Raw genomic sequence first — 576716 nt, 5'->3', positions numbered from 1 at the left:
GTGCAGAAACATTGTTATCTCTAGGGAATATTAATGGTCAAAACTTAAAACTTGAAAATCATCATGATTTAGATTTTTCTTTGTAATGGATACTTGGTTGTGGGAAGAAAGTTTAGAGATTACATATAGTCTGGAATTAGGTCACTGCCAATAAAAGATCGTGCTAATATTAAAAATTTGTAACCCAATGTTCTTTGGTTTGGAAGGATGTTATTTATTGTTTATATATGTATCTACTCAGAGAATTATTTTCCAAGGTGACCTTGTCATGGAATGCAGAGTTAGTACAGAAATCCCTGGAGTGTCTTTATAGCCACTTAGAATTACAATAGACAGCAAGAATCTAGTCTCCTAAGGGCTAACTTGGAACATGTAGAGGAAAGAAAAGGGCTAATGGAAGGTGAGAGATTTAGATACAGGATTCAGCTCTGGGTTTTGTGACATCAGGGAAACCACTGTCAGCAGAGCTTTGACCTTCTTGGGAGACAGATAATAAATCTAGCACATCAGAGTGATGGTGGAGCTGAACTGCTGAATGACAAATAACAGTGTTGCTGATGGGCTGTGGTAGAAGCCTAGCATGTGAATGTTCTGGAGACGCTGTCCTCTCTCTGAACACCAAAATACCTGTCACTTCAGGGGGCTGACATCCTCTTCCTCTCAAGCCATTGACTGCATTTATGTTGCAAGACAGAGAATATGGCACAAGCAACAGTTCTTAGTAATTTAATTCTTATACATACAATGCTTAAGGGTCTAATTGAAATATAATAACACGCACCCATGTTGTACCAGTGAATTTTGCCACACGCATACACCTGCACAGCCACTACACTGTGAAGACAAAAACATTTCCCCTACCTGGAAAATTTCCTTACCAGTCTGCAGTCAATTGCTCACTGGAGTCAGTTGCTGTTCTGCTTTGTAACAATGTAGTTTAGTCTTGCCTGATCTAATATTTTTGTATGAATTGAATCAAACATGGACTCTTTGTTTTGGGGGGGGGGTCTGGTTTCTTACATGTGGTGTAACGTTTGTGAGATTCGTCCATGCTGTGTTAGTAGTTCATTCCTTTTCATTGTTGAGTAGAATTCCACATGAAACCTATTCACTTGATGTTCCTTCAGGTGTTTTCTAATCTGGGGCTGTTATGAACAAAGCTGCTATGAACATTCTTGTACAAGTCTTTTCAGGGACCTGTCTCTCTTTTGAAGAAACACACAAGAGTGGAATTGCTGGGCTATAGGTTAGATGTATGTTTAACTTGTGTGTGTGTGTGTGCAAATTTCCAACATTTCCAAGTGGTTGTGTTATTTACGCTCCAGCCAGAAGTGTACAAGAATTCCATTTGCTCAATCTCCATACTACCAACTTCTGAAATGGCCTGGTTGCGATTTCTTTCTTTTGCCCTGCTAGTGGTTGGGTAGTATCATCTCAGCCTCTTCATGATAACTAATAATTCTGAGCATCTTTTCTTACCCTTATAGACGTATTCACATTCTTCTGTGAAGTGCTCAATTTTTATTGTTTTTTTTTATTTGTTATTTTTTGACCTTCTTGTTTTTATTTTAATTCTAGTAAACACACACTGTTATATTCGTTTTAGGTGTACAACATAGTGATTCATCATTTCTATACATTACTCAGTGCTCAGTGTGTCTCCTTTCTTAATATTGACTTATAGTAGTTCTTTATATATTCCAGTTACATATGTCAGATATAATGTGTCACAAACATATTTTTTAGTCTGGGTCTCACCTATCATTTTCTTTCTTTCTTTTTTTTTTTTTTTAATGTTTATTTATTTTTGAGAGAGAGAGAGAGAGAAAGAGGCAAAGAGAGAGAGGGAGACAGAAAACAAAGCAGGCTTCAAGCTCTGAGCTATCAGCACTAAGCCAGAGGCAGGGCTCCAACCCATCAACCCTAAGAGCATGACCGGAAGTCAGAGACTTAACTGACTGAGCCACCCAGGCACCACACACACACACACACACACACACACACACACACACACACACACCTATCATTTTCTTAATGGCACCTTTAAAAAATATATTTTAATAAATTATAATTTATTTTCTTTAGTAATTATAATCATGAAATCTTTGCTCCCCTAAGGTTGCACAGATGCTCTGTCATCTTTAATATTTTTCTTCCACGTTTGAGCCCATTTACTTGGTGTCAGGTGCACCAGGCCTGCATCACCAGCCTGGGTTTCTCTACCTGCGCCGATACTCCCGAGCCCGTGAAGCCCGAGCCACCCGCTGCAGCATGCCGGTGTCCTGATCCAGGAGCTTCTCCTGGTTCACCGGGTCCACCACGTCCTCCGTCATCAGCTTCATCCTGCGCTCCAGGGTGACCACGACCGCAGAAGGCCAGAGCAACGGCGTGAGGCACCGCACCTCCCAAGCTGTCGCGGGTCACGGCACACACGTGGCGCGGGCTGAGCTTGATGAGCCTCACGCGATCCATGAAGGCGGCGAACGGCGTGGGGCGCATGCGCCATGAGGTCTGACATGCGCCGTGACGTCTCAGCCGTAGGGACAGTGGCGGTGCTTGTCGGCTTCCGAGCTTGGCGGTCTTGGCTTGGGAGGTCAGCGACGGGATCCGGAAGCTGGACAGTGCTTTGTCTTTGTCCTGCGGGACCTGCAGTGGCCCGGCTCAGGCGTCTTCTGGGCCTGTTCCCCAGACGGCCTTGGGCATGAAAGGTTGAGCACCAGCTCAGTGTGCACGGTGGCCGCGTCCTCTCCCGGGAAGCCGTGCACTTGCCCCTGCGCCGTGGCCGCCGCGGCTGTTTCTGCACCTCACGCCCAGCCCCCGGCTGCTCCTGGATCCTCATCTTCGCCGTGGTCTCCTTCTGGTGCGAAGTGTACTCCAGGATTGCCTCGCGCTCACGCAGGTAGCCATCTGGGGGTGACGAGCTGTCGTGGCGGGGCCGCGCACACAGGTGGCAGCCCTCCACATCTTGAGGGCTTGCTGGAATGTTCTGGGTCCTGCAGCCTGAGGCCGCTGTGGCCTTTTTTTCTCACTGTAGGGGCAGGCAGTCCCCACCCTGCAGTTCTTGCCATAATGCCTCCCTCACAAACGACTCCTTGTCCCTTCGTTGCTTCTTCAACTGTATCTATGCCTTGCTTTCTTTCAGAAACTTCGTGGCTTTATGTTTATGTGTGTGATCCACCCCAAATTAATCTTTGTGTTTTAGCGTAAAGTAGGAGGCACGGTTCATGTTTTTCTGTGTTTATTTAGTTATTCCATTTGTTGAAAAGACCTTTCTTTAATGAATTGCTTTGGTGTCTTTGTTGAAAATTATTTTGGAATCTCTGTGTGTCTATTGCTGGACTTTATTTTTACACCAGTACCAGTCTTAAATTATCTTAAATACTGTAGATTATAACAAATGTTGTGATCAGAGTTCTTTTTCAAGATTGATTTGGTTTGGCTAATCTTGGACCTTGTCATCGCCATATAAATTTTACAGTGAGATTACCAGTACCTACAAAGAAGCTACTGGGTGTTAAGTTTGGGTTTGTGTTGAGCCTATAGATTTGGGGAAAACAGGCATATTAAAAATATTGTCTTTCAATCCAGGAATGTGTTATATATGTCCGTTTATTCAGAGCTTTAAAAAAACTTTCTTTCTGCAATTCATTGTAGTTTTTAGCATATAAGTCTTACACTTGCTTTGTTAAATTTATTCCTAAGTTAAATTCTTTGCATTCTTATGAGTGAAACTATTTTTAAATTTTGTTTTGTTTATACCTATTACGTAGAGGTGCAATAGACTTTTGTATGTTGACCTCATATCATGACGTCATATCAATATCAAGCTTGCTACCTTCACTTATTGTAGTGGCTGGTTCGTAGACTCCTTGTGTGCATACATCATCAGGTCATCTGTGGATAATCACAGCTTTCCCTCTGTTTTCTGATTTTAAGGTCTGTCATTTATTCCCTTGCCTTATTGTACTAAGATCTCCAGTACAATTTGAAGAGAAGTATACCTCAGTATACTTGCTCGGTTCCTGAAATTTGGAGGAAAGGATTCGGAAAGGTAGCAAAATATGCCACTTGACTTTCATTATTCAATTCAGTTCGACCTTTCATTATTATTCAAGGCCCCTCATTGTCTTGAAGCCTACAAAGTTTGGTGTTAGTATAGTTATATCAGCTTTCTTTTGCATTATTTGCACGGACTACTTAAAAAAAAGTTTCTTGTGAGTTCTTGTTTTCTTGCCTTTGTCAAAAGGTATCATTTGGTTTCCAAATATTTGGAGATACGTTGGTTTTCCTAATGGTACTGATTTCTAACTTAATTCTGGTGTAGTCAGAGACTATGCTCTATATGATTTCAGTCCATTGGAATTACTGGGACTTGTTTTATAGTCCAGCATAGGGTCTGTCTTACTGATAGACTTGTAGAGGCTTTTGGTCTTGTGTAGGCTCTTGGGTTTAGGCTTTGTTAGAGTAGGTCTCTTTCTTGTTTTTCATGGTAGGGTAGGGAAAACTGCTCCTGAGATATAATCTTTACTCCTAAATCGTGGCTCTCTGGTGTCCAGTGAAAGCAAGATGTGTTTTCCATGCCTCCACTAGAGCTGGACCCAAACCCAAACTCCATCTGCTCAGTCTGGGGCATTGCTGAAATCTCTATGCAGCCGTCTCAGCCTTTCAGAGTAAATTCTTTGATTCACCTCACACATGTGCAGTTCAGGTACAGCCAAGGATTGGGGCTCCCCTTACTATAATTTTTCTGTTCCAGGATTTCTGCCCCCCACCCCCCCACACACAATTTCCATCTCATGTCTCCTCAGGCCCATACAGCTGAATCTTTCTACTTGAGCTCTGTTAAAGGTTATGCCGACTTAGAAGTGTCTTCAGGGGAAAGGCTGAATAAATGTGCATTTCACAGATGTGGGTCCCTTGTTTGATTGCATGCTCTCCATCGTCAGCTTGCTTTCTTTGCTCATCATTGCCTGCAGGTATTGTCTTCAGTATTTTATACAGCATTTATAATTGTTGTTTATAGGAGGATAGTCAAATATGTTTTTATTGGAAGTCTGAACCTGTGATTCCATTTAAAACACAGATGGAGTGTAGACACCACATTTGGAATCTTGATCTAGACCGTCTGGATTTGCATCCTGGCCCTGTCACATTTAGCTATGGCCTCTTGCAGTCTTGTGTATTCTAACATTCTCACCTATACAATGGAGGTGATAATAGTTCCTAAGTCACAAGGTTGTTGTGAGAATAAAACAAGTTAATTCATGTAAAGCTCTTAAAATAGTATCTGACTCTGACGTTTGACATATTTTAGCCAAATCTCTTTGGAGGCCCCCTGTTTTTCTTTTGTGAATAAAGAGAAACACTTTATCTTTAGCTGTTTCTCTTTGACTTAATTCCAGAATGTGATTCCAGTTAATTAGGGTCATACTAAATTATATAACTTTGCTGGTTCTTATTCCAGTGTATTGCACTTGAGGTAAATGATATTGTACATATACTTTGCATGCCAACAGAGCTCTTGTTAATTTTTTTATTATTATTTTAGAGAGAGAGAGAGAGAGAGAGCATGCACATGTGAGTGAAGGAGAGGCACAGGGTGGGTGGAGAGAATCTCAAGCAGGCTCCAGGCTCAGCATGGAGCCTGACACGGGGCTCACTTCCACGACCCTGGGATCGTGACCTGAGCCGAAATCAATAGTCGGATGTTCAACTGACTGAACCAACCAGGCGCCCCAGCAGAGCTCTTATTAATGATGTAGGTCGTTCAGTAATTTCTTTTATCAACCTTTTCCCCCTGAAAACTTAAGACTTGCTTTTCAATTGAAGGTATATTTAATGTGCTTTTCTCTTCAAAATGCATATTAAAAAATCTTCAAAGCTGAGTTTATAAACATGATGCCAGAAGTAAAGGAATGGTCATATTTTTGCTGCTTCGTTCACTTTTTAAAATAGAATCAAGGTAATATTTTTGAACTCCATTATCTCACTGCCAAATTGGGACTTTTTATTTTTATCTCCAAACAAGCACTTTTTTCTTTTGGACTGACCTTAAGTAGCAGTGAGTCACCGCACTTGTAAAAGCAAATTCCAAATCCAGGCAGGACAACAAAATATACTAATGTGGTAGCATGTGAGGGGTAGTATAAAATGCCACTCCAAAATGTGATCGTACGAGTTCAGGACTTGCCTCCCCAAAATAGGCTGCTTTGGTATATTGATTATTTTGAACTGTAGGCAACTGAAAAATAGCAAATGCAGAGAGAAGCTTATCTGCCTAAAGACAGATGCTCCACAAGGAACTCAATTGCCATAGGTCCTCCTTGAGGAGTTTCATCAACCAGAAAAGATCAACTCCTGTAACAGGAGAGGAAACTAGAAGTCAACACCACACCCAGACAAACCATGTCCCAAACTGTCATACCTCCCATCTCTTCTTGAGGGCCCATGCATCTTTCCTAAAAATCATTTACTCTCCCTTGAGAGTATGTGCTTTGACTATAACAGAATTAGGTTAGAACTCAGTAGCGTTAGGATAACCAACATATTAACACCTTTCTACAAAGCCCATGGGTCAAAGAAGAAACCACAAGGAAAAAATTAAAAATATTCTATGCACACAATGCAGAAGGAAGCTGATAGAGCTGTATGTTCCCAACAGTTTGAGCTACGCGAAGATGCGCTTGAGCTTTTCCTTAAGCCACACCGACTTGAAGATGTCAGTGATTAACTTGCTGTAATTCTAAATATTTGGAAATGAAAGACCTTCATAAAATATCCCTAGAGCAAGCTAGGTATCTGCAAAATTTGGAAATAATTTGCCACCACCTCGCCCCTTGCAATGGCTGTAATTGTTTCTTTATACCATGAAGAGCTTCTTTCTGCACCCCTTGACTCTGGGCTAGAATTGTCTCTTGCCCTGACCAATAAAAATGCAGCAGAACTCATGTGCCAGTTCCAAGTTAGCTCTCGAAAGGCGTTGTGTACTTCCGCTGGCTCCCACACAGCTCTGACCAGCTGCCATGTGAGCAAGTTTGGGCCGGTTTGGAGGATGCGAGCACATGGTGTGCAGATGAGCCTTTCCACGAGGCCTACCTTGACCTGTCAGCTCCAGCTGTGCCAGCAGTTGACCAAAAATACAGGAGCAGGTCCAGCTGAGAACGGCCCAGCACGGCCCGGATCACCAGAACCACCCAATCGTGCACACACTCGTGAACTCACTAAATGATGGTTCCTTTCACTCCACTAATTTTGGTGGTGGTTTGTTACATAGAAATAACTGCCTGATACAAAAATTGGTGCCCAGAAGGGCAGTGCTGCCATAATAAAAATTTTAAAAATGAAGCATTGGCTTCATAGACTCAAAGTAAACCCCTGTTTTTCTGATCATCTTATACCTTTCAGTACTTAGAATAATCCAGGCCCCCCAGAAATTGAGGAAATACCTAGCTGACTCTCTGTTCCTCCTTTCCCTCAACAAAATCTTCTTCTAGAACTTAACGTGATTGCAGATAACTATACTTCCCAGGAATCAGCAGCTGGAAGGATAAATAAGGAAGAAAAGGCCTTCTGGAGTCACAAAATTTAAAACCCAGTATAGCGATGGGGTTTAATTAGATTGTTTTCCCAGCATGTAATAAAAAGGTGCAGGGTGGCTGGATCAAACCTGGATGGAATGCCATAGTGGAAGGAGGGAGAGATTGCACAGCCAGAAAGCAACAGTACTGCACTGACTGTCGAGAGTATTGAGGTCACTAGGAAATGAGAGATCCACATGGAACATGTGTACACTTGTGCACCTGCGCACACATCCTAGGAAGGACAAGCCACAGACTCGGGCATTTTTCATATCCCAGCTGCTCTCTCTGTCTTGTCTGTCCTGGCCTTTTCTGTCTGGAGTGGCGAGGTGCACATATGGGGAGTAATAGACCACCATTGGAGAGCTGGCTGTGTGCTGTTATTTAGCTGGAAGCCAGACGGGAAGACAAACAAAAACCCTGAGCCCAGCCATTCTTTGTGCAGCCCTACACCCACATAGGCTGCCAGAACCTGTGCTTACAGGGGTTTACTTTGAGATGAGGTCATTAGAAATAAACTTTCTCTAATAGCAAGCATTTACTCTGTCTTCTCAAAACATTATTGTGGAAATCACTTTCTAAACTACTTCTTTTTCCTTGAGGTTTTCCTAGAAAAAAATTAGATTCCTCTCTGCAATCTAGAGAAAAGTATGACTCAACAGTTTTGTTGACCCAAATTGTGTATCTGTGAAATCTATCCCTGGGAGAGATCCAGAAACAAGCACAAAAGGAGAGTCCTGAATGACTGACAGTTTTTTATGCCCATTTGTCCCAAAGCCCTTCAAGATAGAAAACGACTTAAGGTCTTTGACTAATGCAGCATCAACTAAGGGACAAGAACATCCGATTCCAATCTCATACTCTAAGTTTGTGGCAGTCTGGGCACTGTTTTGCAGCAACCTTTGTTATGACCTCACTTTATCTTTTATTTGCCCGAATGAAATTGGCCATTTCCAAGAGAGGCCTCAAGCTGGCTCAGAACTTTGAGAATGAACCTGCATTGTCATACTAGGCAAAACTCAGCCAAAGATGAGGCATCCTGCTGGTCTGTTTTTCATTGACTGCATTTTCAATTACTTCCATTCTGCATCTAGTCCAAGTGGAGAGGAGATTAAAATAAACATAAATCACACTATCGTAGTTTTAGGAATTAGAAGAAATAGCAGCAGGCATGGCATCTCATTATAGCTCTGTGTCTGTAGGAAGAGCAAATTCTCTCAAAGCGGAGACATTGTGATGTCTTTGATGCTATAAAATAATAAGTGATAATAGCCTAGAGAAAAATTGAAGAGTGAAGCTCAGCTCTGCTTGCACTTGCTAGAGGCTTAATGCGTCAGAGCGAAAGCCATAAAATGGAGCTAAAATCATAAGGCACGTGAAAAAAAATTTCAATGTTTATTTTAAATAAACCTCCTTTGACAAAATTCTATATTCATCAGAACTAAATCCACAAACCACAAGTTGATGTCTGGTTCCTAAAGGTTTTGAAACACGGAATGTTTGATGCAGCCTAATAATTTGCTCCTAACGATGGGAATAAATGCAAGTTCTTTGGGGCATATACCTGGGAGTGGAATTGCTGGGTCACACGGTTCCTCTGTGTTTTACTTTTTGAGGAACTGCCAAACTTTCCCACAGCAGCTGCACCATTTTACATTTCCACCAGCAACGTATGGGTTCCCATTTCTCCACATCCGTGCCAACACTGATGTCTGTTTTTTCTATTGTAGCCCTCCAAATTGGAATGAAATGAAATCCAATTATGTTTTTGATTTGTGTGGTTCCTTATTGACTATCGGTAGTGAGCATTTTTGTGTGTGCTTATCAACTATTTGTATACCTTCTTTGGAGAAACGTGTGTTAAAATCCATTACCCATTTTTAATTGGGTTATTTTTTGTTACTGCGTTTGGTAAGTTTTTCACATATTCTGGCTATAAATCTCTTATCAGATACATAGTTGGCAAATATTTGCTATCGTTCCGGGGTTTGGACTTTCACTTTCTTTGTATCATTTGCAGCGCAAAAGTTTTACATTTTTATAAAGTCTAATTTCACATTTTTTATGAAGTCTAATTTTGTTCTGCTTTTGGTTACTTGTGCTTTTTCCCAACCCAAGATCATAAAGATTTACTCTTACATTTCTTGTAAGGGTTTTATAGTTTTATCTCTTACATTGACATCTATAATCCATTTTGAGTTATGTGTGTGCTGCGGGAAAAGGGTCCAACTTCATCTTTCCTTTTTATTTTTTTTTTAACATTTATTTATTTTTGAGACAGAGAGAGACAGAGCAAGAATGGGGGAGGGTCAGAGAGAGAGGGAGACACAGAATCTGAAACAGGCCCCGGGCTCTGAGCTGTCAGCACAGAGCCTGACGCGGGGCTCGAACTCACAGACTGTGAGATCATGACCCGAGCTGAAGTCGGACGCTCAACTGACTGAGCCACCCAGGCGCCCCTCATCTTTCATTTTTATGTAGATATTCACTTGTCCCAGCACCATTTGTTTAAAAGACTATTCTTTCACCATTGAATTGTCTTGGCATCCTTGTTGAAAATCTGTTGACTGTAAATGTGAGGGTGTGTTGTGGACTCTGAAGTCTATTACAGTGGTCTGTATGTCTGTCCTTAGGTCACACCTTGTAGCCTTGGTAACTGTAGCTTTGTTGTAAGTTTCAGAATCGGGAGAATTTGAGCCCACCAACTTTGTTCTTAGTTTTAAAGATAGTTTTGGCTTTTCTGGGTCCCTTGAATTTCTATATGAATTTTCAGATCAGCTTGTCTATTTCTTCAAAAAAAAAAAAAAAAAAAAAAAGAAAAGGCAGCTGAGTTTTTAATAACTTCAAATTGTTTTGAATCTGTAGATAAATTTGGAAAGTACTGTCATCTTAACTGTATTAAGTCTTCTGATCCAAGCACATGGGATGCTTTCCTTTTTTTTTTTTTTTTTTTTTTTTTTTTAGCTCTTCTTCATTGTCTTTCAACATTTTGTGGTTTTCTTTTTTTCTTTTTCCTCAGTTATTTTGACTATTTTAACTATTTCCTTAGTTATTTTGAGAGAGAGAGAAAGACAGAGGGAATCCCAAGCAGGTTCAGTACTGTCAGTGCAGAGCCTGATGGGGGCTCAAACTCACAAACCGTGAGATCATGACTTGAGCCAAAATCACAAGTCAGATGCTTAACCAACTGAGCCATCTAGGCACCCCAGCATTTTGTGGTTTTCGATGTACAGGTTTTACACTTACTAAATTTATTCTTACATATTTTTTGATGTGATTATAAATGCAGTTTTTTCTTAATTTCATTTTCAGGTTCATTGCAAGTGTATAGAAATAAAATTTATTTTTATGTTTATCTTATTTCCTACCATCTTTCCTACTAGAACTTTCTTATTCTAATAGATTTTTAGTAGATTCCTTAGGATTTTCTATATTCAATATCCGGTCATCTGCAAATTGAGATAGTTTTAATTTTTTCTTGCCAATTTCATGCCTTTCTATGGTATCTTTGTTATTTATTTATTTATTTTATTTTGTTGGCCTACAAAGAATGTCCAGTACAATACTGAGTGACAGTGGTAAGAGCAAACGTTGTCTTTTTCCGGAGGAGAAAACATTTAGTATTTCACCATTGCTGTGGGTCTTATACTTTTTACTAGGCTGAGAAAATGTCCTTCTATTTCTACTTTGCTTTGTGTTTTTATCCTGAAAGGGCAAAGCCTCATGAAAAAATGTTCTCGTCCTTTTTCTTCCTTCCTTTTTCTGCCTGTAACTTGGATTCAGTGCTAGAGTTATAGCAGCTGTATTTTAACGATGATCATAAAGGCCAAAAGCTAAATCTTGCCATTTTATTGTTTAGAATTGGCAGAACCCAAATACTTGATGGCATTTTTGAGCAGTTGCACTTGCCCTGGATGATCCATCCCTGAACTTTGTGCCATGATAGAAAATCAGCTGGAATCTGAAGCTCTTGGTAAGATGGTTTTAAACCCTTTATAAGCCCTTGGTAGGGTTGCTCTAATTTTTTATTTTTAAATTTATTTTATATCATAATAAATGTACTTTCTAATCCCCATCCCCTATTTCCCCCAACTCCCAGTCACCTCCCCTCTGGTAACCATCAGTTTGTTCTCCATAGTTAAGAGTCTGTTTCTTGATTTGTCTCTTAGTCTCTGTCTCTTTTTTTCTCTTGCTAATTTGTTTTGTTTCTTAAGTTCCACGTATGACTGAGATCATATGGTATTTGTCTTTCTCTGACTGACTTATTTTGCTTAGCACACTCTGTAGCTCTATCCATGTTGTTGCAAATGGCAAGATTTCACTCCTTTTTATGGCTGAATCACATTCTAGTGTATATACGTGTACCACTTTATCCATTCATCTACTGATGGACACTTGGGATGCTTCCATAGATTGGCTATTATAAATAATGTTGCAGTAAACAGGGGTGCATATATCCATTTGACTTAGTGTTTTTGTATTTTTTGGGTAAATACCCAGTAGTGTGATTCCTGGGTCATCGGATAGTTCTATTTTTAACTTTTTGAGGAACTTCTGTTTTCCACAGTGGCTGCACCAGATTGCATTCCCACCAACAGTGCACAAGTGTTCCTTTTTCTCCACATCCTGGCCAACACTTGTTTCTTGTGTTTTTGATTTTAGCCATTATGACAGGTGTGAAGTGGTATCTCATTGTAGTTTTGATTTGCATTTCCCTGATAATGTGTGATGTTGAGCATCTTTTCATATATCTGCTGGCCCTTGGCATGTCTTCTTTGGAGAAATGTCTGTTCATGTCTTCTGCCCATTTTTTAAATGGATTATTTGTTTTTGAGGCATTGAGTTGTATCAGTTATATATATATCCCTTCTAACCCTTTATCAGATGTGTCATTTGCAAGTATCTTCTCTCATTCAGTAGGTTGCATTTTAGTTCTTGTTTGTTCCTTTCGTTCACCATGTAGAAGCTTTTTATTTTGATAGTCCCAATAATTTATTTTTGCTTCTATTTCCTTTGCCTGAGGAGACATATCTAGAAAAATGTTACTCTGGCTGAGGTCAGAGAGTTACTGCTTTTACTTTCTTCTAGGATTTTTATGGTTTCAGGTCTCACATTTAGGTCTTTAATCCATTTTGAATTTATTTTTGTGTATGGTGAAAGAAAGCAGTCCAGTCTCATTCTTTTATAGGTAAGTGTCTGGTTTTCCCAACACCATTGTTTGAAGACACTGCCTTTTTCCCATTGAATATTCTTTCCTGCTTTGTTGAGGATTAAGTGACCAGATGATTGTGGGTTTATTTCTAAATTTCCTGTTCTATTCCATAGATCTATGTTTCTGTTTTTGTGTCAGTACTATACTGTTTTCATTACTATTGCTTTGTAATATAACTTGAAATCTGGAATTATGATACCTCCAGTTTTGTTTTCCTTTTTCAAGATTGCTTTGGCTATATGAGGTCATTTGTAGTTCCATACAAATTTTAGGACTGTTTGTTCCAGTTCTATGAAAAATTCTTTGGTATCTTGATAGGGAGTGCATTAAATCTGTAGATTGCTTTGGGTAATATAGACATTTCACAATTCCCACGAGCTTGGAATATCTTTCCATTTCATTGTGTTGTCTTTAATTTCTTTCATTGGCATTTTTATAATTTTTAGAGTACAAGCCTTTCACCTCTTTGGTTAAGCTTGTTACTAGGTATTTCATTGTTTTGGGTGCAGTTATAAATGGGATGGTTGTCTTCCTTTCACTCTTTGCTGCTTCATTATTAGTGTATGTGCATGCAGCAGATTTCTGTTATATTGATTTTGTATCCTGTGAGTTTAATGAATTCATTTATTGGTTCTAGTAGTTTTTTGGTGGAGTCTTTAAGGTGCTCTCTATATAATATCCTATGATATGCAAGTAGAGTTTTACTTTTTCCTCACCAATTTGGATGCCTTTTATTTCTTTATGTTGTCTGATTGCTATGGCTTGGACTTCTAATACAATGTTGAATAAAAGTGGTGAGAGTGGACATCCTTGTCTTGTTCCTGACCTTAAGGGAAAAGCTCTCAGGTTTTCACCATTGAGTATGATGTTAGCTGTGGATTTTTTATATAAGGCCTTTATTATGTTGAACTATGTTCCCTCTAGACCTACTTTTCAGAGTGTTTTTATCATGAATGGATGTTGTACTTTGTCAAATGCTTTTTCTGCATCTATTGAAATGATCATATATATATATTTTTTATCATTTCTCTAATTGATGTCACATATCACATTGATTGTTCTTTGAGAATATTGAACCATCTTTGCATCCCGGGAATAAATCCCACTTGATTGTGGTGTATGATTTCTTTAACGTATTGGTGGATTCAGTTTGCTAATATTGTGTTGAGGATTTTTGAATCTATATTCAAGAGAGATGTTGGCCTGTAGTTATCTTTTTTGTGTGTGATGTCTTTATCTGGTTTTGGTATCAAAGTAATGCTGGCCTCATAGAATGAATTTGGAAGTTTTCCTTCCTCTTGTATTTTTTTGGAATAGTTTGAGAAGAATAATATTAACTCTTCTTTAAATGTTTAGTAGAATTTATTTGTGAAGCCGCCTGGTCCTGGACTGTTGTTTTTTGGGAGCTTTTGATTACTGATTCCGTTTCATTGTTGATAATTGATCGGTTCAAATTTTCTATTTCTTTCTATTTTAGTTTTGGTAAGTTATATGGTTTCAGGAATTTATCTACCTCTTCTGAGTTGTACACTTTGTTGGCATATAAGGTTTCATAATATTCTGTTATAATTCTTTGTATTGCTGTGGTGTCAGTTGTTATTCTCATCTTTCATTAGTAAGATTATTTGGGTTTTCTTTCTTTCTTTCTTTCTTTCTTTCTTTCTTTCTTTCTTTCTTTCTTTCTTTCTTTCTGTCTTTCCTTCTTTCTTTCGTCTTACTAGAGGTTTATCAGTTTTGTTGATCTTTTCAAAGAACCAGCTTTCTTTGATTTCATTGATCTGTTGTATTGGGTTTTTTTTTTCCTATATCAATTACTTCTCTAATATTTATTATTTCCTTCTTTGGGTTTTATTTGTTAGGTTGTTTGAGATTTTTCTTGCTTCTTGACGTATAGACTTCCCTCTTGGAACCACTTTTGCTATATTCCAAAGGTTTTGGACCATTGTGTTTTCATTTTCCTTTGTTTCCGTGTAATTTCTGCTTTCTTCTTTAATTTCTGCTTGACCCATTTATTGTTTAGTGGCATGTTATTTAACCTCCATGTATTTGTGCTCATTCTACATTTTTTCTTGTCATTGATTTATAGTTTCATAACATTATGGTCAGAAAAGATGCATGGTATAACTTTGATATTTTAAATTTTGTTGAGGCTTGGTTTGTGGCCTAATAAGTCATCTATTCTGAAGAATGTTCCATGTGTACTTGAAAAGAATATGTATTCTGCTGTTTTAGGATGGAATGTTGAGTATGTCTGTTAAATGTACCTGTTCCAGTGTGTCATTGAAAGCCACTGTTTTCCTCTTTGATTTTCTGTTTGGATGGTATGTCCATGGATTTGAGTGAGATGTTAAAGTCCTGCACTATTATTGTATTACTATTGACGACAAATTATTTTATGTTTGTTATCAACTGTTTTACGTATTTGGGTGCTATTGTGTTAAGTGCATAAATATTTATAATCGTTATATTTTCAGATTGTCCTCTTTATTTTTATATAGTGTTCTCCTTTGTCTCTTGTTACAGTCTTTGTTTTAAAGTCTGTTTTGGCAGATGTAAGTATTATTACCTCAGCTTTCTTTTCGTATCTATTTGCACAATAAGTGTTTCTCCATACACTCACTTTCAATCTTCAGCTGTCTTTCAGTCTGAAATGAGTCTCTTATAGGTAGCATATAGATGGGTCTTTTTTTAATCCACTGCCACCTTGTGTCTTTCGATTGGAGTGTTTAGTCCATTTACATTAAAGTAATTATTGGTAGATACGTATTAATTGCCATTTTGTTTCTTGTTTTGTGGTTGTTTCTATAGATTTTCTCTGATCTTCCTTCTCTTACTCTCTTTTATGGTTTTTTGGTTTTCTTTAGTGATATATTGGATTCTTCTCACTTTATTTTTGCATATTTATTACTGGTTTTTGTAGTTATCATTAGATTTGTGTATAACATCTTCAGCATATAGCTGCCTATATTAAGTTGATGGTTGCTTAAGTTTAAATTGTTCTTTACTCCTCCCACATTTTAGGTATATAGTGTCATATTTTACATCCCTTTATTTTATGAATCCCTTGACTGATTTTTGCATAAATAGTTATTTTACTGCTTTTGTATTTTACTTTTCATACTCTCCCTTTATGGTCTTTCTTTTCCACCCAGAGTCCCTTTTAATATTTCTTCTAGGGCTGGTCATGAATTCCTTTAGTGTTTTGTTTGTTGTTTGTTTGTTTGTTTTATCTGAGTAACTCTATCTCTCTATTCTGAATGATAGCCTTGATGGATGGAGTATTCTTGACGGAAGATCCCATTCAGCACTTTGAAACTATTAAGCCTCTCCCTTCTGGACTGGAAAGTTTCTGTTGAAAAATCTGCTAGCCTTATGGGGGTTTCCCTTGTATGTAACTGTCTTTTTTTTTTTTTTTTTTTTTGCTGCTTTAACAATTTTTTTCTTTATCTCTATTTTTTTTTTGCCATTTTAATACTATGTGTCTTAATGTGGATCTCCTTGGGTTGAATTGTGGGGGGAGGGATCTTTGTGCCTTCTGGACCTGGTACCTGCTTCCTTCCCCAGATTGGGCAATTTTTCAGCTATTATTTTGTCAAATAATTTTCCTGCTCTTTTTTTCACTTTCTTTTTCTGAGATTCCTATAATGCAAAACGTAAGATCCCTTGTTACATTTGATGGAGTCACTGAGTTTCCTAAGACTGTTCTCAGTTTGCATAATTTTCTTTTTTCTCTTTTGCTTAGCTTGGTTACTTTCCATTATCTGTCTTCCAGGTTGTTAATTCATTTCTCAGCTTTATCTGATCTGCTGTTTATTCCATCAAGTGTATCTTTAATTTCATTTATTGTGTTCGTGAATCTGATTAGTTCTTTTTTGCCTGTGTTAAAGGTCTCACTTATGTTCTCCATTCTTTTCTCAAGTCCAGTCATTATCTGTATGACCATTATTTTAAATTATCAGGCATAGTCTTTATATCTGTTTCACTTTGGTCTCTTGCTGTGGTTTGGTTTTGTTCTTTCATTTGGGAGATACTTCCTTGTCTCATTTTGTCTGATTTTTTGTGTCTGTTTCTCTGTGTTAGGAGGGTCAGCTACTTCTCTTGCTCTTAGTGGTAATAGTTTTCTGAAGGAGAGGTCCTGTAGTGCACTGCTGTGCAGTGTCCCCTGTTCAGAGAGTGCTTCAGAGAGTGTCTCCTATGTGTGCTTGTTCTCTGCTTTTGAGACCTTGGCCTTTTTCTTTCAGTCCAGTTATCTACAGAGGCTCTCCATGACTACTGTGGGCAGTGTTTGATCCCTTGCAGGGGTAGGGCGTGTTTTAACAAGATGTACAGTGGTTCTCTTGCAGAATGAGACCTGCCCCTACTGCCATCGGGACTGAGGTTCCATATACCCTGTGGGTTAAGAGTTATGGTGTGGGCAGGGTTTGCTGTGGGACTAAGGCGAGAGTGACTAGGAGGGGCAGAGCTACCTAAGCATGGGGTGGCGGCTTGGTGTAAGCAAGTTACTTAAGGAGTGTCACACCGTGATGGTTCCTACAGGTGGCTGTTATTTATTTGGGGGGAGAGGTAAATGGCACCTGCCAGCTCCTTTGTTCCTGGAGGGGTCTCCTCAGGCTCCCTGTCTCTCCAGGCTGTGTTCTTTTTTTTTTTTTTTTTTTTTTTTTAACGTTTATTTATTTTTGAGACAGAGAGAGACAGAGCATGAACGGGGGAGGGTCAGAGAGAGAGGGAGACACAGAATCTGAAACAGGCTCCAGGCTCTGAGCTGTCAGCCCAGAGCCCGACGCGGGGCTCGAACTCACAGACCGTGAGATCATGACCTGAGCCGAAGTCGGCCGCTTAACCCACTGAGCCACCCAGGCACCCCTCTCCAGGCTGTGTTCTGAAGCAATCAGATCACTCTCCCTCCATCCGCCCCCAACGGTTTTCCCACTGTTGGTTCTATGCTAGATCTACACAGGCCCTTTTTCCTGCTCTGTCCTTAAGGGCACAGATTCCACTTCTAATGCCCCCACCCTCCGCTCTCCAGGCTCTCCTAGAGCCTCGCCCACTGATTTTTAAAATTCCAAGATTAAGTCCCACTGCTTTTAAGAACTCACAAAATTAGGCCCTTCTCACTTTCACAGGCAAATATTATGGGGATTTGTCCCCCCTGTTCGTGGTCTCCCTGGCGTAAAAGTCTGCTTTCCTTTCTTCTCTGTGCCACCAGCTCCCTCCCCACTGCAGATGGCCTCAGTCTGTTTTGCTCCCAGACCGCATCTTCACCCTTCCTACCTTCTTCCATGTGGTCTCTTCTATACCATTTAGTTGTGGAGTTCTGCCATAGTTGGACTCATTTTGTGGCTTACTTACGCCGATGTGGGTGTTATCTAGCTGTATCTGTGGACGAGGCGAGCTTAGTGTCCTCCTGCTCCACCATCCCCAGCCAACCTCTTTCTTAACCAAATCAGAGATGCTTTTAAATAGCATATTCCCTATTGGCAAAGCTGTTGAACCTCAGAAAAGCCTGTTAATCTCTGTGAATTTCAGTTTCTATACCTTTTAATTCGAAGCAGTAATACCTACTTGATAAGCCTGTTGTCAGGCTTAGCAACAATATATGTAAAGGCGCTCACCAAATGGTGACTACTATTATATTTTACATGCAGTCCTTAAAATTAGAGTAAATTGATCAAATGGAAGAATCCTCAAAGTCTAAATGGAGATATGGACCCTACTTTTGAAATTTGAATGTATTATTACTTAAAAATACGGCCAGTGCTTGGTGATCTGAGCGGATGTGTTCAGAGTATTATTTATAGATATTTTGAAGTGAATTTTAGCTAGGGTGTTGCCGTTTACTTCACCAAATCATAAACACATGTTAATTGCAGGTATCAAAATTGGCAAATTTAATGTCACCTTCTCTATTTTTTAAATTTATTTTTACTTTATTTATTTATTTATGTATTTACTGAAGGATAGTTGACACAGTGTTACATCATTTCAGGTGTACAACATAGTGATTTGACAAGTTTATACATTATGCTATGTTCATCACAAGTTGGCTACCATATGTTCACCATACAGTGCTCTTTTAAAACCACTTATTATACTCCCTGTGTTGTACCTTTTATCCCTGTGACTTACCCATTCCAAAATCAGAAGCCTGTATCTCCCACTGCCCTTCAGCCATTTGCCCATCCCCCTACTTCCCTCACACTGGCAACTGTCAGTTTATGTATGGGTGTAATTCTGCTTTTTGTTTGTTTATTTATTTGTTTTGTTTTTTAGATTCCACATGTAAGTGGAATTATGTAGTATTTACCTTTCTCTGACTGACTTCACTTAGAATTATATCCTCTAGGTCTGCCCACGTTGGCATAAATGCGAAGATCTCATCCCTTTGTATGGCTGAGTAATATTCCATGGTATATATACCACATCTTTCTCCATTCACCTATTGATGGACGCTTGGGCTGCTTCCATATGTTGGCCGTTGTAAATAATATTGCAATAAACATAGGGGTGCATATATCCCTTTAAATTAGTGTTTTCATTTTCTTTGGGCAAATACCCAGTAGTGGAGTTACTGAGTCATGGTATTTCTATTTTAAATTTTTTGAGGAATCTCTACACTGTTTTCCATGGAAGCTCCACCAGCTTATGTTACCAACACAAAAGTTCCTTTTACTCCACATCCTTGCCAACACTTGTTATTTCTTATCTTTTGTTTCTAGCCTTCTGACAGGTATGAGGTGATTGTGGGTTTGATTTGTATTTCCCTGATGATGAGCGATACTGAGCATCTTTTATGTGTCTGTCGGCTATTTGGATGTCTTCTTTGGAAAAATGTCTATTCATGTCCTTTGCCCATTTTTAATCAGATGTGTATGTGTGTGTGTGTGTGTGTGTGTGTGTGTGTGTGTTTTGGCATTAAGTCGTGTAAGTTCTTTATATATTTTCGATATTAACCCCTTATGGGATAGATCATTGCCAAATACCTTCTTCCATTCAGTATTGCCTTTTTGTTTCGTCCATGGTTTGCTTTGCTGTGCAGCTTTTTATTTTGGTATAGTCCCAATAGTTTATTTTTTCTTTTGTTTCCCTTGCCTCAGGAGACATATCTAGAAAAATGTTGCTATGGCCGATGTTAGAGAAATTACTGTTTATGCTCTCTTCTAGGGTTTTTATTGTTTCAGGTCTCCCATTTAAGGTCTTTAATCCATTTTGAGTTTATTTTTGTGTATGGTGTAAGAAAGTGGTTCAGTTTTATTCTTTTCTAGCTAGTTGTCCAAATGGCACCTTTTCTTTTTAAAAAAAGGTGAACTCTCAAACCGTGAGATCATGACCTGAGCCAAAGTTGGAAGCTTAACCGACTGAGCCACCCAGGCACCCCTATATAAATAATTTTTTAATTAGAGAATACCTATTCTAGTTTGTTCACTCACAACGTATATTGTAGGTTAGGTGTAGATTGAATAATTTCATTAATTAAATCCCTTTTATATTCATACATCTGTTAAAGGGAGACTACAATCCAGTTAGACTAACACAATTTTGTTTTGATAAAAAGAAGGAAACCCTCTGCATGGCAAATTTTCCTCAAGAAACAAGGTTTCTTTTTTAAATACTGTGCAGACAAGCATCAAGTGGATAACCTAAAGTTCCAACTGAAGAAGCTAGAAAAAGAAGAGCAATGTAAACCCAAAGTATGTTTAGGGAAAATAGTAATAAATAGCAGAAATCAACATAGTAGAAGATATAAAATCAACAAAGCCAAAAGATGGTTCTTTGAAAAGATAAGCAAAATTGATGAACTCCAAACAAGATTGACTTAGGAAAAAAAAGAGAGAGAGAGAGAAAGAGAGAATGCAAATCACCAATATTGGGAATGAAAGAGAAGTCATTACAGATCCTACAGACATTAAAATAAGTTAAAAGAATATTATAAGCAGTTTTAAATCAACAATTCAACAAATTAGATGAAATGGGCAAATTCCTCAAAAGCTAAAATTTACCATGACGAAGGAAAAAACTTAAATAGTAAATTTAAAGAAAGAGAAATTGAATTATCCAGAAATTTCCTACAAAGAAAACTACAGGTCAAGAGTTTTTCACTACTAAATTCTGTCAAACATTTAAAGAGAAAATGGTGCCAATTGTATAAAACCTCTTTCATTTTATGAAACCATCCCATTTTATGATACTAGCATACCAATACCAAATACCAAAACTTGACAAAACATCACAAAGAATAGTAGAAAAGAAAAATAAAATTATAGACCATTGTTATTCAGGAACAGAGAAGGAAAATTAAAGAAAAAAATTACCAAGTCAAATCAGAATATAAAAAGGATAATACATCCTTACCATGTAAGGTTTACCTTAAGTATAGAAAGTTGGTTTGACATTCAAAAATTAATATAATTTACTCTCTTACTAGAATAAAGGAGGAAAATCATATTTCAAGGGATGCAGTAAAAATAATGAGCAAAATTCAACATCCTTTCATGATATAAGTGTCCCACAAACTGGGAAAGCAGGAGACAGTTCCCATTCTATTAAACATCATCTATAAAAATGTACAGCTAACATCATACCTAATGGTCATCATCCTAGATAAAGATAAACTGAGACCAGCTTGAATTACCAGAAATTAAGTTTATTCAAGAATAGCAGAGGAATTGCATTTTGGGAAATGCGTGCTGTAATGAGCTGCCAGGCGGTTCTGCTGAGGGTTTGGGGTGGGCTGTATTTATGGGACAGGAGTGCAAAAAGGGGGAAGTCCAGCCAGAGTCCAAGCAGTAAATTCCTTGGCTTGAGGATGGGGAGAGATTCTTGGTGGATGCTCATGGGTCAAGAGATAAGTCTTGGTATTCTGTAAATCAGGCATTTTCGGGAAATGAGTCTCCCTTGTTAAGTTCTGTTCTTCTGAGGGCTCATGTGTGAGATTCTTCATTTCATATCCTTCAAGACCATTTTTAGATTGAAATCTTTTCACATGGTAAAACAATTGAACCCTTTAACCTAAGATTGGAGACAAATCAAGGATGCCCCCTCTGACCACTCCTATTCAGTGTTGCATTACAGGTTCAAGTTGGTGTGATAATGTAAGAAAAATAAAGACATGAAAGTAAGAAAGGAAGAAGTGAAAGTGTCTCTCTTTGCATATGGCATCATTGTTTACACAGAAGAGTCAAAGATATTTACAAAACAAATAGAACCAATAAATGACTTTAACAAGGTTGTAGGACACAAGGTTAAGTGTATTTTTATATACCAATAGCAAAACAACTGACAAATAAAATTGAAAAACTGTCCTTGAAAGAATTAAATATTATATGACTTAGGAATAAATTTAACAAAAGATGTGCACTGAGGACTATGAAGCATTGTTGAGAGAAATGAAAAAGGAAGTAAACTAATGGCAAAGTGTAGCATATTTATGAATTAGAAGACTTAATATTGTTAATGCCATAATGGATATCAGTTATTCTCAAGTTTCTCTATAGTTTCAGTGCAGTCCCAGCCAAAATCCCAGCAGACATTTGGTGTAAAAGTCCACAAACCGAATTCTCAAGTTTATATGGAAATGTAAAGGGCTGAAAATAGCAAAACAATTTTGAAAAAGAACGATTGGAAGAATTACATGACCTGATTTCAAGACTTACTATACGGTTCCAGCAATTAAGAGGGTTTAACATCCTTAGGTCACTAAAGAAATGCAAAATAAAACGTCGACAGGATGACACCATACACTCGCCAAAACGGCTAACATAAATCAACAACACACAGAACTCTCATACATAGTCATTGGGAGTGTCAAATGGTAGAAGCCCTTTGGGTTTTACAAATCTTCACATATTCCAAATTCTACCTTTGGTTTTACCCAAGAGAAGTGAGAGTATAGGTCCACAAAAAAGCTTGTGCAAGGATATTCATAGCAGCTTTATTTGTAATAGCTCCAAGCTAGAAACAGTTGTAGTGTCCCTCAAAAGCAGAATTGTTGTAAATTCATACTATGGAGTACTACTCAGCTGTGAAATGGAACGGGCTACTGATACATGCAGCAATGTGGATGAATGTCAGAAACTTGCTGAGTGAAAGTGTACTTCCTGTAAGACTCCCTTTATGTGAAGTTCTAGTATAGGCAAAATACTGTATCGTTAAGAAAAAAAATCAGAACTTTGAGGGAATGGGAATGGAAGTTACTGGGAGGACATACAAGGAGTCTTTCTGAAGTGAAGTTAATACACTGTATCTTTATAGGGGTTCGAGGTTCAAGTGATAAAAGATTTATTATTTATTATATATTAAAAGATATACTCTACTCATGTCAATTTAACTCAAAAGAAAAAATCTGTAAGGAAATATGGAATTCTAATGAATGATACGCATGCTGGAGTGTTTTGAGGAGGAACGTCTGATGTCTTCAACTTACTTTGAAAAGTGTGAAAATAAGATGGATTTCTGGTTAGAGTGATGGAGAGATGGATAGATGTAATACTGAAATTTTAGTTGTTGAATCTAGGTGGTGGGTATACGGGTCTTCAGTGTAACATTATTTCAACCCTCCTGTATGTTTGGAAATTTCTATAATAAAATAGAAAACATTGGGATGGTATCAAACCACTTTGGTATTTAGGTTCCATAAGATATAAAAGATAAATGTAATGATTGTTTCTTAAAATGCCTGTATGTATAATACTCCAGAAATTATCATCTTTGCAAGCATGTAAACTTAAAAAAAATTTTGTTGTCAACCTCACAACATGCAGGGTGACAGATTTTTTTTTAATTTTTATTTTTTAATGTTTATTTATTTTTGACAGAGAGAGAGACAGAGAGACAGAGCATGAGCGGGGGAGGGGCAGAGAGCGAGGGAGACACAGAATCAGAAGCAAGCTCCAGGCTCTGAGCTGTCAGCCCAGAGCCCGACGCGGGGCTCGAACTCACAGACCGCGAGATCATGGCCTGAGCCGAAGTCGGACGCTCCACCTACTGAGCCACCCAGACACCCGAGGGGTGATAGATTTTAAACGTGTTTCAGGCACAGGCACAGGCAAAAGAATTTGAAGACAGGTGCCCAAATACCCCTTTGTGCTAGTTGTGTGTATTCACCATCACGTCTGGACCTGCTCCCTGTCTGCAGGGTTTCAGACCTAGGGTGTGGACCCTGTTGTCCAATTTCTGTGGCCTCGGGAATGCATGCTGTCATATAGTGGTTAATGTATACAGTATACGAAGTCATGCCATGCTGGTGGCACTTCCAGGTAACGTGTATGTTTTGCAGTGATACTGTGAATCACATGTGTTCCTCTAGGAGTGGAGAGCCAGAGGGTCTTAGAAGCCAGTTGGGGGAGATTCTCAGGGCCAGGCAGAGCCCAAAGAAGGCTGGCTCCGTCAGTGTGTTGTAGCAATAGTCAGGTAGATATTGGCATTTAGATGTAGGCCAAGAATGCTAAAACTCCTTCAGTGCGTGGGATAATCGTGCCCAATAAAGAATTGTCCCACATATCCTGCATGATTTTCCGTGAAAACCTGATCTGTGTTTACGTAAGTCCGCTTTATATGTCAAATTTCCTTTGGTGTATAAACCTGAACTCTTCTCTGTTTCCGGTTTCAGAAAATTCTGTTGCTTCTGCCATTGTTCTCCTGACGTGTGAGTCGCTAGGATAACACATGCCATCACATTATGCGCGTAGCTGCTGCTTTGCTGGTGACTCAACATAGAGGTGCCAGATGCTGCAGCACGTCCTCTAGTGTGGTCACACCTGAGCGTTTACATGTGGAAAGACATACCCTTTTACATCAAGTGACTTTCCTTCTAGGTTAGCTTATATTGCTGTTCTAATGCTTTGTTGTATTGAAATTCTGTGCGTAGGCGGTAATATTATTTATAGATTTCATTTCCAAATACTAAGGAGGTGGTTACAATTTATTTGTCAAAAGAAGGGAGCAGGGGTCCAATAGGATTGAGGAACTCTGGCCTGTAATGCCGCTGGAATTTAGCATGCCACGCTTTGTGACCCTTAAGGTCATCACTTCACCAGTGTACATACTCAGAGTAACAACTGTGTCATGGCTGATCTTTGTGGAAGGATTTCTTTGAATCCCCTGCTAGCCTGTAGGTCAGTGTATGGACAACATGTTTGCATCCCTGCCCGCCACCGCATATTCATATGTTGAAACCAATCATGTCATGTGTTGAAACACCGTATGTTGAAACACCATCCAGTGGGATGGTGTTAGGAGGTGGGGCCTTTGGGAGGGGATTAGGTCACGAGGCTGGAGCCCCTGTAATGGGATTTGTGCCCTTCTAACAACAGAGAGGAGAGCTTAACTTCCTCTCTGCCTGGTGAGGACACAGCAAGACAGCCATCTGCAAACAAGGAAGCAGGGCCTCACCAGACAAGGGATCTGCTGACACCTTGATCTCGGACTTCCAGCCTCCGGAGCTGTGAGAAATAAATTGTTGAAGCCACCTGGTCCGTGGTGATTGGATATAGCAACCCAAACAGACTAAGTGGGCTTAAATCCAGCAATGCCTCTGGCACCTCCACAGGTGTTCTTAATCTGAAAGGAAGCCCAGATAGGTGCATTTCAGCACCATTAAGACTGTTCGAGAGCCTGAGCCCAGCATGAAAACATTCCCTGAAGTAACGCACCAAGATGCCCAGCCCGAGTGCACAGGCGCGGGATTCCCAGGCACCCTAATGAGCCCAAATGGGAGGAAAACAAACATATGCAAATACAGAGCAGGAGTAAATACAAACACATCTGGTTCTGGAACTCATGAAGGCGTCACTACAAATGCATCCAGGCAGCAGGCTGTGTCTGAGTGTAAAGGAAACACAGGCTGTGGAAATGAGGAGAATGTTTGATATTATGCTATCCAGCTGGCCACCCGCCAGGTTCCGCATTCTGAGAGGAAACCAGGTCGCTCCTGCCCCACAGCTAAGACCCAGGGAGGAGACTGCAGTGAATGTGTGTCAGGACCTCAAGAGCATCATGGTGCCATCTAGGGGTGGAGGCTGAGCTGTCCCTGGAGCCTGGCAGCCTTTTGCACAAGGTTACCCAGGATCTGATGCTGCAGTATTTTGCTTGGCAAACACTCACAAGATCTCATAATATGGCATGTTTCACATGAGTTTTCTAGTTTATTTTTATTTTTTTTAATTAACACTATTTGGATAGGTAACATGCATGGCATGAGATTCAAAAGGTGCAAAATGGTACCAAAAGAAGATAAGACCCCCTCAGCTCCCTGGTCCTCCAGCTCTGTGATTCTCCTCTCCAACAGCGTCTTGTACGTTTTTCCAGAGGTTTGCACATATTTTTACAGGGACCATTGCAAATTGTACACATTGTTCTGTTTTTTCCCCCCATTTATTAAGTTTTTCAGAGATGACTCTGTATCAGGGTATATGGAACTGGTTTGCTCTTTTTAATGATTGTGTGGAATTTTACAGAGTCATTGAACTGTGACTTGTTTAACCTGTCCTATCTGGATGACTATTTACATTGTTTCGTGTATTTTTCTATCATAAACCATGCTGTGATTAACGTTCACATCTTCTGTGTATGTGTGTGCTCATGTACACAGTCATTTTGCACACGTGTATGAATATCTCTGAGGACACATTCTGGTGAGTGGAATTGCTAGGTTAAAGGGCATGTGTCTTCATAATTTTGAAAACGCTTGCCAAATGTTCCTTCAGGGAAATGATAACAATTTACATTGCCAGTGGCAATGTATGTGAGTTCTGTCCCCCCCCCCCCCGCCCCAGCACATAGCATTATCAGACATTTTCATCTTTGCTAACATGATCAGTGAAAAATACTATCTCAGTAGGCTTCATTAACAAGATACTGTCCTAAGCATCCACCTCTCTTAATCCACATCACTATCCTGTTGGATAGCTAAAATTTTGTTAATTTTACACATTTTACTGATGAGAAAACCCAGGTTAGGTTGAATGATCTGCAGAGGGTCACAGAGCTGGAGTGAGACAAAATCCCCAATGTTTTGTATGCAAATGCAGCTCTTTCCACAAGAGCAGAGATGCCTCCAGTGGGTAAAGTAGCTGTGGCCCAGAAAGCAGAAGATTTTGGTGTATTGAAAAGAAAACCACAGGCCCAGAATGGCGTCACTTAGGCCGACTTAGCAAATCGTGACTTCATACCTAACCTAATTTTAGTTTCAACCTCCCCCAGAAATGTGGTCTTAATCCATCAGTTCAGAATTTTCTGATCACCAAAGAGCTAATCTGTCATGTGGGCCCTCCAAAAGAAGCAGAGGTGATCTGCATGATAAAACCCCTGCCCTTCTCTCTGAGGGAAATGAGCTTTTCTTTTCTTTTGCTAATAACTCCTTGCTTGCCCCTCCTTCTGAAAACCTTCTGTTCTGTTGACTCCTCCAAGCTCCCCTCTCCTTGCTAGATGGGACGCTGCCTGATTCATGGATGACTTCATAAAGCCAATTAGATCTTCACATTGACTCGTTTGAATTTTTGTTATTTAACAGGTTCCTGCTGGAAGAAAAGCCTAGATGCCCCACTGGAGACCTAGGCCATAAAAGAGAGAAATTGGTTTCAGGGGCTTAATCCCTTGGGGGGACTTCTGGGAAGTGGTATAAGGCACACAACTCAGAATTATCCCAGCCAAGGGGTGAGGAAGCTAGAGTATTTATATACCAACTCTCAGGAGTCACTGGTCAAAGGCTGTTCTCCGGGAGGTGAATCCCCTAGTGCTTAGGCTCACCATGTCGGAGGGCAGCATGGGTTCTGATGGTCCAGAAAATGCCCCAGACATGCCAATCCTGGTGGCTGCAAGCTGGCAGGAGTGCATGGAAATGGCAGCATGAGGGACAAGGACAGGGTGCAGAGGTGTGCCCTTCAGTGTAGTCACTGGAGAGTGGCCCAGGCTTTCAGTAATGACAGTGAGGGCAGGGAACTGCATTGTACTCTGCACCCCCGGTCCTGGTGAGGGTTGAGCAGAACTTCTGTCTGCCCAGCTTCCCCCTGCCCCCACAACCCCTCATCTCTACTCCAGGTTTAACCCTTCCTATGAGGACCGTTGGTGAACGTTCAACCCCAGAAGCACATGAATCATTTGCAGATTTGACACACACAAGTTAAAATTGTTGCGCAGACATAACATTTTGAATACAGTTGCAAAGGTTTCCCCAGAAGATCATCTGAGGACCCCTGGCAGGTCCTTTGAGATCTAGATCACCTTCCATCGGAGTGTGGCTGCCTGCCTATCTAGTAGCCATGCAAACCCCTCTTCTCTTTCCTCGTTGTCAAACACTCTTGATTACCTGTCCTTAAGCTGATGACAGACGGATTGAATTGCAAGGTGATCGTTTTTAAAGGTTTTATTTTTTCAGTTTCACAGTATAATTCTCTATTTCCACAGCTTCATTAGGGGAAATGAAGAGCATTTATGCAAAAGTTCAGCCAGGAAATACGTGACAGCTTGTAATCAGATACAGTCCCAGCAAAGACTTGAACTTAATTGGTGTTCTCCTGTTTTGAATTTTTATAATGTGCATTTGGAGCATCTTTTTTTAAAAACATCTGTGCTCTCATTATGTGTTACTTGTGTTGATTTGGGTTTTTCTTTAGCGCCTGTGTCCCTAGTATTATTAACCAGGGCACGTGAACTGCTGGTCCTCTAAGAATTTATATGCTGGAATAATACATTAGTGCAGTAGTGTTACTGTGCGTGCATAATTACTGGGTTGCCAGAATTCCCTTAGCATGGGTGATGCACCTCGGTTTCTTCTTTTGCAATTCTAGATGAATGTGCCGACTTCATTCCCGGGAGATTTGATTAAGTTACTCTTTAACTTCCAAACTGCACTTTCTGGCCAAATCAAAGGAAGTCTAATTTGGAGGAAAGAACTAATTATTATAAAGTAAAACCTTAATCATTTTCCATGTTATACATTTCTCCTGAAACTTGCCTCTTTGTTTTTCTCTGTGCGGAGCTCACTGGGACCTGCGGGGAAGGCAGAGCCAAATGCTGTCCAGACTTCAACGTGAGGCAGGCTCCAGGGACGCAGGCTGAACAACAGTTTTACCATTGAGTAGGCTAGCCTTTGAAGGAGATAGTGTAAAGCTGGGGAGGGGTGTGAACAGGTGTTGCAGTAGCAAGAATTAAAAAAAAAAAAAAAAAAAAAAAGCCCAGACTAGGTCACCATTTCTACTCTCTACTCCTGGGGACTGGGAGGGTAGGAAAAAAATCAAACATTTGTCTCATCAGAGTATTTATTTTTAGAATACAGAATCCTAGAGTTTCCTAGAACATATTCATGTTTCACGCTGTATCCTTTTTGGTATATGTAGAAGTTTTTAGTTTTTTCATATCTTTACAGAGTTAAGTAATTCCTGAACATGGCAAGTGGTTCTCAAGACTACGTGGGAAAGAAAACGCTTAAGGAGAGTAAGGACAATTTTGGAAAAGATGCCCTGTGATAAAACTTGTCCTATAAGATATCACAACAGGTTATAAAGCTAAAGTAGTTAATGGGATGTGTCATTGGCATGGGGATAAAAAAAGTAGATAATGGAACAAAGTAGAAAAGTAACAAATGGTCCCGTGCATGTTGAAATGTTTATCCTTACGTTTAAAGTGAAAATTTTCGACTTTACAACATGTCAAATCCGTTCTGTAGAGTGAAGTTGTAAATATGAATAGCAAGACATTGAAATTTTAGGAAAAAAAATCATAGAAGACCGTATTACTGTCTTTAGATAAGAAATTATTTTGGGGGGCACCTGAGTGGCTTAGTTGGTTAAGCATCTGACTTCAGCTCAAGTCATGATCTTGCAGTTCGTGGGTTCAAGTCCTGAGTCCAGCTCTGTGCTGACAGCTCAGCTGGGGCCTGCTTCAGGTTCTGGTCTCCCTCTCTCTGCTCTTCCCCAGCTCATGCTCTGTGTCTCTTTCTCAAAAATAAAATAAACATTAAAAAATAAAAAAAATTATTTTTCAATTAAAATATTAGTTTCCAAAATACATGAAAAATTCATAGAAGTCAGGAGAAGGGCAAACAATTTGGGAAAATAATGGAAAAAAGTTAAAGAATCAAACATTTCACAAAAAAGGATACCTAAATAATAAATATTTGAAATCCATGCCCAAATTTGCTAGCAATTCAAACAGTGCTAATTACATTAATGCTGTGACCAACAAAGTCATGGCTATGAAACTTACGCTCCCACTTGGCAAATTGGATAAAACGAAGGAGATGTTCATGAACATTGGACAAGTACTGTGATCCTTGAGACAAGGGAAACTCTGCGAATTGCACATTCACCCTGCCTTTCCGCTCTGAGTCTGGAAGGATGACCTGGGAACTAGAATGTGAGCATAAAACAGCAGTTGGTAGAGAAAACAGAGCTCAAAATTCAGTGGACTCTAAAGTTCTGACTTCTAATTCCAACAAATGTGTTATCTCTGTATCTGTTCCTATATTTTTCCTATTAGTAGTCACATTTTCTTCATTGCTAGTTATTTTTTTCTTGTAGGCTGGGTTTTAGGAATGCTGCATTGTCGAGAGCCTGGATTTTGTTGTCTTCCTATAAAAAGTGTTGAGGTTTCTGGCATGCAGTCAGTTTGCACATTGGTGTGATCCTACAGAAGTCTGTTTTGGGGCTTTGTTACAGAAGTTCTAGAATAGCCCTTACTCTAGGGCTAGGCATAGCCTTTATTTGGTCTCAACAGAACACCCAGGATGTTCAGCAAGGTCTCTTTACTGAGACTGTTTTGAACTTTAGTATCTCCTAGAATTGTAAGACCTTAAAAACCCCCATCCAACTCACATGCCCCTAGCTGTTTTCTCCCAAGCTTTGCCCTGTGCTTGTAAGGAATAATATCTACCTAAAGATGCAAGGGAATGTTACACAGATTTCTGTAGTTCTTTCTGCATGTACTTCCTTCTTTTTGGAACCCTGACTTATAAGCTCCAGCTACCTCAGCCAGTACCATTGAGTTTTGGGGTCAAGGAGGGTGGGCAGGAAAATTAAACTATGTCCACAGCAAAACATTCAGATTTGGCAAACCCAAGTATTGAATTACAAGTGTAAATAATGTTTGTTTATTTTTGAGAGACAGAGACAGAGACAGAGTGAGCAGGGGAGGGGCAGAGAGAGAGGGGGACCCAGAATCAGAGGCAGGCTCCAGGCTCTGAGCTGTCAGCACAGAGCCCAACATGGGGCTTGAACCCATGAACTGTGAGGTCATGACCTGACCCAAAGTCGGTCGCTTAACTGACTGAGCTACCCAGGTGCCCCCCCCCCAATGATAACCTTTTAGATTGGTTCCGATATTTCTGTATTCCAAAAAAAAATAATGAAAAACTTCAGATAAACTCATTTCATCTGTTGTATGTGTGTATATCTGCATAAATGTATTTTTTTAATTTTTAATTGAAGTATAGTTGACATACAGTATTATGTTAGTCTTAGGGGTACAACATTGTGATTCGACAATTACTTATATTATGAAATGATCACCACGAGAAGTGCTATTACCATCTATCGCAATACAGTGTTATGACAATAATATTGATTATGTTCCCTATGTGTACTTCTCTTCCCTGTGACTTACTTGTTTCATAACTGCAACTTTGTACCTCTTACTCCCCTTCATCTGTTTTGCCTATCCTCCCACCCGCCTCTCCTCTGGCAATCAGCAGTTTGTTCTCTGTATTTATGAGTCCATTTCTGTTTGTTTTGTTTTTTAGATTCCACATAAAAGGTAAAAGCACACAGTACTTATGTGTCTCTGTTTGACTTATTTCACTTCGCATGGTACCCTCCAGGTCCATTTATGTTGTCACAGATGCCAAGATCTCATCCTTTTGTATGGTTAATAACCCATTGTGTATATACACACCACATTTTCTTTTCTTTTTTTTTTTTTTTTTTAACGTTTATTTATTTTTGGGACAGAGAGAGACAGAGCATGAACGGGGGAGGGGCAGAGAGAGAGGGAGACACAGAATCGGAAACAGGCTCCAGGCTCTGAGCCATCAGCCCAGAGCCCGACGCGGGGCTCGAACTCACGGACCGCGAGATCGTGACCTGGCTGAAGTCGGACGCTTAACCGACTGCGCCACCCAGGCGCCCCACACACCACATTTTCTTTATCCATTCACTTGTTGTTGAACACTTACGTTGAGTCCGTGTCTTGGCTATTGTATATAATGTAAAATGTGCATAAAGGTGAGTATATCTTTTCAAATTAGTGTTTTCATTTTTGGTGGTAATTACCCAGTAGTGGGGTTGCTGAGTCATATTATAGTTTTCTTTTTGATTTTTGAGGAACTTTCATGCTGTTTTCCACAATGACCACACCAATTTCCATTCCCACCAACAGTGCATGAGGGTTCCCTTTTCTTCACATCCTTGCCAACACTTGTTGTTTCTTCTATTTTTGAGTGTAGCCATTCTGACAGGTGTGAGGTGATATCTCGTTGTGGTTTTGATTTGCATTTCTCTGATGGCTTATGCTAAGCATCTTTTCATACATTTCTTTGGCCATCTGTTCTTCTTTGGGAAAATGTCTATTCAGGTCCTCTGCCCATTTTTTAATTGGATTATTTGTTGTTTTTTGATATTGAGTTGTACAAGTTCTTTTATATTTTGGATATTAACTACTTATCAGATATATTATTTGCAAATATCTTCTCCCATTCAGTAGGATGCCTTTTCGTTTTTTTTGTTTTGTTTGTTTTGGTTTTTTGTTTTTTTTTTTTTGATGGTTTCCTTTGCTGTGCAAAAACTTCTTAGTTGGATGTAGTCCCAATTACTTACTTTTGATTTTGTTTCTTTTGTCTGAGGAGACAGATCCAGAAACAGATTACTAAGGTCGATGTCCCAATAGTCTACTGCCTATGTTTTCTTCTAGGATTTTATGGTTTCAGGACACATTAGGTCTTTAATCCATTTTGAATTTATTTTTGTGTATGGTATAAGAAAGTGATCCAATTTCATTCTTTTGCATGTAGCTGTCCAGTTTTCCCAACACCCTTTACTGAAGAGACTGTCTTTTCCCCATTGTATATCCTTGCCTCAGTTGTCATAGATTAACTGATCTGCACAATACATTTCTAATTGTGCACAATACATACTTGAAAGATTACATTTTGAATTTATAACTTGTAATTCATAATGTCTATAGATAGGCCAAATATCCCTCCTTAAAACATGTACCTGTTTAGATTCTCACTGGCAATAAATAAGAGTGCCAGCTTTCCTGCATCCTTGCTAACGTAGTATATTATCAAATTCTATAATTTAAACAAAAATGAAAGATAGAATTACTTTGAACTGTAGAAAATGGACTTGTGGAGAGAAAGCCTGAGGGCAAAGAAACTATTTAGAGAGTTATTGCTCTAAGTGAGAGAAATATGGCAGGAACAATGGGAATGTAGAACAACGGATGGTTTTGAAAGGTAATTAATAGCTATAATTGACAAGATTTGGTCACTGCTTCTAATATAAGACATTAATTTTCTCATTTATAAAATCAAAATAGGAGACCTATGTTTTCAAAAACAGGAGACGCTTTAAAGAAATTATAGTCTGTCCCCATGATGGTATGTCATATAGCAATTAAAAATCAAGCTGCTAAGAAACATACCTGATAATGAGAGAATGCTCATGGTATAAAGCTAAACACAAAAAATTGGATACAGAACTGAAAATAAAGTAGATCTCAATTTTGCGTTGTTATACCAATATCTTTATTTTCAAGGAAATGCACCAAAATATTAACAGTGTTTTAACTATCGTTCCTGAATGGTTGGATTATAGATCATTTTAGTTTTTGCCTTATGTGTTTCTAAATAGTGTACACTTTCTTCACAAATGTACTATTTTGTATAAGAGAAAAAGCAGAACAGTAGCATTAAGAGGACTGTATAACAAGAGCTGCCATTTCCAGTTTGATGCCAGTGACTTTTAAGTCGTGGACATTTTTATTGATCTTTCTTCAAAGCTAGTTTCTCTTTAATGTGTTCGAAATACAGTTGAATTATGTTGCCCCTGAAAAGGTGAGTATGGTGCCTGTAAAATGCAAGGTAATGGCCCTGCTTGCTGTATATCAGTGACGGAAATCCCTTCTCCAGTTATACGTAAGTACTCTTAAAAAGCTCCCCTAAAACCCAGACTGCTTGACTCGTTTCCTAATTAAACCCAAACCAGTTTTGATTCTCACTGTGTCTGTAATTGCACAATCCTATCCAGAATCTTATTTATTGCCCAAGACGCATTAAGGTGAAAGCAATCCGACAAGTCTTTTTTTTTTTAATTTAAGGTTTCTGCATTTATTTCCTGAAACTGTTGCAGTGTATTTTTTTAGTGAATTTTTTAGTGAATTTATACTCAGAAGAAAAGCAAGTTAAACTGTTTTGTAATTTTGAGGTAGAAAACGTGCTTTGTAGACATTAATATATTAACTTTCCCATTCATGCTGTAATTGGCTGTGTGCTAATACATTTTTTTTTTTTTACTTTTTTGACCTAAATAAAGGAAGTAAAGAATCATAAAGAAGGAAGTTGACATAGAGTAATAGCTAAGTTCAGTAGCAATTTGTCCTTATTAATATTTTAAAAAATTCCTTTAAAAAAATCTTCCCTAAGTGTTCACCCCTAATTATATTCCCAGCAAATGAAACTTTTAGTTCCAGATTATTAACTATCTTCACTATTCAATTAATCACAAGAGCACAGGGTTTGGTCCAGTTTTTTGTTTTTGTTTTTGTTTTTTTTAATAGCAAGCACTTAAGATACCTTTCCATAAGTACCCAAAACCAGAGTGCACTCCTTTTTCTGACTGCTCTGGGCCAGCCACTCTTTTCCACTTTGTCTCTGTTGTGCCTTATAGGGTCACAGCCTTAACTCAGAAGCAGCCATCAACTGTAGACGAAGACAAAATAAAGCAAGCATGAATAGAAAGACACTTGCAGCCTTGAGTGTATTGACATCTGTTGGTCGCAGTGGAAGCCTGGATGGCTTATAAACTGATGACGCCTGTTGAAGTGTGTGTGTGTGTGTGTGTGTGTGTGTGCGCGCGCGCGTGCATGGTTAGATGACACAAGTCACTGTCAAAAGAACAAAGCCATAGATCATTTTGCTTGCATCTAAAAAGATCACTGTTGTTCTTAGCAGGATGTAACACTTACAGCAAGCCATTTAGCCAAATACAGTGGAAGTCTTGTAGTTGGCTAGGCTTCTGCAGGTGATACTGTGGTTGGTGCCATGGAATGTCTGGCATTTTCCATTCTGCTCTCCTCCTGTCTGGTAATATAAGAACTCCAGGAGTCGTAGTAATAATACGCTTTTAAAGATATGGAATAGATAATGGTCACATTTCTAGAACTGAAGTCTGTCTTGTATATATGTGTGTGTATATATATATGTGTGTGTGTGTGAATTCCATTGTAGAGTATATAATATGTTATGATATCCTCAAGAATGCAATTGGTAATATCAATTAAGCTTTCTTAGAACCAAGAGAAAAAGTACAATTATTGTTAATGATCCCTGAAAATGTGCTTCTCAGAATGTATTAAGCATTTAAAAGAAAACTTTGGTTCTTTTTAATTTTCAGAGGAACAGAACTCCCTTGCATTGTAGGAGTCTCAACCAAATTGTTAAACAAGAAAAAATTAAAGATCAATTAATTGTAATTCACGAATATTGTGAGTGTATGCTCTATGTGCTGAAGTGTAAAGGGAATGAATGAGGCCTATCAAGTATTTTCTTTAGAAAGTATTGATATTTTTTAGGTATGAAAATGGCTTTGTGGGTAGGTTCTGTTTTTTTTTTAAACAAATCTTATCTTTTAAATTTTTTTTTTTTAACGTTTATTTATTTTTGAGACAGAGAGAGACAGAGCATGAGTGGGGGAGGGTCAGAGAGAGGGAGACACAGAATCGGAAACAGGCTCCAGGCTCTGAGCCATCAGCCCAGAGCCCGACGCGGGGCTCGAACTCACGGACCGCGAGATCGTGACCTGGCTGAAGTCGGATGTTTAACCGACGGAGCCACCCAGGCGCCCCAACAAATCTTATCTTTTAGAGAGCCATACTGAAATATCAAAAGATGGATTAGTATAATATCTAGATTTGCATCAAGATAATCTGAAGGGGAAGGCAGACAGAATAGTTGGGGAACAGAAAATCACACTGGTGATGAGTCGATTATTGTCAAAGCTGAGAGATGTGCACATAGGGGTTCATTATACCTTTTTGTCCCAATTCTGTTTACATTTGAAATTTTACATAATACAAAGTTTTTTAAAAAAGGATTTTCTGCGAGACGCATAGCTAGTAATTTACAAAACCCTTGGAATGTGAAAACATTGTTCTAAACTTCTAAGCACTTTACATATTTATTCAATACTTACAAGAACCCCAGTGAGATAAATACTGTTATTCACCCCATTTTATATTTGGGGAACCGGAGGCACAGAATGTCAAATAATTTGCCAAGTCTGCGTTGTCTGTGTGCTTTAGCCACTTGGTAAAGAAACACCCTCTCTTGTTTGGCCCAGACTCGTGACGACAGGGCAGAGAGAGCCTGGATTTAGACCCTGTGCCGCACAGCTCCACCCCTGGTTCTCTCCTCCTGAGATACTCCACTTCTGGAATCCCTCTTTGTGGTAAACTTGTTCTAGTTTAAGAAAGCATTTTGAAGGACTCATTTCCAAGGGTTCTATTATTTTCATATTTTTTCTGCTTTACAAAGAATTTCTGTTAAATCTCCTATCACCTTGGATTTGTGTTTGAATTGTTGCATTCTGTTGTTGTGATTTGTGATACAAGGTGCAGAGGCAGAAAGCAGAGCGAGAGTGAGAAAAACGTTAACTTCCCATGAAGCATTGGGGAAATGCATCATGATGAGGAAGAAGAGAGAGAAGACTGGCATGGAGGCTGGGTCAGATAGATAAGCCAGGGTGTTCATCACAGAGGGATGCTGGAACAAAGACCACAAAAGGTGCATGCATCAGTTGGCCATGGAGGTTCAGAAAATTGTATGTGGACGTCACCAGCTTCGAGGCAGAGGGCCTCGATGGGGGCCTGAAAGGTGAGGGACTCATCTGGAGCATCCACAGTTGGCAAGTGCAGTATAACCTAGAAATACATCTAAGAGGACCACATGGAACGAGAGGCCAAAAAATCAGCAGGGAAATTAGGTCGGACTAAGATAATGACTCTGTGCATGTCAATAACAGCAGTGGCCACACTTCTGCCGTTTGGACGTGTCTCATCTTTGGCTGTCCTTCCCTTGCCTGGCATCTGATGAGATTTCACAGATGGTCTGCCTCAAATGTTTCTTCTTACTTACGCCCCGTGGTTTGAGTCATACAGAAACTCTGGACTGATGATATCCTCAGTTGTAGGCAGAATCATGCCATCTCTGCCCCCCTCCCTTCACACAGTTGCCTCGGGACACAATTTCCTGCTCCAAAGACCCTCTGTGCTCACTTGCAGCCATCCTAAACTCTCCTAGCATCCTGGAAAGCATAGTCTTGACTGTGCTGGGGGAGCCTCAGAGATACCGTGGGAGATGCTGTTCTTTAGGGTGATACGAAGGAAGTGAAGTGCTCCACCATGTCCAGAGTGGTTCCATAGCCATGACCTCACTTGATCCACACGTTAGCGGAAGAGGGTGACACTGCTGTAAATGGAGAAACTGAGTCTCACAAAGCCAAGGTCACCTAACAGCTTAGCAACAGATGTGAATGAAGCTCTCCTGGCTGCTTGTGTTGTCTTTTGTTTCTGTTTGTGGTGGTGTTTATTTTATAATTTTATTTTGTTGTTATGCAAAAAGGACCATTTAAATTAGAGACAGAATAATAACATTCTCCAAAATTGTTGCTACCAGAGCCATTATTTAACATTTTGGGGAGCATGTGCTTGATAGAAACTGTCTGTTCCTACCCTGTCAAGATCAGATTCCCAGGAGCCTAACTGAAGCACTAAGGTTTGCTTTCCTCAGAGCTGCTAAAAATTACAATACATAACACAACACTGATTTGCATTTACACAGCTCCCCTTTCCTTTGAGGCCCTCGGAGCTTGTAACAAACATGCATTTCTGTATTTCCATGTTGACATGATGCCTCCTCCCATGGTGCCCAAGGCAGTTTGCATATATTAATCTATCCAGTCAGCCATTGAAGCCGTGTGGGAGTTTGTGAAGTTTAGGGCCAGGTCAACTCCTGAGCCTGCTCAAGTTTACAGTCATCTGATCCTTTGATGTGAGCAGACTCTCAAGCCGAATTTGGGTTAGGTGGTCATAAAAGGTGCCACACAAAACAGAAGATCATCATCCGACTCAGTGTCGCTCAAAGCGGGGTCAGGAGACCACCCATAATAGAATTACGTGGGTGCTTAGTAAAAATGTGTTTTCTCGTCTCCACCTCAGACCTACTGAATCCAAATCTCCCAAGTGGCCTGACCTGGAATCTGTTAACAAGCTCCTTTGATCTTCCTGTGGCTCAAATGTGAAAACCCCAATCCAGCTTATCCTTTTATTCTAAGGGGAATCGAAACACTCCCCAGAAAGGTGAAGGAAGTCTCTGCAGAACCCTCATGAGCTGCGGTGGCTGTGGTCTAACTGTCCCCCGCTGTCATCACTGTGCTTGCCATCTGAGGCTCCCAAGGGACCTCCTCCACCTGACAGGCAGGTGTGCCGTATTTTACTGTGTGTCTTTTTCCAGGAAGTTGAGCCTCACCATACTTCATATGAGACAAAAACCTTCTGGCCATCAAGTTTATTTGAACTACCAGTAATGATATAATTTATTACTGACAGCTGCCTATAGCGTGGCCTGCACTGGGCTTACTCACTTGAGAAGTATGATCTCACTTAGGGTTCATAATAATAATTCTACAATGTGGACACCACCCTTTTCTCCATTTGCAAATTCTTTAATGAGGCAAGGCAAGATCGAGTGACATATTCTGGGACATGCAGCTTCTTAGGGGCAGCTGGGATTTCCATTCAGAATGGAACCCCTTTGCTCCCCAGACTCACCTTTACCCCAGAAGAGACCTGATCCACTGTGGAATTTGACCACTCGATTGGCAGGATCTGTCATTGATGGTCACGGAGCACTTTGACTTCCTCATTGACCTAAGTAAAACAGCCATCCCTACACACACACACACACACACACACACACACACACACACACACACCTTCCCCATCCTCTAGTCTCTCCCTGTTTTGTTTCAATCACAGAATCTGCCACAACGTGGAAATAGATTTGCTTATTCCTGTGTTCTTGCCTATCCCCCCACTGGAATTTAGGCCCCGTGAGGGCAGGGCTCTTGCCTGTTCTGTCCACCATTGCATCTTCTACACTTAGAGTAGGGTCTCGTCCTCAGTAAATGTTTCTCAAATCAGTAAGCAAACGAATCCTTAATCTTTGGTTTCAGTGTCTTCCCAGAGTTTGTAGAAAACCATTCCCGATACTGGAATTGATCTACTCTCTCTAGAAGGGTGGATTGGGACCCACTTTCCAGTCCTGACCTGCTGGGAGAAAACGTATAGCATTTTAAGAAAGCCCATGCATTGTGATGGTTACATCTCTTAACACTTGGGGTTGCTATTCTTTCTGTCTTCTGAAATCCTTTGACCAAATAGGCACTACTGCCCACTTGTCTCTAGTCCCTGAGTCTACAGTGTCTAAATAGAGCAGATTAGAGCACTGTTGTCAGTGGCTCTGGGACCACCTTTATGTCCAGATAAGGGGAGCCCCTGACCTGAGTCCCAGGGTATAGAGACCTTTTCATCTTGGCTGTGCCTCTTAGGTTGGAATGAGAAGTCTGCGGGGCCTCTAGGACTCCATGCCATCCCCACCGGACTGTGCTCTGTGTTTTTGCAACCTGGGAATTCTCTGGCCAAATGTTCCCAACCCCATGGGGTGACGGGATCTGCTTGGACTTCTGTCCTAGATCCACTGTCCCAGAAGTGCTCAGGCCCAAGGGGCAATTGTGTACAAGGGCGTGTTGACAGAGCATGGCTGTGTTGCGGGGGCGGGGGGATGGTCCATGCATGCACACAAGGACCTTACAGGGCAGGATGGAACCAAGGCTGGGAAGAGGAAGGGGTGGGCCAGGGGCCAGTTTTCCCTGCCCCATCGTCTGCCAGCCCAGGCTTCTGAGCACGTTCACTACCAGACTGGTCCTCAGATCATTATGAAGGTGTATGTGGCGAGGTGGGATGAAGGGCATATTTGAGTTTGCTGACTTGGTTTCCAACCATTAGATATTCTAGTCATCTGGCACGTAGCCTCTGTTTGTGCCCTGGCCCCGGGCCCTGCAAGTGCCAGGACGAGCCTGAGTGGCTTCTGAAAGCTAGGCTTGACGGTGGTAGCAGTATTTAAATGTCCCGTGTGTGCATCTTACCTCTCAACTTCATTTTTGGGCTTCTTAGGTGTCTTTTTGCCTCAGTCATGCCTGGCACATAAGTAGTTCATGACCAATGGCTACCTCTACGGTAATGATCACACGCCGTCCCGATAAACAGGAGAGCCAAACGCACGATGAGCTGGCAGTCGGCCTTTAACTCTCCTGACTCCCAGCGTCGGGTGCAACACACCCCCTTTACACAACGGTAAGGCAGAGCATTCGAGAACTCAGCCGTGTCTGTGTGCCCCCCCCCCCCCCCCGGAGGCTGTGCCACTGGCAGCAGGCACGTTGCTTGTCCTGAATTTTTCAATCACTCTCCTCGCGTGGCTGGAAATGGTATGAAGAATTCATGTTCTAACTGAGTATATAACCCTCTTACCACAGACACATTTGTACTTATTTTTAAATGTTTTAAAGGATATTTTTGGTTTCGTCAAATCAAGCAACTTGAGCATCATGCAGGCTTAACTTACAAACCCACAGTTGCTGAAAGAGGGCTGTGGCGTTTGAAGGAAAAAAAGTAATTATCCGTAGAGAGCCATTTCACTTCTGAGAGTCAAGTCTGCTTCGAATAGTTTATGTCCCAGTGACTGATAGAGATCAAAACGTAGATAATCCAGCCTCCCGCCCACCCCAGAATGTGTGGGTGCCTTGTTTACCACTGAAATAGCTTTGGGGCTGGCAGAACATTCCATTGGCCTTTAGATTTACAATATCATGAAGGCATTGTCATATCTCCTATTTATTATTCAGAAAAGTGAGACCAAAAATAGACTCCCTGAATCCAAAACTCAGAAACACAGAGAACAGGTGGGTGGTTGCCAGGGGAGGCAGTGGGAGTGAAATGGGTGAAGGGGGTCAAAAGGTACAAACTTCTGGTCATAAAATAAGTATTCCTTGGAGGTAATATAAGCATGGCAGCTCTAATTAACAATACTGTATTGCATGTTTGTTGCTAAGAGTAGATCTTAAAAGTTCTCCTCACAAGAAAAAAAACACCTGTCAGCTATGCGTGGTGACAGATGTTAACTAGACTTATTTGTGGTCATTTAACAACAGATACAAATATTGAATCATCGTATTGTACACCTGATGCTAACATAATGTACATTAGTTATACCTGTTTTTATTTTATTTTTTTTATATGTGATTGAGTTTATTATTATAAAAAAGGGGAGAAAAAATGAGGTTTGAGATAGGAAGGAGACAGCTGGAGAGGGATTTTCATACTGGGCCTACAATCCACAGGCCTCAGCAGCCCTGCCATGGGTCTGCCCGATTCTTTCGCATCAAGAAGTTGATCTTGCGAGCCATTTCCATGTTGTAGATCCGCCGGCAGGTTTCATAGCTTTCCCTCTCTCGTCGGCGACAAGGCTTTTCATAGTACCGCCGTCGCTTAATGTCCTCAATGAGCCCATCCATGGTGAGAATTCTGTTTAGGGTCCTGTATGCACCTTCCACATTTCCTTCCTGTACCATCACAGTCCTGGCAATGAACTTCAGATGTTTTGCCATCACCTTGGGGTGTAAATCCTCACTCTGCAGGATCCCACGCCCTCCGGAACCAGCCTCCAGGAACCAGTTATACCTGTTTTTAAAACAGACCAAAAGGGGGTTAGATATAGTCTCACAAACACAGAGGTGCTGATTTCTCCTATGAGATTCCTAATCCTCTCTGACTCTCCTGGTCCGGCCTCCACATGTGACTGGTTCCTTCTCAACTTCTTAGAAATAGCTTGTTATTTCCTGCATAATTTCCTTTCTTTTCTTTTTCTTTCTTTTTTCTTTTTTTTTTTCAGAGAGAGCGTGAGCTGGGAGAGGGGCAGAGGGAGAGGGAGAAAGAATCTTAAGCAGGTTCCTTGCTCACCACGGAGCCCAATGCGGGGCTCAATCCCACAACCTCGGATCATGACCCGAGCTGACATCAAGAGTTGGGTGCTTAGCCAACTGAGCCACCCCAGCGGCGCCCCTCCTGCATAATTTTCTTAAAGGGGTGAACATGTAAGTGGTCCTCATTCATATCTCAGAGTATAAAAACACAAATAATTGTTACCCATTTAAATATGTAGAATCTCATCGACAGGAGTTTAAAAATAACCACCTGAACCTGGGTGATCCACGTCTACTGAGGACGTGCAAAGTGGACCCAATTCTGCCATGTTGCCTTCTGCTGTGTTTTGTCTAGATTTTGAGAAGAGAGGCCAGGAAACAGGCCACGAGTACCGACCACGGAAGCCGTGTGCGGTTGAACTACTGACCTGGTTCCCTGCACCCCATGTGAACGGCTCTCTGTGCTGCTGGAATCTGTTGAGAGTTCTATACTTCTGTCTCTAGCAGCTTTATTGAGGTATGATTTACACACAATAAAATCACCCACTTTTTAAGGGTTAAATTCAATGAGTTTAGAAACTCCGTAGAGTCAGGTGGTCACCAGCGCACTGCACATACACAGCATTTCTCTCACCCTGAAAGTCCTTCCTGCCCCCTGCTTTCCTCTGTTTTGGAAGGTGGGATGGCAGATTCAACATGAGTCAGTGTCAGGGCTGAAGTGCAACCACAGACCGCCCCTGCTGGAGCGTGGAGACGCTGTTGTGTACCCGGTCTTGCCTACGGGAAAGGAAAAATCACTGCTTTGGGCTAGAGATTTCTTTCTTTCCTTTGGGAAAAGAAACATCAGGGGCCGGACAGCCGGTGTTCCGCTCTTGTGTGTGATGTTGGGTTTATTTGCAGTGCGTTTTGAAGCCGCACTTACCTGGTAGGCCCATGGGATTCTTTATTACTCCAGAGTTACTTGGGTCAGCAGGGCCCCCTCCTGAGCACCCTGGAGATGAGGTTGTGGTGGCAGATGAGCACAGGGCCCCGGGGGTCAGGCAGGCCTGGGTTCTGGTCCGTGCTTTGCAATTTTCATACGATGTGACCTTGAGAACGTTACTTAATTCCTCAAGTTTCTCCTCTGTCAAGTGGTGATAAAAAAACGTCATCTCATAGGATTAGGGTGAAGGTTAAAAAGATTGTTTCGAACCTGCTACCACAAGGCCGGGCACACAACAGGCCTTGCTGGTTTTGCATCCAGCGGATCTCCTGTAGATGAGAACCCAGGCCAGAAGTCGGGGAGGCCCCTCGGAGACAGAAACGCGTGACGGTCCCGTGGGAGGCTTTGCAGATGAGACGAGGAGAGCCACCTGAAGACATACCTTCACCTGGCAAATCTGGGAGAGACGCTCCCCCAAAGACTTTGATCGGGGGCAATATGGCCAGAATGTTGGTATGTGAGCAGAGCTCTATTACCACCACACCTTGGTGTTCACACTTCTGTGTCATCGGAGTGGGGAAACCTCATCGAGGCAGAACACCAAGCGGAGGGCATGGCAGGTAAAAGGGGAGGCCCAGGTTCATATGCAGCCAGGCAATGAGTGCAGGAATCTGCCCTCATCTGCCTCACCTGCCCTGCATTGCTCACGTCCTGTTGACCGACGGTGGGGACCAAACTACTCCCTTGTCAGCTGTGGGGTCTCACCTTCCTTTCTCTCTTCCCATGCGATTGTTCCATTGCAGTGTTTCAATCCTTTTCTGCTATTGCCCCCACTAAAGGGACACGTTGAATTTATTTACATATTCATTCATTTATTTTCTGTGTAACGCTAGAAAGTAAATGTTGAAGAATACGACTTTATTGGGTAGAGTGAAGCTTTGGAAGGCCACAGACTATTCTAATACCTAATTTTTTTTTAACCTCCCCCCTGCCAAGAACTGGTTTCCACCCCCTTGGTGGTGATATCACCCCCATGAAAATGCATGTCCTGTTGAATGTATGTGTAAGTATAAATACATAAACACATATTTGATCATAAGCCATTCTAAATCTTTTTCTAGAAATAACTTCAGTATAAATTATCAACTCCGTTTATGACGTAGATGCAATAAGCTTTCCTAAAGCAGAGACTGAATTTGAGATACTAAACTTAGCCAGTGGGCTCATTTACAAGGGTAACATTAGTCTGTGAGTGATTTATTGCCTGAGGGGGAATGGCGTGGACCTTTATTTCTTAATTGCTCCATCCAAAATGTTCTGGGACTTCCGAAGAGCATACCATAAAAATGAAATTTTAAAATGGCAATGCCATTTTATAGGGAAAGCTGGAATGATATATGTGGGTAATATGCCAATATGAGCGGCTGATCCAAGACATTGGCCTGAAATTCAGTGAAGTTAAAGGCAAGAATAAGATGAAAAATTATTACTTAATGAGAATTTTCAAGGCACTTCAAATAGATGAAATTTGAGTTGAGATTATTTAACTCCAAGAAAAAACAAACAAGCTTCTCTGCCACGTGAAACCTGTGACATGACTTAGTCCCAGAGCTCCTGGACGTGAAGACTTCAGTGACTTTAAACTGGGGGATCTCAGCATAAAAAGGGGGTTTTTCTTTGCAGACTGCAGGAATTAGTAAGTTTTTTTGCGTCCATTTTTTTGACCAATTTTTTTCTTGCTGTGCTAAAATATGCGTAACATAACATTTACTGTCTCAATCATTTTTAAATGTATAGTTCAGCATCATTAAGTCCTTCACATGATAACCATTAGCACCATCCATCTCCAGAACTCTCTTCATTTTGTAAAACTGGAACTTTGTACCCATTAAACAGTAACTCTCCATTCCCCTTCCCCCTGCTCCAGTGATAACCACCATTCTACTCTCTGTTACTGTGAGTTCACACACACACACACACACACACACACACACACACGCACACGCACACACACTCACGCTCACAATTTCTTCTTTTCCCTCCACATATACGTGAGATCCTGGCAGTATTTGTCTTTCTGTGTCTGGCTTATTTCACTTAGTATATGCCCTCCAGGTTCATCCCTGTTGTCACAAATGGGAGGATTTCCTTTTTTTTAGGGCCGTGTAATATTGCATGCATATATATATGTATACACACATATGCATACACACACACACACACACACCACATTGTCTTTACCTGTTCATCTGCCAGTAGACATTTACATTGTTTTCCTGTCTTGGCTATGATGGATAATGCTACACTGAACATGAAAGTGTAGATATCTTGTCAAGATAGTGATTGTATTTCCTTTTGATGTAAGGAAATATGGGATATGGGCTTGCCAGATCATATGGTAGTTACACTTTTATTGTTTTTGAGAAACCTTCACCCTGTTTTCCGTAGTGGCTGCAACAACTCAGACTCCCAGCACGTGCAGAAGGGATACATCATTGTGAGGCAGGTGAGTTGGTATCCCATTGTGGTTTTGCAAATCCCTGATGATTAGTGATGTTGAGCACCTCTTCTTGTGCCTGTTGGCCGTTTGTATGCTGCCTCTGGAAGGAAAAAATGACTATTTTTTTTTAACCTAGGGAAGTTAGCTATTTTTCTTTAAGATTGTATAAATTTTTACATTTACTATTTTCTCATATTCTATCATTTATTTCTCATTTTTTAAATAGTTAAACATTGACTTATTTAGAAAAACTTTTAATTGTATAAGCTGGGAAGTCTAATTTTATATTATATAAATGTATATGTTTTTGCTAAGAATTAAGCAGCTTTGCTAAATCTAAATATTAGTCCTCTCTCTTCCAACTCTGTTCTTTGAGCACTTGAGAATTTTAGGTATACCACCTTTTGAATTGGTACTGTCAGTACTCTGAATGAGTTAATAAGTCACATGTAATGTTATACCTCCACCATTAAAGACTCTGGTTCCAGAAAACGACTTGGCGTAAGATTTGAAGGTCTTCTTTGTTTGGAATGACTCGTAGAATTTTTCTCTAACTAAATACCAGTGAGGCTGGACTTGGGCAAACGATTGGCCCAGTCATCTCACCTTTGAAAGCTTCTGAAAGACTATAGGAACATCTCTTTGTCATACAATCCTTCCAGGTTGTTGGAGTTCTTGAAGTATCTTTAAGTGCCTATTAGTAACACGTCTAGTGCACGTGACTTGGTTCATGTTTCTTAAATTCTCTGCATCTTGGTTTCTTCCCTTGTAAAATGGGTATAAGAAATAAGAGTAGCCTGCCTTATATTGTTGTAAGGACTCAATGTGTTATGCAGAAGGCATTTAGTACTGGGCTTAGCTGCTGGCTGTTATTATTAATAATGCTCATCACATTTCAAAATCACCTATAACTTAAGATAAAATTAATTAATAAAATGTAATTTAATAAGTATTAATATTTCACTCCTAATTGATAAAATTAACTTTATACTTGAGGCCTGAGTCATCTCCAGCTGAACTCCATGCCCCCATCATTTTAAGCTGCCTGCAGTTCTCCAGCGTGCTTATTCATCTTCCATAGCTCAGCATCTCTGGACATGTTTCTCCTGGTGCTCGGAATGCCCCTTCCCAGCCCTGCTGCCCCCTCTTACTCCCTGACCCCCTGCCTCTCAGCCGTCTTACAGGGCTCAGCTCAGGCCTGCTCTTCTCTGAGATGTCCTCCCCAAATCCCGCCCAGCATCTCCTGTCCCCGAGCCACCCCTCTAGTCTGGTTTACGTGTCCCTTTTTTTCATGATTTCCTCAGCTTGTACTTCCCTCTGTTACTCATTCGCTTCTTCATTAATTCGTCCACTTCATAAACATCTGCAGAGAGGCTATCATGTGCCGAACACTTTCTGTGCCACTGAATTATCAGCCCCCTGGCTCCTGGCGGGCACGGTATCTAACTGGCATGTTAGAGCTCCAAAAGTAACGACTACATGAAACAATTCCTTCCAGTGTGCATACTGCCCCTTAATGTTACTTTCTGAGCTCCCTTCTTTAACCCATCAAGATCCTTTTAGGGAATTCTGAGGTATTCTGTAGTCTAATTTGGGCCCAAAGAAGGGAGGATCCTCCTTACTAGAAAACAGATGAGAAAGTGATAATGTAACTCAGACGTTCTGTCATCTTCCTGGGAGAAATGAACCACTTATCAATTTCACTAAACAAGTGTGGACAGTACTTCCTATGAACCTCGTATAAAAATGAAAAACGGGCATCTGGGTGGCTCAGTCAGTTAAGCGTCTGACTCTTGATTTCAGCTCAAGTCATGGTCTCGCGGTTTGTGAGATCGAGCCCCATCAGGCCCTGCACTGACAGCACAGAGCCTGCTTGGGATTCTCTCTCCCTCTTTCTGCCCCTCCCCCGTGCCTGCTCGCGCATGCGGGCGCCCGCGCTCCGTCTCTCAAAATAAATAAAATTTTTAAAAATTTTAAAAAATAAAAATTAAAAACAAAAAAGGCTTCCCTACTGCTGCCCTCATTGGAAAACTCTTTCAGGTTATTAGGATTCCCAGCTCCTCATCTGGTAGAACAGAGTGGAAAGAATTTGACTAATCAGAATGTTTCCTGCCCTAGAAACACACACACACACACACACACACGCAGGCACACACACCCCTCTTTCTATATCACCCCTGTCTCCATGGGTGCTTGTCTGGACCCGACATCAAAGAACTCACAGCCCCTACTCCTGCTCAGGGAAGGAGAGTCGGAAACAGGCCCTTGTTGAGGTGTGTGCGTTTCTGGATACTCTTGCCCTAAAGCTCCTTAACTAGGATCAAGCCCTGCATCTTCGTATCTACTCGGTGTGCCTGGAGTTTCCAGGAGCAAAGGACACTCTAATGGGAAACACTGCCTTCCAGTTTTACGATGGAGTTCGGTTCCAGTTTGCTTAGTATTTTTGCAGAACAGATGCCAAGATGGAAGCACGTTCCGTCCTCCCAAATGTAACTGCGAGCATCCTCAGAGCTGTCTGGGCCTGGGGACAAGGCATGTTAGGTAGCGTGTGCCCCCTCTAGTGGCTCTATAAGAGCACAACACAGGTGTTGAGAGCGAGGCGCACTTTTGTTTTCCTTGCTGGGGTGAGGATGTTTTAAATTGTTATTTGTCTCAAATTTTCAGGACAGCAGGAAAACCACACCTTGTAATTTAACATTAAAGAATAGTCAAATTTTGTGTGAGCTTCCTTGTATCTTTTTAAAACTATTTCACCTTAAAGAAATAAAAGTCATAACTTTACATAATGTAGATGGGGATACAAAAGTTCTCTTTTTTCATTTTTAAAAATTATTTACTTTTGAGAGAGAGAGAGAGAGAGAGAGAGAGAGCATGAGTGGGGGAAGGGCAAAGAGAGAGAGGGAGACACAGAATCTGGAACAGGCTCCAGGCTTTGGGCTGTCCACACATAGCTGGATGCAAGGCTCGAACTCACAGACCATGAGATCATGACCCGAGCCAAAGTCAGGTGCTTAACCAACTGAGCCACCCAGGTGCCCCGGGGATGCAGAAATTCTAGTTTGTTCCCTTCTCTTTGAATTTCCCGTCGATTCTGAATCCCACACAGCCTGCTTCTGAGTAAAATGTGCCAAGGCCAGAGCCAGCTATAATTTTGCACCTTGTTTCACACTGGAACTTTCAGCCTGGCAAACTGATTACACGTTACATATGAATAGAGAAGGTGAGATCTGTGTTCAGTCAGAGCCGCCCTGACACTCCGCATCTGGCTGTTTGTGCGTTTCTGTTCCTCCACGCGTCACTTGCCGCAGAATCTATTGCCTCAGAGGCAGCCCAGCCACGCGTCCTCAGTGCCTCCTGGCACGGAGAGTAATAAGTCAGCAAGGCTAGCAGTGGCTCCTGTGCCGTAAGGTGGCACGCTTTATGGGCCGTGCCTTCCTTGCTGCAGTGTGATTTATCCACCCCCATGTGCTCTGCACGGCTTGCTCCTTTTATTACTTAGCAGAGGTTTCAAAAGAAAGAAACCTTTCCCCAAGCCATTTGCCACCATACAGATGGCCGGCCCTGTCCTGCCTCCTTCGGCCGTTTGAGCAGCACACTACCTATGTGGTGGCTACTTGGATGTATCACCTTGACTCAGTTAAGGGATCTCCACGTTGCTGGTAAAACATGATTGCTGGGTGTGCCTGGGAGGGTATTTCTGGAAGAGATTAGCATTTGAATCTGTAGACTAAGTAAAGTAGGTTCATTCTCACCAATGTGGGTGTGCATCATCCGACTCGTCGAAGGCCTGATAGAACAGGAAGGCAGAGGCAGGGCGAATTGTCGCTCTCTTCTTCAGCTGGGACTCCCGTCTTCTCCTGCCTTCAGACATCAGTGCTCCTGATTCTGGGGCCTTCAGACTCAGACTGAATCACACCACCGATTTTTCTGGGTCTCCAACTTTCTGATGACAGATAATAGCACTTCTTGGTTCCCATAATTGTGTGAGCCATTCCTCATGGTAATTCTCCTCTTACATATCTGTCTCTGTATTCTCCTGTTCCTCTGGAGAGCCTGACTTACACCCTCCACAACATCTGTATTTTCCTTACGTCCTGAGTCCTTCCTGAAATGCCTTGTGTTGGGCTCAGTCTTTTCAGGTACTTTCTAAAGAACCGAATGATGTGATTGGGCAAAGGCATTGGGCAGTGTGACCAGTTTACCAAAAAGCATCCATTAGAAATCCAGTAACAACAACAACAACGACGACTGGGGCTTTGAGAAATTGGATCTACGAAACTGGACCTGAATGGAGGGCCAGTTCAGGGCACCCGCCCTGATCATTGGTGATCAAGAGGAGGGGACCAATCTCCACCAGGTCTAAAATGCCAGAGCGATGTCCCCTCCTCACCTGGTGGCACTCATACTGTCCAGCCCCTTTCTGAGCTGGTCGATCGTGAGAATTGTTTCATCTGATTTCTCGTCATCATCATCATCTCATTCTCAGCCAGCTTCTCCTCCAACACTCACCTCTGACACAGGTGCTGTTTTCATGTGGCCTTAATGAGGACTGAAGGCAGCCCGGCCACAGTCCAGGGCATCCTAAGTATATGGCAGTATTACAAGACTTTAAAAGGGTCCTGAGACCACTTCTGACATGTGGTGGGGTCTTCTGGACCCCAACAAGCACCTCTCAGATACCAGCAGCACGTCGAGAGTCAACTCAGTTCTGACACTGTCAACCCAGAGACATCATCAGATCCCGTCGGCCGCGGGCTCAGTCCCACAAGCCTGCTTCCCACATCCCCTTCAGACACCAGTCACCAGCCCAGGTTCCCTGTGCTTCTGACTGACCAGCGATGTAGAAAGAGTTTCCATGACCCCCTCCTTGGACTTCACACTCCAGTAACTTGTACTTCTGACTGACTGGCTGGAAATCAGAAGTCCCCACAACCCTCTGCTTGGGATCAATGAATTTGCTCGGACATCTCACAGAAATCAGAGAAACGTGTTACCTACTGGATCATCGGTTTGCTAGAAAATGGTACAACTCAGAAACAGCCAGATGGGGGAGATGCGTAGGGCAAGGTCTGGGAGTGGGGGTGCTCAGAAGCCCCATGTCCTCTACCAGTGGGCCATCGTCCCCAAATCCCCATGTGTTCACCAACCTAGCAACTCTCCAAGTACTCTCCTTCTGAGTTTTTATGGAGGGCTCCAGTACAGAGGCATGATTGATTAAATCATTGGTCATGGGTGCCGGCTCGAAGCTCCAGCCCCTCCTTCTTCTCCTCCTCAGGAGTGGGGTGGGGTGGGCCTGAAAGTTCTCACCCTCTATTCACATGGTTGGCTCCTCTGGCAACAGGCCTCCATCCTGAGGTACTTTCCAGAAGTCACTTCATTAACGTAACAGAGGAAACCTTTTGGCTCCCATCACTTAGGAAACTCCTAGGGTTTTAGGAGTTCTATGCCAGAAACCAAGAGCAAATGTATATCTCTTATTGTAAATTGCAATATCACAGGTTTGTGATATTGTGATATCGTGTTAAAAAAAAACTTCTTTACAAAGTAGCAGTGACCTTAATAATTTAGACTAAGCCTTTTAGAAAAGACTGGTCGGTGGGGGGCCTGGGTGGCTCAGTCGGTTAAGCTTCCTTCCGACTTCGGTTCAGGTCATGATCTTTCAGTAAACGAGTTTTGAGCCCCACATCAGGCTCTGTGCTGACAGCTCAGACCCTGGAGCCTTCTTCGGATTCTGTGTCTCCCTCTCTCTCCGCACCTCCCCCACTCATGCTCTCTCTCTTTCTCTCTCTCAAAAATAAATTAAAAAAAAAACATTAAAAAAATTAAAAGGAAAAGGCTGGTGGCACTTTTTTGAAGAGAAAGTTTTAGACACACTTGGTTATGTTCTAAGACTCAGTCGGATTGGTAGGGTCTGTGCTCTCACGTTCAAATCCCTGGGTGAAAGGTCAGAGTTAATTGTAACAAGAGCTCGCAGTAGTAGAATAGTGTTAGCAGCATTTGCTGAGAGCTTACTGTCTCAGTGCTTGAAATGCATTAGCTGCTTAAGCTACTAGTCCGTGAGCTGGGTGCTCTTACTGTCCTCCGGTTGGCAGTGGTGAACCCGGAGCATGGAGTCTTCAGCTTCAAGGTCAGACTGGTAGAGACCTCAGAATTTGAACACAGGCCGTCTGGTCCCACCTCCTCTGCTAAGAACCTCCCACCGGCAGCCCAGGCCCTCTCCCAGGGCAGGCAGAGTCACGGACTTCGGTGCTGTGGGGACATCTGATCCCCCTCCTCAGAGACCAGGGCAGGAGTGACAGCTCTCAGTTGCTCCGTGATGCTGGTCAGTCTTGCTTTACTGACCCCATCGTTTGGGCTCCTGCAGTTTTCTCTTCTTGATGTTGGTATCAGGGTAGTCTTAAAGCATTTCTAACTCCGTGGTGCCTCCTTTTTCCTGTGCGTGCGCGAGCCGTAGACGTACGATGGGCCAGATGGCAGTATATGTGCCTGTACCGGTGATGTCATCCCGAGGACTGGGACATCACTCTCCCTGCATTCCCTGAAGAGCTGTCACCTCCCAGATGAGCATCAACGCCGCTCAGCAGGCACACTGCAGAGTAAGATGTGTTCAGGCCTGGTTCATTTCATTTCTCCATGAAGGAAGGAGCTCTGGTAGATGTGTTCTCAGAGGCAGGAGCAGCCTGTGAGGAAGAAAAGGGCCTGAGAAGTTAATCTGGGGGCCACATTTCGACTCACCCATTTAGGTAACGACGTGACTCTCGCAAGGCTTGCTTTCTCTGAACCCGACTTTCCTCAGAGCTGTGCGCCGCCGTGCCCCTGCTTGCCTCACTTAGCCCAGGCCTCACGCGGGGGAGGTGCGCGGGGAGTCTCCGTGGAGCGAATGACCAAATGAATGGTCCACGTAAGACACGTGGCAAGCATAGGGTCCAGTCAGTGGATGGTGGTTCCCTTCACTTTTCTTCCTCCCTCTTTTCGGCGTCATAGTCCCCAGGTACCTGGGGGGTTAGTAGAGCCTGCACGGACATTCAGAGATGGTCTCTCTTACCAACAGGATGAGTTGTGCACAGTGACTCATCATCCTAGTCGAGGAGCCACAGTCATTACAAAGAGGCCACATACAGATACTCTAGTTAGTATCTCTCTGAAGGCCGCACGGGACTGGTTTGGGCCAGAACGTGGTTGTCAGGGAGAGGACAGTCTTTTGTGAGTCCCTGCTAGGCAGCTCTCCCCCTACGGCCACAAAAGACATGTTTTCCTACCTTATAGAAGTGGCCTAGGAAGGTCGTACTTGGCGCTCTTTCCAGAGAAGGGGTAGGGGTCTCTGTCGGGTGAGTTTCATGCCCTGCCTCGCAGCCCTCCCAACTCCCCCCTAACCGGCACCATTACATTTGGCAGCAAGAAGACCTTCGTTGACGCCCACCTGCCGCCTGCCCTCGCGGGCTGGCTTCAAAGCTGCCGCTGGCTTTGGAAAGCGCACGTCCATTCTGTGTTCTATCCCGAGGTGGTTCACTGTCATGAGATGGGACTTGACGACGCCCACGGTCGGCATGGAGGAAACGCCAAGAAGGTGTAGAATGAATGGTCAGTAATTCAAGATTCCTGTTCCTCCTGCCTCCACAATACACCAGACTCTTACGACACAGTTTCCATAATGAAAAATGGAAAATAACAATAATTGTCCCAGCTTGCTTCGCTTCTGTGTGCCTTAAGGGACACAGACACTTCAGGCTCCTTTAGGGAAAGGTGCCCGGGGCTCTTTCCACATAAGCATTTATGATTTGGGAGAATTTATTGTAGCCATGCTAATTTAAACTGGCCAACGGGCCCAGGGCATGAGAAGTTAGAGGACGCTTAGACACAATCGTTAAAATCCAGAATAAAACACCTACCTACCTGCTTGGTTCTTCTCCGGGTTTTACCGCCCCTTCCTGCCACGTAGCCCATCCCCATATCTCTCCTGAGGGCCACTGTCTGGGGCGGCTGCTCTCAGAGGTGGGGACCCACCTGCGGCAGCATCTGAGCGCCTCTGCCCGGCTCTGCAACTCGGTCCCCAGTTGCTTCATGGCCTTTTCCTTCCTCTTTCACGTCTCCCTTTCACACGTTCTCGGCCTTAGAAACATTGCTCTCCCTCATGTATTCCTTCCTCCACTTTTCCTCCTTCCTCCCTCCTCCCAGATTCTGTCATCACGGCAGAGAGCAAGCACGCCTGTATGTTAGGCTTTGCCTTGTAGATGCCTTCATTGCAGGGGCGAAAGGCGGAAGGTCTAATAGTGAGATTTTACGCTGCCATCGAATGACCTAGAGAGGAGTTGGGAGATGGATGGAAGTCCATCACAGGGGCAATTCCTGTGTCTTGTAAGCCTGGATTACTTTCCAGAAATGGTGAAAACTGGCTTGGGGCTCCACACCTGTTCTTCCCGCGTGTTTCCCATCGTGCATGGGTGCACAGAGCCCGTGATGTTTGACACCAAGCCTCATTCTGTGGCTAATAATATTTCTTGTGTTCCGCTGTGGCATTGTAAAACCACAACAGCCATGTGTCCAAAGCCTCGAATGGCTATATATGATCTGGTGACACTGTGTAAGACAAGACAGAGACTTCTTTGAAAAAACCTTTACTAAAGACTCCGAAGGACTTGTACTAAAGTAGGTGCTGCCCAGTCTGTTCCCAGAATGGGGCTGCCCAGGCTGCCTGCCTCCAGCACGAGGGCATGTGTGGAGGAGGTCTGGTTATTGCAGGACTGTTTTGTTAGAACAGCCCTCGGTGTGGGTTCAGTTTTCCTGAGAGGGGATGTTTCACGCCATCATTTGTCCTGGAAAGAAGCCGCTGTTGTGCCAGGAAATGAGGACTCAGGAGCCACTGTTAGACTACAAAAAAGGAAACCCGTCCTCCTTTATGTGGCAGCTGGAATCAGTTTCGCAAGAGATCTGAGTCACGGAGATACTGGGTGCCCTTCCGGCCACAAAGGAGCGAGCCCCCTCCCTCCCGGCAGGAAGGCAAGTGAGCGGAGAGCCGACAGTGTGAGGGGCTGAGCTTGTGGCCCTCTGTGGCAAGTGAAGACTTGCTCTGTATCATAGTTCTCTTTGCTCAGTTCTTCCTAGAGGTTAAAGCCGGAGATCTGAGAGCCACAGTAAATCAGAGAGACGAACTTAACTCTGGGGGCGGTGGAGGGAAGGCTCTGATTTTTCTAGCATCTGCCACTGCCTCTGGTACAAACACTCCCACTGTGGCCTGTTTCTAGCTACCAATGGTTTCACATCTGGCTTCAGGATTCCTCATTACTTAACGATGTGTCCTTGTGAGCTGGCACAAGCCGAGCAGGGTCCCCTCCTCCTGAGCCCCCAACCCTGTCCAGGCCACAGTGGATGCAGCTGGGGTGTAGGTAGGGGACAAGTGTGTCCAGAGGAGCAGCCCCTGATGATGAGGGTCATTGTCAGAGGAGGCAGCAGAGTTGGTCTGGGATGGGGAAGCTGGAGCAGGTCACGATTTTGGACAGTGAAACCGTTGGGTGCTCATGACCCTGAAATCTGGGCCATATCCAGGGGTGAGCTGGAGCTGGCTCATACAGGCTCCCGAGTGTTGATTGTCAGATACACTTTCAGGAGGAACTCTGCCAGTCTGTGCACTTCACCTTGGCAGTTTACAAGCAACCATAGTTGGAGAACTCACTGATGCCTGGAAATCAACAAAAGCTACACGTGAAGGCCTCTCGTTCCTAGAAACACAGTTGTCCCCGGCACACCCCTGTCTGTAAGGCAGGTATAGTGACTGGAAAATGTGGCTTCCCAGGTGTCACAGTGAGATAAATACCCGATGAAGCAAAAGAATCCCTCGTACAGAAAAGAACCGCTTCACGCTTCTCTTCTCCCCTTTAATCCCTGCAACAGTCTTGTCAGACACTTGAAGAAAATATTGGTTTCCCCATTTTACTGTACAAATGACTGAGGAATGGGGAGAAGAAACAGGAAGAACGCCATCACTGTTTAGAAGCCAGATTTATTAAGAAGAGCCTAGAGCTCAAGGGAAGAGAGGGGAATAATTGGGACAGAGATGGTACCAAGCACCGAGAGTGGGGGAGGTCCGAGGTGTGAACAGATGGGGTAGGAGATGATTCAGTGGGAACCAGGTCGGCCTAAAAGCTCTGGAAGAGAAATGCTAGAGCGTTGTGCATGAAGCACCATGGAACACAAGGGATGGTGCCCTCCTTGAGCTCCGCATTTCGCACACGTACTAGAAAGTCGCACTGGCGTTCCCTCCGGTCTCCTCTCACCTTTTGTGGCTGGAAGAATTCTGCATGAATTTTCTGGGAGCTGACCCCATGTTCTCTCCAGAGCCCTGCAGAGTCCTAGTTACAGTGTGAAGGAGTGGGGGCATGGTTGCCTCACCACTGGGACTAAGACACATTTATTAGCACGCCGAGTTTTGCAAATCACCCTACAGTTTCATTAATTCAGAACCACTAATCTGGAATGGCAGGATGATTCAGCCAGACTGAGGTTTGCCTTATCCCGTGTGACTTTAAGGATATAAGCGAGACCATGATGGGAGAGTTTTCACTTGAGAATGTATTTTAAAGAATTGTCAGCGATTCACCTTCCTACAAAAAACAAGAATGTGCAAACGACACCTTCATTAGAACAGGCTCAGCAACGTAATGAGCCAAAAGCTCCTGAGATGATAGATAATATGGAAGAAAAATTCAGTTTAAAATGATCTGCAACTCAAATTCTCCCCATTCCTAGCTGGCCTTTTCTAACTGCTCAGATTGGATTCAATTTAATCATTAGATACTAGAGCTAAGAGAGCCCCACAGAAGAGCTAGCAATCAGGCCGTTACCCGTATTGATTTTGAGCATGTCTTAAGCCTCTTCTCAATCTTTGATCTGGGATTCCTGTTTTCTCCCAAATACCTTTAATTCTTCATTGGTAAAATAGGGAAGAACTATGCTTGCCAAGAAAAAAAAAATTGCAGTAAAAAATGGGTACAGTGTATCCAGTATCAAAAGAGTATTTTAATCTGTGCAAGTGCTGATTAATTATAAACAATGGTTGGGAAAACAGGCCTTTCTCTCCCTGAGAGAGAAGGTGTCTCATGGCAAACACTTATGTGCTGACTGGAATCTGATCTCCTGTAAGCTCCAAAGGGAGCTGAGAGAAAAGAGAATTTAATCTTTATTCATGAACCTCTCTCTCTGAGGGAAGAAAAGGTAAGAAGAACCGAAATGGATTCTGTCTTCTGGGGATGTTTCAGGGAGATGAGTCAGGATAGCAGCTGTTCTTTTGACCACAGAGAGGGGCTCTGTTGCCTTAGAAGCAGCCTCTTCACCTGGAGGGGGGGAGCATGAGTAGGTGGGCCACACGCTTATTGAAACAGCCCATGGTAGTTTTCCTGCACAGCACTTCACAATCAGAGCAGTGGTTGGTCAACGGGCTCTGGGCGTTAAGGGCAAAAGGGATCACAGCCTGGCAAATCTGAGAGCCCGACTTGAGGATCCATCCCATGCTCCACCCCTCCGGCGTGGATCCACATTGATGACGCAGCCACCACATTGAATGGAAGGCCACAGAATCTTCCTGGTCTCCCGTCCACCGACATCCCCAACGACCTGTGAAGGGACCACGCTCATTTCATGCTAGTTCATGGCCCCCGTAGAGAAGTGCCTGTTTCTCCAGATACTGTCACCATCATCAAATACTTCTTGAGGGAACAGAGACCGTCTGCCACAGTACTAAGTTGGTCGCAGCGGAGTTCCTTAGGCTTCCCGTTTCCTGGATCACACACATCCTGTGGGAGTTCACGTTTGACCAGAGTTTCTTTTCCTCCAGAGAACATTTCCCTCACAAAGATGCTCTCCGACATTTGTGTTTTACCAGTTAAGTAAGAAATCTGGGACTTAGTACTTGGTTGGTCATGAGAACTGCTTGCCTCTATTTGAGATTCACATCTTCCTCCCACACCTGCAACACATCTGCAGACTGTGTCACATCTGCCCCCACAGTGGCTTTGCTGACTACTCCTCTTCCTACGATCTTCCACATGATTCTGGAAAAATTGAATCTGGACATTCTGACGGAACAGTACCACTTCCCAGGTCTGATGGTCCGGTCTTGGACCATGAGTAATGAATTCTCCCATGCTAAGTTTCGCCTGTGTGTGCCAAACAATAATCAGAAAACAATGAAACAGAGTTCATTGAACTACCCTGTGTCCAGTCACCCTTGCTTATCAAAGAGTGTTCAGGCACTGCTTTTACCCTGTGTGTGGGGGGGGAGGGGAGGGTGAGGGGAGGACAATAAGAGAGTCAGAATCACCCTGGATGAGCTGAAGTGCTTCCCACTCACTCAGGGAAATGTTTTTACTTTTGATGGTGGTTATTGTCCCATTCGTCAGATTACCAATTGTTGTGTTTTAAAATGACTGTAGATTTTATGGGATTAGGGTTAGTAGGGATAGTAATTTCATCAAAGGAAATAAAAATGCCTTTCACTTCTTTGGTTAAAGATAAGAATTAAGAACTTGGATTGAAAATGGAAACTCAGTAGAGAAGACTAACAAAACTAAAAGCTGGTTCTTTAAAAAGATCAATACAGTTTATAAGCTTTTAGCCATGTTTTACCTAAGAAAAAGAGAAAGAAGACTCAAATTATTAATCTCAAAAATGAAAGATGGGCCACAACCACTGATCCATAGATATTAGAGGGTAATAAAGGAACACTATCAACAACTTTATGCTGCAAATTTGATAACCTAGATGAAATGGACCATACCCTTGAAAGGCACAATCTACCAACACCCACACAAGGATAACTAGGTAATCTGAATAGGTTTATATCTATTAAAGAAATTGAATCAAGCATTAAGAACCTTCCAGAACAGGAAGTGCCAAGCCCAGATGTATTCACTGGTAATTCTACCAGATACCTAAAAAATATATGATACCAATTCTGTACAATCCATTTCAGAAAATAGAAGCAGAGAGAAACTTAAACAACTCATTCTATGAGACCAACATTACCCGAATGCCAAAACTAGACAAAGATATTACAAGAAAGAAAAAAGTATAGACCAATATATCTCATGAACATAGATTAAAAATCCTCAACAAAATATTAGCAAATCAAATCCAGCAATTTATAAAAAGAATTATACACCATGACCAAGTGGGATTTATTCCAAGAATGAAAGTCTACTTGAACATTTGAAAAGCAATTAATGTTATTAATCATATCCAAAAGCCAAAGAAGAAAAAGCATATTATACAAATGGATGTGGAAAAACCATCTGACAGAATTCAGTGCCTATTCATCTATTCATATTATAGATTGGGAAGGTCAAAAAAAACTGTCTTTGTTTGCAAGTGACATGATTGTCTACGTAAAAAATCCCAAAGAATCAACACAGACACTCTGGAATCAATACGTGATCATAGAAAGGCTTCAGGTTTCAAGATTAATATATAGAAGTCAATTTCTTTTTTCCATACCAACAATGAACAATTAGAATTTGAAACAAAAATCATAATACCACTTACATTAATATCAAAGAAAATGAAATACTTTGATGTAAATCTAACAGAATAAGATTTATATGAGGAAAAATTTAAAACTCTGATGAAAGAAATCAAACAAATAAATAAATAAATGGATGGATATGCCATGTACATGGATGAGAGGACTCAATATAGTCAACATTTCCGTTCTTCCCAGACCGACCTAATAGATTCAGTGCTTTCCCAATCAAAATCTCAGCACAGCGTGGGTATAGACAAAGTATGTATGTTTATGTATAGATATATATGTTGCTAGGAATTTATCCATTTATTCTAGGTTGTCTAATTTGTCCATGTTTAATTGTTCAAGTGGCTTTTATGATCCTTTGTGTTTATGTACTATCAATTATAACATCTCTTTTATTTGATTTTTATTTTAGTTTTATTAAAAAATTTTTAATGTTTATTTTTGAGATGGGGGAGGGTCAGACACACACACACACACACACACACACACACACACACACACAGAATCTGAAGCAAGCTCCAGGCTCCGAGCTGTCAGCACAGAGCCCGATATGGGGCTTGAAATCATGAACTGTGCGATCATGACCTGAGCCAAAGTTGGAGGCTTTGCCTCCCAGGCACCCCACATTTCTGAATTTATTCATTTGAGTCCTCTCTTTTTCTTGGTGAGTCTAGCTAAGGGCTGGTCAATTTTATCTTTTTAGAGAGAACTAACTCTTAGTTTCATTGATCTTCTCTCCTGTGTTTTTACAATCTCTATTTTATTTCCACTCTAATTTTTGCTATTCCCTTCCTTCTGCTAACTTTGGGCTTCATTTGTTCTTCTTTTTCTAATAACTTGAGGTGTAAAGTTAGGTTCTTTATTTGAGACTTCTCCTGTTTTTTTGAGATAGGCATTAAATCGCCATGAACTTCCTTCTTAGAACTGCTTCTGCTGCATGTCGTGAATTTTGGTATTCTGGTATTTTCCTTTGTCTGAAGGCAGTTTTTTCACTTTTTCCTTTTATTTCTTCATTGACCCATTGGTCATTTAATATCATGTTGTTTAATCTCCACATATCTGTGAGTGTTCCAGTTTTCTTCATGTAGTTGATTTCTAATTTCGTATATAACCTTGTGGTTGGAAACAATGCTTGATATGATTTCAGTCCTCTTAAGTTTATTAATACTTGTTTTGTAGCCTAACATAGGATCTATCCAGGGAAATATTCCATGTGCCCTTGAGAAGAATGTGTTTTCTGTTGCTTTGGGATGGAATATTCTACATATATCTGTTAAGACTATTTGGTTGATTGTTTCATTTAAGGATGATGATTCCTTATTGATTTTCTGTCTGGATGATCCATCCATTGATTTAAGTGGGACATTAAAATCCCCTGCTATTATCGTATTACTATCCATTTCTTTCTTTAGGGCTATTAATACTTTATATAGTTAGGTGCTTCTATGTTGGGTGCATAAATATTTACAAGTATTATATTCTCTTGTTCAATTGATCCCCTTATCATTATGTAATGCCCATCTTTGTCTCTCATTGCAGTCTATTTCAAAGTCAATTTTATGTGTTATAAGTATTGCTACCCCAACTTTATTTTGGTTTTCATTTGCATGGTACATCTATTTCCATCCTTCACTTTCGGTTTATATGTGTCCTTATATCTGAAGTCAGTGTCTTATAGACAGCATCTAGCTGAGTCGTGTGGGTTTTTTTGTGTGTGTTTGTGTTTGTGTTTGTTTTTGTTTTTTTAAACCCATTCAGACACTGTCTCTTTTGGAATGGAGAATTAAGTCCATTTGCATTTAAAGTAATTATTGATAGGTATGTACTTATTGCCATTTTGTTAATCATTTACTGACTGGTTTTGAGTTCTTCTCTGATCCTTTCTTCTCTCTCTCTCTTCTTTTTTGGTTTGGTGCCTTATTTTAGTGGTATACTTTCATTCCTTTATCTTTCCAGTGTTTACTATAGGTTTTTGCTTTGTGGTTACCAAGAGGCTTATGTATAACAACTTAATCTGTAACAGTTTAAGTTGATAACAATTTAAGTTTGATCCACTTTTTTTTTTTTTAGATTTCAAAATTAGAAAGTTTAGAAATCTTGTCCAAGAAAATAGTCAGATAAGGACATAGATTTACATACAAGAGATAGGCCTCATAGTAGTATTTTGGCAAAATTTGGCAATAACTGTATTGTTTAGTTAATAGAGAATTTGTTAAATAACTTGTGGTACTTTCATGTGCTGGAATAACAAAAAGACATTAAAAACCATGTCTCAGGAGTTTTTAAAATTCTGGAACTCTTCATGATATTAAATGAATATGGACATAAAACAGTACATCTAAGTTTATCTCAACATACATATATACATATAAATATATATTTAATAGCTTATGCATAGGAAACACTAATGTGGTTATCTTGGGTGGTTTTTTTTTGTTTGGTTACTTATAAAAATTATTTATTTATTTATTTTTTATTACAAAATTTATTGTCAAATTGGTTTCCATACAACACCCAGTGCTCATCCCAACAGGTGCCCTCTTCAATGCCCATCACCCACTTTCCCCTCCCTCCCATCCCCCATCAACCCTCAGTTTATTCTCAGTTTTTAAGAGTCTCTTGTGGTTTGCCTCCTTCCTTCTTTGTAACTTTTTTTTCACCTTCCCGTCCCGCATGGTCTTCTGTTAAGTTTCTCAGGATTCACATAAGAGTGAAATCATATGGTATCTGTCTTTCTCTGTGTGACTTACTTCACTTAGCATAACACTCTCCAGTTCCATCCACGTTGCTACAAAAGGCCAGATTTCATTCTTTCTCATTGCCACATAGTATTCCATGTGTATATAAACCACAATTTCTTTATCCATTAATCAGTGGATGGACATTTAGGCTCTTTCCATAATTTGGCTGTTGTTGAAAGTGCTGCTATAAACATCGGGATACAAGTGCCCCTATGCATCAGCACTCCTGTACCCCTTGGGTAAATTCCTAGCAGTGCTATTGCTGGGTCATAGGGTAGATCTATTTTTAATTTTTTGAGGGACCTCCACACTGTTTTCCAGAGTGGCTGCACCAGTTTGTATTCCCACCAACGGTGCAAGAGGCTTCCCGTTTCTTCACATCCTCGCCAGCATCTATAGTCTCCTTATTTGTTCATTTTAGCTACTCTGACTGGTGTGAGGTGATATCTTAGTGTGGTTTTGATTTGTATTTGCCTGATGAGAAGTGATGTTGAACATCTTTTCATGTGCCTGTTGGCCATCCGGATGTCTTCTTTAGAGAAGTGTCTATTCATGTTTTCTGCCCATTTCTTCACTGGATCATTTGTTCTTCGGGTGTGGAGTTTGGTGAGCTCTTTATAGATTTTGGATACTAGCCCTTTGTCCGATATGTCATTTGCAAATATCTTTTCCCATTCCGTTGGTTGCCTTTTAGTTTTGTTGATAGTTTCCTTTGCAGTGCAGAAGCTTTTTATCCTCATGAGGTCCCAATAGTTCATTTTTGCTTTTAATTCCTTTGCCTTTGGAAATGTGTCAAGTAAGAAATTGCTGCGGCTGAGGTCAGAGAGGTCTTTTCCTGCTTTCTCCTCTAGGGTTTTGATGGTTTCCTGTCTCACATTCAGGTCCTTCATACATTTTGAGTTTATTTTTGTGAATGGTGTAAGAAAGTGGTCTAGTTTCAACCTTCTGCATGTTGCTGTCCAGTTCTCCCAGCACCATTTGTTAAAGAGACTGTCTTTTTACCATCGGAAATTCTTTCCTGCTTTGTCAAAGATGAGTTGGCCATACATTTGTGGGTCCAATTCTGGAGTCTCTATTCTATTCCATTGGTCTATGTGTCTGTTTTTGTGCCAATATGATGCTGTCTTGATGATTACAGCTTTGTAGTAGAGGCTAAGGTCTAGAATTGTGATGCCTCCCGCTTTGGTCTTCTTCAATATAACTTTGGCTATTCGAGGTCTTTTGTGGTTCCATACAAATTTTAGGATTGCTTGTTCTAGCTTCGAGAAGAATGCTGGTGCAGTTTTGGTTGGGATAGCATTGCATGTGTAGATAGCTTTGGGTAGTATTGACATTTTAACAATATTTATTCTTCCAATCCATGAGCATGGAATATTTTTCCATTTCTTTGTATCTTCTTCAATTCCCTTCATAAGCTTTCTATAGTTTTCAGCATACAGATCTTTTACATCTTTGGTTAGGTTTATTCCTAGGTATTTTATGATTCTTGGTGCAATTGTGAATGGGGTCAGTTTCTTTATTTGTCTTTCTGTTGCTTTATTATTAGTGTATAAGAATGCAACTGACTTCTGCACATTGATTTTGTATCCTGCGACTTTGCTGAATTCATGTATCAGTTCTAGGAGACTTTGGGTGGAGTCTGTCGGGTTTTCCATGTATAATATCATGTCATCTGCAAAAAGTGAAAGCTTCACTTCATCTTTGCCAATTTTGATGCCTTTGATTTCCTTTTGTTGTCTGACTGCTGATGCTAGGACTTCCAACACTATGTTCAACATAGCGGTGAGAGTGGACATCCCTGTCATGTTCCTGATCTCAGGCAGAAAGCTCTCAGTTTTTCCCCATTGAGGATGATATTAGCTGTGGGCTTTTCATAAATGGCTTTTATGATGTTTAAGTACATTCCTTCTATTCCGACTTTCTTGAGGGTTTTTATTAAGAAAGGATGCTGAATTTTGTCAAATGCTTTTTCTGCATTGATTGATAGGATCATATGGTTCTTTTCTTTTCTTTTCTTAATGTGATGTATTACATTGATTGATTTGCGAATATTGAACCAGCCCTGCAGCCCAGGAATGAATCCCACTTGATCATGGTGAATAATTCTTTTTATATGCTGTTGAATTTGATTTGCTAGTATCTTATTGAGAATTTTTGCATCCATATTCATCATGGATATTGGCCTGTAGTTTTCTTTTTTTGCTGGGTCTCTGTCTGGTTTGGGGATCAAAGTAATGCTGGCTTCATAGAATGAGTCTGGAAGTTTTCCTTCCCTTTCTGTTTTTTGGAACGGCTTGAGAAGGATAGGTATTATCTCTGCTTTAACTGTCTGGTAGAATTTCCCAGGGAAGCCATCTGGTCCTGGACTCTTATTTGTTGGGAGATTTTTGATAACTGATTCAATTTCTTCACTGGTTATGTGTCTGTTCGTTTTCTATTTCTTCCTGTTTGAGTTTTGGAAGTGCGCGGGTGCTTAGGAATTTGTCCATTTCTTCTAGGTTGTCCAGTTTGTTGGCATATAATTTTTCCTAGTATTCCCTGATAATTGCTTATATTTCTGATGGATTGGTTGTAATAATTCAATTTTCATTCATAATTTTATCTATTTGGGTCATCTCCCTTTTCTTTTTGAGAAGCCTGGCTAGAGGTTTATCAATTTTGTTTATTTTTTTCAAAAAGCCAACTCTTGGTTTCATTGATCTGCTCTACTGTTTTTTAGATTCTATATTGTTTATTTCTGCTCTGAGCTTTATTATTTCTCTTCTTCTGCTGGGTTTGGGATGCCTTTGCTGTTCTGCTTCTAGTTCCTTTAGGTGTGCTGTTAGATTTTCTATTGGGGATTTTTCTTGTTTCTTAAGATGGGCCTGGATTGCAATGTATTTTCCTCTCAGGACTGCCTTTGCTGTATCCCAAAGCATTTGGATTGTTGTATTTTCATTTTCATTTGTTTCCATATATTTTTTAATTTCTTCTCTAATTGCCTGGTTGACCCATTCATTCTTTAGTAGGGTGTTCTGTAACCTCCATGCTTTTGGAGGTTTTCCAGACTTTTTCCTGTGGTTGATTTCAACTTTCATAGCATTGCGGTCTGAAAGTGTGCATAGTATAATCTCAATTCTTGTATACTTATTAAGGGCTGTTTTGTGACCCAGTATGTGATCTGTCTTGGAGAATGTTCTATGTGCCCTTGAGAAGAAAATATATTCTGTTGCTTTGGGATGCAGAGTTCTAAATATATCTGTCAAGTCCATCTGATCCATTGTGTCATTCAGGGCACTTGTTTCTTTATTGATCCTGTGTCTAGATGTATCCATTGTTGTAAGTGGAGTATTAAAGTCCCCTGAAATTACCACATTCTTACCAATAAGGTTGCTTATGTTTGTGATTAATTGTTTTATATATTTGGAGGCTCCTGTATTCAGTGCATAGACATTTATAATTGTTAGTTCTTCCTGATGGATAGACCCTGTAATTGTTATATAATGCCCTTCTTCATCTCTTGTTACAGCTTTTAATTAAAGTCTAGTTTGTCTGATATAAATATGGCTACTCCAGCTTTCTTTTGACTTCCAGTAGCATGATAGATAGTTCTTCATCCCCTCACTTTCATTCTGAAGGTCCTCTCGTGTAAAATGAGTCTCTTGTAGATAGCAAATAGGTGGGTCTTGTTTTTGTTTTTGTTTTTGTTTTTATCCATTCTGATACACTATGTCTTTTGGTTGGAGCATTTAGTGCATTAACGTTCAGTGTTGTTATTGAAAGATATGGGTTTAGAGTCATTGTGATGTCTGTAGGTTTCATGCTTGTAGTGGTGTCTCTGGTACTTTGTGGTCCTTGCAACATTTCACTCACAGAGTCCCCCTTAGGATCTCTTGAAGGCTGGTTTAATGGTGATGAACTCCTTCAGTTTTTTGTTTGTTTGGGAAAACCTTTATCTCTCCTTCTATTCTGAATGACAGACTTGCTGGATAAAGGATTCTCAGCTGCATATTTTTTCTGTTCATCACATTGAAGATTTCCTGCCATTCCTTTCTGGTCTTCCAAGTTTCAGTAGATAGGTCTACTACTACCCTTATGTGTCTACCTTTGTATGTTAGGGCCTGTTTATCCCTAGGTGCTTTCAGAATTCTCTCTTTACCCTTGTATTTGGCAGTTTCAGTATGATAGGTCTTACAGAAGATTGATTCAATGTATGTCTGAAGGGAGTTCTCTGTGCCTCTTAGATTTCAATGCCTGTTTTCTTCCCAAGATCAGGGAAGTTCTCAGCTATGATTTGTTCAAGTATACCTTCAGCTCCTTTCTCTCTCTCTTCTTCTTCTGGAATTCCTATGATACGGATATTGTTCCATTTGATTGCATCACTTAGTTGTCTAATTCTCCCCTCATACTCCTGGATTTTTCTATCTCTCTTTCTCAGCTTCCTCTTTTTCCATAATTTTATCTTCTAATTCACCTATTCTCTCCTCTGCCTCTTCAATCCGTGCTATAGCTGCCTCCATTTTATTTTGCACCTCATTTATAACATTTTTAATGTTTATTTATTTATTTTTGAGAGAGAGAGAGAGAGAGAGAGAGCACGAGCAGGGGAGGAGCAGAGAGAGAGGGAGACACAGAATCCGAAACAGGCTCCAGGCTCTGAGCTGTCAGCACAGAGCCCGATGTGGGGCTCGAACTCACAAACCACGAGATCATGACCCAAGCCGGACGCTCAACCGACTGAGCCACCCAGGCGTCCCTCTAGCATTTTTAAATTCATCATGACTATTTTTTAGTCCCTTGATCTCTGTAGCAATAGATTCTCTGCTGTCCTCTATGCTTTTTTTCAAACCCAGTGATTAATTTTATGACTGTTATTCTAAATTCTTGTTCCGTTATATTGCTTAAATCGGTTTTGACCAATTTGTTAGCTGTCGCTACTTCCTGGAGTTTCTTTTGAGGAGAATTCTTCGTTTCATCATTTTGGCTAGTTTTGTGTCCCTTATGTGTTTTAACAGCTTGTGTGCTCTGCACCTACAAGCACTGTTATATTAAAGGAGGGTCACACACTGTCCAGGGCCTGGCTCTTCAGGAGGTGTTTTTTCAGGGATTGTTACTTGCTCTCTGTTGTTGTGACTTTGGTTATTTTATTACCCTACTTGTAGTGATGTTTTGGACCCTCCACCAGGTGTGCTTTGATTTGTTTCTTGGAGTAGCCCTGGAAAGGAAAACAGATAGACAAACAGGAGACAAAAACACGCAAACACAAACAAATAACACAAACAAACAAACAAACACAAAAACCTAAAGACTAAGAACAAAAAAAACCAAGAACACCGACTACAAGTAAAGAAGAGGATGGAGGCAGTGCTGATGGAAGAGCACATACAACGAGAGAAGTGATGGGGTGGAGGGAAGAAAAAATAAACACTGGTTAGGCAGAGAGGCTAAAAGGATTAATCCAGAGAGAGGGAAAGGAAAATAAAGAAGGAGGTGGGGACAACGAAACCAAGATAAAATTACCCAGACAGAGAAACTATGTGGCTTGATCATTCCAGAGAGAGAGAAAGGAGTGTAAAGAAGGTGTAGAACATGTATCAAGACAATGGATTAAATATGTCTGTTTAGACAGACCAATAACCAGAGTAACCAGCCTAGGGCATGGAAGAGATAATGAGGAGAAATGGGGGGGGGGGATGGGGGCAGAATATACCTCTGTATCCAGAATTGACCTAGAGATAATCCAGGCAATGCTGCATCGCTGGTCGGGAGGAGCTGTCCGCAGGGTCCGTGCGGCTCCAGTGGATAAACAGTTACCCAGTGCAAGGGGGCGTGGTTTGGCGTAATCTGAATCCGCCTCCACTATGGGCCCCAGAGTGATCCCCTGAGTCCCCCCCGCCCTTGGTGGTGGTGGTAGAGGGGGGAATGGTGATAACCCAGTCTCTTCTCCAAGGAGCCCGACCGGTAGACTCCGTTTGAGTCGTCCTCACTGTGCCACGGGATCAGAGGGGGCGGTCCTCTCTGCGCCAACTCCCCTGACCCTGTGCTTGGCTAGGATTCAAAGTCTCGCTCTGTGCGCTCTGGCACTGGGGCAGCGCTTCTCAGTGCTGCGATATGCGGTCCCGGCTGGCTGGCTTTGTCTGTGCCACTGCCGCACTTCAGGGAGGACTGCCTTCTCCTACTGGGGACTGAGCCACCGCCCTCGCCACGAGTCCCCGCGGGGGTGGAAGCGGGCAGGCTTTGTTTTTTCCCACAGCTCTCCTGGGAAACGGCGGCCTTTTCCTCCCGCAGACTGAGCCCACGGCCCCAGCCACTGCGCCCCGGGGTGGCAGGCGCAGGCAGGTTCTGTGCTATGGCTCAGCCCTCCAGGGAGGGAACCGCTTTCTCCAGCAGCGGACTGAGCCTCTGACCTACAACCGCACCCAGGCTTGGCTCCCCTCCTCCCCAGGTGTGCGAATAGGGAGCCGGCCCCAGTCCGAAGAAAGCCCCTCAGTTAGAGATCCGATCGTTGATCCACTTCTAAAGCTCAACATTTTTATTCTCCCCCTCCGTGTTTTATGTTTTTGGTGTTACATTTTATATCATTGTGTATCCACTAATTGTTGTAATTATAGTTATTTTTACTACTTTAACCTTCATAACTAGCTTTGTAAGTGATCAGTCTGCTACCTTTACTATATATTTACTTTTCCAGTGAGATTTATTCTTTCATATGTTTTGTTATTACTAATTAGTGCCCGTCTCAGCTTCAAGAAGTCCATTTAACATTCCTTGTAACACTGGTTTAAAGGTGATGAACCCCTTTAGCTTTTGTTTGTCTGGAGAACTCTATCTCTCCTTCAATTCAAAACGATAACTTTGCCAGTCAGTGTGTTTTGGGTTGGAAGATTTTTTTTCTTTCATCACTTTGACTATATCATGCCACTCTGTAAGGTCTCTGCTGAAAAATCCGCTGATGGTCTTGTGGGGGTTCCCTCGTACATAACAAGTTGTTTTTCTGTTACTGCTTTTAATATTCTCTTTTAGTCTTTGCCTTTTGACATCTTTGGGGTTTCTGAAATGTTCTATTCATTTTTTGAGGGAGAAAGAAAGAGAGAGACAGAATGTGAGCAGGGGAGGGGAAGAGAGAGAGGGAGACACAGAATCCAAAGCAGGCGCCAGGCTCCGAGCTTCAGCACGGAGCCCTATGTGGGGCTTGAACTCACAGTGAGATCATGACCTGAGCCAAAGTCGGACACACACCCTGACTGAGCCACCCAGGCACCCCTTTACCTTTTTTTTTTAATATAATTTATTGTCAAATTGGTTTCCATACAATACCCAGTGCTCATCCCAACAAGTGCCCTCCCTCCTCAATGCCCGTCACTCACTCTCTCCTCTCTCCCCACCCCCATTAACCCTCAGTTTATTCTCAGTATCTAAGAGTCTCTTATGGTTTGCCTCCCTCCCTCTCTGTAACTTTTTTCCCCCTTCCCCTCCCCCATGGTCTTCTGTTGAGTTTCTCAGGATCCACATAAGAGTGAAAACATATGGTATCTGTCTTTCTCTGTGTGACTTACTTCACTTAGCATCACACTCTCCAGTTCCATCCACGTTGCTGCAAAAGGCCAGATTTCATTCTTTCTCATTGCCAACTAGTATTCCATTGTGTATATAAACCACAACTTCTTTATCCATTTGTCACTTTACCTTTTGACATCTTAATTTTTTTTTTTTTTTTCAACGTTTATTTATTTTGGGGACAGAGAGAGACAGAGCATGAACGGGGGAGGGGCAGAGAGAGAGGGAGACACAGGATCCGAAACAGGCTCCAGGCTCTGAGCCATCAGCCCAGAGCCCGACGCGGGGCTCGAACTCACGGACCGCGAGATCGTGACCTGGCTGAAGTCGGACGCCCAACCGACTGCGCCACCCAGGCGCCCCATTGACATCTTAATTATAATGTATCTTGGTGTGGGTCTCTTTAGTTTAATCTCTTGTGGAACTGTTGTCCATGCTTCCTGGATCTGGATGTCTGTTTTCTGTCCCAGGTTAGGGACATTTTCAGTTATTTATTTCCTCAAACAAGATTTCTGTTCCTTTTTCTCTCTCCTTCTGGGACCCCTATGATACAAATATTAGTCTGCTTGATGTTGTAGTATATGCCACTTAGGCTATCTTAGCTTTTTCATTTTTTTTTTTCTTTTTGCTACTCTGATGGGGTGAGTTTCACTGATTCGTCTTTGACTTGACTGATCTTTTCTTCTGCATCATCTTGTCTGTGTTGAAGCCCTCTGGTGTATTTTTCACTCATCTGTGTGACTTGTATTTGGTATCTTCTTATGTTTTCCTGCTCTTTGTTGGAGTTCTCACTGTGTATATCCGTTCTTCTCTCCAGTTTGGTGAGCATTGTTATGACCATTACTTTGAACTCCTTATCAGATAAATTACTTATCTCTGTTTCATTAAAGTTTTTTCCTGAGCCTTTATCTTGTCCTTTTATTTGGCAAATATTCCTCTGGGTTTTCATCTTGCTTGACTCTCTATTTGGTTTCTATACAGTAGATAAAATAGCCACCTCTCCCAGTCTTAAAGGAGTTAAACCTTGTCATTCAACCCTGCCCCAGCTTTTTGTTGCCTCTCAAACCTTTGTACTTGTCCAGGCAGTCAAAGATGTGCCAGGGCCTGTCAGTGTTTCTAAGGGGAGGGTCTCAGCACCTAGATTCAGACTGATTGGAAGCCAGACCCTCAGGCGGCAGCTTTTCAAAATAAGCTTATGCAAGCATAAGCCCCACGGGCCAAGCAATCCAGTAGTATCCCTTGGGCAGCAGTTGCAAAACTCAGGGCTCCAGATGGTTACAAGTTCTCTCCTGGGAGATGAGCTGGAGCAAGGTGGAGGAAGGGTGCCAAGATGGCACCACAGCGTGTGTTCCTTGAGAGCAGCCCCATAGTCCACTAGGTGTGTGCCAGATCCGAAGTCTGCCCTTCCGGCCAAAGCTCTAGGACAAGCAAAGATGTCTCCTTCACAGAATGAGTGAGGGGTGTGCCTCAGCCTGCTGTCCGCGCAGTGCTGAGGGGGTGGCAGCCTGCCACAAGCGTAAGCCCCACTGGCCACCAGAGCCAGGCAATCTAGACTTGTCCTCTGGCAGCAGCTGCAAAAATCAGGGCACCAGACAAGGGTATGAGCTCCTTTCTGAGTGACAGCAATTATTACTGGTTATCTGGAACTGGGAATGCAAAGTTCCCCTTGCCTCCAGAGCTAGGCAACCAAGAGGTTCCCCTGGGCTGCAGCCACAAAAATCTGGGGACGAGCCATGTGTGAAAGCTCCCTTCCCGGAAGTACTGGAGCCCTGGAGCATGACACTGGGAGAGCTCCAGGATAGCTCACTGGTGCCCCTCCAGGAGAGTGTTCTGAGAGAGACGTGTGTGCTGTTAGATGCCCTCCCCTCAGGACGGTGTTTTCATAGAAGCAAGTGAGCTTCCCTCACTTTAAGTGTGGGTGTCATCTCTCTGACCTGGGCCTTGGGGTGGGGGGCATCCCAGTATGCAGGTTCTTTAAGAGTCATCTCCCGGGTCACTACAGTACTGTGGGTCTTAGGATGTGAGTCCTGCTGGTTTTCAAAGTTAGGCGCTTGGGGGCTCATTTCTCAGGTGCAGTTCCTAAAAGTTGACCTTCCCAGTGTGGGGTTCAAACCTTTCACTCCCCAGGGAGAAGTTCCAGGTTCTGAGTTTTCTCCCAGCTGTGGGTCACCATGTTAGAGGTGGGATTTATGGTAAGATTGTGTCCCAGCCTCTCCTACTCACTTCATTGTGGTTTTCTTCTCATTGCCCAACGTGTAGTCATCTCTCAGCTAGCCTTTAGGATTTTTTTGAAGAGGAAATTATTCCGTCTATGTAGCTATAGACTCAGTGTATCAATGGGGTGAAATCCTCGGTGTATCAGGGTTTTCCTGTGTCTCCCTTTTGAACTGGAACCCCAACAAATGCATTCTCAAGTTTATCTGGAAAGCAGAGTGTCCAGAATAGCCTATCCAGTATCGAAGTTGATGAGCGAAGTTGGAAGACGGACATTACTAGGTCTCAAGCCTTCCTGTACAGCTGTGGTGATTGACATAGTGTGTGTTGGTGAAAGAGCAGACAAGTGGATCAGTGGAACAGAACAGCAAGCCCAGAAATAGACCCACACGAATATAACCAACTGGTCTTTGGCAAAGAATCACAGCTCGGGTGAAGAAAGGATAGCCTTTTTTAACAAATGATGCTGGACCAGCTAGACATCCCTATGCAAAAAAAAGTGAATCTAGATCCAGACCTTACACCTTTCCCTGAAATTAATTCAAAGCGGATCACAGACTTAAAGGGAAAATGCAAACCCACATAACTCCTAGAAGATAACATAGGAGAAAATCTCAGTGACTTTGGGCTTGGTGATGACTTTTGAGCTACGATGACAAAAGCACAATTCGTGAAAGAAATCCTGGGTAAGCTGGACTTCACTGAAATTAAAAACTTCTTACAGGTCTTCTCAGAGACTTCGCCTTGGAAGATAGCTGGGCAGTTTCTTACCAAACTAAAGATACTCCTCCCTGACATGCAGTCTAGCACTTGTACTCCTTGTATTCACTCAAGGGAGACGAAGACTTAGGGGCATGCAAACACAAGCACACAAACGTTTACAGTAGCTGGACTCATAATTGTCAAAACTTAGAAGCAACGAAGGCGTCCTTCAGCAGGTGAATGAATACATAAACTGTGCTTCAGACAGTGGAATAATATTTGGCACTAAAAAGAAATGAGCTGTCAAGCCATGAAAGGACACGGAGGAACCTTAGATGCCTATTACTGACTGAAAGAAACCAATCTGAAAAGGTTACATACTGTGTGATCCCAACTATATGACATTCTGGAAAAGGCAAAACTAGGGAGACAGTAAAAAGATCAGTGGTTGCCAGGGCCTCTGAGTGGGGAGGAGGAAGGGATAAATTGGTGAATCACAGAGGATTTTTAGGGCGGTGAAACTATTCTCGTAATACTGTAATGGTGAATATATGTTATATGTTTACCCAGACCAGTAGAATGTAAAACATCTAGATTGAACCCTAATATAAAGTATGGACTTTAGTTAAGAATAATGTTTTTGGGCATCTCAGTAGCTCAGTCGGTTGAGTATCCAACTCTTGATCTCAGCTCAGGTCATAATCTCATGGTTTGTGGGTTCAAGCCCTTCATTGGGCTCAGCGTGAAGCCTGCTTGGGATTCTCTCTTTTTCTCTCTCTCTGCCCCTCCCCCAATTGTGCATGCTCTCTGTGTCTCTCTGTCAATGAATAAACTTAAAAAAAATAATAATGTATCAATATTGGTTCATCATTTGTAACAAATGTACCACACCAATTGAAGATATTAATAATAGGAGAGACTTGGAGAGGGCACAGGAGGCAGTGGGGAGCGCTGTGTACTTTACACTGAGTCATTCTGGAAGCCTAAAACTTCTCAAAAAAAAAAAAAAGTCTATGAAAAGAGAGAATGCTGTCCAGCTAGGCCTTATATATATGGTTATACCTTTCATTCAGTCTTTGACTTAGTTCTATATATTTTCAATAGGCATAATCTTCCTCACTGAAATCATGTCACCACTGCCTTGTTTACTGATTCCATTGGCATTCCCAATAAAATGAATACAGTGAACCATTAGAGATAATTTTTTGTGTTCTGTTAGGCATGGAGTAACCCCTGTGTACCTGCCATCTTACGTGTTTTCTTACAGTCACTGCAAAGTCTCCTTCCCAGGTGTCCAAAAAAGGCATTTGGTCTCTAGGATGGTGTTTCTGAACTTTCTGGTCTTCTAGTTAAGGTGAGAAAATGTGAACGTTACCATTCTTTCTGCTGTGGGGACTTAAGCGTGACAGTGGGTCCCCATAGCAGAGAGTCTGATTGGAGCGTGCTAATGCACAATCCTGTTTGAGTCAATTTCCCAAGAAAAGGATTAGTTTCTAAATGGAGAAATAGAGAGTTAATATTGGAAATAGAGTTAATAATTGATTGTGCCTACGTGAGGAAGCCTCCATAAAATCCCAAATGTACAGGGTTCCGGAAGCTTCCAGGCTGGCAGACACATCCATACCTGGAGGATGACGCATCCCAATTCCATGGGGACAGAAGCTCCTGTAGTTGGGACTCTCCCAGACCTCGTCCTATGTTATCTCTTTACCTGGCTGTTCATCTGGAACCTTTATCAAATCCTTTAATAAACTGGTAAATGTAAAAAAAAAAAAAAAAAAAAAAAAAAAAAGAAACTTTCTGTCTTCCTGTTTAAAAGCTGATGTGATCTTTTCATGTGTCTATGGCTATTTTTAATTCTTACTAATAAATGAATACCTAACTTTCTTTTCTCCTCTGCCTATTGAAGATCTTTCATTACAGACCATTCCAGACTAGAAATTACTAGATCTTGCAACTGATAAAGGGTGGAGATTTTTTAAATAAAGTTTCTTTCAAGAGATGAGACTTAGGTTTTTGGTTTTCATTTGGTTTCATTTGTGTGTTTGTTTTTACCCTTGCCTCCCTACCCTTAGAGCTGGAGATAATAGATTGAGAATTTTCCATTTTGTAATAGAGATGTACATTGGAGGAAATTGGTATCTAAATTGGTGAAGCAAGAGGTCAGTGGGCAAGATTCTATGCAACAATTGTACTGTTTTCCCATTAGTGCAAATAGAAATATCAAGAAAAATCTTTAAAATATCATTACTCTTTAAAATTCCCAAACGTATCTCCTGGCTGATGGTGACGTTTGTAAATTGAAACGTAAATATCATTACTCTTTAAAATATCATTACTAAAGGGCAACACATAATAGAGAAAATACAAGAGGAGTCCAATGTTACAGAGGAATAAACACAGCTGTTGCTAGAGTGCATCTCATAGAAGGTTCTGTTGAACTTACTTCTGTTCTGTCAGATCTGGGGACTTAAGGCATGATGTTTTGTTCTTAGTTGTGTTACATCCAAAAGATGTGATCAGTACAGTTTTTTTTTTTTTTTTAAGTTTACTTATTTTTGAGAAAGGCAGAAACAGTGCGAGAGGGGAGAGGGGCAGAGAGAGAGGGAGAAAGCAAGGATCCCAGGCTGGCTCTGTGCTGCCTTGCCAGATGCAGGGCTTGAACTTAGAAAACCACAAGATCATGACCTGAGGTGAAACCAAGAGTCAGACGCTTAACCAACTGAGCCACCCAGGCACCTCGATCAGTACGGTTCTTTTTTTTTTCCAACATTTATTTATTTTTGGGACAGAGAGAGACAGAGCATGAACGGGGGAGGGGCAGAGAGAGAGGGAGACACAGAATCGGAAACAGGCTCCAGGCTCTGAGCCATCAGCCCAGAGCCCGACGCAGGGCTCGAACTCACGGACTGCGAGATCGTGACCTGGCTGAAGTCGGACGCTTAACCGACTGCGCCACCCAGGCGCCCCGAGTACGGTTCTTGAATGAGAGCCTTGTTCACGCTTCCATTGTATCCTCTGAAGCCCCTGGCAGAACACATGTAGACAAACTCTGGATTGTCTGAAACCATCCATCCAGTCTTAAAGCCAAGCCTTGATTATCTGCTTCAAAGGGGAGAACACAGCTGTGAAGCGGGAGCACTGAGAGAGCTGGTAGGTAATGAAAGGTGTTTCTTCTTGTTTTCTTCACCCTTCTTAAGGAAATCTCCCACCTGTCCTTCAAAATTCATTTCAGCTGTCGCCTTCTCTCTGAAACCTTCCCGTGTCCCCAGGTAAAGAATTGGCCTCACACTTCTCTTTGCAGATGTAACTCTGTTCCAGCACTCTTACTATCACACTGAGATTATTTGTGTTCAACCGTGTCCCCCTTTTAAAGGCAAGTTGTTCATCTTTATGGCCCTTGTAGTAGCTCTGGCTTGGCAGGCGTGGAATCTCACTGGACGTCTTAAATCAATGAATAAAATAGTGCAGATGATTATTCGGGCCAGGAAACAGATTTCATCCTCATATGACTATGCCTCCAGCCCTACTCATGTTTCCTAATCACAGTCAAGGATCCGCTATGCCTTTCTGAGAGACTGTGGATTTTTCACTGAGAATCTGTCAACACTGCTGAAAAATGTCAGCAAAGAACAGACAACAGCAATACAATAACCACAAAACTCAGTAACGACAAAAAACAGCAGTGACCGAAATGTTGAGTGAATGACCGCCTAATAACAGATCAATAGTGTTTTCTTTATGGAAGCAGACGAAGATCTATTTATTTAAACAGTCAAATAATGTCTCATAATCCTGAGTGATCTTGGGTTCTGCAGGATTCCCCAGACTGTGTGTAAATGACTCATTGCAATGTAACTGTCTCCTGCACCCACTTACTGTGGACAACCCTTCTCTTAAAGTCCCACGAGGCACTGCTTCAGGTCTCGAAATGCCCCTTGCTGATGTCCACACAGGCAGAGCCCCTGAGAACTGGTGACCGGCTGCACTGCTGTGGGGGCCGTTTGTGGAGGCAACACTGACTCACTGGCCAAGGGCCTGTCCTCTGAGGCCACCAGTGGCCACCTCCCGCACTGTCAAGGCCAGGCCACACCCTGCCACCTGCAGGGAGCTGCACACAAGCGGAGAGTGTTTCCTGCCCTGCGTGCACCATCCCACCTTTGTCCCTGGAGCACCCCGTGGAGACTCCTGTGCTCCCCTCTTGCCGCAGGGGTCATGAAATAGTTTGTGGGGCGAGCCGGTGAGCAGCGAGGAAGAGGGAGGAGATGTGGCTCCTCTCCAGGTCTCACCTCTGCCAAAGGAACTCACGTACCACCCTCCTCTTGGCAAGACTTCTAACACCAACAGTCCGAAAAGGTCTTTTGGCCACTGTCCTGTCTGGATTCCAGTGTAGTCTCCCAAGGACCTCTGTGAGGAACAGAAGGCTTGGTCTGGCCTTATGTTGGAATGCACGGATTTGGTACTTGTAGATATGGTAACCTGAACACAAGCAGTAGACAGTCTTGGCCATGGTGTGGCTCCCAGAAGGAGCACAAAACAGACCCGAGAAGACCACTGAGAACCAATCTCTACCTAAGATTGCTCCCTCAGGAGTGAAGAGAGTGTCTGCACATCACCCGCTGGGACTTCTAGAAAATCCACTTTAGACAGTTCTCCCTCTCCCCAGTTCTCCTCAGGGAAGTGGCTGTCTCCAGAGTTTCTCATCACTCCGTGGCTGGAGCAGACTGTCACCTGGGCCTAGAGCTGGCTCTCTCAACAGGCTCATGTGCTTTGGTACCAGCAAATTAGGGGCACTGAATTCCTCTTCTGAAAAAAACAAAAACCAAAAAACTTGCTAAAACGATCCCTCTCTTAAAAATCACTAATCTGTTTCCAGAAACCCCACCACTGAGACTGAAAGCTATACATTTTTTTTTTAATCCCAAATTTCAACAACACCAAATATGGCACATTCCATTACCATCTGAGATACCCAGACGGTTTTCACATATAACAAATGCAAATTAACACGATTGCCTACTAAGCCTGCATAGCTGTCCTGGGCAAAGCACACTGTGGAAGGTTCCAGGGGGGGCTGTGAGTGTCATTCTGTGGTTCCAGGGGCTACCCTTCTGCCCGAGGGAAAAAATGGGGTCTTCACAGAGTTCTTTCCTCATGGGTACAATCTGCCACTAGATGTTGCTTGTCATCGAAACCGTGCCTGGTACAAGGATATATCCATTGTCCCAAGTCCCAGGTCGTGCTGAGTTGCTTACTAAACACATTCCCTGAGTTTTAGGTCCACCAGGGGCTCAGTGCTCAGGTATTTGATATCACCTCCATCACCTGGAACCAAATCAGAGGCATCATGTATGATCCAAACTAGAAGGTGGGGGTGGGATTAGGGGTAGGAGGAAGAAGAAGGAAGAAGGAAAGAGGGGGCAGGGGAGGCACGGATCGGGGCTGGGAAACTCTCTTATTACCCACCCACTAGGTCCTTATTTGTCACAACTCTGCCCTCAGCAGGCTGAGTCACATGTATGGTACTTCCCTGGCCAGTTCTGGTCCCGCTGTGGTTATGTTATTTGGTCTTGTTTTCTGAACATAGGCATTGCCATCTGTATCTAAATCAGTTCTGCCAGTGTCTAGGATTCACATGTCTTGGAGAGGCTTACATTTTAAAAATAACTCCCGGATAGAAACTGCTCCCGCAGTGATGTGCTGCAAGGCACGTCTAATGTTCCACACAGGTTCTGACCCTGCGTCACCACTGGGGCACCTCGGTGGTGATCTCAGCCAGGATACAGGGCAATCAAACACCTCTCCCCTTCTTGGAAAGTATCCAAGGCTGGTAGAATTGTGCCTCCCGAGATTTGGGTCAAACCTGTAAACGTGTGAGGAATCTTCTTAGTCTTTCCCAGGAAGTGACAGATTCGTGCAAAGGTTTGGTTTCCTGTGTGATATTTGCAGTGTCTTTTCCACAGCGTCTTTTCCCCAGAACTGTAACTCTGGACTCACAGTATTGGCTCTGCATCTTTCTACTTTGAGTGGGATTCCGGGGCTTATCACAGATTGTGCTTGTCACACCCCCAAGCCCCTCCAAGCAGCGGTCCGGCCCCTGGGCAGTTGGGAGATTACTCTCTGGACCCAGTTCTAGGTTGGGATCCAAGCCACGGTGTGGTTAGGTACTCGGGACCCAGCTCCGAGCTGCCAGTCTACCAAACCGCAGGCCCCTTTGCTCCTGCCTTGAAGGCAGCCTCCGCATGGAACAGGATGCGGGAGACATGACACCTAACTCCTGACAGGCACTGCCGAACAACGTCGGTCTTTCTGGAAGGTTTCTTGGGGACGTGTAGACAGCATGACAGTGAGGGGGGGATTTCCACCATAGGGCACATGAGAGACTTCTGGAAAACCTGTTTCTCTTCCCACAAAGTATCACTTGTCACGAGAGCTGTCCCTAGTTCCTCTGCCCTCTGCCCCTGGAAATTCCCTTGTCACTTTCACTGCTTGCTCGCTGTTCTCCTACGTTAACCAAGCTTCTCTCAGCCCTTCCACGCCCTTCAAAATTGTCGGTGTCCTTTGCTCCAGGAATCTGTGTTGATCACCTTTTCTTGTGCCGGCCCAGCCTTCTACATTTTCTCCACCTCTGGCGCCATCAGAGAGGACAAGACATGAACGGAGAGTCTCCTCTGGAAGACTCGTTAGGGGAGTGAGGATGAGGCCCCTGATGGTCAGCATTTCTGTCCCTGTCACGCAGTTGAACTGCACTTCTGGGGCCTAGTTGAGGGCTTGTCATTGAGCTTTTCTTTCCTACGGGCTGCTCAGTCTCTCTTGCTCTGGGTGGCTGATGGGAAGTAACATTTCTGCCCCAGATTGGCGAAAGAAACCTGGTGGCACTTAGCAGCCCTCAGCTTGCCCTCTGCCTGGCGAGTTTCCGACAGGTAAAGGATGCAATCAGCGCGTTAGATGCACTCTGGAAACTCCCGCCTTCCTGCTTTCCAGAGGGATGTGCGCGGGATGGAGGCGTCAGAAACCACGCTCCTTGAGAAGTGGAACTGAACATGTCACACGGGAGCAGACAACAGTGTGGACAGTCCTGAGGCCAGAGCCCGGGTAAGAAATATGCGAATGTGGAGTCCCGTGTATCGGTTCGTGCAGCCGGGGTGCTGGAGGAACCCGTTTCACAAGGGCCCTCTGGGACCCATTCGGGGCATCTCTGTGGAGGTGTGCCGTATTTCAAGGAAACAATAATGTGTTTTGAAAGAAAGAGATAGAAATTGGGTTTCAGGGGTAGCTGCACCCCGCTCCCCGCCCCCCACCTGAATGCTTGATGTAAAATCTCAGCACCTCACAGAACGACTGACATGCAGTTGGGTGTGTGGGGGGTGATCACCAAGGGAAGTGATTAGTACCTGGGATTCCACGTGGCGAGCTGAGTGTTCACACCTGCTCCTGGAGCCAATCGAGTCTTGTGAGGGACACGACCGCCAGGTTCAGGGACACGGGAAGAGACGGTCCGGGAGGGGCTTTGGATAACCGTGCCAATGCCAAGCAAGCTTCTAGATTAAACGTGCTACCTGTGTATTTTCCCTCAGAGGGATACAGACCCTTCCTTGCCCTAGTGTGTAACTACTGGATTCTTCATTTTCTGGATTTCAAGGCAAGAATTTTAACAAGGAGTGATAATGGAGATGTCAGTATGAGAGACAGAAGTGACGGAAAGCTTGACCAGGGTGGTGGGGTCGGGTGAGGTTCGGAGGAGGGAGCGGAGGGAGGTAGGTAAGAAAGACTGAATGGCCCATTTAGAAACCCAGTACTACAGGCTGCTTACAATTTCCTCCTGGTTCCTTCTAGAGTATTAGTGTTCGCGCCATAGGAGTACAACTACTACTTTATTAAGAGAAAAGGAATAGAGTGCTGATGTAGATAATGTTTGTCGGCCGTTGCTTTCTTTGCCATATTCTAATTATCTCGACTATTTCAAGTGCTGATAAGGTGATTGATGATATTCGCATCTCATCGCATATAATAATTTTAGATGCAATTATAAAGTATCATGAGATTTCCCATACGTAAGGAAGAAGGAAAATAATGAATGCATTGCTGGCTGTTAGAGTCTGTGTGTGCGTGTGTGTGTGTGTGTGTGTGTGTATCTCGAAAATGCACACACTAGTCAGCTGATGTGTGGCTAGTTTTCAAGGAGAAATGTTATTGCTGTGGTTACAGACTTGTCAGCAACTCATTTTTCCTTTTCTTTCTACTTCCTGATTTCCTTGTTTTCATAGGGAACACAACGCTTTCCCTTCAGGGTGATATCCCCCTCCTTACCGCATCCTTTACACCACATAGAGGAAAACGTACATCCACGCCTGTATCTGTGTCTCGTACCTGTACCTACACCCTCACTTCAGCCGTGACTGTGTCTGTTCTTGCTGCCGTGGCTCACAATAAAAACTGTGTTTTCAAAGATGGGAACGCTACTGTTATCTTCGCAGATTCCTAAATTAATCATCTTGCCCACCTCACCTCTTTTAAACAACCTTGGATATCGATTGTTCATTCTTTTTTTTTTTTTAAATTTTTTTTAACGTTTATTTATTTTTGAGACAGAGAGAGACAGAGCATGAATGGGTGAGGGGCAGAGAGAGAGGGAGACACAGAATCGGAAGCAGGCTCCAGGCTCTGAGCCATCAGCCCAGAGCTGGACGCGGGGCTCGAACTCATGGACTGGGAGATCGTGACCTGAGCCGAAGTCGGACGCTTAACCGACTGAGCCACCCAGGCGCCCCTCGATTGTTCATTCTTGAGAGCGTGCCCAGCAAAGGACTAAGAGGGCAAGATCTGGAGACAAGAGCTTGAGGCCGGGGATTAAAGCCAGTGAGTCTGAACGGCAGCGTGGCAATAAATGAAGACCCACCGAGCGAGAAAAGCAAAGGCTGTTATGCAGACCTTACAACAGCCACGGGGTCAGCCACCGTCACCTGCATTTCGGTAGAGACTCAAAGATAGCAGAGGAGTGGGAAAGCTGTGTGGTGCACAAAATGGAAGTTTCCAGGTCTGCCCTGAATGGACGCTGTCATCCTGGGGTGGCTGGAGGTGGGCTAAGGGGAAGAGGGACATCCTACGTGACTGGTTAGGACTGAATATTTGGCTTTCTCTGGTTGGCCCCGAATTGGAAGCAGGAACGAAAGTTAAGGAAGCCGTCAGTTATTAACGTTCTGGCCATTTGGGGCTGTTACAGGCATTACCTGGCCTCCTGGATTGTTATTAGAGACAGCAGCCTGACTTCCTAAGTCTGACTACTAGCAGGCGGGCTTCCTAGCCTGTTCCTTGTACATAGGGGTCGGTTTCCTGAACAGGTCCCTGCAGGTAGTGGGTCAGAGTTTTATCTTGTATGCACGGTCTAGTCACTGTCCATTTTTACATTCAGTCTCTCGGCGGTGCTGCAAGGCACCAGAGGTAGAGCTTGGCTGTAAAGCCAACAGCAGGGAGAGCTGAAAGTTCTGAAGGCACAGAGATTCAGTCTGGATCATTTGCCAGTTCACGTCACCTTGTGAGTCTGCAACCAGAGCACCGTTGGGGCTTGAGTATTGGGGTCAGGGCCTCCCACGGCCTCTCCTGTCCTAGACGATTACTGGTGATGCTAGGCAGGGGCTGCTGTCTCTGAGCCCCACCCCCATGCTGTGGGCCTGGGCACCTTCTGAATCGCTGCGGTGGCAGCAGAAAGGGAGCACTCCCCTCCCTTGGGCTGTAATTGTTCTGTAATTTATTCAGAAAGAGGGCACCGTGTACTCACAGTGCCAGACCAGAGCGTCTAGAAAATATCTGCAGACTGCGAGCGTGTTAAACGTGACTGCCAACCTTCCTGTCCGTCTGAATGAGGTTGGCCTGACAGTCCAGCTCCCTGAAAATGAGACAGTGAGCTGGGAAGGCCGTTTTTCTTCTTCTTTTCTTGTTATGATGTGGCCTAAGTCTTCTCCCTTCCACATCAAACTCTAGGGTTCCGAGCCTTTGAATAATAAAAGCAAAGATCCTTTTGGCATTAGAGATGGAGAGTGTGATCAGATGGCCAATTAAAGAGCAGTTGTGGGGGCGCCTGGGTGGCGCAGTCGGTTAAGCGGCCGACTTCGGCTCAGGTCATGATCTCGCGGTCCGTGAGTTCGAGCCCCGCGTCGGGCTCTGTGCTGACAGCTCAGAGCCTGGAGCCTGTTTCAGATTCTGTGTCTCCCTCTCTCTGACCCTCCCCTGTTCATGCTCTCTCTCTGTCTCAAAAACAAATAAATGTTAAAAAAAAAAAAAATTAAAAGAGCAGTTGTGAAGGAGCTGACTAAAGGCCTCTCGAAGAGGCACCCAGTGGCTCAGTCGGTTGAGCATCCGACTTCAGCTCAGGCCATCATCTCACCGTTCATGGGTTCCACCTCCGCGTTGGGCTCTGTGCTGACAGCTCAGAGCCTGGAGCCTGCTTCGGATTCTGTGTCTCCCTCTTTCTCTGCCCCTCCCCTGCTCACACTCATTCTCTCTCTCTCTCAAAAATAAACATTAAAGAATTTTTTTTAAATAAATAAAGGCTCATTTTATAGGTGACTGAACAGAAAACGAAGTGAAGATATGATCAAGTTGAAAACCCATCTTAAATTTCATTGCCCCCAGGAAATTTGTCGCATAGCCCTGGTCTGAGTGGTGTTCCCTGGTTACACCATCCCCAACCCCTGGTTTCTGTATCTCATGTGAAATGACTTGCCTGGTGAATGGTGATGATATCCCTGCCACTCTCCTCCCTTACTCTGTAAGCAGCTTGGAGGCAGGGACGACCTTGTACTCTGCGTCTCCAGCACCTGTCGCTGGACCTGCCCAGAGCAAGGGCTTGCAAGGGAACGTTGGCCGTTTGGGAATATTAGTGAGAATGTTCCTAGTATCACCATTGCTGTGTCCCTTTCCTTTAATGATTACGCAAAGTTTTTTTAAAAAAAATTTTAGCCTACCATGCATGAACCATTCATAAAAAGTTACCAAATGATATAATATTATCTCATCCCTGTGAGGCATTTGGGTCTGAGCACAGGATCAGGCTATGCTGATAGATTCAGGTAAACAGAATTTGTGCCCAGTGAAGTTTCTACCGAAGGAGCAGTTGTGAAGTAGTGAGATGTTTGGATGGCGTGGGTGACAGGGAGAGTTTCTAGCACAGCCATCATGGCAGCATCTGAGGGAAGAGCGAACAAAGGTTATGGAACTTGGGGGGTTAGGACAACCTTGAACATGTTGAATTGGGAGTGCCCATCAGACATCTAAGTGGGGCTCAGGAGAAAGGTTCTCACTGAAAATATGGATTTGGGGGTCAGCAGCACAGGAATGTAATTGAAATCTCAGAATGAATGCTTCTGTCCAGGTGCAGTGATTGGTAGTAGAAAGACTAAGACCATGCCCTGGGAAACATACACATAACAGACAAGAAAAGAAAATGGCCACGAGTACAGAGAAGTATCTAGAAAAGTGGGAGGAGGTAAGGGTAGGAGCCAGGAGACAGAGTGTTTGGAGATTATACAGGAAGAGTCTTGGAGTCATGATTCTAAGAATCTCGGAGGTCAATCCTGACCTTTATGAAAAGCTACTTATATAGGTAGTTGGTTTCTGTGGGAAAGAGAAGTGAATGTCTTCCAGTTTTAAGCCAGAGGACCTTTCCAAAAGCCCAGCAGACTGAACAACATAGATGACAGTTTTTAGATAGACAAATACAAGTTTTCTTTGCGTGCGAAATAATAATAAATAATAGCAATCACCTGTACTTCCAAGGTAAATGCCAGTGAAATAAAATCCTGTCTCTTTTTCAGAACAGAGACATTGTAAAAAATAACCAGAACCATTTCTATAAACATAAGATTGGCCCAGCTGTTTTGTAAGATCCTACTGGCTCATGACACCCGCAGTGCCTATAAAAGTTGTGTTTCCTCAGTTCAGCTCAGAGACTGAGTGATGTTTGTATGGGAGCATCACTTTGTATGGGAAGAAGGCTCACCTAGAATAAAGCCTGTCGACTCATTGTTTCCTGTTCTGTTACAAGATAGCCATGTAGGAGAGAGGTGGCAGATGGCCCTGGTGGAGGCACAAGTCTCCTGTGTCAGGAGGCAAGGAAGGAAAGTACGGAGGAGGGCGCAGGTAGGTAGGTAGTACGAAGTTCAGGGATTCTTTTCTTGAGAGCTTCCATTTTCTCTGAAGTAGAAGGGGAGGTAATTTGCTGAGTGAGAATGGGAAGGAATGCCTGAAGAGAATCTCCAGGGTTTGAATTTTTTGTTTTGTTTTGTTTGTTTTGGTGGGGGACAGGAGGAAAAGTTTTCCAGGGAATACGGGATCTCTAGGTGGTTAATTTGGAGTGGGACCACTTTAGACATACCTTTTTAAATCAGAGCTATTCTTTTTCCTTTCATCTGAACGATCTGAATTTTATCTCTTATTTTTGCAAATAATAGTCACGTGTGTTTCCGTTTAAGAATAGTGCTTCTGCCAAGGCAGCTGTGGCTTAGAGGAGTGGCTTCTTTCTGATGGTTCAGGTTGCTTTTCTTTTTTATTTATTTATTATTTTTTTAAATGTACATCCAAGTTAGTTAGCGCAATGATGATTTCAGGAGTAGATTCCAGTGATTCATCCCCTGTGTATAACACCGAGTCCTCATCCCAAGTGTCCTCCTAAATGCCCCTTACCCGTTTAGCCCATCCCCCTACCCACAACCCCTCCAGCAACCCTCAGTTTGTTCTCTATATTTAGGAGTCTCTTATGTTTTGTCCCCCCTCCCTGTTTTTATTTTGTTTTTGCTTCCCTTCCCTTATGTTCATCTGTTTTGTATCTTAAATTCCACATGAGTGAAGTCATATGACATTTGTCTTTCTCAGACTGACTCACTTTACCTCGCATAATACATTCTAACTCCATCCATGTCATTGCAAGTGGCACGACTTCATTCTTTTGGATAGCTGAGTAATACTCCAGTGTGTGTGTGTGTGTGTGTGTGTGTGTGTGTGTTTACAATACACCTTTATCCATTCATCTGTTGATGGACATTTTGGCTCTTTCCATACTTTGGCTATTGTCAATAGCACCGCTATGAACATTGGGGTGCATGTGCCCCTTCAAATCTGTATTTTTGTATCCTTTAGGTAAATACCTAAGAATGCAATTGCTAGATCATAGGGTAGTTCTGTTTTTAATTTTTTGAGGAACCTCCATACTGTTCTCCAGAGTGGCTGCACCAGTTTGCATTCCACCAGCAGTGCAAAAGAGATACTCTTTCTCCGCATCCTCGCCAACATCTGTTGTTGCCTGAGTTGTTAATTTTAGCCATTCTGACAGGTGTGAGGTGGTATTTCATTGTGGTTTTGATTTGTATTTCCCTAATGATGAGTGACGTTGAACATTTTTTTCATGTGTCTGTTACCATTTGGATGTCTTCTTTGGAGAAATGACTATTCATGTCTTTTGCCCATTTCTTTACTGGATTATTTGGTTTTTTGGGTGTTGAGTTTGATAAGTTCTTTATAGATTTGGGATACTAACCCTTTATCTGATATGACATTGCAAGTATCTTCTCCCATTCCGTCGGTTGCCTTTTAGTTTTGCTGATTGTTTCCTTCGCTGTGCAGAAGCTATTTATCTTGATGAGGTCCCAATAGTTCATTTCTGCTTTTGTTTCCCTTGCCTCCGGAGATGTGTTGAGTAAGAAGTTGCTGCAGCCGAGGTCAAAGAGGTTTTTGCCTGCTTTCTCCTCTAGGATTTTGATGGCTTCCTGTCTTACGTTTAGTTCTTTCATCCATTTTGAGTTTATTTTTGTGTCAGTTGTAAAAAAGTGGTCCAGGTTCATTCTTCTGCATGTCGCTGTCCAGTTTTCCCAGTACCACTTGCTGAAGAGACTGTCTTTATTCCATTGGATATTCTTTCCTGCTTTGTCAAAGATTAGTTGGCCATATGTTTGTGGTCCATTTCTCGGTTCTTTATTCTGTTCTGATCTAAGTGTCTGTTTTTGTGCCACTACCATACTTTCTTGATGATTATAGCTTTTATAATATATCTCAAAGTCTGGGATTGTGACGCCTCAAGCTTTGGTTTTCTTTTTCAGGATTGCTTTGGCTATTCAGGGTCTTTTTTGGTTCCATACAAATTTTAGGATTGTTTATTCTAGCTCTGTGAAGAATGCTGGTTTTATTTTAATAAGGATTGCATTGAATATGTAGATTGGGTAGTATTGACATTTTAACAATATTTGTTATTCCAATCTATGAGCATGGGATGTTTTCCATGTTTTTGTGTCTTCTTTAATTTCTTTCATAAGCTTTCTATACTTTTCAGCGTATAGATTTTTTTACCTCTTTGGTTAGGTTTATTCCTAAGTATTTTATGGTTTTTGGTACAATTGTAAATGGGATCGATTCCTTGATTTCTCTTTCCTGTTCATGATTGGTATAGAGAAATGCAACCGATTTCTGTGCATTGATTTTATATCCTGCAACTTTGCTGAATTCATGGATCAGTTCTAGCAGTTTTTTGGTGGAGTCTTTTGGGTTTTCTATATAGAGTATCATGTTGTTGCGAAGAATGATAGTTTGACTTCCTCCTTGCCAATTTGGATGCCTTTTATTCCTTTGTGTTGTCTGATTGCTGAGGCGAAGACTTCCAGCACTATGTTAAATAACAGTGGTGAGAGTGGGCATCCCAGTCGTGTTCCTGGCTGTAGGGGGAAAGCTCTCAGTTTTCTCCTATCGAGGATGATATTAATGATGGGTCTTTTGTACATGGCTTTTATGATCTTGAGGTATGATCCTTTTACTCCAATTTTCTTGAGGGTTTTATAAAGAAAGGATGCTGTATTTTGTCAAATGCTTTCTCTGCATCTATTGAGAGGATCATGTGGTTCTTGTCTTTCTTTTATTAATGTGATGTATCACATTGATTGATTTCCGGATTTGAACCAGCTGTGCACATGATGCTTTTCTTATTTTGAGCACCTGCCCAGACACATGGTAGTCCATCATGCTGCACAGCCTGGTGCCTCTCCTCTTGCAAGAACTCCCAAGAGATCATATCTCAATGATTGCACATACTGTCTGTACCCACAAGCAATATGGCAGTTTCCTCCATCTTTAGGGGCCATCATTGACTGCCATGATTTCCCTTCCCTGTAGGCCAGTGTGTGGCACTACAAACGAACCATGAATGCCTCAAGAGAATTCCATCCTTATCATTTGCTAACCCAAGAACCTCTGTCACTTCACCTTGATTCCTTTCTCAAAGGTGCTCAATATTTCTGTGGCCTCACAGACTGCTCTGTTGGCTTCCATCTGGAATCTCACCACTGATGTCTGTTGTTGCCTGATCCTTTGTGGTGCAGGAGACCATTTAAGTGTGAGAAGTCTTGTCCATGAGGCCACACTTCCCTTTTTATTGTAAGGATTCTTTGTAGAGCTCAGGCATTCCCAGGCACTATTGCTTGAATTAAAATAAATACTTATCACCTGTTTTTCACCTTGTAGAGTCCACTATCCCCAAAAGCAGAGAATATCCCCAGATCACCAGAAGACATAATCCAGCCCTCTTCAATACCACCCATCCTATTAGCTATTGACTAGGAGCTGATGACTTTGGCGTACTATATAGGTTTTAGCTTGGTGCCTTCATTTTGGGGCTGCTCAGAAGAAACAGGGACATTCTTACTTCCTACATTCTACATCTAGCTTTCAATGACTGCCAGGGACGTCACCTTCATTGATCTCCAGGTTTCTCCTTCTCCAATTACAGAGTGAGGCATTCTGTGCAAATTTGGCACATAGGCAGTAACAACAGCCATTAAGAACCAAATGCTTAAATATTTATGTGTATAGTCTGTTTGTTCATTCATTAAACATGTTTTGAGCCTCCTTTGACATTTCAGCAAGAAGAAGGTGATTGAAATGTGGTCTGTCCCTGAAAGGGGGAGATGCCATCTTGACATTATCTATACCATTTGGCAGAAGCCAGGGTAGCAAGCCATCCTTTGATTTAGAGTGACAGGACAGCATCACAGTGTAGGGGTGTGGGGACTGAACTTGACCATGAAGAATTAAGAACAATTAAGAGAAAAAGGGTCTGGGGAAGACCATGGGGATTGGACAGTGTGCAGGGAGGCACAGGAGTGGAGCATCAGGAGCTGAGTTGGGGAGGCCGTGTGGGGTTACATTGTTTAGTGGCTTGAAGTTCATGGTAAGGAATTTGGTATTTTGTGTAAGCAAATGAGTACCACTTAAATATTTTTAAAGCAGAAAGTGATAAAATTAGACTTGTATTGGCAGTGTTGTGGTTCTTTTATATTTTACTGGTGTTGTTTATGTACTTGCGTGCTGTCCGCGTTGGTCTTACATCAGTTAGCAGTGGAAGCTAGATATGCGTGACTTGATTTCTACAAGGCTTAGTAAAGTGTCAAACACTGATCTTTGGTTTATTGTTTGATGATTACTCCTGGAACTAGATGATTCTTCAGGTTCCTTTCAGCTCGGAAATTCTGTAAATCTAAGACATTAACTGTTCACTTCTATATTAGGGTTCTCCAGAACCAATAGAAGAGAGAGAGAGAGAGAGATGAGATGAGATGGAGAGATAGATAAAGAAATTTATTTTAAAGAATTGGCTCATGGGATTGTAGAAGATAACATGTCCAAAATCTGCAGAGTAATCCAGCAGGCTGGAGACAAAAGAAAAAAAAAAAAAAAAGAAAGAAAAGAAAAAGAGAGAGAGAGAGAGAGAGAGAGAGAGAGATGATGCTGCAGCTCAAGTCCAAAAGCCGTCAGCTGGCAGAATTACTTCTTGCTCAGGGAGGTCTTTTCTATTTAAACCTTCAACTGATTAGGTGAGACCCACACACATTATGGAAGACAATCTGCCTTACTCAGCCTCTCCATCTAAATGTTAATATCATCCCAAAACACCCTCCCAGAAACACCCAGAATAATATTTGACCAAATATCTGGGCACCGTGGCCCAGCCAAATTGACATATAAAATCAGCTATAGTAACTACCTGAGTGTGAAGGTAACAAGGCAATGATGCTATGTGGATTTCATTTTATATAAAAAGTAAAATACATATGTTTTGAGATTTAACCAGAGGTTTTTGGTGGTACATTGTTCATTTCTGTTTAATATTGTAGGTGAATGAAATATATAGTTGTGGGTACATTTCTGTTGACTTCTTCCACCATGCTGCACTCAGAGAGCACAGAACGATGCTGATAGAATGTACGTATGATCTGAATGATGATGATAACAGTGTTGTCCTTGCCATTTTGAAAATCGTTCAAAGAACAGGCAGTATCAACGGTGAATGCAGAGAACTTTCACTTTAAAAACGACATGTAGGGGCGCCTGGGTGGCGCAGTCGGTTGAGCGTCCGACTTCGGCTCAGGTCATGATCTCACAGCTCGTGAGTTCAAGCCCCGTGTCGGGCTCTGTGCTGAGAGCTCGGAGCCTGGAGCCTGCTTCAGATTCCGTGTCTCCCTCTCTCTCTTCCCCTAACCCACTCGCATTCTGTCTCTGTCTCTCTCAAAAATAAATAGACATTAAAAATAAATAAATAAATAAATAAATAAATAAATAAATAAATAAATATGACATGTAACTGGTGAGCTCTTTGCAGCCTCTCATAAACACACTAAAATGCTTGTAATAATTGAGAAAGAGAACGTTTATCTTAATCGTGAAGTTTAACACCTATAGTCAAGCTGTTGCCATTATGTTTGATGCAGAAATGAATGTATCCTTAAAAAGTATGAATTAGCAAAACTAACTCAAAATAAAGCTGACAACTTAAGCAGAGAAAAACCTATGAAGGATTTGGGGGAAAAGCCAAGCAAATTTTTTCTTTCTCTAATGGTTTTTTTAGTATTGAACTCCACTTTTTAGTATTGAACTTAATATTTTATGCATACTATTGAATTTCCATGGTTGGTTCAGCACAGAGAATTCACAAGCTTAATTTAATTTCAGGAACCCATTGTGGAAGCTGTGTTCATGAAACTACTTGGAAAATTTTGCTATCGATAAAATTGTACTATGAATATAGATAGGGTGATCATAAATAAAATGCTAGGAAATTAAATTCAGTGGTACATTATAAAATAATTCAGGGGTAGTTTAATGTTAGGCAGTCTGTTAAGTCATCACTTTAACTGGTCCAACAAAAAATCATATAATTTCCATATATTGCCTAAAAGTGAGTAAAGTTTAACATTTATTCAAGATTTTTGTAAGTCTTTAGAAAATTAGGAATGTAATGATGTGTTCTTCCTATGGTAAAGAGCTTTGTCCTGGGACACCTGGGTGGCCTGGTTGATTAAGCACCCAACTTCGACTCAGGTCATGATGTCATGCAGTTTGTGAGTTTGAGCCCGCGTCAGGCTTCATTCTGATAGCTCAGAGCCTGGAGCCTGTTTCAGATTCTGTGTCTCCTTCTCTCTCTGCCCCTCCCCTGCTTGCACTCTGTCTCTCTGTCTCTCTCTCTCTGTCTCAAAAATAAACATTAAAAAAAAAAAAGGGCTTTATCTTGATCCAGTAATCCACATTTTACTTAACAATGAAATACTAGAGTTGTTTCCATTAAGATCAGGAGTAAGTCAAGAATATTTTCTAGGATCATGATTATTTAATACTGTTTGAGAAGTTCTGGCGAATGAAATTGTGTATAAAATAGAAATGAATAACTCTGAAAAGAAAGAAGAAAAAATTAATTTTCTTGTTGTTTGCACAATAATATGTCTAAAAACCAGATGGGCACCTGGGTGGCTCAGTTGGTTAAGTGTCTGACTCTTGATTTTGGCTCAAGTCATGATCTCATGGTTCATGAGATTGAACCCTGCATCGGGCTCTGCGCTGACAGTGCAGAGCCTGCTTGGGATTCTCTTTCTCCCTTCCTCTCTGCCCTTCCCCCTCTCATGCTTGCTCGCTCTCTCCCCCTCAAAATAAATAAACAGTAAAACAAATCATAAAATAAAACAAAAAACAGAAAGTCCACCGAAAATTGCTTATAAGGATTAAATGAGTTAGCTGAAAGGGCAAGACATAAGATAAATATATAAACCCAGTAGTTTTTCTTTATATTAATAATAACATTACATGGCATCATGGAAATATATTTCTTTTATCAAAGCAACAATGAAAAAAATTCATCATATATCTAGAAATGTTTTATAAAAGAATAGTTTTTCAAAAAGATTTTGATCTTGAGGCATCTGGGTGGCTCAGTTGGTTAAGCGTCTGACTTAATTTCGGCTCAGGTCATGGATTTCACAGTTCGTGAGTTTCAGCCCCATGTCGGCTGCTCTGTGCTGCTGGCAGGGAGCTTGCTTAGGATTCTCTCTCCCTCTCTCCCTCCCCAAATAAATAAATAAACATTAAACATTTTTTCTGATTTCACTTCTAGGTAGAATCTTGAAGAAAAAAAAATCTCATAGAGCATGTTGGTGGTTGCTAGACAGGAGGTAGGGGAGTGGGTGAGATAGGTCGAAGGGGGTGGGATCAAAGATACAAACTTCCAGTTATAAAATACATAAATCTTGGGGACATAACGTACAATGTGGTCACTGTAGTTAATAACACTGTATTGTATATTTGAAAGTTGCTGAGAGTAGACCTTAAACAGTTCTCATCACGAGAAAAACCTGTGTATGGTGACTGATGTTAAGTAGATTTATTGTGGTGTTCATTTCATAATATATACAGATAATGCATAATTCTGTCGTACCCATGAAACAAATCTAATGTTATGTGTCAATTATGTGTCAATGTAAAAAAATTCCTGAAAGCAATAAGAGACATTTTCAGTAATTGCCCCTTTATATACATACATTTATGTAAAAGCTTCTTACAAGAAGCTTTTGTAAACAAATAAGAAAAACATGCATATCCTAATAGAAAAGCTATACAAAAGCCATAAAAAAAGAATTCGCCAAAGAAACATGAAGGCTTAATAAATGTAAGAAAAATGTTCACCCTATTAATCAGAAAAAATAAAAATGAAAACAAGATGCCTGTCAAATTGCTATAAATTTAGATAATTTAAATCATAATACTTGATATTCCTGAAGATAAAGTCAGAGGAACATTCTGTTATACTGCCAGTGGAATTATAAATTGGGACTACTTCTCAGGAAGGAATTTGGCAATGGAAGTTAAGAACTTTGAAAATTTTCTAACCTTTGATCCATCATAACCACTTCTAGCAATCTACCCTAAAGAAATAGTGAAGGATAAAGCCAAAGAATTATGTATAAAGTTCTAACTATAATATTTATGACAAAGAAAGCTGGAACTAACTGAATATACAACAAAGGAGAAATTATGCAATGAATTGAGATACATGCAGAAATGAAATGTGCACCCATTATAACTAGGCTTCTACGGAATAACAGTAGAAATGGAAATTCATATAATTAAACTAAAAATTGCTATATAGGGGGACCTGGGTGGCTCTGTCGGTTAAGCTCCAGACTTCGGCTCAGGTCATGATCTCACCGTTCGGGGTTTCGAGCCCCACAGTGGGCTCTATGCTGACAGCTCATAGCCTGGAACCTGCTTCAGTTTCTGTGTCTCCCTCTCTCTCTGCCCCTCCCCTGCTCTTGCTCTGTCTCTCTCTCAAAAATAAACATTAAAAAAATTTTAAACCATATATAAATAGTACATAAACTGAAGCTGTTAAAAAAATGTATGTGTAATTAAAATATTAACTCATTTTTTTTTTAATTTTTTTTTTCAACGTTTATTTATTTTTGGGACAGAGAGAGACAGAGCATGAACGGGGGAGGGGCAGAGAGAGAGGGAGACACAGAATCGGAAACAGGCTCCAGGCTCTGAGCCATCAGCCCAGAGCCTGACGCGGGGCTCGAACTCACGGACCGCGAGATCGTGACCTGGCTGAAGTTGGACGCTTAACCGACTGCGCCACCCAGGCGCCCCAACTCCTTATTTTTTTAATATGAAATTTATTGTCAAATTGGTTTCCATACAACACCCAGTGCTCATCCCAAAAGGTGCCCTCCTCGATACCCATCACCCATCCTCCCCTCCCTCTCACCTCCCATCAACCCTCAGTTTGTTCTCAGTTTTTAAGAGTCTCTTATGCTTTGTCTCTCTCCCTCTCTAACTTCTTCTTTTTTTTCTTCCCCTCTCCCATGGACTTCTGTTAAGTTTCTCGGGATCTACATAAGAGTGAAAATATATGGTATCTGTCTTTCTCTGTATGACTTATTTCACTTAGCATACACTCTCCAGTTCCATCCACATTGCTACAAAGGGCCATATTTCATTCTTTCTCATTGCCATGTAGTATTCCATTGTGTATATAAACCACAGTTTCTTTATCCATTCATCAGTCGATGGACATTTAGCCTCTTTCCATAATTTGGCTATTGTTGAGAGTGCTGCTATAAACATTGGGGTACAAGTGCCCCTATGCATCAGTACTCCTGTATCCCTTGGGTAAATTCCTAGCAGTGCTATTGCTGGGTCATAGGGTAGGTCTATTTTTAATTTTTTGAGGGACCTCCACACTGTTTTCCAGAGCGGCTGCACCAGTTTGCATTCCCACCAACAGTGAAAGAGGGTTCCCGTTTCTCCACATCCTCTCCAGCATCTATAGTCTCCTGATTTGTTCATTTTGGCCACTCTGACTGGCGTGAGGCGATATCTGAGTGTGGTTTTGATTTGTATTTCCCTGATGAGGAGCGACGTTGAGCATCTTTTCATGTGCCTCTTGGCCATCCGGATGTCTTCTTTAGAGAAGTGTCTATTCATGTTTTCTGCCCATTTCTTCGCTGGGTTATTTGTTTTTTGGGTGTGGAGTTTGGTGAGCTCTTTATACATTTTGGAAACTAGCCCTTTGTCCGATATGTCATTTGCAAATATCTTTTCCCATTCTGTTGGTTGCCTTTTAGTTTTGTTGATTGTTTCCTTTGCTGTGCAGAAGCTTTTTATCTTCATGAGGTCCCAATAGTTTATTTTTGCTTTTAATTCCCCTGCCTCTGGGGATGTGTCAAGTAAGAAATTGCTGCGGCTGAGGTCAGAGAGGTTTTTTTCCTGCTTTCTCCTCTAGGGTAGTGATGGTTTCCTGTCTCACATTCAGGTCCTTTATCCATGAAGCCAGCATTACTTTGATTTCTAAACCAGACAGAGACCCAGTAAAGAAAGAGAACTACAGGCCAATATCCCTGATGAATATGGATGCAAAAATTCTCAATAAGATACTAGCAAATCGAATTCAACAGCATATAAAGAGAATTATTCACCATGATCAAGTGGGATTCATTCCTGGGATGCAGGGCTGGTTCAATATTCGCAAATCAATCAATGTGATACATCACATTAAGAAAAGAAAAGATAAGAACCATATGATCCTATCAATCGATGCAGAAAAAGCATTTGACAAAATTCAGCATCCTTTCTTAATAAAAACCCTCGAGAAAGTTGGGATAGAAGGAACATACTTAAACATCATAAAAGCCATTTATGAAAAGCCCACAGCTAACATCATCCTCAATGGGGAAAAACTGAGAGCTTTCTCCCTGAGATCAGGAACACGACAGGGATGTCCACTCTCACCACTGTTGTTTAACATAGTGTTGGAAGTCCTAGCATCAGCAATCAGACAACAAAAGGAAACCAAAGGCATCAAAAGTGGCAAAGATGAAGTCAAGCTTTCACTTTTTGCAGATGACATGATGTAATACATGGAAAATCCGATAGACTCCACCAAAAGTCTCCTAGAACTGATAGATGAATTCAGCAAAGTCGCAGGATACAAAATCAATGTACAGAAATCAGTTGCATTCTTATACACTAATAATGAAGCAACAGAAAGACAAAGAAACTGACCCCATTCACAATTGCACCAAGAAGCATAAAATACCTAGGAATAAAACTAACCAAAGATGTAAAAGATCTGTATGCTGAAAACTATAGAAAGCTTATGAAGGGAATTGAAGAAGATATAAAGAAATGGAAAAACATTCCATGTTCATGGATTGGAAGAATAAATATTGTCAAAATGTCAATACTATCCAAAGCTATCTACACATTCAATGCAATCCCAATAAAAATTGCACCAACATTCTTCTCGAAGCTAGAACAAGCAATCCTAAAATTTTTATGGAACCACAAAAGGCCCCGAATAGCCAAAGTAATTTTGAAGAAGACCAAAGCAGGAGGCATCACAATCCCAGACTTTAGCCTCTACTACAAAGCTGTAATCATCAAGACAGCAGGGTATTGGCACAAAAACAGACACATAGACCAAAGGAACAGAATACAATCCCCAGAACTAGACCCACAAAAGTGTGGCCAACTGATCTTTGACAAAGCAGGGAGGAATATCCAATGGAAAAAAGACAGTCTCTTTAACAAATGGTGCTGGGAGAACTGGACAGCAACATGCAGAAGGATGAAACTAGACCACTTTGTTACACTATTCACAAAAACAAACTCAAAATATTAACTCTTTAAATAGGACAAGAAATGAGATTTAAATTGTATTCTTTTAATTTTATTCTTTATACTTGTCTGTACTCCAGAAATTTCTAGAATGAACACAAACACTTTTATGTTAGAATCACATTATAAATTCTTAAAACATTTATATAGTCATACCTCATTTTAGTAAGCTTCACTTTATTGTACTTCAGAGATATGTGGGGTTTTTTAATGTTTATTTATTTTTGAGAGAGAGAGACACAGTGCAGGCAGGGGAGGGTCAGAGAGAGGGACACGCAGAATCCAAAGCAAGTTCCAGGCTCTGAACTGTCAGCACAGAGCCTGATGTGGGGCTCGAACCCACAAACGCGAGATCATGACCTGAGCCAAAGTCAGACGCTTAACCAACCTAGGTGCCCCCAGAGATATGTTTTTTACAAGATGAAGGTTTGTAACAAGGCTATGCTGTGCAAGTGTACTTGACACCATTCTTTCAACAACATCTGCTCACTTAGTGTCTCTGTGTTATATTTTGGTAATTCTTGCCATATTGCAAACGTTTTCACTGTTAGTACATTTATTATGGTGATCTATGATCAGTGATTTGTGACTTGCTGCAAACAGATGTTGATTAGTATTTTTTAGCAATAAAGTAATTTTTGCAATAAAAGTATTTTTAAATTGAGATATGTACATCATTTTTTTTAGACATAATGCTATTTATACACTTAATAGACTACACTGTAGTGCTAACATGACTTTTATATGCACTTGGAAATCAAAAAATTCATTTGACTTATTTCATTGCAATATTCATTTTATTGCAGTAGTGTGGAATTAAGACCACACTATCTCCGAGGTATATTTTTAATTTATCTAAAATGCGGTTGGGCATTATAAATATGGCTCTAACTTGTCAAAGAATTGAAAAATAAATACACGTAAAATGGAAAGGCAATAAGTTGGAATTAACATTACAATTGTTAAATGTATACTGTGTGTAAGAAAATAATGAAGAAACAGCAAACATGTTTTACTATTAAGTACAGATTAAAAAAATCTGTAATAAATTTATTAATGTCTTTTGAAAATATACCAAAATTGTTAACATAAAAACCTTTGAAGGGTTGACAGCTTGCAAGGAATATAGTCATACTGTACTAAGAGCATGAGAAATTTTTCTTAATTAATAATTATTGTGTATTGTAATTCCGAAAGCCTGACTCAGTCTTCACAAATATGTTCATTACCCCTGCTACTGAGAGACAGAATTTCTCCATGCTGCTCATACTATTTCTCTCTCCTAGGGCTACAATTACAGACACGACAAAAACAAAACCAAAAAACAGTGGAAGATATTTTATAAAATCATAGCATTATGAAGATTTATTATTTCTTTACAGGAGATTTTTGCAGCAGATATGTCGCCATGAGAGGTCTTTTCAGTAAGGGCCCAATTTTAAGTGTGGTAACCATCTATTACATTTGTATGTTATGTTTATTTTTTTTTTTTAATTTTTTTTTCAACGTTTATTTATTTTTGGGACAGAGAGAGACAGAGCATGAACGGGGGAGGGGCAGAGAGAGAGGAAGACACAGAATCGGAAACAGGCTCCAGGCTCTGAGCCATCAGCCCAGAGCCTGACGCGGGGCTCGAACTCCCGGACCGCGAGATCGTGACCTGGCTGAAGTCGGACGCTTAACCGACTGCGCCACCCAGGCGCCCCTGTATGTTATGTTTAAAGGGTAAATATGTGTAGTAAAGGGATTGAGAACTAGCCTGATAAACAGCATACAACATCCTTGCTTGTGGCCTCACGTTTTCCCCATTTGCTATGTTTAGGTCAGAATACAGAATGAGTAACTCCTTCTATGGGCAGACCAAAATTGCTAAAATAATTTTCAATTCTATAAAAATTTGCTGTTCACATGTGTAAAATCACTTCGTATATTGCAGACATTCAGCACCACTGAACTTTATTTAGGTGATGTTTAGTCTAATACCATTAGAAAGATTGAGGCAAGTAAATGACTTGCCTTGGCTTTAAACAAAACAGAAATATGGAAAAACATAAAGAAATTATAAATAATGTTTTCAGATATCTTCAGCTAATTATAGTTAATGATAAAATGGCTGCCTAAATCAGTATCTTGCCCTTTTTCCTTTTGTAAACCATACAAAATCAAAAAAGAAGGAAAAAAATTCTGCAAATTCATTTTTCCATGACAATGAAATGGGTAATTTATAGATTCAGAAATATGTCTAAGGATAGAAATGGCTGATATTGGGCTAATTCTGTGCAGATAGAAGTAAAGTGAAATATTGTGAAAATCAACAGGGGAATCCAGAGGAAAATGACACATTGCATACAAGTGACAAAGATTAACAGCCACATTCTCACCAGAAGCAAAAGAGGAGAGCAAACAAATGAGTGAATGATACCTTTAGTGTACTCAGAGTAGAAAGCAGTCAATCTAGAATTCTATATCTAGGAAAGTGGGTGATGGGCATTGAGGAAGGCATCTGTTGGGATGAGCACTGGGTGTTGTATGGAAACCACTTTGACAATAAATTATATATTTAAAAAAAGAAAAAAAGAAAATATTTAGTAAAGATGAAGGGAAATCAAAAATTCCAAGTCAAATTCTCAGTAAACAAAAGCTAAGAGAATTCTTCTCCACCAGATCCATGTTGAAGCAAATGCTAAAAGAAATAGTACTTCAGGACACTCAGATTAAAAAACAAAAACAAAAAACAAAACCCACCACGATCTAAAAACAAAATCATTGTATAGTAAATGCTATGCAAATAAATATGAAAGGCTTTTCCCCCTTTATTTAATTTCTTTAAAAGGCAATCATTAAAAGCCAAAATAATATTGATGTATTGTGGGATACGTATGTAGATATATAAAAGTAAAATACAACAATAACACAAAGGACAGAAGGGGTTAAATAGAAACACCTGCATGAGATTCTTACAACATATGTGAAGTAACTTAATATTATTCCAAGTTTAACTGTGATAAGGTATAAATAAAATTGGAATCACTAGAACAATCAACAAAATATAATACAAAGAGTTACTGGAAAAATACTAATAGACAAGATAAAATGGAATACTACAAGTGACTTAATTGTCTCCTGCACCCTAAAAAAGAGAGAAACAGAAAAAAATAGCAATATGGTAGACCTAAACCCAACATTATCAATAATTGCATTAAATATAAATGGAATAAATATACAAACTAAAAGGAGGACTTGTTGAATACAGATCCTTGGATTTGTTGCATAAGAATGTATGATGCAACTACATACTGTCTACAAGAGATACACTCTAAGTATAAAGACATAGGCAGATAGAGTAAAGCATGGAAAAATGTACCAGCATTATCCAGAAGAAATCCGAGATGATCATACTAACAATCAAACAGCTATCTTTAAGAAAAGGAGCATTAGCAGAGTTAAAAATTTCATAATGGTGAAAGATCGATTAGTCAAGAGGACATAACAATTTAAAATGTATAAAATATCCTAATGAATCCACAAAAGACCCATTACAGCTAATGCATGAATTCAACAAAATTACAGGATATAAAATCAACACACAAAAATCAAATGCATTTCTATACACTAACAGTGAACAATCTGAAAATGAAATGAAGAAATCAATTCCATTCATGATAGCATCAAAAGAATAAAATACTTAAGAGTAAATTTAACCAAGTCATTCAAGACTTGTACACTGAAAACTACAAACTGGTTATGGAAGAAATTAGTAAGATCCTACTAAATGGAAAAACATCCATGTTCAGGAATTGGAAGACTTCCTATTGTTAAGAAAGGCAGTACTATCCAAAGTGATCTACAGATTCAGTGTAATTCCAACCAAAATCCCAGTGGCCTCTTTTGTAAAAAATGTGAAAACTGTTCCTAAAATTCATATGGAGTTGCAAGTGGCTCCAAAAAGGCAAAACAACCATGAAAAAGATAAAGTGGGAGGACTCACAGGACCCAGTATCAAAATTCCTCCAGGGCTACAATAATTAATATAGTGTGACTCATGTAAGGATAGACATAGATCAATGTAATAGAATTGAGAATCCAAAAGTAAACCCATACATCTATGGTCAATTGATTTTCCATAAGGGTCTTAGGACCATTCAGTTGGAGATAGAATTGGCTTTTCAACAAATGGGTTGAGACAACTGGATATCCACATGCAAAAGAATGAAGTTTGTCCCTTACCTCACACCATACACAAAAATTACATCAAAATGGATGAAAGACCTAATGTAAGAGCTAAAACTATAGAGCTAGTAGAAGGGAACATGGGAATAAATATTCATGACCTTGAATTTGGCAATAGATTCTTAGAAATGATAACAAAAGTACAATCCACAAAAGAAAAAAATATATATTGGATTTCATGCAGATTACAATTTTTTTGTGCATCAAAATACATTATTAAGAAAGTTAAATAGGTCTAAAAAATGGGAGTAAATATTTATAAATCATTTATCTGATAAGGATTTATTATCCAGAATGTATAAAGAACTTTTCCAACTCAACAACAAAAGGACAAACCACTTTATACCCACTAGGATGGCTAAAATAAAATAAAAAATAAGTGTTGACAAGGATGTGGAGAAATTGTAATCCTCATACATTGCTGTGGTGATGTAAAATGGTATAGTCATAGGTTAGCAATTTCTTAAATATTTAACCATAAATATACCATATGATCCAGCAATTCTTAGGTATTAATCCCAGAGAAATTAAAACAGGTATACACACAAAAATCTGCACGCACATGTTCTTTGCAGCTCCCCCGAAGACTGTGATGGAGAGAAAGTACCTGCAAAACTGTTAGCTGGATGGAAGCTTCTGGAATGGAATGTAATCACAGGAGTGCTGTTCCCTTCCCTTTGCTGTATTCCATTAGGAGAAGTAGGTTGCAATAACTAAGTCTGCACTCACACTCAAAGGAAGAGGATTATACAAGGGTGTGAACACCAGAAGGCGGGATCGTTAGAGGTCATCTGAGGATCTGTCTCCCCATTTCCTGATTAACAGATCAATCTTCTGTCTACTCCCATTTATCAGTACTTACCAGTCACTACCTGACATGGTATATATTTATTTGCTCCTTCACTTTCCCCTTATGCTGGACTGTAAGCTCCATGGGACAAGGACCTTTCCAGTGTACTGTTGTATTTCCAGCACATATAAAAGTGCCTGACATGTGATAGGTAGTTCCGAGCTGCGAATGAATGAATGAATGAATGAATGCATGCATGGGGGTAAAGGCAAGATATTTTTAAAAAGAGAATGGCCTTGTGTAAACCCTACTCAGGGACAATGAATTTGGCTACATGGGCAGGGAAGAGGAGAGGCTAAAGGCAGGGAGATCAGTTGGGTGCTGTCACAGCAGGCCAAGTGCCTAAAGCCAGGGTCTGAAGTGAGCAGGATCCCAGGGAAAGGCAGTAGATCAGAGACATGGCACAGGGAACCGAGTTTCATGGGTAAGTTCATGAAGAAAGGTGGAGAGGTGTACCAGGAAGAGGGGGTGGGGTCTGAGAGGGTCTCAGAATACTCTGTCTCAACCCTCTACTTTTGCTCCCTCCTCTTCCCCATGTCCCAAGACACAGCAGCTGGTTGGGCTGCCTGCCACACTCTGTTGCAGTGAGGAGCCTGGTCATGGTAGGTGAGGGCCCTGGTACCACACTGGAAGAGTTCGGAACACATTCTGCCCCTCTGAAGACGTTGTGGGCCTATGGCGAGTGAGGGAAACGAATTCTTCTTTGGAGAGAGCATCTCATGCAGACAAAATCCGGACTGGATGCCTGCAACCCCCTAGAGAGCATTACAGCTTAATTAAGGCATCAGACCAGTGGTGGCGATGAAGTCATGGCTCAGCAGGCCGTATGCACTGAGCATTTGCCATATTTGCAGGCGAGGACTGGAAGCACCATAATTTTATTAGTAAGGATTGATCGATACGTAGTGACTCCATGAGCTGAGACTGTGATGGTGCCCAGCACTCAGGAGCCTTAAAGCTGCTTGGGACTACTTCGTCATGAAGCTTTACCACAACCAGAGAAGGTAAACATGTCTGAGTGTGCTGGCCTGGCAGAGAGAAAGGAGGTGCAGTGGGAGGGTGGTAAAAGGCCTGCCATATCTCTAAGGCTCTGCCATTCGAAGCCTACACTGCCCAGGACTCAGGGCCTTGTGACCCTTTCACGCGGTGACTCTTGTGTCCCCATATAATCCAGCAATGTGACCACAGAACAAAGTATGCATTGGAAGAGCCTTTCCTGTAGAAGATTCAGGGCACTTTGAGGGTCTGAACCAATATCCAACAGCTTATTGAACTTGCCTGTTTACCTGTAGCTAAAAGCAGGTGTGTGAATAAGATGAGGTTCCTGCTAGACGCCAGTGTAATGTGGCGATTAAAAGGATCAGGTTTTGGAGTCAGCCCACATGGCTTTGAATCTCAGCTCTGCTGTTGATTAGTTGCATGACCTCGGACAGATTACTTAATTTCCCTCTGCCTCCGTCAGTGGTTTTCAACCTCAAAATGGGAACGATAATGATAATCACAACTTCATAGCATTGTTGTGAGAATTGAGTGCTTACAAAGACTCTATACGTACTTTTTAAAAGATATAATTCATTGTCAAGTTGGCTAACATACAGGATGTACAGTGTGCTCTTGGTTTTGGGGGTAGATTCCCATGGTTCATCGCTTCCATACAACACCCAGTGCTCATCCCAACAAGTGCCCTCCTCAATGACCATCACCCATTTTCCCTTCTCCCCCACCCCCCATCAACCCTCTGTTCATTGCCAAGTAGTATTCCATTGTGTATATAAACCACATCTTCTTTATCCATTTGTCAGTTGATGGACATTTAAGCTCTTTCCATAATTTGGCTATTGTTGAAAGCGCTGCAATAAACATTGGGTATGTGTGCCCTTATGAATAAGCACTCCTGTGTCCTTTGGATAAATTCCATACCTTCTTAAGAAGAATTTGTAAGTGCTTAGAACTGTGCCCAAAGCATGTAAAAACAACAAATATTAGCTATTTTATTAAGGGTCTCAGTTACTGTAAATATCTCAGAATTAAAAAGAAGGAGGTGAATTAGGTACTAAATTAATTTTGATGCATTCACAAGAAATTGTAGATGAGAGTCTATGTATTTCCCACTCTTTCCTGGACCCTTAAAAATACATCCAGATCATAAATGCAGAGGATCTAGGGGACCCAAAATCCTAGTTTTGTCTTGTGTCCTGACAGAGCCATATTCACTATTCCTTTGCTGTCTGCTGAGACCATCCTAGACTTGGCCTTGCAGTCTACCTCCTGATGCAGTCTTTGATTTCATATTCTTTCTGGACATGTCGCTCTGATTTACTGGCCTTTCCTTCTTGAGAATTGACTTACGGGCTTCTGCTGCTGCATACATCACAGTGTCAGGTGAGAGGTGCCTGGGCCCTGGGGGACAGAGAATGCAACCAGCCTCCCCCGATGGGAGAAGAATTGGACAGATAGAGGCTTGAGACATTTTTCATACTATGAAGAAACTGAAAGCTAGCTTCCTAATGCCTTCCATTTTTGAGACCTTGAAAGGCAACCGGTATATATCAATAAAAGGGAGGGTGTATTAAACAGTTTTATAAGGATTACTCTAGAGAAGGTATATACAATGTTTATAAGCCTAAATGCCTGAAAGCATGCATTATTAATTTTTTCGAATCCTTGCTTTTCTCATTTACTTTTTGAACTAGCATTGTCAAAGACTTATTGATGGTAAGGCCTGCCCTTGATTTTTTTCTTAAACTGGGACTGAACTATAATTCAAGCTTGTACATGGCTCCAAGGCGGGGTCAGACTAGGACTCAGATCCTGGTAAGTATCTTAATGTCACAAATCAAGCAAACCTACTGTCAAATATGTTTTATGCTCCTGCATTGACAAATATACCTTTCTATTGACTTGAAAAGCCAAGTTAAACTCACAGAGTTCCAGATTGGAGCACTGCCATGTCAGAAGTTGTCTCACATCCCTTCCCAGCCGTGGCTCCGTCCTGCACCACCAAGAAACTCACAAGCACACAGACATTTAGGTGCCCCCTCCACAAGCCTAAATGTCCTTCAGAACTGCCCAAAGCAGCTCCCCCTTGGCCACCTCTCAGACCTGGGGTGAACATCTTGGTATAAGAGGCTGTCCTTAGGAGAACAGACCTAAGAAGAGGCCCATACAAGTTCTGGAAATATGCATGGGGCCAGTGGAGCAGGGAGTTCCTGGATTGTAAGTCCCAGAGTGTGACCTAGGTCTGGGCTCCAGGTAGACATGCCCTCTTGGTGTGGTCATTTCTTCACCCCAAGAATGGAGGGGCAGAGCTAGGGAAGGTCCATATAGTGGAAGAGAAGAGCAGAGCACACTTAGAGGAGGGTGCTGGGGCAGAAACCTTCTAGGCCAGGTGTAAAGGAGTACTCCAGTAGTATGGTAACAATTCTGAAAGTTTCTCTTTTTAATTTGTCATTGCATTGCTAAAAAATATTGTTTTATGCATTTTACACTATGGATTTAATGCTTAGGCAATTATTACAGCTATGTCATACTTGTAATAAAAATGACACGGTTCTCTTGCTTCATAAAAAGAAAAACAGTAAACAGTAACTGAACAGTTACTAAAACAGTAACTGATTGATTTTTAAATCCCAAGTGTGGATGGAAAATGCTGGATCTGATGGCTTTAGTTCTCATGTTGGATTTATCTCTACATCTATTCCACAATTCTAGAAGACGAAGATATAAAATTGTTTTTCACTTGCCTGTATCAATATTATTATTGATAAACTGAAATATGTAGCTCTTGCATGAAATTAGAAGGCCAGGCTTCCCCCATCACCCACGCATAAATTCTGTTAGCAGAATTTGTTCTTACGTGTGTTAGCGGTAATGAGGTGGCGCACCTCCTTTTTCCTACTGGAGTGGGATCAGAAATAAACAGCTAAAACAGAGGTTTAAATAAGATTCAGAGTCTCAGCATAATACCTAAATGTCATGGTTTCAGTAGAAAATTTCTCATCCTACCGAGAGCCAGTAAGATCTTAAAACGGAATGAAAAAAGACACCAATTAGAAGACAGAGATGGATGGAATGCATTTAGAGAACACAACCCAATTATATGCTGTCTATAAGAAACTCACTTCAAATACATCAGTACTGGCAGGTTGAAAGTAAAAGATTAGGAAAAATATACCATACAAACATGATCCAGGGCAAAGCAGGAGTAGCTATATTAATATCATCTAAAATTGACTTCAGAGCAAAGAAAATTGCTAGAGACAGAGTGGCACATTATATAATGGTAAAGGGGTCAATCCACCATGAAAACCAACAATCCTAAACGTGTCTGCACCAAACCACTGAGCTGCAGCATGTGCGAAGTGAAAATTGGTAGAAGCAGCAGAGAGAAATAGACAAATCCATAATTATATCTGCAGACTTCAACACCTCTCTCTCAACAGTTGACAGAACAGCTACAAGAAAGTCAGCAAGGACATCAAAGAGCTCAACAACATCATCAACTGACAGGATCTAACTGACAATTATACAACACTCTACCCAACGACCAAATTCACATTCTTTTCAAGCTCCCTATTAGTAGGATGAAAAGATAGGCTCTAGCCTAGGAGGAAATGTTTGCAAACCATATGTCCAACAAGGACTATATCTAGAACGTATGAAGAACTCTCAAAAATCAAACAATCCTCAAACAATCCATTTAGAAAATGGGCAAGGGGTGCCTGGGGGGCTCAGTTGATTGAGCCTCTGCCTCTTGGTTTCCGCTCAGGTCTTGATCCCGGGGTTATGGGAACAAGCCCCATGTCGGGCTCTGTGCTGGGCATGGAGCCTGTGTAAGATTCTCTCTCTCCCTCTGCCCCACCCCCACTCTCACATGCTACTATATTCTCTGTATTTGCGATTATGTATATTATATATATATATCATATTATATAATATCATATTATATATATTATATCATATATATTATATTCCACATATAAGAGAGATCGCATGCTATTTGTTTTTCTCTGACTTGTTTCACTTAGCATAATGCCCTCACACACACCATAACTTCTTTATTCAACCATGGACATTTAGGTTATTTCTGTACCTTGGCTATTGTAAATAATGCTGTAATGAATATCTTTTTGAATTAGTGTTGTCACTAATTATTCTTTGAATAAATAGTGGAAGTAGAATTCCTATACTATATGGTAGTTCTAGTTTCAATTTTTTGAGGAACCTCTGTACTGTTTTCCACAGTGGCTGCACCAGTTTGCATTCCTACCGATGGTATGTTAGTGATCCCTTTTCTCCATATCCTCTCTAATTGTCGCAGACTTTGAGTCTGGACTTTGCTCTTGTTGAGCAAGAGAGTGGATGCAGAATGAAATGCGAGAGAGGCTAACGTCCAGGAGACCAGAGCCCCAAGGAAGGGTCCTCGCTCCTCTTTTATTAGGATCAGAAGGCTCACAAATGTGACGGATGTGCAGAAAAAGACAATGAAATTGTGATCATTAACTCAACTGTGTGAGAGAAAGAGGGTTTTGAAGATATGCAGTGCTAGGGATTCGGGTCAATACAAAACAAAATCCCAGTGAGCCAAACAGATGGCTGTTTGTGGCAGGCACGAGGTGGCACATCTGTTTATCTTAATTTGCCTAGAGGATAAGACAGAGCATGCTACCTCAGGGTCAACAAGGCACCTTTCTTTTGCTAATTAGCTCTGCTCTGGGCAAATCCACTCTATCACCCTGTTTACCTATTTACCTAACCTGGATGCTTTAGTCCTAAGCCTTGTTAACCCATTGGTGCAAGCTCAGGGAATTCCTAAACTTATTCCCAAATCTAACACTTGTTATTTCTTGTCTTTTTTTATAATAGCCATCTTAACAGCTGTGAAGTGATGGCTCATTGTAGTTTTAATTTGCATTTCCCTAATGATTAATGACGTTGAGTATCAGCCATCTGTATGTCTTCTTTGAAAAATGTCTTTTCAGATCTTATGCCCATTTCTTAATTTGATTTTTTTTTTTTTGCTATTGAGTTGTATGAATTCTTTAGATATTTTGGATATTAACCCCTTATCAGATATATAATTTGCAAATATTTTCTCCCATTCAGTAGGTTGTCTTTTCATTTTTTGATGGTTTCCTTTGAGGTGCACAGCTTTTTAGTATCATGCAACCCTACCTATTTATTTTTGTTTTTGTTGCTTTTGCTTTGATGTCAGATTCAAAAAATCGTTGCCAAGACCTATGTCAAGGAGCTTATTCCTATGTTTTCTTCTATAAGTTTAATAGCTTCAGGTTACACACTCAAGTCTTTACTCCATTCTGATTTGATTTTTGTGTATGGTGTAAGGCAGTGGTTGAGTTTCACTCTTTTACATGTGGCTGTCCAATTTTCCCAGCACCATTTATTGAAGAGATTCCCCTTATTATATATTCTTGGCCCCTTGTTGTAAATTACTTGACCATATATGTGTGTGTTTCTTTCTGGGCTCTTCTCTTCTATTTCATTAATCTATGTATCTGGTTTTTTATGCCAATACCATACTGTTTTGATTACTATAGCTTTGTAATATAATTTGAAACCAGGGAGCATGATTCTTCTAGCTATGTTCTTCTTTCTCAAGATTGCTTTGGCTATTCAGGGTTTTTTTGGGGGTTCCATATAAATTGTAGTAATTATTGTAAATGATTTTAATGACTTTTTAAGTGATTTTTTTCCCAGTAGAGCACAGAAAACCATAAACTATTTTTAAAAGTCGAAAGATCTTTATGAATACAGACACCCTTTCCCAAGCCTCATGTTAGAAAATCATCCTTGAAATTTTATCTTTACATCTTAACTAATATTTTGCATCCCATGGTTTTGCATTATCTGGCAATTTATTATGTATTTATATATTTATTTATTTATTAAGCTTATTTATTGGAATGCCTGGGTGGTTCAGTCGGTTAAGCGTCTAACTCTTGGTTTCAGCTCAGGTCATGATTTCACAGTTTCGTGGGTTCAAGCCCCATATCAGGCTCTATGATGGCAGCATGGAGCCTACTTGGGATTCTCTATTTCTCTCTCTCCCTCTCTCCCTCTCTCCCTCTCCCCTTCCCCTGCTCACACTGTCTCTGTCTCTCTCAAAAATAAATAAAACCTTAAATATTTTTAAAAAAAATTTATTTATTTTGAGAGAGAGTGAGAGAGAGTAGGGGAGGGGCAGAGAGCCAGGGAGAGAAAATCTCAAGCAGGCTCCATGCTCTCAGGGTACAGCCTGATGTGGGGCTCAGTTTCACAAACTGTGACATCATGACCTAGCTGAAATCAAGACTTGGATGCTTAACCAATTGAACCACCCAGGCAGCTCAATTATCTAGAGATTTAAATGATGTGAAAATTATGCATGTATTGTAGAAAGAGATTAAAATACTCAAAGCTGGACATCTTTCTTCATCTGACATTAGTGCTCTGGACATGAAAATAAACCCAGCTGTTTCTGGCAGATATTAAATGATTCCTTGGGATATAAATTTTAAAAGTCTTGCTTTTTATCCTTAAATCATATTATGGTCACTTATAAATGAACATCAAAGGCAATATTCTCATTTATTTTGCTCATTGAACAGTTTAATACCTACACCAGACCCTATACTGACTCAAATTAAGTGATTTAGCTTATTTCTTTGCCTCTCATTTCAAAGCCCTGTTAAAACTGCCTGTACTTAATAAGCCTGTAAAGGAAGAGAAATAGTGTTTTGAATCAAACATTGGGCAAAAGTGATCTTACCTACCAACCAAGATTACTTGTTTTGGTTCTTTCATACTTTTGATAACAGCTGCTGTTTTCTGAAATCTGTGTCATTATTTTACCCCCCAGTTTGTATTCATTAAAAACACCATCATATAGAGATAGAATAATGACATTCAGGAAGGAATGTTTCTGGTCCATATCTCATGGTGACATTGCAGACAGCTACTTGAAAATTTAAAAAAAACGGGGTGCCTGGGTGGCTCAGTCGGTTGAGTGTCCGACTTTGGCTCAGGTCAGGATCTCACAGTTTGTGAGTTCGAGCCCTGCCTCAGGGTCTTTGCTGACAGCTCAGAGCCTGGAGCCTGTTTCAGATTCTGTGTCTCCCTCTCTCTGCCCCTTCCCTGCTCATGCTCTGTCTCTCAAATATGAATAAACGTTAAAAAGAAAAGAAAATTTAAAAAACCCAAAACATTGAAATATTGATAAGTCATATATCTGGCAGGAAAGAAGGTTTGTCCTCTAGGATCATGAGCTTTTTATAGGTAGTTTTTTAAGTTCTACCTGAAACTCAGAACAGGAAAGGCATATTGAAACAGCATATGGCATATCACTAACAATATTAATACCAATTAAATATAAAAATCACCCTGTATCCTTTCTATCATCCTCACAGATAAGAATGCTCTTTATTTCATGATTGATTGATAAGGCTTTGGGTCATAAAACAGAAGCAGTTTTAGAGTTAGTATTCTCTTTGTTCAGTAATATCAATTATAAATAAGGAAATAATAAATGTGTGATTTGCTTCCTAGACATTTCAGAATTTTCCCCAAATTTGTAGTTCTCAACCTGACTGGATACACGTATGTGTGTACACACACACACACACACACACACACACACACACGTTTAAGTGCGTAATATTAAACAAAGCTTGCCATGTAATTCTGATCTTCAGACTTCCTTATTGACAACCACTATTATGAAATGTATAACCAAAGAAATTCAAAAGTGTATTCTTGGAAAATTCATTTTCTGAGTGAGAGTTTCTAAAACTTTAATGGAAGACTGATTGTTCCTAAAGCTGCTAACTCAAGATGAAACAAAACAAGAATTAATTTCAAGACACTGAACGAAGTGATGGGCATGATTTTAATTTGGATGATATCATTTGCAACATTGCTGGTTCTTCAGTGTCTTGTTTTATGGATGTAAAGGACCCCTTTTCTCCTCTGTCCTAAGCTATCTGTAAGGTACAACAATTTGGTTAGGTGTATCTTTGCCTCAAAGGTTGAAGCATTTTTCCTTTTTTCCCTTATTTGATCCGTCCAGAATTCGGAAGCTTCTACTAAATATTCTTATTTCTTTTCTTTTCTTTTCTTTTCTTTTCTTTTCTTTTCTTTTCTTTTCTTTTCTTTTCTTTTCTTTTTTCAATTTTTAATTTAAATTGTAGTTAGTTAACACGCAGTACAATATTGGTTTCAGGAGTAGATTCAGGGATTCATCACTTACATACGATACCCAGTGCTCATCATAACATGTGCCCTCCTAATGCCCATCCCCCATGCCCGTCCTCCATCAAACCTCTGTTTGTTCTCTGTCTTTAAGAGTCTCTTATGGTTTGTTTCCCTCTCTCTCTTTTTTCCTTCTCCCATATGTTCATCTGTCTTGCTTCTTAAATTCCACATATGAGAGAAACCATATGGTATTTGTCTTTCTCTGACTGGCATATTTGTCTCGGCGTAATACACTCTAGCTCCATCTACGTCACTGCCAATGGCAAGATTTCGTTCTTTCTGACGGCCAAGTCATATTCCATTGTATGTAGATACCATGTCTTCCTTATTCATTCATCAGTCGGTAGACATTTGGGCTCTCTCCATTGTTTGGCTATTGTTGATAGTGCTGCTATAAACATTGGGGCGCATGTACCCCTTCAAATCTGTATTTTTATATCCTTTGGGTGAATTCCAAGTAGTGCAATTTCTGGATCATAGGGTAGCTCTGTTTTTAACTTTTTGCAGAACATTTTTTTGCGGACAACTTTTTACTGTTGTCCAGAGTGGCTGCACCAGTTTGCGTTCCCACCTGCACTGCAAGAGGATTCCCCTTCCTCCGCATCCTCACCAACACCTATTGTATCTTGTGTGGTTGATTTTAGCCACTCTGACAAGTGTGAGGGGGTATCTCATGATGATTTTGATTTGTATTTCCCGGATGATGAGTGATGTTGAGCATTTTTTCATGTGTCAGTTATCCATCTGGATATCCTCTTTGGAAAACTGTCTATTCTTCACATTTCTTAACTGGATCATTTGTTTTTTGGGTGTTGAGTTTGATAAGTTCTTTATAGATTTTGGATACTAGCTCTTTATCAGATATGTCGTTTGCAATTATCTTCTTCCATTCCATAGTCTGCCTTTTAGTTTTGTTGATTATTTTCTTTGCTGTGCAGAAGCTTTTTATCTTGATGAAGTCCCAGCAGTTCATTTTTGCTTGTGTTTCCCTTGCCTCCAGTGACATATGTGTCTAATAAGAAGTTGCTCCAGCCGAAGTCAAAAAGGTTACTGCGTGAGTTGTCCTCTGGGATTTTGATGGTATTCTGTCTCACATTTATGTCTTTCATCCATTTGAATTTATTTTTGTGTATGGTGTAAGAAAGTGGTCCAGTTTTATTCTTCTACATGTTGCAGTCCAGTTTTCCCAACCCATTTGTTGAAGCTACTGTCTTTTTTCCATTGGATATTCTTTCCTGATTTGTTGCAGATTAGTTGACCAGATAGCTATGGGTTCATTTCTGGGTTTTCTGAAAATACTTTGAATATTAAGTATCAGTGGCACTTGCCCTAAGTTCTTCAATAAATGGTTATTGACTGAATTGTACAGTATAATGTAGCAACATAGAAAATAATTGCGTTGTTTGCAAAGACATTCATTTTTTATAGCTCCTCCTACCAGAAGTTCCCATAATGCTCATCGCAACTTTGTGAACTCTATCACCAAGGGACCAGGCCTCTTTATTGGCAAATATGTACCCAAAGCATAGCCCTGTGTCTGGCATATAGTGGGCACTTGGAAAATTTTGTGGAAAATGAATAAGGTAAGTTCCCAGAATGACTCCCAGGTTTCTGATTTGGAGACTTAATTAATGGTGATGACATTAACTAACAGAGAATGTAGAGTAGGGACAGAAAGACTGAGAAGGATGATGGATTTTAGGCAGTTATGGGAGTTTAGAGGAGGGAGTGTCTATGTTGAATGCTACCAAGACAGCAAATATAAAAGGGTTAAAAACTTAAGGTCATCACTGGTGAGCAGAAGATTGTTGGTTATCATGGCAAGGACAATTTCAGAGAGGTGGAACCATCCAGCTCTGCACTCTCCCCCTAAATTCTGGCACATCCTATACAGCCTACTAAGATGTTCTTTCCTCTATAGCATTTGTCACTTCTTACTTATTTTTTTAATTGTCTGTCCCTTTATGGCATCCAGCAGAGCTGTCCAGTGAATGGCTATGTGACCTGGCTCTACATTGCCTGACAGCCCAGCTGGTACTGGGGCTGTTTCTTCCCCCAGTTAGAGGGACTACACATGAACTCAATTTCCTAGGGCACTAATGCTTTCTAGGTCTTAAAGTAAAGAGAAGCTGGTGTTTTCTAGTCCTCACCTAAATAGCTGGCATCTAAGCTCAGATTGTGTGGTTCCTGAACCAGAGAAGATTACTCTCATTTATACCTAATAAAAAAGAGATCAACAAGGGCCTTGGTGGTCTGTGCTAGAACACCATCCCAATAGTGTATCAGCTGTTATCTGCCTACACACACTTGTCTGTAGGATGCTGTGAAGATGAGGGACAGGTAGCCCTTCTGCCTGTGAGTTCCAGATGGCACTGAGGGATGATGGACCAAGTCATTGTATGACAGAGAGGCTGCTGAAATAGGGAAGAAGCCACTTGCCCCCCGGAGCCTGGCAGAAGACCAATGGGGCCACCTCAAGATGGAAGACATCACATTGGCAGTGAGAGAAGTCACTTGGGAAGGCAGTTAGTGGAGGTGGGATCTCATTATCCATGTCCACAGGCTGTCCTGACTAAGCTTGGTGACATGGTTTCCATGGACCACTTGAGCCTTGAGTGAAGAAGAGGGATGGCCAGATCTGGTCTCAGAGGGGCTGCCCATGAAGTGAAGTGACCACTCTACCAAGAGCCGCTGAAGCCCCAGAGTTGGGGAGCTGGTGGCCGGGTTCATGGACCACCACAGCCCCAAACCAGGTCCTTCAGAAATGTCAGGTCAGCAGGGTCTCTACGGAGAAGAAAACTGCCCTGATAAGGAGACCGACCAATCAGGAGGGGCAGGTGTTCCCAGCCTATTCTTAAATTGGGTGCTGAGGGGCTTGAGTTCACTGTGAACAAGGAAGGGAGACCTCTACAAGGTCATAACTACAAGGTGAAAGCCCCTCTAGAGGCCACACCGGATGATGCTCCTGGTGTTCATCTGAACCTGTTGTAGGATACTAGACATGACAACAGTAAGGGGCTTTTCTTTGTTTCTTTGTTTCTCTGCTGCAGCTGCATTGCCTAGAACAGCTCCTGGCACATGTAACTGCCCAATAAATATTTTTTGGATAGAATGAATGAATTTTTTAGTTGAGAAACAAATGAGGATTAGAGAAATAAAATTATAGAGACATTCAGTTCCTGCACCAGAAGAATGACACAATTTCTTTTGATGACCACTCTACTCTTGGTTTAGCAGTTGGGTTGTAAAGCCACATAGTGTGTATATATCATTCAACAGTGATGCATTGTGGTACCTTCTTAGAGCCCACCTCTCCTCCTCCTCCTCCTCCTCACCGCCTTACCTTACAGAATTGAGTTGACTATACTCCTTACTCCATGCAAGGCCCTCAATTCTTTCTTTATTACCTGTTCAACTTTCATTTCCTCCATAGTCAGACCCACCTGACTGTCCTCCATGTATGTCCACACCGTACACATTCTAGGTGGTCACTGTACGTATATCTGGGCTGACTTGCCATGGTACACATGGGCACAGTATCCAGGAGGAGCCAATTTTGGTGGGTTGGTGCCCATGCCACATGTATTTCTAACTATTTTAAATATTGCCCCTGTAAACTGCCTTGAAAAATATGTAATGCTCGTGTAAATATGTCTTTAATTGTTATTAATGTTGAAAAATATGTATCTTTGTTTCTCCTTTTTTTAAAATTCTCCTTTGTTTTTGTTCTTGTTTTTGCAAACCATGCGTGCTTTCCTTCTGACTGCTACAGAAGGTTTCACTGCAAGCACTAACATTTTACTTACCCACTTCCCTAAGCACAGACACAAAGGTTACTAGTTTCTCCTTGTTGCCATCGGCACCACCAGTGTGGTTAAGAATCGCCTAGTGCATCTTTCTTTACGGAGCTGTGTGCTAGTTTTTTGAGGTATAGAATCACCAGGATGGTGATAGATACAGTGGTATTCATGACTAATTTCATTATGTACTAATAATTATTCTCTGTTGAGGCCAAATTCACTTACATTTTCTCCACGAGTGTAAAAGGATTCCTGTGTCCTCTGATGATCTCTAGAACTTGGTATTATCTACCTTAAAAGTGTGGAGTATAGTGATATTGCATTGTTGTTTTAATTTTTGCATCTCTAAATTCTAGTGAATATGAACCTGTCTTTAAATAGTTGTTAGCTATTCAGGTTTTCAGTTCTATACATTGCTTATTCATACTCTTTGCCAGCATTCTAAAGGGCTTCCTGAGTTTTCCTATTTATTTTCATGAGTTTTAAATGTACCAGAATCTCTTGTAGGTTTCTGGAGCCTGAAAAAAAATTTTCCCCATCTATTAATACTGGCTGCTTTCTCAGTATTTCCACAAAATGGGATCAACCTAGGTCCTAGTATTTGCAGAAATGTATGTCCAGATACAAGATCTTTGTTGATATTTGAAACATCTACCACTCTGAGAAGGTGGCATCTTAAAGAAGGGGACCCAGAGAGTGCTTGTTCATTGAGCCTTCATTATGTACCAGACATCAAGGTCCCTGCTTAACAACCAGCTGGTAGTCTAAAGGGAGAGAAACATAACAAAGAAAGAATCATCCAGGCAATGAAAACATACAGAAAATAACCAGTGTGAAGTGATGTGATCCCATGACATACTTCCCTGTACAGCGGGCCCAGTAGATCTTTGAAACAAGCACATCATTTACCAGCAGCGTCCCTCCAGTAAGTGCCTGCTGCCGCAGTGAGTCAGGATTAAATGGTATAATGTCATGTTGCTCTAGAAGGCAGCATGTGGTGGCCTGTGGGGTGAGGTACTACCACGGGCCTTCATTACACAAAGGCGGAAATCGCCCCTCGGGCACAGGGTCTTACTTCCATCACCTTAAAAGGTGCATCATTTTCTGGAAACCAGTTCTGCTATTCTCACAGTTCTTATGGAAGGAAGCCTAGGGACAGAGTGTAAAGTCAGCTCAGGTGCTGCCTAATCCTCACCAGCCTCCCAGCAGGAAGGCAAATCCCAGGGACTGTCAACTGGTTGTTCCTTCCATCAGGCTTGTTCTAAGCAGGTGCTCATAGCGGCTTATCTTACTTCAGCTCCCAGCCCAACATGTAGCCAGAGCCCCCTGGGCTGAAAGGAAGGACTAGAGTACATCGTTGCTTGCTTATGCGCTCATAGTCTGCCATTTCTTTTGCACACACCAACACTTCCTGTTAAATATAAATGAAGGTAGCAACTCCAAGAGATTTTCTACTCCTTTTCTATAATTGCCTTCTTGCTCTGCCTTCTATCTTCCTTTCTGGTTTGCGCTCCCTAAAAGCATACAGTCAAGTCTAATTTTTAAAGAAATAAACATGAAGGATGTGAATTTTTTAGGCCTCTTGTTTTGCGACCCCCTTCTCTGTCTGGTCACCTACCCATTGTTGACTATGGATAGACCACGGATACACCAGAGCAAATAAAAGGCAATAGGGAAAGAGTGGACATGAATTCACTTTATGACCTTTTTGTGTCTTTGGTTTAAAAACAAATGGGGAAAAAGATAGAGCTACTATCAGATAACGTTTGAGGTTATCTGTGAATTACAAATAGGTGTGGCCCCCGTTATCTTATAAGTAAAATGGTTAATTTATCACCCCTTCTTTTCTTCTTAGAAATAGGTCTTTCTAGATCATTTTTATGAGACTTTCCTGGGAATTCCAGGCTGGAGCTAACTCAGCGTGATGCGTGTGTGTAGGTGGGCAAGCTACAGTACATGGGGCTAAATCTGGCCAGAGCCAAAATGGAGTCTTCTCAGTCTTCATAGCTCTTGGCAAAGCTGAACTGAATCTGAATTCTTGATAATTACTGTCAAGATTCTAAAGACATTTTGAGTTTCCCACAGTGCCAAACAAAGGAGATTCACTTTCTCCAATCTGTGACCTGAAACCCCTCTTTGCTTTCTTCCTCTGGCCATTGTCATGGGATGATGGATTAGTAGGATAAAATAAGAATGTCTGTTAGCCATTTGATTAACCTGAGGCTGACAGCGGGTCATTATGTAAGGAGGAATCAGGCTTTAGTTGTGGAGTAAGGAGAAGAGAATGAATCATATCATAGCAAAAAAAAAAAAAAAAAAAAAAAAAAAATCACAAGTTTTAAAATTTACTTTTCCTCCTTGAGAGGGTACAAAGGTCTTAAGATTTTAGGGTCAATGGAATGATATTTTGCTATACCCAAATATAACAGACTCATTCACTACTGAAATTTTCTTTCTTATTTGTTCAAGACACTATCAGGAGCTAGAATCCTGTTTCTTAGCCCTGGAAACACATTACCCACCATTGTTTGGTAGGCAGTGTATGGGTTTTTTTTTTGACCAGTGCTGATTTAATTCTCTTCTTAATAATTCTCTTGCTAAAGAAAACAAAAGGAGTGTTGAAATGAGTTTTACTCTCCTTAAGTTAATCAGAATGTGGTAGAATTAACAGTATTCTCCCAGTTAGCTCCAGGTGGGGTTGACAGATAAAATATAGGATGCCTGGTTAAATTAGAAGTTCAGATAAACAATGAATAATTTTCTTTTTAGTATAAGTATGTCCCAAATACTGCAAGTGATATACTTACACTAAAAATATATTTATTGTTTGTCTGAAACTTGAATTTAACTGGGAATCTAAATTTGGCTAGGTGTCTTATATTTTTATTTGTTATCTCTGGAAATCTAACTCTAGGCCCGTATTCAGTAAGCTGTAGATTAGGTCCAAATTAGTTTTTTTCATTGTAGTTTTCAAAACATAGTATTCTAACCAATGAGGTATGAGGTTTCCATGAAGGAGGAAGGCAGTTTGGCCATATGGAAGGCACCGGGGCTAGGGCCCGGGAACCCAATGATGCGTGGGCCATTCCCTGGTTGGTTGTCCTTGGACAAGACACACATAAGCTATCTCATCTTTTTCATCTACAAATTAGGGGCGTGTATGCCAGCTTCTCCCTAGGGCCCTAGGTTTTCACACCATGCTTTCTAGAGCCCCCAGAAGGAAGCAGGTGAGCACAAAGAACTGAGCTCCTGTGTCAGCATTAGAGATTGTGCTTGGAGGCTTAAATTAAAAAACAGAGGGGTGCCTGGGTGGCTCAGTCGGTTAAGCGTCCGACTTCAGCTCAGGTCATGATCTCGCAGTCCGTGAGTTCGAGCCCCACGTCGGGCTCTGGGCTGATGGCTCAGAGCCTGGAGCCTGCTTCCGATTCTGTGTCTCTCTCTCTCTCTGCCCCTCCCCCGTTCATGCTCTGTCTCTCTCTGTCTCAAAAATAAATAAAAAACGTTAAATAAAAAAATAAATAAAAAAAAAACAAACAGAAAATCATTGGGGCACCTGAGTGGCTCAGTCGGTTAAGCCTCCGACTTCAGCTCAGGTCATGATCTCACGGTTTGTGAGATTGGGCCCCGTGTCAGCCTCTGTGCTGACAGCTCAGAGCCTGGAACCTGCTTCGGATTCTGTGTCTCCCTCTCTCTGCCGCTCGCCCCTCACGCTCTGTCTCTCCTTCAAAAATAAATAAACATCAAAAACAATTTTTAAAAAACCCAGAAAATCACAAGCCATCAGTATAGATATTTCCAAGGATTCTCCCAGTTTTAAATGTTACGGGAGTGTTTAAGGGACCCTGTAGAGAACAGAGAGGAGTGGGGATCCAGGGTCTGACAAAAACTCAGAAAATTAAGCATGCGTTGACTTTGACCACCACTTTCTGCCAACAGAAACTTAATTGTTCCTCTTTTCCATGTGCTTTATTTTCCTCTTGTGGGTAAAATAGGATGTGTTGCCCACACAGTGAAGTACTCCTCCAGAAGAAAGAGCTGTGGCAATGCTAATGAAGTTTTATGGATAGCAGCTTTGGGGGTAGAGGCTGGACAGAGAGGAGAATGTACAGGTATCCCAGGAGAGAGCTTCACTGGAGACGGAGACATTTTGTTACACAGCATTTCTGTGGCCAGGTTATTGAATGCTTTCCAAAATAGGAAAAGACTCATTCACTTCTGAAATGTCCTTCTTGATTTATTCACTCAGTACATTTTCAGGAGCTAAGAACCTCGTTTCTCAACCCTGCATCCACATTACAGTCTCCTGGGAAGCTTTTATTTATTTATTTATTTATTTATTTATTTATTTATTTATCGTAAAGTAATCTCTACAACATGGGGCTCAAACTCATGACCCTAAGATCAAGAGTCACATGCTCTACTGGCTGAGCCAGCCGGGCATCCAGTTTCCTGGGAAGCTTTTAAACAATACCAATGCCAAAGCCTCACTTTCTGTGGTTGTGATTTGATTGGTATGAGGTGAGGTCCAGGCAAGAGGCGCCCTAAAAGCTCCCATTTCCCTCTCTTGTGCAGCCTCAGCTGAGAACCACTTAGGACGTGTGCAGATCTGTCCTGGGTGCTGATGAGGGGCAAAGAGGGAGAACGGCCTTTGCTCAGCGCTAAGATGAGTTGCCACAGGGGCAGCAGGTCACGTCCCCTCCCCCCCACGTTGATGTCCCCTGAGCCCTTGACTTTCTCACGCCATCCTAAGCTCTCTCCTGATTATTCCATTGATGTGCACGCATGCTGATAACTGACCCATCTTTAAAGCCATGTCTCTTGGCCCCACATCCAACTTCAACCCCTGCCCGAGTTTTCTGCCGTCTCTTAGCTCAGAGTTCAAGGGTTCTCTGCACCCGAGCTGTACGTATCTTTACTTCCCAGTGTCTTCTCATTGTATTATGATATATTTTATACTCATAAAAGGACAGGTGCAACATATGTGTAGTTTAGGAAGCCTCGTAATAAAACGAGCGTCTGTGACCCTGCCATCACATTGAAGATGACAACATTACTACAACATTTGCTCACCATTCGCTCTTTTTACTTCTTAAAATTATTTTTTAAGTTGAAGAGGTACAAGAGATGGTCCATGGTGTTTGTGCCAGGCAAAAAGACATGAAGAGTAACAAGAAAGTGAACATCCATGTACGTACACTGTGTAAGTAATACAACGTTCGCAGTTTAACCCTGCTCTGGGACTCCCAGACCCACCTGCTTCCCCCAACCCCATTAAATACTCGGCTGAACCTTCCATTCAGCTGTCACTTGCTTTCCCTAGTAATTCTATGAGTTGTGCCCTTCAGCAATGTTTAGTGTGGCGTGTTTTTGCACTTTACCGAAGGGCCGTCTTGATCCCATTCTCCTTGAAAACATAGGATATGGACCCTCCTGGACTTCCACCCACCGCACATGTGCTCCTTCTCAGTTCACTTTCTTAGATGCTTCTCTTCCTCCCTATGCCACATACTGAAATACCTGGAACTCACTCCTCATGCTTCCTACCTAGCTAACCTCACTCCCCAAGTGGGCTTGACCAGTCCGGTACTTGTACAAGCCATCTGTATGCTCATAACCCTAAATCGCCTCTCTTCTGAGCTCCAGTTCGTCTATCCAACAGCCTTCTTGACATTTCTACTTGGAAAGCTAATTTAATATTAGCGTGTCAAAGATAGAACTCTGTTTTCCCTACCAAACTACTTCTCTGCCAAGTCTTACCCATCTCAGTAAATGGCACTTGCATCCTGCCAGGTACTTGGGCCAAAATTCTTGGAGTCATTCTCCAATCCTCCTTTTCTCTCAAATACCACATCTAACCCATGGCAGATCCTGTGAGCTCTGTGTCTGGAACCCATCGCGAATGTGCCCACTTCTCACTTCCCCCACCACTGCCATCTTAAGGCACCTTTTGTGTCTTTCCCAGGTCCTGTGAGAGCAGCCATACTGGTCTCGTCTCTCCCTTCTTGCTTGCCCTCTGCCCATGAACACTCCAATCAATTCTCTACATCCCGGGGCAGAATGATCGTTTTAAAACATTCATCAAACTGTTTTCTTTAAAACCTCTTTAATCATGTTGATATAACAGTAAATCCCACTTTATCTCCAAAAAAAGAAAACCCCATTAATCAGACAATAACTGCCTTCCTCCAGAGTCTTCTGATCACGCTAAAACCCACATCCAGCCTTTCTAACCCTGCTCCCTGCCTAACTTCTCCTTGCTCACTCCACCCTCCACTCCATTTTCCTTTCCTTATATGCCAAACACATTCCCATCTCAGAGCCTTTGTGTTTATTAGTGGTTTTGCTGCATTATCAGTTTTTTTCTCTGACCTCCATCAAGTTTCTGCTCACATATCTTCTCAGAGAGGCCTTTCCTGGTCATCATATTTATAGTAGCACATCCTAGTAGAAGGATTTTACATATCCTGTTTACTATTATCTTCTAAGCTCCTACACTGTTTGGTATCTAATCGGTGATTAATAAATATTAGTGGAAAGGGGCACCGGGGTGGCTCAATTAAGCGTCCGATTTTGGCTCAGGTCATGATCTCACAGTTTGCAGGTTCAATCCTCACAGCGGGCTCTGTGCTGATAGCTCAGAGCCTAGAGCCTGCTTCGGATTCTGCGTCTCCCTCTCTCTCTGCCCCTCCCCTGCTCACACTCTCTCTCAAAAATAAACAAACATTAAAAAAATTATAAATAAATAAATAATAAAATATATGTATATATTTATAATATATATAATAAATATATATAACATATAATAATAAAATTATATATAATATATAAGATTATATATTAAAATATACAAATATATATAAAATAATATATATTATATATTTTAAAAATATAAAAAATATATAAATATAAATATATAATATATATAAATATAAATAATGTATATAAATATATATAAAATTATATATATGGAAGGAATGAATTATATATATAAATATATTATATAAATATATAAATTATATAAATAATATATAAATATATATGAATTTATAACAATATAAAAATAAAAATATATATAAATATATATTATAAATCTATAAATATATTATAAATATATGAATATATATTATAAATATATCATATAAATATATATTATATAAATATATATAACTATATACAATTTTATATATATATAGAAGGAATGAAAAATGGTGTGTTTCCTGCTGTCAAGGTCTTAACTGTGGAATTGTATGCACTCATCCCATACATTCATTCTACTAATTAGGAATTTCGTTTCAGAGGGCATAAACAGATTGCAGCCAGTTTACACAGAAGAGGAGAATTCATCATAGATGTAGGAAAATGTCATTGAAGCTAATGGTAAAAATGCCAATGGGTTTCCCAGAGAGAGACACTGAGTCTAGACCTGGAGAGCCATCCACTCTCCATCTCTCCTCTTTGCTCCATGCCGCCCTGGCCCTGATGACCCCCATTCCTCCTGTTGTGCAGCCTCACGGTGGGTGCGGGATGTCCAGCCTCCGGTTCCCAAGCAAGTTCTGTCATCTGCAGTGAGGACTCCTTTCTCAAATTCAAGCCTCTTCAGAAGAAACCCTTGCGTGGTCAGCTGGTGTGAGGTGCCCACGATGGCCAGGACAGCGGCACCACTTTTCACCAGAAGGCTGTCCTGGCCCATCACAGCTAATGGGCAGAATGTGTAGGGGTTCGTGGGGATCTAGGCAGACGTCTTTACGAGATAGCCATGACCTATTTAAACTACGGTCCCAGCATCATATGACTTGGGAGCATTTTCTTCTTTCCTCCGTGTTACGTTGTCCGACATCCATTGTCTTCATACCTTGGAATCAAGAATGCAACACACGTGAAGGTGGTTTGCTTCTGACCCCCTTTGATAGCTGCCACCATGAAGTGATTTCTTTCACTGGAGCTAAAGCAGAAACTCTGCTTTAAACTCTAAACTCTGAGAATGTTTGATTGACATCAAGATAAGCAGCCATTTTCCTTTTCTTTTTATAAAAATGCTTTGCAACAGCAAATTTTAAACATTATATTTAGAAGTGATGCATTAGAGCAACTATTAAAGCGATCTGTAGTTTAAAAGCCATTTGGTGGCTTCTTCTCTCATCTTTGATCTTATTTTCAGCTCTTACCAGCTCATCCCTCATCATTATGGTCTTCAAGTAAAATAAAGTGATTTTTGATGACTTTTCTTGGGAGCTAAGCTGATGATGGAAGCAAGGGGATTGGCCATGCAGGGGACATGAAAGCTGTCCCAGGGAAAGGGAAGCAGAGCTCCTGAAGGAAGCTGAGCCAGAGGGAAGGACGTGGTTGACACGGGCCCTACCTGGTGAGGCCTGACCTAGGAGAGAAATCTTGGAGCTATTTTAATAGGGATAATTTCTTCTTGCCTTGTACATTCGTGACAAGTATTGTCCTAGTTTGTTGCTTACGTGTCAATTTTGCTTGTGATGCTTCTTTAATAATAGCTATTTCTTAGGCACTTCTATAATATGGAAACTATTAAAAGCACCTTACAGGGGTGCCGGGTGGCTCACTTGGTCAAGTTCGACTTCAGCTCAGGTCACAATCTTGAGCCCCACGTTGGGCTCTGTGCTGACAGCTCAGAGCCTGGAGCCTGCTTCGGATTCTGTGTCTCCCTCTTTCTCTGCCCCTCCCCTTCTCATGCTCTGTCTCTCTCTCTCTTTCTCTCTCTCAAAAATAAATAAACATTAAAAAAATTTAAAACACCTTACATACATTATATATTAGGTATCATGTTTAAGCTTCCAATTAAGCCTACAAGGAAAGTATTTTTACTGTCTTCACATACAAAGGGATTTAGAAATGTGTCTATGATCACACAACAGGCAGGAGAAAGAGAGATTAGATGGACAGAGTTGGATCCCAACTCCTAAGGCCACCCTGTGCTCTCCACTGTGATGTATCCAAATTGCTACACTCATGCCAGCAAAAGCAAAGAAAATTGGTTATTCTCTATATAAATTAATTGCTGTAGTTGCAACACAGACTTTTGCTCTGACTTTGTCTTTAATCTGTGCATGTGTATTTATCAAAAGAGGTTCTTAATTTTTATCTAGTCTAATTGGTCAATGTGTTCCTTGAAAGCTTCTGATGCTTGTGCTTTGCTATCATTACTGCATGTAGAATGAGCTAAGGGCTTTCTATCCCTTCCACGCTGCCATTTCTAGTCCCTTCTGGGTTCGTGCTTTCAACTCTCATCACCAAAGCTCTGATCCACCAAATGTCAGCTAATTCTCTCACTTCCCAATGAGGATAAGGTTTCCTCCTTCTGGAGGTAAACCCTAGTGTTTGTGTCCTGTTCCCCCACCCGTTCCCTTCCTCTGCCCCTACCTTTCTGAATAACCCTGGTGTGACCCTGTTGTGCATGAGCCCTGGAGTTCTCCAGACTTGCTTTCCTTAGGGATAGCTATTTGCTTGTCTTCCTTTTTTTTTTTTTTTTTCATTTTTAATTCGTCAGTTTAGGTTTTATAATGCTTCTTAATTCACATTTTTATTGGAGTATCATTGATACACAGTGTTACATTAGCTTTACATTAGTTTCAGGTGTATAACATGGTGATTTGCCAAGTGTGTATGTTACGCTGTGTTCACCATGCCTGCGGTCACCATCTGTCACCACACAAGCTGTTACGGTACCACTGACTGTCTTCCCTATGCTGCACCTTTTATATCCATGACCTACTCATTCCATAACCAGAAGCCTGAATCTCCCACCCTGCTTCACCCATCTGCTCATGCCCTCCACTCTGTTCCCTCTGGCAACCATCAGTTTGTTCTCTGTAGTCACAGGTGTAATTCTGTTTTTTGTTTGCTTGTTTTTTTTTTTTTTTTTTTTTTGCACACCTATTCATAGGTGTGATTCTGCTTGTTGCTTGCTTTGTTTTTTAGATTCCATGAGTTTAGGTGAAATCATGGTTTTGCCTTTCTCTGTCTGACTTCTTTCACTTAGCATGATATGTTCTAGGTCCACCCATGTTGTGGCAAATGGCAAGGCCTCATTCTTTTCATGGCTAAATAATATTCCATTGTGCATATATATGTACCATCTTCTTTCTCCATTCATCCATCAGTGGGTGCTTAGGTTGCTTCCATATCTTGGCCGTTGTAAATAATGCTGCAGTGAACATAAGGGTGAATGTACCTTTTGAAGTCGGCGTTTTTGTTTTCTGTGGGTAATTACCCAGTAGTGGAATTATTGGATTAAATGATATTGCTATTTTTAATTTTTTGAGGAAGCTCCATACTGTTTTCCAAATGACCATGCTTTTGGTGTTCTGTTGACCACGAAGTCATCACCCTATCTAAGGTCATCTACATTTTCTCCTGTATTATCTTCTGGGAATTTCATAGTTTGTGTTTCACATGTAAGTCTAATTTCTTTTTTTATTTTTATTTTTTTTAATGTCTATTTCTTTTGGAGAGAGAGAGACAGAGGCAGAGTGTGAGTGGGGGAGGGGCAGAGAGAGAGGGAGACACAGAATCCAAAGCAGGTTCCGGGCTCCCAGCTGTTACCACAGCGCCCAACGCGGGGCTCCAACTCACAAACTATGAGATCATGACCTGAGCCGAAGTCTGACGCTTAAATGACTGAGCCGCCCACTGAGCCAAGAAATTCAGTCCAATTTCTTAACCCAGTTTTGCTAATTTACATACATTGAGAAAATCACTTATGTTGTCTAAATCGTCAAATTTATACATAATCTTATCTTAAATGTTTAATTTACTGTCTCTCTAGTTATTTCTTCTTTTTTTGTTCTTAATAGTATTTATTTGTACCTTTTCCTTATTTTTCTTGATGAGATGGGCCAAAACTTGCCTGTTTTATTGATTTTTTTATTTATTTATTTTTTTTTTTTAGGGGCGCCTGGGTGGCGCAGTCGGTTAGGCATCCGACTTCAGCCAGGTCACGATCTCGCGGTCCGTGAGTTCGAGCCCCGCGTCAGGCTCTGGGCTGATGGCTCAGAGCCTGGAGCCTTTCGATTCTGTGTCTCCCTCTCTCTCTGCCCCTCCCCCGTTCATGCTCTGTCTCTCTCTGTCCCAAAAATAAATAAACATTGATTTTTTTTTTTTTAGAGAACCAGTCTTTGGTTCTCTTGACTAATTCCACTTTTTTTTAGTTTGATTTACTTGTTTTTGATCTTTATTAGTTCTGTCCCTATACTCTTTTGGTTTAGTTTTATTGTCCTTTCTTTAGCTCTTTGAGGTAAATTCTTGGTTACTTTATTGTTAATCTCTTATTTTTTTTTTTTAATTTTTTTAACGTATTATCTTTGAGACAGAGAGAGACAGAGCATGAACAGGGGAGGGGCAGAGAGAGAGGGAAACACAGAATCTGAAACAGGCTCCAGGCTCTGAGCTGTCAGCGCAGAGCCCGACGCGGGGCTCGAACTCACAGACTGTGAGATCATGACCTGAGCCGAAGTCGGACGCTTAACCGACCAAGCCACCCAGGCGCCCCAATCTCTTATTTTTTAATGAATGCTTACAAGACAAGAAAATATCCCCTATGTATCTCTTTGGACTAAACACCGTTGCCATGTAGTGCTCTCATTATCACTCATATTCACTTATAATTTCAGTTGTGGTTTTTATCTTAGAACAAGAGTTAATTAGAAGAACATTTAGAAACTTTCCACGGGGTAGATGATTTTTGGTTATCCTTTCATTTTTAGTTTATATTATCATTATAGTGATCAGAGAATGTATCTTATATTATCTGGTTTTTCAAATATATAATTTTTTTCTTTATGTCTTAATACATGGACAGTTTTTGTTAATGACATATGGTTATTTGGGGAATTATTTTTGGTTTTGAGGTAAGTTACATCAAATATGTGGGTGTGGGTGTATGTGTATACATATTTGTAAGCTGATGGTTTGGGGTATGTATTAAAACTTGTTAACTGAATTATGTGTGTGCTTATTTTTAAGCCCCTTGATTTAATTTCTAAGACAGACATTAAAAAAAATCTTCTTATGATTGTGGATTTGCCAATTTTGTTTGCATTCCTATCCATTTTGCTGTATACACCTATTTGCTTTGTTGTTAACTGATCAAGGATCATGACTGTTAAATATTCATTGGATGAATTTCTCTGAAATGAAATTAGTTTTTTGGTCTCATTTAATGCTTTCTTTTTTTAAGTATGTTTTATTTTTTATTACAGATTTGTTTTTACAATTCTCATGGCATAGTTTTTTCTCATTCTTGTATTTCAACAATTGCCTTTATAATTTTTAAAATATATTTGTTTTTTTATTATTGTTTTTAATATAATTCATTGACAAATTGGTTTCCATACAATACCCAGTGCTCATCCCAACAAGTGCCCTCCTCAATGCCCATTACCCACTTTCCCCTCTCCCCCACCCCCCATCAACCCTCAGTTTGTTCTTAGTATCCAAGAGTCTCTTATGGTTTGCCTCCCTCCCTCTCTGTAACTTTTTCCCCCTTCCCCTCCCCCATGGTCTTCTGTTAAATTTCTCAAGATCCACGTATGAGTGAAAACATGATATGTCTTTCTCTGACTGACTTATTTCACTTAGCATAATACCTTTCAGTTCCAACCATGTTGCTGCAAATGGCCGGATTTCATTCTTTCTCATTGCCAAGTAATATTCTATTGTGTATATAAACCACATCTTCTTTATCCATTCGTCAATTGATGGGCATTTAGGCCCTTTTCATAATTTGGCTATTGTTGAAAGTGCTGCTATGAACATTGGGGTACATGTGCCCCTGTATCCCTTGGGTAAGTTCCTAGCAGTGCTATTCCTGGGTCATAGGGTAGATCTATTTTTAATTTTTTGAGGAACCTCCACACTGTTTTCCAGAGTGGCTGCACCAGTTTGCATTCCCACCAACCGTGCAAGAGGGCTCCCATTTAGGAGGAGGATGTTTCGAGAGAGGTTAGGGATGGGACACAGGCCAGAATACAAGAGCTTTATATTCCACATTAGCCATTTTGAACTTCATTTTGATGGCAAAAGGCAGTATCTAAAGAGCTTTAAAAAGAAGAGGGATATGATCAGACTTACATTTGTAGAAAGAGTGTTCTGAATGCGGTGTGGAAAATAGATTGGAGGGCGGTAAGATTGGAATCATGAAAGCCAGTTAGGAAGATGTTGCAGGAACTCAGGTGAGAGATGATAAACCAAGGTGGCACTAGCCAGGATGGAGAGAAGAGCTCGGGAGATGTAATGAGCAGGACTTGGGTGGGAATGGAGAAGTGGGAGGTAGGGGAAGGCAGAGTATGAATGGAGAGGTTGATGAAGGAGAGAGGAAAATAAGCAATATGATTTCCAAGTTCCTGACTTGGGTATCTGTCATTCCTCGAGAGGGGAATATAGCAGGGGGATACACGTGGGACGTTTGGACAAAAAATATATTTGTTTCTAAGTATCGCTTATAAATTGGGTGTACCTGGACTTTCTTTTAGTTTTCGATCCGAGTTTTAATCTGGAAATTTAATTTCTTCGTGTAAATTTTCGTTACTGATATGCCTTAACTTATTCCTTTCATTTTATTTTATTTTTATTTTTTAAAGTTTATTTATTTATTTTGAGGGAGACAAGAGTGCATGCACAAGTCGGGGAAGGGCAGAGAAAGAGGAAGAAAGAATCCCAAGCAGGCTGTGCACTGTCAGCACAGAGTCTACACGGGGCTTGACCCCAAGAACTGAAAGATCATGACCTGAGCTGAAACTAAGATTTGGACACTCAACTGACTGAGCCACCCAGGCACCCCTCATTGAACAAGTTTTTATTAAATTCTATGTGCCAAGTAGTTTTGTAAAGCACTGGGGATGCAGCAGTGAATATGACAAAGTCCCTATCCTCATGGAGAGACAATACACAAATAAGTAAATAGTATAATATATGTAATATAATTTTAGATGTTCATAAGTGTTGTGATTGAAATAAAGCAAGCAGGAAAACAGATGATTGTGACTCGGGGAGGAATATTGCTACATGGGTGATCAGAGAAGGCCTCTTTTTTTTTTTTTTTTTCAAATTTTTATTTATTTTGAGAGAGACAGCACAAGAAGGGGAGGGGCAGAGAGAGGGAGAGACAATCCCAAGCAGACTTCACGCTGCCAGCACAGAGCCCGACACAGGGCTGGAACTCCTGAACCAGGAGATCATGACCTGAGTGGCGATCAAGAGTTGGACTCTCAACCAGCTGAGCCACCCAGGTGCTCCAGAGAAAGTCTCTTCTGAGAGGTGACATTTGAGTAGAGACCGGAATGACGTGAGGATGAATCATTTCAGATGTCTGAAAAAGGAGTCTTAGGAGAGCAGTTAGCAAGATCCTCAGACAGGGCTCAGTATTATATGTTCAAGGAAGAAAAAAACGAACTAGTGTGATCCGAGCAAAAGGCACCGGGAGAAATTGGTAGGAGCTGTTGGTCAGGTGACCAGAGGTTAGATCATTAAAGGTTTCTAAGCCGTAGTGAGGAGATTGAATGTTAACATGAGCTCAATAGGAAGCCATGAGGGCAGATGGGAGCAAGTGAGAAGAGAAAGGACATAAACTAGTTTTAACGAAACACAAGCAAGCATTCTGCCATCCATGTGGAGAACGGACTGCATTAGGCACTAGTGAGTGGGAACAGTGGAAGCCTGAAACAGGAGGTTACTGCAGGTGGGGTGAGATGATCATCCTTTGGGTTTGCGGGTCAGTGCCGGAGGTCATGGTGCACTGAGCCTGCAGACAGTTGAAAGAAAAAAAAAACACCCCAACAACTGATCTGTTACTCAAGTGGAACACTTAGAATATGATTTAGTAAGATATCAACTATAGTAATTAACATGTGTTTTAATGGAAAACTCAATCAGTTTTCATAATCGCAATTCAGCATGTTGCATGCTAATTCGGTTATCTTAGATTTTCTTCAACTCCCTCATTTCATGAACTGCTTTAAAGTCTCTGCTTTTGTCTCAACCCCTGCTTTGCAAGGTTAAAATATGTAGATGTCCTCTTAGCCCCAAAGATCGGGGTGGGGGGTTTATGGTTCAGTGGAAGCATTTTCCTAAGAGACACCCGTGAGTGTTAAGCCCCACTCTCATGGAGCTCTCCATGGTCCAAAAGAAAAGCAGGCATTTCCTAATCTTCCTCTGAGGAAAGGGTTCAAGCTGAAATCATTTCATTATCTTCCTCTCTTAGGAAGTCAGCAGAAGGATGTTTGGCTAATTGCCATCTTAAAGTCAACGTTATGAACGTTACAGTTCTGTCGGATAGACATGGGAACAATGAATTTGTCAAGCAAATGTGCTTAAAGCTGGTGAGGAGGTGTGATGTTGCATGCCTGTAGTAATGCTGGAAGCCGTAGGAAGAGTATTGCCCTCACTTTATGATTCACACCACTTTGAAAAGGCGTGGTGACATGGGAGAGGGCCACAGCGTTTGCCCCTCTGTGGCTCCTGTGCTCCTAAACGTGAAGATTTTTGAGTGCCCCTCCTCCACCTACACTCCACCCTGTGTCTCTGGTCACATCAGGAGCTTTCTACTCTCAAATACTTTTTCCAATAATCTATAAAATTGAAGAAACCTATTCCACATCCGTGCACCACATTTCAGTGGGCTCTTGAGGTGAACAGTGCTTCTGTTTTTTATTGCAAGTACTAGACTAAGGCACACAATGACCTTCTCTTCCACAAGTTGGCGGGATTTGGTCAGATTTCAGTTGGGATCTTCCGTGATGGCACATGTCCATCTGGGGTGGTGAGGGTGAGCAGGGGTTAACGGGGGTGAACTGCACGATAATGGCATCGGAACGCAGTCAAGAGGCACCAGTCTTGGTTAATGTCATGCCAAGGATGGCCAGATACAGAAGGAAGCATAGAAAACTACAAAGAAGCATTTCTTGGGTGCCCGAAGTCAGTATCAATTTGTTTCCAAGCAAATCCCTTTTGAATTATTTTTCATCAAATGCATAAGATGCCCAGCAGCATTCATTCACAGCTGAGACTTGACTGGTGCCACAGCAGATGGGACTCCACAGGTCCAGGGGCAGAGCCCTGGGCATTGGGAGGACTCTGGTCCCCAAAGTGCCTTTCCCATGGACTGAGGTCTCTGCCCCTTCAGAGGGGAGGGTATTGGGCTGATTAAATTTAATTCTGAAAATATTTATTAAGTACCTACCTGTTCCAGGCATGATGTGGAACCCTGAGGATGTATCAGTGGATACAACAGACAAAATCCCTCCTCTCGTGGCGCTCACATTCCAGTAGCTAAACAAAGAAAATAAGAAGCCTTATAACCAGAGGATGTCAGAGTTTTCAAAGGGCAGCAAGGAGGCTGGTGTGGGCACAGATCAGTAGACCTATTTAAGGAGAGTAGATAATGAGGTCAGAGAGAGCAGAAGGCATTTGGGGCTGCGGTAAGGTCTTTGGTTTTTACTTGTCTGAGGCAAACACCATTGGAGATTTCCAAGCAGGAGACTGACATAATCTGACTTGCATTCTAATAATTACTCCGTGTTACTCCGAGTGCTGAGTTAGCAATAGACTGTAAGGAGCAGAGCCTAAGGGTAAAATCAGGGGAGTGATTAGTAGGTTGGTGCAATAATCCAGAAAAAAGGCAACAGTGACTTGGAGGGGGCTTGAGGGGGTGATAGTAGAAAAGTTGTAAGAAAGTAGAGCTAGTGTGAGAAGGTTGTGAGGGAGAGGGAGGACTCAAGAATGACTTCTAGGATTTTGGCCCAAGCCACTGGGAGGATGCAATGGCTGTTAATGGAGAGTGAAAGACCATAGGAAGAGTAGGTTTTATAGTGGGAGGGGAAGACTGGGAGTTTGATCGGGGTGGGGGGCATGCTAAGCTGGAGATAGCCATTGGACATTCATGTAGAGATGGCCACTAGAGAGGTTTGGGCTGGAGACACACATGTTAGAATGACAGATGGGTGAGAAAGTTACCTCTACTCTATGCCCACTCCTTTCAGAAGGGAAATTATGATTTTCCGGGTCTCAGGTTCCTAAATCTACACACTCCACTCCACTACGCCCCCCCCCCCCCCCGCTGCCCCGACACTTAAGGCTCAGCTTTGTCATTACTGATGAGTTAGCAAGTTTTATGTTTCAGTATCATCTCCGTCCATCCTAAGTGTTGGGTGTTGTCCATTTCCTGCACCCAGGATGAACATCTAATCAAGATATTTCCAGGTGTGTACCACGGATGGATCCCTGAAGAGATCTTGGATTTGCATCCGCAGTAATTGCAAGCAAACTTTTCCTTTGTGGCCCAAGGAGCCGAGAAGGAGAGATAATAGAGACATATGGCAACATTTCATTGTAGGCGTCTGCTGATAAAGGCATTGACTTTACAGCATGGGAAATGTCACCACTTCACAGTGAACTTTTAAGAGTTGAATGGGATAATGTGTGAGAGAGCATGTCTTTATAAACAGATGTGAAGGCTCCGAGCTGTCGGCACAGAGCCCGACGCGGGGCTCGAACCCACAAATCATGAGATCATGACCTGGGCCGAAGTCAGACGCTTAACCGACTGAGCCACCCAGGCGCCCCAGGATAATTCATATCTTAAGATTCAACTCCTTTCACCGATACGCTGAGAAATGACTGAATTGGATCAAGGTCCTAGGCTATTTTGTGGCAGTGAAATTTCAGAGTCAGCATCTCCTGACTTTTCAGTTCAGTGCTCCTTCTCCAGTTTCAAATGGAAAATTTCAACATGCCCAACAGTACTAGTATTTTTAGTTAGGGCAAGCGTGAGTACATGTTGCCGCATGTCAGGGTACAAATGAATAACTGTTAATCAGAGAAAGGAATTCGTATCACATTTTGAAAAAAGTTAAATCAGTTTGCCAAATAGGCAGCTGGCACATTAAAATAAGCGTGTGAGTAAAAAAATGTCAAATGAATGTTTTTGATTGTCACAAGGAGGTCTGAAGACGTTTGGAAAGATGCTGCCGGAAGTAACCAAGTGTCTTCATTTTTACCCTATAACAAGTGTCAAAACGTTGATGGGTGAAAATATCTGATGAACTGTAACAATGGTGCCCAAAGCAATAAAAGTAGGTAAAGATACAGACCCATTACACAGGAAAATGTTAGTGGTGTAGAAAGTATACCAGGATGGGGTGTAGTATCCTGGGAGTTCAAATACTTGGTTCTAGAGTTTGCTTCTCCTCTGAACCGCGGAGTGATTTTGAGTCTGCTCTAGCACCGCCTGCAAAAGAATGAGTTGCCTAAGTGTATTTGAAGCTTGAACATTCTGTAAGACTCCAGGGACAGTAACTGCAAAGACTGTGCCCTTCTTTTGGGTAATGGTGAGAAAACATGAAGCTAGAGTGCTGCGATGGTTCGTTTTATGTGTTAGCATGACTGCACATGGGTGCCTAGCTATTTGGTCAAAAGTTATTATGGGTGTTTCTGTGAGGGTGTTTTGGATGCATGTAACGTTTACATTTGTTAGACCGAGTAAAGCAGATTGCCCTCCACCATGTGGGTGGGACTCACCCAATCAGCTGAAGGCCTGAGTAGAATAAAAAGCTGACCATCCCCCAGGAAGAGGGACTTTGTCAGCCTGCTGGCCTTTGGACTCAGAGCAGGACATCAGCTCTCCATAATTGCATGAGTCAATTCCTTATCATAAGGGTCTTTCACAGACTCTTGAGGAAATGCCCAGAGATGAAACAAGAGGATTTTTGGTTTATTTTATTATCCTGAATATGATCCAAAAACGAAAACTAAATTATAACGACAGAAAAATTACAGTGTCTCAGAGATTCCAGAAACATAATGTGGCAGAATTGTTAAATGATTTAATGTTGATTTATTTCTTTGACACAACGCATCGTTTATATAGATTTTACCTTCTACCATCAAATGGTCCGGGATTTATTATGTAAAAACCGAAGCATCTGAGAGATTGCGTACAAAGGCAAAAGACTGTGCTGTAGCCCACTGATTTGCTTTTGTCTCCTGACAATTCTCCAAATGAGTGCATATTTGGCAAAAAAAAAAAAAAAAAAAAAACCCCAAATTTTTATCTCAGCTTAATCAACCACATTTTAGCCAGAGCTTGCTCCAAATCACTTTTGACTGTTTTCCAAACCCAAAGCCACCCTCCATGAATAAAGATGATCGTTGCAGACGCTATTGAAAAGTTTGTGCTATAGATTCTAAAAGCCATTTTGAAAGCAAAGTCCTCAAAATCTTTTAAGCAATAGCAGTGGGAATGAATTGAGACAACAACTCCCTCAAGGTGGACACTGAAGAAATAGCACTTATTTTGGGTATATATGTCATGAATACGCATATATATTCATATATATTCAAATATATATTTGCATAGAGCCTCTCTCTCTATATATAGCCTTAAGTCACATATGCTTTCCTTGTCATGGTTGTTCTGTACTGAAATCACACCTGAGGTCCTAGAGCAAAGGATAGAAATAATGGAGATATGTTTGTACAATGTTCACCCCAGTGGGCATGAAACACAAAAGCCCAGGGAGGCAGTATGTGAAATTCAGTCCCAGTTTCCCAGTGCCTTGGATGGGACATTAATCTTGCAATGAGACTGTAAATGGCTTTTAAAGCAATGGAGACATTTTCTTTTAGGAGCACCCAAGTCCTATGGTCTTCCCCTTCCACTAGCGGCCATGACGCTCTTGGTCTGCTTCCCATAGACAGAGGGAGAAAGCCTTGCTGCAGAAAACTGGGTCAGCTATAGGAACAGAAATATATGAGGTGCTAGAAATGCAGTTAGTAACTACAGTGCTTGAAAGTCTAAACTTGCAGAAGTAGCCCAAAACCTCTAAGGAATCTCGGTCATTAAGTAGCATATTGACAACGACACCTGAGCGACCAGGTGAAGGTGGACTAGGAGGGATTAATGGGAACCCTGGACTGGGGTGGCTACTGAAAAGGGTTCTGGAACCAGGCGACAAAGGGGAGGATGCTTGGGTAGGATCATTTCCCTGGACACTGTTGGCTGGGGATTTCATCATGCCGGATAACACATGACCCAGGGTTATAGCTTATAGTGTTTGAATTTGTTAGGTATAAATAGACATCAGTGTGTATTGATATCCTTAAATTAACTGGTTTAATTAAATTAAATTATCCTTAAATGAATCCTCAATCTTTTAAAGTCTAATCCTTATAAAGTCCGGAATAACAAGAACCCCTTTGGCTACTACTAAATATTTCAGAGCTAGGTGGGCCCAGGCGGCAATGGCAGGATGGTGGGGGTGCTGAGGGGGCAGCGCCCCTTGGCCAAGTCGTTGCCCTATTGTGGGCTCTTGTCTCGCCCAATGGGACCCAGATATGAGGAATCGGTGGCCTTGCTTGAAACTCTGTTTTCTCCATTCCTTTCTCAGAAGTCAGAGCCAAGAATTATCATCGTACTTCTGTGGCTTTGAATAGATGCTACCCTGCTTGGGTGACACTTCTGCTCGTGAAGCACCTTCACAGTTCTCTGGGACTGTTCTCACTGGACGTCTCTCTCAAGGTTATCTTCCTTCTCAGAACCCCATCCTCCCCACCTCTCTGTATATGCGCTCCAAGCATGTGGGGGGCAGAGTTTTCTCCACACCTGCCCCTTGGCAGGAAGCATCTTTACTATCTAGTGCTGTGTAGCCCCACCAATGTAACCAGAGTTCCCCAGCCTTTTCTTAACTCCAAAAATAAGACCTGCTTGCAGAGCCAGCTCTATGGCCAAAGAGTCACCCAAAGGCCATGCCATCATTAGAAGAAAGTTGCTCTGAGAGACCACAGAGCGCTTGGTCCACGTTGTTGAGCTGCATGAGCCCGAATGACATGCAGGCCCACCACCGAGCTCTCCTATGTTCTGACAGGTGCCAGTTCGTGTGGTTCGCAGCAGCTGATTTCTTACCTTCAGCCTTTCCATTCAAACCGTGCACGTAAAGACACCATTAATGTAACATAAAAATCAGCTCATATTTGTGAAGATATTTAGAGATTAAAGATTGGGCTTAAGGTCTGTGGCTTCTACCTCTGGCCCTGCTGTTAAGGTGTGGTTGACCCCAGCCAAGCTTTTGACCCTCGGGAAGTGAGTCTCCGTAGGGATAATAGGTTTTTCTGTTTACCGATAAATCTTAATTGTTCAGAAGCCAATTATTTTGCCTCTGCAATGTCTTGCTTATTCTTCCTCTTGGCTGCCTATCTCTGGCAGTATTTCCCCTGATGATTAGTAGAGTAGGTCACAAATTTTCCACTCTACCCTCTGTTGTGCAGAGAGAATCGTCTTTGGTGATTATCTCCCCTCCTTTCCAACTCACTGGGTAGCGGGGAAGCTTAAACCTGTTTTTAATAATCTGTCTTTTCCGTTTTAAACGGCCTCCGTTTGTGTTAAAATGATTGCTTTCAGAATGCTAGACTTTGTCCTTCCCCTCTAAGGAAGTATCTTAGACAGTGTTAACAGTTAGTTGACAGTGTTCCTGATCGATGCAGGGTTCTCTGGATCCCTTCGCGTCTCTGTCGCGGAATAGCGGGCTGGGCCGGGACCACCATTTTCTGAGGTCAGCCGGCCTCGTTGGGCCGGGTAGAATAGATGCACTGCCACTGACCACTGACCTTGCCTTCCCTCTTCTCACGGAGAGGCCCATCCACAGTGGGCTCCTCTCGCAGACCTTAAGACCCTGCCAACCCAGTGGTCTTCTCAGTACTGGGGCTTGTGGCCAGCAGTGGGCAGGAAGGGGCTAATGCTTGCATTCTCTTTCGCTCTCTCGGGCTGCTTTACCTGGAAGTAGTTTGCCACGCTGGATGTAGCACAAATAACTTTTACCTATGTTCTCACGGGCTGCCAGGAGTACCAAAGGCATGTTGTCTCCTGTATTAGAAACTCATAACCTTTCTTTCTTATGCCCAGGGAAACATCCACAGGCCAGATGCTCTTGGTGGCCCCTATACTTAGCAGGGAGTTTTTATGGCACCTTGACCCCATCCTTGGAGATGTAGCCTGAAGTCTGGGGAGATATGGAAATCTTGATCTTCAAGTTCTTTGGTCTACTCTTGTCTCTGTCTAGCCTCCCATGATGGAGATGGGAGGCGCACCTCTTCCTTCCATTTAGACAAGATTTCCCTGCCAGTGTGCTGTCTTCCTCCTTTCCACCATGACGCGAGTCCTTGCCCCTCCCATAGAACTCTAGTAGAATGACCGCCAGGGAGTAGTCATTTCCAGAAGAGAGGAGTGGAAGGCAAAACACATTGGGTAAAATTATCCAATTTTGGATTGCTATATCCAATCTTTATCAGACGGACAAGGGAAGAAGAAAAGAGCAAAAATCAAAGCCATTAATTTGGTTCCTTACCACAGTCCTGTTGAATGCTTTGATGGGACATTAATTAAAATTGCTGGCTTAAATGACATTGTAAATAATGTGAGAATTCCACTGTGTATACATCGTCTCTTTCCTCTTCTCTGGATCAGTTGGTTATGACCGCTCTTTTAAACAAATCGGTAAGATAGATCTTTGAGATCCTCACACTGGAAGACGACGACTCATCAATAACGGTAGCAGGGAAATGGAAGCAGCTGCAGACAAAAAGGAATGCTCATGCGGGTCCAGTCCCTGGCCCGTCAGGGGATTTGGTCCACAGAGGACATGCTGCTGGGACACAGACACACCCTGTCTCCGCAGTGCTTGTAATTCCTATTATGTGCACAGACACCTCCTGCTTTTCCGTTTGAACCCACTGACATTTGAATCTCTGCCCTTATGATTCTGCATGCTGACTTCTGAAAGCTTCATCAGAAGCTCCATCTTAGGAGGCAACTGGGTGCCTCAGTCAGTTAAGCTTCTGACTCTTGATTTCAGCTCAGGTCATGATCTCATGCTTCGTGAGTTTGAGCCCCACATCGGGCTCTGCACTGACTGCACAGAGCCTGCTTGGTATTATTCTATCTCTGTCTGCCTCTCTCCTATTCACAGGTGCGCTCTCTCTCTTTCTCTCTCAAAATAAATAAATAAAAAACTTAGAAAAAGGAGCTCCATTTTGGTCCTCTTCTCTAACTTTGATACCCAGAACCTTTTCTGTCTGGCTTTCATCCACCTAAAGCTTCGTGCAAGCAGAAGAGTTTCTCCCCCATGCCATGTGAGCTCGACCAGCCTGCCTGGCCTTCTGGCAATTGCTAGAGTGGGAGAAATTGTAGAGTCAAGAGGCGATCAGCCCCTGCAGTGACAAGCTGTCTCCAGTGAAAATTATTTCAAACATTCTTGCCAGGCTTCTAACTACCCAGAGACTTTGAATAAGCAAATTATGGAAGCAGCCCAAACATCCACCAACTGATGAATGGATAAAGAAGATGTGATGTGGTGTGTGTGTGTGTGTGTGTGTGTGTGTGTGTGTGTGTAATGAAATATTATCCAGCCATAAGAAATAATGGAATCTTGCATTTGCAACAACATGGATGGAGCCAGAGAGTATAATATTAAGTGGAAAAAGTCAGAGAAAGAGACAGATACCATATGATTTCACTCATGTGTGGAATTTAAGAAACAAAGGAAACATGAAGAGACAAACCAAAAAACAGACTCTTAACCATGGAGAACAAAGTGATGGTCACCAGAGGAGAGCAGGGTGGGGGATGGGTGAATAGGTGATGGGATTGAGAGGACACTGAGGCATTCTGGGAGTTAATGGAATTACCACCTGAGAGTACATAGCAATTTATCACCCCCATTTCCAAGTGTCCCATGGATCAATCTTGTTAACGACATGATAGGGAGAGTGGCATGGATGTGCCAATGAAAGATGGAATGTAATATACTTGCTCTCACGGGAGATTGTCGTGTGTCCCACAGTGGTCACAACTGAGACTTTGAAGGTGCTACTCATTTTGTCTCACAAGTAGCACCCTTTATCAGTGATACGCATGAGACACGGCTCCATCAAAACCAAGCGTAAGTCTATTTCCCCTCTAGATGGTCTGTGTAGGGACTGTGCTTTATTCGTGTCTGAATGCTGTGTTTGACCAGAATCAGTGCTCAGTAAACTCCTGCTAATTTGAGTTAAAGTCACTCTGTTTTGCTGTAAGGCTCGGATTCTTCATTTGAGCGTCATAGGTCATGTTCAGAGGGTCTGTGAATTTCTTGAAATGATACCCAAAATTGTAAGTATGTGCACGTGTGCGCTCATACAGCTCTCCCGCTGCCACGGTAGGGGAGATATTTCAGTTTCCAGCAGCAGAATCTTGAAGGGGTTAAAGGACCGTTGGAACGGAGGAAAAAATGTTCTGTGTTGAATGTGTTTATCAGCAGTTCCCCCTGAAGTCCTGCCCTTCCTGGAGGTCCTAAGGGACACGAGGGCCTGCGCAGACAGAAATTGGAAAGGCTCCAAACAGAAGCCTCAGCATCACTGAAGAGAATGAAATGGTTCTGAGTGATCATGATAGAGTGGATGGAACTCTCCGGGACCTAATGGATAACAAAACAAACATAAATCACCGACAAGGCCAAGAGCAGGAGGCACTGGGGTCTGATGCCTCTATTTTTGAGCAGAGGGGCTGTGGACAAATACAAGCTCCTCTCATGCCTTGTTCTTTCTATGTAGGGATTTATTTCTCTTGACTGTATATAACAACACTTCCTCAATGAATCACGGGAGAATTATTACCAAAAAAAAGGGAGAAGAGTTGAATAGAGTTCAAACTAAAAGTGATTTATCTGCTTAAATTGGTAAAAATAGAGCTAGGTTTTGAGTTTTTCATCTTCAGAAAAGGCTTCTTGGGAAGGCATGAGATCCAGGGGCATTTAAGCAGAGACTTGATTCTCCCTTTCAGAGATGCCACAGAACAGGTTTCTCACTGGAAAGAGAACAGGAGTAGCTGCCCACTCAAGTCTTTCTAGAAAACCTACATTTATTTAATTGTTAGGAACCTTATCTTGATCACCTGTCTGTGTAGAGGCAAAGTCGTGTAGCATATAATACTTAAAGAACTTATATTTGCTTGTGGCCTTTGTTTTTGAAATGTTTTCTGCACCTAATAATACAGGTTTTTGTTGGAATTTCTAGAGCCCACACACAGATAGGAGTTGACTGTTCTGATACATATATGCTAGGTGGTAGGCAGGAATCAGCCTAGAATTTAAAATCTAAAGTGGATATTCCACAGTGCAGATAAAGTGTGTGTCCGGGTGATAAACAATCTATTAGGAATGGAGGGAGGGGCATCTTCAGAATTTTAAAAAATTGATTAGAGCCATGGGTTTATTTGCATTTAATGTGCAATATGGCAAGTAATCACTTCCTCTTCTAAATTCTTACAGAACTGTCTTTGTATCTAACTTAAGTACCCTGTGCTTTTAACTTTTTAGTTTGGTCATTTGTGTATGTGTCTTCTGCTTTGAAATTCCTTGAGGGCACAGTTTTCAGCTTTATATCATCCAGAGTGCCAGAAATATAGAAAAGATAAAAGTGGGTTATGTTTTTTCCTGAAACTTTTTTTTTTTTTTTTAGTTTTCTATGATTAAACAAAGATGCCAAATGCAGGAACTATACAGCTAAGGAGAAATACAGAGCCAAGTGAAAGATGAGAGGAGAGCCATTGAACATCTGTGCTATTACACTATATTAGTCAAGGTAATCAAGTCCAGACAATGCTTCTGAAAAAACCAACTCTTGGTTTCATTGATCTGCTCTACAGTTTTTTTAGATTCTATATTGTTTATTTCTGCTCTGATCTTTATTATTTCTCTTCTTCTGCTGGGTTTATGCTGTCTTTGCTGTTCTGCTTCTATTTCCTTTAAGTGTGCTATTAGATTTTGTATTTGGGATTTTTCTTGTTTCTTGAGATAGGCCTGGATTGCAATGTATTTTCCTCTCAGGACTGCCTTCGCTGCATCCCAAAGCGTTTGGATTGCTGTATTTTCATTCTTGTTTGTTTCCATATATTTTTAAATGTCTTCTCTAATTGCCTGGTTGACCCATTCATTCTTTAAGACAATGCTTCTGTGCCGCAGTAACAAATAGACTTGGAAATGTCAATGGCTTAGTATACACAAAGAGTATACTTTACTTTTAATACAGTTAAAGTTTTGCCTTTTGCTCATGAAATGTCCAAAAGGGATATTCCTGATTGGGTGGCTCTCCAAGACAGCTGTCCTTCAAGTGGAGACTCAGGGACCCACAATGCTTCTACCTAGCAGCATCATCATCCCTAGCACTAAAGCCATGGGAGAGCATGTAAAGTATTTCTCAGGAAGTTGGGGCTCCTGGTTGGCTCAGTTGGTTAAGCATCCACCTCTTGATTTCAGCTCAGGTCATGATCCCACGGTTCGTGAATTTGAGCCCTGCATCAGACTCTGTGCTGACAGCAAGGAGCCTGCTTAGGATTCCCTCTTTCTCCCTCTCTCTCTGCCCCTCCTCTGTTCTCCACCCCCCTCAAAATAAATAAATAAATGTTTAAAAAAAAGAACTTTTAGAGGGCAAGTCTGGAAGGAGTGCATATAACTTCTACCCACATTCTATTGGCAAGAACGGAGCAGATGGCTCCAGGGAGGCTGAGAGATGAAGTCTTTCTAGATGACCGGGTTAGGGGATATAGAATAGATGAGGTAGGATTGGCAGACACAAAGCACTGTTAGCCATAGTGGCCAAATATCCATTTTATCACTAGATGACCGTATAGAATATGCTCACCCCTTCCCTTAAGAACACAACTCAAAGTCCCATAGAGCCTGGATCCAGCTTGAAGTCCAGGATCTCCCAGTGGTGTGTTAATTTTTCAGTTTTCCTCTTCCTCAAGTTCAGATATGAGTGTTTAAAGCAATCTCTGACTGAAGAGGCAAGTTATTTGGGTCTCTCCACATACTCAAGATTCGATAATGGAATAGAGGCAGGATGACAGCAACACATACTTTCTGGGAAAGGGGAAGGATGAGTAATACACAGAAGTCATTGGCCCATAGCGATGATGAAACCCTGTAGAGCAGGCATCGGGACAGCTTCCCCAGTTCTAGGAGGTTCCAAACTTTCAGAGTGTATCTGTTTTGTTTTTTTTTTCTTTTGCTCTTACAAGTCGACATTCTCTCTTGAGTTCATCTCTTTCTTATAATGCGTCTTGCCCAACACAGATAATAATAGCTAACACAGAGGAACATTTTGAAATACATAGCATTGTCTTTACTAAAGCCCAAATGTCATAATCCTGACTGAGGATATTGGTCTTAGCGGGTCTGATCAAATGTCTGAAAGATCAAAGACCTCCTTCCCTACTTACTACACATTGTACAACATTAGAAATCCACTTCTCTCTCGTCCTGATTTTGGTTGATCCGACCACAGCATTCACTTAGTTTTTGAACATTGTAAGGGTTAGAAAAGGAGAGAAAGACGTGGCTCCTAAATTAAAGATTACCATTTATTGGGGTAAGGTAAAACAAATGCATCATATGTGGTTATCTGTTCATCCATCTATCCATCCACCTAACCATTATTCCTTCTTCCCTTCTTTCTTTCTTTCTTTCTTTCTTTCTTTCTTTCTTTCTTTCTTTCTTTCTTTCTCTATCAGAACCCATATATCTTCTATAATAAGCATGTCAGAAATATTTATTACAGTGACTAAAATTTCTGAACAATAGGACACACTTTTTCGAGAACAATGGAACAGGATATTTTAAACCAAGACCAACTTCAGATATTGTATTGCTACACATACTATCTAGGTTGAAAAAGTAGGATTGTAGAAAGGCTGAAAGAATCCTGGAAGCGAGACTGGGAGAAAATTAGTTCTAGAAGTCACTCCCCTGGTAACTTTATAATCTAGTCTTAACCTAGAAATGGGAACTGACAAGGAACAAAAAATGAAAATCGATTTTGCAAATTGTGTGCAATATATTCCTCACATATTGTCTTATTCCTTCATTCCCCGCCCCCCATTTTCTCATTCATTTAAAACCATTCATTTTTAGCAGCATCTCCCCAGGAATCATGTGGGATATGAGAGTCCCAAGGAGAGCCAAACAGTCTCTGCCTTATAGAACTTTTAGCCTAAGTGGGAGATAATTTTTTAATCAAAGAATCTTATCAATATGCAAGAAAGCTCTAATAAGGGCTATAAAGGCAATTATAGAGTATTATAGGGTTGTATAGAAAGACCTAATCCCGTTTGGGGAGGGTCAGAAGAGGCCTCATGGAGGAGGAAAGTCTGAGCGGCAGAGGAGAGCCAGTTGAAGAAACTGACAAGCTAACAGTGGTAGGAGGTGGATGGGCAGAGAGGCTATCTCGTGCAATATCCTGGAGGCCAGATCAAGGCAAACAAATTCCAGGGGCTCTGAGAGGCTGGTGTGGATGGAGAATACACACAGAGCACAAGTCAAGAGGCAGCTCAGGTGCGGCAAGGTTAAGGCTTGGGTCTCTTACTTAAAGAAATGAGATGCTACTCACTGAAAAGGTTTCACAGAGGAGAGTGACCTGATCAGTTCAGACTTCCAAAGGCTTTCTCTGAGAAGGAGGCAGAGAGGAATGGATGCGGCAAGGCCAGTTAGGATGTTACTTGAGTATCCCTAGCAGTAGTGGTGGATTTGTTTACAAAGCTCTTTGTGATCCGACCCTGTCTACCTCTCCACTCTACAGCTTATCCCCATTCATGCAGTGCCCTCCAGACAGGTGGCTTCGCACACCTCCAGGCTTTTGTGCCCATGGCTTCTTCCTTCAGTCTTCTTTTCCTTCTCCTCCTTCTCTTTCACCCCCTTCTCCCCCTTCTCCGTCTCCCTTGTCCCCTCCTCCCCCTCCCCATCCCCTTCTCCTTGTCCTTCTCCTCCTGGCTAATTTCTATTCATTTTCCAAAACTAGTTTGCACATTAATCTAACCTGAGAAGTCTTATCTGACTCGTCAGTCATGGCCCCTGTCACACCATTTTGCAAGTATTTGCCTATTTGCCTGTTTGTGTATTATACCGTGGGTTCATTAAGAGCAGAGAATGTCTGTCTTATTTGTTTTACTAGCTGCTAATAAATATTTGTAACAGAGACAGAGCTCTTAATACCCTATATTTTAGGATTCTTCGCTTTGGTAAAAATACATAATTTTTGCATCAAAGAATAATGTTTTTAATAAAGTAATAGTTAACAGTTTAAAGTTCATCTTATGATATCTTGAAATGCTACAGAAACATATATGCAGAAAATATTTCTTATTAGGAAGCAGCAGTTGATTAGCTTGGCCTGCAGCACAGTACTGATTCTGATGAACTTACTCACTGAAGTTTTATTATGAGCAGAAAATGAAAAATATGCAATCTCATTTAGGCAGTGAGTAGAGCGGCTTCTAACAGCATATAAATACACTGACTGCTGCTGTTCTTAACTGTAGTCTCTGAATTGAAATCATTAAAAAATGAATAAAATACCAAGTAAGCAAAATGAAGTCAGTGAATGATCATTTCCATCCCTGACCCCTTTCCTTCACATTAACCCAGGAACCAAGGGAAGCCAGATGAAAAGAAATGGATGTTAATGTATCAAAAGGTAGCTTGATAAATCTGTTAGCTTTGATATGAGTACATGACTGCTTTAAAAAAGGAAAATAAACAGACATCTATAAAAATATGTATCAGGAAGACATCAACATTTAGGTAGGATGTAGCAGGTCTTGGCAGATCAACATTTTCATCGCAACGACTTGAAAATCCAGGTAAATAATATTTGTAAAGGTACCAGAAAGCTACGGAAGGAACAATGATTAGGTGAATTTATATTCCAGACAAGCAAAACTGTTCTAAGGTAAGCTGATGGCCGCCAACTGTTTTTTGCCCTAGGAGTATTTGCCAATTCTGGGTACAAGCTGAAGATTGAAAATGGCCTTGGAAGAGGGCCTCTGCCAAAGATCAGTGAAATAAACAAAGCTTTCAGTGATTGAACAGAGCTGGAGGACAAATTGGAAACTTGAAGAACCCAAGTTTCCACATGAAATGTTTGCTGAGGTCTGAGTTTGCATAGGAGGCTGGGGAGCTAAGTCAAAAGCTTCTAAAGGAAGAAAGAGCTTTAGCATAGTCTCTTGGGGATTAAGCAACAAAGATCCACTCAAAGAAGGGTCTTGCTTAAAGAACACCAACAATTTCTCCCTTAAGGTATTTAGAACTTTTAAAAACTGTGTGGGTGGGAAGCTGTAGACTTCGGTTGGATCTATAAAGGGTAGAGGTGGATTCCCTACAGTCTTTTAGAACTCAGGAGATTAATGCCTGCCAAGCTTTCAGTAAAAAGCCTGGGAAGACTATGCCTAAGGAAAAGGGTAAAGCAGTTGTGGAATCTTACTAATAGTGCAACCTAATCCCAAATTAGTTAAATTTCTGATTGGATTATGTGATCGATTTCTCATTCTCACTGCTTAAGAAAAGAAGGAAGCCCTTCTCTGGTAGGAGATGTGGTCATCTGGAGGCTCTATAATGTTTCAAATAACAATGTCTGGAATACAGTAAAAATTACCAGACATGTGCATAAGCAAGAAGATATGATTGACAATCAAGAGAAAAAACAGGCAATCGACGCATATTCATAGATGACTTCAATATTGGAGCTAACCAACAAGGACTTCAAAATAACTATGACTAATATGTTAAAGAATCACTAGAGAAGATGTTTAAAAATGTTTATGTGCAGTCCATACATACAAGTTTCTTATTGAAGAATCTGGAGAGAAGCCTGGAAATTTGTATTTGTTAAATGTGTCCGCATGGTTTTGAGGGAGACTTGTCTTCAAGGAGTATAGTTCACTGATCATATGCATCAGCCTTATCAAGGGTGCTCATTAAAATGCAGATTACTGGGGCACCTGGGTGGTTCAGTCGGTTAAGCGTCTGACTTCGGCTCACGGTCCGTGAGTTCGAGCCCCGCGTCGGGCTCTGGGCTGATGGCTCAGAGCCTGGAGCCTGCTTCCGATTCTGTGTCTCCCTCTCTCTCTCTGCCCCTCCCCCGTTCATGCTCTGTCTCTCTCTGTCTCAAAAATAAATAAAAACGTTAAAAAAAAATAAAAAATAAATAAAATGCAGATTACCAGGCTCACTGGAAAGAAAACACCTCCCTATGAATAAAATATGAGAGTCTGAAATTTATTTTATTTTCTCTTCTCATTTCATTGAGATAGAATTGACAAAACACTGTATAAGGTGCACAGCATAATGACTTGACACATGTATATATTGCAAAATGGTTACCATAACAGATTCAGATCATCCATAACCTCATAGAAATACAAAAGTATCTCCTTGTGGTGACAACTTTTAGGATTTACTGTCTTAGCAATTTTCAAATATTCCATACAACATTGTTAACTGTAGTCACCATGCTGTATATTATATTCCCTGTACTTATTAATAACTGAAAGTTTGTACCTTTTGACCACCTTCACCCCATTCCCACAACCCCCTCTCATCCACCTCCCACTTCTGGCAACCAAAGATACGATCTCTTTCTCTAGGAGTTCGGTTATTTTAGAATACCTGTGAGATGATACAGATTTGTTTTTCTCTGATTTATTTCACTTAGCATAATGCCCTCAAGGCTCATCCATGTTGCTGTAAATGGCAGGATTTCCTATTTTTTTATGGCCGAATAATATTCCAGTGTGTGTGTGTGTGTGTGTGTGTGTGTGTGTTTGACATTTTATTCATTCATTCATCTGTTGATGGACACTTAGGCGGTTTCTGTGCCTTGGACATTGTAAATAATGCTACAATGAACATGGTGAAGATATTCCTTTGACATGGTGATTTTATTTCCTTCAGATACATACACAGAAGTGAAATTTCTGGATCATATGGGAGTTCTATTTAAAAAAAATTTTTTTTGAGGAACCTCTGTACTGATTTTGAAAATGGCCACCCCAATTTGTGTTCCTACCAACAATGCACAAAACACCTGTGTACCACCCCCTCCCAGCACTTGTTATCTCTTGTCTTTTTCATGATAGTCTTTGTGACAAGCGTGAGGTGATACAAGTGTGGTTGTGGTTTACATTTCCCTGATGAGTAGTGATGTTGAGGGTCTTTTCATCTATGTGTTATCCATTTGACTATCTTCTTTGGAAACATGTCTCTCTTCGGGTTCTTTGTCCATTTTTAGGTGGATTCTTTGTGTTGTTGCTATTGAGTTGTATGCATTCTTCATATATTTTGGATTTGAACCCTTTATCAGATACATGATTTGCAAATGTCTTCTTCCATTCCATAGGTTGCCTTTTTACTTTGTTGATTATTTATTTTGCTGGGCAGAGGCTTTTTGCTTTGATGTAATCCCACTTTTTAAAAAAATTTTGTTGCTTGTGCTTTAAATGTTATATCCAAAAACTCATTGCCAAGACCCACGACAAGACGCTTTAACTCTGTGTTTTCTCCTAAGAGTTTTATGGGTTTTTTTTTTACATTTTTAAACATTTATTTATTATTGAGAGACAGAGACAGAGCATGAGCAGAGGAGGGGCAGAGAGAGGGGGAGACACAGAATCCGAAGCAAGCTCCAGGCTCTGAGCTGTCAGCACAGAGCCCCACACAGGGCTTGAAGTCACAAACTGCGAGAGCATGACCTGAGCCAAAGTCGGATGCCCAACTGACTGAGCCACCCAGGCGCCCCAAGAGTTTTATGGTTTTAAGTCTTACAGTTAAGTCTTTAATCCATTAGCACCTGAAGTGATTCTGAAAAATTTACATTTTTAGAGCCACCAGTATAGAGATTTTTTTTGGAAATATTTCCACTATTGCTTTTTGTGATGCTGGATGTTCTCGAATATTCCGAACAGAACTTGTATCAGGATCTCACTTTTATGCTTAGAGTAGCCCAAATTCCTTTATACACTGCTTTGTAGATGATGTTTTGCAGACCGACTTAAGCCAGTGAGTTCATGCACAGGCCTTGGGCTCTTTGGATGGATGGAGCTCACAAATGAATTTTTTACATCAGTAAATGGGAAAGTAGTGACACATGACCTAGCCATCAGATTACGATAGAAACATTTTATATCACATTACACCATCCATGCACATAACTGTTAACCCAACAACTTTTGTCAGCATGTGTTCAGAAAAAAAAAAAAAAAAAAGTTTATATAGGCTGTTCTCTAAGTTAGACAAAGTTTTAGCATTCTGTTTTTTTAGGTGCTCTGACCACACCTGACAATCGCTCCAAGCACAGGGACAATATTCTAGAGCAGGATTCCATTACCCTTATAGTTAGTTGCCTCAGGCAACTATAAATCCTTATACATACACGCTGGCTGGAAAAATGATGGCAGACTTGGGATACCATCTCTAAGGATAAACGTTTATTGGCTCACAGCCCTGGGAGTTCCCTGGGTGAAATCTGAAACTGATCCCAACACACAGAGGGCAAGGAGAGACTGAAGAAAGAGGCAGATTACTCCGGATTGGGGCCTGTCTTGGGTGGCCTCAAGATGAGGACATTTTTTCACCTACCCATCAGAATCTTAAAAGTTTATATAGAGGCCTTAACTGGCTTCAGTAATGCACACTATCCAGATGGTCTCAACACCCGACTGTCTCAAGACTGCATCCTTGAAACAGCTCCTACTGTGTGGGAACAGTGAGTAGAACGTATACTCAGGGGGAGGAGCCTGGGTCCGGCTCACTGGTCTACTGGCAGTCCCATCTTCTCAATGACCTCCTCCAACAAGGTTACGAATCCTGTGTCACCTGTTATGCAAAGGTGGAGAGGATCTCTGAAATAGTGTATCTGATCCAGGTGTCCTGAATTGCTATAATTCCCCTACGGGAGCCCATTCCTAACCCTCACTCGTCAGGCCATGGAACAAGCAAGTGATTTCATCAATCGTAACCCACTTCTGATACTTACCGTGCCCCAAAGCAGAGCTTCAGGCGTTGATTGACATATGGGCGATAGGAGAGCCTGTGTTGGTTATTTCTGCATGTGGTCTTTATTGTATGAAGCTGGCTAGCCACACCTGATTGGAAGAGTAGGTTGCTGGCACTAACATCTCCAAGGGACTCAACATGCAGTATCACACCGCCCCCGCTGAAGTATTTAATATCAGTTATGGACATCAGAACAGGATTTAAAGAGGCTGCCTGTGGAGGTGAGAGGTGCCCCATAGTACTCGGTGAGGTGGGGGCAGGGATTGCAATGGCTGACAGAGTCGCTATCCCAAACATCCCAAGATGTTATGGCCCTGACTACATCTGACAGATGTAAATGTCATAAAAGTGACAAATAATTGTCCCTGCTAACATTTATTGAGCACTAAAGCCTGTGCTAAATTCTCAACACACTTGATCTTATTTAACTTAAAAAATTTTTTTTTAAATGTTTTTATTTTTGAGAGAGAGAGAGAGAGAGACAGAAAGCGAATGAGGGAGGGGCAGAGAGAGAGAGAGGGAGACACAGGATCCGAAGCAGGCTCCAGGCTCTGAGCGGTCAGCACAGAGCCCGATATGGGGCTCGAACTCGTGAACTGCGAGATCATGACCTGAGCTGAAGTTGGATGCTTAACCGACGGGGCCACCCAGGCGCCCGTATTTAACCTTTATAATAACTATTTGAGGGTGGTGTGAGAAAATGAGGTTTAGAGACGTGAAATACATTTTGCAAGGCTATCTGGTGAGTGGAGAAGCCAGTATTTAAGTCCTTTTATCTGATTTCAAACCCCATGCTATTTATTTAAAAGGAGTGGGGGCAGGGAGGGGTACAGTGTGGAGCTTAGCAACTGTGTATGTAACATGACGTAGAGATTTTAGGCAACATGAACCTGGATATGAGTCAGCAGTTTGATAAGGCTGTCAAAGAAAATGCTTCAACCTGGAGCCCCATTGCTAATAATAAAGCTCATGTCTCTGAAGTCCTGGCCCTGGTCACGTGCTAGGTACTTGACACGTCTTAACTCGTTTTCTGTCTTCACCACAAGCTCACCAGGGTCATCTCTTTCATACAGATAACGGGAACAGAGGCTCAAAAATGTTAAAGACCTTGCCTAGAATTACAGCCGCCAGAATGTGATAATTAAAGGGGGGAGTGGCCTCTGTCGTCTTCTAACTATGCCTAGACCTTCACTGTGTCTGTAAAAGCCAGGTGGGGGATTCTGAGTTCACGAAACTTCAGTCATTGTTTACACTGCTCTCTCAAACAGCGTGCCGACCGGTGTCCCCTGGGGAAGTCAGTGAGGTGGAGGGTTCCCATGCCCACACCGAGAAGTGACTCCGAGTTCAGCATTTGTAAACCACGATCTTGAGTGGCTTTGACTTCAGGCGGTCCTCTGAGGATGCTCTAGAAACAGCAGGTGAAGTGTTTTTCATGGCAGTCCAAGTCTTGCCGAAGATGAGCTATTTCAGGTGTAAGAAATAAAGACTTGTCCTACAGTCTCGGAAGGGATTAAGAAGAGAACTTACACACATATTCATACGGTGGCGGGGAGGGGGGGGAGGGAGGGAGAGAAAGAGGGAGGGAGGGAGAGAGAGGAAACATGTTCCTAAGGCTCTCACAAAAGAAAGGTTAAAAATTAGGTACAATTATGGAGGATATTAATTTTTTATTTATATACCTAAGTATTTCCTGGTATTTTTATTCATAATGGCTTTGTTGTTTTTTATGATAACAGCAATAAGAATATATATATTAAAAGTAGTATTTTAGGGGAATATTGTGACCCTGGAAAGCTGCGTAAGGTTTTTAAATAAATAGACTATCTTTTAGGGCCATTTTAGCTTCATAACAAAATTGGGGGGAAAGTACAGAGAGTTTTCAACTACCTCCAACCCCCACGTATACACATAGCCTCCCCACCAATATCAACATCCTGCATGATCGTGGTAGGCTTCTTTCAACCAATGAACCAACATTGACACATCATTTTCTGCCAAAGTCTATAATTTACATTAGGGTTCACTCTTGGTGTCGTCCAACCTATGGATTTTGACAAACGTATAATGATACGCATCCGCCATTGTAGTATCATACGGAATAGTTTCGCTGACTTAAAAAATCTCCTGTGCTCACCCATTCATTCCTCCTCCTCTCCCTCCCACTACCACTCTCCACACCTGGAACCTCTGGTAACCACTGATCTTTTTAGTGTCTCCATAGCTTTGCCTTTTCTACAGCGTCGTATGGTTGGAATCATACAGAATATCACCTTTCAGAGAAGTCTCTTTCACTTGACAGTATACATTTAAGGTTCCTCCGTGTCCTCTCATGACTTGATAGCTCATTAATTTTTATCACCGAATAATCCACCATTGGACCGACGTATCCCAGTGTTTACCTACTGGGGGTCTTCTTGGTTGTTTCCGTGCTCTGGCGATTATTAATAAATATGTTGTAAATATTTGTGTGCAGGTTTTGTGTGGACATATATTTTCAGTCTAATTTGGAAATACACCAAAGTGCGTGATTGCTGGATCTTTTGCTGGGAGTATATTCGGTTTCATAAGAAACTGCAAAACCGTCTTCCAAAATGGCTGTGCCATTTTGCATTTCTGCCATCAGTGAATGAGAGTTCCTACTGCTTCACATACTCGTCAGCATTTGGGGGTGTCAGAGTTTTGGGCTGTGTCCACTGTCTGTCGTAGGTATGCAGTATTATCTCACTCATTTTTTTTTTTTTTGAGAGAGAGTGAGCTAGGGAGAGGAGCAGAGGTAGAGAGAGAGAGAGAGAGAGAATCCCAAGCAGGCTTCCATGCACAGCACAGAGCCCAACACAGGGCTTGATCCCACAACACTGGGATCATGACCTGAGCCAAAAATGAAGAGTCAGACGCTCACTGACTGAGCCACCCAGGTGCCCCTCACTCATTGTTTTAAACTGTAACTCTGCAATGACATATGGATGTTGAGCATCATTTCATAAGCTTATTGGCCATTTGTGTGTCATCTCTGGTGACGTGTCTGTTCAGATATTTTGCCAATTTTTAAATTGGGTTGTTCATTTTCTTTCTTTGTTGTTTTGATTTTTAAAAAATGTTTTTATTGTCATTTTTGAGGGGGGGGGGCAGGGGCAGAGAGAGAGAGAGAGAGAGGGAGACACAGAATCTGAAGGAGGCTCCAGGCTCTGAGCTGTTAGCCCAGCAGCCTGACGCGGGGATCAAATCCATGAGCTGTGAGATCATGAGCTGAGCTGAAGCTGGACGCCCAACAGACTGAGCCACCCAGGCGCCCCTAGGTTGTTCATTTTCTTATTGTTGACTTTTAAGTGTTCTTATTTGGGATAATAACGCTTCATATGATATGTATTTTGCACATATTTTCTGCCTGTCTGTGACTTGTCATCTCATTCTCTCGACAGTGTCTTTTGGAGAGCAGTTTTTAATTTTAATGAGGTCTAAATTATTAACATTTTTTTTCATGGATAATGCCTTTGATTTTTGTATTTAAAAAGTCATCACCAAACCCAAGGCTGTCTGGATCTTCTCTGATGTTGTCTTCTAAGAATTTTATGATTTTCCAATTTATATTTAGGCTTATGATTATTGTTTTTCATGTGGATGTCCAGTTGTCCCCACATCCTTTGAGAACACTGACCTTGCTCCATGAAATTGACGTGGCCTTTTCATCAAAGATCACTTGGCGAAGTGAGCGTTTCTGAGCTCTGTATGTTGTTCTACTTATCCCTTTGCCTCAGCCCTCCAACTTTGTTCTTCTCCAGTATTTTGTTGGCTAGTCTGGGTCTTTTGCCTCTCCATATAAAGTTTAGAATCATTTTGCTAACAGCCACAACATAACTTGCTGAGAGACTAATTGGGGTTACTTAGAATCTGTACAAGTTGGAAAGAACCAACATAACATTGAGTATTCCCAGTGATGGACACGGGATATCTTTTATTTAGGCCTCCTTTGATTTCTTTCATCAGAGCTTTGTAACCTTCCTCATGAAAAAGCACTTCTTTATTCCGTGTGCCAATGTAGGTGGTATTATGTTTTAACTATCAAATTCCATTTGTTCCTTGTTGATATATAGGACGTTGATTGACTTTTGTACATTAATCTTGTATCATTCAACCTTGCTATAACCAATATTTGTTTCAGTTTAATTTTTGGTCGACTTTTGAAGTTTTCTATATAGATGATCATGTCACCTGCTAACAAAGACAATTTTATTTCCTCCTTCCCAATAGATACACGTTTTAATGTCCTTCTCTTATCAAATTGCATGAGCTAGGATTTGCAGTAGATCTCGAAAAGGAGTACGGAGAGACATCCTTGCCTTGCTCCTGATCCTAGCGAGGAAGCTTCTAGTTTCTTTCCATTAAGTACCATGTTAGCTGTATTTGTAGATGTCCTTTATTAATTTAAGCAAGTTCCCCATCTCTTCCTAGTTTGCTGAGACACAATATAATTTTAATATAAAACACGGTACAATAAGAAGTGTATACAATCTGATTCTGATTTTGTGCGAATGTATTTTACGTGGGGGGGAAAAAGAGTGGAAGGGAATACACCGACTCAAGACAGTCCTGGTTGGCTGGATAATGAGAATTTTCTTTACACATTTCTGTATTTTCTCACTTTGCCCCGATGAACCTATGTTATATATATATATATATATATATATATATATATATATATATATATATATATAACAGAAAACTGACATTATGGAAAGTGATGTGTTCGGAAGAGAATGACCGGCCGACAGAAAAACGGACAGAGACGAAGGAACATGGAAAAATCCGCGGAGAGAGCAGGGGTTTAGTAATTGCGTCACCGTCACCGAGGAGAACACAAGCTCTCTGAGGGCCAGGCCGGCCTGAACTAACCCCGCAGCGTCGTAAGTCATCTCACCTGCGCCTCGGCCTCGCTTGGGAAATGCTATTTATTTCTTTGGCATCCCCAGCGTGGTCTTTGTGGAGACGGAGCCGGGTCTCTCGTCTTTCCAAGTAGTTTGCCTGGTGTTTTAGGACGAGGGAAAGGAGACCGGGAGCGGTTGGCGGGCGCGAACCGGGGCAGGGAAGGGGGAGCGGGGGGAGCCCACAAGTCACGGGAGAGGGGAGGGAGAGGGGAGGACGAGCGCGCCCCAGCCCGAGGCTGCCGGGCGGAGCGCGGAGACCGGGATCGGCTCCGGAACCCCGCGCACACCCCGGCGGGCGGGAAGGGGGCGCAGCAGCGCCCCCGCCTGGCCGCGCCGCTCCCGGGCCGGGCGCATCCCGCCGCCCGGGTGCCTCGAGAGCGCACGCAAGCTCCCGGCGCTCGCTCGGGGTCCGCCGCTCCCGCGCCCGCCGTGTGCCGGGGCGACGGCGACAGGCGGAGGGGGCCCGGGCCCGCCGCGGCCGCCGGCCGCCTGCAGCGAGCGCCGCGGACCGGCCGGAGCTGGGAGCCGCCGCGCCCGTGTCGCGCCGCACACGCCGCGGAGGCGCTCGGGGACGGCGGGCGCGGGCGCGCACGGGCGGCGCGGGGCGGCGGGCGCCGCGCGGACCCTCGGCGGGCAGCGCGCCCACCTCCCCGGGGCCGCGGCCCCTCCGCCTCAAGTCTGGGCGCGCCCGGCCCCACGCTGCCGGTGCCCATGGGGATCCGAGAGTTTCCCGGCGGCGCACCCAGGGGCAAGAGCATCGCCGTGTGAGTAGCGCCCGGGCTTGGGGGCGGGCGGGGCGGGCGGCCCTTTGCAGCCTGGGGCTCGGGGAGGGGCGGCGCGCGGCGGGGCTGCTCGGGAAGTTTCGGGCGTCCTCTCCCTCACCGCTCGCCCCGATCTGCGCCGCCCCGGGGCGCCCGGGGCCGGCGCGGGAGACGGGACCCGACGCCGAGGCTGCCGGGGTTGCTGGGGTGCGAGGCGGGCGGGGCACGAGCCGCGGCCCTGCGGCGGCACCTGCCCCTGCGGCGCCCTTGCTCGCCCTCGGATCGGCTCCTCACCGGCATCCCCCCCCCCCCCACCTTCTCTCCCCACCTCCTCCCTCGCCCACCTGCCCGCGCGCGGCCGCAGTGGCATGAGGAGGTCACCGGACGTCAGCCCCCGGAGACTGTCCGACATCAGCCCCCAGCTCCGGCAGCTCAAGTACCTGGTGGTGGACGAGGCTATCAAGGAGGATCTGAAATGGTCGCGCTCCGTGGAGGACCTCACCAGCGGGCCCGTGGGGCTCACGTCCATCGAGGAGCGGATCCTGCGCATCACCGGCTACTACGGCTACCAGCCCTGGGCGGCGAGCTACAAAAGTAAGACTCCCTCGTCCGCCGGTCCGTGCCCCCTGCCCTCGTCACGGCGGCTGGGGAGCACACGAGGCGACGCATCCTGCCGCCCCCCCCACTCCCCTCGCCGCCCTGCCTGGAGATACAGACCAGGCTTTGCAACTTTTTGCAGAGACCTGGAGACGGAGTTCTCCCGGACCTTTGGGAAATTCTGATCGTTCTCTTACGCCCCCTCCCCTTCCCACACGGCTTCTCCCTTTGCATCCCCTTGCTCTGGAGGCGTCGCATTAGGGAGGCAGATTGGAAACTCAGTGTGCCCTGCACTTGTGTGGCTCTCCTGCGGATCCCAAAGTGGTACCCGCGCCCAGTCGGCCTCAGCTGGTTCGGAGACTGCAGACTTAATGGGCCTGGGTTTTCACTCTTCCCTTTGTCTCCTGGGCCTGATGCTGGAGGACGATTCTTGGGCCTTCATTTCAGACCCCTGCGCTCCCTTTGCCTCCGGTCTTTATCCGTCCTCGGTGTAGGGGTTCTGTCTGGATCATTCTAGATGATGGCATTTGGTCCCCGAGAGATCAGTGGTTGGTGCCAGGTGCAGCAGCTGAAAGTTTTCTTGGCCAGTGGGCCCCAGCTGATACCTTTGGCAATGCTGGGATCGGTTGTATGGATAGTAGCTGTGCGAGCGGGGCCGGTTTGGTGGGCATGGCTTCCACCTGGGAGGGAGAAGTTGGCTGGAAGCCACTCCAGATGCCTCTGAGAACCGTGATCAGGCGGTCCCCTCACTGCCCTCTGGCAGAAACATTGCCCTTTACCACTTCAGTCAAGAAAGGAGTTTGCTTCCTTCCGTTTGTAGTAAAGGCTAACAGCCTAATGATTCTGAGATATGTTTTTCCCCTTCATTGCTTGAAATTGGAACATGCTTTATTGGTCCTTAGGAAAAAAAAAAAATCAGGCTTCTGTAAATTAATCATGTTCAGCTCTAAAAATACGGCTCGTTTTCTCCTAAAACCCTTGACTCTCAAGCCGAACGTCAGCAGTATGCTAGCAATAAGCTGGTTACTTTTAAGTTATTTGCAGGCAGAAACCTAGGATTTTCATGTTTTGTTTTCATGCCCTTACTTGTTTGTAGAGGACTGTGGTGATTGCTTTTAACACTGCATAAACCTTTAAAAGGTTATCTGTGTTTCCTCCTGTCTCCTGCTTCTGCCGCTACAATTGTAGCTGATAAATTGTCTTTGGATCACAGAAGGAAGACAAGGGACCAAGTTCTCTTTTCAGCGGGAGAATCCTGGGCATAGGATGAAACAGTGCTACAAGATTGCAAACCCATTGGAAACCTTGATAGAACTAGGAGGCTCAGCTCCTTTCTGCTTGCTAAATTCCTATCAGGAACTTCCTGTTTCTTCTGTTCTCTGCTTTCTTGATAAAGAAAGACGGTGGTGCGATTTAACAACCTTCGTGGGGTCATCTAGCGCCTAAAGTCGTCCACAGATTTATCATTGTCATTTTATTTGTGACTGGCCCCATGTGCTTTGTAGACGTTTTCACCGGGGTTCCTGACTTCGGGGGCAGACAGGGAGCCACAGCAGTGATGACTGTGTTTCGTACGGACACACTTTATAATTAAGACAGGGGACAGGCCGTACGGAGAATGAATGGATTCTTAAATCCCCTCTCCGTGAGGCTTTGTGGAAGGCGTAATATTAACAAACAAGGCGACATCGATCACCGTGAGTGTCTACACTCGGCTCACTCAACTCTTTTTATTGCCGTGGAGCTTCCTCTTTATTCCAGGGTAGTCCCTTTCTCCTAAAAGGCTTTAGGTGACAACTGACATTTTGATGAATTAATTAGATTTTAAGTTTAAATTTAGAGAAGCTCATGTTTTATTAATATAGTCAGAGATGTTTTAGGGGAGCCCTTGGGCTGTGTGCTATTTCTATCCTGAGCAGAAAGAAAAATGAAGAAGCTTATCTGTAGGTTGGGATCACTGCTTCAGTTTCTTGGTTAATAATCACTCTCAGCACACTGGGAGACATGATCATCACAAAACACATGTTATCCTCATGGTGCGTGGAACAAGCTGTGGGCTGCGATGAGCCTTATCCTGGGCACCTTGGCATTGCTGTGCTACCTGTCTGCCATCTTTCAAGGTGGCTCATCTGTGTCTGCGCTGAGAGTTTCTGGAAGGAGCTGCGCTGAGAGTTTCTGACTGTTTGAGAGGGACTGACGAGTTAGCCGGCCAGCTTTGTAGCAGCAGACATGATTGGCATGACCAGGTATTCGTTCCTACCTTCTCCACTTTTAGTCTTTGTTTTGGGTGGCTAAGATAAGTCAGGTGATTGTAAATAGTGTAGAAACAACCCTTGCTCGGTATTTTCTTTATAAAAAAAAAATTTTTTTTTAACGTTTATATATTTTTGAGAGAGAATGCGAGCAGGGAAGGGGCAGAGAGAGAGGGAGACACAGAATCCGAAGCAGGCTTCAGGCTCCGAGCTGTCAGCACAGAGCCCGACGCGGGGCTCGAACTCACGGACCGTAAGACCATGACCTGAGCTGAATTTGGTCACTTAACCAGCTGAGCCACCTAGGTGCCTCTCATACTTTCTGTCCAGTCAGTGAGATGAACACGTTTCATGGCAGGTGAGGGACTTTTTATAAGGAATTGTTTTTAAAAACTCCCCAAGGCCCCTGGGTCTGAGAGGGATGGTGTGTGTGGAACAGTCAGCTGAGAATTAAATAAGAAACCAGCAGCCAGGATGGGTCACGCGCCTCTTCTCAGTGGCTAAAGTCCTCCGAGCACATTCCACATTCCACGTTTCTGAACCAAACTGCTGGGCAGTGTTTGTGGCGATTCCTCGGGTTCCTGGCTGTGAGTGTATCCAGAGCCCAGAGAGCGGGTGGTTCACAGAAGTTGCTCAGTAAAAGTTTGGTGAGTGAGTGAGTGAATGAATGAATGAATGTGGCCTGAGATGCTGACCTCCAGGAGAGAACCTTCGAATGTATCTCTGTAGTGATTCAGGGCCTCGAATTCTTTATTCTGCCTTCCTGTCTGTTTGGAATTGCCTCACTCCTGCCCTGTGCTGCCACCCTAACTGCGTCCTTGGCTTTCCAAACCATAGACTAGACCGGAATTGCTGATGGCAGGCTTTGGTGTAGCCCAGGGTTCCTCAGCCTCAGCACCATCAACATTTTGTACTGAGTAATTCTTTATTGTGGGGGGCTGTCCTGTCCATCGTGGGGTACCTAGCAGCATCCTTGGCCTCTGGCACTCCCCCACCATCTCCTGCATCGTGACAGCCAGAAATGTTTCCAGACGATGCCAGAGGTCCCCTGGGTGTGTGCCTTTGGATAGGAAGCCCTTATAATGTAATGAGAAATGTGTCCTCCAAGGGAGCTCTACTGCTGACCCTGAAAGGCCTGCCCTCTGAATTCCTGACCTCCTGTCTTCCTTCCTCCTGGACCACCTCTTGGGATAGAATAAACTTCTATCTTTCCGAAAGAGCCTGTTGCTTTCTCAGCTGACGTGATTCTGTCCCATTCACCATAAATTGATACCTTCTAGAAAGTGCTTTCGAATTCAGCACTGGGAGCATAATTGCTTTCAATGACTTCCTTTCCCCTCCCACCTTGTGTCACAGCAGGAGAGAAATGACCAAGTGGAACTTCCTGGGTTGCCTCCTTGCTTTCTCATCTCTCTGGTGTAGACACCACTTCGGCGGGGCAGGGGACAAAAATCGGGAAGAAGCCATCAGCAGAGTGGTAGTCAGGCCTAGGCGTCTGAGGCAGTGGGGACCGGTGGCATTTTGGCACAGAGATGATTGAAGTAACAACCTTTGGAGATCCTGGATGAAGGAGCATCCTCAATGCTTACTTTCGTTTACTCCTTGTTTACATTCACTCATTTAGCAAACTTCTTGGAGCGTTTGTGAAATTCCAGAGCACAGAGATTAGTGACAAGAAAGGAGGCTCACTGCACAGATGTACCCAGAGGGACCTTTGTCAGGGAGCATAGGGCGACAGACACCTGCTGTTAGGAGATGGGTGCACTATTTACAGTGCACAGGGATGTTGTACTTTAGGTTTTGCTAATGGGTGGTTTCTTTTTTTGTTTAATTGTTAATTTTTAAAAATATTTATTTGTGTGTGTGTGTGTGTGTGTGAGAGAGAGAGAGAGAGAGAGAGAGAGAGAGACAAAGTCAAGTGGGGGAGGTGCAGAGAGAGAAGGAGACAGAGAATCCAAAGCGGACTCCACGTTCCGAGCTGTCAGCACAGAGCCCGACACGGGGCTCGAACTCTCGGAACGTGAGATCATGACCGGAGCTGAAGTTGGACGCTTCACCGACGGAGCCACCCAGGCGCCCCCTTAATGGGTGGTTTCAAACAGTGAACTCTTGAACATTTTCCTAGTAAAGAAACTTTTTAGGAGTAGCTTTTGGGTGCAGGGCTGGGCGCGGGGGTGGCCACGTTTATTGCTTAAAATGAGGCACAGCCGTCTCTTGAGTAGATTCGTTAATATTACATGGTGCTGGGATGTTCAGATAAAAATGAGGTGGTTTTGGAAACAATGCCGACGGGTTTCGTTTTCGGTCGTTTGTAGGGCAGAGGGTGGGCTAGTCCCAGGTGACCCTCCCGTGTCCAGCCCACTCCGGCCTGCAGTTGGCGAGTTGAGGTTCCCCCTGGAGCCTGAGGATGACTGAGGAAAACTATGGGTGCAGGTTTTATAGTTCACGCTGAGAAAGAGGGCCCTGAATAACTCCTGGTAAGAAGGCAGTCTCGTGTTAAGGGATCCTCCAGGTTAAAAATGTCGGAGAGGGTTCGTGTGAGGGAAGGGGGAGTGGTGGGCGGAGAAAGGCCATCTTTTCTGCTCTCTGTGCCATTTCCGCCTGGACTGTGCATCCAGGTCGCTGACGTCGTTGCCGGTGATAACTTGAACGGCCGCTCATAGTATAATTGAATTCATGGGGAGCACCTTCTGTTCGGGCCTCCCGAAATAGGAAAGGTCAGGTCAGCAATTCAAAAATGACCCACTTGTGAGAGATTTATAATTTGGTTGTAAACGTTTATTCTAGAATGGAGCTGGGCGCATGAAATCCTAGATTGAAAAGATTTTGAGAGGAAAAAAAAAAAGTTGGAGGTGGCTGGAGTGAGCAGAGAGCGTAAATCACATTGCCTGATGTCTCAGACAGCCCGTCTTATTCCTGAATGTGAATACATGTTTGCAGTTTGGTAAATGGTTTCCTGAGATTTGGAAGAATCACGATGCAGAACTGTGGTCTCCTAGGGAAGCACAGCGCCCCCCCCCCCCCCCCCCCGCAGTAGGCTCAGATCAGGGACGGGGGTTATGCCCCTTTTGCGTCTGGTTGTGAAGTCTCCCCTCCAAGGGAGGAGAGTCCTCCGGGTTTTAAAAGAGATCTGGGCAAGGAGATCTCTCCCTATTCTTCCGAAGTGGATCCTGGTTCTGTTTACAAGGTGCCGAATCTAAAACACCAGGGGTAACTAAACATTTGTCCTTTCCCTGAGCAGCTGGAAAAATTGAGGTCAGTTGCCTTAAAAAATTAATACACATGTGGTTGAGCCTTTGTGCTCTGTTCAGCGTTTTACTGGGTGTTGCTAAGGCTGCTCATTTGTGGCGTAGCCCCTGAGTGAGGGTGGGGGCAGCCTCAGGGTCTCCCGTTGGCAGGAGACGCAGACGAAATGGATCCCCGGAAGCTTCATCCCTCTGTAGGAGCAAGCATTGTCAGTCACCTCCGTGAGCCTCTGTTTTCTTGCCTCTAAAATGGGGGAGACTGTCACTCCTCCCCGAGGGTTGTCCTGAGGGGTAGGTGCAGGAGTGCATATGTGGCTTCCGGCCCTTTGCCTGGCACCTGTACACAATCCTTTATTTTTGTGGATTCATCCTGCAGACTTTCTGAGCACTTGGTGTGTGCCAGGATCTAGGGGTGAGTGACACAGTCCTCGCCCCCAGATCTCCCAGAGTCGAGGGAGAGGGAAGCCCGAGGCCAGGCCGACGTACCGTGAAGACTGGCTCGGGGGTGCACGGAGAGCCCTTCCCCGCAGGGGTGAGTGCAGTTCAGAAGCTGGAGGGGGAATGAGCCGTAGGAGGTGGATGGAGGGGAGGTGTGCCTTCCATGCAGAGGCACGTATACGCACAGAAACGCACACACGCTGTTTCTAGAAGGTGACTCAGCCTGCCTGGAGCGTAGCCGCTAGGAAACACAACGGATGAAGTCGGTCTGCGAGCAGAAACTGACTCTGGTCCCTTATGCTTCTTCAGTCCGGTGTGTGTCATCAGGAGGGGCCCTGACGCCTGTCACCTTCCCCAGCCAGGTCCCCGGCTGAGTGCCACCCACTTCTTCCAGGGAGCCTCCCTGGCCATCTAGATCGGGTGAGGTGTCCTTGCCAGGGGGCCGCATGGTGCTGTCACTTCTCGTGTGTTGTCACGGCAGGTTCAGGTGCGGGGCTGAAACTTACAGACGGGGAGCTCTGTGAGGGCGGGGCTCCGGGCCGCGTCCCCTGTCCTCAGCATGGCTCGCTGCACACAGGACAGGGGTGACTCTATCCCCCGATCGCAGAGCATCTCTGGCACCTAATGCGGTAAACATTTGTTAAACGTATTAATGAAAGGTCACACGTATGCACACGTGGCTGCTACGCGTCTACGTGTCTGTGGCGTCTTCCTGAGTTACCCCGCACAGAGCACTTCTGAATGCCTTCCTACGTCAAGAACTGAGCCTCCCGGCGCTCGTCTCCTGGGTCTTCACCTTGACCCAGCTAAAAACACTGACAGGCAATCCCACTCCTACAGCTACATTAGCCGGTGCCCTATCAGAGCGCTTAGTGTGGTTTCGACAAGCCCGTGTTCAAAATGATACGGAAAAAATGAACAGAGCCCAGGGGAGAAGAGAAATGGGTCAGTGGGGTTTGGAAATTCTTGCTACTAGCAAGAATAAAGTATTGGGGGAGGGAGAGGTAAAACAGGCCCGTGACATGGCTTGGTGAGAACGATGGGAGCTGACACCATGGGGAACGTCTTCCCCGTTCGCCATGACACCCCTACGTGCCCAGCATCACACCCTCTAGGTAGGCTCTTAAGCCAGACTTGGCATCAACTGTCTCCTGGGCACCACAGGTTAGACTGGTGTGGACTCTTGACCCATACTTAGTATCTCCCTCCTGGAATTCGACGTTAAAATCAGCAGCTTGTGACCTAGCTTGGGGTGGTCTTTCACGTAGGGGAAATGCTATGGAGGAGCTCTTCTGGCTTCTGTGTGGCCCAAGAGCCAGAGAAATCCGGTCTGCACAGAAGAATCAGGCAGGTGTGCAAAGGAGCCCAGAGGGACCCGGGGTGGTTTTCAGGGCTCTGTGCTGGGTCCTCTTTCCCTGCAAGGTCAAGGTCGTCATGCAGCTTGTCCTCTGAGCTCCCGGAGATGCCACTGTGGCAACGCCACAGCCCCTTCCTGTTGAGTGAACAGAAGCTGTTTTTTTCTGGTTTTGTTCTGCACAGCTGCAGACCCCCATCTGAATAATATTTCTCAGTGACTTTTGCTCAGGCTCATGTAGGGCAAAACAAGGGTATACATACCAAAGAATTTCCCATTGGAAATAAGAAATCATGTTCTGACTGCTGAGATCAAAAAGATTATGGAGCCTTCGTCACTGGAAAGACTCAGAAAGAGGCAGGCACTCAGTAACCCCAGCTGGATTAGGTATTTACTTACCCTGTGGTAAGGGTGAAGCGAGCGGGTTTGGTTTAGTTTTTTTTTTTTTTTTTCTTACGTGATGTCTTTTAGTTCAGCAGTAAGTGTGCGTTGATCAATAGAGTAATAGGCCAGTTGTGTTTCCTTATCTTATTGCAGAGCCTAGAAGGGAACTTGCACAATTCGGAATCTGGTAAATTCTTTCAGTTCATGATGGTGACAAAACCTTGAACAATTGCCCAGGACACGGGCACACGCTTTTCCCTTACGCAGCTTGAGGTAGCCTTCACTTATGACAGCATTCGAAATCACAGGGAATGAGTTGCCTCTCCCAGGTGATTTGCAGTATGGAAGGGCAGAGTGTATGTATCGTGGGTTCCTGAGACCGAGAGATTCAGTGAATTTCTCAGAGCACTTTTCAACTTTTGACAGATGTTTTCTGTGACATTCATATTTTCTCCTTGTCAGTCTGCTGCTGTGTGTCATCTACCTTACTTGCCTAGATAAGAGTCTATCAGGAAATTACTTTCATCCCTTTTCACCATCTACTTTGTAACAACGTTGCATAATCAAAATTCAGGCACCTCCTCACAGTTTTATCTGAAGGGGTCAGAGGCAAGATGCTTCTTGATGAACGTGGACTTGGCTTCCTTATTTTTCTTTTCGTAAATCGAGTCTGTTCATACTCAGTGAACATATATGAAGATGCCCTCTTAAAAAATGAATATAATTATGATTCTGGTGTGAAACACTTGGGTTTTCTGGAGTGTTCTCGTGCCATGCGCGTGTGGGAGTTTAAGGAACACTTTGCATGGAGAAGTGCATATGCCACTGTGCGTTACCCTAGGCAGGACTCGGAAGTCTCCACCTCTGTGCATTTTGTTTTCAGAGAAGAATAAAATAGTTTGAAGACCATTTAAATGGTGTAATCCAGAGTAGCAGAACTCAAGGATTCATCCAAACTCTTTTTTTTTTTTAATTTTTTTTATTACGTTTCTTTATTTTTGAGAGGCAGAGAGAGACAGAGCATGAATGGAGAGGGGCAGAGAGAGAGAGGGAGACACAGAATCCAAAGCAGGCTCCAAGCTCTGAGCTGTCAGCCCAGAGCCCAACACGGGGTTCAAACCCACGAACTGTGAGATCATGACCTGAGCCGAAGTCGGACGCTCAACCGACTGAGCCACCCAGGCACCCCAATCCATCCAAACTCTTTTAAGTCAGCATTCTGATTGATTAAATACGTAACATACAAAATCTTTTGTATATTTATGTGATTTTATGCAGTGGGTATGCTCTCAAAGTTACATGTGAATAAAGTTACATAGTTAGAATTTGTTCTAAAAATTCTAAAAGTCATTGAGGACTTTTCAGTGTGGTGGCTGGAGGTGGAGGAAGGATCCCTTTCCAACTAGACCCCACCGCCATCATACTCTCTCTCGAGAAGCCCATGGCCAGGCAGGGCCTTCAGAAAATCACTGCAGAGAATGTCAAACACTGCTTTATGAAAGGGTCTATTTGTGAATGATTTGGAAACAGATCAAACAGTAGAACCAACCATGAATGTGTGTTTATCCATCCACCCAGCCATTCATCATCCATCCATCCATCCATCCATCCATTCAGACATCAAACAGTTCACTGCTTCCAAAGGGCAGCAGATGTATTCACTTCTAAGGTAAACATACATACACGGTGTAGTTACTGTTTTCTAGAAAATTACGTAGTGGAGAGATAAGACAATTCGTGTTGGGCCATCTCACAGATGCGCTACATGTTTCTCTGGTGTTTCGCTAGCGAAATACCTTGGGGTATGTGGGATCAACATTGAGCAGCCTTACGCTAAGATCTGTACTGCGTCCATGATATTGTATATTTTATCATAGGGCACCGTAATCAGCAACGGGAAGGTCCTGAGCCACAGCGAACTTCTTTTTCTGTTCCTTTGGAATTGTGAGCTCTGCGGCCGTAATCAGAGTTCTAATTCATGTATTTAATGTGTCCCAGCCATTAAACGTTTTTTTCCCCTCTTTCTTGAAATCCTGCAACAACAAGGATTTTTGACTGGGTTATTGAGATTAGGCCACAAAGCCGGCACATTTCCCCCCTAATGTTTTATGCTTCGGACATTCTGGTTCTTTCCGGTGCTAAAAGAAGCTGGCCTGAGACCTGGGCCGTTCTTCTTCCTCTGACTAGGGGCCTAGCAGGAATACAGTGGCCTGGAATTCAGAAGAGCTGGGATTGTGTTCCCGCACTGCTGTGCATTCTGTCTGAAAGAACACTTCTTTCCGGTGCCTAAAGGAGAAAATTCCCATGTCCCTAGAAATCTGCTTCTCCGGCTTCTTCTCCTGGCTGTTTAGCTGAAGAGTCCCGACGCCGTCCAGTTCATATAGCTGTGAAGGGAGTGCTGTTTCTGAAGGCCGGCTCTGCTTTTGTTCATTACTAAAAAATCAACATGTCCCGATGACCACAACTGTTACTTTCCATAATGTCGAGAACGTAAGTTAGGATCTGGAGTCTGGACAGCAGTCTCTTGCGTTCAGGTCCTGGAGCCACTTCCTCTCGTGTGGATGAATCTAAGACTCGGGGAGGTGGTTGAGCTAAAATGTAGGACACAGGTTGTTGGAGGACATTGTGCGCTCACTTCTGCCTCTCTCGCTTGCCTTGTTGCTCGATCCCCACCTTTTCTTTATGCTGAGCACGTGGGGTCTGAGCACTGGCCAAAGGCCGTGTGTCCTGGGAACTGATGATCCCTGATGGTCAGCACGTGGCCTAGAGTTATTCGGATCAGTGCCTAGGGTTCTAGATTTCTCTACTGCTTTTAGGTTGACGCGGCTCCTGTAGGTGTGGGATGTGACTTAGGCGACTGAGGATCTTGGCCACCTCCTATCGAATAGGAAGCTGGGAGGTGACAAGGTAATGGTGATGCTCTGGTGATCTCTTGTCTCGAGGCCAGCACACTACACTGGGACCGCCTTACTTTCTATCTAGAGGTGTCTGGATTGCTTTGGGAGAAGCATAGTCTAAAGAAAAATCACAGAACCGTTTTCCTTTGTGCTATACACACGACTCTAGGGAGAGTACTTTACTTTTGACATTTCCGGTCACCAACTGTGTGTTTTTTTTCCACGCCAAACACTCCTGCAGCACCAGCTGGGTGTCTTGAGGTTTAACTCGATGCTGATGTTATTATGTACGTGGAGGCAGCGTCAGGCCCCACAGGCTAAAGACTCAGTTCTACGAGACCGCCCCCATCTCCGACAAATCCCCTTATTACTGGTGCTTCTGATCTACTGGCTGGAATTTGGAGGTTCCCACAGCTCCCTCCTTGGGTTTGAGTCATTTGCTAGAGTGGCTCACAGAACTCAGGAAAATAGTTGACTTATTAGATTATCAGTGTGTCATAGGAGGATGTAACTTAACAGCCCTGAGGGAAAGATGCACAGGGCAAGGTATTGTGGGAAGGGGCGTGGAGCTTCCGTGCCCTCTCTGGGGGCACCACCCTCCCAGCACATCTCCGTGTCTGCCCGCCTGGAGGCTCTCCAAGCTCCAGCTCCCTCCTCTTGGGTTTGTATGGAGGCCCCATGACATAGGCAGAGTTGATTAAATCATTGGCCATTGGTGCTTGATTCACCCTCCATCCCCTTTCCCTTCCCTGGAGGTCAGGGGGTGGGACTGAAAGTTCCAACCCTCTTTTTTTTTTTTTAAGTTTATTTGTTTATTTTGAAAGAGAGAGAAAGAGAGCACGTGAGTGTGAGCAAGGGAGGGCCGAAGACAGAAGGAGAGAGAGAATCTCAAGCAGGCCCCACACTGTCCATGCAGAGCACGATGTGGGGCTCGAACTCACGAACTATGAGATTATGGCCTGAGCCAAAATCAGGAGTCAGGCACTCTACTGACTGAGCCACCCAGGTGCCCCTGAAAGATCCAACCCTCTTTTCACAGGGTGGGTTCCCCTGGCAGCCAGCCCCCATGCTCAGAAGTTCCAGAAGTCACCTCATGACTATAAACTCAGCTGAAAAGGGCTACTTAGGAATGAACCACAGAAGAGACTCATTTCACCTTTGTTGCTCTTATCACGTAGGAAATTCCAAGGGTCTTAGGAGCTCTCTGCCAGAAATGGCAATGAAAACCAAATATTGGTCATCTTTTTAATTTTTTTTTAACTTTTTTTTTAACGTTTATTTATTTTTGAGACAGAGAGAGACAGAGCATGAGCAGGGGAGGGGCAGAGAGAGAGGGAGACACAGAATCTGAAACAGGCTCCAGGCTCTGAGCTGTCAGCACAGAGCCCGACGCGGGGCTCGAACTCACGGACCGCGAGATCATGACCTGAGCTGAAGTCGGCCGCCCAACCGACTGAGCCACCCAGGCGCCCCTGGTCATCTTTTTTTAAAAAAAATTTTTATAATTCCAGTATAGTTAACATACAGTGTGAGTTTTTGATGGACAATATAGTGATCCACATTTCTGTACGTTACTCAGTGCCTATCACGATTAAGGGTACTCTTAACCCGTTTACCCATTTCCCCATTTCTCCCCTTCCCATCCCTTGCCCTCTGGTGACCATCAGTTCTGTGTAGTTAAGAATCTGTTTTTTGGGGCGCCTGGGTGGCGCAGTCGGTTAAGCGTCCGACTTTAGCCAGGTCACGATCTCGCGGTCCCGGAGTTCGAGCCCCGCGTCGGGCTCTGGGCTGATGGCTCAGAGCCTGGAGCCTGTTTCCGATTCTGTGTCTCCCTCTCTCTCTGCCCCTCTCCCGTTCATGCTCTGTCTCTCTCTGTCCCAAAAATAAATAAACGTTAAAAAAAAAAAAAAAGAATCTGTTTTTTGGTTTGGTGTATATTTCTTCTTATATGTTACAGTACCACGCATAATTATAAAAGCTTTTAGAGACAGGGAAATTTGAAGGTCTTCTGTTTATTAAATTATTTTGTGGAATACTGTTACTTTTCTTGGGCTTAACAATATTCATGTGGTTATATAGGAAAATGTCCTGAATCTTAAGAGATAACAAAGTATTTAGGCATAAAGTGTCATTATGTCTGTAACGTACTTGTAGTCTGTAAACTACTTTCACGTAGTTCAACAAAAACAAGGATGGACAGGTAGGTGTGATGACAGGTGAACAAAATGGGGCAAAAATTTTAATATTTGGTGAATCGGAATAATAGATCCACGTGTATTCATTGGACTGTCTTCCCAACCTTCCGATCAATGCAAACATTTTCAAAATAAAAAATGCCATCGTTCCAGCCAATGGCATAGCAGAGGTCAGGCCTAAATGAGTTGGTTTAGAGTTATCACGTCAGAATTTGGCCACGAAGTAGGGAGGAGCATGTGAAATTTGACGGGTTGTCTCAGGGAGGCTGGAGGTGGAGGCTGGAGGTTCTTCACTTCAAGGCAGCATACAGCTGGCTTCCGGCCACACTCAGCATATTCAGTGCCACCTTCCAGGTGGGACCCAGCCTAAGCGTTGTGGTCTAAGCGTTCGTGTCCCCACCCGGTTCGCAGGTGGAAATCCTAGCCCCAGTGTGATCGTGTAGGGAGAGGTGGGGCCGCTGGAAGGTGGTGAGTTCACGAAGCGGGGGGCCTCACGAATGGGATTAGTGCCTTTTTAAGAAGAGAGCAGAGAGTCAGCTGGCCCTCTTTGTACCATGTGAGGATACGAGAGGCTGGCAGATTCCAACACAGAAAGGTCTCTCACCAGATCCCAGCCACCTTGGCACCTGCTCTCAGACTCCCGGCCTCTAGACAGTGAGAGATAACATTTGTGTTATTTCTAGGCCACTCAGTCGTGGGAGTCTGTCATGGCAGCCCGAATCGAGTGAGGCACTGAGGCTGCGTTTGCCTTGATTTCCCTTCACCACCTCCGGCCACATCCCCGTCCCTCAGACCTGCTCATCGCCCGGACAAGTTTATGACAGGAATGTGGTGATGGTTTTGTGGGTGTGTACCCATCTCCACACTCCTCAGGTTGTATACGTTAAATACGTACAGCCTTACGTATGTCGGTCAGACCTTAAGTGGCGTTTAATTTAAAAAAAAAAAAAAAAAAAAAAAAGACGTGCTGTTTGCCATGTGGGACATGTCTCAGGTTCCAGGGTTCTTTTGTTGAAGGACACCTGTTTTTTTCAGAGACTTAGATTTCTAGCCCATGTCTCTAAATGCTTTTAACTTGGTACCCTGTGAAATAAAAATGTGCTTGAATTTGCATCAGAGTCTGCGAAACGGGCTGTTTTCCATGGATCAGTTGGCCTGCAGTGTAGACTGTGTTCCAGTGCCGCATCTCCAGAACTCCGGCATCTCATCTCCTGTTGTATCGTACATCTCTCCTGACCAACTCTGGTTGTCTTTCCTCTTGGCTCCCAGGGATTAGGGTGAGGCCATAGAGGGAAGGCCATTTTTTTTGAGAGATGGTCCCCCCAAAATTGCTCTATCGACTACTACCTGGAGAAGGGCACTGTGGTGGCAAGAGAGAAAGAGAGTTTCCTGGTTTCCATCACTCAGCAGGCACGCTATAGACGATGAAGAGTTGCCATTTGCTTTTCCTGGCAGAGTTCCCCTCAGGGGGCCGCTAGGAGGGCATTATTATCGCTGTTTGTGGATAGAGAAATGAAGGCACAGAATAATGAGCAGACCACACAGGGATAATATGACTTTTGCCTCAAGGTAAATACATGAGTATCGGAGGCAGTCTGATGAGTTGTGAGGGTTCCTTTGTTGAAAGAGGGAAAGATATTGGGGCACCGGGGGGCTCAGTCGGTTAAGCAGCCAACTTTGGCTTTGGTCATGATCTCTCGGTCTGTGGGTTCGAGCCCCACGTTGGGCTCTGTGCTGACAGCTCAGAGCCTGGAGCCTCCTTCTGATTCTGTGTCTCCCTCTCTCTCTACTCCTTCCCTGCTCATGCTCTGTCTCTCTCTGTCTCTCAAACATAAATAAATGTTAAAAAAAAAAAAAAAGCACAGACGCTACACTGTGTGAAAGAGGAAGTATTTACCACGCTGGGAGTGGAAATGATTGATTGGTTTCAGAATAAAGTATATGCAAGGTCAGAGAAAGGGGTATCGAGCAGCAGGAAGGCAGGAGTGGGGTTTGAATTTCAGACTGTTCTCACGAGAATCATGTGTGGAAGGTGCTAAACCCAAAGGAGGAGAGACGACAGCTACTTTGTAAAGCGGCTGCGAATGTTTTGTAGTTACCCCAGATGAATATCAGCGCTCACGTCTGTGAGCTATACGCCCAGGAATGGAGGTTCAGGGCTGCAGTAGACAGAACACTCACTCGAGATCTGCCCTGTCCCTCGTCCGCCTCAGTGAAACAGTGGTCATGTTGGGAGGCCCATGTGGCAAAGAGCTGTGGGTGGCTTTTTATAGTCGAGGGAGGTACCTAGCCAACAGCCAGCAAAAGACTGAAGCTCTCAGTCCAACAGCCACCAGGAACTGAATGCTCTCAGCAGTCACGCCGATGGAAAAGCAAATCCTTCCCTGATTGAACCCCTAGATGCGAACCAGCCTCACCAGCACCTTGCCTTCATCCTCATGTACCGAAAGTGGCGGAGAATAGGCCGATAAAGCGGTCGATCAACAAGGGTAGAGAAACCGAACCAGGCAGAAGCCTGTACCTGAATTTTGGTCTTGGCTCGGCCATTTCCTAACTGGGTGGTTACTGACCAGGTCCCTCACCCGGCCTGGCCATCCCTCACCTTTTGTGTGCAGTGAAGGCATTTGGCTAGATTACCTCCTGAATCCCTAGCAACATGACATTTTAACGAGTCTAAGATTTACCTGCGACATCTGAGGAACTCATCTACTCTGCGAATGAATGTTTAGAGGTAAAAAGAAAAATCAGGAGGCTAGCCAAACCTGTGTCCTACCTAGAAAATTAGCCCGGTCGAACCACCTCTGCCGTATGTAGTCGGCAGAGCCTGCAACTTGATTCTCTGCTTCTGAGTCACTGGAGAGGGAAACGCACGGATTAACGAGTTTCTTTTTTGATTCCGCCACTCTTTTCCCCTTATATCTTTGACTCCACTGACCAAAAATATCCTGACTAAATCTTCCCTGATTAATTCTGTTGAACGCTAAAACACGGCCAACTTAGTGTTTGCATTTCTAAACCCTGAAAAGAAGAGAAACGGCAATCTGGATTTCCAGTGAAATCCTTAAAGAATCTAAGGACTGCTTTTGAGCCCCAGGAGCACCTGTCTTCAGGTTACATCTTTGAGGGAGCAGAGGGAGCGCCCTGGAGACTCGACCCTGGTTCTGTTGTTGCCATAAGATGGTTATGGGGCTTTGAATACGTTCCTTGAAAAAGAAATTGTGCCATCGTTGCAGCCACCTGAGAGCTCAGTGGGTCTTTGTGGTGAGGAGCTCTGTGGACGTGGTTTCCATAGACTAACTCCGGCCTGCAGCTGTTCTTGGAAGGGAGGGTAAGAATAGAAGTGGGGAAAGTTTGAAAGGCTGTTGACGGGACCGGCTTTTGGGAGTTGCCCCTTTGAGAACGGTTGACAAGGGGAGTGCCTCGCACCCCCAGACGTGGAGAGCTTTATCTCACGCAGGTTCTGACGCACAGAGCTGTCCCCGGGAGCATCTTCTCAAATGTCACGTGGGGAGGGACTCGGCCATTCCTGCCTGCTGTCACAGCAGGTCGTAACTTTGCTATCTTTGGGCAAAGCTACCCACGGATGGACTTTTGGTTTTCTGTTTCAGCATAAAGAGGTATTAAAGCTTCCCCCCCACCCCGCCCCCAGCAAACTCCAGATGTTAGAGGGCTGGCATGGGGAGTGGCGAATCGTCCTTTTACAGTACCGCAGTGCTCGTGCGTGGTTCTCAGGGTCCTGCTGAAGTCTATGAGCTTTGCAAGAGAGAATGCCCTCCGACGTACGCTGTGATTCCATCCATCTAAAGATCACAGTTTGGCACAACTAGTCTGTGGTGCTAAAAACCAGAAGAGTGGTTACATGTAGGGTGTGGGGACTGGGAAGGGGCTATGAGGGAAGGGAGCTGTCTTTCTGGTATGGTGATAATGTTCGGGATGGTAGTCTGGACGGCAGGCTGTGTGTATGTAAGCGGGGGCGTGTGTATGTAAAAAGTCGTCGGGTGCTTTGCCGTATTGTGTATACCGCACCTGAAAAATCTTTTTGTAAAAGGTGGTTGTTGGGGATGGGGATTCCTCCCTATAGACATATGGGTTACGGGGCGAATCTGGCTGTTTATGGAGGATGGTGACCCCCGTAGGACCTGTGGCTGTGGTTCTTTTGTTGTCCTTGTCATTGTTGTTCCATTGAAGTCCTTAACAGCAGGGTCACTTTTATTTTTTTTATTTATTTATTTTTTTAAAGGTACTTTTTTTTTTCCAACGTTTATTTATTTTTGGGACAGAGAGAGACAGAGCATGAACGGGGGAGGGGCAGAGAGAGAGGGAGACACAGAATCGGAAACAGGCTCCAGGCTCCGAGCCATCAGCCCAGAGCCTGACGCGGGGCTCGAACTCACGGACCGTGAGATCGTGACCTGGCTGAAGTCGGACGCTTAACCGACTGCGCCACCCAGGCGCCCCAGGGTCACTTTTAAACATAGCCCGTTTGTTTTGCACAGTTTGATGCTTGTAAATAGACGCACATCGCGTTTCCCCTGTCTGTAGCAATGCTGCAGATTCAACTCATCCATGTACATCCTGCTTTAGGGCGCTGGGATTTCTGAACAAGCATATGCCCAGAGAAGACCACAGGTTTTGGCTCTGTAATGACAAGGACACTAAGGCCATGGTGAAAATAACCGGGGCTTTGTGTAGTACCCTCTCTCTGTGCCATTATTTTCCTATTCCCAGTTTTCTCCCAGAAGATAACAAAGGAGGTAGAAGAAAGGTAAAGCATAGTTGGCTCACTTAGAAGTTTTGTCTCCGTTAATTGTGAGTTTTTATGAAGACAGTAGTCCAAACTATAAGGTTGGAGGGTCCCTCCTTGCTTAAATTCCCACGCTTTTACTGACTCCAGATAGTCCAGCCAACTTACTGCTGGCTATGATTTTGAACACCATCCTCTCCGTGACTTTCAGTTCAGATAATTGCAGGTGCAAAGTGGATGTTCATTTGAAAACTTGCAGTCCACCAGCTTGTAAATTTAAATTAGAAAACAAAGTAAATTTAGTCCTTAGAACCATACTTTAAAAAAAAATTTTTTTTAAGGTGTATTTATTTTTGAGAGAGACAGAGTGCGAGCGGGGGAGGAGCAGAGAGAGAGGGAGACACAGAATCGGAAGCAGGCTCCAGGCTCCGAGCTGTCAGCACAGAGCCCGACGCAAGGCTCGAACTCACAAACGTGAGATCATGACCTGAGCTGAAGTCGGACGCTTACCGACTGAGCCACCCAGGGGCTCCAGAACCATACTTTTAATATAATGGGGGTAGAACGAAGGATTTGTTTTCTGCACCGAGGGGCTGTGAGCCTTCTGGTCTGCAGATTCTAGCACTGGAGACACCACGTTGGGGGCTGGAAGCGGGACTGAAGAGTGAGGACCTGCAGAAAGCAGGGGCCAGACTGGACCAAATGGTGTCCGAGTCCTGGGCAGGGTGGGGTCCGACTGCGTTTCCAAAGCACGTAGAGATCATCTCTGGCTTTGATACGATTCGCTGCTTTCCGGAACAAAGGGCCTGGGGTCGGGCGTGACACGCTGTGTCCCGCTGGAGCGTGATTGTGTCAGGTGTCTGTGTTCTTGGAGTGCTGCCAAGAAGGTTGGTGCACGGCGTCGGCTCTTCATCCAAGTGAGTTCAGATATGTCCAGGCGATAAAACGGATGCATGCGTTATCTCTCACATTAAAAGTGGCCTCTGCCCAGGGGCACTTGGGTGGGTCAGTCGGTTAAGCATCTGACTTCGGCTCAGGTCATGATCTCGCGGTTCGTGGGTTCGAGCCCCGCGTCAGGCTCTGTGCTGACAGCTGGGAGCCTGGAGCTTGCTTCGGATTCTGTGTCCCGCTCTCTCTCTCTGCCCCTCCCCGCTTGCGCTCTATCTCTCTCTCTCTCTCTCTCAAAAATAAATATACATTAAAAAAAGAGAGGCCATCAGGGGCGCCTGGGTGGCTCAGTCAGTTAAGCGTCCGACTTCAGCTCAGGTCATGATCCCACAGCCCGTGAGTTCGAGCCCCGCATCAGGCTCTGTGCTGACAGCTCGGAGCCTGGAGCCTGCTTCGGTTTCTGTGTCTCCCTCTCTCTCTGCCCCTCCCCTGCTCATGCTGTGTCTCTGTCTCAAAAATAAGTAAACATTAAAAAAAAAAAAAGTGGTCTCTGCCCATGTGAGCTTCCCTAAGTGAGGTTTCAGAGACAAACGGATTCCCCAGGGAACGGGCCTTCCTATTCCCCATTTTCCAAGACCTTTTTGATGTTCGTGTTTCTGTTACATTCGCTAGTAGATCTTTTCTATGCGCTTGAATTCCTTACTCCTACAAAAGGTCTTCACAAACCGCCTTACCTAATCCAAATCATTTCCCTGAGAATAACTACGCAGCTAAATGGGTTGTACTGTTGGATTGTATAGCTCAGATGCATTTAATTTGCCTTAAGAGAAAAGTAGCATTAGACAAGAAAAAAATAAATTTTTACTAGAAATATTTTAATGAGCTATTTTAAAAATACATTCTCCTTGAAGTAAAATATCCACAATGAAGAATGAATAGAAGTTGTAAATGTGCGATTTGATGGACTTTTACAAAACGGATATATTCATGTTTCCTGTATCCAGATCACGAAATAGAATATGATGGGCATGTAGGCTGTTTATTTTTGACACTCATATAGGAGCTCTGCGTACTTAATTTTAAAACGATAAAAAAAAAAAAAAGCCATAGGCTTTCACTCCTATAGCTTCCTATAGAGGCAAAAGCTGTTTCAATGAAAATCTAGCTGTGTCCTGTCCTTGATAAGGAAACTGTGTCTGCACAGGTATTTTGTTGCAATGATCAAGGTATCTTTCATGCATTCTAATGTGGGCATCATGTCAAAAATGGGATCACATCGTGCTTCTTAGAAAAACTGGGTTTTTAGAAAACTTCTTAGAAAAACTGGGTTTACTTTATAATTGTAATGCCCCTTTGAAAGAACTGTCTTCCAGACAGATCTCTGTGCTGCAGTGCTCATATCTGTTTGTGTATGATTGTCCGCCTGGTTTACTAGATCCTTAACATTTCATCATAGTTATTTTAAAGTTCCTGTCCTTGAGGGTTTTTTTTAAATTTTGTTTTGAGAGAGAGAGAGTGTCTGCATGTGCACAAGCAGGGGAGGGGCAGAGAGAGAGGGAGAGAAGGAATCCCAAGTAGGCCCCAAGTTCTGTGCAGAGCCCGACACTGGGCTCTATCTTACAACCGTGAGATGATGATATCAAGAGTTGGACACTTAACTGGGTCACCCAGACGCCCCTAAAGTTCCTGTCCTTAGAGAACCAATGTCCGGTAGTCTTTGTATATGATTCTCTTGATGGTTTCATTTCTTGACAATGGGTGGGTTTCTTGACTTGCTTTATTGTGTGTCCCATAATATTTGATTGGCCACTGGATGTTACATGGACAGAATAGACTGGTACGTATTATTGGTGCCCATGGGCACACATCGTTTTGTACCAGGCCATTAATGTGGGAGGTTGAGTCAGTCTAGCTGAGTTTGGGTTTTCTTGGGTCTTCCACTCTAACCCTCCCTCAGCAGCAACGGATCTTTACCTGTATCCCGGGGGGCAAGAGGATTTTCTGTTTCACCTGCAGAGTGAGCTGTCTTTGCTCCTACCCCCACCCCAGAAGCAGTAGATCTTTTCCTCTGGCCCTGGAGTACGAGAGTTTGCTGCGCAGTGGCTGAAGGCTTTTGCTTAGTAAGAGAGCAGGTTTGGGGAAGTGGACAGGGCACCATGCCTGTCTCCCAGCAGCCCCATCACCTGCCACAAGTCTGTGCCGCCCTGAACAGCTCTTGACATCTCTGGCCATGCCCCGGATCCTTCTAGTGAGCTAGTGGGGGAGGACTCAGGGAAAAGAGCTTGGGACTGGGTGCAAACTCCCTTTGCGTCGGAGCCTCTTAGCTCTTGCAAATTGATACACTAGGGTGCACTTTGCCTTTAACAATTCATTAAAAATGTGACTGATTTCTTCTTGCCCACTGCTCTGGAAACCTCCTCTTTCTTCCATGCTCTGCTAAAGGGGAAACAGATGGTGTGCTTCATGTCAACTCCCAGGCACTCGTCACTCTTCGGAATTCCGTTTACACGTCTGCCCTGTGACGTCTGCTCTCGGAGGGGCTCAATAAATATTTTAAGTGTTTAGATCATCCAGCTCTTTCTTGTTGTTTGGGTAGAGTAACAATTCTTTTGAATCTTTCCACATACTAAGGCAAATCAGTACTTGGTTTTAACTTTTAAGTTAATATTAATTACGTATTTGTTTTTGGTGTTGGCAAATAGTACCAACTTACCAAGAGGCTAGGTCTTAAGTATTACTCGTCCCCGGGCCCCAGGTTAGCGTAGTAAAGACAGAGACACCTGTTTCCGGAACCATTTTTGATCCTTAGATAATTGTATGTAAAAGGGAAGCGAGGTGACATCTCTATCTCAGGTCAAAGGTGTAAACTTTTTTACTGGTTAGGTTTTTATAGATCACCGTCCCGTCCGTATCATAGTATCTTTGCCGAATGTCTCGTGGTCCATGCCTGTCATTATGAAAAACCCACGTCTCAGAACAAGAGAGGAGGAGGTGCATGAGCGTTTGGTGCTTTTCCTCTTGAGCTCCATCCGGTGCTGCTGTCTTCTTGCCACTTCTTGCCACTTGCCACTTGTCACTTGCCACTTAGCAGTTAGCAGTCTCTACCCCTTCTCGAACCGCCTCCCCCCACGAGTCCAGCGGTTTACAGCATTTGGCCCCAGATACCTTCCCTACATCGAAACAAGACACTAACCCCCCTCCCAAGTTTTGCAGAAAGGGGACACCTAAAAAATCCCACTTTAATATAGTGAGCGGCAGGAAAGAGCCTTCTCTGAATTTGAATGCCACTTGTGTGGGGACCCAGCCTTAGAAAAGGAGCTGGGGGCGTTTTAGAAGGTGGTGCCTTTGAGCAAAGCTTTTGCTGGGATGCAGAAAGTAGCTGATGCAAACCAATGGATGAAGATGGTTTGGGACGCCCATTCTGTTTAAAATTCAAGATGTGATATACCGCTCTGATTAAAAAAATATATATATAAGTAGAAAATTAAGGCCGTCTGTCGTGGGTCTGTGCTCCTGTCAAATTAGCAGTAAAGATAATCCCAGCGGGTCTGATCAGCTCTCTGTGTATGCTTGCCCAGTATTCTCACAGTGAAGGCTTTTTCTATGAACCTGGAAGACATCAGTTATTTTATATTCCCACCCAAGTGCCCTGCTGGAGTCACGTGATGCCTTGGAAAAGCAAGTTTGAGATTCCGTCATGGAGGCAGAGAGCTTTGGAAGTGTTTGGAGAAGGGAAGGGATCTTTCATTTTGGAAAATCTCTGCAACAGGATGGAGGCTGGACTGAACCCCGTGTCTGGCCGGGAGGCCAAGTGCTGTGATTGAGGCAGGAAGAAACAGGTGACGACTGAGGCCCGGTGAGCGGGCGTGCAGAAGGTGGGATGGGCTGGGGACAGCCAGGGATAGAAGCGGTGGCATTAGAAGTTGATGATGGCATACAGTGAGTGCACGAGGGGGGTGAGGAGGGGAGGGTGGTCACATTTGTGACGTGGCCACCGGCTCATCTCCAGATAGTAGCATCCATTAATTAGTTGGAGATGGTTTCCAGAATTCAGGAGAGAGGTTCGGGTTGACTGCCCTTATCAAAGTACAGGTGACAGGCGATAAATGAAGCCATGAATCAATGCCGTGGCTCCCATCGATTAGTTGGGCTTCTTGTTCACAAGTAACAGCTAGCCCATCTATTAATCATGTGCAAAATGGTAATTTTTGAAGAGCAACTGAAGACCCGTATGCACTGTGGGAGAGCAAATGGCCAGGCCTGAGAAACGGACATGACGTTGGGGGTCCACATGCTAGGAAGCGGCGACCACAGCGAAGTCCATGCCTAAGAAGGCGGCCTGCTCCTGACCAGCCTGGTCTCCACTTGGTTCCTCTGTCTTTGCTTGCTCGAGATTTACAGGCAGATGATTGGCTCAGTCTGGGTCACGTGGTTCCCCTGGCTGTACCAGGAGGTAGGGTGTTGAAGAATCTTCTGTCCCTGGCTGCGGTGGTGAGAAGCTGCAGTAAGAGGCAGGCTCAGAATGTTCTGGCAGGATTATGCACAATGGGAATTTGCCCCCAAATGTGTGTCAGGACATCAGTAGTCAGAGGGGATAGATGCTGGAAAACAACCAAAAGGGTTATCGTACGTAAGGAAGGTGTCTTCAACAACAAGAAAATTGGACTAAGAAATGGATGGACAGACAGATATACGGACATAAAGGAGCTAGCATAGGAAAATGGAAGAGAGTCGGAAAGACACAGGAAGGACAAAAAAAAAAAATAAGGTCACAGAAACAAGGAAAGGAAAAAGTGTTAGAGCAGGACTGGTGAATGACCTCAAATGCAGCAGCAGTTAAGGAAGATGAATAAAAAGCATCCTTTTGTTCTGTTAGTGGATTGTTGGCTTTCTGAGCATGCTGCACTCTCCATTGTCCGTGGTAGAATTTGGAACGGCAAGCATATCTCTTCCTCCCGTTCCCTGTTCTGATGCCTCCGTTTCTTTCAGCTTGCTGGGATCTAAGAGTGGTAGCTGGTGCTTAGAGCATCAGACTAAATAAATAAGTACTACTTCCTGTCTAATTGGCTTAGACACGGATGTAATTAAGCATTGTTGGGAACTTTGTGAATCCCTGATGCAGAGAAGAGGTGAAGCCTCAGCTTGTGTTAGAGATGTCTTCTTCCCACGGAATAAAGAAGGGTGTGAGTCTCAGAGACGTGGGGAGCGTCCTCCCTGCAGCTGAGAGGTGTCACAGTGCCGTGATCACAGTCGTTGCTCAGCTCCTGCCCCTGACGCTTCTGGGTTCGCCCACAAGTGAGCCTCTTACAGAAAGCAGCGGGAATCCTGTTTAGAAGAAGGGCTCCCTTCAGCTAAGCTCTTGGGACCGAATGCTCTCTGAACCTGGGGAGAGCGTGATCAACTCCGAGGAGGAGGGAGCCGGGAAGCTGTGGAAACCATCAAAAGCTCAAAGGTCTAAGGTCACTTTGCCCCCTCCTCCCCTGGGTGGCGCAGTCGGTTAAGCGTCCGACTTCAGCCAGGTCACGATCTCGCGGTCCGTGAGTTCGAGCCCCGCGTCGGGCTCTGGGCTGATGGCTCAGAGCCTGGAGCCTGTTTCCGATTCTGTGTCTCCCTCTCTCTCGGCCCCTCCCCCGTTCATGCTTTGTCTCTCTCTGTCCCAAAAATAAATAAACGTTGAAAAAAAAAATTAAAAAAAAAACAAAACATTTTAATTGTCAGACTTTGTTATGAGATTGAAGCAGTGGCCCTGGGAGATAACATAAAATAATTACTTCTGTTCAACTTTCTGCCTAGAGAAACTACTGCCTCGAGATAACCACTGTTTATGGGTTGGGTTAAGCCTAACCAATCTATGATAGGCATTCACCTGCAAACACATACATTCACACCTATATTTTTTTGCTACAAGGGGATCATAGTTTGTACACTGTTCTGCACCTGGCTTTTTTTCACTTAGTAAGACACGTATACGTAATGTTATATCTTTCGATGCCAGGCGTGCAGTGAAATGGCGGTGTACAAATTCTGAATTTCGTTTTCCATTTAACTCTTTGGGCCTTGGGAGAAGGAGATGCAGAAAAAGGCAAAGAGATACAGAGGTGCAGGCAAAGAAAACAGGAATGAAGTATGATGTCTGTGGTTCTGCTCTGTTCGCTGGCCCCTTAGGAGGTCTCGGCCCCCCGTGGACTTGCACAGTGTGCTGACTTGACCCCACAGGGCGCGAGCCTCCCATTCAGAGGCAGATTGTCGAGCCTGCGCTAGCTCCTTTATTTGATAGCCCCCTGAGGAAGTAGTAATCAGATGTGATTTTGACTAAATCAGACCTCACTCCTACCTGAGAGGTATGCGTCCCCTGTTGGCAATGAGCTGTCACGCATTTGAGCCTCTCCCTGTTGCGGGACGATTCGTTTTGTTCCAGTTTTTAGTATTATTAAAGCTTTCACAGTAACCATCCTTGCGCAGCAATCTTGTAGATTAGTCTTTGGACTTTCTGTGGGATCGCTACTGGGAAATGCAGTTGCTGGGCCGAAGGGAATGCACATTAGTATTACCGAGAAGATACTCTCGCCACAAAATGCCTTCCAGAAGGTGTATGCTGATTTCCAACACGTGCCTACTTCCCTATGAACTGGATGGGCCACCAGCTTATTTTTCATTCTTTTTCTCCACTTGCCACCACTAAGAATCCTTTGACTAGCTGCCGCATTGTGCTCGCGATTTAGCGTAGGCAGTTAGAACACTTAGGGAAATGAACTGTTCTCTTTCCGTGCACCTTATATGGTTGCAACTGAGCTCCTGAGTCCCCGTGAGCATGCCTTCCTCTCATTTTGGTAACTATGGTATTTCTGCCCCTCGTGATCCTCCTGATATTTCATTTATTCTTCACAGCACACTAGGACTTTTTCTTCTAGAAACCCATTTTATCTGAGCCGTTGTGATCTTGCATCAGAACTTTGTTACTGGAGTAAATGTATGGATTTAAAGGCTCGTAACCCATTTTATCTGAGCCGTTGTGATCTTGCATCAGAACTTTGTTACTGGAGTAAATGTATGGATTTAAAGGCTCGTAACTCAATTGGCTGGGAAGAGGTGAGGGGTGTGTCTTTAAGGACCATCACTGAATAATTATTTAATGTGACTCTCCCCCATTAGACCAACCCCAGGACAGGAACGTGCAGAAAGGGAGGGGTCATTGTGCTACGCAGTTTTGCACCCTGAGATCCAGAACATTTGTACTTGACACATGGTCTGTGCTCACAACATATTTGTGGAATAAACTAATCAATTAACTGAAGCTTTGTGGGTTTTAAAAAACCAATTACACCACAAGTCGGGCGCCAAATGATTATTACAGCTACGGCAGCGGTCAAGTTGATATCCATCCCTAATTATACGAGTGATGCTGTTGCTCAGGCTATTTTTAGAACCCCTTTCAGGGAGGTTCCTTTGTAAATTGCATCGAAGTTGTTTTGATTGCAGGGTGGCAAATCATAACCTTTGCGGCTAGATTGTTTTTTTTTTGACAGCTTTAAGGAGGCCTGGTTGATACACACACACACACACACACACACACACACGTAATGTGTACAGTTTGACGAGTTGTGACAGCTGCATATATCCGTAAAAAGATCACCAAGTCAATATACTAAACGTATCTATCACTCCTTATGCCTTTGGTTTGTTTTGTTTTGTGGTAAGAACACTTAATATGAGATCTATTCTCAAATTGTTAAGTGCACAGTTTTACCGTATTGTTAAGTACAGGCACCATTTTCGAACTTACTTTTTAAAAAATCTTTTTTAAATGTTTATTTTTGAGAGAGAGAGAGAGCATGCATGGGCCACACAAGAGAGAAAGGGGGTGGGGGCACAGAACCTGAAGCAGGCTCCAGGCTCTGAGCTGTCAGCACAGAGCCTGACACGGGGCTGAAACCCATGAACTACGAGGTCATGACCCGAGCTGAAGTCGGATGCTAAACTGACTGAGCCACCCAGGCACCCCGAACTTCTTCTTTTACAACCGAAACTTTATACCCACTGAACAATACCCCCCCCCCCACCTGTCTCCCCTGCCCCCAGCTCCTGGAAACCGTTGTCTTCTCTGCTTCTATGAATGTGACTGTTTCAGACACCTCATGTATTCGTGATTCAGTGCAGGCTTATTTCACTTCATGTAATGTCCTCTAGGTTCATCCGCATCATCGCAAATGGCAGGACCTCCTGCCATTCGCAGTAGTCATGATCTGGAGACAACCCATATTTCCATGGATGGGTGAATGGAGGCTAGAATTTGTTTTAGAAAATAGCCAGACATCACTCTGAGGTAATTCTAGTGATGAAAATGGGAGACCATAATGGAAATGCTCTGTGACATTCAAAGCAAACCTTGTCTATAAAGCAGGAAGTCTGTTTATCTCATTTGGCTCATAAGCTGATTCAAAGAATAGTCCTTGGATCTCCATCAGTTATCAGTGGTCCAAAGTGAATTTGGTAGTTTTCGGAGTGAAAAGTAGTGAAATAATCTTGGTCACAGGTATTCCCCCAGTTTCTGAAGGTTCCAGATGTTTTTGTCCATAGTCTCATTAAATTCTTTAAAAATTTTTAAAAAAATGTTTATTTATTTTAGAGAGAGTGAGAGAGAGAGAGAGCATGCACACAAGCAGGGGAGGGGCAGAGAGAAAAGGAGACAGAATCAGAAGCCAGCTCCGGGCTCTGAGCTGTCAACACTGACCCAGGGCTTGAACTCACAAACCGTGAGATCATGACCTGAGCCAAAGTCAGACGCTTAACCGACTGAGCCACCCAGGTACCCCATAGTTTCATTACATTCTTACTTTGTTCTTTAAGGCTCAGACAATGCACAGATTATATTTAGTTAGCAAAATGCATGTAGATTTGACCAATATATTTATGTGTCATTTTCCAGTTATTACTTTTGCTAAGTTTACATTTTTTTTAAAGTTTATTTTTCAGAGAGAGAGATTAACCTCATGTGCACATGCACGCAAGTGCACATGCGTGGGGTAGGGGCAGAGAGAGAGAGATTGAGCTCATGCGCACATGCACAGAGAGGGAGCGAGAGAGAATCCCAAGCAGGCTCTGTACTGTCATCGTGGAGCCTGATGTGGGGCTCAAATTCACAAACTGGGAGTCATGACCTGAGCCGAAATCAAAAATCGGATACCCACCCGGCTGAGCCACCCAGGCGTCCCTATGTTTACATTTTTTATTATTTCAGTTGTGTAGTATTATGTCCCTAATATAAGAAAATGGGTGAGTGGTGGTTCAGTAAAGTACAGAAGCATGAATTAAAGAAAATATTACAGTTTAGGATAATCTCTCGAATTTAAAGAATGCCGAGGACTCCAGGGCAGATGGTGAATAAATCTGTACCTGTTAATGTGATAACTTTGCATAAGCCAGGGAAAGGAAAAGTCAAAGATGAATTTCAACAAATAGCTAAAAATGGAAATTTATTGAGTAAATCCATTTGCCTCTAAGCACAAGTGTGTGTGATAAAAATTTACAAGTTTTTTAAAAAATTAAGTTCAGTTTTAAGTTTTTTCTTTATTTTTCTTTGAGGTTTCCTCCATAGCCCCCCCCCCCCTTTTTAGCTTCTTGAGTTGAACACTTGCTTCATCCATTTCCATTTCTAGACTCTATGTGTAGATAACATATACATATGCGTATGTAATGTATGTCTACGTATGTATATATGTATATTATAACATATGTATATAGCGTTCTGAGTACTAGTCTAACTACGTTCCATATTTTGGTGCTGTGGCGCTTATATTGGCATTGAGTTCTAAATCTTTCCCAATTTCCATTGTGGCTTCTACTTTTCACTTCAGTGTCTGGGTCAAGGCTTAGGCATCTTGCAGGGGGGAGGGGTGGTGGTGTCACAACTTGAGCCTCACACCCTCGGCCTTAGGGGCTCCAGATCCTCCAGGGTGACGTTCTCTCATGGTCTGGGGGAGGCATCCAAAGTCCTTGTCAGTCAGTTTCCAGCAGAGCGCTGACCTCTTGTAAACCAAGCGTCAGAAAAGCCGATACAGTTTTCCAGCGTGAGAGGGCTGAATTTTGTTGCTAATGGCAGAAAAGAGATCAAAGCTATGATCTCTGAAACAGGTACACGTACCATTGCTGGAGAGCTTGTAAAGCCAGCTGCAAAGTTAATGATAAATTATGCTCTTATGATTGTGGAGGGAACAGAAAGAACTGTGGCAGCATCCCTTAGTTAAGAACACTGTTGGAACTTCGTCGATAGCAGCAGCAGTAACTGATGTAGCTGGGAGAACCTTTGCAATCGGTGTGCATCCTCAGAGGCATTCGGCTGTGACTGGGATGAACCCCCCCACCCCCCCAAGTACAAAGTATCAAGTAATGTGCCTGCATATGTATGGGAGGGACAAAGGCTGGGTGGATGTTTGTTGCTGTTCTGTTTACAATTGAAACTCCATGCAAGTGGAAGAGGGTTTCCGTGAGGTTAATGATTATGTTGTGAACGGTGATGCAGAGACAGGAAGTGGTGATTCAGGGTCAATCAATACTGACAGAGCACCAGTGAAATGTGCAGGCAGATGGGCATTGGTATTTGAGTAAAAGTCTTTGCTCCAGACTACCAGGCTGCCTGCAGCCTTTTTCGTGGAGCACAGACCGAGGTTCACAGTATGCCTCCAGGATGTGATTCAGTACGAAGGAAATGGTGAAAATTACCGGTTCACAATTATCCACCTTACGGCTAATAAGTGTACTCGTTTTCAAAGAACGTTAAAGCAGCAGCAAGTATAAAGCTGTTTTTTTCCCATTAGGATTGTCACTGGCTGTTGAAAAATTTTGTTTTCTTTTACTTTTTGACATGATCCTGAACTTTTCTCCCAGCCTTATTGAGATGTACTTGGCATAAAGCCTTGTGTAAGTTTAAGGTGCACAATGCGATGATTTGATACACATATATGTTGTGAAATGATCACGATAAGGTTAATTAGCACATCCATCACCTCACGTAATTACAACTTTGTGTGCGTGTGTGTGTGTGTGTGTGTGTGTGTGGTGACATTTAAGATCTCTCTTAGCAGCTTTCGAATATATAATAATAGTCTTGTTAACTATCAGCATAATGCTAGATATTCGATCCTTAGAACTTACCTTGTGATGGAAGTTTGTCCCCGTTGACTGACCTCCCCCTGCCCCTGGCAACCACCATTCTACTTTGTTTCTGGGACTTTGGATTTTGACATGGGGATGAGGTAAAATGCTTCTTCTGAAACCAGTAGAGCCTGGGAAAATCCTGTTCCTATGATTTCAGGTAGATTTCTCAGGCTGCATATCTTGTGGATATACCAGCGTTTTGAATAGCCTAGATCTGCCGCTTTGGGGCCAGCATATGCCAGCTTTTAACGTTGAGGATGGTTTTTCAGGATTTCTTAAGGAGACTGAACTGTGGCACATACAACCTGATTGCTAAATGTTTGACCCTTTCCCAGCAATCACATGTTTCCTGTAATAGTGGGAGTAAGAGACCTGTGATCACACAGATTTGAGGAGGAAATACTCAACAGAACGACTTTGCCCCGGTGTAGCGGAGAGTGGATAGGAGGTCTGTGAACCACACTCTAAACTCTGGCTGCTGAGGGATACTGACTATCCTGTTGATGTAGTGTCTTTCAACGCAAGGATTCTCTCTCTCTCTCTCTCTCTCTCTCTCTCTCTCTCTCTATCTCTCAGTCTCTCCACCTCCCTCTCTTTCTTTCTCTCTCTCTCTTTCTACCCCCTCCACCCCTCTCTCTTTCCCTCTCTCTCTTTCTTTAAGTAGCCCCAATGTGAGGCTGGAACTCACAACCCTGAGATCATGACTTGAGCTGAGGTCAAGAGTTGGATGCTTCACCGACTGAGGCACCCAGACTCCCCCAAAGATTTTTTTAGACACATCTCGATAAAATTCAGAATCCATCTTCAATTTGAATGTCCGGGACTGTGTGACAGAACCATCCTACTCTTGCTGACATTCAAAATGGCCTATAATTTTGTTTGAACTTTCCAGTACAATAGTAATAAAAATCAAGAAAAGATACCCAATAAACATAGTTCGAGCTGTCTTGGAATCAAATATGTTCATGAATAGTTGCAAAGAATATCTCTTCCATCGATGTGAAACCATTATGACTCATTTAAAATGTTTTCACTCATATGTGGAACTTGAGAAACTTAAGACCATAGGGAAAGAGGAGGGGAAAAAGTAGCTTCAAACTATAGGACAAACCATAAGAGACTCTTAAATGCAGAGAACAAGCTGAGGGTTGATGGTGGGGGAGAGAGGGGAAAATGGGTGATGGGCATTGAGGAGGGCACCTGTTGGGATGAGCACTGGGTGATGTATGTAAGCGACGAATCATGGGAATCTACCCCCAAAACCAAAAGCGCACTGTATACTCTGTATGTTAACCAACTTGGCAATAAATTATAGTTAAAATAATATGCTTTCTTATTTAAAATTTTCGGATGAATCTTTTAAAATAGTTTACCCAAGACCCGTCGCCCACGTGGCAACACTCCTTATGGTCAGTGGGGATGAAAGATTTGGAAAGCACTCCTCTGAGGTACTTGACAGTGAGGATTGCTATGAAAGTGTGTCGGACAATGGTGATCACTGAACCGTGTGCCCAACATGGTGGCTAGAGTGTGTGTGTGGCACATTAGGAAGTGCAAGTTCATTCAGAAACGGTGGACAGGACTCACGAAGTAGAGCTGGAGAGCCTGTGTTCAAATCTTATTTTCGCTGTTGCTCAGCTGTGTGATCTAGAAGACGTCCCTTATCTCTGCGTGGTGTATCTTCCCCCCTGTGACAGAGGACAGTCAGATCACATTGTAGGTGAAATAGTCAAATGTAATTGAGAAAAAAAAGGTAAAATAAATGACTGAAGTAGGTTGTCTGCAAGAATAATTTTTGCTTCTACAAAAAAAAAAAAATCACGTTTTGCCCACTTTTATTTAACTTGGAGACTCTGTCCTTTGTGTTACTGCTTTTGGCATCCTCATGGACTCACGAGATCCCAAACCTCCAAGTCTGTCCTAATAAAAACAGTGGATGCACAGTGATCAATGGAAGCTGAAATCTGGCTCAGTTTTGGTAAGGGGACCACGTAAGGCGTGGTGGGGACGGGGGTAACCTGGACGGTGAGTGCCCTTCTGACGGGGATAGCCCCTGTTCACTCCTGCCACCTGTTACTATGGCTGGATGTTGGGACTGTTCAAGAGAAGCTTAAAATGAGTATTTCTGGGAAAGACTCTTCAGCTTTACTATTTGCAACTAATTAAAGTTTTTAAAAAATACTTTTCAAAACTTAATGAGCCACAAAGAACACTTCCGTGAGCCGGACGCTGCTTGAGACCTACTGTCTTCTGATTTTTGATGAGTAGTCTTAAGTCTATTCCGACTCAAAAGTATTTCATCTGTGAAAATTGGTCTTACAAGTTAGCTGTGCCTCATGTGGGAGACAGACCAATCTGAATTTTAACAAGTCTCCCACACGGCGTCCATACTCCTCGGGGCAGGGGGAAAAAGAAAGGAATAAAGACCCACCACTTGAAAACAAGCTCAGACCTGCAACAAGATGTTTTGTTCTCAGCGCCAAGAGCCAGTCAGAGAGAGATCCTGATGGGTCATTAAGTTTGCTCTTCCTCCAGGACCATCTTTGGTTCTGTGTGGCCCCAGGAGGGGCTATTTCCATGTTAATGTCTGGTCAGTGTCTTCGGAAGTAGGGGCTCAGATGGGCACTGCAAAAATAACGCTGTGAAGGCTGGAAATTGAAGACAAGTTTCAGGTGAGGCCAGGAAGAGGCGGAAAGGTAGCGAGTGTGCTCCCGTGATAAGTCTCACTTGCATGAGTACAAATGCAGTCCAGTTCAAACATCTAAGATGGGAGACTGCTGTCCCCTCACTGGGGGACCGTGAGGAGCTGAGCTGCTCTGAGGAACCAGCACTAGAATCCCCAGCCTCCAACTGCTGAGTCCCTTCCATCCCTAGTTAACATATATTCTTGCCTAAAAATTCTTCCCTCCACCCACTGAGCGACAGCCTCGTTTTTCCATAATCTCACACCCAGACTTTAGAGGAAAGGTGCCCACCTTCCTTCCAAGTCTCTAACTTTTTCTCAGAGACCTGGTTGGCTTCCCTTTTTCTCCCGTTGGTATCTCTCCCTGAGGCTGGCAGTGTCCACGCTCCCCTTAATGTGGTCCCTGAACATACACGGAGGCTGGGGACAGGCTCAGGCACCAGCTCCTGTGTCCTCTGGTGGTCTGCCCGGAGCCCTGGGGCTGGGGATAAATGTGGCCGCTCTTTGAAGAATATTGATGCTCACGGGATAGTGTTCTGTGAATGCAGTGGCCCAGCGGGGAGGATGGCCAGTGAGGATTGGGTGGGACAGCGAGGGGGGGGGCATTATTGTTACAGAAGGGGACAGATCCGAGGGAGCCTCTCGTTACTGGAGGACAGAGGGTATTCAGGGAGAAATGGTTCTGCTTTCGACCCTGAGGTCACCCATGGCTGGCGGATTGGCTGGCTGCTTGGTGAGAGCTCCCTCAGGACTGTGCAGCCCACAGAGCACGTGACCAGCACTGTGGAGAGAGGCCAGCAGAGAACACAGGTGCCGGACCTTGGTGCCCTAGAACGCTCACCGGGGCTTGTCACGTAGGGATCCCCGGGCAGTTTTGTTAGTGCCTCCAGCAGCCAGAGTGGGGCACTGACCCTCCTCTGCACCAGCGAATTAGAGGAGTGTGAGCATGTGCGACGTCAGGGAGACCACTGTGAGAGACCCCCGAGGGCACCCAGCGGTCCCTGGGCAGAGACGGCGGGCCCTGCGGTCAGCAGAGATGCTCGCCAAGAGCAAAGGTGGCCTCCAGTCAGGCCTGGTGGGGATCAGCATGCTAGTCCCCAGTTGACTTTCTCAGACACCTGCGCATGGGAGGTGAGGAGGCCTGTGAGTGTCAGCATTTGGGGGCCCAAAGGATGGCCACCTGTTTCCATCCCATATGGATCCATTCTCAGAGGAAACAGTCCACGGATGACAAAAAGACAACGAGGCAGAAAGTGGTTACCGGTCGAGAAATATTTCCCTCCCTTCCTCCAGTCCTTCTTGTCATCCATCAGTGGCGCCTCAGACCAGAAACAGCCCAGAAAACAGACTTTTCTGGGGGGAAACTTACCTAAAACAGCATTCTCTATCACGTTCATCCCTTTACTCTCTCGGCATCATGATGTCATGTATCTTTATTTGCTTATCCGTTGTCTGTCTTCCTCCACTGGAATGGAAGCATCAGTCTGTTTTGTGCAGTGTCTCTGTCCTCTTGAACGTGTCGGACTTTAAGGACAGACTGAACCAACCTAGCTTTCAGAGTAGCAAGCTCTAATGATAGTAACCCAAAATAAGGAAGTAGGAAAGATTTCCAGTGGGCCCATTTCTGCCTGGACAGTTTGAGGTGGGAGGAGAGGTGGGGGGGGGGTGGTGGGGACAGATTTTCTTGGAGAGATGCTTTTCACGTACATATTTGCCCTCTGCCAAATGACATGTGCCTTGGATCAAATCTATTCTAGCTCGGGTAGATCAGGCTTTTGAAAAAGCACAGTTCTCAAGGACAGCGTGATCCACGCTGCAGTGGCCCCCACAGGTCTGAGCAGACAAGGGCTGCTGTTCTCAGGAGGATTCCCCGTTGTGAATGGGCAGGATCCCGTTTCAGAAACAGGAAGCTCTCAAAATCTAGGAAAATGTGGGTTGTTAAGGTCATCGTTTCCAAGTGGGCTGGTAATTCAAGAAGAAACCGCTCAATCTTGCTTCCGCCTTCTGTGCGTTCCAGGGTTCTGGGGTCGCACACCAGGATGCTGGAAGAGTTTGAAGTGATGAGGCAGAGTCCTGGAAAAACCTCCAGACTGGGTGACAGGCCATCCGTCTGTGCCGCTTCGGCGTCTGGTCTGGAGCAGGCTGCCCAGACTGCCCCGTACTGTCCCTCAGTTGTGCCACACTTTATTGCTGCCTCTATCACTTTCCTGTGGCTGCCATAACCGGTGACCACCAACCTGGTGGCATGAAATCACAGGGACTTGTTCTCTGTCAATTCTTGAGGCCAGAAGGCCAATAATCCACTTTACTGGGCTGCAGTCAGGATGTCGGCCCAGGGGCACGCACCCTGAGGCTCCAGGGGAGACTCCAGTCTTTGCCACTTTTGGCGGTCCCTGATGTGTGGCTGCAAGGCTCCACTCTTGCCTCTGTGGTCACACTGCCACCTTCTCCTCTGCGTCGTGTCTCCTCTCCCTAAATCGCTCTTGTAAGGATTTCTAGGGCTCCCAGATAATCCAGGATCACCTCTTTATTTTAAGAGCCTCAACATAATCGCAGGTGCAGAAACTTAAAGAGAACATTCACAGGCTCTGGGAATTACGGCATTGACCTGTCCTTGGGAGCCATTATCAGCCCTCCACCCTAGGATCGGGTCCGTGTCAGACTAACACGCTTCTGTCGATGTTCTGCTATGTGCAAGGCAGTGTGCTAATATGAAGGGGAAACAAAGCGACATGTACACAGTCCTGTCCTCCAGGAGGACGTGGTTTAGTTGGGCAACAAAGACATGTGTGCGTGAAGGACGTTACTGACAAGAAGGCGAAGGAGAAGGAGAGACCAAAAGAGGACAGGATGCGATCTGTGGGAATAGGGCAGACAGCAGTACCCACAGGAGTTCATAAAGGAGACTTTGTGCCAAAGACCTGCGAGGGTCCAAGGACGCTTCAGGAGTCATCATCTGGAAAACTGGGTAGACAAGAAAGGAGAATTTCAGGTTGGAGAAGGACAGCGGCTTAGAAACCAGATCACGGGTGAATTGCAGGGACCCAGGTTGCATGGCTCTGGTGACAGCGCGTGTGCGGTGAAGGAGCGTGGGGGTGGGTAGCTGTGGGCAGGTCCTCTGCAGCCAGGGTGGAGAGGGCTTTAAGTGTCCGAGTGAGCATGCAGACCACTACTTATCTGTTGACTGGGTAGCACATTCACACGGCCCCAAATTCTGGAGACCAAGAGAGCGTAGGATACTGTTCATTGATACGGTTCTCATCCTACCAGGGAGCTATGTTGTCTTTCTATCTCGCACACAGCACTCACACGGATGGTGGCCCACACGTGCGTGCGTAATGAATCTCCTCATTCTATTTTTATAGTGGCACAGTGCCAGCTCTCCTGATGGGCGGTTAGACTGTTCCTAGTCTTCGGGTGTCACAGACAGTGCTGCACAGAATACCCAGCATGGGTCCTGCACCGCCCCCCCCCCCCCCCCCGCCCCGGTGTACGAGTACATCCGTGAGCCGCGTGGCTGGAAGTGAAATTGCTGCTCAGAGAATGTCCACTGGCAATATTGATATTGCCAAATTGTATTTAATGGAAGTTGCCCCTATTGGTATTCTAAGCGGAAACGAGAGTACTTTTCCCCCCATAGCGTTGCCCAAATGGTGACGTCTGACTGTGCTTTGCCAATCTGACGGGTGAAAAGTAGAGCCTTTGGTGGACTTTTAATCTGCGTTTCTCTTTTTATGAGTGAGTTTAAGTACCTTTTCGTCTGCCTCGAGTTATTTGCATTTCCTTTTCTCTTGAGTTCTTTCTGTATATTCAGTTGATGGCTTTTGGTTTTAGTGATTTATAGGCATTACTTACGAGTATATGTGAAATATGTGATGGGATTAAAGATGCCCCCAGATTTACAGTTTTTCCCATCTGGAGGTGGGGTCTGTTTCATCATGCCTTGAAATGGGCCTTGCTTTGTGACTCGCTTTGATCAGACTACAGAGTAATGTTGAGTGACTTTTTTAAAAAAAACCTTTATTTATTTTGGGGAGAGAGAGACAGATGGTGTGAGCAGTGGACGGTCAGAGAGAGAGGGACAGCCAGAATCCGAAGCAGGCTCCAGGCTCTGAGCCATCAGCACAGAGCCCGATGCAAGGCTCGAACCCGTGAACCGTGAGATCATGACCTGAGCCCAAGTCGGATGCTTAATGACTGAATCACCCAGGCGCCCCTGTTGTGTGACTTCTGAGCAAGGCCTCCAGAGACTTGCAACTTCCTTTCACCCCCTTGGTGCCTTGAGAGAGCCATGGGAAGAAATCTAGCTCGTCTCTTCAGGGATGAGGGATTATAAAGTATGCCAGCTATCGGGCATGTGGGTGAGGTTGTCTTCTACCATTGAGCCATTCCAGCCACCAGTTGCCGGCTATAGTAAGAATGCCCCCAGGAGAAACGAGCAGAACAGTTGTTTAGCTGAGCCCAGCCCGAATTGTCAACACAAGGGATGTGACTAAATAAATGGTAATTGTTTTACGCCGTTAATCTGTGGGCTTCCTGTACGCTCCCTGAAATAGAGTCACTGGAACAAAAAGGAAGTTGTTCACAATATGTGTGATGCAAATTACAGATAATTTTCTTGGTTGCATGTCATTTGATTATCTGTCGGTGCTTTGGCCATGGAGAAATTGTTTTCATAGACAAATTGATGAGTCCTCTTTTGTTTTTGGCTTCCAGGTTTTATGTGTTAGTTAGAAAGGCTTCTTTCAGTGTTTAAAAAGGCACACCCCTTTGCTGCCTGTAGGTCTTGGATCCATCTGGAAAGTTTCCTGTGTTGAGTGGGAAGCACAGATCTAACCTGATACACGTTTTCTACGTTGCCCTAGCCTGTGACGTGTGCGGTCTGTTCTATGTCCTGAAGTCCCCACGCGTGTTTTAGCCTTGCTCTTGTAGTTAAATAAATTTGAGGCTCGTCCCCCACCTCCCGTCATTATGCCAGCTGTTTTATCCTGTGGTACTTTTCCTCAAGGAGAGATGATGGGGGTTAGTTTGAGCCATCCCTTTTTCCCTTGAGCATTGTGTACATGTGGTCCCACTGTGTCTGGAACTGACTGTTGGCTCTGGAGAAGTCTGAGGCCAGCCTGAGTTTCGTTTCTGGTCTAAGTGGCTGGTATTTTTTGCCTGCCTGTCCAAAGGTAGTTTTGTTTTGCCTTTTTCTCCCCTCCCAGCTTTTTGAAACACAGTAGTTGACTATTCTGTGTCGGTTTCTCCTGGGACATAATTGTGGCCTTTCAGCATGTAGATTTCAGTCGTCTTTAACAACAAATGTACCTTTCAATATTTACTCTGGGCATCGCCTCAGGGTCCATCCTCTGAGATTTCAGTTACTTGTTGGCTCTCCTTTGCCACCTTTCTTTTCTTTAGGTTTTGTCATTAATTTAATCATGCTTATCATATATTCTTTAAAACAATTTTTAATGTTTATTTTTGAGAGAGAGAGACAGAGCATGAGCAGGGAGGGGCAGAGAGAGAGGGAGACACAGAATTCGAAGCAGGCTCCGGGCTCTGAGCTGTCAGCACAGAGCCCGAAGCTGGGCTCGATCCCGCAAACAAAGATCATGACCTGAGCCGAAGTCAGACGCCCAACTGACTGGGCCACCCAGGCGCCCCTTATCATATACTCTTTTTTTAATTGAACTGTAGCTGACAATGCTATGTTGGTTCCAGGTGTACAACATAGTGATTCAACAACTCCATACGTTATGCTGTGGTCACCACAGATTCAGCTACCATCACGCAGCATATGATGATGATGATATCACAGCATCCTTGACTGTATTCCCGTGCTGTGCCTTTCATCCGCATGACTTCCTTGCTCCAGAACTAGAAGCCTGTACCTTCCTCTCCCCATCACCCACTCTGTCCACAACCCCCCCCCCCCCCGCCACCTCTGGCAACGACCAGTTTGTTCTCTATGTTTCCCCTTCACCACGGCTCACGCTATCATTTCAACTCTTCCTGTTTTCTTTCCATTTTGCTTGCTTTTCCGTTTCTGACCTCTGTTACCCGTGCTTCCTTCCAACAGTCCTTTGCTCCTGTGTTTCTTACGGTTTTCCCTGCACTTCTGTGACGCTGTTGTGTTCCCTTCTGCTGCTTTCTTGATCTCAAAGATACAGTTTCTTCAGAGATGTTCCTTCTTCATTATGTTCTTTTAAATGCCTGGCAGAAGGGTCACCTTTTCCATCTGCTGTATGGAAACGCTTTTTGATAACTGGTCTCTATTTGCTGCGTGCTTTCGCCATGCATTACCTTGTTTTTTGGTTAGTTATCAGTGAAGCAGGTGACTTTCTCTTCGGTCAGCTCTTTTGTGTGAGAAACTGGGGTGAGGGGCCACGGGCCCTGCCCCAGGATGGCGTGGAATTTCTTAGGACCCAACGATTTATGTTTAAATTCACTTAGATTTTGTTTTCTCCCACCCGGGGGACTAAGCTGTGTGATTCTTCACAGTGAGAACTCCCTCTCCCCCACCACTGCCACAGAGGCAGACTGCTTCCTGCATGCGGGCTCCTTCCTGTGTTTTCTCTTTAGCCCTAGACCCAGGCCTTCCTGCAGTCACAGCTGGCCCTCTGGTCCACCACACAACGCACCTCTGCCGGGGCAAACAGAGCATTTAGGTTTCACATCTAAGGAATCACCTCTCAAATTTGAGAAATATGCTTTGTCTGCCCCCCCCCCACCCTTTTTCTTTTATTTATTTATTTATTTATTTTTGAGAGGGAGGAGCAGAGGGACAGAATCCCAAGCAGGCTCCACACTGTCAGGGTGGAGCCTAACAGATGGCTCAAACCCATGACCTTGAGATCATGACTTGAGCCAAGATCAGGAGTCGGATACGTAACCGACGGAGCCACCCAGGCACCCTTTGTCCGGTCTTTTTAATCCCCAGCCTCTGATTTCTCTCCCCTCTTCTTTCCTTCCTCCTACACTCACCCCTGTTCATTTGCCATTGACTTAGGTAGGCTTTCCACCAGTTTTTGGAATCAGGGATCTTAACTCTTAAGTGTTACCAAAAATGGAGGTTTTTCCTCATTCTCTTTCATTGCTTTTGGATGCTCTCCAAGAAGATAAGGGGAAAGTATTGACTTTATGCCACTTAAAATAATGGTCCTCCCGAATGGAGGGCTTTGACCTTGAGGCTGTGAGTGATGGATGGATGGCCACTAAAAGGCTTTGCATAGGGAAACAAAATGAAGCAACAGCTTGAGGGTTAATAATGTGGTTGTACCATAAAGGGTCACTTGAAAATAAGTAAACACCAGAGCCAGGGGATAAGCCTAAAACCTAAGGTGACATCCAGGTGAGAGACAGTCATGGCCTGAGATGAGCCGGTGGGGATGGGATTGCCAAGGTAAGAAAACAAAGGCAAGAAATATTAACAAGGATAATAATACTTCAGTCGTATTCGAAGGTATATTATATTTGCTGGCGGGGGGGAGGAATTAAGAATGATTTAAAGTTGGGAACTCAGAATGAATGAGACTGTGAAGTGATAGCTGTGATTTCACTGAGGATTTATGCTTCTGATAAAAAAGAAACGAGATTATCTTCTAAGCATGAACTTAAAAGTCAACGCAAAAGCAATGTTAGTGGATGCATACAGTTCCCTTCAAGTGGCAGATTAGAGAGACACAGTGTAAGGTCCTGCTGACGCCCTTCCTGTCACGTCCCGGAGGACTGGAGTCCTGCCTCCGCATTCATCAGTGCTCTGCTGGCCAGGCCCTGCCCGTGGAGGAGGTGGGTGCCCCACGCCGTCTCGGCTGAATGCGTGTGTCTGGCAGGCAGTTGTCTCAGCAGGAGTGAAGTTTAGGAGGGAGGTGGCCCCGGTGCAGATACAGGAGGCAGGTAACTCATGAAAGCTCCCAGGATAGAATGAGGGAGAGCATCAGTGAGTAAGGGGATGTCCCTCGGGAGCAATGATATTTACGGAAAGGAAGGAGGAAGAGGACCCGGCTCAGAGTCGAGTGAGAGAGGCAGGAAGAATATCGGGAGAGGTACAACACCAAAGGGGGGGGGGGGGAAGAAGGGTGCAAGTCGTGGGAGCCAACAGCAAGACGTGGCTGCTGAGACCCGCTCAGGCAAGCCTGAACTGCGTTACTGGAAATGGTACTTCCAGGCGATCATGAGAGGTGATAAGAAGCCCATCGTGCTTTTCTCAGTATTAGGCTCCAGAATAGAGCCTCTTTTATTGTTTTCATTAAAAATTTTTTTTTAACATTTATTTATTATTGAGAGACAGAAACAGAGCACAAGCTAGGGAGGGGCAGAGAGAGGGGGAGACACAGAATCGGAAGCAGGCTCCAGGCTCTGAGCTGTCAGCACCGAGCCCGATGCGGGGCTCGAACTCCCAAACCACGAGATCGTGACCTGAGCCGAAGTTGGACAGTTAACCGACTGAGCCACCCAGATGCCCCTAGAGCCTCTTTTACAGAAAGACCTCAAGGTTCTGACAAAATCGGGTGTGCGGGAAAGGGGTGGGGGCAGCTGTCGGAAGGGAAGCCGTGCCCGGTGTGGTGCAGAAGTTAAGTTAGGTCAGGACTAGAGGGTACCAAGTACGAGGCGTTGCAGGAAGTCTCAGGAAGTGAGCGAGCGGCCTCCGTGGCTGGCCTGAGGAGCCTGTGCTGGCAGCACCTCCGTCTTTAAGCACGTTTTGTGCGCAGTAGACACGTGCCATATTTGGGCCAATGAAATGTATGTGGGAAGGCCTGGGAGAGGAGCCCCTTACCGAATAGGATGGAGAAGGCTCCCTGGGGGAAGGTGCTGCGGCCTTTTCCCTCCCCCCTCACACCGAGGTTTGGGCCCAGGGCGGTGGCCCTCTTGCGAGTGTGACCTTAAAAGCTCCCTGGCAAGAACAGCAGACCAGGGAGGTGGAGCAGGCTGGGTACTGGCCAACATCCAGCAGCAGCCACACCAGCGCAGGACCACGTATTTCCAGTCTTCTGATCACGTGAGAAAAAGCAGTGTGTCCGTTTCAGCCGGTGTTGGCTGAATTGCCGTGATTTGCACCCGAACTCATTTTTAACAGAGACAGCGATGCTATGCTGAGTTGCGGGAATGAGGACGTGAATTCAGTCAGGTAGGCCTTTCTGTTGATCGGCGTGGTGCAGCCTCAGAATGGACTTCCTTAGTCTCGGTCTCTGTAACAGCTCTTCCTCCCTGCGTTTCTGCCCCCTCATGCCTCCCCTTGATGAGCGTCCCCACCAGCTAGCCAGGCACCCCTGCCACAAACTAGGGCTCAGCCTCCGTCCGGCCTCCTATACCCTGCACATCTAACTGGGGGGCAACTTCAGTTAATCCCGCCCCGGTAGCAGAAGTGGGCAAACGCTGATGACACGTGAGGTATGTGATGTTGCGGGATATTTTTACGTCACCCCCGGCCCTCCCCCTTCTAGCAGCCTGGGTCCAGGCTCTCCCCATCCCTCGTAGGTCCTGCTACAGGCATTTCTAACTGGTCGCACAGCCCCTAGCCCTTCACATTGATGTTAAGGATCCCTCCTGAATGTTCTTGTTCCTTCTGTACTTGGAAAACCCCACAAAGGGCATCTCGACCACCCAGACTGTTAACTTCGTTGAAAAGTTAAAAGTTGCGTGTGGCTTTCCTGTTGCCCTGGGATTGGAAACACGGTGTGTGTTAACGCTTTTTTTCATGTTTATTTATGTATTTTGAGACAGAGTGTACAAGTGGGGGGGGGGGCAGAGAGAGAGAGAGGAGAGAGAATCGCAAGCAGGCTCCCAGCTGTCAGCACAGAGCCCGACGCAGGGCTGGAACTCACGAGCCGTGAGATCGTGACCTGAGCCGAAGTTGGACGCTTAGGCAACTGAGCCGCCCAGGCGCCCCCGTGAATCTGGAGGTTTTTTTTTTTTTTATTGTTTTCATTTAGATCATATTTATTTTATTTTATTTTTTTTCAGTGTATGAAATTTATTGTCAAATTGGTTTCCATACAACACCCAGTGCTCATCCCAAAAGGTGCCCTCCTCAATACCCATCACCCACCCTCCCCTCCCCCCCCACCCCCCATCAACCCTCAGTTTGTTCTCAGTTTTTAAGAGTCTCTTATGCTTTGGCTCTCTTCCACTCTAAACTCTTTTTTTTTTTTTTTTTTTTTTTTTTTTTTTTGTGAAGCTGGAGTTTTAAATGGGACGAGTTTACCATAAGTAAAGGAGGCTGGTGAGAGACGAAGATTGCACATAATGCCGTCAGCAGTGACAGGGAGAAGTGGGAGTCTCCACCTTTGTCTCACTAACTGGGTGGCCTCACCCCTGGCCTCACTTCCTTTCTCTCTTGCACGATACCCTGCGTCCCAGCCTTACGGAATCGTGCGCAGTTTTCTGAATGTTTCCGTGGCCTCTTGCGGCATGACAAATCCCACCAACACTCTGTCGTGAGACAGCCACCGCTGGGTTACTGCCTGTGGCCGACAGGTGGGCTGGGCTCTGCCGGGCAGTGCTGGGCTGCTGCTGGTCCCTGGCTCTCATGGGTTGTGGTCAGGTGGTGGCTGGGACCGGATGCGTCTGGAAGCTCACTCAACTGGACCTGGATGCTGAGGAGACTGGATCTCTGTTCCGGTTTTACAACCCCTCACCCCCCCCCCCCCACCCCCACCCCCGCCCCATGACCTCTTGGGTAACTCCTCCTTGGAGTCACTCCGGTATTCCAAAAGGGGGAGATTTGCCGCCTCTCTGAGGCTAGGCTGGAAAGGTGTGCGGCATCACCATTGCTGAGTTCATCGTCCTGAGGGATCTCTGCTATTACGTGTTTCTGATTTTTTTGCTTATAGTGATTTTTCTGATAGGTATGTCCTACTTGGTTCCTAAGCCTTCTGTGAATAGCACTTAGCGATTCAAGGCAGGTCTGGTCACTTTGTTTTATGTACCCTGGACATAGACATGTGCTCTGGACACTTTCTCCCAAGTTAGACTGTAACTCCCGAATGGTCATGACTTACTCTTGTTTCTTTAGTGCTGGAAACAGGGACTAACAGACGCCGGGTGGGCATACGATAAATGTTTATTGAACAAATGAGTATGAATCCATTCATACCTGTGAGGCATGAATACTACCCATTCTAGTAGGGACCCTATGACCATAGTAAGGAGTTTTGTGGGACATAATTCTCCAGGTGACAGTTGAGGTCCTTTCCAGCTCACGCATTTTATGAATCTTGGTCAAGTTTCAAGGCAGAAGTGAGAGAACATACTGCATGAGATGATGCCTGAGGGGTTATTTTAAAAATGGTAAAATACAAAGTCAGAGTGTTGTTAGGCCATCAGTTTTATCATACCGTTTGATCACTATGCCCCAGGACTTCAATCCAGGGTTCCCCCAGAACTTCCGGAAGGGAGTGAGTTAGAGATTAGTTCCAAGTTACAGAACATAAAATAAATATACAAGCAAGTATTCAACCTCGCTCGAGTTTTACTTGACCTTTGAACACTAAACAAACGCACGAGCTGCTGCCCTAAGCCTTTACCCTTTTTTCCATGGCAGAAAATAGAAGACCATTTCAAACAACTGTTTATGTTTTTCTTGTTTTGAACCGTAGATATGGATACGATCAGGTACCTCTGAAATGAACAAAAATAATGGGATGGGGGGGGGGGGGGAAAGCACTCTTGCTTCCTGAACAGTGTACTTTCCATTTGCCATTCATCCCCAGAGGCTGTTACAAAACAAGGCATGTTTGAATAACTGATTGCATTGCTTTTAACGGCATCTTTGTGTGTGGGACTAACTCCAAAGCTTATTCTTATTTTTGAGTCGCCTTATTCCCATATACAAAGTGGTACACAGTGATTGTGTGTTCGAGTGTCACTTGTCACTGACTTAGGTATTTCTTTTTTTAGAGAAGGCAGCTTAGCCTTATCTGTAGCTCCAGCATCGACTGGTTTGACAGCCAGATGTTTCAAAACTACTTAAAGACTTTTTGCCCTTAACTACAGCTGCTGCCAAAAGCAGGGGGAAGTAAAAAGCAGTAAGTACACATAATGGAAATCTCTGCCCAGTGGCCTTTTCATTTCCTCTAGACCCAGGGGAAAGCATCTCACTGGGGAGAGGGATAGGAGGGTTTAGCAGAAAACGGTGTTAAAGGGGGAAGAAAAAGGTATAATTTTTTTCAGTAACAGGTCCCGTTAGGGGAACCGCTGGATGCCGGCTCAGTGGTGTGGTCTGATCCCTTAGTACTGTGAACATCAGTCACGTTTTTAAGACTGAACGGGTCTGAGTAACTACAGGTTTTAAATGCTTCATGGAATAATAGAATTTTTATTGCCGGAGGAGAGCCTACGAGATTGATTTTCTCCTGTTGTACGTTTCCACTGATCCCCAGAGGTTAAGTGACTCGACCAGCATTGTTTAACTGGTGGCCGGGCTGGGGCTTCTATCTGTGATTTTCAACCATGCCTGCTTGAAATCGCCAGGGAGTTTCAAAACCACCGATGCCTGGCTTCACCCCAGATATTCTGGTTTAACTGGTACTGGGGGTCCTGGGCTTGGAGGACCTGGGTCGCCAAGCTGCTGCCGTGGTTTGTTTTCAGACAACAGCGTCACCGTGTCATGCAGCGTTTTGTGGGGAGCGCGGTGTAGACTTACTTGCCATGATGTTTCCTCTCCAGCACACCCTTGTCCCTGACAGTCTCATCTCTGGGTCTGGGGCCTGAACACAGTTCACAAAATCTAGATCACAGCCTGTTTTCTGGTCGTGGGTCCCTTACTCACATGGGAGTGTCTATTTTGTCTTTGTGTGATAGGCACAGAGCTTTGCTGTTAATATGCCCTCTGGTTCTCCTTCCGTCACCTGAATGAACAGCTGTGCCCTTGTCACTCCCTTCCTCCATGAGCAGGTGCCCTCGCTTTCCCTCCTTCTTGACCTTCTTGACCTGGCAAAGTAAGACAGCTCCTCCTTGACCTTGAGGTGAGGTCCTTACTTGTTTCTTCTTTCTTCCTTTTCTTTATCCTGCAATAAAGAGAACTACTTTTCTCCCCAGGAAGGTAAACCTGTGTCCCTTTAAGACAGAATTTGGGGTTGGAAAGGCCCTCTAAGATCGTCTGGCCCGGTGGTGTCTCTTTTGGCAGAAAGCCTGGCAGACGGCTCTCCATCTTGGGCTTGGATGCCCGCGGTGTAAGGAGTCGTTTCTTCCCACCTTGGCCCGTTCATCTGTGGCATGTTGCTAGTTATTGGCATTCCTTCTTACGTTAGCCCATTTCTTGCATTTCCCTAGCAGATTTCCACCCTCATTTCACCGTTAGGTCCTGGGTCACCCTATGCTTTGTCAGGGAAGACAGGTGTAGAAGAATGACCAGAATGGAGCCCTGCTGCTAACATCCTTTTGGAAGGACTGGGATATGAAGCTTGTCTCAGATGCTTGACGCATAGAAGTTCCTTCGACCTTGACCTCGGCTTTCTCTGTCTGCCTGGGAGCAGCAGCTGTGTCCTATGTGGGGGCAGGGTTAGGAGACTGCAGCAGTGAGCCCTGCGTCTCTGGGGCCCCACGCACCTGCACCACCCACCCAAGTCCTGGCCGAGACCACAGCTGCCCACAGAGATGCACCTGCTCCCCCACAGGACCGCTCACGCTGCGGGCGGGACCGTTCCCAACACGACCTGCCAGTCTGTGACCTCCCCCAGGAGGCTGTTTGTGAGAGGCGGTTCCCTCGAATCTTTATTCAGAAAGCAACCACTTGCTGGCAGTGGTTTGTGCCTCCACAGTGAGTGAGGCTCCAGAAGGAAAACGATATGGCCTGTGGGTATCCTGTAAGGGCTGGGACAGGCGTGGATCAGAGGAAAACCGTAAGGCAAGTGGAATGGGACATCTGAAACCCTGCCTCTGCCTTTTTCTGCTCCCCCACCACTTCCAGTTTGGTTGCCGTCTCTCACATCAGCATCCTTTCTCAGCTCATCCCAGGGACTGGTGTCTTCCTGTCACCCTGACTGTCCCTGCTTTGCTGAGCTCACTCTGTGTCTTGCTCCCCAGCGTGGGCTGGGCAGCCCCGCAGCTCAGGCCACACCTGCCAGCTTGTTAGAAGGACAGTCCTGTGCCACCAGGATCCACCCAGACCTACTGGATTCAAATCTGCATCTCATAGATTCCTGATTTACACTTTGGGAAGCCCTGCTCTAGACATCACTTGCCCTGGAAGTCCTAAATCCTGACTTAGGGTCCCTATCTCAGCTTTCTTACAGGACCCTCCTATGAAGGATTTAGTACCCTCCCGTGAAGATCAGATATGTTTTAACTGGAACGGAGTTAGTGTCTTAACCTAGGGCAGTGATGCTAACAGTGTGTGAGGAAGCAGGTGGTCCTGGGGACATAAGAATTTTCTGGCACGTTCCAGTCAAAGTTTTATAGGGACGAGGCTGCAGAATGATCGTTCTTGAAATCCTATGGGGTTGTTCTTCCATTCATTCATTCATTCATTCATTCATTCTTCCATTCATTCATTCATTCTTCTGTTCATCCATTCTTCCATTCATTCATTCTTTCATTCATTCATTCAAGGAGTAAATGTGATCCTGTTGCAATCTTGTGAAATGCAGAAATGTCTATGTTAGAAAAGAAAAGCCATCTATATTTCCACCATGAAGAAAACCAGCGTTAACGTTTTATTCCGGTGCATAATTTTACAGACTTTTTTTTTTTTTTTTTTTAATTTTTTTTTTTTTTTTCAACGTTTATTTATTTTTGGGACAGAGACAGAGCATGAACGGGGGAGGGGCAGAGAGAGAGGGAGACACAGAATCGGAAACAGGCTCCAGGCTCTGAGCCATCAGCCCAGAGCCCGACGCGGGGCTTGAACTCATGGACCGCGAGATCGTGACCTGGCTGAAGTCGGACGCTTAACCGACCGCGCCACCCAGGCGCCCCTACAGACTTTTTTTTTAATGAAAAGCCTACAATTTATATAACATGGGTGGCTGTGTTTGCTTAATATTAACATAATGTTTAGAGCAGTTTCTATTTACCCTTAATTATTCTTCCAGGGTATGTTTTTAGATGGCTGCATTGTGTACATACATCAAAATACGCTTATCCGTGTCCTTGTTGCTGGAAATTTCATGTGGGTTTTTTTTTTTTTTTTCATTTCCAGTCCTCCTGTGGAAGCAGCATTGCGTTAAACATTCATGTCCGTGAATCTTTGAGTGCACGTGTCACATTTATGGAGCTCCTACTGTGCCTAATGCGACTAATTGCTAGTCTGCCAAAATGAGCCCGAGTGGATCTTCGTAGCGTTCATAGTAAAATGCATTGAGCTCTTCCACGGTTTCTACAGGAGGTCAGAGTTGGTATGCTTAGTGCTTTATCCTGCGCATCTTTCTTGTGTATTTTCTGCTTTGAGGAGTTGCTTTTTTTGTGACATTGCCCAGGTGACCCAGTCCTTGATGGCTAGAGTAGGCGGCCCTGATAATCATTCATCATCGAGCATGCATTATTACCATCTCATGCAGAACGAAAGGTTACGTTTTCAAGGTGTCCTCAGACCTCTGCCGTGCGTCCCTTTCCATCCGTCAGCCTGGTGACTGGATATTGCATTTTTTGGTGTGGCAGTGATGAATTAATCACCACGCCTCACAAAAAGGCCTCCTGACCAAAAAAGCTGTGACGTGCGTAGCAAATGGCTTAGCATTTTGGAAGACGCTACTGTGGGTTTTGTGCACAGTGATGGGCATGTTGTCCCAAATCCTCAGCTGTGGAGCGCCCCCGGAACACCAGAGACAGACATTCACCGGATGGCTCTTTCTAGCAGTCCGTGGCCCTCTCTGCTTTTGCTCTTGCAAACTCGCCTGGGTACCGTTGGAACTTCTCTTCCTGCGCCTTAAACGACAGGCCATTCGTCGTGGTGCCTTTCACATACCTGAATCGCTTCCCCCACTGTGTCTGCCCCCTAGTGTGGAGAGCCTTCTGGGAAGGTGGGGGCTGCTGCCAGTCTCCAGGGCACCCTTGGGTGCAGGTCGGCCGCTGTAAGGGGAGGTTGCTGCAACAAGGGCGGAGTTGCATGGGCTAACACAGGTGCCTGTGAGCCATTTGACCTCACGGGTTTAGGGAGGCGAAGGTCCTCTTTTGCCTTGTCCTGCTGACGAATCCAGAACTCTGTCAGAGTATCTCTCTGCATTGCTGAAAGTCGCTCATTAACGGTAACCCAGTTAGCACCCCACACTTGCGCTGGGTGTTTGCTCTCTGGGTCAGCTGGAGGCGCTCTGGGTTTGGGGCGTCACTTCTTCTGACATCGGGTGGGCTGATAACCTGTTGTGGGCCATCCCCCAGATCTGGACTTTCCCACTGGGAGGAGGGCTTTTCGCCCTTAGAGCAGGTTGTAGGAATTGTCCTCATTTCTAAAGACCTCAGTGCAAAGTAATGCCACTTCCTGCATGAATACGGCAGTGAAAATTTCTTCAGGACACGTCTGTGTTGTTGAAAGTTGCTAACTGTCTGAGGAATTGCCCCCTTTCACCTCCGGTGAAGCTGAGGCTCCAGCCCAGCAAGCGAGGGGTTCGCCTTGGCCCCCACGTGGGCCGCTCCGACCTCTTTCACGACCATTCAAGGGGGAAGATCATGTTTGTAGGCTCCCCAAGGAGAAGACCGCTGGTCAGGAGGCAGATATGGGACGAGGCTCAAAGTAGGTGCATCGGCCCTTAGAAGATGCCACCAGCGGGTCGTACCGAAGTGGCCCGGAGCTGGACGAAGGTGCTGGTCCACTGGCTCATTCATTCAGAAATGCTCACGGGGAGCCCCCTCCGTGCCCAGCACGCTGGCGGCACTGAGGACCCGACCGCGCATGAGGCAGATGCGTTGAAAGCGAGGTGAATGCAACAACAGATGGTAAAATAAACGAGGAGCGAGGTTGCTTCAAGGGTCGAGGAAGGTGCCGTGAAGGCAGCAGGTCAGGAGATGGGAGAACAGGAGACGCGGGAGGAGTGCTTGGCCCACGCGTGCAGGGAAGCCTCTCCGAGGAGCCAGCGTTCCAGCTGGACGGTGTGAGAAGGCAGTTGTGTGAAGGGTCAGAAGACGAGTGCCAGACGGAGGGACGGGCGAGTGAAAGCAGCCATGTGTGGTGGGAGACTTGGTGTAGCGCCCTGTGCCATCGGGATGCGCTCCTCCCAGGGCCACCCCGTGCTGGCCATCATCACTGCTTGTCCTGCCTCTGCTCTGACCCCAGTGTTTCCCCCTTTGAGGAAAGATCCTCATCGCTGCAGGTGAGGTTTCAGAGGACCACACCAACGTCGGAGCAGGACACAGTTACACTAACCTTTTGTGGAAGTGAAAGGAAATTGACCTTCCACCAACATTCTTACCAGTAAAATTGTCCCCAGTCCCCTGCTCTCACCAGCATTGTGAGGTTGTCATTGCTGTTGGACTTTGAACATTGGTGTCTGAAGAAATGTAGTCCTGGGACTGGAATTTTTTTTTTAAATAATTTTTGAGAGAGACAGAGTATGAGCCGGGGATGGGCAGAGAGAAAGAGAGGGAGACACAAAATCCAAAGCAGACTCCAGGTTCTGAGCTGTCAGCACAGAGCCCGACGTGGGGACCCAACCTGTGAACCATGAGATCATGACCTGAGTCAAAGTCGGACGCTTAATGAACCGAGCCACCCAGGCACCCCTGGAATTGTTTTTTTTTTTAATTTTTTTTTAACATTTATTTATTTTTTTTGAGATAGAGAGCATGAACAGGGGAGGGTCAGAGAAAGAGGGAGACACAGAATCTGAAACAGGCTCCAGGCTCTGAGCTGTCAGCACAGAGCCCGACACGGGGCTCGAACCCACGGACCACGAGATCATGACCTGAGCCGAAGTTGGACGCCCAACCGACTGAGCCACCCAGGCGCCCCTGGAATTGATTTTTTTAAAAACCTTTGTCTGTAGTCTGGTTCCATTCAGCTGCTATTTCAGGCACTGGGTCTGGGGTCCTTCTTAAAACATACAACTAAATCAGTTCTCTGAGAGTTTATATCCATTTAAAAGGATGGTAAGTGGCTGTTCATCAAAAACTTGACCCAAAGAAGACACCAAAGATACAGAAATATTCTGTAGTATTGTTTCTCCCATTTGGGATTCATAATAAAATGTTTAAGCATCTGTCCAGGTTCAGAGCTGGAGGGCTGAGCCTTTGATCAGGCTTATCTCTTTGTCTGATGCCTTCCGCTTGAGTGTAGATGCAAGAGAGCTGTGACATGCTTCCAACCAGCAGAATATGGCAGACGTGATGGGCTGTCACTTCTCTGGTTATGTTATGTTCTAGAAGACTTTGTTTTGCTAGGTAGGAGACACTGGAGAGACTCTGCTTGCTAGCTTGATGAAGTAAGCGACCATATTGAAATCCACATGACAAGGCACAGATGGTGGCTTCTAGGGGCCAAGGGCAGCCTCCAGCTATGGGCCAGCAGGAAGCAATGGCCCCTCAGTCTTGTAGCTTCCAAGGAAATAAATCGTACCGATAACTTGAGTGAGCCTGGGAGCAGATTCTTCCCGAGTCAAGTCTCCAGATGAGGACACAGCCCCAGCCAGGAGTTTGATTGCAGCAAGCTTTCACCTGTGCCCTGATTCCTGACCCACAGAAATAGCAACAATAAGCGTGGGCTGCTAGAAACCAATAGTATGTGCTGCTTTGTTAGGGAGCAGCAGGAAAAGATGGGAAAGTGTTCAATAAACCGATCTGGATCTGTCCAACCTAATCTGGATGGAAGATACCCACTCACTCCTACTCCTTGGCCAGCTAAGTAGCCTCCAGAATGCCCGCTCCCATGATTTCTAAAGACTCTTTAGGAAAACCATCTCTGGTACTCTCAGAAAAAACCCAGAACTTCTCCATTCACAGGACAACTGTAGAATTCCCTAAGTCATAAGCCTTTCTCTGTTTGCAGGCTAATTTTGTTTGGGGTCAAATGCAGATTTATGGAGGTAGAAGTGGTTCTAGGAATTCTATAGAAAAGCTAAGGAAATTCATGATTGGGCTTCAGTTCCTTTGTTTTCTTTGGAGAGAAAATACCACTGCTGGCAGTGAATGAACACATATCAAATCTCCAGCTCCGTATGACAGGGTACTGGTGTGGCCTTTTCCTGGATCAAAAGCTCCTTTGCAGTGACTCAGTGTTCCGTCTATACTTTTAGAGCAGGGTTGCTAGATTTAGCAAATAAAAATACAGGGCACTCAGTTATATTTGAATTTCAGGTCAAAACCAAATAATGTCGTAGTGTAATTGTGTCAGATATTGCATGGGACATACTTATTCCCAAAAAAATTGTTGCTCTGAAATTCAGATTTTGTCAAGCATCTTGTATTTGATCTGGCGATCCTGTTGTAGAGGCATTTCAGTTGCCATGTATTTTAAACACACTTTTAGAAACACAGTTCGATTCTAAGGGTTTTAAAAAAGAAAACAGGGTTGTGAGGGCGCTCTGTGACATTTGTCACCCCATCGATCGCCAGGACTGATGTGGCTGATCTGGCTGGTTAGGCGGGTGTCCCCGTCCTCCCTCACCACTCCATGTGCGTCCCTTCTGAAGATGTGTGCTTAGTCGAAGAGGACAACCTTCCCCGAGAGAGGAGGACTGTTGTGTGGTCAAGAGCATATGAGTATCCGTGCTCCCCTGCTGGCACCTCCAGACAAGCTCTCAAGGTCTGTTTGTAGGAGAATACAGGGTAGTCGAGCTTCTAAGACTCCAGACATATTCAAATGAGGTGCTGCACGTGGCAGTCTGCCTTTCTAGAAAAAAAAAAAAAAAGAAACTGGATCATTGGTAAGGAATTCTGTGCATTCATGCGTAGTTTTAGGTAAGAGTTATTTTTTAGGGGTGCTGGGGCGTCTCAGTCGGTTAAGCATCTGACTTCAGCTCAGGTCATGATCTCACGGTTTGTAAGTTCAGACCCGGCATCGTGCTCTATGCTGACAGCTCAGAGCTGGGAGCCTGCTTCTGAATCTGTGCCACCCCCCCCCTCCCCCTTCCCCATTGACGCTGTTTCTCTCTTTGTCTCTCAAAAAATAAATAAATGTTAAAACAAATTTTAAAGTTATGTTCTAGATAGATTAACTGACCAATAAAATACCATGAATGTAAATAGATGGGGGTCTCATCGTACCTGTTCTTCAACGTCTGTTTACATAGGAAGGAAATGTAAACCTTGGTGGTGAACTTCAGTACATGCATTGCTGCATTCTGTCCAACATGGGAACCTTATTTTAATGACTACATTTATGCTAATCAGTTCATATGGTAAAATTTTATGAGTTGAGACTGATATAAAGCCCAATCAGAAGGAATTTTATACCAGAAGCTACACATAAAGTGCTTTTTCATTTAAAGAATCTTTTCAAAGCAGATTTAATTTAGTCCTAAAAACTACAGCCCATGCTCAATAAATTTTTCCATTCTGGAGTATTAAAAGGCATTTATTCTGAAGCCTGGGATAGGTTCAATTGCCAATGAAAAAACTAAGTTCTTTAATTGTTTCCATTTTAAATCGTGTGACTTTTTTTTTTTTCCTTAAAAAAGGAAATAAAAGAAAATCTTGCCGAGAAGATGAAACTGTAATTTCACTAGTGAATGGAAGATTTGGGGAAGGGATTGGAAGGAATGGAAGGAATGGAAGGTTTGGAGCTACCTAACCAAGTATAGCACACCAGGTGTCTTAAAATAGAAATTTGTCGTCTCCTATGTCTGGAGGCTGGAAGACCGAAATCAAGGCATTGGCAGGGCTGGTTCCTCCTGGAGCCTCGGAGGGAGGATCTGTTGCCGGCCTCTGTCTCGCTTCTCCTGGTTGCTGGCAATTCTTGGTGTTCCTTGGCTTGCGGACACATCCCTCCCGTTCTGCCTCCGTGTTCCCCAGCCTTCCCCCTGCGTTTCTGTGCCTTCACGTGACTGTCTTCTCTTAAGGACACCAGGCACGTTGGATTGGGAGCTGCTCTACTCCAGGATCACCTCGTCTTAACTGATTACATCCGCAGTGACCCTGTTTCCAAGGAAGACCGCAGTCCGAGGTTTAGGACCTCAACGTGTCTTTCTTTGGAACACAGTTCAGCTCGTGACGTAGAATATGCACACTGCAGTCAGACAAAATTTACAAAGCGTTGAATTACCTATCCCCTCTTTGTGCAGCGCTCATCTGGATGAATTTCTCATGGAATGTGCATCCTTCCACAAACCCCATTCAGTTCAGAAGAACTACAGGGACGGCCCCTCCCTCCTGCGGTGGGACGGAGATCCTTGTGGCGGCTGGGGATGCGGTCCCAGTGGGCACTCTTTGTGCACAGCTGCCCTGGTTTCCCTCAGGAGGTGTGGCTCCAGGGTTGGTGTGGACGGCACCTCCTCAGCCTGGCATCGCTGTCCTCTCCGGCCTGCCCTTCTTCCTTCCTTTCTTCTCCCCTGTGCTCTTCCTGCCTATCTGCGGCCACCCCCTGTCCTCTCTCCCGGGGTCCCTCACCTCCTCTTTGACGGTGGGAGGAGCATTAGCCGTGTGAGGCTCCTTTGTGCACCTCTCCTGCTGCTTCAAAGGAAAACGGCCACATAAAAGCCATAACTAATTAAGTGGTGAACGTGGGCTACCGCACAGGGCCTCGTACCTGGTGTCAGAAGGCGTGGCTCTCCTTAGCTCTGTTCACAGAGACATGAAACCGTCACTTAAAAAGATAGGCATTTTTTTTTTTCCCCTCACGTAACGTGAGTTCCAGAAATACACAGCTCAGGGCTCATAAGGTGATGCCATGATATCAGGAGGCTCAGGCTCCTGTGGTCTTTCTGCCCCACTGTCACTGAGGCTGGTTTCCATTGTCTGGCTGTCACAGCTGCACCCCAGGCATGAGGAAAGTCCAGAGAAGGAGGGGGGCACCCCCGTCCCGAGGCTGGCCCCTGGGCACCGCTCCTGAGCTTCTAAGGGAGTCCTGGAAATATATTTCTAGTGGCCCAGTTTGCCACATCTCCCAGCCATACAAGGGTCCTGCCAGTAAGGAACTAGGGAGAGGAAATGAAGGACAGACACCAGCGGCCTCTGCCCCAGTCTGGCCCAGCCTTATAGTGACATGGGGACCAGTCAGCTTACCACCGATGCCCTATCTCTTCCGCCGTGCCGAGTGGCCATCGTTGGGGGTGGCTTCTGTCATCGCTGGCCCCCAGCCACTCTCTGGGGATGCTGGCAAGTGGAATAGTGGTGCGGGTAACTCAGCAAACTCGTTCAAAGAAGCCACCCTTTTCAGGGCTCTGCTGCCGGGGTCCAGCCCCAGCAGGTCCAGGGGTTCCCAAAGGATGAACGGTGTCGCCGAAAATAACAGATGGACACAGACAACAGGAGTGTGTTAGACTGGCCCCTTTATTGTAGCAAGTGCGGCATTATATTTGTTAGCAGATTCCTTGTAGCGTGCACGTTATCTATGTTTCTTTATGTTTCTCCGCATTACCTAATTCTAAAAATGTTCCTTTGTGTGATCACCCATAAAGGAACGACACGGTTATTTTCTTGTAACATTCCGACATGGTTGTTTTCTTGTAACATTCCCTCCTGCCCTTTCAAGGTCATCTAGCTCTCAACCCCTCAAGTGGAAGGTTTACAAGGACACGACCTCTTAATTGTTCCTTTGTGCCATTTGCTGCGCAAGCAACAAAAGTATTCGCTTTGGTCTGGGGTGCCGGGAGGGAGCCAGGAGGACCCTGGAAACCCATGCCTTATGCGCTCCCAGAGAGACCATGTATACTCTAGGAACTAATGAACCATTCTGTACCTTAACCCACCAGGTCCAGTTATTATCTGGAATGCCTCCTGGGGGCCAAGTGGGCCTAGGGGTTGGAGTAACTTGTATCCATAGATAGATTCCTTTGTTGCCGGAGTGGGGATTTCGAACCCACTTGTCCCCCTCCTTGGCTGGGAAATATGTGGGGCTGTCCTTCCTTTAGGTAGAGGAGTCTTTATAGGGGGTGGCAAGGGCTGGATGTAGGGCCGCATAATTTCCCTGCGGACTCTTATTTCTTTCCCCAGTGGTTCTTTTCCTGGGGGGGCCCGTCATGGGCAATTCCTCAACTGACAAATCCCCAGGTACTTTCATTGGTAGGGGGGCTTCCCCGACCAACGCTAAGGCCAAATTACATAAAAGCAGGAATGCAAGAAGCTTCGCTTTCGTGGGCCTCCGTGCAGTCCCGATCCGTCCACCGCCCGGGCCCTGTCATCAGGCTGGTTGGATAGCTTGGCTTCCGGCACTCTGTGCCCCAAAGAAAGATAAGACCTGTGTCCTCAAGATGAGCTGTGCCTCAGATTCCACCCATCCCTGATTTTCATGAGGGTTTGGCCTTAAAGTTGGTGCTGGAATGGGTGAGGATATTCGGGACTGTGGGGACGCGGTTAAGTGTGGTTTGCACGTGAGAAAGACGTGAATTGGGTCAGGGGAAGAAGGCACAGTGTTAAGGGCTGACCTGCGACCCCCCAGATTCTTTTAAAAAAAATTTTTTTTTTCTCAACGTTTATTTATTTTTGGGACAGAGAGAGACAGAGCATGAACGGGGGAGGGGCAGAGAGAGAGGGAGACACAGAATCAGAAACAGGCTCCAGGCTCTGAGCCATCAGCCCAGAGCCTGACGCGGGGCTCGAACTCACGGACCGCGAGATCGTGACCTGGCTGAAGTCGGACGCTTAACCGACTGCGCCACCCAGGCGCCCCTGCGACCCCCCAGATTCTTGTGTTGGAAGTCCTAACCCCCAGGACCTCAGCGTGTGCCTGTGTTTGGAGGTGAGGTCTCGGGAGAGCTGATGAAGCTAAAATGAGGTCATGAGGCTCGGCCCTGATCCAGCCCGACTGGTGTCCTCGTAAGAGGAGGAGAGCCGGACACAGACGCACGGAGGCAAGACCGCGTGGGGACACGGAGGAGGCGGCCATCTGCGAGGCAGGGAGAGGGACCTCGGGAGAAACCCTACCCTGCCCGTGCCTCCACCTCTGACTGCTAGCCTCCAGAACTGTGAGGAGATAAATTTCTGTTGTCTAAGCCCCTCAGTCAGCGATATTTTGTTAGGGCTGCCCTAGCAAACTAGTGACGATTTTGGACCAGGTTAGATTCCTAAACACCCTTGCTGATCTTTAGCTGGGCTCGTGCATTGACACCTAAAAAGCGGAATCCTTTTGTTACTGTCTTCGCGTACGTGGCTGTTCCCTGCGCTCATATTTAGACCCTGGCTCAGGGACAGACTGTCTACATCTGGGGCACAGGGAGCCGAGGTACAGGATTTGGGTGCTCAGCACGTCCGGGGAACCCTGATGTCCGCAGCGCCTTCTGCCCTAGTTACAGACTCGTCGGCCGTGTGAAGGAAGAATCAGAGACCCATAGACAGGAGAGGCTCCTTTCCTTTCCCCCACCCACCGCATCACTGTGCTCTCGACTACGGCCGAACGTCAGTACAGAGGGGAAGGACCGTTTCTGAGAGAGCCGTTGGCAAAGAAAGTCCTAATGTAACACCTGGTGACGGCAAGAAAAGAGAGAACCGTCGTTCAGGTCAAACCCTACGATAATAAGCAGACTTGTCAGAATGTGCCCAGGCCCCTTCCCTGTTGCAAGCCAGGTGGCCACCGCAAGTCTGGGACCAGGCCTCGTGAGTTCGGGTTCTGGCTGCGTGGGATGAGGCCCAGGGGCATCCCGGAAGGGTCCGGTCATCCACTCAATGCTCTGGATGTCCCAGACCTGTTGCCCCAGTGGGAAGGGATAGCTCCCCTGGCCCCAAGTGCTTGGCGGGAGGCTGGGGGCCACACCCAGAGTTAGCCTGCGTCAGTCACATGTATGACGCGGTAACCCTGAGTCTGAGGGCCTCCTCCCAGCCATGACTCCCCTGGCAACAGGATTTGAAGCAGTGTTTTAAGAGCACTCTGTCCATTAACAGCCAACACTACCGGCTTCACATGTGTGCCTGGGCGCTTGCAATGCAGGCCGTGCAGTGAGGCGGTTCAGCCAGGAGTTTGGCATCAGACTGCCAGGCTTTGCCTCCTGCCTCAGTTTCCCCAGCAATACCCTGGCAAATCGTAACCTCTACATCAAGGGACTTGCGTGAGCGTGAAACAGCACAGGACGTCAAAAAGCATTTCACGTAATATAACGCCTGACAGTCACATTAGCATCATTCAGCGTGAGCTCTTTATTACTGTTTTTTAAATTTCTTCCCCCTTTCCAAGGTGGTATGGGACAAGCAAAAGTAGCGAGCTAGGGCACGGTCAGGTTGGACTCCCGGCCCCACCACGTGTAGCTGCATGACCTTCTCTGTGCCTCAGTTTCCTCATCTTGGAACCGTGGATGCTGCTGCTATCTTGTGATCGCTGTGCCAAACGTTGCCAGCATGGTTAGCTCAACACGCAGCCTCGTTAGGCTCATCGCCACAGCAGAGCGAGAGAGGAGACGCGGGGATGGGCACTAGGGACGCCTTCCTTGGTTTCTCTGTTGGAACGCATGACGTAGGTGGGCTGGGCTGTTGAACGCAGTGTCCTGGTGACTCCCGTGCGTGATACAATTTGTCACTAGGCTCTTAGGGCTAGTGCCCATTACCATAGAGATGAGAAAATAAGGTTCAGACAGTGGAGCCATTTAGCCACGTCACGAAGCGACGGAGCCAAAACCAACCACAGAGCGCCCCGACCCCTCTCCCTGCACTGCCCCCGACCCCTGGTCCCTGTTGGGACTGCGGGGGGAATTCCTGGCTCACCACTTCTCCACGTCCAGGTCTCACAGCCCTTGTCCCTGGCAATGAATGCGTGTGCCTAGGGCTTCCAGACATTGTCACCTTGGGCCACCATATGCTTATGTGGCTCAGGGGCCACGTCTGCAGGCTCACTGGTCGTCAGAGAAGTATGACTCTGTGTCTCCCGTCGTGTCTAGAACCGTACCTGTTGGCGCTGAAATCCAACAGTCCGTGAGATTCTGGGGTTGGATGCACAGCCAAGTCACAGCCCGGGCATCTCGGGCTCAGGGAGGCACCATGGAAAAGTGAGCAGTTACCAGGGGAGGTGGCAGATGCTTTGAGCCACCCAGAGCAGTGGCTCGGGGCGGGGACCGTGTCTATGCCTGTGAGGTGGACGCCCAGTCTCCTGCCACCTCAAACGTCCTGGAGATCAAGTCTGCTCTTGCAGAAGGGGGCCTTGCCATCATTGGCTGTTCCTATAAAGGAGCCTTCAGAAATACCCACACATTTAGAATTCTGATGATGACCCAGAATCTTGGGCGGAACTGGGGACTCAGAATCCTGTGTGGGTGGTTCCTGTTGTCGAGGAGCTTCTGAGTTAGACTGAAGACGAAAGAAAGATGATTGCACAGGCAGGAGAGCTAAGAGGGATGCAGACCCCGTCTGTGTGGACGTGGGGATTGGCGAAGCAGGGTGGACGCCCTCTTCCCTTGGGGTGGGGAAGGAGGAGGCGTTCGAGGGCACGTGGGCCTGGTGGCTTGGCTGCAGAGCCCGGGCAGTTTTTAGTTTTGTATTTTTGTTTGTTTGTTTGTTTAAAACTGGCACACAGTGTTCTCTTATTATGTGGCAGGTGCAAACATTTTCGGAAGTCTGATTACAGACTTAGCTAGACAGTCAACTCTGAAGAAACATCTTAATCCCTCACACACCTGCATTCCAATTTTTAATTTCTTTCCAAGCCCCCGGCAAACCTTAAATCCTTGCTAGTGACTCAGCGTGTTTGCTCACTAGAGAAACTTTCCCTGATGGCAGGGTTCTCTTGAAAAGTGAGTTTTTCGGGAAATCAGCTGAACCCATTCTAAAGGCAGGTGACTATGACTTTCCAGGATGTATTTTGGTTTGGTTTTGAAGAAAACTAACTTCAGCGGTTACCTCTGACCTAGGTTGGGCACTTGCCCCTTACGCAGAATCAGGGTGCCTCACGGCGGCCCCGTTTATACCCGTCATTCTGTCCCGCTCGCCCCCTGACTCGATGTTCGGCTCTCTACAGTGAAAGGTGTGCTTGAGGGTAGAACGCGCCCTTTCTCATTTCTTGCTCCTGGTGACTCTGGGAATGAATTTCTGTATTTTTTGAGCAGGACTTTATGCTCTCCCCAAACACGTGAGTGACTTTGATAGATAGCTGAAACCAGGGGCTTTGACAGATTGAGCATCTAGCAAAAGCCTCTGTTTCCGCAGGAGCCATCATTGAGTTCACTCCTCTGTTTCAGACGAACTTAGAACAGGGATTTGGGCACTTACTATTCATGGAGATGTAGACCTCACTTATTGTGTGGTTTTGGTATCTGAGGAGACGAACCATAGGAAAGACTGAACGTTACAGAACTATGTATGTTGTCAGATCCCGAAGACAGTTCTGAGACAAGACCCCAAGACGGGCTGGGGTGGCTGCGGAAAGAGCACAGGGGCTTCAAAAGTGAGCCAGGCTGCAGAGCCGAGGCGCCGAACCTCCGTGATGAGGATCGTCGTCGTAGAAAAGCCGAAACTTGGGGCGCCTGGGTGGCTCAGTCGGGGTCAGTGTCCAACTACGGCTCAGGTCATGATCTCACAGCTCGTGAGTTCGAGCCTCAGGTCGGGCTCTGTGCCGACAGCTCAGAGCCTGGAGCCTGCTTCGGATTCTGTGTCTCCCTCTCTCTCTGACCCACCCCTGCTCACGCTCTCTCTGTCTCTGTCTCTCAAAAATAAATAAACATTTAAAAAAATTAAAAAAAAAAAAAAAAAAAAGAAAGCTGAAACCAGGATTTTCTGGCCCCATCTTCAGACACTGGGAGTTGGGAAGTCGGGGCCAGTGCCTAGGAATCGGCATGTTAACTGCCTACGCCCTTCTGATACACATTTTGAGAAACACTGCCATTAAGAGGTAGTTAAAGGGCTTCTGTGAGTGAGAAGATGAAGGAAGGCATTGCGATATTGAGAGCAAAGCACTCTGAAGGCTCAGAGATACCTGGCAGGTGCCGATGACATGTGTCAGTCATCACGGGGCCTGCTTGCTGCGGGAGCCCTCTAGATGCGTGACTTGGGATCTTGTGACGATAATTTAATTACAGAACATCGGAGCCAGACCTGGCTCTAAGAAACGAAGACGACCTTTGCCATTCACAGTCCCATGAGTTTAGAGCGTTGTGTGTTGACAGGGAATGAAAACAGAAGTCTCTCTCTCTCTCTGTTTCTGTCTCTACTCGACAAAGGAGGAAGTGGGGGTGCCAGTAGAGGCCGCCATTGCCGTCCATTAGCGCTAGACGTGGGATCGGTGATGGGAGCTCGGAGCTCAGTGGCACAGGGCCTCAGGCTCCCCTTCCCGAGTTGCCATGACCAGGGTGACGGGTGGGAGGTGAGCCGCAAGCTTTCCGTTGAGGAAGGAGCCGGGGGCTGCTGCTCAGGGCCACAGCACAGAGCAGACGCACGAACGAGCTCACGGGTTTGGTTTGGAGGGCGCTGGTCGCTAGCAGGGAGGAGGACGGTGGTGGGGTTTTCACTCGGGTCTGCCAGCTTCTGCCTTGAGCACAGCAGCCCCAGCCCCCTCCAGAGGGACTGGAGGTGTGTGTCCGCAAATGACATGCATGCGTGGGTGTGCGTGGCGTCTTATATGTGCATAAGATGCTAGAGATAGACGGAGCGTCATGAGAAAGAGAAAGAAATCGGGCAACCATAAGGGTTATGTCCTTACCATCAATGAGCCAGGGCAAAAAAGAAAACATATTGGGTTATATTTTTCTTATGAAAAAAAGAAAAAGAAGAAGAAGAGGGTGAGGGAATGGGGTGGAAGAAAATATACCAGCTCTTCAAGAAAATCTCAATGTTTATAGCACAAATCATTTAAGTAGCCTGGCTTTTTATTGATTTTTTTTAAGTGTTTTATTTTTGAGGGAGACCGACAAGAGTGCAAGCAGAGGAGGAGGAGGAGGAGGAAGAAAGAGAGAGAGAGAGAGAAGGAGAGAGAGAGAGAAGGAAAGAAGGAAGGATCCAAAAATCAAAAAATCCAAAGCAGGCTCCAGGCTCTGAGCTGTCAGCACACAGCCTGATGCGGGGCTCGAACCCATGAACCCAAAGTTCATGACCCAAGCCGAAGTCGGCTGCTTAACCAACTGAGCCACCCAGGCACCCACCTGGCTTTTTATTGTAGCTATAAAAGGTTTGTAGGAAAAAACTGAAACCACATACGGAGATAAACAAGAAAACATAGAAATCGTCCCCGTTCCTACCAGGATTAAACACAGTTAACGTTTCACTGCATTTAACATCTTTTCATTTTTTTGTTATATTTTAAACTTTCTGTTAGGGAAAGCTTCAGCCTCAACCCAAAAGTACAGAGAGGGGTAGCGATTTCTCATGTGTCTGACTCGAAGCGGTTACTGGCATTCTGTGCCCTCACGGCTTTTTAAGCTCCCGACTATGTATGAAGATATGGTTTTTGTTTTTCCAGTGAATGTCCCGTTGTGAGTTTATTTTTACTCTCGTGTTCTGGAAGAAAAACTGAAACACAGTGTGTAACACTGGGCGTTATTCCGTGGCATGGTGGGCATTACATTTTAAAGAGAAGTTACCATCCGGGGTGTGGTGCTGGTGACATTCTGAGGCTTGCTCTGACATTGTGTTTATAGGAAATGCAGAGGCCAGCTTCCTGACACCCTTTCTAGAAGCATCTTTGTGAAAGCACACGGGGTAACATTCAGATGTCACTTGGTGACTCGTGCCCTGTGGGCAGCCCAGCTGTGTCCTGTCCCCCTGCCTCCCTGCGTCCCCGATCCCGGCGCCCTGCTTCCCTCCGGGCTTCTTTTAGAGCCAGGATGTTTGGCCTTGAGTAATTGCAAGGATTCTCTTCTCTTCCCACAATAGCTGTCTTGTGCAAGTAACTTTATTGCAAGGTTGAACAAATCTTCCTCCTCCGTATGTCTGTGGGATTCAAAGTTGCCGCTTTGGCTGTCAGAGGAGAAAATTGACAGCGAAGGCAAAACTTTGCAGTCCCAGCTGTCAGGTTGAGGAAGCCCGGATCTTCAGCTCCCTCGCATCCTAGCCTGGCGGAGCACCTGGGTCTCTTGTCACCCGCTGGAGGCACGAGGGAGCTGCGTCGCATAGGCGGGTCCCTGCCGTTGGATGGTCTTTTTCTGTTGCAGGAATGTGGTGCCCGCATTCGTTACATTTATTGAGATCTGCTCTACACCGTACGTTTTGGGCACTGTTACCAGTGCTTCTAAATCACACAAAATCGTCATCGTTTATGAAGCAGTTTTGGCCAACGGCTCGCATAAATCACGGCACCAAGCTTCTCCTGTGCCTTAAGCCCTTAATGGCTGCTCAGCCGCTCAGTTCTTAAGGGCAAGTGCTGCTCTGAGCCCTGGGTGCAGGTACAGGTCTTAGAAGACCAGGCAAAATAAGCAGTTGTTAGGCCAAAATGTTTGGCTTGGGCCAGTGAATGCTTTTTATTTGATGTTGAAAGTGAGAGGGACCCTGAGGACCTCGGCTGGCAGGAAGCAAGGAGAGAGCACACGTGTCCTTTCTGCACATCCAGAGACCAGAAGGGATGGCCGCCCTCGGTGTGCCACCAGGTGCCCCCCAGGCTGTCCCTGTGTCCAGGGAAGGGTTTCCGTTGGCAGCTGGGAGGCTGCAGGCGCCAGACTCCGGGGGAGCCCGATCACAGCGGCTGGAGGCTGGCGGGTGTCTGCAGCCCAGCGCGACAAAGCCCCGAGGGAGAAAAGAGGAGGGGAAGGAAGGGGTCCAGGACAAAGCAGAGAAACTGGGGGTGTGGTGACCGGCCAACTCCTTGTTGGCCACTGTCTGCCCACACGGCCCCTCCCCCACAGGGGTCGGAGGTGGCTTTTGTACTGCGAACCACTGCTTTGTTCACCAGTGCCGAAACTGCAGCCTTCCTACTGTGCAGTCAGGTCTTCCTAAAGGGATATGTCACGGTGGGGCTTTCGGTGGTCCACGTGCGCACGGACCCTAACCCTCAAGCCATCCCTTAGTGCAGAGCTGTGAAACGACGGCTCCGTAAATAGCTGGTCTTCCTGGACGGAACCTCAGGGACGCTGGGACTCCCGCTGCACCCCAGGGGGGGGGGGTTGGGTGCTCCTGAGTGGGGGGTTTGTGCACGTTTCCCGTCAGCAGACTCAGGTCCTGAGCCCTTGCCTCCTTACTCTGTCCACGATGCACTTGGCATCTGTGATGTTCATGGGACGTCGCCTCTGTCTCCTACAGGAGGAAGTAAGGGACCGGGGCTGATCTGTTTTGTGTGGTTATTGAAAAATGAGTGAAGTGAATGGTGCACGTCAGGTCACGGGAGGTGATCTCAGAAGTTGGGTTTGGACCCTGACTCATGACTCACCCTTCTCCTCTGTGTGCAGCAGGGAGAGAGACACCTGGCCTCTCAGCCTTGGTTTTCTCATCTGTAAAATGAGGCCGTTGGTTCCCTACGAATTTCAAGCGTCCCTTCACATTAGATTCCAAACTCCCCCAGATGATCAGAAAAGCGATTGGAGTCTGAAAGCCCACGGGAACAATAAATGCAAGCATATGGCGAATTATTCAGGCCACACAGAACCCAAGCCTGTCAGGCAGCGTGATGCGAAGAGAGAGGACGTTGTGTCCTGATGTCTGGCAGCCTCCTTTTGTTTCCTCACTTCTCCCACCGACAGCGGCGGTCTCGTGCATCTTACACAGGCCATACCAAGGCGGACAGATGTTAAATAGCCTGTGCCCTGTGGTGAGACACGTTGTCGTGTCCCTGGGAGAGCTAGGGCATGGCCGTGTGACAGCCAGGAGCATTTTATTTACTTATTTATTTTTTTTATTTAAAAAAAAAACTTTTTTTTTAACATTTATTTATTTTTGAGACAGACAGAGACAGAGTGCGTGCAGGGGAGGGGCAGAGAGAGAGGGAGGCACAGAATCCGAAACAGGCTCCAGGCTCCGAGCTGCCAGCCCAGAGCCCGATGCAGGGCTCGAACTCACGGACCGCGAGATCGTGACCTGAGCCAAAGTCGGACCCCAACCGACTGAGCCACCCAGGCGCCCCAGCCAGAAGCATTTTAGAGGTTGGTGTCTGTTCGCGTGGAGGCCTTCACCCTTGACTCGTGGGGTTGATGCCCCCGGACCACCTGTTCCTGGAGGCTGGTGGTTGCAGCTTCCGTGGGGTCTGCCTCATCAGACACAGAAGCGTCAGGTTAAAACGGAAGGAATCTCGCGGGCAGTCTCCTGTTCTCTGGTTTGAGAGATGAGGAAACTAGCACCAGCCTCGTCCCACCGACGTCAGCTGTCGGGGGAGGGAGGTGAGGTGGGCGCACAGCGCAAACGGAGCCGTACCCCCCTGTCCCCCGTTCCCCCGCCCCCGTTGTGCCTCCTGCCCACACGAGTGGGCCTCCCGACGTGCTTGGGTTCCTCCTCTGCACGGGCTTTGCCTTCACACACATGTCACTGAATCCTCATAGCAGCTTCACCAGGGACATGTGACTTGCCCTTAAAGGACGGGCAGGATTTTGCCAGTTGGAAGGAGAGCGGAGGGCATTCTAGAGCTGCTAGGAGCAGACATTTAGTTTGCGCTTACTTCCATGCCGCAACCCGTGTTGGGCTTAGGGATTCAGGACCGAGCCGACCCTCCAAGGCCTCAGGATCCAGCGGGGAAGATGGTGCAGTCACCCCGCAGCCGCCTCAGAAAGGAGGATGGGCCAGTGACCAACCGTGGCTCGGCCTCCGTCTCTTCTCCACGCCGCGCTGTCTCCTGCGAGGCCTGTGGTTCCCACGCCCACATCCCTGGTGGACTCTGGACCAATCCGTGTGGAACGTGCTGGAGGTCACCGCTTTACGGAAGCCTGACATCCCAGAGCTGGCGGTCCTTGAGGCCAGCAGTGGATCCACGGAGGGCAGGGGGTGGATTGTCAGCCTGTTTCAGCCCAGGTTTGCAAATGTGAAATTGCATCATCCTCGCACCCAGATGAAACTGATTTTCCTTGTAGTGACTGATTTTAGGCAATATACTGAAACAGGTTGGACATTTGAGCTCCCTGGCAACTGTCATAATGATAGTCATTATTAGAATCAGGTGACAGCAGCTGACAGCGGGTGCTTACTTTGTGTCCGTCTTCTATGCATTAACAAATTCCACTCTCGACCCATCCACTAGTGAATACTGTTGTGCCCACTTTAAGGTAGAAAGCTAAAGCATAGATGAGTTAACGTTTCCCTTTCCTAAACTCCCATAGCTGGAAAGGGGCAGGGTTAGGATCTGAACTCCAGGCAACTGGAGAAATCCAGACTTTTAAACCATTTACCATCTTGTCTCTTTTTAAGATCTGGCTAACGATAAATTTAAGAATATGTCTCCCTTCACTCTAAATACTTGAACTGACAAAAGTCAAGAGAAGTAGTCATGTGCAAAGCAGTATTCTAAAATAGAATTTGAGGGGCGCCTGGGTGGCTCAGTTGGCGAAGCACCCGACCCTCGATTTCAGCTCAGGTCATGATCTTGTGGTTTGTGAGTTCAGGCCCCATGTCTGACTCTGCACTGACAGCGTGGAGCCTGCTTGGGATTCTCTCTCTCCCCCCCTCTCTCTCTCTGCCTCTCCCGTTCGTACTCTCCCCTCTCTCAAAATAAATAAACTTTAAAAATAAAATAAAATAAAATTTTGCATTTAAAAATGTTAACCTGTTCTTTAAGATAATGTAAAATTTCCACCAGCCTTTTTTGAAGAAGAACCGTTCTTTATTTTGTCCTTTTCGTGTTTGCGGTGTTAAATTTTTCTCTTTGGTTAATATGCAGTCACTGTAGGTAGCAGTGAGGGTTTTGAACGGCTTACCCAGCAGCATAAAACAATGAAAAACGTACATCACATTTTGGGAGCCCTGTGGTCTGCGAAATGCAAGCCCCAGGTCTCCATCACCAAGGGCTGGGATTGATGTTGCAAAAACCCAGTAATCAAGATAAATGATACAGTCGGCTCTCGTCATTCTCAGCAGTTAGGTTCTGCACAGTCACTGTAATCGCTGGAGTAGTCTGAACCTCTGCTCCTAGCGGAATTACGCGGTCAGGCTCCCAAGAGCCAGTGGTCACAACGGTTTGGTCAGTACATCAGTGCGTAATCCAGTTTTGTTAATCTGTGTGTTTCCACTTAAAGATACCCTAACAGATCTTATTTGGTCATTAACGTTGAACTCGAGCCAGCAGCTTGGACTCGTGTCCAGATAGCACATATCTCTTCTCCATAATGCATGCAGCCCTGTGCATTTTAGGAACACGGGGTAGCATTTCAGCACCACACTTGGGGACCATTTTGAGCAGCAGAACAACCAAGAAAACCCACAAACATGTGAAAGATGTGGCACTAAGTAGATTGTAAAAAGGACACGTGAGAGCTGAAAAGCGAAGCGGGAGTGTTGCCTTGTTCTCCCTCCGCTGCAAACGTGCGTGGTGGGTGATTCAGATTTTTCTGCCACTCTGCACGTGCCTGCAAATGGCCCTGAAACCTGCAGGTACCTGTTTTGAGGTTACAAACCAATTTCAGTAAGTAGGCAAAGTCATGAACGCCTAATCTGCAAGTAATGAGGATTGGCTGTACTTTAATGCATTACTTTAAAGATTTCAGTTTATTTTTTTAAGTGTTTATTTTAGAGAGAGAGAGAGCGCATGAGTGGGGCAGGGGCAGAGAGAGAGGGAGACACAGAATCAGAAGCAGACTCCAGGCTTCGAGCTGTCAGCACAGAGCCTGACGTGGGGCTTGAACTCATAAACCGTGAGATCATGACCTGAGCTGAAGTCGGATGCTTAACCAACTGAACCACCCAGGTGCCCCTTTAATGCATTATTTTATTTTATTTTATTTTTTAATTTTTTTTAAACGTTTATTTATTTTTGAGACAGAGACAGAGCATGGACAGGGGAGGGGCAGAGAGAGAGGGAGACACAGAATCTGACCGGGCTCCAGGCTCTGAGCTGTCAGCACAGAGTCTGACGCGGGGTTCGAACTCACGGACCGTGAGATCATGACCTGAGCCGAAATCGGACGCTTAACTGACCAAGCCACCCAGGCGCCCCTAATGCATTATATTAAAGAATCAAAATTAATGCCAAGAAAATCCATGATAAAAAGAATAGAGAATTTTAAGTAAAGAGAGGGTTGGTATGTCTGAATTTTACTCCTGCCCCAGGCTCTGGTATGGCCCCTGTGGCCCCTGCTTGCTTTGTCCCTGGTCACCTCCAGAGCCCCTGCCAGACCCCCTTTTCTAGGGTCTGACTCCTGTCCTTACCCTCCTCCTTCTCAGAAAACCATGATGGGGTCACCGCTAAGGGTGTTCATATGACCATGCCACCTAGGGCCCTCCTGAATGTGAAATACCTCACTGAAGATAATTACAGTTGTTAATTGATCTTCCCAAGATATAAATTGAGATGTAGTGAGGTGTGAGGTCACCCCCACCTGATCACTTGGGCTCTGACCGCCTCTACCCTGTAGGTGCTTACCTGTGCTGCTTGAGGCCAAGCTCAGCATAAGCTTGGGAGCACATTTATTTGGACAATGAAGCCTGTGTCCTTTCCCCCAACCATGGACCTCCCCCTTTGCTGCGTCGCCCAGGTCCCCCCTCAACCTCACTTTGTGGGACCTTGTACATGGGCCCGCTTGCTCACCAAGGTTGCTGCTTTCCTTCTGAGCGTGTAGTTTTCCCCGACATTCATTCTGCCGGGCTGTTTTTACCTTTTCTTTTTCAAATAGTTAGAGATAGACGGGAAGGTGCCGTAGGAGCACAGGGAGATCCTGGACATCTTTTATGTCATTTCCCGTGCAGGTAACATCACGTGTGACTGTAGTGCGTTTTACGCCCAGGAAGTGGACACAGGTACAACGCAGGTTGATTTCGTCAGTTTTATATGCACTCGTGTGTGTGTGTGTGTGTGTGTGTGTGTAGCCACCACCACAGTCAAGATACAGAACTGGTCCCTCTCGCAGGGGTCTCCCTCATGAGACCCCTTCATAGTCTTCCTCGCCCCTAACCGCCGTCCCTGACCCCTGGCAATCACTCACCTCTTCTCGGTCTCTGTGCCCCTGACCAAGAAGGGACAATCACTCACCTCTTCTCGGTCTCTGCAGTTTTATCATTTCAAGAGTGCTGTGCACATGGGATCAGAGAGTACCTAACCGTTGGACATCAGCCCCTTCCGCTCATCAGAAGGCCCTGGAGACGCACCCAGGTAGTTGTGCGTTTGTGACGGTGACTTCCTCTTGCCGGCAAGGATTCCACGGCGTGGCCATTGCACCGTCCACCCGTTCAAGAACATTTGGGTCGTTTTTGGTTTGGGGCTGTGAACGAATGAGCTTGCCGCGCCCGTTCACGCACGGATTTGTCTGTGGACAGAATTTTTCTTTTCTCTGGAATAAATGCTCGGAAATGCAACTGCTGGGCTACAAGGCACGTGCTCATTTTGTCGTTTAAGGAGCTGCCGAACGGCTTTCCAGAGTGGCAGTGTCATCCTACGTTCAGCAGCAGCGTCCGAGCGATTCCATTTCTTTGTATTTTCGTCAGCATTCGGCTTTGTCGCCATTTTTCCCGTATTCTGATAGGTGGGGGGTAATATCTCATCATGGCTCGGCTTTGCGCTTTCCCAATGACACGCGATGTTGAACATCTTTTCACGTTTATTTGCCCTACGCATATCCTCTCTGATGAGAGCACGTCTTCATCTCCTTTGTCCGTTTTCCTTTTTTTTTTTCTTCCATAATGCTCACTTTTATTGGCTAATGTCAAGTTGGGAATTTTCCATCTTTAAGTAACATTGCTGTATTCTTTTTTTTTATTTTATTTTATTTAAAAAAATTTTTTTAACGTTTTTTATTTATTTTTGAGACTGAGAGAGACAGAGCATGAACGGGGGAGGGGCAGAGAGAGAGGGAGACACAGAATCGGAAGCAGGCTCCAGGCTCTGAGCCGTCGGCCCAGAGCCCGACGCGGGGCTCGAACTCACGGACCGCGAGATCGTGACCTGAGCCGAAGTCGGATGCTTAACCGACTGAGCCACCCAGGCGCCCCATGTATTCTTTTTTTTTAAATCGCAGTGTAGCTGACCTGCAGTGTTCTCTTAGCTTCAGGTATACAACGTGGTGATTCAGCGGTTCAGTGCGTCGAGCAGCTCTCAACCACCTGTCTCCGTACCTTGTTGCTACAATATTGACCGTCTTCCCTCTGCTGTATTTTTCATCCCTGTGACTTACTTGTCTTACAACTGAAAGTTTGTACCTCTTGATCCCCTTTACCTGCTTCGCCCATCCCCCCTCCCACTCTCCTCTGACAACCACCGGTTTGCTCTCTGTATTTACGGGCCTGTTTCCAACTGGTGTACATAATATTTGGTATTTGTCTTTTTCTGAGCATATAATTACTTCACTGAGCATGATACCCTCTAGGTCCATTCCGTGTTGTCACAGATGGCAAGATTTCATTCTTTCTCATTCTTTTTTATGGCTGAGTAATATTCCATTGCACACACACGTGTGTGTGTGTGTCTGTGTGTGGATTGCTCCATATCTTGGCTATTGTAAATAATGCTGTAACGGGGCATCTGGGTGGCTTAGTCGGTTGAGTGTCCAACTTTGGCTCAGGTCAGGATCTCACGGTTCATAGGTTCAAGCCCCGCATCAAACTCTGTGCTGACAGCTCGGAGCCTAGAGCCTGCTTTGGATTCTGTCTCTCCCTCTCTTTCTGCCCCACCTCTGCTTGTGCTCTGTCTCTCTCTTTCAAAAATGAATAAACGTTAAAAAAATAATCCTACGATGAACATAGGGCTGCATATGCTTTTTGAGCAATTGTTTTGATTTTCTTTGGGTAAATACCCAGCAGTGGAATTATAGGTGGTGTGGTATTTTTATTTTTTAATATTTTGAGGAATCTCCATACTGTCCTCCCCAGTGGCTGTGCAAATTTACATTCCCACCAACAGTGCATGAAGGTCTTTTTCTCCACATCCTCACCAATACTTGCTGTTTCTTGTCTTTTCAATTCTTTTTTTTTAATCTTTATTCTTCAGAGAGAGAGAGAGAGAGAGCGAGCGAGCAAGACAGCGAGCGGTAGAGAGGCAGAGAAAGGGAGACACAGAATCGGAAGCAGGCTCCAGGCTCTGAGCTGTCCGCACAGAGCCCTGTGCGGGGCGTGAACCTATGAACCATGAGATCATGACCTGAGCTGAAGTTGGACGCTTAACTGACTGAGCCACCCAGGTGCCCCTCTTGTCTTTTTAATTCTTTTGTCCGTTTTCTAACTGGATTGTTTGATTTTTTTTTTTTTTTTTACTGTTTGGTTTGAGAGTTTTATTTTTTTTTTTATTAAAAAAAAATTTTTTTTTTCTCAACGTTTATTTATTTTTGGGACAGAGAGAGACAGAGCATGAACGAGGGAGGGGCAGAGAGAGAGGGAGACACAGAATCGGAAACAGGCTCCAGGCTCTGAGCCATCAGCCCAGAGCCCGACGCGGGGCTCGAACTCACGGACCGCGAGATCGTGACCTGGCTGAAGTCAGACGCTTAACCGGCTGCGCCACCCAGGCGCCCCAGAGAGTTTTTTTTTTATATATTCTACTTATGAGTGCTTTGTCGGAGAGCCACATTCATTTTTGTTTTCTTTTTTGAATTTGAAATCAAGTTATTTAACATACAGTGTAGTCTTGGCTTCAGGAATAGAACCCAGGGATTCATCTCTTATATATGACACCCAGTGTTCATCCCAACAAGTGCCCTCCTTAATGCCTGTCACCCATTTAACCCATCCCCCCCGCCCACCTCCCACATTCATAGCTATTGAGAGCTGACTATATACAAGGACTGACCCAGGACCTGGGGACAAACATCATTGTCCCTGCCCGGATAGAGCTTATAGTCTAGCGGGGAGGGAGACTTTCACAATCGCTCACAGTGGTAGAGAGTTTCGGCTGTGGTCATGAAGTGCCATGACGGTGAACTGCAGCGCCCTGAGAGCACACAGTGACCAGAGGGACTTTACCGGACCTGGGAGGAGCCAGGGAATCCAGGGGCTGAGCCAGGACCTGGGGGAGCAGGAAATGCCAGGAGCAGGTGGGCATCGGGGTTCCTGCAGCCCTGCAGGGGGCTGTATGTCGTCCTTCTGGCTCTTGCTGGGAGCCGACTCTCAGTCCCTGCTGAGGAAACGCATGAAGGACAATAGAGCAGCCACAGAACTGCGTATTCCTTCCCCTCTGAGGTCAGATCTCACTCCCATCGGTCTGCATCTCTGTTACTCAGCGATCAGAAAGCACACCTCAAACTTTTGCCATCGTGAAACTTGTTTTACGAAGGTAAAAAATTTGACAAGAGCATGATCAACCCGAAGGAAGTATTGTTTGTTCCTTTTATCACCTGCTCCTTGGTCGAACCGGGGAACAAGAGCCCTCTTACAAGGGTGAGGTGGTACATTCATTTAGAACAGCGTTGGATTCATAAGTAATATCCCTCATACCGATTTAATGTGCAAAAAAGGAGCAGTTTCACAAAACACCCACAATCTGTGTGTTCACTGCCTCCACGGCAGTGTAGCAAGCTTCGAGCATACAGATTTTAGTACACTCTTCTTAATTTTGATGCCTTTGTCTACCGACAGAGTTACTCCCGGCGTGTCCTCTTCCCGGCTTCTTCATCTGCCTCCGACACGGGAGGTTGCTGGCTTCCCACTTCCCTTGCCAGCAGTCCTCACCAGCTCACCTGCTCCTTCAGAAACTGCTTCAACGACAGAAATTAAGGGAGTCCGCATGCAGTAGACCCAGCTTCAGATTGAAGCGAACCCCCCCCCCCCCCCCACTGCTTTCCTCGCTGTAATAAGCACTAAATTGGGCTCATATTTCTCTGTTGCAATTCTGGAAGCAAATAAGAGAGTCCCAGGAGGCGGGCTGTCTAAACACAGGGCGGGTTCCCTTTAGGTCTGGAGACCCCGCTTCCTGAACTGAGCAAAGACCGTGTGTCCTGACCCCGGGACGCAGTCTAATGGTGACTGTGACAGAAAGTTCAGGAAATAGGGTGGCCGTGCTCAAGACGTTTGGCTCGCTCCTCACTGTTGGCCCCGCCCATCCCTCCTTAGACTTTGCTCAGGTTCTTTAACCCTCTGTACTGTCATCCACGGAAACTAAATCAAGGTCAGGTTCATGGCGCTCAGCGGCAGGGATGCATTGTTTTTCCTGACTGTGAGGATTCAAAAGGCTACCTGACTCTTCTCTCTTGGATCCTGAGCTCCCCACGCCATGCATTGCCCTGCCTATGTCACTGCCATCTCTCTGCGGGTTTGGGCCCAAACCCAGGGAGAACAGCACATATTTTGAAGAGTGTAAAATGCCACGTGAGGGGCGCCTGGGTGGCTCAGTCGGTTAAGCGTCCGACTTCGGCTCAGGTCATGATCTCACAGTTCTTGGGTTCAAGCCCCACGTTGGGCTCTGTGCTGACAGCTCAGAGCCTGGAGCCTGCTTTGGATTCTGTGTCTCCCTCTCTCTCTGCCCCTCGCCTGCTTGCGCTCTGTCTCTCTCCCTTTCAAAAATAAACATTAAAAAAAATTACAAAATAAAATGCCACATGAAAGACCATTGATGAGGCCAGTGCTCCTGGTGCAAGGCCCACCCGATGGCACTTGAAGGGTAGGAAGATTTCACCGTGAACTCTTCAAGGCTCCTTTCCTAGGAAATCAATAAGACCCCTCAGTGACCTATGACATCGTGTCTTCTGATTCCAGATGAGCCTTCTCTGTCAGAAATAATACCACTTAACCAGACAGCACACAGTATGGCTTAGGGAGAAAAATCAACTGACCAGGCAGGACTTCTCATGCCGTCTGGGGATTCTTTCTGTCATGTGAGTTACGTACTACGTACAGTATACAATCGCTTTTCTCTTCTGTCTTTCCTCCTACAATGAATGGACTGGAAGTCTCCATCCGCTGTTTATGCGAGAGTGACTTAAGCCTTAATTTTCTGAGTATTTCGCACGGATGTGCAGAGCTCTGTGTGACCACTGAGAACAAATTCCACTTGGATTCTTGGACCCTCCGGAGACCCACACGCAATTCTTTCTTCTCCTACTACTTACTAGTCATTGCTACCTTGTGTAAATTAACGAGGGTGTGTTTCCAGCAGCCCGCCTTTCTTTAGGCATTCTGGGGGTGCTTTACTGAGACTGTGCAAAAGGCCGTGCTAGATCATTCTCTAAGCTAAAATCATGCATAAAAGCACAAGGCAGAGAGAATGCTGGAAACACAGCTGCCCAGCAGCCTTTTGTGTGGGCACAGACCCAGAGCTATTCTCTGAGAAGGCTCTCCATCCTGCCTGCAGAAACTCGTTGCAGAGGCGAATGGACTTTTAATCAGACAAAATGTTCTCGGTATGCCTTTTAAATATCTTCCTTTTCCGGATGGCAGGGTGGCTCTGGAGCCAGGCTGTGCAGGTTAAGATCCTGCCCTTCCTGCTTCCTCACCGTGCAGCCTTGTGTTGAGCTACTAAAGGTCTCTGAGCCTTTACTATACTGGTCTAAAAGCGGGCGGTGTAATAATAGCATTATTACCTCCTAGGGTTTGGGGAGGTAGAGAACAAGTTAATGTGCCTCAAGCGCAGTATGCACGCAGTAGCTTTTCTTCTTTAATCCTGCCCCCGCTATCCTGTGTTTCTTTAGATTTAGTTTTTATTTTTATCAAAAGAATACATGTTGCTTTTAAACATTTTTTCCACTTGTGGTTTGAGGCTTATGCTGTTTCCCCCAGATTCCCACTTTTGAGACACTGTTGCTTTCCACTCTGGTTTTTGTCTGGTTGATTACTTCCCCTCCGAATAGTCTTGCAGTTTTTAAGATGACTGTTGGATTTCCAGATACAGAAAATAAGGATTTGGCTCTCTTATGCTCTCTGCATTCTCTAGATATTCACATAATATCTAGACTTCCTAGAAACTTGGCTGTTATGTGTGTTTGGCTGAGTCGTCCTGTGTGCAGTGGATATATGTCCTTTCTTGTTGAACTTTTTCCCCTTGGCTTTTAGAATTGAATAATTTTAACAGTTGTGTAGCTTATTTACATATTACTGACTGAGCCCATACTGTCCACAGGACATGAAATCTCTCCCCTGGGTGGATTCCAGCATTGAAATCACCTATTTGTTTTACCTTGTTTCCTTGGAGGCTTTCCTTCCCGGAGTCCTCTGCTCAGCTGTAATCTGAATTGATCAGTCTCCAGGCATCTGGGATTTTCCTCTATCATCATCATCACCATCACCATCACCGTCCCTTTCTCTCTCTCCTGTATGGGATCCCCCATTTCTTGATGTCTCATTTCTCTTTCTTGGTTTTCACCCCTCTTTTGTTGAACCATATCCTTCAGTAACTTCTTGAGAAATCGTGTAAGAGATTGGTACAGTTTTTATGAGCTTGTTAGGTATGAAAGTGTCTTTCTGGCAGTGTAGGGGCCTGGGTGGCTCTGTCAGTTAAGCGTCTGACTCCAGCTCAGGTCACGATCTCATAGTTTGTGAGTTCGAGCCCTGCCTCGGGCTCTGTACTGACAGTGCAGAGCCTGCTTGGAATTCTTTCTCTCCCTCTCTTGCTGCCCCTCCCCTGCTGGCTCTCTCTCTCTTTCTGTCTCAGAATAAATAAACACACTTAAAAACAAAAGTCTGAGGCTGTTCGTTCTGACAACCCTGTCCCCGTGTTGCGATTTCGATCTACTTTTCCTCTCCGGAAGATTTTGGGATATTACTTTTGTCCCCGGTATTTTGACACATTACAATAATACGGATTGCTTGTCACACTTTTAAAAATCTTTTCGCTAGCCACTAGGTGGAATCTCCCAATCTAAAAACCCTTACCCTTTCAGATTTGGGAAATACTGTAATAATTCTTTGATAATTTCTTCCCCCTTAATTTTACCTTTTTTTCTCTTTTTGGGACACTTATCACTCAGATGTTGGATTTCCTGGATTATTCTTAAAATTCTCTTACATGTTATGTCTTATTTTCCAAATGTCTGTCTTTTGGGGAGAGTTCTCCAGATTGATCTTTTACTTCCTCTGCTAATTTCTTTCCTCCTTGTATTTTAATTTTCAAGCGTTCTTTTGTTGTTTCAGTCTCTTCCTGTCTCTCAAAGCCTTGAAAGTTACTAATTATAGAAATCACTCTTAACTTTCCCTCTGTTCCCTGTATTGATTCTTTTGCTTCCAGAGTCCTTTCTTTGTTGGCTTGCTTTGTCGTCTTTGATGTTAGAGTTTTTACTTAAGTGTGTGATGATTTTTGCTGTCCGTTCCTTTTTAAGACAGAGGCACACAAAAAGGCAGTGTGGGAGCGCCAATGCATGGGTAGCATTTATTAAACGATGAGCTCCTGGGCTGCTGCCTGGGGATCAGGTGGTTTTATGAAGGACTCCAAATCGTTAGTAACTGGAGATGTTTTCTCTTGTTTGTGTCAGTTTCTCCAGAATGCAGTCATCTAGTTCATTGCCTGAAAAATACAGATGTAGCTGCTACTTTTTTAGCAAATGCGTGGGGAAGCAGACTTGAGAGGGTCTGAACCATTGAATATGTCTACTTGAACTTAGTTCCTCACCTTTAGGTGAGCAAGCCGTCCGTGGTATTCTTGCCTGGCTGCACAGGGGTCTGGGTCTAACTGCATCCTTTAAAAAAATGTATCCATTCATTCGCTCATTCATTTTAAGAGAGCAGGCACAAGCAGGGAGAGGGGCAGAGAGAGAGAGAGAGAGAGGGAGGGAGGGAGGGAGGGAGGGAAAGGATCTCAAGCAGGCTCCATGCTCAGTGTGGAGCCCATCGGGGCTGGATCCCACAATCCTAGGATCCTGACCTGAGCTGAAATCAAGAGACAGACGCTCAGCCGACTGAGGCCCCCCAGGTGGCCCAACTAACTGCATCTTATGCAGACTTCCTACCAGTTCCCCTCTTTTCTAGCCCATTGGCCCCCTTGCCTCCAGAAGTACATGGTGCTAATAATGAATGAGCTCTTCGGGGGTCCTGTCCCTCAGAATTACTTCCAGGCTTACTTGTCTCCCTGTACACACACACTCTCCCTCCCTCCTCCATCACTAGCAGACGCTCAGCTTTGCTTAGGCTACTAAGTCAGCCACCATTTATCATCTGCCTCTCTGCTTCCAAAATTATACGGACATCTCAGCCGATGAATGGACAAAGAAGCTGTGGTGTGTATATGTACGTGTGTGTGTATGTATACGTGCACACGTATGTATGTATATGTGTATATGCAAATACACGATGGAATGTGAGCCATAAAGGGAATGGAATTGTGCCATTGGCAATGTTGTGAATGGAGCTAAAGAGTATACTCTAAACGAAATAAGTCAGAGAAAGACAAGTACCCTATGATTTCACTCATACGTAGAGGTTAAGAAGCAAAACAAATGAGCTTAGGGAAAAGAGAGAGAGAGAAACCAACAAGTAGACTCTTACCTATAGAGAACACACTGATGGTCCCTGGGGGGGGGGGGAGTGGGGGGAATGGGAGAAACAGGTGACGGGGATTAAGGAGGACTTGTGATGAGCACCAGGTGTTGTATGGAAATGTGGAATCGCTAAATTGTACGCGTGGAACTAACATCACACTGGATGCTAACTGATGGGAATTTAAGCAAAAACTTTAAAATTTTTTTTTTTTTTTCAACGTTTATTTATTCTTGGGACAGAGAGAGACAGAGCATGAACGGGTGAGGGGCAGAGAGAGAGGGAGACACAGAATCGGAAACAGGCTCCAGGCTCTGAGCCGTCAGCCCAGAGCCCGACGCGGGGCTCGAACTCCCGGACCGCGAGATCGTGACCTGGCTGAAGTCGGACGCTTAACCGACTGCGCCACCCAGGCGCCCCTAAGCAAAAACTTTAAAAAAAAAGGAAGTTATATGGACTGTTACAAGTCTCTGTCTTCCTCTCTCTGTCCTTGTGGAGTTATGGTTTAAGTGAGACTTGCAGAGAAGTTGAGGTAAAACACGGGCTTATTGTGCCAAGCCTTGCCAGAAGGCTCCCCTTAATTTTCAGAGGAGAAGATCAGCCCCGCTCTCTGCCTGGTTGATTGTCAAAGCAGGGCAGAAGAGTTGCCTGGGAGGCAGCAGGACACGATGGCCCCGGGCAATAGTCTCCGAGAATGGAGATCCTGCCCCAGAGGTGTGCAAGATGACTCATTGGTGTTAGGAAGGTATTAGACTTTGCGTTTATGTTTTGAATCTAAAAATGAAACAACTGAAGCTTTACTGTTAATATTGTAAACAGTAACGCTGGATCGTGGTTTGATACATTCGTCAGGGTGGCCATGGATTGCGTGTGGCTCACAGGATACCTGATACCAGAGGAGGACGGGGGTTCCACAACCCGGCAGGTGGGCCATGGGGCCTCCTTCGTTCTCCTTTGGAATACTGAAACATATTGGCCTTTGGTGGTGCTGCCTGGTTAGTTTTATGAAAACAAAAACCTGGGGTGTCTGGGTGGCTCAGCCGGTTAAGCGTCCGACTCTTGATTTCGGCTCAGGTCACGATCTCACGGTTCATGAGTTCGAGCCCTGCATCGAGCGCTGTGCTGACAGCGCGGAGCCTGCTTGGGTTCTGTCTCCCTCTCTGTCTACCCCTTCCCTGCTCTCTCTCGCTTGTGTGTGCGCTCGCTCTGTCTCTCGATAAATAAAACTTAAAAAAAAAAACAACAACCCTGAAATAGTATAGTTATTGCACTTTATAATGAAGTAGAAAATTTCCATGAAAATCATCTGTTATGTTCTGAGATTTCTCTGGTTTCTTGTAACGCAGTACTTAGAAATGTTACTGAATTTAAGGATGTTACACAGTTGTTTTCCTTTTAGAAAAGGCCAGCAGTGTAAGTTGTGGCTCTCCTTGTACGCAGGGGCCGTTGGAATATGATGCTAAGCAAATGTTGCAGACAAACGGTCTGATTTAAGCAAGGGTGATGTTTTAACAGTGAGGAAATCGTATATTTAAAAAGAGAACTTCTGGTCTATAGGGAACGTTCTGAACCTAAACTGTTTTGAAATGTTACAGGAATATTTCTGTTGAATACAATGTGTCGCATATTAAAGTCATACCTATTTACGTAAACCTTGAAATTGTTTTCAATGGTTTTTAGTCTCCTAACAGATTTAAAGATATTCCAAATGGAGAGTTTCAGTAGGTTTTGAACCCATTTGTGAAAAATAGGAAAATGTTTGTGACAGAGTGCCCAAGAAAATGGAAATTTGCTGGCTGGATTATAACCGTCTTTTCCTAACTGTAGATGAAATTGAAAAATAATATTTTTATGTTCATTTATTATTTTGAGTGTGTGTGTGTGTGTGTGTGTGTGTGTGTGTGTGCGCGTGTGTGTGTGAACAGGGGAGGGGCAGAGAGGGAAGGAGGGAGAGAATCCCAAGCAAGCCCTACAGTCAGTAAATATGCAGCTGATCTCATGAGGGTTCCCCTAGGTGGACACCACAGCAAGGCCCAGGGTTCCAAGAGCATCTAAGAACCCAGGGCGTCTGGTGCGGGGCTGGGGGCAAGGGTGAAGCAGGCTGGTGAGGGGAGAGGAGGGGACTTGTCGGGGGCCCCGGAGGAACCCTGAGAGCCACAGCCTTCCAATCCTTGCTCTCCGTGCCACAGAGGCTCTCTAGTCCACGGTCATCTGAAGACACTTGATAGGCCGCTGCCTTGTCTGCTGCAACATTTGCTCTCCACGTGGGGAGTTTTTAGCTCATCAGAGCCCACACCTAACTTCCAATGAAAGAAAAAGGCCGTCCAGAGGGTACCACGGATCATACCGCCACGCTCAGCCCAGCTTGACCAGTGTTTCCGGACCAGTGGCTGAAGGCAGACTCCACCTCAGAAGAGGACTAAATGCATTGAATTTGAAGATCTCGTGTCTTTAACCTTGTGAGGAACTACCTTTGAAGCCCTAACCCACTACTGCAGTCACGGGTTTGTGTGTCATCGATTGAACAAAAAACTCTTAAACCTGAAAGGCACTCTGTATAATGGATTTTTGCCAGGCAAGCAGCCTTTTTTTTTACTTAATCAGAGAGATTTAGAGCTAAGCGGCCCTTTGAGACGTTCTCTACTCTAATACCCTCATTCTACAGATAAGCAAACGGAGACCCAGGCCGTTAAATGACTTGTCTAGGATTGCATGGCTCCGCGGGCGCACTGGAGACCAGAGCCAGCCAGTTCTGTTGATGGTCAACGACACATCACCCTCCTGAAAAACTTCTGCCCCTAGCCGGCGTGGGGTTGGTCCGCAATGGGGGGCGGGGGGGGGGGGGTGGTTCTGCATCTCTGTGCAACCTAATATCTGGGGAGCAATTAGAGGTGCTGCTAAAAACCTGGCCCCTAATTGTACCACTGAGGAAGTACAGATGACTCAGCCGCCTGACCTGCCGCCTGCTAGAATGAATCAGAGTAAAGCCATTTGGAGCATTTTCATTGTGCGAGAAGACTATCAGGTGCCTGGTTACCACAGTGACAAATACGAAGTAATTGTGCTTCTGCATGGCCATGGGAGAAGGGTATTTAATTGTCACCGGGAAGTCTGAGCAGTGGAGTCAAAGGCCACGTCCCTGACAGATGTGAAACGTTCGTGACTTGCGGTGAGTTTGTCCCGCCACAGCGTGGGCACCCGTCCACGGTGCCGTGTGGAGACGGGCCGGCAGAGAAGTTCGTAGCGATAATGCTCGTAGTAACGACAGGCAGACTTTCATTAGCCTTGACCGTGCACAGGAGTGGGGCCAAGGGCATGATCTTTGAAACCGTCTAAAACCATCCTGAGGCATGAATTATCCCCATTTTGCAGATGAGAAAACTGAGGGTGGAGGCACATGATCCAGGGGGTAGCCGACCTCCCCAGAGGGAGAGTGAGAATTTATTTACAAGTTGATGGAACTCTGGAGTGCGAGCAAGCTCTTAACCACAGCGTGTCCGGCCTCTCTACAAATACAGCAGAATGCGGTTATGTTTTAGTTCATCCCCCCTGCGGAAGCCTGTGGCCCGTTTCCTGGAACCACTGGGCACAGCCGGAGCGGTGGTCCAGAACAGTGGCAAACTACGTCACTCCTTCCTGGCTTTCACCTTGGGAGCCTGCTAGCTGGGTGGCGGGGGGTTGGGGGGAGGTTCATCAGGCTTCTCGCTTTGTCCTTATGTCCTGATGCGCTGAAATACTGTGTCTGGAGAGGCTTCCTGATAAAAAGTACTTTGTGGGGCTTAAGTGACCGGGTTGTAGCCCAGGCTCCGTCCTTGACAACCACCCCACCCTGCCATGCGATTTTTAAAAAGGCAGTTCCTGGGGCCTCCATTTTCTCATCTTTAAATGTATCTAAAACGTAGCCACGTGTGCATTTTTTCCCGGGAGACGGAGCCAGACCTGGAGATACAGAGGTTTTCAGGGAAGGTGTTTCCCAGGTGTTTGTGAGAGCAGAGGGCGATGTGGGGAGGAGAGGGAGAGGGGGAATGGGGCGGTGGGTAACCTGGCAGTGCGTACCCGTGGGAGGGACTGACCGCCATGGGCATGAGAGGTGGGGGCCCCGAACAAGAGGGACGAGCCCGCGTCTGGCCGCAGTGCCGGCCGCATATGCACCCTGGAGCGCCCCGTGGTTTTTTTTTTTTTTTTTTTTTTTTTAATTTTTTTTTTCAACGTTTATTTATTTTTGGGACAGAGAGAGACAGAGCATGAATGGGGGAGGGGCAGAGAGAGAGGGAGACACAGAATCGGAGACAGGCTCCAGGCTCTGAGCCATCAGCCCAGAGCCTGACGCGGGGCTCGAACTCACAGACCGCGAGATCGTGACCTGGCTGAAGTCGGACGCTTAACCGACTGCGCCACCCAGGCGCCCCAGCCCCGTGGTTTTGAACCAAGCGTCAGCCTGGCTCGGAGCCTCCCCCTGTGTTGAGACCGATCGCTCGTCTTTGACGGGGGAGCCGCTCTGCTCTGTGATAAGGTCAGCCGGGCAGTCACTGTCCGAGCTGCTTTTGAATACTTTCTGATGCCCTGAGAATGGAGGCTGTTCTTGGGCACGGGGCAGGGCGTCACCAGCAGGAGGGGGCACGTACAGGTCCCCTGCTCATCCCTGTACATAGCTCGCGTACCTCGTCCCTGCGAGGACACACTTCGTCCTCAGCGGAGAGCAGGGATGGCACAGCACAGGCAGAAGGGGCCAGGGCTCTGCGGAGCCCAGCGTCTGCAGCCTCTGGGTACCTGCTTCCTGACCCAGTTGCACATTTATCTAGCATGTCTTTCTGGGCTCTTAAGGAATGACATCGCTGGAGAGAAGATGGCGGGGGGGGGGGGGGCAAATGAAGTTTTCCTTATCTCTATTCTGAATGCCTGTTCAGAGTTTGCAGTGGAATTCGATTGATTTGTCTTCACCTGGGGCATTTTATTGTCATCTTAGAGCAGATGGAACATTTTATGAATAATGTGTGTATACAGCCACACACAGTATTCTGGTGCTCAGCCAGTCTAGCGGGGATTCGGAAGGAAGGTCGATTCGGCTGAGACTAGGCGAGCTAGACCCTCGGGAGAATAAGGAGGTGGGGGAATCTGTGGGTTCCCTGGCGGCTCACCCTGATTTCCAAAACGTCCCCTTTCTGGCATGTACCAGCACAAGGCATTTGTTTGCTCCCGTGGCGAGCATCTCAGCCCCCTGAATCATTTTCCTCTGCACGTAGGGTTTTTCTGAGGATGTTTCACTCTGCCGTGATTGATGATGGCTAATCAGTGCCCGGGGGCTGATGAGGGATCCGGGCTCTGTGCTGAGAGTGGCACAAGTTTGCATTCCCTCATTAGATACTGACAGAAAGCAGGCAAGGTGATGAAATTAGATCGACTTGGTTAAGAAATTTGCCAAAAGTCAAATAGCTGGTAACTGGGGGGGAGAGACGGGGGGCGGGTTGACCCCATATGGGTGGTTCTGTAACCCAGGCCTGTGTGTCTGAGCAATGCTGCCTTCATGCTGCCTTCAGGTGTTGTGGTTCTGCTCCTCCTGGTCACGATTATTCCTTAATCTTTTGGGGCTTAAGGGTTGGTTTGTTTTTACTTTATTAAACATAATTAAAAATTTTTTATTTTTTTAACATTTATTTTTGAGACAGAGAGAGAGCATGAACAGGGGAGGGGCAGAGAGAGAGGGAGACACAGAATCTGAAACAGACTCCAGGCTCTGAGCTGTCAGCACAGAGCCCGACGCGGGGCTCGAACTCACGGACCGTGAGATCATGACCTGAGCTGAAGTCAGACGCTTAACCGACAAAGCCACCCAGGCGTCCCTAAACAAAATTCTTTAATGTTTATTTTTTTTTTTAATTTTTTTTTCAACGTTTATTTATTTTTTTTGGGACAGAGAGACAGAGGATGAACGGGGGAGGGGCAGAGAGAGAGGGAGACACAGAATCGGAAACAGGCTCCAGGCTCTGAGCCATCAGCCCAGAGCCTGACGCGGGGCTCGAACTCACGGACCGCGAGATTGTGACCTGGCTGAAGTCGGACGCTTAACCGACTGCGCCACCCAGGCGCCCCTTTAATGTTTATTTTTGAGAGAGAGAGACACACACCAAAGTGTGAGTGGGGAGGGGCTGGGGGGGGGGCAGGCAGAGAGAGAGGGAGACACAGAATCTGAAGCAGGCTCCAGGCTCTGAGCTGTCAGCACAGAGCCTGATGCGGGGCTTGAACTCACAGACCTCAAGATCATGACCTGAGCTGAAGTTGGGTGCTTGACTGAGCCACCCAGGCGCCCCGGGTTGGTTTGTTTTTAAATGAAATTTTAAGACCACACGTTGTTAACATCTAAACTTACGAAACGCCACGTGAACGGCAGGCACACACCGAGCAAGACCAGCACTCAGGTTCGGTTGCTTTGCTTCTCGGCGGTTCCAATCCGAGGGAGGCCAGGGCACATTTTCAGAACGCTCTTCTTTAACTACCAAGGAAGGACAAGATTCCATCCGATCTAAAGCACTCTGCTTGCAGCAAAACCGATGATGCGTTTCCTGTGAACGAGGTGCCGCACGAGGGCACTGCCTTCGAAGACAGTAACAGCAGCGTAGCACAGGGTCGGTCACTACGGGGCAGAGGGGCGTGCTGGCATCCTCTCCTGACTGCTGCACGGGGGTGCGTTTTGCCGACAGTCCTGGTCCTGTGGAATCTCTTTGGACATCTGGGACCTGCCCCCCCACTTTGTTATGTTCCTGGGAGGGAAGATGGGCCCTGCCCTCCAGGAACCCCAACCCCCCCGCCCCCAGCCTAGGGAGCAGACCGATGGCATCAGAGTAGCAATTGCGTGATGGGAGGCTGCAACAGAGTGACTACAAGCTGTTGGAGAACTCTGCAGGACGCCTCAGGGCTGAGGGAGAGTGCCAGGGGACAGACTTGGACGGAGGCCTGTCCCCAAGGCTGGGGGCCGCACCACATTGGTGAAGGTGAGGCGGCACCCCCCCCCACCCCCACCCCCATCGCGGTGGCAGAGAAATGTGCTGGTTCTCCGGGACTGGAGGTGGCCTGCAGTCAGCTGGCGATCAGGAAGGCACAGGCAAGCTGGAGCAGGCAGGGGCGTGCAGAGGGAGGCCTGGCACATGCAGTGCCCCAACTGAAAGGCTGCAGGAGACAGACGTCCCGGATGGGGACGGGCAGGCATGGGGAGGCAGGGTGCTGGTGCGGGCGGGTCTGCAGGGAAGAGGTACCAGGCTGGGCCGGGGCCGCAGGGCTGCAGAGAGACATGGGTTCTGCAGTATGCCCGGGCCAGAGCGCCTCACCCCTGCCGCATCCTCACCGCCAGAGCACTGACTGCTGCTGTGACCCTGGAGTCAGGGAGAGAAGTCCCTTCTTCCTGCAGGGTCTCACGCCCCGCCCCCGCCCCAGACTGAGAAAGCTTAACTGTGTGTTCATTGCAGAGAAATACTCGAATGAATTCATTCCCTGCAGCATCACAGAGCCCAGTGAAGGGCGCATTGGGAGCTGGCATCGCTATCCGGAGGTTAATTCCGGGGGCAGGGTGGCAGTGACATGTGAGTGGAACCTTGAAGAATCCCCCAGGCACAATCTCCAGTCTCGCCCGGCTTTGCTCTCCTTGCCTTGTCTGCTCCAGACTTGCTGACTCAGCGTTGTGTGACTGCTGACCAAAGGCAGGGGTGCACTGTCTCTGAGGTCTTTCTGGACCTTACAGCTGACGGTCTGTAACATGACGGAACTGCTATCCTGCAGCCTAAGATGCTTCGGTAGCTCGCCATTGCCCACAGGATCATGGGCCAGATGTTTAGGGGAGCACTGAAGACTGCCAGGGACCCGGCTGCTAACCGCCCTTGCGGCTGCTAACCCCCTCTGCTTTGCTTCCGGCCGCACTGTGTTCCCTCACGTCCTCCTCATCTTTGCTCTTGGAGTTTGTTCCCACTGGACGTGTCTGTCCCAACTCCTCTCTTTCTGTTTTAAACTATTTTTTAAAAATTTACTTTGAGAGAGAGAGCAGGGGAGGAGCAGAGAGAGGGGTAGAGAGAAAATCCCAAGCAGGCTCCGAGCTAGCAGCACAGAGCCAGACCTGGGGCTTGAACCCACGAACCACGAGATCATGACCTGAGCTGACATCATGAGCCGGACGCTGAACCGACTGAGCCACCCAGGCACCCCTCACTTCGTGCCTTTCTTGATCTTCCTGCCTCACAGGGACCTTCATCCTCCTTTCCGTGCTGCGTGTACATCATTTCTTCTTCCTCTGTGACACAGAGGCTTTTGTTTTATGTTCCTTTACTTCCTTCGATTTTGTGAACTGTAGTAGTCTTAGTTGAGAGTGAACAGCTGCTAACATGTTCATATTTGCTTCAAGTTTGTTTTTAATTAAAATGACTAAACCGTTATGGATAGGTATGTATATCCACAAACAACATGTACCATTGGTCCAGGTTGTTAAATTTTCATACATCACAGTGTAAATATCGCTCTGCAATTTAATTTCTCCCTCAATATTTTGTTTTTGATGATCTGTCCATGTTGACCTATATATATATATAGTTCTGGTTCAATCACTTAAACTCCTATAGAATCCTATCCAGTGAATACACCACCATTCAGTCATTATCCTATTTAGGTAGCTTCCCATGCCTTGTGTATTTTGGCTATCAGTGTTTTGTTTTATGTGTTGCAAATACGACAACATCCAATTATAACTGAGTATTTCTTCTTCCTCTGATAGGCTGTAAACCCCTTCAAGGCATGTTTGACTTTGCTTTGTGTCCCCCACACTTAATGAGTACCACATCTAATGGAGAGCCTGTGCCAAATGGTCATTTGCTGAAATAACATAACTGGGGTGGGACACGGAGGGACCTTCCAATGAGATGCTGTGTCTGACCAGGCAGTGACTTTGCACGGAGGGAAGGATTTCTCCCAGGAAATCCCGTGAGGTTATAGAGCAGTGCTGTCCAAAAGCAATGGAACATTCCAGAACTGCCCTGTGCAGCTTGGCACATGTGACTAGTCCCTGGTCACGTGTGACTCCCGAGCACTTACAATGTGGCCGGTTTTATTGAGAAACTGAACTCGGCATTTCATTTCATTTTAATTAAGTTTAAGTAGCCACAGACGGCTAGTGGCAACTGTATGTGATGATTTCAGAGATAGGAGTTAAAGAAACATCTAGTCATAGATTACCCCATAGTATCACTCATATGGGGAATTGAAAAAATTTGAGCTCCTGAAAGTAGAGGATAGAATGGTTGTTGCCAGGGTGGGGGCTGAGAGGGAGACACTGATCAAAGGGTACAAAGTTTCAGTTACCCAAGATGAATTACCTGTGGGGACTATAGTTAGTAATACTATACCGGATGGGGTGCCTGGGTGGCTCAGTTGGTTGAGTGTCTGACTCTTGGTTTCAGCTTGGATTGTGATCTCATGGTTCATGAGTTCAAGCCCTGCATCAGGCTCTGCACTGACAGTGTGGAATCTGTTTGGGATTCTCTCTCTCTCTCTCTCTCTCTCTCTCTCTCTGCCCCTCCCTTGCTCACTATCTCTTAAATAAACTTAAAAAAATAATACTATATTGTGTACTTGAAATTTGCTAAGGGTATATAGATCTTAAGTGTTCTCACCACATAGAAAAAAGGTAACTATATGAGGTGGTGAAAATGTTAATTAACTTGGGCATGGGGGTCATTTCACAATGTATACGTATGAAAAAGCATCACATTCCACATCTTAAACGTATACCATTTTTATTTGCCACTTGTATCTCAGCAAGTCTGGAAAAACAGAAATTCATTTAGAAAATACCTGCTAAAATATATAAAAATACCCAATATCTGCTAATAACGTAAAATACAATGATTTTTGGTGATGTGTCCTTCCGTGACCATTTTGCTTATGAATGATGAGTAACTGAGGAAATATTTTGCAAGTTTCAGCCTACTGGGTGCCGGACCATTTCATCTGTGGAATGAGGCCTGTGATGCCTGCTTTCCAGGATTAGGGATTGACTTAAGTAAGATAATCATGCAAAACCTTTGAGCCTGCTGCTCGTTAAAGATGGCAGCTACTAGTCTTCTCATTATTGCATTCTTACTGTGGGATAGGCGTTAGGGCTTTGGGTATGACTTACAGTTCGTGGCCTCAAGTCTGGGGAGAGAAGACAGCAGGATGGATGGAACCCTGGGTACCCCCTTTCATCTGAGCTGTCTTCCACACAGGCTGGGGGTAATCCCCCCCTTTTCCACCCCAAGTTGTCCTTGCCTGCTGGCTTAGAGTGTGGACTCCACGATATTCGAGCACCAATTCTGAATGACCGTTCGTGGCAAAGATTCTGAACATCCTTCCTCTTCTGCATCTTCCTGTTCAAGGATTTCGGGACTCATCGCCCTGTGTCCATCTCTCACGTGCCCCATCCGTCCAGTAAGCATAGCGGCAGAGCAGCGTTCCCAGAGCAGCTCCTTCATTGCTTCCTACGTCCTGGCGCTCAGGGCCGCCCCAGGCTCGTCTCTGCTATCGCACCTGCAGTGTTCGTCCTCTAGCTCAGCTGGGTGGTTTTGCTGCCATTTGAGCACAGCCTCAGCACTCCCACCCAGTGCCTTTGCTCGCTCTGCTACTGGTCTGCCATCTCCTCCCCTCTCCGGCTGCCCCCCTCCCATCTCTTCTCCCAGCTGACGCTCTGCCTTCCAGTGCCCAGTGCACAGGCTGCCTCTGCTGTGCAGGCAGCCAAGCCCCTCTGGCTCTTCTCCCATGCCTGTTCAACCCCTCTGTGTGTGTGCCTACCCTGACTCACAGTGTTTTTATGTGTGTGCATTTCCTTTCTGGACTCACAAATCCACAAAGACAGAGATGGTGTCTTTATTTCTCTGTGTCCCTCACAGTGTCCCTATACCAAACAAGGTGGTTGTTAACTAGTTAAGATGAACAAATATCTTAACAGAAATGTTGAAGCACTTAGGATATGATTCCCCTTTTAGCAGTGCCTGGGTGGCTGGCTGCGTCAGTTAAGCATCCAACTTTGGCCCAGGTCATGATCTCACCGTTCATGAGTTCGAGCCCCGTGTCGGGCTCTGTGCTGACGGCTCAGAGCCTGGAGCCTGCTTCAGATTCTGTGTCTCCCTCCCTCTCTGCCCCTCCCCTGCGCTCACTCGCTCTCTTTCTTTCTCTCTCAAAAATAAACATTAAAAAAATTAAAAATGGGTGATTCCCCCTTTAAAGCGTGGTCTTTTTATAGTGAGAATAACCCCTGTAAACTCACGATATGACAGTTTTCCTAGCAAAGCCCTTTGTCAGATCACAACATACATCCTCTTAAATCGCAGAAACTCTAATCTCTACATAACGAGGATATATTTAAAGATTTAAAAATTTTTTTTTTCAACGTTTATTTATTTTTGGGACAGAGAGAGACAGAGTATGAACGGGGGAGGGGCAGAGAGAGAGGGAGACACAGAATCGGAAACAGGCTCCAGGCTCTGAGCCATCAGCCCAGAGCCCGACGCGGGGCTCGAACTCACGGACCGCGAGATCGTGACCTGGCTGAAGTCGGATGCTTAACCAACTGCGCCACCCAGGCGCCCCTTAAAGATTTTTAAAGTGAATATGAATGCTCACCGTGAATGACAAAGGTTCTAACTCAGCAAGGAATTCATACATGCAAATAGCAGAAAATACGGGCTGCTTTACATTTCTTCAGTGAAAAGCAGCTCTTCTGGTTTAATGAGTGTATATGAAGTCAATTAGGATTGGAGTCCAACTCAGGAGCTAAAGATGCAATTGAAGCCTTTGTCTCTCACTTTGATTTTGTTTTAGATTTAGCTTTGGTGTGGTCATGAATATGGAAAGAGCCCACCATTCCCAGTTTAGGCGGTGGTGGGGGGCATGTTGCTGCCTAGCCAGGCTCTGTGAAATCGGCATTATGTGTATCGACATCCTGATGTATGAGGCCTGGTCCTAGGTGCCACAGAGCATTATTAAGAAAGTCATGGGAACACCCATCCTGTCAAGAGGAGATGGCTTTGTAAGCCATGGCTGTGCATGAGGAACGCCATCGATTTCTGGATTCAAGCACGAAGGCGACGGTTGAGTGCCCCTCTGTGACCAAAATTGGTAATGGAACCGGAGCTAAGAAAGGGCTGAGTTCGCCGCAAATGGAAATTTAAGCATCCAGCTGTTCCTGATTTTTGCAGTGGAAAAGTGAGTTAGCGCATTACCGAGCTTCTAAATGAAGCCTCACGGTTGGACCTTGGTCAGAGCCTGTCGGGGCTGGGCTGGAACGGCGGGGACCTGCTGGGGAGGCTGATTTCTTTATTCACGGAGAGCCGTGCTTCCCCAGGCCGTTGTTGCTGTAATTGGCATCAAGGGAAGATGGCTGCTACTCTGTGACAGTGACAGTGACAGTGACAGTTCCCCTCGAGGGCTAATGCTTTAATATGCGAGGAGACAAAGAGAAGGAACAAATCTTAGGCCAGGAGGCAAGGGGGTAGAGAACTTGATCTTTGCCGAGGCTGGCTTCTCACAGGGAGAGCTGGACGGAGGAGTTGGGCCTTACGGTCCATGCGGCCACACGACGGATGAGGCCCTGGGTGAAAGCATTGTCTTCCGAGGGTCATGCCGGCCGTTAGCCCAGCGGACGAAGACGGGCAGGAAGGCAGGAAGTTGCCAGCCTACGAACGTTTGCACTTCCAGACCTTTGTGACACAGCAAAGACCTTAAATTACCTCGGGAACATTTCCCTCAGCGTGACAGGGAAAGCCAGTAACGCATGTGGTGTCTCCCTCCTCAAACCCCACTTGATAAACGAGCAGCCCGTGCTGAATAAGCTCTGGGACACAGAGGCGAGGCGGTTGTACGTGGCGGGTCATTTGGGCATGCCACACGGAGCAGAAGCGCGGTTAGAAGTAGTATTGGATGAATGGCTGTTCTCTTAGTTGTCACCAGCCGTGCCACTGGAACTTTCCTTTGCGCTGTGCTTTGTGAGCCCGTAGGTGTGTGGATTGAGTAGTCCTCTGTTACCTCGCCATCACCCGGGCAGGTAGGCAGACTGGGTGTGTTCCCATCCGATACTCAAGAAAACGGAGGCTCGGGAGCCTGGGTGGGCTTGGTTGAGCATCCGGCTTTGGCTCAGGTCATGATCTCACAGTTCGTGGGTTCGAGCCCCGCATCGGGCTCTGTGCTGACAGCTCAGAGCCTGGAGCCTGCTTCGGATTCTGTGTCTCCCTCTCTCTGCCCCTTCCCCCATTCATGCTCGCTCGCTCTCTCTATCAAAAATAAAAACATTAAAAAATATTATGACATTTGGCTTTATAGTCTGGTATTTGAGAGACATAGAGAATGTTTAATCCAATCTGATTGTTCACATTAGAACCTGAGGGCATGAGAGGTTATGATATTCTTACAGATAGCTCCCATAGTCAGTGGAAGAACAGAGGACTCTTTCTTTCTTTCTTTCTTTCTTTCTTTCTTTCTTTCTTTCTTTCCTCCTTCCTTCCTTCCTTCCTTCCTTCCTTCCTTCCTTCCTTTCTCTTTCATTCTTTTGTTCTTTCTTTTTCTTTTTTCTTTCTCTTTCTTCCTTTCTCTCTTTCCTTCTCTTTCTTTCCTTCCTTCCTTCCTTTTGCTATAGGAGAGAAATACAGTATATGATTGATGACTTTTCCAGCAATTTGGAAAGCACAGATAATTTAATAAATGGGATTTTCCAGTGGCTGAGCCTTACAAAATGAAGTAACATGAGAGTTAATCCACAACCAATATATACTCCAGTAAATTAAAGACCCCAAAGATGGAAAAGGAAACTTTAAGTGAGTTACAAAACAACATGGAAGGACATCTGCACAATGTTGGAGTAGGGACAGCTTCTTCAACAAAACACACAGCAAAGGGCAAAATCCATATAGGGCAAATACTGTTAACTACAGCAGCATTTAGAACTTCTATATCACAGAATACAACACGAAACCAGATAAAGCCTAGGCGAAGGTATAATGGAAGAATATATAAGAAACGCCTCCAATTTATGATAAAAATAAAGCCAGAAATGGAAAAATGAAAGGTGGAAGCATTGGGCTCACAGATGAGGAATAACAGAGTGGTCAGTAAATGAAATGAGCTCAACTTCACTAATAGCTAGGGGAATGCAAATGAAAACACATCCACAGATTGTTAAAGAATTTTGCGGTGGGAGGATGTGGAGAGCTGGCGAGCTCAGGGGAAACAGTACCCGCCATACTGATGGAGAACGAGTAGCGTTAGCATCTGGAGAGGGCAGCTGGACAGAACCTAGTAACACTGTAGTCACTTTCCCTGTGACTCAAGCACTCAGCTTTCAAATGTCTGTCCTAAAGAAATGCAAACATAGAGTCACGTAGCTATGATGAGTAAGACTGTTCTCTGTATTACCGTAACAACGAAAACTTAGAAACAAAGAGCCTCATGGCCATCCCTTGAAGGATGAATAGATACAATGTAGACAATGCTTATGATAGAGAAGTCAACAGCATTGAAAAGGAATGACTGAAATCTATCTTCCCTGTTTTTCTATCTGTATTTCAAAATGGGCGGATCTCAAAAAAAGATTCCCCAATTAGAAAAACAAGTTGCAGAATGAAACACCATAGTACCTATAAATGTAATGGAACACAGAAGAATGCAGTGTATGTGCATATGGGTTGTAAAAGTGTTTTTTTTTTACATTTATTTTTGAGAGCGAGAGAGAGAGAGAGCGCGCACATGCACGTGCACGAGTGGGGCAGGGCAGAGAGGGAGACAGAGGATCTGAAGTGGGCTCTGTGCTGATGGCAGAGAGCCTGACGTGGGGCTCGAACTCACGAACTGTGAGATCACGACCTGAGCCAAAGGCAGATGCTCAACTGACTGAGCCACCCAGGCACCCCTAAAAGTATTTTCTAAAGGTGGATAATAACATTCAAGATAGCATGGTACTGGTCGTCACAGGCAAGGGTGAAAGAGATGGGGATAGGGAAGGTACTGCAGAATGTGTTGTGATTCTCTTTTGAATAAAGAGAATAGATTTCTGTGTGAATGCTAAAATTAAAAATCAATTTTGAAAAAACAAATACAGGAAGAAATTACAGAGAAGAAAAAAGCCCAAATTTACCTCTTAAGAAATGGAAGCATGTTTTTTTGCAGCATACATAATTTGCTGAAGTTCCAAGAGCTGGCATTTATTGCTGAAGGGAAAATAGCTCTCGGTTAGATCAGGTAATTTCATAATAAATACACCTGCTTCGTGCCCATCATACATGATTTCGCTACAATTTTCCTTCCTTATTTTCAAGTGGCTTTTCTAATAGTCCTGAATTATCCTCTCACGTGCGAGTTTACAGCTTATGCATGAAGGTGGAAATTCATTAATCATAGAAGCAGTCATCTTTAGATAAAAGAAATTTCTTCCGGAAGATTCTAAGGAGGGACTCTTTAGCAGGAAATTAAAGAATGTTTTTCATCTGGGTTGAAAGAACAAAATAGGAAAAGTGGAAATCCTCGAGACTTTCAAAAAATGTTCCAATGCAAATTTGTATTCCTGATTACTTCCTTCGAACCTAGAGTAAGTAGGGCCTCCATTGGTCAACCACCTCGGGCTCCTGAGAAGCTAAACCCAAGTCATCTAGGACATTTTGTAGGTCTCTGGGAATGAAGACTTGGGCCATCAGCATGTTCTGAGACAAAAGAGGACTAATAATAAAGAAGCAAGGTTTTCGTGCAAGAATGAACTCATCTAAATCTTAACGGCGGAACCATTTTCTTGAGTTCTGCCTCAGATGGTGTATGTAATTCACACACTTGCAGGGATTTGAAGGACCCCGAAGAGAGCTCTGCGCCGACCCCTGGTTGAGTTGAGTTTTCCTGGCACATTCAGATGCCGAGCCACGTTCCTGCCAGAGTGTCCTTACTTACAGATCACCACAGACTTGAAGGATTGTTCCCTGCCTCCCCAGGTCTTGTTTTTCCTCAGATGGAATGAAACTAAAGCATGGTGGCCTCTGCCACTGGCATGCGGATGGTGATTTGATCATGATGGTGGCAGCAGTGGTAACATGCAGAGCAGGCGAGATTGTTTTAAATGCCCTTTGTGACCATTCGGTGAAACAGATGTTTTTCTCTAGGCGTCAGTGGATGTGGATGCATAGCGAGGCGGTTGCCAGATCTTGTTGCCACAACACCTCTGTGGACTGGAGGAGGCCTCTTGGCCAGATTCTCGAAGTGGAAATTATAGGATCGGTTGCTCCCATTCTAAAAACCTGGAAGGATGGAACCACTGGTAATCAAATAAGTCTCTGGTTTCTGTGGCAAGAGGGAGATGTGTCGCAGGCAGAGACAGACCCAGAGAAGACGGGGACACTCAGGGCTGACTCTGCCACCAGTGCAGTCTGACTTTGGGCAAAACTTTGAGCCACACGTTCTCTGGGAGATGCACGTTGGCTTAGATGGGGTCCGTGGTTCGTTTCTGCAGTTACATTCGAGGATAATTCCTTGACTCTGTAAGACTTTGAAGAGGTCCCTCAAGACTTCAGAAGAAGTGGAATGGAAGTATTTTCCTGATTCTTCTCTTGGATTCACGATACCAGAGAGATTGGAGTCTATGGGTGCCTACACCTTCTCTCCTCATCTTAGACTGGAACCAGGGATATCCCTCTTCTGGAGACGGTGTCCCCCTGGAAAACCTTGTCTGTGAACCAGGCACTGAGACACAGAACCTGGGAAGTACAACTGTACAGGAACAGGGGGCCAGACAAGAATTAAGGCTCCTGAGAATCCAGGTGATTCGGTGGTGTGCGGGGCTTCTCGGTCTCACGGTCACAAGAGCCATCTTTGTGGACCTGCTCCACAGATCAAACGTCTTATCCCAGTGCTTCTCACACTTGCGAATGTGGGTACCCCTTTTTACGGGGAAACGAATTCTCATAAACACCCAGTGTTTTCTTAATTGGTAGAAACCTAAAAGGTACTCACCGCTACTGCTCAGGGCTGTTTGCCTTCCATGTGTGATTTAAGGTGTCACGACTGCTGGCTCCATTTTCTGTATTTAGGCTACCCAGACAAAGATAAGAACCAAACCCCTTGCGCCATTTATAAAAATCCCTTCCACAAATATCTATGGGGGGCTTACCATGGGACAGGGACTTGGGATACACGAATGAACATAACAGTTTCCTGTCCTTTCAGGACTTAGATTCTGGACCAGGGGTTGGCAGATTTCTTCTGTTCAAGGCTCAGAGAGTAAATGATTTCATCTGTCACAGCTTCTCACCTCTGCCGTCATAGCGTCAAAGCAGCCACCGGTACAGTGGCCACTGGTGAATGGATGTGACTGTGCTGCAATAAAACTTTATTTGTAGGAACAAATGGTGGGCCAGACTTTCTTCCAGGGCTGTAGTTGGCTGGCCTCTGTTCTGGACAGTGAACGATAAACCCAAGAAAAAAGCGAATTACAGTTTTTAACTACATTTTTACTGTAGTTTATTATATCTTGCCTATAGTTTTTAACTGTATGAGATGCTGGCATGGCTGTAACAGAATGAGGAAGATACAGGACAGGAAGCTGAGATCAGAGGGGGAGACTGAGGGCAAGAAAGGAGGCCTGGTGGGAGTTTGCTTTTTCCTGCAGGCTCATTTCGCCTGTTTGTCTGACTGTTCACTTGTGTACTATGCTTGATTCCTTTGCTTTTAGCAAACTATTTTATTTCATTTCATTTTATTTTATTTTATTTTGTTTTGTTTTGTAATGTTATGTTGTTATGTTATATGTTATGTTATGATATGCTATGTTATGATATGCTATGTTACGTTACGTTACGTTATTTTAGAGAGACGGGGAGAGAGAGAATCTTAAGTAGGCCCCATGCTCAGCATGGAGCCCGACGTGGAGCTCGATCCCACGACCCTGGGATCATGATCTGAGCTGAAATCAAGAGTCAGACGTTCAACTGACTAAGCTGCCCTGGTGCCCTGCTCTTAGCAAAACTGTTAAAGCACGAGGAGTAGCCCAGCTTAGAACCCACAGGATTGTTCAGTCACATGTAGGTGCTGCACTTTGAGGTTTTTGGTTAGTGGGTGGTCAATGCCATGGTCTGAATACACTTTCATTAACATGTTAAAGATAAGGACGAAAGTGAAAGCATAAAAATGTTTAGAATCTGTCATGGAGAATTCAGAGCCCCATGGAGTGTGCCCATTGGGCCATTTGGCTGCATTGCCCTGTCACACACCTGCTTCTTTTTAAAAGTTTTTATTTTGGGGGCTCCTGGGTGGCCCGGTCGGTTAAACATCCGGCTTTGGCTCAGGTCACGATTGCACAGTTTGCGGGTTCGAGCGCCACATCAGGCTCTGTGACGACAGCTCAGAGCTTGGAGCCTGCTTCGGATTCCGTGTCTCCCTCTCTCTCTGCCTTTCCCCCTCTTGCTCTCTCTCTCTCTCTCTCTCTCTCTCTCTCTCAAAAAGAAATAAACATTAACATCTTTTTTAATAAAGAGTTTTTATTTTAATTCCAGTTAGTGAACATATAGTGTAATGTTAGTTTCAGGTGGACAGTGTTCAATTTGGCACTTGGATGCCTCCCCGGGGGCTCCTCAGGACATGGGCCCTCCTGAATCAATCCCCACCACCTGTGTCCCCTCCCTTCCCTTCCCCTCCCAAACCATCCATTTGTTCTATACAATTAAGAGTCTGTTTCTTTATATTTTTTTCTCTATCTTATTTTTTCCCTTTGCTTATTTATTTCCCAGGTTCTACATGTGAGTGAAACCATATGGTATTTGTCTTTCTCTGGCTGACTTATTTTGGCTTAGCATTATACTCCCTAGCTTCATCCATGACCTTGCAAATGGGAAGATTTCATTCTTTTTGTGGCTGAATGATATTCTATTATATACAATAATATATATATTAAATCTATATGTAATGTAATAGAATATTATGTTAGAATAACATATACTTAATGTATAATAATATATATTATAATAATATATAATAGAATATTCAGAACAAACTGAGGGTTTGGTGTGTGTGTGTGTGTGTATGTGTGTGTATATATATATATATGTATGTGTATATATATATATATAAATATGTATGTATCTCACATCTTTTTTTATCCATTCTTTAGTCAATGAACACTTGGGCGGCTCCCTGTCTTGGCTATTGTAAATAATGCTGCCACGAACATAGGTGTGCGTATATCCCATTGAATTCGTGCGCTTGTATTTTTTGGGTAAATACCCAGTAATGCAATTGCTAGATAGTAAGGTGGTTCTATTTTTAACTTTTTTAAAAAAATGTTTTTATTTTTGAGACACAGAGACAGATAGAGCACTAGCAGGGGAGGGGCAGAGAGAGAGGGGGAGACACAGAATACGAAGCAGGATCCAGGCTCTGAGCTGTCAGCACAGAGCCCAACGCGGGGCTCGAACCCACGAACCGTGAGTTCATGACCTGAGCCAAAGTTGGATGCTGAACCGACTGAGCCACCCAGGCGCCCTCTATTTTTAACTTTTTGAGGGCCCTCCACGCTGTTTCCCACAGTGGCTGCACCAGGCTGCATTCCCACCAGCAGTGCACGGAGGCTCCTTCTCTCCACATCCTCACCAGCACGCATTCTTTTTTGTGTTGTTGATTGTAGCCATTCTGACAGGTGCGAGCCCTGTCACACTCTTTCTCCCTTGTGGCTTTATTAGCATTTTGGGTTGGAGATGGGAGACATCTAAGGACGCTCTTGATTAGGACTAAATAGATGAACATATTTAGTGAAAGATCAGGCTCAATAATTACAAATTGATAAGCTTTATTTTCTCTAAATTCTCGTTTCCAGAAGTTTGGGAACAGACACCCTGGGTTCTCTCTGGGTGCATTGGGACTGGAAAATGGTGGGAACGCCCTCTCTTCTCCCCTCCGGTGTCCTTTCTCTCTTGCCCACCTGCCCAGAGGCAGCTTTCGGCAGCCCAGGATCGCATTATGGGGGTCCTTCTGTCACTGCCAGTAGAGGACAGCAGGATTCCAGGTGTTCAAGTCTGGGACGATGACACGTGTTGTCAGGGGCCGGACATCCTGAAGCCCCAAAGCATTTCAGGCTGCTAGTTCATGACATGCCTTCAGTTGTTTCCCTGGAAGTGGCCCCTCTTGGGGACAGTGCGCCCTGAGCTAAAGCGAGCACATTTCCCAGCCAGAAGTGGACCCTGTCTGGTCAGGGCTCTGCAGGCCGTTCCCTCTTTCCTCTGTTCTCTCCCGCGCCTCCTCTGGGTCCCAGCCATTTGTTTACAAAGACTGCTGTCAAGCCCCCTTTTCTCCAGGCTCTGGACGGCCGGTCTTGCTCCCCTCTCTCAGACCTGCGTGTTCCTCTTAATGAGACAGAGTCCCTGGCTTGGGGCCGGTCTGCAGGTGCAGCATCCCCCAGGGGAGGAGCTGGTGGCGCCACTCTCGCTCAGTGCTGTACGGCATGTGCTTGTGCGGTGGCTGCTGGCTGTCGCCCAGCACCCCCGGGAGTCCCTTCTGTCACGCCTGTTCTCAGTCATCCCAAACCGCAACTCTGTACTCCTGCAAAAAAAAAAAAAAAAATGCTGCCTGCTTGATTTCACTTCCCAGCTTCCCCTGGGCCAGGAGGCGAGGGATGGGTGAAGCCTTCACTGAGTTCTCAGACCAATTCTTGTCTCTCTCTTTCCCTTTTTCATGGAGGTAAAGGGCAAAAGTCTGTTTTTCTTCATACCAGATCACTTGCTTACACAGGTTACATAAAGCGGGCATTCTGAAAGGTATGTTCCCCCTTTGGTTTTAACTTCACCATTGTTTGGCACGGCGCTGAAATTCACTGGAACGCGGACCTATTTCTGTCCGATCCCCAAATTCCTGTCTAGAGAACAAAAGCAGACCAGAACTCTTCGATTTTTTTGAAGGCAAGAGAGGCATTTAAGTATGAAATTCCCTGCTCTGGTTTTTAGATGTGTTTTGCAGAAACACTCCAGCCTTCCAAGCTAGATGCCACTGACAACTCTTTGTTTGCAGATGCCTGTGGAATTTAATTTTCTTAGATGCTTGTTGCCCATTGATTTCACGTTCAAGTTGATTGCAAGCGCAGTGCCCGTAATGCCACTAAGTTTGTGACTGTTCTCACGCGAGCTAAAAGGATGGCATGCAATCATACGGGTCTCCTCTAATCCAGAATTTTCTTTTAATTTGCTTATCCCAGTCTCAAATGGTTTTCTGCCATTTGGATCACGGCGAACAAAGTCAGGTATATCCCGACCACCTCCTTCTGCTTTGCTGAATAACCATACGCAGAATTGTGTGGTTTACCGACTCATCTTCACTTTTCGGGGTTCAGATAACCGGAGGAATCCATGTGACTCTGTGAGATCCACGTTAAGTCTGTATTTGTGGCAGCCCACAGAGACTGCCGCCCTTTAAAAAAAAAAAAAAAATCAGCCTCCATTGTGAGACATTGCTACGAACCTGAGCGACCGTACTGAGCCAAGGCCGGCGACACAGACGTTAGTTCGTGTGAGTTCGCCGACACATACCGCCAACCCCGTGAATGACGTGTGCGTGTCTGAGGATCTGAGGCGGCTTCGTCACCGCACATGCGGGAAGGAAGGACCTCGCAGACGTTGGCCTCTTTCCCGCTACACGCTTGATGCGATTCCAGAAATCCTTCTCAGATCCTGAAGTTAAATTTAAGTAGGAGATCCTCCCCCACCCGCCCCCCCCAGCCCGCTTACTTGTAGTTCACTGTGTTCTTTCGGCGCCCAGGATGTGAACTCAGAGGAGACAAGGGGATTTCTAAGCCAGGGGACTTCCTGTACACCCCCCCCCCCCCACACACACACACACCCGGCCCCTGCCCGGCTCTTAGCCGCTTCAGGCAGAGCTGACGCTGGCTGGTGCAAGGGTCCTTGAGCAAGTCTTCCGTGGGAGAATGTATGGGAAGAGGGAACATGTACTTGGTGGGGGGGGGGGGGTGTGGGAGGGGATGGAAGACAGGGTCTGGTTTGCCAATTTGTACGTGAAATGCAGCATTTCCTTTCTTTTGGATGTGTGCAGACCCTGCAGTCCTAATTACTTTTCAGTGATCTGATAAATGTGTTCCAGTGAAGTTGATTTCTTTGGTCATCTGTGTGCTTTAAGAGGTCGCAAACGTTATTCTGGAAAGGAGTTCGTAGGCTTGCCTTATCAGTCCGCCAAAGGAGTCTGTGGCACAGAGAAGTTAAGAGCCCCGGTCCGGTGTCTCTGCAGCGGCTCCCCAGCCTCTGAGCCCCTCGCGTCCATAATCCTGCCCTGAGATGCCTGGGAAGGTGCATGGTAGGCGGTCGAGCTCGCAGAGTCCACGGCGGGCTCTGGAGTCAGTCTGTCTGGGCTCGACTCGGGGTCCCGACAATTCCTGGCTCTCTGCTTACCTCGGGCAAGCCGCTTAATTGTGCTAAAGCAAAGCTCCTCAGTTTGCAAGTCTTAGCGATAACAGTCCATACCTTCCAGAGTTACCAATGAAGATTATGTAAAACACTTAAGTGCAGAGTTCAGGCCATTCTCCTTCTTCATGCTGGTTATGCTCGGTTGTCACTGCAGGCACCAGGGCCAGGGTTAGGGTGGCAGAAAACTCAGCAATAAAAAAAAACAAAACCAAAAACATACAGTCAGTTCTCATTATTGGCAATAGTTAGTGGTTTGTAAAGCCACCACGAGCACTGGATTAGGGAATACTGAAGCATCACTCCTCAGAGTAATAACGGAGTCAGATTGTTGATCAAGAAGAGATAGCCTCATTTTATGTGAGTTACTGTTTAAAGACTCCTTGTTTAATACATATGACTGATTCACACTATGACTCGTGTCTACCGGAAGCTTCTGTAACTCACGGAAGGCACATTGCAGCCTTCTTGCACCCAGGAGCAAAAAACAGCATGCCAATATTATATAAGCTCAGGGGTCAAGTTTTTCAAAATTTTGTTTTAATGTTTATTTATTTTTGAGAGACAGAGTGCAAGTGGGGGAGGGGCAGAGAGAAAGGGAGACCCAGAATCGGAAGCAGGCTCCAGGCTCTGAGCCGTCAGCACAGAGCCCGATGCGGGGCTCGAACCCACGGGCTGTGAGATCATGACCTGAGCCGAAGTTGGACGCTTAACCGACTGAGCCACCCAGGCGCCCCTCAAGGGTCATTTTAACCGGCGAAATTACCAACAGAAACACAGAAATGCAAAACACGTGGCATTAGGTAGAGTACAAATGGATTTTACAGTATGCGGGCCGACATGAGAAGGCCTTTCTGTGTTTCAGCCTGGCTGGGAACATGGCAGGTCGGGCAACACAGACATTTCACCTTTCTGGGCATGTTGGCAGATGGTGTTAATTTTGGAGTTGCAGATAAATTGTAGCCAGTAGGTGAACTTGCAGAAATGGTACCTATGAGTAATGAGGATCAACTGTACCTGACATAGTAATTTCTAGAAAACGTTGGCTGTTTTATTGCTCTCATTACTTAAAGCTCCCAGAGGAAGACAGGGCCCAGGACATAGCCCTGCCCCACCCCCTCCATTTAGCCGGCTCTCCTGGCTGTGCAGCCGGAAACGCAGGAGGCTAGAGGGGAGGGATCTTCCGCAGATTTCTCTTTGCTGACTGTCCTCGTCTCTCCTACCCATATATTTCCTTTCCTTTCCTTTCCTTTCCTTTCCTTTCCTTTCCTTTCCTTTCCTTTCCTTTCCTTTCCTTTCCTTTCCTTTCCTTTCCTTTCCTTTCCTTTCCTTCCCCTTCCCCTTCCCCTTCCCCCCTCCCCCTCCCCCTTCCTTTCCTTTCCCCCTGCCCTCCTGTGCCTGTGAATGAGATCATTCATAGGAAGCAGCAATTCACATTATCTCTGCCAAAATCTCGTCTTGATTTACATTTCCTTGATACATATGTTATCTTGGCAGTATGGTCCAGGCGGTCATTTGGGAAACGCTGTAATTGGCCTATAAATTTCTTGCAGCTCCTACTTTTTCTCTCTCCCTAATATAATTTCCTCGTTGGCTGTCTGCACTGATGGCACGCTGCCTTTCTGGAGAGGAAACAGTCATACGCATCAGTTGCGTTGAGAATTCAAGTAACAGCAGCTAGATGTTTGAAGCCCTCGAAAGACAACCCAGATCAGCTCCCATCTGGCCTGTGTTCCAACCTGACCGGGTGGACGCAGGCTTCTGTTTAGCCCAGAGGAACTGCCTGGCGTGTTTGCCAGCCCCAGAATGGAGACCAAATGACAGAAAAGTGTGTTTTCACCAAGTCTAGAAGAAAACTTCCTTGGCAGCTCTTGGTGCCTTCATGAGATAGAGTGACCTCTCTGTTATAAATACATATTTATAAATAAATAAATATGTATGTATGTATACACACACACACACACACACACACACACACACATATGGAGAGAGAGGCAGAGAGAGAAAAAGAGATTTATTTTAAGGAATTGGCTCATGAGATTGTGGGGACAAATAAGCCCCAAATCTGCAGGGCAGGCTGGCACGCTAGAGCTCCAGGGAAGACTTCTAATTCAAATCCGAAGACAGTCTACTGGCAGAATTCCCTCTTGCACAGGGGAGGTCAGTCTTTTTTCTATTAAGTCCTTCTACTGATTGGGTGCGGCCCACCCACCTTAAGGAAGGTAATCTGCTTTACTCAAAGTCTACAGATTTACATGTCAATCACATCTAAAAAATATTTCACACAGCAACATCTGCACTGGTGTGTGACTAAACAACTGGACCCTGTAGCCTAGCCAAGTGGATGCTTAATCATTATAGCCCCTTCCTCACTCGGTATCTTCAGACCCAGTATCCATAGCTCACCATATGGGGTTAAAATTCAGTCCTCAGAAACACACACATTTCCACTGGTTTAAGCACTTAGGGTCCCCCCCTGAGGGGTTGAATGGCTAAAATTATGAATGTGAAATCTGCAAATGCCAAGAGCCGGGGGCTAATTGGTTGAAAAATTCTCCATTCAAGGGCACATTGGGTCGTAATGTGGCCTGATAACTGTGACCCCAGGCAACTCCTGAGCAACAACATGAATGTTCCCCGTGGTGATAGCAGCTTGGACAGCAGCGCTGAGAACGAGGTTCTGTGCTGTGGGCCATTTCTGCGGCCACGTGGGTCTGCCCTTGCTCGTGGGCCATCCCCCGTCCCCTGCGAAACAAGTCTGAAATCCCAGTTTTGAAGGGAGCCTTTACTTCCTCGTTACCTGGGGGGATATCATCGCAGTGTAGCAATGGTCATTCTGACCTTATTTGTAATGTGTGGGGCTCTTAGTTATCATTTATTGGCGTTTAAAGACTTCACATTCCCCTGTATTTATTCGTTTCCCCTTGGATACGTTCTCTGGTAGGATCTATTTCTATTTGCATCATTAACAAAATACTCTGTGCTTAGAAATGTAGATTAAAACCACGGGCAAAGGCAGGTTCTCGTAAAGACCTTTGCTCTTCGTGAAGTTCAAAATCAAATATTCAGACAGCAGACTACCTGTTCCTTTGCTTTTCCCTTTCCTTTCGGACTCCCGCTTCTCTTTTGGAGATTACGCTTTCCTACATCATGAGCTGGCCGTGGGAGGAGATGAGCTTGCCGAAAGTTCGCTCGCAGTCAGACTCCTCTCCAGACGCTCATTTTTTCTCTTTCAGTACCTCCTAGGAACCTTAGGTTGTAGAAGATTCTAATTAGCAGCAGTTCTTTTCGTGCTACAGAATTTTTTATTGTGAGTTATTTTCTTTCTTCTGAATAGAGTAAGAGGCCCGGGTTGTAGGCTGGGAAATGGCTTGAAAAGCTGAGCATAGGTCTCCAGCCGCCGCGCCTTCCTCAGCCCTGAACACTCCCTGCAGTGTTCCTAGGCTTGTCCTCCCTGAATAAAGGCATTGTATAGCTCATGCTTTAAAGGTGCCACTTACAGATGGCCCCAGAGCATCCATTTGCTATTGTAGGATCCAAGAAATGCAAGACTAATGTAGTCATTGAGCACCTGGTTCTCAGAAAGCCTCGTAAAGACATATAGCTATGAAGATTATAGATTTTAGAAAGAACCTCTCTCCAGCCTTTCTTTTTGTGGTGAGGAAGTTGAGGCTCAGGGAGCCCCTGGGGTGCATCAGGACACCTGGCCTGTGCCGGTCTTGTGATTGTAAGTCTGAATTTATTTGTTCGTTGACCCTGCAGGCCACTCCCCCATCCATCGTCCCCTCAGGACTTTGGATATAGAGGTCACCCTGGGGCTGGCAAATCACCCCAGGTTCGGGGCTCTGGGAAGATGGGTTCTTGGGATCGGACAGTAGTGGAAGGAAACCAGCAGCAGGGGTCGGAGAAGGGATTCTGTAGTTTGGGTTCTGAAATAGACTCATCGTTCTCTCGACATGTGCATGTGCCAACGCCGATACAAAGCCCCTAACCCCACACATTATTCCTTCTTCGAAGTGGAAAAGTAGAAGAGCCTCCCCAAGAGCTCTACGTTTGGAATTTTTTACCTGCCTACTGGATTTTTTGAGTGATCAGTCATTTCTTTTGTGTTTGTGCAATACATAACTATGTTTTACAGCTATTGACTAGCATGATAATTGGGCCTGGCACCCTGGGCGACATAACAGGCTGACGTGGACATCAGATGTTGTCATTAGGCCATGAGGCTTTTCAGGCTCTTCAAACCATGACAGAGAACTTGAGGGCTCTCGTGATGCCTTTGCGAGTCTGTTGGGTGCAGAACCATCCTGTGGTCACTACTGGCCTTGCCCGTCCACACAGACCAATCAGGCTTTTATTTGTGGTTAGGTTATTCCCATGGTAGGGCCATTTCTCAGTCTTTTATCTACCGAAGAAGTTTTTTTTTTTGACAGATGTTGCTGGTAATGTGTAATGTGATCAACCTCACGCTATACTGTAGTTAAGAGTGTGTTTTGTGCCCAACTTTTCACCCATAAGACAGCACTTTGGTGAATACAGGCCTTGATGCTTACAGTGAGCATGGCCATCAGCAAACTCACTCAGGCATTTCTCAGAAGTACTTTAGGGATGGTAGTGCTTACTGTTCTCAAAAGGTCAAGGGAAAAAATCAAAATATGTAGCATATACCATTTAGTTCGGCATCTATTAATACATTTACCAAAAAGAAATATTTAGTGAATTTCTAACCTGTGTAGGCCCATCTGTGTCTGACCCTTTCTTAGAAGCTGTGAATATAGTCTCTGCTCAAAGGTATCTCAGTCCAGTGGAGAAAAGTCCAACAAGCGAGCACATTAGAACAATACAATGCAGAAAGGGCGAGACCACAGAGCAGGACCGAACGCTCTGCCTTGGAGGGGCGGAGCAGGAGGAGTCAAAGAGTTTCCCTGAAAAAGGAGGTAACTCCCCTGAGTTTTGAAGACCGTGAGGAATTATTTTAGCAAGGAAGGGGGATGAAGGAGGAGAGGAGGGTGGCAAAGAGGTGACCCATAGGAGAAGCACAGAGGTAAGAGACCACAGGCCTTGCCCAGTGCTTGGGTCGTGATTTCCTCTACACTTCTCCAATAAGACGAAGCAGGACTTCTTGGAGACCTGCTGGCTTTAGGCCTGGAGCAGAAACGTGCCAATGAGCCTGGAATGTTCTATCCTGCTAGGAAGTAAGGAAGTACTCAGACAAATCAACAGGCAGGCATTGATGTGGGTGTGTTATAGGGCCAGATGAGCAGCTGAAAGAACTTCTAGCAGACAAAGTTGGAATGATTGGAGTCCAATGAAAAGTAGTAGTTAATTATAACGCAAAGCACAGACTAAATCGGCACGAATCCAAACTGATACAGATAAATAATTGAGTAAATTAAAAAATAGGGGCAAAGAGACAAATCTGCCTTATAGAAGAATTCCAAATAATTTATGTAGACACTGTGCCCTCAAGGAAGTGGAACATATCTCCTCGTCCTTAAGGGAGGGCTGTGCCTAGTGACATCCTTCTAAGGAGTAGAGAGCATAGAAACGGGGAGAGGAGAATCACTTCAAAGAAACCTGACAAATACCCCCTCGGCCGGGTCATCAGGGCCAACATTCCAGTGATAAATCATGCTGGTGGCAGGCACACTTGAGACGATGTGATGAGAAGGGCACTTTACATCTGGATTCTTCCTTTCCTCGTCGACCTATGGCTCGTAAACTCGTAACACGAGAAAACCATCAGATCCCAGACGAAGGACATCCTGCCTGATACCTGACCGTACTTCTCAAACCTGTCAAGATCATCCAAATACAGGAAAGCCTGAGAACATATCACAGCCGCTTAGCGGAGTCTAAGGAGACACGACAGCTGAACGTCGTGTGACACCTTGGGTGGGATCCAGGAATAGAAAAAGGATGTTAGGGAAAACTAAGGAAATCTGAATGATATATGGATGTTGCTTAATAATAATAATATAGCAATGTCGATTCAGTAATTGTCACATGTATGGAAGATGTTAATGATTGGGAGAATCTCCATGTAGGATATATGGGAATACACTCTACTCTCTTCTCAAACTTTTCTATAAATTGAAACTATTTTAAAATTAAAAGTTTTTTTTTTTTTTTTAAGCATCCAGCATGAGGGAACTGCCAATAGTTCAGTTAAGCTGGCGCAGAGAGAGGGTGCTGAGAACAAGAGGGGGTCCAGGTCACAGAGGGCTGTATATACCTAGTTCAGGGCATCAGGCGAGCCAGGATAGGTGATGGGGAGCCGTGGAAAGGTCCCAAGCAGAGCAGTGATACGACTCGTCTTGTGTTTCAGCCCATCTGGTAGGGATATAAGGAATGGAGAGTGGAGTTACTAGCTTAGCCATAGGTAGACTAGAAGGCTGTTCTCTCGGCAGGAAAAAGTGAGGGACTGACATAAAATAGTCACAGATGATGGAGAGAAAGGTACAGATGTGAGCGGTATTAAATAAAATTGATAAAAGAGTGACTAGTTGTTTGGATGAGAAGAAGATTTTGTTTATTCATTTATAATTCACTCATGTAACATTCATTGAGAACCTACCATGTTTTAAATACCACTGGGTACTTAGCAGTGAGGAAAAAAACATGTTCCCATACTCACAGCTTGCATTCCAAGGAGGGGAGATAGATAATGAAAGAATACGGTTATACAGAAGCAGGATAGTTTCAGATGGTGACAGCATGTGTGTTGAGTAAGCAGGATGGGTCAAAGGGGGAATTCTGAAGGGGAATCAATCACAAAGGAGTAGAGTATCAAATTAGGCCAGCAGAAGGAAAGAATTAAGTTAATAAAGTCAGGTAAAGCTCTACCAGTCGGCCAGATCTTATGAAGAAAGACATGATAAAGAGAGACAGCAGGCAGAGCTGTGCACTGGAGTGCGTCCTTCTGACCGTGAACATGAGGACTGAGCAGAACATGGTGGGGATTAGGAGGCCCAAGGGATAGAGGATCTCAGTCAAAGCTACAGTGCCATCCTCCACCTCTCCTTGCACTGGCCATGGCCCTTCTTTGCCCCTAGCTTCTGATCCTGCTAGTAGTTTCATTAGAGGAACTCCCCTCAGGGAAGGAAGCAGTAATCCGAACTGGACAGCACTGTGTGGTGTGGGTAGTTCTGCTGTTAGGTGCTGGTCTGGGGAGCAGCTGGGAAAGGCTTTGTGGACCAAATGATCAATACGAGCCTTGAGCTTAAGAGACTTGCCTGATGCTGTAGTAAGTTCTGGAAGCTTCTGGAAGTTCTGTAGTAAGCTTCTGGAAACCTGCCTGTAAATAACATGTTGACAAACCCTTCTTCCTTGATCCGTTGAAAAAACATTTGTTGTTGATTTTTTTTTTTCAACGTTTTTTTTAATTTATTTTTGGGACGGAGAGAGACAGAGCATGAACGGGGCAGGGGCAGAGAGAGAGGGAGACACAGAATCGGAGACAGGCTCCAGGCTCTGAGCCATCAGCCCAGAGCCCGACGCGGGGCTCGAACTCACGGACCGCGAGATCGTGACCTGGCTGAAGTCGGACGCTTAACTGACTGCGCCACCCAGGCGCCCCAATTTGTTGTTGATTTTTGACAAGGATGCCAAGAACGCCCAGTGGGGGAAAGGACAATGTCTTCAGTAAGTGGTGTTGGGAAAACTGGACAGCTACGTGCAAAAGAATGAACTTGGACCCTATCTAACACCTTACACAAACATTAAACTCAAAATGCATTGAAGATTTGAATGTAAGACCTGACAACATAAAGCTCCTCGAAGAGAACATAGGTGGTAAGCTGCCTGACGTCAGTCTTGGCCATGAGTTTTGGATTTGACTTCAAAAGCAAAGGCAACACAGGCAAAAATAAACAAATGGAACTAACTCCGGTAAGCTAAAAAGCTTCTGCACATCAAAGAAAACCATCAACAAGATAAAAAGGCAGCCTGCAAAACGGGAGAAAATATTTGCAAATCATTTATCTGATAAGGAGTTAATATCCAAAACATGTGAAGAACTCCTACAACTCAGTAGCAAAACAGAGCCTGATTAAAAAATGGGCACAAGACCTGAATAGACATTTTTCCAAAAAAAGAGAGAGAGAGGGACAATAGTTACATGAGAAGATGCTCAAAATCCCTAATCGTCAGAGAAATACAAATCAAAACCACAATGAGATACCACGTCTCACTTGTTAGAATGGCTGTTATCAAAACTACAAGAAATGCCAGCTGTTGGAGAGGATGTGGAAAAGAGGGAACCCTCCTTCACTCTTTGGAATATAAGTTGGTACAGCCACTATGGAAAACGTTATAGAAAGGGCGCCTGGGTGGCTCAGTTGGGTGAGTGTCCAGCTTTGGCTCAGGTCATGATCTCGTGGTTTCTGAGTTTGAGCCCCGTGTCGGGCTGTGTGCCGACAGCTCGGAGCCTAGAACCTGCTTCAGATCCTGTGTCTCTCCATCTCTCGGCCCCTCCCCTGCTCATGCTCTGTCTCTCTGTCTCTCAATAATAAATCAATGTTAAAAAAAATTTAGAGAAAACAGTATGGATGCTTCTCAAAAAATTAAAAGTAAGATTACCGTATCATCCAGAAATTTCACTTCTGTGTATATATCCAAAGGAAATGAAAACACTAACTCAAAAAGATATATGCACCTCTGTGTTCATAGCATTATTTACAGTAGCCAAGACATGGAAGCAACTTAAGTGTCCCTTGATGGATGAATGGATAAGGAAATTGTGGCATATCTACTCATATCACTGGCAACCACCAGTCTGTCTTCCATATCTGTGAGTTTGTGTTGAGTCCACATATAAGCGAGATCATACAGTATTTGTCTTACTCTTATTTCACTTGGTATAATGCCCTCAAGGTCCATCCTTTATTTCCCTCTTTATTATGGCTAAGCTATATTCCATTGCTTAGTGAATAGGACGCTGGACCCCAGCCTTGTGGATGGGCTATCAGTCTACAGGGGGAACAGATGGGCAGTAAACTGACCTGTGCCTGGGGGCAGGGTGCAGTAAAGTGAGGTGGACATGGGGCCCCAGGAGCAAAGTGGAAGATGGGCATTACTCCTCCGAACCCCAGCTGCCCAGATCCCCAGATCCTGCCCTGCCAGAAAACCACGAGTGCAGTTTAGAGACTCCATTGACAAACAGATGAAACCCATCTTCCTCTGTTTTACTGGGAAAAACATGCAGTAATTGAGATCAATCTGAAAAAAATCCTTCACGTCTGACTATTCCCCACCCCCCCCTTTTCTTAGCTATGTCCCTGTGCTCTCCATTCTTTCTAAGTTCCAATTCTGTGCTAAATTTCTTCCTTTGTCTCTTTCCCTTTATTTTTTTAAGAATAGTTTTTCTGCCATGCTCCTTGGCCAAAGAGATTTTGGCCAAATATTCCTAGAGAGCTTTTTAAATTGTATTAAATAATCTAAATTAAATATCTGATGTTAAATGCAGCCCTTAGCTGACATGGTCCTTTTTCTTCTGAAATCTGATTTAGCCAGACAGAATGCACTGTTTTCAAGATTACCTTTTACAGAAACTATTATACCTGCTGGATTCTAACCAAAACCAAAACCAAACAGAGAAACAAAAACCCCCAAAACAAAAACAAAAAACAAACCAACCGCGATCAGACCCCTCTCCTCCAGGCCGCCACTGAGCTGCACCTGTGGACACGCCTCCCCCCCCCCCCCCCCCCCCCCCCCCCCCCCCCCCCCCGTCAGTGCTGCCCTGTGCTCCCCCTGTTGGTTTGGATGTAGGGAAGCAGTGAGCATGTTTCCTGGGGATTCATGGTGGCATCAGGTAGCAGCTGAGGAGGATGTGCCTACAGGTCCCCAGGGCACTTCCAGCACACAGAACTGCCCCAACGTGGGGTCTAACTGTAGACCCTCGGGTCACAGACTGGGTTGCCTTGACACTGCTTTGGGAAAGCACAGTTACAAAGCATGAAGCCCCCCAAGACTCCTTCTTCATCTATGAAACGGGATTAACAAATCTAACTCTAATTCAGAGGACTGGCATGAGAATATGGCGAGACTCTTTGGTTCGTTCACATGTAAAGCCATAGACCACCTAGAATTTTAACGAGAAACTAGGAGGTGGGGAGACCAGGAGAAAGATGGATTGATTCTTACGCTCCTTCTCCTGGTGCACGTGGCTTTTGGAGTCTGCCATTGTTAGCCTGACCTCTGATGGGAGAATGAGACAAAGCACATCTTATTTCGCTGCCAGTTTTCTGCCTGTGCGGACAGGAAAAGATCATCGGTGTGTTGCTTTCCCAACCTGTGACCGTCATTGGGGTCAAGGAGTCGGGACAGGAGAAAAAAGCCAAAACGTGTGTAAGCATTTACTGCGAGTTTACCCCTTTTGCACCCAGAGATCCACAGCCGGATGTCTTCTTGAGTTGGATCCCCTCTCTCATTCCAAACGATCTCCTCCCTACCAGCCCACCCACTTTCTTGGTGCACATGGTTTTTCCCACAGGGCCCCCATTCATGTGCTCAGTCATATGCGCAGGGGCTCATTCAGTCCCGTTATGTTCACAAGACCATGGTTCTCATGCCGTATCGTGTATCTCCCTGTCTCTTTGGAGAAAAGAAGTCACCACCCCTGTGTGAACTCAGAAAGGACCCAGGTCTCCTCTGGACCCGTTGGACCTCCTTTTTGATTTCCAGGCTTTGTAGTAGTGAAGGAGCATGTGACTGCTGATGCCGTGGAGGGGTCCCTTGGAAGAGTCACAGGAGAGAAGCTGCCAGAATGACCCTTCTCCTTCTCTAATACTGAAATTTCTAGTCTTATCCAGGATAAGCCAATTGCGTATTCCCTGGTTTTTAAAAATTAGGTCTCATGTATGAGTGCATAGGAGTCAAATAGTCTCATCAGGTTTGTAGGCAAACAGAAGAGCCATTTTCCCATTCCTCAGGGAAGTCTGTTACAGCTCTTTTAGTTGACTCGCTTGGTGTTTAATTCTGTATGTCTAAATTGCATTCATCATATCTGAGTGTACCGCCTTGGGCATTATCTGTTGCCTTTGTACTATAAAAAGTAAGAATTTAGGGGTGCCTGGGTGGCTCAGTTGGTTAAGTGTCTCACTTCGGCTCAGGTCATGATCTCACGGTCCGTGAGTTCGAGCCCTGCTTCAGGCTCTGTGCTGACAGCTCAGAGCCTGGAGCCCGCTTCAGATTCTGTGTCTTCCTCTCTCTCTGACCCTCCCCCCGTTCATGCTGTGTCTCTCTCTGTCTCAAAAATAAATAAACATTAAAAAAAATTAAAAACAAAAAGTAAGAATTTAGGGGTGTCTGGGTGGCTCAGTCGGTTGAGGGTCTGACTTTGGCTCAGGTCATGATCTCGCAGTCTGTGAGTTCAAGCCCTGCATCGGGCTCTGTGCTGACAGCTCAGAGCCTGGAGCCTGCTTCTGATTCTGTGTCTCCCTCTCTCTCTGCCCTTCCCCTGCTCATGCTCTCTCTCACTCTCAGAAATGAATAAATGTTAAAAAAAATTTTTTTTAAAGTAAGAATTTAGCTGCCTTTTCTGTGTTCCCCTGTCCCCAAGCACCCTGCCCAGCCATCCATTGTCCTGACTTACTTAGATCATAATTTAAAATTATGTTTTAATTTATTTTAAACAGAGAGAGCATGAGCAGAGGAGGGGCAGAGGGATATATATATATATATATGTTTATATATATATATGTGTGTGTGTGTGTGTGTGTATGTGTATATATATGTGTGTGTATGTGTGTATATATATGCATATATGCAACATATAATATATATATTAAATCTGTATTAAAATATAAATATATGTATATATATAATAAATCTGTATATGGGGGGGAGAGGGAGACTATCTTATGCAAGATCCACGCTCAGCATGGAAACTGATGGGGGAGATTGATCTCACGACCGTGGGATCATGACTTGAACTGAAATCAAGAATCTGACACTCGACTGTCTGAGCTACCCAGTTACCCCTAGATTATAATTTTTTCAGTATCATTATTCCTGTTCTTTTTATTTAAATTCTGTTTCCTCTTGAGCTTATAGTAAACTATGATTACTGTGCCTTTCCTGAGCAAGCTTTGATTTTTCCTGAAATTAATTACTACATTTTTTGCTTGCTTAGTTTTCCCCTGTCCACCCATTTAAACCTTGTGCAAGCATTTAGGGCACATAAGCATTCCAACAATTTTGTCGTCTTAGAGAAATCTCTTAGATTTCTCATCCTGGGTATTCGCTCCTGACTCCTGCATCCTGTTCCTCCCCTTTCCTGGATTTCCCCCCCTTTTTAAAAAATTAAAAAAAATTTTTTTAATGTTTATTTTCAATTTTGAGAGAGACAGCGTGAGTGGGAGAGGTGCGTGCATGCGCGCGCGCGCGCACACACACACACACACACACACACACACACGCACAATCTGAAACAGGCTCCAGGCTCCGAGCTGTTAGCACAGAGCCTGATGCGGGGCTCGAACTCATGAGCCGTGAGATCATGAGCTGAGCCAAAGTCAGACGCTCAACTGACTGAGCCACCCAGGCACCCCTTGGATTTTCCCCTTTTTCTGGTGGAACACATCATCTAGAAGCATACAACGGAAGGGTACGTGGGAAGGAGGTTTTGAGATCTTGCGTTTCTGCCCATGTCTTTAGTCTGTTTTTAGATGATAAATTGGCTGGATTTGGCAGTAATGATCCTTGAGAGTTTGAAGGTCTTATTCTTCTGCCTTTTAACTTTCAAAGCTGCTTTTGGGAAACATGAAGCAAATTTAATTCCTGATCCTTTGAATGCACCTTTAGTTTGCAGTATTTCCTGTATTTCAGAACAGTCTGCCTTGATGTGAGTTTATCTTCATCCGTTGGGCCTAGCGCTCAGAAACTCCTGTGTTTCCATTCTACTGAATTTTCTTGAACAGTATCATAGATAGTTTCTTCCCTTGTCTTTTCCTTTCCTGGAACTTCTGTCATTTGAATGTTACATTTCCGAGCCTGGCCCTGGTCCTCTAATTATCTTTGCTTTTCTCTTCTATTTTCCACCTCCTGTACGTGGACTCTGTCTTCTAGGCTCCTCAGCTCCTTCCACTGAGTTTTAAATGTCTGTTTTGGGCCAGAGCCCCGGAGCAGGAGTGGGTTTGGCTGTTTGCAGAATAGGAAGGAAGACAAGTGTGTGGCACGAGTGACAGGGATGAGAGGGCACAGAGCAGCTGGGTCAGGTCCTGCAGGGGGGTGTACCTTGTAGTCCAAGGTAAGGAGTCTGTGTTTTATCTGAAATATGATAGGAAGGCTTTGAGGCTTTGAGTGAGAAAGTGACGAGATTAGGTACAAGATGTAAAAGGACTGTTCTGACTCTCTCCTGGAGTTCTGTCCTGAGGGTGGGTATGGTGTCCAAACAGGAGGTGATGGTGGCTCAAATTAGTGGAGGGGACGAGCAGTGCTCCAATTCTGGACGGTGACACCCACAACGTGTTCTCACAGGTTAGAAGCGGGACACGAAGGACTGGCATCCAGAACGACAAGGTTTGGGGACTGGGAAAATGGAAGAAGAATGTTATTCGGTTCTCTGACGGGGAAGTGTTAAGGAAGGAGCACGTTGTAAGGAACTGCACCCAACTCTTGGTGGAGGGAGGAGTTTGGCTCTGTTAGGAGACACGCATCAGACAGACTTTGAATCAGAGGTGGGCAGATCTTTTGCATATTGGTACCTAGAGCTCAGGGAAGAGGTTTGCACTGGAGATACAACCTTGGGGGACATCAGAGATCTTGGTAGCTCCAGATGGGATGCAGTCATCTGCGGAGTGAGTTAGACGAGGGAAGAGGCCTGCTGAATGACCCTGGGGACCTAGAAGCAGCCAGCGACAGAAAGAGAGCCCAGATTGTGGAGTGTCCCAAAAGTTGAGGAACAAGGTCTTTGGATAAGGGAAAATCAGCACATCCCTGCTCCTGACCAGTTCACGGTTCGGTTGGCAAGATGGGCTTTCAGTCAGATAAATGGAAGTCCGAGTTGATAAATACCAGAACAGGGTGTGAACTGAGTGCTCGGTGAGCCCTAGGAGGAAGCTGTCCCAACCCCAGGGAAGCTGGGGAGGCTTCACAGAGGCAACACGAGCGTGTGTCCGATGTTCCGGAGGAACGGCTGGGAGAGGGGCAGGGTGGAGGGCATTGCCACCCAGGGGACGGCAAGTAGTCCTAAGTCATAGTCGTGTGACCGAAGTGTTAATGGAAAGGGCAGCTTAGCTAAAGGAAGTGTGGTAAAGACACACAGATACCACGCTGACACAGGCGTCTCATCTACCTTCAGGTTTTTCTGTGCGGGTTTAGCTATGGGGACTGCTGCCTGCCCTAGAGCCGGAGAGCCGGGGCCGGAGAGCCCCCTGATGCTGGTCCTGGCTCTCATCCAGGGGGGCAGGGCAGCATAGGAACCTCTACTCCTCGACACCTCCTGAGGGGCTGGACGGGGTTGCCCATGGTGTGTGGCGAGAAGGACCTAAGGAGGCGTGGTCATTCCAGGGAGATTCTGGGGGCTGCATGCTGTCCTAGGATCCATCTGAGAAAGGACCTGAGTGACACAGTGTGCGTGCGGGTCTGCCACAGAGAAGGCACCCAGAAACGAACTCAGCCAGACTCCGCGCTGCGAACGGACAAGTATTGTTACCCATCGTACGTGGTGTCCCTGAGGAGAGCTGGCTGAATAAGATCTTGAGTAGAAATTATCCGTCTACAGCATTCATCTGAGCAGCTCAGTAAGCTAGAGCTTGGGGATGGCTGTCCTCAATGTCCTTGGCCCGAGCTGACCTTGTACAGCCAGTCATGGGACACAAGGTAAGTACCACGACTACGGTAATGAATAACCCCAGATGCTCAATGGCTTACCCTATGAGAGGTTTGTTTCTTACTCCCCGTCACTGTCTGATGTGAATCGTGGCCCGACTGAGTCTTGCTTCTTCATGGTTCAGGGATCCATGCCTCTTCCGTGCACGCCACCGTGATCTCCACGGAAGGGAAACGGTACGGGGGGATATTTTTTCAGACCTCCAAGTGACGGACATCGCCGCCCCCCGATTTCCCTGGTCAGGATTCAGCGGCATGCTTCCAGCCTAGCTGCAGAGGAGACTGAAGTGTGCGACATAATGTTCTCGCTCATCCAGAAAGAGAAAATGGGATGTGGGAGCATGCATCCAGCTACCCACCTAGCCAGTCAGTCTCTCTGTCTGTCCTTCCGTACACACACACATGTATAGTAAGTCTATGTGACGGTAGCAAACTATAGCATGTTTTATAGTTGTTCTTATAAATGCCCTTCTAGTCCCTTGCCCATGTATATGAAATCGTCTGTTTGCAAAGTGGCATTACAGCTTATTTGAGGGTGCATGAGATTATGTTCCATTACATTTAATAATTCCTGTGAAGCCTCAGTTTCCGTTAAAAGTACTTCATATCCAGGGGCGCTTAAGTGGCTCAGTTGGTTAAGGGTCCAACTCTTGGTTTCGACTCAGGTCTTGATCCCAAGATCCCAGGATCATGGGATCGAGGCCCGCATCTGGCTCCACACTTAGTGTGGAGCCTGCTTGGGATCTACTTTCTCTCCCTGTCTCTTTGTGCCTCCCTGCTTGCACTGTCTTTCTCTCTCTCTCTCTCTCTCTCAACATAAACATTTTAAAAAAGGGACTTCGTATCCAGCACCGTGCAAAACATATAGATGTTCAAAAGTCATACTGATGAGTAGATCCTTGGATGGATGGATGGATGGATGATGGGTGGACAGAACAAATCGGAAATGATTTTCGTTGTTTTGGAAAACTTCCGTCACCTCCTTTGTGGTCTGCGTAGAGTTCTCTTGAACGGCCTGTGTTAGTCAGCTCCCCATTACTTACAGCCAGAATCGGATCCCGTGACATGTGCCTTTAATATTTGTTTTGCTTGGCCCTGTATAGTGGATTGAATGATGTACCCCCCCCCCCCGAAACTCACGTCCACTTGGAATCTCAGAGTGCGACCCTACTTGGAAATACAGTCTTTGCAGATACAGTTAATTAAAGACCTCAAGACGAAATCATCCTGGATTTAGGGTGACCCATATATGCAATGACTGGTGTCCTTACAAGAAGAGAAGAGGACACAGAGACACAGGGCCATATGAAGAAGGAGGCAGAGATTGGAGAGCTGCGGCTCCAAGCCGAGGAAGACCAAGAGTTGCCAGCAGCAGCCGAAGCCAGGAGAGAGAGGCCTGGCACAGATTCTCCCTCAGAGCCTCCAGAAGGAACCAGCCTTGCAGACGCCTTGATTTTGGACTTCTCACCTCCTGAACTGTGAGATAATACATTTCTATTGTGTTAAGCCATCGGGTTTGGGGTAATTTGTTTTGACAGTCCTAGGAAATTCTATACTCCCTGATCACCCACTGAAACGTTCCTTCCCCGCCCCCTCAAAAATTCTTTATTCCTGATTCCATACATGGAAATTCTGGTTTATTTTTTGTTTTGTTTTGTTTTGTTTTGTTTTCAGTCTAACCTGGCCATGGTATAGGAACGGTCCTTTTCAAAATTTTTCTTAAAGATTATTTATTTCAAGAGAAAGAGGGAGAGAGACAGAATCCCAAGCAGGCTCTGCACTGTCAGTGAGGAGCCCGATGTGGGGCTCAAACTCACGAACCGTGAGATCACGTCCTGAGCCAAAGTCAGATGCTGAACTGACTAAGCCACCCACGCACCCCTGCCTTCCGTTAGTTTATATGGTGCCCTAGGAATCGTTCTTTAGATGCCCCACATTAAAGACAAAGCAAAACAAAAACTTCCTAGACCCTTCCGGCTACCTGTGCTTCTCCCGTCCTGGGGAAGGGGTCCTGGACGAGGTCCTCTGAACTGAAACTGTCAATCTTGATGTCCATGTATGTTCACCTTGCCTGCTGCGGTGGAGCCCATGAATACAGAGCCAGGCCAACTGCTCCGTGAACCCCCCTCGTATAGCATTCCGCTTTTATCCAGCAAACAGCTGTCACTGACACAGAGGATATGGTACACAATAAAGGATACAATAAATAGTTCATTTGAACCTCCGATGTGGATCATCATCCAGTTATTTATATCAGGATTTAGATTTGATTTAGCACGGCTGTAAGCGAACCCTGAAAGACGTGGTGTCGTGCTGAATGTGCCCTGATGACACGGCACCAATTTTGTATTCTTCCATGGAGTTAATTGCGTCTCTAAAGACAGGCTCCTACAGTTACAAGTTAAAAAAAGAATCTATTTGTGATCATAGTCTTTAAGGTATAAAAGGTTGGCAATGATGTGAAAAGAACGAGAAGAATAAAAAGAACCCAGATGACAGCCATCATCAATTTCTTCCTCAAGAGAAAAGAATAGTTCTGCATCTTTTTTGATGCGCTGCTAACTTAAATAATAATCTTCTACTGTATACACAATACAGCCACGTTATGGAATATGTGGAAGCGAAAGGAAACTTCTCCGTAATCCCAACATCCTAACACAACTGCTACTCAGTTCTGCTTTGTTCCCTTCCAGATTTTACCCTCATCTCTGTATGTTTTGCATGGTTCCCGAAGTTTTTGCCTTTTTTTTTTAAAGTTCTATTTTTATGCAGGTATAGTGGGTGTGCACAGTAACAAATGAAATGGCACAAAAGAATCTTCTAGGAAGAGCGGTCCTCTCCCACGCTTGCTCGCCCACCTCTAGTTCCGCACCCCACTGGAAACTTCTTAACTATTGTGGCTATTAGTATTTCTGGTAATTATTTCCATCAGTCTAAGTAATATGCTTATGACTGTATTCCTCTTTTATTACGAACTATTTTCAATACACCAAGAGATACAAAAATACAATATTACTACCACCCAGTAGTAGTATTGAGCTCTGTTTTGCTGTTACCTTGCTTTGGTATAGGAAAACAATGTTGCAAATGCCTTAAAGCCCCACAGTCCCCGCCCCCAGATCCCATCACTTTGTCTCCCCCTGCGCAGCCCCGCCGAGTAACCAGAACCTTGAACTTCAGGTCCATCTCTCCCATGTTTACCAGCAGTTCTCAAACGTTTTGGTCTCAAAATCTTTTTGCAAGCTTCATATTTATTGAGGACCCCAAATATTTTTCGTTGAATGGATTATAACTGTCAACATTTACAGTGTTTGAAACAAAGAAATCTTAGAAATATTTATAAATTTATTTAAAATTATAATGAACTCATTAGACATTAATACAAATAACACATTTTCATGTTGCACTTTCCAAATAAAAGAAGCATGATGTTGTTTTAAGTTTTGTATATTTCTCTATGTTTGGCTCAGCAAAAGATAACTGGGTTCTCATATCTGCTTCGACAGTTATTGTGAGGTCACGTGTCACGTGCCAATGGAAAATTGTTGCGCATTTATGATGGGATAAGAGTGCACATAGTGTCTTAATATTATGAAAATAGTTTTGATGTCACAGAACCTTTGAAAGGGTCCCAAAGATCCCTTGAGCACTGTTATTTTGTGGCATCAGTAAATAAATATAAGCATAAACTATGAAATTAGTTTGGTTTTCAAACCTTATGTACTTCGTATCCTTCCGTATGGATCTTAGGAAACTTACTGTCTCTCAGCGTTATGTTTTATATTTATGAACTTGTGACACAAGCTGGAACTAATTTTTTTTTAATTTTTGTTTTACATTTATTTATTTTTGAGAGACAGAGAGCACCAATGGGGGAGGGGCAGAGAGAGAAGGAGACACAGAATCCGAAGCAGGCTCCAGGCTCCGAGCTGACAGCACAGAGCCTGACGCGGGGCTTGAACTCACAAACTGTGAGATCATGACCTGAACCAAAGTTGGATGCTCAACCGACTGAACCACCCAGGCACCCCAAGCTGGAACTAATTTAACAATCATACTGTATGTAATTCTAGGACTGTATCATACTTTTCCTAGTCTTTTGTTTCTAGATGTTTGCATTATTTTTAGTTTTTCTGTTAACAAGAAAGTTGCAGTGAATATTCTTGTCCTTGTCTTCCTGTGAGATTTTGTAGCAAAGGGAGATAGATGGAGAATTGTCCCGTTGAAAGGAATATGTACCTCAACTTTTCTAGATATTGCCAGACTGCTCACCAAAGTGGCCGTGCAATTTACACACTTCCTGAATATATGAGAATTCCTGCTGTCCCACCAGATTGACACTTGTTATCATCAGATTTTCAATCTTGGGCCAGTTTGATGCTTATAAATTTATATTTCATTGTTGTTTGAATTTGCATTTCCAAGATTACTAACCCATTTGTCATTTCTGTTTCCTCTTCTCTGCATTTCCTGTTCACATCTGTTGCCCATTTTCATCGGTTGAGTCATAATTTTTTAATGAATTTGTCAGCCCTCTGTATAAATTCTGATTTTGAATCCTTTGTGGGTCATATGGATGGTGAATATCATGTATTTCTATAATGAAACATTAATTTATTTAAAAGCCGTATGGAGATTAAGAGCACAGACCCTGGAGCCAGACTGGTTGACATCCCCATCTGTAATTCTTTGTGTAGTCTAAATACTGAATCTGCTTCTCAGTTACCTGCATTGCAGAATCTTTCTTCATGAGTGACCTTGGGCAAGTCACGTAACCTCTTTATGCCGCGGAGTTGCTGTGAGATTTGAATAAGTTACCTTATGTAACGCATTTAAATAGTGCCTGCCACATTAGGAAGTAGTGTGTGTGTGTGTGTGTGTGTGTGTGTGTGTGTGTGTGTGTGTGTTTGCTCTTAATACAGATAGCTGAAGTGTTCATTGACATCCTTGTAGACCTTATTTCTCTCTCCTTGTCCGGAGGTGATCACTGTGCTAACAGGTATATATAACCTCACAGTTAATGTTTCCTGTATTGACCTTAGAGGTTTACACTGATAAACAATAAAGCTTGCATACATAGAATCAGCTTATTATTCTACCACTTGTGTGTTTTAGTTAACCCTTTTAATTTAAAAAAAAAAAATCTCCGAACAGTAATGGGTATGGAGAGCTAGGCTAGTCACTGGCTGATTTTGATGCATTAATTCACGCAGTGTTCACAAAGGTCCTCTGAAGTAGATACTATTATGATCCTTTGCTTTATGGATGAAGAAGTTGAAGAACAGCTTCGGTAAGTTGCCTAAGATCACACAGCTATTCAGCGCAAGAGCAGACTCCTCAAGCAGGCAGTCCTGCTCTTGTAACTCTCTAGTAACCACTAGCCGTGTATCTAGAACAACACGCAGAGAAAAGTAGACGATAGCACAGTACACGTACCGGGACGCACCATCTGGCTCAATGAAAGTCTACCGTCGTGCCATTGTCATTTCAACTATTTTTAAAGACATAGGATATTATAGACATGGCTGAGGCTTTCCTACATCTCCAGAAATAATCACTGTTTCACTGTTGCAAGTTGCGTGTTGATCACTTCCGTGCGTATTTTATGTCTCACCGTGTCTTGGTCGATCTATAAAAGTTATCGTGCATCATTGTGTATGTTTTCAAAATGTATAGGAGTACCAGGAAACTACGCTGGCATTCGGCAACCTTGTTCAACTGTGTTTTATATTTATGCATGTTGACACATAGATGTTTTTATCTGCCCTATGGTATATTCTGCTTCACTGTGACTAAATAACATGCTGTGTGTATCCTTCTCCTGTGGATAGGCATTTAAGCTATTACCAGCGTTTCACTACTTAAAACAGCACTTTAAATATCATTTTGTGTCTGTTGCTTTGTGCATCTGAAGCACGTGAATCTCCAGGGTGTGCACTGTAAAGTGGAATTCTGAGGTCAGAAGTTTCGAGCTGATTCGCCTTTTAAAAAATATTACCAAATGGCTAATATTTAATTATCTCTATCAACTTAGATACTATCTAATAGTATCTCCACTATGTTTGTACAAATCTGAATATACACTGGAAATATATCAGCAGTGTTTTATAAAGCTCATTATTCTACATCCTTACATATTACATCCTTACTAATATTTGGTCTTGAAGACTTCAGATTTTTTGCCAATCTGACGCTTATGAAATGGATGTTATCTTTTCATGGTTTTAATTAGCATTCCTTGCTTACTGTTTTCATATGCTGATTGGGCACTCAGGTACCCTCTTTGGCAAATTGTTGCTCACTGTTTACTCACTGGATTATTGGTTTATTACAAGGGATATTAAAAGATACGAATCTACAGCCCGATAAAGAGATACGTAGAGTGAGGTTCTGAACAAAGGAGATCCTGTGGAAGCAGTCTGGTTCACCAATCTGGAAGCTCTCTGAACGCCCTCCTTTTGGGTTTTCACAAAGCATTTATTGCACTGGCGCAGTTGACTAAATCTTTAGCCACTGGTGATTGTTTCAATCTCCAGCCTCTTTTTCCTCCTGGAAGTCAGAGACTGGTACTGTATCCCTAGCTGATTCTACTGGCCACCAGCCCTCATCCTTAGGAACTTCCCAGAAGTCATCTCATTAACAAAAACCCAGTTGGCTAAAGGGGCTTGTTGTAAATAACAAAACACTCCCTTCCCCTTTATGGCTCTGAGAAGATTCCAGGAACTGAGGATAAGACACCAAATATTCTAACAAAAGATATTCCCATTGCTCTTATCCCTGAGGAAATTAGCCACGAACTGTGGACACAAAAACCAAATATATGTGAGAAATACGTGTTGATCATCTGAATGACCAAGTGTGTATTTCTTATAAGTTACAACATCACATTACTCTAAGATTGTGAAGATATTCTACACATTTTGAAAAATTTAAACATTTTCTTGTTTTTTTTCTTGAACTTAGTTCTTTAATGTCTAAAATTCATCTTTTGCATTGCGTGAAGTAGACATCTAACTCTGCTTTTCTTTTTAATATGGATACTCATAGCACCATTTATTTATTTTTTATTTTTTTTCAATATATGAAATTTATTGTCAAAATGGTTTCCATACAACACCCAGTGCTCATCCCGAAAGGTGCCCTCCTCAATACCCATCACCCACCCTCCCCTCCCTCCCAGCCCCCATCAACCCTCAGTTTGTTCTCAGTTTTTAAGAGTCTCTTATGCTTTGGCTCTCTCCCACTCTAACCTCTTTTTTTTTTCCTTCCCCTCCCCCATGGGTTTCTGTTAAGTTTCTCAGGATCCACATAAGAGTGAAAACATATGGTATCTGTCTTTCTCTGTATGGCTTATTTCACTTAGCATCACATTCCCCAGTTCCATCCACGTTGCTACAAAGGGCCATATTTCGTTCTTTCTCATTGCCACGTAGTACTCCACTGTGTATATAAACCACAATTTCTTTATCCATTCATCAGTTGATGGACACTTAGGCTCTTTCCATCATTTGGCTATTGTTGAGAGTGCTGCTATAAACATTGGGGTACAAGTGCCCCTATGCATCAGTACTCCTGTATCCCTTGGGTAAATTCCTAGCAGTGCTATTGCTGGGTCCTAGGGTAGGTCTATTTTTAATTTTCTGAGGAACCTCCACACTGTTTTCCAGAGTGGCTGCACCAGTTTGCATTCCCACCAACAGCACAAGAGGGTTCCCATTTCTCCACATCCTCTCCAGCATCTATAGTCTCCTGATTTGTTCATTTTGGCGACTCTGACTGGCGTGAGGTGATATCTGAGTGTGGTTTTGATTTGTATTTCCCTGATAAGGAGCGACGTTGAGCATCTTTTCATGTGCCTCTTGGCCATCCGCATGTCTTCTTTAGAGAAGTGTCTATTCATGTTTTCTGCCCATTTCTTCACTGGATCATTTGTTCTTCGGGTGTGGAGTTTGGTGAGCTCTTTATAGATTTTGGATACCAGCCCTTTGTCTGATATGTCATTTGCAAATATCTTTTCCCATTCCGTTGGTTGCCTTTTAGTTTTGTTGGTTGTTTCCTTTGCTGTGCAGAAGCTTTTTATCTTCATAAGGTCCCAGTAATTCACTTTTGCTTTTAATTCCCTTGCCTTTGGGGATGTGTCGAGTAAGAGATTGCTACGGCTGAGGTCAGAGAGGTCTTTTCCTGCTTTCTCCTCTAAGGTTTTGATGGTTTCCTGTCTCACATTCAGATCCTTTATCCATTTTGAGTTTATTTTTGTGAATGGTCATAGCACCATTTATTACAGCGTCCCACGGGGGTTGCCTGGGGGGCTCAGTTGGTTAGATGTCTGACTTCAACTCAGGTCATGATCTCACAGTTCGTGGGTTTGAGCCCCGTGTCGGGCTGTGTGCTGACAGCTCAGAGCCTGGAGCCTGCTTCGGATCCTGTGTCTCCCTCTCTCTCTCTGCCCCTCCCCTGCTAGTTCATTTTCTCTCTGTCTCTCTCAAAAGTAAATAAACATTAAAAACTTTTTTTTAAAGAGTCTCATTGACTGTAATGTCTTCTGTCTCTGTTTTCAGTTCTTCACACATCTCCTGCAACTTGGAGCCATATACCCTTAGTTACTCTAGCTTTGTTATAAGTCGCATCTTAATAAGTCACATTGCCTCTTCTTCTTAATCACGTCAGTAAACTTGTCCGTTGGTTTTTTCGATGTCAATTTTAGGATTGTCTTGTCAAGTTCTTCGGAAACTCTTGACCTGAAATATCAGGTCTTCCTAGGGTCTCGAGTCTGCCAGCCTTCGGGCCGGAATCACACCAGTGGTTGTCCTGGCTCTCCAGCTTTTGGATGAAGGCTAGAACCACATCCTTGGCTCTCCTGGATCTCCTGCTTGCTGACTATACATCTCAGAACTCGTTAGCCTCTTTAATTCTGTGAGCTAATTCCTCATAATAAATCTTGTATATATACAACCTGTTCTGTTTCTTTGGGAAACCCTGGCTAACGCAGAATGGGTCCTGAGAAGTGGGATGCAGCTGTAACAAATGTCTAAAGGGGAAGACTTGAGAAGCTGGAAGAAGCTTTGGAGCTGGGTCATGGGTTAGAGGCTGGAGGAGTCTTGAAGCACAGGTTGGAGAAAGCCTGGATTTCCCTGAAGGAATTGTCGGTGGAGAAGTTGATTTTGGTGAGGTCTCGGAAAAGAGAGCTGTACCGAAAGCCCCCATCTTCCTAGGCGGTCCGGAAGTAGCAACGGAGAATGTTGGTAAAGCAACGCGAGGGTTCTGGTGAAGTCTCAGACGGAAATGAGGAACAGATTATCGCTGATCCTCGCCATAAAGTGCCGGAGAACTTGGCTGCATTATTTTGTGTTTTGTGGAAGACGCCTTGCAAGCAGTGACATTGGCTATTTAGTTTTAAGTTGGGTCTTAGTATTTAGAGGAAATCTCTGAGCGAAGTATTGAAAGAGCAACCTGGGTTTCCTTACCACTTCTATATAACCAAACGTGAGGAGAGATATACCCTGAGGGAACTGAGAAGCCCAGAGGAGCCAGAGCTTGAAGACTTGGAAACTTTCTGATCTATCAGTATTACAGAAAATGAGGGAACTGGTTCTGGAGAGAACATCAAGGGTGTGGGTGGACAGTCACTCCTTAAAGAGGTTACCCAAGGTGTCAGGCAGGGGCTGGGAACAGAGATGGCATCATCTTAGCAGAGGCAGTTCCCGTTTGAGCCAAAGTGAACAGGAGTGAGCAGTAGAGTTACTCAGCTGAAAACAAGCTTTATCCTTCCAGAACAGGTCACCCAAAGGTGACCCAGAGATCCTCAGTGCTGCCATTCTCACCAGAGGCCTGGGAGCAAGGCTACCTCCACCTTGATTTCAGAGAGCAGGGGCTGCCTCTGTGGTTTCTGTTGGCCAGGCCACCTCTGCCTGGAGCCTTGGGGATGATGCTTTCTAGAGCCTGAGGATGGAATGCCTCACAGACTTGCCAGCAGGGCCACCCAGCAGAGCTATAGGAGTGGGACCCCTGCTCAACAGAGCTGCCTCAATGGGTCCAGAAGGCAGAATCGCCACCACAGTGGGTCAAGAAAGTGGGGCATTGAGCCAGAGAGGATTATTCTTGAGCCCTGAGGTCTAATGGAATTTGGCTTGATAGGAGTTAGATTTTCCTTGGACCTGTCACTTCCTTCCCTTCTTCCCTCTTTCCTTCCCTCCTTCCTCCCTTTCTTCCCCTCTTCCTTCCTTCCCTCCCTCCTTCTTCCTTCCTTCCTTCCTTCCTTCCTTCCTCCCTCCCTCCCTCCCTTCCTTCCTTCTTTCCTTCCTTCTTCCCTTCCTTCTTCCCTTCCCTTCCCTTCTTCCTCCCTCCCTCTGTCCCTCCCTTCCTTCCTTCCTCCCTCCCTCCCTTCCTTCCTTCCTTCTTTCCTTCCTTCCTTCCTTCCTTTCCCCTCCCCTCCCCTCCCCTTCCTCCCTCCCTCTCTCTCTCCCTCCCTCCCTTCCTCCTCGTTTCTCCCTTTTGGAATGGAAATGTCTATCCTGTACCTGTCCCACCATTGTATTTCAGATGCACATACTTACCTGGTTTCACAGCTGGAAAGGAGTTTTGCCTCAGCAGGAAGCATACCTCAAGTGTCACCTGTATGTAATTTAGATGACACTTACATGAGGCTTTTGACTTTGAACCTTAGAGTTGATGCTGGAACGAGTGAAGACTTTTGGGGCTAAGAGGATAGAATGAATGTATTTTGTGTGCAAGAAGGACATGTATTTGGGCATGGACTGTTATGAACTGTTTGTGGCCCCCCCCAAAGTTAATGTGGGGAAGCCCACAGTGGAGATGGGGCTCCCGAGCAAATAACTAAGGTTAAATGAGGTCATAAGGGTGGGGCCCTGAACAGATAGGTTTGTGTCCTTCTAGAAGAGACAACAGAGAGTTCGGTCACTCAGGGATCAACACAGGATAGGACAATTGAAAATAGAAAATGAGCAGAGAGAAAAGAGAAAGGAATGATAATGAAGCAGAAGAGAAATATGGAGCATGGCTAAAAGGTATATGTGTGTATATTACGAATTCTATAAGAAGAGAAGAGAGAGAACTGATCAAAAGCAGTATTGGAAGAAACGATCACCAACGTTTTTCCAGGGCTAATGCAAGGCATCCACTCTTCAAATCAAGAAGCTCAGAGGACCACAAGCAGGAGAAATACAAAGAAAAGCATACTGAGGCAGTTGGTAGCAAAACTGCTATAAATCAGATCTAAAGAGAAAACCTTAAAAGTTCCCAGAGTGGAAAAGCACATTTCCTTCAGGAGACCAGCCCTAGGGAAGATAAGTGAGCTCTCAAAAACTACGGAAGCCAGAGACCATGGAATGCATTTTTTATTTTATTAGTATTCTTTTAATTTAAATTTTAGTCAACATACAGTGTGATACTGGTTTCAGGGGTAGAATTCAGTGATTCACATACAACACCCAGTGCTCATTCCCACAAGTGTCTTCCTTGGTGCCCATCCCCCGCCACGCACCTCCCTCCATCAGCCCTCCCTTTGTTCTCTGTCCTTAAGAGCCTCTTGTGGTTTGTGTCCCTTCCTAAGAAAACTAACGTATCCCGGAATTCCATACCCAACAAAAATATCTCTCAAAAAATGAAGACGAAATAAAGATATTCTCAGACAAACAAGAACTGCAAACATATTTCTCCACCAGCACACGCTGCAGGAGACGCGCTGGAGAAAAAGAATCACAAGTGGAAGCAGGGACATGCCTCTAGGAATGAAAAACCCAGGGAGAGGGAGGTATAGAAGCCGATGAACTCTTGACAGTGGTATGATAACACAGTCTCGCGGTTTATACTTACGTGGGGAGCAGACTGTGGGACAGTAGCAAAACAGGTGTGCGGGCAAATGGAGCTGAACTGCTTCCACATTCTTGCACCGTGTGGAACGTGGTCTAAATTAAGGATGCATTTACATTGTAAATTCTTACATAACAGGTGAAGTTACCTTGAATACACATACCAATATATATAGCAAAAAGTTAGCAGAGGAACAAAGTGGAGTAACAAATACTCCTGATGTGAATAACTGGCCGCCCAAATACATCCACGGCCTCATCTCTTCCGGAATCTCTGGGTAGGCTGTATCACATGGCAAAAGGGTCCTCGCGGAGGGTGGCACGGTTAAGGATCTTGAGTTGGGAAGGTTGTTTTAAATGATCTGGTGGGCCCAGTCTGATCCCATGAATCATTGCAAGTAGAGATTCTGTCCTGGGTGCATCAGAGAGAGAGAGGGCAGCACGAGGAGGACGTGACACGCTGTTGCTGGTCATGACATGTAGGGGACTGTGTGCGAGGACTGGGGAAAGGCTTCCAGAAGCTGGGAAAGGCAGAAGGAACCGATTCTCCCCCTAGAGTGTCCAGAAAGGAAGGCAGCTGTACTCACACCTTGAGTTCAGCCCCGTCAGGCTCCTGTAGGACTCTTACACGCAGATCGTATGGTAATGTTTGTGGGGTTTATGGCAGCAACAGAAAACAGACATCCCAGGAACATGCGATGGCTTTGGAATTGAGCAGTGGAAAGAGGGCGGAAAGGTTTTGAGGAGGCCAATAGGAAAAGCCTAGATTGCCTTGAACGGACTGTCGGTACAGATACGAGTATCAATGACCACACCCATGTGGACACAGAGGGAAGTGAGGAACAAGGAGAACAGAATGCCTGAATTGTGAATAGATTGTCAGCAGAGATGGGAATTCTCAAGATGCTGCTGGCTACAGCTCGGGAGGAAATAAGGAACATGTTATTTGGAACCATTATTGGAAACCAGAGGAAAGGACATGGCGTGTGGCAGAAAGATTTTTGTCCTGCTTTTGTGTAGAAAGCAGCATCCCTAAGAGCGAACTTGGATATTTAGCTGAGGAAATGTCCAAACAAATATTGAAGGTGGAAATTCACTATGAGGAAACCATGCTCTAGAGAAAAGCCAAACGTGTGGCACTACAGTCTTTCACTAAAATCTTAGAATGATGAAGAGATCAGATTATGCAGCCACAGGAAGGCTCTTGGAAGAGATGAAGGGTGTGAGTCTCAGATGCCCCCCATCTTAGAAGCAGTCCAGCAAAGTGACGGAGGAAACAAGGATAAAGAAAGAGAAATGGGAATATCCAGCTTCAAGGTTGAAGGAGGGGGATAAAGTCTCTGTGAGAGACATTTCTGAAGCGTATGGAGTTTGCCTTGTTAGAGAAAGCATGTCTGAAAGTTTGGGGAAAATCAAGCTAGCGTAAAAACAAACAGCATAAGGAAAAGCAAGACAAACTAGAAACTTCGGGGAAAACCCAAAAGAAAACTGTATAAAACAGTTGGGGTCCACATAAGAAACAAACTCAAGCAGAGGATGGGTTTAAGCAGCGGATTAAAGGCAGAAGGGAAGGGAGGGAGGAAGGCAGATGAATGTTCTTTGGATCTGAAGCTGGAAACATTTCCTTCCACATGCCTCAGGATTTATGACCTTGGCCCTCACCAAGAAGCAAAGCATACTTCTCGGCCATGAACTGAATAATAATGTTTACATTGCCACAACAGAGTTTTTCATCCATTTATTCTCAAATTTTAGCGTCGATGTGTAGTCAGAGCTGGAACGATAGGGTTGCGGGTCAGAATGTAAATGTCACTAGACTTGACATTGTCATAGTAAGGCTGTGAGCTGACAGAGATGGGGTGTGCAAGAGGGAGCAAAGGGTGGGGGGCTCCAGTGTCCTCATCCCACATTCGGAGCCAGGAAAACAAGGGGTGCTGAGAACTGATGGGGTAGAATGCCAATTTAAGTATATTATTTAAGATTAATAAGGAAATCATATATGTAATATATATCTTTATGTATATAAAGTATATATATTTATATAAAGTATATATTTATATGTATTATGTAATGTATGCCTAATAGATATAATATATAAACATTGAAAAAAGGGGAAGAAAGGGGAACTTTTTAAAATTTTTATTCAGTTTTGAGAGACAGAGACAGCACGAGTGGGGGAGGGTCAGAGAGAGGGAGACACAGAATCCGAAGCAGGCTCCAGGCTCTAAGCTGTCAGCACAGAGCCCGATGCGGGGCTCGAACCCACGAACCTTGAGATCATGAGCTGAGCCAAAGTCGGACACTTAACTGACTGAGCCACCCAGGCACCCCAGGGGGGCAGGGTAATCATCCCAGGGCCAGGTACCAGGGATCTAGGGATCAACCCTAGAGCGTAGAGCCTTCGAGATGATTCAGAGGATCCAGTCCTCATCTGTTTGCCCTGCCTTACCTTTCTTTCCCACAGAAGCCCCAAAGGCTCTGGCTGAAAACCAATTGTTCACTCCTTCTGTGACTCATGCCTCTTGTTTCTAGGGGAACTGTGAATAACGTTGAACTGTTCTTTCAATGGCAGTGACCTCTCCATGTCCTCATTCAGTCATCTTTATGAATGAAGACCCAAATGCAGGACGTTCCTCTACTCCCAAACCATGCCAGTGATAACTAAAATTCGAAAGAGTTAGCTAAAATGAGAAGATTGGGCTCAAGTTGTGCTAAACCTTTCTGTGGCCCAGAAATGGGATGCAAACTCCCAATGGTGAGTGGTGTTGAAGCCACAGGCATGAAGTGCTTAAAGCTCAATGTGGGCAGTGAGATCAGAGATCTTGGCTCCAGTGGGGTAATGAGGGTTAAAAATGCTTTGCTCAATATGGAGGAGAAGAGCAAGCCTCATTGCTTGAAGCCAGAGCCTGGGTAAAGAAGATATAGTGTGTATGTGTGTGTGTGTGTGTGTGCGTAAATGTATATATGTGTGTGTCCATATATATATATATATATATATATGGACACACACACACACACACACAGTCACACATATACATATAAGTTTTTGCATATACACAGTGGAATATTATTCAGCCGATAAAAAGAAGGAAATTCTGCCATTTGTGCGACATGGATGGACCTCGAGAGCATCATGCTAAGTGAGATTAAGTCAGAAAAAGAGAAATACTGTATAATATCAGTTCTGTGTGGAATCTAAAAAAGCTGAATTCATAGAAACAGAGTAAAATGGTGGTTGCCAAGGGTTGGGGGGTGGAGAAAATGGGGAGATGTTGGTCAAAGAGTAGTTGGAAGATGAATGAGTTCTGTGGATCTGATGCACGTTGTTGTGGTTGTAGTTAACAATAATGCATTAAATCCGTGGAAGTTGCTAAGAGAATAGGTCTTCAGTGTTGTCACCACAAGAAAGAAATAGTAATTAGTTAACATGATGGAATAACAGGTTGTAATTAGGTAATGAGATGGTAATTACATAATACTGTGAGGGTGATGACATCCCAATATATAAGTGTATCCAATTAACACATCGTACATCTTAAACTTACACAACGTTATCTGTCAGTTATATCTCAGTAAAGCTGGGGAGGGGGGTAGCCAGAGACTGAGATGGGGAGGTTCACCCCTGACCCCCTTGCCTATGGAAGGAAAAGTAAGGCAGTTAACTTCTTGCCAAGAGCTGTATCAGAAATTGTGGTGTTAGGCGTCTGGCAGGGATGGGTGGTCAGACAACTACTTAAGCTCCTGATGAGGAGCTAAATCAAGCCATAAGGTGACTGTGTTGCATATCTGACATATGCCCGTTATTACAGTGGGTAGGAACTCTGAAATGTCATTATAAGACCTGATTATGGATTAACGGCCAAACATAGCAACCACCGAGCACCTCACTGAAATACAAGAAAGAAGAAAGAATGAAAAAATAATGCAAAAATTAGAAAAAAAAGAAAAAGAAAAAGAAAGGAAAACCCCTTCCGTCCAGAATTAGTGTGCCAGTTAAAACCACAAAATAAATGGAGAAACCTCATGATAAGATAGACAGCAAAGACAGCAATGAGAATATGAATTCACAGCCGACGAAATTAATTTTCTAGAGTAGAAAGACAAAGACTTTAGATTCAAAGATACGTCTTCAGGAATACATGACGATGGAACTTCCATTTTAAAAGCACAAGAATTTATGGGGGGAAACAGAGAGAAAACAACAACAGGGAGAAATCTTATTCCAAATCTTAGGAGCACTTCTGTCATTGAGATAAAGAAATGCGATAGATAAGAAAAATCTCTAGACTCGCTGCAGTTGAAGGCAGCAATACGAAGATAGTACTGAGGAATTCACACAAAAGCCATGCGGTGAAAGCAATTTTTAAGAACTGGAGATAGTAGTAAAAGACAAGGAGAATAGATGAAGAAAAGAAATTTTACGATTCAATTAACACGAGTTCCAGAAGAAAAAGGAATAAGAGGAGAGCAATGTTTAAAGAGAAAAGAGCCGAGAATTATTCAGAATTGAAGACAGAGGTGTCCTTAGATTGGCTGAGCAGATCCCCACAGAAACTACTCACAGCAAAGCTGCAGAAAAAAGATAGATTTTTTTTCTGTGTGTGAAAAAAACCTTTTTTTCTGATCTTACCTTAACAGATATTTGGATGTAGAATTTTGGTTAGAAAATAATTTTTCTACAAACTTCGAAAGAATTTGTCCCATTTTCCCCCCCTGTCATGCAGTACTATGGATTCCGGGATGATCTCTCTCCCTTTGAGTTAACCCCCCACCCCCACCCCACTTTCTCTGGAAGCTTCTTAGCTTTTTAGGATCTGTAGTCTGACATTTTGTAGGGCTATGTTGACTCACATATTTTGTCTTTTGGGTTTCGTTCTGTTAATTATTTAAATTCTTTTTGCGAGTAATGCCATTGGGCTGTTCATCTGAAGATTTATGCACTTTGGCCCTAGGGAAAATGTTCTATTATTTTTTCTTTGTTTCTCCTCTCTGTTCTGTTTTTTTTTTTTTTTTTTTTTTTTCATTTTCTGGCTCCTATTAAATTGGATCTCCTGGATTGATTCATGTCTCTCTTATTTTTGTTCACGTTTTCCTGCTCTGTGTTTTGCTAAAGATTCTAGAGGTATTCCTTTGATTTATTTTTCACTTTATTGATTCATTTAATGTTTTAAAATGTTTTGTTCATTATTTCTTTTTTGTAGTATGATCTTGTTTTATAGATACAGTATTTATAAATCTGTCTTTTAAGTCTCTGAGCATATTGATCACAGTTTATTTTTTAAAAAAATTGTTGAGAGAGAGACAGTGCATGAGCAGGGGAGAGGGACAGAGGGAGGGAAGGGGGGAGAGAGAGAGAGAGAGAGAGAGGGAGAGAGAGAGAGAGAGAAAGAGAAAGAGAGTCAGTCCCAAGCAGGCTTCATGCTCAGCACAGAGCCCAATGCAGGGGCTCACTCCTACGACCCTGGGATCATGACCTGAGCTGAACTCAAGAGTCAGACTGAGCCACCCTGGCACCCCAATTACAGTTTATTTTTTAATATCCTGTTTCTTGAAACATCTGTTTTTAACAGGTTTTTTTTTTTGAGATAAAATTCACATATCACGCATATCACACACCACTTATCATATGAGTCACCATTTCGTATACAATTCAGTGGTTTTTAGACCATTTCCTGATAAGGTCAGCCATCACCACAGTCCACTTGGGAACATTTTCATGACCTCAGGAAGAAACACCGCAGACTTTAGCTTCACCCCTCCTTTCAGCTAGCTCTAAGCAACCACTAATCTGCTTTCTGTCTGTATAAATTTGACTAGTGAAGTCTCATTTAAATGGAATCGTACAATGTGTAGTATTCTCCGACCGGCTTCTTTCTTAGCAGCACAATGTTTTCAAGTTTCACCCAATTTATCTATTTTTCCTCTTGTGGCTCATGTTTTTGATGTCATATCTTAGAATCCATTGTCAAATCCAAGGTGATGAAGATTTATTCCTGTGTTTTCTTCTAAAAGTTTTATAGTTTTAGCCCTTATATTTCTTATATTTAGGTCTTTGATCCATCTTGAGTTAATTTTTGTATACGATGGGTTAAGGGTCCAACTCCTTCTTTTTCGTGCGGATGTCCAGTTGTCCCAGAACCTTTTGTTGAAAAGACTATATTCTTTCTCCTTTGGATGGTTTTGGCATACTTGTTGAGAAGAAGTTAACCATGGATGTGTGTATTAGTTTATATCTGGACTCTCAATTCTGTTTTCCCGATTGATACGTATATCCTTAATGCCAATACCAGAGTATCTTCATTACTGTTTCTTTGTAGTAACTTCTGACATCAGGAAGTGTGACTCCTCCTATTTTGTTTTTCTTTTGTGAAGCTTATTTTGAAATATGAGACCCTTGCAATTCCATGCAAATTTCAGGATTCGCTTGTCAGTTTCCATCAAGAAGTCAGCAGGGATGATGATAGGATTGCATTGAATATGGAGATCAACGTGGGGAGTGGGAGTACTGCTATTTAACAATATTACTTTTTCTGATCCAGGAACGTGGGTTGTCTTTCCATTTAGATCTCCTTTAATTTCTTTCAGCCATATTTTGTAGTTTTCAGAGTATAACTTTTGCATTTATTCTATTAAATCTATTTCTAAGAATTTTATTCTTTTGTATGCTTTTATAAATGGAATTGTTTTCTTAATTTCATTTTTGGATTGTTTATTACAATGCATAAAAATACAGTTGATTTTTATATATAAATATGTATCCTTCAAACTTGCTGAACTCCCTTACTGGTTCTAGTAGTGGGGTTTTTTCCCCCCAAAAAGAGTTTATTTATTTATTTTTTTAGAGAAGTTTTAGGTTCGCAGCAAAATTGAGCAGAAGGCACACAGATTTCCCACTTACCCCTTTCCCTCACAGACATAAAGCCTTGCCCATTATCATGATCACTCAACAAAATGGTACCTTTGTTACACTTGATGAACTTTCATAATCCATGACCACCTGAAGTCTGGAGTTCACATTAGTGTTCACTCTTGGTGTTGTACATTCCAGGTTTTGGACAAATGTATAATGGCATATATGCATCATTATAATATTACCTAGAATATTTTCACTGCGCGAAAAAGAAGTGGAATTTCTAATTCCCACCAGCAGCGAATGAGAGTCCCTGTTGCTCTATATCCTCACCAACCTTTGGTATTGTCAGTGTTCTGGATTTGGGCCATTCTGATAGGTCGGTGTATCTCATCATTGCTTTAATTTGCATTTCCCTGACGACATACAATGTGGAGCATCTTTTCATATGTTTATTTCCCATCTTTATATCTCCTTTGGTGAGGTGTCTCTTAAGGTCTTTGGCCCATTTTTTAATCAGATCACTTGTTTTTTTATTGTTGAGTTTTTAGAGTTCTTTGTATATATTGAATAATAGTTCTTCATCAAGTTATCATTAGTAAATATCTTCTCCCAGCCGGTGGCTTGTCTTCTAATCCTCTTGATACGATCTTTAACAGAAAAGTTTTTAATTTTAATGAAGTCCAGCTTATTGATGATTTTTGTCATGGATTACGCCTTTGGTGTCTACAAAGTCGTTGCCATACCCAAGTCATGTAGGTTTTCTTTCATGTTATCTTCCAAGAGTTTTATAGTTTTCATCTTATATTTAGATCTGTGATTCATTTTGTGTTAGTTTTTGTGGAGGGTGTAAAGTCTGTGTCTAGATTCAAGTTTTTTACATGTGGATATCCAGCTTTTCCAATGGAATTTGCTGAAAAATCTATCTTTGTTCCCTTGTACTGCCTTTGCTCCTTTGTTGAAAATAGTTGACTGTATTTCTGGACTCACTATTCTGTTCCATTGATCTATTTGTCTTTTCTTTTGCCAACACCATATTGTCTTGTTTACTGTAGCTTTAAAATGAGTTCTGAAGTAGGGTAGCATGAGCTTTCCAACTTTGTGCTTTTTTAAAAAAATTTTTTTAATGTTTATTTATTCTTGAGAGACAGAGAGACAGAGCGTGAGTGGGGCAGGGGCAGAGAGAGAGGGAGACACAGAATCTGAAGCAGGCTTCAGGCTCTGAGCTGTCAGCCCAGAGCCCAATGTGGAGCTCAAACCCATGAACCGCAAGATCATGACCTGAGCCGAAGTCGGACGCTCAACCGACTGAGCCACCCAGGCGCCCCATGTTCTTCTCTTTCACTAATATGTTGGCTGTATTGGGTCTTTTGCTTTTCTGTGTAAACTTGAGAATCAGTTTGTTTATATCCACAAAATAACTTGCTGGAATTTTGATTGGATTGCATTGAATCTGTAGATCATGCTGGGAAGAACTGGCATGTTGACTTATTGAAGCTTTCTTTCCATGAACATTAAATGTCTCTCAATTTACTTATCTCCATAGTTAAGTAGTTATGTAGGATTTTGTAGTGGATTTCTTAAGATTTCCTGTATATAAAAGCTCGTATCATTTATGAACAGAGAGATTTTAGCTTTTCCTTCCCAATCTGGATACTTTTTATTTCTTTTTCTTGCCTAATTGACTTGGCTAGAACCTTCAGTACAACGTTAAATATAAGCAGTGGAAATAGATATCTGTGTTTTGTTTCTGATCTTAGCACGAAAGCATCCAATCTTTCACCATTAAGTATGGTATTAGCTATGTGAGTTCATAGATGCCCTTATCAGGGTGATAAAGTTTCCTTGAGTTCATAATTTACCAAGTGCTTTTGTCATGAAAAGGTGTCGAATTTTGTGAATTTCTTTATATCTTTGAGATGATCGTGTGGTTTTGTTTTTTATTCTATTGATATGATATTTGTTATCCTTGGATGTTAAACTGTTCTTGCATTCTTGGGATAAATCCCACTTGGCAGTGATGTATAATGCTTTTTATACATGTGGCGGGATTCTGTTTCCTAGTTTTTGTTGAGTTCCTTTGCACTCATTTTCACAAGGAGTATTGGTCTGTAGTTTTCTTTCCTTGTGCTATCTTTGTCTGAATTTGGTATCTGGGTAATGCTGGTCTCATAGAAGGGGTGTTCCTCCTGTTTTTGAAAGAGTTTGTGAATAATTGTGTCAATTCTTCTTTAAATTTTTTGTAGAATGCAGCAGTGAATACATACGACCCTGAGCTTTTCATTATGAGTAGTTTTGGGGTGTGCAGTTTGTTTGATTATTTTTTACTAATTCTCTTTTTTATTTTAGTTCTTTCAGATGGTCTGTTTCTTCTTGACACAGTTGCCTTGTTTACTGTCTTTTGGGAAAGTTTTTCCATTTCATCTAAGTTATCTAATTTATTGATTACAGCTATTCATGGTATTCCTTTTCTTCCCCCCAGAAGATTGGTTATAATGAGTCTTCTATCATTTCTTTCCTTTTAAGTTTTTAAATTTATTTTGAGTGAGAGGGAGAGAGAACAAGCAGGAGCAGGGGAGGGACAGAGAGAGAGGGAGAGAATCCCAAGCAGGCTCCACACTGTCAGCACAGAGCCCTATGTGGGGCTCACCCTCCCGAACTGTGAGATCATGACCTGAGCCGAAATCAAGAGTCAGATGCTTAACCAGCTAAGCCACCCAGGTGCCCCTGTTCTTTCGTTTCTAATTCTAGTAATTTGAATATTCTCTTTTTCTTCTGTGGCTAAAGGTTTAGTCAGTGTTATCGGCCTCTTCACAGAAACAGCTTTTAGTTTCAGTGATGTTTCTCTATTGTTTTTCTATTCTTTATATCATTAAATTCTACCCTAACCTTTATTATATTCTTCCTTCTGTTTGTATTAGGTTTAGTTTGTTCTTTTTCCAGTGTCATGGTGAAAGGCTGGGTTCCTGATTTGGTATCTGTCTTCTTTCTTAATATAGGCATTTAAAGCCATAGAAATTTCTCTAGGCCCAGTTTAAGTTGCATTCCATACATTTTTGAAGGTGTGTGCTCATGTTCATTCATCTCAAAGTATTTCCTAATTTCCCTTTTGATTGCTCCTTTGAGTCACTGGTTATTTAGGAGAGTTTTGCTTGATTTATACATATTTGTGAGTTTCCCCCCCAAATTTTTTTTGTCATTGATTTCTAGTTTCTAATTTCATTCTGTTGTGGATAGAGAACATCCTTTGTATTATTTCAATACTTTAAACTTTATCAACGTTTGTTTTATGGTTTCGCACATGGTCTATCCTGGAGACGTTCAGGTGTACTTGAGAATAATGTACCTTCTGACAGAGTATCTGTTAGATATAGCCGGTTCCTAGTTTTGTTCTAGTCTTCTCTCTCCTTGTTGATCTTAGCCTCACATTTCTATCCGTTACTGAAAGTGGGGTATTGAGGTCTCCAACTATTGTTGCTGACTTGTCTCTTTCTCCCCTCGTTTCTGTGCATTTCTGTTTTGGTGCTCTGTGACTAGGTGGGAATTTTGAGTGGGAAATTGTTGGGTTTTGGATGACCAAATGTTAGAATAAGAAGGGCCTTTTTCAGGGGTTAAGTTAATGTTTAATAGACCAAAAAAAAGAGGGGGGTATCTTGTTTTAATTTTCATTTATCCAACCGGATTTTAGGAAGTTCCTCTAAGATCTTTTCTAGCTACTTTATTCCATGATTCACGAAGTTATCACAGTTCTGCTCCAGGATTATGAGGAAGTCCTAGATGTTTTTCCCCCAGCAGGTATGTGACGTAACACAGTCCCCCCAGGGACCTATGGCTCCGCACAACACATTAATCACACGCAGTACCTTTCTGGATGGTAGTCGTGCTATGGCTAATTGCACTAATTTTATGTAATTTAAGTCCGTGGGGTTTTATTGTGTGCTATTAAGTCAAGTTAAAACATGACAATCATTTGACTTCACTGCCTTAGAAAACTGTGTCCCAACAGATCCCAGGGTAGATCATGTATAGTTTAGGCATCATAGTATCTGGGGACACGGTTTCCTTGTTCCCAGCATTTCCCCTCTGCTCTACAGAAACCCATGGCAGCAAGGGATCGTGTGTATTTATTCCTGTCCGTTTTGGAAGCAGACGCTCAGAGTCTGAATAGGATATTGAAAGATCAGTATCAAAATACTGACGCCTTCATTTTCCTGTATTGGAGAATAGATTAAAAATAAGACCGCGAGAAAGAAGGCCAGTTGCCTCACGCAACCTGAAGAGAAGAGAACACGGAGAGTGTCTCTGATGGGGGAGTTTTGGCATCGTCGGCGCCTGTCTTCGAAGGGGTTTATTTTACAGTTACAGCGCTCACAGTTGTGGGTGTGCAAAGGGAGAGTGTGAGAAGGGATGTGAGATCTGCCCATAAAATGTGCTTTTTTTTTTTTTTTTTGAAAGAAATTAGCTGCTGGTTTGACATTTACATTTTCAGGTCTGAGAACATTCAGGACTTGAGAATGGAGAATTGACATATATATATATACATATACACACACACACACACACACACACATCCTCTCGTTGTTTTTAGGGTAAGGTTTATATATCATAATATGGGAGTCTGCTGTGAGCATTACGAGAAAAATGTATCTTGTTCCTCTTTAGTGGACATGTGGATATTAACATGGAGATTTAAGAACTGTATGTATGACCTTTGCAAGTAAAGCTCATTTCTGGCCTTGGGCCTGATGACACCGTAACAGCAGTCACTTATTGAAGGCCTACGTGAACATAGCCTTTTAGTTCCAAAATTGACTATTTCTCTAGAAGAGTGAGATTTTAGAATGAGTGGGCTTCCATTTAAGGAAGTCCAATGAATGGGGGCGCCTGGATGGCTTCAGTCGGTTAAGTGGTTAACTCTTGATTTCGACTCAGGTCATGATCTCATGGTTCATAGGTTTGAGCCCCACGTTGGGTTCTGGACATCTTGTGTCAGAGGCGCCAGCCCAATTCTGGCTTCACCTTGGCGCCACCTGGTGGCACTGTTCTGCTTTGCCCTAACTATCAATGGGAATGATTTGGAGTCCTTCGGTGGGCTGGGAAAAACTATTTCATTGTGTAGATAATCCCAAGGGGTTGGTGCTTCCAAAGTTTCTTGAAGGACTTCTAGAGGGAAACACTGCAAGTTGCCGGGACTGGGGTTTCATCTCTAACTACCTGTTCCTGGGTCTTTTCTTCACCATAGCAGCTGAAGTCAGGTGAGGTCACTCCTCTGCTGGGGCTCCTGTCTCGCTCCTGCCCAGTCTCCCAGGCTCGAGGGGTCTGCTGCCCACACCCCCAGTCTCTCTGGTCTCACCTGGAGCCCTCTTCTCCTTGTTCACAGCGCCCCAGCCCTGCTGGCTTCCTCGCTGTCTCAGTCCATCTAGGCTCCCTGGCTGGAACTCCACACAGTAATAAGTCCAGGAATCTCCATGTTTGTTGGTGTCTGTTCTTTCAGTGACCCCCCAGATCTGGGGATATGAGGACATCTGGGACACAGAGCTCTGCCTTCCTGGGCCTTCCCACTCCTGAGCTCATCCTCCCTCTTCACTTCCCTCCCACCACCCGCACCCCTAAAGATACAGTTTACCTTCTGCTTCGCTTCTTACTGAACAGGGGTGGTTGGAGGCAAAGCATGGAAGCCAAGCACTCGCCTTCGCTCTGTCTGTCTGTCTGTCTGTCTGTCTGTCTCTCTCTCTCTCACATGCACACATATACACACAATATCGAAATTTATGTTGTCACAGGGTTTCACAGTTCCTCGTTCGCGCGGGTCACTAAGAAATGCGTTATTTCCATATGAGTTAATTTTTGTATGAATAATGCTGGCCCCTTAAAGCATCAAAAATTTTACAAATAGCTTACAACGAAAATCTCTTAAAAATGTGCTGTTTTACTCTGCTTGTTATAATTTTTGATTGTCAAAGCCCATCACTGTGATCATCATTTTGCTCTAGGCTGCTTTAATAAGGGTATAAGGCATCGTTGATTTTTTTTTACCCGCATACTATAAATGACAACTATATTTAGGCTTCTCGAAATGTCAATCTAGGTTCTTCTAATTGCCTCATTTATTTTTCTTGCTCTGAAGCTTGCCCCTGGCTATCGCTGGTACTCTCAGCATACCTACCTTTAGCAAACGAGCCTACTGACAAATTCTAATTTGTTGTTTTAGAATAAGGTACTATGGAGGAGGGGGTGCCTGGGTGGCTCAGTCGGTTAAGTGTCCGACTTCGGCTCAGGTCATGATCTCATGGTTTGTGAGTTCGAGCCCTGTGTTGGGCTCTGTGCTGATAGCTCAGAGCCTGGAGCCTGCTTGATTCTGTGTTGCATTCTCTCTCTGCCCCTCTTGTGCTGTGTCTCTCAAAAATAAATAAATGTAAAATTTTTAAAAATTATGTACTATGGGCTGGGAAGCCAAATAAAAATCGTATTAGAATTTTGTCTAAACGCTGGTCAAGAGTCTGTGAATGAGGGTGTGGTATTCTGTTCGTGAGCACATCATCTCCAGCACACCCGCGAGCCCATCATCTTCCCCAAAAGACTGACTCTGGACATGATCAGGTGACGTGCATGGATTAATATGACACAGGTGACAATGTGTGTCTTTTGAGACTAGACCTCAAGGAGCCTTAGAGCTTCAGAATCCTGCGATCTGTACGTGAGGAAGCTTGCGCTGTCCTTGTGGAGGGTGAGGAATTTTGTGGAGAGGCCCAGCCAGTAGCCAGAGCCACCTGCCCTGCATGCGAGTGGGGTCTTCTTAGACTCTCCACCCCAGCTAAGCTGCCAGATCACTGCAGGCGCACACATCACCCCAGGCAAAATCAATGGAAGAACGGGGCGGCCGAGTCCAGCCCAAATTGCTAACCCACAGAATCATGAGCCAATAAAAATGGTTATAATTGTAGGGGCGCCTGGGTGGCGCAGTCGGTTAAGCGTCCGACTTCAGCCAGGTCACGATCTCGCGGTCCGTGAGTTCGAGGCCCGCGTCAGGCTCTGTGCTGGCAGCTCAGAGCCTGGAGCCTGCTTCCGATTCTGTGTCTCCCTCTCTCTCTGCCCCTCCCCCGTTCATGCTCTATCTCTCTCTGTCCCAAAAATAAAATAAACGTTGAAAAAAAAAATTTAAAAATGGTTATAATTGTAAACTGGAGATCACTAAAACAGGTGACCCATGTCATTTACCTGCAAGTAAAGTACCTGGGCATTAGTGCATGCTTATTCCTGAATCGTGGCCTGGTTTCCAGAGAGGCCTCTGACTAAGTGACATTTACTCAGATTATAAAAGTTTCAAGGCTGTCCTAGGGATGTTTAAGCATTTTAAAGGTAATTAACAACTCATTGTGAGATTGGAAGGCAGGCAGATGGACTCGAAAGTGTTAGGAGGCTTTGCCAACTGAGACTCAATCAGAAATGAAAACGAAGCCTCTCTCGCTGCGGAAGGCAAGCCGCTGGGAACACGAGACTCAATGTGACAAATTCTGCGCACACCAAGCATTCTGAAATAGTGACTGTCCTCAAGTCCCTTCTGGTCCCTGACTCCGTCTTGAAACTTGCGTGCTGGCGAACCTCCAACTGCCGCGGGTCAGATGCAGCCAGAATTGCAGTGAAGAATGTGAAGGGGAGGAAGTCACCTCTGCCCCTCGTTCAGCTCACGGGCTGGAACCAGACACCCGCGTGTTAACCGAAGCTGCCTCAAGTTTCTAATGGAAGCCATACCAGGACTCCCTGAAATAGACAGAGACCCAAATAGGAGCTCGACCAGGCGTAGGAACAAAGCGCTTTAGAAACACGGAGACCCTGTAATCAGTTTCCCCAGGAGGGTCAGTGAAGGACTCCAGCATTCCACTTCTCCACTGCCTTCTTTCTGGGCACGCTCCCTGACACAGCCAGTTGCACTGGCTCGCTTTTTTTAAAAAAAAAATTTTTTTAACGTTTATTTATTTTTGAGACAGAGATAGAGCATGAACGGGGGAGGGTCAGAGAGAGAGGGAGACACAGAATCCGAAACAGGCTCCAGGCTCTGAGCGGGTCAGCACAGAGCCCGACGCGGGGCTCGAACTCACGGACCGCGAGATCATGACCCGAGCCGAAGTCGGCCGCCCAACCGACTGAGCCACCCAGGCGCCCTGTGCACTGGCTCACTTAACACAGCTTCCTCGTGGCCAGTCAGGTGTCTATACTGGAGCCTCGGTCCCCAAAGCCTCTAGAGGAAGATCCTCATCTGCCAAGCTCCAGGCTGCACGGCCAGATGTGCTGAATCCCCAGATTCCCCCGATCAACATCAGCAGGCCAGGAGCGAGCCGCCAGGACCAAGAGCACGATCTCACTGACAGCCTTGAGGGAGCCCAGCTCACCCCAGCCCCGCACAGGACTGGTTCCCCCAGGTCTGTGAGGCATCCTTGGGTATCACCCCTGCACTTGCAGCCTTTTCCTGGCATTTCTGTCCGTCTTCTCACAGCTCACTCTTGCCTTGACCGCAGCGCCGACCAGTCTTGCTCTGCTCCGGGGGGACGCCCTTCTTCTTCACCGGAGCTAAGCTTTGGTACGCGGGAATCAGGGCACCATGGCCTTGTGTTGTGCTCTGGTCCCACACAGAGTCAGCCCACTTCTTCTTCCACCCGTCCCTCCCGCCAAGAAGCTGTCTGGGAGACGGTGTGGAGCCAGAAGGGGATCTGAGCAGCACACGGCCTGCTGTACGCAAGACCTCCCCTGTTTTCTGCCCACCATTGCCGTCCTCGGACCTGCTTACAGACGTCCGTGTCCTCTCGTGGAAAGTGAGCTCTTGGGCATTTCCTAGAAGTCTCTGACCTTCCTTCAGACAAGTGGGTCCCTGGCAGGCTGTCGTGGGTACGCGCCAGTGAGGCCCGTGGGGTATGCGGCCGATGATTCCAACGTAAAGAAACAGTCACGAAAACAAGAAAACATACCCTTTACATCTTCATTTTCCAGTAGGGCTTTTACATGTTTTTTTTTTTTTTTTTTTTTTTAAATTTTTTTTTTTTTTCAACGTTTATTTTTGGGACAGAGAGAGACAGAGCATGAACGGGGGAGGGGCAGAGAGAGAGGGAGACACAGAATCGGAAACAGGCTCCAGGCTCTGAGCCATCAGCCCAGAGCCCGACGCGGGGCTCAAACTCACGGACCGCGAGATCGTGACCTGGCTGAAGTCGGACGCTTAACCGACTGCGCCACCCAGGCGCCCCTCATGGGTTTTTTTTTTTTTTTTTTCTTCTGTATACTGAAGAATTTATCCGCGTGCAGGCCAACTGTATCGTCTACATTCTAAAAAAATAAAGCCCATATTCCAAATAGTGGGTCCGGGTTTCAGCCCATGTTGACTGATTTCTGATTTTGAAAATATGGCCACCACATCCCTATTAATCCTCGCTCCCATAGACAAATATGGGTGTGTCCCCGGTTTCTTTTTAATTAACGTTCTAGATCATTTCCATGTGGGTTTCTACCTAATCGGGTCCGTAGGATTGGTCTAACAATCCCTGTTAATCGACATCTTTTTCTGTTTTACCCTATGTGAAGAGCTCATTTGTTTTCTGTAGTTTTTCGGTCATGTTATAATGGGCATCTTTGTGATGTTAGTGCCTGACCCACCAGCTCACTATAGATGTTACATGGGATGGCCACTTAAAACAAGCCATTGATGTTCCTTTCAACCTCCTGGATTTGTGCGTAGAGTTATGGCCGGAAACCATCGTGCTGGGAAGGTGCCAGGAGCTTACACTCAAGCTCCCATTTTGGGAAATTCAGAAAAGGATGCGGAGAAGTTACGTTCCCTCATGAGGCCCCGGCTGACCTCTCATGACTCTCTAAGAGCGTGTCTGTCTTGTTACATGCGTGGTGAATGGGTGGCCCCCTTGCGATTTCCTTTCAGAGGACTGTGTGTCTGCCCTGTGTGTAGGAGAGCGACATGGCAGGGCCTAGAAATTCAACAGTATAATAGCAACACGTGAGCTCTCGCTAGGTGCCAGGCGCTGGTCAGGTGCTTTCTTTATTCACTCAACAAACAGTCACTGAGAACCTATGCACTGGTCAACGTGCTTGGCATACCTCATAAAACAAAATAATCAAAGATCTCTCCCCTCACGGTGCTGATTTTGGAATCGTGTCCAGACATGTTGTTCCCATCAAGGCTCCGTGAGGGCAGAGATGCGTTCATCTCGTTCTCCACGGTGTCCTGGCAGAGAGCCGGGGAGCGCTTGGGTGGATGAACTGCCCTCGTGTTACCAAATTCATGGGTTTCCAGATCTTCACCACTTGACTTCCCTCTGATAAGAGTGGAGCATTAGCGGGACATACGGAAATGATCAACGTAATAGATCCGAGTCCATGACCCCCACCCTGATGGTTGCAGTAAATCACACTTTTTTTCAGAATATTGGATAAACATCACATATTAAGCACAGCCATGAGTATGCAGTTTTTCACTGAATAGGTAAAGCCTCAGGAAGGAAAACAGGATCCTTTAAAAGGTTTATAGCTTCTGAATCGGATATAGTAGTAACAGCAATAGATTTTCTGAACCTGGTTGCCTCCCAGACTCTGTACCTCCTACTGGTATTTCTCGCAAAGATGTAATTAATGGCCAGGGACCACCCTTTCTGTTCTTAACATGGTAGACCCATTGTCTAAGTTACAGGAATGAAGAGAGTCTATTGCCCCTGGGCAGTAGAGTTTCATCATATTCAAAGGGCACGGTTCATGGCCCTGGGCAGAAAAATGAATTGGGAAGCCAGTGCGAGTGCCGTGGCTCACACTGTGAACCAGAGAGCTAATGACAGTGTATCTGAGTGGAAATAATTGTTTTTAGGGTCAGATTGATGTTAGCGACAACGGATATTAATTCACCAACAGTGGATACTGGAGGCAGCTTGACTGTCTTACGTGCTGTTGCTCACTCCAGGGACCTCTCGACTAATAGGACGATCTTCATACTGATAGTTTATTTTGTATTCCACCACCCACCCCCCCCGCCGCCCGCCTTTTCTAAATAGTTTTGCTCTGAGTTTGCATCTATTCACCTCTGAAGAAAGTTGCGCGTAGGGAAAGGAGCATGCTCTGGCCATGTGTTTCCCTTCTGCCTTTTCTTTTTTTCAGATACACACATAGAATTTCCGTTAGCGACAGTTGCCTATGAGAGTCATCTAGGCCCTTAATTAATTCAACAGATATTTTCTGAGCCCCCCTCAGACACTGATGGAGTTTATGCGGCAAACGACACGAAGCCGTTGCCCTCATTAGTGGAGGGAGAGAGACACTAAGCTAATATATAACTAAAGATGTACTCTGTTAGGGAGCATTTAATATACAGTGGAGGAAAAACAAGCCAGGTTACGTGGGATGGGGAGGAGAACTTGCCTTTTTTTGTAGGGTCATCAAGGAAGTGAAACTAATAGGGTGATGACTGAGCAGAGACCTGACGAAAGGGCAGGGAGCTGGGGGTATTGAGAAGAAAAGGATCCCAGGCACAGCGGCAAGCCAGTGCAGCCCCCTGAGATGCAGCCCCCTGAGATGCAGCCCCCTGAGACGAAGCTGTGCTTGAGGTGTTCGAGGAGCCAGAGGCACCAGGGTGGGTGGCTGAGATGGATGAATCCAGAAAGAGCGGTAGGACCCAGGTGCCAGGGAGCAAGGAACCAGACATCACCTCGGAGGGCACTGTAAGGACCTTGGCTCGGTGGGGAGAGATGGGAAGGCCCTGGAAGGCTCCGATCTGGAGTGACACGAACTAACTTAAGGTTTCTGAAGAATCACTTTGGTTGGTTTATGGGAAAAGATGGTGGGAGGAGCCCAGTGAATACCGGCAGACTTGGCGGGACTCTTGTAATAAATGGTCCCGGAGGGCCATGGTGGTGCACGGAGGGGGCATGGGGTGACTCCATTCATTTAACTGTGACGTGTGCATGTGTTTGTACTTTCCCACCAGAGGGCAAATGCCGGGTGTGCGGCCTCTGTCTACCGCTCCTTCGGCCCTTCCGTGAGCCCCTGGTGTAGATGGAGAAACGGTGTAGAAAGAGGCCAGAGCTGCTTAAGCCTGTGGATGAACCATCTAGCTCCACATCCTAATGCCTTCACCTAGCTCCTCCTTCCTTTGAAGACCCCGGAAAATTCTTCTGAAGTTCTCTGAACCAGGTTAATTTCAATCACTTCATCTTGCCTGATAAGTGTATGTTACACGCCCCTTTTGTTGCAGATGGTGAGAGCAAGAACGATGAAAACCCAAGCAGTAGTGAAAAGTCACTGGACTGATAGTTTCTTTCTCCCACCTCTACCTTTTGCTTCAGGCATCCCTCAGGAAAAATATCCCATTGGTGGTATTCGTGCTTTCGTTTCTTTCTCTTAGTATCATGGTCAATTGAGGTAATATGCACATAACATAATCTGTCATCTTAACCGTGTTTGAGTGCACAGTTCGTTAGTGTTAAGCACGGTCACATTGCTGTGCGAGCTTTAATTTCTTTTCCTGTTGAGTCTGGTAGGCCTGGAAGCCATATTGAGTCCTTGGTTAGCAAAACTCTCCATCTAGCCTTCTACTGTCTTCCTATGGATGTCCTTGGCGCTCTGTTTCCAGAAACTCCCTTCTGGTCTCATGGTCTGAAAAATCATCCTCTTCTCACAGATGTTAGTGGCCACCTGCCCTCTACAAGTAAACTCCCATCCCCCTTCAGCTTCCTCTTGATCAAGGTCGAGGTGGCTGGTCAGTGGCAGAAGCTTGTAACCTGACTGCCCGTCCAGTTCTCTTTTTACTGCCCCACTGTGATCTCTTCTGGACCTCCTTTCCACGTGGCCAAGCATTTTCCTTCTGACTTCAGTGCCAGTGAGCAATGATTGAACTCTGGGCACTCCCAAAAGCAACGGCAGAGGAAGCAGCTGTCGTACAGGAGTTTGTCATATAAGAGAGGGGACCAGGAGTTTGTCACGTAAGAGAGGGGACCAGGCAAATAGACGTAAATGCTTGAAACACAACGACAGAATACATAACCGTCGCCATGACAAGGTAGCGTGTGCAGATGTGCGGATGAGTCATGAGTGTCAAGTCTGTGGGAAGATGGAGGGTGGCAGGGGTGCGCATTGGATTTCCAGTGTCGCTAGACAGAGCAGGCCCGTGAGGGGTGGGAGTGGAGGGTTCAAGTAGAATTTTAGGAGGAGTCAAGGCTCAGGATTTCTTGGAAGCGGGAGGCAGTCCTTATTAGAGGAATGGAGAAGGTTCAGAGAAGGTGGAGAAAGCCGAGTGTTTATCTAGCAGAAGTGGAAGGTCTCGGGAGGCAAGCATTCCAAGTGTGTGATGCAGGCTGGTGTTGTCAGAAGAGCAGTGGGTGGCCACTGAGGAAGCGTCCGAAAGGAAACACCCACCACAGCGGGTAGGAACTTCTCCTGCCACCCCTGGGAAGTGTGGCCTCGTTCTAGGAAAGAGCACGTGTTCTGGTGCGCACGCAGCAACATGGGGACATTTGCCCGGAAACACGTCTGTAGCGCAAGATAATGGCCTCAGGCTGAGAAAGTAGTAGAATGATGAAAATGATTTATCTTGACAAGACTCCAGAGAGAACGCACGGAGGCACCTTCCGTCGCTTCGTTCCACACTGAAGGCGTTCAGCGTGCGAACCAAGTTGCCCACGTTGCACGACAGTAAGGAATAACTGGAAAGAGTTCATCGTAGATGGCGGTGGATAGAATCTGGAGGACGTTGAAAGAAGGCTGGGAAGGTAGTAATTCCAGTCATTCACCGCTCAGTTTGTTTTTTCTTTGATCGGCAAAACGTGAAACGTGAGTGTTGCCAGGGGGTGCCGGTGGCTGGCTGGGTTGCAGAGGTCTGATCACGGTGCCAGCGTCAGCGGCCTTGACAGGAAAGTTTGGGGCGCAGAGGTGGTTTCCTTGGGGGGAAAAGTAATGGCTCGCCGGTTCTCTTCTGTGAACAGAGCGTGCTGCCCGAGGGGAGGGAGTCTGACTCGGGTGAGTCCCGCGGGGAACGTGGAGAACTGCCAGGAGTCAGCCAATTCTCTTGCTCGCGATGGGCGTGAACAGTTGAGCTGACGGGGCGCTTGGGCGCTGCAGACGTCCGTCTGCTTCAGCCACCGGGTGGATCCGTACCGTCTGCGCGCTTGGGGGGCAGCTACGCCAAGTCTCCCGGCCCCGGGGTAGTGGGGCTACGATAAGCTCACGGTCCTCAGCCCCACGTGGCCCACAGTGCTGCCCGGCATGCCTCCCGGGTTTGTCAGTCGCGCTCCCGGGCAGGCCTTCTGTGGAAAACTTTCTTCACAAACCATCCTGCCTCCGGCTCTCCCCGTGCCCCGCAGACGACTGGTTGGTGTCTCCTCCTAGGATGTAAAAGCTCTCACAGAGAAAGTACTTCAGCTTTCTACCGTGACATCCCAAACCTGCCTGCGTCCTCACCCACCGTTTCCTCCTTCAGTCCTGCCGTAGAGGAATACGCGGCCTCCGTCGAAAGCCGGTCCCTTCCCCTGTGGCTTGGAGACTACCCCCTTCCATCTTGCAGTACATCTTACTGCCTTCTGTCTGCCCTGCATCATTAGCCTTTTCCCTTGTGACTGCTTTCATTAGCGTTTAGACAGGCCGCAAGCCTCTCAGGTTAAAAAAGCAAAATCCTCTCCTGACTCCTGCTCCCCCTCTCCCTCTCCCTCAGCCACCACCGTTTCTGTCCGGTTTTTCCAAGTAGCTGTGCCTCCTCCGTGCCCTCACCTCCTGCTCGTTCCTCTGCCCTGTCCACTCTGGCTTCCCACCTGTTATTCCGGACCATCAGAGGCCCTGTGGGGATAAGTATAACCATAGGCATCTTTCAGTCTTCATTTGACCTCAGCCTCCCGACATCCAGCCCTGTTGATCCCTCCTGCCATTCTGAAGCAATCTCCTCCCTGGACTTCCATGTGCTACACTTCCCTGCTTGTCTTCCTGCCTCTCCGGAAGCTCCAGAGGAGGAATCCTCCTCAGATTGCTTGCAGGCTCACTGGCCTCAGGCTGACCATCCCATACTAACCTTCCTTGGGACTCTAGCCTAATTAAGCCTTTTTCCTCCTCTGTGCTGTCTCCCTGGCTAACTCTCAAAGTAGGCACTTAAATTTTTTCTAGAGCCAGTTCGTTTATATATTTTTTAGAACACTGGAATTTCAGATTTGGGACTCAGAAATCATCTATTCCAAGATCTTACTTTACGCAATGAAAAACAGACCCACTGAGGGAAGTCATAACTGACCTAATAAACACTGATGTCTCTTCATTCTCATTTAAGTATTCTTTCCCCCTCCCCACATTATGATCTACAGAGAGTGCTTAAAAGAGCCTCAAATTTGAAGTGTCTTTTTTTTTCAGGAAAAAAATTGTAAGTTGATCCTAAAATTCATATGGAAATGCAAGGGACCTTGTATAGCCTAAATAATCTTGAAAAAAGAACAAAGTCGGAGTTACCAATTTCATAACTTACCTCAATGGAACAGTGATCAAGACGGTGTGGTGCTGACATAAGGATAGATTTATAGATCAAGAGCATAGAATTGAAAATCCGGAAATAAACTTGTATATCTATGGTCAGCTGATTTTCAACACACATGCTAAGACCATTCAATAGAGAAAGGATAGTCTCTTCTGCAACTGTGGCTGGGACAAATGGATCTCCACATGCAAGAGAATGAAGTTGGATCCCTATCTCACACCATATACAAGAATTAATTCAGAATGGATGTAGGAGCAACAACTATAAAACTCTGAGAAGGAAACATAGAGGTAAATCTTCATGGTCTTGGATTATGCAAATTTTCTTAAATATGACACGAAAAGCACAAGCAATCAAAGAGAAAATAGATGCATTGGGCTTTATCAAAAATAAAAGCATGTGTGTGTCAAAAGACACTGTCAAGAAAGTGAATATGCAGTCTAGAGAATGGGAAAAGTATATTTGCAAATCATGTATCTGATAAGGGCCAAGCATCCAGAATATGGAAAGAACTCTTACAACGCAACTATGAAAAGAGAACCCAGTTTTTAAAGGGGCAAGGATTTGAGTGGACATTTCTCCCAAGAAGATGTGTAAATTTCCAAAAAACACAAGGAAAGATGCGCGACATCATTCATCATTAGGGAAATGTAGATCAGAATCACAATGAGTGACCATTTCACACCCCCTTACGATGGTTAAAGCAAAAGTCTTTTTTTTTTTTAAATTTTTTTTAATGTTTATTTTGGGGACAGAGAGAGACAGAGCATGAATGGGGGAGGGGCAGAGAGAGAGGGAGACACAGAATCGGAAGCAGGCTCCAGGCTCTGAGCCATCAGCCCAGAGCCTGACGCGGGGCTCGAACTCACGGACTGCGAGATCGTGACCTGAGCTGAAGTCGGACGCTTAACCGACTGAGCCACCCAGGCGCCCCACAAAAATCTTTTTTTTAAGTAAAAATTTTTAAGAAGCAGAAAATAACAAGTGTAAATGAGTGTGTGCAGGGATTGGAACCTTCATACATTGCCAATGAAAAGATAAAATGGTGCAGCCACTGTGGAAAATAGGTTGGTAGTTCCTCAAAACTCTCTATGTAGGTTATATTGAAAACGTATGTTCCCACTAAAGCCTGTATATAAATGCTCACAGCAGGATTATTCATAAGAGCCAAAAGGTGGAAACAACCCAAATGTCCACCAACCAATGAGTGGAGAAACAAATGCGGCCTCTCCATGCAATGGAATATTATTCAGCCATTACAATGAATGACATAAATGCTACAGTATGAACGAATTAGTTAAGTGCAAAAAAAGGTCACAAAAAGCCAAGAATTTTATGACTCCATTTATATGAAATGTCACAAATGGGTAAATCCATACAGAAGGAAAGTAGATGGGTGCTTGTCAAAGGTGGGGGGAGAGAAGAACTGGTAAAGATTGCTCACAGGTACAGGAGCATTGGAAATATTCTCAAATTAGATAGTGGTGAGGGTTTCACAACATTGTAAGTATACTACAAACCACTGAATTGTGTACTTTAAAATGAGGAATTTTATGTTTTGTGGCTTTTATTCAATGAAAAAATATGCGGAAAAGAAAAAGACCTTCAGAGTAATACTTAATTCTCCTACCTCTCTGTTTTCCTCCCACCCTCTACAATTATTCAGTCATACAAAACTAGGCTTGATTGGCAACGTCTTAGGAAGTTCCTTTCCTCCCCTTTCCTGCTGCCACACATTTAATAATACTTAAAAGGAGTAATGGCCTTCTAAGTGGGCCCACTTCCTCAATGTCTTGCCTCTCACCAACCAGTCCAGAACTTCACAGCCAAATTAATTTGCCTACAGTTCCCTCCAAAGTTCTTAAACCATGCGTGAACCCATACCTTGGCCAGAATATTACAGGTCAAAACCTGTAATCGGTCACAACCAATTTACAAATGACATGCAGGTCAAGTGTCATTCTGTGACCCGACTGGTTGCCACTCAGAACACGTTTATTCCCATTGAAACCATGATGCGAGTAGAGGGAGGTTAGATCCCCAGCGACGCGGAAGAGCATATTTCATCCTCAGGAAACTGAAGGTTAATGCTTGTGGCCCAAGAGAACAAATCGTAACAGAGCAGTGTTTTCATGGGGACTTGTACGTCCCGGCTCCACGCTGCTGGTACTGGCTCGTGTGACCGGAGCCAGGACTTGGAAGAGGGGGCCAGAGATGGAGTTGGCTGCAGTGAGCCCCTGCGATGGGGTGAGCATCCTTCTGCTCGAACCACAGACCCTTCACGGTGGCTGGAGGTGCCCATTCTTCAACCCCAGTCATTGCTTTTCTGTAAACCACCCTTTCTTGATGCTTTTAGCCCAGACGTCTGCCCTTGCTCTGGGCCACTCACTGTAAGACAGTGCACCTTCAACTCCTGTGCCCTCCAGGTCTGGGCCCCTTGAGCGGGCTGGTAACTTGGCACCTTTCAAAAGAGTGCTGTCTGTATTTGTTCTAGGAGGCCAGGGAGGAAGTTTTTTCAATTTATTTATTTAAACTCAAGGTAGTTTACATACAGTGTAGTGTCGGTTTCAGGAGTAGAACCCAGCGATTCGTCACTTACATATAACACCCAGTGCTCATCCCAACGAGTGCCCTCCTTAATGCCCATCCCCCACTTAGCCCATCCCCCTACCCACCGCACTCCTGCAACCCCTGGTTTGTGCTCTGTATTTAAGAGTTTCTTGTCTCACATTCAGGTCCTTTATCCATTTTGAGTTTATTTTTGTGAATGGTGTGAGAAAGTGGTCTAGTTTCAATCTTCTGCATGTTGCTGTCCACTTCTCCCAGCACCATTTGTTAAAGAGACTGTCTTTTTTCCATTGGATGTTCTTTCCTGCTTTGTCAAAGATGAGTTGGCCATACGTTTGTGGGTCTAGTTCTGGGGTTTCTATTCTATTCCATTGGTCTATGTGTCTGTTTTTGTGCCAATACCATGCTGTCTTGATGATGACAGCTTTGTAGTAGAGGCTAAAGTCTGGGATTATGATGCCTCCTGCTTTGGTCTTCTTCAAAATTACTTTGGCTATTCAGGGCCTTTTGTGGTTCCATATGAATTTTAGGATTGCTTGTTCTAGTTTCGAGAAGAATGCTGGTGCAATTTTGATTGGGATTGCACTGAATGTGTAGATAGCTTTGGGTAGTATTGACATTTTGACAATATTCTTCCAATCCATGAGCACGGAATGTTTTTCCATTTCTTTATATCTTCTTCAATTTCCTTCATAAGCTTTCTATAGTTTTCAGCATACAGATCTTTTACATCTTTGGTTAGGTTTATCCCTAGGTATTTTATGCTTCTTGGTGCAATTGTGAATGGGATCAGTTTCTTTATTTGTCTTTCTGTTGCTTCATTATTAGTGTATAAGAATGCAACTGATTTCTGTACATTGATTTTGTATCCTGCAACTTTGCTGAATTCATGTATCAGTTCTAGCAGACTTTTGGTGGAGTCTGTCAGATTTTCCATGTATAATATCATGTCATCTGCAAAAAGTGAAAGCTTGACTTCATCTTTGCCACTTTTGATGCCTTTGTTTTCCTTTTGTTGTCTGATTGCTGATGCTAGCACTTCCAACACTATGTTAAACAACAGCGGTGAGAGTGGACATCCCTGTCGTGTTCCTGATCTCAGGGAAAAGTCTCTCAGTTTTTCCCCATTGAGGATGATGTTAGCTGTGGGCTTTTCATAAATGTGAGACAGGAAACCATCAAAACCCTAGAGGAGAAAGCAGGAAAAGATCTTTCTGACCTCAGCCGCAGCAGTTTCTTACTTGACACATCCCCAGAGGCAAGGGAATTAAAAGCAAAAATGAATTACTGCGACCTTATGAAGATAAAAACCTTCTGCACAGCAAAGGAAACAACCAACAAAACTAAAAGGCAACCAATGGAATGGGAAAAGATATTTGCAAATGACATATCGGACAAAGGGCTAGTATCCAAAATCTATAAAGAGCTCACCAAACTCCACACCTGAAAAACAAATAATCCAGTGAAGAAATGGGCAGAAAACATGAATAGACACTTCTCTAAAGAAGACATGCGGATGGCCAAGAGGCACATGAAAAGATGCTCAACGTCGCTCCTTATCAGGGAAATACAAATCAAAACCACACTCAGATATCACCTCACGCCAGTCAGAGTCGCCAAAATGAACAAATCAGGAGACTATAGATGCTGGAGAGGATGTGGAGACATGGGAACCCTCTTGTGCTGTTGGTGGGAATGCAAACTGGTGCAGCCACTCTGGAAAACAGTGTGGAGGTTCCTCAGAAAATTAAAAATAGACCTACCCTAGGACCCAGCAATAGCACTGCTAGGAATTTACCCAAGGGATACAGGAGTACTGATGCATAGGGGCACTTGTACCCCAATGTTTATAGCAGCACTCTCAACAATAGCCAAATGATGGAAAGAGCCTAAATGTCCATCAACTGATGAATGGATAAAGAAATTGTGGTTTATATACACAGTGGAGTACTACAGGGCAATGAGAAAGACTGAAATATGGCCTTTTGTAGCAACATGGATGGAACTGGAGAGTGTTATGCTAAGTGAAATAAGTCATACAGAGAAAGATACCATATGTTTTCACTCTTATGTGGGTCCTGAGAAACTTAACAGAAGCCCATGGGGGAGGGGAAGAAAAAAAAAGAGGTTAGAGTAGGAAAGAGCCAAAGCATAAGAGACTCTTAAAAACTGAGAACAAACTGAGGGTGATGGGGGGTGGGAGGGAGGGGAGGGTGGGTGATGGGTATTGAGGAGGGCACCTTTTGGGATGAGCACTGGGTGTTGTATGGAAACCAATTTGACAATAAATTTCATATATTGAAAAAAAAAGAAGGGAAAAAGAGTCTCTTATGGTTTGCCTGTCTCTTTTTTTAATTTTTTTTTTCAACGTTTATTTATTTTCGGGACAGAGAGAGACAGAGCATGAACGGGGGAGGGGCAGAGAGAGAGGGAGACACAGAATCGGAAACAGGCTCCAGGCTCTGAGCCATCAGCCCAGAGCCCGACGCGGGGCTCGAACTCACGGACCGCGAGATCATGACCTGGCTGAAGTCGGACGCTTAACCGACTGCACCACCCAGGCGCCCCTTTTTTTAATTTTTTTAATGTTTATTTTGGAGAGAGAGACACACACACACACACACACACAGTGTGAGTGGGGGAGGGGCACAGAGAGAGGGAGGCACAGAATCCGAAGCAGGCTCCAGGCTCCGAGCTGTCAGCACAGAGCCCGACTCGGGGCTTGAACTCACGAACCATGACATCATGACCTGAGCAGAAGTCAGATGCTTAATCGACTGAGCCACTCAGGCACCCCAGCCTCCCTCTCTGTTTTTATCTTATTTTTCCTTCCTTTCCCCTGTGTTCATCTGTTGTGGGTTTGTTTGTTTGTTGTTTTTTAATGTTTATTTTTGAAAGAGTGTGTGCAAGCAGGGGAGGGTCAGAGAGAGAGACAGAGGAACTGAAGCGGGCTCTGTGTGGATAGAAGAAAGTCTGACGCAGGGCTTCAGCTCATGGACCATGAGATCATGACCTGAGCTGAAGTCAGATGTTTAACCAGTTGAGCCACTCAGGTGCCCGGTAATCTATTGTATTTCTTAAATTTCACCTTAAGAGTGAAATCAGATGATATTTGTCTTCTTCTGACTGACTTGTTTCGCTTAGGCATAATACATTCTAGTTCCATCTGTGTTGTTGCAAATAGCAAGATTTCATTCTTTTTGATCACTGAGTATTCCTGTGTGTGTGTGTGTGTGTGTGTGTGTGTGTGTGTGTGTGTGTGTGTATACTACATCTTGTTTATCCATTTATCAGTTGATGGACGTTTGGGCTCTTTCCATAATTTGGCTGTTGTCAGTAGCGCTGCCGTAAACATGGCATCAGTATACAAAACAGATTCACATAATACACAAGCCATGTCAGCCAGCGCAAGTTTCCTTATAAAATTGGGTAAATTGACGGGGTGCCAGGGCAGCTCAGTCAGATGGGCGTCAGACTTCAGCTCAGGTCATGGTCTCACTGGTCAGAGTTCAGAGCCCCACGTCAGGCTCTGCGCTGACAGCTCAGATCCTGGAGCCTGTTTCAGATTCTGTGACTCCTTCTCTCTCTCTCTCTCTGCCCCTCCCCCACTCGTGCTGTCTATCTCTGTCTGTGTCTCTGTCTCTCTCTCAAAAAATAAGTAAACATTAACAACACAATTTTTTTTTTAATTGGGTACATTGTGTCCCGCTTTTCTTTGGTCTTCACCCTCGTCTCAGTTTCTTCCACCATTTTTTTGAACAATTTCTTGAAAAGCCCATCAGAGGGCTTTTATGTGTCAAGAATAACGCCTATGACAATGGCTGGCCACTCCATGCGCGATTGGATCCTAAGACAGCACCTCACTCCCTGCCCGGAGCTAAAACTCGTTGCCTGTTGTCACAAAAAGTCAACCAAGACAGAGCAAGCAGGTGGTTTGGTTTTACATTTGCTTGGGTTGGTTTTAATTTCCAGTCGAAGGTGCTGCCTCGTGAGCAATGTGTGTGCACGCCTGAATTAGTTGGCATCCTTTTGTAACATATGTTCCGGGGGGGGTGGTATTGTAGCTTACACAGGGATTTGCACCCCAGGGAGCCGCCCGCTGGCCCCTCTTAACCCTTCTCTGTCCCCTGACCCCGAACAATCAAACAGCCGTTGGAAGCTTATCTGAGAATTTTATTGGATTTTTGACACAAATCGCCTATTGGGCGGGAAGAGGAAGAGAGAGACGACATTTCCGCACTCTCTGTTTCCACCTTACCTTTTCTTCCTTAATTCTGCAGGGAAAGACCAAGACATGCTGGTAATAATGCTGGCGTGGGCAGAAGTCTGTTCTGTGTGGCACCGAAGCTCGCAGCTAGCGTCCCGTGGTTATCTGGTCAGCCAGTGGTTGTTTTCCACAGGTTTAGAAAAGCAGGAATGCTCATTCCCAGGGCGCTCCTTGATGGGGTGTCCTGGCCTAGCTGTTCCCTCGCCCAGGCTCTTACACGCCGGTTTACTGTCACCTGTCCTGCTTCTCAGTATCTTGTTTGCTGTTTGGCACGCACTGGAACGTTATTGGCATCTGTCCTGGCTGCTTTCTGTTGGACCATCCCGTTCTCTTGTACCCACATACGTCCTACAGAATCTCCAGTGCAGAAGTTTGTACACGGGGCCTCGGTCGTGACTGATTCCCTCCTTCCTGTCCCAGGTGAGTCCTGTGACCTCCTTGTCTTCATCCCAGAGGGCTTGTGAGGAGGGGCTGCCATCGGATTTCCAGTCATTTCTCAGGAGGGTTTGAAGAAGCTTTGGACGTCTTCCTAGCAATTTCTCATTCATGTATCTTTTTGTTCCAGAAGCCCTGCATTCTTGCAGTCAGAATAGCTGCCTGCTTCGAGGCGCCCATCGTGAGGCGGGAGGTGAAGTAGCTTTCTAGTAGAAATGTTTGTAAAAAAAAAAAGCAGTTATTGACGACGACAAAAAAAAACAGTGATTGTCACTATGATGAACCATTTTCTCTAATTGTTGGTCACAGTTATTGCTGAGGAATAACTCCAAAGAATGTGTGGGTGGAGGAGGAGGGAAGGTTAGTCACAAATAGTTGTTTGCCTTGTACGTACTATATGTACCTCAGGGCGCCTGAGGGTGGCTCAGTCGGTTAAGCATCTGACTTCGGCTCGGGTCATGATCTCACGGCTTGTGAGTTCGAGTCCCGTGTCGGGCTCTGTGCTGACAGCTCCGAGCCAGGAGCCTGCTTTGGATTCTGTGTCTCCCTCTCTCTCTGCCCCTCCCCTGCTTGCGTGCTCTCTCTCAAAAATAAATAAGCATTAAAAAAAATTAAAAAAATAACTGTGCCTGTGTGATTAGGTCTCCCAGTGGATCCCACTCAATTGTGTATAGGATGCCAGTGTGAGGTATAGAATCTATGGCACAGAATGGACCAATTCCAAAAGCCTAGCCTACATAAGTGCAAATCAACATATTTTTCCAAGCCTAGAAACAACTAACTTGTGTGGCCTAAGACGTATATTTTTAAAGAAATCACTCTAAAATAATGTGCTGTACAAGGTTCTAGAGAACCTCTGAATTTGTTTACGGTGGGGAAATTAGCAAAGGACAGAAGGAGACTCCTGATGGCTGAATGGAACTCCCAGCTTCTAGATTCTTCCCAGACCTTTCAACTCCAGGCTTCAGGGGTTCTGTCGAAGTACAAAAGTACATGACTCTGTCATGTTTCTAGAATCTTGAAGAAGTTGGGTGGAAAATGGATTTCAGAAATGGCATATTGCCTAAGATTGGTTGTCCTTAATGCTGGTTGGACATATTGTAGCATCTTCAGATTCGAGTGCTTTTCTGGATTGTTTTTGAGGATTTTTTTTCCCTACAAGGACCAAAGGGCCACATTAGAAGTGGACATTCCAGACTCAGCCTAAATCTTGTATGTGTTGTGGCAGGAGCCCCAGTAGAGAACGTGTGGCCTGGGTTTCTGACAGAGTCTCGCAGAAAAGCACCAGTTCTGGGCTTATAATGAACGTTGGCTCAGGCTTCCCCACATCAGTCTTCGGCTGAGCAATGCTTCCATGTCTGTGAGATACCGCCACATGGAAAAGTGGGAGGCAGTGCAATTCCCTGTCTATTGATGACAATTAGAAATTACTTGTACCCAGATATTTATGATCAACTTGGGACTTCCATAATAATTATTCTTTTCCAAGTCTTTACTGGGGTCTTTTACTACCCAGATTTGGAGATAAGCATTCTGTCAAGAATTCTTGTACTATGCCCCCTATTTCCCTCCAGTCTTTTTAAAAAAATTTTTTTGATGTTTATTTATTTTTGAGAGCAAGAGAGAGTATGAGTGGGAGAGGGGCAGAGAGAGAGAGAGAGAATCCAAATCGGACTCTGTGCTGACAGCAGGGAGCCTGATGTGGGACTCGAACTCACAAACCGAGAGATCATGACCTGAGCCAAAGTTGGACGCTCAACCAACTAAGCCACCCAGGCGCCCCATCCCTGCAGTCTTAATTGGAATGGAATATTACTGTTTTGAGTTGAGTTTGGGCCTATAATGCAGCTAATTTTGAGGCCATCTGGTATCAGACCTCAATACCCCCACACTTTAGACATTTGCTCTTATTTGAAGGCTATGAAGGTCATAAAATTATACCTCTGTCAATGACATTTCCTTGAGTGTAGGCTTTCACTGTAAGTGTATTTTTTTTTTAATTTTTTTAACGTTTATTTATTTTTGAGACAGAGAGAGACAGAGCATGAACGGGGGAGGGGCAGAGAGAGAGGGAGACACAGAATCGGAAGCAGGCTCCAGGCTCTGAGCCATCCATCAGCCCAGAGCCCGACGCGGGGCTCGAACTCACGGACCGCGAGATCGTGACCTGAGCTGAAGTCGGATGCTTAACCGACTGAGCCACCCAGGCGCCCCCACTGTAAGTGTATTTTGATATGACTGCTCTTTGGGGCATTTCAGGTGCTGTCTGATTCTAAGAAGGGACAGTTTCTGATCCCTACTTGAGAAATCACCTGGGAATAGTTGGTGTTTAGCATAACTGTTGGGTTGACCCATAGGGAAACGTCTGTTTTGTAGGTCAATAACAGCCAAATAGCAACAATTCTGAAAGTTTTAGTGAAAAAGAGTATAAGCTCCTTGAGGTCAGAAGGTATCTTGTTTATTCTTATTTGTACCCTTCCCTCACAGCATCCTAGCTGGTGCCTGATGAAATCTTGGAGAAATGAGTGAATGAGTGGATGGATGGATGGATGGATGGATGGATGGATGGACGGACGGATGGGCGGATTGGCGAATGAGTGAATGAATGAATGAAGTTGGTCCCTATTTGAATTGCTTTTGTCTAACTCAGGATCTGGATATATCTCTGCGTGCTGAATTCATCTCCTTGAACTCTTATGCCCTTCATGACATCTGAACTGTGTTCTAGAAATGCAAGCCTTCCTGTTAAGGTCAAGCATGTGGTGTGTGCCACTGACTGGGGAGAAGTGAGTCAGGGGCTGAGATGATGAAGGGCTTTGAGGGTTCAGTAGAACCACTGAAGTCCAGGAGTGTAGATTTTATTCCCTAGCCACCTGGGAGTTGCCTGTCACAGAGGAGTTAGCTGAACACATCCGTATTTAAAAAAGAAAACAATTTTCTTAACGTAATGGACAGAATGCCAATATTGAAAAGAGAGATGTATTTACCTCTAAGAAAGGGATAATTTATGGGCGTTCAGTGCCATAGAATGTTTCACATAATACAGTATAAGCTTGATGACACGTGATTAATCATTGCACATTGCCTGAGTGCCGGGTTTTTTTGGCTGGGATGTGTTTGTAGATAATATAACCTGTATCCGGGTTGTGTGTACCTGAGTCAGCTGAAGAGTGATTAGTTCTTGTTAAATGCTGTGACAATTAAGATGGATGGTGGTGCTTTTCGAGATGTCACTTAGGGCTGCTGGAAAACGGAGCAGCTCGGTGGATAACTTCGATGCACTGTGGCCCTCGCTCTGCCCACTCCCCAGCTTTCTCCTGCTCCGCAGGAATTTTTGACCTGTTGTCACAGCATTGTTAGAGCATGAGATAGACTCCAGGCAGGACTGTCAGTGGGATTTCTCCGGGTGTAAAAAGTTGGCCCTTCCTCGGATCATGTCATTTCATATGCTGAGTCCTTTGGCAGCTCTTTGAGTCTGACCTGTGAGCCTGACGTGACCTGGACACGGCAGGTGCTTGACCAAAGCATGAGTAAGAGGTTGTTTCTCTCCTTTGCTGCCCACGTTTCTGGCCCCCATTGTTATCTCTAAGACTTTGGGTGTGCCATGCTCTTCTGGGAGTGGGGAGAAGGATTCCTTTGTAGGTTATTCATATAGAATAAGGATTTCTGGTTCACCTGTAGAGCTTCTGGAAGTTTCCCACATCATGTACCAGCCCAGCCACCTGTGACAACAATGAAACGCTTGCTTTAGCTCATGGTGTACCTGTTAGGTGTTGACTGAGTGCCCAGTGCCCAGATTCTGAATGTTTGGAGCTGGAATTACCCAAAGGTCAGCAATCCAGGACTTCCCTTTATACTGAGAGGGGGGCACAGTGCCACCCAGAGTTAAGTGTCCTTCCCAGTGTCACCCAGCTGTAGTCCACGGGCAAGCCCAGCTGGCACCAGCGATTCTTGACCTTAGTCTACACCTCTGTTGTGCCATGCTTTCTTCATTCTGTTCCTCAGGCGACGGCTTTCCTGAGCCCCTTCAAAGTATAAGCCAAATTGTATTACCCCCCTGTTGAAAACCCTCAAATGGCTTCCCATCCTACCAAGAAGTAAATCCGTGGCTTCCTCCGCCTCTCCACCCCACCTCCCTCTGCCCTCTGCTGCTCACTCTGTTGCAGCCACGGGGCTTCCTTGGTGCCTGGGGACATCTCCAGGTCATTCCTGTCTCGAGGCCTCTGCACACATTTGCCCTGCGCTGGACTGCGCCTGTCCTAGATCGTTACATGGCCTTCATTCATCGTGCAGGGGCCCCACCTCCACCTCTGCCCTTTCATTTTGATATATTCCACATTTATTTCTTGGTGCCTTCATCTGTCCCCCGAGTCGAATGTAAACTCCAGGAATGCTAGGACTTTATCTCTTCCTTACCGATGTATTTCTAGCATCTGTAACGGTGCCTGGCATGCGCAGGGAACTCATGAAACATTTTTTGAATAAATGAATGATTGGATCTGTTACAATAATATAGAAGCCACAGATGAAAATTTTAAAGTTTATTTATTTTAAGAGAGAGAGTGGGTGGGGGAGGGGCAGAGGGAGAGCACGCGTGAGAGGATCCCAAGCAGGCTCCGTGCTGTCAATGCAGAGCCCAGTGTGGGACTTGATCCCATGAATTGTGGGATCGTGACCTGAGCTGAAATCAGGAGCTGGACGCTTAACCCACGGAGCCACCCAGGCACCCCTACACTTTTTTAGTTTAGTTTGTCTAGTGCTTTTGGAGGAAGCTTTTTGTGCTTGGTGCAGCATTTTGTGCATCTGTGTTCATAAGCAACTTACGAGTACCATAAGGAACGCTACAGGTTTGTGAAAACTCCCAAGGAGTCGTTCGTGTGCACCTGGAAAACTGGCGGCCTTCAGTCTCAGCATTTTGATTATACATTACAAGAGTACGGGCTTGAAAATCTCACACACAGCATGCACTTGCCCGCTTCTGTGTTAAATCCAGCCATTGGCCTAGAGTTACCTGGTCACTCCCTAAAGGCACCTGAGGTTGCTTCCCCTGGAAGTCAGTGTGGGTTGTGGGGATGGAGAGAAAGCGGAGTTCACCGTGGAAGGAGGTGGTTAGGGAAGGTGTCCTGGAAATAGACGGGGAAGCAATGGGGTTCCTGACAGGGGACAAGTGTGCCCAGCCTATAGAATAGGAATGACCGTATTGGACAAGAAGGCAGTCACATTGGGAGTGTCGAGTGCAAACAGGAGAGGAGGAGATGAATCCTTGGACAGTCTCAACGCCAGTCACATACCATTTGGGAAGGGCGGTGGCCTGAGACATTTCAGAAGTTTTTTCTGCCACCTGCCGGAAGGCCAGCTGTGGCCTGGGTGAGCAAGTCTTGGGATGGGACTAAGTTTGCTGGCATTTGTACCTCAAGGAAGACGTAGGCAAGGAGAGCGTGTGCAGGCACACTGGGTGGGCGACGAGGCATTTGCCATGGGAGAGGGTGGCCTGGGTCTCTCACCGCCTCGGGATCAGTGTCCTGGCACCCTTGTCGCCACGTGGGCTAGCAAGGAGAGGCTGAGGCGTAGGATACAGAAATAAAGGAGAGGAGACATACTGGTTTAGATGTGAAAGCACGAAAGATAAAAAGGCATGCCAAAGACATTTGCACGTGCTCGGGCCTTGGAAACCGGGAAACCTCCCTTTGAAGGAAAGCCTTCCTTTGTAGACCATATCCATGGACAGGTAGAGTGCTATAAAAACCTTACAATTGGGGCGCCTGGGTGGCGCAGTCGGTTAAGCGTCCGACTTCAGCCAGGTCACGATCTCGCGGTCCGTGAGTTCGAGCCCCGCGTCGGGCTCTGGGCTGATGGCTCAGAGCCTGGAGCCTGTTTCCGATTCTGTGTCTCCCTCTCTCTCTGCCCCTCCCCCGTTCATGCTCTGTCTCTCTCTGTCCCAAAAATAAATAAACGTTGAAAAAAAAAAAAAATTAAAAAAAAAAAAAAAAAACCTTACAATATTGTTTGAAGAGCCTACACATGAAGCAGTTGCTAAATTATCTCCGGCCTGAGAGCTGAGCAGCATGCTGTCCATCACAGAGGGCCCCCTGAGGTCGCTGCCTCTTTTGCCCTCAGACCCCTGGGTGACCAGGTGTCTGCATCAGTTTGTGCCACTTGTTCATTGCAGTCGGCGTTACCAGGTTCCTGGCACTGTGTGCTCTGTGCTAGAGGTAAAGTTTTGGATGAGACTTGTGTCCAGCCCGCAAAGCCCTCGTAGTTGGAGCAAAGAAGCAGGCAGGTAGATAATCTTTTGCTTTAGAACGGGGGTGGGGGGGAAAGATGGGACGCCAGTGTGGCTCAGTTGATTGGGCATCCTACTCTTGGTTTTGGCGCAGGTCACGATCCCACGGTTTGTGGGTTCGAAACCCACGTCGGGCTCTGTGCTGACAGCACAGAGCCTGCTTAGAATTCTCTCTCTGCCCCTCCTCTGACATTCTTTGTCTCTCAAAATCAATAAACGTTAAAAATTTTTGAAAGAAAACAGAACAGGGGGAAAAGATGCATACAGCAGTAGCACAGCGAGGCAAGAAGAGATCTGTCTTCCAAGGGTCCTGACATACCACGGATTATTGGGGCACTGGCAAGTTCAGTGTGCAGTAATGAGTTTGGTTTCTTCGTTTGTTCTGTTCATTTGCCTGGCTTTTTAATTATACGAGTAACGCACGTATATGTTTGCATCGTGAAAGTCTCACCCTCTACAAAAATCAATGGAATAAAAAGCGAAAGTTCCCTTCGTGCGTTCTTACCAACTGAACCACTCTGCCTCAGAAGCAGCCACTGTGACGAATAGGGATTGCGATCTTTCAGACCTTTCTGTACACATTTGCACCCCATAATGTACATCCAGACATACGCGGAAACCTTGTGGGGCAGGGGTGTGTGTATCTACGTGGGATCCTTCCTTCCTTCCTTCTGTATTATTTGATAACTTGCTGTTTTCACTTAATCTGCCTTAAATTTCCAGGTCTCTCCATATCTATCTTAACCTGTCACATGAGCGTCCGATGGGACGCTGGGGCCATATTCACTTGACCCTGCCTGAAATTGGCACACTGATTTTCCTGAGCACCGTTAGTGCCGTTTCATCCCCTAGGCTACCTGTGCTGACCTTGCCCCAGGGACAACCTTTCCTGGGCTTCCTACAATTATGAGAAGCAGGGCTCCCCTCCCATTGGTGCCCAGCATGATACCCCTGTGGTACCACACATGAGGCGCTCAGCCCTTCAGTTTCTAAAAAAGCCACGCCTGGCAGAAAGAGAGCTGGGCGCTCCCTGTGAGAGGATGGGGCGCACCCAGAGGGGAGCTCCCCCTTGAGATTTAAGCTCCAGCCATGTGCTCTTGGGTCACAGGATTTCCCTTCTGTCAGCCTATCTCCGTCTTGCTTTATCTGCGAGCTACTGTGCCGAAGTGTCAGTAGGATTTCATAGAAACAGCGGAGTAAGGTATTGAGAGAGGGTTGAACATTATTCTCGTTTCACCTTCTCTCCTTCTCTCTTATGCCTCCTCTGGAGCTCTTAGACCCAGACTGTTGTGCAGTTGAGGGAAGCCACCCACCTGCCCCCAGGCTTTCTTGCCATCTCTGAACACCTGAGGGGACTGTGTTGTTACAGAACGTGATGTCGGGATCCGCACGGTACTGGGAAGACTGGCCCTGGCGCGTAGGTTCCAGACCTGTTTTCTTGGGATGCAAAGTGCTGCAGGTACAAGTGAGCATTGGGGGGAGCATGCCTGGCTCAGTCAAAAGAGCACGCCACTAACTCTTGATCTCAGGATCGTGAGTTTGAGCCCCGCCTTAGGGGTAGAGATTGCTTAGATAAACAAAACTTAAAAAAAAAAAAAAAAGTGAGCGTCACTGAGGAAGCATCTGTACTGTCCAGGGGGCTCCCTGCTCTGCAGTGGACTTGGCTTCATCCATTTGTGCTCCGGGGCTAATCCCTACAGGCACTGAGTGTGCTTCCCTGTGGATAAACTCGGGGGTCTTGGCCTGACCCTGCCACGTAGAATGTCTGGATCGTAGGAAACTTCATTGACCATCTCTGGGCCCCAGTTGCCCAGTTTGTTGAAAGGTTCCCAGGCTTTCATGTGACGTTAGCGTGAGATCATGTCTGTATCAGCCCCTGTAAAGTATAAAGCCCAGCTCGGGAATGTGAGAGACAGTTGTGATACGTTCGTGTGTAATTCTTCCCGGCAGGCCTCCCAACACCATCCCTTTGCCAGAACACATATTTCAGACCGAGAGGCTTTATTTGACCCAGTTTTGAGCTCTTCGGCTCCACGATAACCTTCCTTATTCCCACCCTGATCTGTTGAGATGACGTACGTACACGACCCTGGCGAACGGAAAAGTGCTACAGGACGTCAGCAGCGATCACCGTAACCTCGTTCTGCATCTCCCACCAGCTCTCAGGCGCATCGCCCAAGCCTGGGGTTGCCCAGTGTTTCTCTGTGCTTATCTCTTAGTCCCTTCATGGGCAAAGACCAAGCTTTCCGTGGTACAGTTCCTCCCCTACGGCTGCGGGAGGTCCCCCTGGAAATGCAGAAAACGGAGCTGGAATGCCGGCTCCTTCGTGGAACGTGTCCCTGAAAGGGGGGCCCAGGAGAAGGTCTCGGGCTGCTCGCCCGGCCAGCACCCCTTCTGCGCACCTCAAACGGGAGAATCCATCTGGCTGAGCAAGAAAGAAAATAGCAGCTTCTTAAATGTGCTCGGGGCAGGAACGAAGCCAAGTGGGCCTCCGTTTTGCCATTTCCCCTGCGTACATGGTGACGAGACGATCAGAATAAACCGGCAAGGGCAAGAAAAGCTGGAACACTGTGGGAGGGCGGCCTGCAGCTGCGGGACGTTTTTGCCAGATGCAAACATGTTGGTCAAGGCTGGGGCCTGCTCTTCCCCAGGGCTGTCCAGGCGGCGGACCACCCAGGCAGCCGGGCAGCGGAGTTTCCTGCACGCATGGCCTGCGGTGTCAGACCCGGCTCCTGGGTGGGGGGGGGGGGGGAATGGTCAGGCGAGGGTCTCCTGGGTCTGGTTTCCTCCAGCACAAACGTGCCTTCACCTCTGGGGGAGCTGAGTGATTGCCCAGAGCTTGCTTCTATCTGCTTCTGGCGGTGACTTCAATTTAGAGAGAAGTCTTTGAAACCTATTATCCCGAAGACAGATGAAGGCGTGTGTGCGGGTTCCTCCTCTGCCTCTGTTTCTGGAGGGAGGCCAGATAAATGATATTCAACCTCAGAATCCAACTGGAACGGGGAGGAAATTGATTTGCCTTTTAAATCCTCTAACTTCACGCTTCATGCAGTGAGTAATTTGCAGCTGGGCTTCAGATAGCAAAAAGCGCCGTGTGCTCGTGGCAATTTCTTAAGCCAGCCCTGCATCGGAGGAGAGATGCACTGTTATCAGAGGCCATCGTGGGTGCCGCGGGCAGTTCCCAGTTGATGCCTGCTTGTGTTAGTGAGAGGTTTCCATAGAAACGGAGTGTAATTGACGGTTGATTTCTGGCCCCCCCCCCCCCCCCCCCCGCACTACCCAACCCTGAGGGCAACTGTGAGTTGGTCTGAGGCCCTCTGGTGTCGGAACCTGTCTCTGTCTCAGCAGTTCCTGAACTTCATGGCAGTACGGGAAGGGGGAGGTGGTGACGAAGCACTGAGGAGGCTCGGCAGGGGTTCCGTGGCAATTGCAGAGGTAGATTTTTCCCCAGAGGGGGCGGGAATGGCAAGTGACAGCTTCAAATGGTAAGAGGGAAGGGCGCCTGCGTGGCTCAGTCGGTTGAGCGTCCGGGTATTGGTTTCGGCTCGGGTCATGATCTCCCAGTTTGTGGGATTGAGCCCCAGGCCGGGCTCTGTGCTGACAGTGTGGAGCCTGCTTGAGATTCTCTCTCTTCTCCTTCTCTGCCCCCCGCCTCTTAAATAAACTTAAAAAAATTTGTTAATGGCAAGAGAGAGCAATGGTTCTTTCGCTCTCTCTGCCCACATGTATATACACATCTGTACATATATACATGTACATATCTCCATATGTACACATAATAGGGAAGAAAACATACCTCCTTACGTGCTACAGCTCTCATTTTTGTAGCTGGTCACACGGCCATGATTGATAATTTAACTTCTATGTCTCATCATGCTTTACGAGGTAGCTGGCTGGTTGGGGTGCTTTATCTGATGGAGTATCTCAAAACCACATTGCTGAAAAGTCTGAATTCTTAGTGGTCCTGCCATTTTTATTTAGTTGTCATGGTTTTCCATTAACTTTTACTGTTGGACCTGAAATTACCCCAGAGTGAGTCATCCAGGCGTAGGAAACTACAGGAAGACTATGGGATGGCACCAAGGGCCCCCTTGAACTTAGTGATCTGTAACTTAAAGTGGACCCGCCAGCATGGCGGTTTGTCCTGTGGAATTATAGAGGGGGTAGCCCCATCTCTGTTTTGATGGGTTTGAATCTCTCCATGGTCAGGACGTGAATAGCTGTGTCTGTGGGACATCTGAGGAGCTACAAATTGCTTCATGGCTGGAATAAAGGGCCCCGTGGCAGTGGTGGGAAGTAGGATGGGTGGGGGACACTGGCTCCTGAGCCTAGAAATCCAGGCATCATTGAGATGTGAAGATGAGCCGATTCTGCCCTTTCCCAGGGGCCTTCTCGCGGTGGCATGGTAGATGAACCTGAAGGTGGTGAGCCAGCGTGGACACGGGAGTCCAGGTACAAAGTAGTTCACAAAGCTATTAGTACAGAGATGGAAACAGCATTTTCTGTTTGTTGAGCACCTACCTGGTACAAAGAACTTTGTATATAATATTCCCTAATGTCTAATCCTAAAAAAGCCAGGAGCCCTGGGTATCACTGGCTCATTTATAGAGGAACCATCTAGAGTGCTCGGAGAAGTTGTGAGATAGAACTGTAGCAGGGCTGAGACTGGGGCCCAAAGCCCCCACCTTCCTGGGCAATGCATAGTTACTGCTTACCACCAGTAGGCTCCCTAGTTTTTGCAGGTAAGTCCGGGATCCTAGCCTCGGTCAGTGGCTGTGGACATGGAGAGGAGGAGGTGGAATGGACTTGGTAATGGATTTGAGGTGGAAGAGGTGAGAGAGAAGGAGTCCAGGGTGACTCCCAGGGCTTGGGTTTGTCTGGCTGGTGGATAACAAAATGACTTACAAATGTGGGCCGCTGTAGAAAACACGGGCTTTGTGGAAATGAGAATTTAGACAAGAGATGAAGAGACTAGTCAATGCCTACATACTCAGGGCACTTGCCAAGCAGAGTGCTGCAATGGTGGTGGTGGTGGTAAGGGTGATATTATAGAGTAGCGACGGAGGTGGGGGTGGTTGCCAGAAAAGGCAGAAGACATATTGTGCACACAGCGATCGAGGTCTGACTCTGTTTATTGGCAGGCTACCACTGAATCCACTTGGCAGTGGTTTCTCCGAAGCAACAAAGAGCAGGTTTAATACTTTGGGTGATAAGGGTTTGACTCTTCTTGAGACAAACTTTAAGACGCCAAACAAAACAAAACAACTCAATCACTTTTTGAAGCAGGTTTTACCAAGGCGCACTCACTGCACCTTGATTCAGGGAACAATATGATGAGGGCCCAGAGTAGCACTTTTTTCCAGTACACCTACGTCCACAAATCGGTCTCTTCGCCAGGTTGGGAGGCACCCTGCATGGTGCGTGGAACAAAGCTGATGTTCAGCTGAAGGAGCTGAGGGGGAGGATCAAAGATTGCAGAATGGAAAATGGAAATACTCTGCGCCTTCGAGTTGATGGGAGTTTGTCGTCAGAGGCCTGGGTTAGAAATAACTGACTCAGGCACAGAGCCTCATATAATTCTGTTCACGGTCCAAGGAAGTGCTTGGCGTTATCAGTGAACTTGAAATCGCAATTGCTTTCTATAATACGCAGCAGGGGTAGGACGTTGACATCCAACGTATTCTGAAGGATAAGGGCGTGAGCCTTAGTTCCTAGTCCAGTAGATGTAAGTTGGGTCTTGTGCTGTTCGTAAAACATGACAGCTAAATAATCCTCCAAAGAAGAGAAAGAAACGGAACGAAGACAGGCGACTGGCATCATCATCACCATCACACCCTTGCTTTCCCAACACGTTGGGTCAACATTCTGAATAAGACCTTTGTGCAAAGAACCAGACCATCTCAGATACTTGAATTGTTTCTCCAGCATTCCCAAGAAACAGTTGCTCAGCCTCTCCTGCAAGATCTCCGATGGATGGATGTCAGACGGATGTTAATTACGTATATGTACACGTATCACCCTTGCAACATCTATGTATTGTTCCTCAAGCTGGATTTTGTGTGTGTGTGCGTCCCGCTGTAAGAAGTGGAAGGAAGTACTCAAGGAAGCTGGTGTTGGCTTGTAGACAGATAGTCAGAAATGTTTGGTAAATATTCTTCTTTATAAGGCCTTCTTTATAATGTCAGTTCCTCTGTGTATTTTCCAGGGAAACGTGCAGAATCTTCCCTAAGTCTGTTTGTTGTTACAGCAAATCTAAACAGCCCTGGCACAACTTGGCTATCGAACTTGGAAATAAATAGATTATAAGAGTGTGGACACATATGCACATTTCTGTTCTGTGGGAGGGAGACAAGAGGGAAGAGGGGGAGGGAGGGACTCCTTGTGTCTTAGGCCGGTAACCTCCAACATGGTCTCCCCGTGGCACCAGACATCGGTGCCTCATGCAGAAGTTGGATCATGGATGTGTTTCTTTCTACAGAGCATGTAACTTCTGCCAGAAACAGCTGGGGCAGGGCAGGGCAGGGATCCCAGCTCAGCCGCTTTGTTATTCATGCTGTTTGTTGCATACCCTCTGAGTGTTTGCTGGGGCCTTTCTTTGGTGGCGGCCTGCTCATCAGGCTCCCCTCTCATCCCTCTTCACCCCACCCGCTGCATCCAACCCCTCGGGTCCTCATCCAGCCCTTTGGAGCACCGGCTCCTTCCCATCGGCTGGTCTCCACCCATGCCTTTCCCTCTGCTGGGAACGCTTTTCTGCCTAGGCTTTCCATCCTGAATTAGCTAACTCCTTGTCATCCCGCAGGTCTCCCAGAAGGCATCCCTGAGCCACCGAGCAGGTCTCGGCCTCTGTGTCTGTGCCTTCCGGTACGCACTGCGGTGGGTCATTCGTTAAGTAGCTGTGTCCACTTTCCTTCTTATCTTGGGAGCTCCGTGTGGGCAGAGAGCCCCTCTTTCTCACTCAGTAAAATACTCTTTTTCAATGAATACTTACTGTGGTTGCGTGTATAAAAGAAACATGGCCTTGGCCGTGACATCATCACATTCTTGGCCTAGACACACCCGAGAACTGGAATAAGGTAGCGGTGACAATAGAACCTCCACCTGGCTGACGTCATTGTCATGCCACTCTCCCACCTACTACCTGTGTAGTTAGTCCCCTGCAGGGTCAAGTGAATTGGGAAAGGTTAGCAAACACATTCATAGCAAAGTGACTCGGAGTTTATATGGGTTTTTATGAGGGTTAAATAAGAACATACATGCATAGAAGGGTTCTTGGCACACAGGAAGTGCTCGATAAATGTTAGTTGTTCTCCTGAGCCCAGGAAGATCTGTCTAGTGTTCTTACAGATCTTTTTGTGTTCAAGAATTCTCAGGTATAACGGCTGCTAAAAGTTAGCCAACAAGTCATGGCACATTCTCTTTCTACAGCATTAGGGCAGAAAGTGTGTTGGAAGGCCCGAAGGTCAAATAACGGCCGGGAGGTAAGTTCAGAGATTCTTGAGGCGCCTGGGTGGCTCAGTCGGTTGCGTGTCTGACTTCGGCTCAGGTCATGATCTCACGGTTCACGGGTTCGAGCCCCACGTCGGGCTCCCTGCTGTCAGCGCAGATCCTGTGTCCCCCTTCTCTGTTCCTCCCCCACCCGTGCTCTCGCTCAAAAAATAAACATTTAAAAAAAAAGCAACAGGGGCGCCTGGGTGGCGCAGTCGGTTAAGCGTCCAACTTCAGCCAGGTCACGATCTCGCGGTCCGGGAGTTCAAGCCCCGTGTCAGGCTCTGGGCTGATGGCTCAGAGCCTGGAGCCTGTTTCCGATTCTGTGTCTCCCTCTCTCTCTGCCCCTCCCCCGTTCATGCTCTGTCTCTCTCTGTCCCAAAAATAAATAAACGTTGAAAAAAAAATTAAAAGAAAAAAAAAAAGCAACAGACATTTTTCATCATTGCGCATCATTTAACTGTAGGCAGAGCATTTGATTTTTGTTGTGGCCATATCCAGATAGACTTAAAGTTGGCCAAGTGCATTTTCTGACCCAGATTCAAGAAGCCTAAAGTATAGGCTGGAGAGCTGTTCTGCCCCATGGAGAGGAGAATGCCTACATCCCCCACACTGCTTTCGACTGGAAGAGACGGGACTGCCGTGCCACACGTAACTTCCACGTGAATGTCTGGATTCAGCGTACAGCTCTTCAGAAAGTATCCGTGCCAGTGGCTACTTGCCCCACTTCACCTGGGAGCGTTAGAGGAAGCTCCTGTCTTCCAGATCTGCCACTGCACTCTTGAAAACTTGAGAAACGGGGTCTCAGCCCAGATTCAGATCTGCCTCAGGTTTGCCTGGGATGTTCTTGTTGCTGTTTGTGTGCTTTTTTACTCCTGCTCCCTTGTTCTGGAGGAGACAGAAAAGCAAGGTCAGGGGCTACGTCCTGGACTGTCTGAGCAAGAAAACAGACAGGAGGCCTTTTCCAGAAGAGCCCAGCCCTTTGAGCAATTGCATTTCCGTGGTGTGTGAGTTGTGAACATTATTTCAGCCCCGTAGCGGGCGAAGGATGGATGGGTGAGTGAGTACCTGAGCTCTGACGTGTCTCACTGCCCGGGAGGTGAGAATCCAGCCGAGGCTGAAAGCATCCGAGACCCAAAGCATCATCCATGCATGACCGCCGCCCATGATGCACTCAGTTCTTCCATCTACCGTCTCACTTCTGCAGTTCCAGACCCCGGAGAAGTGCAGAGTCAAGCTCCCAGGCAGCTGTCGTCCCCCCACACGGACACTCCAAACCACAGCAGCTGAAGCCTGAACTTCTGAAGAAGCATTTGGCAGGAAACACACGCAGATGGCCAAACAAGCTCATTTATCTGCTTGTAACTGAAATAGAAGCCAAACGAATGGGAGAGAAGGAAAAGTGAAGGGGACAGAGCTTGGGAAAATTCACCGACGTCAGGATTATCTGCCTATCACATCGATACCATGCAAAGTTATCTGTCACGCTACATAGACATTCAGGTGCTTTGCTGGGGGGGTGGGGAGCCCCGCAAAATACATACGTAAGATTAGCCTCACTATAAATACATGAAAGTTGGTGGAGAAGCCAAAAAAAAAAAAAAAAAAAAAAAGATGGATGGAGCTTTGTGGGCAAAATTTGGAACACAGCCTTTGGGTCAATACATGAGAGAGCCCACGGTGAGCTGAGGTTCAGTCTGTTTATCCCTGGAAAGGTGACCAGTAAAACGGATGTGCGTGTGCCTGCCTTGATTTTCCCCTTTCTCAATGCTTCCCTGATGTGGCCTTGGCAATTCTGTGTCATTATTATTCATAAGACAAATGCACTGCATCTACCCATCTGCCTCCAATCACATCTGGCCTCCAAGGCCACCCTCAGAGGCCAAGGGTCCCAGAGTGTGGGAGTATGGGAGAGTGCCTGGTCTTCAGGGCCGTGCATAAGCAAAAGTGCTCAAGGACTGTGCAGCCCTCTGAGTCATGGGCCCCTGTGGCAGTAACTCACAAGGATCGTCAGGCTGCGTCATGGTCACAGGGGTAGATATGTCGTATAAGCCCTGATAGTTTTTTTGTTTTTCTTTTATGTAATTCAAGTGCCTGCCTGGCTCAAGTTTTGATTGCGAAGTCACTCATTTCAAGGAGGCATCCACTTCAACCAAGGCTATCTGGAGTAAACACCTTGCCAGACCCTCAACTAGATAAAGAGTCAGGCTGCCTTCCCCAACTGAAGCTTCTTTCTTTCAGAGATCTCAGTTGATTTCAACAACCATTTGGGACCCTTGTGTTTTTTCTCCCCATGCTTCTGCACCCCAGTAAAAGCAGAACCCCTGGCCTGTGAGCTCGCCCTCTACCTGTGTAGGCCCAGGTAGGCGATGTCATTTCTAGGTCTTGTGAGTAATAAACCTTTATTTTTCAAAGTTACCTGATAGTTGTTGCTGAAAGGCATCTTGCAATCGTGTTAAGAGCCACAAGGATCGGTCTGATTGTAACATTGGTTTGGAAAGGGGAGAGGCAGCAAGAGAGTCAAAAAGGAACAAAGGAACCACGGAACAGCCAGAAGACAATAAGATGGCAGTAATAACCGTACATTATTAATGATAATTCTAAGCGCAAATGGATTGGATTATCTAGTCAGAAGCCACAGAGTGGCTGGATGTATTTAAAAAAATAAATGAAAGACCCAACTCTAGGGGCGCCTGGGTAGCTCAGTTGGTTAGGCATCCAACTTAGGCTCAGGTCATGATCTTGCAGTTTGTGAGTTTGAGCCCCGCGTCAGGCTCAGTGCTGACAGCTCGGAGCATGGAGCCTGCTTCAGATTCTGTGTCTCCCTCTCTCTCTCTCTGCCCTCCCCCGCTTGTGCTGTGTCTCTCTCTGTCTCTCAAAAATGAATAAATGTAAAAAAAAATTAAAAAAAAAAGACCCAACTCTATGCTGCCTGCAAGGGACTCACTTATGTATGCAAAATCTTATATATACAGAATGCTGAAGAGTCGCCTGAAAACTGTTGGAACTGATAAATGGATTTGGTAAAGTTGCAGGATATAAAACCAACGTAGAGAAAAACCAGTTGCATTTCTGTACTCTAACAGTGAAACATCTGAAAAAGAACTAAAAACAATCCCATTCATAATATCATCAAAAACAGTAAAGTACTTAGGAATGAATTTAACCGAGGTAAAAGATCTGTACTCGGAAAAATGCAAGACCTTGATGAAATGGAAGGAGACACAAACAAATGGAAAGATATTCCATGTTTCTGGGTCAGAAGAATGAATACAGTTAAAATATTCATATACCTAAAGCCATTTGTACATTGAGTTGCGTTCAGTGCAATCCTTATCAAAATTCCAATGTCATTTTCCCAGAAATAGAAAAAAAAAAATCCTAACATTTGTTTGGAGCCACAAAAAACCTGGATAGATAAAGCAAGCCCGGGAAACTGGTGGTATCATACCTCCTGACTTCAGACTATACCACGAATCTGTATTTAATCAAAACAGCATGGTACCAGCATAAATATAGACACATAGATCAATGAAACAGTGTCAATAACCCATAAATGACCCCCCACATAGACCGTCTTTTAATATTTGACAAGGAAGCCAAGAATACTTGGAAAAAGACAGCCTCTTCAGTAAGTAGTGCTGGGCAGACTGGACATCCACATGCAGAGAAAAGAAATTAGATCCCTATCTTAGAGCACTCACAGAAATTAACTCCAAATGGATTAAAGACTTAAATATAATGCCTGAAACTATAAAACTCCTAAAATAAAACATAAGCAAAAAGCTCCTTGGCATTGGCCTGGGCAACAATGCTTTGGCTCTAACATCAAAATCGAAAGTGACAGTGGTTGGGGCGCCTGGGTGGCTCAGTCGGTTAAGCATCCGACTTCAGCTCAGGTCATGATCTCGCAGTGAGTTCGAGCCCCACATCAGGCTCTGTGCTGACAGCTCAGAGCCTGGAGCCTGTTTAAGATTCCGTGTCTCCCTCTCTCTCTGCCTCTCCCCTGCTCGTGCTCTGTCGGTCTGTCTCTCTCTCTCTCTCTCTCTCAAGTAAATAAACATTAAAAAAAAAAAAGTGACAATGGCAAAAAAAACAAAACAAAAACAAAACACAAAAAAACATCAAACTGCATAAACCACATCAAACTAAAGAACTTCTGCACAGCAAAAGAAACTATTAACAAAATGAAAAGGGAGCTTGCAGAATGGTAGAAAATTTCTGCAAACCATATTTCTGAGAAGGGGCTAATATCCAAAATATGTAAATAACTCCTACAACTCCATAATAAATACCACGCCGTCTGATTTTTTAAAAAATGGGCAGATGATCTGAATAGACATTTTCCGGATAAGACAAACAGATAACCAAGAGGTACATGATTACGATCCTAGCTATCACTAATAATCAGGGAAATGCCGCTCAAAACCCCAATGAAATACTACCTCGAACCTCTTAAAAAGGCTATCATGAAAAAGACAAGAGATGACAAGTTTCGGTAAGGATGCAGAGAAATGGGCCCCCTAGCACACTACTGGCAGGAACGTAAATCTGGGCAGGCACCATGGAAGATAGTACAGAGGTTCCTCAACAATTTTGAAAAAGAAGTACCATACGGTCCGGTAATTCCACTCCTGGGTATATATCTAAAGGACACGAAAACAGAATTTCAAAGAGGTCTGTACTCTTATACATTGTTCACAGAAGCATGATGTGGGAACAACCCTAACTGTCCCTCAGTGGGTTAATGGACAAAGAAGATTAATGATACATCTATGCAGTGGAATCTTATTCGGCCATGAGAAATAAATCCACCACTCGCAGCAAGAGGGATGCATCTTGTTTTTATAATATTTTTATTTTTATTTTTTTCATTCCAGGTAGCTAACATACAGCATTATATTAGTTTCAGGTGTACAATATAGTGATTCGGCAGTTTCATCCATCACCCTGTGCTCATCACAAGTGCCCTCCTTAATTTCCATCTCCAGTGTAACCCATCCTCCCACCCCCTTCCCTCTGGTAACTATCATTGTGCTCTGTAATAAAAAGTCTGTTTCTTGCTTTGACTCTCTCATTTTTTTTCCTTCGCTTGTTTTGTTTCTTAAATTCTATGTATGAGTGAAATCATATGGTATTTGTCTCTGACTTGTTTCACTAAGCATCGTATTCTCTAGCTCCATGCATGTCATTGCAAATAGCAAGATTTCAGTCTTTTTATGGCTGAATAATATTCCACGGCATATGTGTGTTTGTATACACACACACACACACACACACACACACACACACACACACACCCCTCCTTTATCAGTTCCTCACTTGATGGACACTTGGGCTGCTTCCATACCTTGGCTTTTGTAAGTAATGCTGCTCTAAGCATAGGGGTCCATGAATCCTTTTGAATGTGTGTTCTTGTATTCTTTTGGGTAAATACTCAGTAGTGTGGTTTCTGGATCTTAAGGTAGTTCTATTTTTAACTTTTTCAGAAACCTCCACACTGTTTTCCCCAGTGGCTGTACCAGTTTGCATTCCCACCAGCAGTGTACAAGGGATCCCTTTTCTCCACATCCTCACCAACACTTGTTGTTTCTTGTGTTGTTGATTTTTGCCATTCTGACAGGTGTGCGGTGATACCTCACTGTAGTGTTGATTTCAATTTCCGTGATGATGAGTGATGTTGAGCATCTTTTCTTGTGTCTTGTTGGCCATCTGGATGTCTTCCTTGGAAAAATGTCGGTTCATGGCTTCCGCCCAGTTTTTCATTGGGTTATTTGGTTTCATTGGGTGTTCAGTTTTACAAGTTTTTCATGTGTTGTGGATATTAGACCTTTATTGAATGTCATATGCAAATCTCTTCTCCCATTCTGTGGGTTGCCTTTTAGTTTTGTTGATTGCTTCCTTTGCGGTGCAGAAGCTTCTTATTGTGCTGTAGTCCTGATAGTTTATTTTTGCGTTTGTTTCCCTTAACTCAGGACGCGTACCTAGAAAACAAGTTGATGTGTCTGATGTCAAAGAAGTTACTGCCTGTGTACTCTTGTAGGATTTTTAGGGTTTCAGGTCTCACATTTAGGTCTTTAATCCATTTTGAATTCATTTTTGTGTATGGTGTCAGATAGTGGTCCAGTTTCATTCTTCTGTTAGTTTCCCCAACACCATTGGTTAAAGAGACTGTCTTTTTCCCGTTGGATATTCTTTCTTGCTTTGTTGAAGATTAATTGACCATAAAATTGTGGCTTTATTTCTGGGTTTTTTAATCCTGTTCCATTGATCTCTGTGTCTGTTTTTGAGCCAATACTGTACTATTTTGATTACTACCACTTTGTCATCTAACTTGAAGTCTGGAATTGTGATGCCCCCAGCTTTGCTTTTCTTTTTCAGGGTTGCTTTGGCTATTCAAGGTCTTTTATGGTTCCATACTAATTTTAGGATCATTTGTTCTAGTTCTGTGAGAAATGGTGGTAGTATCTTGATAGAGATTGCTTTAAATGTATAGATTGCTTTGGGTAGGATAGACACTTTAACAATATTTGTTCTTCCAATCCATGAGTCTTTCTGTTTCTTTGTGTCATCCTAAATTTCTTTCATCAGCGTTTTATAGTTTTCAGAATACAGGTCTTTCACCTCTTTGGTTACAGTCATTCCTAGGTATCTTATGGTTTTGGGTACAATTGTAAATGGAATTGTTTTCTTTTTTTTTTTAATTTTTTAATGTTTTTATTTATTTTTGAGACAGAGAGAGATAGAGCATGAGCAGGGGAGGGGCAGAGAGAGAGGGAGACACAGAATCTGAAGCGAGCTCCAGGCTCTGAGCTGTCAGCACAGAGCCTGACGCAGGACTCTAACTCACAGACTGCGAGATCATGACCTGAGCCGAAGTCGGATGCTCAACCGACTGAGCCACCCGGGCGCCCCTGGAATTGTTTTCTAAAGTTCTCTTTCTGCTGCTTCATTATCAGTATATAGAAACGCAGCAGAATTCTGCACATTGATTTTGTATCCTGCAACTTTACTAGATTCATTTGTCAGTTTAGCAGTTTTTTGGTGGAGTCTTTCAAGTTTTCTCCATGTAGGTCATGTATGTCATCTGCAAATAGTGAATGTTTTACTTCCTCCCTACCAATTTGGATTCCTTTTATTTCTTTTTGTTGTCTGATTGCTTTGGCTAGCACTTCTAGTACTGTATTGAATGAAAGTGGTGAGAGTGGGCATTGATGCCTTAGGGGAAAAGTTCTCAGGTTTTCCCCATTAGGGATGATGTTACCTGTGGGTTTTTCATAGATGGCCTTTATTATGTTAAAGTATATTCCCTGTAAACCTGTTTTCTTGGGGGTTTTTCTCATAAGCGGATGTTGTACTTGGTCAAATGCTTTTTCTGCATCTATTGTAATGGTCATATGGTTCTTATCCTTTATCCTATTAATGTGATATATCACATTCATTGACAAGTATTGAACCACCCTTGCAACCCAAGAATAAATCCCAGCTGATTGTGATGAATGATTTTTTTGATGTATTGTTGAATTCAGTTTGCTAGTATTTTGTTGAGAACTTTTGCATCTTTATTCATCAGGGATATTGGCCTGTAGTTTTCTTTTTTAGTGGTGTCTTTATCTTTTTGTATCAAGGTAATGATGGCCTCATAGAATGAATTTGGAAGTTTTTCTTCCTTTTCTGTTTTTAGGAATAGTTTGAGAAAAATAGGTATTAACTAGTTTTTAAATGTTTGGTACAATTTACCTGTGAAGCCATCTGGTCCTTGACTTCAGTTTGCTGGGAGTTTTTTGATTACTGACTCAATTTCTTTGCTGGTTATTGGTCTGTTCAAATTTCCTTTTGTCAATTTTTTCAATTTTTATTTATTTTTGAGAGAGAGCGAGAAAGAGAGACAGAGTGCAAGTGGGGGAGAGGCAGAGAGAGAGAGAGGGAGACACAGAATCCGAACAGACTTCAGGCTCTGAGCTGTCAGCACAGAGCCTGATGCAGGGCTTGAACTCACAAGCCACAAGATCATGACCTAAGCCGAAGTTGGACCCTTAACTGAGTGAGCCACCCAGGCACCCCAGTCTATTTAAATTTTCTATTCCTTCCTATTTCATTTTCAGTAGTTTACATATTTCTAGGAATGTATCCATTTCTTGTAGATTGTACAATTTGTTGGCATATATTTTTTCATAGTATTCTCTTACGAATACTTATATTGCTGTGGTGTTTGTTATTTTTCCTCTCTCATTTGTGATTTTATTTGCTTCAATCCTTTCTTTTTTTCTTGATAAGTCTGGCTAGATGTTTATAAATTTTACTGAGTTTTTTCAAAGAACTAGCTCCTGGTTTCATCGATGTGTTCTGTTTGTTTGTTTAGTTTCTATATCATTTATTTCTGCTCTAATCTTTATTATGTCTTTCCTTATATTGGTCTTAGGTTTTGTTGTTCTTTTTCTAGCACCTTTAGGTATAAGGTTATGTTGTTTATTTGAGATTTTTCTCCATTTTTTTAAAAAAAGTTTATTTATTTTGAGGTAAAGGGGGAGAGCACATGAGCAGGGGAGGGGCAAAGAGAGAGGGAGAGACAGAATCCCAAGCAGGCTCCACACTATTAGCAGGGAGCTGGACACAGTGCTCGATCCCATGAACTGTGAGATCACGACCTGAGCCAAAACCTAGAGTCAGTTGTTTAACTGACTGAGCCACTTGGCAAACCAGAGATTTTTTCTTGCTTCTTAAGGTAGGCCTGTATTGCTGTATAATTCTCTCTTGGAACTGCTTTTGCTGCATCCCAGAGGGTTTGGACCATTGTGTTTTCATTGTCATTTGTTTCTACATACCTTTTTTATTTCTTGTTTGATTTGCTGGTTGACCCATTCATTGTTTAATAGCATGTTGTTTAACCTCCATGTATTTGTGGCCTTTCCACATTTGTTCTTGTGGTTGACTTCTAGTTTCATAGTTTTGTGGCCAGAAAATACGCATGGTATGATTTTGATCCTCTTAAATTCATTGATGTTTGTTTTGTGAACTAATATGTGATCTATTCTGGAGGAAGTTTCATGTGTACTTGAAAGGAATGTGTATTTTATTGTCTTAGGATGGAACGCTCCGAATATGTTTGCTAAATCCATCTAGTCCAGCATGTCATTCAAAGCCAATGTTGCTTTGTTGATATTCTGTTTAGATGATTTTTTTATATAAGTGAGGTGTTAAAGTCCCCTACTATTATTGCATCATTATCAATTAGTTCCTCTATATTTGTTATTAACTGTTTTATGTATTTAGGTCCCTCTATGTTGGGTGCATAAATATTTACAATTGTTAGATCTTGTTGGATTGTCTCCTTTATTATTATATAGTGTCCTTCTTTGACTCTTGTTACTATAATCTTTGTTTTAAAGTCTATTTTGCCCAATATAAGTATTGCTACTCAAACTTTCTTTTGGCATCCATGTGAATGATAGATGTTTCACCATCCTCTAATTTTCAATCTGCAGGTATCTTTAGGTTTGAAATGCGTCTCTTATAAGCAGCATAGAGATGGGTGTTGTTTTATTTTATTAATTCTTCCACCCTAGGCCTTTTGATTGGAGCATATAGCCCATTTACATTCAGAGTAATTATTGATAGTTATATACTTCCTGTCATTTTGTTACTTGTGTTGTGGTTGTTTCTGAAAATTTTCTCTGGTCCTTTCCTATCTTTCTCTCCGTCATGGTTTGCTGATTTCCTTTAGTGATATATTTGGATTTCTTTCTCTTTATTCTTTGCATATCTGTTAGTGGTTTTTGATATATGGTTACCACTAGGTTTGTATATGACTTCTGCATATAGCAGTCTATATTAAGTTGATGGTTGTTCTAAGTTTGAACCCATTCTTTTCTCCTCCCCTCCTCACAGTTTAGGTACATGTTATTATATTTTATATCCTTTTTGTGTGAGTTGTTTGAATGACTTTTTTTTTTTTTTACAGAAATGCTCATTTTTACTACTTCTGTGTTTTCTGCTGCTATACTGTCACCTTTGGTTTCTCCTTTGCAGTTAAAGAGTCCCTTTTAATATTTCTTGCAGAGCTGGTTTAGTGTTCACAAACTCCTTTAGGTTTTGTTTATCTGAAAAAACGCTATCTCTTCACCTATTCTGAATGACAGCCTTGCTGGATAGAGTATTCTAGGCTGCATGTTTTTGCCAGTCAGCACTTTGAATATATCACACCACTTCCTTCTGGGCTTGCAAAGTTTCTGTTGAAAAACCCCCTGCTAGACTTACGGGTTTTCCATTGTAAGTTAATGACTGCTTTTGTCTTCCTGCTTTTAGTAGTTTTTTTCTTGATAACTGCATTTTGCAGATTTAGTTAGAATATGTTTTGTTGTCAGTCTGCAACAGAGACAGTGAGAGAGGTCAGACGGAGTAAGACAAATACAGTTTGATATCACTTCTGTGGGATCTAAAAAAAACAGCCAAACTTGTAGAAGCAGAGAGTGCAATGATGATTACTGAAGTGTGCAGGTGGGAAGATGTTAGTCTACAGTATAGACTTTCAGTTAGAAGATGAATAAGTTCTGGGGATCTAATTGAGTGTAGATAACAATGCTGTAGTTGAAAGTTGCTAAAAGGGTAGATCTTAAATCTTCTCACCTCACAAAAAAAAGAAATAGTTGTTATATGACATTACAGAGGTGTTAGCTGACACTACAGTGGCAATAATATTACAGTATATGAGTGGTCAGATCAACACATTGGGCGTGTGAAAATTATACAATGTTATATGTCAGTTGTATCTCAGTGAAGGTAGAAAGAAAAAAACAACTCTTGGACCCCCACTTTTTATGGGCAGAAGCAGACTGAGACTGACTCAGTTCCCAAAGAGGGAACATCTTCCAGTGTTATTTTCAGATTTGGCCAAAAAAAGATAATTTTAAAATTTTTATTTATTTATTTATTTATTTATTTATTTATTTATTTCAACGTTTATTTATTTTTGGGACAGAGAGAGATAGAGCATGAACGGGGGAGGGTCAGAGAGAGGGAGACACAGAATCGGAAGCGGGCTCCAGGCTCTGAGCTGCCAGCACGGAGCCCGACGCGGGGCTCGAACTCACGGACCGCGAGATCGTGACCTGGCTGAAGTCGGACGCTTAACCGACTGCGCCACCCAGGCGCCCCAAAAAAAGATAATTTTAAAGAAGACCTCCTGGAGGGTGGAATCACTGGCAAGGAGAACAATACTGGGGAAGCTACTCCCAGGATATAAGATCAGGGCCTCATCAAGGAAGATCCTCTGCCCCCGAGGCAAGGGCTCCTGGCATATCTACTCGGTGCCTCTTCAAAATAATTATGGGTCATCAGTTAATCCACATAGCCAGTTCTTCCCCTCTCCAAGGGGGAATTTTGGTTGAAGTGATTTTGCTCCTGCCATCAGGTAGTCACCATTGTGTATCACATTTGGGGTGGGACGTGAGAGATGGTCTTCTGGTGAAAAAGAGCCATATATGTAACTCATGGAAGATACAACTAGGCACGATCCAGAGACTCCTGCACTTTGAGCTGGGAAGTGATAGGATGGGCTTTTGGGGCTATCTCCTTTGAGGAAAGGGTGAGAGTGTTGTGCATGTGGGAAGAGAAGGGAGTATTCATGACCAGGAAGGCAATGCTACGGATTGTATTATTGTTCAGAAAGATCAGTTTCCTTTCCCCAGGGGAAGATTGTCCTTTCTTGCCTTATTGCCATCAAGACTGGGCATGAGATTTGCCCTGGCTAATGAAATGTGAAGGGAGATCATGCATGTCAGTTTTGGGCAGAAGCCATTGAACCAGCGTGAGGTTTATCCTGGTCTCTGTCCCCTCAACCATGAGATCAGCCATATTCCAGTTCCAGCCACATTCCATATTCCATGATGGAACACCCTGGGTGTCAGAGCAAAGAAATTAGAGTAGAATTGTAGCCAAACCCTGATAGACAAGGCCACATGAGTTTGAAATAAACCTTTGTGGTAAGTCACGGGAATTTGTGACTGTAGAATATCCTAGCTCTTTCTGAAGGATATACACCCTAGATTTGTTAGGGAGGCAGTGTTCCCGGCCCTAGCTGATTCATCATGATTGGTTGAGGCAATGACAGCAATCCCATTCTTGCTGGCCACTGATTGGTCTAAAGTGATCATGTGACCAGTTCTCGGCGATGGGGCCTGGACTGTCTACTGAGGGACTTGTGGGAAGGATTTTCCTCAATGATGAAAGAGCAACATAAAAGAAGCACACTTTACCCCACCATCTTGGTCTGCTGAGGCTGCCATCACAAAATACCATGGGATGCTAGAAGCCCCAGATGAGAGTACCAGCGGGGTTGGTTTCTAGGGAGATCTTGTAGATAGTGCTTTCTCTGTGTCCTCACCTGGATTGTCCTCTGTGTGAGTGAAGCACACAGAGAAAGAGTGAGCCATGGTGTCTCTTCCTCTTCTTATCAGGACACTAGGCCTATCAGACTCGTTTGATTACCTCCTTGAAAGTCTTATCTTCAAATATAGTCACATTGGGGTTATGACTTCCACCTATAAATTTGAGGAAGAGGGCACAATTCAGTCTCTAACAGCCACCACTTTTCTTCCTCCTTGCAATGCTGTCCTATGAAGACACACTGTATGGAGCTCTTGTAGCCATCGGGCTGACCTGGGCGGAAGCATTGCTGAGAGCCTCGGTACAGCCAAGTGGTAGAATGGAAAAGAATATTTGTCTTTGTTAACACCGTGGATCCACCAGACCAGTCCTGGAACCACTGACCTCTGGTCATCTCTCTGTGTGAATTTATTCAAACCATTTTAATCCATTCCATGGGTTAATATTAACACAACCGTGCTGTCTAGCAAGCAGCCTCAAAATCTCAGTGTCTTACAACAGTCATTATTCTCGTGCTCATGGATCTGAGCCTGGCTGAGCACCTCTGTTTTACACTGTGTGTCTGGACTTGACTCGGGGCCGTGTGGGTTAGGTTCCACTCAGCTCCGTTTGCTGGTCATCATCCTCCTTGGACCAGGGCCCACCCTCGGCCATGTTCTCATGGAAAAGCAAGTCAGAGGACAAACCCAACCATTTTAATGGGTTGGAAAAGTGTACTCCATCCACAGTAGGGAGGGCACTGCAAAGGCAGAGGACAGGCTGTGGGGAGCAAAGAATTGGGGCCAACGGTCCAACCTATTACACCAAGTATTACGTTGCCTACAGTGGAGAGCACCTTAACCGATTCAGTGTCATGTGTGTGGTTGTGACACTGAGCACAGTGGAGGGGAAAAGAACACAGACCTGGTGACACAGACGTGAGGTCAAACCCCAGCTCCCTGCATTTCTGTCTGGCCTCACTTTAATTCTCTGAGCCTTGGGGTTCTTGGCCATCAAGCAAGCTTTACAAAGTAAGTGAGAAAGCATATGAAGGCAGTTTGCATCGGCCCTGGCCCATATTAGGTGAGCTGCTTTCTCTCCCACCCTTTTATTCATGGAAGCAGAGTATAAATTCTAAATAAACACGGCGGGACTGCGTGAGCGGCTCCATTTATGTTTTCTGTTTCTAGTATTTGGAGAATCTGACTTGCTTATTTGGGCATGTGCCCGGCAGCACAGTGTGTATAATTCTTTCTCTTTCCTTCCAGGTGTGGGTGATGGGTGTGGTAAGCATAAGGTCCCTAAGAATAAAGACTGTCTGAATGCTATTATTTACGGAAATAAGCTATCGGAGACTCTGTTATTCCTAATCTTTCAAATATCGTTCACTTCCAGTACCACCTCGTGTTTGTGTCCAGGAAAAGCAGCTGCTGTTTTGTTTTGTTTTGTTGAACAAAGGAGAAAGGAGCCCATCCCCGTGAGGCCCCTGGTTGCTCTTTGCAACCGTGCCTTTGGGTTTTTCGATTTCTCTAAATCTCCCTCAAGTGATTGCTGTAGCAGGTCCTAGACGCATGGACCCAGTTACTCTCATTGCTTATGGACTGGATTTCAGGCAGCAGGTGGCCTGACAGCCTCTTACTCAAGAAGGGTTTGAAACGCCTGTCAGAGTCGCAGGGGGGAAGAATGTTCTGCCTGGGAAAGTCATTCCGCTCTGACCACCTGCAGGAGGCAGCCCCTAACTCAGGCGGGTGGCACGTACCAACATCCAACATCGTTTTCTTTGCAGAAGGGGAACCCCGGGGGGCGGTCTTCCTTCTGGATCCTCCCCTGCAGCAGGAGTGAGTCAGGGCTTTGGCTCGAGGCCAGGATCAAGACATTCTCACACTGCCTCGGGGCTTGTGCCAGGAAGAACGTTCCTGCTGTAGTTCGCCTTCTTCCGTGTCTTCGGGCAGGAAGGAATCTCAGAGTGTCTAGGTGTCCTTCCTGGAATTTCTGCTGTAGCGCCCACAGGTTAAACCTCTGTCACCCTCTGGGCATCGTTTGAAGACACTGGTCTCAGAGAAGCAGGGCATGAAAGAACGTAGACACAGGTGCGTCCTAAAGCCCACATGTAGCTCATCTCTGTGTGGCCGAGGGGTGGGAGTGCAGCTGGGCCTCAGGGACCCCTGGGGATGGCCTTGACCCTGTCGGTGCTCCTTCTCTCTGCCTTTGCAGACTGACCTCTCCGCATGGCTGCTAGCACCTTTATTTCCTCGTAGGTTTCTTCATGCATTCTTTATTCTAGCAAACGTTTGTGGAGGGACAGCTGTGTGCCGGGACTGTTCTAGGCGACAGGATACAAAAATGAGCGAGTCACTCTGGGCCATTCCATAGTGGCACCAAGAGGGGGTTGCCGAAGAGAGAGGAGAGGCCCTCGCGGAGAAGGGTCCACTGTGCTCTGGGTATTCTGGAGAGGGTGAATGGATACCACCTGGGTTCTGAATGGGGAGGTGTCTGGACGATGGGACCAGGAATGGCTTCCTGGTGAAGGAGGTGTTTGAGCTGGGCTTTGATGGGGCTCTGGAACTCTGTAGGGAGAGCTGTCAGAGAGGTCACATGGCCCAGGGCACCCTCCGCCGAAAAACAACAGTGTTCAGAGAACAACGCCTTCTAGGTCAGGTCGGTAGGCATGTGGCATGGCAGGGAAGGTGATAGAAATGAGACTGGAAAGCTAAGTTGGTTCCAGAAGCTCAGAATTTGATGAGAAGGTGGAGAAAAGGAGGAGATTTCTTTTTTTTTTTTTTTAATTTTTTAAAATGTTTTTATTTATTTTTGAGACAGAGACAGAGCATGAGCAGGGGAGGGACAGAGAGAGAGGGAGACACAGAATCCGAAGCAGGCTCCAGGCTCCGAGCTGTCAGCGCAGAGCCTGATGCGGGGCTCGAACTCACGGACCGTGAGATCATGACCTGAGCTGAAGTTGGACGCTTAACAGATTGAGCCACCCAGGCGCCCCAAGGGAGAGATTTCTGAGTAGAGGAAAGATAGAGTAGTATATAGCATGTAGCTTATTGGTTGGATACATAGTAGGAGATCACTTTAGGCCCCATAATCCTTGGGAGAGCTCCCGGGTGCCTGGACAAGAGTTGGTGGCCATGGGAACAGAAAGAGGAGGATGACTCTTAGACACATTTCTAAGGTGAATTTCATTCGAATGTGGTGCAACATAACGCGTGGCTCAAGATAATGTGTCAGGTTTTAGCACCATGTCTTATACATAGTAGGTGCTCAATAAACATTTGTTGCATGGATGGGCAGATGGATGAACCTGTGTTTGAATATATAAATAATGTATGCAGATAGACAATGCATTCAGTCTTCCTAGTAATCAAAAGAATCAGTAACCGCATACAATTTTTTGACAAGTGACACTAAAAAACGCTCACTAGGATGCTGTGAAACGGGCAGTTTTCATCCACAGCTGATGGTAATAAAACGTGAAAGAGCTTTTAGCCATACAGATCATATCCCCTGAGATACAAGGATGTACTTCTTATCATTTGTCCTGAGAAAATAATCCTAACTACAGAACGGTCTTTTACTACTGTAACAAAAATTTTAGGAGCCCCTGGATGGGCTCAGTCAGTTGAGCGTCTCTTTATTTCGGCCTAGGTCAAGATCCCAGAGTTTTTGGATCAAACCACACTCAGTGTGGAGCCTGCTTAAGATTTATTCATATTCATTCTCTGTCTCTGTCTCTCTCTCTCCCCCCCACCCCGCCCCTCTCCCCTGCTCACACTCTCTCCCTCTCTCTCTAAAATAAAAATTTCTTTGAACACTCTAAAAAAGGGTACCGATTGAGTTCATTAACTTATATCCATATTATAGAATTGTGTAACCCCTTAGCCCAAAGTTTGAAAAGGCAGAAAGGCTCTTATTTGTACTCTTCTGCGAAAAATCTAGTATAAACTCGATTGTATTAGCGGTGGTTATCTCTGGGCCGTATGCTTTTAGGACATTCTTATAGGAAACTCGGGAAAGAGAAGTTGAGGGTAGAAAATAAGTTACCCATTTCTTTTGTAATCAGAGGAAAGAAAACTACCACATTTTTTTTTTAATTTTTTTTTAACGTTTTATTCATTTTTGAGACAGAGAGAGACAGAGCATGAACGGGGGAGGGGCAGAGAGAGAGGGAGACACAGAATTGGAAGCAGGCTCCAGGCTCTGAGCCATCAGCCCAGAGCCTGACGCGGGGCCCGAACTCACGGACCGCGAGATCTTGACCTGAGCCGAAGTCGGCCGCCCAACCGACTGAGCCACCCAGGCGCCCCATGAAAACTACCACATTTTAACAAAGAGGGAATTTAACTTCGGGAATTTAGCTCCTGCTCCGTGTTAATAGGGCTCGTTCCAACGTGTTGGGGCAGAAAAGGCTTCCTGGCCTTCTCTGGGCTGCTTTCTGATGAGCCCTACACAGCAGTCACACCGTGGGCCCCGTGCTCCCTCTGCTGGCGCGTGTCTGGCTGACGGTCCCCAGACCGAGGCCTCCGAGCTGAGAACCAGAGACAGCTGAGAATTGACTCCAAGGAAGGAAAGTTTCAACACACATTGACTTATTCACGGAATAACCTGCCCACCCCCCCTTGTCTCACAAAAATCCTCTGTCAGAATTTATCTTCTACCCCCTACTTCCAGAAGAAATCTCAAATAGCCACGCTCTTGCATTGCACCTGGGGGTTCTCCCCAGTCTTCTGGGGCATATAACTCGCCTTCTTAACGGCTGGCTCCAAGAATAACCATCTCTGCCGTTGCTTAAAGTTTCTGAAGGAAGCAAAAAAGTCTTATGAGCCTCCAGTGATTCCCACATTTATCCTCTCTATCCGGCGCAGATTAAATTGTTATCACCAACATAAGCCCTTGGCCTTACACCCAGAGCACAAAAGAATGAGGCTGGAGCCAGCAAAAACCTGATGATCTTTCTGGACACCCCTCGACACTGGCCTTTTGTCTGCGCTCCCAAGATATTTGTTTTTTGGGGGGAGGGAGGCTCTGAATATACTCACTACAAGCTAATATTTACAGGCTCTTAGTTATGAGAAAACATTTTTTTAATATTTATTTTTGAGAGAGAAAGTGTGGGGCGGGGGAGGGGCAGAGAGAGGGAGATAGAGGGTCCGAAGCAGGTTCTGTGCTGTGAGCACAAATCTTGATGCAGGGCTCGATCCCATGAACTGTGAGATCATGTCCTGAGCTAAAATCAAGAGCCAGAGGCTCAACCGACTGAACCCCCCCCAGGCGCCCCCCCACCCCCCCCCGTTTATGAGGAATTTTAAGAAAAGATGATGGACAAGGAAGACACTGATATATGTAGATAGCGTTGGAAGGAATAATTGGGATTAAAGATACTCAGCGGTTTCGTTCGAGGATACCCTAAAATGAGGTCTTTCTCTTTACCGTGGCTTTAGTTCACGGTGCTCGCTGTACTGGTGACTGCGTCACAGCTGGCTCTCCGGGAGTGGACGCAGGGGCCCTGCTTCGCGGCATGTGTCACTTTCCATAGTGAAGTTACTCCACCCTTAGCCGATTTCAGACCGCCCGTCACTGAATGTGTGTCCCGGAAGAGACACGCAAGGTGGTCCTAATGGGCCGGTATGAGCTGGCTTGAGCACACCCCCTGCCTACCGCTAATAGATTTCTACTGTTATTTTCGAAGGTTTATAGCATGTGTATTTGTTGCCGAGGAAACGTGTATATTACATTCCGTCTTAAGTTTGAGATGAAACAAATTTGAGTAATGCACCCTGGAGTGTCTGTGAAAGGCTTATACTTCTTTTTTTTTTTTTTTTAAGTTGTGTATTTGCTCCTTTACGTACGAAGAAAGGAAAGTAGATAAAAACTATACATTCAATATGACCGATTACCTCATTTTCTTGTATTTTGCCTCCCCGCGCTTCACAGATACCGCGATTTTTCACAGACTGAAGGTTTGTGGCACGGTGTCGGAGAAGTTTGTCAGCAGTGTGAATTTTCCTATGGTGCTTGCACGCTTTGCGTTTCTGTGTTACATTTTGGCAATTCTCACACTGTTTCGGACTTTTCCATTGTTATTATATGCGTTATGCTGTTTTGTGGTGAGTGGTTATGGCTTACTGAAAACATGATGGTTAGCATTTTTTAGCAATTAATATTGCTATAGTAGTATATTGCTATTATCAGCAATAGCTGTTGTACACGTAGCAGACTGTAGTACAGAGCGAACATCATGTTTCTATCACTGGGAAACGAAAAAAATTCATTTGACTCACTTTATAGTCACGGTCTGGAACCGAACCCTCAATATCTCTGAGGCACGCCTGTAATTATAAACTGAGATACTTATGAGAAGGTCTGTTGCAATGAAGGACTGTTGGTTTGAGAGGAGAATCGCAAAATACTATAGGACAGTGAAACTATTTGGAAGTCGTAACTGATTTGGTTTTGCTATTTTGCTTTGAACAGAACCCTAAATCTCTCCTTTGGATTCGTGAACGCTTGGTGTTGAAAATGATGTCCTTGCTTGCCGATGGATTTAATGTGTTAAAAGAGAGAGAGAGAGAGAGAGAGAGAGAGAGAGAGAGAGAGAGAGAGAGAAACACTTAGCTTCAGAATAAGAGATTTAAAGACCTAGCAGGATTTTAAGGTGAAACGAGAAGACACATCTTAGGTGTTTGGGGAGAATTGGGAACAGGAATTGGTCGCGGAAATGTACAGACACCAGGTGGTGCTAAAGGTTTACCTTGTAAGCACGATTCCTTTGTTTCGAAACAGTATTTAGATATGAGTGATTTTCACATGGGTTGTGCCTTCTGCCACACATCGTTGTTGTTTTGAGTACGTTTGGGGGGAGATAGTTACTGAGTTAGTGGCAGGAAAGTGCGCATGAGATCTGTAAAGTGAGCAGATCAATGTGAAGAGGTCATTGGGCTCTGCCTCTTGTTTCGCTGGCTTCCTGTCCTTCCAGAGAAGCACGTTCCTCTTGCCTGCTTTTGCTTGCGGCTGCCTAAGTGCCGGGTGGGTTTCTGCTCCCGTAGGAAGACTGTAAGTCTCTCCTGGAGGAAACTTGATATGTTTCGGTCTGCCTTCAGACAGAACGGGCTTCAGGGCTCCCTTTTTGACTACCGATCCCGCCTCGACTGGTCCCTAGCTTCGCCCCTTTTCCCTTCCACTACCCATATGTCTGTTCATGTAGATACCTCCCCTTGAAGTGCTTTTGGGACTTTTTAGGTTTTTTTTTTAATGTTTATTTATCTGAGAGAGAGAGAGAGAAAGAGTATGCATGAGCAGGATAGGGGCAGAGAGAGGCAGAAAGAGAGGGAGAGAGAGAATCCCAAGTAGGCTCTGCGATGTTAGGGCAAAGCCTGATGGTGTGTGTGGGGGGGGGGGGTGGCACTTGATCTCGCTGGGGGGTTAGCACTCGATCTCACGACGTTGAGATCATGGACCTGAGCCGAAATCAAGAGTCAGATGCTTAACCACCACCCCATAGAATTTGTAGTTTTAGAAAGGCTTTATTTGTTCCCTGATCTCTGTACATTTACACAATGGACTGCTCAGAGGACCAAAAATCCTGGCTGCTTTCTGATTGCCAACCCAAAGCATTTCCCTTAAACTGTTCCTCTACCTTTATTTTTTGGCCTTGTGTCAGGGCTTAGGACCCCGATTTGTTGCCCTAAATTACCACCCACTTCAGAAGTCCAAACGATGGAGAGTAAGATAAACCTAAGTTCTAGTCGCTAACCCCCACTTTGCAGGGAACATTATTTTGAAATTAAAAAAAATGTTTTTGAGTTTATTTATTTTGAGAGAGACTGAGACAGTGTGAGTGGGGGAGGGCAGAGAGAGAGAGAGAGAGAGAGAGAGAGAGAGAATCCCAAGCAGGCTCCACACTGTCAGCACAGAGCCCGATACGGGGCTCGAACTTACAAAATCACAACATCATGACCTGAGCCAAAACCAAGAGTCAGACGCTTAACTGACTGAGCCACCCAGGCGCCACTGAAATTATTTTGAAGTGAGTGGAGACTTAGGGAAAAAGTTATAAAGATAGAAAAGAATTTTTTCGTATACAGATTTGCTAAGTAACTAATCATTTACTATGCTTCCTTTATGATTTCCTCTCTTTTCTCTGAACCATTTGAAAGTAAGTGTTGGATATAACGCTTAAATACCTCAAGTGTATTTCCTAAAAACAAGGACGCTCTCTTACATAACCATAATACTTTTTTCAACGTCAGGGAACATTGATGCAATACTATTCTCTAATCTATATTCCTTTCAAATTTCACCAACTGGGCTGTTAGTGTCTTTCATAAGAAAGAAAAATAAGGGGCACCTGAGTGACTCTGTCGATAGAGCATCTGACTCTTGATTTCGACTCAGGTCATCGTCCCAGGATCATGGGATCGAGCCCCGTGTCAGGGTCCATACTGAAAGCACGGTGCCTGCTTAAGAGTCCCCCTCTCTCTCTCTTCTCCCCTTCTCACACACTCTCTCTCTCTCTCTCTCTCATAAAAAAATAAAGGAGACTAAATGTGTTGTGGTGTAGAACTTAATCTAAGGTCACATACCGCATTAGTCGTCCTGTCTTTTAATCTCCTCTAATTTGAAACTGTTCCTCTGTCTGTCTCTGTTTTTCTCCATGGCCTTGACACTTTTGAAGAGGCCGTTCGTTTGCAGAATGTCATGATTCGCTTTAACCGATACTCCCCCTTATTATGCGTATTATATGCATCTTGGTCAGACACACACCAAAAGCCCTTCCCCGTGCATTGTATCTGGAAGCATAGGACATCATCATTGCTGATGTTACTGTCCCCTGGGAAGGTGGTGTCTACAGGTGTCTCTCGTATAAAGTTACTTTTTATTACCTTTGCAATTAATAGATATGTATGGGAACATAGAGGAGACTAAGTTAATAGCCTGCTTGTTATCAGTTTTTCCCCTAGTTTTGCTACCGTTGATGGTTCATTTCTGAAACAAGTATTATTAGGGTCTTTGCCAAACCGTGATTTTTAAAATGCTTTCCATGAATTTTTTTTTTAAATATTTCTTCCATACTTGCTTTAAGAAAAAGTGTTTATTTCTCTTTCACTTTTTGTTTATATCCATTTGTTACATCAACGTGGTATGATAATGTACTCTCGTTATCGTATGGGCTATAGCTTATTAGTATTATAATTCTTTTTCATGCTCGCGTTGTCCCACATTCGGCCAGTGGAGTCTTCTTTTAAGCTGGCTTGTGTCCTTTTGACCTGCCCCAATCATTCTTTCATTATTTACTTTCCGTTGCCACCAGCACTTCGAGGCTCACCTTGAACTTTCTCAGCCCCAGCCCTGCAGTCACCCATTTTTCCAGGAAGTCTGGTTCACTTGGTGGAGGATGGTCCTTAGCAACAGAGATCTGGGAGCTACTCGAATTCTCCCAAGGATGATTGCTTTTTTATCATCCATCTCTACGCTTGCCACCAAAACCAAAACACATTTAGTACGAGAAAGTTCCTTCATCGTTTTCCCTGGCTCCGTTCATGCACTCCGTGCTCTAGAATTTCTGGGCTCCTCTAAATGCCAGACTAACTACTCCTATGTTGGACTCCTCTCTGCTTCCAGGACACTGGGCGTGAGTCGGCTCTGAGTGCTAAATTCAGATGTTGATCCCAGACAACCCTGGTACAAAGGGCTTCACACGACCACCGGGTCCGTACAATAAACAGGAAGCCACAGAAAGAGCCCTGATCTACCCCTAAACCCAGAGTTCGTTTCATTAGGCCAGGACGCGATTAAACCATGGGGGTTCCCAAAGTCTGTTGGAATTACTGGTTGACGTTTTCTTTGGGACTTGTTTTGTGTTCACTGAAAAAGTATCTAGTTTTCCAGAAGATAAAATAGGAATAATGAGGAGCCATCACTTCGTGTGTCATTATAACCCATGGTGGATACTAAATAATGTCGCCTGCACTCAGTGCTATATTGGTCCGTACTTGTGCTAATGTGCTTCTCGTCCCACATTTCTGCTGACACCCGGCAGGGCCTTTGTGCCTGTTAATGATCTTTCCAGATTTCGGTCTTAGTGACATATGGCCGGAGCCCCAGATTCAGCCCGAGGCCTGCTTTCCTATGATGGGTGAGCCGAGAGTGGGTTTTACAGTTTAACTGTAAACTATCACTATGTAACCTTTAAAGCATGGATGAAGGCGGAGAAGAAGGAGGGAGAGGGGAAGGAGAAAAAACAGGAAGGAGAAGCGGTGACAGAGACCAGACGTGACTCCCAGCGCCTAAGATGTTTACTATGCAGCCCTTTCCGGGAAATGTGTCCCACTCTCCATTTGATCCCCTGAGCAGCCATGTGAAGTAAAGAGCCCAAGAATTCTTATTCTCGTTTTTAAAACGGGGACACTGAGGCTCCCCGGAGGTCAAATGACTTGCCTCAGGTCGCACGCTAACACTTGGAGGAAGCGGCTAGAAACAAATCCTCTGACAGCCCTTTTGTTATATTAGTTTGTTTCTCCCATAGAAGTGGGCATCATTGATTCTTTAGAATAACTCTCCAGAGGAGTTCAAGGGAGCTAAGTTATGCCGTGGTAGCTGGCTTTGCTGCAGAGGCCAGAGCCAGAGCCGGCAGGAACTTGCTGGAACGTTCCGCCCTGACAAGGCGTGCGGTTTCCTCCAGGCACAGTGGTTGTGGCCACCCCGCGAGCGACCTCAGGTCACTGTGGGAGGCGGGGGGGGGGGACATCCACGCTTTCTCTAGGGTTCGCCGAAGCCACTTGGCAGGGCCGGGTGTATCATGTTCAAGGGAGGGGAGCGCCCGCTGGCGAACACTAATAATTCAGCCTCCCCCACGCACGCAGGGGCTGTGCGGCCTGGGCCTTGGACACCAATCCTGCACCCTTTCCACAGCCCCGCAGAGCCTCACGATTCATGCTGAATTTTTTCTTTTTTCCTCAGAGGGTTGAAACGAGATCTCTTAGTCGCCACGGTGTCACAAAGAGACTGGGGATGCAAAAATCAAATAACCGTGAAAGACTCTGACGCACGGCAACCTGTAGCTAATTCGTCACGGGCACGTCTAGAACAGCATGATGGGTCCGCAGTTGCATAGAAATGTCTCTTTTTTAACAGCAGCCTCACCCAAGCTCTGGTGTAGGGGAGGGAATCCTTCCTCTGTCCTTTGCTGGAGCCAAGGGGAGCATTAAGCTCCGTGACTTCCCGTGTGAGCTTCTCATCTGATCCTTAGATGATCTCTTACACACACCCCTGGGAGAAGTCATCCTCCAGATCCCCGTATTAGGTGATTTGCTGTTCTAATCGGTTTTATCCAAAAAAAAAAAAAAAGTCTAAAGGAGCTAGTATCATGGGGAGGATCTGAACATAATAGCTAAAAGAGCTAGAAGGTAACAGATGAGAAGCTGAAAATAGCATAGTCGCCTATTATGTAAGGAATAAACTTCCATCAGGCGGCAGCGTGCACAGATTTTCCTCCTTTGCACCCCCGTCCTCTACAATTTCGAGAACAAAATGATGTTTTCCCCCTGTGGTCTAGCCTGTGACAGAAGTACCAGCCCTGACCCCGCGAGGGGCTTTGCCAAATGGAAGCGCCCCTAGGGGTTCGGAGCGCCTTCGGCCGTGTGGACCCTGGAGAGGCGGGCAGCAGAGGGGACAGCTCATGCTCTGCCTCACATACTTGGCAAATACTAGAATTCTCTGTCTCCAGCAGCGGGCAGGGAGGACCGCGGCTGGAATGGTACAGTGGGTGGCCTCTCTATGTCTCTGGGGGATAAAATGGGGTCAACAAGAAAGGCATAATGACTGTGCTCGTCTTCTTGCTGCTGAGTGAAAGGGGACGGTCCCCTTGCTTATGGAATGCAAATGAATTCTCCGTGTCGTCTCAGAGTTAAGGTGTTGCAAGTCTGCACTGCCGTCAACTAGAGTAGAAACCGCGTGGTAGGTAGTCTGTGTTGTTCTGGGAGTAACAATAACTGTGGCGGAACAGCTAACGTTAGCCGAGCATCTTCTGCAGCCCAGGAACTGCGCTCGGCACACTGGCACATCGGTTTGAACCGTCCTCGGAGCCTGAGTTCTCTGAGCCTCTAGAACACGTGCACTGGTTTCCCCTTCAGTTGCCAGAGACAGCCAAGCATTCACGCCCAGGGAGACAAAAACCTGCCTTTGCCAAAGCAGCCGCGTTTCTCCGCACATCTGGAGCCCCGGTTACCCAGACGGGCGCGAGGTCACGCCTGTCTGGTGACCCTCACTGGTCTCCTTTTGCAGAGGGAGAGTCTGAAGCTCAGGACAGTCGCTGTTCTCCTTCTGAGCCAGACAGAGGCAGAGTCAGGATGTACCCGTGGCTTCTGTGGGTCCTGCCCACGTTCTCTGCAGGCCGCCCCACGGCCAGAAACTCCAGTCCGTTTTCATTTCTCTACTCCAGATTCTCATCATCACTGCTCATAATCAAGGCTCCATTAAGCATTTCCCAAATTTAGCATTTGCTAACTCTAATACGTTCTGCCAAATGCTTAAACCCGTTTTATTTTTTATGTGTCTTGGGATGAGTTTCAAGCAAATTTCTAGGGTTCGGTCTCCCCAGGCTCAAGCAGAAGATGGCATATGTAAGAAAAACTTAGACACTAAACCTTTTGAGGCTCACCCACAGTCACAGCTCTTCAATAGGAAATAAAGCACGTGATGGCATTTTTTTTTTTTTTTTCTCATTTCTGACCATCTCATTCGCATCAGTAACGAGAATGAAAGGTTTCCTCCCATGATGGCAGAGCCAATGTCAGGTATTTTTTTTTTAATTTTTTTTTCAACGTTTATTTATTTTTGGGACAGAGAGAGACAGAGCATGAACGGGGGAGGGGCAGAGAGAGAGGGTGACACAGAATCGGAAACAGGCTTCAGGCTCTGAGCCATCAGCCCAGAGCCTGACGCGGGGCTCAAACTCACAGACCGCGAGATCGTGACCTGGCTGAAGTCGGACGCTTAACCGACTGCGCCACCCAGGCACCCCATGGTATTTTTAAAGAGAAACCTGGAAACGTCAGGTGCTTGCTAAAGCTTAATAGTAATTACAAGTATTAATTAAAATAGTTTCATGTTGGGGCACTTGGGTGGCTCAGTCAGTTAAGGATCTAACTCTTTTTTTTTTTAATTTTTTTTTCTTAATGTTTTTGTTTATTTTTTTTTTTCAACGTTTATTTATTTTTGGGACAGAGAGAGACAGAGCATGAACGGGGGAGGGGCAGAGAGAGAGGGAGACACAGAATCCAAAGCAGGCTCCAGGCTCTGAGCCGTCAGCATAGAGCCCGATGCGGGGCTCGAACTCACAGACTGTGAGATCATGACCTGAGCCGAAGTCGGACGCTCAACCGACTGAGCCACCCAGGTGCCCCTTAAGTGTCTAACTCTTGATATAGGTTCAGGTCACAATCCCACGGTCATGAGACGGAGCCCCGTGTTGGAGCCTACTTGGGATTTGCTCTCTCCCTTTCTCTCTCTCTCTCTGTCCCCCCTGCCCCCACTTACACACACTCTCTCTCTCTCTCTCTCTCTCTCAAAATAAATAAATATTTAAAAAAATAGTTTCAGGTTGACTTTAACATGGTCGTTACAGTAATTAAGAATTTTGCAAGTTAGTCAAAAGCAGTCATATGTTGCAATGATCCATCTGAGCCTCTGCCAATGACCAGTTACACTCTTTCTCCTCTGTCTGCCCCGTGTCATGCTCACCAGAGATTAGAGGTACTGTTTTACTCTGCAGACAAATGACTGTGCCAGTATCTCAGGACTGATTTGGGAGAAATCTTACTCCAAATGGCCTTATATTTTGAACCCCTGGGGCATTTGGGGGGAGTGTTTCATCGGCACACGTAGAATCGAGCATTGATTGTTAGCCTGTAGCTTCTTGCAATGACATTCTCCATATCCACGGAGGGGGATTAGGAAAAGCAGGGGGGGGAAGAAAACACAAGGAAAAACAAAGGAAGCATGCGAGAGAAGAACAGGAAAGCCGATATTTGGCCCTCCAGATCTGGAACATAGGAGGTCACCTTTCGGAGGCCTGGTGTATGACTGCAGCAGGCAAGATTTCAGAGAGTAGTTGCTTCAAAAGACCCAGTTCATTTATTAACCATGTGAGTTCACTAAGCAACCAGCTGAGTCCCAGGACCAGTTGGTCCTCTTGAGGCTGACCTCTCAGACGTGCTGTCTGCAGGTAGCATCTGGGAGTCGGACTTCCAGTATTTCATGCCATCAGAGGGAACAGAGCCAGCAGCAGAGAAGAAGTGTCATAAGGGGTGCAGAGTTATCCCACTGAGGGTCTTCTATGCTGGTCGTGCCAGCAACTTTGAACGCATATCAGATACCCAGCCACAGCGTTGGGTGCTGGGGTATGGAGGCACAGGATGCAGTGTCCCATGAACTAGAAGCCCCCCCGAGGTACAGCAAGCTGCTGGACAGTTCCCAAATGCTCTCTAGGCAACTCTGTCCTCTTGGGTTGGGGCAACGGCATTCTGTCCAAGATTCAGAATTTGTAATTATTCATCCGTTGCCTCCTAAGCATCATTCCTTCTGAGCTTCACGTGCAGCTCACGTTTGTACAACTTTGAAGGTAAGTAGAGAAGTTACGTTTGGCTTCCTTCTTCCTCTTCCCCCACAAACCTAGGAGTAGGTCGTCCCCTAGAAGTTGAAATAAGTTATTACCCTGTTGCACAATACACGGGTGAGAAAATAATGAAAACAGAGATGAGGGAGAGTCTAGAGAAAGGAGGAAGCTGAAGAAATTGTGAATCCTAAGATTCATAATTCCGTTGGTAGACACTGTGTGTGTGTGCATGCGTGTGCAGGTGTTTCCATGCAGCTTCTGGATATGCTCATCTTTCCCCAGCTCTGTTTTGGTTCATAAGCGAACCCCTGGCATGATCTCCAAGGTGGCAATGCCCCATTCCAGATTCTGGGCATTCCGTGTCACAGTTTACCAGTTCTCCTGAAGTCGGGAGAGAAGAATGTCTCGGGAAATAATCTGGAGTGACATCTTTATGTCTCCATGTCCACTGTGCCTCATATCCTGGATGTTGTCCAGTGATGAGACCACCACTGCCATGTTTTCGGCCTCACGCCTCACCTGGCCACCTAGGACCTTTCTCTTTATTTCACATTATCCTTCTTGTATCTGTCTAGGTGGCCCACATCATCTCTGATGTGTTCTCTCCCACATCATCTCTGTTGCAGGACGCACATGTCACATTTCAGAAGACCGCTCTTGGCTTCACATACTCAAGACTACGCTCTTACGCCCGGAAGGGCGCGACTTGTCCCGTGGCTATGCCTGATGTCCATGGGGCAAGAAGATATAACCCATCCAGGCAGAGGCATCTGCTGTTTGAGCCACTAGGCAGTCTGGCATGCTGCTTGAGATTCCCCCAGCTCCTGACTGAGCAGTGACCGTGAGAACAGACCCATCATGCCCCTAACCCCACCCTCTTGTCTTCTCTTGTCCCCAGACCACCTTCCATGACGCCAAGTTGTTTTCTGAGAGAACGGGTCTGAGCCTGTCACTTCTCTTCGGAGAGGTTTTTCATCATGTTCACTACTCACAAATCCTAATCAAAATTAGCACAGCACTCACAGCCTTCTCGGATCTGGCAGCAACCTACCTCTCCATTTCCATCTTACTCTGCAACCCACAGCACCCTCGCTCTAATTACTCAGAACTCCTTAGCTCCTCTTGGAACATAAAATACGTAGCTCTGAGCATATGGAGTTATATGGCTCTGGGCTCAGAGCCCTGTGCTTTTGCTGGCTGGCGGCATGGTCCTGGGCAAGAAGATCTACCTCCTAAGTCAACTGTTGAACAGGGATAATAATAGTATCCACCTCATGGGGCCGTGTGGTCCTAAACGATTGAGCAAATAGCGAGATTTATGCTTGGCCTCCGTGATGCTCGGTAAATGGAAACCATTGTTTCTGCTGCTGCGACCGGTTTTATCATCACCATTTCCTGACCACGTCTTTAAGGTTCACACATCTCAGCCCAATCCCTTCCTGCACCTTGAAGGCTTCTCCTCCCACACAGCCCCTCCCATGCCAACTCCTCTCTACCTGTTAAAGTCCTCCCTGCCTTTTTAACTGGAGTTTTTTTTATTGAAATCATTGTAAATTCACCTGCAGTCGTAAGAAATAACACAGAGAGACCCCCATGTACCCTTTACCCAGGTCCCTCTGGGGTGACCTCTTGCAAAACTAGTTGGCCGTTGCAACCAGGAGATTGACATGGGTGCAATTCACTGCTCGTGTTCTGATATCATCACTTTGACTTGTACTCCTTTGTGTGTGTGTGTGTGTGTGTGTGTGTGTGTGTGAGTGTGAGTACACACGTGTATGTACATATTCAGCTCTGTTTCGTTTATCATATATGTAGGTTCATGTGTCCACCCCCATAGTCAACATACAGAATGAGAGTGGCCCCATCATCAGTATCACTACTGTTGCCTTATCGCAAGTACACCTGCCACCGCACCCCCTGCCCTGACCCCCCCTACCCCACCCCCCGCCCCCCGGCAGCTACTCCTCCGGTCTCCATTTCTGTAATATTGTCATTTCGGAAATGCTGCATCCATGGAATCCTACAAAATTCAACCTGCTGGGATTGGGTTTTTCCACTCAGCATACCTCCCTGGGGAATCATCCAAGCCGTCGTGTGTCTTAAGACTTTGTTCCTTTTTCTTGCTGCCTACCCATCTCTCAAGGTCTTCCATGACACCTTCTCAGGGCCCCTGATTGGCATTCGTCACCTGTTCCGTGCTTACTTCCCAATCTTCAACCCCTCTTCGTGATTCAGAGCCGTTTAATAACCGTGTCTTCTATCTGCATACCTCTTCACGGCTTTTAAAGTGCTTTTGCATGCATTATGTCACGTACTTTCATATAAACGTCTCTCATGTCGCACACATCTCGCTGAAATAGAGATGTGCCCTCTCTCCTCGCTTCGTGACCGTCAAGTGCAGCGCCTGTCACACCGGGACCCCCGATAACTGCTTGAATGCTGAAGTCCTTTCAGACGTATTTTTATAGAAAGCCATCTCCTGGGTATGACTGAAGCCGACTGGAGAATGCCGTCGTTCGGCGCAGCTGAAGGGGCAGATGTTCCTGGCCCCGTGTAAAAGAAAACGGTAGAACAAGGAGCTTAAAAAAAAAGTAAGATAATATCATAAATAGACTGATTTACAAGCCTCCTTTGTGGGATGGTAATGTAGGTATTTCAATATACAAGTATTACCATCATAAAAGCAGAGCATTAAAAATATGATGCCCTAGATTTTCTTTGAAGTGAACAAATTGAACACAAATATACAGCAGAAGAGATTTGTAAGCATGGCAGTGTTCCTTTTTAGCATAAATCTGGAAAGATTATATGTTGCCTAAGAATGCACTGGAAGCGTCTGAATAAATATTGCTTAAACATCACAGATACACACACAAGCACACACATGCATGTTTATTAGCTAAGGTCATGGCATGAATCAACTGTAACTTGGTGATTCCCAACAGGCATTGGAGAATCATCTGTTAATTGTTCCTTCAGAGGACCGGGGCACACCCTGAGGATGTGACATCAGGGTGTGGTCCCAGGGTAAGGACTCAGAGGGGAGAGATGGTTACCAGGAGTTGAAAGAGCCAGGAAGCAAGTAGTGACTGGTTGTGTCCTCCAAGTAACAAGAGCCCATACTGGAGAAAATGAGCATGATCTCATGCCTTGTGGCTTTGAGCCCCGCATTGGGCTCTGTGCTGCAGCTCAGAGTCTGGAGCCCGCTTTGGATTCTGTTTCCCTCTCTCTCTGCCCCTCCCCTACTTATGCGCTGTCTCTCTCTCAAAAATAAATAAACATTAAACATTTTTTAAAATAATTTAAGGTGCTTATTAACATAGCTGGATTAATATCTACCATATTGGTTACTGGTTTGTGTTTGTTGCCCTTGTTCTCTATACCTATTTTTGTCTGCAAGTCCAGAAAGAAGAGTTCAATCTAGAAAGGCCAGGAATGACATATGTTAAGAAAGACATCAGGAGTTAGGAAGGAAGTGAGGGTCTAAGACACATGCCCTTCAGGGAGCTGGTGTGTCTTGGGGTGTTTTGATTGGGTTTCCAACTTTTTAAATGTTTATTTATTTATTAGAGAGAGAGAGAGAGAGAGAGAATATGAGTGGGGGAGGGGCAGAGAGAGAGGGAGAGAGAATCCCAAGCAGGTTCTGCACTGTCAGCACAGAGCCCGATGTGGGGCCTGAATTCACGAACTGTGAGATCATGACCTGAGCCAAGATCAAGAGTGGGACGCTCACCCGACTGAGCCACCCAGGCACTCTGGATCTCCAGTTGTTGGCTACACGTTTCACCCTTCGCTGTCCCTGTGTCACCTGCTAAGGGTGATAGGTTCAAACACTGACAGCCTCAGTGACTGTGAAAGGATCTCTTGAGGCTGAGGTTAATCAGAGGAGTGGCATATCCTTAGCTTCTCGAGGGTACCACCTCGGAAAGTCTGAACCTCCAGTGTGGGGCGAGGGGGAGTGTCAGAGGGAGTTACCAGAGTGCTGGAGGACAGCTAGGATTGAGCAGTGGCGGTGGACACACAGCTGAGAATGGCATTCAGTGAGGGAAGTAATGTGCGAGGAGGAGCTTAAATTTGAAAGGTAAATAGGAATCAAGTAGGAAAGGGGATTCCGACAGAAGAAAGAGCTTAGGAAAGGGCACGTAATGCACAGGGAATTGTAACCATTCCTTGATGCTGTGGAGGGAGAAGTAAGCATATCCTGTTTCCTTACCTAAGTTTCGAGGGCCTGGCGAGCAAGGACTTCCTTTAGCCTCACCCCTCTTCTGTTTTGTCACAAAATCTAGGACACTTCAGCCGACCGTTAGAATGGGCTCTAAAGGCAGTGTGCCAGGTAAAAATAAGGTATATCACAGTTGCTCTTGAAAAATCTCTGACATTGTCCATGAAGTACAGGATGTAGGCACCCCACCTTGCAGTGGATTCAACCCAAACACATTTTCCTCCATCACTGGAAGAGAGTGATGTTTCTACAGCTGGACACAGGAGGAAGTGGTCGGACATCCACTGGCCAGTACACGTGAGAAGCTGCCCCGCATAATTGGTCACCAGGACAATGCAGATTGAAACCCTAAGAGATACTGATATCCCCATCATAACGGTTATAATTTAAAAGAGCGTAATAATACAGTGGACTGAAACCAAATACCTTCAAATAAACACAACGTAAAAAAGGTGGCGATGACTTTTTGATGAAAGCTGTGAAACATTGCTGAGAAATCCTGGAGAAGACCTCATTAGATGGAAAGATACATCATGTTGATGTTTTAGAAGATGCAGCATTAAGATGTCAGTTTCCCAGAAATGCTCCATACAGCCAGTGACATCTCAGTCAGAATCCTCAAGGGATTGGTGAACAGATTATAAAGTTTATGGTAAAAAGTGTAGAGTAACCAAGAACAAATGTATTTAACAGTACTACCAGATTCCAAAAATTAAGATACTCTGCTGATCAAGACAGTATGGAACTGGCGTAAGGACAGACAAACAGACAATAGAAAGGAATATAGCGTTCCTCAATACGGCAAGTCCTGAAGCCACTGGGTTTCTCATGGAGGCACCGATGCGATGTAATCTGGATACGGTAACCATATGGAGACAGCTGGATATCCATGTGGGGAATGATGGACCTTGACGTGTACCTCTCACCATAAACAAAAATTGTAGCTGAATCATAGACCTAAATGTAAAAGCAAAAACTATAAAACCTCTAGAGGAAAATATAGAAAGATCGCTTGATTACCTTGAGGCGGTTATTTAAAAAAGGACACAAAACGCACTGACAATGAAAGAAAAAAGTGATGAGCTAGCATCACCAAATGTAAACGCTTGAAGACACCATTAAGAAAGACAAGCCATGAAGTGCAAAAAAATATTTGCGATGTATATATACATCTGACCAAGAACTCATCCAGTACAGAGATAATTCTTTGAAATTAGTGACAAGAACTCAGTCAACCAGATTATTATAAATGGCCAAAAGAGTAGGTGTTTTATAAAATACGTTATCCAAATGGACACTAAACGTATGAAAAGCTGTTTGACATCGCTAATTGAGAACTGCAGGTTAAAATCACAGTTTATCCCATTTAATGATTCTGCATCCAATCCCAATGTGTGTGTGTTTTACTCCACACCATGCGATTAACTCCATTCTGACCCCATCGACCTGGAGACAGCGGCACACCCAATAGGTTAAAGGCTCAGTCCTACAGTCTGTCCCCCGGCCCAACCCATCCAGTCGCCAGTGTCAAGTTCGGGTCATCACCTGTGCTTCTGACCAACTGGCTATAGATCGGAGGTTCCAATGACCGCCTCCTTGGGTTTGATTAATTTTCCAGAACAGCTCACAGAACTCAGAGAAATATTTTACTAACACACTCAGTAATTTAACTTTTTTTTATGTTTATTTTTGAGAGAGAGAGAGAGAGAGAGAGAGAGAGGGAGAGGGAGGAGGAGGGGCAGAGAGAGAGGGAGACAGAGGATCCGAAGCAGGTTTTCTCTACTCTGCACTGACAGCAGAGAGCCCGATGTGGGGCTTGAACTCACATTCCGTGAGGTCATGACCTGAACTGAAGTCGGACGCTTACCCTACTGAGCCACGCAAGTGCTGCTCAGTAATTTAACTTTTAAAAGATGCTCAAGACCAAGTGTTGGCAAGGATGAGGAGCAAATCAAAGTCTCATACGCTGCTGATGGGTGTGTAAATTCATACAATCGCTTCGTAAAAACAAAATGTTTCATGGTAGCCCTAAAGCTGGATATGCCCATGCAAGATGACCCAGCAATCCATTCTGAAGTATACTCTCCTGGAAACACTAGGTGCATGCGTGCCAGAGACGTAAGAGGCATTACCCATAACAGCTGAAAACACACATTTAGCAACAGTGCACTGGATAAATAAACCAGAGTATATTCACATATTGGAATATTACATAGCATGAAAAGAAATCAATGCTGACCACCACCCCTTGCTATCGATGTTACAGCTAGAATCTGTATCACTGCTGTCTACCCAGGGCCTGTCTCCTGATTGCAGAGGGGAGTCTGCGGGGAGATAGCTTTTAATAGACCCCAAACTAGAAGGCATTTGGCAGGTGGCTGTGTTCCCGGGAGCCAGGCACTTATTAGTTAGCCTAATTTAGAACAGATCACTCGTCGCTTCTTATAAAGAACTGTTGGTGCTCAGCAGATAATAAGTAATAATAATACGGTTCTCTTGTGAAAACAAAGTTTTTGTTTATTCTAGACTATGTATAAACGGCGGGGTGGGGGAGAGTGGGGCGGAGGAGAGGCCGCTCAGCTTTTTTTCTCAGCAGCAGCTGGGACAAGGGACGTCACAAACAGTGCTTAGACGCAGGGATCAGAAGGAACATAATGGGGGGGGGGTCGGGCTTTGGGGCACCTAGAGCATGGACTTACTTCATCTCACAAGGTGAAAGTCAGAGAGGATTGCTCAAGCAGTCAGATTCTCCTGATGCCTTTTGGTCTGTCCGTCTCTCTGTCTGTCTGAGTGCATGTGTTACGACTTTTTGCTTATCACGAGATCAATTCATGCCCAACAGAGAACATGTAAATAAGGCAAACAAAAAGAAAGAACACACACCTACCACCTCACTGTTCAGAGACAGCCACTGTTTGTTTTTCCAGTCTTTCTTCCTCTTTACATACGCTTTTAAAAAAAATGTCCCTGTTGTACATCCTATCTTTTACTGCTTCGTTCACCGAAAAGAATATGTTGGGAACATGTGCTCACGTTATAGAGTATCCTGCTTCACCATCGTTTGTAATGTGTAATTAATTTAAATTACATCATTTTGTTATACATTTTGATTAGTTAAAACAGTTCATTCCCATAAGCGATACTTTGATGAGCACTGGTATGTATCCATAATTATTTTCCTAAGATCTAAAATGATGAAAAATTTCAAGTCTTTGGCATATGTGGCCACGTTGGTACCCAAAGGGAGTGAACACACTCATTTCCGGGCACTCTTTTTTTTTTTTTTTAATACGAAATTTATTTTCTCCAGTTCCATTCACATTGCTACAAAAGACCATATTTCATTCTTTCTCATTGCCATGTAATATTCCATTGTGTATATAAACCACAATTTCTTTATCCATTCATCAGTCGATGGACATTTAGTCTCTTTCCATCATTTGGCTATTGTTGAAAGTGCTGCTATAAACATTGGGGTACAAGTGCCCCTATGCATCAGCACTCCTGTATCCCTTGGGTCAATTCCTAGCAGTCCTATTGCTGGGTCATAGGATAGATCGATTTTTAATTTTCTGAGGAACCTCCACACTGTTTTCCAGGGTGGCTGCACCAGTTTGCCTTCCCACCAACAGTGCAAGAGGGTTCCCCTTTCTCCACATCCTCTCCAGCATCTATAGTCTCCTGATTTGTTCATTTTAGCCACTCTGACTGGCGTGAGGGGATATCTCAGTGTGTTTTTGATTTGTATTTCCCTGATGAGGAGCGACGTTGAGCATCTTTTCATATGCCTGTTGGCCATCTGGATGTCTTCTTTAGAGAAGTGTCTATTCATGTTTTCTGCCCACTTCTTCACTGGATTATTTGTTTTTCGGGCACTCTTGACAGGGTTTGGATGAAGATTTCATCTCCTCTTTGCAGTTTGATCTGATAGAGGAAACGTTGCATATTGTGATTCAAATATTTCATCTTTTTGACCATATTTTTTCATTTATGAATTAACTTTTCTAATTTTTTGCCCATTTTCCTAGTGGTGTTAGTTTTTTTTTTATTGTTGATACCTTGCAGCTCCTTATTTTTTTGTCTTTTGTTAAAATTTTAATTAGTTAACATACAGTGCAATATTAGTTTCAGGAGGAGAATTCAGTGATTGATCACTTACATACAGCACCCAGTGCTCATCCCAACAAGCACCCTCCTTGGTACCCACCACCCATCTAACCCAACCCTCACCCACCTCCCTCCATCAACCCTCAGTTTGTTCTCTATCATTAAGAGTCTCTTGTGACTAGTTTCCCTCTCTTCTCTTCCCCCCTTCCTATATGTTCATCTTTTTTGTTTCTTAAATTCCACATATGAGTGAAATCATTGATATTTGTCTTTCTCTGATGACTTATTTCACTTAGCTTAATACATTCTAGCTCCATCCACATCATTGCAAATGGCAAGTTTTCGTTCTTTCTGATGGCCGAGTAATATTCTATTGTATACATATATCACATCTTCCCCGTCCGTTCATCGGTTGACGGACATTTGGGCTCTCTCCATAGTTTTTCTGTTGTTGATAATGCTGCTGTAAGACATTGAGGTGCATGTGCCCTTTGAATCTGTATGTTTTATCCTTTAGATAAATACCTAGTAGTGCAGTTGCTGGATCGTAGGGTAGTTCTATTTTTCGTTTTTTGAAGAACCTCCATGCTGTTCTCCAGAGAGGCTGCACCAATTTGCATTCCCTCCAACAGTGCAGGAGGGTTCCCCTTTTCCCGCATTCTCGCCAACAACACCTGTTGTCTCTTACATTGTTAATTTTAGCCATTCTGTTACATTTTTTTCTTGATTTTGCATTTGTGAGTTTTTTCATGATGGTTTACGATTTCAGTCTGTAGTGTTATACTTAAAAGGGGCGTTTTTGCTCCAGTATTATATGAATGCATTTCTTTTAGAACTTTAATATTTCAATGTTTGCACTACATTTCCAGAGATAGCTAGAAAGTTCTAGCAGTGGCTAACAACTGTTGAGGGCTAACTTTATGCTAGGTACTGTTTGAAGTGTGTTACATGTACTTCAATTATTTAATCCACATAACTGTCTACAAGACAGGCTACTGTTATTTTGCCAAATTTATAGATGGGGAAACTGTAGCACAGGGTGGTTGAGTAAATGGTTTAAGGACCCAAAGCCAGTTAGCAACGAAGCTGGAATTCTAATGTAGTGAGTCCAATTCTGTGCATGATATTATCTGTCCTTCAATTTATTTTGGAGGGAATGTCTTTGCAAGAATTATAGCAATTTCCTTTTTTTATGTATGTAAAATTCACCCCCAAAATTGCTGGAATAATTTGGAATATTATTGTATTTTTTCAAAAGGATAAAAAAAATCTCATATCCATTCTACAATAAGAAAAGCAGTGTGGGTTTTTCAATATTTATTTATTTTGAGAGAGAGAAAGAGAGAGAGAGAGTGCATGAGCAGGGAAGGGACAGAGAGAGAGAGAGAGAGAGAGAGAGAGCATGAGCAGGGAAGGGGCAGAGAGAGACAGAGAGAGAGAGAGAGAGAGAGAGAATCCCAAGCAGGCTCTGCACAGTCAGTGCAGAGCTCGACGTGGGGCTCTATCCCATGAACTGTTGAGATCATGACCTGAGCTGAAGTCAGGAGTCAGACGCTTAACCAACTGAGCCACTCAGGTGCCCCGGAAAAACAGTGTAAATTTTTAGGAGACCCACAGAAATGAAATGTCCCTTAAACTCTTAAGGAAGCTTCTCTTTGGCTTGTATTTAAAGCACCTAGAGACCTAGGTGAAGATTTTGCACACCCTGGAGAACTGAGCCATACCTGATGAAGCACTGTCTGCCACAGGGATGCCTGCAGGGTTCCCACTTCTTCCTAATCAAGTTACTCACAGCAGACGAATGACAAAGTTGATGTGGGATTAGTACTGGAACTACCGCTTTGGCAACCGGGAAGACCTGTCCTTTTCCATTTTTCACACCAGGGTCTCAACACTGGCCCAGCTGATCAGGAGTTAAACGTAGGAAAGCCAAGATGTGCTTTGGACAGTGATGTTTTAGCCATTGGCAATTTTAATCAAGCTACCAAGCTAGGAGTAAGGTAATGGCTGTGACCCTCTCTTCTGATGATCTCTTCATCCTATGGTTTAATTAAAACCAGTGGCTTAACTATCCTTGCTCTGAAATGTTGATTTTATGGATCCAGAGTATACTCAGTGCAACTCACAGGCTGGACACCTGCTATGAGCAAAGCACCATGCTAAGTGAGCCCTGGGGGACACGGGACCTCCCATCTGGTGGAGGAGGAGGAGGGATGTGTGCCCACATAGCTCCAGTATAGAGAGACTATGATAAATATGAAAAACGAGGTGGAACTGAAGTAGTCTATAATATGTAGAGGATATAGGAGGGAAGGGAATGAGAACAGCAGACAAAGTTGGATTTTTCCAGGTCATGAGGATCTCTGAGTGCCATACTAGAGAGAATAATTTGTTCTTCCATTTAACAAATATTTACTGAGCATCCATTATATGGCAGGTACTGTTCTAGGCACCAAAGACTAGCAGTGAACAAAACAGACCTATTTCCTGCTCTTATAAAATGTATTTTCTAAGTGGGGAAGACGAGCAAAGTTTTAAAACAAGTAAGTATGACTTACCATGTAACACTAAGAGTGATGAAGGAAAACAAGGTAGGGGGAAGGGATAGATCTGTGGTCCTCAGCTTCAACCCTGCCTGCGTGCTAAAATCATCCAGAAGGTCTGGAAAACAGTGTGTCCAGATCCCTGTCTGAGAGCAAGGAGATTAAAGCCTTACAGATGAGCCCTGGCATTGATAACGTTCTGATACGCAGCCAGGGAGAGAACCATCCGGTCAGAGAGTGAGGACAGTGCCCTTTAGATGGGCTGTTCCAGGAGTGCCTGCCCCGGGGTGAAGGAATAGGCCCTGAAGATCAGGAAAAAGCTGTATTGCCAGCACCTACCCCAGCTTCTGGTACCTTGTAGGCATGAAAGAATGGATATAGGAACTCAGTGCCCAGGTTGTTTTGGGAACACTGGTCCTGTACACCCTCTGCCTCACGAGTACCAAGATTCCAGACTCCAAAAGGAAAGCAAACATTCAATATAAACCACATTGCTTGTGGTTTCTTTGAAATTTGAAATCTGAGTTCCCAGATGCCAGTCAGGGCCAACCACACGAACAGGCCTTCCTAAGGAGGGCAGCATCGAACCTGATGTGTTAACCCTTGTTCCGCAAGGTGCTGTATGCCAAGGATCGGGTGGCCTCTTCATGCCCCTATCACAGCACTGTGTAATCTAAGAGTGGCCATCTCTTGTGAGTTGTTTCAAAGCTGATGGTCACAGGACTAACATCTATTTTACTGTATTACTATGTGTAGTTCCAGATTTTTCCTAACAGGAGACTCGAGGACAAATTTTGAGAAATGTAGAATGTCACCTCTGATACCTCTTCCAGGTCATCCAGGTCAGTTTCCTCTGTAAGATGCCGAAGGCTCAAATGGGCAGCAGAAACTAGTTATTCTCCCTGAAACAATGCTGTCTATTCCAAAAAGAGAATTATTTTACACTCAAAAAAAAAAAAAATACCTCCAAATGAAGGCACGACAGTGATCTTTGGAGATGTCTTACAGGACACACTTCTACATGGGCCATGCTTCCAGCTGTTACATAAATTTTTTATATCAATTTGTCTTCTTTTCAATGAATAAAGAAGAATGAGATATTGCCTTCAGAAACACAGGTTGTAATGAGGCATCTCTCTACTCCCGCTGATCTGTTTCTCCCTATCCTTTCTAGATTTTAGGCTTTAGCAGATCATACGGAAGTCCAGAAATGATAGGAGTATGGCACTCATCATAAAAATTCAGCCAGGGAAGCAAATTGATGTATTGGCTTAGTAATCCCTCCTTTATAAATCTCTCATTCAGGACTAGGGAAAGTTACTGTGCCTTCTTGCTTTATCTCAAAAACCTATATATAAGAATCATAAGTTTGACCCTGTCTGTCTCACAGGTGTGCCCTGACAATTTTTGCCCAAAGGCAATTTGATTAAGGCTTCAACATGCAAGGGAGTCACCATTCCCCTGGGTTGACAAAATCATTTACTGCATGGAAACCTCTTGGGAATCCATGATGGAATCTTCATGGAGAGAAGAATGACAAGGGTTGTTGACAGCTATTAATTGGACTAGATTAAATGTATCACTGGGTGTTTTGCACAGGGTGGCAATTTAATTATGGAATTACCATGTTGGCGTAGCAAAGAATGGTGTTTAGAGCCATCACTGAGGATGGGCCTGGTGGGATGACAGCACCTTCTTGGTTGATTTGCTGATGGCGTCCTCCCTGGCATTTTTGCTGGATGATCTATTATCATAAGGCCTGTAATAAACGAAAAAATAAAACTTGAGGTGATTACGAAGTTGTATAAGCTGATGAGTGATGTCCTATCTAAAGCCTCTTGGGGTGTTCCATTACGGCTCTTGCTCCCCGTAGTAGAGGCAGACACCCGGAACCGGGGCCCCGCACTGCCCCTCACTGGGCCTGCGTGGTGAGCAACTCACCTGTCCTTTGTGCTTCAGCGCCTCCCCATTCCCTTTCAGATAACTACCAAGCTAGGTCACGAGGATCTTCATCACGTGACTCGGTTCACCATCCAGCTCGTCTTTGGAGAACCCCCCCTTGGCATCCGGGCTCCACCCATTGAACCATTTGCTAGATCCTCTATGATTCCCCAAGCGGTAAGCCTTTGGCCTGGAATACTGCTCTCTGCCTCCCCGTTCTTTGTGCCCTCAGCCCCTCCTGCTTTGATAGCACTTCCTCACCCCTTAGACGTATGCTCCGTATGGTTTCCCCACAGTGGCCTCCCTCCCCTCCTGAGAGCTCCCAGGGTCCTCTCAGGTCCTCTCTGTCATATCAACTATTTCACTGTAGTATTTGCCGCATTAGATGCAAGCCAACCCACACCAAAGACCACATCTGTCCCATTCACCAGTCTGTCCCTTACTGCCTGCCACAGAGCCTGGCACATAGCCCTTCAGTAAATATTCATTGAATGGAAGAGTGTAGATTGTCAGAAGAATAAGCCCACGCTGCTAGAAGGCAGAGTAAAGAAACAATTATAGTCTGACATGGCACTGAGTGCCTAAGAAGGGCTTGGACATCAAATTTGACACAGTTCTGTGTTTCCAGGCTTCATTCAGGGCATGATGTGTTTGCTGGGAGAGAATGACAAATAAAGCTTTAAAGAAGAGGATGTGTTTGTTTGGTCAAGGGAGCTAATCATTGAAGTCTTTGCACAGAAGTTTCTATCGCACAGAAGTGAGATGCTGTTCAGCAATCAGGAACAAAGAAGGCGCTCCCCCCCCCCCCCCCAGGACTGAGGAGCCTGAGGAAGCAGGGGTAGACACAGGCGCTGTTGTATTCATCAGCACCGCTGGGGTGGGGTCTCCGCAGTGAAGGAAGCATCTGAAGGAAGGTTTCTACGTCCAGGGGTAGACTGCTGGAATCCAGCATGGTGCTTGCTCCAGGAAAGGAATTGCCTGAGGGCATATGGTGAAGAACAGTTTGGTCTTGAGAAATGTGCTTCAAGGCTCCTGTGCCCTTGATAAAAATTTTATGCCAGCCTGGAAAAGAAAGCCTGAGACCTCACTGGGTCCGTGGGACCCTCACATATGTGGTTGGAAGTCATACAAATACAGTGTGGTCCAGCACACTAAATGTGGCCCTTTTCCCACCAACTTAGTCACCACGTTTTGGATTCCAGGTATCTGACCTCATAGTGGCTGCTCATGGGCAAACCTGTTATTCTCATGAAAAGATCAGTGTTAGGTATCTGATATGGAGAGACATCTTGTTTCCAGGTTTCACGGGATGACATGAGCAGTGCCCCTGGGGGCTGTGGGGATGGTTCAACAGCTCAGGTGAAGCAGCCAAGAGAAAAGATGTTCCTGTTCCCTCCACTGGGCACAAAGGATGCACCTTCATGCCCCCGGAAGGGAGACTCTGAAGGGGTGTTACCGAACCTGGCAGGGGAGATGGCCCGGTGTGATCCAAAGCACATGCCCATTCTGGAGTGAACTTAATAAGCTTCCTGAGCACAAAGTACCATCTCTAATACTCCTCTGACCCTCACAGCACCCTGGTGGGAGGCACAGAGGTGCCTCATGGCTTCAAGTTGAGTATATGGATGTGCAGAGCTGACCTTAGGGTTTCTTCAGTTTCCAAAACTGGGAGCAGGGTGTAGTTATGGATGCAGAGGGTTCGTGGACATCCAGTGCCTCTTTTAAACACGGAACTCCTGGAGGAAAATGTCCTTTCTGCCTTCCCATGACGGATGGATGGTTCTAGTCCGGGATTTCCTGCAGCATGTTATTTCTGCCTCTGACCAGTGGCTTTTATCATTGGATACTCCATGCTTATGTGTAATTTCTTTGCTTATTTTTGTTCAGGTGAGTGTTTATGGTCCCTGGGTTGTTGGAGAGCATCAATATAGTGACTATTTCCAATCTCGCAATTCTTGTATCAGTTGAATACAGAATGTTTCTTTCTCTAATTAGCTTCTGATTCACTTAATAAATATTTACTAAGATCCTTTTCTAGAGTCCAGGGATAGAGAGATGAATAGATGGGGGGGCCCCCCTTCCTCATGGAGCTCGGAGTCTGGTGGAGGAGACACATGTGGAGACAGACAAATGTAATATTGCATGACAAGTATAATAATAGGGAGATGTCCAGTAAACTGTCTAGTGAAGGGGCACAGAGAACAGAGGGACAGTCAGACAAGAGGATGAGGAATATATGGTGTTGGGATGATAGAGGGCATGCCAAGAGCAGGAAATAGCATCTGGAAAGTAGAATCACACCTAACTATGTACTAATCGCCTTCCCAGCCATACCGAACTTTCCGTGTGATATTCACTGTGCTCTTTTTGAATATGACTTCGCTCTGATCAGCTTCCATCACATCAGCCCTGGGGATTTTCACTGTGTCCTGAGAAAGTGCCTGAGAACCTCATGGTGACACTAGTTTTGATGTCCTTATCACACTGCAGTGCTATGAGTGGTGCAGTGTTATAATAAGGCTCTTCTAGAACTTTCAGGAACAAAATCCACATGGGACGATATTCCAGATCATCCCCTACTGAAGGAGTTGGGGGACCTACATGGAACAGAGCTTTGGGGAGCTCAGGAGTATTTTGAATTTAAGTAGGCATCCACACAGTCTTAAGGTCTTCAGTACGTCTGCTTATCTTAATCTGTTTGCTCAGCTTCTGAGAGCACTGTTGTAATGTCCATCTGCAGTGACCAGTCGTTTTCTCCCTGTGGTCTGGTCTATTGCTGCTTTTCCTGTTCCAGGCTGAGTTATTAGAGGCAATATGTTTATGATGGTTATATGATCTTCCTCTTTGTTCCTTTACATGTGTATTGTCCTCTTTCGTATCTAATGATAATTGTGGTCTTTAGTTGTTTTTAGCAGTAAGATTATATCCCCAGATAACTTTCTAATTATATTTGTATAGGGTCTCTTTTTCCAACTTTTAAATGTCAGTTTTTTTTTATGTCATTTTGGTTTAAAGTGAGCCTCTTATAGATATGTAGTTGTGGGGTTTTAGTCCTGCTTATTTAATTTGTCTGGTAGTTTCTGTTTGTTTTTTAGTGTAACCATTTAAATTGATGACAGTAACTATAATTTTAGAACAGGTCTCTGCAGTTTTGTGTCATATTTTTCATTTAATGCATTTTTCTGTATTCCCGAATTCCACTGCATAAATGAAGGGTTTTGTTTGTTTGTTTCTTCTGATGAAATATGTCCCTCTGGTAACTGTCACTACACTTAGAACCTCAATTGGTTCTTCAAACGTGTCAATGTCTGTCTCTTCCCCACAAGACAAGTATTTGGTCATGTTCTAACATCCCTTCTCTCTTTCCCAATTCTTCTTCAAACCAAGAGTTTGCTATTGCCTAGATGTTTAGTTCTTAATGTTTACGGATATACTTTGTCTTTTGTCATTTCTTCGATGCTACTTTTTTTTTCTTAAAACTAAAATAAACTAAAACCAAGTTTTTGGTTTTTTGGTTTTTTGCCTTTCCTTCCCATATTTTTTGTAGCTTCAATTTGGTTCTCATCTCCTCTCACTTAAGGGTGTTTTTGGTGTGGATTGTAGTGCAAGAAAAATTTTGATATGTTTTATTCCTAAAAGAGTTTTGCTACATATTCCAATGACAGTTTGGCTGGACATAAAACTCTAGGTTCCAAGACCTGTAATGATCGTACTCCATTTTTTCTTCTATAGTGCTGCTACTGTGGCTTCTGACATCATTTTCGTCCGGTGCCTTTGCTTTTATATATCCTGCATACAACATGCTTTTAATCCCATCTATTGTGTTTTTATTTCAAGTGTTATGATATCCACAGCTAATACTTTTACTTCTTTGTTATGGTTTTATATTCTTACCTCACATTTATCTTCCTAAGTTGGGTTTTCATATGTACTTTAAAGTGTATCCACATCTCTTTTAATACCTCTGCTTTGCATGCTGTTTATTATTCAGTTTTTGTGTTTCTGTTTACAGCTTGTGCTCCTGAGTTGTGGAGTTATTTTGACCTGTGAGCTCATGTTTCCTTAGGAGAATTGGTGACTCTGGTAATGATTTCAATAAAGGGCCCAAAGTCAGCTTATGCCAGGAGAGTTTAAGGATGAGATTAGGGGATAAACCCCAAGACCAGCCAGGTTCTGAGGCTTAACAGAGCCATCCTTAATCATGCCTAGCCCTAATACTCTCCTGCTCAGAGTTTCACTTGTAAACCCTTAGGGAGGTGGTTTCAGGCTTCTGCTTGCTTCGGAATCACATGGAGAGCTTGTTACAGATTTCTGGGTGCCACCTCCCAGGGTCTCTTGTGTGATACAGCTGAGGTGGACCTGGTAATCTGCATTTCTTTTTCAACGTTTATTTATTTTTGGGACAGAGAGAGACAGAGCATGAACAGGGGAGGGGCAGAGAGAGAGGAAGACACAGAATCGGAAACAGGCTCCAGGCTCTGAGCCATCAGCCCAGAGCCCGACGCGGGGCTCGAACTCACGGACCGCGAGATCGTGACCTGGCTGAAGTCGGACGCTCAACCGACTGCGCCACCCAGGCGCCCCGGCATTTCTAACAGGTTCCCCGGTGATGCAGATGCTGCTGCTCCAGAGACCACACTTGGAAAGTGCTGTCTTAAGGAGATACAGCAGTGGGAGCAGGCAGGCTCTCTGAATTGTTACTCACCGGTCCTAAGGGCAGGAAGGAGAAGGGAAGAGGGAGTGATTGCCCAGGGCTGGCTGATCAACACTCACCCACCTTCACTAAAGGTCTGCTCCGGCAGGGTTTTGCCCCACAAAGTTATTACATGTACACACACCCCGGTGGCCCGGGCTCCGGCTGCAGACACCTGCAATAGAGGGCCAGTAGGGATGATCCATCTGCGGCAGTGGGGGGGGGGGGGGAAGGGCCAGAGCCGGAAGACTTTCCTCTAACTGCCCTCACTGTGGTCTCCCAGTGCCCACACATGGGTGCCCTCTCAGTGCCCACACATGGGTTCAGGACAGACTTCACACTCTTCAGGGACTTCCCGGAGGTTTGTTTCCACTTTTGTTTTCGGTTGCCAATTCTTTGCACTCATCCTTCCAGAGCCGGGTTGTAGGGAGGGAGCAGCATTCTCTGTAGCTCACCGACTTGAACTCTGACACCGTCTTCACTAAGAACCCTGTTAAGCGTTATCTTCTTGAAGTTTAACGAGCAAGAGAAAAGCCACATGTTAGAAGGAGCAGGAAGATAGCGATATATCACATCCAGGGAGAGCCACATCACTCTGGGTCCTCCAGGATGGACGGGCTCATATCCAGTGTACTAGAAGCCTTGACCGTGTATTCAGGAGAGAGACATCACCTGATTTACATTTTAAGAAGATGACTCTGGCTGTTCTGTAAAGAATAGATGGTGGCTTGGCAAAAATTAGGGAGACGAGTTAAGAGGCTAATGTGGCTAAGAGAACAGTGTTTTGGACTATGGTGGTTGGAATGAAGGTAGAAAGGAAAGAATGAACTGAAAATATGTTTTGGCGATAAATAATATATTTTGGTAAATAGATGTTGGTGCATCTAGACAGCGGAGTAATATTCGGTGCTAAAAGAAGTGTATTATCAAGCCACTGAAAGCCATGAAGGAGCCTTAAATACATATTTCCAAGTGAAAGAAGCCAGTCTGAAAAGCCTACATACTTTTTGACTCCCAACTATATGACATTCTGGAAATGGCAAAACGGTGGACACAGTGTAAAGATCAGTGGTTGTCAGAGGCTAGGGGAGAGGGAAGGATGTATAGGTGGGGCACAGAGGATTTTTAGGGCAGTGAAACCAGTCTGCATGGTATTATAGTGGTGAATTCATGTCACTGTATGTTTGTCAAAACCCACCGAATCTACAGCACCAAGTGAGCCCCAGTGTGAACTGTGGACCTTGAGTGATGATGCTGTGTCAGTGTAAGGTCATCAGTTGTAACCAATGTACCACTGTGGTCGGGGATATTGATAGTCGAAGAGCCATACGTGAGCAGGGGCTGGGAGGTCATGGGAAATCTCTGTACCTAATGTGCAGTTTTGCTGTGTACCGAACTGCTCTAAAAAAAAAAATCTCTTTAAAACACATATATATTTTGGAGGTAGATATGATAGGATGTCCTGATGGCCTGGATATGGAAGTGAGAGAAAAAAAAAAGAAACCCTAAAATGAATTCTAGGTTTTTAGCTTCAGCAACTGGGTAGAGATTGGTACCACTTCCTGAGATGGGAAATCTGGGGAAACACATAGGGATGTGAGGTCCAGGTAGGAAGTAGGGTGGGAGCAGAGAGTCAGTGGTTCTAAGTTTAAGATTCCTAGTCATCCAGGTGGAGATGTCAGATAGGCAGTTGGCTATATTGGAGCATAGGAGAGAGTCCAGTGAGGGATAGTCACATAGGAGTCCTTAGCACACAGATGGATGACGTCATCTAAGGAATCTGTGTAGATAGGAAAGAGGAGGAGGCTAGAACTGAGTCCTGAGGCAGTTTCTGTCCCTGCTAATGTTGACGCAAAGCTGGGTAACCACCTGTGCAGGGCACCGTGGACAACATTCCAACAAGAAGTAGGAATTTGGACAAAGTGACTTTCTGGTCTCAAGCTCTTAAGAGTTGTTGGTTTTTTGTTTTTTGGGGTTTTTTTGTTGTTGTTGTTTTTTCCTCCAAAGTCCAATCTGAATTCTTAATCCTCCTTTACAGCATTGACATTTGTAGTCGTTCTGTGTCATTAAAGACTTAGTAATGTTTTTAGAGCCTGGTAATGTGCCTACGAACTGTTACGAGATACTCCAAGAGGCTGTGGTGTTGTAACTGTGCCATTTAGCTGGATGGCTCTGACGCAGTAATTCAGTCCCAACAATTCACTAACAGCTGTATTTCCATCCATCAGCTCATCTGATGACTTCCTTCAAGGACCAAAGAGAGACATGCCTGATCCTGTGAATTCTAGGGCGTTCGTTTCTTGTGCTCTTTTCTTCCTTCCCTCGAGAATGACCCCCGAGAGCTACGTTCTCACGATTGGTATTTCCAAAGGAATGTGGGCTGCGTCACATTCCTGGCCAAATCCAGTAGAATTAGGAACAGGATGTACTGTTTCGACTTTTCCTGTAGAAAGTCCAGTAGAGACACACTTATAATGTGTCAGGAAGTAAACACTTTGTATTTTGCCATTCAACATGTATTAGAACTGCCCAGAACAGTCTAATCCCAAGGAGACCAGGTGGTGCATAGAAATCAAGTCCTTCTGGCGAAATGAGCGTTGCAGGTGGCGTTTTGTGCCTTCCTCCAGAGAGATTCCTAGTGCTGCTTCTCTGCCATGGGGGTTTCTAGAGTCACCTGAGATTCTCATACATCCTGAGCCTGTGGGCTTTGGCCCTCACACAGACCACATAACCAGCAGTAAAAGCAGGTTCTGGCAGTACGCTCTTTACCCAAACCTCGTACTCAAAACAACGAGCTCTAGAGAACCAGAGAACTATTCTTTAAAGGTTAAGCTAATTGGTCCACATTTAACTGCACTCACACGAAAGGGGTAACATCTGTACTTTCTGAGGCAGAATATATGTGGGTGTAAACTCAGTGTAAATAAAGCAACTAATTTTCTTTGACTTTCTTAAAGGATTAGCCTAATTTGGTGACCCAGGTTGTAGGGAAGGGTGGTATTGATTTTAATACTGTAGGGTAGAAAGACCTGGTGACTGTCTTTTTTTTTTTTTTTTTTTTTTTTTTTGAGCTTTTCTTTATCTCCAGCCAATGCTATCCCAGTATCTCTTTTTTTTTTTCAGGTCCCTGTGTCTGTACCTTGTCTGATTCTGTGCTGACAAAGTATACTTAAATGATCTCTATGTGATCCCAAGGTTGTTTTGTTTTGTTTTGTTTTGAAGTTTATTTATTTACTTTGAAAAAGAGAGAGAGAGAGAGCTGGGGAGTGGCAGAGAGAGGGGGAGGTAGAGAATCCCCAGGAAGCTTTACACTGCCAGCATGGAGCCTGACGCAGGGCTTGAACTCATGAACTGTGAGATCATGGCCTGAGCCAAAATCTAGAGTCGGGTGCTTAACCAACTGAGCCACGCAGGCACCCCATCCCAAGATTTAAAAAAAAAAAAAAACAACACTTTTTTTAATGTTTATTTATTTTTGAGGGGGGGAGGGGCAGAGAGAAAGGGAGACACAGAATCCAAAGCAGGCTCCAGGCTCCGAGCTGTCAGCACACAGCCTGACGTGGGGCTCGAACCCACAAACTGCAAGATCGTGACCTGAGCCAGAGTCGGACGATCAACCGACTCAGCCACCCAGGCGCCCCCAAGATTTTTTTTTAATGCCTGCTCATTTTCTTTTTCATTCTTTCCCCCTTTTATATCTTACCTCCTTGGACAGTCTCATTGGAATATATCCCATATCTGCCAAACTGAAATCCACCACTGACTGTTTCAAGGTCAGCCTTATAAGGAGCAGATCCCAGCAAAATGGTAGCAGCGACCATGTAGTTTTCGCTGTGTCTTTATCCCTGCAGTAAAGTAAGGAACAAGATAGCAAAGTCAAAAGCCCAGGGACATTTAGAGCAAAACTAAATGAAAAGCTATCTCCGGGATCCCAGAATACAAACAGGTGGGACAGACCACCAGCAAGCCATGAGTCATGCTGGTTTTGCCGTCTAAGAAGCGGTGGAGCAGCTGATGATAGACACGAGAACAAGAAGACCTCGGATAGTCAGCAGGTGTTCCCTGGAAAGAACAGTCCATTTTAAGAACGCATTGGAACCGAATGGGGTTTTGCTCACTCCAATACCAGGTCAATGCAAGGGGCCCATGGCAAGAAGGACTGAAGGGGCCAGAGCCATTGAGCCCACTGGGGAGGGGTCAAAATTCAGTATAATGGGGATGAACAGGGAGGGAAAGGAGACTTCCAGACCATGCGTGGGGAGGAAGACAGAGCCAGGAATTCCCAGAGAGCAAGTTGCCATATAGGTAAACTATACGAAACCACAGGAAGAAGCCTTGTGGAGCTAGAAAAACTTTCCTGCATCCCATCTCACTCTAAAAGTTCAGAAAAGCAAGTTTCACCTAAAAATGAGCAACAGAAAAATATTAAAGTCAAATCTCAGGCAAAGTTACTGCTAAGGAAAAAAAAAAAAAAAAAAAAGACCAGGGAGCAGAGAAAAACCCTCCACAGTAGAAGTATGGTGGCAAGACACGCCCAGAAACAGAACAAAACTGTAACCTAGCATTTCAAAATAGTAGAAAATTGTATCAGATATGAGAGATCAACATAAATCAGAATTAGTAACACTCAAAAATGAGGTGACATAACAGCAAAGAATTAGAGATAAAATTGATTTCAGAAATTAAGACTAATCTAGAAGGAACACAGGAATACACATAACATAGTGCCTTAAGAAAGATAGAAGGTAAAAAAGAAAAAAAAATGGTGTTGAGTTGTGTAGGTTCTTTATATATTTTGAATTATCCCCTTATTGGATATGTCACTTACAAATATCTTCTCCCATTCAGTAAGTTGCCTTTTTGTTTTGTTGATGGTTTCCTTCACGGTGCAGAAGCTTTTAATTTCAGTGTACTCCCAGTAGCTTAATTTTGCTTTTGTTTCCCTTGCCTGAGGAGACATATCTAGAAAAATGTTTCTACAGCTGATGTCAAAGGAATTACTGCCTATTTTTCTTCTAGGAGTTTTATGGAGTCAGGTCTCACATTTAGGTCTTTTTTGAGTTTATTTTTCTGCATGGTGTAAGAAAATTGGTGGGAAAGCAAATTGGTGTGGCCACTGTGGAAAACAGTGTGGAGGTTCCTCGAAAAATTTAAAATAGAATTACCATATGATCCAGTAATGCCATTACTGGATATTTGCCCAAACAAAATGAAAACACCAATTCAGAAAGATATATGTACCCCTATGTTTATTGCAGCATCATTTATAGTAGCCAAGGTGTAGAAGGAACCTAAGTGTCCATCCATAGATGAATGGATATAGAAGATGCGGTATATACACACAGACACACACCCAGCCACACACCGCACAAGGGAATAGTACTCAACCATAAGAAGCATGAGATCTTGCCATTTGCAACAACATGGATGGACCTACAGGGCATACACTAAGTGATAGAAGTCCGAGAAAGACAACTACTCTATGATTTCGCTCGTATGTGGAATTTAAGAAGCAAAACAGATGAACAAAGAAAAGAGAGATAAACAAACAAACAAAAAAAACCCTCAGACTCTTAAAGGCAGAGAATAAATCGGTGGTTACCAGATTGGGGGGGGGCGGGGAACGGTGAAATAGGTAAAGGAGATTATGAGTACTCTTACCGTGATGAGCACAAGGTGATGTATGGAAGTGTTGAGTCACAATATTGTACACCTGAAACTAACGTAGTCCTGTTTGTGAATACTTCAAATATAAAAAGAGAGAAAGTGGTAAAGTCAAAAAGAAATGAAGCATTTATGAGAAGAATTTCAGAGAAAGTTCCAAAAACTGAAGATGGGCAAAGAAAGATCCTATGGCTTATAGGAGCTCCTTAAGAAAAAGAAAAGCAATGCAACCTAAAATACTGAAAACTATAATTCAAGAAAAAAAAAACTATCTTGAAAGAAAGAAAACTTAAAACAATACATGGAAAGAGTATACTGTGTATTTGAGAAGAATGACCCCAGAATGGCTAATACCAAGACATTTTCTTTGCAGAACCACTGGATTTTAGAGAAAAAGAGAGTCTATGTGATTGAAAAGGGAAAGAAAAATAGATTATCATCAACTTTCAGACAGCAACCTATTTATCTACTACTCATGTAAAGAAAGTGTGCCAAGGATTTTTTTTAATCAAGTATAAAGGATATAGACTCTCATCAACATGCAGGAGCTCGAGGAATGTTGTTCCCATGAACACTTCCTGAAGAATCTTCCAGAAAACTGGCTAATCGGAGGGAGAATGATGTAAGGACTGTTGTTGAGCATTACAGTAGGTTGGGGTAAACTCAGAGGGTATGATGTATGCTCTGACACTGTAGATAAGAGCCCAACTGTAACAGTGGGAGGAAGAACAGAGAGTGCTTACCCCCCAAAAAATGTGTTTTCAGTAATCGTGTGGGTGGTAGGTAATGTTAGGATTGTTATTCAAGGACTGTTATGTGTGTAGTACAAGATAAGTGAGCGTAATACACTGCGTTTTAATTCTATCATCCCCTGTCTTCTTTGAAAAACCACATTCTATCTGATCTTAGAGATCAGATAGAATAGGGAAAGTTAGCTAAAAGCCCAGAAGGCTTTGATTTGAGTTGGAAGTCTCGGGGCGCCTGGGTGGCGCAGTCGGTTAAGCGTCCGACTTCAGCCAGGTCACGATCTCGCGGTCCGGGAGTTCGAGCCCCGCGTCAGGCTCTGGGCTGATGGCTCGGAGCCTGGAGCCTGTTTCCGATTCTGTGTCTCCCTCTCTCTCTGCCCCTCCCCCGTTCATGCTCTGTCTCTCTCTGTCCCAAAAATAAATAAACGTTGAAAAAAAAATTTTTTAAAAAAAGGAAGTCTTGATATGAACTGGTAAGGTATTTTATGTATGGGTCCATTTACCTACCTGTAGACAAGTATTTCTCCAGTGGCCAGTCGGATAGCAACGAGTATCCCTTGCTCATTTTTAGAAAACAAGAACCCTTGGGGGGAAAAAATCTGATTTGCAGGTCTAGGCAAGAAGTATGCAAAATGAACCTGGGATCCCTTGTAACACCAGATAGTGAGGAAGCTATCAGGAAACACAGGGGCCATGTCGGGGTACCAAAAGCAAATTTAAGGGGAACAAATGTGATGTTTGATATTCTTCTTCTCCTCCCCAAATCTAGCCATCATAATTCAACTTTTAAAACTGAGATCTTGAGGGGCGCCTAGGTGGCTCAGTCGGTTAAGCATCTGACTTCAGCTTGGGTCACGATCTTGCGTTCTGTGAATACGGGCCCCATGTCGAGCTCTGTGCCGACAGCTCAGAGGCTGGAACCTGCTTCAGATTCTGTGTCTCATTCTCTCTCTGCCCCATCCCACTCACACTCTCTCTTTCCCTCTCTCAAAAACAAATAAACATTTAAAAAATATTTAAAAAAAAGGAAAAATCAGATCGTTGTCAGATTTCCTTACACTTATTTTCATCTCAACAAATTTTAATTCCTAGGGATGGGGTGCCCCCATCATCTTTTTAGAACTTAGTATTTCTAAAGGCTTTGATCCAGCCTCCTTCAGCCTATCTGCGAGCCCTAACCCAGCCTTTAGAAGGGCCCCTACCTTCTGTAATGACAAAAGAAATCCACCAGGGGGCAAAATAAGCAAGAATAGGTAGAATTGGCTTCCCTCCTTTTGTCTCTTTGTCTTACCGCAAGACCACTTTATTTCAGGGAGAAATAGTACTTTGGGAAAGACTGCCTAATAAAAGTTTCTCTTGGGACTAGTTCCTTGCCCCCTTCTTTTAAAGTGCCTTGATAAACTTCCCTGTCCTTCTAAGTGAAAATTGCAATTCAGTTGATTATTCTTTATGTTGGATGAGATCATGGGTTGATCCCTGTGCTTTATCAATTATGTGCACGTACACACCCAGGATATTCAAAGTAAGTGACTGGAATTTAAATTGGACCCATGTCACTGAATCAAGTTCTATTGCTGGTAATAACAGGTTCTGAAAATTGCTAATCTTAAACTGACCCAATTCTTGGTTGTAAGGTTTTAGTGCATTTCCCTTCTTTGTATTAATAGTGCCACCAGTGCCCAGCTCGTGTTCTCCTGGCTGCTTTCAGAGGTCAGATCTCCATATTTACATAGTTGATTAACCATGTCTTAGGTGGTAGCATGTTTTTCTAGTAAAATTTCTTGGGTTCTGGGGAGCCTGAGTAGCTCAGTTGGTTTAGTGTCTGACTCTTGGTTTTGGATCAGGTCATGATCTCATGGTGTGTAAGTTCGATCCCCGCATCAGGCTCTGTGCTGGCAGCACGGAGCCTGCTTGGGATTCTCTCTTTCTGTCTGTCTCTCTCTCTCTCTCTCTCTGTCTCTCTCATTCTCTCATTCTTTCATTCTCTCTGCTCCTCCCCCACTTGTGCTTTCTCTGTCTCTTTCAAAATAAACAAGAAACTTCAGAAAAAAAGATAATTATTAAAAAAAAATTTCTTGGAGTCTTACCTAGCCCAGGAAAGACCCTAACAGATAAACTGATGTGCGTCTCTGAACAGGGTTGTCTGATGACTTTGACACACCCTTCCTTTAGCATCTACAGCAGGGGGTCCTGACCTGGGGATCAGTGACCCAGCGGGGGAGAGGGTGGGGGTGCATTTGTCCAACATGTTACTCTGCAGCCTACTTTGTCATAAGTACCAGGGGGGTTGCGAGCACACCTTCACACCATCTGAGATCCTCTTCCACTCTCTGGAGAGTAGAGCCTAAGGTCAAGTGTCCAGGTGATTAATGTGAGACACAGCCAGATTAGATTTGTAAGCCCCTTACCGGGTACCAAGACTGGTTTGAAGGGATCCACGGACCTTTCCAAGTTTTCTGTTAGGCTGGTTACGTGTGCGAATGTACGTGTACTGTTTTTTAGGCAGCAGGGACTGTCGTCTGTATCAGATTCTCTAAAAACTGATAGCCCACAAGGGGTCATGAACCGCTGCTGTATCAGGAATGCTTCCTACCTCCGTTGTACATCCTCCGTGGGTGAACCAGACTGATCACCACAGTGATGACAAAGCATGTCTCCCTTCCACGGAATTCTACCAGTTCAAGTTCCAGTGCGTCCCTCAGGATCCTCGAGTGGACGCATCCTTCTGGTTAAAAAAGGCTGCAGCCGAACAGGCACTTGATTGCGGAGAATAAGGAGACGTGAAGAGGTTTGCGAGCCTCTTAATTACCTGGCCTGTAGCAAGTTCTCTGTGGGGCTTGCCTGAATATTGAAAATTCTCATGTCCGCATTTTATATTTTTTTCATTTGAGCTGCTCATATACTTTTTTTTTTCAACCTTTATTTTTTATTTTTGGGACAGAGAGAGACAGAGCATGAACGGGGGAGGGGCAGAGAGAGAGGGAGACACAGAATCGGAAACAGGCTCCAGGCTCTGAGCCATCAGCCCAGAGCCCGACGCGGGGCTCGAACTCGCAGACCGCGAGATCGTGACCTGGCTGAAGTCGGACGCTTAACCGACTGCGCCACCCAGGCGCCCCATGAGCTGCTCATATACTTTGAGGAGCTGACAGATCCTTGTTAGGCAATTAATCCGTAAATATAAATGAGCTACCTAGCTTGTGCAGAGTTGCTAATGATTATGGTTATGTACATAACTGCCAGAAAGGTGATGGTAATAAATAGGGCAGGGCTCCAGTTTCAGATTGGTCAAGGCAGTCTGGCATCCCAGCTTCGCCCAGATTCATTTTTCTGGGGCACACAGGAACTTGTAAGTCTTCTGATCCACAGCAGACGCTGCTAGGTGACCCTGAAATGTCCATAAGGATCATTTCTTTTGTCTTCCAGATGGCAGGGCTGTAGACCAAGGCCTCTTCTCCTGGGACCTGCTGGGTTGGAATGGAATGAAAGGTGAAAAGGTCACAGTTAGTTACCTCGAACATGCCAGGGGTAGCACCACATGGTCCTAAGCACCCCCTGGTGTTTATGGTAAAGGAGATTTCAGAATGGCACACGGGAAGGACCCAGGCCACCCCCAAATCCTGCCGGGCCAGCCTGAGAGAGAAATCTTAAAACAACGCTGTTAGGTAAATGTGGAAATTCCAAATAAAAGATTAGCAAACCAAAACCCAGCAGGATATTAGAAAGGGTAACGTAGCTTGCGTCACTAGGGCTAATCCCAAAATGCAAGACCAACCCTCTGATGTTGGGAAATCTATTCATCATTACTGTGTTAATATACCCACAGTGAAAGTCCATACGATTCCCGTGTTAGGTGCTTAAGAAGCATTCAACACGGTAGTAACTGATTCCCAGTTTTTCCTCCCAGTAAACAGGAAATTAACAGGTACTTCTTCCATACGATGACAATGTATGTATCTCAGACCCATGGCCAGCACTGGACCTTGTGGAACACAGTAGAGGCATTCCGTAAAATGTCGAAAGCAGCCAAGGCTGCCCAGTATGATTGTCCTTACTAACGTCAGAAAATTCTGGCCCGTGCAGAAAGGCAACAGAAAGAAGAAGCAGGTACGTTGGAAAAGAAGCTGAAAGATTCCCATTTGCAGGTGATATGACTCTCTACCTGGAAAACCTAAGAGCATCCACTAAAATCTATTAGCATAACAGGTGGGTAAGCAATACAGCTGATCACGTATGAAATTTGAAGGAAAAAAGCAATGGCTTTTCTAGCTACTAAAAGTGACCTGTAGGAAATACATTAATTTTAAAATCCCATTCAGACTAGCCGCAAAATGTAAAATGTTTCAAATAAACTTATAGTGCCAGATCTATGACAATAAAATAGCACAGCAGCCAAGAGCCATTAGGAAAAAACAAAACAAAACATGAGTAAATAGAAAGTTCTCTCATCCCTTCTCTGCACTGCAAGATTCCATAGTATAAAGATAGCTGTACTCACCCAACTTAGTCTGATTTAAATTCTGTTGCATTTATAGATTATCAATGGGTTTTGTAAGGCAGAACCGGAAAAAAATAAAATAAATCATTTGGTGGAAAATCAGGAGAGAATAATCAGGAATCTTTGGGGAGGGGAGAATCCTTACAGGGATTTTTGACTTAACATATTTTAATATATCTTTATAAAATGCAACAATTAAAATATTGTAGTACTGTGCGAATACCTATAGTTTAATGGAAAAGAATAGAAAGTAAAGAAAGGGATTCAAAACATAAGGATTAGGGGCGCCTGGGTGGCTCAGTCGGTTAAGCGTCCAACTCTTGATTTTGGCTCAGGTCATGATCTCACACTTCCTGAGTTCAAGCCCCACATTGGGCTCTGAGCTTTCAGCTTGGGGTTTCTCTCTCCCTCTGTCTCTGCTGCTCTCTCTCTTTCTCTCTTTCATGAAAAATAAATAAACATAAAAAATATTAAAAAAAAAATAAGGATTAAATAAATGCTAACTGCCTGACAAAGTAGTCAGGACAAGATGGGTTATCAAAATATGAAAAAGTTTTAATTTCATATTTTAAAAAAACACAAAAAAGAATTAGGATGAAGTGATTTTTAAGTGTGAAAATCAGAACCTAAAATTACTATAAGAAAATTTTTTATGTTTATGTGTTCTGGAGAGCAGTAAGACTTTTAGAAGCATGATATCAAAGGTAGAAATGATGAAATTTATGTTGCTAAACATATCCGTCTAAAATTTTAAACTTCTTTTGGGTGAAGTATACATGAGGCAAATCAAAAGGTCAACAACAAATTGGAAAGATTATCTGCAACTCACACAGTAAAAAGTTTCTCTCCTTAACGTATGAAAAGCTCTTAAATATAAAATAATGGACAGTCCCAGTGAACACTTCAAAACTTATTTCAAATTAACAGTACGTCAGAGAAATGCAGCAAAAACAGGTGGCATTTTTTCCAAATTGGATTGGAAGAGATTGAAAAGGGTAGTAATGTTCACTGCTGGTGAGGATGTGGCGAAATCGTAAAGCATGCACTGTCTGTACACTTACATACTGGTACAATCTCCCTGGAAGATAAGTTTGCAAAATACATCCGAAGCCTTTAAAAAGTACAAGCGCTCTAACCCAGCAGGACCACCTCTAGAAATGTAGTCTAAAGAGATCATCAGGGGTACAATCTGAGAATATAAAAACATTCAGGACTCAAAGATAATGTTGGCAAGAATGTAGAGAAAGTGTAACCTTCATACATAGCTGACCGACATGTACATGGTGTGGGGAGCAGTCTGGGAGTTTGACAGAAAAGGTTAAACGTGGAGTTAACCATATGGCCCAGCAGTTGGACTCCTAGTATATCCAAGACAAATCAAAACATATATCCAGAAAATAATCCGGCACGTGAATAGTCACAGCAACATTGTTGAGGACAGCCAGAAAGTGGAAACCACCCAAATGTCTACCAGCTAGTGAACGGATAAACAAAATGTGGCATATCCATACAATGGACTATTGTTTGGTAAAGAAAAAAAAAAGGGGGAAGTACATGGTACAACATGGGTGAACCCTGAAAACATTATGGAAAGTGAAAGGTATCTGTCACAAAAAAGCCACCTGGTGCATGATGCCATTTATGGGATGTGTCTAGAATAGGTGAATCCATAGGGACAGGACGTAAGTTAGGGACAAGCAGGGAAGGGGCAGAGAGAGAGAGAATCCCAAGCAGGCTCTGTGTTATCAGCGCAGAGCCCTATGCGGGGCTCGATCTCATGAACCTGAACTGTGAGATCGTGACCTGAGCCAAAATCAAAGAGTCGGATGATTATCTGACTGAGCCACCCAGGTGCCCCTCCCTGTTCATTTTTAACATCAGTGTCCTTACATAGCATCTGAGCAAAGGATTCTGTTTCCTCGGCACAACATCTTTTCCATTGTAGTTTCTGAGTCTGGGTTCTTGATTTCTTTGGCCTCTCTGTTTCTTGCATTGGGAAGTCATGGTCCAGATTTCAAGCAGGATTCAGGCATTTGGACCAGTATAAGGTAATGTGGGCAAGGGAATGACTTTATTTTCTTCATTCTTTTAAATTATATTCGTCCTTGGGGCTCCTGGGTGGCTCAGTCGGTTGGGCGTCCGACTTCGGCTCAGCTCATGATCTCGCGGTCCGTGAGTTCAAGCCCCGCGTCGGGCACTGTGCTGACAGCTCAGAGCCTGGAGCCTGTTTCGGATTCTGTGTCTCCCTCTCTCTGACCCTCCCCCGTTCATGCCCTGTCTCTCTCTGTCTCAAAAATAAATAAACATTAAAAAAAAAATTTTTTTAAAATAAATTATATTCGTCCTTTAGGTCATTTTATTTCTTCGAACTAGGCTGAGTACTTATTTCACTAACAGAATTACTTAAAAATGGTGGGGTGTTTTTGCTAGAAAAACTAATACACACTCATTATAAAATCTTGAGACACTATGGATGAGGAAAGTTGCCCATAACTCCACCCCAGCAATGTGCTATTTGTCTGTCCTTTCAATATTTTCCTGTGAATCTATATTTTTTCCTACATTAAACACTGAGATGATATTTTATAATGTTTTGTTACTACTTTTTTCATTGAGCAATATCTCTTGAATATTTTATCTTAGGTGAATAAATCACCATAGGGCATCTGTCTGTGTGGCTGCACCATAATCTCTTTAACCATAAACGCGTATCGCTGACAATTTAGATTGCTTCTAGTTTTTCAGGACTAGAAGAAAGCTTTGTGATGAACATCTCGGTGGCTTAATATCGGCACATATTTATGATCCCCTGGCATCAGATTCTAGACATGGAACTGGTTGTCGAAAGCAGGTACACATTTAAGGTTTTCATTACATACCGCCAAGTAATTATCTTTTTTTTTTTTTTTTTTGGCAAGTACCTCTGGTAGGTGAAAGTTCTGGGAACAGTGAACAAAGGAATATGTATAATCACTGCTTATAAAATACTAGAATAGGGGAATGTGGGTGGATCATCAGATTAGGCAGCTGACTATTGATTTCGGCTCAAGTCATAGTCTCAAAGTTCGTGGGTTCATGCCCCACGTTGGGCTCTGAGCTGACACCATGGAACCTGCTTGGGATTCTCTCTCCCTCTCTCTCTCCCCCTCCCCCACTTGCTCCCTCTCTCTGTCTCAAATAAGCTTTATTTTTTTTTTTAATTTTTTTTTAACGTTTATTTATTGTTGAGACAGAGAGAGAGCATGAACGGGAGCAGGTCAGAGAGAGGGAGACACAGAATTTGAAACAGACTCCAGGCTCTGAGCTGTCAGCACAGAGCCCGACCCAGGGCTCGAACTCATGGACTGCGAGATCATGACCTGAGCCGAAGTCATTCACTTAACCGACTGAGCCACCCAGGCGCCCCAAGATAAATAAGATTTAAAAAAAGAATAAAGATATTAGAATAGAATCCCCCCCTTTTTTTTTTTACAGATGAGGAAACTAATGAACAGAGGGTTTTGTTCCCCTCCTATAATATCCCATATTTCTGTGCAAAAGGGAAACAATAAAGGTAGAGTTTTCTGTTAACCAGGTGAACTTTCGGACCAGTGTTTCACTATTTTTGCATGGACTGGAACCACGTTTCCAGCTGGGTCATCCCCATTCTGGTTTATTCTCAGGCCCCGTGGGATCTCTCATACCTAGAACATCATAGAAGTTAAGAGTCGTTTCTCAGCAAAAGACTCTTCACCCAACATGAATGTACAGCTTGTGGGAAGACGTGTGACATATTTGAGACAAGAAAACATTGACGGGCTGAGACGTGAACCCAGCCTTGCAGGTCTTCACATCCCTGAAAAGCTTTCATCCTTGGTGAGGAAACAAGCAATAAAAAGAACGGCTGTTACCTCAGACACCTCCAAACCATCAACTCTATCTAGAGAGCAAAATGTTATAAATTTAAAAAAAAATGGGGGGCGTACCTGGGTGGCTCAGTCGGTTAAGCATCCAACTCTTGTCAGGCCATGATCTCACAGTACATGAGTTTGAGCCCCATGTTGGGCTCCATGCTGGTAGTGTGGAGCTGCTTGGGATTCTCTCCCCCCTTCCCTCCCTCTCTGCCCTTCCTCCTGCTCGCGCTGTCTCCCTTTCAATTTTTTTTTAATGTTTTATTTTATTTTTTTTAGAGAGAGAGAGAGAGAGGGACAGAGCTTGAGTGGGGGAGGGGCAGAGAGCGAGGGAGACAGAATCTGAAGCAGGCTCCAAGCTCCAAGCTGTCAGTACAGAGCCCGACGTGAGCCACCCAGGGGCTCCTCTCTCCCTTTCAAAATAAACATTTAAAAAATGGGGTTTTTTTTAAAGGCATTACAATAATGTCACCTTGGGAATCTTTCAGCACACTTTGTAAACTAGAGCCCTCATATCTACTCTATGTTCGTCTCACACCCTTGATTATTACCCTCTTTTCAATATCGCAGTCAGTGTTGGTTCAGTTCTAGAATATTTCTTCTAGAATTTGGAGGCCTGTGCTTCCTTCATTTAGACGATCAGCCACGCACCTGCCCTCACGGTCTAGGTGGGGAGATTGATCAGAGCACAGGGTCACGGCGGAGATGCGTGTGAGGCCCATCCCTTTGAGCCTGGACTGATTCCTCTTAGAATTTCAGATCCAGATGGGTCTCAGGAATTCTGAGATCATTATTACCAACAAAGAGCTGGATTTGGAGATAAAGCCTTTTATGCCCCCTTGAAGGGCTCAGTCTCTTGCCTTAGGGGATACGAGAATTGCCATGAAAATCCAGGATCCTCGGGGTGCCGGGGTGGCTCAGTCGGTTAAGTATCCAACTTTGGCTCAGGTCATGATCTCGCGGTCCGTGAGTTCGAGCAATCATAACCTGAGCTGAAGCCAGATGTTTTAAGCGACTGAGCCACCCAAGTGCCCCAGAAACTCTTAGCTTCTTGTTCACCCAAGCATTTCACTAGCTCTCTGTGCGGCTGTTTCCTGCCCTGGGACACAACTTCAACCAAGGTTACGTGTTACATATACCTGATACACATCCAGGCTGAAATGCATCGGTTCCCTAGAGACATGGGCATCCTTGTGTGCAAATTATGCCCCTTTCCAGGAACTGGCCGTGGCTATCAGTGGCTCTCTCGTCAAATCACAACAGCTTGGTTTGTAGTAAACTCCTGACTTCCGACCCCTGTGAGTCCTTTCTGGACCCTCTGCTGAATCCAGGCTTTGATGTGTGCCTTGCTGTCCCCCCCAGCCCCCCTCACTGCCTCAGGGTAGTGGCAGCCTGACCCCTCCACTGGCTCAGTACCTGCACACAGGGCCCCCTACCCAGCCCCCGTGTGTGCAGTGTCTCTGCTCTGTCCTTGCTGCTGTCCTCATCTGGTTGTCCCTGGCTATCTGGGGCCCTCCGCTGCCTCTTTACATCAAGTGCCTGTGAACACAGTTTGCCATTCACAGGCCAACCTTCGAAGGCCCTACCCAGGGTCAACCCAGGCCCCCCGATGCCTGCTTTCTGGCCACTTCTTCCTGGGTATTCCCTAGGTCACGTGTAGACGCACCGTGAAACACAACACTGAGCCTCCCTCTAGCGTGAGATGAGCTTAGGAATGCTGGCTGCATAGCCTCTGTCTCGTGGGGCCCAGAGTGTTTTCTCCTACCTACCTCTCCCTCACCCACTCCCAACTCACCAAGCCCCCCAAGAGAGGAGGGGGCTTCAGGGATTCCAGAAACATGGCTAGGTCTCTGGGCTAAGAGGAGGAGCCTTCAGCAGGGACAGGAAAGGGTCCTAAATGGAACCTGGGCTGACCCCATCTGGAATCTTTTCCTGCCCGAAGGAAGTCTATCCCCACATGAGGCAGGACAGGCTAGGTCTGGACGGCTTTCCTTGCGTTGCTGTCCTGGCACATTTCTGTTCTCCCCATCCTTCCCGGCCCCGAGGGCCAGCCAGCGGGACTTGGGTCTGGGGTGCAGGAAGCTTGGAGTGAGCGGCCGAGGCCACTTCCGTCCCGGACCTTAGGAGAAAAGACCATTTCCCTTGGGTTTCCTCTTCACTTAAGCTTTAAGTCCTCAAGGCCTTAGAGAAAGAGACAAGGGATGTGGGAGCAAGAAGGTCACAGAGGAACCATCCAGGCTCAGTGCGGCTTGCTGAGAGCATGCGGGGCGGGGGCAAAGCCCTCCAGCATTAATAAGCCAGGTCTGTTGGCCTGAGGTTCCTTCTGGGTATTTCCATTGGTAACCTGAGGCGTGAACATTGCTTGCTCTGGCCTGATGAGCAGTGAGGTGTCCTGCCCTCTGCCTCACTCAGGTTTCGGCAGAGCGCTGAGTGCAGTGACACTCGTCCGGAGCAGACACACTAGGAACGTCAGTGGTCCAGGACAGCAGTGACCCGGGTCCCCCGCTGCACACTCTGGGCTCCCCGCGGCGGCTGGCGTGGCTCTTTTCACCGACAGGTCCGCTCCTTGAGGAACACGTGCCTCTGCCCCAAAAGAAGGTCCTATTTCTAAGGCCTCAGGACGCTTTGAACTTCCATCAGGTTTTTCCCCTTGCGGCGTTTGGTATTTCTACCTCGAATTGTCCCGTGCATTTGCGTGTTGCCGTTCGTACGTTCTCCCCTCCTTACCGACACGCACTGGGTAACGCAGCACATCTCTTAACTTGTCAGCCGCTGGACGTTGGGGAGAAGGTGCGAGAAAGCCGTGTGGTGGGTGGCCCAGGAGGATGAGGCAGGCAGGGTGGGAAAAAGGAAGACTGAGGTGGAGGCAGGAGGAGACGTCCACTCTGGCAGGGCCTGTCTCGCTGGGGCAGAGAGGGTGAGGGAGAGTGTGAGTTGTCATTGAGGTGGGGAGGAGGGCCGGGAGGACAGACGGACGAGTAGGGGGTCCGTGCCCGCCAGAGGACCTGCCTGGAGCAGCCACCCCTGTGCAGTGGACGTGAAATGCTTACATCTTCATAGATGTCCAAGAGGAAGTTCTTCCTGTCAAGGGGGAAGGCGGGAGCCGAACAGGTTCCGGACTGCCCCATCGAACAGATGGCCTTATTTTTCTTAATCCGTCCACCAGATGTGGCAAAGCTCTGTCTCTCCTGGGCCACCTTCTGAACGACACCCAGCCGTGCCTTCCTCCTCAGACGGCGCCCCTGGTTCCCCAGAGCTCTACAGGTGGCATCTTCCCCCCGCTCAGCGCCCAGGAGGCAAAGAGCTTGCTCACAGATAGTCTGCTTTCTCGTCTCCGTTTCAAAAATAAAAGTGATATTTCTTCTCAAAGAGAAAGAAAAAAAAAAAGCTCTTGGTTCTAATGCAAAAAAAAAAAAAAGCCAACTAGAATACAGAGGAGGCTGTAGGAGAGCAGCTGGGATTATAGAAATTCCCCCCCTTCCTCTCCCTTCCCCTCCATCCCCTTCCCCTCCATCCCCTTCCCCTCTCTCCCTTTCCCCTTTCCCTCACTCCCTACCGCTCCCCTTTTCTTCACTTCCCTCCCTTCCCCACTCTTCATTCTCCTTCCTTCCCCTCTCTTCCCTCCCCTTCTTCTCCCCTCCCCTCCCTTCCCCTTCTTTCCTGTCCCCCACCTCCTCTCCCTGCCCCAGGCTCCTGAGTTACACCTGAGCCTGTGCCCTTCGCCACCTCTGCTCCTGCCAGGCATGACAATTAGATGGAGAGACTGCTCCTCTCCCTGGGGGTCAGACCTCCTGCAAGGGCCAGTGTGGGAGCCACAGACTCCCTCATTCTCCATCCTCCCCTCCCTCCTCTCAGTGCCCCTCCCCCCACATCATTCACACCCTGCCCCCCAGCAGTTCACTCCAGCTGTAACTAGAATTACAATGAAAAGAACAGCTCGGATTTTAGAGCCTCCTTCCTGAAGCTGTCTGTAGGTCATTACGTCCCTTTAGGTCCCTCCTCTGAGAAAAACGTGGCTTAAGGCTCTTTCAGGTGGGAAACTGAGGCTCAGAGAGGCAGAGGAAATGCCCACGGCCCCCTAGCCCACAAGGTCTGGAGGGCTGATGGAAAGGCAGGCTCCCCGAGGCGGCTCAAGGAGGATACAGGGGAACGGGCGATCACACCCAGCCACAGTGTCCAGATCTGGGGCTGGGTGGCCTTCTCCATGACAACCGACCCGTACACAACTGTTTTGATTCCCTTGGGCCTGCGGCCCCACGTATCTCAGGAATAATACTTGTATAGAGGCCTGGGTGGCTCAGTCAGTCGAGTGTCAGAAAGAGGCTCAGGTCATGATCTCACAGTTCGTGAGTTCGAGCCCCACGTGGGCCTGCTGCTGTCAGCCCAGAGCCCACTTTAGATCCTCTGTCCCCATCTCTCTGTCTGCCCCTCCTCTGCTCACGCTCTTTCTCTCTCTCAAAAATAGATTTAAAAAAAAAAAAAAAAAGAACAATACTTGTAATAGAGTCTACAGCCACGGAACACCTTTCACTTTTTTTTAAATTTTATTTAATTTTTTTTTTTTGGAGAGAGAGCAAGCCGGGGAGGGACAGAGAGAGGGAGACAGAGGATCCGAAACAGGCTCTGTGCGGACAGCTGAGACCCTGACGCGAGGCGCGAACTCATGAACCATGAGATCATGACCTGAGCCAATGTCAGATGCTTAACCGACTGAGCCACCCAGGTGCCCCTTCACCTTTAACTTTTCAGAGCGCTTTCCTGTCTATTGTGAAATAATAACCATGTTCCGCACAGATCGGGCAGCTGTAGCAAGCAGAAGGAAAGATTGATATTGAACATGTCCCTTATGCCAGGAGGTCACCGAATTCAGTCCCCACACAGCTCAGCTTGGTGAGGCGGATGTCGCTGGCCTTGTCGCACAGCTGAGAAAGCTGGGGCACAGTGAGGCCCCTTTGCTTATAGTTCCCAAGGAGACTGTCCTGCGGCCCAGCCCATGTTCTGTCCCCAAGTCTGGGGAGGTGGCCAGTTTTTTCTGGAAAGGACTCGATAGAAAACCATAAGGCTTTGTGGGCCATCGGGTCCCAGTCACGACTACTCCCAGTCACAACTGCCCTGTAGCCCGAGGCAGCCAGTGACAGGACCCAAGCAAGCGGCCACATTGGCCTGCGGGGCCCAGTTTACGAGCCCCTGCCCTGGTCCACCCAGTTGCCTGAAGTTGAACACCTCCAGCATATCTGGCTGTCATCCATTGAGACTGGACTGAAGTCACAGTGCCGGGGCTCTGCACCCCAGGGCCTACAGGTGACTTTCAGATGACATCTGAGGTCCTTAAAAATTCATTACACTTCATGTGATTGAGCTTCTCAGGGAACTGGGTCAGCCAGGAGGCTCCCTCAGGGTTCCGAGTGGCCGATGGCCCTCTGGTCCCTGCTGGCCCGCACATCACCCCACCTGAGGCTGCCAGCAGGCCACAGCCTTCCCAGTATCCCCCAGCCCATGGCCCCCTCTCCCTGTGATGAGTGGGGTGGGGGTGCAGAGCCCGGGCTGGGACCATCTCGTAAGCGTTTGCGTCGTCCCAGCTGTCACACAGCAGCAAGCCTCTCTGATCAGCATTCCAAGTGGACAGGACAGGACAGCTTGCCAGAGGGTCACTGTTATTTACAGGAGCGGCTGTTAATGGCTCTTGGCATGTGGAGCCCAGCGTCTGTGATCGTGCTGCTGACTGCCCACCGGCCAGCAAGTGCAGGAAGAGAGTTCAGGGCTGCAGTTTACCATTCCCGCTTGACAGCTGCAGACGGGGCCTCTGGGCCTGAGAGGTGGCTTTGGGATCTCGGGGGCGTCGCCATCACCGTGTAGAGGGACACCACCCGCCCCGGCCTGCCAGAGCTTAGGGCGCAGTGCATACAAAGGCACAGCTGGCCAGCTACCTCCAGCTCGGCACCGGGACCTGGGGCTGGTGTTTGGCTGTCTTAAGCATAAAGGAAATTCTCTGAGCGGCCCCAGGTGGTTCAGGGAATCCATGGAATTGTTGGGTGGCCAGTCTGGAGGACAGGACTGCAGTGAGTCATGATGTCACAGCACAGCTGCCTTTTCAGAGCTTCGCCCCGAGGATTCCCAGTCTCTGTGTTCTGTCCCTGTGAACCAGTTCCCTGGAGAAGGAATTAGACTGGGCTGGCTTTGGTCAGGTGTCTGTCCCAGATCACCAACTAGAACTGGGACAGACACCAGTGAAAATGGCCCTCTCCCAGGAGGCGTGGCTGCCCCTAGGGGTTCCTCAGACGGCGTCTGCTTGATGTGGGAGCCACAGCCAAGAGGCCTGGGCCCTCCCTCCAAGTCTGTAGCCAGGTAGTGATGGGACCTTGGGCAAGCCATTCCCCTCCCTGGGCCTCAGTTTTCCCAGCACGTCCTATGGGCTCTGACATCCTGTGCTTCTGTAGTGATGGGCAGCTGAAGAGATGGTGGGCTCTACATGGAAGCTCCATTGGGTTCCCAGTGTTCCGGACTGTGACTGCCTGAGAATAATGCTCAGGACAAGGGAGTTACTGCTCACAGACACCTTGTTAACCACAGTCTCACTGCAGAAGATGGCCACCCACCTGTCCCACCTCTGTCCAGGCTCAGAGGCTGCCAGCCTCCCTATGTGGTCCAATGGATAGATACAGAGCCCCCAGATGCCTGCTAATGAAAGTGAAGCACCCCCCCGCCTCGCCTGGATGGACATCATAAGCCTTCATGTGTCTTCTCCAGCCTCTCTCCCTCTTGGCCTCTGTGGTTAATTTTATGTGTCCACTTGGTTAGGTATGATACCCAGATATTTGGTCAAACACTTGTCCGGATGTTGCCATGATGGTACTTTTCAGATGAGATTAACATTTAAATCAATAGACTGGGAATGAAGCAGATTATCTTCCGTGGTGTGGGTGGGCCTCATCCCATCAGTTGAAGGTCTTAACAGAAAAAAGCTGACCTCCCCCCACAAGAAAACGGGGATTACGCCTGTAGGTGGTTTGAGCCTCCCAACTGTGGCATCACTCTTCCCTGGGTCTCCAGTCCATTGGCCTGCCCTGCATATTTGGACTTGCCGGCCTCCATAATCACATGAGCTGTCTGCTTAAAATATCTCTGAACAGACAGACAAATAGACACACACACATACACACACACGGAGACACACGCATGTCCTATCGCTATTGGTTCTGCTTCTCTGGAGGACTCTGGCTAGCAAATATGCCCTCCCACCCTGGGACAGATCAAAAGAGAACTGTGAGAACAGACAGACACGAAGCCCCCTGTGTGTCGGGCACTGGGCTGAAGACTTCACGTGTGTTCCCGTCTCATTTCGTCCTTATGGGAGCCTCACAAGGCAGGTGACCTGTTCCCAGAGAGGTGGACTCTAGGCTCCAAGAGGTTAACCACCTGCTGGTAAGGGACATTGCTTGGTCTTATGTTCCATCTAGCTGACGCCACCAAAGATATTTCTACTGCACCACACCGCCCTCCAAGTCAGCAGTGACGCTGAGTGACCGGCACAAAGGCGAGAATTCAGCCAGCGCAGCTCACACATTTTGGCCAGATGTCCCTAGTGGGCTTCATGATGGTGAGGCCACCAACTGGCAGGCAGACTCCAGGGTACGGGGTGTCCGTTCCAACCCAAGCCCGTCTCCCTGGTTTCCAATCCCTTCCTGGGCGTAAAAGCAAAACCTCTGACTCCCTGTACATCCTCCACCCTCTCCCTGCAGCCCTGAGTGAGCCCTGGCTCCTAGGGGCCCCCAGGCGCCAGAATTCATCGTTATAGGTGCAGGGTCCACAGTACAAACAGACCAAAAGCTACTTAGATCCAGGGTTAAAGACAATGCTACAGGAAGTGTCCAAGGAAGTTCATTGGCAGCAAGGACTTTCAGTTGTAATAAAGCATCCTTTCCTTTCCTCCCAAGTCACTTAGACGTGGCCCTGCCATGGGGACAGTCGCCCTCTCGGGATCTTGGCAGGCCAAACCAGTCCTTGTTGGGTGAAGCCAAGAGTTCAATTAAGAAATTTAATTTGCAAACTCATGCTTAGCTCACCGAGGAGAAATTTCCGAACATCCTGTAATAATGTAAATAGGGCAAGTGTCTCGGAGATAGGAGACTCTTCGCTGCTCACTCTTCCCTCCTCCAGTGGATCTCAAAGTGTGGCCCCCGGAAAGGCAGTCCCGGCACCACCCAGGAGCCTGTTGGGAGCACACATTCCCAGGCCTCACTTCAGACCCCCTGAGTCCGGTACCCAGGGGTGGGGCCCAGGAATCTGGGTTGCAGCCAGCCCGCCAGGGGACCCTGATGCATGCCTCCCAGACTGGGCTTGCACCATGCAGTCATCTGGGGAGCTCTGACAGGTACTCGTGCTCCCGCCCAGGCTCGGAAGCCCTGTTTTCCTTGGTCTGGGAGCATCCTGGGCAGGAGTGATTCTAACAGGCAGCTGCCAGGAAAATGACTCCTGTTGAGGGTTTTGCCCATGGGGTGACGCGCTATGATATATGTTGAGATAATTTCCTTACGCAGAGGGGAGCTGGCCTTCCCGCACCCGGTTTTAACCCCGGCGCCTAGAACAGGGCCTGGCACTGTGTTCTAGGTAAAGGAGAGAACAAATCAGCATGCCAATGAATGACCCAGACGACGTAAAACACCACAGCCACTGTGCCGGGAACTGGTGCCTTCCGCTCAGAGAACAGAGCTTTGTTCCTCCGAGAAGAAGGGATAGAGGAGAGGAAGGACTCTCTCACCTTGTCCCCGTCTCACAGGGGTGGATTCGGTGTCTAGGCTGACTTAGGAGTTGGACACTGGCCTATTTACCCTTCAGGACCGATGTGCCAGAGGAGGAAAAGCAACGCAGCAGAGTCTGGGCTGCTGAGAAGACGAGTAGCTGATGAAGGCAGCATCGTGAGATACCCGGGGAGGCAGTGGAGGCCCTCAGCCTAGAAGCAGGAAGGCTGTGGGTCTAATCCCATTACCATCAACTTTCTGTGTGATCTTAAGAAACTTGCTTAGCTTCTCTGAGTCTATTTTTTCATCAAAAGCATGAGGATTCTAGTCTCTGCCTTGCCCTAACATTGTTGATGAGCTGAAGCTTCATGTCCACGAGGACCCTAGAGTGCCCAGCCTGGCTGGCATTCAACACTTCAACAGCTTGTGGTCATAAATCCATACATTCATTTGCTTTTTCAGCGTAGAGCCCGATCCATCGTGGGCTTGGGCAGCACAAACAAATGTAACCAGCTCATATAGCCCCCAAGGGAAATGAATGAGCCTGAATGTTAGGATCTGTAGAAGTTGAGGTCCAAAACCTGTGACAGGTATTCTCAGACTGTGATGTATGTAAAGATTAATGAATGCCTGTTCCAGAGCTGGACCCTCAGAGATCCCGTTTCTGTGCAGCAGGGCTGGGTCGCAGGCCTCCGCGTTCAGAATGCATCCTGCAGATGATTTTGAAGTAGATGGTCTGCCAAGCTCAACATGAGAGGTGTAGGCTCAAAGCAGCCAGCTGTCCTTAAGCCCACTTTCATTCACAGAATATGGAACGTGGATATATTTCTTTCTTAGGGCTGCTGTAACAAATACCACGCAAATTTGGTGGCTTAAGACAACAGACATTTATCCTCTCATAGTTCCGGAGGCCAGAAGTTGGAAATCAAGGCGTTGGCAGGCAGGGCCATGCGCCCTCCAAAGTCTCTAGGGGTGAATCCTTCTTTGCCCCTTCCAACTTTTGGCTCCAGGCATCATTGACTTTTAACAGTGCAACTCCGGTCTCTGACCCTGTCTTCACTTGGCTACCTTCCTGTGTCTGTCGCTGTGTTTCTTCTCCTCTTCGTACAAAGACGCCACTCATGTTGAATTAAGGGCCTCCCTACTCCAGCACGACTAATCTTAACTAATTACATCTACAGTGATCCTACTTCCAAGTCAAGTCACTTTGGAGGTGCTGTGAAGAGTTCAGCCTATCTTTTTTGGCGGGGGGAAATGATTCAGCCCCAACAATGGGCCAGGTTTGAGGGAACTCCCAAGTGTCCAGATGGGAGAGGGCATAAGAGCAGTGGGAGTGGAGGGGGTGGGAAGCCTGGACTCCCCCCCCCCCCACCCACCCAGAGTAGGAGTAATTCTTCCTGCACCCCGCTCAGGGCTGGGACGGGGAAATGGGAGCAGGCACTGGCCTGGTGGACATTGGGCCCTCAATCCCCAGGCTCTTCCTCCTTCTCTCCAACCCCGTGCTCTCTCTGGGAAATCTGTTGGCCCTTATCTCTTGTCTGCAGAGCAGACAGCCCTGCTTAGCAAGAGAACAAAATGATACAGACCTCTTGTCTGGTCTGGTGTCTCATTGGACAAACCCGGGCCACTCCCGTTCCTCCCTTCATTCCATCTGGACAAAAAGACACCAGAAGCCATTCCTTGCAGAGCTGGGCAGAACTGGAACCATGCCACCAGCTCTGGCCCATGAGGAAGGCCTCAGCACCCGCTCTGTGTAGGAAGGGTCATTTGTGGCAAAGCTTTGCATGGCATGTGCCGGTGCCCCAGGCCCCTTGCGCCAGCCTGCGAGCCCCTGGAGACACAGCAGTGGAGCTGGGTCTCTCTGCTTCATTCTCCATGGAGCCAAGGTTGCAGCAAGTGACTGAAGGCCAACCTACACCAAGGGCAGGTGTCATTTTCTTTTGGTAAATCCTGCAATAGCAACCCCTATACATGCGTCAGAGTGTCGCTGCCATGGTTACCCCATTCTTAACCTTTCTTCTCCCTGAGGAGTGTGCAAATTAATTACAAGCTTCTAGGCCCAGGCAGTATGGTGTCAGGGAGGAGGTCCTGCCTGGGGGGTCGGGTCTCTGTAATCACTGGGTCAGACAGCCTGCCTCAGGCTGGCCAGGCAGACTCTTATTTCCAGGGCACTTAGCAGCCAGTGCCTACTGTCCCCTTCTCAGCCAGCCTGGATAGTGCCAGAGGCAGTCCCGAGAGGCCCTGAGCAAGTGCCTGTGGTCTCTGGGCTGGGCACTCCTCTCTGCACCACCTCCAACTTCTGCTTGAGTCAAAACCGGCACGGTAGTCACCACAAATGCAATCGGGGCCGTTTTTTTCACTCAACGAGTGCCTACTGAATGCAAATTTTGTGCTAGACAGTTAACGAGTACTTGCTCCTGTGGCTATTGAAGCTACCATGTGAAAGTTCTAGAAGACCTGAGTCCAGAACCCCATACTTGGCCATCTTCCTTGGAAAAGACGGGACATTTCGGAATGTCTGGGGACAATTTTGGTTGTCACAGCTGGAGGGGAGTACGTTGTTACTGGCGTCTAACCATAGAGATCGGGATGCTGCTTAACATTCAGCAGTGCACGGGATAGCCCTCCCAGCAGAGAATTACCGACCCAAATGCCAGTAGTGGTGAGATTTGAGAAAGCCTGGTTTGGGAAATGCTTTTTTAAAAGCTCTCCACCCACCCTCCTTTTCTACCCCCACTCCTTTGCCTTGTCTACTGTCCTCTGACCTGTTGGCTTTTGTTGCAGTCCTCAGTGCTAAGTTGTGTCCATCTTGGGGCCCTGGCCCCCAGTGCATCCTCTGCCTGGAAGCTCATACTCTACGAGATCTCCCCAGAGTTGTGTCCTCTTGTTACTCGGGTCTCAGTTTCAGTGCAACGTCCTCAAAGAAGACTTCCCTCATCTCCCAGTCAGAAGCACCCCACGTGCTCTGTATCACATCACCCTGTTTTGCTCTTGTCCTGGCGCTTAACCAACCATTGACCTTTTGTTATTTACGTGTGTGTGTTAGGGGGCTCCCCCTCTAGACCTCAAGCTTCATGAGAGCAGGCCCCTTGTCTGTCACATTCCCGCCTGGCACTGGCTACGTGTTGAGAGACTGAAGCAATTAGTGATTCAGCCAGACAATCACGTACCTTTTCTGTTTAATGGCAGGCTCAGAAGGGGCCGTTAATCCTGTGGGAAGCAAGCAAGCTATGGTGGCCTGTCAGATACACCACCTGCGTTATCAGCCGGCCCCCTGTGCCTGAGCTCACTCGCAGACTCCAAAATCTTACTCCCCAGTAAGCTTCAGTCACCCTCCACCTTGCATGTGTGGACTCAGTTCTCCTCCCACCCCAGATCACACGGACCCCAGGAACCAGTAAGGAACGTCCAAGGTGATCTGTCCCTTTAGCACAGGTTTGCCCCTGCCAGTTGCCTGCCTTCTGTGTCCCAGCCTTTCCTGACCTCTAGCCTCCATGCTAGCCATGAGTACCTGTCTTTTCTTGGCGTCCAGACGCCCACCTGCCCTCCTTCAGCTCCTCTCATCCTTCTGGCTGCTTCCTGAGCTGCGATCTCAGATGCCTTGTGCTGTGGTCAATGCTATAGCCTCAGAAACATAGCAGTCATGTTTTGTAAGCAGTCATGTTATTGTAGACTCACAGGATGTTGCAAAAATAGTATGAAAGGCCCCGTGTGCCCTGCATCCGGCTTCCCCCAATGGCAGCGTCTTACTTGACATCACAGGAAATTAACCAGATTGGAGACCTTGCCCCGATTTCACCAACCGGTCATTTTTCAGGCTTTTATAATAGCCATGCCCGTTCATGAAGGGTTCTGATATCTAGCTGACCGAGGAATAGAGTTCCTTGTGCAGAACCAGTGGAGGGGCTGAAATAAAAGCCATGCCTTTCAGCTCCGACTGGAAACCTCATACATGAGAATCATGAAAATATAAAAAAACTCTTACGATATTATGACATTGTTCTTGGTACTTTATAGATATTTAATTCATTGAGTTCTTACAGAAGCCTCAGAGGGTAGATACTCTTATTATCATCTCAAGATTACCAGTGAGGAAGGAGAGGCACAGAGAGGTTAAGTGACCCACCCCAAGTCACTCAGCAGTAAGGAGGGGAGCCAGAATCTGAGCCAGGCAGCCTGGCTATGCCCTTTTACCTCCGTTAAACCTGTGTTTCTCAGCCAGGGGTGCACACAACCTCTGGGGTCACAGGGTGGACAGCCAGGGATGGGGAAAACAAAAGCACAGGCTACCGGTAGTGGCAGGCTTTGAGGAGGGTAGAATATCTATTATTGCAGCAAAGGAAGCCATAAGAAGGATTAGAGGGCAAAATTCTGGGAAACTTTTAGGATTTAATATGGGATTGAACATACCTTTTGCCTTGCCCATGGGCCATTCTGACCACAGTCCCTGCCTCCTTCAGGAGCAATACTAGGCCATTAGGACTCTCCGTGGAAGACTGGGGTGGTCCTGCCTTAGGTCACTGTCCAAGCGTAGACTTCCTCGTCTTCCTGGTAAGTTCATCAGATCAAAGAGTAAGAAAGCAGGTTTGTGAGTGATTTTCTCTCCTGGACACTGGAGAAGGTGCCCCCAGTGTGTGCTGGAGAAGGCTTCCCGGCATCCAGGACCTCCACACATAGCAGAAAAGGGTGCCCTCCGTGACGAGAACAAGAGGAACGCTTCCAGACCTTTGCTGGCAGTGGCTCGGCAAGCAGAGCCTGGGCTGACGTAGTCCCTGCTCGTCTGTCACTCCGGTGCGCCTCGGTACAGCCACAGCCTGAACAACTGTACAGGGAGGTCCTGTGCTTCTGTTCCATGTGGTGCCATGGGGAAATGCGTGTCCCTATGCTGCCGGCCGTCTTGTGGCCACTGGTTTGGCACCTGACTGCATGTCTGACGAGGAGGGATCACCAGAGGGAGGCACCCGGGACACCTCCTCAGCCCATGCACACACCAGGGCCGAGCAAGCAAGGCCGCTAGCCAGACCCAGTGGAGACTGAGTCCATAGAATCCCCTGTCCCCTCTGCCCCCAGCCTTCTGTTCATTTATTGCACCCTGACCTCACAGTAGTGGATGAAAACCCCGTAGTTTTACCCACTTCGGACACACAGTGATCGTGATAGTTGCTGTTTCTTGAGCACCTACTGTGTGTCAGATGGTGTTTTTGTGTTTGCGTGTGAAGGACGCCAGCTTATTTCATCGTAGCCATGTCTCTATGAGAGGTGGTTATAATCCCCGTTTCGCACAAGAGGCATCTGAGATTGAGCGAAGTCAATGACCTGCCTGAGGGCACACAGCTTCCAGGTCCTGAAATCGTGTTCCACCACACTGTCTGTGCACGAGCATCTATGCGTCTGCATAGACTTACATCTCCCAGCTGGGGGTCCTGAGGAAACCACACCGGATGGAAAAAAAAGCCACAAGATACATGACGAAGAGACTGAAAGCTCTCCTTTATGACTCAGAAACCTGGGAAAACATTTGTATGAAATGTCATCAGTGAGATGCCTGTAAGCCTGATTCAAGGGAACAGCCCCAGTACTCACCCACCAGGAACGGTGTCCCTTCACCTAAGCCACAAGGGAAAAAGCTTTCACGGTCAGGGAATGTCAGGCAGGAAATGAGGGAGAGAGAAGGCTGAGGCCCTTGTCTGAAAGAGGCCGGTCCTCACGGAGGCCAAAAGGGAGATGGAGGGTCTTACCATCTGAGATACTTGGGGGAGGATTTTACGACTGCTTACCATCCTGTATTTTTTAGAGATCTGTGAATTTCAGAATGTTCTTAGGCTCAGAAACACACATACTATCTCCGTATCTGGAGTGGGGACATCACCATAGTTACTCTGTCTCACAAACTCTTCCATTAAATGCCTCTCACATCAATGGATTCTTGTATTGACATCTCTTTGCAATCAAAGAAGCTCTGAATTGTCTTCCCTGGGAAAATCATTTTCATTTTGATCAAGAACCATCATCTTTATTAACTGGTTCTTACCATGTCCGGAAGAAGGAGGACAATTAATTATTTTTTCATTCTTAAATACCATCTTAATTTCCTCTTATGCACAACCAGCAAAAGGAGCCATCTCTGCCTGTTTTGGTAAAAAAAAAAAAAAAAAAAAGAGGCAGGAACAAGAGGCAGTGGTAAGTTAGAACAGCCCTGCAAACCATCTAAGTCATCCTGTGTCTCGGAATAAACAATGGCTCCATACCAACTGGCCGGAAGAGAAGTCTGGATGAGCCAGTGGGTCTGAAAGTATGTCCGTGGTTTCTTCTAGAAACCCACCCCTCTCCACAGAGGCACCCTAACCTCAAAAGCGCTTCCCAACAGCGAGCACCCAGTACCCACGCCCGACTACCCCAGCCCTCTTGCCACAGAGATTGGGGCGACTAGAAGGCAGAGCCCAGTCCTTTTTCTGGGACACGATGGGTCTCCTTCCGGAGCCATAAGCTGGATTTCTGCATTAACCGTGCCAGGCCAGGCGGATCTGAAGACATTACACTCGCTCCTGCCTCGAATGGCAGTTTTGTAATCTTTGCTGGGAGGGAACCGTTTCACGGCGGTGGCAGAGTTCAAGTGTTTTAAGGAAATTCGGGGGGAGTACTGAAAGCTGGTCCATCTCAGAGTGTCTGGTTTCTGTTGTGCTCTGTGGAAAAAAGCAGTCTCCAATCAGGGACAAAGAGAAAATCTTGACGATTTCTAGTGTGATATTGTGAAGATAGTCGCTCACGGGAAACCTGGGTCCCCCTGGTGAAACTTCCAGGACCCTGCACGCTGTCGGCCATGAATGTGTCGAGCAGGCTGGTCCCTCGAGTCTTCCTGTGAAAGAGCAGCATCCCCTTCAGAACCTACCAGAAAGTCCTTCAGACCGTCGCTCTCAAAAGCCACCGCACGCACTCTGAAAGCCCACCGGGAGGGAACCCAGCCTGGGGGACTGACAGGTATCCATTCTTTCCCACTTGTGAAATGGCTCCGTAGCTGGAATTTTGTCTTTGCAGAGTTATTCTGGGGGGTCTTGGAAGGTTGGCTGGAGGTGCGCCATAAATTCATAAATGGCGGGGAAGCACTTCCCCTAATAACAGGCGAGCTTAGGTAGTCGATGTGGCATGGTGTGGTTTGGTACAGTTCTTCCACCGGGCGAGGCCAAGTTCAACTTTGCAAGTAGGGTCTCTCTTTCATTCCTCACAGCCAGACAAGGAAGCCAAGCCCCACCTCATTTGGGGACGTAACCATATCATCAAACTTTTAACTCTCTCTGGAAGCTAAATCCATACCCTGGGAATACTCAAATAGGATTCTGGAAGCTTGTTCCACAAGGGGAATTCCCAAACTGTTGGAGCAGTGCTAGCATTTTAGTAATGTGAGCACCATCCCCCAAGTGGGCTTCTCTGGAAGACCATTATCACTTGGGTGTGCATTTTCCAGTGCGTTTATAGTCCCCCTGTGCTCCGTGGGGTATGCTGTCGATCATATAAAACAGGGCTGGGGAGGCAGCATCGAGCCCTCGCTGCCACGCCTGAGCCCCTGCCTCTTATGCCCGCAGTCAGTTGGAATTTTTCTTTCTTTCTTTCTTTCTCTCTCTCTCTCTCTCTCTCTCTCTCTCTCTCTCCTCTCTCTTTCTTTCTTTCTTTCTTTCTTTCTTTCTTTCTTTCTTTCCTTCTTTCTTTCCTTCTCTCTCTCTCTCTCTCCCTCCCTCTCTTTCCTTCCTTTCTCCCTTCCTTCCTTCCCCCCTCCCTCCCTCCATTCCTCCTTCCTTCCTTCCCTTCCTCCATCCCTCCCTCCTTTCTTCCTTCCTTCTTTCTTTCCTTCCTTCCTTCCTTTTTTTTTCCTTGAGAGGAAGTGCACGACTACAAGCCGGGGAGGGGCAGCAAGAGAGGGAGAGAGAGCATATTAAGCAAGCTTCATGCCCAGTGCAGATCCTGACTCAGGGCTCAGCCTCACAACCCTTCGTTCAGGACCATGAGATCACCACCTGAGCCAGAATCAAGAGTCGGACGCTTAACCGACTGAGCCACTCAGGCATGCCGGGAATAGGATTTCTTATTGAGACTTTTAATAATAACCACACGACACATGTCTGTCCATTTTCGACCATCTGTGTGGTTTCTCTTAGTGTTCAGTAAGAGAGAAGTTCATCTCTGCAATCCTGTTAGACAACTTCTGCCATCTCCTTTTTTAAAAAAAAAAAATTGACTTCAAAATTCTGGAGCAGTTTTAGGCTAATGGCAAAATTGAGCAGGAAGGACAGAGCTGCCATATACCTCCTGCCCCTACACACATGAACAGCGTCCCCCTGCATCCACGTCCCCTCCAGCCACCTCCCCCACCAGCCACCCCCCCTCCAGCCACCTCCCCTCCAGCCACACCCCCCTCCAGCCACCTCCCCCTCCAACCACCTCCCCCTCCCCCTCCAACCACCTCCCCTCCCCCTCCAGCCACCTCCCCCTCCAGCCACCACCCCCTCCAGCCACCACCCCCTCCAGCCACCTCCCCCTCCAACCACATCCCCTTCCACCCATATCCCCCCCAGCCATATCTCCCACTACCCACATCCCCCACCAGAGTGGTACATTTCTTACAGTGGGTGAATCTACACTGATACATCAGAATCTGCCCAAATCTGTAGTTTACATTAGGTTTTGCTCTAGGTGTTGTACATCTGTGGGTTTAGACAGTGTGTAATGACATGTCTACCACTGGTCACAGTAGTTTCACTGCCCTACACATCCTCTGCGATTGTCTGTTTTATTCCTCCCTCCTGTTAACCCATGGCAACCACTGAGCTTTGTACTGTCTTTATAATTTTGCCTTTTCCAGAATGTCATGTAGGTGGGCTGTCATCTTTAAATAGACATGGAAACTGATGCAGACAGGGGTATGGTGGCACCGTGTGATGTCTCCGGAACCCAGGTCTTCGGACCCCTGGCTCCCTACTCCCGCTGCAGGAATACCGTCTGTGACTCACCTCTGCTGTGATGCTCTCGCGGATAAAAGTAAAGCGACAGTTTCGGTGAATGGCAGAATTGCAGAGAATGTTCCAATTAAGCTGAAGGTCCCTATTCTTGAGTCCCACCTCAGGGGAGCTGACAGATGGGAGCTTGAAAGCATTTTGAAACTCAGGCAAAAAAAAAAAAAAAAAAAAAAAAAAAAAGACATTGTTTTAAAGATCAAACCTTAATCCTTAGGACAGCAAGCTTAAGGTAAATGTTCAGAAATTCCTCCTGGCTTTCTTATCAGCACTGAGTTGTAGCACGCCCAAGGGAAACAAGATTTTGATGAACCCAAGAGCGTGGTGTGAATACTCTTCAATTTTTGCCAATTACGTTAAAAAATAATCTCAGTTCCGGTCCAGTTAAAGAAGAAAACAGTGGAGGGACATGTAGTGGAATGAACCACACCCGGAATCTGAGACTGATTGCCAAAGCCTCTCTGACTTCAACAGTGGAACTCAGGATGCTTTATTAGAATGAATGACAAGGGGCGCCTGGGTGGCTCAGTCGGTTAAGCGGCTGACTTTGGCTCAGGTCATGATCTCGCGGTCAGTGAGTTCGAGCCCCGCGTCGGGCTCTGCGCTGACAGCTCAGAGCCTGGAGCCTGTTTCGGATTCTGTGTCTCCCCCTCTCTCTGACCCTCCCCCGTTCATGCTCTGTCTCTCTCTGTCTCAAAAATAAATAAACGTTAAAAAAAAAAAAAAAAAAAAAAGAATGAATGACAAAATGAAAAAAAAAAAAGTTGCTTCCCCTGAATCTCTTCTCCCCTAAGCTCCTTGACCTTGAGTGGTCACTTAGACTCACTGTAAAAGGACATGTCAGCAGTTCAGCAAGTAGGACCCTTAGACCTCTATTCTGGAATTGTTCGGGCTTGATTTCTAGATAAGATGCTTTAATCCCCCATCAACCTCAGGAAAGCCAGGGTGAGTCCTGAGAGCACAGGGTTTGGAAGTGACAGTCTGCAGCTCTGGTTTGGTACATCGGTTGCTTTTGCACATGACCTCAGATGGTCACTTCACCGCTCTGGGCCTTTCTCTGTCTTCCCTTCTTTTTGACAGGAGGTGGCTGATTCTTCACACGAGATCTTCTCCAAGATGCCTGCATGGTCTAGGGATCAGTACCTCCTGTGGCCTTTCCTTGGACACAAGTTTAGAGTTTCATGAGATAGGGACAGAAGCTATGGCTGTCTTGACCTTCACGTTTTCTTGGGGACCAGGAGGAAGAAAGACCTCACTTCTGCATGGCTCCTTAGTGACAGGGCCTTATCAGTGGCTCAAGACAGATAACCATTCCCCACTAGGACTTTGAACCCACCCCCCTCCAAATGCCTGGTTAGATATTGAATTTAGAATCATCAGGTCCCTATTCAAAGTCCTGGTCCCAGGGACCTCATTCACCTCTCTTTAGTTCCTCCATCTATCACCTTGTAGCGAAAAGGCACCTAAGAGCTGATCTAACTTCCATGAAGTTCACAGAGTTCTTGGGGTAAAGAGTTCCAGAAATAAAAATCATCATACCCCCAGGCAAAGAAGGAGGGCAGACATAGGGGACTAGTAGTCTTTTTTTTTTTTTTAATTTTCATTATTTATTTATCTTTTTTATTAGGGAAAATCAACTTTTACAAAGTAGAAATAATAATTCCATGCCCCACTTTGTACCCATTATCCAGCTTCAGTAGTTAGTGTTCATGACTAGTCCGGTCTTAGCCATCCTTCTGTCCATTCTCCTCCCACCAGGCTGCTTTGAAGACAATCTCACATGTCATATCGCTTCTTTTGAACTATTTCTAAGTGTATGTGTTTCTAAAAATTAAGCACCCTCTTTTTTTCCCCTCCTCTTTTACTTATTTATTTATTTCTCAGAACAGTTTTTATTTTTTATTTTTTAATATGAAATTTATTGTCAAATTGGTTTCCATACAACACCCAGTGCTCGTCCCAACAGGTGCCCTCCTCAATACCCATCACGCCCCCTCTCCTCCCTCCCACCCCGTATTAACCCTCAGTTTGTTCTCAGTTTTCAAGAGTCTCTTATGGTTTGGCTCCCTCCCTCTCTAACCTTTTTTTTCTTCTTCCCCTCCCCCATGGACTTCTGTTAAGTTTCTCAGGATCCACCTAAGAGTGAACACATATGGTATCTGTCTTTCTCTGTATGACTTATTTCACTTAGCATAACACTCTCCAGTTCCATCCATGTTGCTACAAAAGGCCATATTTCATTCTTTCTCATTGCCACCTAGTACTCCATTGTGTATATAAACCACAATTTCTTTATCCATTCATCAGTTGATGGACATTTAGGCTCTTTCCATCATTTGGCTATCGTTGAGAGTGCTGCTATAAACATTGGGGTACAAGTGCCCCTATGCATCAGCACTCCTGTATCCCTTGGGTAAATTCCTAGCAGTGCTATTGCTGGGTCATAGGGTAGATCTATTTTTAATTTTCTGAGGAACCTCCACCCTGTTTTCCAGAGCGGCTGCACCAGTTTACATTCCCACCAACAGTGCAAGAAGGTTCCAAAAAACAAATAATCCAGTGAAGAAATGGGCAGAAAACATGAATAGACACTTCTCTAAAGAAGACATCCAGATGGCCAACAGGCACATGAAAAGATGCTCAACGTCACTCCTCATCAGGGAAATACAAATCAAAACCACACTGAGATATCACCTCACACCAGAGTGGCTAAAATGAACAAATCAGGAGACTATAAGCATCCTCTTTTTTAAAAAACCTTATAATACCTGGGGCGCTTGGGTGGCTCAGTCGGTTGAGCGTCTGACTTCCTCAGGTCATGAACTTACAGTGGGTGAGTTCGAGCCCCGTGTTGGGCTCTGTGCTGACAGCTCAGAGCCTAGAGCCTGCTTCAGATTCTGTGTCTCCCTCTCCCTCTGTCCCTCCCCTGCTCACACTCTTATTTCTCTGTCTCTCAAAAATAAAGACTAAAAAATTAAAAAAATATATTTACAATACCATATAAATTACTAGTGTTCAGATTCCCTGAATTATGTCATAAATCATTTTTTTTTTGCAATTTGTTTGACTCAGAATTTTTTTCTTATGTTTGTATTTAAATTCCAGTTAGTTAGCATACAGTGCAATATTAACGTCAGGTATAAAATTTAGTGATTCAGCATTTACACCCAACAGCCGGTGTTCATCAAGACAAGTGCACACCTTAATCCCTATCACCTATTTCCCCCATCCCCCCCCCACCTTCCCTCTGGTGACCTTCAGTTTGTTCTCTATAGTTAGGATCCTGTTTCTTAGTTTGCCTCTCTCTCTCTCTCTCTCTTTTCCCCTATGCTCATTTGTTTTATTAAATTCCACATATGAGTGAAATAATATGGTATTCGTCTTTCTCTGACTTACTTCACTTAGCATAATACTGTCTAGCTCCAGCCACGTTGTTGCACATGGCAAGATTTTCTTTTTGATGGCCGAGTAATATTCCATTGTATGTATGTAACACATCTTTATCCACTCATCAGTTGGTGGACATTTGGGCTGTTTCCATGATTCGGCTATTGTAGATGATGCTGTAATAAACATAGGAGCGCCTGTATCTCTTCAAATTAGCATTTTTGTATTCTTTGGGTAAATGCCCAGAAGTGCAATTGCTGGGTTGTAGGGTGGTTGTATTTTTAAATTTTCGAGGAGCCTCCATACTGTTTTCCAGCATGGCTGTACCAGTTTGCATTCCCACCAGCAGCAGAAGAGGGTTCGCCTTTCTCTACCACCTCACCAACACCTGTTGTGTCCTGTGTTTTTAATTTTGGCCGTTCTGCCAGATGTGAGGTGATGGCTCACTGTGGTTTTGATTTGCATTTCCCTGCTAATGAGTGATGTTGAGCATCTTTCCCTGTGTCTATTGGTCATTGAATCAGGATTTTTTTTCTTTTTCTTTTTCTTTTTCTTTTTTTTTTTTGCCTTGCAATCTATTTGTTGAAGAGAGTAGTTTATTGGCCTCGAGAGGGTTTTTCACAATCTGAATTCTTCAAATGGCATCTCTGTGGTGTCATTTGACATCTTCCTTTATCCTCTGTACTTCATGTAAGCTGATCATTAGATATAATAGATTAGACAAGAGCTGGGTTGGATTCTGGTCTTATTCTCTGTGTGCTTTTGTTTTTGTTTTTGTTTTGCCAGAATAATTCATATGTGGTTCTGTGTATTTTCATCACAAGGTACACATTGTCTGGTTATCTATTTACATGTTAGCAACCATTAGTGAATAGTCTAAATCCACTAATTCATCAGAGACTGCAAAATAGGGATATTCTATTATTTTCTCTTTTTTACTCACCGGACAACCTCTGTAAAGAGAAATTCCCCTTCATCAACTGTTTCACTTTCCTGGAGTATCGTTCATATACTAATGGTGAGATAAATTAATTGTTAACTTTTTAAAAGTATTTTTATTTATTTTTGAGAGAGAGAGACAGAGAGAGAGAATATGAGCTGAGCAGGGGAGGGGCAGAGAGAGAGGGAGACACAGAACCCAAAGCAGGCTCCGGGCTCTGAGCTGTCAGCACAGAGCCCGACAAAGGGCTCGAACCCACAAACCGTGAGATCATGACCTGAGCCGAAGTCAGATGCTTAACTAACTGAGCCACCCAGGTACCCCTGTTCTTTCCTGGTTTTTAAAATCATTTTTTAAAAATAGTAAGTAGGCTCCATTCTCCAAAGGTAACCAAGAAGTTTCTTTCCAAGTGTTTTTATAAATGAATGGAGTGAAACATACCAAATAAGTTTGAATACGTTTGAATCCTTTACAGTTACTATCTTTATCAATATTCCATAGTCCCATCTTTGGCCAGAGGAATCTTGTGTCCTTCTGACCTGACTCTTCGATGGCTTGCTTGCTTTCTGCTATGACAATGTGTTCCAGGATCGTCTCACACATTAATGGCTCCAGACTGAGAATCAGCCATTTTTCTGAGGAGCCCTGTGTCTTTTATTCGGAAACCGTATTTTGAGACACCAGTCAAGGTTCAGGGACCACTGGTTGCTTTCCTTAGCTCCTTGAGAGTCTGACATGTGATCATGCCCTGGTTTCCTCTCCATCCCCCTCACGGTGAACATTTGTGTTCTTTCCAGTCTTTTGCTGTTACAAATAGTGCTACACCAGATGTTCTGTGCAAATATCTTTTGGTATCTCCTGGGATTGATTGCTGGAATGCGATTATTAGAGCAGAAGGCAAATGCATACTCGTCTTGCTGGATGATACCCAACACCCCTTCATGGGTTTGCACCATGCACCATCTCCACCAGCAGTGACTGGCAGAGCCGGCTTCCCAACAGCCTTGCCAAGCGCAGTCCGTGGTCAGACTTCCAGACTGTTGCCAGTTTGTAAGTGACAGTGTATTTTTAATTTACGTTTCTCTCATGAAGTTGATACTTAAGTGCCACTTGAATTTCTTTTCCCCCCAGTTTTATGGAGATATAATTGACATAACATTGTACGAGTGTGAGGTGTGTGACGTAATGATCTGATCTATGTCTATATTACAAAATGATCACCACGATAAGTTTAGTTAATATCCATCACCCCACACAGTTACCATTTTTTTTCTTGTGTTGAGAACTTTTAAGATCTACTCTCTTAGCAACTTTCAGATATTTGAACTCTGGCTGGCATGCTGTGTGTGACATGACCTTCCCAGGACTTCCTTATTTTATATGCATTTCTTTATCTATGAACTACCTGATTATACTCTAGCCTATTTTGTATAAAATTGTTGGTCTTTTGTTTTTCTATTGACAGAACCCCTTTTTATATTAATGATATGAGCTCTTTGGGTTATAATTTACATAATTTTCCCAATGTATTTGTCTTTCTACTTTGCTTGGGGTGTTTTTAAAGCACTGCAAACATTTTTATTTTTATGTAATGCAAGTTATCTGTCAGTCTTTTCCCTGGTTTCATCTGATTTGTCAGAGAAACAATTCTCTTAAGAAAATACATATTTTTATGTGTAAATACCTCAGAATGGTATGTTTTAATTTTAAAACGGGATGTAGGACCCGTTATTTAATGATGATTGTGGCCATACGAATGTGTTTGTCTCATATTTATAAAACTTCTAGTTTAAGTACAGAATGCCACTTTGTAGGCCCATCCACAAAGCTACGAGAGCGCCCCACTCATGCTTTCATCCGTCCATCCGTTCATTTGTGGTTAAAAACATTGCTTCATTGAATACTTCCAGTGTCCTGGGCCTAGGCAGAGCAGTTCACAATTTATTATTTCTATTTATCTGTTAATCTGCTTTCATCAGTATAATGTTAAGAGGCATCAGCTACAACAAAAAGGGTCATCAGTTCAAATGTATACTTGTTAATTGCCTGTGTGTTAGATGTTACGAAAAGGTATCTAGATGTTTTTAAGGGTGTTGTTTTTCTAGTTCATTCTCTGCTGTCACACAACATGGTTTTATGTGTCTTACACTGCTGTGTCCTGTATCATCAGTCATTGGGTCATTCGTGAGCCCTAATGGTCATCCCTTGTCGCTGTCATTCAGCTTACTGGTAGGTTCTGCCTTTCATGGAAAACAGGACCTTATTACATAAATATTCAATCTCATAGCAAAAGACTCTTCCTCTGAGTAAGCTTGATGTGTTAAGTATTCAAACTACGTTGCATGCTTTGGAAAGTTTACGCAACTTCGTGGCTTCTGTGACAGAGCATACGCTGAGCCTATACAAGCTTTCAGACCTATGGCTTTAATTTTTAGCCCTGATGGAGAAAAACTGAGAGGTGAATCTTTAATGGGCAGGAGATTTTGATATTTTGAGTTTTTAAGGCCCGCCATTATGTCTTTTTCATCAACACGTCCCATGATGCTCGTTGCGTAGTGTTGGGCGCAGAGAGGGGACCCATTAGTGCAGCCACAGGCATGGCTAGAGAAGATAGTTCAGTGGATGCTGAGGCTCATCCTGGCTCCAGAATGACCCACAGGCTGATGCTTGACTTCTAGGGCCTGTGCTCATTTGTCCCTCCAAGGGGACTGAGCATGCAGCTCCACGGTCCAGGTGAGGAACAAGGACAATAGCACACAAATAACCATTTATCCAGAGTCTGACATAAGCCAGGCTCCGCCCTACGGTAAGAGTTCTTTGCTACCCCAAGTGTGGTCCTCAAACCAACAGCTCTGACATTGCCTGGGGGCTTGCTAGAAGGGCCAAAGCTCAGGGGCCGGTCCCACATAGACCTGCCATATCAGAATCTGCGTTTTGACAAGATCCCTGGCTATTTGCTATCCATGCGAAGTCAGAGAAGCATTCCCCGGAGAACCAACTTGGGCATGGCCCAGCAAATTTCATTGTATACCTTTTTTTAAGTTTATTTTTTTATTTCTTAGAAAGCACGAGGTGGGAGGTGTGGAGAGAGAGAGAGAGAGAGAGAGAGGAAAGAGAGAGAAAAAATCCCAATCCCGCTGCCAGCACAGAGCCTGATGCGGGCTTGACCCCGTGAACCGTGAGATCATGACCTGAGCCAAAGTCAGATGCTTAACCAACTGAGCCACCCAGGCAACCCTCATCTTATAACTTTTAAATGAGGCCATGCTAGAGAGTCTATCTATTACTCAGTTAATTAGTCCTTGCCCTGAGCTGGGACTCTCGGCTAGAACGTGCCTCTAGCTTGGCAGGGTGTGTGTGGGTCTGTTCAGGGAGCCCACGGGGCTGTCACATGGGGAGCCCCTGGAGTGACTTCTGTCCTGGAGGCCCAGTGCTACCCCCAGGGCCACTGTGCAAAGCCCATCCTGCTTTGGCAGGGGTGGCGGGGGCTTGGGAGGGGATATTTGGGGAACCCTCCAGTGTGCGCCTCAGGTGTTCGTTCTGAAGATATTTAACACTTTGGCACCACTGATCATGCCAGTGTCCGAGTACCCGCTGAATCCCAGGTCCACGCTGGTAGTGGTTTTAGTACCTGGTCACACTGTCAGTGCCACAGGAAGACGAGATCCCCCCTTTTGACTCTAGCATTGATTCTTTGGTCCCTCTCCTGGCTGAACAACTCATGGTGTCCTGCTGGTTTTAATTTCCGCTGTCTGGGAAAAGACAGAGCCCCCTGTCTTCCATTCTTGCTAACATAGGCTGGGTGCCGTGCGGACACTTGGCCTGAGGGCGGCATTTTACAGGAGGTCCCCGCTGACAGAGATGAAAAGAGGCACAGGGAAGGGCCCCAGCAGTCCTCACGGCCACGGGGAGGCCGCCGGCTCATGCTCTCTCCTGCAGGTGTTTGGCGCACGGATCACTAGTAGGGTGCGGATCAACTCTGCAGGCACACTGCATTCACATTCCTGCCTTGCTCTGAAGCACTGCTCGAAGGTGCAATCGCACGGTAATGGCCAGATGCTCCAGGGTTTGGTTGTTACCACTAAGCAGACTTCAGACTGACCAGCACTTGGTTTTTAAGACGTGGCCAGCAAGCAGCCGGTGTAGGGACAGAAGCCATGTCTCGGTGGGTGCTTAGCAAGACCCAAGCATAGGGCTGACGTGGCCTCCGCTCAGAGTGTGGGTCAGGCAGGGTGCCCTCCCCTAGCCCTGCTCTGTCCTCCTAGTCTTTCCGATTCTCTCCGTGGGCCAGGCTGACACCCTGTTTGAGCTGAGATGCGATGTCCTGACACTAGGAAGTGGCCACTGGCAGATAGAGGGTAGACATGCCATCGGGATCACTGGCCATGGTATTGACTCTTCCCCATTGCCCTGGTCTCAGATACTCTGTCCTGTTGACGCACATCTCGAGTGCAGTCATGAGGCCACCATTTCGGCAGTTATTTTAAATAACAGCAGTAACAGTAGTGACTTGTTAGTGCAAAGTGCTGTGCTGGGTGCTTTATGAACATGTCTCATGTCAGCCTACAGCACCCCTTCATGAGACAGCATGGCGGGGGGCCTGGGATGAGCCCAGGGTGAGACACGCTCCGGTTTTGGAAGCTCTTGCCTTCTGCCTCGGCTCCGTCTGCTCTCAGCTGGCTCTGGCTCCTACTTCCCTCTCATGCCTCCTTCCTCATCTCCAACTTCCTCTTCTCCCTTGGGGAGCCGCCCCTTCTGGCTCTGGATTCCAAGGGAATTGGCCCGTCTCTCATAGCAAGTGGTCCACCAGGAAGGGAAAATCAGTGGTGGGTCCCCAGGCTTTCCATCAGCACCTCTGCAGGGGCCCCAGCCATTGCGTGCCGACCCCACACTGTGCCAGGAAGCAGGGAGCCAAACACCACGCCAGTTCTAAATATATTTTTTTAAGTTTATTTTTATTTTTGAGAGAGACAGAGACAGTGTGAGCAGGGGAGGGGCAAGAGAGAGAGAGAGAGAGGGAGAAAGGGAATCCCAAGCAGGCCCCATGCCATCAGCACAGAGCCCAATGCGGGGCTCGAACCCACAATACCGTGAGATCATGACCTGAGCCAAAACCAAGAGTCAGACACTTAACCGACTGAGCCACGCAGGCGCCCCCCACCGCACCAGTTTTTAAATCGGATGCTCTCCCTAACGTTTCCAACCTCCTGGGTAGAAGGAAAACCACCCAGCCATGCCCACGTAAGCACAGGGTTGTCAAGTTCAACTCAAGTTGTCAACTCAACTGAAGAAGAAGAGAGAATTCCAGACCAGGAAAGCAAAATGAATGAGCAGCAAGACCCCTTTGGGGCTTAGGAATGGACGTGGGCACCAGTGTGGGAGACTGGACATCTCCAGCCCCTGTGATAGAAGAAGGTGACTCACCTATTTCCTCCAGCGCATCCTGGTCTCAGAATGTTCCAGTTCTGGCACTTCTTAACCCATTTCCCCGTTTCTGTTAATGTTAGCCCACCCCATGCCCAGTCCTACAGAGACGCAATTAGAAAGACAGAGAGGGCGCCTGGGTGGCGCAGTCGGTTAAGCGTCCGACTTCAGCCAGGTCACGATCTCGCGGTCCGTGAGTTCGAGCCCCGCGTTGGGCTCTGGGCTGATGGCTCAGAGCCTGGAGCCTGTTTCCGATTCTGTGTCTCCCTCTCTCTGCCCCTCCCCCGTTCATGCTCTGTCTCTCTCTGTCCCCAAAATAAATAAACGTTGAAAAAAAAAATTAAAAAAAGAAAGACAGATAACAGCCTTCTGTGGGGTTGGAAAGAACGCACATAATGGGAGCCACTCTTGGCCCAAACTTCCTGCGTCCCTCCTCCCAGCCTTCCGGTGAGCACCACCTCAGACGCTTCTTTCTGAGCGAGGGTACAGCAGCGGCTCAGCATCCCTGCCTCTGAAAACCACACATGGCCCTGAGGAGGACGAGGAAGACCAACCACACCTTGGAAGCAAGTGAATACGTGGGAAGGAGCGACCAGAGGACACGCGTGGTCAGAATCCTTGCCCCACCTGCGTCTTCTTCCTTTGTCCCGCCGCTCTCCAGGCCAAGCACCCCCATGAGCAGTTGCCAAGATGGTCTTTGTCAGAAAAGTCACAGACCAGCTCAGCCTCCTCCCATTCCCTCCAGAATGATCCTGAACACCACATTACAAATTCATTTCTTGCCTTATCTCCACCGAATTTCCACAGGACAGTTTCTTGATGGAAACTTGACTTTTTTCCCTCCAATCTCCCCCTCTTTGGGCTCCCAAGCATGACCCTGGCAGGGGGCAGAGGAAAATAAGGGAATGTTTTTTTTTTTTTTAATCCAGATTTCTCAAGGCCTCCGGTCAATGTGGTGTGGGTTCCTACCTGCTTTTTCAAACTCGTCTCTCAGTGGGCCTCCCGCTCAATCCCTTCCGGTCACACCGTCTGCCTTGTCTTGCGTCCCCTGTAGCTGGAACTTTCTTCAACCAGCTCTCCAAAGCATGGCTTATTCTTCAGTTTCCAGCTCAATTTTCACACTCTCAAGGAGACCACCCCTGACACCCATGGACCTAGACATCACCCCACTGCCTCCTTTAACTTGCTCATTGTCTGGCTCCCCACTGAAATGCAAGCCCCAGGAGGGCAGAGACTTTAGCTGGTCAGAGATAAACACGGCCAGGCATTAGTTAAAACAGGTTTCTCTTTTTTAATGTTTGTTTATTTTTTAGAGAAAGAGTGTGAGTGAGGGAGGGGCAGAGAGGAAGGGAGACACAGGATCTGAAACAGGCTCCAGACTCTGAGCTGTCAGCACACAGCCTGATGCAGGGCTCGAACCCAGAAACAGTGAGATCATGACCTGAGCCGAAGTTGGACGCTTAACCAACTGAGCCACCCAAGCGCCCCAAATCAGGTTTTATTCAGTGACTGCTGACAGTAGCAGAAACTGCTGAGCTCCACTCAGATTTGTGCAGAGGTGACTGAGTGATTGAAAAGAAGGAGGGGGTAGGGAGAGGGCATAGTAGAGTCGAGGAAGGGGAAAATTGCAAAAAGCAGGAAGGAAGGGCATCAGCTTATACAAAACCGATCCAGGTTTGCTAACTGGTACTTACCAAGTTAGGCTCCTACCCTCCCACAGAGGCTGGACGAGGTATCTTCAGGTGTTGGCTGGAACAGAGTCAGTTCTTCTGGCAGCCTTGAGTCTTCTCATATGGGCACTGGTCATCCCAGAGATGTAGGCTTGAGATGTTACACACTGTGTTTGTGTTGGCTCAGGTCTTTATAGGCCACGGTTGAGGCCTAACTGAGGGCTCAGAGGAGCCTGGCTAGAGTTTAGGTAAGAAGGGAATCTTTGTGGGGCACCTGGGTGGTTCAGCTGGTTAAGCGTCTGACTTCGGCTCAGGTCAGGATCTCACAGTTTGTGAGTTCGAGCCCCGCGTCAGGCTCTGTGCTGACAGCTTGGAGCCTGGAGCCTGCTTCAGATTCTGTGTCTCCCTCTCTCTCTGACCCTCCCCTACTCACACTCTGTCTCTGTCTGTCTCTCTCTCAAGAATAAATAAACATTTAAAAAATTAAACAAAAAAAAAAAAAAAAGAAGGAAGGGAATCTTCATCAGTCCTTACCCACCAGTATGGTGCTTGCCACCTAGGAAGTGCTCAATTAGCATTTAATGAATCAGTGAACAAATGAGTGAATGAATAACAGGAGGGCCTGTGGGTAAAGGGGTGGGTGCAGAAGGGAGGGAGTAGCTCTCTCAGTCATGGAGGACCCCAGGGTGGAGGGTGACAGCTCAGCAGACCTTTAGGTTATAAAATCAGGCCACGTGCCTGCTGTGGCTCACCCACAGAGTCGGGCAGTCCCTGTACAATGAGTGTTTGCAGACATGCTTTGGAATCTTCATTGACCTTGACTCAATACCATTGATTTGAGGAGAAAGAAATTTCAAAAGAACCAGCATCAGGTTTTAATGTGAGCATGTTTGCAGCAATAACACATCTGTTGTGTTGAAAGACCAACCAGAAAAACAGAGGCAGCTGAACGGTGCCCACCTTTTTTATTCTTAACAAGATCAACTAGATTTATTCCTCTGGTAAGCTATGCAGACTACGGCCATAATTAATAATGAGCTGTTAGAAATCCCTGCCAGGTCTTTCCTTCACCTGTGATATACTGTAAGTATAAATACAGGAAGATGTGTTGCCATATGGAAACCCACTTGAACTCCAGGGGCATTGGCGAGATGTTTAGTAGGTGATTAATCTGACAAATGTCAGCTCTGGCAGCTGAGTGGCTTAGAGAAGGAAAGGAACCATCAAGGAGAGCCATCAGTAGGTATTCAGATACGTTGATTGGCACCTTTTGCTGCTAACTAGGAAATTAGTTCTTGCGAAGATATTTTGCTCATTTCCATGTTGATTACCTGGATTATGTGTTTCTTTTCAAAGATGAAACTGTTCCCGGGAAACTGGGTTGGATGAGACAATAAGACCTTAATGCCAGTGGCAGGGAGGTGGGTAGGATCTGTGCTCCAGTATCTTCACCGCTGTAGGGTTGGTCTTTATAGGAGTGGAGCAGGAACTCAGCATCCCCTGTTGGGCAAATATTTTGAAAAAACAAACACCAGACACCCCAACTGTTCAGCCTTTTCAGGAAAAAAAAAAAAAAGTCCTAAGAGGGAACAAAATAAGTATTCAGTGATCTGTTCAAGAAACACGTACTGATGCTAAAAGTTTGCCGAGTAGCAAGGATGAAAAGCTCAAACAGGCATACCTCGTTTTTTTGTGCCTTGCTTTATTGCTCTTTGCTGATGCTTCGGTTTTTGTTTTTGTGTTTGTTTTTAACAAATTGAAATTTTGTGGCAAACCTGCATCGAGCAAGTCTATAGGCATCCTTTTTCCAACGGCATTTGCGTACTCTTTTTGCTCTTCCAACTGGGTAATCTCCAATGTCCTATCCTCTGGGCCACTGATAGCTTCTTCTGCCTGGTCCAGTCTTTTTAAAATTCTATGGAATTCTTCAGTTACGGTATTTTTCAGCTCTCAGATTTCTGTGTGTTTCTTTGCTTATTTGTCTGTTTGTTGTTGGTGGTTGCTATTTCCTCTTCAAACTTCTTATTTTGTTCGTGTCTTGTCTTCCTAATCCCATTCTGTTGTCTGTGTGTGTTTTCTTGCAGTTCACCAAGCTTCCTTAAGAGGGTTATTCTGAATTCTTTGCCTGACAGTGCACGGTTGTCCATTTTTTTTTTTAGGGTCAGTTGTTGGAGCTTTATTAGTTTCCTTTGGTGGTGCCATATTATAAAATCATATCAGATTTTGCATGACCTTTGATTCCTTACATTGGTAAATGTGCATTTGAGTAATGGGACTCCTCTTCTGGACTTTAAAGGTTTGCTTTGGCACAGACAGATCTTCACTAATCAGCTCAGTTTAGGTTTCTGAGTGTTTCTGCTAGTGATGTCCGTGGGCGGGTAGGGTGTGCTGTATGTTCTGTTCTTAGGTGAGGCCAGTGTTGTGTTTGAGCTCTGAAGACAAGGATAAGGAGGTGAGGAGCGCCACTGACTGGATAGGACTGCTGGTTTCTTTCACTGCCCAAGTGTTTCTGTAGCACGGGCTCCATGATTGCCCGGAATCTCTGGTCGGTCCTACTAAGTGGTTAAAACTGGGTCCTATATTCAGTAGAGGGTGTTATAAATTAGCCTGCCCATCCTGGGAGGGCAACAGGCCAGGACCTGGGGCCTGTACATCTCATTCTTTGGGAACCTGCATCAGGCCAGAGTGTGCCCTGACCTCCCTGCTCAGATGAGGCCTCTGGGGTCACTCTGCACATGGGGGAAACCACAGGCTGGGCTCTCTGTTCAAGGGCCACTGTGTGTAGGGCTATTGAATGGGCTTCCCAGCTTCCCATATGCTCTGATTAGGTTCCCTGGTCAGATATGCTGAAGGCTGCATTCAGCAATGAGCAGGGCTATGAATTAGATTCCCTGCCCACACACTGCAGGAGACACAGCTATGAAGCTGGTAAAGCTCTTTGTTGTCTTAACTCAAGCTGACGCAAGCCCCAAGTTCTCTGGCCAAACAAGCCACTGGTTTTGTTCTGCAAACTGTCAGCTCTCCCCACCTGCCTCTCAGCTTGAGGGACGGTGGGCCAGACAGCTTCTAGGAATTGTCTCCAGCCCTTCTGGTCAGATGGGGCCTGTAAACAATCTTCACGGTGGGTGGGGCTCTGTCTCAGCCTCCTTCTCTGGGTGGGAAGAGGAGGGGACACTCCAGGCTCCTCTTAATTTCCCAAACAGCCTTTCCAGTTGGGAGGGGCCAGGCGCTGCCCTCAGCTTTGGCTGTGAATAATCCCCCTGCCCGTACATAGCCCAGGAACATTCCATGCTAAGTACCGGCTTTGCGTGGGGGGCGGTCAGTCCTGCCTGGCCGCCTCTTGGCTGGAGTGCTCTGAGCCACACAGCTTCCAGAAGTTGTCACCAGCCCTCTGGTCGGATGGGGCCTGGAAGGCACTCTCCACGGCAGGTGGGGCTGAGACTCAGCCACTTTGCCTGGGCGTGGGCAAACTGAGCTCTAGGGCTGGCAAAACTCACTCGCGGATCCGGATCAGGCAGATTTGTATAGTGCGAAATTCCCTGGTCAGAGCGCATCTCCCACCTGATTCTGCAGAGGAACAAAGCCACTGCTTGGGATTACTGCTTGGTCTGAACTTAATCTGCCAAGATCTGTGTGCTGGTTGCAGCAAGCCCCTCCCCCCTCCTCCATCACAGTCAGGTTCCCAGTGATTGGGCCCCACAGATTGACCTGCAGTCCCCATGGTATGAGATCAGAGTAGCAGCTTCTGAGAAGTGACCCACAGTGCCGATGGGGGTTGATTTTTCCCACTGGGTTCCCAGTGGAGGAACCAGAGGCTCAGGGGAGACCTGTCTGCATGGTGTTGCGCTGGCCTGGGGGAGAGGCAACGTGGTCAATGTGTGGTCACTTCTCCTGCCCTTCTAACACAGTCTGCTTTAGTCCCTGGGGTGTAGGGGGGCATTCTTCAGCCTCACTTCCGTGTCTAAGATTCTCTCAGTGGTGTCTTATTCTTGAATAATTGTAAGTTGTTCTTCTGGTGAGAGGGAGTGAAGTCAGGACCAACCTGTGTCGCTGCCTTGGTGACATCAGAAATCCACTGGCCCTTTCTGAATGCCTTCCATCTGTTCTGGTGCCAATGTTTGAACATCCCCCTCTGTGCCCTGCATCCTGCAAGCACTAGGGATCGGGCTGTGGACCAGACTCCTGTCCTCCTGGAGCTGACTCAGAGTAGAAAGACCCAAGACTAAGCACGTATGTACACAGCTGCCCATCTAGGGAAAGAGCAAATGCTACAGAAAGAGCCGAAGCTGACCACTCATGAGTGACCACCAGGACACTGACCTACCCCGGGGGTGAGGGAGAAGTGACGCTGAGGATCAAAGGAGTAGGAGTAGAAAGGAACAGATAGGTCGGGAAGGAAGTATGTCCCAGCAGAGATGAAGGTGCCAAAGGAAGATGAGCATGTCTGCAGGGAGGAGGCGGGTGGGTGATGGGCAGGGACTGGGGTCAGCTGGGCCTGGAGGGCTGACACTTCAGAAAGACTCCTCTCTCGGGGTGCCTGCGTGGCTCAGTCGGTTAGGCGTCCAACTCTTGATTTTGGCTCAGGTCACGATCTCACACTGCGTGGGTTCGAGCCCCGCGTTGGGCTCTGTGCTGACAGTGCGGAGCCGGCTTGGGATTCTCTCCCCCCTTCTCTCTGCCCCACCCACTCTCTCTGTCTCTCTCAAAATAAATAACTTTAAAAAGAAAGAGAAGAAAGAAAGGGAGGGAAGGGAAGGAGGGAGGGAGGGAGGGAGGGAGGGAGACTCCTCTGATGGCAGCGAGTACAGAAGAGAGAGGGTAGGACTTGATGCCCAAGTGGCCGGTTAAGAAACTCTAGCAATGGTTGTGGCTGGCACACGCTGGAAAATGAATTGGAGTTCAATTAAAATAGACACAGAGAGACGAGAGCATTTGAGAGAATGAGCAGCATTTAATGAAAAGCCGCATTAGGAGGAAGAATGTTTAAGCTACACTAGACCAGATGACCAATCTGCCCCACTGCACACTGCCAGGCCCAGGGTGCTTAACACCTGATGGGTAACAGATGGGTCATGTGTCAGAGTCTGAGGGCCACAGGAGCCTGTTAGGATTAAAGAAGTCTGTTTTAGTCAATTCACCAATCCCCTGAGTGATACGCGCTCGGACTGGGGTGTTACAGTTGCTAAACTGGGTGGTCTAGAATTTTATTGTCATCGGTGTGTCATTAAATACACCCAGCTCGTGGTATGATACGGCATGGCATGGGGCTCCTACCATCTCCTTCCAGTTCCATATGTCCTCCCAATTTCAAGTTCAGTGACAGCACATTGATGACTTGAAATCATCAGTATTTACACCAAAGCCATTGAAAAAAATGCCACAACTCAGGACTGTTATTTTCAGAGCTGGTTTAGCACTTCTCAGGACATATAGTAAGTCATCTAGATTGTTCTATATGTGGCCTTCAAGGATTTTGAGAAAGAGGTACCTACAAGACTCTCTTTAAGACATTTCCTTGGGGGCGCCTGCGTGGCGCAGTCGGTTAAGCGTCCGACTTCAGCCAGGTCACGATCTCGCGGTCCGTGAGTTCGAGCCCCGCGTCGGGCTCTGGGCTGATGGCTCAGAGCCTGGAGCCTGCTTCCGATTCTGTGTCTCCCTCTCTCTCTGACCCTCCCCCGTTCATGCTCTGTCTCTCTCTGTCTCAAAAATAAATAAAAACGTTAAAAAAAAATCTAAAAAAAAAAAAAAAAAGACATTTCCTTGTATGCTTGGTTGCTCAAACCTCATCCTTCGTGGCTCTGATAAACTAGTTCCCTTGGGAAGCCTCCTCCTGGGTGACAGAGAAGTTGGTAGAAGGCACGAGTCCTACTGAGTTCAACTTCCAAGTTCTAGGTATCTTCGTGAAGGGGTGATGTTCTAATTCCAAGAAAAAACCAAAAACAGTGATTCTGCTGTAGAGAATCATGCACCGTAGGAAAAGGGAGAGTGGGTCCCTATTATTTTTTTTTTTTTCAGCATCTTCCTCGTTTTGGCACTTAGGGAAAATATACAGACAGAAGGGAAAAGTGTATAAAGTCTTGGATGAGGGTCGGCTAGGAGAACACTTACTGGAAATCTGTAGCAGCCCTTAACTCTTACATCTCGGCCGTGTGGAAATACCCTCGATACCCAGTGACGTAGGCACCTTGTACTTGGCCGAGGGGCGGAACGGACAGCATCAGCCGCCAGGCCAGCATCCGGCGGCCTCACCCAGACAACAGGCGAGCCGAGCATTTGGCCCCCTAGCCGGGTTGCTGCTGTGCTGTGGAGTCCTGATTAATGCAGGGTCCCTCTTAATCCTCCCCACCACCACGCAAGGAGGGTAGAGCAATGCCTGTTTCAGAGGCAGGAGCTGAAATGTTTAGGCAGAGAGCATAATCATTGTCTGTAGTGATGTAATGGGCTCTGAGAACAAATACTGCAAGAATGTCAAAGGCCAAAGGCATCCATCGTATCAAGCAGGTGTGTTGAGCATTTGGTCTGAAAGGCTGTATGCAGGCATTTGTAAAACCTGGCCAGTTTCCTTTTGTAACATTTTTAGCATGTATTTGCTTAAGAAAAATCAGTCCCCCCCCCAAAAAAAAGAACAAGAGAAATAATTTTAAAAGTCATCTGCAGTGCCACCAAACATAACAGCTACTAATATTTTTGGGAAAACCCTCACTATTTAATAATAGATACCAACAGATATATGGGACTATAGTTCAGAAGGTTTGAAGGAGCATAGAGTTTTTTTTTAAATCACAGCTTCATTGAAATGGAGTTAACGGACCACACAGTTCACCTGTGTAAAGAGTTCAACTCTGTGTTTTTTAGGATATTCACGGGGCTGTGCAACCATCGCCACGATTAATTTTAGAACATGCTTATCACCCCAAAAAGAAACTCCATATACATTAGCAGTCCCCCCTCAATTCTCCCTTCCCCTATTCGTCTGCCAACCGCCAGTCTCCTTTCTGTATCTGTGGATTTGCCCTTTCTGGACATTTCATGGAAACGGGATCACACAAGATGTATCCTTTTGTGTCTGGCTTCTTCCACTTGGCATACTGTTTTCAGGGCTCATCAACATTTTATGGCTGAATAATACTCTCTTTGGTGGATATACCGTGTTGTCTGTATTCATTTATCAAGTCAACGGACATTTGGGATACTTCCATTTGGGGCTATTGTGAATAATGCCACTGTGAACATTCATATACAGGTGTTCATAGGGATGTGTGTTTTTATTTCTCTTGGGTATAAACCTAGACGTAGAATTGCTCATATGGCAAGTCTATAGTTAACCTTTTGAGGAACTGCCAGACCACTTGCCAGAGTGACCAGACATTTTACAATTCCACCAGAAGTTACGAGTTTTTCTTCTCAGTTTCTCCACATCCTCCCCAACGCTTGTTATTGTCTGACATTTTGCTTCTGGCCATCCTAGTGGGTGTAAGTAGCATCTCACGGTGCTTTTGATTTGTCTGGTGTCTTTTGATGTTGTGTATCTTCTCATGTGCTTATCATAAATCTCATGGTTTGTGTATCTTCTTTGGAGGAATGTCTATTCACGCCCTTTGCTCATTTTCCTGAAGACTTGATTATTTTAGAACAGTTTGGGTGTACAACAAAACTGGGAGGAAGGTACAGAGATTTCCTATACACTCCCTGGCCCCAAACATACATAGCCTCCACCATCGTCGACATTACTCTCCAGAATGGTATACTTTTTACCAAGGATGAACCTACATTGACACAACATAATCACCCAAAGTCCGTAGTTTGCCTTGGGGTCCACGCTTGGTTCTGTACATTCTGTGGCTTGAACAAATGTGTAATGACATCCACCCATCATTATATTTACTATACAGAGTGTTTTTGCTGCCCTAAAGATGCTCTGTGCCCTGCTCACTCACCTCCCCTCCCTTTCCCCCCACCCCTGGTAACCACTGATCCTTTTACAGTCTCCATAGTCTCCTTTTCCAGAATGTCCTGTATTTGTATGTCATGTGGCCTTTTTAGACCAGCTTCGTGCACTTAATAACATGCATTTAAGGTTCCTCAATGCCTTTCATGGCTTGACAGCTTTTTTTTTTAGCACTAAAAAATACTCCATAATATGGATGCACCACAAATTATTTATCTGTTCACCTCCTGACGGACATTTTGATGGTTCTAAGTTTGGGCAGTCGTGAAGAAAGCTGCCGTAAACATCCACGTGCGGGTGTTTGTATGGACATAACTTTTCAGTTCCTTGGGGCAAGTGCCAAAGAGCATGACTGCTGGATCACATGGCAAGAGTGTATTTCATTTGGTAAAGAAACTGCCCAAATGCCTCCCAAAGTGGTTGTACCATTTTGCATTCCCACCAGCAATGAATGACAGGTCCTCTTGCCCTGTATCTTCACCAGCATCTGCTGATATCTGTGTTCGGACTTGGCCATTTTGAGGGGGGCAGGGTGCCGTGGTATCTCACTGTTGTTTTCATTCCCATTTCCCTGGTGATATAGATGAGGAGCATCTTTTCGTATGTGTCTTTGCCGTCTACGTATCTTCTCCAGTGAGGTGTCCGTGTGGCCTTTGGCCCGTTTTAAAATCACCTTCGCCTGGCTTTTAACCGGGGCCTTGTCCTTTTTATTACTGAGTTGTTAGAGTTCTTCCTATATTTTACGTAGAAATCCGTAATCACTTATATGATCTACAAATGTTTTCTCCCATTCTGTTTCTTGTGTTTCCACTTTCACCGCTTTGTGGTGAGAAACAGACGAGTATGCTCTTTTTGCCCGTGCCTACAGCCTTGGTGACAGGACTGTCGCACAGCCTTGCTAGATGCCCTAATTCACCTTCCGTCTCCTGCAAGACTCCACTCGGAGTTAGGAAGCACTCACATCGTCTTTCATGTCTTAAGATCGAGGAGTTTTGGGGCGCCTGGGTGGCGCAGTCGGTTAAGCGTCCGACTTCAGCCAGGTCACAATCTCGCGGTCCGTGAGTTCGAGCCCCGCGTCAGGCTCTGGGCTGATGGCTCGGAGCCTGGAGCCTGTTTCCGATTCTGTGTCTCCCTCTCTCTCTGCCCCTCTCCCATTCATGCTCTGTCTCTCTCTGTCCCAAAAAATAAATAAACGTTGAAAAAAAAAGATCGAGGAGTTTTTTGTTTGTTTGTTTTCCTCGAGGACAGCTTCCTTTCATAAAAAACAAGGAATCACTTTAAAGGCACTGTAATTGTCCTGAATCTTGTCCAAAGTTTAAAATTAAAGTCCAAGAAGGAGTGGCCTCTTTATTTAACCTCCTGACGAGTCTCTGAAATGCAGGCGGGTCCCATCGATCGAAACTACTCTCGGCTTCGTAGCAGCCACGGCTGCAAGGCAGACCTTGTCATTTGGTCCTTGTGCATTTCTGGAGGTATATTTTGGTTGCTTCTCTTTGGTTCCCAGCATAGCCATAGTCTTTTGTTTCTCATCGTCGTCTTAGTTTTATTCTTCCCTGGCCCAAACTAAGGGTGATGCACGAGGTGATTTCCAGAACTCTTTCCACTCTGCAGAGTCCGTACTCTTTTTTTTTTTTTTTAATTTTTTTTTTCAACGTTTATTTATTTTTGAGACAGAGAGAGACAGAGCATGAACGGGGGAGGGGCAGAGAGAGAGGGAGACACAGAATCGGAAACAGGCTCCAGGCTCTGAGCCATCAGCCCAGAGCCTGACGCGGGGCTCGAACTCACGGACCGCGAGATCGTGACCTGGCTGAAGTCGGACGCTTAACCGACTGCGCCACCCAGGCGCCCCCGCAGAGTCCGTACTCTTAAGCGGTGTCCAGGCCCTCCTTCGCATGGGCCCAGAATGTCACCTAGAAGCCATGCCCAAAGTCTACTGGCAAGCAGGGAGCACTCACCCAAATGCAGAAGAGACCCTCTGGCTGTGAATCAGCTGGGCCCGTGGACTCTGAATCCCAGCGTGACTTGATTACTACCATTCAAATGCATACACAAGTTTCCTGCAAAGTCATATATCTAGTTGAAGACCATTATGCTTACCTATATCATTTCTGGACAGGACTGTAGTCAAACATTTTGCAGTGAAAGTGATTTTTCTTTTTTTAATTCTAGTTTACGCTGACACCCTAAGTGTACATATTTGTTCCTCTTCAGTTAGTTCCGAGGACCGTTTGTGGTTTATTTCCTCCATGCCATTAACGAATCAAATAATGCTCCAGGGGCCATGGATGAAGGGCGCCTTAAATTCTGCAGATATCACTGCTGGAAACAGATTTTCAAGCTACAGTTATCCTTCATGTCTCAGATATTTTAGGTTGTTACTGATCCCAAATTAGAATTCTGCTATCAATAGAGCATCTGATGCTGGTTCACTTTAAACAAGCAGTCAAGGTTAAAACAAAGATCGATGGGCTTGTCTTGTGAGTATTGCCCATAAGCTAGGCTCCACACAGAGCCGCCCCCACGATTGGCCCCCTCCGCGGTGAGCAGGGAGTCCGAGACTTGAATGAATTCGATGGTATGTGTTTTTGTCTTCCGTTTTTATTTTTGTAGTTTTGCAGAAAGGGTAGGCTTCGAGTGGGGAGTAAGGTATAAGGAGGGGCCAAGGTTCAGGCAAGAGAAGAAAGCTGAGAGATGGGGGCGGGGTTGAGTCATGTCACATTTTGTTCGTTTGAGTTTTCAGGAAGTGGGGAGAACATATCGGACCCAATAAATCCCTGCCAAGAAGTATTATATTATACTTTATTGATATAACATGTGGAATGGGTGCACAAAAACCCAGGGGTAAAAACTATGCCTAATCATTTCTAACAGTGTCCTGCCCTGAAGCTGGTAGCTGTGATTGATGTGCTAGAAGGCATGGAAGCTGTGCATCATGGGACCCCTCTCTCTTGTTCCCACCGTCATGTCGGAGTGCAGGCCTCCCTCATGCACTGGAGCCCTCTGGGTTTCAAATACCTACCACCGTGAGGTGCCCGGGGGCACCACAGAGCCGACCGGGATGCAAGGAGATGACAGTCCTCCCGTCTAAGACGGATACCGACACAGTAACCTTGTCACTGACGTACACTCAAGGGCGAGATCTAAAACCGTGTATGATGAGCAGAAGTGAAGAGATGAGGGGAAAAGATTAGACAAGAGTCCCCTGAGGTTGGACCAAAGACAGAAGCATCCTGAGGGAGCAGTCAGAAGGGGAGCCACCTGGCCCTTCACCAAGCCGACAGGGCGCCTCCCCCCACCCCCCCCCCAGGTAGGCGAGAAGCTGAGGACTCTACCAACTCAAAGCTGTGGCTGTGCCTCCCTTCAGTCATGCAGGAAGAAGCCAACACTGCTACTCACGCTCCCTTCCCTTTGTCTCATTACTCACATCTTCTGGAAATTTGCGCGGCACGGATATAAAAAGGATGTGAGAAACAAAACATTGAAAACACGGAAAACAGAACTACATGTTCCTTTTGATGTTGGAATGGATGCTTCTGTACCGGCCGAGCAACAATGGCTGTGAAAGCAGGGATCTGACAGAGTTTTATATAAGAAGAATCGAAAAGTGTCTACATATTTTCTACGTAGGCTCCACGCCCCGTGTAGAGCCCAGTGTGAGCCTTGAACTCACAGCCCTGACATCGAGACCTGAGCTGAGATCAAAAGTCGGTCGCTTGACCCATCCGAGCCCCCCAGTTGCCCCAGAAACTGTCTAATCATTTTCAAAGAAAAAACAGTTGCAGCATTATTTTATATACTCTTGTACCCTAAGGCTTTTCCCATTTTGTTAGCATTTGTATCTGTTTTCTGTTTACAAGAGACACACCCTTTAAACTATTCTCAGGCGTCAGTATTGGTCTCAACCCCGTCTACTATGGAACTGAACTTCTAAAAGTAGATAAACTTCTCTTTTAGAGAATTCTCAAGGAGAAAGTAAATGAATCACTATTTTTGTGGTAGTTAGGAAAAACAAAAAACAAAAAAAATGGTAGCCTATTTAATTTTTTTCAAATACATGTTATTTATATACATATGTGTGTGTATATATATGTACGTATATATATAATGATATGGCCTACCTATAAAACAAACACGTAACGTATGTAAAAATCACATTGAACATAAATGCACACCTTGTGTTTTCTCCTTAGCATTTCCCCTGCATTATTGAATGACTTGTTTTATCAGCTGCGATATACCCTTTTGTCTAAATACATCAAACTTTATTTCCCATTTCCCTGTTAATGAACCTTTAGGTTGTTTCTATTTTTTTACTTACTCCTATTAAAACTTAGATGGAGCGTCGCCTGGTGACTCGGTTGAGCGTCCAACTCTTGGTTTCAGCTCAGGTCATGATCTCAACGCTTCGTGGGTTCAAGCCCCACATCGGGCTCTGCACTGACAGCGCAGAGCCTGCTTGGGATTCTCTCTCTCCTTCTCTCTCTACCCCTCCCCCATTCATGCTGTCTCTGTCTCTCTCAAACAAATAAACTTAAAAAAAAAAACAAAACACTTGATGGCCATCTTTGTCCATATGTCTATGTTCACATCAGATTATTTCTTGGGTAAATTCCTTAAAATGAAAATACTGGGTAAGAGGCCGTAAACATTTGTATTTTTTAGGAATTTTGATACACGTCACCAGCTTTCAGAATGGGCATTTATGTGAAATTTGCAGAGATCATCATCTTAAAATCAAAATGAGGGTTGACGAAAAAATTCCAAGAACAGATTTTGACTAGATAATTTCAAAAGGTTCCCATCAAGCTGGAAAATGATTGTGGTGTTGATGTTCTAGGGAAAACCCAGACAAGCCTGGTTGTCTCACCAACAAGTGCCCTAGGCTGGTCGCTCGGTGTCACACAGCCTCAGACACTCCCCTGGGGCACCAACAAGCCCATCTTTGTCAAAGGGCCAAGGAGCTAGGGTTGGGAGGTAGTTATGGAATCCACGAGACAGAAATATTCTGACACCAGGGAGGTAACTTTGGGGAACAAATCATGCATACGTTTAATCCTCCAAAACCAACCAAGAGTTCTAGATAATTCTTGAGACTTGTCTCCTTGCTGACACTAGCTGGTCATTTGGGGAAAAGGCCGGACTTACTGCCTCAGTCAGGAACAGGGTGTATCTCCAGACTTCTGGCTCCTTCTTGCTTTTGTCCGAAATCTGTGGGACCTTCTCTTTCAGCCCTAAAGCAAAAAAAACAGCCTTTGCTGGATTTTTGTTTGCTTTGGGGGGAAAAAAGTGAGGGGTATCTCTCATAATCTGATAAAATGGTAGAACATCTCTCCCTGTGGTCTGCCCCTACTTCTGCTGAAGGATACAATTCGTTGCAGGTTTAGATGCATATACCGCACCCCCCCACCCCTGTGCCCACACATGCCCAGCGTAGGGCAACTAAGGTCTTGTGCAAAACAAGGGAGGAGAAAAGGACCATCCTCAAGGCTTACTGTGGGGAAGACTCAGCGATTTCTTGGGGGAATTTTATAGTTTTTGGCCAGGGGAGTCATTTGGTAGCCCCTGACGTGCCAGAATGTTTCTTTCCTTTCACCCAGTGAGTTCACAGAGAGTTACAGCGGATTTGGTCAGCCGCGATCTGGGGGCTCTTTGTGTCACGCATGGAACGTCATCGGTCAGAGCTCAGCTTCATTGTCACTGAGCAGGAAGCACACACCCCTGGGAACAGGGGACAAGTGTTTAATTGAAGCTTTCCAGTGAAGTGATCGCTGAGAGTAAGTCTAGGGGACAGCTGGCACCAGGCCTGCTGTAGTCACACTCTGACCCCACCCCCTCCAAGATCCTGGCCTTGCTGGCCTCCACCAGGGTCCCATCTTTCTCTGAATCCAGCCTGAGGTGGCAGAAGCCAGGGCCAGCACCTGGGGGCTTCTAATGCCAGCCGTTTGGCCAGGAGCCAAACCCATTGCTGTAAGCAGGTTGTTGGTTGGTCTGTTCTTTGGGGTAGGGGAGCAAAGTACACCAATGCGCAAACGCCCCCTTAGGGGCAAAATGAGCCTGAACCAAGACTTCAGGGAAACAAGTCTAGCAGGGGAGAAGGCTTTTTGTTACTGGCATACCCCTTTCAGGTCAGGTCAGCAGAAGACACTTCCCAGGAGGTTCTGCTTGGCCAGGAGGACAGTGGGCCTGGATCCTAGTGTGTATGAGGCATGCTGGGTAGAGGAAGGAGAAGGCGAGGGTGCCATGTGGATGGGGAGGCGTAGAGAAGCCCCTGGGACTGGGAAAATGCGGGAAGTAGACCGTGTGTTCAGTAATTTTCAGGCATCCAGATGACACTCTATAAAACCCCTGTACCTTGGAAGCTTCTGGTAATTTGAGATTATACGGAGGGGCAGAGCTAGGCCAGGCATCAGGAGGGCCCAGCTGTTTCCCAGACCCATCCTAACTGGGGAATGAAGGACGATAGCCAGGCTCTCAAGAGAGGAAGGAAGCCTTGGGAATCAGGGTCTGTTTGAAGAATGGGGTACCCAGAGGTTGCCCACACAAAGGGGGTTGGTCCTGCCTGGAGCTCCTTTGGCAAATGGGCAGGACTTCCCTGATCCGTGAAGGGGCTGTTTCTAGGGCTAGTTCAGGAAGCTGATCCTGCCGGTACCTGCCCCCGCAGACCTGCTGAATCTGTTTCTCTGGATTCAGCTCCTTGTCTATCTAAGCCATTGGTAAATTCCTGCTTCTTCCTGCCCTAATGATTTTGCTTTCTTTCATTCATTCATTCATTCATTCATTCATTCATTCATTCACTGGTGCTCATTGAGGCCCTGTTCCTGGGCAGGGTCCCTCACTCCCAGTGCTTACAGCCAGTAGGAAGCTGAGGCAGCTATACAGAAAACTCTAGGGCAAGGCAGAGGTTATCACTGCCTTCAAAGAAGTGCAAAGAGCTAAGGGACTCCAGAGGAGGCCCCGATCCCAGGACTTCTGAAACTCTATCTGCCCAACTTGGAGCCTCTTCTGTCCTTGGTGAACATGACCCCTGCCTGCTGATCCTGGCCTGTCCTGGGCTCAGGAACTAAAGAGTAGAGCAGGCGCCTTCCCGAACCAATACATCTTTCTCATTTTCAAGTCAGTCTGATGGCCAATCCCCTTGATTCACCCTTGGAAACGAACACCAGCCAAGGGAGTGCGCCTCTGGCCTTGACGAGGATCCGATGTAGGTCAGTATTCTAGTTCCTGCTCCACAGAGGAAGAGCAGGGGAATCAGACAGGAGTCCAGCTGTGGTCGATGAATCATCCGGAACACAGCAAGCAGCTATTTCTGAACTAAATGGCATCAGATCTCTCTCTCCTCACCTTGAGTCCAGTGCCCTGGTCTCCAGGCACTTCCTCTGAGATGAAGCCAGTGGGGGGCAGAGAGCCCTGAGCAGGAGGGAGCTGGCCAAGCGTGGTTTTCTTGGCACCGCTGTTTCCATGCAGGCACAAAGGGATAGTCTGGGAGGTGGCTGAAGCCGACAGTTCTAGAAAACTCCAGAATTCTGGGTCCCGTGAATATGCTCTTGTTTGCTTCCTTCCTCCCTCCCCTTCCTTCAGAACTTCCTGTTTTGAGCACCTATTACGTAAGCCATATATGGTGCTTGGTACAAACCAGAGATGGCCCCTCCCCAGGAAAGAACCTGGTGGGAGAGACTGAAGATAATGACTGATGCGTTCTGAGTGCTGCTCTTTACCAGGTTCTCTTACGTGAACTTCACATGTATCCCTTTTTCTAAGCTTCACAGCAGCAGTGTAAGGTACCTACGATTATTATCTCCATCTTAAGGATGATGTGTTGAGCGTAGAGCGATTAAACGACATGACCAGGTGAAACCATTGTTAAGCAGTGCCCCCTTTCCAGTGTCGGAAGGAATGTATGAAAGCTGGCATGTTCATTTCCCAAAGTGGAAGAGAATGATCACTTCTTGAGTATCTTCTGGGGACCAGACATTGTGTACTCGTTCTATACTTATGGTCTGTGTTGGCACCAAGGTAGGTCTCTGAAGGTCCCAGGAAAGGGAGCCTCCCCCCCTCCAGCCCACCCAAGCCCACCCCAGGTGTCCCTTCTGGCCTTTCTGCTCTTCCAGGGAAGCTGCCCCTTCTCAGCTCCCATGATGCCACCATGCCATGGCCTGGTCTTGCAGAGGGCCACCCCATGGTGTCTTCCACTGGACTCAGGCTCCTGACCAGGATCCACAAAGGAAGTGACCAGACACCCCATTCCCATCTCTGTGCCTCTCTTTTTGTTCATCATGATCCTGACCCTGGGCTCAGAATGGCCACAAAGCTAGCTGTTGTCCAGTCACCGTGGAGCAATCATGGAGATGCCGCGAGGGGATGTGTCTGCAAAAGCAACCTTGACATTACTTTCTAGAAAAAGAGGAAAAATCCTAGTGGGGCCCTAATGAGTTCTGAGTTTATGCTGTTGATGCACAGTGCCAGAGAAGGGGCATGTGAGGATGAGAAAAGCCACCCAGAGATCTGTCTAATGGTTCTTGATTCCCTGAACTTGCACTTGGAGTTATTGAAAAAGGTTATCAGTTATTCCTGCCAGATCAGGGGAATGAGTGGCCCAACGCATGGAGTTAATTTCTTTCGATCATTAGACCTTCTCGCCTGTTGGATACCAATGCGTGCTCCACTTTGAAAGCTTCTAATGCTGCAGACTGATTTATTTGGGTAAAACTCCATTTCTGGTTCTTGGAGCTACTTGAAGTGATTATTTTTAAACATGGGTAACCACAAAAATAATTTGTTATTCTGACTGTTTAATACTACAAAGGCTTCTGAAGCAGTGTTAATATTTCAGAGCAAATTAATTGAAGCGGTCTGTTTTCTGACTATTGAAAACCTTTGCTGGATTTTATATTTTTTATTATTTATTTTGAGGAGATTAAGTAAAGCTCTCTGCTTAAAAAGAATGTAATTTTAATAGTATTTTTCAAACCATATGCATTATGACCCAAGAGCAGATCATACTATAATCAACTTACTTGATCACAATCAGCATTTAAAAAATTTTTTTAATGTTTGTTTTTGAGAGAGAGAGAGAGAGAGAGAGAGAGTGGGGGAGGGACAGAGAGAGAGGAGACACAGAATCCGAAGCAGACTCCAGGCTCTGAGCTATCAGCACAGAGCCTGACACAGGGCTTGAACCCACAAACCATGAGATCATGACGTGAGCTGAAGTCAGACGCTTAACCGACTGAGCCACCCAAGCACTCCACAGTCAGCATTTTTTTTTTTTTTGCAATAAAAGAACAGAGCAAAATATATGGAACAGAACAGAAGAATAGAATAGAATAGAATAGAATAGAATAGAATAGAATAGAATAGAATTAGAAATAGAAATAGAATAGAAAGAATAGAATAGAATAGAATAGAATAGAATAGAATAGAAGTGTTCATACATGGTAAGGGTAGTATTTTATTAAATATTCAGCTCAGTTATATATGTGTTTGTACATGCCAAGCATATTTTTACCAAGTTTTAAATTGGCATATGGTTTACAAACAGTAAAATTCATCCTTTCAGTGTAAAATTCTATGAATTTTTAAGAAATGTAGATTTCTTTCTGTCAAAAAAGTGAGAAACCATTTAAAGGGAGAGTCTACTAACTGAAGTATTCATGAAAGATAATATTCTTTTAAGACCTTTGGAGGAAGTGACATCTTATCTTGGAAGATAATTTCATACACCCCAAATTTTAAAGCCAATGGCACCTTGGAAATTGTTCAGTTCATCGCTTTCAAAACCTTCTTTTTACAGTGACAACTGTTTTATAAACTGAATCTAACATGGACATAGAAAAGTAGAGTCAGTCTGCAGAGAGACCAGGAAAAACAGTCTGGAAACTACCAATGGGGGCTAACTATTGTGTGCCCACGTTAGAAAGCTGAGGCCAGAATAGGCTGAGTGGCCCCTCGAGGTTGGCCACTGTTCTTGCCAGAGCTGGTGCTCAATCTTGAGCTGTTGCTGGCTGTTATTCAGGGCATTTTCCATGTCTCTTGGGCTCAAGAGAGTCACAAGTATTACTTACCCCACCAAGGGGATCACGTGCCTGTTTGGAATAGTGTGATGAGTCTGAAAATACATTCCAGTACAGAAGATTGAAATGGCCAGTGACCACCATGAACGGCAGATGCAGGAGTCAGTCCAGGAAGACCAGACCAGACTGTTTGGGCAACACGAGTTATTTAGGGAGGCCGGAGACTGAATATAGAGCTAGACCTGGGAGTCCAGTACCAGAAAGAAAAGTAGTAAGCCTCCAGAACTTGAGGAATCAACCGGGTCCTTAGAGCTACGCACTTCCTTGATGATTCATCCCAAGGTTGCCTGCCCTTCTCTTCCTAAAGGGCCATGGCCAGGACCCCACATAGGGTTGCAATTTAAATATAGCCTCTTGGGTGTACAAGAAACTGGCTGATTTGTCTTCTTTCTTACCTGAGACTCCTCCTTTCACTTCCTTACTCTGGTTCGCAAGTGGGAAGTAGGGGTTAGGCTGGGAGGCTGTTGAAGGCAGGCCAGGGAGTATAAAACTCATACCCACGTTACGTAAGTTCTGCGTCATAGACTTGTTACTCTCTGTATCTGTTCAGTGAACTTACTCCATTGTTTGGACCATTGTACTAAGAACGCAAAGCCCACTGACTCTTATGAGCCTGCTGTACCAGAATGCCACAGATGGCCATTAAATATCCCATCTCCCCAACCTCAGCAATGAAAAGAGAAAACCAGAGCGTGGGGTTAGTGACAAAGAACATTCTTCTGTCGCAGAGGTCGGCATGTCATGTAAAGCTGAGGGAAATGCTGGGTTTGGTGAGCAAACCATTGACCATTTTTAGAAGATGACGTTTATGAATATGACCTGGAAAAAGCCAACCCCCAGTCCCTCTTTCAGATAAATTCCTATAATATTAAATTTAAGACTGGTAGGTACCCAGTGACATCGTTCAGTTATTAGCTCACACAAGCATCCTCCACAGAGCAGGGTTAAATGAGGTAACCTCTTGCCTAGATATTATATATACAGGATTTGTTTCCATTGATACTTCGGGGATCATGTCTGTCTTTATTGAAAGAATTATTAGCATCCTTTTTTATGTGATTTGAGAATTGGGTTTTTAAGTGGGGAGCTTGTGTGATTTTCTAGGTATCCCTGAGTTAGGTCCTAGTAGCCTCACCCTAGCATAGGGTTTTAAATTGTTGGAATTCTCAAAATACCAGTGTGCTCATATACCAGCACACAGTTAATATTCTAGAATAATTTTATGTATGTAAGTTTGTAAATATGCAGCCTCACCACACTCACTCGCCCCAGAAAAGTGTGCACTCAGGAGTGTCAGCTCCACATGGTCAAGCCACAGGAACTCCTTTTTTAAAAAGGAGTAGAGGAAATATTTGGTGGGCATTAAGATTTTTTTGTTGAAACAAAGGTATGAGCTAATAGAGTATAGAAAATGAGAAACAGCATTCGGTTCTTAAAAATAAGGGGAGGAAGCTGAGATGAGATTTGGTACCACCTTTTTGATAAGCAGAAGTTGATAGACATGAGGAGGTGATGACCTCTCAGGTATCAGAAGGTCCTGGAGAATCCTGGAGGGGGGAAAAGAAGGTTTAGGTATAACTACTTAATGAGTGAAGTTGACAGGAGTATTTAACAACACTTAATGATCTGGGTTCCTGAGTGTCTCAGTCAGTAGAGCGTCCAACTTCGGCTCAGGTCGTGATCTCACGGTTTGTGAGTTTGAGCCCCGCATTGGGCTCGCTGCTGTCAGCACAGAGCCCGCCTTCGGATCCTCTGTTCTCCCTTTCTCTCTGCCTCTCCCAGACTCGCTCTGTCCAAAATAAATACACAGAAAAAAAAAAAAAAACAATACTTGATCATCTGTTTAACTTGTATAAGACGCTGCAGTAAATAGGAAGATGCATAAAGAAACAGACAACTGTTTATTGGGCACTTTCATTGTGAGCTGCCCAGTAGAATGAGTGTGGTGGACGGGCTAATTTTAAGTCTCAGGGGTATTTGCTTCCGCAGCAAGTAAAGCTAAAAATTGAAGTTCTGGGGAGACCCAGACTCCAGGAGGTGCAAAAGCATGATGAAATCTATTGAAACCATATTCAAGTGCAAGGAAATGAATTATGGATTGCCTGATTAGTATCTCCTACCTGAATTAGAATAGTTAAGTGGAGTTTTTACATTTTACATCTCTAACAAGTGAATAGCATGGCAGGCTTTTCTGAGTACAATAGTAATTTGTTCAGACTGGAATATAAATAACTGCTTGGCCAGTTTGCACACTCTATGACCTGGGACATTTTATATAAAAATCTCTCTTTGCCTCAGTTTCCCCATCTATAAAACAAGGTAACAGCAATCTCACAGAGCTCTTGTAAGTAAATAATGAAATTATTTCTGCAAAGCAAACTAACACGGTATTTGATACATAGTAAGTACGCAAAAAATAAGTAGTCATGTGATATTTTAGTTACTGTATATAATGTTGATTGATGAACTTAGTGAAACAACACATAAGAATATTATATTGCGTATTTAAAAGGCCCTCTTTATATAAGATGAAATTCTTTTGCTTTGGGCCTATTTATGCTTAATTTTTACAAAGAACGGAACGAATAGCTTATTGACTTAGACTGTCATCTCTAGGGGTCTTGAGCCAAGTTCATGGAAGAGGCATATAATGTCGAGGCTACCACTAGAGGGCTCTGCAGAGACCCTGTAATCCTTTACTTGGCTATAGTGATGAAGCAACCTTGAGAAACCATGGCCTTTCGCAGAGCCAGGGGCCATTCTGTCCATCGGGACTGTTCAAGAGGGCAAGGAATAACAAGATCCCTACAAGACCACTTGTAAGAACCACTTCTGCCAGGGACCCGAGGGTTTGCACGTGGATGGCACCAGAAACGCCTGTTAGGAAGCAGGCTAGGGTTGCTCTCTGCCTCTTCCCACTCCACTGAGTTAGCCTTATGGGGGACACGAGTTACATCGTATAGTAGAATATCAGCTTTGAGACAGGAAACCAAGCAGAGTTGGGAGGCTCTCAAACTCTGGGGAAGGACTTAACAATAACAAAACCCACCTTGAATGACCACCAAATCTTCCGTTTCCCAGAGGAGGCTGGGACTCCCGACGGGTGCCCTGGGCATGTGCGAGTGAGATGCCCATTAGGCCTCGTGGAGTTCTTGGGCTGTGCAAGCCCTGTGCATCCTACCTGCAGGGTGATGGCAGGGCTCCTCGAATGCTGCATTATCATTGCATAAACGTCCTGGGGACTCGGTGGTCACTTAAGGATCACCACAGCCAATGATGCAGTAGGGATGTCATTGCTTTTTATCACGCGTCATTGGCCAGTAGCTTACAGCTGGGTCTGCGTGGGAGCAGTGAGACCAGTGTGTGCAGAGGCAAATGCCAGACCGGCGGCAGCAGCATGAACCCGGGAGCTGGGCAGAGATGAAGTTTCTCCACTTCCCTGGGAGTTGGGACTCGCTGGACCCGGCCGGTGGGGCAGGAGCGGAAATCTCAAGCCTTCCTCTTGTTGCTGCTTTGCTCTATGGACTTTGCATCTTCTGCCCCCCCCCCCAAATCGTCCCCCGAGGCCAGACAAGATAATGTGCCCCTAGACTCTTTCAAAGAAGTTCACACAAGCCGTTGGGGAAGCTTGGCTTCTTTCCTGACTTCTTCCTGTAAACCACAGCTCAGGACTCTGTGCAGGGAAGTCAGCTCTCAATTCAAAGTCAAACGCCTCGCATTTTAAACTCGAGGCTAAGTTCTCGGGTGTCCCCTCCCGCGAGCGGGTGGTGGCAAAGGGCAGACCTGGGAGCTGATGGCCAGCCCCGCAGGAGGCCACAGCCGGGACAGGGCTGGGAGGGAGGGCCCGGGCTGCTGCTGCTGCTGCGGGGGGGCCGGGCGTCCCAGGGCGGGGGGCGGAGCAGGTGAGCCCGTGGGGTGGGCGTGGGGAGCGCACTTGTACGTGACGTTGGAGTTTGCAGCAACCTCCAGGCAGGAGGCTGTGGGCGCGTGTGTGGAGTGGCTGCGCGGCCAGGGAAGATGTGCTCGGAGGGGCGGCCGCCGCAGTGAGCCGCGCGGCGACAGGAGCCCGGCCGGCAGCCCCGGGGGCAGGGCCTGAGCGGCCAGCCGCTCGCGCTCCTCCGCGGCGGAGGCCACCGGGACCGGACCCGAGAGGCGCGCCCCGGCCGGCCCCAGGATGTAGGCGATCGGCGGAGGCGCTCCTGCAGGCGGACGGCTCATCATGAAGAAGCACTCGGCCCGGGTGGCCCCGCTCAGCGCCTGCAACAGTCCGGTCCTTACCCTCACCAAAGTGGAAGGTAATGGCCCCGGGGCTGGCGGGGGGTGGGGGGGCACCCTGCTGGGGCTGCCTGGCCGTGGGTGCTGCCGCGCTCCCCAGGAAGCGTCGCCCGCAGTGCAGCGCCCCGATGCCTGATGCCTGCGGGGGGCGGGGGTGGCAGCTGGAGAGGTGGCTCCCGGGCGCGCCGGGCTGAGCTGCTGCGGGGTCTGCGGGGCTGTCCCCCTGCTGCCAGAACACAGGGCTGGCTCCTCCCTGCGTGGCCCCCAGTACATCTGGCAACAGCAGCGGGCAGCGGTGGCCTGAGCTCCTGCCTGTCCTGTCCTGAGGCACCTGCCAGCTGGGGCCGAGGAGGAAGGGGTCTCCCAGACACTAACCAGTGCTCTCCCTCACACCAACCCCCACCACCACACTGCACACACAGGCGCGTGCACACACACACACACACACACACACACACACACACACACTTGAATACCCTGGGTTTGGAGCGTCACCCCCACCCCCACCCCTAGGAAGACCAGAGGTATTGCTCTGCTGGTGGAGGAAGGAGATATGTATCTGCCGCAGCCCAAATCAGCCTTCCTGCCCCTGAAGCCTGCCAGCCCCCCAGCAGTGTGAGTGCCCAGCTACCTGGGAACAGGAGGGCAAGCAGGTGAGAGAGAAGCCACCAGCAGCCTGTAAACAGGTCCTTTCCCCAACTCAGGGGAAAGACACAGACACTTACTCAGACACAGCTGTTATCCTGCTGGAGTAAAGGGGACCTCCCTTTCTGATGGGGGGCAGGGAAGGGGGATGCAGAGAGAGACCAGGCTCCGTCCTGAACTGCTCTAACAGGAGGTGGAATGACTGAGTCTTCCTAGAGCTGGCCAAGTTGGCCAGGCGAGGGCTGGGAGGGAGCCCCTGGCCAGTGGGGACAGGAAGGCGGACCCCTCGGTTCCAGGCCTTCGTGTCTCCTGAGCTAACAGAGCCCGGTGCAACCAGTGTGTAGGAGAGAGCCCAGCTTCTACCTTGTCCCTGGGACTGCAGCCTGGAGCCCAGACCTCTGTATGATGGCCTCCAAGGACCTGTACCCCTCATGAGTCCTTGTTTGTCACAGTGAGAACCAGTAAGAATGAGATGGAAACTTGGGGCGGTTGTGTACTCCACACGCAGCCCACCCTGTCCACTGGGGTCGACCAGGAGCCATCCTGGTACCGTTACCCCCCATCGAACAGCTAAGGACTGTGAGACCCTGCAAGGCGGATTGACTTGTCCAAGACCCATAACTAATGGGTGGTGAGACAGGAATGGACTCCTGGGCCCTCTGATCCCAAACCTGTGCTTTTCAGGACACGATTCTTCACGAACCTGCAACTCCTTACCATTTGCATCATTTTCTGTCTAAAGGAGGCTGATTCTTTTTTTTCCCCCTCCGTGTAGCTGTCTCTTCCCCTTCCCCATCCCGATCTTAGGAGAGACATGGTATCTGTCATCTACACCTAAGTTTAGTGCATGTGCCGACTTTCCTAAGGGGTTCTGCATTTCCAGGCCTTTTCAGGGACACTGCCCAGGCGTGCGTGCAAGATGGGGGAGGGGAAGGATTGGAGGATGTGTATGTCCCATAGGGAAGCTGGAAATGTCTGCCCACTCCTGGGGTCCTTGTGGGAAGTCGCCCACCTCCACCTTTTAAGTACAGCAGGCTGGTGCTGCTTTCCAACAACAGAGTGTCTCCCCCCCACCCCCACCCCCACCCCTGCCCCTGGCAATCCCCAGCCCATCGTGCAGGACAGGTCTGAACTGCCCGCGGAGTCAGGCTGAATATGGATGGAGAGGTCACCCAGGCTGGGTGCCGTGACCCCAGAGGTGCTGTAGGAGGCAGGGAGGGACATGCCAGCCCCAGGTTCACCTTCAGGGAATAAAAATGGGGACACCCTCCTCCGTTGCCTTAGGTGTAACTGTCAGGTGAACTCTGAGCCTCCCGTCCACACTGACAGCCTTAGCAAGCCATGGACTCGGTTTTTTAACCAACATTTGCCCATACGCGTCTGTAGCGGAAAGTGTATTTCACTGAGGATCGGAGAGATCGGGGATGAAGACTGTGCCCTTCTCCTTCTCTGCCCCCCGCCCGACTTGCGTACATCGTGAGCGCTGAGCCTCATTTCCTTGTTTTGAGCCCTGGTAAAACAGAAGTCATAAACCCACCTCAGCTGACTTTTGGGAAGGCAGTGAGGTAGGATGGGTGATAATACCTAGCACATACCTGGCACACAGTAGCTCCTTAATAAACGTCTGGCACTCCTCCAGTCACAGACTGTCTCGTGCCTTCAGCAAACCTTCTTGCTCTCAAAGAGTAAGGGAATGAGGACGGTATCTAGAAGCATCCACAGAGTTCCGGTGATGCTAGAAAGCCCCCCGTTCCCTTTTTGCATAGGATACCTACGTGTATGTCAGCAGAAGTCTGCAGGCCAGGGCCGGATAAAACCTGCCATTGGTACGCCCGGGAATACGTGTAGCACTTTCTCTCTGCCTTTTTTTTTTTTTTTTTTTTTTTTGTGCTTGGTGTTTTTGTTCAGTTTGGCTCTTGGTCTATTTTTTGAAACCATTTACATCTTCTGTGCTCGCTTTGGAAGTGCTGAATCATTTTGTTTTGCCTTGGATGCACAGGGCAGGGTGGTCCCCATCCTGTGGCTGTTTCTGTGTGGCTGGCAGACGGGCTATAGTGACAGAATGCAGCCAGCAAGGAATATTTATTGGGTTGTGGAGTGTGTCTTCTATGGGGAGGCAAGAAGGCACCGGCATGCGGCACATATAAAACCAAAATAGAAAATGCAATGCTGGGCCGAACTGAAACACAGAAAAATGGACAAGCGGACTTCATTTACTCGCCAGAGACCTCATCCCACCCGACTCCACATCCGTTGCCCACTTAGCGAGGCCCTGGAAACACAAAAATAAACAACAACACTAGCTTCGTTTCCTCAGGGAAGTTTCCAGTCTAGTGCCAAAGAGACATGCAGATAGATACATTATCTAGTGTAAGGGAGAAAGTTCTGGTACACAGCTAAGGACAAAGTGTCACGGGGACGCTGATAATTGAGGAATCTAAGGAGGCCCTCGCGAGGAGGAGACCTCCTTGAGAAGACCTTCCTGAACAAGAGGAGGCCTGTCTGAGGAGGAAGCCTTCTGAGGTAGAGGTGTTGTAACCGAAGTGAGAAAACTTGTCAGGCACAGAAGGGAGGGTGAGCTGTTTCAGGCAGAAGGACTGGTGTGTGCACAGGCTTGGCCAGGAAGCATAAGAAGGGAGAGCAGCTGGGCCCCAGAGAGGGGTTGAGGCTCGAAAAGTGGTTTCCAGCCAGGTGGATGGCATCTGTCCCGTCTGACAGCATATCTCGTTCTCCGATCCTTTTCCTCCCTTTCCCATCGGATGCAGACACTGAGCATCGATCAGTGGTACCTCTCTAGTAGAGCAGCGTTTCCTGGGACCGTCTACATTCACAACCAGCTAAATCACACTCAGAATTACATTCAGTAGGAATCGGTAGTTGAGAGAGACAGTAGGTTTCCCCAAGAGGCTGGCGGTGTGTAGTATTCTGGAAAGAGGGAGGGCTTTAGCATTAGGTGGGCCGGGTTTAGTGCCCACCTCTCATGCTGACCTGAGTAACTTCGCCAAATGACTCAAGCTCAGTGGGAATCCGTTCTCTTACGTGAAAGCGAAGAGGGACGAGACGTCCCTCTTTAACACTGAGAATGGTTGTTTTTGCGAATGTGACTGCCGTGTTGCAGACACTTTGTTTGGGGAGATGGCTGCCTTCCTGCTCTTTCTCCCAAAGGAAGGATGAGCATTGTTACCCCAACTGATAGACAAGGAAACCGAGGTTCAGAGAAACTGCTCCTGCAAGGTCATGCAGTTTGAAAGTAAGCATGTCAGGCTGCGTGTCCGGATCTTCACTGGCTCCAGGGTGTTGCAGAACCTCTGTACGACTGCATTTCATTTGATTGGCAGTGGGAATTGCATCTGCTCATGGCACTCTGTAAGGGCTGGGTAGATGTTTGCTCACTGGAGCTCCTGCTGCAATATGGCGTAGAGGTCTGGACCGTCCCTGGGACTCACAGACCCACTGTCATTGATATGCTTAGTATCTCTGCTCTGGGGCTGTCAGCCTGTCTCAGCCACCCCCAGTGTAGGTGTGGCTACTGGGTTTCTATTAATGGGGTAGGACTGTCATCCTGGGGTGCCCCATTATCACGTAGGTGGAGCCCCAGCCCTGTTGGTCCCGTCTTACGGGAGTCTTGAGAAGCATACTGCCAAAGGGTTCCTGTACCCAAAAATGTTTGCCTGGTTGGGTGGTCCCAGACCTGAAAGTTCGGTAACAAAAGTCATTTGTCATTTGTGTATTGAACACACACGTTACCTAGTCCGCGCAAGAGAATGAACTGGATGTTGCTTGAGGACGCTAGAGGGATAAATTACACAGAGCTCCCAAACAAGGGAGAAATGTCACAGATGCCATGTTGGAATCTCATTTTCTTTTTAATTCCATGAAAGGATGATAACATAAATGACGCGTTTCAGCAGAGGGCGTGCTCCCGTCTGGCTGGGATGCAGGTGGCCACTAAATAGCTCTCTGGCCACCAGTCTCCCCCCCCCCCCGCCCCCGCTTTGCCAAAATGACATAAACGAAGGACATGCTTTCCCGCTGAGCCTGGAGGTGGCCTCAGGATCTTTCTCATCTCCAAAATGCAGGTGATGACTGTACATCCTTTGGAACTGGACTTGAGCACGATTAGGACAGCATGGTAGAGGCTGTTCCTGTGCCCTGTGCTGTCGTGGGCGGGAGGTACGAACACAGTGTTCCTGGAAGAGGCAACCCACAGACAGAGGTGCACAGCTAGGGAAGGCTGGCACGTGGCAGTGACCTGTGTGCCCTCTCCTGGGGCCAGAGCTCACACTACCTGGAGAAGTAGTGGGGGACGGAAGGGGCCAGGGTTCAGAGGCCTCCTGAATGCTGGGCTCAGGAGAGTAAATTGCAGCAGGGAGGAAGGGGAAGCCAAAGAAGGGGGGAAACACACCATCGAAGTCGGAGAAAATTGGACAGCCTTCTATAGCTGTGGTGTTCCAAATGGGTCACGAAGTCTATTTCATCCATCACAATTAATGTTTTTGAATGAAGACAGGGGGATAGAGTCAACAGTGTCAAAACGTATCACGGTTTCGGGTGGAGTGCTGGGAAGGGAGCCGCCAAAGGCAGCTCTACAGGTGAAGCCTGAAGGTTCTTCAGGAGCAGAGATGCCACGAACAGTAGTGGCAACGGCAGGGGTGGGAGGGGAGGCACATCCATGAAGGAGAGTTGGGGGTCGGGTTTAGATGGGCTGAGCCGGAAGCCTTGGCAGTGCCTTCACGCCCAGGTGTGCAGCGGGCCAGGAGGTGGAGGGAGGGGTGGCGGAGGCTGAGTGACTGATGAGGTGAGAGCTGGCTGGAGGGGAGGGAGTGGGCACGTGCAGAGTCCTGACAGCCACATGCACCTGGGAGACAGGGCGGGAGAGAAGTCCCCGCGGGCCGAACCAGAGGACCCACATCATAGGGCATCATAGCAACCACAGGAGGAAAACCAAGAAAGAGCGAGCGTGACGTGGTTGCAAATACAGTAAAACCTTGCTTTGCGAGCATAGTTCGTTCCAGAAACCTGCTTGCCATTCAAAGCACTCGAAGCAGATTTCAAGAACCGTTGGCTCAGTTGTGATCACGTGACATTCGGCGGCCCCTGTTACTCAGACTGCAAGACGTTGCTCGTTTATCAAGTCAGAATTTTTCAGAAATGTGTGCTCGTCTTGCGGAACGCTCGCAGAACAAGTTACTTGCGATCCAGGGTTTTACTGTACGGCCAAGGAGGGCGGTTCTGTAGAAACGATTTCAGGTGGGTGCTGGTCTGCCGGCCAGATCTCAAGGGGTGAGTGTTGGGTGAGGCAGAGGAACAGCAGGTGTGGGCATACTTGGTTAATGTGTTTGGCAGTGAGAGCGGTTCTTTAAAGATTATTTACTTATTATTTTGAGAGAGAGAGAGGGAGAGAGGGAGGGAGCACGCATGGGGGAGGGGCAGAGAGAGAGGGGGACAGGGAATCCCAAGCAGGCTCCGCGCTGTCAGCGCAGAGTTCGACGTGGGGCTCGATCCCACGAGCTGCAAAATCATGACCGGAGCCAAAATCAAGAGTCAGACGCTTAACTGACTGAGCCACCCAGGCGCCCTTGGCTGCGAGAGCAGTTCTCCACCTTCAGAGGGAGGAGAGAGTTTGAAAGCAAAGCCTTGCTGTAGACCAGAGGAAGGAGGCTGGTTCCAGCACAGGAGAAATGTGGTTCACGCAACAGTGGCCGGCGGGGGAGGGGGGAGGTGCAGTAAGGGGCACGGGAGGAAAGCACAAGACGAGAGAAGGGGGCAGTGGCCCTGAGAAAGAGAAATGGAAGAGCTGATGAGCAAAGACACAGAAATGTGGACACGGCAGGGGAGGGAAGTCAAGGACCTGAGCTGGTGACTTTGATCTTCTTTGCAACGTAGGACGTGGAATCTTCTGCCGAAGATCGCGGATGGGGACTGGAGGCTTCAGAGGTGGGAAGGAGTTCAGAATAGCTGCCTTGGAAGAGCCAAGGAGAGATGTAATTCTTAAAAGCCTTTTTGGCGAGTGATCCGTACTCACTGGTTAAGACACGGTGTGACTTGGGAAAGCATGTGTGGGGAGGAACACCGGGTGAGGGTCGGGACGCTGACGTTTCCTTTCCTGCTCCCCCGCTTGCTCATTAATATACTGGACGTGTCGCCTCACCTCTTGGAGCCCGGCCTTCTCTTCTCTGAAAAGATGGGGGATTAGAATAGATCTCCTACCCACTGTCTTCGCAAGACACATTCTATGAGTCTAGGAAGTAGCTTCCTCATTAGCAGAGATGGGTTTATCTGCTTAAAACCCTTCAGTAGCTATACTCCAGAGAGCAGGGCTCTGAGGAAATGAAACCCGGCAGAAGTAAGAAATTCAGCCTGTGTTGTGTGCGTGCACCATGTGCGTGTGTGTGTGTGTGTGTGTGTGTGTCCACAAGGAGGCATGTACTCTCGGGTATTTGAACATGGGGAGGAAAGACCAGCTGTGTGAGTACAGCTTGCTCCCTGAATCTTCAGCAGCCGGAAACTGCTGGCCTCCAGAGACGACCCCCAGGTGATGGGGCGATGCAAAAAAAAAAAAAAAAAAGTACAGGAAGATCTCTGGAAGGTACCGGAAGTCATAAGCCTTGCTCAAGGCAGGCCTGGGTGTTTTTGTAGAAAAGCCTCGTGGTTCGGGATTAGCCAAGCCACGTCCCCGTCAGTTGGTACAGAAGGCAGGAGACAAAGCTTGGGAGGAAGAGGTTCACACGTTCAGGCTGACCCCACTTCCGTTCAGAACGCGTTCAGTCCTGCCCGTGCGTGACCCTGCTGAGAACTTGGTGGTCTGTTTCAGAAAACAGTGCTTTGTTCTTCAAGGGAAATCGAGTGAGAGCCCATGCCATCAGCTAAAATAGGGCCCTGTTGTCCCGCTCCCCGCTGGGGGACAAGGCCCCAGGGCGCACCCCTTCCTGCCTGTGGAAGGATTCTGCCTGGAGGGGCCATCCCTGCATCCAGCCTACCCTCTTGGGAAGCCCTGGCCTGTCCCCATGAGCTCCGCCAGCCTGAGCTCCTGTCCACGCACAGGTCGAAGGGATCCTCTGACTAGGAAACACGTCAGCAACGGGGAGTGTGTGCGTGTTGGCCTGTGTTTGTGTGTGGGTCACCGGCGGCCCCCAAACATCACCGGCTGCGTGTGGTGAGCCCCTGCTGTGGGTACAGAGGTGCCGTGTGCCCGGGGCCGTGCAGATGGCGAGATTCCCGGGGACTGTGCGGGCCACTCACTGGCAGGGCGGCGGAGGAAGACTGGGTGCCCGCGAGCTGGCTGGAAGGCAGGCCTTGCTCCCCTCCCAAGGGAGACGTGGACTTCTCCTTCCCCGGGGCTCCGACGGCTGCTTTGAAAGCTTACCTGTAGCCAGCTGTCACGTTCGCCTGAGGCTGTGTACCCGTCGGGATTGTCTTAAAGCCGGTGTTTCCACACTTGAGTGTCATGGGGGGCCCTCTAAGGAAATGCAAAGTGGGGTGCAAATGCCACTGCAGATGTCTGGGATATCTGGCCGCTGGCCAGATGTGGGCGTGACCCAGTCTAGCTCTCTAACTGCCACAGGGTAGGGCTTCAGGGTTCACCCCCCCAGTTCTGTATCCCACACCGGGGAAATCATTTGGGTTTTTTATTTGTATTTTTTAACGTTTATTTATTTTTGAGAACGAGTGAGAGCACAAGTGGGGGAGGGACAGAGAGAGAGGGGGGACAGAGGATCTGAAGCAGGCTCTGTGCCCACAGCAGAGAGCCCAATGCGGGGCTCGAACCCACACAGCACGAGGTCATGACCTGAGCTGAAGTCAGAGCCACCCCAGCACCTGTTTGGATTTTTAAAAAGAACTTTGCAGTTGCCTTTCTGTCTCTGCAGACTGCCTCCGGGACTCACTTTCCAACAGAGGCCTGAGCAATTCACAGGAGGCGCACGCGTGTGAGGTAGTATCACATGTCTCTAATCCAGCGATCAGTGTAGTTACTTCTTCTCCTGAAAGGTTATCCAAATAAGTACCCCGTCCTCCGCAGCCTGGCCCCACGTCGTGCACGGTGGCGGTCACGGTCTGTGTTCCCACCCCCATAAGCACAGCGCACAGCGCTGTGCCTCCCTCAGGCTATTCCGCTGAGGCTGCCCTAACTAAGCACTGCGGACTGGGTGGCTCGGACGGCAGACATGGGTTTCCTCAGTTCTGGAGGCGGGAAGTCCAAGATCAAGGTGGTGGCAAATCTGGTTCCTGACGAGGGTCTCTTCCAGGCCTGTAGAGGGCCGCCCCTTCCCTGTGTCCTCACGTGGCCTTTCTTCCCTGTGCACCCAGGGAGACAGAGAGAGAGTGAGCTCTCTGCCATCTCTTCTTATAAGGCCACACCCTGTCAGACCAGAGCCCCATCCCTATGACCTCATTTGACCTTAAATGCTTGATTAAAGGCACCGTCTCCAAACACAGGCACACTGGGGGTTAAGGCTTCAATGTATGAATTTGGTGGGGAAGACGCAGAAGTTCATGACAAACTGTTCCAGGATGGTAAGTCCTGGCCCAGAGTCCCATACCCAGTGAGGCTCTTCCAAGGGTCTCTCTTCCAGAAACCTGAAGCCCATCTCCAGCGATCTGCAGTTCTGACTGGGGTGTGGGGCACCACGACCCTAATCCACTTTCGTAGGGGAGAATAAGGGTGCTCTCTGTTCCTGTCGATGTTTGGGAGTCAGAGGCTTGGAAGGGCATCTCAGCCACTAACTAACCTGTGACCTTGGAGAGAACTCAGCCGTCCGATCTGCAAAACAATAGTCATACTGACCGCCAACATTATGACAGGTTAAAGAAAAAAAAAAGATCTATAAAATCCTCTCACAGAGAGTAAGGCATGTATACAAGTGACGTATACCTGTCACTTATCCCTGTTCCTGCCTGTGCCCCCACCTCTTCCTTTCTCAGGGTCAGCATCCAACTTTAATCATCTGTGGATTCTATTCTTTCCTTGTGACCAGTGCTAGCCAGGAGCACGTATGAATAATGCGAGTATTTTCCGACCCCAAATCCAGGAGTCCAAGCATGGTCTGGCAAGTTCGGGTGGGCATAACGGGTCAGGGTATGTGAAGTGGGCATTGCTTTGGGACATCCAGCCTCTTCTTCCCTCTTCAAACCACTGCTTACACACACACACACACACACACACACACACACACACACACACACACACCATCATGCATAAACTCACTGCACAAGTATTGAAAGAGTATATCAAGTAAGCAAAACCCGACGTGCATTTTTGGGAGATGAATTACACTTGCACATGGCCGTAAACAAAAACTTCCTTCTGAGCTCCTCAATTTTACAAAAGCTACTTAGTTGGGTGGCCTGGCTCCGAACCGGTGTACGCATCGGTGGCCAGTCAATGAGCAGTGTCTCATCAGGCACTCTCCCCTGGGCAGTCCAGGACACAAAAACGAGAGAGTAGGTTCTGGTTCCCAGAGCACCTCTCAGTCGTGCCCTGTTTGGATGGAGCTGGAGGCACAGAACCTTGTAAGATGCGGGCACGTAAGCACTGCCCCTTTGTGCTGCAAAGAGGGTGTCAGTGAATGTTAGTTGGACAAGCAGCCTAAAAACATAACTAGTCCACCGGAGAGAAAGGAAAACATACAAGTAACACAGAGACTTTTATGTGAGCGTTCACAGCAGTGTTATTCACAGTAGCTGAAACCTGGAAGCGATGCACCTGTCAGCTGATGAATGGAGAAACGCAATGTAGAATATCCATCAAATGGAATGCCACCCGGCCATAAAAGGGAATGAGCTGATGTCACGTGCTACAACATGGACGAACCCCAAAGACGTGGTGGTCAATGAAAGAAGTCAGATGCAGAAATCTCCGTATTTATATGAAATACCCAGAATAGGCAAATTGGTAGAGGTGGCAGCTTTGTGGTTGTCTGGGGTTGGGGTGGACAAGGATGGTTGACTGAAAGTGGGCATCAGGACTCATTTTGAGGTGATGGAAATGTTCTACGACTGGATAGTGGTGATGGTTTCACAATTCTGTAAATGTAATAAAAACCGTGCATTGTACTCCTAAAGCAGTTAACTTTATGGTTACGAAATTTATGCCTCCAGAAAGCTATGAAAAATAATTATGTAAGTCTCATTGATGGAGATGTTGTTGAGGGCTACCTTCTCCCAGTAGAGACCGGGTATTGCCTTTGCTTCTAGGAGGCTGGGACCATGCCAGCCAGTAGGTCTTTGATCCCGGCTCTGGGACCATGTCGGCCAGTGGGTCTTTGGTCTCAGCTCTGGGTCCTTTACCCCTAAGACATGATTTGGACACTTACTAAGTGCAAACTTCCTGGGTACTTTTTCATAGAGTCACCAAAAGTCCACTTGTTCTCAGGCAACCTCAGAAAGAAAGTTCGTGTTCTCTTGGAAATTTGGAGGAGCTATTTTATGGGAACTTTAAGTTAAGAGTGAATGCTTTTCCAGTTTTTCCTCCTTTCTCATGATAGAAACGCGCTTTCACTAAATAAACGCAAAAAGCCCCCGATGCATCACTTTTGCAGGGGAAAGCAGCGGACAGCTCCTGAGGCTTGCCCTGGCCTGAGAATGAGTGGCTAAAACAGACCTCCAGCTCACCCATTGTGAGCTAGAGTTTCCTTGTCCTGAGCAGACTCTGTCTCTGGGAGCTGCTGCTTCTTGACCCAAGATGGTGAATGCGTTCTAAGTGCCAGTAGGAGACCAGCAGTGCATGTGATGTTGCAGGTGGTAGGACTGAAGCATGGTTTCAGTAAATTGCCTGACTCCGGGACAGAGCTCCGGATGGAAGTTCATGCACAGGCGTGGTTTCGTCTCACCGCATCGTGAAGTGCACGTTGTACATAAGAGAACACTCCTCCGACCCGGGGAAGAGCCCTCCTGTCCCCCAGCGCTTCTGAGTGAATCAAGTGGCATAACCAATAGGGAGATGCTTGAGTCCACAATTCCAGCGTGTGGCAGTACAACCAGGGGGCCGGAGCGTATGGTCCACTTTGCCCGCACAACTGTTGAGGCTAAAGTGTTGAGGTTAGGATGGAAGGCACAAGATCGTGGATAGAAGGGTAGTTAGTTGGTGGTTGGCGGGAGGGGGTGTTGGAAGAGTGAAGGTGACATAAATAGCATTCCTCGTCGTACAACAATGGTCAGAGGAGCCAGGACAGGAAACAGCGTGAGGCTAATTCCGCACTGATTTCTTTGAGACTTCCTGTTTCAGCTGTTCCTTCCAGGAATCTGCACTTCCTGTTTCAGCTGTTCTGCTAAAGGAGTGAAATCAAAGGCAGAGGAGTCACTTGACTTGCAATTTAGGATGGGAGGGAAAGTCAGCAAGAGTTTCCTGCACTTGAAGACTTGAGAGGTTTTTGAGAAGGGATGCTCTACCCCTTGTTGTAAATCCTTCTCTCTGAAGTCTGAGCATAAATCAGTGCATTTAAAATGACCCTGAGAATGGTACCTGACATGGGGTACTTTTGCTGCCTTTCAAATAGCGGAGAACCAGGGGCGCCTGGGTGGCTCAGTCGGTTAAGCATCTGACTTTGGCTCAGGTCATGATCTCGCGGTCCGTGAGTTCGAGCCCCGCGTCGGGCTCTGGGCTGATGGCTCAGAGCCTGGAGCCTGTTTCCGATTCTGTGTCTCCCTCTCTCTCTGCCCCTCCCCCGTTCATGCTCTGTCTCTCTCTGTCCCCAAAAAAATAAATAAAAAACGTTGAAAAAATAAAAAAATAAAAAATAAAATGACCCTGAGAATGGTACCTGACGTGGGGTACATTTGCTGCCTTTCAAATAGCAGAGAACCAGGGGCGCCTGGGTGGCTCAGTCGGTTAAGCATCTGACTTTGGCTCAGGTCATGATCTCGCGGTTTGTGAGTTCGAGCCCCATGTCGGGCTCTGAGCTGTGAGCATAGAGCGTGGAGCCTGCTTCGGGTTCTGTGTCTCCCCTGCTCATGCTGTCTGTCTGTCTCTTTTCTCTCCAAAATAAATAAACATAAAAAATTAAAAAAAATAGTGGAGAACCAATGCACCTGAAAACCAAATTTATTATATCACTCTCTATTTACTCCTTAACTAATTCTGTCCATTGGTTATAGATGCTGGGGTATGAACTTCCTAAATAAAGAACGACTAACACCTGAATTTTCTCCCATCCTTTCAGCCACCCTGGCCGAGTGTCTGACCAAGGCAAGAACACTGTATGTTAACTAACTTGAATTAAAAAAAAAATTGGGTATCAAGGTGGTGCAAGGTGGCAATGATTTCAGACCCCACCGCCTTCCTCACTGCCCCTCAGCACACCCTGTGTATTCCTGACCCTGAACTTTGCTCCACTTTCTACTCAGGGCCTTTCTATCTTTCATCCAGGCCAGCCTTCTGCCTCATCTGGTTCTTTCCACCGGTATCATGGCCCATGCTGGTCGTGCTCTGTTCACAATTTCCATTACAGTCAAAATCCCTCTGTTTCACACATGATTGTTCTGTAGTTCTTTCACAGGTCTGTTTTGTCACTCCCAGACAGACTGTAAGTTCCTGAAGAACAGTAACCATGCTTTATATTTATGTCATTGACTGCCTGGAGCTCTTGGCACGGGGCAGAAGCTTCATGGCAGCTCCCGAGTCAGCTGAGATATTCCTATGATACATCATACTGAAGGTCGCCCTTTGAAACTTATGAAGTCCATGCTGTTATGCATTGAGTTAAATGAATACTAGAAGAAATACAGTATGATCCTAGTTTTGCTGTGTGTGTGTGTGTGTGTGTGTGTGTGTGTGAGAGAGAGAGAGAGAGAGAGAGAGACAAAGACACTAAAGACCAGGGAGAATGTGGCAAAATCTCCATGGTATTATCTCTGGGTACTAAAATTAGTCTGTAGTCCTTATTATGTATGCTATTCAGCAATTTTGTAAACTACTCGTAAAGAAAACTTTTAGTTTATGGGAGGTAGATCTAGTATTAGGAATGAATGAGGCAATGAAATTGATAAGTAATTATTATTATCATAAGAAGCTCTGTACAGTGAAATGGAAAGTTGGCCATGAATTTGGCTTGGATGCCTACGATTCCTTGTGGGTCTGTTCCAGTGTCCCAAAGTGTGTTCCAAGGGGCACCATTCCTACCACAGGTGTTACGTTTAAATAATATAGGAAACACACATTCTGTAGCTGTGGAAATTCATAATGCCCATCAGCCCTGAATACTCCTTAAGCAAAGCAACCTGGTTCTGATCTATCTACCTAGTATTCTCCAGACTTTTCTGATCATGGAATCCTTTTTTTCTTATAATGCCTGTTCATGTTGGGAAACATTGTTCTATCTTATTTTTAAAGAAGAGCCTAGATTGTAGTTTTGAATGTCTTTATTTTGCTTGTCTATTTTTTTAAGATTTTTTATTTTAATTAATCTCTATACCTAACGTGGGGCTCAAACTCACAACCCTGAGATCAAGAGTCACATGCTCTACCAGATTGTGTATTCTTAATATTCCCTTGGTTAAATGATCCAAAAGGCTTACAAAATTAAGAGTATAACTCGTCATGGGGCGCCTGGGTGGCTCAGTTGGTTAAGTGTCCGACTTCAGCTCAGGTTATGATCTCACTGTTCGTGGGTTCCAGGCCTGCGTCTGGCTCTGTGCTGACAGTTCAGAGCCTGAAGCCTTGTTCCGATTCTGTGTCTCCCTCTCTCTCCTCCCACTTGCCCATCTCGAGCTCTTTCTCTCTGTCTCTCTCTAAAGTAAATAAACATTTAAAAAATCTTTATAAAAAAGAGTATAACTTCTTGATTCCAAATCTACGGGAGTATTTTAACACAGCGTTACATGATTTGGTGACTTTCATCGGAACAGCACACAGCATCTGTCATCGCTTAATTCTCTAAGGTGTTTATTTTTAATGTTTATGTGTTTTTGAGAGACAGGGAGCGCAACTGGGGGAGGGGCACAGAGAGAAGGAGACAGAGGATCCGAAGCAGGCTCTGCACTGACAGCAGAGAGCCCGATGTGGGGCTCGAACTCACGAACCGTGAGATCATGACCTGAGCCAAAGTCAGATGCTCAACCGACTGAGCCACACAGATGCCCCTAATTCTTTAAGTTTTAAAACTGTATTTGGCACAGAGAAGGGCTAAATGAAAAAACAAAAAACAAAACAAAAAAAAAGCCGCAAGCCTGAATTTACTCAGCCTCCTCCAGAGTCCGTCTTTAGTAGGAAGTTAGTCATGTGAAACTGCATTTGATTTGTCTGTGGACTTTTTCTTTCATCTCCATAGTTGTCTTTTCCATGAGTTTTTGACAGTGGTAATGGTGGTTGAGAAATCACCCCCAACACTGCTTGGAAATTATCCCCATTAATGAAAGCCTGCAGGGTCAGTCCTACATGCCCGGCAATCAGTGTATATAAATTGAAATATGCGTGCATCTATCTGAAATTAAATTTCCCTTAAGTTGCGGGGGTTCGCTGGGAACAAAGTCAAGCCATACTGGTGGGAGGACATAACCCAACAGGATGCGAACCTGCTTGCTTTCGCCCTCCTGTCTCCTGCCCTCCAGCCGATGACAGAGACCCACCACTTGCCGGAAGCTGAGAGGGTGATTAAGCATTTGATTTTCCAGAGGCCTTCTCATTATCATATACACTCGCATGAAAAGTAAGAGGAAGAAAGAAATTAAACACTAATAAAGCAGGCGAGGAAGCACACTATAGACGGTGTCGAGCAGGATTTGAGCTAGTAAAGGACGTGATCGCTCACGTGAGTAGCCACGTAAGGCCTGGTAGAACCTTTGGCTAAAACAGATACAGCCGGGGGCTGACAGTTGGGTCAGGATTTTTGCCTCGTGCACTTACTGTTTTAGAGAGCATCATACACGAAGCTCAGTTGACCGTGTTTAAACAGAATATATAGAGTATGTTTGGCCCCAGGAGATTTTGCACTGACTCCTGCACCCCTGTAATAGACACGGCCTTTGAGCACTGGGCGCCCCCGTCCAGCTGAGTGCCGGGCTGACCATCTGAAAGGCAAGTGCGCCGGAAATTTGCATCTGCCCATGGTTACACCCTACGCACCGTTACAGCTCTGTCTGCATTTCCAGCTGACCGGCTCGCACACAATCGTGAATGAAAACCAAACGGTGGAAAATAACGTCTTTCTACCTCCTCTTGGTCTGTGGGAACGACTCTGCCCCAGGGCCAGGCTTCGGGCTGCAGGCTGGCTCCCAGAAGTCACGTGGCTTAGAACGGGGTGTCTGAGGCCTTCCACAGCCTCCGCTGCCAGAGGCTGTGGTTTTTAAGTAACGCTTCGCAGTGGGACTGAAGGCCGTCGGCAGGAAGACAAAGCAAATAGAGAGAGAAGAGGGGGAACGTCTATTTTTGCCCTCCACGCGGAGTAAGATGAGCATCTTGGCATCCGTGCGTTGAACGGGCAGAAGGAGCTGGTGTCCGTGGACTGGGAGCTTTCAGAGGTCAGGGCCTGTGCCCTTCTCAGGCATGCATCCCCGGACCCGGCATGCCCGGCGCCCCGGAGCACAGCAGGACGGGTGAGCCGACACAGACCAGGATGAAAATGTTTTCGCCTCTCCATGCGTGCTGGAGACGTGTTTCCCAAACACTGGTGTGCACGCAAACCACCTGTTGAGAGGCAGATTCTTTTGTATATGTATAAATATATCACGTATCGTCAAGTTGCCTAACATACAGTGTATACAGTGTGCTCTTGGTTTGGGGGGTAGATGCCCGTGGTTCATCGCTGCCATACAACACCCAGTGCTCCTCCGCACAGGTGCCCTCCTCAATGCCCATCACCCATTTGCCCCCCGCTCCCGCTGCCCATCAACCCTCAGTTTGTCCTCTGTATTCAAGAGTCTCTTGTGCTTTGTGGAAAGGCAGATTCCAATTCGGGGCTTCGGTAGTGGGGCCTGAGAGTCTCCCATTTCCAACAAGCTGGGGGTGAGCGCTGATGCTCCTAGCCCACGGACCATGCTTCGGGGGTCGGGATCACTGAGCCAGCGAAAACGTCTTCTGTTTAAGTTTTGTTCCAGAAGGCTGCCCCGGCCCCTCCTCCCCTCCCTGGGGCGGCTGGCCTTGACAATGGCAAGTGGGGTCGGGGGCCTTCCCGCTCCCGCTCACCCCTGGGTTTCGGGGGCGACGAGGTGAAGGTGTGGAGGCCCCCAGGTAACCAACCCCTTCTCTTCCTCCAGGGGAGGAGCGCCCCCGGGATTCCCCGGGCCCGGCGGAGGCCCAGGCGCCGGCTGGGGCGGAGGCCGGCGGGAGGACGAGCCACCGCTGCTGGAGGTGCTCCCAGGCGCAGCTCAAGAAGATCTTCTGGGGCGTGGCGGTCGTGCTGTGCGTGTGCTCCTCCTGGGCGGGCTCCACGCAGCTCGCCAAGCTGACCTTCAGGAAGTTCGACGCCCCCTTCACCCTGACGTGGTTTGCCACCAACTGGAACTTTTTGTTCTTCCCGTTGTATTACGTGGGGCACGTCTGCAAGTCCGCAGAGAAGCAGTCTGTGAAGCAGAGATACAGGTAGGCACTTCCGTGGGGGCAGGCCCCGCGCTCCGGGCCCCTCTGTTGAGTGCTGGCACTGCGTCGGGCCGGGGGAAGCAGCGGTCAGAGGTCACCGTGTCACCTGCTGTCTTAGTGGGGCGAGGATCAGAATCCTCTCCCCTTGGGGTGGTGAGCACCTGCTTCCTGTGTCTTCAGCCCGAAGAAGTCCTTTATGTGAAACAAAAGGCAGCCATCTTTCAGAGACAGCCTGTGGTAGGTCCCCAGAAAGGGGACAACTGGGACAGCTCTGTCGTTCCATCGCCCCTCCTCAAAGACTTGATCGTTCATCCTCTCTCCGACCCAGGACACCTCCTTCCTCCTTCTTTGTGGTGTGGTTGCCTGGGCCTGGAGAGGGTAGCTCTCAAAATCAAAGCAGCGTCTAGGCCTTGTTGACTCCACTTTCTCACGTGGAGCCCATTGGTGTGACCTTCCTCTCCCAAAGAAGCCAGAAACCCTGACAAACTCTGTACCTCTGTATACAGCGGGGTCCCCCCAGCCTTCCTTAGAGGTCACGTTGTCGGTGTTGACCCTGAGTCCTCATCCTATGCCAGTCGTTGGATCTCATGGTTGCCCTGATCGGAGGCCTTCCTGCTGGCCCAAATCTGATCTACTCAGGGAAAAAACAAAAAGAGGCAAGAACGCTGGCCAAGGTGACCAGGTGGGCCCTGGGAACTTATCTTTTTGTCAGCCCTCATGGTGGGGGAAAAATTTGAAAGTTGAAGGGTCTCCTCCCCACTGCCTTCTTTCCCACCTCACCCCACCCCGCCAAACACATGCCCCACGAAACCACGGCGCCCCTCGTACCATCTGCTCCGAGCTCCGCCCCTGTTTTCAAGCTGCCATTAGACATCACAAGGTAACGAAAAACATCACAGGTCCAAGGAGCAACGAGTTTGGGGAACGGAGGCCTAGACTCAGATCAGAACCTTCCTGCGGGAATCTACCATTATGTCGCTGTCAGTTACAGGCGGATGCGTGAGGTGCCCTACTTTTTACAGTTCCGACAGACAGAATTTGGACTGGAAGACCAAATTGGAAATCGGACCACTGATTCCAGAGGAAGGGGCTCCAATGGAGCATAGACGGAATCATAAGGCTAGCTTCACACATCCCCTGAGTGGCAAGGAATCCGAGCAAATTCAGTAGACAAGGCCCCTAGGAGCAAGGAGCCTGAAGCCTGGAACTGGGGCCCAGGCCTGGGGCATTCTCAGCATTGAATTAAACCAGCGGCTCACGGGCCAGCCAGACATTGCTAAAGAAGGACTTTGTGCGCCTCTCCTGAAGAGCAGCCAGACGCAGACTGAAACAGATAGGTCTAGAAACTTCCTGAGGGCCCAAGATTGGCCCCAAGGCAAGAGAAAAATAACGGTCTGCTTTTGGTCGCAGACAAGAACAGACACTCGGTAAATGACGTATTTAACAGTCATGTGGCTCTACGCAGAGTTTGTGATGGAGCGTTTGCCTTCCGTGAAACTGACTAGAATATGAAGCCCCTTTCCCTTAGCAAAGAGTTCGAAGTGAGCTTATGCCCCCTTTCTTGGGAGAGAATCCCTGGCGGAGAAGATGACATGTTTCTCCCTGCTCCCTTCACCTGCGTGCGCTCTAACAGGGCTTCCCCTGAGGGCAGCGGTGGCTGCTGGTTTACACACGTGTCCTCACGTGACCGCCACTCGCCTCGGGACAAGACGGGCACGTCTGGCTACTCCGGGCAGGCCTCGAGCCATGTAACTGACTGCTGAAAACAAGCACAGAAAAAAAAAAAAACAAGCTCCGTTGGGGGGGGGTGGGTAAAAAGGCCAGGTGGGAAGAACGAGAGGTCACCTAAGTGGATTAGCTAAACACAGACATCAGTCAACACCGACTGCAGAATTGTCTTTCTGCGGAACGTGTCTGGAGAATCAGGACTTCCTGCAGAATCACGAAAAGGTTGTGGAGGCGGAGCGATCCGGACAGCAGTAAGGAGCAGGGTCCGTAATCACAACATGGTCAGCGAAGCCACCTAAAACCTTGCCCAGTCTCTACACTAAAGCTTTGTCCGCCTCTTTAAAAAAATCTTTCTAACCATCTTTTTAAAAACCAGCTCTAACCAGAAGGGCCCATTTGCTAACCAGTTGAGTGGGTAGCTTGGTCAAGCCATGCACACCACTGAAGGGGCAAGGAGAGATTCTTTGTCAATAAAAGGGAGAGAAAAAATTTTAGCCTCACAGGCTTCGCGGAGGAGATCATGACTCTGTCACAACTCAAATTGGGGGTTCTCTAAACAGACTTTGGGATTCCCGGAACTCAAGGAAGACTGAACTCACATCTCCCCTCTTTGTGCTTTTATCAGAATTAGCGCCAGAGAGGGAAGGATCTAGAGTCAGCGGAAGAGGTGTGTCTCTGGCTAAAAGTGCTTCGGCAGGAAGCTGGGGAAAGAGGACAAAGGTGGAGGCCTTTTTCGCAGAGAGGGGAACAGTTAAGCCAGCTCTTCTTGTGGCTATCAAGCAGTCTGATGGAAGTTTCTTTTCCCCAAGCCCTCCCCACCCGAGCTATGTTCCCAGTGTGAAGCCAGAAAAGTCAGCCAAAGTGGAAAGGAGAGCATACGTTGCCTAGTGCACCGCCCCTGCAACCCAACATGTCCACCCGGGATCTTGCTGGACGGCACATGCTAATTGGGTAGTTCTGGATGGATCTGAGTTTCTGCTTTCCTAACGAGCTTCCAGGAGATGCTGGTGCTGCTGGCCAAGGGCTGTGCCTTGACTGAAAAGGCCCAGGAGTTGTGAGTCTTAGCTACAGGGTTTTAAATGCCGCTAATCTGACCAGATGTAGGAACCAGGCTTCCCCATCCCATGTGGAACCGATGAGTGACTCACTTCCGGCCCCGGGGCTGTTTGAGCTCAGGTCCTGTGCCACTTTCGAGAGAGGAGAGGCTCCATGGGCAATCAGTTAAGCTGTGGGAGCCTCACATGCTCTCTTGTAAATGGGAGGTGATGACACGGGCACCGCCTTGCACACGAGATTGTTGTGCAATCAAATGAGGCACCATCCATGCACGCGCCCTGTAAACTGTGAAATGCTGTTAAAATGTGAGCAACTGTCGCTGTACCGTGCTGTCCTCTGTGGGTTATGTGCTAGGATGGAACCCATGCTTGGTGCATCGGCCGCCTGGTGATGACCGATTTTAATGACAGGGGCGGGTCTTGGGGGAAGTGCTAACCCTGCGGCCTCATGCAGGTGTTATGCCTTGGAGAAGTCAACTCCGGGTGCTGCTGGCGGCACGGGGCATCCTAGAGCTGGCCCGGGCTTCTCACGATTGGGCACTGTTGTTAGGAATTAAGGGCACGGATGCGAAAACCCCCCAGCCCAGCTGAACTGGGTTTCCAGTCTCATGCCTCTGGTTCCCTGCTTCTTGCTGACAGCGGGCCATGGGGATGTGCCAAGACAGTAGTGGTGCCTGGGACCCAGGCTGGGCTCCGGCCATGGAGATGTGTGTGGGCGCCACAGAAACCGCAGTCACAACGGGAAGGGGGCGGTCCTGTGAGTCTTCTACACAGCTGGGCACCCCAGGAAGAGGCCGCATCAGGTCCATGCCCCAGAGAGGGATGACTTTCTAGATCAGGAGGACAGCTTCTCAGATCCCAGGGCTCACCACAGGGAGCGGAAATCAGCCAGAGCGGATCTGGGGCTCCTGCACTCTTGTCAGAAAGTCTGCCAGGAATTTCTTCCAGTAGTGACTTCTTTTCATAAGCAAATGCTAGAACCTTCTGCTATCATGCAGCTGCCAAAAAAAGTGAACGATACAGTGGTGACAGATGTTTCCCTCTGCCTTTTGTAGCTTCAGGCTTCTGGAAGCTAGCCAACGGATTCTCTTTTAGAAACAGCGAGAAACATTCTGAGCCAAGAAAGGGGAAAGGGCAGTTTGGATACCTTTCATCTTAAATCTTATCAGGGCCCAGTGGGTTTGGAGGTAACGGTCTTAATGCAGGAACCGTGTGTGTGTGTGTGTGTGTGTGTGTGGTCTCATGCAGCTGTAACATTCAAGGTCAAGGGAGCAAATTGGGGCAATTGCAAGCCAGAGGCTTGTTCGTTCTGAAAATGGCATCGCACGTCTTCTCCGGGCGGGGCACTAGGGACATGATGATAAATGGTCCCTGTCCTCAGAGACCACCTGGTGTCGGAGTCAGATAGGCAAGCAAGGTGTGGGGGTGTGCAGGGGAGCCCAGGAGAGAGGCCAAGGGCGTGGGTCCTCGGCAGGATGGGAAGGTTTCTTAGCGGAGATGACCGAGGGACAAGCTCTTTAAAGCCAAAGCACCCTGGGCCGGCAGAGTAGCACAGGGAAACACAGAGGGAACACAGAGAGCATGGCATGCGAGGGGCTCTGACTTGGCTGTGGGAGGTAAGCTAGGCAGAAGCAGCCCCTGGCGATCCTCCCACACCTCCCACACCTCACAGAGAGGTTGAATTCTCGTGTGGATACTAGGGGGGAGCCATGGAAGCATTCTAGGTAGAACAGAGAAGCCATCAGACTGGATCTAGAAGTACCATCACTGCCATCAGGCTGGATCTAGAAACACCACCGCCGCCATCAGGCTGGATCTAGAAGTACCACCACCGCCATCAGGCTGGATCTAGAAACACCACTGCCATCAGACTGGATCTAGAAACACCACCATCACCATCAGACTGGATCTGGAAACACCACCACCGCCATCAGGCTGGGTCTAGAAGTACCACCACCACCATCAGACTGGATCTAGAAACACCACTGCCGAACACTTGTTGACGTCAGTGTATCTGGGGCACGTGGGAACATGTGGGTCACGCAGGTGTTGTTCCTCACCTTAGGAGCTCACAGTGGAGTGGGAGAGAGACCCACGTGAAAATCACACGAGCTGTAAGAGATGTAAGGAGGAGGCAGGCAGGAGGGTGGGCAGTCAGCTGGCTGGCTGGGTGCATGGACAGGGCCCCGTACATGTTAGAGCTGTAGGTCAGACTGAGGCCCAGAGGGGAAGGGCTTTGGGTGCTGCTGGATCAAGGGCTTTATTCTCTAAGCAGTGGGATCCTTGAGGACGTTTTGAGTAGAAGACAGATAATCAGAGCTGCTTTCAAAAGTAAGGCTTCCGAGTGCTAATTATACAACTGGTTACAGAATTCCCCAATTCACATCCACGGCACCATGCCTCTCGGGGGTTTTCATTTTTCGTTTCTTTGTGAGGCTTTTTTAGGGGGTGGGGGGAGAGGGACCCCAGTTCCTGAGAAACGGCAAGATCTTGAGTGGTAAATCTTGAAGTGTTACAAAGCCAGATATCTTGCTTTGAATTGTCACTTCTTTACCCTGAAGCAAACTTTTGTTTTGGTGAACAGCATTCCAGTGGTTATTTTCTCACCAGACTCAGGCATTCTGAAAATCGGGGGGAGATTTTCTTTCCAGGAAACATCGGTACATGTTTGTTGGGCCCCGTGTGAATGCTAAGGCTGCACCAAGGCAGCCCTCATTAGCGATGCCCCAGCACACCCCTGCCTTCCCAGTGCCATCGGGCCTTCTGTCTGATGCAGGCTGATGGGTTTCTTTCCTTGCCCTTTCTTACTCCGAGCCCCAGACGTGCTCTGGCCTGTTCTCCCATCCACAGCTCTTTATAGGGTGAGGGCACTGTGGAATCAAGGCAGCAAGGATCTTCAACTCTAGCAGGATGGACATACCCTTTCATTCATTTTACCCAATCTGCCAGAATTCATTCTACAAAATCTGCGACCCAAACAAGTGAAAATCCCTGCCTGTGTAGAACTTACATTTTAGCGGGGAAACAAACACGTAAATAAAATATAATGTGTCACGTGAAGCAAGGCTGGAGGGTTGGGGTGCTCAGTGGGGGGATATTGATGTTGGGATGGGGATCCCTCTGTCTCTTGAAGGGACCTGTGGTTACCCCCACACCTCCCCACCCCACCCAGACCCGAATGCCGGGTTAGCCCTGGTTACCTATGGCTTGTTCGTTCTTGATCCCTACAAGCATTCATTTGTGTAGTAGGCCCTCGCCAAATGCCTACTCTGACCCTGCACAGCGGGGCACTGGGGAATGGAAGTTCCAAGCACACTTCTGCCCCTGAGCTGCTCATAACCCAGTGGGGGAAGCTACCTTTGTACCCCTGGATACAGGAGTCAGGTGGCAAGGAGGCCTGGCCTGTTTGGCCTCCTGTGGGACGGACCCGAGAACCCCGGCCAAGCCACCAGCTCACAGGGCCCGACGGGCAGAGGGAGCGGCACAATGTCCTGTTTTCAGCGCATGCTTCTGCCCTCACTCTTCCTCCTGACTTGTAGCAGTCTTGTTTCCTGTCTCATTTTTGTGAATCATCAACCCCCAAAGCAACGATATATCCAGAGCCCTTGCAGTTGACGTATGATGTTTTGTTGTTTGTTTTTGTAACTGGTTTAGAAAAAGTGGGCAAAATATTTGGGAACGTTAGTTTTTAGTTTGGCCTGTGTCTTCTGCTTGGCGGTACGTAATGGTAATGATATATAACCATCTTTATGCCAGGGGATCTTGGTCAGGCTTGCTACCGAGGCGGAGTACCTTCCCCCTAGCCTCCCATACACACCACACATCCACACCGCATGCGTGTGTGCGTTCATATGCATGTGCACACAGCCATCTGAGCACACAAGCCATGCTCCAAGTCTAGATGGGAAGTCATAATGGATCCCAGTGTCAGCAAAGGAAGAAATGAGAGGAGGTGGCTGGCATAGGTTAGATTGTCTCTGCCTGTTTTAAGATACCATTTGTAATAGTCAAGGAGGCATTAGTGGAGAAACGAAGCACAGAGCATTGTCCTCATGACCCAGACAGCGACAGCACCCTCATGCTTTTACACCAGGTCCCCCCTGTTGTACAGGGTCCACCCCCGTGGCCTGTCATCATGGCCTTCATAGTTTGGCTCATTTATTTCTCTTCACGTATCATTCCCACCTCACCACCACATCTCAGCTAAACAGCTGCTGGCTCCAGCGAAATTCACTGATGACCAGACTCTCCTACCGAGGAGTCCAGAATATTCCACAAGTGATTTTTCAGCCTTCACTGAGGCAAGGAGGAAATACTGTGTTAGCTCCTGATCTCCCCTGTCCTCACGTACTTCAGTTCAGCCTCCATCGGTTATCTGAGGTCTTTGTTAATCCCTGAAGGGATATTAGTGATTTGTCTTGGCAGTTCAGCAGTGTAAGGAGGTTATCCAATTTAACCTTGTAATTTCAGAGCACGTCTAATTCAGCTACGGCAATGATATGCATTCCCATGCAGTTTTGTGGAAATTTTGCAAAAGGTCAGGTCCGTTGCACGTGATCCTGCGTTTGAAGAATAGTAGCCATTTAAATCATTGCCACATCCATGTGATGGGGGGTCAAGGAGCCCTCGGCTAGACTTACCAGCAAGAGATGTAGTGAAATTTTTGGCACAAAGTGCCAGGACCCTTGTGAACATTCGCAAGATCAGGGTCACTGTAGAGAAGGTGCGGAACAAGAAATGATGGCTTTCCATCCATCCCTGACCCCTTCAGCCAGTGGGTCTTGAGGAGGAGTTAACACGTGTACAAGTCAGACGATGGAGAAGGGCTCCTGTGCATGGACGCAGGAAGGTTCCGGGAGGTGTGTCCGGGTGTGTATTAGCTGCAGGAAGATGCCCAGGAGACACAGACCCCACCCCATCCCACCCAGCGAATGTTGAGCCATTTCTCTTCTGTGTAATCCTGAGTCATAGAGTCAAGTTTCGTAAGCCAGCTCACCGGCATACTGAAAAGTTAAAATTTCACCACATTTAGGGAGATCATCTGAATGGAGATCTCAAAAGGTCAGGAAGGGACTTTGAGGATCCTCTGATCCAACTCATCCATATTATCAAAGAGGCCACAGATGCTCAAAGAAGGAGCATGAGGCCTTTGTCCTCTTCAGTTCCAGTCTTGTTTCAGAAATGCCACCGGGAGGGAAATAGGTCAACACTCTTTCCTCAGAGGGAGGAGCATGGAGGCAATGGAGCAACAGTGGGTGAGAAGGCCGGCAGCCTACATTTGGGGCACAGTGATAACATGGTGGGAGTGCAGGCTTGTCATTACACAGCCCAGATTTGAAGCCCAGCTTCACCTTTATTTCACGATTTGGCCATATGTTAGTCACCAAAAAGCTCCAAGCTTCACTCCTTATCTGTAAAATAGAGCCCCTAATACGCACCTCTGAGGGTCGCAGCTAGGATTGCCCTTCCTCTAGGATCTCAAAGCTGTTTTTTTTTTTTTAATGTTTAATTACTTTTGAGGGGCAGAGAGAGAGGGAGACACAGAATCCCAAGCAGGCTCCAGGCTCTGAGCTGTCAGCACAGAGCCCGATGTGGGGCTTGAATTCCCGAACCGTGAGATCATGACCTGAGCCGAAGTCAGACACTTAACTGACTGAGCCACCCAGGGGGCCCTAGGCTCTCAAAGATCTTGTCTAGATCTTGTGTTCCAACCGCACAGGCTTAAATGTGATAGTGTGTATAAAGCCCCAAACTCTACTTGGTCCTGGGGTTTTGTGTCCATCACCAGTTGACTTCGAATGTGAATCCTTAGATGCACACAAAGCGTGGCTGCCGCTCCCTGCAGATTATAAGATGACGATGATGGTGATAGTTATGATGGTGACGATGATGGTGATCATGATCATGGTGGTGGTGATGATGATGGAGCATATTTCAACCACAGGTAACTGACCCTTTCTCCTCATGAAGATTCAGATAAGCAACGTAGCTGGTGTGGAACCCACAGCAGAGAGAACAGCATAATGCCCTGTCATTACTTTGGACTGTCAGGATGGGGGCATTTCTTGGCAGAGGTGAGCCGTGAGATGAGTTTGACAGGAAAAGGGCAGGGAGCTCCTGTGGTGTTCTTTTCGGGGTTTTGGAAGGTAAGAAAAGGCAAAGGGGGAACATGCTGGTACCACGTAGAATACTAAAGCCGATGCGTGTCGTTGTTCTTCCGCTGGCACCACCTTAGCTTTATTGTACACAACTCTTAGCTAAGCTGGAACAGCCACCCACATCCAGAGGAGCAGACATTAGAATGGCCTCCAAAGCCCTCTCCACCCTTCCTGCCCCGTCCTAGTGTGCACCTACTAGGATCATCCCACACCAGGCCCCAGGGATACAGCGAGGAACAAGGCCACATGGCAGAGGGAAGGGACCCCCTGCCCTGGAGTCAGGCTGGTTCATGTTCTCAGATCCACCATTCACAAAACCGTGCGACTTTGGGTGAGTTGTTTATGAGTGCTCCTTTTGCTTCCGTGTTCCCATATTTAAGAATGAGGCCAAGAAAGCCCGTATCCACAAGGTTGGGAGCACTGTGTGCAAATCAGCCTGACCCGAACTTGGCCATTTGTTGGTGTTGAATTGACGGTGGTTCCCGCACCCCCTACTGTTGGAGCAGTGGGGGCCGTTGTTCATTCTCCCCCTTAACAGCCTTACTGCGCCCACCGTATTTCTTTTAGCTGTTTCCTTTCTAACGCAGCCACGGAGCAAAGGGACTTTTGGCACTTGCATTTTCTCCTATGTTATTTGTTTTTCTTTTTTAATGTTTATTTTTTGAGAGAGAGAGAGAGAGAGCACACAAGCAGGGCAGGGGCAGAGAGAAAGAGACTCAGAGAATCGCAAACAGGCTCCAGGCTCTGCGCTGTCAGGGCAGAGCCAGCCCAGGCCTTGAAGCCATGAACTGGGAGATCGCGACCTGAACCGAAGTCAGACGCATAACCGGCTGAGCCACTCAGGCGCCCCTCCTGTGTTATTTCTTTATATTCCATTCCACATGGGCTTTCCTCAGCTGAGGAATTGGGAGCCTGGGGGCAAAGCCGTGGCTGGAGATTGTCACGCCTGATTTTCAAAGCAGAATCAAACCAAATCCTCTCATATAGCCAGCATCCATGCTGAGTACTTCACAGAGTCAGCCCCCTCCCCTTCACCAAAACACATTTTACCCACTTTGGGCATGAGCTGGAATAGACCAGTCCACGTGTCCAGGCCCCCTCGGGCCAGCCCTCCACCCCACCAACCATCCGAAGCCCTGAAGATCTGGGACTAAGAGGGTGGGGGCTCTCCAACAGGGAAACTTCAGATGATTTTCTAGCCCGGGTCGTCAAGGTTGAAAAAGTCAGACCCCAGCAAGTAGTGGGTTCCCTGTGCCTTAGAGCTGGGGAGCTTAGGCCTGTAAAGCTCTCAGTCGTTGAAAGTGCGTATTCATTTGATGGCCACACCCCATACGATCTAGTTGAGTTTGTCACGGAAGATGACAAATGGGGCCAGAATAAGCTGCCTTTTTTGATGTTTGCGCAAATTCTATTCTCGTGCTTCCTGGACCTTTTAAAATAGAATTATAGTAATTACATTTACCTCCTCAGCTGCTTTCTACTTCAAGCAGGGAGAAAACAAAATGATTTATATACTTAATGTAACATTTAGGAGTGCATCAGGATCGTTTCACACTTTTCTTATCTAAGTGCCTTACTTTATGGTACTTACATTTAATGAATTAAATGAGTTACTCTCCATCATAAATATGTTATTAACTTATAACATAAAATAAATGAAAAGCAATGGAAACTAAAACTCTCTTGTTGCAGGAACATATCGTTAGAACTGTTATATGGCATTATTCTGCTGTATGTTTCTCCGGGGGTAAACGGAAGAGAATGTTTTTCAGAGAAGAGCTTTAAGTTCTCCACCAACAGAATGGTGACAGGCTTCTTAATATTTTATTATGAATTAGTGTTGAGGGGATATGGGCATTTTAAATGCTTATTGGTTATATTTTAAGCATTTGGTTTTATGAAAGTTGGTGTGTTGAAGCGCTCCTCAGAGAGTGTCCTTGTTTCTTGGTTAAAGATGTTTTCTCCCATATAGATAGCAGAGGGAATTGACAAGGCAGACTGGTAGACACGTCCACATATGCGTTTTACGGAATCCTTTCTGCGGGCGCTCAGGTGGCTCAGTTGGTTTAGTGTCCGACTCTTGATTTCGGCACAGGTCATGGTCTCACTGTTCATGAGATCAAGCCCTGCGTCTTCTCTCTCTCTTTCTGTCTCTGCCCCTCCACCACTCATGCTCTCTTTCTCTTAAAAAAAAATCCTTTCTGGGGACATGTGAGGCTTTATAGGTCTTCCTACAGAGGTGGGATGGAGCCATCTAGGTTTCCTGGCCAAGCCCCCAGCTCTCAGGAGTCCTAAGCAAGCCAGTGTCATTCCATAGTGCACTGGCATCATGGTGGACAGAAATCCTCCAACATCACCCAAGAGCAGGTATGGGGAACTGCATAACAAAGATCGCTGCTTCTCCTGCCATAGTATCGGGTTGTTGCTGGAGGGGCTGTCTGGCCAGCGGCTGCATCTCCCAGCCTCCCTTGGCATCTAAGTTGGGCCAAACGACTTCTCTCTGAAATGATAATGTTATCAACCGGAGCAGATCAAAAGCACGTAGGCATTTCCCTGCTCTACTGGCAACGCACGCAGGATTCCCGGGCTCGAAGGGATGACAGAGCTACCAACAGAAGGAAAGTCGCCAAATGGGGAAATGCCACCTGTCTCCCAACAACATGAATCAGAACGGAACTTCTGTTGTGCCAGGCCTCTGAACTAGGGGGTTTGATGCCATAGCCAGCATTGCGCTAATTAATCCAGTCCCCATCCTTCTACCCCTGCCCGCGGAGTCAGAGTCCATCTGAAAATCCATATCCTCAACCACGTGCACTTGGACATCCTCACCACCCATAAACTTCCATGTAGTTTTATTTGTATTCTGAATATTTTTAAAAATGTTAAGGGGCACCTGGGTGGCTCAGTTGGTTAAGTGTCTGACTCCGGCTCAGGTCATGATCTCAGGGCTCGTGAGTTCGAGCCCCGTGTCGGGCTCTGTGCTGACAGCTCAGAGCCTGGAACCTGCTTCAAATTCTGCGTGTCCCTCTCTCTGCCCCTCCCCTGCTTGTGCGCTCTCTCTCTCTCTCTCTCTCTCAAAAAGAAAAACATTTAGGGGCGCCTGGGTGGCACAGTCGGTTAAGCGGCCGACTTCAGCCAGGTCACGATCTCGCGGTCCGTGAGTTCGAGCCCCGCGTCGGGCTCTGGGCTGATGGCTCAGAGCCTGGAGCCTGTTTCCGATTCTGTGTCTCCCTCTCTCTCTGCCCCTCCCCCGTTCATGCTCTGTCTCTCTCTGTCCCCAAAATAAATAAACGTTGAAAAAAAAATTAAAAAAAAAAAAAAAAAAAAAAAAAAAAGAAAAACATTTAAAAAAATTTTTTAAGAAGTATACTGGACAGAAAATGGCAGCTTCTTTTTTTTTTAATTTATTTTTGAAAGAGAGAGACAGACAGACACAGACAGTGCAAATGGGAGAGGGGCGGAGAGAGAGGGAGACACAGAATTCCAAGCGGGCTCCAGGCTCCCAGCTGTCAGCACAAAGCCTGACATGGGGCTTGAACCCACGAAACGCGAGATCATGAGCTGAGCCAAAGTCAGATGCTTAACTTACTGAACCACCCAGGCACCCCAAGAAAACAGCAGCTTCTACACTCAAGAATAGGGATCACATCCGCCTTGCTCACCTGCATGTCCCCAGCACCTAGCTCAGGGCCTGGTGCAGAGTATACACATGATGGATGCTGAGAGAAGGCAGGGGAAGCAGGGGAAAGGAAGGGAGGATATGATCACATGGGCAATGTCACGGTTGTCACCCTCACGCTTCCTGCCAGAGAAGATTTACTGAGATAGCTCTTAGCAGGCACTCTCCGTGGGGCAGCCCTGGAAGTGACCCTTTATCCTGACCGCAGTGGTCCCCCTGCCATCCAGAATGATACACTGATCCCGTTCTGAAAGAGCTCTTTAATTATAAAATAGTATTAGAAAAAGAAGTGCTTGATTATCAGACATTTGTTAGAATTAGTCTGGTCTGAAATTAGCAGGCTCCAGCTCAGGGGTGAGGGGTGCTCCTTTATGCGATGTGATTAAAGCCAAGCCACAAGGCCATCCTCGTGAAGATTCAAGTTGGCAGTTATCTTGGCTGGAATTTCACATTCGCTGAAAACTACACCCTCACTCTGTCCCAGAGAAGAATAATTTAGAGGATTTGTGCATTTAGGATCTTAAAAGGGTTGCACACGTTTTAACCTGCCATGAAATCTGAGACATACCCTAAAACTTAATGGTATAAACACCCTTCTTGTTAAACTCTGGGACTCTGTGGGCCAGGGATTCCAACAAAGCATCAGGGATGGCTTTTCTCTGCTGCACAACGTGAGGAGCCTCCGCCGGGAAGATTTTCTGTCGGGGAGCAACCTGACCGCTGGGGGCTATGATTATCTGGGCTGTCTCCCCTCAGTGCCTAGCAGCTGTTAGTCCCCGGCGACATCAGTTGGGGCTGTCTACCTGAGCACCCTCCCATGGCATCTTTAGGTGGCCTGGATTTCCTCACAGCATGGTGGCCCAGAGTAGTCAGACTGCTTTCATGGTGGCTAGGGTCCCAACAGTGACAAGAGGCCTCATTCCTTTTAGCACCTAGTCTGAGAAGTCTTACTGGTGGCATCTCTACCATCCTTTCTCTATCAAAGCAGTCACAAGCCTGCCCAATGTCAAGGGAGACATACACCCCACTCCTCAACTGGAGGGTGACGAGACCCCTGGACGGTGCCCACCAAGTTCGGTAGGTATTGTTGCCACCTACTTGGAAAATACAGTCTACTACAATATCTAAAGCACCATAGTGTTGGGGAGGGGGGGAGAGCAGTAGACCTGCCTTGTTTGAAGAAAGTATGTTTTGGGGCTCCTGGGTGGCTCGGTCGGTTAAGCATCCGGGGCTCTCAATTTTGGCTCAGGTCATGATCTCATGGTTTGTGAGTTCAAGCCCCGCATCTGGCTCTGCATCGATAGTGCAGAGTCTGCTTGTGATTCTCTCTCTCCGTCTCCCTCTGCGCCTTCAACTTGTTCTCTCTCTCTCTCATGCGTGCGCGCGCGCACACACACACACACACACACACTAAATTAACTTAAAAACGACAACAAAAAAAGAGGCATGTTTCTGGGCTACACAAGGCTTGGGATGTAGGAGGCAGAGTGGAGGAAGAGGATTACAAGGGAAGCAGAAGGTGCCCAAGGAACCTCTCTCATCCTGACCCGAGAGAGAGATCAGAACCTGGGTTTCCTCCAGAAGCTGGTGGATGTGGGCCAGGCTAGCCCTAGCAGCCAGGTGGACACAGTGGGATCTCTGGGCCGGATGTCTGCCCGCTGTCCACCCCAGGCTCCAGCAGCTGCCCCAGCCACTCCTTTCTCCGAGAAGCATCGTCTTTATCAGTAAAACAGAAAATAATGTCAGCCTGGATGGAGAAGGCTAATAAAAGTGATAATAAATGACTCAGAGGGTGGAAAACTACTCGGGAACTGCCAAAGTGTAAGAACAGAGACGTGATGTGTTTACTTTCAGGCTATCTCCTTGATCCCTTTTTCCATGCTGATGTTTCCCCTTCTAAATACATGAGTTATTTTTATGCAAATAGTGTTCAAGGACCACAGCATTCCAGGCCACCGTTAACACAGTAATTTATAACCCAAGTCACATCCCTGTATGCACTGAACTGCCAAAAGACCTTGCATTAGCAAAAACCACACATACAACAGAAACAGCCATATGAGGAATTAAGGCATGAATAGGAAATTGCTCCCAGAAGCAGCAAGGACAGCAGAGTGTTCTTGTGGCTCAGTTCTTAGCGCTCTGAGAACTGGGAGACTCCATGGCCACCATGTGTGTTCAAGTCAGTGGTATAGGTAGGGCTGGTAAGGCTGTCCTAGGACCCAGGGCAGGGCATAGGAGAGGTGACAGGCACGGCAGGATGGGACGCCTCAAAGGAGCAAACTCCAAAGTTAAGTCCAAGATGGTGGCAGTGCACAGGGCTGGAAATGGAGGTGTGAAACCAAGTGGGGCGGGGTGCAGTCACCAGCAGTGGCTTCCTAAAAAGTCCAAGGCTAAGTGCGTGGGTACACTGGGTGCTGAGTGCCTAATTTATTTTTTTAGTTTTTTTTTTAATGTTTATTTGTTTTTGAGAGAGACACAGAGCACAAGCAGGGGAGGGGCAGAGACAGAGGGAGACATAGACTCCGAAGCAGGCTCCAGGCTCCGAGCTGTAAGCACAGAGCCCGACGGGGGGGCTCAAACTCACAAACCGGGAGATCATGACCTGAGCCAAAGTCAGATGCTTAACTGACTGAGCCACCCAGGTGCCCCGGGGTTGCAGTGGTTTTAATCTTTGTTTGACAGGTTGGTTAGCTGGTTGCTCATTCGGTAGATTGGTTAGTGGGTCAGTTGATTTGGTCAGTTGGGTGGTTTCTTTGATTGGCTAGTTAGGTTTTGTTTGGGAGTGTTTAGCAAAGGAATGCTTTCTTCTAATAAAAAAAAAAAAAGACAAATCACGCAAGGAAATGCAGTAGAGGGGAGCTGTCCTGGCTGTATGCAGACGGCACTAATCCCTCCCAGGCACATTTCTGTCCTTCTTAACCAGGTGCAAAGCCTGAGATGCAAGTCTGTTCCCCCAGAAGCACCACATCACAGCCCAGAAACCAAAATGTTTTTTGCTGCCGCTTAGGTGAACAAGGTGATTGCCCCCCCCCACCCCCACTGGCCCTTCCAGAGTCAAGGACCCCACTCAGAGTGGAGCCGGGTGAAAACATCACCTGTGCAGCCCCCGTGAGGGCTTTCAGGTCATCTGGGAGGTCTGTTCCATGTTTCTCTGGACAGAGTCCCTTGCTTGTTCTTCTGTCAAGAGGAAGGGAGAGTTGCTAGTTCCGTGGGTGAGTCTTGGGGAGCAGGCCGCTAGGAAGTGGTCACAGGTGAATGAGTTAAAATTCTTGAACACCTGCCGGGAATAGCTGACCACCAAGGTCCCCCCTGCATATCCTCCTGGGAGAGGCAGGGGGCCAGGGCCTGGTGAGGGAGGGCCGCTCCTCCTAAGAGGGCCTCATTCTCCTCACCAGCTCCAGGCCATGAAGGCTCATGTTATTCTGCCCTACTTCCCTCTTCCTCCTTATGTATTTCTAGCTGCTTTCCTAGTTTTCCCCTCTGTCTCCTACAGAAGCTTCCATCCTGCTAATGAGAACGAGGAATCTCTCACTTCCTTTCTCTTCTCTGGCGGGAAGGCCAGCCCCCTGTGTGCCTCAGGTGGGGAGAGGTGCCTCCCTCTTGCCTTGTGGGTCTGAGAGGAATCCTTTTGGTTTTCACTTCCGGTGGCACATTTGGTGGGTGTCTCCACAGGGGCCCCTTGGCCAACCCCGGCCAGTACCAAGTGCATCTTGCCATGGAGGTTCCAATCCCGTGGGGTCACCCGTCTGCTGTGGGTCGGGGCAGAAGGCCCATAGGAAGGGGGAGACTGAGTTCCCTGCCCGGGCCAGGGCCCCATATTTATATTCCACTGAGAAAAAAAGGTGGGCTCTGTAAATTAGGTGGTCGTCCTGAGGATCAATAGGCAAACTTGAATTTTAAGTGTTCTATCCCAGTTCGCAGCCCATAGGTGAACTTGATGCTTGCGCGCAGGTAGATAACTGAGATCACAGGTGTCCTGAGCAGAGTGACTCCGCCAGACACGGGAGCTTCTGGTCTCAAGGCTGCGTCCCCTGAAGTGCGTTCCACCTAATGTGAGTCGTGCGGTGTGTTAATTAACTGCGGTCAAGTCAGTCTGTGAAGTGCAGAACTTCTCGGCCTTTAAAGCGTTAACGTGCCCTGGGACCTCACGAGTGCCATATAGCATGGAGTGCCTCCCAACACAGCCTCCGGGCCCTTTTTGTGCTGAATCTAACACCTGCACCAGCATTCTGAGAAGCCCATTTTTGAAGATGGTATTTAAATAATGATCCCAAGTAGAAAAGGAAATTTGGGGGATCCTAACGTAAAAAGAGAAGCACTTGGTGGCAAACGGTGAGCCTAAAGGTAGGAAAAGTAGATCAAAGGCAAAGAGGAGGGTGAAGGGAGCTGGGTCCCGGTCCCCCAGCAGAGGGATGATACAGATGAATCCTGCTTGGTGCAGACGACAGTGCCAGCCAAGTCCCTGAGAACAGACAGGAGCAATGGGATAGTTCAATGTCTTGACCATCTCTGGATGCCTTGTTAAGCTGAACGGGGGTCCTCTGATAAATCTCTGACCTTCTTCGGGATAATTCCATCACTCAAGAGGGAAAGAAAATACCTAAAAGTGGTGCTCTTTGACGAATAAGGAGACACAGTTTTGTGGGTGAGGGTTGCAGAGACACCAGGGAAACCGACCAAGTCCTCCTGGAGGCTGTTGAAAGGGAAACAGATGGCGGGCAGATCATTTGAGTTGAGCCCTTTGGCCCTAGGCCAATCGTGAGAATCACAGCCAGAGAGAAACTGGATGGGAGAAAAGAGCCCATTTACAAGCTCAACCAAACAACTCCAAATCCTGAGTAATGAACGCAGTAGAAATTTATAGGACCTGGATGAAGAAAAATTTTAGAATCCGCCTGAGACTCAACAGCATAAAAATGTCAGTCCTCCCCACCTTCATTTATGAGTGTAATGCTATTCCAGCTAAAATTAGGTTTGTTTTGGAAGTGGGCAAGAAAACTCGGAGAAAGGAGAATGCGCTGGACCTAGCAGTTCTGGAGGTTAAATATGCAGTGAAGTCTCAGTGATCGAAGCAGTGTGGTACCAACACATGTTTGGACAGAAGACCGATCGAATGTAGTAGAACATCCTCAAGTGGACCTAAACCCAAGGAACCTTAGTATATGCTAAATGTGGCGTCTTGTCTAAGTGAAAGAAAGATGAACTATTTAGTCAGTGATGTTGGGACAACAGGGGAGCCATGTAGTGGAAAAGGTGACTCAACCACCTTTGTAAGCCTAGCTAAATTCCAAATAGAATTTAGGTGTAAAATCTGAAATTTTAGGGGTAGTCCATAAAAATATTGGGTAATCCTTTTACAACCTGTCTCACTTTGATAATCATCAAAGGAAAGACTAATAAGTTTTACATTAAACTACATTTTTTTTTAAAGCCTAAGGTCTAGTCCTTGGCCAAACAATAAATAAATAAAATAAAAATCACCATAGACAGAGTGGGAAAAAAAAAAACAACTTGACAAACTAGGGAAACTATTTGCGATTCACATGAGAGGCAAAGAGTTTTCAGCTCCTTAATAAAGAGCCTTCATAGACCGATAAAAGCAACAACTCACTAGAAAAAAAATGTGCAAAGTATATGATGAGCAGTTCATAGGAAAGGCCTATAAATGTATCCAAAAAATGCTTAATCCCACTCCTGATGAGAGAAATGTAAATTAAAACTGATTTTTTTTTACCTGAAAGATCGACAGAGAAAAATAAACGAATAAAAATATTTGATAATACGCGACGCGTGGCAAGACTGTGAGGAAACAGTACATTGACACATTGCTGGTGGAGTGTAGATTCGTAAACCTCATGCAAGGCACCCTGTAGAGTAGTGTCTATCAGAATCACAAATGCCAACTCGCTTCGACCGAGTGCTTCACTTGTAGGAATTTATGTTACAAGTAAGCATGGATCCTGAGGTATGAACAAGGTATCACTGCAGCATTGTTTGTAATTAGGTAAAGACTAGAAATAACGTAGGGGCACCTGGGTGGCTCAGTCGGGTGAGCGTCCGGCTTCGGCTTGGGTCATGATCTCACGGTTCATGAGTTCGAGCCCTGCGTCGGGCTCTGTGTTGACAGCTCAGAGCGTGGAGCCTGTTTCGGATTCTGTGTCTCCCTCTCTCTCGCTGCTCCTCCCCCACTTGTGCACTCTCTCTCTCGCTCACTCTCTGTCTCTCAAAAATAAATAAAGATTTTAAAAATTAAAAAAAAAATAATGTAAAATATTTGCCAGTGGGGGACTAGCTAAAGAGGTACAAGCTTACAGTGGCATTCTATTCACTACTGAGCTGTAGATAAAGAACAGGTGGTGGCTCAGTCAGTTAAGCATCCGACTTCAGCTCAGGGCATGATCTCACGGTTCTTGGGTTTGAGCCCCATGTCAGGCTCTGTGCTGACGGCTCAGAGCCTGGAGTCTGCTTCGGATTGTTTGTCTCCTTCTCTCTCTGCCCCTCCCCTGCTTATGTGCTGTCTCTCTCTCTCTCTCTCTCTCTCTCTCTCTCTCTCTCTCTCAAAAATAACCATTAAAAAATATTTTTTTAAAAAAGCAGGTGTTCCCAGACCCTGCCAGCTAAAGCCACTTTCAATTTCCTTCCAACCCATTCTCTTTCTGACCTCAGTTTCCCATCGTCTACTCTTTCTCATTCAATAAAATGCTATCACAGATGAATGAATTTGACACTTATTTCAAGCGTTTTCACAGATACTAGCCCTGCTTCTGTTTGCCAGCATGGGGAGAACAGCTGTAATTCTTATACAGCAAAGATCTGATGGTTTGATGATACCCCGGTGTAAGTGAGAGTGAGCAGAATTTGGCAGTCTCAAATGCTGTGGTGACAGGGTAGATTGGTACAATAATTTTGGAGGACAATTTGACAATATCTGTTGAAATTTTGAATGCCCATTAGCCAATCGATTCTGCTTCTAGAAGTTGATCCTGTTGATACCTGCATTTATAAGGATGCTCAGTGTATGTTATTTATCTTGGCTCTAGGGATTTGGGGTCAATGTTGAATGACAGCAGGAAAAAAGGTCCTAATGCCTATGTCTGTCAGTGGCTCATCTCTACCCACAATGCAAGCTAGTCTTTGTAGCTAGCATTCCCGTTGGATTACTGATTTTACAGCAAGAGAAGAAACACCAACTGCTGGTCAGGCAGTTAAAAAGAAGAGTCCTACCGATGGAAACCAAAGCCCCTTCCCTAAATTCAATCCTGTCTTTTTTCAAAGTACAGTCTAGAACACTAGTTCCCTGGTGATGATAATGTGGTACCCAGGGGGTTAAACTCATGACTATAGCCAAGAGATTCATCCTGGGTATATTCCATTTGACCTAATTGACTGAAGAAATTTACTTGAGGAAAAATAATTGAAGAGACAGAGAGAGGAAGAAAAGAAATTAGTTTTTACTGTAAAACACTGAAGCAAAAATTAAAAGACAGGGTATCATGGGGTGCATGTTGTTTTAAAATAAAGCCCCAAGTTCTTTGATATTCTTCCTTTCAAGAGGTGGGGCTCAGTTTTCCCACCCTTAGGTATGGGTTGGCCTTAGTGACTTCCAGTGAATGGAACAATAATGGAACTGATCGATGGTGGGTGACTAGGTCATCAGAGACATTATGGCCTCCTCCTTTCTTTGTCTTGGATCTTTTCCTCTGGGGAAAATCCGCTGCCCTGTTTTGTGAAGACACTCGGGTGGCCTGTGGAGGAGAAAGACCCCCTTGGCAAGCGGTTGAGGCCTCCTGCCAGACCCTGCTGACATCTTGATGGCAAATACATGCGAGCCTCTGAACCGGAAACACCCATGAAACCGCTCCCAAATTCTTTAAGCTGCTAAGTTTGGGGGTGACTTGTAAGGTGGCAACAGCAATCTAATACAAAGATGATCTCGCGGTCCATGGGTTCGAGCCCCACATTGGGCTCTGTGCTGACAGCTCAGAGCCTGGAGCCTGCTTCGGGTTCTGTGTCTCCTTCTCTCTGTGCCCCTCTTCCGTGCTCTCTCTGCCTCTCTGTCTCAAAAATAAATAAACATTTAAAAATTAAAAATAAATTATAATTAAATAAAATGAATAGAGGAGCCAAGAACAGGAATATGACCATCCAGGGCACTGTCTATTGAGCTCAGAGCTCCAAAAACCAAAAAAAAAAGAAAGAAAAGAAAATAGGAGAGGCACATAACCAAGGCTGGGTGCCAGATAAGGGCAAGAATAACCCCCAGGATGAGCTAAGCCTCGTGAAAGATGTCAGGTACAAGACTATTTTTGGTTTTGAGTGAGAACGTAACAAGAAATGTTCATGTTGTCACTGCTGAGGGGGGATGGCAGGATACTAATTGGTGACAGACAGAAAGTAGAACTGCTTTCCTGTTATGGCCCTACTGCTTCTTATGTGTGCAATTTTTAAGCTCTGCTTGTACTTGGGCCTCTTAGCTCCTCCCATTTTCCAAGCCAGGCAAAGGCTACTCCTGATTTGGAGCAACACTGACAAGCTCAGGAGGTACCCAGGTGATTCCCCTTTGTGTGGCTCTCTGGGTTGGTTGACTTGTGCAAAGAATGGCCTTGGTTGTTTCATTTTGTTTTCTTTTCTTTGTTTGGCTTAATGCTGTGGGACTATTATATTTGGCCTGCCCCTGTTCCTTTGGGTTGGTTGCCCCCTTTATGCTTTTGGCTCCTTCATAGTCAAAATGTGTGTTTTCTGTATTCTTGAATAGTGTTCACACTCTCCTCTGGTCTCAAAACTCATTCTGGACCTCATTTCAGCCTCTGAGCAGCTTCATCTGACCTGCCGGGTCAACTGTGAGTCCCTCCACTGCACCCTGGCCTCTTCTTTCCAGAGGCCACCAGCAGTGCAGGTACGGATTTCACCCTTCAGGTACCAAACCGTTGGGGAGAAGTATGTCACCATCTTCCCCAGTCCAGGAAGTATAATCTTCCAATGGAGTAAGAAAATTGAGGCACAAAGTGCATGAAGAAGGAGTTAAAACTCTAAGAAAGGAGGCAAGATTGAAGAAGTACACTTAACCATTCAAAATATCCTCAAGTCTTTGGGCCCAAGTTAATTCTATCCCAGGGTAGTGAAACACCTTGCCAACATGATTGTGCAAGCTACTATAAGATGAGGAAAGACACTGGAAGATCATTCCCCAGTTTTCCAAATGATAGAAAAGAAAACTCTTTACCAAACAGGTGTAATGTTGACTCATGGTAAAACTCACGAATGAATTATTTTTTTTAATGTTTTTATTTATTTTTGAAGGAGAGAGAGACAGAGCATGAGCGGGGAAGGAGCATAGAGAGAGGGAGACAGAGAATTTGAAGCAGGCTCCAGGCTCTAAGCTGTCAGCACAGAGCCTGATGCGGGGCTCGAACTCATGAACTGTGACATCGTGACCTGAGCCAAAGTCGGATGCTTAACCGACTGAGCCACCCAGGCGCCCCACGAATGAATTATTAAATGCTTTGTGAGCACTTTAACAAGAAGGGAATAACTAGTAACCACCATGGTTCATTTATAAAAACATGCCAAATGAGCTGTGGAATCTTGGTCAACAGGTTTTATTTATTTTTTGTTTTGTTTGAGTAAAGTTGACACACAGTGCTATATTAGTTTCAGATGTACAACATAGTGATTGGACAACTCTATACAGTGTGCTATACTCACCACAAATGTAGCCACCACCTGTCACCATACAATGCTATTACAATACATTCACTATATTCCCTATCCTGTGCCTTTTATTCCCGTGACCTACTCATTCTGTAACTGAAAGCCTGTATCTCCCACCTCTTTTCACCCATTTTTCCCATCCCCCCACCATCCTTCCCTCTGGCAACTATCAGTTTGTTCTCTATATTTATAGGTCTGATTCTGCGTTTTGTTTGTTTGTTTGCTTGTTTTAGATTCTATATGTGAATGACATCATATGGTGCTTGTCTTTCTCAGTCTGATTTATTTGACTTAGCATAATACCCTGTAGGTCCATCCGTGTTGTCACACATGGCAAGATATCATCCTTTTTATGGCTGTGTAATATTCCACTGTGTGTGTGTGTGTGTGTGTGTGTGTGTGTGTGTGTGTGTGTGTCTGTGTGTGTGTGAGATCTTCCTTATCCACTTTATTGATGGACACTTAGGTTGCTTCCATATCTTGGCTATTGTAAATAATGCTGCAATAAACATAGGGGTGCATATATCTTTTTGAATTAGTGTTTTCATTTTCTTTGGGTAAGTAGTGGAACTATTAGATCGTATGGTAATTCTATTTGTAATTTTTTGAGGAACCTCGATACCATTTTCCACAGTGACTATACCAATTTTTATTGCTACCAACAGTTCCCACAGGTTCCCTTTTGTCTATATCCTTGCCAACACTTGTTATTTCTTATCTTTTTTTTTATTTTAGCCATTCTCAGAGTTGTAAGGTGATATCTCATTGTGTGTTTGATACAGTTTCCCCGTTGATTATTAATATTGAGCATCTTTTCACATGTCTGTTAGCCATCTGTATGTCTTCTTTGGAAAAAAAGTGTCTATTTATGTTTTAGTTGATCATTGTCAACCTGGAGAGAGATATCCAATGCTCAACACCTTTGAACTATCCTATTCATTAATTTTGTAGTAACTAAGAGGTATAGATGTGGTAAAAGTCTATTATCTTATGGTAATTTGTTTTACATAATGTATTTAAATGTCATAATTATTTTAAAACTTCTGCTTTGTGAAAGACACGGTTAAGACAATGAAATGACAAGCCACAGACTGGGAGAAAATATTTTCAGAACATCTGATAAAGAATTGGCATCCAAATGTAAAAAGAACTTCTGTAGTTCAACAATAGGATCATCTCTCACACATGAGGAATGACTATTCTCAAAACAAACAAAAAAATGAGACAGAAAAATTAAAAGTGTTGGCCAGGATGTGGAGAAAGTGGAACACTTGTGTATGGTTAGTTGGGAATGTAAAATGGCACATCCTTTATGGGAAACCATGTGATGGCCCCCTAAAAATAGAATGACTGTGTGATCTATCATTCCTCCTTCTGGGAAGATACCCAAGAAAATTGACAGCAGGACTTTTCAAAGATATTTGTAAACCCATGTTCATAGCAGCATGATTCAATAGCCAGGGGTGGAAGAAACCCAACTGTCCACTGATAGATGAATGGATAAGGAAAATGTGGTATATCCATACAATGCAATATTATTCACCCTTAAAAAGGAAGGAAACTCTTTATTTCTTTGAAATTTTATTTAAATTCTATTTAGTTAACGTGTAGTGTAATATTCGTTTCAGGAGTAGAATTTAGTGATTCATCACTTACATACAGCACCTAGTGCTCATCATAACAAGTACCCTCTTTAATACCCATCACCTGTCTAGCCCATCCCCCACCCACCTCCCTCCATCAACCCTCAGTTTGTTCTCTATAGTTAAGGTTCCTTATGGTTTGCTTCCCTCTCCCTCTTTTTTTTTTCCTTCCCATGTATTTGTTTTGTTCCTTAATTTCCACATATGAGTGAAATCATGGTGTTTGTCTTTCTCTGACACTGTAGCCCCATCTGTGTTGTTACAAACAGCAAGGTTTCATTCATTTTTATGGTTGAGTAATATTCCGTTGTGTATATGTACCACATCTTCTTTATCTGTTCATCAGTCGGTGGGCATTTGGGATCTTTCCATAGTTTGTCTCTTGTTGATAATGCTGCTATAAACATCGGGATGCATGTGCCCCTTGTAATCTATTTTGCTGTATCAAAAAGGATGGAAAGTATGACATATGCTACAACCTGAATAAACCTTGAGGATGTTCTGCTAAGTGAAATTAGCCAATCATAGAATGACAACTACTCTATGATCCCACTTACATTAGATAGTTAGAGTAGTCAACTTCATAGAGAGTAGAATGGTGGTTTCCGGGGGTTAGGAAAGGGAGCAATTGGGAGTTACTCTTTGACGGGTATGAGTGACAGTTTTATAAGATGACAGAGCTAGAGAGATAGATGGTTGGTGATGGTTGCACAACATTATGAATATATTTATTACCACTGAGTTATACACTTAACAGTGGTTAAGATGGTAAATTTTATGTATATTTCACAACAAAAACATCAAAAAAAAACAGTAGAAAAATCCAATGAAAAAGTGGAGAAAAGAAACAAACAGGCAGGTCACCAAAGAAGGTGCAGAGATGGCAGTTGAGGATATGAAAAGTTGCTCAACATGATACACGTCAGGGATTTGCAAATTCAAACAACAACAGGATATCACTACGTTCATGTTAGAATGGCTAAAATCAAAACCCTGACAACAGCAAATGCTGACAAGGATGCGGGGGAACAGGAACTCTCATTCACGGCCGGGGAAAATGCAAAATAGTACAGCCGGTGAAAAGCCAGCCCAAACAGTACTTTGGAAGGCAGTTTGGCAGTTTCTTACAAAACCAAACTTACTCTTACCCTGTGACCCAGCAGTTGCGCTCTTCAGTATTTACTCATAAGGAGAACACTTAGGTCCACAGAACAGTCTTCACAGGAACGTTTACAGCAGCTTTATTCATCATCGCCAAAACCTGGAAGCAAACAAAGTGCCCTTCTCCGACATGAGGGAACCTGAAATGTATACTGCTAAGTGTAAGAAGTCCATCTGGAAAAGCTGCGTGCTGTGATTTCAACTATAGAACATTCTGGAAAAGGCAGTACAGATAGAGCAAAAATACATATCTGTGTTTGGGGATGGGGGAGGTGGGTGGGAGAAAAAATAGGTGAAGCACAGGTGTTTTAGGGCAGTGAAAACGATTTCATATGATAGTGTAATAGGGGATAACATCACATTATGCATTTGTGAAAAACAAAAGAAACCCTGTGTAATACAGAGTGAACCCCAGTTTAAAATATGGACTTTAGTTTAATAATAATGCATTAATACTGGTTCTTCCGTTGTAACTAACATACCACCAGTGCAAGATGTTAATAATGGAGGGGGCGGAGACTACATGGGAACTCAGTACTTTTGCTCAGTTCCTCTGTAAACCTAAACCTGCTCTGAAAAAATAAAGTCTATCCATTTTTCAATGTCCAAATTAAAAAGTAGAGACAATAGATGGGCAACTTTTGTGAAAAACGAAACCAAAAATTATGAAACTCAGCTCTCTCAAAATTAATTTATAATTGCATCAGTGAATTCGAATGAACCAGAAGTGAATCAAGTAATCAAGTTTTGGGGGTGATGGAAATGGTCTTTAGCTCGATCCTGATGATACTATCACGGTTGTGTAAACCAATCAAAAAATCAGAGATATTTACGACTTAAAATGCATGCATTGTACTGTCCGTAAATTATATTCCGTGATGTCAGTGTTTTCAGGGGTGAGTGATTTGGCATGGAGTTGTTACCCCAGAATTGTATGAAAGTGGTGGATATCATCCTTCACTTCATGTTTGACTTGTGCTGAGTGATCCTGAAAAGGATTATTTTCATCAGAGCCTTATCGGTTCTTCACAAATCTCCTCTAAGTATCCTAATATTCAATCCATTGTCTTTTAAGCCCTCTTTCAAGTCCTTGCATCTGTCAATCATCATCCCCTTTAGTTGCCAACCCCTCTAACCCCGCTGACCCTCATTGGCCAGTGGCGTAGTGTATGACCTCGTCTGTTCTCCAGCATCGCTCCCATGGAGGGACTGTTGGTTTGTTTCGGTTTGGGGATTCACTTTGGTGAACTCAGTTTGGTTTTGCCATTCACTTCGTAAGTAATCACCCTGTAATTGCACTCAGCAGAAGATAGACAGGGATGTTGAATCAAAGGATGTGCACGGATGCCAGCGTGGAATGGGGGAAGATGTTTGAGTAGGAAATATTTTTATGTCGCCCTGGAGTTGGTGCACTAGGGAACGGTTTCATGTTAGGATGATTTTTGCTTTCCCCTACAACTTTGGAACTGCAGAGACTGCAATAATAAAGGTGTGCGAAGGCCTGAGTAAAATGGGATGCATTTAAAAATTTTTTTAATGTTTATTTATTTTTGAGAGAGACAGAGACGGAATGCGAGTGGGTTAGGGGCAGAGAGAGAGGGAGACACAGAATCAGAAGCAGGCTCCAGGCTCTGAGCTGTCAGCACTGAGCCCGACACGGGGCTCGAACTCACGAGCCGTGAGATCATGACCGGAGCGGAAGTCGGACGCTCAACCGACAGAGCCACCCAGGCGCCCCCAGGATGCATTTTTTCATCAAATATGTAGATGAAACCTGAGTGGATGGCCCTGTCGGGATTCAAAAAAGATGTTGGCAAGCTGGAAAGGATCCGCGTAAACCACCAAAAGGAGATTTAATACACGTTGCCTGTTATCCCTAATCTCAGTTTAAAACGCTCGTTTCAAGGGTTTTCACTTTAAATTATACCTGTGGCTTTTTGCACCTGTGTTGACAGGGCACGTCTTGCTTTTAGTTGGTGTCCAGATGAAGGCAAGCCAGCAGCCTCAGACAGCTCCATAAGAGGCTCCTGTCATGTCCTTCTTGTCTGGGCTAATTAACATAGCCCGTCTTGACTGGCAGAGACAGGAGTCACGCTGCATTCTGCACCAATGGGACCATGTGGGATAATGTGTGCTCTTCTGGGCTCCACACTGTCAGAGGGGTTTTGATACATTATCATGTCCAGAGGAGTTGAAGGGGATAATAGCGGAGGGGGTGGGGACCGGAAGCCATTTCAACGGTTGACAGAACTGAGAATAGTTGTCCCGGACAAAGCAAGACTTCAGAGAGCTTGATAGCTGCCTTCAAATTGAAAAAGAATTCTAGCATTTTGCTGTAGGACAAGACCTCTAAGTGTTCGTCCCCCTGGAAGATTCTGATTCCTACTGTTGTGTTAAACCTTCACTTTAAAAGACCTCGTCTCGTACATTCTGTTTCTCCCTGCAGTATTCCGTGGCAGCCTTAAACAAAAGCATATTATCCCTGCAGGTTGGTAGCAAGCTAATCACTTCCCACCTCCCATTAGCTAATTGAAACCAACGATAATAAGAGGGAACGAAAGAGGGTTTTTATTCAATGCAAGCTGCCGCACACATAACTGAGCTTCTAAGTACAGTTCTAGAATGCTTTCTCCAGATGCAGGCTGGGGGTGCTCCGGCTTCTCTGGGGCAGGGTTCCTTCAGCATAAAGAAGCCATCTCCTGATTTGTGCTGACACCCTTGTCTCGGCAGAGTTTGGGCTATTTTTATTCTCTGGCTGTTGCGTCTCTATTAGCCAAGACAGCTATTATCAGTGATATCTTTGTTTGGATGCTGATGCTCTTACCCAGTGAAATCATAGCCTCGGCACAGCTAAATCTTATTAATTCAGGCACCTTTAGTTGAGAATTAATGTTGGCAGAGATTGAACCGCAGTATCTTGAGCTACTCCTGAAGGAAAAGTTTGCTGAAGAAATGGATAGTGTATGTAAGTGGGGAGGAAGGGCAGTGTCTAACCTCTGTGAAAAATAATGAACAGTTTTTTCCATCTGGCCTCCATCTACTTGAAATTAGTTGGTACGATACTCGGGTATTCTCTCTTCTGTACCTCTGGCTCTTTAGGACCCATTCCTGTGTCTGGCCAGTTCTTTGAGTTTGGTGTATCAAAGAATCACCCGGGGAACTGGTTAAAATGCTGATTCCAAGCCTCCATACCTAGACATTCTAAGTCCTGCCCAGTGTGGACCTGGGGCTCTGAATTTATACCAAATGCTCCAGGGGATTCCACATTTCGTAAACAGCTGCTGTGTGGCCTCAAAAGCAAAAATCCGCCCTGCCATTCTTTAATATGCTCTCACTTAAAGAGAAAGATCTGGGGCACCTGGGTGGCTCAGTCAGTTAAGCATCGGACATCCGCTCAGGTCATGATCTCACAGTTCGGGAGTTCAAGCCCCGTGTCGGGGTCTGGAGCCTGTTTCGGTTTCTGTGTCTCCCTCTCTCTCTTTCTCTGCCCCACGTCCTCTTACACTCTGTCTTTCTCTCTCTCAAAAGTAAATAAACATTAAAAAAGAAAAAAAAATCTACCGGTTTAGGCCAAAGGAGTGAAGTTCTCCTGTGTAATTCAGAAATGAGTTCCGTAATAACCATCTGGAGTTAAGGTAAAAGACACTGGGGTTTTGTGGTTTGTCCCCTGTGAGTTCTGCTCAGGAGCCCAGAAAACCCGCTGGATGGAGGTTTTGGTCTCTGACTCCAGTGTCCTCCAGTTTGGAGTTTGGATGGTGAGGTCTAACTAGCCTAGGCTGCGGGATAAAACTCTAGTGTCGCGGCTTGGCATATGGAATGCAGGTATCTGAGCATGATGGGCAGTTCGCTTAACCTTTGGGAGCCTGGACTTTCTCACCTACTGAGATGGGGAAACAAATCATCTGACCCTAGTAAGGCTACTGTGAGACTTGGATGTGTTTATGAGTAAGCACGTGGCTCATGGGAGGCACCGACCACATTAGCTCCTCATCGCTCCTTTCCCCTGCTCTACGATTATCCAAGAACAGAATAAGGTGCTTGACTGGGCTTCTCTGGGCTTGCTTCTCTTCCTTGTAGCCTTACATATGCACAACAGGCTTCCCAGCAGAGGGAAGAATGTGCAAATCAGAACCTCAATATGGGTAAACTTTTCCTTTTTTGTTTTAACATGAGGCTAAACCAAGAAACATGGAAGGTTTATGGAGTGAAATTCTTTTTCTCTTTAAAATGAAAGTACAGGAAAACCTGGTTTGCAAGCATAATTCGTTCCGGAAACATGCTTGTCATCCAGGGCACTTCTACATCAAAACGAAGTTCGAGAACCGCTGGTTCAGTTGCGATCATGTGACATTCGGCCTCACTTACTACTCGTATTGCAAGACATTGCTCGTTTATCAAGTTAAATTTATTAGAAACGTTTGCTCGTCTTGTGGAACACTCGCAGAACAAGCTACTCGCAATCCAAGGTTTTACTGTCACTGTATCAGCTAAAGTTTGGCTACCACAATGCCAAACAGGGCTTGCTGCTGGTAAACCACTCAGGCTGCCTCCCGTACCCTCTGATCCCCATGGTTATCCTGCTGGTAGGGCTCAGGTGTTGCTGTTTGGGGACACTGCCATACCCACCTTCAAGGGTGTGCATGGATAAATAAGCAAAACTTAAAGGATTTAACTAGTGTCATCAAGCCAGCAGGTCTGAGACTCCACTCTGGGTTTGCAGGTGAGAAATCCTAAGCCCTTACGTCGTCAGGACATTGACATCTCTCTAGCTTGTCAGCGACCCCACCCCCACCCCCAGGGACTGTCCCCTGGCTGGGTAAGGAGGAGGCTCTTGGCATTCAGTATTTACTTAGCACATACTGTGCGGCAAGCTCTGTGTTAAGTGCTAGAGGTTAAAGTGATGGCTAAGTCAAAGATCAACTGTCAAGGCATTCGTGAGGGGGTTAGCACCGGGCACACCCACTGTGGCACTGACTCCATTTGTGTCTGGCAAAGGACTTAGTCTTCGGAGCATTGGTTTTCTTACCTGGGAGATGGGATTCACGGGACTGACATTACAGGGTCATTTGCTGTGACACTCGGAAGTAATTTGAGACGAAATGCATTAATAAAAAGTGCCTATCAAAGCCCTACCCAGTGGGCATGGAACTCTAGAATTGGTGGGGGAGGGGGCATTGTGAGGGCAGCTTTTCAGGTGTGGCACTTCTCGCAGGAGAAGAAAACGGCTCCGCTTCCTTCCAGGTGAGCTGTCCTCATTATTCCCCTCTTGGTCCTCGGGAGGTCCTCTGGCATTTATTTTGGCAGAGTCAGGACTTGAGTGTGCCAAATGTATCCTCTCTTGTGCCCAGCCCAGCCGCTCATTTCCTGTGGGCAAGCTGTGACGTGCAACAGCTTCCAGAACAAGGTTCTGGTTGTGGCTTTGGGGCCGAGGGTATGACCCTCAGCAGTGCCAAAGCATGGGCTCTGACCCCCACCTTCTTCTCACCCCTCCCCCAGCCCCCAGGCAGGGGTAGGACTCTGCCTGCTTTAGGGAAACAGAACTGTTTGTGTTGTAATATTTAGTTAGTCGAATTGAGGTCAGTTTTTATTAGGCAAACAGCTATTTGACTAATGGGTTCGACCTTGGAGTGAAGAACAGGCTGCTTACATTTCCTGGTTGCCATAGTTCTGGGTTACAGTTTGTATCTGGAACAGGTGTGCTCCTGGTTATGGGCCTTTGCATTTGGTTACCTTGCTGATGGGATCAGATACACACACGCAGGCAAACATACAGGATTGCCGGTGAAAGACAAGATCTGCTATGTACAATAACTCAGATGATTGATCCTGTCTGCCCTGCTCACTGTGCAGAATGCTGCCTGCAGGGCCAGGCTAGGTGAGCTCCTTTGGAGACAGGGAAGAGACACAAAGAGGCACAGGGGGAAAATCCCAGAGTCGGGTGCTAGAAGTTAGGGGAGGTTTCAGTGCCACGGAGAGTGAGGTGTGCTTGGAAGAGAGAAAGACGAGCCCGGGTGGCTCAGCCGGTTGAATGTTTGACTCTTGGTTTCCGTTCAGGTCATGATCTCATGGTTTGTGAGATCGAGCCCCACATTGGGCTCTGTGCTGAGACCGTGGAGCCTGCTTGGGATTCTCTCTCTCTCCTTCTCTCTCTGCTCCCCCTCCCTCGAAATAAATAAATAAACATTTTTTTAAAAAAAAAAAGGAAGGAAAATGTTCAAAGAAGAAAAATGTGAACGAGAGCTGGAAGAATTTAAAAGGGGAACAGAAATTTTGTATTGTTAAAATGTGCATACCACCCAAACAATCTACAGGTTCAGTGCAATCCCTATCAAAATACTGACAGCATGTTTCACAGAACTAGAACAAATAATCCTGAAATTTGTATGGAGCCACAAGAGAATTTTAATTTCTCAGGGTCATCGGTTGGTATGCAGCATAAACCCTCTGTTTCGCCTCGCATGTGAGACCTTGAGTAAAATTTATCTTGCTTGATTCTGTGTTATTTTAAAAATAACCACAATGCCATTGCCATACCTAAAATAATTAGTAATTCCTTAACTGTATCAAATATCCAGGCAGGGTTTTGATCTATAGTCACTTTCTCCATCCTCACTCAGTTTACTTGTTGAAAAGTTAGCATCGTTCATTCTGCAGAGGATTTTGTCTGTGATAACTTGACTACTTCAACCTGCACCATCCCTGCTTTTTTTTTTTTAGTTTCTAATAAATGGATGACATCACGGGTCACTCACCTCATTCTGCTTCTCATCTCATTTTACCCCTCCTCATTCCTTCTGACCCTGTCCTCATCCCCTCATCCCCTTCCAGGAGCTCACTCGCCTTCATTCTTGATTGGCAACCATGACCATCTACATAACTTTCCAGGCCCAGTGCAAAATGAAAACACAGGGCCTCTTGTTCAAAAAGTATGAAGAACTCCAAGACTGTAAGAATAGGGCATTAAAGCTGTATGAGGCCCTCCTGGTCCTGGGGGCCTGTGTGCCTACACAGGTAATGCTCATGAAGCCAATCCTTTCTACACCCCATCCCGGACCCTTACTCTGTCCCTAACTCCATCCCATCCCCCATGAAGATGAGCTCACTGCTCTGAGAAAAAAGCAGAAGATGGGAAAAATTGCTCATACTCCATGAGCTACAGATAGTAGAGCGATGGAGAGAGCACGTTCAACATAAGTATGTTTAAAATAAGCAAAGAGGGGCACCTGGGTGGCTCAGTTGGTTAAGCATCCAACTCTTGATTTCAGCTTGGGTTGTGATCTCACGGTCGTTGGATTGAGCCCCGCATTGGGCTCTGTGTGGAGCATGGAGCCTGCTTGGGATTCTTTCTTCCTCTCTCTCTGCCCCTCTCCTGCTCATGTTCTCTCTCCCTCAAAATAAATAAATATTAAAAAAATAAAAAGTAAGCAAAGAGATAAAGGAAGAAATATAATCTATCTAACAACAGATATTGTGGGAAGAGTAATATCACTCCCAAAGATGTCCATATCCTGATTCCTAGAACCTGTGAATACATTCCATGACATTGCAGAAGAGACTTTGTGGATGTGGTTATCCTTAAGAACCTTGAGATGAAGAGAGCATCCTGGATTATCTGCATCCTGGATGTGTCTGCCCGGGTCCTTAAAATTGGAAGAGACAAACAAGGAGTGAGTCAGAAGTGAAAGGACAGAAGAAGAGACGGGAGAGATTTGAAGGGTGAAAGGGATTTGACCTACTTTTGATGGCTTTGAAGATGGAGGAAGGGGACACGCCAAAGAGCGGGGCAGCTTGTGCAAGCTGAAAACAGGCCTTAGCTTACAGCCAGCAGGGAAATGGGGACCTCAGCCTTACAAACTAAGGAACTGAATTCAGCGAACAACCCAAATGAGCAAGGAAATGGATTCTTCCTCAGAGCTTCCAGAAAGGAACACAGCCCTGTGGACATCTTGATTTTAGCCCAGTAAGAGCTGTATCAGACTTCTGAGCTACAGAACTGTAAGAGAATTTGTGGTGCTGAAGCCTTTGCTTATAGTGATATATTACAACAATAATAGAAAACTAACACAGCACATTTTTAAAAGACAGGCTTGGAAAGCACCAAGCAAAATCTATAAATAAAATGTGTAATAATTGAAAACTTAATCAACAGATTAAAAAGTAGATGGTACTTGGCTGAAGAGGAAACATAAGTTCAAGGGAAGTCTGAAGAATGTACTAAGAATGCAGCACAGAAGGATGGGAAGAAAGAAACCACGGATGCACAAAGACATTGGTAATAATTATTGACTACAAAAAAAAAAAAAACATGGAGGATAAAAATGAAGCGGAACTAAAGTACTGAATTATAATAACATGTAAAATAAAAGTGAGGAATTTCAGAGGGAAATTAGATAGTCTATAGTCCTTTTCTTATTCAAGAGAAAGCTAGAGATGTTGATAAACTTTTTTAGACTTGAGAAAAATACAAGGTTGTATTTTCTTGCTAAAAATTTAAAAAGTTCCATATATATATATTTATATGCAGAGGACATCAATCCATAATGTGCAGAGGACATCAATCCATCAAAACATAGGAAAGGAGAAAGAGAAATGAAAACCATAAGCCCAATAAGATGGTAGAAGTCAATCCAGACATACCACTAATTACACTATTTACAGTAACAGATTAAGTTGGTCTACTAGGCATAGTGACTAAAGTTAGATTTTTAAAACTCAGCTATATGCTATTTCAGAAGAGGTGAAGTCACATACTTGGAGCTTATGTAGAACATTATAGGTGGAGAGTTCCTCAGGACTGGTGCTGTTTGCATAGGAGAATGGATTACGACCCCAGAGACAAGTGGCCTTCAGGAAGGGCCTCCATGTGGACCAAGTAGCTGTCCACCCTCGAGGGTCACCTACCTGGCTCCACAGTGGGGAACGTCCAGCAAGCTAGGCATCCCTCCAAAGACAAGTCTGTAGTCCAGCCCACACATAGCAGACAGGAGCTGTGATCCCCACCAGGATCTCTTCCATAATACCCTAGAGCAAGGAGACTGTTCACAAATTAGAGTTTCAGTCTTTCTCCAGTTTCTTTTTTTAAAAACATCAGTCATGACTTCTGTTTTGGCAGTATAATGTTGATATCCTGAAAAACCTTCCAAATGAAAATGATGCTGGATAACACTTTTTTAAAAAACACTTTTTAAATGAAGACTCTAAAACCGCACTGACAGCAAGAATCCAGAGTGATAGATGAACCATTGACACACCCATAGCCTTGAGGACATGACTGTGAACTTCCATCCTGACAGTCCCGTGGGGCTCAAGGGTAAGGAAACCAATTTGGGTTGATTGTGCATGGCCAGGAAGGACTTAAGTAGGTCATAAAGTGAAGATTGGTCAATTTGGCTACATTAGAATTAAGAATAACCCTTCATTAAGAATAAATTGGGAGAAAAACATTAGCAACACAAATGATTGACAAGGGACTAATATCCAGAACATCATTCACCATGCTCCTTCCTATCTGATGCCTACACTCCCGGTGGATTCAGGGATGCTGGAGGACCTTCGCCTTCCGTCTCCTCAAGGACATCACCCCAGCAGTTGTCCTCACTCTCTCCTGCTAACCAACTTCTGTCTGTTGGTGGAGCATTCCTGACAGCCAATTATAACATGATAGCGCTAAGAATTTAAAAAATACTCTTGACCAGGCACCACCTCATTAGTCTCTCTGAATACAGCAAACTCACCTGAAGAGTAGTGTATACTCGCTGACTCCTTTTTCCTCTTAAACCCTCATTACTACCAGTAAGCTCTCATCAAAGGCATATGCTGCCAAATCCAGCGGTCGTTCTCAGTTCTGGACTCCCTTAACCTATTACCTGATGACTCCTCCCTCCAGAAACACTTTCTTCCCCTGGCTTCTGGGACATCACACTCTATGTCCTTCTCTTTCTACCCTGGCTATTCCTTCCCAGGCTGCTTTACTGGTTCTTCCTGCCCCCTGACCTCTGAACAGTCCAGGCCTGGTGCCCATCCTCTGTCCTCAGCTCTACAATATCTTATGTTCACTCATTGGCAGGGGGAGGGTGTTTTCCAGTCTCAGGTCTGCAGGATGAAGACTCCTAAAGGTATGGCCTCAGCTAGGACCTCTTTTGTGAATTCCAGCACATACAACCAACTACCTACTCAACATCTTCCCTCGGATAGCTAAAAGACCTCTCCAATGTAACACGTCAAAAATTAAAAGCCTTGGGGTGCCTGGGTGGCGCAGTCGGTTAAGCGTCCGACTTCGGCCAGGTCACGATCTCGCGGTCCGTGAGTTCGAGCCCCGCGTCGGGCTCTGGGCTGATGGCTCAGAGCCTGGAGCCTGTTTCCGATTCTGTGTCTCCCTCTCTCTCTGCCCCTCCCCCGTTCATGCTCTGTCTCTCTCTGTCCCAAAAATAAATAAACGTTGAAAAAAAAAATTAAAAAAAAAAAATTAAAAGCCTTAATCACCTCCCCTATCTGTTCTTTCCATGGTCCCACTCCATCTCAAGTTACAACAACATTATCCTTGCTGCTACTGAGACAAAAAATCTCAGCATTTCTCCTTGATGCCCCTCTTTCCCTCATGCCCCTTCCAACCCACCAGGGATCCTCTTGACTGCACTTCAGTGATGTATCTAGAAACTGACTACTTCTCACCACCCCCACCATGTCCACCCCAGACATCATTCTCTCTCCCCAGATCACTGAGTTAGCCTCTGGACAGTTCTCTGTTCTCCTTTCCATGCCTGACTGCAGTCTGCTCTCCACACAGCACAGAGTGAGCCCTTCCAGACACGAGTCCTATTGTCACTCCTGTATTCAGACCCCTGCAGTGACCTCCCAAGTCACTCAGAATAAAAGACAAAGTCTGCAACCCTATGATCAAGGCCCTGATTCTTCTCGCACCTCATCCTGGCTTTCCCTCCTGGCCTTTCAGCACCACACATACTCCAGCCTTTTTGTTGCTTGAACCTGTCATGCGTGCTCCTGCCTCCCCGGTCTCTGCTCGTTATTTTCCTTCTTGCTAGGAGTGTCTCCCCAGGCATCTGCACAGCTTACTCTCCTAACAGGTCTCTGCTCCAATGTCACCCCCTCCATGAGGCTCTTCCTGACTCCCTATCTCTCTCACTCTACTCCTTTTTCTCTGTAGTATTCAGAAGTCTCTGGTGCACTCTATATTTACTCATGTGTTTGCTTGTTTATTCTCTCTACTAGGACGCATGAGTAGAGAGGCTTTGTTGCATACACTGCTACTGCTCTATCCCAGAACCTACAATAGAGCCTGGCAGAGAATAGGCATTCAGTTTTTTTAAATTATGGTAAAATATACATTACATAAATTTTACCATCTTAACCGTTTTTAATTGTACAGGTCAATGGCCTTAAGTACCTGACAGTGTTGTGCGACCATCACCCCCATCCATCTCCAGAACTTTTTCATCTTCCCAGACTGAAACTCTGTCCCCATGGAACACTAACTCCCATTTCCCCTCCCCCAGCCCCTGGCCACCATTCTACTTTCTGTTTCTATGTATTTGACTACTCTAGGTACATCATACCAGTGGAATGATACAGTATTTGTCTTTTCGTGACAGACTTATTTCCCTTAGCAATATGCCTCTCGTCTCTTGTTTTCCACTTAGCACTATGCATAATTAATGTTATATCCTCAAGTTTCATCCATGTTGTCACATATGTCAGAATTTCCTTCCTTTTTAAGGCTGAATATTCCATTGTGTGTATATACCACATTTCGTTTACACATTCTTCTGTCAACAGACATGAGGTTCCTTCTACATTTTGGCTATTGTGAATAATGCTGTCATGTGCAAATGCTTCTGTGAGACCCTGTTTTTAATCCTTTTGGATATATACATGAAACAGAGGTGCCCGGCTGCTCAGTGTGACATATGTATGGATTTGCTGAATCATATGGTAATTCTGTTTTTAACTTTCTGAGGAATGGCCATACTGTTTTCCATAGTGGCAGCACCATGTTACGTGTCTACCAAAAATATTTTCTCCCATTCTTTAATTGCCTTTTCACTCTGTTGATTGTGTCCTTTGATGCACAGAAGGTTTTTTATATTGATGTTAGTCCAGTTTATCTAATTTTTTTCTTTTGTTGCCTTTGGTGTGATATCCAAGAAATCATTGCCAAATCCAATGTCATGAGGCTTTTTTTTCCTTCTCAGTTTTCTTCTACAAGTTGGACAGTTTTAGCTATTATGTTTAGGTCTTTGGATCATTTTGAGTTAATTTTTGTGTATGGTGTAAGGTATGGATCCAAATTCATTCTTTTGCATGTCGTTTCCCAATACCATTTGTTGAAGAGACAGACTCACTTCTGCCACTGGATATTGGGAGCCCTGTCAAAAATCACTTGACAATATATGCTAGGATTTTGGGGGGACTGTTTTGATTTTAGTTCTATGTGTCTGTCTTTATGCGAGTATCACACTATTTTGATTACTGTAGCTTTATAATAATTTGAAATCAAAAGTGTGAGACTTACAATTTTGCTCGTTTTCAAAATTGTTTTGGCTATCTGGCATCCCTTGAATATGAATTTTAAGATGACTTTTTTTATTTCCTAGAGTGTTCTCTAGGAAATGAGTAGGGAGGCTTTGTTTTGTACACTGCTCTATCCCAGAACCTACAATAGAGCCTGGCAGAGAATAGCCATTCAATTTTTTTTTTAATTATGGTAAAATATACATTACATAAACTTTACCATCTTAACCGTTTTGTATTTTTCAACTCTGATTCTTTTTCTGTTCCCTTGTTTTTAAATCAAACTTAAATATATTTAAATATCTCGAATATTATCAAAAAATACAAAAGAAAACAAACAAAGAGTTTAACCTGCATGCTATGGAAGGGAAAACACATAGGCCAATAAACATATGAAATATAGGAGCCTTGTATAGTAATCTAGGAACTTCACATGAAAACCAGTGGGAGATGCGTTTTGTGCCCCACTAGATTCACAAAAAATATCAGGGGAAGAGAGAATGTGCAACATGTTGAACTCATATTCATTGTTGGAAGAAGGATAAAAATCTTCGACCTTATCTCCATCTACATACCTATGACCTAGCGATTCCATTCCTAGACTTATGCCCTAGAGAAACGTTTGCACTTGAGTCCAAATAAACTATACAGAAAAAGTTTCATGCTATGAAACTGCTAGCAGCAGTGTTTGTAATAACACCAGAAAACAACCCAAATACCCCAGCAGGAGCATGGAAGTAATCTGTGGTATAAGCACATGGTAGAATGCTATATAGTAGTGAAAAGTGAGTGAAATTCAGCACTAGAAAGCTCCAGGATGACTCTTCAGGGCATGGTGTTAGACAAAAAAAAAAAAAAAAGAAATGAAAAAAGGCAAATCACAAAAGAGTATAGTCAGTGTTATTCCACTAATGTGAGGTTTAAAGCATGTGAAACTAAGCTGCATAGAAATATATAGGGATGACAGACACAGGATATCAGACATCTGCTAGGGGAAAGGAAGGATACATGACACAGAAGGGTGGGAGGTTTGGAGTTACTGGAAATATTCTGATTTTTTCTATTGAGAAATCCACTCTTACTGGGGTTCCCTTGTGTAGAACTTCTCTCTTCTCTTTCTATTCTTAAAATTCTTTCTTTGTCTATGATTTTTAACAAGTTAATAATAATGTGGCTTGGTGTAACCTTATTGGTGTTCAAACTCTTTGGGGTTCATTGGGCCTCATGGATCTGGATGGCCATTTTTCTCCCTAGATTTGGGAAGTTTTTAGCCACTATTGCTTTAGATATGCTCTCTGTCCCTTTTTCTTTCTCTTCTCCTTCTGGAATTCCCATAATGTGAATATTGTTTCTTCTTATTGTGTCCCATAATTCCTTAGGCTTTCTTCAGTCTTTTTCATTCCTCTTCTCTTTTTGCTCCCTGGACTGGATAATTTCCAATGTCCTATCCTCCAGGTCACTGATTGTTTCTTTTGCATGGTCCAGTCTGATTTTGAAATTCCCTATTGAATTCTTCGGTTCAATTTTTGTATTTTTCAACTCTAATTTTTGGTTTTGTTTTTGATGGTTGATGGTTGCGATCTCCTTGTCAAACTTCTTGTTTTGTTCATGCATTGTGTTCCTAGTTTCATTTAGTTGCCTGTCTGTTTTTTCTTAGAATTATTCATAATTCTTTACCTGATAGTTCCTAGATCTTCATTTCTTTCGGGTTAGTAATTGGAGCTTTATTACTTTCTTTTGGTGGTGTCATATTTACCCTATTTTCCATGACCATTGATTCTGTACATTGCTTTCTGCACATTTGAGTAATCAGGTTCCTCTTACAGACTTTACAGGTTTGCTTTGGCAGAGACACAGCTCTTCACCTGTCAGCTCAGTTTGGGTTTCTGAGTGTTTCTGCTGGTAATGTCCTTGGTCGGTGGGGCCTGCTGTATGGTCCATTTTGGGGCAAGGCAAGTGTTCGAGCTCTGAGGATGAGGATAGGGGGGTTGTGCCACTGGCTGAGAACCATTGGGTAGGACTGCTGGTTTGGTTCCCTGCACAACTGAGACTGTAGGATGGGCTCCGTGGCTGCCTGGATTCCTTGATCAGACTCACTAGATGGTCAGAACTGGTTACCATGTTCAGTAGTAAAAGGGAGGATGAATTAGCTGCCCTGCCCTGGCAGGGCAGCAGGATGAGACCTAGGGCCTGTACATCTCATTGTTTGGTGACCTGAATCAGGCCTGAACATACACTAAATCCCTTGGTCAGGTGAGACCATAAGTTTTTCTCTGCAGATGGGAGAAGCCACAGGCTGTGCTCTGTGTTCAAGGGCCACTGTGTGTAGGGCTGTTGAATGGGCTTCACAGCTTTCCATGTGTTCTGGTGACGTTTCCTGCTCAGACCAGCTGAAGGCTGCATTCAGCAATGAGTGGGGCTACAAATTAGATTCCCTGCCTGGGCACAGTAGGAGAAGCAACCCCAAAGCTAGTAAACATGCTTTATTTGTTGTCTTAAGGCAACCCATACCCCAGGTTCCCTGACCAAACAGGGCCGCGGGCTTCCAGATGTCTTTGCCAGCCCCTCTTCTCCAAGAATGCTCAGAGCCACAGTGGTAGGGTTGTGTCCCAGCCTCCTTGCCTAGGTGGGTGGGGGGAGAGGTCACTCCAGGCTGATCTCAATTTCCCAAATGGGCTCTCCAGGTGGGAGAACGGGGGCTACCTTTAGCCTTAGCTATGAATGAATCCCCCTTCCTGAATATAGCACAGAACCACTCCATGCCTGTTACTGGCTTTGCTCTGGGGGTAATCAGCTCTACCCACCCCCTTGCCCCAACGCCTCTGGGCTCAGGGCCTACAGGGTGTACCTGGACTCTAGGGCTAGCAAAACTCTTCATCTGAGAATCTAAATCAGGCAGATCTGGACCCTACCAAGTTGCCTGGTCAGAGTGCACCCCGTGACTTGGTTCTGCAAATAATCACAGCTGCTCTTTGGGGTCACTACTTGAGCAATGCAGTTGTGAACTCCGTCTGCCAAGATCCATGTGGTAGTTGTTGTAAGCTCCTCCCCATTTCTGTGTCAGACTCCCAGTGACTGAGCCCCACATTCCAGTGCAGTCCCCATAGTGCAAGATCAGACTAGGGGCCTCCACAGAGAAATCCACAGTACTGTGGAGGGGCTAGATGCCCCCCCACCCTGGATTCTCTTTTTCCACTGGAAGAACCCTAGGCTCAGGGGAGACCTCTCTATATGGTGCTGTGCTGTTCTGGGGAGGGGCAATGCGGTCAATACCTTGGTCTCTGAGATACAGGGGGGTGCTTCAGCCTTACCTCCATGTTCTGGGATTCTCTCAGAGGTGTTCTGTTATTGAATAATTGTTAGTTCTTGTGATAGGGACCAAAGTCAAGAATGACGTATGTTGCTATGTTGGTGATAGCAGAAATGTTCTAGCCCTTAAACTGATTGTTGAGCATTCTGTTATTTGCCCTATGTATGTTGTAAATATTTGCTTCTACAGATCTAATGAGTTCAAGAACAACAATCCCACTGTAAACAGTTGGATTGAGACATTTGACAGAACTATTTCCTGTATGGAGCTATTAACAGGAATAATGAAAGGCCCTCACCCTTCCTACATCGAGAAGAGGTTAGAGCAGATCCCCAAAACCATGATTGCTGAGACCCAGCATTTGGAGGGGCTCCTACACAGGCAAAGTGGGAAGAAACCAGAGTGGAACACAAAAGGTCCACCAAGTGGCACATCTTCTGGTGGCCTCGTCTTCAAGTTCAGAGCAAGCTCTCGCTGCCCTTTTACATTCCTAAAACTGACACCCCCTGGTGAGTTCACAGCATCCTGCATCCCTAACCTTCACTTCTTCATTTAAGTGCATACATCTATGCCCATTTTCACTTATTATCTTAGCAAAAATTGAGTTATGAGGACTGCGTTCTGATTTTTTAAATCCCCATTAATGTGCAAGGTCTCCCAATGAATACCTTTGCTCTTATGTGTGCATTTGTTTCTGTTAATTCTGGTCATGCAGCCTTTTTGGCATCCCTCAACTCATCCCACTCCAAGAAACCAGTTCATAGCCCCATGTGTTTCTGTCAAGGAGTTAGAAAATCACCTGGTCTTGGGACACCTGGTCTTGGGTGGCTCAGTCAGTTAAGCATCTGTCTTCAGCTCAGGTCATGATCTCCCAGCTCGTGAATTCGAGCCCTGCATCAGGCTCTGTGCAGACAGCTCAGAGCCTGCAGTCTGCTTCAGATTCTCTCTCTCTGTCTCTTTCTCTGTCTCTCTCTCACTCTCACTCACACACACACACACACACACACACACACACACACACACACACATAAATAAACATTTTTAAAAAATCAAAAAAGGAAAGAAAATCGCCTAGGCTTCAGAGAAGGTAACAGCCAGTCCAGAGGAAAGGGTTTCATCCCATAAACTTTGTAAAGGAGTTCTTAGGCCATCTCAGCTTCTCAGAGATAAAAATAAATAAATCTATCAAGTTGTTTACGCATCGGTGGCTATGCCAGAGTTTGTGGGTTGGAGGCATGGTTAGCAATACAAATAAAAAGTTTTAAGACTACTTAACCATTTCACTGTGTGATCTGTGGCAGCATGAAGCTTTCAGACCATAATACCTGCTGTTCAGATGGCAGTCCCTTCACCCCTGCCCTCCAGAGTCCGTGGAAAGGCTGGTAATTGCCCACAAAGCTCAGTGCACGTTCTGGAAGACTGTGCTGGCCCAGACTTGCTAATTGTGATGAATGGCCATTCCAAGCTGAGGCCACAGTAAAGGCTCTCTGGGAGAGTAAAGGCAACCGATTGTTTCAGGTTTCACTCCTGAAGGGTGTTCTGTGTAACAGCTGTCAAGGCCAAATGGAGATGATCCCTGCCCGACACAGGGTCTTGTGAAGGTGGGAGGCAGCTGTCATGGAAGCCCAGGAGAGAGGGGCTTGGTAAATTGCTCAAAAACAGTCCTCATCATGCTTACGGGCGGTTCAATGTTAAGCAATGCCGATTCTATGTAGCTTTTAAAATGGGAAAATATCACCTCTTCCTGTGGAAGAAGGGATCTGTAGCAACAGCTACAAAGGCAGATCATTTATTGTAAGCCATAGTCTCAGCATGCACTTCTTGGGTTCTTTATACCTCTGCCTTTGCAATTTTATTGCTGTTAAAATTAGATAAAGTTCAAGTCAGAGACTTCCTAAAACAGCAGGAGAGTAGCTACAAATTTAAAGATGGGAGGGGGTGGATATGAGTTGATTTAACCCCTTGAGGGACTCCAGTGGTGACCACCAGGACAGATTGTCCATCTAGGCTTACGTCTACCTGTGTGAAGAGGTCCTGGGTGGGTACAAGGACTGAGAAAAAGTACTGTTATTTTGTACCATGTACAGAGCCCCATCAGTGTAATGAGTCATTCTTTATTCTTTTCATATATTAAAAAAAAAAAGTTTTTGAAATACTTGTCACTGGAATCCTGACACTCTCAGTATAGAAACTGCAAATATCTACAGTTTGGTCTTGTTAATTAAAGAATTCATTCCTGGGATTATTAGTAAATGTCCTGTTCAGGGCTTCTTCCTTTTGAAAAGTAGAAATCATGCTTTTTTTTTCCCTTTCTCTTTGACTTTATAGTTGTTTGTGAGGTCCTTTGAGACCCATAGAGGAAAATGGAAAAGTGCTATAAAATGTAAAGTGTAATGTGTTATGGGTATTATTTAAAAGAAACCTGGCCTAAAACAAAAATCTCATTCATCAGAGATTTGAGTCTCAACCTAAATCATAGTATTAAGAGACTTTGCTTGCACAGAAAAGCCAAAGCTTACTATTTCACTATTGAATTCACTATTGTAGTCACTACTCACTGTTCACTATTGCTAATGAATCTGATGCCTCTTCCCAGTGAATAATGAGGATACCTTGATTTTCAACTCCGTGATTGATTGAGTTCTACTTAACAAATGTGTGAGAACCACAAGCAGAGAGTGATTCGTGTTTAAGAATCACTGGCTGGCCATCCTGATGGAATATTCTAGAACTAGATATGCTTGCCAGAGTATGGAAAGTAAGACGTTAAGAGAGTGGTAGATCACTATCAGTGAAACTCTTCGAAGAGGCTGGATAACAGGACATAAGGGGTTCTAGCAACAGAACAACATACTTCAGCTGTAGACTGCAGGATCAGAAAGGTCAAGAAGTAGCACATCAAGAACATCTTCTCCACAACCTTTGCACACACACTGTTGGAACACTGTTATACCTGTGACCTCTTTGGAGTCCTTTCCTGCATTTGCAGTTGTTCTGAGACAGAGTAGGCTGAAGGGTGGGGTGAGGATTGGGTACAAGCATTGGCCAGCACAACCAATGTCAGATGGATTGTGGAGGAAATCAAGAGATGCATGTGGGGTTGGCTCCCATGTTCTTAGAATCTCTTGCACCCCTGAGAGCCTGTCCTATGACTTCATCAGAGAAGCCTTATTGTTCTTTCTAAAGATGCATGAAAATTGTGTCAGATCTTCCTTAAACTCCACATGTTTTCCCAACCTCCTTTTCCGTCTGTGACGGTGACATTCTATATAGATTTGCTTTCCAAATGAAAGGTTGCATGGTTCCATATGCTGTCTTTGTGGGGTTCGTTGACTGTCCCTATTTGTTGTTTCTCTTGCCTGGTGGCTGCTTCTCTCCACCAATTTGGACGGCAAGGATGCTGTCCCTGGTGGGCCAGAATTATGAAACAGACTTTGAATTCCTCCTAGGATGGCCTCAGCACCTGGGATTTATTAACTAGGGGTGCTGAGTCTAGACTGTGGGACAGGAAGTGACTGTGTGGGCAGCACTTAACCAGTGCCTTTCTTGCTTTTCCCTCAGCCTCTTCCTTCTGTTCCGTGATCCATTATTTCATTCCAGGACCACTGTAATCTGATACGACCTGCATTCCAGAGATTTGCCAGTAATGGCTCACTCTGGCTGCCCCTGCCTGCTTTTCTGTAGATGAACCTCCTTCATTCAGTGCACCGATTTTCATTTGACTTATTTCCAAAGCCAGATATCTGACTTCCAGCTGTGTCTTTACTTATTTTTCCTCCCCTTCGCATAGGCTGTTGCTTACACAACTTCAGAGTCTCAGTGATGAATTCCTTTGACTTACCCTTTACAAGTGGCCCCTGGAAGGGCTGACACAGGTGTGAGTCATAAATTATGTGCTACAGATTATAAATGGTATAGGATTTGGGGCAGGTCACAGTGAAGGCTGGTGTGGCTGGGAAAGCTTTCAGAAGGGTGGCCACAGTAATCCATGCACAAAGTTGTGAGACCCTGGAATAAGGTAGGAATGGGTGGGGGAGATGCTTGAAGGCACACATAGAGCCTTCATGAAATGCTGTCTAGAGCAGCTGGAGATGGGGTGGGGAGGGGAAGAGCAGTCTGGGAAGTCCCCTACCCAAGGGTGACAATAATCAGCTCCTGAGGGCACCCAAGTCATGGAAAAGTTAAGACTGATGAAGAGTGGTTTTGCACCTCTCTTGCTCGTCACATACCATTTAGTAACATTTGTGTACAAAATGGGCTACACTCAAGGATGTAGAATTCTGGTTAAAAATTTTTTTGTATACATTGAAGTCTGCTTTAAAAAAAGAAAAATCAGGGGCGCCTGGGTGGCTCAGTCGGTTGAACGTCTGACTTCGGCTCAGGTCATGATCTCACGGTCTGTGAGTTTGAGCCCCACGTTGGGCTCTGTGCTGACAGCTCAGAGCCTGGAGCCTGCTTCAGAGTCTGTGTCTCCTTCTCTCTCTGCCCCTCCCCCACTCATGCTCTGTCTGTCTGTCTCTCTCTCTCTGTCAAAAATAAATAAACATTAAAAATAAATAAATAAATAAATAAATAAATAAATAAATAATAAATAAAATCAGAGATGGAACAAGCAACCTATAGCTCAACTCCTAAAATTGTTGGTGGTAAAATTTTAATAGTTTTCAGGGGAAGTTTTTGTTCCAATTAAAAAAGTATCCTATTGGGTATTTCTGGGCTGCTGGAGAACAAACACAAAGTCTTAATAAAGACTTACTCTGAGCTGTGACATGCATGGGCACTGGTATAGGCATCAGATAAGATGGAAATAGATACACAAAAGAAATAGTCTGGTAAACCTAGGGAGAATATGATCCATTTAGGAAAATAACTACACACAAGATACATAAAATGTTAAAAAGAAACCTAAGAAATTTCACTGGAGACCGCACATAATCAATTACCAAATGAGACGAATAGACAGTAATTTGGAGAGAGGGGAGTCTCTGTGAACAAGCACGTCCCGTCAGGGGCACGAGACCTTGGCATTCCCCGCTGTAGGATGATGTACTACTCGGCTCGTCAAACCCAATGGAGAAAGCCATCCAAGCCAAGGCCAGTGTGATAGTGCAGACTGCATTTGCTGAGGAAGAACATCCTGGTTGGTGGCTGTGTCCCTAGTCATCGTCTGTCTTGTCCTCCCATACATTAATCATCAGTGCTGCAGACAGAAGACAGAATTCCGCCTTTGAAAGACTTCACACCTCATTTGTTGAGTAGGATTCCTTTAGATACCAATTTTATTCCCCTGAATTCCTCATTTTATGTCATTTCCAGTTAAGGGTACACAGATTCTTTTTCAATATTGCAGATACAGAGAAGTGCTCAAAACTCCTATATAAGCTAGCTAGTTAGATATATCCACCCATCCATACGTATATGGATACATAAATACATGGATAGATATAGGTGGTAGGTGGATGGACGGATGGACAGATGGATGGACAGATGGATGGACAGATGGATGGACTAATATATACATATGTGAGTTTATAATATATTAGATATTAGCATATCTAATATACTATAGTGCTATTCTATACTATAGTATACTATAGTATATTAGATATAGATAGACTAATATATACATAAAACACACACACAAATATACATAGATGTACCACACATGTGTATTTTATACACACACACACACATATTCATAAATGTACCAGATACACACACACACACACACACACACACACACACACACATTACTCAAGTCTTAATCTCAGACAGTTGATTTGTCTATGGAGTGTTCTCTGATATGGCTAAAGCATCATTGATAAATACTGGTGTGTGTGTGTGTGTGTGTGTATGGCATAGAAGATGATTATGATGATAGCTAATATTTATTTAGTGTTTAATATGTGGTGCCAAGTACTATTCTAAGTACTGACAAGAGCCCCATGGAGTTGGTGCGCTTTTTTTCCCCCCCAAGTTAGTTAACATATAGTGTAATAATGGTTTCAGGAGTAGAACCTAGTGATTTGCCACTTCCATATGACACCCAGTGCTCATCCCAACAAGTGCCCTCCTTAATACCCATCACTCCTTTAGCCCATCCGCCCACCCACCTCCCTCCCGCAACCTTCAGTTTGCTCTCTGTATTTAAGAGTCTCTTATGGTTTGCCTCCCTCTCTGTTTTTATCTTATTTTTCTTTCCCTTCCCCTATGTTCATCTGTTGTGTTTCTTGAATTCCACATACAAGTGAAATCAGATGGTATTTGTATTTCTCTGGCTGATTGATTTCACTTCGCATATTACCCTCTAGTTCCATCCACATAGGTGCCTTTATTTTCTTCATTTTCCACATGGAGCCGAGGTGCCGGAAGCCCTCCTCACTTGCCTCAGGTGACACATCTGTGAAACAGAAAAGTCAGAGCTGAGCCAGGTGCGTCAGACCCAGGGCCCCCCACTCTAACCTCTTCAGACATGAGGCGACACTGTAGGAAGTGATCACCATGCGACTGATAATGGTCATTGCGCTGGCATTGTATCACTTCTTCACAGTCGGTTAAGTGGGATGTTTTTATACAACAGAAATCTGAAAAAAAAAATCTTACTCAAAAGTCTAAGTCTGTTCCAGCTCAGAAATGCTGAAAGTAGCACGGATTCCAGGTCCTCTGGCACGTCATGGCCTTGCACCCAAGATAAGCCCTCGGTGTCTGTCTTTTCTCATCCACAGTGAGATTGACCAACCAGAACCTGTGGGTGCTGAGAGCTTAGAGACTTAGGGGCTGGAGGAGATAATGGACAGCGGTGCTTGGGGGGCTGGGGCCAGGAGTTCTTTGCAGCATCTCGGTGGTTCTTTGTCTCTATCTTGCATGAGGCCCATTGCACGCTCTACCTGGCATTACAGCGTATTGTACATGCTTTCAAACCAACTCAGTAGAAAGATCCGTGGTGCCAGAATCTGTGTCATGCGTGTCCTGTTGATCTGTATGTATCCTCAGGGCCTAGCCCAATGACTGAGACAGAGAAGATAATCCAAAACAAACAAGGTGGGCAGAGCACAGGAGGATGGGCAGAATGAGCCTTGGGCTATATCATCACAGCTCTTTCTCCAGCAGATTCGTTCCTCAGGCAGGTTGCTTTGTATGCCTCTGTCACTGTTTGATAAGTGGCTTCCAGGACTGGAGGAAGCCAGAGGAGAAGAGAAGGGTGTTGTGCAGAATAAAAGGTAGAGATTTTATTTGAATTAAATGAAAAATGAGGATGAATCTTGCTTTGGATGTTAGTGCACTCCAGCAAGTGCCTTGTTAAAAATAACATTTTGTGCCCATTAAAAGCCAACATCTGGCCCTTTGCCACCAGCATCAATAGCGAAGGCAGGTGGAAAGCACAAAGGGGCCCCATGCAGAATCGTCAGGGGCAGCTTCAGGGTGTTTCTCTCCCCCCAGAGCTGGTTCTGAGCACTGTGTAACTTAAAATAGTAATTTCTCAGTTGTTGGAGAGGAAAAGGAGAAAGAGTAGAGCCATTCTTACAGGGATGATGCCATCTTCTCTGACATCACCAGGAGCAGGAGTAGCCTGAGAGAAGGGAGGGAGGTCTTCACAGAATTCTTCATCAGGCACAGTCCGGTGAGGGAAGAGAGAAGCCAGCCACCAGTACCCTGTGTGGCTGGGAGGGTCAGCATTAGGAGGTGTAACTGGCACTTGGGACACACTTGTGCATGTTGGCTGCCCAGCCAGTATCTGCTGGGAAGAAGAAGTGACTACCATGACCTTGAAAGTAACCCCTTTTCATCATGTGCCATGTTGAGAGTAGTAATGGATTTCACACAGTGTGCCTTATAATTCCCCTTGACCCACAAGCTTTGGTGAAGCTCCCACCTGCCATGGGTTAAGAGGAAGGAGTAACAGAGGAACCTGAATTGGGGTTTTTCTGACTTATTGCCCATTCACAAAACAGGAGGAGATTACCACCTCCCGTATTTCTTTTCTGCTTTATTTCTTATTCATTGGCTTATTCAACTGCTTATTTGGGGTTTCTCCCCCAGTTGTGTAGAGATGTAATTAACATCTAACTTATTTGTTCTTCAGCTAACACTTACTGAGTGTCTAAGATGTACCAAGACTGTTCTAGACTCTGGTGATTGCACAGTAAACAAGACCAAGTGCCCACCCTCATTCGTGTGCATTCTCGTGAAGGCAGCAGTGAACCCACATAGGCACACACACACAAACACGTGCACGCACACCCACATCCAAATATACCCGCACACCCATATGTACGCATATGCATGCATATGCCTACACATAGGTACATGCAAACACACATGCAAATACACGCACATACATATTACACATAGAAGGATATGTACAGATATAGTACAGGTGACCATTGAACAGTGTGGGGGTTAGAGGTGCCAACCCCTCCTGCAGTTGAGAGGCCGCACATCCCCATTGACTCCTCAAAAACTTAACTACTCATAACCTACTGTTGACCGGAAGCCTTACCAATAACGTCAACAGTCAGCACATATTTTGCATGTTATGTGTATTCTTTGCTATATTCTGACAATATAGTGAGGGAAAAGAAAGTGTTATGAAGAAAATCATAAGGAAGAGCGAATACATTGACCATACCTACTATAAAAGAGCCACATGTAAGTGGGCCTGCGCCGTTCAAATTCGTGTTGCGCAAGGGTCAGCCGTACACACGTTCATGTGATTTCACACGATGCGGTCCTCTGAAGCAAATCATTAAAAACGACTCTGGAGTGATAACAGGCTTGACAGTAGGAAGGATGAAAGCAGTGCTATGTGGCAGAGCACGGGGAGTGGGGACACAGGAAACGCGGGGCCTTGAACCTTCAGGAAGGGGCTGCTTTTATTCCAGCTGCAGTGAGAAGCTGTCGGAAGGCTGTGGGGAAGAGGAAGACTCACAGAGCTCTGTGTTCATGAATTTGTCAGACTCTCTCAGCATGTTATTTTGGAGAACATGCATCTAACCCAATTCCTTGGTTTTAATGACAAGGGGAAAAAAAAACAAGTAGGTTAATCACCCCTGGCCACACAGTCAGAATTGGGACCCAGCCTCCAAACTCCCCAACAGGGTTCTTCTGACTCCAGTTCATGCGGTTCCATTGGGACCCACTTGGTCTTCCCACCCCCTGTCCCCAGCCACCAACCAGTATTCTCTCCCCTGGCTTGGTTCCCCCCACTTGTATGGCCACCAGCCTCCCTAGCTTGAGAGCCCCACACAACAGCTCCCCAGAACTGTTCACCCAGCATGGACCCAGGCCATCATTCTGCTGGAGGTAAACTGAGGCATCCCCGCAAAGACATGTTCCCAAGGCAGGTGTTAAGTTGCCAATAGTTCTCTGGCATTGCCCATCCCCAGCAGCTGCTGCAGATTGCTCCCCACATCCCAAGGCTATGGATCCAGGAATCCCAACCCAACAGAGTCTGGTGGTGCCAACAAAGTTACTGGGCTCCAGAGGGGGCACTGATAAAAGAGGACACAGAAGAAGTGATGGCAGTCCTTCTTTCATTTGCACGAGAAAGGCCCGCGCAGGCACATGTGTTCCTGGAAACTCTATAGGAGCCTCCGCTTTTCAAAGGGAGCATCCACAAGGGAGCTTGTCCTTCAAAGAGATGAGTATTTCTCAATATGACAAGTGGGACACCTGTATCTAAATCTCTTGGGGAGCTTGTTCAAGTACAGAGGTATAAGTCCCAGCCAGACTTGCTAAATCATAGTTTCTGGGGTCTCTTTCTTTGAAGATGTTCTCTGATAAATTCCTTTCCAAATTAAGCTCTTTGGTTTCAGCCATTGAATGTTCCAGTCTGAGTTACCAATTAGTCAGTTACCAGTTAACCCAACTAAATACATTAGGAATTATTGCCCCCAACGTGCTGGGTTTTGAAGATTCTGATAAGAATTAGAAGCCCTAATGGTTACAGACATGCATCTTTGGCAGAAGGGGAACCTCAGTTCTTGCAAAGACAGATGCTGTCTCCTCCACATTTTCCACATTTCCCCCTCATTTTAGCATATTGTTCTAATGAGGCAGTCAAAGCTCTCTGGACCTAAGGAGTTGGCAGACTTTTCCTGAAAAGGGCCAGGTACTGAATACTTTTGGTTTCTGTTGTACCTACCAAATTCTGCCATTGTAGAGCTTATGCAGCCACCAGTAATGCATAAATGATGAGTGTGGCTGTTGTAGGGCCTTTCTTTACAAAGCATCCATTGGGCCAGATTTGGCAATGAGCAAAGCTTACAGAACCCCCTTATGTAAGGCATTACATCCTGGAACTAAGTTCAATATTTAGAAGCAAAATATATGACTCCCAATAAAGCCCCAGACCTAGAAGGCTTTGCTCATTGTATTTAGCATGGCCCCAAGCACTAATGGTTGCTCAAATTCTGCACAAGAGTGAAATTTAGGGTATGGGCTGGCGTCTGATCACCACTCCTTGAGAGTACGTACAAAAAAAGATGATCACAATGGTGATGCATCTAGAATACATGTCAGCTGTAAAAAGCCACGTGTGGCTAGTGTCTACCACATTGTGCAGCGTGACCTTAGGGAGAGTTTAAAATGCTTAACTTGGGGCGCCTGGGTGGCGCAGTCAGTTCTGACTTCGACTCAGGTCATGATCCAACAGTTTGTGGGTTTGAGCCTGTGTTGGGCTCTGTGCTGACAGCTCGGAGCCTGGGGCCTGCTTCAGATTCTGTGTCTCCCTTGCTCTCTGCCCCTCCCCCACTCATGCTCTGTCTCTCTCAAAAATGAGTAAACATTAAAAAAAATTTTTTTTAATAAATAAAATGCTTAACTTGAAGAGAAAATTCTGGGAGGAGGGTATCTCTCTTCCGTGTTTTCAGATATTTTGGGACATTATCATGTACAAGAGAGGCCAGACTTACACTATTTTTTAAATTGTTTCAGAGGGCAAATGAGAGCTATCCAAGAAGGCTGGACATTGCTTGTAATGCTCATGAATACAGACAGAGGAGTCCAATATTTTGAGTTCAAATCCTGCTCCACGACTTCTTAGACTTGTAACCCCCATAATTATTAGTATCAATTATTAATACCATGTTGTTGCTACACAAAGGCTCAATAACGGGAGAATGTCTTTGTCTTGGAGCTGTACAACAGTGGGGTGGCCTTCCCCTCCAAGTGGTGCCTTCCCACTCCCAGAGGGAGCTCTGGGAGTCCCGCCAGGACTGCTAGAGTTGAGAGAGGCCAAGATGAGAGGCAGGTCACCCCAGACAACATCTAAGAGCAGTGATGCTTAAGGCTAAAAGGGTCTGAGAGCAGAGTGGCTTCAAGGGGGGGCCTTACCCAGGTGGAATATTCTCAGAGTTTTGGGAGCATGTGCCAGCAAGTGAGAGGTTGGAGTTCCAGAGGGTCTTTGAGGGGCGGAGCAGGAACAGAGGAACACCTCAACATTGCTGGCAAGGATGTTTGTGCCTCTAGCAGCAAAGCTTCTGGAACCTTGTTAAGCAGATCCACAGATAGCACAAAGGGCAGACAGCCATCAGAAAGTAATTTGGACCTGTGTTCCCAAGACTGAGGACCCCAAAGAAAAGCCATCTGCTTTCTTGAGGATAGAGAATTCGAAAAGCATTGCCTCTCATGTGGTACTGAGGAGGTGACGGCAAAGCTGAACCAGCAGGAAAGATGGGACCCTCACAGGATCTGGTCACAGGAGGAGCTCCGACATAAAACTAGGGATGCTTGGAAGAGATTTTCAGCCAGGTTAAGTTGACCTGGCTTGGATGACATGTGCCGGGGAACTCAAATCTAGCCATTTTGTAGATAGCCGGTGCCCTCAAAGTCGCAGTGGTTTCAATGGCATTTTAATAGCCGTAATGGGTCCCTGTACAGCAGGTAAGGGGTGGGATAGGTGGTGTAAGAGAACACAAGAAGAAGGACCCTCCATCCCAGGAGTGATAGGTCTCTGGAGAAGTCCTCCTGTCCTGGTGGACAATGGTTGTAAGAGAGGAAACTGTGGGCAATGAAATCACAGAGGTAGAGACAGGACTCCAGTGTGGTTTGGGGGCCACTTGAACCGCATTTGTCACATGCTGTTGTTTTCTAATTAGGGGGCTTTAGAGTGAAGGCAGCTTACCAGCCACATTTCGATTTTCTAAGGAGGGAGAGGAGGAGAAAAGGTTGGGTAAGATATGAATGTGGAGGCAAATACTTTGTGCTAGAATCAGAATTTCTAGGCAAAGAATGTTCCTCATACCCAGACACGTGGGCCATCTCAGCCTTCACTTAAAACCATATTTACATCAGTCCAGTGTAGGTGGGAAAGAGTTTCCACGCTTTTGGCCCTTTGCTTTAATACTCTTCCATATCACCACCTTTGGAAGTGGGTTTGTGCTCTAGCCTAAAGTCTCGTTAAATGCTTATCTCATTTTCCTAAAGAAGAAATGCAACAGAGGGTGCCCCCATTTGATCCCACCCTGTCTAACCTTCGATCTGCATTTCTCTTGTTCTTACACCCTAACCAAGTGAATGTGACATACCTGAAAAAGACGTAACCCAAGATTGTGGCTAGAAATTGGGACCCAAAAGAGTTATGGTTTTATATTGGTTTTCTGGAAGGCAGAAGACACTGCCAAATGAGAGCGGGAATGGCTGAAGTCAAAGTCATTGACTCTGTAAAGGGGACACTGCGATATTTGGAAAAGGGAAAGACCAATGTTGGAATGTTGTCATGTGGGTGTCTTTCTCCCAAGATAACTTTTTGTAGGGTTTGGTTGGATTCATGTGGTTTTTAAAAACAGGTGAAAAAGCAGAAGGGAGATGAACATGTGGCTTTCTTTCAACCCCAGCCAAGCTCAGGACCCTGGGGCCCTCTGTGCCAGGGAGCAAGGGCCTAGAGCCACAGGTCAGAGAAGAGCATTTACACAAAGCACCCTGAAGAGATCTGAACAGGAGGGCAGGAGGTGGAGACGGGTGTCAAGAGAATGGAGGCCAGGACCCAAACAGAAATAAATGTGGGCAGGACCTCTGAGAAATACCCAGGTAGCTTGTGGAGTGGGCCTGGAGAATTAGCTTCCCCTAGAGGCTAGGTCTACAACAGGAAGAAAAAATACGGACTGTCTCACAGTTGAGAACAGCAAAGACTAAAAATGCTAATTGTGAACTGGTCCATTTACGGCTGTGCTATCAGACCTTGGCTTGGCTCCATTATGTAAATAAGTGATGTGTTGTTATTTCACAGCACATTAGTTAGACTTCCCTGGATCCGCCGGCACGTCAGGCACCATTACCCCATTCATCCTTGCCCAGTTAGCAAATGAGCATGCTTGACAGCGACTGTGGAAATGGCATCTGGCTCATTAACTGGCTCACCATTGTTCTTGTGGCCAGAGAGTTCTTGATCCTTTATCCACCAGGAGCCACTCCCCTTCAGGATAGAAAGCATTAGCATTTCGACAACCAGAGATTCCTCATTTGCTTCTCTCCAGTGCGCCATTAGGGGAAATGTTTCCTGCTCATTTTCAGCTCGTGGCTTCACCCCAACCGGGGGCGCTCATGAGATCACTTTGGGTGATGAACGAACATCCTCGTAGGCAGCCGGCATGTGATATTGCCCTTGTTCTTGGTCACCCCCTACTTTCAGACGCCTAAGCACATTCGCAGTCTGGAGGGGAACCATAATTAGAGTAACTAATGGCTGTGTTAACCTTTCTAGTGAGACTCATTATTAAATAAACTCGCCCTGGAACTGAGGCAGGCCTTGCCAGGCCGTGTGTTGCAAGCCAGTGGAGAGAATAACAAGGGATGCCTTTGTGACCAGGAAGGCACGACAGTATTAAGTGGGAGGGAAGTGGGACAGGAAAATGGTTGGGGGACACTGAACGAAAGGAAGATGGAAGCGGGGTAACTAAGCCCCTAGAAAGCCCAGGATGACTCTCCCAACTTCCAGGAGGTTCTCTTTACTTTGTACATGATTATGAAAAGCCCCATTCCTGGGCACTGGCCAGGGGCCAGCGTGGTGCTAAGCACACACACATACTTTGTCCCATTTCAACCACACAGGCATCCTAGGAGGTAGGTGTTGTTAGCATCTCCTTCTTAAAGATGGAGAAACTGAGGCTCAGACAGGTTGAATAACTTGTTAGTTGTCACAGGCAAGATTGGAACCCAAGCGTGACTCTAGACGTGGCCTTGCTTCCCCACAACCTCATTGGCATCCTAGCTGGAATGCTTCACAATTGTCTGCAATGGCTGGGCCGCTGAGACCCCGAGGGGAAGGGCCTGCAGACTCTGCTTGGCAACTTGTCTTCAGTACCACACATCAGCCTAAAGGCAGAGGTCAATGCAGGTCATGGTGGAGACAGCAGAGGGCCTTCCCAGGCTTACATGAGTATTATAAGCTGAGCTGTGTGCCCCAAAATTCAATTCATATGTTGAAGTTCCAGCTCCCAGTGCCTCAGAATGTGACTGTATTTGGAACTAGGGCCTTCAAAGAGGCACTTAAGTTAAAACAAGTGGGCCCTAATCCCCACTGAGTGGTGCCCATATAAGGAGGCTCAGATATAGGTACACAGAGGCACGACCATGTGAGTACAGAGGGAGAACATGGCCAAGTACAAGCCTGGGAGAAAGGCCTCAGGAGAAACCAAATCCGCCCACACCTTGATCTGTGACTTCCGGCCTTCCAGCCTCCAGAACCATGCAGAAGTAAATTTCTGCTTCTAAACCACCCAGCCTGTGGTGCTTTGTTACAGCAGTCTGAGCCAACTAATCCACATGGTTTGAGGCTCCTGTTTCCTCTTTGTCCCCAGTTGGCAGAGAAAAGAGTGGACATAAAGTCAACCTACATCAACTATGATACTGCATTGGGAAAACAGATTTAATGAAGTGTTACAGCAGACTTTTTTAAACTCTCAGAACCAAAAAAACAAAAAACAAAAAACAAAAATGGTTGGTAATTTAAAATAGAATCTTCAGACACACCTCATGGAATAAGTGTAAGCAAACAGTTGCCAGCTCAGGTTTTTTCTTCTTGAACCGCAAAGGGGTCCGTGATAAGTGGTAATATAACCCACCCTTCCAAGGTGACCTTCAAAACGGCTTGGCCTTTCACTTGGAAAGAGATGCTCTACATTGTCAGATCCTGTGAAGCAATCATATCAAGTGTGTGTGAAGACTTCTGTGTACTTTTTCTCAGGATTACAGTGCATTGTGAAGGCCCAACCAAGCACTTGGTCATCTCTAATGCATCATGTCAAATTACCGTCAGAGCCGCAGCCCTGGCCAGGGAGCAAGGAACACACTGTAGCGGCCGGGCTGAGGCTGAGCCTAAGCCCTTGGTGCTTTTCCGATGCCAACATTTCCTGGCACATAGCGTAGAGGAGCATCCTGGCCTCACAGCCCTGTGACGTGAGCTGTCGGGCAGAATAAAGACCCCTCCCAACCCTGTTTGACATTGTTGCACACAGCTGTACACAATCCCCAGCTAGTCACTTTACGGAAAAGCAAGAAGCCCAAATCCTTCACCCCAAATACTTCTGTGCTTGGTTCTAGAGGAATGAATAAACATTCAGAGGACCCACCAAGCTGATACCCCAGTCCCTATTGCTAGCCAGGAGTAGAGTCTCAAATGCTCACTTGGTCCACAAGCCTGACAATGGACCTGTGTGAGCCTGTGGGTCTGTCCCAGGTTTTTAGCTTATGATCCAGGTGACATTAGAACTGGTAGTCTCCTACCCATGCTCTTGACCTGAGTTTGTCCTTGCAGGAGAACCCGTCTTCTTGGCCTAGAACAGAGCCTTCCTACAGGCCTGATGGGAGACTTTCTTCATGCTATCCTCCATCAGGCTGGCCCAAGCCAAAGTGCACATGACCATAAGCCATATCTTGATTTTGCAGAAACTATTTTGAACAAACTACTACTTTACCTCCTATGATTTACCCCACAAATATTCTTAAGACACAAAGGACAGGTATTTTATGCTAATTACTACTGTTCTCTCCACAAATGACTAAAATAAACACTGGCACAACTCATTGCTAATTAACAACTGTGGGTTTTTAGGTCTACTTGATAGTTTATTGGAGGTATCGCGGAATGCAAAATAGCACTGCAGACCAACAGGCAATTGGGTTGGTCCATTTGTTCCTAAGGCAGACCCTCATAACAGTGGGATTGAATGGATTCCATAATGTGGGCCACCACTGAAAGGCAGCTTAATTCTGGAATGCTTATAAGAGCAGAAATCTATGAAGGCAGAAGAATCCAGCCTTCCACAGAATATGTGCCTGGAAGATGAATCCTCACCATTCTGTTTACCAGCAACAATGTGCAGGCACTCTCTATGGAAATGTTGATTGGTGGTAAAAGTGTGGTGCCTGGGTGTTACAGCATGATAATGGTCACCCCCAGTACCTAGAATTTTTAAGGACACAATAACTGTCATGATTATAGTAATTATAACTGAGAGTATGAGGTGCAGCAGTTACTACTCTTGGACCTTTTCCACGGTAGCTAACTAAATATTGATCATAACTTTTCTTAATAGAGACAGAGTGCAAGGGGGAGAGGAACAGAGAGAGAGGGAGACACAGAATCCGAAGCAGGCTCAAGGCTCTGAGCTGCCAGCACAGAGCCCGACACGGGGCTCGAACTCACAAACCATGAGTTCATGACCTGAGCCAAAGTCAGACGCTCAACTGACTGAGCCACCCAGGTGCCCCATCATAACTCTTTAAGATAGGTATTATTATTCCCATTTTATAAATGACAAAATTGGGGCTCAGAGAAGGAAATTAACTTTCCCAAGATCACAAAGGTAGAAAGTAATAAGGGCAGAATTCATACCTAGGTGTGTCTAACTTTTTAAAAAAAATTTTTTTTTCCAACGTTTATTTATTTTTGGGACAGAGAGAGACAGAGCATGAACGGGGGAGGGGCAGAGAGAGAGGGAGACACAGAATCGGAAACAGGCTCCAGGCTCTGAGCCATCAGCCCAGAGCCTGACGCGGGGCTCGAACTCCCGGACCGCGAGATCGTGACCTGGCTGAAGTCGGACGCTTAACCGACTGCGCCACCCAGGCGCCCCTAGGTGTGTCTAACTTTATGCACAAAAACAACTATTTGCCGTATGGCCCACGTTCACTCCTGCTCATGTTCCACATAAATGTTTACCTTGGACTCTTCACCTCCTTGTGTGAGTTGGTACTGGAAATGTTAGTGTGGTTTCAAATAGAATTCATACAACAAATGTTCACTGAGTTCCTTCCTTCTGCATGCCTGGCTCTGTTCTCGTGGCTTGGGGAAAGTAGAAGGGAAGGCACAAAGTCTTCAATTGTGATTCTGTCTCTTATGTTAAAAAATTCAAACAATTTCAAAACAATTCAAAAAAAGGATCAAAGGCCGCTGAAAGCGCAGAATGAGGAGGTGAGAGAGTGCCTAGCTGCCCTAAATGCAGGTGCCCAGGTCACTTGAACCAAAGGATGGCATTACAAGGTATCAGTGAGATAGCAAGTGAGGTCATGACTCACAGTTAGTGGTCTTGGCAGAGTTCTGGGGAAGGAAGGGGCAGGGGGCAGAAGAATAGATTCAGGAAAGGGAAGAAGAAAGACAGACTCCACAAGTTCCAACTTTTATGCAAGGTGATCCCAGACCAAATGCAAGACGGGATTAGTAAAGGGATACTTTGCGAGGCTTTAAAGGACCACAGGTGGTGACTGCGAGGAAGCAGCTCACACTTTCCAAGCGTCTGTCTTGTCAACTGGGCACCATTTTTTTAGGTGAGAATTCCTGAGTTGGTAGCTCAAGAGCACACACTCTAGTAGATCCTGTATAGCTGAACTTCAGCAAAGCCTCTGACCTCACCTTATAAGAAACTCGGATGAAAAATAGAGAAACAGTTTTGAAAGCAAGACATGCAAGGGTGAAAATAACTGCCTGCAAAGATGTATGTTCATTAACTATGTCAACTCCAAGGACAATTTCTCAGGGCCTCTAACCAGGCTGAGTCCATTGTATATGTAGGCTTGTTCAACATTTTTATCAATGACGTTGGTAAAAACATAAAAGTTGATATTTGTGAAATTTGTGAATGACACAAAACCTAGGAGGGATAGTGATTTTTTTTTATGACAGAACTGGGATCCAGAAAGATCTGGTGGGCTGGAAGGCAGGGCCAAATATAACAAGAAATTTAATAGGAATAAATGTAAAGTGTCCATGTGTCCACGAGGAGCAGAGCTGGTGTGGGGGATGGGGCAGCCTGACAGTTACACGTGGGAAAAGGACTTCAGGTGATTATCACCGTTAACATGAGTTATTTGTATGAGGAAGTCATCAAAATTTTTTATTGAATCCAGGGTACATAACGAAGTATAGTAACTCGAACTAAGGAACTGACGGTTTTGTCCACTTTTTCAGTGACCACATTATACTAGTAGTGTCATATGGGGCCACATTTTAAGAGAGACACAGATGAGTGGTGGTGAGAGTGTCAAGAAGATCCCCAGATCAAGTCCCACGAGATGTGACAGGAAGTGGGGATAATCAGTCCAAAGAAGAGAAACTTCCAAATATGTGATTTTCTATCTAAACGGAAAAGGTATGAGATTGGTTTTAAAAGGTAGAATTCGGACCCGTAGGTAGTAGACCTATGAAGGTAGATCATAAGTCAAGATAAAAAGAAAACATTTCCTCAAAACTCTCAGAAGTGATGAGTTTTGCATTAATAGGAAAGGTAGCATTTATAGGGCACCAGTCAGACACTTCACTTTCCCACATAATTTCTTTTTTTTAAGTTTATTTATCTTGAGAGAGAGAGAGAGAGAGAGAGCACATGCACTAGTGGGGCAGGGGCAGGGAGAGGAGAGAGAGAGAGAAAGAGAGAGAGAGAGAGAGAGAGAATATGAAGCAGGCTCCATACTGTCAGTGAGGAGCCTGACGTGGGGCTCAATCTCATGAACTGTGAGATCATAACCTGAGCCAAAATCAAGAGTCAGATGCTAAACTGTCTGAGCCACCCGGGCACCCCTCCCACATACCTTCTTATTTTATTTACCTTCACAATAATCCTGCAAGTCGTGCCCTATGCTTGCATTGGACATGAGAACATAGATTCATAGAAGTTAAATACCTCAGAGGAGTCATAGCTAATGAATAGAAGAGTTCACATCTGCCCAACACCCAAATCTGTGTTCTACTAGGACACAGGTTGCCTAGTGAACCTTCTATATGCCTAAAACCACTAATCATAATCATAATGGCTAATGTTTATTGAATGCTTACTATGTACCAGGCACTAATCTAAGTACCTTAATACAGGCAGTTCATTTAACAACCCTATGAGGTGGATACTATTATTCCCATTTTCCAGATGATGAAGCTGAGACACAGAGAAGTTGTATAACTGACCTAAGTCACTATCCTACCCAGGATTTGGACCAGGCAGTGTGGCTCCAGAGCCTATGCCTTTAACCACTTGTCTGCTGCCTGTCAAGGGCTGCTGCAGTGTAGTGAAAACTTTTGCCTAAGGATATGAGACATCAGTGTCTGAATAGGATCATTCACTTTGACTCTAAGCTTAAAATTCCAATTCCTTCATTTACATTGACTTTGCATTGAAAGGCAGTTGCCTCCATGTTGAGATTGGTGTGGAGCAAATCTTTATGTTTCCCAAACATTCACGTGCTGGGTCTGTACCACAGTATAGATGCCCCTTCCCCCAGCCAGAGCATTGCATCTGTGAAAAGAAAGAAGGCAATAAAACCCAGAGCATTAGGAAATTGAGCTGAAAACTAGAATTTGGTAGAACTTTAATTAAGTGCTCAAGATATAAATCATTATACATTTAGTACTTTAAAAAAAAACCTTATGACTTCTGTGGTTTAACGACTGTTAATAAAACTCTCTTAAATGCAGTCAGACTAATCGCTCTGTCTACTGTGATTTGGTACAAAATGTGAAAGACATTTTTAGTCTGTGACTCTTGGCAGCCTGGGAAATTAGACTCCAGCCTCAAAGTCGTTTCCTTAAATTGAAGTCTGTCCTCTTTGAAGGGAGGGATGTGGGGGAGGATGATATATAAGGAGTTTCTACCCTATCAGCCACTTTGGTAATTGCTTAACTCATAATTTCATTTAACCACCACCACAGTCTTCTAAGGTTACTATTAAAATGCCCATTTTTCTGATGAGAACATTAGGAGTCCTAAAGTTCCCATAAGATGCTTATAATGGCCTCGCTGGTGACAAGTAGTGAAGCAGGGTTTAATCTTCATTTCTCTGGCTTCAAATATTACTATATTTTATACACTAACTCACTCTCCATCCATGAGAGGAGACGTGAAACACTCTGTCTACAAAACTGGGGGCGGGGGTGTGCAGGGAGCATGGGGGCACAGAAACAGGTTGCCCACCCTTGGCACAGGAGAAGAAAAAGTCACCTGTGAGAAACTAGAACCCCAAGCCCATGCTACGTGCAGATATGGAGCCCAAGTTCACATAAACCAAACAGAACCAAACCATAAGCTAAGAAATTAGCAAAAAACAAATACCCACCATGACTGCAAAAGTTAGAAAACCACAAGACACGGTAGAAAACACACCCAAGAAACTACTGAACAACCCAAAAGAAGTTCAGTAAAGATATTTTTAAAATATTCAAAGAAGGAAGAGGAGAAGTCATTGTAGGTGGGGGATGAAAATGAAAGCTAATTATGTAAACATTCTAGAAATGGAGGAGTTAAACAGTAAACCAGATACAGCTGAAAGGAGAATTAGTGAATTGGAAGATTGTCTGAGGAAAGCACCCAGAATAAAACACAGACATAAAGAGATGAAAAATACCAAAAGGGAAAAAAAAAAGAATGAGAAAGAGCAATAGAATGTTAATAAGAAAATTAAAAGCTACAATGTTCATCTAATAGGAGCTTCAGAAACATAAAAGAGGGAGAAGCAATTTTTAGAAGAATAATGGTAAGAAAAGATTTCTAGAAATGATGCAAGACAGTGATCTTCAGATTACAAAGTACAGGAAACCCCCAGATGAGCATAATAAAATATCACCAGACTGAGACATTGTAATTATACTCCAACAAACCTGGTCCCACAAGCACAGGACAGACTCCATGGTGTAGGAGAGCCTGAATGGGAGTGATGCCTTCACTGATTTATGTCCTGGAAGCAAGGGTGAGGACACTCATCAGCACAGGAGATGCTGAGGACCATGCTCAGCTTCCCTTCTTCATCCTGATGCACCACAGAGGCCCTGGCCTCTGACTTTGAGGATGGATGCTTGTCAGGTCACTTCCAACCTTAAGGTTAGAAATGAATAAAACCAAATTATCTTAAGGAAGAAAAAAAGAAAACTGGGATTTACTGGATGGACCATTGCAGAGGCTCAGAGATGATGGAGGAGCTAGGTACCTGGCCTTAGGCTGGAATGAACTAGAAAATTCAAGAACCTGAATTAGTGGAACCAGGAACTTGAAAGCTAGAGCCAAGCTTGGGTTGCGTGCCTGTTCCTCTCACACGTACACACTAATCACTGTGGCCAGAAAGGCGGTACTCGCCATTCAGCCCAGATGGCTAACGTGCACTCAGATCACCAGGGGAACTTGTTAAAATGCAGATTCTGATCTCGAGGAGGAGGACTGAGGTGGAGCCTAAGCTTCTGCGTTCCTCACAAGCTGTCAGGCAATGCTCATGCTCCTGGTCCCAGGACCACACATCGGGACCTTGGCATGGTGTGGTGGGGAGTGGATTGCATCAGGAGGGTAGCACAGAGCTGGCCACAAGAGACATTTTTGTGATTGGAGAAGCTGCCATGCTTTGTGTTCACAACACTCAGGATCTTCTTGCATCCAGGAAGCAGAAAGGACTACTGTTGGACTCGGTACTTTCCAACTCAGTACTTTTGCCATCTTTAAGGCAAAAGCCAAAAAGTATGAGGAACCAGTGGAGGTCTGTATGTGTAGAGGACAAAAAGGAGCACCAGGCTTCAAGGCAGGATGAGAGCAACAGAGGAACATGAGGTGGAGAGTGGCAGAGGGTGATGCCAGCTGTCTTGGCTCCAGGGAAGCCGTAGCTCACAATCTCAGCCTTCACATGCCTGGGCTTGGCTGCAGGTCTGGGGGGTTGAGCTTATGTGTCTTGGGAGGAGGTGGGCAGGGATTTGTGAGCTCTCAATTCATCCATCCCTGTTGACGTGCTCCCAGCACCTATCTGCTGCCTTTTGTGATGAGTTTTGACCACTCGGCACATTTAGAACCCTGGCAAGCATACAAGTGGTTGAGGCTGGTCCCTGCCAAGTGGCTGAGGACAACAAGGAAGCCATCTGCTCCTGAGCTGTGGTCCTCTGCAGACCAGTGGGGTCTTGATTCCGGGCCTGCAGAGAGAAAGTGGGCAGGGAAGATTTTGGCTCACCAAATCATCTGTTTCCTGAACTTTGACCCAAAACTGATGGAAATGGTTGTGAGGCTTACAGGTCATCCTGGGAGGCTGGAAGGGATGTTAGAATCTGACATGAGTACGTGGGCATCCCAAAGGCCCTGCATGAGAGGGGAAGGGCCCTGCCAGTTTGCAGCATGGGGCCTAGGGTCCAACTGGGCTGGAGTGAATATTCCCAGGGAAAGGCACATTGCTGGTTGGGGCAGCCCCTGCGATCAGAGAGAAAGGAGCTGTGCAGGCTTGAAGGGTCGGTCCTCCTGATGCCTCACAAACCAGAGCCCACCTGTAGCAGGTGCCTGGGCCTCTGCTCCAGGGAGGTACTTCCAGGTATAGATTTTCCATCTACTAGGATGTGAGTCTTATATTTATAGATGAAAAAACAGACCTAGAATCATACGGCTTATTAATTTTTAGATTTAATATTCCTAAGGTAGGTAGATTTCCTTATAAATCATAATACGCTTAAGGAAATTTCTTATTTTGTTAGTTCTAGGACTGTATTTTTTCACGATGGATTTATGATTATCTGTACTGATAACCTTGCTAGGAGAAAATAACAAACACATTCAAGGGTTCTTTTCTTCTATTTGTTTGCTTTTTTAAAGTATAGAGCAGTAAATTTTTAAGTTTTCTTTCCTGACTGGGACACCTGGGTGGCTCAGTTGGTTCAACGTCCAACTCTTGGTTTTGGCTCAGGTCATGATCTCATGGTTCGTGAGTTTGAGCCCCACGTCAGGCTCTCCTTGACAGCCCCTCCCCTGCTCACGCTCTTTCTCTCTCTCTCTCTCAAAATAAATAAATAAATAAACTTTAAAACATATATATATAAAGTATTGGGGCATCTGGGTGGCTCAGTCAGTTAAGAGTCCCCACTTCGGCTCAGGTCATGATCTCACAGTTCGTGAGTTTGAGCCCCACATCGGGCTCTGTTCTGGCAGCCGAGAGCCTGGAGCCTGCTTCAGATTCTGTCTCCCTGTCTCTCTGCCCCTCTCCCACTCATGCTCTTTCTCTCTCTCTCTGTCTCTGAAAAATAAATAAACATTATCAAAATTAAAAAAAAAGATAAAGTTTTCTTCCCTGGTATAATGTAGGTTAGGATTTTTTTTACTTCCTCTTGAAAAGTATCATAAATTATGCTGACAGGTTGTTAATCTCCAAAATCTCATGTGATTATTTTTCATTCTCACTTTACTTTGTCTTTTGTCACACAATCATTTAAAAAGGGTTTAATTAGGTTCACATACTGAAAAGCTGATTAGATGGTTAATATTGTCCTTCACGGAGATGTTCCCATGTAAACACAATACCTTACTTTTAAAAGTTGGGTAAAGTAACATTTTTTTAAACTTTTTTTTTAACATTTATTTATTTTTGAGACAGAGAGAGACAGAGCATGAGCAGGGCATGAGAGAGAGAGGGAGACACAGAATCCGAAACAGGCTCCAGGCTCTGAGCTGTCAGCCTAGAGCCCGATGCGGGGCTCGAACTCACGGACCGCGAGATCATGACCTGAGCCGAAGTCGGACGCCCAACCGACTGAGCCACCCAGGCGCCCCAAAGTAACATTTTTTTTTACAGACTTCCCACAATAGATTGAAATCAATGTGTGCTCCACAACCAAAAAAAACAGCAACAAAAAGAAGAGTTTCAAGTTTTATTATCAGGTTTCCAAAAAGGCTACTCAAGAAAGAGCCTGCCTCGAGACACCTCTGCCACAGGAGATTAGATGGGTCATTTTACTTTGAAAACCTGCACTTTCCTAGAAGATGTAGACTACCTCTTACACAATTGGAGCTGACTGTCACTGGTGCTTGTAGACCCCAGGTGAACAGAAAGGAACCGAAAATTGGAATTGCAGCAAGACAGTAAACAGGAAGACCCATTAAGAAGCCTCTGGAGTAAGCAGGACCCCTGAGAACAACAGCTCCTTGGATGCAGGTTTGAGTCTAGTATGGGAGGAAGCCAGAGCAGGAGCTCAGTTGTGCCCCCAGAGTTTTCTCTACACTAGAGAAATTCCCAAAAGCAAGGAGAGCTTTCTCTCAGCCATTTTTTTTTATCCTTGAATCTCAGGGAATCACAGTGACTTCTTCAAGGCTAAACAATGTGTGTCTTGAGTCAGTACACAGGGCCAACCAATATGTATTTAGACAGTTCCTAAGGTTCAATCTAATTTATTTTTAAAAGGAGCTGTTGGTGTGTGCCATGGAAATCCATCCAATTCTGAAGAAATCTATGCTGCCCATTTAGGTCGAGCAATTCTGACTGTGTGTGTGTAAGGGAGAGACAGACACACACACACACACAAAGAGGAAAACAACCTTCAAAATCAGTGGACACACGTCCACACACCAGTCTCCTGGTGCCAGCTTCAAAAAGCTTCACAGTTAATATCAATCAGTTCTTTCCAAAATGGCACATTATGGAATTGGCCTTAGCTGTAAGCATTTCTGTCCTTGAGAGACAACAAAATTTCATTTCAGCTTTCGTGAAATTGCCCTCATTAGTAACAACACTGAGTTTTTAGCCCCTATTGAATTTGTGGCATCTTTGTTTGATTCTAGGTTCAAGATAAAGAAAATACAGCCTGTTCCCCTGACACTGAATTACACAAATATTCACATCTTTTCAGTTTGATGGAAGCTGTTTTTTAAAAGCAGAAATCTGTTGATAAAGCCAAAAGGGTAGCCTCTAGGCCAGTTTCCCTGAATTTGTCTTTATAGAGATAAATTTACGCCCATGGTTTTAAATAGCTTTGACACATCTCCTGAAAATAGCAAGGAGCATTGCCCACACATCTGCATAATTAGTTGCAGGGAATATACCCTAAATCCACATGCCCATTCCTGTAAAATCCAAAGAGGCAGGTTCTTTGCACTCAGCACTACACACACACACACACACACACATGCACGCACACACACACCTTTCATGGTCACTGAGCCTGAAGTGGCAAGGGAGCCATTGCAAAGGGCTCTGCTTTGTTTCTCATTCTGTCCTGGCCAGCAAAGTGGGTGGGTGGCTACTCTTTCCATGGTGAAAATAGTCTGCTTTACCTGGCACATTAGCCACCATTAAGGTTTCATTAAAATAAGTGCAGAGAATGGGGAAGTGATCGCAATCTCTTGGTTCTAGACTCAGCCTTGCTACTAACCAGCTCCATAGTCCTGGGCAGAACTCATTTCCTCCATGCCTGAGCTTGCCTACATCCAAAATAAGCAAGTTTGGGGCACCTGCGTGGCTCAGTTGGTTAAGCATCCAACTTCAGTTCAGGTCATGATCTCGCGGCTCATGGGTTCCAGCCCCACATTGGGCTCTGTGCTGACAGCTCAGAGCCTGGAGCCTGCTTCAGATTCTGTGTCTCCCTCTCTCTCTGTACCTTCCCTGCTTGCACTCTCTCTCTCTCAAAAAATAAATTAAAAAAAAATTTTTAATTTAAATAAAATAAGCAAGTTGGGTCTCTCACATCATTGCCAGCACTGACAGTCTGAAGTTGTACAATAGTCACCTGCTGAATTTTCTAGCAGTACTGACATTGGCAAATTATGCCAAAATATCAAGAGCTAAGTTTGTGACTTATTCACCAATATTTATTCAGTACACTTTTGAATCAGGCGCTGTCCTAGGTCCTGGTGGGTACAAAGGTGACTAAGACACAGGGGTCCCTCCTCTGGGTAGAAACCAGTGGTTTATTGGAAGAAACACTGATGTAAAGAGTTTTATAAAAGTCTGTGGAGATATGACAGAGCTAGGCCCAGAGTATTAGGGGATGTATTTGCAGGGTGCTTCCAGGGAGCTGGAGGTTGAAGAGGAAGCCCTGGAGGAGGAGATACCTGGTAGCTCCATGAAGGAGATGGCAATGGAGGGGTGACTGAATTTCTGAAGCCCATGGGAGTGTGGCCCTCAGAAGAACTGAGTTCAGCCCAGTAGAGAGAAATGCCTTGATTCCTAACAAGGCGGGCATCCGTCTCTGTACTCTGCTCTCCAAACCAGACAGGAGCTCTGCCTTCCTATGGCCAGCTTTAGCAGACAGATTGTACAACAAGATATTGCTCATACTCCTCTGAGAAAGTCCAAGGACAGCAGATAATATTAACGTGCATGATAAAGGGACTAAAGTCAGACTAAAGGCCTTTTGGAATCCCTGTGGCATAATTTAATGATCCCATTATACTGTTCTTAAGTGTCTGTGAAGCAGATCTATGAGACAGCTATATGAAATCTCATTGTACACTGCATTACTCCCTTGTAAAACTTGGGCTCTAAAGATTCCCATTCTAGCTACTGACCTTTGCCAAAATCCTATTGCCTCTTACTGTGACAAATGCAGAGAGCACTCTGGTCATTGACCCAGGCTTCAGTCTCAAGCCTGGGACTTTCCATTGCAAGGATGAGAGACAGGCAGAGACAGAGAGGGCTGCTCACCTAAGGTTTTCAGGAAATTTGATCATATTTTTGGAATTCCTGCTGGTCATTTCTCCAAACTGTTAGAATCCCAGATACCTGAAATGTGGTATAGGAGGACAAAAGTAGGCATAGCGTGTGGAGCCCTCAGTTCTTCTCTGGTTGAACAGTTACTAGAAGCTTCTTCCTTACCATGAACTAAATATGCTTCTTTCTACCACTCCAAAGCCCCAGGAAAATAACCACCTACTGGGAAGAAAGTGAGGCTGGTCAGCGGGTGAATGCAGACATCTGCTATGGCTGTGGGGTTCAACTCTGTGACTCTGATGGCACCATTGAATCCCATATCACCCCACCATCACAAAGTCTGAGCTCCATCTTCTTACAGAGAGCCAGGGAAAGGTCCACCAGATCCGCCGTGCCTTCACTCTGTGATAAAAATGCTGTTGGATCATGTGTTGTAAACATGTATTCCTGGTTCAACTCTTGACAGCTTAGCAAAACTCAAAACAGGTCAGCAGCTGTTATTTTCTGGGGCCTGTTGAACCAGTGCTTGATGCTGTGTCCTTCTGCTTCTCTTGGGCATGTGCTTCATTAAAGCAGAAGGTTGACTATTTCCTGAGCCACGGGTTCTATTTCAGCACTAAATTAACAATTCTCATAAGTGCCCATATCCAGCCTGTTAGTCTCCTACCTGCACAGGAGAGAAATCCTTTCTTGTCACAGATGGTCCTATGTATCTTTCTGCTAAAGGAAACCTTGTCTAATATCCTGGGTTAGTTGGACTGTCACAAACAAGGGTTCTCAGAGGACATTTATTTCATGAGGCAGTATTTGAATGAACTCCCTAGAGCATGCAGAATCATTTCTAGTATTGAGAGCCTGTTTCAGGTTGGGAGGAAATGCACAGAAATTCTGAGAGCCCATCTTTCCTAAATGGCCAAACTACTTCAGTTGGCACTTTAGTCTACACACACAGATAGAAGCTGTTGGTTATCCCTGTCTTTGATGTTTTGATCTTCACCTCTGGCATGGAATGCATAATTGCTTCATTCTGACTTGAATGTTAGCCAGGAGCCCTGTGGACCAAGATAGTGCTCAGGGATTAGGCACTCTCTGTACTTTTCAGATACTTCTGCTGTTTGTGCACACAAAATAACCAGCTGAGTCCCCAACAAAGAACAGATTCCTATGGAGGAGGAAACCCCTAGTTAGTGTGACATGTATGTAATTTGTGCTTTTTGGATATTCCCTCTCCAAGACATGGTCAAGGCTGGACCATTCCTATGAGAGAATCTCAGGGACCAAAATTCTTCATATGCTGTTAATGCCCTCTGTTTATCTTGGATCCCTTTCCAAAAAGAACATTGCCACTAATATCATGGAAGACCTGTCTTTTTCTGCCTCTAAATGTCTCAAGCATGTATTTTTAGAACTGACCAATAACAGGATGGATGGATGGATAGACAGATAGATACATAGATACATAGATAGATACATGAAAGAAAGGAAAGAAGAGAAAGAAAGAAGGGAAGAAAGAAAGGAAAGGAAAGGAAAGGAAAGAAAGAAAGAAAGAAAGAAAGAAAGAAAGAAAGAAAGAAAGAAAGGAAAAAAGAAAGATAGGCTGATTGATGGATAGATAGATGGACGGATAGTTGGATGAGTAGAAGGATGGATGGATAGATAGATAGATGCATACAAACTTCTGGACTCACTGGTAACAAAACATTCTACTAGTTGCTTAGAAAACCTACAATTGTAGGAAGTCAAGCTGTTAAAATTACTCAGTATTTTGTTTCTAGTTGTGCTATGAAAGTTAATCATTTTGACTGCTTAGACAAGTCTTTACAACCTGATTCTAATATACAAGGATATTTTGGCTTGGCTAAGCCTGGATCTGCTACAGAATGGAAGATATGTAACACTGAAACATACTCATGGGAAATGCAAACACATTTTCACTTACTTATGATCAGCAGTGACTTACATGGGAAAACCATTCCACTTAAAATTCCCCAAAAGGTGTCTTAAAATTTCAAAATAAACAAAAGCCTAATTCATGACTTTGGTAACTGGTCTCTGCTGCTTCTGTTAGCTTAAAGTTCTAAACAAATGCAGGGGGAAAAAAGAGGAAATAAACATTTACCCCACAGTTCACTACTTCTAGCTGGATGCCACTCTGACATTTGCATGTTTGAAAGGTTTTATTTTCTAATCTCAGAATCTCAAAGTTGAAAACATTCAATTTCATAGAGTCCAACCTTCCTGCTAATGCTGGAGTGACTTTCTTTTTTTAAGTTTATTTATTTATTTTGAGACAGTGCACGCAGGGGAGGGGCAGAGAGAGAGAATCCAAGCAGGCTCCATCCACACTGTCAGCACAGAGCCCGATGTGGGGCTCGAACTCACAAATCATGAGATCATGACATGAGCTGAAACCAAGAGTCAGACACTTAACCAACTGAGCCACCCAGGTGTCCCTGGAATGAATATCTTGAACTTACCACCTTACAGTCTGCTTATTGATACTCTAGATGAAGATATCACATGCCCAGGCCATATAAATATGCTATGCTGCTGGCCATTCTGCCATCTATTTTCAGTAAAATCCTGAAGTAGGTGCTGAAGTCTTGGGAACTACTCCTTGAATGAAAAATGAACAGCCAAGTATACCCTAGGGGTCTGGAACCTAACTCTCACCATGACACCTGTTTTCTTTATAATACAGTTAATTATACAGATGTGCCCTAATCATGTGAGTTGGTGGTGAATTTCATAACAACACTTGAGTCATCTATAACCTCCCCCAACATTCTATTATAAATACAGTTATTCTTCAGGAAACATGTGAAAATTTGTAGAAAACTTTAAGCATGAAGATATTTGTCATCTTTTTTGTTATAATAAATTGGAGTAATAGTAGAGGAATAATAAGACTATCACAGTATATTCACTACCCCAGCTCTAGGCAGAATATTGCCAGAATATCCACGCAGGTATCAATCAGAAGGGCACCAGCCCCAGTTCCACACAAAAACAAATCCAGTAAGTAGAAAACCATGTGACCTCAAGGGAGCATTCTTATGAGATGTTGTCAGTTAAAAAAGCAAGATATGGCCTTGAGTGTGCATAATGATTACATGTGGGTAGACACATCTGTGTGGGGAGAAACCTGAAGGAAATATGTCAAAATCACAATTGGGTTGAAATTATTTCATCATGAGTAAGACTTCTTTTCTCCTTTCAGATTTTTCTTTTACATTGTTTTATGTTTTTAAAAATTGCTTTAAGAAAGCAAATAAAATGTTCTACAAAGTTAATATTTTTAAAAGCCCATTGTAGAGATAAAGAATCCAATTGGATTGTTTCTTGAAATTAAAGGGCAGCCTCCTATTGGCCCTGAACTTAGGTTTTCTTTTAATTGAATATTTGCCTTTATCTCTCCTTCCTCTTTACCAGATAGAGTAGGCACACACCATAGGGCACAAGCCATCCCCCAGTGCCTGTATCCGTTCATAATGATTCTTTAATTAGGGCCCATCAAAGATGAATAATTATTTTACATCTTTAATCACACTGCAGATAAGCTTATCAGTTTACTATATAATTAAATTATATATAAATATCTGTATGGCAAAAAAAAAAAAAAGTATCCACTTATGTTTGACTCTGAATAGGCTCTTTCCAGAAGGCACAAACCTGTTATGGTGGTTGACTTTGAGGAGAACTGGGGATTGGGAGTTAGGAGTGAGAGATAGTTAATTTTTAGGATCCTTCTATAATCCAAGTTGGTTTTTTTACCATATGGAAGAAGTTTAAGAATGGTAACTGAAGCAAAACAATTATTAGGATTAGACTGTTGATCTACCTTAACTCTGACCTCAACCCCCATGATTAGGTTGCTTTTGGTTTTTCCAGTTCCGGGGGTGAGGTCAGTGTTTCAAAACTGTTTTTCTGTTCTGTGATTGTATCTTCTCTCCTTTTCTGACTTTCTGAGGAGGTTCCAGACTTTGTCAGAGACTCTTCTGTTTTGAGGGCTTGGCTGCCCTTGCTGCAAACCTAATTAGCTCTTTTTTTTCTTCTTCTCAAATGCTTTTCTTTTTTATAATGATGAAGGAGCTTTTTGTTCTCACGAACCTCATTTTGGCTAAAAGAAGTAACTTCTAGGCAAAAAGTCCTACCTTAGGGAACAAGATACATCTTTGATTTAGGACACTCCTAACCTCCCTTGAGGGTGCTCTACTCCCACAAAATGGCAACACACCCAAGCTCTGGAAGATGAACAGGAGCTTCCGCATGGCTTCACTCTCGTTGCTTTCCTGTCTCCTGTGTGATAGTTGCAAAACTATGGCAGACATCACCTTTAAATGCGTTCATAGGGTGGATACCTACGCACCTGTTTGGGATTAATCTTTTTGTTGAAAGTGAATGTTGGCAATGGACTAGAAAGTGAGATCCTGTCCATGTTTTCTTAGGGATACACTGACCTGATGGTTTGTATTTTTGAATGAATGACCATGGCTTAGCTCAAGAACTGCCCTTAAAGTACTTTCATGGTGAGGCAGCTTTAAGGAATTCCAGATGAAATCTTTTTTCTTTTTTTTCTAAAATTTTGATCAACCTAATTTGTAAAGAGGCCATGAGCAGTAAGCATATTGCCTTTCGGTCACAGAGTGAGTAGGTGTCAGATTTCTTCTCTGTTCTTAGAAGCTTGCCCAACCCACTCGGCTTTTTCTGTGATGCCTCTGTTCTCGAAACTAGGTAGACTTTCGTTCATCTGCTGATGAAGGACCATAGAGGACCTATGAAGCAGGCCCTCTTCCAGTGTAACAGGAAAGCTGGCCTCTGTCCATAGGGCTGTGTGTCCATCCCATCTACCACATGCCAAGGGATTCTGGCATTTCCCAAAGTCTCCTTAGGAGGCTATGGTAGAAATGCAGTTCTGTTTCAAGACAAATTTCCTTCCCTTGTGGTTCTCAGAGATCATCTGAACCTGTTGCTGAGTAATGCTTTGGGAATTTCTCCTGCATCTCTATGTCCCCACCTACCCCCTGCCCACCCCCAACTACTGCTCTGTTGATTCACTATTTTGATTTTTCAGAACCTATTTTAATTTCTTCCTTATCACGGTTTCCTAGATTTTTTTAATTCTTTGATTAGCTACCAACTTCTAATTCTTCCATTTACTTATTCTTTTTCATGTCTTCTGAGCCAGAACTCACACAGTGAGCTGTATTTTGCATATCAAATATACTTAAGGGGTGCCTGGTGGCTCAGTCAGTTGAGTGCCCAACTCTTGATTTTGGCTCAGGCCACAATCTCATGGTTTGTGAGTTTGAGTCCCGCATCAGGCACTGTGCTGACAGTGTGGAGCCTGCTTGGGGTTCTTTCTCTCCCTCTCTCCCTGTCCCTCCCCTATTCGTGCACGCATTTTCTCTGTCTCTCTCTCTCAAAATAAATAAATAAACTTAAAAAAAATGTATTTAAATGACATTTTATCTCGACTGACCATATGCTTTAAGACCTACGAAAGGAAAGAGAAAAAAGGTATAACTGGGATTATGGTTCTAATTTTGCTATGGTAATATCTCCAATCATTATTTTTATTTTCAACAAATTTGGTTAGTATTTGTGACTCAAGGGAAGCCCCAATTAGTCATTTAGTTTAATTGTGTGTGCCTATATATATAGGCATATATATACACATATGTGTGTGTGTGTATGTGTGTGTGTGTGTGTGTGTGTGTGTGTGTGTATATATATATATATATATATATATATATATATTAAGTTTATTTATTTATTTTGAGAGAGAGAGAGAATAGGAGAGAGGGAAACCCCCAAGCAGGCTCCACACTGTCAGTGCAGAGCCCAACATGGTGTTTGAACTCACAAACCATGAGATCATGACCTGAGCTGAAATCAAGAGTTGGATGCTTAACTGACTGAGCCACCCAGGTGCCCCCACTGTATTTTTTATTTTATACATTATTCAGTCTCTTTTTCTATCTTTGTACATAAATCTATTATATTTTTGATCACCTACCATATATGTGTGTGTCCCTGAACTTGAATAATATATTGTATCACCACCAGTATATACTAAATCCATATTTTATTACAAGCTATGGACGGAGATGGTGGGGGTCAAAAACATTGGCTGATGGAATTATTCTTAATGAGCCTGACAGGAAGAACTTAGTACAGAGATTTGGGCTGTAGGTACAAAAGCAGGCCAGAGCTGCTCAACACAGAGAGAGATCCAGAAGAAAATCAATAGTGTTTCTATCTAATGCTCAAGACTGGGTTTGTTCCTTAGGGTTCTAATCTATCTCCTGAGCTTCCTGCCCTGGCACTGAATCACATTTCCCTGGCACCGTGCTATGGTTTTAACAATGGACCCTTTAGAAACCAGCATTAATTGGTTTCTGACCTGGAGGTCCTTACAAAATGTATGAGTCTGTGTGCCCCAGCGACTCTGTATATCTCCCAGAGCCATCTACACTGTTTGCACCAAACTTCTTGGGTTGTTCCAGCTCCTGCGAATATAAATGTAGCCAATGTGTTTGCCTCACATTTTTCTTCTAGAATGTGAGATATTTATCATGTTTTCTGTTAACAAGTACTATCCTAATGGCTTATATGTGAGGGTAGTTCTTGGACAGGAACAAAGTTTAGAGTCTGGTTTCTCACCTTGGAATTGAGTTGCTTGAAATGCCTTAGCATCTGCAGAAGTGGTATTCCCTCTAATCTTACCCCCCGACACACACACCACCTACTTCCTTCAGAGGCTACAGTTGGACATAATCAATTAAAATGAATATTTCCCTTTCCACCTTTATGACTGGTAGTTGGAATCCTATTCTTCAGAAATAAATCACTCTAGAATTTTCTTTTCTTAAGCAACATGAAATGAAACTAAAACACCAATTTTCACAGTATCTTTCAGTGGATTAAATAACCAGGTCCTGGAAGTGGCAAGATATTAAATTATCTGGACTCCAATTTAAGGAGTCCTATCTTTGATAATCTATAGTCACCTGGCTTAAAGGTGGCATTAGCTATGTCACATTTAAGCCATTTAAGCCATGGCTGTTTCTATAAAATTTTCCTTCAGGAAATTGTCTTTTTTACCCCTGTCTTAATTTTAAATATTTTAATACAATGAGCAAGACAAACACACATACATCAAGAAAGTAACGCACACATAAATACACAGAGAGCTTAGAACCACTTTCACATTTCTTTACATTAATTCTCTGAGAATACCAATGTTCCTGGCATAGCCAGGAATAGGATGACACTTAAAACTAAGAATGGAGGAGATCTATAGGTGTTTTCCCCCTTTAAAACTAATTTTTTGGATATGAGTTACATTAGAGAATTGGGAGTATACACGCATTTGAGATAGCTGGTATTTTGGGCCTCATACCCCCAAATTCTAATTCAGCCATCTGGTGTGTAAACAAGGATTCTCTTTGTCAACAAATGTTTATAGAATGCTTATGATGCACCAGGCATTGATCTAGGCACTGGGAACTCAGCAGTAAATAAAACAAAGTTTCTGCCTTAATGGTGCTCATATTTTGGTGGAAGAACAAAGACAATAAAAAAATGGAAACATAGGTGCACCTGGGTGGCTCAGTCAGTTAAGCATCCGACTTCGGCTCAGGTCATCATCTCACAGTTTGTGACTTTGAGCCCTCGTCAGGCTCTGTGTTCACAGCTCAGAGCCTGGAACTTGCTTCAGATTCTGGGGCTTCCTCTTTCTCTGCCCCTTCCCCCACCTCAAAAATAAATAAAATTAAGAGAGAAAGACAGATACCATGTTTTCACTCTTAGGTGGATCCTGAGAAACTTAACAGAAGATCATGGGGGAGGGGAAGAAAACAAAAAGTTAGAGAGGGAGAGAGCCAAACCATAAGAGACTCTTAAAAACTGAAAATAAACTGAAGGTTGGTGGGGAGTGGGAGGGAGAGGAGGGTGGGTGATGGGCATTGAGGAGGACACCTGTTGGGAGGAGCACTGGGTGTTGTATGGAAACCAATTTGACAATAAATTTCATAAAAAAATAAATAAATAAAAGAACTGCAAATCATTCTGTAAACACGAACAGTTACAAAAATAATTTTTAAAAATTTTAAAGTAGACATATAGCATGTCAGAGAGTGTGAACCCAAGGGATAAAGAAATGAGGGGGATGAGATAGTGATTTCACTATGGGTCTCGGAAGACCTCTCTGACATTTGAGCAGAGACCTGAAGGGGTGAGGGAGAGAACCATGGCAAATCTTCCCAATTTACATATTTTACTCTGAATAAAATGGGAAGCCAGTGGAAGTTTCTGAGCAAAGGAATAGCGTGATCTGACTTTCATTTTAAAAGAGGGAAACAAAAATAGAAATGGCGATGATAATCTTTCTGAGATATGATGGTGGCTCAGACCAGGATGATAAGTGCACCAGGTGTTATAATGTTCCTCAGATACACTTTCAGAAACAGCAATCTAGAGAACTGCCTCCCAAATCTGGATGTACATCAGAATCTCCTAAGCATCTTTTAAAAATATAAATCCCTGTTCCCCATTCCAAACCTACTGGAACAAAATCTCTGGAGTGGGCCCAAGAATCATCAGTTTGACACCAGTGTGGCTAATTTATCATCACCTACCCAGGGCTATTTCAGAACATCCTCAAAGCCTCTAAATGTTAATAGATTAACAAGGGAGATAGTTCTATAACAAAATATCAATCCTTCCTCCATAAAGAATTCTAAAACTTGGGGAAAATACCTTAAAAAATTGTTTGAAGGCATAGAGAACAACCTGTACAGCCAGGACTTGAAGCACCAAGATCTCAGAGTAAAAGGGAACACATGAAGGGAAGCTTACATTTTCTGGTTCTTTTCCCTTTTGAAAAATTCACAGAGTGGATTATAGAAACCAAACAGAAATTAACAGCATAGAGCTTACAGCAGTCATTGGGATAGGAATATAAAATTAGGAATTCAAGGCTGCCAAGGTAGCCATGGGTTGGGATTGATTCAGGATCCCAGGACAAAAGAAAAAAGGTCAGAAGTGAACCTGACTTTCATGTGCAATTATCCCCCCAAAGCATTATCTGATTCCTGAGATATGCATGTTTGTAGCTAGAACCAAGTAGAAAATCAGCCACTGGGTCAAAAACTTCAGTAGTTTCATGGTCCTGGAGTGAAAAGTTGGGGTTCAAGCCCACAAAGCAGGAGATACTTTCAACTGAGACCAGTAAAAGAGCTGTGACGTAAGAGTAAGGGAGGAAAATGGAAATTGGCTAGCATCAATTAGCCAAGGTGATCTTCATACCAGAAGAAATTAAATCTACACTAGAAGAAGAAAGCATAGTCCACAGCCTTAAAATTTTCCATATGTAGTCTGTCATCAATCAAAAATAATACAGGTTGCCAAGAAACAGGTGACCAAAACCTAAGAAAAAAATAAAATAGGCGTTAGAAACAGATTCAGAGATGTTCTAGATTTTGGAGTATCAGGTACACGCACACCGTAAAATAACTGATTAATATGTTCAAGGGAATGCTGAACATATGAAAAATTTCACCAGAGAAATAAAAATCTATGAAAAATAATCAAATGAAAATTCTAGAACTGAAAAATACAACAGAAGTCAAGGATCTGTTCATGAGTTTAACAACAGATTAGACACAACAAAAGAGGAATCTGTAAAATGGAAAAATAGGTCAGTTACAAATAAGATTGAAAAAAGGGGGGATGGAAAATACAAAAAGAAGTACAAGATACATAAAGAGAACAGTGGAAAGGTCTGGTGTGTGTATAATTGGAGTACCAGGAGTAGAGGAAAAAGTATGAGTATATTGGTCAAGAATTCTCCAAAATTGATGAAAGACATCAAGCCACAGAGTCAAGATTTATAAATCTCAAACCAAAAAAAAAAAAAAAAAAAAAAAAAAAAATACGGATAAAAGAAAACCACACCTATTATTGTCATAGCAAATCTGTTAAAAACCAAAGTAAATACAAAATCTTTAAAGAAACTAGGAAAAATGAGATTATTATCAAAAGATCAAAAGACGTATTAACAAACTGACAATTGATTTCTCAACAGAAAAACTGAAAGCTGGAAGACAATGGAATTATTTCTTCAAAGGGCAGAAATAATATGACTGTCAATCTAGAATCCTAAATCCATTGAAAATGTCCTTAAATAGTGAAAGCAAAATAAAGATATTTTAATACAAACAGACCAATAGTAGAAAAAAATACTTAAAGGGACTCTTAAGGCAGAAGGAACAATCCAGATGGAAGTATAATTGAGAAAAGAATGATAAACTTTAAGAAGAGCAAATATGTGGTAAAATATAAATGGATACTCTCTAAATTCATAAAACCACTCAATGTCTATCAACTGAAGAATGAGTAAATTGTGGTAAATTCATAAAGTAGATACTATAAAGCAACTGAATTACAGCTACCTACAACTAAAATCTCTCAGACATCATACTGAGTAAGAGAAACCAGACACAAAAGAATAAATATAATGTGTGGTTCTATCTTTATAAAGGAAAAGTAAACTATTGTGACAGAACTCTCCATAATGATTATATTTAGAGGGCAGGAAATGACTAAGAGAGGCCACAGGGGAAGATTCTAGAGTGCTGGTATATTCTATATCTTGATAGAGATGGTGTTATGTGTATAATTTTTCTTTATAAAAATTAATCAGACTGTATACTTTAATCTTTGTGCACTTAAATACATGTTGTATTTCATTTTTTAAATTTTTTTCTGAAAAAGAAAGAGAATAAAACAGTTACATTTATAATACCATCAAAAAGGATAAATTACTTAGAAGCAAACAACCCAGGAAGTGAAAGGTGTCTATATGGAAAACTACAAAATGTTCCTAAAAGAAATTAAGACACAAAATGGGTGAAAAGACATCACCCATCATTTAGTGTTTGTTAATTGATTGAAAGACTTAATATTGATAGATATCAGTACTACCCAAAGCAATCTACAGGTTTAAAGTAATCCCTACCAAAATTCCAAGAGCATTTTTTTTCAGAAATAGAATAATCCATCCTAAAATTAATATAGAATCTCAAGGAATGCAAAATAGCCAAAATAATGTTGAAAGAAAAGAATAAAGTTTGAGGTTTCACATTTCTTCATTTCAAACCATTATAAAGCTATAGTAATCAAAACTGACAAGAAGTGTGATATTGGAATAAAGACAGATTTATAGACCAATGAAATAGAATAGAGAACCCAGAAATAAACCCTGACATACATGGTTAATGATTTTTGACAAGAGTACTAAGATCATTCAATGGGAAAGGACAGTCTTTTCAACAAATAGTGCTAGGAAAGCTGAGTATTCAAATGCAAAAGAATAAAGTTGGATGCTAATTTTACATGATACACAAAAATTAATTCAAAGTGGATCAAATATCTAAATGTAAGAGCTGATACTATAAAACTCTTAAAACATAAGGACAAAAGTTTATAAATTGTGTTTGGCAACAATTTCTTGGATATGACACCAAAAGCATAGGCAACAAAAGTAAAAATAAATTGGATTATATTAAAATTAAAAACTTTTGCACAGTAAAGGACATAACAGAGTGAAATGGTATGGGAGAAGACACTTGCAAATCATATATCTGATAAGGGGTAATATCCAGAATATATAAAGAACTCCTACAACTCAACAACAACAAAAAACCAACAATTAAAAATAGACAAAGAACTTGAACAGACATTTCTCCAAAGATGATATACAAATAGCCAACAATCTCATGAAAAGATGCTCCAGATCATTAATTGTGAGGGAAATCATGAAGGAAATCAAAACCACGAGATACCACCTTACATCCATACAATCGCTACAATAAACATTAAAATTAAAAAAATATGTGTTGATAAGGATGTGGAGAAATTGGAACCCTTGTGCACTTTTGGTAGAATATAAAATCGTGTGGCCACTATGCAAAACACTATGGCCATTCCTCAAAAAATTGAAAGTAGAATTACCACGTGATCAAGAAGTTCTTCTTCAGGGTACATATACAAAAGAATTGAAATCAGGATCTCAAAGAGATATCTGTACACTCATGTTCGTGACAGCATTATTCACAATAATTATAGTCAATAGTCTTAGACGATAGTCTTGACAATAGTCAAGAGGTGACACAACCGAAGCATCCATCAATGAATAAATGGGTAAACACAATGTTGGTATATCCATACAATGGTATATTATTCAGCCTTAAAAAGGAAAGAAATTCTTCCACATGACACAACATAGATGAACCTTGAGGACATTATACTAAGTTAAATAAGCCAGTCACAAAAATACAAATACCATATTGTCACACTTATATGAGGTCCTAGAGTAGTCAGAATTTACAGAGGCAGAAAGTAGAATGCTGTTTGCCAGCAGTTATGGGGAGGGAAGAATGGGGAGTTGTTAATGAGTGCAGGGTTTCAGTTTTGCAAGATGAAAAGAGTGCCGGAGATTGATTATACAATATGAATGTACTTAACACTATTGAACTACACTAAACAATGCTTAAAATCGTAAATGTTATGTGGATTTTACCACAATTAAAAACATTTTTTAAAGCAAGAAAACAGAGAACTTTTGAATCCAAACTTAGCTGCCCATGAGAATCGTTTGGAAATTTTAAAAAATACAGAGCAGTCACATTTTAATGCAAATTTGCAATAACAAAATGTAAGTATGACTAATGATTCATTTATGCATAAAATTTCAAATAATGTGACTCTCTTGAGAGTTTAAATGTTAAATAAGAATCACAATATCAGCTCTGGGAGGCCAAGGGAACTATAAATGCCAGGTGGCAGTGTTAACATTCGCTGGCAAACAGAAATACAGTATACTGTGGGAAAAACGAATCAAGATTTGTAAGTTTTGAACCATGGAATATTGTCAAGAATGTACCCTTTCTGTAAACAGCACCATTCTCTATAGGATTCTAGGCTCCTTACTAGACAATTTGATCAAGTATATCTAGGGTTGAATCCAAGCAATCTTTTTTTTATATATATTTATTTTTTATATTTATTTTTTCTGAGACAGAGACAGCGTGAGCAGGGGAGGGGCAAAGAGAAAGGGAGCGAGAGAATCCCAAGCGGGCTCCATACCATTCAGCACAGAGCCCAACAATGACATGGGGCTTGATCTCACAAACCATGACCCAAGCTGAAATTCAGAGCTGGATGCTCAAGTGACTGAGCCACCCAGGAACCCCCAGGTAATCCGTATTTTTAAAGGATCCCTTGGATTTCTAAGACTAATGGTGTGTATGTAGATAGAGATAGAGAGAGATTATGTCTTAGGCTATGAGGATATAAGATGAAGCAAAAATATAATGACCACAAGGAGCTTATTTTTTAATGAAGAAGTCAGATGATGAAATAAATGGTTACAGTAAAGTACAGTTACAACGGAGGGTACTGTATGTGTGATAAGGAGTATATGGCATTTGGGGAGCACATATCAGGCACACTTCACTGTAGGGGTATATGAACTGGTACCCAGTGGATGGGAAGAAACCAACCAAAGAAAGAGGGGGAAAGTAAGAGTGTTTCAGTAAAAGGAAATGGAGAATGGGTTGAGACCTAGAGCAGAGAAAGAAAAAACATGAATTCAGAGAACTGAAGTGAGTTCAAGGTGAGTGAAGTTCAGAGTATGGGTGGGGAAGTAGTGATGGGTAAGTTAATGGATGGAATAAGGCCAGGTCAGGGAGGACTTGACAAGCCTTGTAGGGAAGCTTGGCCATTATCCTAAGAGAAAGCGAGGTGAGAGGAGGACCTCTCTGGCTGTAGCATGGAGAATGGAATGGATTGGAGAAGAGACAACAGTGGAGACAGAAGCTCAATTAGCTGTGGCAGCAGTGGTCCAAGTGAGAGGGGAAGACGCATGGGCCAGGGCAGTGGCCATGGGAATGAGATATTTAGGAGAAATAATCTATAGGTCTTGGTGAATGAATTAGATGTGAAGAAGGGGGGAAATTTTTAAAAATGAGTCCCAAGTATATGTAGCCTGGGTAGAAATTTGAATCATGGTACCATGCCGTGGTTGAAGGTTGAGAGGGAAGATATCACATCCATTTGAGAAGGCCAGATTTGAGGTGTCTGGGATGTCCACCATGCAGATGGTATCCAGTAGAAGTGTCTTAACTAGAGATCACCAGCTGGGCTTTGAAACTAGAACAGTAGATGAGGTTGCTCAGTGACTGCAGGACAAAAAGAGGAGATAGTAGAAGAGAAATCTAGGAAAATACTGAAGAAGTCTTTCAGAGGAAGCTTTGGAAGTGGGCGGAGAGGTTCGAGGACACCAAGAGGAGTGTGCGGAGTTGGAAGTCAAGAAAGGTGCTTCAAGGAGGAATAGTCAACAACGTCAGAGGCTTCCAAGAGAAAGAGGAACATCCGAAGGTACCTGTTGGATGTAGCAGTGCAGAGCTCATTAGTAATCAGGCCAAGGGTTTGGGTGAGTGGTGGGAGCTGATGCTGGGTTAGTAAACGGAAGAGTGAGAGAGGTGGGTGTGGGGGACTTGAGTGCAGACAACCATTCTGAAAACTCTTGGCTCTGAAAGAGGGGATGAGGGAGGATGGGGGGCTGACAGGATGCTTGCTTTTGCTTTGGGGGGTATATTTTAAGGTTGGTGAGGCTTAGGCCTATCTAAATGGTGACAGAAAGGATCCAAAAGAAAGGGGGACCATTGAGAGTGTTCACCGGGGAGTGAGCACAGGCTGCGGGTCTGGCTCCACCACTGACTGAACTTGAATACATCATTTAATCTGTCTGGGCCACAGCATCTTTATCTGTACCTTGCAGGGTTTTTCTGCAATTACGGTTTTCAAATTGCACTCCTCAGAACTGTCTGAGAGCACTCACATTTCAACTTCAGCCACAGCGGCCTTGACCTCTCTTGCGTGTTTTTAAATAATGTTTTTTATTTTTAGCAATTTAATACATGTACATACTTTGAGAAAGCAAATGGTAGTAAAATAATTATTTTAAAAAAATTGCAGCCCCTGTCCATACCTCCTCACTCTCAGCCACTCCCAATTCTTGTGTTATTTATGCCAATTTATGTAAAATTCTTATCTCCGTGTTTCTCCCATGTAGACATCTGTTGATTTCTGACCCCTCCTATACCCACTTGCCCTGATTCTGTTCCCGTCAACATAATGCTACCTCAACATTTGGTTAATAGTGTTTTCATTATTATAAGCATGCAAATAGTGCCCAGAGACTGTCTCCTTTTATGAACAACTTGTCATTTCTCCTGCCAGAAACATTTGCCTCTTTTGTCTCATTTACCCTGATTTCCAGTAATGATTGATATTTTTTCCTAAATCTCCTGCCATCTCAAAAACCTGCCAATATATTCCCTGTGCTGGTTTGATCAGAAGACTTCCCTGGAGACTCCATTTCCAGAGCCCCACGTGATCTGCCGTGGAGCCTCCTCCTGGGACTAGCTTTCACTCTTGCCTGTGTTGGAGCCATGCCTCCTGCTGCCATATCTTCTTTCTTGGTTTATACCCTTGTGTTGGTGCAGCCTGTCCTCTAATAGTAAGGGAGACTATGTTTTTGAGTACTGTATAACTGAAAATGTCTTTATCCTACTGTGCCATTTAATTGATGGTTGGCTGGTAACAGAATTTTGGCTCCCAAAAAACATTGCCCTTGAAAAATGTTAAAGTCATTATTGTATAGCTTCCATTTTGGTTTTTGAGATATCAGATGCTATTACAATTTGCTACCCCTTGGACCTATTTGGTTTTATTTCTCTTGAGAGCTTTTACATTTTCTCTTTATCCCTTCATGTCACAAATATGTGCCTTGTTTTGGTTCTTCCTTCAGCCGGTTTTCTTGGTACTTGGTAGGCCCTTTTGTTATGAAGATTCATATCCTACATTTCTAAAAACATTTCTTGCATTATTTCTTTTGTCATTTTCTCCACTTCATTTTTTCCATTTTCCCTTTAGTCTAGAGTTTCTTTTAGTTTAATATTGGACCTCCTGGCTTGACCTTCTAATGTTACTTTCCTCCTCCTCCTCCTTCTCTCTCTTTCCTCTCTCATGAGAGATTATCTTGGCTTTATGTGCAATTCTTCTACTTAATCTTTTTAGTTTAGCTATCCTTTATTTAATTTCCAAGATTGTCTTCTTTTTTATAGCCATTTGTTCTTGTTTCATTGATATAATTTCTTCTCTTCTCTCTCCAAGGACATTCTCCCCCAACTCTAACTATAAACCCTGCCTATCCTTGAATGCTCAGGTCAAAATCCATATCTTGTGTGAGGCCTTGTCCAATCAGTTCAAATCTCTTCCTTAAACATGAATTCTATGGCACTGTTATATTCCACACCATCTAATATGTGATTAAATTTGCATTTCTTGCTGTTGAGGAAATCAGTTTTCTCTCCCTGATCGCACTCTAATATTCTCAAGACCAAGGAAGCACTATTTAGTTGTTCTTTATCAGCCAGAGTGCCTTGTCTAGAATTGTGAATACAACAAGTGATAAATAAGTTCTTATTGGTTTAAAAAAAAATGGCCATCCTAATTCCACTGAGTCAGGCTGTCCCAGTTGGGTTATTCAAGAACAATGTTTTAGTGACTTTTATTGACTTTCCCATGAAACTCTCTAATTAGATTTCATAGAGAAAACACAACTTTCTTTTTTCACTAAATTTCGTTGGTTTAGGAAATATCTAATAAATTATGCAGTTGAAATAACCAAGAACAGTTGGCACAAGCATGATTGGAAACAAACAACATCTAAATCTCAGCTAACACATGACTCAGTTGGTAGAAACCAAAGGGTTTGAGCTTGCTGGAGAATACCCTGCCAGCCTTGAGTACTTGGTCTGCCAAAGAAAGAAGGGCATTCAACTGTCATATCATTTAAGCAAAAACAAGTCAAGAGTCTCTACTATACTCTATTCTTTGTGTACCAAGAAGAGGTATCTGGAAGAAAAGAATTTGTGCTCATCATCTCTCTTGAGTCTCCTTGCAATCAAGGGTATATATATACCTGACATAGATTAGTGCACAGCCTTTAGTCTTAAAACAGCACAAGTTTCACTGGCTCAGGGCCAATCATCTTGGTCTCCTTAGAACCCAGATCTACCCGTCTTAGCTGTACTTCCCCAGCCATCAGTCCACAAAGGGCCGAAAGAACTCTACTGGGCTCAGAAATCTTGCCTTTTCCATCTCCAGGATGGATCCCCCTTCCCCACCACTTCTACAACCATCACACTTTGGAAGACTCACACATAGATTCTTTCTCTTTCCTTCTCTCATGAGAGATTATCTTGGCTTTATGTGCAATTCTTCTATTTAATCTTTTTAGTTTAGCTATCCTTTATTTAATTTCCAAGATTGTCTCCTTTTTTTATAGCCATTTGTTCTTGTTTCATTGATATAATTTCTTCTCTTCTCTCTCCAAGGACATTCTCCCCCAACTCTAACTATAAAACAGCACAAGTTTCACTGGCTCAGGGCCAATCATCTTGGTCTCCTTAGAACCTAAAGAGGACATAACGTGTCCAACTGACTTCGGATGGCCCCTGCCACAGCATGAATCATTTTTTATACTAGTGAGTCAGGGAAACTTAGAAATCCTACTTTCATTGTGCTCCCTTAAGAAGGGTAACCTCTAAGTAGAGTTAAAATTTGTACTTCCTGGGGCTCCTGGGTGGCTCAGTCGGTTAAGCATCCGACTTTGGCTTAGGTCATGATCTGTGGTCTGTGGGCCTGAGCCCTGTGTCGGGCTCTGTGCTGACAGCTCAGAGACTGGAGCCTGCTTCGGATTCTATGTCTCCCTCTCTCTCTGCCTCTCCCCCACTTGCATTGTCTCTCCCTCTCTCTGTATCAAAAATAAATAAACATTAAAAAAATTTTTTTAATTTGCATTTCCTATTGATCATGCTGAAAGGACTGACACCACTTTATGGCTACTGTCAAACACAAACTTGAAGGAAGCCATCCCTGGCCATCACCCCTGAAAGAAAGAAGACTGTTCTGTGCACAGGGACTCAAGAAAACCCCCTAGAAAAATTCCACTGAAATATTGTATGAAGATCATGCAGCAGCAGAAACATCAACCTATCAGATGAGAGCTTCGTCTGTATAAAGCTGCACTGGAATCAATTCAGTTGAATTGGTTTCATGGTAACTTTAGAAATTCGGACGTATTCCCCTGGTGGTGGTTTAGAAGCAACAGAGGTCCCTGAGTTCAGTGAAAGAGCGTGCGTTTCCCTGTCTCTTCTGTGGCGATCCCACAGTCAAGTCATGAGCGAAGGCGGATTGCATTTTGGATTAATGATAAGAACAAATTAAAATAAAAATCACGCCAAATCCCCTTTGATGCATGCTCTTAATTTTTCTCCTCTCCTGCTGCATTTTAAATTTAAGTGGCATAGACTACAGCTATCCCCCCCCCCTTCCCCCACGCTGGGGTATTTGGCTTATTCTAGTTATTTCTTTTCTCTCACTCCTGTCCTCACTCACTCATGCATCGGCTGCACTGGGCACAGTCTGTGAGCCTGGGTGCTGACGGCCATGGGATCCAGGCTCCTTGCCCACCCATCCCCTTGCCTGGCTGTCAGGGCAGCAGAGCAATGACCTTGGCTCCCAGGCGGTCCTGGCAATAGCAGGCTGTCTGCAGACCAAGCCCCTCTCAGGGGGTAGATGTCCTCTCCATCTACCCCACGGCCTCCTCTGCTGTCTTCTTCTGCGTGTGGAAGGTTAGCTTTGTTTTTCTGACCTGGTTTTCCATACACTCATGGTCCTTTCCCCTGGAATCCAGAAGAGCATTCAAAAACCTCCTTCTATCACCTCCCTCTCTGTTCCGATGCTGAGCTCTTGAATCTGTGCTAGTTTCTTAGGTGGCATGGAGACATGAACTTCCACATGGCTGAAGGACAGACCCTAAAAAAGGCCTCATAGAGAAAATGCAGATAGTTAACACTAGTTGTATCATAGCCAAAATGTATTAGAGGCACCCAAGAAAGGACTGCCCCTGGCTGACCAGAGACAATTCCAGCTGGAGGCAAACTTTTTTAAAAATATGTTTTAGTGAGTTCTCTTCGAGTATTCTTCCCGCCCCCACCCCCACCCCCCTGAAAAAGATCTAGTGACTTCCTTCTCTTAACAAGCAGGTAAAAGAATTCCTCAGTCAGTCGCCATGGAACTGGGCCTTCTTCGGATCAGATAAGCCCAACACTTCACTACCTTCTGTCTAGAACCATCAGTTCCAAACTTAGCATGAGCAGAAGGAATAATCATCTATGATGTCAGACCATCGTGGGACATTTTCTTCAATGGACTAAAGCAATAGGTTGAAGAGCTATTTAATAGATGTTCCAAAAAACATAATAATAAGCAACCCCACCCCTTCCTCATCTGCTTTAAAAATGGGTATAGGGGAAAAAATGATCTGTCTCAACCCAAGAATATAATAACACTGCCTCTCTTTCCTTGTTTTAGGGAATGCTGTCGATTTTTTGGAGACAATGGCTTGACTTTGAAGGTGTTTTTTACCAAGGCAGCACCCTTTGGTGTTCTTTGGACACTCACAAACTACCTGTACTTACATGCAATAAAGAAAATAAACACTACGGATGTCTCCGTCTTATTCTGCTGCAACAAAGCTTTTGTGTTCTTGCTCTCATGGATCGTTCTCAGGGACAGGTTCATGGGAGTGAGGGTAAGTTCCTTATTCTCTGTCTTCCTCCCTCACTTGGTCATGTCAACCAAAACCTGCCCATTGGCTTGCTTACCTCCATGTGCTGCGTCATAAGCATAAACTGCTGACCACTTCCCTTCTGATTTGCAGCAGAAAAGGAGCCCCGGCAGAGGGCCTGGTTCTTGGTGCGCCTTGCAAACTCTCTTGCTTGCAAACCATACTAGACCAGCATTCATTAAAGCACCGTTCATTTCAAGCATTTCAGCAAGCATTCCCCAAAGTGTGTGCCAGTCGGGGACCCAACCTGGGGATGGTGATGCATTTCCTCTCTGCGTGCTTTCTCTCTCTCTACTGGGCAGCAGTGCCCTGCAGCCTGGAGCTCTCTGCTAACCCTATCGCTCTTTGCTTAGGACGCATCTGAAAGCCTGAGGATCCTTCCGCATCCACATATGCGCGCAGTCTTGGTAGACCCTTTGTCTGGACCGTGTGTACAAGCCAAAGTGGGCCAGATGCACTTAGGCTAAATCCAGACTGTGGAGGGCCGGTTTCATTTCCTTCACACCCCAGGCGAAGGGAGAGGGAAATTATATCCTGTGAATTACTTCTTGTTGTGAGATCCGAGACTTAGTAAATTCCGTCAAAATCTAGTCAACCTCAGCCAGTCAAATTTCCTAACAGTTGTGTGAAATATGATAAGTGCATTGTCAACTGTCAGCTGTAATAGCAAGGGACTCACCCTGAATGAAAGCACAAGGTGACAGTTCAGTTGACAGAGTCCTGGTAGCTTCTGCTCGCCTCCCTTTGGTGGCCAGGAGCTGATACTGCCCCATCACCTCCTTGCCACAAACAAGGACAAAAGAGGATTTGGCCACACAGCCCGTCCTCTTGTAGACAGGGCACATCGCTTACTCCTTCCTGCCCGTCAGGCCACGTGGGCCGGCCATGCAGCTGAGAGCCCTGTTGATGGGCAGCTCTGTGACCGTGAACCACACAGGCATCCAGCAAGGGGCAGGCTCCACTCCAGGCCCTCCACTTGTATCCTTTGCTCATTGTCCTGAGGACAATGACATCACCCTGATGGAGGATTCACACCCACCTAGTTACTCAAACAGCAGTGGGGACATGAGTCAACTGCTGAGTAGTATTTTTAGCTTGCAGTAGGGGGAAATTTTGTTTTGAGTCTCAGTGTTAATTTTGGAATTAAAACTCGCTCACTGTGCTACCACCCAGAAAAGCTTTCAGCAAATACATGATCTAATACTTCGCCACAAAAAACACAGGTGCTTCCAGCGGTAATCTGTCCAACAGCCTGCCTGCCTGGACTCTGCAGACTCCGATGTCCTGGAACCCATTGTGACTTCATTTGGCTGCCACATGCCAAGGGAATTCAGGAAACTCTTCGGCATGATTCTCATGTCCAAAGCAAATTCCAAATGAGACTCTGTTGATCGGGAAGAGAAACTTCAAGATGAATTCTGCACCAAAGCTGGATTTTTTTTTTTTTTTTTTTTTTTTTTTGAGGTTAAGAGAAGTAGGCTGGAAAATACTTGAAACCCTCCTAGACCCGTAGAGAACAATGTGACATACCCAGATCTTTTCTTTGTTGCTATTCATGGATAGGAGGGTTTTCTCCCATGACATCCCTTGAACTATGATCCTGTCTAGCCATCCTGGCCACTTGGTCAGTTTGGTCTGCGCTGACCACTATATACTGAACAAAATTTTGTGTTGAAGCCATCACTAGGCCAGCACTGAAAAGAAGGTCCCAGAAGCTGGTAGTGGCGATGAAATTTTGTAACCTGTAAAGTGCTGTGTAGCTGTGGGTCTCTCTAATAAGCATTAATCCTCTGAGAAGCATGTGACCCCCCTCCCCCATCCAAGAGCTTCCCACTCCAAGTCATGGTGTATTCCCCTCTTCCTGTCTTTAAGAATTCAGAGAGCTAGCAAAATCCGTGAGACCCCAGCAGCAGCCAGAGTGATGGAAAATCTCCCCCTTGATAACAGATGGGAAACCTAGGTCCAAGATAATATCTAACTGGTGCAAGGGTTCTTTTAGATTTCCCTCAGACTGCTGGGTTATCCAAGCACAAAATTTCCAGACATTGGAGGAAACTGACAGTGTTCCCCATCCTGGGGGCTGAGCATATGAGCTGGAGAATCTCACAGACGTTAAGACAAAGGAACACCAACCTTATGTTTGTGGGAACAGCCCGCCCAGAGGATCTGCGTTATAACGACAGTTACATCACAAGGGCTGTGGTTCCTGGAAAACATCAACTGGTCCAGGTCACATGGGCTGGCCAAGAAGAAGCAAACATATCTTCTCATGCTGGAGAGATCCTGGCCACTTAAGGCATCAGAGGGGACTGTTGAAAGCAGCCCACGTTGGCCATTGTGTCCCCTTTCTCCCTGGGCTTAGATGGGCTTTCCGTACGTCCCCCTGGCTCTCCAGATTCAGGGTTTCTGATGCAATAGGGAGATATTCCAGTCTAGAGTCAAACGACTAGGCTTTGGATTTTGATTCCACTCTTACAAGCTGTTGGGCCTTGAGCAAGTTACTTAACGTCTCTGAGCCTTTGTTACTTATTTTATAGGACAGTTGTGAGAATAAAATACGATGATGTGTGCTCGGCACATAATATCCAGTAACTGTTATCTTTCTCAGTGTTGTTATTTTGATCATTCCTTCTCAGTTGGAGGGGTTTGTTGGATCAGCTCCATTCTTCTGGTGACAGTCCCGGAAGCCGACAGATGTCTAGGGAGGCAGTTTTGTGTAGCAAAAGCAGCGGCTGAACGAAAACAGGTAGAACTTGGGGCATGAGGAAGGCCTCTGCTAAAGCCAAAGCCCTCCCAGCTGTGCTCAGCAGCTGGATAAAGAAGGCTTGCCTGGGTGAGACCCCCATCTCGGCAGAAACGGAAGATGATGTGATCTTCTGCTTCCTGGACATCTGTTCATAACAGCCCCCAATAGCTAGGGCTTTCCAGCCAGGAGGGAATGGGGCAGAAGCAAGACAGCCACCTGAGAGATCATTCACGTGGGCCCCCAAAGCCCAGCAGCACATCCCCGGGGATCCGTGCTTTTTCCCAGACCAGTTCCCATCTCAGATTCCAGCTGACGTTTTCAATAATGACAGTGCTCTCTTGGTGTCGCCTGAGGGGCCATCCCTGAATGGTAGCTCCACTTCCGATCTCGACTGCCTTCTGTTTGGGAGGCTGCCCCCTGCCACCTGAGCACAGCTGGGGGGAGCTGGGACACAGAGCACGGCGGGGGAGGGGGGCTGGGGGGGTCACTGGAGGGCTCACAGCCAGCCCCTTCCTGTTACACTCTTCTGAGTGGGGAAGAGCAGCCAGGAGCTGGGAGGGGAAGTGTTAGGGGAAGTATATTTAAAACGTGTCCTTTCCATTTCTCAAAATTGCCCCCAACTGTCAACATCCACAGTGCAGCACCCGGGGCTTGGTTGGGCAGAGGACGCGCGGCCCGTCGCGGTCTGGGCAGAGTGGAGGGCAGAGCCTGTCTGAGAGGGGGCCTGACTGTGGTGCTGCACCCACCTTTCCTCCTGGATGTTCGAGGGCTTCACCTCCATCCGCTCAGCCTGACATTGGAGATGGGGCAGTGCGGCCACGGAGGATGCAGGGCACATCACTGAGTTGCTGGAGCTCTGAATCCAAAGCCCCCGGGGCCAGGCAGGCTCTGGTGGGGTCACCACGTGAGGCGAGGCCATCAGTAAAAGGGTAATTGGCACCACACTGGCCTCGGAGTCTCCTGTGTCTAACTCTCCTCCCCTCCAGCTGGAGAAGAGATGGTGATCTCACCCTTCTTGGTCTTAGGGCCTCTGTCAGCCACCAGTCTGAAGCCCCAAGTCCCTGTTTTGGGACAGGTCAGTGGGCTACCTGGAGAGGGTGGTGGAAGGTGGGAGAAAGGAGGGCCGGGGGAAATTCGGCTGTCTACTTTTCTTTATTTCCTCCTCAAACCCCGCATTCTCCCTCAGGGACACCCCGATCTAGACAAGGGACATGTGAAACCACAGGACAGGCATGTCTGGCCTTGCTGGATAGTGATAAGAGCGCAAGCGGGGGGAGGGGCAGAGAAAGAGGGAGACACAGAATCTGAGCTGTCAGCACAGAGCCCGACGCGGGGCTCGAACCCACGAACCGAGAGATCATCACCTCAGCTGAAGTCGGATGCTTAACGGACTGAGCCACCCAGGCGCCCCTGCACGTATTTTTTTAAAGATAGAATTGGGATCTTGAAAGAAAATGTCAGGCTTGAGGGAGGACTTCCAGGTCCCTCCCCCCCCCCCAAATCCATAGGGTGCTTCAGCTCTGCCCTGCTCTTCGGGGGGTGTTAAGAGTTAGCTTAGCTCCAGCACCATGGGTGTGCCCCAGGCTCAGGGCTAGGGGTCCCATCAGGGCTGCTGGTGCCAGGAGAGTGGGGGCCTCACAGTGGAGCTCACAGGAGTCCCCTGTGACCTGTGGCAGGGACTCCGAAGAGGAGAACTGGAGGTCTGAGCCAGTGGGGGCGGGGGGGGAACCACAGTCCCCTGGTGCCACCTGTCAGAATGAAATCTTGGGGCCCGGGCTCCCGACTGCTGACTGGAAGGTTCTCACTCTTACCCCTCCAACCCCTTCCCTCCACTCTTTTGCACAGCTCAGCGCAGGCGGAAGCTTTCAGCCCTTCATTATTTACCCAGTAGGGAAGACAGAGCCAGAGGCTGGAGACCAGCCTTGTAAGTCTTCAGGAGAAAAGAAGCCCCTGACCCCCTTCATTTCCTTGAAACTTCAGCCCCAAGTTTGAAAGGGCTCAAATACCATTGGGGCTGCACCAAATCGTCTGAAACGCAGCTATTTTCTTCCCTCCTCCTTTTTGTCTAGTTATTTTTCTCTTCTGCGGACCTCCGATGCCCAGCCAGGTTAAACTGTTCCAAGCGGCATCTTTGCGCTGTGTGTGTCCCCTGGACCAGAAGCCGCCCTCTTTCCCTGCCGGCCTTTTCACTTGCCCCTCTCTTCTTCTGGAGGGGGGAAGAAAACCCCCTTACTGTCTTACGGTCTCTGTTTCTTTCCCTACGTGAGCAGTCGCACGCAGTATGGGTAGCATCTGAGTATGAAATAGATTCCGTGTGTGATGCGGGATGAAGCATCTGCCTAACAGCGAGTCACTAACCCAGAAAGGACAAGTAGGCAGACACGGGCCTGGCACTTCTCTAGCAGATGACCATCACCTGCTGTCTCAAGAGCCTCTGTGTTCTCCGGGCAGATTTATCATGACCCGGAAGTACTGCGGGAGGAACATACCAGAAGTTTGTAACTCAGGCTGCGTGACGCTCAACCGCAGTACCTTGCACTAACCTGAAATTTTTATGTTTAAGCCACGAAGGAAACCACAGTTTCAACCGCAGACAGGGTGGTTGGCGGTAGCATGTGACGTGAGCCAGCCTTTCCTGTTGAGATAAACAGTGACTTTGCAACCAGACAGACCTGAAATTTGGCGTCCCCGCTCAGCCACACACCAGCCCTGTGACTTTGGGCGAGTTAGGTAGCCTCCCTGAGCCAAAGCTTTCATGTTTACAAAATGAAACGAATGATCGTATCTACCTGTTTTGAGGATAAAGCGGGAAAATACATAGAGAACACTTAGCCCGTGACCGCCGAGTTAGTAAGTGGCGACTGATATTGTTGTAGGCAGCTGAGGTCAACTTTGATACGTTAAGAGAGAGAAAGCTCCCAGCGAACGCAGTAGCAGAAACTTATATCGCGCACATTTGTTCTGGCCTCCCCGTGTTTTGCCTACAGCACCCCCACTCGGCACCAGCAACATTTCGGTAGCTCCCTGACCGCCTCGGGTCCAAACTTGTCCTTGTTCGCCACGCTGATGCATTTCTCCTTTGCGAAATGTCATCCCACAGAGTCGGTCTCCTGGGTAATCCGACAGTTTCATTGGCACAGCGCCAGGAATGTGTACATCTCCCTGGAAGGGCCATTCCACCCAGGAAGTCTATATCCGGATAATGACAGGATTAGGGCGGGTCGGTGGGGTGCGGGGGGGATGGCCCTGCAGCAGCTAAGGAAAGGAGCTGCCCTCCCAGGGTGAGGGCACTGTTGCCCTTTGTCATATGACACTCACTCTATCAGAAGACCCTACTGCTGGCATGTTAAATGGGGTCATGATCTGCCACTCACTCTGTTGAGATACAAAGTACGTAAAAGCAAGATCCCATGAGGTGCTTTCAGAAGGTTGGGAAGGAACCGAGGTGACTTCCAGGTGCTGTCTACCAACCCCTGTCACGGCCAAACCACCTGCTGTTGGCGTTACGGCCGCCTCCCCTGCGGTTCCCAAGGCTCCCAGTGACGGGCCACCACGGGATGAGCATGTCTCCTTGCTCACAGCCATTCCGGGTTCTTCGGTCGCACCAAGCTTTACTGAGCGAGAACGGACATTCCGCTCGTTCTCCAGAGACCTGGAAAGGAGACCCCACTCTTCCGTCCCATTACTGAACTTCCATGAGCTTTTCTACTGCATTCACCCTCCAGCGGCCCATTGGATTCCCACCACTACCCTCACCGCTGTCTTCTTCCTTCTGTCTAGATTGTGGCCGCCATCCTCGCCATCGCTGGGATCGTGATGATGACCTATGCGGATGGCTTCCACAGCCACTCTGTCATCGGCATAGCGCTGGTGGTGGGCTCTGCGTCCATGTCTGCCCTCTACAAGGTAAGAACGCGCAGAGCAAGCTCCCTGAGCTTTCCCGGGAGAGAACAGCGGGCCTCTGCATGGCTGGCCCAGCACCTTTGGGGCGCCTTGATGGCACCTGTGTTTTAAGGTGAGCAGCATACAGACTTGTAGTGATGAGGTGTGCACCTGCTCTTGGCTTTGGCTCTCTAGATCTGGCCATCGGCGGCCGTATCTTTGCAGTACTGGGGATAACATAGATGGAGCAGTGGATCGGCAGTGTCAGATGTCGGTGACTTCATGGTTTGGCAAGGACTGGAGGAGGATCAGGGGCCCTAAAGGGCTGGTTCGGTGTTGGGGGAGATGACTTCCCACCAGGTCTGACGTGAAGATTTAAATACCCGGTGCAGCCTTGTCAATGAAATCTTTCATCCCATGGTTTGTGCAGCTACCCGTACTCAGCATGAATCCATGATGCATTTGGAGCACTGCCCGGAGATCTGAAGAACAACTACTATGATATGGGGATTATAACCTATTTTTGACAAAATGTTGGGAAGTGCTGGAAAGCATGTCCCAACTGCAGGTGTGGATGGGATCATTTAAAAAAAAAAAAATTTAACATTTACTTATTTTTTTTTAACGTTTATTTTTTTTTGAGACAGAGAGAGAGACAGAGCGTAAACTGGGGAGGAGCAGAGAGAGAGGGAGACACAGAATTGGAAGCAGGCTCCAGGCTCTGAGCCATCAGCCCAGAGCCCGACGCAGGGCTCGAACTCACGGACCGCGAGATCGCGAGATCGTGACCTGAGCCGAAGTCGGACGCTTAACCGACTGAACCACCCAGGTGTCCCAACATTTACTTATTTTTGAGAGAGAGACAGGGTGCGAGTGGGGGAGGAGCAGAGAGAGAGGGAGACACAGAATCCGAAGCAGGGTCCAGGCTCTGAGCTGTCAGCACAGAGCCGGACACGGGGCTCGAACTCACAAACCGCGAGATCATCACCTGAGCTGAAGTCAGATGCATAACCTACTGAGCTGCCCAGGCGCCCCTGGATGGGACCAGTTTTGATCCCCACTCTCTGCTCCCCCACCCCATCATGGCTTCTGGCTGCTCTCCCTCCTCCTTCCCTTTCTTCCTCTCTCCTTCTTTTATGTCCATGGTGAAGAATGCAAATAGTCTCTGATCTCCAAGCTGGGAGCCTGATCTGGAGGTTTCGAGGAGGATCCAGGGAGGAGTGAGGATTTAGCCTTGACACGTACCGGCCCTTTGGGGATCCAGACAGTAGGACAGAGAAAATGATGTATGGTAGAGAGGTATAAGAAAAGGCACTTTTTCCCAGCTCTGTGCGTAAGACATTTTGTGGTTTGGGAATGCGAAATAACGGCACCTTCCCATCCTTCATCAGCTCCCTGCCCTCACTGCCCACAGAGAGACGCACACAGGCCATCTTCCTTCTCCGGAACACAGCTCGCCAAGAGGATGTGATAGGCCCACGCCGCTCTGAGACTTCAAAGACGCTATTCAAATGCAGAAAATAGGACAAGGCCACACTCGGCTGCACTCGATTAGCTGCGTGCTAATGGGAAGCAGAGGGCACGCGGAAATGCAATCAATCCACAATGAGCACAAATAACGCTGATTTTGATTCCCATTTCCCATCTCCTCCCCTGCCCCCTCCTGACGCAGAGGGGCTAGCGGGTGGAAGCCTGAGCAATTTATTTCCCTCTTCGTGCTCCTTGCACGTATGCCCAGAAATACCTGAAAGACTTGAGAACTGGCTGAGAAAAGGAAGAAGCAGGCAGGGTAGGAGGAGACTCCAGCTCGACTCAGATCAGTTAGTTCCCTGGTTGTGGATCGTTCCCTGAAGGCTGCCTCTGTAATCCCAGCTTCCCAGCCTCCAGGCACATCTTTCCCTCTCTCTCCGGCCCTCACACATTTGAAATATGCACAAACAAGAAAAGGTGTAAGAACTCAGAGTGGGGCAGGCGCGTTCCACTAAAACCCTTGCCGGTTCTGGAATGAGGTGGCGGGATGGAGCAGAGATGAGCTGAGTGTTACAGTCCCTCTACCTTCGATTTGCAGAACATGGCTTTGCAGCCAAAGCTCTTTTCACTGAGGGCAAGCTGTGTTGTGCAAAGTCAGAGATCCATCAGACGAACGATAGTCACTTGTAATTTCTGTGGCTTCCTCCTCTTCAGACTCTCTGAACCTGGCATGTCGTGTGATAAATGCAACACAGACAGGGGCACCTGGGTGGCTCAGTTAGCTGAGGGTCCGACTTTGGCTCGTGTCGTGATCTCATGGCTCATGAGTTTGAGCCTTGCGTCGGGCTCTGTGCTGTCAGCTCGGAGCCTGGAGCCTGCTTCGGATTCTGTGTCTCCCTCTCTCTTTTTCGGCCCTTCCCCACTTGTGTGCTCTCTCACACGCACGCGCTCTCGCTCTCTCTCTCTCTCAAAAATAAGTAAACACTCAATGAACACAACACAGACAAATGAAGCCTAGCGTGAAAACCCATGAGTCCTGAAGATGCCTTCGATGAGGCCAGAGATCCGTAACTCTTCATTATGGCGCTACTGAGATTTGGATATGTGTACAGGTGCACATAGGTCAGACCCCACCACCTTTTCCATGAAGCCTGGTAAGGTAGGATTTACCCTTCACGTGGCTGCAGTCCTGTGGTCCAGCCCAGCCTCATCGGGTGCATTCTACTCCCCCTGTGACAAGGTGACGTCTGGGGCGAGTCTTCACCCGGCCTCCTCTGCTTCCTCCGGCAGGTTCTGTTCAAGCTCCTCCTGGGCAGTGCTAAGTTCGGAGAAGCCGCCTTATTTTTGTCCATTTTGGGTGTGTTTAACATCCTCTTCATCACCTGTATTCCCGTCATCCTCTACTTTACCAAAGTGGAATACTGGAGCTCCTTCGATGACATTCCATGGGGAAACCTTTGTGGATTTTCAGTCCTCTTATTGAGTGAGTGTCGATCACCCCGTCAGAATCCCCGCCGTCAGAAGCAACGATGGGTGAACAGGACCGGGCAGCTCAAGGGGCATCTGCAAACCCATGCCCTGAAGAAGAAAAGCATTCTGTTGTTATGCTGAAATTCCCAGTGCTTTTCAAGATGGTTGAGTCTTTAAAGACTGTTAAGTCCTTGTAAAGGTGGCACTGGATTCTAATTCAGAACCACAGTCGAGGCAGTAGTAGCCATGGTCACTGCCGCTCTGAATAGTGACCTACTGATAACAGAACTGGTAACAGCATAGTCCCCGCGGGACCGGTAGGGAGTTGGCAAATAATACGTGCAAGGTTCTTAGAACAGTGTCTAATACACATCGGTGTCCAATAAATATTATCAGTTATCATCACTGTTAATATCATCGTCACCATTCCTTGATGGAAGGCGGGTCCTAGGCAGAAAAGTGGCCAAGAAGGTGCCTCGCCCAGTTTCCATCTAAAAATGCAGAACCCGAAGCGCCTGCCATGGTCACTGCCGGCAGAAAGCACCGGGATGTAGGATGAGTAGGATGGCCCCAGCCCTCTTTTCCAGTGCCTTCCCGCTGACCGCCTTTTCCGGATTTCTTTTCCCTTCTTCAGAGCTCAGGGAAGGGAGGAAAGCTACATAGTCAGGGTGTTGGACCCTAACCCCCACCCAAGGTCACTGAGTCAGTGGTAACTCCCGTGACTCCAGCCTCATCAGAGAAGGTGGGGTGGGACAGACCAGGGAGGCTGTAAAGTCCAGGGCCAGCCACGAATAACACCCTCTCTCTTCTTTATTTCAGCATTCAATATTGTATTAAATTTTGGAATTGCTGTTACGTATCCCACTCTGATGTCTGTTGGAATCGTCCTCAGTGTACCTGTGAATGCAGGTAAGCCAGTATGGCTTCCAATATCTGCTTGCACACACACACACACACACACACACACACACACACACGTGTGCATGCTTACAAACACACGTACTCACACACACTCTTGCTGTGCCTGCCATGGAAAGCGGGTTTAACCTTCTGTATAAAAAGAAAGCACTTAGGGGTGCCTGGGTGGCTCAGTCGGTTGAGTGTCTTGACTCTTGATTTCGGCTCAGGTCATGATCTCACGGTTCGTGGGATTGAGCCCCATGTCGGGCTTCATGTTGACAGCGTGGAGCCTGCTGGCTCTCTCTCAAAATAAATAAATGAAAAACGAAAGAAAGCAAGCACTTAGGTACAAGTCGGTGTTTCTCATATATGCGGTATTTCTCCAGAATGCATTGATTTTCACGTAGCACACCAAAGTGCAGCTAGTCTGAAGCCATCTCAGGGCTAACTGACGTGAGGACCGGAGAGGAGTATCATTCATATGAGTACGAAGCATAGAAAAATATGTAGCGGGAAGAAACTTTTAACTTTTGCAAGTGACTTTCTGGGGCAGAAAATGTGCTCAGGGTGTGATGGGTATGATGTAGGGTTTACAGACTGAAGGAGCGTGCATGTGATTCTCCACCTCCCCGGAGAGCGAGAGCCCTTTCCCCCGGTGACTCGAGACCTTGCTTTGTTTTCTGCTGGGGACAGTCGGCAGCTCTTCCAAAACTTTGTGGTCGCCTGCCCCCCACCTTCCCCCTTTCCTGGCTCATCCTGGTGGCAATTTCGGATTTTCTTCCCGTAGCTCCCCCCCACACACACACCTGACGCCCCCATATAACCTGTCGTTAGCCCGAGAAGGGTTTGTAAATCTCTTCTCTCTGTAGCACTCGCCCCGTTGACAGCTCTCAATTTCCAAAGCCTTTTCCTGTGATCTGGTTCCTCACCCCTCCTGTCCCACTTGTTCTGTATGTGCCTCACCCTGGCCCCAGACCCTCCTAGGGGTACTTCAGGGCAGCGTGTGGAAAAAGGCCTGGCAGGGGTGGCAGCACAGCACAGGCTCTGCCCACCTGGAGGATGGTGGTCCCAACCCATTGCCTTGCTGGGTCTTTGCTTGTCCCACCCAAATGTGAAGGTAGTACCTCCCCTCGGTCAATATCTCAAAAGGCTGAATGCGTCAGAGAGAGCTGGTAAGAAGCGGTCCTCACTGTGAGCCTCCAGACACTGCTGCCTTCTGGAAAATAACTTCTCAGCTTACCCCCTACCCCTTACGGCGTCTTTGTAGTCACGGCGTTCTTCACTTGGAGAAGGCGTATCACAGGTGGTTCCTAGACGGATGCTTACTTTGACCGTATCATACAGCCAGGGGTTTGAGAGAGAAATCAGCATCATTTCTCATCACTCACCTGCAACCTAGGAGTTTAATTCTGCGTCCAAGGAAGGGATCACATCCAATTCCCCAGTGGAAGAGAGGAGCAGAGGTGGCCACCGTTACCTGATGTGTCAGAGCGGAGCCGTTGGGTGGTTTCCCGACCCTCCCTGGCGCCTATCTGGGGCACAGCCCGTGGGCCCTGCTAATTGACTGTCCCCGTCCGTTGAATTCACAGAATGTTCCGCCATTATTAAAAATTAAAGCCTTGCTGAATTGCAGTGAGACAAAAGAGGCACTTTAGTTCCACAAAAGGGCTGCTGACAGTTTCTCTTCCCGTTTTAACTCTTAATCCTGTGTCTTTCTCTGCCTCCCCTAGTGGCAAGGTGAGAGGCAGGGAGGGGAGGCTGGGGGGAGGCAGGGAGAGTGGAGACCCGTGAGGGGAGAAGGCCAGAGCCAGGCCATGTCCGGGGCCACCTCCTGGCCCACACGTGGAGAGCCGGCGACCGCCGGCCAGCAAGGTGGCTTTCAAAGGCCGCGTGCTCGAAGTCAGCAAACGCTCTGTCACGAAGTGATAGAAAAGTAAGCAGTTGGTGTCTCTTGTGTAGAAGGCGGCCTCCAAATTTGCTTTGTCTGGCTTTTAATTAAGAACGCAGGGAAATAAAGAAAAAAAAGGAAAAAAGAAAAACCTTAATATCCCCAGTGGTTTTGACCATTCAGCTATGAAGAGAGTGATGGTGTGGCTTTTTATGACCGGACGTTAACCCTGCTTCTCACTGTGTTCCCTCACCCGATGTGGGTCGGGTATGAGCCATGTGCCCTGTGGACCTTTAATAAACTTGAATAGTCAGTGACGACCCAGGTGGCTTTGAAGTGTCGTGCTAATAACGGCCTGGGGCGGAACAAGAATTTATATTTATTATCTTCAAAACACCAGTGTGAGTTTGGCCTTTAAACCGTACCTATGCGGATATTGGGAAATAATGCTTTTAAATTATAAATACAAAACGTCATTGTAAAAAAAAAAAAAAAAAAAAAAAACATGAAAAGTACCAAAAATATAAAGAAAGCAATAATGTTTTCATTATCCTGCCCACCCCCCCCCCTCCCCCGGATCCTCGGGAGGTGGGCCAAAAATAATCGTCGGGGGGGGGGGGGTTCTCCAATTGCCCCCCCCCCACCACCATTTATTTTGCCTGTCACATAAATCAGTGCCTGAATTGAGGTGCCAGGTCAGTTTGGGGAAGTGACATACAAGCGCCAGGCTTATAAAATTGAGAGGCAGCCCCTGCCCGCAAGGAACGAAGCCACCCTGAGGAAGATCCTGTGGTCAAGGAAGACCGCTTCCTGCCGGCCCGCGAGGGGACGCCCCAGCCCCTGCGCCTGGCTCACCTCCCAGTAACCCGGCTTTTCTCGGTCTCGTGCAGTGGTTGATCACTACACCAGTAAGATCGTCTTCAACGGGGTCCGGGTCATCGCCATCATCATCATCGGCCTGGGCTTCCTCCTCCTGCTCTTGCCCGAGGAGTGGGATGTCTGGTTGATCAAGCTGCTGACCCGCCTCAAGGTGAGGAAGAAGGAGGAGACGGCGGAGGGCGCTGCAGACCCGGGCTCGGGACCTCAGATCAAGAACAGAAGAGCCCGCCCTTCGTTCGCCCGCTGACCGTGGGCCCTCCAGAACTCTGCGGCGAACGCTCACGCTCGTTGTTAGTGACTTGGGGGGTCTCTTCCTGGCGGGGGCCCCCTCGGTTTGGTAAGGTGTACATACCTGTACAGTTCCGGCAATCTGCGGTAAGTTATACGGTATTTATTGGCATGTCCAATTTGCTTGCTCTTTCTCCACATCAGACCTTTCTCCTAAGGTTACCAGTTCAAAATGAGAGCGACAAGAAGAGCCTCTCGGCCCTTTTTCAGTGAATGTAAAGCTGGTTACAGTTACCCTGGCATTGATTGTCCGGGGACGACGAGAGGCAGGGCCAAGTGTTCTGAATCTTAGCAACTGAAAATTACATTGCACACTGTGATTACTTTCCAGCTATGGTAGGGTCATATTTTGTTTTATACCAGAGCTGTATTCTTAATTTTAAGGGATCTCAACGAACCAAAAGCTGACTGTTCGGTCAATCTGGGCGGATGGAGGGATGGATGAGGACGTTAAGAGGTGAGGCGGCGAAGGGAAACGGACTGCAGAACCCATCGACTGCGGACTTAACCTCGGGGTGACGGTTGGAGGAGGACAGGCCCGCGCCGGGTGACAGAGAGGGAAAGAGAAGCCCAAGCCCCAGCTGGCTGCTCTCCTGTGTCTGTGTAAGATCATGCAAGAGAAATTACAGTGCCTTCTACAGAATTTTCGTCTTTACCTACGTGAAGCGAGGTGACATTGTAAGTCACTGGCGCCGTCTTCTCATTTAGGTGTAAAAATCTTTAGAAACCAATAAAACTATATATGTGTGTGTGTGTGTGTGTGTACAAAAAATGACAAGCTGGTGACCTGTGTAATGGCACATGGTTAGCGGTGTGCAATGCACATACAAGGTAGACTATGCCGGAGGTGAATTGCTTTCACTTCGTGACCAAGCTGGAAAAATTACTTCCTGAACCTGTAAACCTTTTTATGAAACTTTTAAAGCACCAGGCTGTTTACTTACACAATTTAGGTCTGCCAGAAAAATTCTATCTGTGATAGATCTTGTAAAGAGGGACAAGGGGGTTAGAGTTTACTATTTTTGAAGTTTACATTGTTACATACGAAATGGAGACCTTATTTTGAAATGTTGTCATAACCCAATGGTGCACTCTGTTAACCATGGAGTCTTTTGTTTCATAGGGGAAAGGGGCATTCGTGACCTGAACTTTTTAGCAAATTATTATTCTCAGTTTCCATTACCTGTTTGGCCAAACAGATGAATAAACTATTTAAAAAAGAAGCATTTCGTGCTGTGTTGGTGGCCCCGTTGTTGCATTCCCACGGTGCCCACTCCCACCCATTCCCGCTCCCAGCAGGTCCCACCCTCCCGCACCACCAAGGCATGAAAACCCACCCAGCCACCTCAAGGGGCGAAGATTCTCATTGTGACGACAGAGGTGACTGGCACAAAAGCAAAATGCAAAACAGCCCTCTGGGCCTCATACAAAATGTCTTGAGGCATCGTCTCCCTCCCCTCCTCCTCTCCCTTCACCCCCCTCTCCTTTCCCTCCAGGCGCCTGCCCCCTACTCAGCTCTGGGTGTTGCTTGTGTCTCTCTTTTTTCTGCACAGACTGCTTCCTCAGCTCACGTTGCCCTCATAGCTACCTCCAAGTGGCGGCCTCAGTCGCCATGTTGGCATGGCCTTCCAGCTCCACTCCCACCCCTCACTTCTGCCTCAGTGTCCTAACCTCGTTCTAGCTCTGTAGAGAATTTGAGGTACCAGCCTCAATATTCTGTTCCAGGCAGCTGCAGCCAGGGGCCGTGAGGTCCAATGTCTCTCATTCTGCAGCTGCAAACGGCCAGGTTCTCTAAGGATGGGGGGGTAGGGGCGGGAAGCAGAGAGGAGACGAGACGGCAAGCTTCTTCAGGACACGTCACCCTGCCAGCCACACCTAGAGTGACTATACACCATGCATCACTTGCTCCTTGGGGTCAGAACTGGTGACCTGATGCTCAACATCACTCATCATCATCAGGGAAATACAAATCCAAACCACAATGAGGTACCACCTCACACCTGTCAGAGTGGCTGACAGTGACAACTCAGGCAACAACGGATGTTGGCGAGGATGCGGACAGAGAGGATCTTTTTGCACTGCTGGTGGGAATGCAAACTGGTGCGGCCACTCTGGAAAACAGTATGGAGGTCCCTCAAAAAATTAAAAATAGAACAACCCTGCGACCCAGCAATAGCACATTTATCCAAAGGATACAAGTGTGCTGTTTGGAAGGGGCACATGTACCCAATGTTTATAGCAGCCAAAGTATGGAAAGAGCCCAAATGCCCATTGACAGATGAATGGATGAAGAAGATGTGGTTTATATATACAATGGAATATTACTTGTTGATCAAAAACAATGAAATCTTGCCACTCGCTCCAACATGAATGGAGTGTATTATGCTAAGCGAAATTAGAGAAAGACAAATATCATATGACTTCACTCATATGAGGACTTTAAGAGACAAAACAGATGAACATAAGGGAAGGGAAACAAAAATAATAACAAAAACAGGAAGGCAGACAAAACATAAGAGACTCTTAAATGTAGAGAACAAACTGAGGGTTGCTGGAGGGTTTGTGGGTGGGGGGTGGTGGGCTATATGGGCAAGGGGCATTAAGAAGGATGCTTGTTGGGGTGAGCACTGGGCGTTATACGCAGGGGATGAATCACTGGGTTCTGCTCCTGAAATCATTATTGCACTATATGCTAACTAACTTGGATGTAAATTAAAAACCAAAAATAAATTAGAGTAATAAGAACTGGTGAGTTGAGCTGTCCAAAGCAGAGAGCTCCCTGCCTGATGTGTCCAGTGTGTCCTGTGAGGGGGAACCCCTCAGCCCCCTTAGTGGAGCCTGGACGAGTCACCTCCATGATTTTGTTACGTCAGGGTGCCAAACAAACATTTCCTATGGAAGCCACAGCATGAAAAAGTTGGGAAAGTCTACACTAGAGAAGATTTACCCCACTCACCCATTTGGCCTAAAAGACGGTGAAGACCCAAAAGAATTGAAAGCAGGGACTCAAAGGGGTATTTGTCCACTAGGGTCATAGCAGCCTTATTCACAAAAGCCAAGGGGTGGAAGTACCACAAATGTCCATCAACAGATGAATAGATAAACAACATGTACACACAGTGGAATATTATTCAGCCTTAAAAAAAGAACATTCTGGGGCGCCTGGGTGGCACAGTCGGTTAAGCGTCCGACTTCAGCCAGGTCACGATCTCGCGGTCCGTGAGTTCGAGCCCCGCGTCAGGCTCTGGGCTGATGGCTCGGAGCCTGGAGCCTGTTTCCGATTCTGTGTCTCCCTCTCTCTCTGCCCCTCCCCCGTTCATGCTCTCTCTCTGTCCCAAAAATAAAAAAAAAATTTAAAAAATTAAAAAAAATAAAAAAAAAAGAACATTCTGACACACGGTACACCATGGATGGACATTGAAGACATAATGCTGAAAGAAAGAAGTCACAAAAGGACAAATACATGATCCACTTATATGAGGTACCCAGAATAGTCAAGTTCATAGACAAAGAAGTTTGGTCGCTAGCAGCTGGAAATGAAGAGTTTTCATTCAGTGGGGACAGGGTTTCAATTTTGTAAGATAAAAATGTTTTGGAGACAGATGGTGGTAACGGGGCACAGCAATGTGGAGGTACCCAGTGCCGCTGAAACGTACACCTGGAAATGCCTACATGGTAAATTTTATGTTATTTACATGTTATAATAATAAAAGAAATATATTAAAGGTGAGGTATGTGACATAAAAAGGTTAAAACTCTCAGGAATGGTTAATGGTCCTCTCAGGACATTATAAACACGAGTTGGAAGAGGGTTGAGGGGCTTTGAGAGCTTTCTTTCCAGAAAGGATACAAACCACATCTTCCCACCTCCACCCCAAGCAGGTTTCAAGGACTGGTGTGAGCTGTGGCTAACCCAGAAGGGGTCTATGAAGAGAAGAATCCCAGAAAAAGAGTCCCTTCCAATGGAACCATGGCGTGGCTTTGAGAAACAGGCTCCATCAGTGCTCTGTCTGGGGAATCGTCTGCCCTCTAGAGGCCAGTCTGGATAGCAATGAAAGGATTCTTCCAATTTTGCTCCTTTGAAGAGTAGAAGTAAAGACAGAAAGTACAAAGAGGATACGGGGCCTCTGCTGCTGATCAGGGTCCCAAAGACGCTTAGAAGCCTCCAATCCTACCTTCTCTGTCAGAATGTGGCCATTTGGAGCCAGAGGACACGAAGTGACCAGCCGCCTTGCCACATCGAGTCGCAGCTGTCTCTGGGAACTCATACCTGCTCTGCGGATGCTCAGGCTGAAGAGAAACAGGAGAGAAGAAACTGTTGCCAGAGAACCTACCACCCTGTAGAACGGGTGTGTTTCCAAATCTAGCTAGGGACGCATAATGTGGAGTTCTTCATACTCGATTTTGAAAATAAATGATTTGTTCTAAAATTGGAATGTGGTTGTGGTTGTACAATTCTGTGAATATTCTAAAATTCAGTTTCGGGGTGCCTGGGTGGCTCAGTCAGTTAAGCATCTGACTTCGGCTCAGGTCATGATTTTGACGTTTGTGAGGTCCAGCCCTGCTTCGGGCTCTGTACTGATAGCTCGGAGCCTGGAGCCTGCTTCAGATTCTGTGTCTCCCACTCTTTCTGCCCCTCCCCCACTCACGTTCTGTCTCTCTCTCTCTCTCTCTCTCAAAAATAAATAAACATTAAAATTTTTTTAAATAAAATTCAATTTTTCATACACTTCAAAGGGGAGAATTTTACAGCATGTGGATAATATCTCAATAAAGTGGTTTATTAGATAATAGATAAACGGTTGCCCCACAAAATGAGTTAAAATGCCTTTGCCAAAATCTTACAAGCAGAGAGGACATTTCCTGGGTAGTTGGCTTGGTGTTGGCTGCCCGGCATCTGATCCCTATTTAAAACAGCACATTGCATCGGTTCGGAGGCTGAGGGGCGCCACCACCCCTCCCCCCCACAGTCCAGGGAAGGAAAGGAGGGGTGAACTGCACTTGGCCAGCAGGCTGCAGTCTCCTAGGACTTTGGTTCTGGAGCAAGGAATACCAGACCCCGAGGAGCAGCCTAGGAGGGCCGTGCTGACCAGCCAGTCCCCGGGCTCCTGGCCATGGCCTCAATCCCCACCCAGGGTGGAGATCCATGGTTGCTGCCTGGTTCCAAACAGATCCTTCCCATGCAGCTGGGCTTATGATGGCCCAGCAGGACTCCTCAGTCAAACTGCTTTAAGGATGACTAGGAATGATTTATAAGAAATGCATCAATGATAGAGAAATAAAGAGGATGTGAAAGTTCTCCACAGTGCTTAAAACATATTTTTTAAGTTTATTAATTTTGAGAGAGAGAGAGAGAGCACAATCAGGGTAGGGGCAGAGAGAGAGAGAGAGAGAATCCCAAGCAGGCTTTGCACTGTCAGTACAGGGCCCAGTGTGGGGCTAGAACCCACAAACAATGACTTGAGCCCAAATCAAGACTCAGATGCTTAACCGGCCGAGCTACCCTGGCATCCCAGAACATATATTTTTTTAATTCTTTAATGTTAATTTTTTTTCAACGTTTATTTATTTTTTGGGGGACAGAGAGAGACAGAGCATGAACGGAGGAGGGGCAGAGAGAGAGGGAGACACAGAATCGGAAACAGGCTCCAGGCTCTGAGCCATCAGCCCAGAGCCCGACGCGGGGCTCGAACTCACGGACCGCGAGATCGTGACCTGGCTGAAGTCAGACGCTTAACCGGCTGCGCCACCCAGGCGCCCCTATTTTTTTATTAAAATAATTTTATACACTTATTTATTTTTGATAGAGACAGGCCACAAGTGGGGGAGGGGCAGAGAGAGAAGGAGACAGAATCCAGAGCAGGCTCCAGGCTCAGAGCTGTCAGCACAGAGCCCGACGCAGGGCTCGAACTCACAAACTGCTAGATCATGACCTGAGCCAAAGTCGGACGCTTAACCAACTGAGCCACCCAGGTGCCCCTAATGTTTATTTTTGAGAGAGACAGGGCCTGAGCAGAGAAGGGGCAGAGAGAGGGGAGACACAGAATCCGAAGCAGGTTCCAGGCTCCGAGCTGTCAGCACAGAGCCCAATGCGGGGCTTGAATCCATGAACAGTGAGATCATGACCTGAGCCGAAGCCAGACGCTTGACTGAGCCACCCAGGCGACCCCCCAAAACATATTTTTAAAAACATTTTAAACAATGGTATTTTCCCTTCCATATTTTTTCTTGTATTCAGCATTGTCACATTTTTGAAACCCCCCCCCTTTTTTGAACTAATCTCTACACCCAACGTGGGGCTCAAACACACCACCCTGAGATCAAGAGTTGTATGCTCTACAGACTGAAGCAGCCAGGCATCCCAAGAAAACCCTTTCCTTGAGTTAAAATACTGGTAAACTTCAGCCGAGGTCAATCTTCTCTAAATTATCAAAAAAAACAAACAAACAAACAGATACTGAAATTATGGGAAATGAGACTTCATGTAATTACAGTGTAATGAGTTGTGAATTTTAGCTCAGAACAAAACATGGTGAATTTTTTTTCTCTTACTGAAAAAAAGAATATGCTTCCTGGGGAGATTTGGAAATACACATAAAGCCACAAGCCAGTAATAACTGCAGTTGTATTAGGAGCCTCAGGAACAGTAATGGCAGGAGTCTAGAATAGAGGAAAATGGCTGAGAGGGAACCCGATGGCTAGGGAATCTCCCTGGGAAGGGCACTTTCTCTCTGAGAGCTGACATGAACACATAAGAACCTAAGTGTGCCTTCTTAGCTTTTGACTTGTAAATACAAGTATCTCCATAGAAAGGCATCCTAAGGAAGAGATACTTCACCATAAGAAAATAAATGAAATGAATTTAAGAACCTCTAGAAGGTTTCCTCCAGGAATCCATGTTTACTCCTTATTAGAAATAGAAGAGCAGCTGGGCGCCTGGGTGGCTCAGTCGGTTGAGCGTCACATTTTGGCTTAGGTCATGATCTCACAGTTTACAAATTCGAGCCCCGCATCAGGCTCTGTGCTAATGGCTCAGAGCCTGGAGCCTGCTTCGGGTTCTGTGTCTCCCTCTCTCTCTGCCCCTTCCCCACTCAGCTCTGTCTCTCTCTGTCTCTCAAAAAATGAATAAACATTAAAAAAAAAAAAAGAAAAATAGAAGAGCAGCTGGCCACCTACCTACTCCCTTCAATTTCTTAGGAATCTCCTGAATTCCAGTGATGTAGGGGAATCTGAGGGGCGAGGCGGAAGCAGCCGTTAACCCAGGGTCTTACAGGATACTGTTGGTGCCCACCTAATGCAGCATGCCTGAGGGGAGAGGGGGCACTGTGTAACACCAGGTGCCATCACACGCACACCTGGTGAGTAGCCCAAACGCATTGACGTCCAAAACGTATTCCTAATCACCAGATAGCTCTCCCCTGAGTAGTGACTCTGGGACCCAGACCCCTTCGCTATGGCTCTTCATCTTCAACATGCAACTTCAAGATGGCGACACTCATCCACAGGCTAGAGAGGAGAGGCCTGAAAGTAGCTCATCTCACTTCTGCTCAGAGTTCAGGAAATGAGTCAATTTGATGGACCTCCGGGTCAGTCTCTGCACGCAACGAAGGGGGAGATTTGGGTATAAGGAAAGCAAAGCTAGCGGTATACCCTTATGGTGTTCTTTGTTCAATTTACACCTCTATCAGGGATTAGAGTTTGGTTTTTTTAATCCCTAGCCATCCTTCTCTGGCCTCTCCATTTATGAGAACTGTAAACTCAGTTACACCAACTAGATGTAGTTCCCTCTCTCCCTGTTCTCTGATTTCATCCCCATTGAATATGTGGAACACCTTCTTTTATCATCTGAAATATGTGGAGCAGGCAGCCTCATGGAGATGCTGGTGGTTTCACCACTTTTCTAGGATTTTGCAAATATCTGTGCCCAGTAGGTAGCCCTGCTGAGTGGTAATGCACAGACGTTGGATTTCATCAAGGACCTTGTGTGGGTGTGGGTGTGGGTGTACCCATGCATGTGCATTTGCTACATTTACTGTGAGCTCTTAGTACATATTTTGACCAATTAGGCTGCTTCCATTTTTTAAAAATTTTGTTTAAATCATCCACGAAAGCTAATCACTAACTAGAAATTACAATTTTTTAAAATAAATGATACCATTTGGGGCTGGGTCTTGATTCATCCAGCTGCTACCTGGTAACTTTCTTAAATCCCTTTAGCAAGCAATGATCATCTACAGAGATCCCGGTATTTTTCTCCAAAGCTTAATTTTTTTTAAGTCAGATCTTACTGTTGGCACCAATTTAAAGTCCAAAGCACATTGGGATATTTAACTCTCTGCAGATCTGGCTCACCTGTGGGCATTATTGCATCAAAAGGCTTTACGGGTTACTTTTGGATTGCTGGACTTCTAGACTTCTCCTAAATTGTAAGTTTGTGTTTTCTGATTTTTGATTTTTTCTGTTGCAGAGTGTTTGGCTTGGTGTTTCTAAGAACTTAGAAAATAATCCAAGTTCTGTTATCTTTAGCCTGCATAAAAATGCTATTAGAATTTTAGATGCTGAGGGGTGCCTGGGTGGCTCAGTTGGTTATGCATCCAACTTCAGCTCAGGTCAAGATCTCATGGTTGGTGAGTTCAAGCCCCGCATCAGGCTCTGTGCTGACAGCTCAGAGCCTGGAACCTGCTTCAGATTCTGTGTCTCCCTGTCTCTCTACCCTTGCCCACTCACTCACTTTCTCTCTCTCTCAAAAATAAATAAACATTTAAAAAATTTAAAGAATTTTATATGCTGAAAGGTAGCTTTAAAAAAATTTGAGCAAGACTTCTGAGCGCAAGATGAATGAAAAGATTTTGAAGGCAGAGACAGTAAGAAGGACATCTGCTTCTAAAATGTCAACTGCTAAGATAAATCAAAATACTAGGAAATGCTATGAAACTCTGGTCCCCAGGGTTGTCAGGGATATGTTTGTGAAAGCAACTTAAAAGCTGCAGAATGTTCTATGACTCTAATAAGTGATTATCAAGGGACTTGCCACAAGGCCATGTGGCTAGGAGAGGCAAAGCAGGCTGCCTTCATTGACCACCCCCCTCCCGGAGCCCCACTCTTTGGTTTGTGGGGCAACCACACAGAGGGAAAGGCTCTAAGGACAAGCTTCTCTGCTGAGTGATTTTATCAAGTGCCTTCCTAGAAGCATGACAGATGGTCTCCTGGGACTTTGGAAGAGCTCGGTTAGCATTAAAGCTCTGTAAAGGCTGGGTATTTTCTACAAATGACACCGTGCCCATAAGTTCCTTTCTGGTATCGATTTCTTACTGAAGTCAATGGTAGGTTTTTTGTCACCCCAGCAAAATGACCAGGCTACCCATCCCCTACTTCTCTTGTCAACTTCTCAGCCACCTTGGACCTGATTCTACTAGTCCTTCCCTTTCCCTTCAACTCGCAGTTCTTTCCTCCACCAGATCTTCTGCTTCTGCTCCACTGACTGTACTTTCCTTTGCGTGCAACTAACACCACCAGCACCACCAGCCCGAAACAACAACGACAAGAGTCAATATTTGTACGTGTTTGCAACTTACCAAGCACTTCTCATGAGTGTGTTCACACACCCAGGCACAGTCCCCACAGCCCTTCTGGGACCTCACTGACCGACTTCTCGCCCTCTACAGCCCTGCCTATGGGACATGGCCACTTGTTTATATTTCTGAATCCTGGGTTGGAAAGTAGTACACTCAATCCACTTTGCTCGGAACACTCAGAAATGGAGATTTGATGATCCATTCATAATCCCTACATTGCCCCGAATGAAGAGTGTGTTTGTTTGGAAGATTGAATTTGCACCAAAAATGTATCATTTCCTCTTATACCTGGATGAATTCAGCACACACTGATGCTACTTTACTATCTCTGTGTCTCTAGTCCTTACTCTCTTTCCCTTAGCTGATATGCTTTGTCTTCAAATTCCTAAAAATAGAAATCTCACAAGGTTCACGGCAGAGCTATAGAAGAGTGCAGTGGTTAATAACATGGAATTTAGGGACAGAAAGAACTGGATTCAAATCCCAGCTCTACGATTTATAGTTTTGTGACCTTGGGCAAGTCACTTGACACGACTGAGTCTCAGTTTTCTCACCTGTCAAATAAGAATAAAAACAGTCTAACTTAGAAGATCATCAAGGTAAAACAAAACACTATGTATGAAAGCTAAGCACCGTTTCTAGACATAAGTAGGTACTCAATAAACGATAGCATCAACATCATCACCACCACCACCACCACCAGAGCACATCTTCCAAGCTTGAGCAATCATTTCCTTTGAAGATCATTCCAGCCCATGGCCTTTTCCATCCAAGGCCACCTTGCCTCCCATTTCATCCAGTTTTGTGTCTCTAATTTTCACCTCCTTGAAAATCACTTCCAAATCTCTGCCATCTACAAATCTGAGTTTTTAATCACCTCCCAGACATTTCTCCCGATGTGTCCTAGCAGCCCCTCAATGTTAACATGTCCCAAACTATACATTCTATTTTCTCACCCGGAAAACCATTCCTCCTTCTATTGGTGTTAATTGGCATCACTATGATCTTGTAATAGTGCATAAAATCTTAATACTACCTTTAACTTCTTCCTTACTCTTACACTAGCAATCACTGTATGATTCACATCCAAGTCGGTGGTGTTGTAACTCCAAATCATGTGTAGAACCCTCCCCTGCCACCCACCCCACCGCTACTACCCTACTTCATTAATTTTTTTTAACGTTTATTTATTTTTGAGACAGAGAGAGATAGAGAATGAACAGGGGAGGGGCAGAGAGAGAGGGAGACACAGATTCTGAAACAGGCTCCAGGCTCTGAGCTGTCAGCACAGAGCCCGACACGGGGCTCGAACTCACGGACCGTGAGATCATGACCTGAGCTGAAGTCGGACACTTAACCGACCAAGCCACCCAGGCGCCCCATTTCCTAGTATGTATCACCCAGGGAGTTCCAAGTCATCTGATCTGTCCTGTAAAGCTGGGGTTGTTTCATTGTCTTGCACAAAGATCTTCAGGGTCTTTATTAAACCGTTATTAAATGCTTTATTAAATAAACTGTTAATCCTGAGCCTGAATTCAAGGCCCACCGCAATTTGGCAGTAACTAATCTTTCCAAACTCACCTGCCACTACAATCACCAACATCTCCTGCCCTTCAACCATACTAGACTATTTACTATTTCTCAGAGATACCGTATTTTCTCTTGTCTTGGTACTGCTGTTAATTCTGCATAGAATTCCTCCTCCCTCTCCCTCTTTCTGCCTGGCCAAATCTTACATGTTCTTACATGTCTACTTCCAATGTTTCCCCCTTAATGAAACTCCTCATTTGCCCCATGACAACTAATACACCTACTTTGTGGCCTGCACAGAAATTTCTCTATCTCCTGTGCCACACATTACAGTCAAAACTTCTCTCTCTTACAGTACTAATATTCCTAAGGGACACACAAAAAAATCTGTGTTCCTTAATTTTTGTCCTTTGCACCCAGCAGGGTCCCACATAAACAATAGGATGTATTTATTGAATTGGCTCTTTTTTATAAGCTTTTAAAATAATTAGACATGATTTATAACAATTACGTCAATTCCCCTTGGACAGTACAGGGTGAACATCTCAGTCATCTTATATATCCCATAGTCAACATCATAGAATTCTCCCAGGATCCTGTCAAATAATGATTAGGGTTACCTATTTCATCCAAAATAATATCAGTGTTTTCCCTATAATCCTAAGGTTCATGAACATGTTGGCACATGGTGGGCAGCGTTAAGGCTCTTCTTATTCAATGTGAATTGTGTGTCCTCTGGACTTCCAATAACTAGTGCACACAGGGTTCAGTTTCCCCATTTCTATGGGAATCCTTATCATGCTAGTCCTTAATGTCTATACTGAATATTGGAAAGGGGTCTAATTGGTGCTTGAGTTTATACTAGCAACCCTTAATGATGGCACAGGAAAGACTGAATCTAAAATGATCCTTCCTAAATCGGAGGGATTGCTTGGCTACTGATGCAATCCAACCTTCAGGTGCTGGGAATGGCTTGGATTTTGTTAATTTCCTTCAGATCTTTTTGAGTCACTCCCATTGTTCCCCCCAATAAAGACACTGAAGCTTTATCAAAAAATGCCTGCATAGTGGAAACTCATCTGACTTCTGACTTCTCAGTGTCCAAGCCTCTAAGCCAAACTCCTGCTGAAAGCTCAAAGCTCCCCTCCACAATGAACTCAGTTGAGTCTTGGCAAAATTTCCTTTAACCCTTCTGAGCCTAGGCTTCTTCAGCCACTCCTGCCCTGAGTATCTGTCATTCGTCCCCGAGTCTTTGACCTGCCACACAAATTAAATATCATTGATATTTAACATATCAATGCATGTTCAGGTATAAGAGAATGCCTTGAATAAGAAGTCTAATCAGAAGAGAAATGGACAAAAATATGAAAATGTGAAATAACAGTTAATTAACCAAACTCAAGAAATAAAGAAAAAAATCATCTCAGAAATAAAGACCTTATAAAATACCTAGAGATAATAGATTTGCTGAAAATATTGAAACCTGAGTAGAAGAATCATAAAAATCAAGAAGAGTAAAACACAATAAATCAATAAATAGAAGCAAAAGGATCTGGCAAAAGCTATAGATACATAAAATCAACAAATAAAACCCAACATTTACAATATGTGAATGATTGAAGTCCCCTAAAAGGAAAACAAAACAATGGATGGTTATATTTAAATTAGTAATTCAAGAAAATTTTGTGAAAATAAAAGAAGATCTGGACATATATAGGGGAAAAATGTATACCTGAGACAATTGACCCAGAATGATCATTCTCAAAATGTATTTTTGGTAAAACCTTTAGACTTTAAGGGGAAAAAATTGCTGGAATTCCAGCAAAGACCAGCTGACTCACAAAGCTTTAAAAAAATCAGGTTGGCATTAGATGTCTCAATAATTACATAAAAAAGCAAGATAGCAATGGAGAAATATTTTCTGAAAATTGAAGGGAAGAAAAGTGTGAACCCAGGATGTTATATCCTGCCAAAGTGGCCTTCAAATATCAGGCTGTAGAACAACAGAACATTTTTTTCTGTAAAAGAACATATAGTAAAATTTAGGTTTGGGGGGCACCTGGGTGGCTCAGTCAGTTGGGCTTCCGGCTTTCGATCAGGTCATGATCTCACAGTTTGTGAGTTCCAGCCCCGTGTCGGGCTCTGTGCTGATGGCTCGGAGCCTGGAACCTGCTTCAGATTGTGTGTCTCCCTCTCTCTCTGCCTCTCCCCTGCCCATGCTCTGTCTCTCTCTGTCTCAAAAATAAATAAACGTTAAAAAAAATTTAAAAAATAAAACAATTTTTAAAAATGTTAAAAAAATAAAATAAAATAAAATAAATTTAGGTTTTGAAGACTATATGGTCTTTGTCACAACAATTCAACTCTGTTGTTGTAGCACAACAGGTGCCAAAGACAATATATAGGTAGTAGAATAGCTGTGTTCCAATTCAACTTTTTTTTTTTTTACAAAAACTTACATCAGACCACATTTGGCCCATGGGTCATACTTTTCTGACTCCTTGTGTAGTCTGTTGGGCTTGACAATTTTATGCCTTATTTAAGCAAAGAATAAAAATTGAATTGTTCTATCAAAGTACTTCTACCACTTGCAGTGATAATTTAAACAATCCCAAGATATTGATAACATAGGGTAAACTCATCTTCCCACATTTACATATCATCCTGAAGCATTTGAAAATGAATCGTCATAAATATAACATAGCATGGAGCCACCTGGGGGGCTCTGTCAGTTAAGCATCCGACTTTGGCTCAGGTCATGATCTAGTGGTTTGTGAGTTTGAGCTCCACATTGGGCTCTGTGCTAACAGCTCAGAGCCTGGAGCCTGCTTTGGATTCTGTGTCTCCCACTCTCTCTGTCCCTACCCCGCTCACACTGTCTTTTTCTCAAAAATAAGTAAACATTTTTCAAAAATAAAATAAAGTTAACATAATATAATATAAAATATAATATAATATAATATAGCAAAACATGTTTACACAGAACTTTCTGGCTTTGGACATAGGTGGCTCTTGGTGCCCTGTTTCCCGCAGACTTTGGTCTATACCAGCCCCCAGATTCTCCAACCTCCAACCTCCTTCCAGAGCCTTGAATTTCCTTGAAGCTTTCCCATGAAGGCTTTAGACTCTCGCCCATGCACTGCATTAGGCTAGATGCTCACCAAGATTGACATGTGTATTCAATATTTATTTAACTCTTCTCTCATACCAAACATTGTGCTCTTTTCTGGGAATAAAGGGACTACAAAAGTTCAAATTTAAGAAGCATGGGCTAGATTGACATCAGCAAATTGGTGGAGTCTGCAGCTCCAAGTTCTTGATAGCTCCCTCCCCAGAAACACAAAAACAAGCAGGAACTTTACCAGATTTCTGTAAAACAGTCAAAAGTTTACAGCAACCAAATGAACGCTGACTCAAGAAAAGGGAATTTCAAACTGGTAGGAAAACTCTGTGGTCATTTTATTTGCCTTTCCCCTGTGCCCTTTAGGCAGTTTTGGTCTTTAAGCATCAGCAGTCCACGTTTCTGGAAGGCAACCCTGGTCCCTGGCTCCAGAGGAAGGAGTGAAGACCTTATTCACAAGCTACTGTGTATTATGGACTGAATCGTGCCCCCTCAAGATTCATATGTTGAAGCCTTAACCCCCGATGTGACAGTATTGGAGAAAGGACCTTAAGGGAAATAATTAAGAAGAATTGAGGTCACAAGGGTGAGATCCTCATCCAGTAGGGTGGGTGTCCTTATAAGAAGAAAAGACACATGAGAGTTCACACACAAGGAGAGGCTATCTGAGGACACAGCAAGACAACAGCCGTTGTAAGCCAGGAAGTGAAGCTTTACCAGAAACCCGCCCTGATAGCACCTGGATCGTGGACTTCTAGCTTCCAGAACTGTGAGGAAACAAACTTCTGTTGGTTACTCTCCACCCTGTCTGTGGTATTTTGTTATGGCAGCCTTAGCAGACTGCTGTGTCTACACTGTGTATATGTGTTCTAACCTGCCTGGTGGGTACCTGAAGGACTGATGGAAGGCACTCATCTCTGTTTTGCCTACCTCAGAACTCAGGCCAAAAAAGTGATGAGCATTGCTGAAAACACTGGAGGCTGAACTAACAGTCCTCAGATGTCTGACGCAAAAGATTATAGCTGAAACCCGTATTAGACTGCCTAAGCAAAAGTTGAGGCGAGTTTCTTTGGGAAATTAGGACACTCAAAAGCATCTATGTATACTGGGGGATTTAGAAAGCCCCCTATGCCTTCCAAGGACAAAACACATGCTCAGAAAAGACCCTAAGCTTTCGTTTTGAGTCTTTTCAATGGGACCCTAAACGTTCAGCCTCGTGTTGATCCCTGATCTCAGCGCAAACCTGGCTAAATGCTGAAGGAGGGCACTGACAGACACAATCTACAGATTGTAAGAGGTGCCTTTTTTCTGTCTCTCCTTTTGTATGCTTGATTGCTATGTGTGTTTTTGTTGTTTTTGTTTTCAGCTGCTGGCATCCAAAGAAATCTCTGTCAAATACTAGCCCCCCAAAAAGGTAAGGAACAGATTTCAGTGACCACACATGGCAAGGAATACAGTCTTTGCAATAGTCGTATGGGAAAGTCACCAAACAAATGGCCTACTACAGCCTTCAACAGCCAAAACCACAACACAAACACAGAACAAAATAGAAAAGGTAAGGGAGAGAGTACTCTTTCCGAAGTTACATATTAGAATATAAAAATGTCCAACTTTCAGCCAAAAATCACAGTGTCAGTGTGTAGCCTGCTTAAGATTCTCTCTCAATAACTAAATAACTGAATGAATGAATGAATGAATGAATGAATGAATAAATAAATAAATAAATAAATAAATAAATAAATAACAAGGCGGTGTGATAAGTACCACGATGGTTATATATATAGGGTAGATGGGGCGGTGCTCGAACTGACCGCTGGCCTCCGAGAGAGAGACCAGGAATACTTCTACAAAGGAGGTACCACCTGAGTGAGCATTTTGAAGGTAAATAGAGGGGGAGCAGGCTAACAACACAGGAAGTAGCATGCACAGAAATAAGAAGGTAAGAATAGTAAGCCAAAAGTTGAGAACTAGTGACATCCGAATTGTCTTTCATACACACTGGTAACATACGTAGCTGTCTTATTTGATTGCACCCTTTTCTGTATCATTCAGAATGTATTCTCTTTTTCCTGGTTTTTATTGAGCTATAATTGACATATAACATTACATTAGTTTAAAGTGTACGATGAAATGACTTGATATATTTGTATATTGTGAACTGAACGTCGCAATAATTTAGTTAGCATCCATCACCTCACACATAGTTAGTTACATGTTGTTGTTGTTGTTGTTGTTACGAAAACTTTTGGAATCTCCTGTCTTAGCAACTTTCAGATAGTGTTAACCATAGCCACCATACTGTACATGACATCCCCAGAACTTATTTATCTTATAACTGGAAGTTTGTACCTTTTGACCCTCTCCACCCATTTCCCCCCAAACCCCCATGTCCCGCCTCTGGCAACCACCAATCTGTTCTGTTTCTGTGAATTTGGCTTTTTTAGCCAAATAAGTGAAATCATACAGTATTTGTCTTATCTATATGGATATGTCTTATCTACATCAATATTTATATCTGTCTGTGATACATATGTATATATCACATCTTCTTTATCCAGTCATTCATCAGTGGACCCTTCTGCTGTTTACATGTTTTGGCTATAATAAATAGTCCTGCAATGAATATGCAAGTGTAGCTATCTCATCAAGATACTGATTTCGTTTCCTTTGGATATATACCTAGAAGTAGAATCCAGTGGATCCAGTGGAAACAAGCTCATATGGTAGTTCTATTTTTAATTTTTTGAGGACCATGCCCTATACTGTTTTCCACAGTGGCTGCACCAATTCACATTCCCCGCATTTACTACCATGAGGGCATTTGAGTCAACATTTTTAAACTAGGAGATTTCACATTAAAATGTGGATTTCTACAATCTCACGATTCATGGGTTCGAGCCCCACTGACAGCTCAGAGCCTGGAGCCTGCTCTTGATTCTATGTCTCCCTCTCTCTCTCTGCCCCTCTCCCACTTGTGCTCTCACTTTCTCTCTCTTTCCTCTCTCTCTCTCTTTCTCTCTCAAAAATAAATAAATAAATTTTAAAAATTTTGAAAAGATGTAGATTTCTGATTTCCCTTAAATAACTTCTCTTGAAAGAAACTTCCAGCAATATTGCACCTGCATTTCACAGCAAAAATCAGCCAGCCCCACTTGGGGCTACACCCTTCAGCCAGATCGTTCATGAGTATTTGCGTGTGTACTTGTGCTGGCCTTTGCTCACTTGAGCTATTAACCTGGGCTCTGTGGGCCTTAGAGATAACTACTGATGCCGTATGGAGTTTGGGGCCATAACTGCATTAGATAGATAGCTAGGTAAATACAGATGAGGCACACAAAGACACATATACAAACAGTGCATCAGTGTGGGTGTCCATTAATATCTCTGGCAGAAGATAAGGCTGCAGAGACAGGTAGGGCCCAAATCATGAAGAATCCCTTCAAATACCCACAGTTTTCTGACTAATACATAGACTGTGGCTAAAAGAAATTTAAGCCAAACATCCCACTGCTGAGATGTCCCTTCTTCAGAAAGCACCATGGTACAACTCCAGGAGAGAGCAGGCAGCCAAAGCAGGAGCCATGTCATGCTATCAGAGCAGGTGGAAGCAGATGGGTCCTAGAATCCCATCTGGGACTGCACATGGGCGCCAACGCTCATAAAATTAGCTAATGGAACTGACAGCGGGCTGCTTTCAATACAAGATGTGACTGGATCAATCCAGCAAGCAACAACACACACAGCGGAGAATCAATAAGGAGGGCACTTCAGTGTCCTGGCCAAGGTCTGGCAGAGAGGGTTCAGTGTGGATTTCGATGAAAAGCAATCGAGCTGCAAAGTCGAAACTAAAAATAGAAACTCTTTCAACTTTTATGGGAACTCGGAAGTATATGCCATATGGATGGCTTTATTAACATTAGAATTAATAATAGATGTTTGCAGGAAATGCTACATATTTCCAAACAGTCCAACCATAGGGAGTCCCAAGACCCTTCGGCTGTTGCCAGGTTATTTTAGACGTCACTTATGAGAAACCCATTCTAAAAATTCTCTTATCTATGAATGAGCGTGTTAAGCACTCCATATATCCATCTGTACCCGTCTGTGACCCTCAAATATGAATCTGGGAAGGGTTCTAAACATTTAATACCACAGACTAGAAACTAAATGTCTTAATCATCTGTGATATCTTGCTACAATGGATTACTTTTCAGGTTTTAATAATGCAATTCAGTATACTGTACCGTTCGTTTACAGCAACAATAAGAAATAGCTACAGTTTCTATTATTCCGTTGTCTGGCCCTTTTCAATCCGGTCTCCATCAAGCCTCTGAGCAGCCCTCTGAATTGGGGAGATAGAAAAGATTCTTTAGATCCACCTGATGGAGTGTATCTCTTTCGAGACATAGCTCACCGGCTCCAGAAGAGCCTTTTTGAAATTTACAATCAGTACCTGGAAAGCGCTCTCATTGAGCTCACAGAGCCCGATTTACTTAACCAGAATCTGTGTCAATGACCATCCACGAAGTCACCTAATACGCCCCTGAGAGAATGGGATGTAGGGCAGGTAGGCTTGTTTCTTTAATCGGGCATTGCGGCAGTAGTGCTGTGTTAAAACTCCACCTCACGGGACACGTGGGTGGCTCAGTCGGTTAAGCGTCCGACTTCCTCTCAGGTCAGATCTCACCGGTTGGTGAGTTCGAGCCCCGCGTCCGGCTCTGTGCTGACAGCTGAGAGCCTGGAGCCTGCTTGGGGTTCTGTGTCTCCCTCTCTCTCTCTCTGCCCCTCCCCCACCCCCACTGTCTCTCTCTCTCTCTCTCTCTCTCTCAAAAATAAACATTTAAAAAAGTCCACCTTGCACTCAGTGGCCTATAGCAAGCAAGTCTCTGCCCGTGCTCACCAATCTGCAGGGGATTGCACTTTGGCTGGCTTAGACTTGGCTCAGCGGAGTCGCGTGGCCACAGGCTGATGGCGGGTGTCACCTTTTGAAGATGCTCAGCTCTGTTCCCTGTATGTCTCTGCCCTTGTTCTTTGTGGTTTTGGTTTTATGGTTTTAATTGAGCATTTTATATGATTCCATTTTCTCTCCTTTCTTAGTATATCAGTTATATTTATTTCAAAACTTTTTTTTTTACTGATTGCCCTAGAGTTTGCATTTACAACTAATCCAACTACTTCCAAATAATCCATGTCATATGTAATGTGAGTACCTTATAATAATAAAATAATCCTAATTCTTTCCCCATCCCTTGTATCATCTCTGTCATTCATTTCATTTATAGATAAGTATACATAAGCATATAAAGACACATATAACCATAACATCTAGGGGCACCTGGGTGGCTCAGTCAGTTAAGCCTCCGACTCCTGATACCACTCAGATCATGATCTCAAGGTTCATGAGTTCAAGCCCAACATCGGCCTCTGTGTTAATGGCACAAAGCCTGCTTGGGATTTTGTCTCTCCTTCTCTCTGCCCCTCACCCACTTGTGCTCCCTCACTCTCTCTCAAAGTAAATAAATAAAATTAAAAAAAAAATAAAAAAACATAATATCTATACATCATCAAATGCATTGTTGCTGTTATTATGTTGAGCAAACTGTTAATCTGTTAGGTCAGTTAGGAATGAGAAAACTATCTTCACTTATTCCTTTTTCCATGTTCTTCCTTTCTTCATGTAGATCTAAGTTTCTGACCTATTTTATTTTCCTTCTCTCTACAGAACCCTTAACATTTCTTGCAAGGCAAGCCAATTAGCAACAATTTCCCCCAATTTTTATTTATTGCTCCATTTTTAAGGGATAAATCTGTGGGATACAGAATTCTAGATTGGTGGGTTTTTTCTCTCAACACTTCAGATGTTTCTCTCCTCCCTTGATTGCATGGTTTTGAAGAGAAGTTGGATGTAATCCTTTGTTTCTCTAAAGGCAAGGTTCCTCCAGCTTCTTTCAAGATTTTTTTCTTCATCTTTGATCTTCTATAGTTTAAAAATGAAATGCCAAGGTACAGTTTTTGTTTGTTTTGCTTTGTTTTGTTGGCATTTATCCCACTTGGTGTTCTCTGAACTTCCTAGATCTGTGGTTAGGTTTCCAACATTAAATTGGGGGAAATTCTAAGTCATTGGTTCAAGTATTTCTTTTCTTCCTTTCTCTCTTTCTTCTCCTGGCATTCCCAGTAGGTATATGTTACGCCTTCTTTTTTTTAATATTTATTTTTGAGAGAGAGAGAGAGAGAGAGCACAAGCAGGGGAGGGGCAAAGAGAGAGGGAGACACAGAATCTGAAGCAGGCTCCAGGCTCCAAGCTTGTCAGCAGAGCCTGATGCGGGGCTCGAACCCATGAACCATGACACCATGACCTGAGCTGAAGTTGGACACTCAGTTGACTGAGCCACCCAGGCGCCCCTATGTTACACCTTCTGTAGTGGTCCTACAGTCCTTGGATATTCTGTTCTGGGTTTTGTTTTCTGTTCTGGGTTTTGTTTTCTTTGCTTTCCAGTTTGGGAAATGGGTCTTAATTTTTTCCCCTCTCTTAGGTGGGAGAGGGTGGCTAGCATGGCTGGAGTTGAGTATTTATCTCCCTTTGTGGCAGGCTACAGCTGGCTGCAATTGGCTAGTTCCCTTCCTCCTGGTTAGGCCCCGAAGACAGCCCAGCAGGTTAGGCTCTGTTAACTAGTTCCACCTGAGGGAAAGCCTTCTTAAGAACGGAGCGCCCTGATGTGTTTCAAAATGGTTCCTTCACCGTGACCTCCTGCTGCCAGAAGCACGAAGGAAAATTTCTCTGATATTTACTGTGAAAACCTGCTCAAGATCCTGGAGGTAAATGTCACAATATTGTGGGCCCCCCGCCCCATGACAGGGTCCCCTGGAGTTTTTAACTCTCAGAGTTGTCTACCCTGAGCCTCCAGCAACTTGTTGATTCGGTTCTGGTTTTCCTACCCCAGCACTGGTGCCGGTGGCCATTTCTGCTTGTTGGTCTCTGCTCCTGGGTTTTCTCTGTATTTGTCTGTCTGTCTCTCCACCCTTAGGGGCAGTGGTTTGCCCTGTGTCCTTACTTTTCTTACAGATCTTAGGATAGTTGTTTTTGTTTTTGTTTTTTTTTTTTTTTTTTTTTTAGCCTGTTTAGCTTTTTACTTGTTGTTAGGAGGGGATAGTGACTTCCAAGCTCCTTACATGCAGAACTGGAAATCAGAGGGCTTTTCCTTACTTTTCCAGGAAAAATCCTTTAAGAAATACCAAGGTGAGGCAAAACAGAAATGACTACAGAAAACACAAATTACACCAATGTAGATGCTTCTCCCCTTTGACCCTCTGACTCTTCAGTGACAGGGCTGCTGTGCCCCACAGGCTTCAGGCTGTTCCTCCGCCTCCTCCAGTAGCCACCTCTTGTTTGACCTCCAGGTCCTCAGCCCGACTCCCATGGAGGCCACACCTCTTGTGCTCCCATCCCAATTCACTGTCCTCAGACTGTCCCTCACAGCCACCAACATTTTTATTTCCCAACATAAGATGAGCCCAACCCTTTTTAGCCATGTGTCCCCTTTGCAGCCATCACCAGGGACATAGGATTCCAACTCCTTGGTCCCTGTAGGTCCAAGAATGTGTAGAGATTTCATCTGATTCCAGGGTAAGGAATGTGTTGTTACTGGCAAGGCAAATGATAAGAAACCACCCTACAGGTGAAGCCCTTTCCCTTCAACCATTAGCTTACTGTATAGCAACCCTTTAAGCATTCGATAATCAGAGTCCATACAGAATAATTACTCACAAGAGTTTATCTGTCATCTGGATTGTGTAGTCTATGTTTACATTAGCTTTTGGTCCCCATAGTATTTATTACTTATTCTACGTAGAGTCAGCTAAGACCCCATAGATTTACTTGGATGTTCATTCCATCCTATTCAACCAAAGCTGTTGAGTTTCGAACACGAACAGGATTTCATACTTAGCATTTATTTATTTGTTCCATAAATACTTCTAAAAAGGGAATTTGTGTAATTGAAAGAGCTCCTATCTTTAAGAAACTTAGAAATTAATGAGCATACTGATCAAGGTCACCAAGACCTTGACATGAGACAATTGACTCTCGGTGTTAGGCTGTGCCGTTCCAATCTGGAGGGATTGGGAACTACTTCATGAAGGAAATAACTTGTTGAGTTGAGCCTAACAGGATGAATAGGATTTTTAGATACAGATGGATGACGAGGCAGTTTGGATGAACACAAAACAGAGGGAGAGACAGCATGTTAGGGATAAGATCTGGGAACAGCAAATAGCTCAGAAAAAGAGATAGGCATCTGTAGAAGAGTGGTAGGAGACAAAATCAGAAAACAGGGCAAGTCCCAATGTGAGGGTCTCCAGTGTCATGCTGAGACATTGGGTCACTTATTAGTAGTAATAGAAAGTCACTAGAAGTGATTAAGCGAACAGTAGCATGATTAAATATTATCTTGTTTATTCCAGCCCACCACACGAGGCCTTTGGATCATTTTGATCTTGAATTTGTCGTTAAAACTATGAACTATCTCCTCCAGCCCCAGATTCCCTGAAGGTTTGATAAGCATCTTAAACATGCTTCTCTAATTTGACTTCAAAATGTACAGAAGGCATAGCCCTGGTCATACCCCTAAAAGTATGACCTCCCTCTAGGCTGATGATCACTCCAATTCTTTGAGCTATGCTTATTCAAACACGTAATACCCACGTATAAAAGCATCCAGTCCACCGTTCTCAATAATGGCAGATATTATTGATTGCTTATATCAATACACTTGATTTGCATGTATTACCTTATTTAAACCTTTCACCAACCCTATCAGTTGAGGCTATTGACACCCTGCATTTCTTTAAACTGCAACATCTTCCCTTTTCCAGACACTTGAATCTCAGTTCTATTACTTGGTTTTCTATCAATTCCCCAAAGAAAATATGGATTTTTATCAATTAGATTCCTCAAAAGACCTTCAGGCAACTGCAACTCCTTTAATGTCTATCTGGTTAATATAAAGAGTCATAGAACTCACAAGATGAATTAGAAACTTCATTTTTGTGTTCATGGGGGCTAAATAAAAAGTTTTAAATCTGGCACAGGGGAATAGTCAAATAGAGTTTTAACTTAGCCAAAAAGGATGATTTTTATCTAAGTAGACCTGAATTTGCTGAAAAATTTAAAATAATCTAACGCTGCCGGCATGAGCCTTTAGTTGCCTGGGTAATAAAGCAGGTTTCCATGGAAACCCATGGGTCTGTACCAAAGAAATGCCTTGAATTTTAATGGCATAGAAGAGTATCATCTAAGAAATACCAACTATTGATTGCTAACTGTGACTTTCTTGGTAGTGACTGTGAGCCTTTGATGCTCATATCTGTTAACAATGGTGGTTGTTTTCACCAGGAAAACAACTGTTAGATGTGCGAACAGTTGTGATAGCTAATACTCTGTTTCCTTTTACCTCTCTACACTACAGAGGCTCAGTCTCCACCTGCATTTTGACCTTTACTGTAGACAAAGAAAAGGGTTGTTTCCTAATTATTTTATACTTTTGCATTAAGTGTGATGCGTTATATTTTTCTTACCAATTCTCACCAATGAGATTAGTAAATGGGTCCATAGCCAGACTGTCATCCTGTGATCTTTCTTCTTCTAAGTACATGAGACTAAGAATGTAATGAAGGACCAAGGGGGCAGGGAATCTGTTTCAGAATATGTTTTCTGTTTTATAGATTGAGTTTTCAGCCTGCCCTGCTCCCTGTTTAGAGGATGTTCAGGAAACACCTATTCACTGAAAGCGTGTCCAACTTTACATTGATGACCATTCCTTAAAAGCTAACCCACAAGGGAGTAGAGCATCACCTATAGATTTCCTTGCTACAACTCACAGCCAATAAGCAGAGAGATGAATGGCTTGGTAAAATTCATGTAGCTACTAAATAGCAGATTCAGGATTTGAACCCCTGAAGTCTGTTATAGAAAATGGGAGATACTGACTTGAGTGAGACTCTGGGGAGAGACCATGTTGACTTCCTAGGGGTTTTATCTATCATGTCTGGCTTCAGTTTGCTGTCTAATGTAGCTGTGCTTTAAGTGACAGGCATCAGAGTAAGCAAAGGTGTTTAGGCTTTGTGAGGAATTGAGTTGGAGAAGGAGAGTTTCACTATTGGAAGACAGCAGGATGGGCTCATTTCAAGGCTCATTCGACTACCTTCCAAGAGACAGAATGCTTTGGGGACCACAGCCAACTTGTTTGGAACTAAGTTTTACTGTTATCATAACAGTCTATGGGCAATATCCCTTATTAAATCAGAGAGGATTATATGCACGGCTCAGTACTCTGCTCCTCCCCTTACCCTCACCTCTTCTACTTTTCTCATCTCCATATTTTTAAATTAGAAAGGTTAGAGAATATATATGGCCTTCCTACCATGTTAACAATGATATGAAATCATAATAAACATTTATTGATTA

At 45.2% G+C, this 576716-nt stretch overlaps 2 protein-coding genes and 1 pseudogene across 4 annotated transcripts; 1 reads left to right on the top strand and 2 right to left on the bottom strand.

The window, feature by feature from the left end:
* Positions 1–2135: 2135 nt before the first annotated feature.
* On the bottom strand, positions 2136–6449 carry LOC123577285 (annotated as a pseudogene).
* A 34896-nt stretch (positions 6450–41345) lies between these two features.
* LOC123577480 (28S ribosomal protein S21, mitochondrial-like) lies at positions 41346–41779 on the bottom strand. The gene has a single exon (XM_045439790.1). It carries the CDS (start codon positions 41715–41717, stop codon positions 41454–41456), a length of 264 nt encoding a protein of 87 aa, XP_045295746.1. The 5' UTR covers positions 41718–41779; the 3' UTR covers positions 41346–41453.
* Positions 41780–151243: 109464 nt separating this feature from the next.
* SLC35F3 (solute carrier family 35 member F3) lies at positions 151244–553251 on the top strand. Of its 3 annotated transcripts, XM_045437335.1 has the most exons (9): positions 151244–151350; positions 152362–152546; positions 153693–153922; positions 450581–450905; positions 538250–538469; positions 545032–545157; positions 547894–548086; positions 548893–548982; positions 551752–553251. In XM_045437335.1, the coding sequence occupies exons 3-9, from the start codon at positions 153697–153699 to the stop codon at positions 551985–551987; spliced, it is 1416 nt and encodes a 471-aa protein (XP_045293291.1). In that variant the 5' UTR covers positions 151244–151350; positions 152362–152546; positions 153693–153696; the 3' UTR covers positions 551988–553251. The 3 variants fall into 3 exon arrangements, with proteins under 3 accessions (XP_045293291.1, XP_045293290.1, XP_045293292.1); XM_045437334.1 differs by lacking the exons at positions 151244–151350; positions 152362–152546 and adding an exon at positions 153115–153331; XM_045437336.1 differs by lacking the exons at positions 151244–151350; positions 152362–152546; positions 153693–153922 and adding an exon at positions 433406–433767.
* The last annotated feature ends 23465 nt before the right edge of the window (positions 553252–576716 follow it).

Source organism: Leopardus geoffroyi, chromosome D2 (genome assembly GCF_018350155.1).
Source record: "Leopardus geoffroyi isolate Oge1 chromosome D2, O.geoffroyi_Oge1_pat1.0, whole genome shotgun sequence".
In the NCBI taxonomy this organism is placed as follows: domain Eukaryota; kingdom Metazoa; phylum Chordata; class Mammalia; order Carnivora; family Felidae; genus Leopardus; species Leopardus geoffroyi.
This window is presented reverse-complemented; position numbering and strand designations above follow the sequence as displayed.

Excerpts from the sequence above, each read along its gene's own strand:
- LOC123577480 (XM_045439790.1), bottom strand. The coding sequence starts at position 41,717 with ATGGCAAAACATCTGAAGTTCATTGCCAGGACTGTGATGGTACAGGAA.
- SLC35F3 (XM_045437334.1), top strand. The coding sequence starts at position 153,279 with ATGGGGATCCGAGAGTTTCCCGGCGGCGCACCCAGGGGCAAGAGCATC. Across the intron at positions 538,470-545,031 it reads ACAGGTTCATGGGAGTGAGG|ATTGTGGCCGCCATCCTCGC; the intron begins GTAAGTTCCTTA and ends CCTTCTGTCTAG. Across the intron at positions 548,983-551,751 it reads CAGTGTACCTGTGAATGCAG|TGGTTGATCACTACACCAGT; the intron begins GTAAGCCAGTAT and ends GGTCTCGTGCAG.